Source organism: Pleurodeles waltl, chromosome 1_2, assembly GCF_031143425.1.
Source record: "Pleurodeles waltl isolate 20211129_DDA chromosome 1_2, aPleWal1.hap1.20221129, whole genome shotgun sequence".
Classification (NCBI taxonomy): domain Eukaryota; kingdom Metazoa; phylum Chordata; class Amphibia; order Caudata; family Salamandridae; genus Pleurodeles; species Pleurodeles waltl.
The window spans coordinates 275,608,795-276,185,510 of NC_090437.1; the positions used below are offsets into that span (position 1 = coordinate 275,608,795).

General features: G+C 43.1%; 1 protein-coding gene across 4 annotated transcripts; it reads right to left on the reverse strand.

The window, feature by feature from the left end:
• Positions 1-73,010: 73,010 nt before the first annotated feature.
• UNC5C (unc-5 netrin receptor C) lies at positions 73,011-467,414 on the reverse strand. Of its 4 annotated transcripts, none has more exons than XM_069238177.1 (17): positions 466,742-467,414; positions 257,577-257,798; positions 232,419-232,562; positions 215,126-215,229; positions 195,527-195,707; positions 192,156-192,323; positions 186,393-186,557; positions 172,507-172,563; positions 166,903-167,094; positions 164,495-164,839; positions 148,901-148,988; positions 125,581-125,749; positions 105,484-105,717; positions 89,984-90,133; positions 88,654-88,818; positions 75,789-75,970; positions 73,011-73,307 (listed from the first exon to the last, which is right to left on the reverse strand). In XM_069238177.1, the coding sequence occupies exons 1-17, from the start codon at positions 466,854-466,856 to the stop codon at positions 73,145-73,147; spliced, it is 2,844 nt and encodes a 947-aa protein (XP_069094278.1). In that variant the 5' UTR covers positions 466,857-467,414; the 3' UTR covers positions 73,011-73,144. The 4 variants fall into 4 exon arrangements, with proteins under 4 accessions (XP_069094278.1, XP_069094286.1, XP_069094294.1 ...); XM_069238185.1 differs by lacking the exon at positions 466,742-467,414 and adding an exon at positions 458,049-458,536; XM_069238193.1 differs by lacking the exon at positions 172,507-172,563.
• Positions 467,415-576,716: the final 109,302 nt, after the last annotated feature.

Sequence of the window (576,716 nt, forward strand, 5' to 3'; positions counted from 1 at the left end):
GACTTTTGCAGATGTACAATGTACATGGTACAGAGGTTTCTTGCTACATATTTATGTTTGTGACTTGAGTTCACTACTCAAAACAACCAATCTGTATCATTCAGAGATGTTAAACAATTCCATGACAAATTTGAAGTGTTTAAGAGAAATTAAATGGGAGTAATGATAGGTAAATTACAAAACTGTGAGCAAATTGGTCCTTAATATGTTCCCTACATGCATGAGGTAATGGTCAAGTACACCTACGTTTTAAAGCCTTGAAGCAGGTGAAATGTGAAATTTAGGAAATGTTTTGTTAAAAAACCTCATGATTGTTTTTATTTGCACAGATCCAATAAAATATGTTGTTTGTCTTTTCAATATCTTCAAGATGTGGTGAGGGAGACATTGGCCACAAAGGTGGGGAAGCAGCTGGATACTGTGTGTCGGGTGGTGAGACCTCAGACACCAATAGACACAGTGGCATGGAGGGTGAGGGGACTGTAATGGAAGCCACCAGCTCATCATCTTCTTCGAAGGCCTCCACAAGTGACCAGTCCCTAGTGGTGGCGGACCCTAAAGGACTTTTACAATCTCCATCTATGTCTGCCACCCAGATTCCCATCTACACCCTCCCTCTTGCTCCCCCAGGCCCCCCGAAAAGGGCTGGGGTCTCTTTTATCAAAGGCACGTCCCTCTCTGCCATGTCCCCCTGGCTATGCTCAGTGAAGAGACTATTGACCTGTTACGCAGCATCTCTGTAGGCCAGACAGCGATTGTGAATGGCATCCAGGGCATTAGTTGCCAAAAGCAACAAATGGTTGCATTTCTGGATGCCATTCGTAGTTCAATGTCTTGCATGCAGAGATTGCTTACGAAAATAGCCTCTCACTGACTGCAGGATCCCAACTGGTCCAACGTTGTGCACCTACTCCAGTCCCTTCCTCATCCCAACTCCCACCCCAATCCAAGCACACTCACTTTTCTGCAGGCTCCCACTCCAAAAGACACAAGCATCACACTCACACATAAACACAAACACACACCCATCAAACATACACACACTACTGAAACTACACCCACAACCACCACAACCACCACCACACTCACAAGCACTATCATCACACCCACTACACACCCCCATGGCCGCAAGTACCACCCCACCACACCAACAACCACCTGCACACCCACAATTACCACAACAACCAGCAGACCCACAACCACCACCACACCCACATGCACCACAACCACACCATCCACCTCAACAGCACACTCATCCAAAGAGACTCACACAAATGCACACCTACATGTAAAACAGCACCCACAAAACCCAAACACACTCACTTACCCGAACACCAAACACCTGCTAAACCACATACACATCCAAGTATACACCAGACACACATGCATCTGCAAAACATACACACACCACAACCACACCAACCAAATCAACAGCAAGCCATCCAAATACACTCATACAAAAGCACACACAACACCAACCAAACACAAATGCACACACTCACCAGAACACCAAATATCTTACAAGAAACACAAACCTAACAATACACCACATACACCAGACCCACATTCTCCTGTTAGACAGACGCACATGCTTCACCCACTCCAGCTTCCTTTACTTTACAAACCCAGTCCTTTCCTACCTTTCTCCTCCACCTGAAATCACTTTTTACCTGTCCCTGACCCCGGTAAAACACAAACCCACCCCTTCCAAGAAGGATCCGTGAAGTACCTGCTCTGTGCCTATTTGATGCCCCTTCCTGAGGAGGTGGTCCCTTGGCAGTGTAATTAGGAGGCAGGTTCTTGGGGGGAAAAAACAACAATTGATGCTGTGCCTCCTGTTTTTCTGACATTTATGTCCTGTTTATCATTAAAGTTTTTGAGAGATGGATCTCATTTAAAAATAGCAAAAAATCTTTTCACAAGTTTGTCCTGCCATTACTTTTTTATTTAAAATTAACTTTTTTAGGATAATGTTATTTATGAAAATATGAGTAACATGACTTTAATTTCATTTATGACAGCACAAAACAGGTTTATTTATGACATGTTTGTATAGTGCATACATTAGCAATGAACATTTGTTATGGACATTGTGATTTGGTGCAAGCATTCATCAAGATAATGGACACTTACACCAAAATTAAACATTTTTATTTTTAAGTGTTAAAACAGGTGTGTTTATTTTAAATTGATAAGCGATAAAAACAAACAGATATGCATTACACATATAAAAAATGTAGAGTTAAATTAAATTTAATGATATACAGAAAATGCACTAGACAAGAGGAAATGTGACATTAATACATATGTGATATGTTTTAAGTTTACAAGTGACATTGAATGTACATTTCATGTCTAAACTGACTTGTTGCATTGTGTAGTGCAATTACGACAATTTATTGGATGATGTGTTTCAAACAATGTGTAGTTCATATGTATCTGATTTGATAGGTTAGGGAAAATGATTAAACACATCAGTATGGGCAAATTATGAATTTGTGATTATTGTGACATTTGTGTAGGTGTCCTTTAACCGGTCCCAGGATGCTTGTTTCCGGTCCAGTGAGGACCTGGCTTGGCAGTTCGGTCTGGACTGTTCCCAGGAGGAACAGGGTCAAAACTGATTTGCATATGGCTGGGTCCAAACTGGGGAGGCATGGTGAGCAAAAGAACGATGGATTAAACCCAGATCTATGACTGGGGGTGAGTGTTTGACAATGTTCAGCATTCCGTCCATCACTTGTTGTTTTTGCTTTGTCGCCCTAAGTGGGAAGGGTATGCCCAGACGTGGGTCCCGTGCTTCCCATGCCACTGGATTCAAGCTAGCCTGGCTGATGAGGGGTGAAACCCCGAAACCGATCCCAGGATGCTTGTTTCCGGTCCAGTGAGGACCTGGCTTGGCAGTTCGGTCTGGACTGTTCCCAGGAGGAACAGGGTCAAGACTGATTTGCATATGGCTGGGTCCAAACTGGGGTGGCATGGTGAGCAAAAGAACGATGGATTAAACCCAGATCTATGACTGGGGGGAGTGTTTGACAATGTTCAGCATTCCGTCCATCACTTGTTGTTTTTGCTTTGTCGCCCTAAGTGGGAAGGGTATGCCCAGACGTGGGTCCTGTGCTTTCCATGCCACTGGATTCAAGCTAGCCTGGCTGATGAGGGGTGAAACCCCGAAACCGGTCCCAGGATGCTTGTTTCCGGTCCAGTGAGGACCTGGCTTGGCAGTTCGGTCTGGACTGTTCCCAGGAGGAACAGGGTCAAGACTGATTTGCATATGGCTGGGTCCAAACTGGGGTGGCATGGTGAGCAAAAGAACGATGGATTAAACCCAGATCTATGACTGGGGGTGAGTGTTTGACAATGTTCAGCATTCTGTCCATCACTTGTTGTTTTTGCTTTGTCGCCCTAAGTGGGAAGGGTATGCCCAGACGTGGGTCCCGTGCCTCCCATGCCACTGGATTCAAGCTAGCCTGGCTGATGAGGGGTGAAACCCCGAAACCGGTCCCAGGATGCTTGTTTCCGGTCCAGTGAGGACCTGGCTTGGCAGTTCGGTCTGGACTGTTCCCAGGAGGAACAGGGTCAAGACTGATTTGCATATGGCTGGGTCCAAACTGGGGTGGCATGGTGAGCAAAAGAACGATGGATTAAACCCAGATCTATGACTGGGGGTGAGTGTTTGACAATGTTCAGCATTCCGTCCATCACTTGTTGTTTTTGCTTTGTCATCCTTTAGGATGAAGGCAGCTTGGACCAAATCAGTAAATGTAAATAAAATATACAGGTGTGTTTCTTTAAAATTCTTAAATTATCACATTACACACTTTTGCATTGGACATTATTATACTATTGCTTGTAAGTATTTATAAAAAAATGTACGAGTCCAAAGCTAATGTAAACAGACCATTCTGATGGTAACAGTTAAAAAAAAAAGTCACTTACCTTCTGTTCTGGTGATGATAGGGTTGATTTGCATCCTGGTCAAGTAGCAGGAGCAAGGCAGAACTTGTACGATCGGGTTCCTGGCAGAAAATGAAGTGAAAAGCAGAAAAAAGATAGGATTTTACCTTATATGCCTTAGAATCTGCCAAATCGGGTGTGGAGGATTAGCCGGCACAGTTACGTCGGAGGGAAGGCACATCGAGATTGGCCCGTCAGTAAAAATAGTTGAGGTCCTGCAGCCAGATGTTTTTGCCTATGGTGCCATTGACTAGAGTGTACAATTCTGGTGCTGATGGCGGTTAATCTATTCTTGCAACATAACCAAGTCTCTCACAAACTCTTGTTCTCATTCACTCTGACTTTCTTGCTTTGTAGCACAGACCTTCCCGTACTCTCATAAGCTCACATTTTCACTCACTCAGACTTTCTTGCTTTGTAGTACGGACACTCCTGTATAACTCCCACAGTAGCTGCAGTAATTGCTCACTCTTTCTACCTCTGTTATGCCTTCCATCTCAATTAATCACTTCAACTTTTGTTTTCCAGACTTTGTTCTCAAATTTATGGCTATAACTGCAGATGTTAAAGGCAAAGCGGCCCTACCAGCCAGCAATTTCAAAAGGTTACTTGTTGCTGTAGCCACATAAATCATCATTCTACAAGGGTCGTGGTTAAAAACGTGTAAAGAACTAGGGGCCAGCAAATCGGAATGTAGGATGGTGTCCCTGACACCATCTGCGACTCGCAAGGGGGTCACAAAGGCCCACCTCATGTATATTCATGAGGTGGGTCGCAATTTGCGACCCCCTTGAGACTCACGGCACTCACAGGGATGGTGGCCTGCTGGAGACAGCAGACCACCATGTCTGTGACTGCCTTTAAATAAAGCAGTTTATTTTTTTGTAATGCAGCCCGCTTTAGATGCATTACAAAACTAAAAAATGAAACGTTTTTGTTTAATTTTTTCAGAGCAGGCAGTGGTCCACTGGACCACTGCCTGCTCTGGATTTTTTTTTTAATGCCATTCACAAACGGGAAGGGGTCTCATGGGGACCTCTTCCCTTTTGTGAATGGGTTAGCACCCATTTGAAATGGGTGCTAACTGTGATTGTTTTGCAACCGCATTTACGGTCTCAAAACAATACAACATTGCACTACGACTCGCAATTAAAAGGGAACACCCCTTCCTAATTGCGACTCGCAATCCCGTTTTGCGATTCGGTAACCAGGTTACCGAATTGCAAAAGGGGGTTTTGGCATCGCGATGTGCTTTTTGCACGTCGCAAACAGCAAAATTTGCTGTTTGCAACTTGCAAAAAGTTTAGTACATCTGGCCCCAGATGCTGTAAACCTGTACGCTGAATGCACCTGTTTGTTCACAGTAATCGCTTTTGTTTTCACATTGACATACCGTAGGATCACATGGGCGAAGGAAGAGCCTTGATTTTATTTATGTGCTCTAAACAATAAACTTCTGTTTTCTAGCTTTCATCTGCTTCCTGCTTCTAAGCACCTCTTTTATTCAACTCTCGTCCGCTGGCTGCCACACTGCACTACAAAGTGCTGAGGGGCGTCCTGTGGCGCAGGACGCACCTGGGCCTTCCCTTTCATGCTGTTCGGCAAGGTGACTTGATGCAGTGCGCTGCATGATTTGGCCAAAAATATAGCACACATTTTTAAAACCTGCCTTGTAATCATTAATTCTTTAATTACATCATGTTCACTCTCTTCTAATTGAAGCTCAACAGTCTTACCTGCCTCATCCAAAAAAAGAAGGAAGCTGGAACTATTTGGAAGTATAAAGCATCCTTTTTGGAGAACCAGTGCTTGTTGATATCTCAAACGTTGGAGTCAAAAAGGAAAGTAAAGAAAGTTGCAACCATTACCCAATGCATTAAACAACATAAGCAAGCTTTTATCGTGGAGGTTGGACTGGAGTGGTTTTGTGATAGGTTGACAGGAGAGAAAATTCTCTATGGTTGTAAAGACATGCTCAGTGTAAGCGTAAGGCACAATACAACCTTGATATTCCATATCAAGAACTCCCTTAAATTATGCATGATTCAAACAGGATCAAGTGATTCACAAGCAGTGAAGATGCATGTCACTGGCTACTTCAGATACAGAATCTTACTGAATCCTGGGCTTCACATCATCAGTACTTGCTCACAAAAAGAAGCATATAAATGCAAAAGTTTATCTCAGGTCAAGAGACCTATTGTTAGGTAAGTCATCAGATGAAATAACATGGGGTTGATATGTACAGCCCTTCCTCAATCTAGCTCTAAGCATAGGATTAGCACAGTGCCATTCACACCAATATGTAAAATGACAAAAGCCTTTTAACACTCCAGGCACAGTATTACAGCTGTGGATTGGTAAAATACCATCCAAGCCAACCTGGAATGAATAAAAGCAACACCTGAAACTTGGATGGTACTATGCTAATCCTATGCTTAAAGACTTTGCTGTATGATATCTTTGTTTTTATCACTTATTAGCACTCTAAGCCTGAAAGGGTATGGTTTTGACTTGTACTGTGTGGTCCCTTGAGTCTGAACAAAGCTAAATGATAGTGAAACACATGTCAGTGGTTCCTTTTATTAATTCCAGATTGGTTTGGATGATATTTTACCAATTGAAAGCTGTAATTCTTTGCCTGGAGTAATAAAAGTATTTCGTCATTTTACAGCATGGTGTGAATGAAACTATGCTAATCCTATGCTTAAAAACGTTTCTGTATGATTCTCAAAAGACTTGATTTAGATCCTGATAGTGTTACAGCCAAGCTGTGTCAGCGGCAGACCCGAGAAGACTGTCAAGAGGATGTTGTTCAGCCCGCCATATTTATTTTACAGTTGTGCAAGCGGAGGACTGGTGACAGATTGCTGACAGAGGAAGATGGTGGCGGGACCCAATGGACTTCGTACAATGGCAGGGGCTATGGAATAGAGGTAAGTGACTCAGACATACTGTACCTTATCCATATGTGTCCCCCCGCACAACACACTACACATACACGCCATCATCCATTACAGTTCGAACACAGCAGCCTGTACATGCCGAAAACACACATTGACAGACATCCAGGACACAACATACACATACCATTGACACTGTACCCACACATGACACAACCACAACAACCAACACTACTACACACTCAGTTATAAAGGCACACAAGCACAACTACACACATCACGACGTCCGCCACACAACAACACTCACCTGAATGTGTCACATGGTAACACAACATACACAACATTGATCCCACATACATGTGGCACACATACAGACACAAACACCTCATACACTCTTGCCCCCTCCACCTCAACCAACTAAACCACACACAGACACGTACTGACTCACATACACAACAGATAGCACAAAGCTACCAGTACAGGTCCCCTTGCAATATTCACCCATCAACGCTGTTGTCAAGTGTGAATGTACCCTCATTGTGTTGGCAGCATTCATTTGGTAATGAATAAGGCCACCACAATGACGTGTGTATGTGTGTGATATGCATGTTGTACCAGTGTGTCCTCAGCATAGCTGACCCAATTATGATCCCGACATATGCTTGTCACAGTGATTTCAAACAATTACTGTGACATGTATATGTCTGCAGTGGTCCTGACCTCCTGTGCACTGCCCACCCAACATACATTCCCTCCCCCCGATCTGCACTTTTTGCTTGGCAGTAAGGCACATCCAGATGTGCATGGCAGGAAAGTTGGCTAGGGTTCTGCTGGCAGCCACTTTTCCCTATCCCACTGTTGTCGCAGGTGGTGTTTCTTGGTAGAGACGGAGGTTTGAATGTGGACTTTCAGCCACGGGACTGCCAAAATCTGAGTAAGGTGTGATGGGTTTTCAGGAGAAAACTCAATGGTGGACTGCTACCTCCAACATCTAAATCATGCCCTTTGTCCCTTTCTAGCTCAGCGTGAATGGCACTGTGCTAATCCTATGCTTAAAAACTTGAAAAAGAGACATTTGAGGTGAGCAGATTCAGTGTCAGTGGTTTGTAGGGTGCTCTATACAGCTCTCCATCTAGACTTGAGAACTACCCAGAGTTCTTTGCTTCTTTTTTGTACATAAATATATAAAGACATAACTTAATTGCAAAAAGTAAGAAATATAAGAATAAAATAAAGATTATTTATCCACATCCTAGTATCAAAAGCGGGAAGTGAAGTTAGAGCATATATATGCATAAATCCTAGTGGTGGTTATAGATAGGACCATTTTTCCATAGACCGAGCCTTTTTTGTTTTGTCACTACCTTTGGCAATGCTTGACAGAATTTTCAAAACTTATACTTTGGTCTGTTTAGATGTTGTATTGAAAGTTTTGGGGTGATCCGTCAAATGGGGGCTGAGAAAAAGGAGGGTCCTAAAACACTTTTTCATCATTTTACGTCAATGGGATTTTTTTTATTTTTTTTAACAGGACTACAGCCCGAACTGTGGAACACAATTACACCAAATTTGGCAGAAAGCTAGCTCTTGGTCCAAAAAGCATGCATTTTGTAATTTGGTGTAAATCTCTTCAGTACTTTTGGAGAAATTAGAGTTTAAGAAACATAGATATAGAGGGACCCAGATCCTCCACGGATCCAGCTCTCCCCATGCTAATATCTGATTGGCTGCAAACACTTCAACAAAGAAGCATTGGCAGCCATCATTGGACTCGGTTTTAGCCCAGTCCCAGAAAAAAAACAAAAAGGAGCCTGGGTAGGGGCACCCTGACCCCTTAGCTCTTGTGCTGGGGTCCTCGGATTTTTCTAACTTTAAAAAAACCAAGAAAAAAAAACTGTTTCCGGCCCTCTTCTTTTAATTAGCACCTGGGTGGGCCAGGTCCCAGGGACATTGGGGGCTTTAATAAAGGAGAGGGGTGCACAGGGACCCCCCTCTTAGGGTTTCTATTAGACCCGGGGACTGCCACCTCCCTGAGGTGATCAGAATGAAAAATGAGGGGCCTGCGCAGCCCACCAATAACCTGGGGACCACCATCACCTTCCTGGGGCAAAAGAATACTTTCATATGGGGGAGACCATATGGCCTCCCCTGCAGCTCCAGGGTATTGCAACGTCCCTGGGGCTTTAAAGTAAAATTAGTGTGGGTGGGCGTGCAGGCCCCCACATCCCAGGGTACCTCTTTAGGGGTTTAAACTAAAAGGAATGTGGGAGGCGCAAAGCCCCCCTACCCCACAGCCCCAGGGACAGCCACCTCCCAGGTTTTTTAACATAATTAAGGGGGTGGCGCGCAGCCCCTTCCCAGGGACCGCCACCTCCTCTGGGCTAAATTTAAAATAGGAAGTGGGTCCGTCATGACCCCCGGACCTGGGGACCACCACCTCCCTGGGCATAGTTCACATTGGAGGGGGCTCATGTGGCCCCTTTTGGGGAGCTGCTAATGATGGCCCTGGGTACCACCACACCCAGGGCTGGCACCTGCTATGTTCCGGGGTGCCCACCCCCAGGGACATAGCTGTTTGCTCTCACTTGGTAGGAGCTTTTACAGGTCCTGCCAAGTTAGAGCAAACACTTCCCTAGCTGCAAGAGAGATTTGTTAAACATCTCTCACTTGCAGAAAGTGATGTTTTCATCTATTTCCCTACACGCATATATATGTTGAAGGAAACAGATAAAAACATTGCTCCCGGAAGCAGGGAGCTACTATTGAAAGCAGCTCCCTGCTTGAGGGAGCAATGCCGCCGCCTGCAGCACGTGGGGAGCTGACTAGGACTGTGGGGCCTTCAGCCCCCCCCACCCCACAGTCCTTTCACTCTCTCTCTTTCATCCCATAAAGGGATGGAAGAGAGAGAGATTGTTGTTGCAATGGTACCTCCATACAATGACTTCAAAGAGTCAGACTAGCAAGATGTTTAGTTCAAATGTAATTCTTAGGTTTTGATGCAGAGCAGAAAAGAGTCACTTCTGGCCTAATGATGAAGGTCTTGTGCTGTCAGTCAGTAGGCTGAAGGTTCAAATCCTAGTATCGCTTGGCAGTGTGTTTGTTTATTTACTAGTTTTGTGGTGGTAGGTCTGGAAGCATCACAGTAATGAGTCACCTATGGCCTAGAGGGTGAGGTCACAGACCCTCACACTGAAAGTTGAGGGTTCTACTCCAGAAGTGTCTGTGGTCCTTTTCCTTCTTTAATTTCTTTTCAACTTTAAAAGTTTAAGGTTCATACTGAAAGGTGAGCTCCCTCTTTTTAATTGACAGATACATTTTTCTTTTCAATTTGTCCAGAAATATCTTGTTCTACATAAATTATTCATCGAAACCTAAAAAACTCTATCTCTCTCCTCTCATTCTCCTTCTCTCAATTTCTGTCTTTCAATCTCTTTCACCCACTCACAGACCCTCTCAGACACTGATGCACCCACTCACATACCCACTCAGACACTCATACAACTACTCACAGACCCATTCAGATGTCACACATCCCCTCACAGACCCACTCAGATCCTCATGCACCCATTCACAGACCCACTCAGACACTGACACACCCACTCACAGACATCACACATCCACTCACAGAACCACTCAGACCCTCACACACCCACTTTCATATCCAGACGGACACTGTCAAACACAGAAAATTATCTCACACCTATTCTCACACCCAGAGAGACAAACCCTTTGGTTGTGCGTGGAGTTGGGTGGTGCGGCCACCCCCTGCCATGCATGGATGAAGGCCATGCAAAGTGGTGGTTGGAATAATGTATAGTAATTAAAATTACTTTAAGTTAAAGAAACCATAGGATTTCACTGAAAGAAAAGGTTACAGGAATGTTATAGTTAGGAAGTAGAATTAAAAAACATAGGAATCCACTTTAAAAAACAACGAATACAGAGATGTTCTAATTAGGCTCTGAATTTACTTGTACAAAAACTTAGCAATTCACCAGTTATAGTTAGTTATTTCAAGTACCTATAACTCGTGCCCTTAGGTAACTATAACTCACACCCTCACCATGCACTGCTAATTGCCCCAGATATTACAGCACTCATTACATCTATAACACGATTGATAACATCACTGTAACATTTATCATAAAAGTATTCATAAAAAAAACTGTGCATGGCGGGGGCATGAGGAGGATTGCCTCTCTGCTGTGACTGACTGATACTAGGAACTGCTGACCTGCTGTGCTGCCCTGCTGCCCATAATCCAGAACCCAGAACCTACAAGTAACTCCAGAGTGTCCCCAAGGGCCTGTTGGCTGGCTTCCCTTACACAGATTGGAGGCCTCAAGAACGCCCGACAACACTACCCAAGGATCTGCCTCCAGATCCATGCTACAGCACTGCCCGAGTGCTGTGGGGCGAGCACCTTAAAAGAGTGTGACCACAGAGACTCTTGTGAATGCAGCTTGGCCCCCCAAGACAGCAGCAACTGCAGCGCTTGGGCCAAGAAGGACTACGCCTTACCTGCAAGAAGCACCCAGTAGGTGACACCCTTCCAGGGGTGAGCTGCACTCCTGCCTGCACCTCCATGTGCTGCTCATCCCTCTGACCCGGCCTGCTGCTAAACATCATGTCGGACCAGCAACGTGTGCCCTGCGAGAGGCTGCTGGTTCCCTAGCAGTTGGGAGCACAAACTGCCTGACAGTCCAGCCCCGCCCTGTGGGCACCACCAACTCCTACCTGTCTCCACTCCCACCGGCAACCACGTAATATCCCGGTTAGCGGTCCCAGGTATATTTTGGCAGCATGACCTGGGCGGTCTTGAAGGGATCACTCAGCACCCGCCTCCTCAGGGAAGTCAAAACTGCACTTCATCTAGTACACAGTCAGCGAGACCTGCTAGGTTGATCAAGAGCCCCACACCTGTGAGACTTGCTCAATCCTCCTTTTGAACAACTCCCTTTTGGATACAGCGTGAATTTGTCATAGTATCATATTTATTACCCTGACTTAATATTGATTGGAGCAAGATTATACTGGTACTCAATCCCTAAACCACTTACTGGACTTTGATCGTATTTGTCTTATTTTTTTTAGACAAACCTCATCTATTTTTCTAGAACCTGTGTGGAGTGTTTTTGTGGTGTTTCCACTGAGTCACTGTGGGGGGCGGGGGTTGCGCAAATACTTTACACATTGCCTTCTAAGTTAAGCTGGTCTGCTATGTGCCAAGCTACCAGTGTGTGACCACAGGTTAATTTAGGTTGTGTAGCTAACTTATCCCTGCCAACTAGAGACCCAATTTCTAACAGACCCCCAACAGGGCACCCTTATCCTTGAATGTGGTAAATATTAAAGAAGGTTAAAATTGGTTGTTGCAAGTTGTCCTAATCTAAATCAGTTCTCTCTGAATCAAAGGCTGGACTTCTGCTGCTTTTGGGGCTAACTGGAGCCACAACTGGTACCTTATCAAAGAAGGGTAATTCAAGATTTGAAATGTCTACACTCACAAATGGAATCTTACATTAGAGTGATGTGACTGTTTCATGATTTATTCCCTGTTTTGGGGGCAATCGCATGGAATATTCATATTTGCCTTTGACCACTGCCATTTTTTTTTCTTCTTCACCTGCGACTAACAAGGACTAACTTCTTCAATGAGTGTATTCATTTTATCAGGGGTATCACTGTTAGTAAGTGAAGAAGGTGTTTTCAGTTTCTGTTTAGGGATATTGGGAAAGAAGGGGCTTCATGCCGCCTTGCAATTCCCCACTTTGCCATTGCGATGAGAGTGGACAGATATTGCATCCTAAATGGAGTAAATCAGTAAAATAGTGGCCATTGACTTGAGCAGAATATATATAATTAATCCACCTTATGGCCTGAACTAAAATTACACACTGGACCATGCCTCATCAAATGTTCGTTACGTGAAGCCTCTCTTTTCAACAGCCTCAACTTGAGAACAATTCACCTAAGAAGGGCCACTAGAATTCGGAACTCAAACAAACAGGGCAAGTTTCCCCTTGGTTATAAGCTCATCAGCCAGGTGAAACCACTCCTTGGTGCTTGTATTCCAGTTCAGGGAAGACCTGGCTTGTCAGCTTGTCAAGGCTGATTTGGATATGGCTAGGTCCAGACTGAGGTAGCATGGTAAGCAAAACAACGATGGGTTGAAATGCTATCAGAACTACTGTCAGTGGTTAGACTTATTGGAAGCAACCTCCCATCACCATTTGTTTGTTTCATGCTTCTGTGTGTGGCCAATCTACTGCATCATACCCTACGTTCTGTGAGTATCAGTACCCTTTACTAAGTTTAACAAGTAAGATAGAATCTTCTATTTGTTACTGCCAATCGGTAACTCATGCCTTTGTGGACAGCACTTTGCAAATCTTTTTCAGTTTCTGTAATCACATATCTTGGTTGCAGGCCTCCTGCCTTCCTTGCCCTGCCAATGAATAGGAAAGGTAAAGTTAAATGGCCAGTTCTGTAATGTAAAGAACCATGCAGCCTAATTCGTTGTGCAGAGACTGAGATGGCAGAAGAATCCTTCATATGGGGTTCGAAATCTGCGCTCTATCAGCAGTTTCTTTTATGCACATACCGACATCCCAATGTGGTGAGTGATTCACGCCTGCCTCCCCATTTGGATGTGATCTGAATGTTTGTCATCTTAGACACTTTTCCCAAAGTACCTTGGAATCGGCAGCAGTGTTTGATAACAGTTGAGAAAGATTATGGAAATGCCTTATACCAGCCTAGCAAAAGTGCATTTGATGGGGATCCCCGTTGCGTGTTTCTGAGTGCAAAGAACTCTATTAGTGACTCTTAGCATCGAGGGAATACTCTACTTCCTGTGTTAGTGGGTAGGGACAGATAACTTTAAACCTATCACAGGGTGTATTTTTATATATTCACTGCGAAACAGGCAAGCGACCTCATTCGGACGAGGCTGCAAGCCTGAAACCAAAAAAAGGTCTTTAATCAGGGTAATATTTTGGCTAGGAATACCACTGGCTTTTGCTGCACATCTTTTGGCACAGACCATTGCATAAGTTAATGTATCTAAACCAAATATCAAGGCCTGTGCTATCTCGTTCGCCACACAGTACGTGATCAAAGACTCTGCATAGTGGTTTATTTGGGCACGGGGCCGGGTGCAGCGCCTGGCTGGCCAAAGACCATGCGCAGCTGCTTCGGTGTGTATGAAGGCTGGATGCAGGGAATGGCTGGAGGTTAGATCCAGTGTCCAGTCCTCACTGTGCATGGCCAAATGCTGAGCCGTTCCATACCCTTGTGTGTGCAGAATGGTGGCCTGACCCAAGGCCTAGTGAAAGGTCAGACCCTGCATGCGACGTCTATTGTGTCTGAAGGTGATATGTGACTAGTTTAGTCAGATGCAGACACTGAGCTCATGGTGGGGTTTAAGACCTTGCCTTGTACCCAGAATATGCTGCACAGGGCAGCACTGCTAGATGGATCACTGTGTTGAGATGCAGTTATCGGGCTCGACTGTCCCCAGTCCCAGATGTACATAGTCCAAGGCTCTGTGCAGGGAGTTCTATGGAGGCAGGACTGGTTGTACCCAGAGTCGGCTGCATATGGATGCGCAGCTGGTTTAGTGAATATTGTTGGTGTGGCTTGGTAGGGCCTTAAGCCATAAATAGTGCCCAGTCCCCACTGTTACAGCCTGTGAAGTCAAGGTGATGTCACATGTCATATCGTGAGACATATAATTAATTGTGTCATTTATCATGTCATACTTATAACGTGCGAAGTCTGAGTATTTCATTGCATGTGTGGGAGGTATGAATCAATTGCCCAAGGCAGCTGACAACTTTTAGTGGCTCTAGGGTACAGTAACTATAATATTCCTTTAACTGATTTTTTTGTGTCAGTTCAAAGGCCCATATTTATACTTTTTTTGCACCTCGTTTGCGTCACTTTTTGACGCAAAAGCGGCACAAACTTACAAAATACAATTATATTTTGTAAATGTGCGCCGCTTTTGGGTCAAAAAGTGACGCAAATGCGGCGCAAAAAAAAGTATAAATATGGCCCTAATTTTCTTAAACTCATATGTATTCTCAGTTCTTAATCATAACGGCCTTTTACAATTTTTTTAAGTGAATATTCCGAGTGATTCTGAGTGAATTCAAACGTTAAATTCCGGGATTTCTTCTTGTAGCTGCATGGGTTGTTTCGTAATTACTTTGAAGCATAGCTAACTAGCAGTGTGTATTGTGACTGTGAAACCTTATTAGTGCCCCTTAAAAATAGATCCGAAAGCTTAGTGGGCTGTGTTGTTATTCCCCATATATGTTCAACAAATGGAGAAGCAATGTTGCACCTGCTGATTAGATTTATGACATATGTTCAGGACGGGGGGTCACTAAAACTGAACACACAAAAGATAGTGGGAGTAATGCTTGCAAATATTGTAACCTACTGGCAGTTGTTCTAGGTAACATGCCAACCCATCGTGTTTGCCCATTTGCCACACTAGGCAGTGGCTTCGCCCATCCAAACTAGTATTGCACAGCAGCCCCGAACCCTAGATTCAGAAGCATGACAAATGTAATAATCACCGAAAAAAATAGGAAGTTTAAAAGGAAAATAGTATCCCTGAACAAAAGAGTCAATGCCGTATAAAAACAAATGCAGGGAAGGAGGAGGGGTGACACTGAAATCAGGTGGGCCTAGGCTGGTACTTGTAGATAGAGGTGTAAGATACTCATTTTTGAAGGTTACAGAATGACTATTTGCAAGTGCATGTGAAAGCGAACAGTTAATTCTTAGGGGCTTATTTACAAGCCCCTTGTGCCACTGTTGCGTCATTTTTTTTGATGCAGCAGTGGCGCAAAACAGTCTCTACAGTGTGCCACATTCACAAACTGATGCAATGGTACTATTGCAGCAGTTTGTAAAACCTTGTGGCACATTATACCTGCACCAGGTATATTGTATGCAAGGTCGGCTTTCCCCTGTTAGAAGCCAATCGGAACTGCAAGATTTTACTGCATTGGTCTGCATCTTCACAGCATCAAAAATTTAACACCTGCTCAGAGGTGATAAAGTGACACAAGGCTTTTTAGAATGGGAGCCTTTGATGCATTGCTTGGGTAGCGTCATTTTTTGACGTGAGTCAAGCAATGTGTCATTTTAGCGCCACAGATGTGTCAGAATCCCTGACGCATCTTTGGACACTGTGCACTATGGAGCTCTGTATCGTAAATGCAGCACTACCATTGCGTCGTTAGGGGGGTGCAGGGCAGAGCAAGAAATCTTACGTATCAATGGCGATATGTCAGATTCTTGTAAATAAGCCCCTTCGTTTCATAAATAGCAGATCAAAAGAACTGTGATCTTTCACTGTTTAGAATATAGAACTTACAGTATCATCTTTGGATGGTGATTGTTCTGGACATCACCTTCACAAGGTCTTCGAAGATGTTGACCCTCCTAGAGCAGCTCCTCTCTGTTTCTAGCCACCCTCTCTCTCCATGTTCCCCATCCATATCCTGTCAACCTACTCCTCAGTTACCTCACCCAGGTCTGGCTTTTGGATTCGAAAGCCAGGCCCAGGCCTAGGGTGCCTGTCTTCTTATGGGTGCACAGAACTGTGTGCATTAAGGTTATGTCAACAGCAGAGTGCTTCTCTCTCCTGGCTCCAGTTATTCAATTTGAAGTGGTTTTAATAATTCATTAATATGCTGTAAGCAATGTATTCAACACCCCTTTAGCCCCCTTCCTCACATTCCCTTCTCCCTCTCACCCCTGCTTACACACGCCACCCACCCACTCATCAGCATGATGGCACTAATCTGCATAACTTCAGGTGAGGTTAGGGGCCAGTGGAGAGGTTTGTTTTCAGAGGCCAGTCACTGCTCAGCCAGGGACGGACCAGTGAACATGAAAGGGACTCCCTGCTGCCTCATTTTATTCATGAATAGCAGCAAGAATGACACATTTGTCTACATCTAGAGAATGTGCATTGTACCCAGACCTCACAGTTCGCTGCCAGATCTATTGTGCCACCTTCAGTGAGTCCCAACATATTAGCATACAGCACTCTCCACTAAGGAACATGTGTTTTCACATTTTCCAAAATAATTACTGGCTGCTGATAATTAACCACAAAAAGGGAAATGGAGGAAGGAGCCAAACACAGAACCATCATGAGCAAATTTAATGTGCAAACAACACAAGTGTGAACTGAATCATGCAAGCTCATATCAATCATGTCCTCTGCATGAAAAACATCTGTGTTGTGCTTTATAGTAATTAAAAGATACACACTTTGTGTCATATTTATCAACATTTCATGAAACGCAATGCAGAAAGACACCTAGCTGCACTGCGTGAAAGTGAGAGGGCAGGAATGCATCATATTTAACATTATACAGCTCATCCTGCTCTCTGCCTATGCTGGTGCATACATTGCTGTTTAGCTCTAACGCAGACAGCCTTGTACCATGGTGGCTGTTACAGGAAGACTAGTTTTTGTACAGGAAAGGACACTGTAGGGTTGCATAACGCAGCGCAACAGCTTGTGTTACTCCAGATTTACCAAGCCATGCAGGGCTACGCAAGGTGCCCTTGTATGGCATGGTAAATCTCATCTAGATTTTGTCACCCTTGCGCTCTTTTGAATGGTGCAAAGGTAAGGTAAAACATTGATATATATACCTTTTTTTGTCTGTAAAATCAGAACCCAAACAGTAGGGACTTACCTTCCATACACAAAACTGCAGCAATAAACCAAATTGAAGCCTTCTTGCCCCTCACACCACACCCCCTCTGCTCCAGAAGGCAAACACCCTTCTGATGTTGTACCACATCCTAAATACACTGCTCTTATAACTTAGCAGGGCCCATGTAAAAGAAGAAAGGAACATTGAGCGGAATACCACAGGGCCTCTAAAGGGTCTACGTAGTATTCATGGGAGGCGTGTTGTAGAAGGAAATGCACAGCTGCCTGCAGGCAGCATGTCCTGAGTTGGACACATCGATGCAGTGTTTGTTTTTTAGCTATTAGCACTTTGAATTCTGTAGCTTGTAGGCTGATAACTGTAATAGAACAATCAAGAATAAAGGTCCCACATCATGCAAAGTGTTGCTGGATAAAAAAAAATCAAAACCGGCTGAGGTTGTCACATGTGACATGAGTCAATTGGCAGGTCTGGGCAGACAGAACCAAAACCAGAAACAAGCATTTACAAAGCCAATAGGTTTCACTTTTGAGAACTGTTGGCTTTGCCAATTGCTTTTAGCCATGCTGTACAGCACCCCCAATACTGTGCAGCATGGCTAAAAAACATTGGCGAAACCAATAGGTCACAAAGGCGGGATGCAGTGGGTTTGTCAATCCTTGTTGTTGTTTTTAATTTGTGCTACCTCGTCTGACTGGGCTGTTCTGGCTGTGGTTGAACCAATCTAGGAATATGGAGCTGCACAAAGAAATACAGCTTATGGGGCTTATGGCACTATTGAATGTTGGGTTGGCTCATTGTCATTTGCAGATTAACTATAATGAGCCCAACTCTGGCATCACAGTGTGAAGTTTTAATGACCTGCTATGGCCGTGACCCAGACATCCCTGCACTACAATGAAACCCCATATAGCTGCTGTCTTGGAAAAGCTGAGTTGACACTTACCACGCTTTACTGGGAGGATCGAAGGCAGCACTGTGCTATACAGATGGTCAGTATTGCACTGAATATTATGAGCCATATTTGCTAAGCACCTGCATTATGCAAGTTGACAGAAGGCAATGCAAGTGCTCAATTGACATTTACAAAGGCACGAAAACTGATATTTGGGTGGCCTTGCAACACTTTTCACCTGCAAAGTAACACAACACAGTGTCTTGCGCTGCCATGTGTTACCCTGCATCAAGAGGCATTATATACATGGAGCACAGGCATTATCTTGCTTCCACACATGTATTTTGACACGAACCGAGATATACTAAAGTTGAAAAATCTGAACTTGTGTCAAAGTGGTGTTCCTACCTGACATTGGTGTAATGAGGAGAAATATCTACATTTCTCTATATTATTTCCTCTTTGCAAGTGTGCTGCATTCCGCAGCACTAAATTGAAGAGGACTACACCTTTGAGTATAGTTTTTGTGCAAGAAAACTATCCTTTCCACAATATAGGCCCCTTTGTGGCATGACACAAGGATGTCTGCATGGACACTAGGCTACTACATGTGTGCCAGCGCAAGTGCAGCTGTGCACCATGTCTTAGTAAACATGGTATGTTACTGCTCTCTACATTTCACGTAAAGCATCACAGCAAGTTCCCTTGCTGCATTGTGTTGCATTAAAGTCTCCCAATCCACGGTAGGTAATTTCCATTACAGAACAGTTATTTTTTCACACAAAAGTGGGTGGTCTTTTATTCCCCTTCTTGTCCGTAAGCGATTAGGCATAGGGCTGCCATCCAGACCCTCACAAGTGCAACCAAACATTACTCCATGTAATGTAAAGTTAGGATGTGTTCTTTACATTTTATATACAGTGTGCCATGTCTTATGTAGGACACTGTCTTTGCATTGAAGAACATTGTTTCTGACTCTCCCTAACCGTACTGGACTGTCAGAGTCCCCAGCATGCATCCTTGATATATCTGACTGTCGTCCAACTGTAATGGATGTTTAGAGGCAATGAACATGGTTGCCAATGCGGAATCCTCTTTGGAAGCAACCACTGTATACAGTGAATGGAGGACCTCTGCAGTTCCATTCAAACAAATATTCCATTTTTGCTGAACTCTGAAAGCCACCATCCTTGTATGGATATGCGATAATGATGACTGTTCTCTCCTGTGGATTTATAGAAGCATCTGTCTTTCACATACTTTGCTCTATAAGTGGATGTTCCATAATTTTTGGCTCATTTACTTTAGACTACTTTAGACTAATCTACCTCTGTTCAAACACAATGACTGCCACACCGCCTACTGAGTTGGCATGTAGCAAAACTATCACCCTTCCAAACATCACTGAAATGCTGGATCCCATAACCTGACAGTCAGAAACACCCTTCAGGAAAAAGCACTATGAAAGCTCACACTCTGAGCGACATGCTGCTTGCCCTGAAAACTTCTCTGCTTGACCGATGTGTTCCCTTAGTGCTATACTTCTGGCTCAGACTGCTCCTCTACCTGAACAATCTTCACCTGGGTGATTTTTCTGTTGGCATACTCTTCGTCCAACTCAATCCTCCATTGATACCCATCTTACCAGATCCTTCACTGGATACTTTTCACCCTTCCTGCTATTATTCTGGATTCCTTTCTGGTTAACCCACTCTCCAAGGGCACATTCTTCTCCCAGCCTGCAACCCTACTGACAAACTACTGGCCTCTCCAGTGCAGTACTTGGCGGTCTATGCTCTGGCCTAACTCTTTCCTTCATTGGAAATCTGTTAAGCCTGCGCCTATCCTGGTCTAGTCTTATATAGACATATACCTATTCCATGCGCCCCAACCATTGACATGTTCCATATGCCATGCCTCAACCTCAATGTATTTGCCAACCCATATTAGCTTAATCAAGATCACTATTTTTCAAAATGTTGTCTTTTCCTCCACCATTCCTTCCTAGTTATGCTCTTTCCCAATCCTCCTGCTTTGTTTCTACATACATGAGGCATCCTTGTCCAATAGAAATTATATGAAGTATCTGGTTGTAGGGTACTCCCAGACCATTTTACACAGGAGGGACTGGTGGTAACACTTCTTGTGCATGCAATAGTTAAAAAAGCCTGCCCTGCAAATATAATCAGCTGCTGCCAGCCTGGTGCTCTCATAGTAGTCACACTACGTGAAGGAGGGTCCCATGTGCTGTGCCCCTCCAAGCCATAAAGCCTACCCTAGGAGCCATAATTACCATTTCTTCATGGAACTCAACACAGCAAGACACCTTGCTGTGTTACGCTGCGTGACAGGAAGGACAAGAATGTGCCATATCTATCACAATGTGGTGCAACACAGGCACCCTTGCACAGTGGTGCATGGTTGCAGACAGGATTGTCTTTGTGGGGCACCTTCCTGTACAAAAACAGTCCTTTGAGGCTTTTTCCTCTTTCACAACATGCTGTAGAGGAAGCAACGAGAAGAAATAAAGATATTTCTCCTTGTTAGGTCTCCCCGGGGAAGGCGTAGCACTTTGACATATTCCCAGGTCTGCCGCTAATGGTAAGTCTGGGAAAGTGCCAAAATCCATGGGTGGATACATGGGAACATCCACATCCTACCCATGGAATGCCTCCCAGGGGCAGAGTATCGCAAGGCAGCGACTTGTGCTGCCTTGCGTTACTCCAGTTTCCCAAACACCACACAGTCATGCAAGGTGGCCTTGCATGGCTTGGTAATTCTCATCTAGGTTTTGGATCATCCTTGGGGTACATTGCATGGTACGAGGGTGTCACAAAACCTTGATAAATATACCCCTACATATCCTCCCTTGCACATTATCATGTGTGTTGAGGCCAAAAATAAAAAAATCACCATAGACTCGATATATGGGAAATTCGGGTCCTGTCACCAGAGTTTCCAGTCTTGACCATTGTTATTAGCCTTACATACATTAAACGTTTTCAGTTACCACACAATTTTCCAAAGATTAGCCCATTTATGCTGACCGACCAATGTTTCATAAAAGTTGCAGTCAGCAACTGTGGGCCACTTTTTCAGTGTACCTGGCCCTACCTTTTCTCCTTCCAAGCCCAAATTTACAATCAATAGCAGATGGGCTTGCAACATTATCACACCAATGGTTTGATGTTTCTGGGTGCGTGTCTGGGAGCAAAAGAACAAACACCCTATGGGTTTGACTCAAAGCCTGATCAACTAAGATAGCATGATATAGCTTTGCACCAAAACCTAACACTAAGTGAAACCTTGTTAAAAAAAAGGGGTAAGTAGCTACTCACTTAGGAGGCCAACAAGCTACACACGTGGTTCACATGAAAGCACACAAATAACGTAGCTTGCCTCTATGGAACTGTACCAGCGAGTGTCTCTTGGGTGAAAATCCTATGTTCAACACCAACAAGCTTGCCTTTAAGAGTCTGTGTATCAAGTTAAATAGCCTTTTTCTTATTAGCACCACTGATGACATCATCTACATGTGACTCTTTGTAAATTTGACACCGTGCGACTTTCTAACGTTTATACCATGCAGCACTGATTTTTCTTACAGTGCTCCCTTGCGTAAAATATATGAAATGTGGGTCCCAATCTCTTCTTTAATTGAGTTTTGATATGTCATTGGCCTATTGCACTTTAACCTGAACTATTTTTATTAAGACTGAGCTTCAGCAACCTGTGTCTAATCCAAAATGGTCCTAATGTTATAATAGGTTTCAGGAAATTTTATGGATCCAATGTACTTTCCATACACGTTGGGATCTCTTATTCACATTCAATATGTACTTGCAAAACATTACCCCCCAATAGAATGTACTGGCTAGGCAAGGAATTTTGTAAATATTGGCTGTGTACTTCTGGGAAAGAGTTTGATCCATGCCTACAAAGTGGCATCCTCAATCCTATGCATAAGATATCTTTGTGAAAATGTTGAAAAAAATTGACATTTATTTTAACTCGTCATGAATAGCTGTATTTTTAGGAGTGTCAAACTATACATTTTAATTAATTGTTGGTTTGAATGACTGGATTTGAATTAATCTTGCTTTAATATTGCAAGGGTTGTAATTAACTTTTGAAATGACCTCCTTTGATTTGGCTTCCGGTTTAAATTATTTTCTTTACCTTACAATTAGCAAACTATATTTTGGGGACCAGAATAAAACTTCTCTAAGTGTAATTTGTGGGTGGATGTTGCATGCTTATGATGTGGAAGCAACATAATAGGAGGTGTGAATCTCTTGGAGTCCTGCTTTTACTCCAGAGAGGCTTTATCATTTTACATTATGCTACTGAGGCCCATATTTATACTTTTTGGTGCATAAATATGCCCCTGAGTATACTATTTGCCCCATTTGATACTGTGCAATTGCCATTTAATATAGCAGTGCCTTATCTTCATGGAACAGCTGATTGTGCTGCAGGTTGATCACTGTGGTGTGTCAGTATGTCTCTTGCCTTTATCACTTTGTAGTGCAGAAATTATTTGTAAATTAATTTGGCAATTAATTCTCTATATCTGTTTTATTATAGGTGTCTTAAAGGGCAAAGCCTGTAGTGGAACCTATTTAGTTTTAATGGGAATCAGGAAATTAGCTTAGCCTCTGGCATGCAGGCCTGTGCCCCGTCACCTAGTGATTTTTAACCTACTTAGCTTTTTCTGTCTTAGACTATTTATTTAATTATTTCTCTCAAAATGCCTGCTATGTTTATAGTTAGTGAAATGTTGTGATTTTACCTTACCAATGCCACTATGTAAAGGTGTCACTCTCAGCATCAAAGTTAAGTGAGATGCATAGGTATTCACATCATGTCCCTTTCCCACTTCCGTGTGACGGGAACATAAAGTACTTTTGGAGGGAATTCTGCCCAAAGCATGTCTCCTTATCTATTGCTTGGGAACATACCTGTGACAACGCGTCCCAATCTAGATAATTTATTCACTCTGGTACTCGTTTTAGGCCGATGAATCTTTTGACCCTGATTGAAGTCTCCTTAAGACGAGATAACTAGTCAACATGTTAATCAATAAATCAATTACTTCATTAATATTCACAATAGCAAATCAATCAAATTAATAAATGGCACCAATAAGACTCGGAAACCACCATGACCTTTCAGCCATGAATAACCACACAAAATTTAGTAAGATTTATGATATTTATTCAATATTGATTACAATTCTACCAGCAAGTTTATTAGTCTCAAAACCAGAAAACACATCAACATTGTCATAATATGGCAACTCCAATAGGATTTCATCAAAGCAAAGATCATGAATATTAGAACACAGCACGATGTCAGAATGGATTAATTCTAGCAGAGTATCATTAGCGCATTATTCAACAAAGCATAGATTCAGACATTTGTCTGTTTGCGTCCGTTTAGTGAACTCCTTAACTAACCTCGAATCAGCATTAGCATGTTAGGCTTCATGCAAAACAATTTAGCAACGCCAATTTAGAAAACATCTATCTATGGTCTCTATCAAAAGAAGCAGTTGGTACCTAGAAAGAAAAGGCAAACCGACAATACAATTTCATCATCATATAGTTACCCTCCGTAATGGGTCAGCGTACAGAGTCAGGCTTTGTCCTCAGGACATCAGTTCATTCGCCATCAGCCAGGAAACGCAGCAAAGTTCAGTAAGACTGGGCAAAAGGGAATACCTCCCTCATAAGGAGGAAAAGTATGAATCGGGCAAGGCAAGGTAAGTGAAGATGGTTTGCAAAGTTCAAACAGCAAAGTCTTTGGGCAGAGTAACAAAGTGGCTGGGCAATAGCAAAAGGCACGCAATGGCTTGTAATGGCATATAATGGCTCGGAATGGCTGATTTCTCCTTGTGACCAAGAATTTTATATCGATCTTGTGGTACAGTCTCCTAATTTTCAATTGGGCAAGTTTTGGCGCACCATCATCTCCATCCAATGGTTTACTTGTTGTTTCATTACGATTGTCACCCCATAACAGTTCTCGTGTAGTTTATTGGCTCCTGTAATTGACGTCTCCAATGGGTAGAATGTCAGGTGAGGAATAAGTGACATTTGTTACTCAAGTCAGTAGTCCCATTGTTTTCCCTAGTCTAAATTACCTTGTACCTGTTGCGAATTACGCAGTTGCATTCGGCAAAGATGTCTCCATGAGCAAGTCGAGTCTCATGAGAAAATTTGCTATGGTTACACACACATCTCTAACTTCTGGGAAAGTACGGCTTCATGTCCTTGAGCAAGTCAGCACACTGCACGTTAGAAAAACACATTTAATATGAAACCGGGCAGCTAGGCCCCGACTCATGCTAACTAAGGCCTAGTGATTAATTAGCAAAACCTTAACATATACTCTTAATACTAGTACAAAATCATACATTAGTACATTAATATTTCATTATTAGTCAGTTTCATTAATCATCGTATACATTGGTGACCACTCCCCGTGGGCACATTTCATACACATGCGTTAACGTTTACATTTTCTATGCGATTTCTCTAAGCATTATATTGCAAGCTTCTCATGATAATTATTAGATTATAATCACACTACATCAAACCCTCCTCTGATGACTCTTGTCATCACACAAATCTTTTCCCTTCACAACATTTCACTTTCTTAATTCCTTCATTTCAATGTCTTCCCCCATTTTTGACTTTTCATATTTTGCTTTGAATAATTTCTCCCTTTTCCTGTCTTCTCTCCTCATATTGCGTTTTGCCAATTTTTCTCTAATTCTTTTACTAATTTTACATGATAACCATAGTCCAAATAAACAAGCTAAAACAATCAATATTCCCCCTATTATCTTTGCAAGTATCCCATGCCAAATATTACTAAACCAACTTCCCACTTTAGCACGTCCCTTTCCAACCCTTTCCCAAACTCCAGGTTCCTTCAGTTCCTTTAAATCTGCACTATCTCTTGTTAGGTTAGTAAGCATACTTCTAATCTTATTACTGTTATCTGGAATATAAGCACAATAGTGGCACTCATTAAGCATCCTACAGACTCCGCCACTTTTCGCTAAAAGAATGTCTAAAGCAAGCCGGTTTTGAAGAGTCATAGCCCTCTCCGCAGCAAGTTCAGTATCCATCAGGAGTATAGCCCCTGTGAAGTTTGTCAGCATGTTATCCACAATAGTAGACAACTTCCGAAGCTTTATGGAATTCAAAATAACTCCCACTGAAGGAATTATTGCTCCAAATATATCACCCACGACAGCAGCCGCTTTCTTTCTTTTCTGTTGAGCATGATGTAATTCAGACAATTTAAGAAACTTCCTTAATTCGTCAAATTGGTAAATCTTGGGAAAAACTATTCTCAAATAACATGTCCCATACCATCCCTTTGGAAGACGGTAATAAGCATTAAGTCCACATATATAATAGATCCCCGGGATTGCTGGATCCTGTCCATTTAACATGAACGTCCACTTACTCTGAAACAAAAACACATGTCTGCACTCACTCGTCCCCACAAATAAAGTGTCATGGTCAGATTTTGGCCTATATATACAAAGCTTTCCTACGTGTAATGCATCTATAGCTAATTTGCCTTGTGTCTTTATTGCACTATAAGAATAATAATTTGCAAACGTTAGTTTCTCTAATCCCTTTGCTAGCTTTTCTTTTAACGCTTTTCTTCTATCATCAGTGTGATCTAAAAAGCTCTTCTCTACAGGCGTTAGTAAGCAGATTAAATTATTGCGATGTGCATAAACTGTACCAAATGTCAGTGTGGGCTCAAAGAAACCCCTAACTATTTTTATACTATTATCTCTAGCTATCTTACTCAAGTATTCATTAATAGGCACAAACGAAAACACTACATCTAAATTAGAATAGAAGTACTGTATATATTCTTGATCATAAAGCCTTGTTAATAGCAAACTACAACTAATCCCGTAAATTAGTGGCAAACTATGATAAGTAACCCCTTCTTGTACTGATGAAGGAATTTTCGTGCACACATTACAATTCTTCGCATCCACTGTTTCAACATACTCATTCAACAAGCGATAGAAGACATTAGTAGATAGTTCCCCTTTTGTGTTAGTTCCCTCATGCAAATATTTTGTATCTTGCTCAAATCCCTCCCATGGTGTTAATGTAGCAGTCTCAGGAATTGAAGCATTGTTAGTCACACTCTTATCCACTAATGGTATTCCCACAATCACAGCTATTATTACTACCGCACACACAACACCCATGATAATACTCAACCATCTACGAATCCTACTCCTATTATTGTTTTCTCTAGTGTTAATCATGATCTGTAAAGAATCAGAAAGCAGAACAATATAAAGGCAAACAATCAACTGAGGAAGGTTTAAAAGCTCTTTTTATTTTTTCTTAAGCAAAGTCTTTCTTTAGCAAGTATTTACAGCGTTTCACTCCCTCCCAGGATCCTTGTCAAATCAGGTTAGCAGCTTGTCAAAATCTGTTTTTCAAAAGTCAATTCAGGTTAACAGTGTCACATCCGGTAATTTATCAGTCTCTTTTTCTCTCAGCTTTCCAGCTTTATTTCGAATTTAACACAATCTCTCTTCTCTGTGGTCAAATTCAGGTGCCGTAGTATTGACCTGGAATCTCTCGATCAAAACAGAATGCCAAGAATTCTTGCTGCCACTTAGTTGATGTTGCATACGCCCTTCAGGACCTGCGTATCTTCTGTTTGCAACTCGCTTTCTTTTCAGCTTGCGATCATCCTGCAATTCTCCTTCACTCAGATCCTCCCTCCTTGTGGTATCAACTTCTTCCTCTATTGTTTCGTCTATTACCACTTTCTCTTTTGCAGCTTGTGGCTCTGGCCATTTATCTCCTTTCAGTGTCCTTTTACTGTTCGGCTTTTCAGGTTGCTGGTGAATGCCCTCCTCTTGTGCTATGGTGTTTTCTCTTGATGGCTCTGCAAGCGGCTCAGGAGGAGTCAGAACACTCTGACTTCCTTCTGTTTCTCCTCCTTCACCTTCCGGGTCTGTCAGGGGCTCAACTTCAAACCAGTATCCGTCTACTTCTGGGAGAACCTATCTTTGAGTCTGTCCTCCTGGTGCTTCAGTTGAGATAGGCTCACCGTCACCCCTCTTGATCTGGTTTGCGGTTTGAGTGACCAGGCCGTCCTCAACGGGCTCTCCTTTGTCTCAGTTCCCCTTTGACTACTCTCCGGCCCTGAGACTTCCTTTTCTGTAGCTGTTATTTTCAACAACTCAAGTTCCTCATCAGTTGGACACGTCACTTTGTTGGTGTGACTGGCATGGATCCAGTTTGGAACTCCCGCACATTTCACAGCAGTAGTAGTTATCAGTATCACTTGATACTGCTCCTTCCAACGTGGCTCCAAACACGACTTCCTCACGTGTTTCTTGACAACAACCCAGTCACCGGCTTTCAGATTGTGACCTGGATCAGTTATTGGTGGCAGTGTGGTTGCTTCCACCTGGTGAGAGAAAGAGCGGACCACATCAGTCAGACCCTTGCAGTAGTCCAACATCATATCATCTGTGATATTCACAAGAGCATTTGCAGGCACTGCGGGCAATCTCATAGCTCGGCCCATGAGAATTTCATGCGGAGACAGTCCTGTTTTCTTGTTAGGTGTATTTCTCATTGACATCAGCACTAAGGGCAACGCATCTGGCCATTTCAAATTTGTAGCTGCACACATTTTTGCCATTCTCGACTTCAAGGTACCATTCATCTGTTCCACTAGTCCTGATGCTTCAGGGCGGTAGCTACAATGCAACTTCTGTTCAATGTTCACTGCGACACACAAGAGCTTAACCACCTCGTTGTTGAAGTGACTTCCCTATCTGATTCTAAAGAGATCGGAAACCAGGAACGTGGTATCAACTCCCTAAGCAGCAACTTCACTACTGTGAGACTGTCATTCCTAGGTGTAGGGTAAGCTTCAATCCAGTGACTAAAGATGCACACAATCACCAACACGTATCTCAACCCTCCACACAGGCATCTCTATAAAATCCATCTGCATCCTGCTAAATGGACCTCCTGCTCTCCCAATGTGGCTCAAATTCACCACGGTCCCTTTCCCCGCATTCATCTGTTGACAGATGATGCACCTGTGACAAATCACTTCTGCGGCTTGTCTGAACTTCGGGTTAAACCAGTCAATTTTGAACAGCCTAATCATGGCATCTCTCCCAATATGTGCTTGACCATGGTAAAACCTTGCAAACTGTGACAAAAGACTGTTTGGCAAAACCATTTTCCCTTCATGTGAAACCCACAAATCATCAGGTCTTTGTACACATTGCAAATTAAGCCAAGATTGTTTCTCTTCTTTGCTGGCACGTCCCTGCAACAATTTTAACTCCTCCATTGTGTCAACCACCCTTAATGCATAACCTGTGCATGTCTCATTTTCAGTTTCCGATAACAATTCCCACTGATCTTTGAACGATATACAGTTCAATGCACAAAACCTTGCGTCTTGATCTGCATATCCGTTCCCCATTGACACAAAATCTTGCGATTTCACATGAGCATTGCATTTCACCACGGCAATTTCAAGAGGTAACTGAATCGCGTACAACAATTCCTTTATTCTTTCACCATTTTTCACTGGAGAAGCAGAAGAGGTCAGGAAACCCCTCTGGGACCAAAGCTGGCCAAAATCATGGACAATTCCAAATCCGTATCTGCTATCAGTATAGATAGTCACTCTTAGGTCCTCAGCTGCATGGCATGCCCTAATAAGAGCAATTAATTCAGCCATTTGAGCAGAATACACTCATTCGAGCCAAGATGCTTCCAGGATACTGGTGATTGTACACACAGAGTATCCAGCTCTTAGTACTCCCACTGAGTCTCTCAGGCATGAACCATCAACAAAGATAATGTGATCATTTTATTCCAATTGCGTATCTTTCATGTCAGATCTCGGTTTGGTGCACAGTTCGGTCACCTCAAGACAATCATGTTCTACTTCCTCAGCGTCATCAATATCTTTATTTTCATTGGGAAGTAAAGTTGCCGGGTTTAACACAGTACATCTCTTCAAAGACACATTAGGTGACCCCAGTATAATGGTTTCATACTTAGTCAGGTGGGCATTTGTCATATGCTGCGTTTTAGTCCAGGTGAGTAGTATTTCAACTGAGTGTGGGACCATTACTGTTAAAGGATGTCCCATCACTATGCCTTCACACTGTGTAAGGCTTTGACCAACTGCTGCAACTGCACGCAAACAACCCGGTAAGGCTGCTGCGAACGGGTCCAAAGTAGCTGAAAAATATGCTACTGGGAGGTTTGCACCTCCATGGACCTGTGTCAAGACAGACGAAGAACAAGCATCACGTTCATGACAAAACAGTACAAAAGGCTTTGTGTAGTCGGGCATACCTAAAGCTGGAGCCCTGCACATGCTCTCTCTCAGTTCAATGAATGCCTTCATTTCTTTCTCGGACATAGTCAGGGTACCCGGGCCATCCTTAATCTCCTTGACAGTCAACCTTACCAAAGGCTTAGAGATAATCGAGAAGTTGGGAATCCACTGACGACAGTAACCCACCATTCCCAAAAATATCCTCACGTCTCTCTTGGATGTCTGGGGATTCATCTGCAATATGGCTGTCACTCTTTCTTTAGAGATTTTCCTCAACCCTTTCTCAATTAGATGGCCTAAGTACTTCACTTTTTTCTGACAGTACTGTAGCTTCTTTTGGGACACTTTATGTCCGTTCTTTCCCAAATGATTCAGTAAGGCAATTGTGTCATACCTGCAGTCATCTTTTATTTTGGACGCAATCAATAAGTCATCAATGTACTGCACTAGAGTTTAATTAAAAGGCAGTTCTAATGATTCCAAATCCTTCTTCAATATCTGATTGAAGATGGAAGGCGATTCTGAAAACCCTTGAGGAATTCGACACCAACTGTAAACCTTGTCCAAGAATTTGAAACTGAACAGAAATTGGCTATCCTCATGAAGAGGCACCGAAAAGAATGCTTGTGACAGGTCCACAACCGTGAACCACTCTGCATCACATGGAACCTGAAACATGATCATGGCTGAATTTGGCACTATAGGGCAACACTTTACCACTATCTCATAAATTTTTCTCAGATCTTGAACAATTCGAACTTTCCCACAAGGCTTTCTCAGGCCCATTATTGGCGAATTACATGGGCTGCTCAAAACTTCTCTTAAGACCCCTTGCTTCGCAAAGTCTGCAATTATCTGCGTCACCTGTATAAGGACATCTTGTGCCATGTGGTACTGCGGTACCTGGGGAAACACGCCATTTGGTTTCACATCTACTTTGACTGGTTCTACTCCTTTTATCAGTCCCACTTCTTTCCCTGTCAAGTCCCACACCTTCTCTGTCACTGTTCCCTGTAATTCGGCTGGCAAATCGGTCACTGTGAACATCAGGAAGAAGCTTACCAAAGGGTATTCCTCATCTGTGGTCTCCGTCTCAGGCTCTGAGATCTGACCATCGTCCCCCTCGTCATCACTGTTTGTCTGCACCTTAATCCCTTCATTAGAACAGGTGATTGAACACCTCTTCTTGCACAGTAAGTCTCTTCCCAGTAGGGATACGCGACTTGAATCACACACTACAAACCTAAGCAATCCCAGGAAGGTACCAATCTCAACTTGGACCGGATCTGTAATCGGATTTGTCAGGAGCTGACTTGCTACTCCTACCATCCTTATGGTATGCCCCGAAAGTGGCAATTTCGGAACCTCTGCACTTCTGACTGTAGAGCGTTTAGCTCCTGTGTCAACCAGGAATGAAACCTTGTGACCCATTACATTCCCTTGCACATAAGGTCCCCTCTGATCTACTTCTAGGGACGCTGCAAGTCTGCACTCCTCACTATCTGAACAATCATCCGACCAATCATAGTTTATTCCATTTTCACCACGCAATGGGAACTGTTGTACTGTATTATTTTGACTCATTGTTTGGCCTGTGACCTGTTGAGGAAGCATCACCTGTTGCTGTCCCATCGGAGCTAAAGGCAACTGCATTTGCTGTCTAGGTACCATGGGAATCTGCTGTTGTATTTGCTGCAACTGTGCTTGTTGAACGTGTGGCATTTGCATTTGTTGCATAGGTTGGAGACTCTGCATCTGAACCATATTATTCTGGAAGTTCGGATTTTGACCCCTCATTCTTGGACCCCTCACATTCTGAAATGTACCGACATCATTGCTTTGTTGAACAACACCATCCTGCACCATCATTGGGCACTCCCGCTTCCAGTGTCCCACGCCCCCGCACGCATGGCATGGTAACACCTTTTTCATCCCCTGCACATCATTTTGAACCACAACAGTATTCAATTCTGGACCATGGTTCACAAAACCTCCCCGACCTCTGCCTCTTTGTTGCGTCTGAAACATTCCGTTTCCTTGAGGTTGCTGTTGTACCACCTGCTGTACTCCATTTCCCTGCATCCCTGCCTGAGCTACCTTAATTTTCATCACCATCACCTTCTCTTTCAGCTTTCTCTGTTTCAATTCAATCTCATCGCTACAGTATTTCGCATACTGCAACACCTCATCAATCGGCTTCGCTTGCCAACAGATCAAATGATTCTTAATCATCTGGCTAATCTATGGCCTCAGTCCTTCAACTAACCTGAACACCAGATGGTTCATGTCTTTCTGTTCTATGACCTCCGTGCCACTGTAATGTTTGAACTCCTTTAACAACCTCTCATAGTAAGCATGTATTGACTCTTTGCCTTCTTGTGCCGTTCGATCAATTTTCTGCCAATCAATATTTTGCTGTGACACCTTCTGCTTCACGTACTCAATCACCTTATGATAATACCTCATTACGTCAGGAGACGGTGCTCCAGTAATCTTATCCCTTGCCGGTTCCTCTGACGGCCAATCCACACCCCTCTTGCACTCAAGCCACAAATCAGCTGGAACTATAATCTCAAACAGTGTATTCAGGTCTTCCCAGAGACATTTCGCAAGCTTCACAAACCTGTCAGTCATCTGATACCACTCTATCGGCTTTTCCCTCAACCTGGGATAGTCATTCGTAAATGACAAAATGTCACCTCTAGACCATGGTACATGAACTAGAACCCCTCCAGCTGTTTCTCTCATTGGTACCATCTTTATTGTTCCCGTGTATGGTGCAGCTTTCGCCTGCTGCGGTTCCGGGCAGTCACCTTTCCCCTTATCTCTTTTCTTTGCCCATCTGCCTTCCCACTTCTCTAATGCTCCCCAAACTTGAGCACTCTGTAGTATCTCTTTGAGGTGTGCCTTCATCTCAGTAGTCCTCACATGGTCAAAATCTTTTGGTTCGAAGTCTAACCTATAACTCCTCTTCAGATGCTTAGTATTGTCTAAGTCTATGCCGTATTTGTCTGCTACGTCCGCTAACCTCTGGTGCACCTTACTCACTTCTTTGGTTATTTTCAGGCACAGAAACCTCAATTCCGCTTCAGTGTAAGATCCTAATCTGCTCACTCCCATAGTCCCTTCAACTAATTCTGCTGCTTCCACACCCAACCTTATAAAGTTCAGGTATTCCTCTCTCTCTGATCGCTCTGCTGTCACAGGAGTAGTCTGCGGAGTGCTAAGCTTGTCTAACCACTCAGTCAACTGTTGCGAGGTTAAGCCTTGCAACGAGATATTTCCAGCCTGCACCATTGGTGCCTGTGATGTATTTGCACTTAGCACCTGTGGAGTCAGTAGACCCAAACCTGCTTGTCTCATTGTCTCTAGAGGAACCCCCATCGGACTAAAGTCCAACAAAGACCTAGATCCCTCGACTGTCTGTTCTCCCGGTGTCATCCCTTGGGAATTTCCTGTGAACCCTCATCTTATCACGTCTTGAGTCATTACTCCTTGATCGCATACACTAGGCTTTGCCTGCGCATATAGCGGTACTGGCGGGCCAACAGTAATCGGAAATGATATAGCAGCTGGTGCCTGTCCATTTCCCAATCCCTGTGGAGCATTAATTCCCATAGCTGGATTCATCATAGGTGCTGTAACTGACTGCAGTCCTGCGACCGAACTGTAATTCGGGACTATATGTTGCTGCGGCTGGGGCAGCAATTGTGGAGTTGGCTCAATCTGCACTAATTTTGATCTGGTGGATACTGGATCAGGCGGCACCATCAAACTCGTAGTCGTCTCTAATACTGGGGCATCAGGATAGAGCCTCTGAATTGGCGGTGGCTGCAACTGTATCTGCGTCTCGGGTGCAGTGGATACACTAGCACCATTCTGTGTCGGAGCCGATGTGATAACATTTTTGCCTGTGCTGCACTTGTGGTTCCCTGATTTTGAGTCGGATTTACAGGACCTGCACTAGTACTCGGTCTAATGTCATTCATGGCATAAGGTGGCGGTCGATCATGTAACAACTGATTTAGAAACTCATCATCATCAGAATCATCTGCATCTGCCCAAGACCTCTAAGTCTCCTTTTGCTTACTAGACCCCCTGTCTGTTGCCTTTCTCCCCCGTGTATCGGCTTCTTGAGTTATTGCTGGAAACATCCTAACTCCATCTATTATTTCTCTTCTCCACATCATGGTCTCACTATCCCATCTAGCCTCCGCTAGAGTCTTCTCTGTTTTCCTCATTCTCCTCTCAAATTTCTGCTGCTGTTTCTGAATCACCGCCAGTTCCCAAATTGCTAACGCCTCAAACTGAGCTGGCCTTGGAGGCGGCGGCTGCTCATTTAACATCCTCTGCAAATTTTCCAGAATCCTTATATTGAACGTTCCTTGCTCCAGAAACGCCAAGCATCCTTCCTTTTCTGTCAATTTGCACCATTGCTTTAGCCAAAGGCATGGCACTACTCCCTTCTCCTCCATTACGGCATAAGCCGGAGTATCCTCTGGCGGTGTAGGCTCACCCACACTCGCTGTAATATATGTATCTCCCCTCAAAGCACTCTTTAAAGCCTTGAAAAAGTTCATTTTTGTGTCTTTTATTTTGTTGAGAATCTAATCAGGAAGTGACTTTAATTCCCAGAACACTCTTCGCCTACCTTCTCAACCAATTGCCTCTCACTGACGGCTGCCAATCCGTGCGCGACCCCTCTCGGCAACTGATCTATCCCAGCGCGGCTCCAATGACGTCACACTCACACACACTGGAGCTGAAAAAGTCTTGCGGCTTGTCTTCCTCACTCTCTATTCCCACAAAAAAATGCAATATATTGCGAGCACTTTAACAACAAAACCCAAATTTGCCGGTTTACTACAGGAAGGGAAATACAATCGCTTCAGAACTTTACAGAGATTTTACTTGAAGCCTCTGCCGCTTCTCTCTCCTTCTCAGATCCCGCACTCGCAAGCAAAATTTTACCTGCAAATTCTACTCTCGACTTGTCAATGGTTCGTTCTAGTGCACTTTAGAACTTGCCAAAACTCCATCGAAGGTTTCAATCACACATTTTGACTCAAACTCGACTTGTCAATCACACCCGATTGACCTATTAAACGGCGCTAATTACAACATAAACCAAGTGTCTCATACACTTATCAATATACGCCGGAGTCTTAGACCACGCCGGGTCGGTACATCACCAACAACCATGTGGACAATTTTTGAGCACAAAGCGCCACACTCACGTGAAGTTCACCGACTTCCCTACTCTCATACCGTGGAGTACGCCCCCTCCTAATAAAACATTACCTGGCCTAAATTCTCACAACCCTCACAATTCACCTGTAATATGCATAAGCTGAGCAAGCGCAAATTCTACTCATACAATCACTAGAACGCCGAGAACATACCCAACTCACTTCGGCAAACTCCGAGATTCCGGGAAGGTCATTTGGGACTTAGGGGCACATCATACCTCCAATTTGCATTATTTCAAAAACACTTTCTAAAACAATGGTCCCTCGTCCTAGGGCTCCAAAGGGCCTAAACCGTCCTCTGTTACCAGAACTGACAACGCGTCCCAATCTAGATAATTTATTCACTCTGGGACTCATTTTAGGCCGATGAATCTTTTGACCCTGATTGAAGTCTCCTTAAGACGAGATAACTAGTCAACATGTCAATCAATAAATCAATAACTTAATTAATATTCACAATAGCAAATCAATCAAATTAATAAATGGCACCAATAAGACTCGGAAACCACCATGACCTTTCAGCCATGAATAACCACACAAACTTTAGTGAGATTTATGATATTTATTCCCTATTGATTACAATTCTATCAGCAAGTTTATTAGTCTCAAAACCAGAAAACACATCAACATTGTCATAATATGGCAACTCAAATAGGATTTAATCAAAGCAAAGATCATGAATATTAGAACATAGCACAATGTCAGCATGGATGAATTCTAGCAGAGTATCATTAGTGCATTATTCAACAAAGCATAGATTCAGTCATTTGTCTGTGTTCGTTTAGTGAACTCCTTAACTAACCTCGAATCATCATTAGCATGTTGGGCTTCACGCAAAACAATTTAGCAATGCCAATTTAGAAAACATCTATCGATGGTCTCTATCAAAAGAAGCAGTTGGTACCTAGAAAGAAAAGGCAAACAGACAATACAATTTCATCATCATATAGTTACCCTCCGTAATGGGTCAGCATACAGAGTCAGGCTTCCTCCTCAGGACATCAGTTGATTCGCCATCAGCCAGGAAACGCAGCAAAGACTGGGCTAAAGGGAATACCTCCCTCATAACGAGGAAAAGTATGAATCGGGCAAGGCAAAGTAAGTGAGGATGGTTTGCAAAGTTCAAACAGCAAAGTCTTTGGACAGAGTAACAAAGTGGCTGGGCAATAGCAAAAGGCACGTAATGGCTTGTAATGGCATATAATGGCTCAGAATGGCTGATTTCTCCTCGTGTACAAGAATTTTATATCGATCTTGTGGTACAGTCCCCTAATATTCAATTGGGCAAATTTTGGCGCACCATCATCTCCATCAAATGGTTTAGTTGTCGTTTCATTACGATTGTCACCCCATAACAGTTCTCACGTAGTTTATTGGCTCATGTAATTGACGTCTCCAACGGGTAGAATGTCAGGTGAGGAATAAGTGACATTTGTTACTCAAGTCAGTAGTCCCATTGTTTTCCCTAGTCTAAATGACCTTGTACCTGTTGTGAATTCCACTGTTGCATTCGGCAAGAATGTCTCCTTGAGCAAGTCGAGTCTCATGAGAAGATTTACTACGGTTACACACACATCTCTAACTTCTGGAAAAGTACGGCTTCATGTCCTTCAGCAAGTCAGCACACTGCACGTTATAAAAACACATTTAATATGAAACCGGCAGCTAGGCCCCCGACTCATGCTAACTAAGGCCTAGTGATTAATTAGTAAAACCTTAACATATACTCTTAATACTAGTACAAAATCATACATTAGTACATTAATATTTCATTATTAGTCAGTTTCATTAATCATTGTATCCATTGGTGGCTACTCTCCGTGGGCACATTTCATACACATGCGTTAAGGTTTACATTTTCTATGCGATTTCACTAAGCATTATATTGCAAGCTTCTCATGTTAATTATTAGATTTTAATCAAACTCCATCACCTGCATCAGGGATCCTATAAGATATGTATAAATACATCTCACGCAGACAAGGTTATCAGAGGGATTCCTCCCAGATGCTATTGACGCCATCTATGCTGCATGTCACCTTGATGCAAACCTAACCTTCGTCTCACCACAGAGTCTGATTTAGATTCCTCATTCCAAGGTAACAAGGGTTGGTGGGTAGTTCTTTTCGACCTGGTATTTTCAGATTAGGTTTTTCACACCAGCTCTCTTCAGGTTTGAGATTAGGTTCTCCATGCTAGGGTCTTAGGGATATTTTACATTTCATGTTTACTGCCAGATGTTGGTGGTCTTTGCATTTATGACTCTCATCTTTACCATTCTGCTTCTTGCATTGTTCATTATCCTAATCCTTGCAGCTCATGCATTTTACAGTAGATTGCAGTCTTGATAATAAACCTAATGAAAACTTTACTGCATCTCCTTCATTGCCTATTTGTGACTGGGACTTATTACTCATGTGAGAACAGGGTATTCTTAATTTGACCATGACTCCCCTGAGATGCCGCACTCTTTAATCCATGCGTAAAGGCTGCCAGAAATCACCTTTTACTGTTTGGGTTTTTGGTGAGATACTGCTTGTGAGCCAGGAGGGTTGGGCCAACATTTGTGACTTGTTGCAGGAGTGACTCAGTCGCCTACTAACAAAAGTGATGTCATTCCTAAACCAGCAATCTCGACCAGGAGCGAGAGTCCAATTATGACATGGTGCCACCAACGATGGTGTTTTGGCACTAATTTACGGCTGCCCTGAGTAGCTCTGTCTCACCCTAAGTACCATTATACGGAGACATCCATGGTCTTGAGGATAATCCTCCTCAGCTGAACATGGAACACCTAACTAGGCTGTAGGTTTTTCGAGCTTAAACTCTTAAAAGGACTTTTCTCCTCATTTGGTGTTCCATCTCTTTATCCATTTTGCAATATGGATTACGCCATAAACATTCCAGAGAATGTCAGACATGCATTAACACTACATCTAATAGGGCATGGCTTTACATATGAGGGCAGAGCTGTCACATTCATTGTAGAAGCCAAACAAGTTTACGAAATAGAAACATTCTATTCCTGGGTTAAATTTCCTGAAGAAGATGGGACTACATACATATTCCACACATACAGAATTGCAAATGTAGCACAATGGTACCAAGCATACCAGTATCTTGAAATACTGATTACTTATCAAGAACATCAGAACTGGTTTAATGGCGCCCTTCCACACATAATACAACCCATGAGATTAGGTCCCTTAAGTACTGAAGGACCAACCTGGTCAATGCTTGCCACATATATCCCAGTATACAAAAGATACAGGCAACTGATCTGCGTAATCTTTACAATGAGCTAGTAACATTATATAGATGACTTGTTCAGTTTGTAATGCAAACTTTGAACACAACACCAGCACGTCAAGCACCACCAGCACCCGCTGGATACCAATTGGCCATTCCTGGGATTACCCACGTTTGAAAATGTGCCCATGGGTGTGGCAGCTGTTTATACGAAAGTTGTACTAAAATAACCAAAATGTGTGAAATCATGAAAATATGTAAGAATAATGTAGTAATATTTCATATTAAGATGTATAACCTATGTTTTGAAAAAATTGGGAGAATCAACTTAGCTGTGGTTATGGCCTAGTCTTTTCCAGGCCTCACACAAGAAGCTAAATTCCTGAGCACTGCAGAGAAGCTGGTGCATGACCCGACCTTGAGCCACCCGATGTTAAAGTCGCTTATCTAGAATTTTCTGCAATGTTCCGACAAACAGGAGAGGATGAAGTCAATTTGATACAACTATGTGTAGAGTAGGTTAAATGTACTTTCCAAGGACTTGAACAATGAGAGCACTGATCGAAGAGGAACATGCAACATTTTCGATACTTGAAGAGCTGGATGATGAAGTCGTCGTACAGTGGACCAATCCGTGAAATGAGAAAGAAGAAATATTAGAACTCATAGATTTGAAAAATTAATATTATAGTATAGAGTCATATCTCCTGATTGACTGACCAATTAGGAATTAGGGGGATGGACTGGAAAACTCTAATAAAACATCATGACAAGGAGCTAAAACTTCAGATGCGAGGGGAGAATTTATGATGCAAGGAGACGCAGTTCGAGATTCTGTCATTGGGCTCATACCCTTGAGAGCCTGATGCGTTGCTGATCTATTGATGACCTGAAGACGAAGACTGATTTTGTTGCTGATCCATTCCGTGGATAGGTAGCTATGACAATGTGACTGACTAATTTTGTGCCTTTTCTTCTAGGTACCAACTGCGCTGTTTTGTAGTTTTTCTTGTAGTTAGACTTTTTTTCAAATTCACATTTTCTAAAGTCCCACATGCTTGTGTTCATCTGGGTTAGTTAAGTTTCTTTCTGGCGATGTTGACAGTGACAAATGATTGACGGACTGATTGCTGAACTCTGCTATTAAATGCTTTAAATGCTGCTTATTCATCTTTTATTGACTTATGTTGAAGCGTTCAAGAATATGTTTTCTTAAGTTTTGATTAGATTGTGTTATTGATGGTTGCTAACAAACTAATTCTGAGCTGATTAAATAAAGTCTGAGGTAATCTAGAATTGTAATCAATAGGGAAATAAAATTGTTAAATGCTTTATCAAGTTGTGGTTATACATGAAATGATGGTTTTAGTTGTTTATTGACTAATTATTTTTAGTGGTTACTGATTGATTAAATTGATTATCGATGCCACTAATCAATGCATGATTAGGATACTCCACGCAATCCAAAAGGTTCATCAGCCTATACGCGTCCCCTTATAAGTTTACTTACTAAGGAACAGGCGCGCTAACAGTTTTTGGTAACAGCTTGATGGTTAGTTTCTTTGGAGAACTAGCTATGTGGTGATTATTGGTTATGGTGGTAGTTTAAGTTAGGGTTAGTTGTTTATTCTTATGAGGTTTTAATTTTGTTTTTCTGAAATGGCAATTGTAGCAAAGATGATGTCCCCTTAAGCCTAGAAATGACTTTCCCAGATCCTGGATCCGGCTAGTAAGGTTGGGTATGTTCTCAGCATTCTAGTGATAGTATGAAAGTGATAGGTTGCGCTTGCAAAGGCTTATGCAAATTGCAGGTAAATTGTGATGTATGAGGTAAAGTAGGGAGTTTGCATACTCCAGTTAAGGTTTAGTAGGAGTGTGCGTACTCTGCAGCATGAGAGTAGGGAAGTCGTTGAACTTCATATATGTGTGGCGCTTTGTGCTCAAAAGTTGTCCACATGGTTGTTGGTGATGTATAGACCCTGCATGGTCTAAGACTCCGGAGTATATTGACAAGTGTAAGAGACACTTGGTTATATGTTGTAATCTGTCTGGTTTAATAGGTTGATCGAGCGTGGTCAACAAGTTGGTGTATGAGTTAAATGAGTAAGAGAAATCCTATGTGCACCAGGCAGACCCATTGATCAGTTGAGAGTGAAATTCACGGGTCGAATTTTGCTTGTGAATGTGGGCGACTGAGAAAGGGGAATAGCTACATGAGCGAAAGGGTCATTAGTGAAAATCCGTAAGGTCTCTAAAGCGACTGTGTACCTTCCTGTAGTAAACCAGCAGGTTTGTTTTGGGTTATTGGTTTTTGGTTAAGTGCTCGCAGTAATTTTGCATTAGTTCTGTGTGAAACAAAGTTTAGGAGGACAAGACGCAAGACTTTGTCAGCCACAGAGTGTGAGTGTCACGTCAGAGTGAACCGCGCTGGGATAGGTTGGTTAGTGAGAAGAGTCATGAGCAGATTGCCAGCCGTCTGCAAGAGGCAATTGGGTGAGTAAGCAGGTGAACGGAATTGTGGGAGTAAAAGTAATTTCCTTATTAAATCGAAATAAATACAACAGAGAAAATGACGTTTTTCAAAGCATTCAGAAGTGCCATAAAGGGTGACAGTTGGGGAGCCGTCCCCTCCGGAAAATTCTCTGGCATATATTGTGATGGAGGAGCGAGGTGTCACGCCATGTCTTTGGTTAAAGCAGTGGTGCAAGTTGACAGAGAAACAGGGAGCTTTAGCGTTTCCAGAGCATGGAACGTTTAACTTAAGAATTTTAGATCAGTTGCGAATGACATTATATGAGATGAAGCCATTACTGAGACCAGCAAATTCGAGGCTTTAGCGGTTTGGAAGCTTGTAGCCAGACAACAGCAAGAGATGAAGTTTCAGATGAGAATAAGAAAGGTAGAGAAGTCCTTGGCAGAAGCAAGATGGGATTGAGAACAGAAAAAGTGGAGAACGGAGACGTTACAGGGTGTTAAGTTGTCTCTTGCTATCACAGAGAAAAATAAGTCAGAGAAAGAAGATGCTGACCAGAGTGATAAGAGCTCAGGGACTAAGAAGAAGAAAAAAACCTGTGTAGAAGAAGAATATTCAGATGTTGAGGATCTTATTACACAATTGTTGAGGGACTGACCTCCGCCATATGCGGCACAAGAAGGGGGTCCAAGTATTAGTTCTGCTCCAACTGCTCCAACACAAGCATCGTGGACAGTGGGACCAGTGCAGACAGATAAAGGACAGGTACAAGAGGTAGTACGGAGTTCTCCAAATGCTGTGACTATGTCGGTGGTCTAAGCGCAGATGCACCCACCATTGATACAGAGAATTTATCTAGATGTACCAGTTCTTGAGACAACTTTGAATTTAGTGGTGCCATCGGAGCAAATGCTTCCAAGGCCAATGCTAGTTCAGACTGAACCGACTCCAATGTGGTTGCCTCAGGCACAGACACAGGGTTTGCTGAAGTTTACGCCAATGACAGGGACACAGTCAGATGTGACACCAGTAATGAGTCAGACTATGGGAGTAGCCCTTCCCAAAATGCGAATGTCAGAACAACTCCAGATGCAATATCGCTACTGATTACTGTTGGTCCAACGGTACTATTGTTTGCACAGAAGAAATCAAATACAGGAGAACAGGGTGAAATGTCACAGAGCCTTGTGAGGAGGGGAGTGGGTGATCATGTGCAGGTGATGTTGTCTATGGGTCAGACCTTTGATGGATCTAGACCTTTATTTGATCTTAGTCCACTTGTTGCACTTCCAGGTGCAGTAAATGGCCTGAGTGCGAGTCAGAATTTGAAACTCTTGATACAGCAAACTCCAGGTGCTGTGGTACAACAGGTGCCATTGCCAAATGCATTAACATCTCGTTACGAGGATTGACAGTACAGCAATTGAGTGAGTAGTTGGATAGTTTGAATACTCCTTAAAATACATCCAATGGTGAAAAGCAGATAAGTTGTGTAAGATTAGCTACAGAAATAACAGAGCTAGTTGAGGGAACGATGGGACTGAACAGGTTAGAATCCTACACTGAAAAAGAGCTGAGGTATTTGTGTCCAAGAATTACAGGGGAAGTGAGTAAGATACATCAGAAATTGGCAAAGCTGGCAGAAAAACATGATATAGAGATTGAGAGAATAAAACATTTGAAACAAAGTTACAGGTTAGATTTTGAGGCAAAGGATTTTGAGCACATGAGGTCAGCAGGGATGAAAGCTCACCTAAAAGAAATATTGCAGAGTGCGTAGATTTGGGGAGCACTAGAGAAGTGAAAAGGCAGATGGGCAAAGAAGAAGGATAAACAGAAATTAGATTCACAAGAAGGGTCTGAGGGTGTTCAGAAAGAAAAGGATCCAGTAAAGATTTTACCAATTAGGGAAATTCTAGGTGGCAGTTTATTCATGTTCCATGGTACAGGAGTGATATACTGTCATTCACAAATGATTACCCGAAACTGAGGGAAAAACCTGTTGAGTGGTATGAGCAGACAGATAGATTTGTGAAGCTTTCTAAATGTCTGTGGGAAAACTTGAATACTTTGTTGGAAATAGTGGTTCCAGCTGATTTGTGGGTTGAATGCAAGAGGGCAGTGGATTGGCAGACGAGTGAACAGGAAAGGGATAGAGTTACAGGTGCACCATCACCTGAAGTGATGAAATATTATTATAAGGTGATTGAGTTCCTGAAGACAAGAATTTCTCCTACAATTATTGATTGGTAGAGAATTGACAGGAAAGTGCAAGAAATGAAAGAGCCGATATATACCTATTATGAGAGATTGCTGAAAGCATTCAAAGAGTACAGTGGAAAGGAAGCAATTGAACCGAAAGACATGTTGCACTTTGTGTTCAGGTTCGTCGAGGGATTGAGACCAGAAATCGGGCAGATGATTAAGAGTCATTTGATTTGTTGGCGATGAAATTGAATTAAAGCAGAAAAAGCTGAAGGAGAAATGATGGTGATGCAAATTAAGGCAGCTCACACAGGAGTGCAAGGAGCTTTGGTGCAACAGATGCTGCAGCAACAGGGAACTGTCATGTTCCAACCTCAGATGAGAGGTAGGGGTCATGGAGTCAACATGACTCGTGGTCCGGATTTAAATACTGTAGTAGTTCAGAATGATATGCAGGGGATGAAAAAGATGTTACTGTGTCATCTGTGCGGAAACGTGGGACACTGGAAGTGGGATTGTCCGCTGTTGGTGCAGGATGGTGTTGTTCAGCAAGGTGGTGATGTCAATACATTTCAAACTGTGAAAGTCCCTAGAATGAGAGGACTTAATCCAAACATTCAGAATCAAGTGCAGAAGTTTAAACCCATGCAGCAGGTGCAAGTGCCGCGTACACAACTGACACAGTTGCAACCAATGCAGCAGTAGCTACCCAGGGTACCTAGACAGCAAATGCAGATACCTTAAGCCCCGATGGAACAGCAATAGATGATGCTTACCCAACAGGTCACAGGTCAGAGACAAGACAGAAGTAATAACACAGTGGACCAATTCCCATAACATAGTGCGAATGAAAGAAACGATGAATGGATGAGTATGATTTCGGATGAAGAGCCATGTATGCTTGCAGCGTCCTTAGAGGTAGATCAGAGAGGACCTTTTGTGAGGGGAAAAGTGATAGGTCACAGAGTCTCATTCCTAGTGGACACAGGAGCTACACGCTCTACAGTGAGACGTGCAGAAGTTCCGAACTTACCTCTTTCAGGCAGAACAGTTCAGGTGGTGGGGTTAGAAAACAGATAGTTGACAAATCCGATCACAGACCCAGTACAGGTTGAGATTGGCAATTACCAGGGACTGCTTAGGTTTGTAGTGTGTGACTCAAGTCCAGTATCCCTACTGGGAAGGGACTTACTGTGTAAGACAAAATGCTCCATTAGTTGTTCGACTGCTTGAATAGAGGTTCAGACTAATAGTGATGATGAGGAAGAACAGACATCTGAAACAGCAAATGACAATGTTAAAGAGAGGAGCATATTAGGAGCGTCAAATGTAACATTAAAAAGATGTACAGTGTTGAACCCAGCAACATTACTTCCAAGTGATACTGCTGAAATTGGAAAAGAGGACGACATTGAGCATGATTGTCTTGAGGTAACTGAACTGTGTACAAAACCAAGGCCTGATATCAGAGATACACGATTGGAAGAAAATGATGAAATTGTTTTTGTTGATGGCTCATGTCTAAGAGACAGTACAGGGACATTGAGAGCAGGATATGCTGTGTGCACAATCACAGGTACATTAGACGCTTCCTGGCTTTGAGGTGTATATGCTGCACAAGTGGCAGAATTGGTAGCTCTTACTAGAGCATGCCATGTTCCTGCAAGACTGAGAGTCACAATCTATACGGACAGCGAATATGGATTTGGAATTGTTCATAATTTTGGTCAATTGTGGTCGCAAAGAGGTTTTCTGACCTCTACTGGTACGCCAGTGAGAAATGGTGACAAGATAAAAGAGTTGCTGTGTGCAATACAGTTACCTGAAGAAATTGCTGTGGTAAAATGCAGTGCACATCAAAAGACACAGGATTACATCTCATTGGGAAATGGGTATGCAGATCAAGTTGCAAGGTTTTGCACATTGAACTGTATATCATTTAAAGACAAGTGGGAATTGAGGACGGAAGATGACAATACATGTACAAGTTTTGCATTGAAAGTGATCGATAATTTGGAAGAGTTGAAAACATTGCAGAGTAACGTTGACAAAGAAGAAAAATGACTCTGGGTAAAATACAAATGTGCCCAAAGACCTGATGAAATTTGGGTTTCTGAAGAAGTTCAGATGGTTCTGCCCAATAATTTATTGTCCCAAATGGCCAGGTACTACCATGGACAGGCACATATTGGAAGGGATGCCATGGTTAGATTGTTAAAAATTGACTGGTTTAACCCTAAATTCAGGCAGGCAGCAGAGGCATTGTGTCATCGCTGTATAATTTGTCAGCAATTAAACGAGGGAAAAGGGACAGTGGTAAATCTGATTCACATTGGAAGAGCAGGAGGTCCATTCAGCAGAATGCAACTGGATTTCATTGAAATGCCTTTGTGTGGAGGTTTGAAGTATGTGTTGGTGATTGTGTGTGTCTTTAGTCACTGGATTGAAGCATACCTCATAAGAAGAAATGACAGTCTCACAGTAGCAAAGTTGTTGCTTAGGGAGTTTATACCACGTTTCGGGTTTCCAATCTCTTTAGAATCAGATAGGGGAACACACTTCAATAAAGAGGTGATTAAACTTTTATGTGCATCACTAAACATCAAGCAAATGTTGCATTGTAGTTACCACCCTGAGCCATCAGGACTAGTGGAACAGATGAATGGTACCTTGAAATCAAGAATTGCTAAGATGTGTGCAGCTACAAATCTGAAATGGCCAGATGCATTACCTTTGGTGATGATGTCAATGAGAAACACACCTGACAGGAAGACAGGGCTGAAATCCTCATGGGCAGAGCAATGAGATTACCAGCAGTTCCAGCCAATGCACTTGTCTATATTACAGACGATATGGTGTTGGACTACTGCAAGGGTCTGGCTGATGTGGTTCACTCTTTCTCTTAGCAGGTGCAAGCCACCACCCTGCCACCCATCCACGATCCAGGGCACAATCTGAGAGCCAGAGACTTGTTAGTTGTCAAAAAGCATGTATGCAAGACCTGTCTGGAACCAGCTGTGAAGGGTGCAGGACTCCCTAACTGATACACGGAAGCCATACAAAGAGAGTTGTATGTCCACCAGAGCATTAAGAAGTGTTGTTGAGAGCACCAACAACAGGGAAACAGGTCGCCGCATCTGAGCCAGAAAAACAACCAACAGAGACTGAAATTGAACCAGAGCTTGTGGAAGATGATTCTATTACCCCTGTAAGAGGCGAGAGTGAAGAGTTGTAGGAGGGTGTGCAAGAGCCTATCTCGACTGATATAGCAGGTGAGCCTAGCTCAGCAGAGGTTCTCCCAGAAGAAGACGGCGCTGAAAAGCAGACAGAGCAAGTGCCACACCAAGAGGGTAAAAAGAGTTCGGACGGATCAAAGTCAAGGTGATTTGACTCCTCCTGAGCTCGTTGCAGGTCCATCAAGAGAAAACACCATAGAGAAAGAGAAAGAGCAGAGTCCAATCTTGAGAAGAATATTGACAGAAGGATCAAGAAAGGGAGCTAATTGGCCTGAATCGCAGATTAGGTAGAAGAAGGAATTGTTCATAAATGAAACAATTGAAGAAGAGGTGGACACTACAAGAAAAGAAGAATTAATTGAAGGAGAATTAAGTGGTGACCAAAGGTTGAAAAGAAAGAGAATAGCAAGTCGACGTTACGCAGGTCCTGAATGGGCATTTGCAACTACCAATGAATGGCAACACGAGTTTATGTATTTTTGTTTTGATAGAGAACCGAAAGAGACATTGTTAACTTGATTTGACAATGAATCCCAGATGTGACAAGCTGCTAATCAATCTTGACAAAGGAAAAGGGGTTCCTGGATGTGAAACTGAACTGTGAAGAAATAATTATTTTTTTAAACATTTTTTTACTGCACTTTATCTAAGAGTTACTTCTGCTCTCTTATTCTTTACAGATCATGGCTGAGCTAAGTAATCAAGATAGAACTGCTAGGCACTGTAGATACATGAGTGTTGGATTGGCAGTTACAAGTGGAATAATGTTTATAATAATAATTGTGAGAATGTCTGTTCATGATAAGAAAAGAGCTACTATTACTCTTGCTCCTGAAATGACTACACTAACAGCTTTAGAGAGGTTTAAGCTAAATGAGAAGTATTTGCATGACTATATTAATGCTCAAGGAGAGCTTTCTTCTAATGTTTTCTATCGTTTGTTGAGCGAGTATGTTGAAACAATGGATGTGAGGAATTGTCTTGTGTGTACGCAAATTCCTTCATCAGTAGAGGAAGGAGTTACGTACCATAGTCTTCCCTTAACCTATGGAATAAGCTGTAGTTTGCTACTAACAAGATTCTATAACCAAGAGTAGAAACAGTATTTTTATTCAAATTATGATGTAGTGTTTTCATTTGTTCCTATTATTAGATATCTGAGTAAGGTGGCTAAAGAACATGATATAGTACTAGTTAGAGGATTCTTTGAACCAGCACAAACTTTTGGAACTGCATACGTGAACAAAATCAACTTGACATGCTTGCTTACACCTTTAGAAAAGAGCTTTATAGGGCATACTGACGATAAGAGAAAAGCATTGAAAGAAAAATTAGAAAAAGGGTAAGAGAAAAAACTTCCAAGAATGATTATGCTTACACCGCTATTAAAACGCAAGGGAAATTAGCATTGGGTGCATTACATGTAGGGAAGCTTTCTATAAATAGGCCAAAATCACACACTGACACTTTATTTGTGCGAACGAATGAATGTAGGCATGTGTTTTTGTTTCAGAGTAAATGGACTTTTATGCAGAATGGTCAGGACCCTGCGATTCCTGGGATCTACTATATTTGTGGGCTCAATGCTTATTACCGTCTTCCTAGAGGATGGTATGGGACATGTTATTTGGGAATAGTTTTCCCTAAAATATACCAGATAGATGACTTAAAGAAATTTCTGAAATTGACCGAATTACATCATGAGCGACAGAGGAGGGAAACCTCTTCCGCAATTGTGGGAGATATCTTTGGTGCAGTGATTCCTTCAGTGGGAGTCATTTTAAATTCAATCAAGACACAAAAGTTGTCTACTATTGTGGATAACATGGTGACAAATTTTACAGGGGCAATACTCCTGTTAGGTACTGAATTAGCCACGGATAGAGCTATGACGCTTCAAAATAGGGTTGCTTTAGACATTCTTTTAGCGAAAGACGGCGGAGTCTGTAGGATGATTATTGCTAGGCATTGTTGTTCATATATTCCGAACAACGATAGGGAGATAAAGGACTTACTCACTAATTTAACTAATTCTAGTAAGGATTTGAAAGAATTGAAGGAACCAGGTGTTTGGGTAAAGGGTGGAAAAGGATTTAGTAATTGGCTTAGTCAAATTTGGAATGGGGTATTATTAAAAATCATGCAGGGAATATTATTGTGATTGCTTCCATATTAGGATTATGGGGTGCATGTAAATTATGTCAAAAGATAAAATTGAAAAGATTTAAAAATAATCAGAGGAGGGAAGAACAAAACAGGGAAAGAATTTATAGGGAAGACTTGAGAAGAAGGCAAAATACAGCGGAGACAGAACCATGAAATGTGGTTAAAGAAAGGTGTGATGACATATTTAGTCATCAGAGGAGGGACTGTTGATGCAGATATGCTAATTAGAAATTATTCATTACTGTTTATGGGTTTTGATTAATGAAAAGCTCGTAGAGAAATTAGTTGTAGAAAAAATAATGTGCACGTTTGAAAGTGTGCCCACGGGTGTGGAAGCCACTTATTCGAAAATTGTACTAGAATAACTAAAAATGTGTGAAATAATGAAAATATGTAAGAGTAATGTAGTAATATTTTATATTAAGACGTAGAACCTTTGTTTTGCATTAATTTGTAGAATTAACTTAGCTGGGGTTATAGCCTAGTCTTTTCCAGGCCTCACACAAGAAGCTAAATTCCTACACTGCAGAGAAGCTGGTGCATGACCCAACCTTGAGCCACCCGATGTTAAAGTCGCTTAGCTAGAATTTTCTGCAATGTACCCATGAACAGGAGAGGATGAAGTCAATTTGATACAATTATGTGTAGAGTAGGCTAAATGTACTTTCCCAGGACTTGAACAACGAGAGCACTGACTGGAGAGGAACATGCAACATTTTCGATACCTGTAGAGCCGGATGATGAAGTCATCGTACAGTGGAACAATCCGTGAAATGCGAAAGAAGAAATATTAGAACTCATAGATTTGAAATATTAATATTATACGTTAGAGTCATATCTCTGATTGATTGACCAATTAGGAATTGGGGGATGGACTTGAAAACTCTAATAAAAAGTCATGACAAGGGGCTAAAACTTCAGATGCGAGGGGAGTATTTATGATGCCAGGAGAAGCGGTTCGAGATTCTGTCATTGGGCTCATACCCTTGAGAGCCTGATGCGTTGCTGATCTATTGATGACCTGAAGACGAAGACTGATTTTGTTGCTGATCCATTCCGTGGATAGGTAGCTATGACAATGTGACTGACTAACTATGTGCCTTTTCTTCTAGGTACCAACTGCGCTGTTTTATAGTTTTTCTTGTAGTTAGATGTTTTTCCATATTCACGTTTTCTAAATTGTTTTGTAAGTCCCACACGCTACTGTCAATCTGGGTTAGTTAAGGGTCTTTCGGGCGATGTTGACAGTGGCAAATGATTGACGGACTGATTGCTGAACTCTGCTATTAAATGCTGCTTATTCATCTTTTATTGACTTATGTTGAACCATTTGAGAATATGTTTTCTCAGCTTTTGATTAGATTGTGTTATTGATGGTTGCTAATAAACTAATTCTGAGCTGATTAAATAAAGTCTGAGTTAATCTAGAATTGTAATCTAGGGAAATAAAATTGTTAAACGCTTTATCAAGTTGTGATTATTCATGAAATGATAGTTTTAGTTGTTTATTGACTAATGATTTTTAGTGGTTGCTGATTGATTAAATTGATTATTGATGCCACCAATCACTGCATGATTAGGATACTTCATGCAATCCAAAAGGTCCCCTTGTAAGTTTACTTATTGAGGACCAGGCGCGCTAACAGTAGAAGCCAATGAAGTTTACCAAACAGAAACATTCTATTCCTGGGTTAACTTTCCTGAAGAAGATGGGACTACATACATATTCCGCACATACAGAATTGCAAATGTACCACAATGGTACCAAGCATACCAGTATCTTGAAATACTGATTACTTATCAAGAACATCAGAACTGGTTTAATGGCGCCCATCCACATGTAATACAACCCACAAGATTAGGTCCCTTAGGTTCTGAAGGACCAACCTGGCCAATGTTTGCCACACATACCCCACATCCCAGTATTCAAAAGATACAGGCAACTGATCTGCGTAATCTTTACAATGAGCTAGTAACATTTTATAGAAGACTTGTTCAGTTTGTAATACAAACTTTGAACACAACACCAACACGTCCAGCACCACCAGCACCAGCTGGATACCAATTGGCCATTCCTGGGATTAATCCACAAACAGTACATTCTATCATGGGTAAGGTGTCCACAGAATGAGAGAAAGTCCCGTTCTGGATAGCCCAGAAAATGAATCACCTGAAAGCTATGTTTCCCCATATGATACCACAGGAGAAACATAGAATTCTCACAATGTGCTTGCCATTCGAAATGGTTCCCTCAGTGAACGACTGCACTACTTAGGGTACAGTTTTTGCTGCAATATACATAACCACACATGGTACCCCGATACTTGCCAATTTACCGGAAGTGTTAAAACAAATTCAGAACAAACATGTGGTCTCCTCAATAATACTCAGTAATATTAAAGGGAAAGCTATAGCGTTGGCCATAAGCCAGCGGCTCTGGGAGATTCCACACCTGGACAGGAGAAACAGCTACAAAACATTATTTTGATACCTATATTAGTACAGGAAGGGATAGTTTGGGAGTCAAGCCAAAAAAGCTTGAAACTCAGAGTTCCACCCCTAAGAAATGTACCAAACAAGCACATAAACAAAATAAAGACAGGTGAAGTCAGAGAGCAGGCTCTTCGCACCCGGAGAACTCTGCAAGAAGATATAACCTCAGAAATAGAGAAAATAATAAAGCTCCTGACAGATATACCGATTCACGTCCCTCTTGTTCCTTTCAGGACGCACCAGATAGATGTAGCCAGAATGGGCTGGTCAGACTGACTAGAGCAGAAGAAAGACTTACAGCGGTCTTTAGACAATAAAGAAGACAAATCCACACAACAAAAGCCACAATTTATAAAGAAAAAGGTGGCAGCAATTGCAATTAAACATGCCAGCAAACTTGAGAAAATTGCTGAAGTACAAGATGTGGGCAATGGCCTAGCTCGACAGCACAGCAGGAGTCACATATGTCGCCAGAGTCTGAAAAATCATCTGGATGCGACAGTAACTCATGACTTTCTTGCCATCAAGACTGTGGATAGGTGTGTTCTCCCACCCAACAGGTTTTATGATGTAAATATCCAAATTGAGGAAGACATAGAGCGCACCATTAGTGTACTCTTTTGGCATGAACTTAATTGCGATATCCCATTGGCAGAAAGAGACTGGCCACCCAAGCACGTCTGTAAGCTCCCACATGGGAAAGATATCGTTTTGCCTCCTTTCTCAGATCTTGTTCTGGAAGCGGTGAAACAAGCATACGCTGTTGACTGGGCTATGGCGCAAGCACTTGCGCTATCCTGGAACCATGTAGGATGCGATAGAGATTCCCCATAACATGTAATACCTATCAGGTCTACACCCCAGCCTCAGCGCCAATATCCTCCTAAACATGAGGCTAAAGCTCCAGTGAGAGAGATCCTCCCTCAGCTCTAGTAGCAGGGAGTAATACAGCCCTGTGTCTCTGCAATGAATAACCCATTTTTCCCTGTTGTAAATCCAGACCATTCATATAGAAACGTCTTAAACTACACACACTTAAACAGTCACACATGCACATATGCAATAAAAAAGGCACACGGCACCACACTAATTAACAACATTAAATTAAAAGACTATGCATGTCCCCTATCTAGATGGCACAGTTGAGGTGACAGCAGACACACCTTTTGACATAAATGAATGCCCCACTGACTTACAGGAGCTTCAGCAATTTTGCAATGACAATTCATCCGCCAGTGCTGCCACTTTAGGAATAAGGGATTTGCAACAACTTCTTCAGGTTGGATTCCTAAAGTTGGGGATCTGGTTTGTGAGACGATTGCTGTGGAGAAGGAATTCGCCCCATTATAGAGAACACTCGTTCAAGTCCTGGAAATACAAGGTACTAGAACTATCATTCTACCACCGCTGCCCGGTTCCAAAGCAAACAGGTTTATCTCCATTGACAACATCAAATTGCACCATGTGGCCGGTCCTGCACAGTAGACCCAGAGGTCCCTTGGGTACTTCCCGGTCCCCTTATACTGCCCTAAACGACTTACCTCTTGAAAGAGAAATAACAATAGTTCTGATTATACCAGCATGTACTACAATGCTACAAATGCCTCCTCGAGCATGGGGAGGCCGGAGAATGAGCTTCTGCTGATTCCTGTTACCACTTCACCGACAACAACTGTCCAAGATGTGGCTGTCTTCTACTCCAACTCAACACAAATAGACAACATCGTCTACTGTGAACCTCCACGCAAACTGGATCCATCCACCAGTAATGCACTGTCTCCTGTGTTTGCAGAGATTGGTTCTGGATATTTCATTGGCCTTAATGGCTTTTCTTCAACTTCATCCATACCTGCAACTGAAACAGTTTCAAAGACACGTATGCTGTCAATATGGCTTACAAATAACTATTTAGCTTATCCATTGAATTATCTGTGGATATTTCCGACATTGCTTGCCTTTCTGTAATGGATTGGTTTTGTGACTGTTTTCTTTCTCTTGATAGATGGTCATTATCTTCCTGAACGCACCTCCGAATAGATTTGTCCCTTGTGAACATTTTAGCAGTACCAATTCCAGATGGAATTGTGTGGGATAAAGTTCTATTTGATATTTATGGGCCCACTGCGGTCAGTCAAATTCCGTATGTTTTCAAAATTTCAATGACTGATGGAATTACACCTGATGTTGTTTCTGATGACTGTGATGTTCAAACAGTTGATTCAATGAGTGCTGAGCTGTAAGACTATACTGCGCTTGAATGTGATGATGTGTACACTAACACAAAGTATTATGGGAAATGTTCTGTTATAATAATTGGGGACATTACTGCCTGCACCGACCAACAAGACATAGGTCAGTATTTAATTACACACAGTGGGAACATTTTTCAACTCCACCTGTGTGGAGCCCAAAGCATTATCTAGATAAATGGGCATCCTTTTCTGGGCATGACATTATAAATGCAGAGTCGTACTACTTCAAGTTACCACCTTCTAAAAGTAGGAATATTTTGCTAACTAGCACTAAGTTGATCTATTCAGATTCCTGTGTTTCCTGACTTGCAGTTGAAGGATACAAATACTGGAAGAACATTATTGATGTAAAAAGTGTATAGGGAACACAAGATCGGCAGATTCAGGGTATGGAGGCTTTGTTTAGAGCTTGCCTTATTCCTGTTCAAATGAGATTTTTAAATGACACAGTTCAGCATACATCCTGCCTAGGGTTAGCAAAAATGAAGGAAATGAATGCGCTCAATATCCCCACACAGGTCAAATTCACCAATTGGCAATCCTTCCTAAATATCACAGAGGAAGAATTAGGTGCAAAGGTTCAGGCTGGTACCTATAATTCATCACTTTCCACTCCCGGCGGGTGGTTATTGTGTCCAATGGACACAAATGGGTGTCAGGCGCGTTTTGTTAATTCCTTAGGGGCTTTCAAGATTAGCCAGCCAGACTCTTGCTTTGTCTCGGGTCAACACTCAGGTATAGTTCCACATACAATATGGGTAAATTATGCCAACAATGGTTACAGATGAACACCTTACCAGCAGTTAAGGAACATCTTCATCTCCTCTTAGAGGAAATGGATTGCAGGATTTCTTGCTAGGTACCAGAAAGCCCCTCTCTAAGAGATTCTTGTATGCCATATACAATGAGATCTGGAAGCTTTCACAAATAGAAGCGGCTGCACGTTTAAGGCAGATAGATAAGGAAAATTTGTAAAAGGCTTTAGCTGTTGTTGATAATGGCATGACTACTCTGTCCAACAGAATATACAACCTTAAAAACATAGGGGGTCATTCTGACCCTGGCGGCCGGTGGCCGCCAGGGCCACCGACCACAGGAGCACCGCCAACAGGCTGGCGGTGCTCCCACGAGCATTCTGACCGCGGCGGTTCAGCCGCGGTCAGAAGCGGAAAGTCGGCGGTCTCCCGCCGACTTCCCGCTGCTCGGGGGAATCCTCCATGGCGGCGGAGCGCGCTCCACCGCCATGGGGATTCTGACACCCCCTACCGCCATCCTGTTCCTGGCGGGTCTCCCGCCAGGAACAGGATGGCGGTAGGGTGTGCCGCGGGGCCCCTGGGGGCCCCTGCAGTGCCCATGCCAATGGCATGGGCACTGCAGGGGCCCCCATAAGAGGGCCCCACTGTGTATTTCAGTGTCTGCAATGCAGACACTGAAATACGCGACGGGTGCAAACTGCACCCGTCGCACCCCTGCAACTACGCCGGCTCAATTCTGAGCCGGCGTCCTCGTTGCAGGGGCATTTCCTCTGGGCCGGCGGGCGCTCTTTTGGAGAGCGCCCGCCGGCCCAGAGGAAATGTCTGAATGGCCGCCGCGGTCTTTTGACCGCGGTGCGGTCATTCGGCGGCGGTACCTTGGCGGACGGCCTCCGCCGTCCGCCAAAGTCATAATCACCCCCATAGTGTCATCTGCGATTGACATCATTCAGAATGACATGTCCTTTCTACATCATGAACAGAATCAGCTGCGTTCCATCATGCAGTTAGGTAACAGATTCTCAGAGATGGCCGTGTTCCATGGAAATATATTAACAGTAGTGACCTGTTTAATTTATCCAGGGAACAGCAAATAATGGCTAAAAGAGAGGCGAGTTTCACCATGCTTCATATAGAAAAGTTAGAAAAGCTGCCTTTCACAGTTGCAGAAAGTCCATCAACAGCACAGCTCATACACAATATTATAAATATGCCAATTTCCACCTTTCGTTTTATGAAATGCTTGAAAAATCTTGCTGTGGGCAGATATGAACGACTAGGAGATAGCTATACTAAAGAAGATTGGGAGTTGTCCTTTGAATACACATGTCTGAACAGCGAAACAAAGGTCTTTCTCAGTGGAAGCGAATGTGAAACTACTGTTAGTAATCTATGATTTGCAAACAGGTCTCCCTTCATGGCATTTGCAATGCAAGGGTTGCAAACTTGGCCTGTTTTCTAAAGGGTACTCCTGTCCCTTTGATTCGTCCAGCATTTCATATACTTCCGAATGAAAGTTATTTGATCCTCAATGAACAGCGCTGTTGCGGTATGAGGCCAGGAATTGCCAATGCAATTTCAGTCACTAAGATTGTAACTTGTTGTGGACATGCTCTGTTCCCCTGTCACCCAACACACAAGAGATATGAGTAGAAGAAATGTGGCCTCACATTGATACAACTAATGTAAATTATGACAAGCTAAGCAGACTAAAGCCACTACTGTTCCAGAAAAAAGTTGTGTTGACATAGGCTAGAGAGACGTGTGATCTTCAGATAGCAAGATCATACCTGAGATACAATCCCTATTAAATACTAACTTCCTCAAGCCCTTTGGGGAGCTGTTTTCCAGAACATTTAACACCTCAAGCACTACAGGGATTTTGCACTTCTTTAAGGCTGTTGGGTTGGGATTTTTTTCCGTCTTCCAGGCTGTCTTCTGAGTCATTCCACCGGCAATCCATTCACTCTTTTCAAGTGTGTTTGGCAGCTTTCCGGTGACTTTGGCATTGATTGGCGGGATACTGCTTCTGTTGTTCTTGATATGCAGTGGTTGTGCCTTCTTAGCTAAGCGAAGTGATGGAGCTACTACCACCAGCGCAGCTGTGCCATGATCGCATGGTGAAGTTCTTTGGTGCTCCATTGTAAGAAGACTTGGAGCATGATTGGTCACTGTCATTCTGGCCAATCCTATAGTGTGTGCAACCGGTCTTCCATTGCACCTGGTGCCTCTTTGAGTGTCTAACTTTGGTGTGCCTTGCTGTTCTGCCTATGCCTCCTGTGGACCGAGCACTGCTAATGCTCCTGATGAGGGTTCATTTATAGTCGTGCCCAATGAGACTGAGGCCGATTCACGAGGCCACCTATGAGCCAAGCCGTGACAACTATCTGGCTCCTTCGGGAACTTTGGATGGTACTACCTTCGTAGGTGATCCTGCGCTTGAGACTACTGTGCACTTCTGCTCCATGGAGCCAACTGCCAATCCTGTCATTGATCTGATGATGTGGAGTCATTCCTGGATGCGCTTTCTTTTGATGACTTCGGAGACATTCTTCAAGATCATGACTACTGTTAACTGATTTGACCATTGGCTTTATTCCAAAAGCTTCAAATGTGTTATGCCAAATTGCCTTATTGATTAAGATTGGCTTTGGTCCTCTGTGCTTGTCATGGTCGACATTTTTATCTCTTTGTATGTTTTTAGCTGTTTTAACTAATTTTTAATAAGATTTTAACTTGTTTTTTAGCTGTTTTAACTAGTTTTTAATAAGATTTTAACTCGTTTTTAGCTCAGAGCATTTTAGTATGGACTCAAACACCTTCTCTGGCATCATCACTGTGGCATCATCCTTGTTCCAGCAATGGGGAGGGTGTAGTGGGCCCTATTTAGTTTTAATGGAATCAAGAGTTTAGCCTACCCTTCTGGCTTGCAGGTCTGTGCCCCACACCTAGTGACCTTTAACCTATACTAAGCTTGCTCTGTCTTAGCCTGTTTATTTAATTATTTATTTCAAAATGGCTACTATGTTTATAGTTAGTGAAATGTTTTGATTTGTTGTTATCAGTGCTATTCTGTAAAGGCATCAGTATCATAGTTGAGTGAGATACGTAGGTATTCACATCATGTCCCTTTCCCACTTCTGTGTGGGATTTCTTGAGGGAATTGTTTATATAATTGTCACCCACAGCATGCCTCCTTGTCTATTGTTTGGGAACATACCTGTAGCAGGTGTCCTACAAGATCTGTATAAATACATCTCACGCAGACAAGGTTATCAGAGGGATTCCTACCACATACTATCAACGCCATCTATGCTGCAAGTCCACTTGAAGTAGACCCAGCCTTCGTGTCACTAAGGAGTCTGATCTAGGATCCTCATTCTAAGGTAAGAAGGGTTGGGGGCGTTTCTCATCAACCTGGTACTGGCAGATTAGGTTTATCACACCTAGCTCTCTTCAGGTTAGAGATTAGGTTCTCCAGCCTAGGGTTTTATGAATGTTTTTCATTTCATGTTAATTCAAGATGATGAGGTATTTGTATTTACGACTCTCATCGTTACAATTCTGCTTCTTGCATTGTTCATTATCCTAATCCTTGCAGCTCATGGTTTTTACAGTAGATTGCAGTCTTGTTAATAAACCTATAGAAAACTTTACTGCAACTCCTTCATTGCCGATGTGTGACTGAGACTTATTGCTCATGTGAGAAGAAAGGGTATTCTCTGTTTAAACACGACTCCTCTTAGATGTTGCACTCTTGAGTCCATGCTTAAAGGCTGCCAGAAATCACCTTTTATTGTTTGGATTTTTGATGAGGTACTGTTTGTGAGCCAACATTTGCGACTTGTTGTAGGAGTGACTCAGTCACCTTCAAACAAAAGTGCTGTCATCCCTAGACCAGTAGTCTTGCCTAGGAACGAGAGTCCAACTACAACAAGCCTGGTAACAGACTCTATCTTTTTGGCTGAAATTTGCGGCTGAATAGGTCATTGCTTAATTTGAACTGGTGGTTGCTGGTGGAGATCACTGGCACTCATTTTTGAGGACCAGCAATTATTTTTTGGCATCAGACATTCATGAGAACAAGAGAGGGGAAACACACCAAACAGAAAGATGGAGGAAGAGAAAGAAGAAAAAATGTTACAAAGGGAGAAAGCACAAACCTGAAAGAGTGAGAGAAACATGCAGGGAACATCTGGAAGTGGATTAAAGAGGCATGAGGTGGGTTTAGGATTACACAAGCAACCTCCCTGTATTGATATATGCTGATGACATGTTTTACTTGCTCGTACCCCTAAGGCTGTGTGTCTTTTAGTGCACTTGTTTGTCAATTGTATGGCTGAATTAAACTTGAAGACTAATTTCAACAAGTCCTTTATAATGACATGTGGGCCAAGCCTTAAGAAATTATCATATGTTTGTGTGGGCACTGATACTGTAGTAAGCACTAGCGCTTTTTCATACCTAGGGGTCAAGTTTAGCTCAAGCGTCTTATGGGTCCATCATGTTGCTCATGGTAGGCTAAAGTTCACTAGGGTAGTAGGCTCTTTGTTGAATCTTCTGCTGCCCAAAGGCGAATGTCCCCTTAGCTTTCTTATGAAAATATACTCATCTCAGTGTGTTCCAATAGCAACATATGGGGCAGCAAACTGGGGCCTGGTGGAACCAACAAACTTCAAGAGGGAGGAGAATTTACTTTGTCAGAGAATGCTCTCCATGCCTCCTACCACCTCCAGCTTTATATGCCATAAGGAACTTGGCCTGGGTTATTTGTGCGACTTCATTCACAGGAGGCTGGTACTCTTATGGTTGTCTGTTTGGAGATCTTACGAATCAGTCTTAACCAAAGAGACAATTCTTGACTGCCTGTGATAGGGGCCGTTCCATACTCTGGCTAGCTTATATTAGACAGCCCCTGGAGGCAATTAGTTTAGGTGATCTTTTCTGTGATGGTACATTAGGGGTTCCTGGTGGCAGACAACGAGTTCAAGGATTATTGCTGGTGTGTGCTAAAGCAGAGAGATTGTGGATAGATGCAGTAAAGTCGAGTGAAAAAACGTATTTATGTTTTGACCCGGGTGATGTCCTTAACAATTATTTATGGAATACTGACAGAAGCTGGCCCAGATTTTTATTATTTAGCTTCTGGGCAGGAATAATGAAATATTTTCTTTGCTTCCTGTGTGGATTTCAATTAAAGCTCAACTCAATACCTTCTCCATGCTGCAATGCGCATAAGCCAACTATGTTGTATTTTCTTTTTGTGTGTGAATATTATAGAATGTATGCAATAAGATTTCTGGCCCCTCTTTTGAAGCATAGGAACCAGTGGATCTGCCTATCACTTCTTATTGAGCCTGGCAGATGAAGATGTTCTCTCTGCCTGCATATTTCTCTAAGCCGCAATTCGTGCAAGGAAGCCTATTTTCCCTGATTAGTATACACACTGTTTTAATTGTTGCTTGAACTGTCTTAACCTGGCCTGTATTTATCTTTTCATACATATTTTAGTGTAATTCTGTATTTTAATTGTTATTTATTGGTTTTATTCTTGTATGTGTTTTGTATGCTTTTATGGCTGATCTCAGCCAAATAAAGATGTTTATGATGACTACACAACCTTGGAATTTGGGCGAGACATTCAATTCAGGACTTCTGAGCAGAGCCCTGGGCAGCAGCAGTCATTCTTTTACAAATTATGCCCTAGATAAGATTGAACCACACTTGGTAGACCCACAAAGGCCCTCGTTACAAGTAGTCAGGTAACAAAATGGTTTCTTACCTGTAATAGTAGTTTTGCAGCTTGAAGAATTTTCTGGATTCAAATGTTGTGCATTATTCCGCCATCTGGTGGTTGGATCCCAAATTCTTGTGTAAAATAGTAGTCCTTCTTTTATGTCTTATCTTGGCATGAAAAGTCCCTCTTGGTGTCCAATCCAGCCTCTTCAGACATCATACGCCCTTCCTGCAAGCTTCCTTGCATGGTCACCATCTTCAAATTATTTTTTTGTCTCCCTCATCTTCTGGGGAGGTGGGTGGGTCGCATATGAATCCCCCCAAAAATGTCAAGCTACAAAACTACTCCTACAGGTAAGAAACCATTTTGATTTGCAGCAGGAGTCTCTGGATTCACATGCTGTGCATTGCTTTTGCAGCAGTTTTTACCTTTGTGATGGTTGGGCTGAAGATGAGTTCAAGCTTCTAAATAAATGTTTCAATATACTTTGTCCTACTTGATCTTCCTTGTTCATTTGAAGGTATATGCAATAGTTCCATGTAAAAGTGTGCACTGATGACCAAATAGCAGCTCTGCAAATCTCCTGCAATGGTATATTTGCATGAAATGCTATTGATGTTTCTTTTTTTTGCGAGTAGAGTGTGCCCTTGGTTTGATCTGGAGTTGTGTCATGACACATTTGTATAGTGTGTGAGATCCACCTAGAAATCCTACTCTTTGTAACTGGTTTACCCTTATTGTTGTTTGTGTATGACGCAAGAGTTGTTTTCCTCTTTTGATTGGTTTAGTGTTCTCCATATAATAGATGAACACTCTTCTGGCGTCTAACGTGTGCAGTGCTCTCTCTACTGGAGTTTTTTTATATCGAGAAGAAACTTGGTATTTGAATTGAATGATCGATGTGAATAATTGATAGAAACTTCGGTAAGGAATAAGAGTCTGTCCTCGTGACTGTTCTGCCTTTGTGTATTTGCATGTATGGCTCTTGGATTGTGTGTGCCTGCAATTCACTTACTCTACGCAGAGATGTAATTGCAATAAGAAAAGCTATCTTTAAAGTGACCAGTTTTAAGGTCACTTTGCGGAGTGGTTCGAAAAGTTTCTTCATTAGTTGTGTTACCACTAAATTTAAGTTATTTGTTGGAGTTGTTTTTTTGCTTGGAGGTGCTAATCTTTTTCTTTCCACCATGTCCATTTTCTTGCTTTGTTTGTCTGGAGGCGGGTCAGCCGTTGTGGGAATATTTGCTTTTTTTCTTGCTGTTACTGGCAATAATGGAGTCTGCTGGTCCTGTACCTCTAATTTATGATGGGTTCTTAGACAAATGTTTATATTTCTTTATGGCCCTTGGTGCTACAAACCTGCATGTCGCTGGTTCTTTGAAGGTCTCTTTACATTGATCTACTATGCTTGGCAACATAGGGAGATACTGAGTTTTACTCTGAGATTATAATAAAGTCTCCAGTAAAAAAGCATGTTTGTACTTTTTTTCCTCCGTCAGTAAGTTATACTTATCAGTAGACCTATGAAATAGCTGATTATACATGCCCATATCGTCTGGTGGTAAGGGCCTCGATGGGTAGTGTCTATGCCCTCTTCTGGGAGTCTGCTTTGTGGTCTTGCCACTGGGTCTTGAGGTATTCAGACCCTTCGGTATACGAGGTGAAAGGGGTTCACCAGTACAGTTTCCCACTACACACCTATTGATCTTAACCAATTTTGCTCTGTGGAACCTTTGCTTGTAGACTTTACCACGGTTTAATGTTGATATTGTTCTTGGGTGGAAATAGGGGCAGTCATGCCTAAAATAAATACTGGAAGATATACTGAAAGGCCGTTTGTCAGACCAAGACAGTGAAAAGCCAGTAGAGCCATGGGAGAGTCAGTAAGGTTAGCCGTACGTGGCAACAACCACTGCTGCCTTTTAGAGGTGTGTATTTCCTCCTCGTGAGGGGAATCTTGTTGCTCACTCTTTCTAGTGTAATACTTTGTTTATCCAAGTGTTACTGATCTGCTCCGACTGTATTGTAAAGAATGTGCAGAACGAGAGAAAGATGCAGCCGCCATATGTAATCATAAAGCACGGCGTGCTGTTCTGCAACAACTAAAGGAACTGGAATGCCTCAGAATGAAAGAGAGGCGCAGCCGCCATATGTAAACATAAAGTGCTACGTGCCGCACTGCAACAACTAAAGGAACTGGAATGCCTCAGAATGAAAGAGAGGCGCAGCCGCCATATGTAAACATAAAGTGCTACGTGCCGCACTGCAACAACTAAAGGAACTGGAATGCCTCAGAATGAAAGAGAGGCGCAGCCGCCATATGTAAACATAAAGTGCTACGTGCCGCACTGCAACAACTAAAGGAACTGAAATGCCTCATGCGCTATATTTTGAGCATTTTTATTCACAATAAATATCAGCAGGTTCCATTTGCTTATAATGATATCAAAACTCATAATTGCAAAATGTGTGGTAACAGCAGTTACAGCAGGAATCATAATTAATGAGAGTTATAGTCTCTCCTTAGATTACCCATTGTGAGACCATCTGCCTCCTTTGAACTTCGTTGCAGCTTAAAGCCAAGTATTTGGTATGAATGACTATAGGAAACGTATTTTTTTGTATTTGCAACTCAATATGATTACAATAAGATTTTTTTTTTAGCAGGATGTCCTTAGCACATGTTTGTCTCTTCGTTTTTTATATTTTGATTGCAGTTACTTGTTTCCTAAATATGGATTTTCCAACAAATGCCGTGATGATAACATGGGCATATACCTCAGGTCTGATATATTTACCAGTATATGTCTATGCGCATGTGGTCATTTGTCTGTGCAATTTGATGCCTGTGACCATATATCTTCTGGCTATGTCTTCTGTGCCCAGCACTTCTTTCTAGCAATTTATAATATAATGTGTCTGCTTTTGAAAGTTTTATTGCCTATTTTCACTTTTTAGGTCTGGTGTTACTCAAGACCTTTCAATTTTACCAGCATTATCCGTAGTATGCACCTACCTGTAGGGACTTTCAGCCACCCCTTTTCATCCATTGGTTTACTGTATGTCATTCACATTTTATATTTGGCCCTTACAACTTGCAGCATGAGGATAGTAGAACAGCCCACTTCTAAAACTGGACACATTCACTGTGAGTGATGGCATGATACTCTAAAAAGCAGCACATCACCACATAAAGCAGTTCCCTTCAGTGACAGGGACCCCTGTGGAAATGTATGCTTTTTGAGAAAAAATATATTTTTACTATTTTTCATTTTTTTATATATAGGGAGGACCTGGCAGCTCCATCAACTCTAAAATTTAGTAAGAACTATGACAAAACAAAACAATAATTGACAAAGCCAAAAGGCTGTCAGACAACTCTACGCCCATTCCTTTTGCCAGAGCTTGTTTCCTGAAGGGGTTGGATGAACTATTTCAGTTAATTCCATTTGGCTTCAACTCATTAGGTCAATAATGCTATTACATTTTGCTGGCCTTAATGTTATGGTTTCAGGCACACACACCTTGTCTTAAGTCTCAAAAAAAAAAAAAATCTGGCAAAATGTTGATGCTGAAGGAGAATCCCACTGGTGCCATACACAAGCCAGAATGTGGGGATATGTTGGAGAATTGTTTTTCAGCATCTGCAGTTTGCTCTACATGTGAGAGGCAATGCACTTGCCCCGAGAGGGATGGTAAGTGTAACATATCTACAGCCAGGCATGTCCCATGTCTAGGAAGACACATGTAACATAGGCTCTAATGTCTCCAGTAGCTATGTAGACAGAACCACAATGTTGTGATAGTTATACTTTCCTCTGCCTATACATGGAGTCAGCAAACAGAATTCTTGAGGTGCCATTATCCCAGTAGGACTGGGCTCCTGGCTGTGATGCTCTAAACATCGTTGGTACAGGACAGGAGGAAATATTCTGCAGGGTAGGACGGGAGCCAAAAAATTGGCTAAGGGAACCAAAATAAAAGTAGCCCTGTTAGATAAAAAAAAGTGGCCCACATTTGCAAATCATCGTTTTGAACTTGTAAAGACATTGTATGGGTACTTTGCAAGATGTTTTAGACTGCATGCATTTGTGTTTGCTGCAGGCAATGTCTGTGGTAATATCAAAGAAATCAATAGTAAACCGTGGCCCGCCTGGCCATTAAGCAGACCCACAAACTGCTACAAACTGGCCAACACACTGATCTGTCAGACTAGCCCGTTGGACTTTGCCTGATTGCCCTTAAGGCCAGACTGACCCTGAGAATCTCTTGTGCATGGTGGCCCTTCTGAAGGTAGGAGAATATGCAGATAATTGTAAGGGGCCATAACTTCAATTGCAACATGATAGACTTTGATGATGCACAAACAGGAACTTGAAACTTTGAACTACACAAAGAAGCTGGGCAGATGTTGAGATACTGCTTAGCTATGGAAAATAAGAGCGCAAATTCTGAAGAGTTCTTATGGCATGAGGTGGCTGCTAGTCTGGGGGGACCATTTCTGCTACCACTTTAAGTTTGAATTGTGTTCACAAGAGGTGTGATGTCTGCACCTGGGAGAGCTGGCACATTTCATTTAACAGGAAATGGGAAGTTCTAGTCAGAATCCACTTCAGAACACGGACAGTCAGAGACAGATTGGATCCAGTTGCTTATAAATATAATTTATTACCTGTTTAAAAATTCTTTATTACAATTTGTACATGTTGGGGTGACAGAATTAATGCAGGCATTTACAAACGAGAACAGAGATCAAGAAGAAAAGGCGTAGCCAGAACATGAGACCACATTGCCACTGTACAGTAATACAAATAATGCAACAGCAAGCACGTCTCAGTACTTCTTTAGAAAAGGAATTGCATAGTAGATACAGCGATAGGAAAATAAAAAGTAAAAACCATTGCTTTCTACATCTGAATTGCCATAACCCAATTAAAAATATGTGTTTGAGGTGTGCCTAAGTGACACAAACACCAGTGAAATGACAAACCACCCACTGGAGAAGAGCTTATCTAAATGTTATTCCTACAGGGTATGCCAGTAAATTTAAAGTGATCCGCCAACAATGAAAAAACATAAATTCATTGTCACACTGTGCCAGGCAAAATCTCATGAAATGATTTACATGTTATGTTTCAAATGATTTGCATGTGTTGCATGTCTTATTTCCTTGCTGAAAAACATATGGGCCCTGTTACAGACACACCTGTGGGTCAGCTTTTAACTACAAGTGGGGTGTTACAAGATGGAACTGGTTGAATTAGGGACCTTCTTGCTACTGTAAAATTACGTTTGCGGCAATCTGGATGTTGGTGCTGCAGCTGTACTGAAGCCACTGCCTAAACTTACATTTTCTAGCTAGTTTTCAGTTTCTCTCAGCCCGCATCTCATACAGGTTCATAGGCTAGCTTTTTGGTGATGTTATAAAGTCCTATTTCTTAAAATCAGCCTTCTAATCCTGCTCAGTGCCCCAGTAACATCACTGAGAGCAAAGTGAAAAGTAAAAGTAACCATCAACACAACAAAGAAGTGTCATTGAAAGCAAACAAATTGCTGCAGTTTCCGAGTTTTATTACTTTATCATAATTTATTCCTATTGGTAGTGTCGCTTCAAGTACGAATCCTACTGAGAGTCCTTGTTTTAAATTAAGATACAAAAGGTGATGGAACAAATGCTTGCAATTTGTTTAACCACTGGCAATTGGGTAGCATTCCAAACTGTTGTTCTTTTGCCTACCATCCCAGATTAGACCCAGTCAACTGAGTGATGGGCCTCAATCAGGGCAAAACTGGTCTTGGGTTGCTTGTGTTCCAGTACAGAGAGGATCAGGCTTGGTAGTTCAGGCCAGACTGTTCCTCTTGGCGCAGGATGAAGACTAATTTGCATATGACTAATTATAGCCATTACTCCCTCTCCAGAGCTGCTGAAATTAAATTGATTCTGAGTTCTATTTATATGGCTTGCTCTCTCAACTGGGGAGTACCGAGGCCAATATTCAGAGCATGACAGTGGTGGGAGAGGGTTGCAGGACTGCATATTGGGATGGGATGTTGATTTCCCAAATTAAGGAGCAGAACTTGGTCATGGACTTTGCAGCTGAGCAATAATATGGACAGTTTTGCTCTTCCAGGCTGTACGTGGCCACGGCACCCTCATGCCTTCTTCCAGCAAATTCAGGTCTGAGCAGAACCCGACGAGTTCATTTACTAACATTTTGCAGGGACAGTAGTGTGGCCCCATATTATGCAAAGCATTGAGTAAATTTACTTACCATTAAAAAGACCCATGGGTGCTGCAAAAAAGCGCATGAATATGAGTAAATCCAGGTCCTAGCTTTGAAACTGATCGCACAAAAATACTGGTCTTGCAAAAGTGACAGTTCGGCGTGTTCACTGTTAAAAAACATTGAAAAGATCTAAACTTATTTCCTAGATGTATACAGGTAGTCATCACTCATGATCAAACACGAGATAATTAAAAAGAAAGTATAGCTGAATACTTTGTATATACTATGAAATTTGAACGCAGACTATTCCTCAGATACTGTACTCCTATAAAATATATACACGTGTAGAAATTTCTATAATCCCATATAAAAGAAAGGTCTTTCGAGCAATGGAGCTACAGCAGCAAAGCACAAAAGCCAGACCAAACGACTGGAGGAGACGACATTTCCTAATAAACAAGAAATTTCCAGACAGACTTCCGTTCCTTCGCTCTGCGAAAAGGCACAACAGTAGCAGCAGCAATTCATTCAACTGCTCTGCTTTGTAGTCAAAATTACGGCCTCTAGTCTAGCAGGCGGAGCTTGGTTTAATTCCCTTCAGGGGACACTAGATGGCAGTGTCCAAAAAGACATCGATCGTGTCCAGGAAGACTGGCTCTCGTTCGCTTCCACGTATTGAAATTTCCAGGCCTAGAGTCGGGGATGAGGAATGTGTTAGTACCATGTGTGACGATTCAGGCGGGAGATTCACGATTTTTGAAGCCAAAATGTCTTAATTTTGTCTGTTTCCCGCCTGAAATTGCCTCTGCTTTAATAGAAGCTAATAGTAGAAATGTATTTTTTTTAATCTACCATTTACCTTCTCTAAACTGTTGTCAAGTATGTGGTACAATGGACCAAAAGGGCGGCTATTTTAAGCCTGCATTAGCGGCATGAAAACGAAACTGCTTTTGGTCCCCTCATCAAAGCAATGGGCAAATTTTGAAAATACTTTGTTTTGGGGCTGGAAAATGGTTGTTGGGTATTAGTCGACCAATGAGCCACTAGGCAAGGGCTTGCTATGCAAACCAGAAAATTGTGAGATGAGGAGTAGATACTGTGATACATGGCTGACCACGTGAATCTTGACAAACTAGGTTGGGGAAGAATTCCGATATCCTCTGCAGCCCTGCCAAGTTTCCCAAGTCCATGCGGTACTAGCTGCACAAGCTCAGTTTTTTTCTTTGAATTTTGGGTCTTGTAGTCTTCTTCATTCCAATAGAAAACCAAGACTACTAGTCCCAGAATTCAATTAAAGAAACCTGGCCTGAAGCAGCTCAGCACGCACTGACATGGGAATCTTTTCAGCTATGCCTCTGTTTCTATGGAAACCACCTCCAGGAAGCCATATATTGTCAATTCTCTCTCTCCCTAAAACACCGAGGTTGAAGTTCGCTCTGCGAATAGAACTATCGCCAGAGACGATATTGGTACCCATGCAGCCTGGACAACTTGAAGGCATGCACAGAGTGAACTCTGCCATTACCCTGGGTGCACCACATGCTCAATAAATCATACCTGCCAACATTGAACATTGGACTCCTTATGACAGTATACCCCAACAATTTCCACAGGGGATACTGCTGAAACTTCAAAGGTATCTTAACCCTATAAAACAATGATTCTGGTACCCCTGGCCTCTGTGTCACACAAGCTCACCCTTCATTTTCTCCCATAATCCTTAGTGTGCACTCACACAGGGGGTGCAGACTTCGCATCTGGTACATGTGTGATTCTGGTGCTGCACCTTTTTACAGTGTTGGTGCTACACTTGTTTTCATTATTGTAGTTGTTAGTGTTATTGTGTATTGTTCATATCTCAGGAACTTACATCAGCTACCCTCAAGTGCCACTTTGTAATTATCTCATGCATGCCATTAGCAGTAAGGTGATGCATTTCACGAATTTACAGAAAGTCCCTCAAGAGGCTAGTCTCCAATGATACCGCTTCATGGTGGGCAAGTTTATGTTTGACTAAGTCAGACGTGATAATCAGTCCACACAAACTGAAGACCTGGCAGGCCTATCAGAAGCTTTTGTGCTGCTTAGGTGAAAAGGTTTTTGAGGGGCTCCCCTCGGAGTTTTGCTTTGTAAATAGAAAAAAAATATCTTTGGAAAAGGTAAAATATAGTACTTGTTGTCACCTAGTGGTGAGGTGGCTTAACTGTCTCATAACGAATGAGCTAGTCAATCCTAAATTTGTATTATTTATTATATAAATTAACTTCGTAGAAGGAACTTAGGGTTCTTAAACATGGGGTGGAGTGGGGGGGGGGTGACAAGGCAAAGAACCCGAGCTGCCCTCCCCTTGTGACATGCCTGGCAGCATGGCCAAGCGGCTGACATCCCAGTTCTGTTTGTATTTAGACAACTGAAAACGGGAACTCGGCGAAGGTTGCGGCTGAGTTCGTAAACAAACTGACATACAATGCAAACTTGATTGCTCAGGGGTGTGAACAGCAGAAAATACACGGAACCTGGCGTAGCATAACTGTTCAAGTTCTTCGTTGTTCAGTACTTTTAAATGTTTGAAAAGACAAACTTCTCCAACCGAGAAGTTGGCAAACATGGAAAGTTATGTTTTGTATGAAAAACTCAAATGCATGCATTCTCTATGTGCCATCAATCTTTCTAACTACATGTGAATCCGTTTATCAAGTACGCTAGGATGAATATTGGAAGAGACTTGTGTGCGTATACACACTCATTGAAAAAAAAAGATGCCATTACATTTTAGTCACAAGTTCTACTCAAGGCCACTGGAATTATGCAGCAAAAGAGGACCACCAAAATATGTGCAGAGTTTACTAAATTATGTGCCAAGAAAAAACTGATTATGAGATGTAATGCACCACATTCTGGGGCAATATTATTTCTCTGCCTTTTTCATTTAACACGCTTTAATACTTTCTGGGCAAAAATTGTTAATATTACAATTACTATTAATAAAAGTTTCAGCTAACTGGTAACAGTTTTGCACCTGAATACTGGAAGCTGCAACTAAACCATGGTCAGTTCACCTTTGAAAGTGGTCTGCCACTGTGAGTTGCGTTTTTGTTTTCTTTTAAAAATGGGGCTTATTTACAAGTACCTTGTGCCGCCGTAGTGTCATTTATATTTGATGCTGTGGCGGCGCAAGCAGTCCCCTACACTGCACCACATTTACGAACCGGCGCAATGGGACCATTGTGCCAGTTTGTAAAGCCTTGCGCCACAGTATACCTGCGCCAGGTATAATGTATGCAAGGTAGGCATTCCCCTGTTAAAAGCCACGCAGAACTGGCGCAGTGAAATCTTGTTGATTTCACTGCGCCATTCTGCGCTATCACAGATTCAATTTCTTAACACCTGCTCAGAGCAGGCGTTAAAGTGACACTGGACTTTTATACATTGGACCCCACTTGCATTGCTGGAGTAGTGTCATTTTTCTGACACTAGTCCAGCAATGCATCGGTTTAGTGCCACAGATGCACCAGAATTTCTGACGCATCTGTGGAAACGTGCGCCATGGAGCGCTGTATCATAAATACAGTATTACCATGGCATTGTTAGGGGGTCCAGGGCTGGTGCAAGAAAAATGGTGCATTGATTCCGATGCACCAGATCTTGAAAATAAGGCTCAATGTTTGAGATCTGCAAATTACACAGAAAATGGTGGCTCATGTGGCAAGTGTGGATAAATCAATAATTTTGCACGAAATCGCTCTGGCTGCAGAATTGCACAATCCCGGTGGCCTTAGTTGTACTTAAGAACTTTGTAAAGTAAATGAGCCTCACAGTGAGATGTTTTCACACATAGCATGATTTGAGGCGCATATCTATTCAACAAACATTTATTAACTTTACTGGGGCCCTGCTCGTCTGCCCCCACTATATCTTACAGACATCTCTTTGTCAGAATATCAGCATTGATTGAAAGTCACTCACGGTATTATTCTATGGGCCGTATTGCAAGTGAGGTGGAATAGGTGAGGTATTCTACCACCCGGGTAAGTACCATTACCTTGGAGCAGGGTATTTACCACATGTGGTAAATACTTTCTATTCCAACTTTTTAACTTCCAAATAAGGCGTAACATGCGATACCCGCATTTAACACAGAGTTTTGCCTTTTTTACAGGCCTTTCCCCCAATAAACGTCAACATGTTTGACCTGCTGGAATGCATCAGGGCAAAGTGCTAGGGTTTGATAATTAGCATACAACTCGTAATTCCGATCAGATTTTAGCCCTGGAATGTGATCCGGGCCTATGTGCCCCTAAGCATGAGTGAACCTGCAGTGGAAGCGGCTGTGATAGCCGGTGGAGGGGAAGGTGGAGGCTTACGTTACATACTTTCCATGCTTCAAACATTTTAAAGTGCTGCCCTTTGCACAGGCTTACCTTTCATTTTGACATTTAGACAAAAGTGAACTGTTTTGTACTGTGTGAAACAGCATACTTTTCACAAATGTCTGTAATTCCCAACTGAACCCTCGACAATTCTTGTGGAACCAGACACTATTTTATATTTGTGGTAAGAATACAACGCCCCTTTCTTTTCTGTGAAACTCTCCCAACAACCCAGACTGTCTTTGCTTTCAGCTGTCCGTAAATCACCGTTTTCCCCACCATAATGAGAAGTGTACAGCATTTTATATCAAGCATAAAAGTTAATAAATACATTAATTTCAACAAAAAACATAATATATAAGCAAATATCAGCTGTATAGAACAAAGACATACGCAAAATCACACAAACAAAATCATATTGTTGGCAACATATTATTCTGCAGACATAGCATTAAAAGTAATACATAAGAGCCTGTGGAATGCTGATTGGAACTAGAACGTATTCACCAAGCATGGTCAACAGAGTGAGAGGAGGCTGGGAGCCAACTTCGGTGGCTGTGAGGTTTTAAAAATAAATAAACAAAATATTCCTAAATATACATTTACACCTGTCCCCTGAAATGCATAAGACACCCAGAGTAGATGGTCACACAACATGAAGGAGACAGTTTTATATTAAAACCAATCCTAATATTAATATAGATTTTCCTAGGCAGATTTTCCCATCCAACCAGGCAGAGAAAAGGAACCATACCACTAGCGTACATATATAAAAGGAGAAATCCAAGAAACTGGGAACTAGTGGGCATCTTGGTACGTTCCGGAGGCATGTTTGAAAGGGCAACGCCTAAAAGGCACTTTGTGGCTGACTTATAATTCTTGCCGGCTTTTCGGCCATGTCTATGCACGGTGGTTGACTTTGTGGCACCAGCGAAAGGTATTGAGTCCAAGACAGATTGTGCCAATAGCTAGCCGGCCATCCTCCCCTGACCAGCCAGGCGTTCAGCACGTGGTTTATTTAGTTGGTTACTGGCAACAGGAGCAGGCTGTCCTTTGACACAGACTAAAAGAAGTGAAAATGTTAAGCAGGTCACTTAATACAAAAAATAAAATAAAATCAGAAGCCGCGTGAATAACTCACATAGCATGGGCAATTGCCCTTTGACCTCAGCATGGCTTCCCACAACAGCACAAATACTAGAATGGAAATGTACACGTGGTTAGGGTGACATTAATCTCCTTTGAAGGAGAATTGCTCCTTGAGAAACAGCTTCGTTTGCGCTGGGTGGTGGCGGTTGGCTGTGCCAAATATTAACATGTAGTCCTCTTGAACATGCTTCTGACAAATATAGTAACATTTAAACCTTTTAAAGCATCCACTCTCATTTTTGGCGAAAAGGTGAGCTGGTCTGTTTACATTTCATTGACAGTTTGTGACGTCATAGACAAAAAAGCTGCACGTGCTGCATTCTCTTCCTAGTTCATCACGATCATGTAGAGAAACTAAAAAAAAAATCCCAAAACCCCCAACAAAGGCTCTACCTCGATAGAGATCAGGATAGGTTGAACCCACTGCATGGGCAATCAGTTCTCACCTGGCAGCGCAATGAAACGATGTTTGAAACAAAGGAAGGACATGAAGCTAGTTTGCGAGGCATTCGGACATATTCATCAAGTGTATAACCTCCCTTTAAACACAACTAGATCATTCTCGCACCAACCAGCATCCGCCATGCCCACCACAAAGGCCCAGTGAAAGAATGGAACCTCCAGCATCACACAAGTGCAATTCCCCTACCCCCGGGGATTGAGAATTAGAGATCTTCTTAACTCACCAGGCAAACAGCATCTGAGACGGGTCAGGAGAAGGAGCGTCTAGCAGATATGTGCGTTACCGCTACCAGGTGTGACTCTGAAAGATGGCATGCATGAAGAGACAGATCTTGTGTGGGTGTGTTTGCTGAAAATGAGGCCATGGCATTGCCTAAATTCAAGAACTGTAAGCATTCATTAGGCCGGGGATGCTTTCAATTGCTGCTTTACTAAAGACGTCCCTAGAGAGCCAATCAGAAGCATTTGCCTGACCTCTCAATGGCTGCAGGTCACCTTCAAAGGAACAGGTGGGCAAAGATAGAAAAATATCAACGTAACTCTTACAAAACTGATTAAACATGTCAATCATTTTACATTGTAATGTGGGGAGTACATCAGCAACTCTTGGTGATGCCGTGGCACCGCGCACCACCCAAGCCTAACTTTGCTTTGAAACGACATATGTTGTGATAAGCTCGCTGAGCAACCCGAGGGCTCCATCTCTACAGAGCGCCTGGAGATTGATTGGTTTCCAGATGTTTACAGTAAACTGTGTTCTGACAACAAGTCAAAGGAACAAAAAAGAGCAGTGGATTATTTGGCACTCAGTGCACTAATCCACGCGCCGGGCTGTAATACCACTGGAAATTGCTTTCTCGAAATAGCCACAAACTGTCCACAGCTTTGATTCGGCATGGCTTACACAAAAATATAAAAAGCTCTTGGACAGCTCCCTGCTGATACCCCCTGTCTATTATGTGATGTAAACAATGTCCATAGCAACGGGTATTGTTTAGAAAATTCATCCATATATCTGGATAGCAATAAAATCGTTTCCTAGGAAACTGTAAAATCATGTACTGAGCAGTATACTGCCAAGCTGAGAGGAATGTCAGGTTGATTTACAGTCATCAAGGTACCTTTGAATTTTTTCTTCGACTTTTTTTTGTTTATTCGGAATTGTCTCTGTGAAACTCATTGGTCAGGATAATTTTCCATCGGGACTTTGACCAGAGTTCCCTGTGGGTATGTATTCCATTTCCAAGTCTGTTTGCAGAGTTCAGGACAAAATCAATATTTAGCCTCCACCAAGGTCACCATAGTCTCGTGCCTTCCCATCTCCTCCAGGACTGCCGCCAGTGTGCTCAGGTTTCCCTCTGGGAAGTTCTGTGCCTCCCATAAATCCAAGATCACTCCGGTGGGACTGGGCTTTGTCGCAAAGTAATTGAGGTACCTGCAGTAAACAACAGAAACTTAGTATTGTGTTGCATTTTATTGCATTGCATTGTTTTGTAATCTTTTGTTAGGGCCGCTGGGTAGATGTGGATATTTGTGGCAGAGAATGACAAAATTATGCATTAAGGTTGACTCAGTTATGCAGCAACAGAATGTATATAGATTGTCACCCAAGTGGCTTGTATGGGCGATACGACAAACATTTTTCTCCTCTAACGTAGTAAATGACTGCATCACAAAGAAATGTGTATTCAAAGAAAGAACTTAAAATGTGTCTCGAATATGAACCGGGATTCATTACAGGATATGTGCATGTCAAAATCTTTGATGAACGATATTTACATATGAAAGATATTTTGACAGTAGTTTGTGTGTCTCTGTTTTTGCAGTTGCTGTTTTTGTTTTGTAGCTTACACCTTCACGTGCCACTGAAGGAGATATTCTGTGGGGGTCTAGTCATGAAAGAAGATTTGGAAATAGTGGTTCACCTCTCATGCAGTGAGCTATTGGTCTGGTTGCTACAATGCTCCAGTGATCACCAAGACCTAGACATTGGGCCCAAATTTAGTAAAGATTTGTGCAGGCGATTGTGTGATACAATGCTGTGCAAATGCTAGCATCTCTTTTCTTACCATTGTAAAGGCCAATGTGTGCCAACAGTAGGTGCCATGGCAGTTAGACTGTATGGTCTGGGAGTTGCCTAAACCTTAAAATGAGTTACAAGAGCTAAGGGTTGATCAAACAACCTTATAGTAAACTGGAATTTATGTAGAAGGAATTTCAATGGAGAGTTTTCCCCTGCTTGACAATCTAAATACCTCATTCCATTGTTTTACATGTAGTGAGACTAAAAGCCAAGCCCTATTTGATAAATGCAGATAAAAAGTAGAAAAAGGAGATGCAATTTTGCGTAACAAGTCTGTATTAGGAAAGCTTCCTTGCATGAACAAATAGCAGATTGTAAGCTTCTTTATTCCAAATTTGGAGGACACTTGTACGAGGAACATTTGTTTTGATGGGAGGATCCATGTGATAACACAGATTACAATAACCTAGGCCCTCACTATGAGTGCTCAGGTAGAATCCCTGTTATCTCCGCACAGCCAGCATTACCAATATCGGGGGTCCCGGTGATTCTGCATGTGAAGAAATAATGGAGAGTTCAAGAAATGGTGCTTCCAGACCAATCCCAGCATTTGTTAATTTGACGGCATATTTATGTAGGAGTTGCATCGGCCTTGTGCCACACAATGGGGCGCAAGAGCCACTCAACTGTTAACTTTGATTTGTCAAGCCTGGCAAGGCCACCTTGTGTGGCCTTGCCTGACTTGGTAAATGTACAGTAAGGCAACACAGTGCAAATCACTGCATTGCGTTACTCTGTCTCAGGGAAGCATTCCATGCGTGAAGAGTGGGTGTTCCCACGCATCCATCAATAGATTTTGTCCCATTCACAGATTTACCATCAGCGATAAACCTAGAAATGCGTCAAAATGCTACATATCCCCAGGTGAGGGACACCAAGCAAAAATATCTTTATTTCTCCTTGTTACTTCTTTCTACGTGAGCTGCATGCTGCAGCACACATAGAAAGAGGACAAAGCCTTAGGGGGAATGTTTTTGTGCAGGAAAGTTTTCCTTCCTGCACAAAAACAATCCTGCTTACAACGCAAGCAAGTACACGGCTGCCTGCGTTGGTGCTAGGCAGCACATTGCGCTCCAGTGCTGGGAAATTACAGGAATGCTTGTATATTGTTAAGTACGGTACATTCCTGCCCTTTCCTTATCACGCAACACAGCAAAATGACAGTGCTATGAGTGATAATTTCATAAATATGCCTGTTGGTGATTCGCATGGGGATTTTGGCTGCTTCAGGGACTATAATCTCTACATGAAACTCCACTACTTGTCATCAAAACAGTGCCAATAACTCCCAGTATTGTCCCCATTGGGATTACCGACACTGGGGCACTCATAACAAGGCCAACAAATTCGAAAATATTTACTTTAAAAATATCAGACATACATATCTCCATTACAAAGTTGTTAACCTCTTTGGAATATCCAAAACAAGTCACTCTCATTTCCCACCGATTTTCACCTTAGGTTAATTTGTTATTTTATCTCCAGCTCTAGCATATTAGGACCAAATGTATACTTTTTTAGCACCACATTTGCGCCACTTTTTGAAGCAAAAGCGGCACAAACGTACAAAATACAATTGTCTTTAGTAAGTTTGCGCCGCTTTTGCATAAAAAAATGACGCAAATGCGGCGCTAAAAAAGTATAAATATGGGCCTTAGTATGGAAAATGTTCATTGTGCTTTTAACTACAAGGGCAACATTTTTTTAAGGAACTATTGATGTTCGTTGGGTACTTTGATAGTGGGTTGTGAGTTTGTTTTTGGCAGTCAATGTGTTAGCAGTTTACAGGCGCCCATCTTTTGCATCCCGTATGACCGCTAACGCTTCATCTACCTGTCGAAGTTCAGCTTGTGGGCCAGCATCCTCCAGTCATGCCCCCTCGTCTGCGGGGCGTCCAGGCTACTGCACAGCTTCTGTCGAATGGGGAGAGGGATGCTAAACGCACTGGGGCCTATGATGGTGGTGATGGTACTTCCTGCATCCATGAAGGGAAACTCAATATTGCCGGAAGGTTCCTGCAAGCAAATCAATGAAAGACAATTAAGACTATTTAAAAAAAAAAAAGACATGGCGTTGCTTTCAGAAAACTGGCGTAAGTACAAAGAACTCTACTCTGTTGTTGCAACAACATATGACGACAGCACTAGAGAGCTGAGGAGAAACAAACATCTGTAGCTGACTTAGCAGTGGTTGTAGATTTACGGCTCCCTGTAGCACACTGGCCCATTAGGCCAGATCGGGCCAGGCTCAATTAGAGCTAGACCAAATTGAACATTTAGGAGAGCGAAGCGAAAGGATTCTTTCAGAAAGTGCAGGGAAGAGCATCTGTAGGATGCATTAGAGAAAGCTGGCTACCACAGAAAGCACATTCTGACAGCCCCCCCCTTCTGCACCAGAGATCGAGAGTAGCGAGTAGAATGAGGCCCAGTAGTGTCAACAGCGCTAAACACCTTAGGGGCAGATGTATACTTTTTGTCGCAAACCTGCATTAGTGCAGGTTTGCGGCAAAAAGTATAGCACCGGCTAGCACCATTTCTAGATGCCGGCCGGGTGCCATATTTAAGAAATGGCGCTAGCCGGCGCTAAGGCCCTGTTAGCGTCCTCTGAAAGGACGCTAACAGGGCCTGGGAGGTGTAGGGGGAACCGGGGCTAGTGTGCCAAATTATGGTGCTACAGTGTTTAGAGGCAAAAAATTGCCTCTAAGCAGTGTAGCGCCATTTTCTGGCGCACAAGCCTCATGGACATGGCTCCTGTCTTAGTCAGGCAGGGGGCCCCAAGTCAGGGCCCCCGAGCGGCATTGGACAGAAAAAAAAAATACCTACCCGGACTTACCTTCGGATGGGTCCCCCATCCGTGGGTGACCTCCAGGTGTGGGTATGGGTGGGTGGGGGTGTCCCTGGGGACAGGGAAGGGCACCTGTGGGAAATTTCTATGGTCTCTGACCATGGAAATCTGCCTAATGGTCCCCTTACACCTACCATACCCAGGCGTTAAATAATAGCGCTAAGCAGGCATAGCACCATTATTTAAGGCCTTCTCCTCCCGTGCGTGATTTTTGCACGGGAGGATAAATAAGACACTTGGGCCCGTATTTATACTCCGTTTGCGCCGAATTAGCGTCGTTTTTTTCGACGCAAATTCGGCGCAAAACTAACGCCATATTTATACTTTGGCGTTAGATGCGTCTAGCGCCAAAGTATGGGCAAATAGCGTCATTTTTTTGCATGAACGCCTTCCTTGCGTTAATGAAATGCAAGGAAGGCGTTCCCGTCTAAAAAAATGACAGCGACGCAAATGCGTCGTATTTATACTCCCGGGCAAAAGTCACGCCCGGGAGGTGGCGGGTCAAAAAACCCCGCATTTGCGCCACTATTTAACGCCTGGGTCAGGGTAGGCGTTAAGGGGCCTGTGGGCTCAAAATGAGCCCACAGGTGCCCTCCCCTGCCCCCAGGGACCCCCCCTGCCACCCCTGCCCACCCCAGGAGGACACCCAAGGATGGAGGGACCCACCCCAGGGACATTCAGGTAAGTTCAGGTAAGTATAATTTTTTATATTTTTTAATTTTTTTTGGGTGGCATAGGGGGGCCTTATTTGTGCCCCCCTACATGCCACTATGCCCAATGACCATGCCCAGGGGACATAAGTCCCCTGGGCATGGCCATTGGGCAAGGGGGCATGACTCCTGTCTTTACTAAGACAGGAGTCATTTAAATGGCGTCTGGGCGTCGAAAATAATGGCGCAAATCGGGTTGAGGCGATTTTTTTGCCTCAACCTGACTTGCCCCATTTTAAGACGCCCTAACGCCATTTTCCCCCTACGCCGGCGCTGCCTGGTCTACGTGGTTTTTTTCCACGCACACCAGGCAGCGCCGGTCTGCTAGCGCCGGCTAACGCCATTCCATAAATACGGCGCCCGCATGGCGCTTCAGAATGGCGTTAGACGGCGCTAAATTTTTTGACGCTAAACTGCGTTAGCGCAGTTTAGCGTCAAAAAGTATAAATATGGGCCTTAGGGCCACATGTAGCAACATTCTGAATTGCGACCAGCAAATTGCTAGTGAGAGCGACTCGCAATTCGAGAGTCGCAATTCAGAATGTTGGATGGTGTCCCTGACACCATCTGCGATTCGCAAGGGGGTCGCAAAAGCCCACCTCATGAATAATCATGAGGTAGGTCGCATTTTGCGACCCCCTTGCGAACGGTGGCCCTCACAGGGATGGTGGCCTGCTGTGGACAGCAGACCACCATGTCTGTGACTGCTTTTTAATAAAGTAGTTTTTTTTTTTGTAATGCAGCCCGTTTTCCTTTAAGGAAATCGAAATGCATTACAAAAATAAAAAAATTTAACGTTTTTGTTTAATTTTTTCAGAGCAGGGAGTGGTCCATAGGACCACTGCCTGCTCTGAAAAAATGTTTGCAGTGCCATTCACAACAAATTTGCGAATGGGTTACCACCCATTTGAAATGGGTGCTAAATGTGATTGGCTTGTGACCGCGTTCACAAACCAATCCTACATTGCACTGCGACTCGCAATTAGGAAGGGAACACCCATTCCTAATTAGGACTCGCAAACCCGTTTTGCGGAATCACAAAACGGGGTTTGTGCATTGCAATTTGCTTTTTGCACGTCGCAAACAGCGAAATTTGCTGTTTGCTACGTGCAAAAAGCTTCATAGATGTGGCCCCAAGGCCTTTTGAGGCATTCTTTGCCCAGGAACGCCTACCTTGCATCTCATTGATGAAAGGTAGTTTTCTACAGGCAAAAAATTTCATTAACTCCAATATTTTGGCGCTAGACATGTCTAGCGCCAAAATATAAATATGGAGTTAAGTTTGCGCCGGATTTGCATAAAAAAAAGACACAAATCCGGTGCAAACAGACTATAAATATGTGCCTTAGTTTAGTAAATCTATGTATTTAAATGCCGCAACATACTACTATGCGGGCATTTCTGAGTACTTCGTGGCAACATATAAAGGCTACAAAAAACAGTATGTAAAAAGAAAAAAGGCCAGTCGCTTGAGGACCGAAACAATTTCAAAGGCCTTTAGTTAATTTAGAAAATGCTTCTAGACATTTCACCATGAGGATATGAAAAGGAAAACAACTTTCATTCAGGTGTGATTCATATGAAGATATGCTTGTATGGTGGATTTGGTGAAACTGGTAAATCCACAATGTTTCAAAAGGTTTCTTTTATAAAAGAATTGTATTGTTAAGAGAGGAATTTGTAAGAGACGATTTGCACGTCCCCTCTGAAAATGTTCAAACGAAAGAGGACATGTGGTGAATTTACATGTTTTAATTCAATTACCTAATTTATTTACTGTGAAATGATAAATAACATACATCAGAGTGCCTCATTAGGATGGTGGTAGACAGTCTGATTTTGAGATCTGGAATCTGCAATTTACTCTTAACGCTCCTATAAATCCAGTCTAATCAGTGCTCCTCAAGAGAAAACAGACTTTTGTCAATATGGCTTTTGTCAATTTTATTTTCTGAAATGTCCCTCTACAAATATCTGTGACTAGCAAAGCATTCCTGGAAAAAAATGTATCAGTCTGAAGTCATATTCATGGACTCATTTGATAGTCTGACTTTCTGTTCCACGAAGAGAATGTGTGAATGAGGGTGCTTTGAGGTAGTGTCTGAAAAGACCTAGTCTGACATCAGCGTTCTAGAGTAATATAAATTCGGGTGCGTGCAGTGATGTTGCAGTCTAAAGCCAGGTTCAGATATGATGACCCAGTCCCAGAACACATTTTTGAAATAATGCCCCATTCTGGAGTCACATGCCTTCAGTGATGTCACAGTCCAAGGCCATGTTCCTTCCTCCTAAGTGTGAAAAGCTTGTGAATCACGTGTCTGATTAAGCCTGCGTTGCTCGTGCAAATTCATGAGAAAGTCACGAACGAAACATAACTACTCAGAGAAAATGCTTTGCAAACCAAGCCAAGAAGGTGAGCAATAATTCACATATAAGACAACATTCCTAATAAAAGAATATTTGTCAATGTCTCAAAGAGAGGAGAGACTAAAATTGTATAGAGAGAATGAAAAGTATTTCAGTGGAGTTTTAAAGAAATGTTTTGCCACCAGGCACAATCTTGTAGTAATCCGTGATGGTTCGTTAAGGCACTTGTTCACATTGGTCTTAGGAGAGCACCACACCCACATGTCTCAGCATGCTTGGCTTTGGATTGGATATTTTTTTTGCCGTTGGGTCATAACTGCTTTGTTTCAGCCCACACCAGAGGTGGCCTATACTGCTCCTTGGAGACATTTTCACATAAAGGGTTCCGGTCACTTGACATATGTGGCTTCTGCATAGTCATAACGGGCACAGCCTACAGTATTGCCTGTATCTGTAAACTTCAGTGTAGGTATACTTTGCATGCAATCAATAAAACTGAATAAAGGGATGTGTTTCAGACGGTGTCTTATTCAAGCAAATGTAGGCACAGGTAAAATATTTAACAGCAGCTGGCAGTCTATCTACTTAAGGCCATATTTATTCACCATTCCCTCTCAAAATGGAGTCACCGCCCGGACCAGCATTCCTTGCAGCCATCTATCTAACGTTACGACACCCACCCCCTCCCTCTCTCGGTTCTTATACATTTTCAAGCCTGGACCATACGTACATACAACACTTGTGTCTGCCTTTGTGTCCCCACAAAGCACAATTGTTAAACTGAAGAAGCATGTTTGATGACAAAGGGATAAAAAGGTCAGCAGCGAGGTCCCAGAATCCTTAGGTGTTGGGTGTGTGTTGTGTGAGCGTAAGAGAGAGAAGTGGGGGGCGGGGAGTTCACACATGTACACTCGCAGAGACACTCCCTGGCTGAAGTTTTATTATGGCCTCATTATCTCTGGCAATATTTCCTCAGTCGCGTGAAACGGTAACTATTCAAGTGCTGTGGAAAATCAATGCCTTTGAAACGGGCAACACGCCCTATAAGAGCGCAGAGGACGCCAGGATCAGATACTTCGCTCTGAAGCGCTCGCTTTCATGATTTCACCTCCCCACAGAGAAAAAGTGAAAATTAAAAATAAAAATCCACCCATGGAGGGAAGTTAAACAAACCCACCCACACCCGTCGTTATCAGAGTAATTGCTTGAAATGCTTCCTCGACCATCTGCCTACCGCGTTTTAAGGTCTCAAGATAAAAATTAGATTTTAAGCACCTCATGAGGAAGCAGATGTAAAGACTTAATGGAGGTAATGCAATACTTTGCCGAAATCCTTGGCTCTTTTATAAATTCTACAAGAACACCAGGTGACATTCTTGTCCAGGCCCATTGTTCTTGTGGAATAAACTTTTCTTTGACTATTAAATACCTATTAAACCAAAATGACCATAAGTACCGATAGAGAGAGTGGAAGACAGTGAGACTGAAAGCGCTCTGAAATGACTGTAGATCACACAAAGCGCTTTATAAAACTCTTAAATAATTAACAAATGAAGTTAGCATGGGCAAAAAGACCAGCATAGAGAGGGAGGATGAAGATGAAATAAAGTTAGGTAGGGAGATTGAGTGGAAAGTCAGACCCGCAGAATGCTCACATTTGTCAATAGAAAAACATACCCATTACTTTGTTGGCTTCTTAACATATTAAGGCTGTCAGTTGCTTTACTATGGAATGCTAAATACCTTGATTTCAATGAGAAATGACCACAATCGCAACCTGGCACTGTTGACCTCTGAGGGAGGAAGTGATCGATTAACACGACCGTCCCTAGGCTCTGTGTGAGTCTCTGTGCTTGTAAGTGTGAGTTAAAGTGAGAAATAGACAAAGCAAGACAAAGCATGGGGGCTGAGCTACAAACATAAATATATAAATAGAATGGGACAGACAACACAAGAGCAACAGAGTGTGAGAGGGTGAGAGAGAGCAAAACAAACTGAGTGAGAGTTAATAGAAGTCAATGTTAATAATCCTGATTAAAAAAGCTTTGTCAAAGCCAATCAGCCTGGCCATAATTTTATGTTGACTAATACATAATAAAAACTTCTGCAGCGAAAAAAACAAAAAATAAAATGTTTGCTTTTTATAAACAACTCATCTATGACATAACACAAAATAATATGGGAAGACTCTGTACTTTTGAGATGTAAAATCTCTCGGACTGACAATTGCACTGCATTACAAACATTCCATAGTAGGTGGATTGATACACCAAACTTCCAACAGAATGAAGTGAAGGTGAGAATGAAATACTGCTTTAGGTGGAGGCAAACTTCATTCTTTTTGTATTGTAAAGAAGTGGTTACAGAAGCTTGTAGACAGCTGTGCTGGCATGTCAGACATAAAAATAAATATATTTTGTTATGGTATTGAGTTGATGTAATACAAAAAGACGGATATACAGATCTCGGGATACATCCTCAAATCTTATGATGACTTGCATTGTAGACTGACCTCATAAGCTATGGGTAGGGAAATGTTCCCTGAGGACCAATCACGTTTCAGTAACCACGAGTCCGTGCAAAGGCTCTAAACAATGCTGGAATCTAAAATCGCTGCCACTTGACATCTTTCCAGAAAGTTACAGGGGATCTTTTGTGCCATTGTTCTACTGGTCATAAAATTGAAATAGCTTCATACTAGTCAACCAGGGTAAGGAATCAATAGCAGCAGCAACAGCATGATGCAAAGAGAAAGATACCCGAGAGAAGGGAAAAGACACATTTGCAAAGTGAATCGCAGAGTTAAGAAAACATGTTATTCCATAGCAGGGGCTAATGCCAGGGGCTGGGGAATGAATAGAGGCTTTGTGTGACAGAAAATCCTAGCTAAAACTTCAGGAGGTGCTGAGAAATGCAGTGTACCACTGAGGGATCAACCCTACAGATACCTTCTTTTGGAGCCAATCATGATTTTGGTGGTAGATGGAAGGAGGTAGGGCTTTGGAAAAGCAGATGAAAGATTGAAAACAGGACATGCAAGTTTTGCTTCTAGGCACCTTAAAACCACATCTCATTGTCTGGGTCCGGGACTTCAAGTGTTTAAGCCCAAATACATAAGAGTGGAAGTTGTGGGCAAAAGCAGTGGAACTGTGTTTCAGCGGAATGTCTTTACCCTCTTTATGCAGCTTTACCTCTCTATGGCTATCTTGGGGACTAATAACTGATGATATTTGCATGACCACATCTGCAGTCAATGATTCTGTCTCTTTTTCTTGAGAGTTTGTTATTACGCCCCTACTGTCTTCTCTCAGTTCTTTACAATTTGTGACAGCATTAGGGAAACCAGAAGTCTATTTCTGTAATATCAAGGTATTCACTGGGTGATGTAATAATTTGTTTGGAAATGACGAAGAGAAGGACCGGTATTTAAATCATTCTTTCACTGACAATTGCACTGACTTACCAGTTCATAATGTAATTTTCATTCTGTGGAAATGGTGCTTTAGTAGGCTAGTGCAGGTGTCATTTTGCACTGACCACTCAGTGCAAGTGCTCCCTACGAGATTCCCCAGTTGCTTTATAAAATGGTTTAATTCAGTCGTGCAAAGCATGTAATATTTCAGGGTTTGTTAACCTTAACACATCCAAAGGTTTAATGAATGAAAACAATTCTGAGACTAGCAACTCTTAAAATACCGATGGATACAGCATCACATCTCTGTAGATAGTAAAAAGAGAAAATGGACTGTGGTTGACCTTCTCTCAGACAAGCTGTATTGAGACAAGCTAAACAGTGTCAGCTACTAACACAATGACAGGACTTATCAGAACAGATATTTATCTGTTAGAGCCTTTTTGCACAATGAACTGAGAGCATTGTGTGAGTTTTGTCACAGCTGAGATGCACAACATGGCAGGAGAAGGAAAGAGAGGTTATCAGACCATCGTGATGCTATCAATAATAAGACGTAAAAAAGCAGCCAGTATGGCCCATATTTATACTTTTTCAGCGCCGCATTTGCGCCGCTTTTTGACGCAAAAGCGGCACAAAATTACAAAATACAATTGTATTTTGTAATTTTGCGCCGCTTTTGCGTCAAAAAATGGGCCAAGGTTTGGTAAATCAATAAGTTTGACAGTAAGTTTGTACTTGAGCGTTGATAAAGGTAAAACAATGCCTGATGCAATGCAAAATAATTTAAGTAAAAAAGGACAGGTTTGTGCATGCAATGCATGGACGAGAAACAATAATTCAATGCGTGATGATGGAGTATACTTTTCAGATGGAAAATAGTCACTCATGCTTTCCACTGGAGGTAGACAGATATTTCCTAACAGTGAACAGAAAGAATGTAATATTAACATATATGCCTGGGGCTGATTAAAGATGTGACTGATAATTAGGGCTGCAGAAGTATATGGTTGTGCAGCTGCAGCATTTTCACATAACTATGTATTTGCTGCCACTTGTCACATAAACCATCATCCGCAATATAATCAGCAGATTTTACCAAAATAGAATATTTTCTAACTCGGGAGGATCAAAAAGTTTCTAAAATAGTGTCGGACCATGCCACTGTGCTGTGGAAGGCCCTGCGGAAAGATGGACAGGTCATCATTCAGTTGCACATTGCTTCTATTCGGATGTTAAAATAGCAGTAATGAAACCTTTACACAGACAGTGTTAACATGTGAAAAATGACAACATTATTTAGCAATACTATCACATTAGTCAAGCCTATTGCATAATTTGGTCTTCTTCTGCCACATAATTCAGTGGTTCTGCTGATAATGTCTCAGTCCAATGGATGTAGGGTTCTGAGGCAAACAAGCCAATGTCTGAAAGAGACTGAAATAAAGACTCTTTGAGGGTGTGTAGTGCCACTACACTTAAAAAAACAGAGGCCGGCAGGTCTCTTCACACAAGGCTACAAAGAGAGAGAGAACAGGGGCGATTAGGAGTTCTAAGTCATACAAGTAGACTTGGGAGACTCTACTGTGTTACTAAACACAACGTGTTGAAAGGGGGAGGGCAGGAACATTGGGGTTTGCCCTATATTCAAGTAAAAAAAGTTCTGACATCAGAGCTGGTCTGACAGGTTAGCTGAGGTGAAATACAAAATGTATTTTTTGCACAGAAGGCATAAAGTGAATTAAGCAGTACAGGGGTGAGATCTTCTAAAATAAGCTGGAGTCGGAGACACTGGAATATGGAATGCTGCTGAGGACACAACACATGAGCTCTCACTCAGTAAGTTGTATGTTGGTAAGTATTGCTTTACACAAAGAAAAAGCTTTTGCGTTGATTCACAAAGTTTTTGGGGGGCATAAAACTGTCAGCAAAAAATTATAATCGAAGTACAAGTAATTTACAAGGGATTTATAGGGTAGACATCTAGAAGTAATGCATTGGTAGGCTCAAACACCTCAAAAGAATTCATGCATAATTTACTCAAGTATTTCATAATCTATGCAACAGTAAAATTTGAGAAAGTGTGAAAAGGGGCTATTTTCACCGGTTGCAATGATAAATAGAGAAGTGGTCAAAGATATGAAATTAAAATTACGTGAAGCTCAGAAAGGTGTACTTCCCCAATAACAAATAACTTGTCTTCAGCGGGGTGAAAGATGAGATAAAGCATTCTAAGTAATTTGGGTATCACAAGCTGTATCTACTCGAATTACATTTTAAGGGAAGTTAGTTGCATTGGTACAAAGGAGGAAGAACTACAAAGGGCTAGATGTACGAAACATTTTTGTTGTTGCAAATGGCCTGATTCTCAGATTTGGGCCTTTTGCAACTACAAAAGGGCCTATTCTTAAGTACAAACCAAAAATTGCGATTCAGTATAAGTTATCAAATAGCAATTTGGGTTGGTGACCCAATACCATTTCAGTATTCAGAAGGGGAGTGTCTAGGGTATCACTTTCAAATGCCGATCAAAGTAGTAAGTATTAATGTTTTGCGACCAAATTCTGGTTGCAAAACATTATCTCTTACCACAACCTCAAAGGAGGTGGTAAGCCATTCGCAAAGGGGAATGGGTCCATGAGGACCCCTTTTCTTTTGCAAATGTTGTAAAAAATATTTTTTAACAGTAGGCAGAGTTTTGATGGACAAGTGCCTACTATTAAAAAAATCTATTTTAACTTTTCATTTTTTTGGGAAACGTAGACTGTTTTCCTTTAAGGAAAATGGGTTGCATTAAAAAAAAACGCTTTATTTAAAAGCCATCACAGACATAGTCATCTGCTGACCTCAGCAAGCCACCATTGGTATAGGAAATATGTAAATTACAAGGGTGCAGATTAACCACCATTGGAAAAGATTCTAAAACAGCAGAAAGTCATGACTAACTCACTTATATGCATTTTCGCAAAGGCTACAGCAATAATGTAGGGTATGTGCCTTATTTGGATGATTTTCCAGGCACAAAAGTCTTGAAATAAAGCATTTTAGTTGAAGGACAGAAAAAAAACCCTGTTAAATGTAGGGCTGACATTCAAAGTGCTCTTTCCCGCTCACAAAGGAGTTCGCCAGCCATGTGCTGCGCGCCACCAGAATGAAAGCCAGTCATCAAAGTCACAGTGGGTTCCCCTCTCGAGCACGATAGCACTGATTGCCATTTGAAATTCCGCCTACGCTGAACTTTGCAAACCCGCAGGGAACAAAATGTGAATACCCTGTCCAAAACCAGTAGGGATGGTAATGTGCGACTGTGAGATAGGAGATGGGAAATGGAAAGATAAGCGGGCTTCTGCTCTGTCTTAACCAAGAATGGCCGTGCTCTTTATGTATCAGTCATGGTCTGTTGCTGTGGGCTGTGTGTCTAAAAATAATACAAATAGGAAGGCAGCCCCTGGGCATCAAAACGAAAAAAGAAAGTGGTGATGAAAGTGTGTAACTCAAAGGCCAGCCTTGAACTTCTGTGTATCTCTACTGGTGTCTGGCCTATCCCATGGTTTGAATGCTGTGTGTTTTAGGAAGCTGGGCACTTACTGGTAGAATAGAGCTCCTAAGCAGCTTCTTCCCAGATAGTATAAAATAGTCACCCAAATAACAAATAAAATCAAGGCTAGCTTCAGTTAATAAGGTGCCTCCAATGTGCAATAGAGACCCACTGTGAAAAAAATTCTACTCCAATCACCCTGTAATCCAGAATGATCACCAGACCTGACCACTGGGCTACAATATGGGATTATTAAGTCCCCGAGAAGGATTGTGTGTGCACAACCTATTGCATGGAACAACTGAGGATGGCCATTGGTAAAGCATTATTCTTCTTGTAGCCGCAATGTGTTTCCAAGACGATAAGAGATTCACTAACAGCAAACAAAGTGTAAAGGTTAAGGCGGAGCAGACCTCAGCGAATGTTCAGTACTTTGTCTAGGGTTCAGATCATACTTTGCATGGGTTTCACCTTCAGCTTTCTATTCATTAGAGCAGCCTTCTCCCAGAAGTAGCTCATGAGCTTCTGATAACTCTCCAACTACCTGTAAGTAGCTCTCCTGTGTGCAGCCCACCCAGTCTACTAATTTGGAAGCTTTTGCTTGGCTGAATTAATATATGTATATCAAAATCCAAAAGCATATTTTTGAGACAAAAAGTGTGGTTTTTCAGAACTAACAAACTGATGTTTGGAATAAAATGTCTGATTTTCCAAAATATATATAAAGTTGATATTTCATTGATAAATCATATAACATTGGGAGGTCATTTGTGATATTATCTCCTTGGTACCAGGAGAAAATCAGCTACAGCTGTTATTTACTAACTATGGTGTTTTTGTTGCCTCCCTGCTTTGTTTTGCTTTCACAGAAACACGTTTATTTATTTATTTTAAATTTTTATATATCACCTTGTCACTGGAACAGGTGTTTCGGTGCTTTACATACACACAAGCATTCACACATCACACATATGCATGTGCATACTTCACGTATGTTTACCTTGACTCTGGCAGGAAAGCAGACAATCACAAGAAAATTGAATGTGAGGTCATTAAACTTGTGATCAGGTGTTGCAAATGAGGGCCTGGGAATCAAAAAGCACCACTGAAGTCCAAAGTTTCAAACAGGACTTCCCTCTTCTTTAGGACACGTGCAAATCATGCATTCTCCATAGTTTTAGAAAAATACAACACTTTACAAGTGAAGCAAACTATGTTACTTTGTTCACCCCTGCCTAACATTGACATACTAGTGTTGTACCTGCACCATTTCCAGGCACTCTCTTATTGTCTCATGTACAAATTCTTTGCAGGCAGGCTGAAGACCCTCAATATCTAAACCCGCTCAACCCAACTTCATAGCAATAGCAAGTCTATTCATTCTAAAGAACTCTAGTCGAACCTTAAGATTCATACGTACGCTTCATAGTTCAGTTTGCCCTATCAATTCACAAGGCACTTCACGATTTATACACAATGCTGCACAATGGCGCTGTTCCCATGTCTGTCTGCTAGCCAATTTGGCCACAAAGTCTCCCCTGTGCCTCAATAGATACATATTGATAAAAAGATGGCTTGCGATAGTAGGTTAGGAGACCAAAAGTTTGACCTCATGGGGAGTTTGCCCAAATATATGGGCTGCACCATGCATTTTCCTGACCAAGACAATTGTCTTTTTTTAGTGCACAAAAGGTACTTTTGAACCAAACGTTTTAATAAAAGACATTTCTAACATCAATTACGAGGTTCACTCCAAGTAAACATGGGGAAAAGACATGTTGAGCCTGCATCAATTGTGTCAGTGTACAGGGCTCATGACCAGCCTACCTCTGACACTGTGCAGTTGAGCTGAAAGATCTGTCCTTCTCCTTCCACCTGCCGCACACAGAGTTTGCAGATCAACTCCACCGTGCTCAAGTTTAACCGCTCCAATGTGAAAGTGCAATGAAGGCTTCTCTGACAACCGCTCCAGATGTGGTAAAATGGAATTTCCTGCAGCATGTCGAAGGAAACAAAGAGCATTTTCTTTGTAAGAATAACACAGAGGGAAAGAGAGCAAAGGAATTTCACTTTTATAACACAACCCCTTTGCTTTGCATATGTGGACTTGGTCTTACAGAGTGTGACAACACACTATTTTACAGCCTGCCCCTGCTGGAAGGTTTGGCATTCAGTGGTAGCAAAGATGCCATATCTTCCTACATTGACCACCCAGTGCAAGATGAAGACAAGATTTTAGGGGGTTTGAGAGGGAGATGGATATGATCCTCACAATTAAGCGGGAGATGGGGTGACAGCTCACTTCTGGAGTTTTCTCCCTGAAATAAGAGGAGCAATGGTGACAAACAAAATTCAAAACTGGTGGTAATGGCTTCTTTTAATGTAGTTGTGCTAATGGGATTCTTGGTAATAAATTCATTCATTTTCATATAATTTACAAAATCTACACTGACTCCAGTGTATTGTCCCATGAATGTCCCATAGAGACAGAAGAAATACCATGAAAATTGTTCTCCATAATATCATAAAGGAAATGTTGGGTCTGATTTAGAATTTGGAGGACAGAGTAACGTCAGAAGGGTGATGTAGTATATTACTCTGTCTCCATGATGAACATCCAGTTCCTCAATGTTAGAGATATGTGCTTGCAATGCAGAATCTCTTAACATTAGCAGGAATTGCCATCACATCGGTTTCTGTCATTGTTGTAAAGTTTGACGGACTGCTACGTAAAATATGACATCCTTCTGTTAAACTGATACATAGTTTTACTTTTCTTTTCAAAACATACTGCCATAGCACCTTTGGAGTTTTCTCGTATGGTATAGGAGTCATTTTTTATTTTTACTGACTCTCACCTCTAGGTTTTACTTGGAGGAGACAGACAGTAAAACAACATTCTGACTGCCCACTGTAAATTGAGTGAAAGGCCAAATGGCTAACTTCTAGCGGGCTGGGATATGTGGGTGATGGGACCAGAGTAGACTTTGCTGTGGACATGTTGGTCCACCCACCTCTGAATTTGTTGAGCTAATCGTCAGTTTAATGAAGAGGGTACTCCATTGATGTTGGGGTGGAGTACTTTCTCCATCAAACTCTAAAACAGCCCCTTTAATGTCCCCTTTGTTGTCATTGTAGTTAGGAATGTTAGACAAACCTGATACTTTGCCACCAGCTTGCTCTTCCAGAGTGAGTGTGTGATGTCATGAATGGACAGGCGCAGGTTATGTGTACTGCCTTTGAAATGCAGGGTCTTTGGTTCATCCAATAGCTGTCCTCCTATCTGCCTCTCAGACTGCAATACTTCCTGAAAAGGAGTCATAAAAGATCAGTAATACCTTCAAAGAAACAGATAATTGATGATGTGCACTTCTCAAGAGGTCTGCCAGAGATCAAAGGTGCTTACTGTAGTTCAGATACTCTCAAATAAACACACGCTAGCCATAAAACGAGGGACAGTTACTTGCTATATTCTATTTCATTATCTTCGCCACATTTCATAAATTAAAATACCTACATGACACATCCCAGAACAAATGCAAAGGATATTATCAAGGAAATGCCTTTCCTCAGATTCACACCATTGACTATATCACCAGCACTGAGGAAGGATTTTAATCATTTTGATTCCCAGGAAGATCCATGACAGGCACAGACAAGGTACACACCTGCAATAAGAGTAGTCTTTCATGCATATAGACTGCAGATTAATAACATTCAGATCATTGCTAGGACCCTCCGTGATGGCTGGCACACATTCTAATTGTTAGAAATCTGATTAAGGTTACATTGTGAAAAAGGTGTAACATCAGTCTTTTAAAAATGAGCTCTTTTAAGATTTGTAATTTTTATTACAGTATGGATTGGGTCCTCCCTGATGCTTGGAAAGCATTATCAAAGGAATAACTTATATAATGATCATATGAAAAGTGTTGCACATCTATGACAGTAAATGTGCTGCCTGTATCTTCATAAATTCACAAAGTTTCTTCTTTTTCTTATACTTTAGATTGTGGGAATCAACGATGGGCGCATCACAAATGACTCTCTACAATGCTGACCCAAAGCTCACAATGGCCCACACTCTATTTCCATTTGCAGATTCCATGTTTCAATATGCTGAGCTATTCATAAATACGTTTTTATAAGACATTTTAAAGTTAAAATAAATTGTATAAACATTTGAACAGTAGGGTATCATCTAAATATATTATACATTTTAAAACTATGTAAAACATATTAAAACTTTGCATGTATACTCCTCAGGTGTGTAAGTATAGCAACCCTATATATATACTAACATGCTCTATATATTGTTTCTCCTTATAAATATATTTAAATGCAATCTCTGGTATTTTGTGTCTGTGACTGCTTTTTTATTTTATGCCTGAAGTTTGAAGTTGTGTTTTTAGCCACAAAACATTTAGGCCCATATTTATACTTTTTGACGCAAACCAGCGCCAGCGCTGGTTTGCGTCAAAAATGTTACAGCCGGCTAACGCCATTCCTACGCGCCATGCGGGCGCCTTATTTAAGAAATGACGGTAGCCGATGCTGCGGACTGGTCTGAGTAAATTAGCGCCGGCGTAGGGGAAAATGGGGGTTGTGCATCAAACAATGGTGCAAGTCAGGTTTGAGGCAAAAATCATGCCTCAAACCGGACTTGCGCCATTTTTTGACGCACAACCCCCACTGAAATGACTCCTGTCTTAGTAAAGACAGGAGTCATGCCCCCTTGCCCAATGTCCATGCCCAGGAGACTTCTGTCCCCTGGGCATGGTCATTGGGCACAGTGGCATGTAGGGGGGCCCAAATTAGGCCACTTGCCACTGTGCGCCGTTTTTTAAGGCCTGCCCCCTCCTGTGCGTCAAAATGACGGTGGAGTATAAATAAGGTGCACAGGCCTTAAAGTCATTTTTTGGGCGGAAACGCCTACCTTGCATGTCATTAACGCAAGGCAGTTTCCCGCATCCAAAAAATGACTCACACAGAGGAATTTTGACGCCGCGGGCTCGGGCGTCAAAGTTTAAGTATGGTGCACGGTTTGCGCTGAATGTGCGTCAAAATTTTGATGCACATTCGGCGCAAACAGAGTATAAATATGCCCCTTAGGACCTCTTTTACGATGTTTTGGCACAGGGCAGCACTGTAAGAAATCTTTCTGTGCTGTCCTGCATCAAAAAGAAAGAGCACAAATGCAAAGTATCTTCCTGTCATTTCTTCCTGCGCTGGCGCACAATGGTTACCATGTGCCAATGCAGGCACCCTTGCACCAAGGTGCAAGGGTGTCTGCATTGTAGGAATGATTGTTTTTGTGCTGGAAGGGGTACCTTCCTGCACAGAAAAAAATAATAAAGGCATTTTCCTCCTTCTTTGTGTGCTACATAATGCAGCACACATAAAAGGAGGATAAAACAAGGAGAAATAAAGATATTTCTCCTCGTTACACCTCCCCGGGTTTTGACACATTCCTAGGTTTATGAAATCTTGTAAATCTGGGATGGCAAATGCCATGGGTGTTACATGGGAAGACCCATTGTAACACCCAAGGCGTGCTTCCTATCATAGTGTGAGGCAAAGCAGCAACTTGTGCTGCATTGTCTCACTCCATATCTACAAGGACATGAAAAGCCACATAGGGTGGCTTTACGTGGCCTTATACATATGGATCTGCAGTGTGTGCCGCCAGGCCCTCATAAAAGTGACATGCCTACAGCACAGAAGGGCTTGTAAATAAGCCCTTAATTGTCTTGTAGTTGAAGTCTTTTTAGGTCGAGCGCGCTAGCACTCTGGCCTGTTGTAATCTGTCTGTGGGCTTTTAATCACACCCACTGCACGCCCATTACAATAATTTGTTTATGCCTTTCATAAATCCTTTGTTATCATTTGTAAATGCTTTATGTTTGTCCGTCCTTGGGGCAGTTTTGTTACCACCTTGGCCATTGACCCTGTTAAATGGGTAAATGCACAATTGCCGATACGTTTGTCTGTAAGCGAACTTCTTTTTCCTTTTGTGTCTCTTCTTCGTGCTCATGCTCATGGCGAGCATGGAACTTTGAATCGGCTTGCTTATGTCAACTGTTTTACTTTTCATTTTCAATTTATGTGGCAAGAAAAGTCCAGTTAGGAATTTACAATGCTAATAGCTCTAGCTCAAGCAAACCCGAGACCCATTGCATTCCAAATGCTTGTTTTAAATATGGTTCTGGTGTGCTTTTGTGTAGTGTCAATATATTTTCTAGAGTGAGCATGCATTTACATTCAACAATAGACTCTCAAATGCATCGTCCTCATCTTGGTCAGACTGGACGTTTTTCATGCTGTCTTCCACATATAAGTGTTTTGCTTTGGAGTCAGACCTATGTTTGGACTAGTCCAAAGTTGCTCTCTGTCCCAATGCTATTTTGTGGCGTGCAGTCCTACACTTTTCTTTCAGTAGTTTGAAGCTTTGGGCAGAGAATGATCACAAAACTTCCACCTTACATTATTGAGGCCCTATAGAATTCCAAGTAGGTATATTGCTAATTACATGGAAGACAAAGGACTTAGGGCCTACTTCTTCACAATGTGAAAGATATCCCACCCACTGTATTACAAGTGTATTATAATTTACAGATCTTACTGTGTTTTTGTCTATCACAAAAAGAACATTTAAAAATAGTCTGTAAATTAAACATTGTGGAGTCATTTTCCTTTTAAGCTGAAGCACTGTATCCTGTACATCCTTCGACAGAAGGTTTTTTAGTCCTTGAATGGTCAACTCCTGACTCTGTAGTTCGGAATTGTGTGTCAGAAAGAATCATCTGGAGGTAGCACCAACTGTAGAAGAATGTGGTTTTTGTCTCACCATCAAAGTGCATAAATCGAGGCAAGCCAAAGGTCAGGGCCTACAAGTGAAAGAAGAATAAGATACCATACCAAGCCCAACCACAAGATGGTAAAAGTATCTGAGGCACAAGCCTTCAAAATAAGATTATTGCTCATAAAATACCTTATACACTAAAGGAACAGTGCAAAACATTCCCAGAGAAGAATGAACATATCAGCCCACAGAACCACATATATAGGTACTGCTGCTCATTGTAGCCCATCAACCTAATCTAAATACATTGATTTTGAGTCTGAGATTCTTTTGAATGTCGTACAGAAACCATGCTGAGCACCAGACTGAAAAAACACTTATTTCAATGGGCTTATTTAGGATTTGAGAGCATTGGAAATTCATGCAGAAACAAAATAAATTGTATTCAACCAGGAGAATCACTGTCTTCATGCTTATGTCTTTGTCAGACATTAAATGAGCCAAACAGTTGAGATCACCGCCGACCTCCAAGAATCCAAGCAAACATGCCGAAGACTCGAGAGGAAGTGACGCCAAGACCAGACACATGACAACCACACAGCCTTCAAGAACGCCATCTGCAGACACCACCAACTCATCCAAACCGCCAAAATAATCGCCTTCAAAGAATGCATCAACAACAAGGCACACAGCTACAAGGCGCTCTTCAACATCGTGAAGGAGCTCTCCAACCCCGGCTCCAACATCAAACAAGGCCTTTACGACTCCCTAGCAAACTCTTGTACCACAAGATCACAGACATTCATGACAGCTTCAATACTCAGAACCCCCCGTCAACCACCGATACCACAGACTCACCGCCCACCAGCCTCCTGCTCTCCTGGACCCACGTCAACGATGACGACACCATCGAAATAATGAACACCATCCACTCCGGCTCACCATCCGGCCTCTGCCATCACCACATCTTCAACAAAGCAAGCTCTGTCATAGCACCCCAACTCCGAAAGATCATCAACAGTATCTTCGAGGCCGCCACCTTCCCGGAGAGCTGGAAACATGCCGAGATCAACGTCCTCCTCAAAAAACCCAAGGCGGACCCAAAGGACCTCAAGAAATTCCAGCCCATTTCCCTGCTCCCCTTCCTGGCAAAAGTCATAGAGAAAATTGTTAAAACAAACAACTGACCTGTTTCCTCGAGGAGAACAACACTCTGGACCCATCCCAATCCGGATTCCGCAGCAACCACAGCACCGAAACCGCCCTCATAGCTCCTACCAACAATATCAGGAACATACTTGACAATGGCGAAACCGTGGCCCACATCCTCCTGGACCTCTCAGCCGCGTTCGACACCATCTGCCACAACACCCAATGAACATGCCTCAATGACGCAGGGATCCGCGACAGAGCCCTGGACTGGATCACCTCCTTCCTCACTGGCAGAACTCAGAGAGTCCGCCTCCCTCCATTCCGCTCTAAAGCCACCAAAATCATCTGCAGCGTGCCCCCGGGATGGTCCCTCAGCCCGACCCTCTTTAACGTCTACATGGCTCTGCTCGCAAACATCGCCCGATCTCACAACCTCAACATCATCTCATATGGCGATGACACCCAGCTGATCCTCTCATTCACCAAGGACCCCGCCATCACCAAAACCAACCTCCACGAAGGAATGAAGGCCGTTGCCGAATGGCTGAAGAACAGCTGCCTGAAACTGAATTCCGACAAAACTGAGGTCCTCATCCTCAGCTCCACCCCCTCCGCATGGGATGACTCCTGGTGGCCTGCCACACTGGGAACCGCACCGATACACACCGACCACGCAAGCAACCTGGGATTAATCCTGGACTCATCACTATCAATGACCCAGCAAGTCAACGCCATCTCTTCCTCTTGCTTCAACACCCTCTGCATGCTACGGAAGATCTATAAATGGATCCCGGCTGAAACCAGAAGGACGGTCACCCAAGCCCTTGTAATCAGCAACCTCACGGGTGATTAGTGCGCTTTACAAATGCTCTGATTGATTGATTGATCCTCTGATCAAAACTAACCACTCCCTTAAATCCATATAGCACCCCTTTGATCAACAACACTTTAGAAGAGTCCAAGCAGCCCATTCCTTTGCAACCTCCCTAATTACCTCTCCTCAAAACCCTGTCTGCCCCCTCCTCCTTCTGAATATGAACCATCATGATATATGTATCCTAAAACCTCCTCCTAAATATCAAAATAGATGGAGCCAAGATGGAGCATAATGGCTGGGCAATATCAGCTCAAGCAGAATATATGCATTGTGGCCTGAGGAGCATGTGTTTCATCAAGGAGCAGATTTACTAAAATGTCACCCAAAGCAGCACAGCAGTCAGAAATGCTCCACTGTGTGTGACAGAGGTGGAGCAGGACAGCTCCATATCTACAGAGATATGGCTCTCCCCTCCACTATCCCTTGCGTCAGTTCAGAATTTTTCTGCAGTGCACAATGCACACACCTTTAAGCCATAGTGCAAGGGTGTGGAGGAGAGTTTAGCATAGGTTTCGTACTGGAAGGGCTACCTTCCAGTGCAAAATACTAACTAGACAACTTTTAAAACTTTTCCTACTTTGAATGCGTGCTGTGTAGTGCAGCACACATGCAACGTCGGAAAACAAAGGAGAAATGAAAATGAGTGCAGCGCCGCTTTTCTTGCACCCCTTAGTGCCCCCGAACAGCACCATGTGTGCACTGTATTTAATATATGGCGCAACATGGCTGTAGTTATGGAACTTGCATCAGAATTTTCGACGATAGTTCGGAGCTTTGTAGGATTAGGTGTGCCTACTTTTAATGCCTGCCTGCTTTTTCGGCAACCCCTAGTGGGGTAACACCCCTTTTGCATACATTATGCCAGGCGCAGGCAGAATGTAGCGCAAAGGGTTACAAAGTAGTGCAATGTATGCACTGTGCCAACTTGTAAGCTTGGTGCGGTGATTTTGGCCTCAGTGGCCCACATTAGCATAAAAAGATGATGTTAATATGGCGCAAGGAGGCACTAGGGCCTCTTAACTCTGCCCCTTATTCTTTTAATGCCTAGTTTGAAAAGGCATTAGTTTTTGATGCAAAACCCTGTCTCACATTGTTGGTAGATAGGGTTTTGTGTCAAAGAGGGCGGGAGGGTGGTTGCATGGGACCGCCCAGGTAACATCTACTTGATGCTTAATACAGCAAAACAGAGCTTTGAGCTACTTTGCATTACGTTTTTTCAATTTCCAGTGCAAAACAAGTTTTGCCCTGGAAAGAAATTAAAAAATGTATTTCGTGCTGCACAAAATGTTGGATAATCTGCCCCCAAGTGTTATGGATCCACTCAAGTGCTTTTCTATCCCACAACCACTGCAAAGTGTTTGGAAATCTGAGTCCGGTATGATCAAATAATAGGGTCAGTTCTGATGCAGCATTAAGCGGGCCACTGGAATTAGGTGACAGGGAGAACCACATTTTATGGCAGGGGTGACTAAATTATGCGGCAAGAAAAGGCAAATTATGTGCTGATATGTGGAGCATTTTTTAATAGTATCACTTCATTATTTTGGAATTTTTACACACAATAATTCGGTCTGGGTAAAGATTTCATCTTGCTAGTACCGCTTTAACAACTAATTGGAGAAATAAGCACCTGAAAGATGATCATTTAACCTTTGCAAAGGGCCTTCCACCGCACGTGACCACATAAGGCTGTGTCTTTAAGCTTTTGATCCGTTTGAGCTAGAGCATTTTTTGTTAAAATCTCTAGATTAAGCAGTAGGTGATGAATTATGTGGCAAATGAGGCAAATCAATAATTATGTGAAGACATCAGCAGCCACATAATCGTACAATTCCAGTGGTCCTGGCTATAAGTAATAAATACTTCTTGTGAGACCAAAGTGAAGCTCACGGCTTTCTATTGGACAGGGATCTTTGCAGCCATTTTGCAGTCAAAATACTCTGAGACACCTAAGATGGTCACAATAGCCAGGTGGGATAGAAGAAAGCATCTCATTAGAGATGAATACTCTGATCCATTAGCACCACGTGGGGAAATTGATGCTGGTGCTCCTGCTGAACCCACCGCTTGACAAATTCTAAAGCAAAAGCAGTGTTTGTTTCTGAGCCATTAGCCAAAAGGGCGCATTGTTAGAAACCTTTCAAATGAGGGGTCTCTCAATCAATCAGCTCCAGCTTATTTGTAGTACACTCTAATTACCTCATCAGTACGTGCATGCAAAAATCGATTGCAATTATCTGATTACTATGGATCTTCATTATGTCCAAATTAGCACGCTGGGTCGTCAGGAGAGGGATTTGTGATATTCTATGAGTTAATTGTGCTGCCCCAGTGGGTCAGAGCTTCGCACTGTACCGCAGTGTTACGCTCAGGACCGCACAAGCTGCGAGACTCATTTGACCTGCCCGCATGACCACCGCCATGTTTAATTAGCACAGCTTGCAAGAAGGCAGCTTTCTGACTTCCAGGTCTTTTGCTACAACTTTTGCCAGCGATCTCTGAAGGAAACTTGATATTATCAGTTTTGCGTGCCAAGCATGGGTGTTAAATGTACCTGCTGCTGCTACAAGTTATTTATTCTGCATCTGTGTTGGTAAACACGGAAGTGTTCCTATCGACCCTTTCTGCTTCCCTTCCAAACAAATTGTAAGGCTCTCTGTTACAGATGTTAGAAAACTGAAAGGCAGAATAATTCAAATGTATTAGGTATGTGGAGTATATCTGATTAATGAAGATTAAAGTTACACACAAGTGCTAAAAAAGTAAATAGTGCAATATTATTGGATCGGACCAAGGTACATCTTGGCTGCACACACCGGCAAAATGCAAAAAGCTGACTGAAGGGTGTTAGTACTTCTTGTCTTAGGGACACTGCTTGAATGACCAGCCTCTGATGTAAAGTTAACCATCTTTAAAATAAATCTGTTACTCCCCTTCTCTGGCACTGTAAGTGTTGGTAAATATGCATGGGTCCTGTAGGGTTTGCAAAGGATTTCAATTCAAAGTCACTTAAATGAGATTTTTGTAATCTGAAAAGCAATTTGTTTGAAAGTATCCCCATTTGGAAACATGAATACACAATTTTCAGTTTATTATTGCTAATCCAAAACCACAGTTGGCGATCAAATCCTAATGAGTGATTAGCCCTGTCTGCAGATATTGGCTATGCCTGCCCTGTGGAGCTGTTTGTACCTTTCCCTAAGTCTTGAAGCTTTTCGTCAAAATTTTGCTGCATTCAAATTCCTTCTGCTACTCCACTCTGCTGATTTTCCAAGTGTTTACCTCTCTGCTTTCTTCACCTGTGAATTCTCGATAACTCTCTCTACCACTCCTGATTACAAGACTGCTCGGGTCCACTCATTTACTGTCAATCTGAAGCTTTCAAACTACAGTAAGTAAATATTGTAATTTTCTGGAGGAGTCTATGGAATCACTAATGGCGAAAGTCCATCTCCAACATAGGGTGGCCTTATTAAGTCAATGACCAAATTCCACATTGCTGTCTGCCTCCGGATGAGGGGTGAGCTAGAGAATGTTCTGCTGAGCTTATGCCTGAGGTTTATGTAGGAATATTTTGGACAGCTGCTTCTCCACAGCTTTTATCATCCCAGTGTTCCCAAAATTCTGTCTTTCGTCTGCTTCTATGAATCAAACACCCCCAACAGGCAGTCTACTGAACTGCATCTTGGTCTAATATACTCCGGCCCGTATTTATACTCCGTTTGCGCCGAATTAGCGTGTTTTTTTTCGACGCAAATTCGGCGCAAAACTAACGCCATATTTATATTTTGGCATTAGATGCGTCTAGCGCCAAAGTATGAGTAAAGAGCGTCATTTTTTTGCGTGAACGCCTTCCTTGCGTTAATGAGATACAAGGAAGGCGTTCCCGTCTAAAAAAATGACGGCGACGCAAATGCGTCGTATTTATACTCCCGGGCAAAAATCACGCCCGGGAGGTGGCGGGTCAAAAAACCCCGCATTTGCGCCACTATTTAACGCCTGGGTCAGGGTAGGCGTTAAGGGGCCTGTGGGCTCAAAATGAGCCCACAGGTGCCCTCCCCTGCCCCCAGGGACCCCCCCTGCCACCCCTGCCCACCCCAGGAGGACACCCAAGGATGGAGGGACCCACCCCAGGGACATTCAGGTAAGTTCAGGAAAGTATAATTTTTTATATTTTTTAATGTTTTTGTGTGGCATAGGGGGGCCTTATTTGTGCCCCCCTACATGCCACTATGCCCAATGACCATGCCCAGGGGACATAAGTCCCCTGGGCATGGCCATTGGGCAAGGGGGCATGACTCCTGTCTTTACTAAGACAGGAGTCATTTAAATGGCGTCTGGGCGTCGAAAATAATGGCGCAAATCGGGTTGAGGCGATTTTTTTGCCTCAACCTGACTTGCCCCATTTTAAGACGCCCTAACGCCATTTTCCTCCTACGCCGGCGCTGCCTGGTCTACGTGTTTTTTTTCCACGCACACCAGGCAGCGCCGGTCTGCTTGCGCCGGCTAACGCCATTCCATAAATACGGCGCCCGCATGGCGCTTCAGAATGGCGTTAGACGGCGCTAAATTTTTTGACGCTAAACTGCGTTAGCGCAGTTTAGCGTCAAAAAGTATAAATATGGGCCTCCATTTTGTTACAGGTACTATTGACTGTTCTCATAATTATAGCAACTGTGAGGTCCTTAGAAATAACTTTAGCTTAGGGCAGTGATCTCCAAACTTTTTAATGCCGCCCTCCCTGCCCCCCCAGTTGAAAAGTAAAAATCAATGCCCCCCTCGGAACTTTTCACAAATATTTTATAAAGATGGCAATGTTTAAATGTGTCTAGACTATTAAAACATTGCAGTTAAGTACTGTTAACTTTAAAAAAATGCAATAACATGTTTTTGTTTAAAACAAAACACTGTTATCTGTGTAATGCATCTTTTGGCAAGAGCCTGGCACCTCTCTGGGATCACTTGAGGCCCCCCTAGGGGGGCCTCCCCCCTAGTTTGAAGACCCCTGGTTTTATTTATCTTCATTTTTGCTTTTTCTATGAGTGCTGCACAATGCAAGCACAATGCAGCACACATAGAAAAAGCAAAAGGCCGTTAATGATTGTTTATATGCAGGAAGGCGTACCTTCCTGCATATCAACAATCATTAATTAACCATTGCCTATGTGCAGGAAGGTGTCTCTTCCTGCACATAAACAATCATTAACTAATGATGATTTGCTACTTCTATGTGTGCTGTGTTCTGCAGCACACATAGGAGTAACAAATCACCATTTTTGATTGTTCATGTGTAAGAAGGCATGCCTTCCTGCACACAAACAATCATTCCCTGCAATGTAGGCACCCTTGCACTATGGTGCAAGGGTGCCTGCATTGGCGTTAGGCAGCTAAATTTAGCGCCAGCGCTATGGAAAACACAGGGGAGCACCATATTTTTGTAGATATGGTGCATTCCTGTGTTTGAGAAGTGACGCAGTGCGGCGATGGCAAATTTGGCACAGCACCGCACCACCTTTTTTTAAATATGGCTCTTAGTTCCAAATACCCTGTGCCATGACCCCCCTCACTTCCTATTCATGAATTAACCAATTGCTATCTGTTGTGGACCCACTCTATTTCATCTCATGCCAAGGTTGTTTTTACTTTCTCTGCAGTACATAACAGTGATGCTAAAACATAAGTACAGGGACCAGTGCATTTATCGCCCTGATCGAGATCAGCCCATTGGTCAATAAAATGTCTATTCCCAGAGAAGGTATTTATAGGAGGCGCTACATGGTATTGCATAAATCATGTAGGCACCTTAAAGAATGGGTGCAAAGGTGGACTACATCTCTCTCAAATGGCAACTCACAGTTCGTCCAAATAGAGTCAAGGAAGCCGCAGGACCTGTATCTTAGAGTCACAGCCAGAGTTGTGGGGCTACAACTGTACAGTGATATATTCCATCACTCCTTCACACAGTGGCAATTTGCACTAGCTCAGTGTGCCTTCTGTAATACCACGAGGGGAAAGGCAATGAAGAAGTGCTGCCTTATTTGTCCTGCACAGCTGCATCTCTGCACACATGCAGCCTAGTTTCTGCGTGTCACTCACTATTCGTGCTAGAGTACAAAAAGATGATTGTGTAAGGTCTCCTGTAATCATGTCATGTCCAAGAAAAAATAGTTTACCCTCTCTCATTCTGCGCAAGATAAAGAGGCAATGTAGGACAACACTGAATGTAGGCCTGTGCCCTAAGTAGGCAATGCCCAACATCTGAGCCCGGAGGCTGGCGCATTCTTGGGGAAGAAGAGACCTCACATGATATTGGGCAGGATATCTTCGTAAAGGTGTTACTTTCAAACCCCCTTCCAAATCCCACATACCCCCATTTAGGCCAAGGCCGATAAATATCTTTGAGATAAGGGAAAGTCAGGAGCCCCTCATCACATTCTGCAGTGAGGGTCTATCATTTTGTGTTACGCCACTGGCGTAGAATGATCCCAGAAATGTAATAAAATGGTATAAAGACACCTCACTTAAGCATGTGTCTGGGCGGTTTCATGGTTTTTGGATGGTGACTCTAAGTAATTACACTAAGGAGATTTCCTGATTTGTGAGATGACATATCAAATTATAAGTATGGATTAATAGGGCATTTGCAATGGGTTGCACATTATTACCACCAAATTCTAAGAGGCATTCATTGCCACTCATGTTGTGTGCTAAACAATTAAAGCTTAATTTCTTACACAAAATGGAATAAAAAGTGCCCCCCAGACTGCAAAGGTTTCTGCTGCTAAGAGCCGCCATCTGCCCAGCCCGCGCCATGCTGGAGCTGCGTCCTAATGCCTCAGCAAAGATGATAATAAACTGCAATGTTGACAATGACGCTCCTGAGAGCTGCCCAGATAGAAAATGGAATCTGCCGGTAAACGTCTTAAATCAGCAGTGGGAAGCAGTACTCTGCCTATGCGCGAGCTTTTCTGCGGACAGCGTGGGTGCAGCACACATGCACGTGCAACGGTTACAGCTGACGAATGAAGCTAATCAGGTGTCTGCCTGCTGTGGACTCTGCACTTGTATATCCTGAAACCTAACAGGCAGTGGCGTAGAAAGCTGCCTCCCCAGGCCCTTCGGGGTGGTGGGTGGGGGGACGAGCTCTAGGAGTACCCAGGCATGAGATTTCTGAGTCAGTCCAGAGGGGGGTCCCGCCCTGTGCTTTCCAAACGGCCCCCCTCGCATTTCGTTACGCCACTGCTAACAGGGAGGAGGCGCGAGGAAGGCAGTGCGACAGGTCGCCATGACTGACCTCGCAGTAATCGTATGACACTTCCAGCACCAAGAAATACATGCTAACCCTTTATAAGCAGCTTGGTGGCGCGCCCTGAATGACACCTATTATAACACTTTCTCGTGTAATGTCCAGGGAAGCGTTCCATCAGTAGTTACTCAGCAGAGTCCACTGGCGCCTGCTAGCTCTGACAGGATTCCCAGTGAGGGGAGGGGGAATAGATGAACCACTAGATAGATACAGATTAACCAAGGTGTTCGCTAAACTGCATATTACGTTCTGTGGCCATGCACAGCTGTGTTACTCAGCTCCGACTTCACAACGTCAGTCCAGTGATATATATTCAGTCAGTCCAGTGATATATATTTTTCTGACTCTGGAACCGAATTGAAACACAGGATTCCTGGCTTTTGCTCTATGATTCTACCTCAGTCCTGTATGTTTTTGCCTCGGGCTGCAAGGCTACCGTGAGGTGAGAGTGGCATGCCTGTGACCTGCTGGAACATCATGGTGGAAGCACACACGTAGCTATGTTTATCTCCTACTCCATTGCTGTATAAACACTGTTGTGCTTTTGTCTAACCCCATTTGATTCTGTGTGCCTGGCAACTCTTTATTTCTCTATGCTTGTCTCAGTCTGGCTGCCTATACAGTATGCCAGTTTGTCTAACTCTCTCATCACTGACCTAAAACTCAATCCATCCCCCTGCCCTCTTATCAGCCATGTTATCTATTGCTCCAGGTATATCTGTTTGTTTACGTTCCCACATGTAACCTGCCAGTTTAATAACCTATATGTCTGTCTCCCTTCCATGTCTAACATCTGACCTGCAGTCTAACTCTGTGGCCACTTGTCTGTTTACTAAATATCCCTCTCTGCCCTAGATCAGGTTACCTCTCTGCCTATGCATCTGACTTCTTACCAAGCTACCTGTTGGTCGGCCTGTTCATCTGTTTATCTGCGTTGACAGTACTGATAATTCAGGCCGTGTGTATGTGCGCTGCAATACACCATTCACCAGACCCCAGACCTAGGATACGGTGATACCTAAGTATGCTGCCACAATAATGTTACGAGCACAGTACCACTCAAGAAAGGCACCAGGCCTCCTTTGGAGTCTGGAGGGAGCTTAAGTCATTCAATGTATGTAGAAAACGTTTAATGTGAAGTAGGTAGACGCCTCATTTTTCCCACTAAATGACCCCTACGTTGTAGGAAATTCTATTTTGTATCAAATTTTCATCTACACTTTGGATGATTTTCAGTTTTCTCCAAAAAGTAAATGATGCCCTTTGACCATACAGTTCAAAAAAAAGAGAGGGATAAGGGGGTATTATGGTCCAGTGTACATACCCCAATAAAGCTATAGAAAAATATCAGTACACTGTTCCAGTAGAAGGTAAGGAAAACACATGGGGAGGTCCTAAATTTTAGGAGCAAATAACCTCACACATCCAAGAGGATGTCATGCTTCATCATCGGTACAGCTCCTCGTCAGACCGGCGCTGCAATGTCTGACGGCTCCACCACAGATGGGGGGGCTCTTTGCCGGAGATCTTTTACAATGATGGTGCCATGACCCCAGGATTAAATGGGGGGAGAAAAAGGGAAATAGGAGAACAGGAGTGAAAAAATGGTTAAAATTGGTTCTCACAACCTCCAATGGGTAAAAAAGTTTATTAGACCAGATGGAAGGTCGGGACAAAGCTCATTCTTTGATTCCTAAATTTGCTGCTCTCAATCTGCACTTTGCTTAATCCATTTTTTGTTTCTATGCCCTCCGTGAGTTTGTTACCACGACCTTTCTCGATTTCTATTTTAAATAGAATCGCGCGTCACGTGACCGGACGTCTCTCTAACGCGCCACGGCCACACCTCCTTTCCCCTTCCGGGTCGGAGGATTTATCATCCCGGTCTACCGGCTTCCTGGCACTTTCCAGGATACGCGGACCCGGGTAATGGCACCATCATTGTAAAAGATCTCCGGCAAAGAGCCCCCCCATCTGGGGTGGAGCCCGTCAGACATTGCAGCGCCGGTCTGACGAGGAGCTGTACCGATGATGAAGCATGACATCCTCTTGGATGTGTGAGGTTATTTGCTCCTAAAATTTAGGACCTCCCCATGTGTTTTCCTTACCTTCTACTGGAACAGTGTACTGATATTTTTTTATTTCTTTGACCATACAGCCCAGTCAGCATGCTACTGGTTCGGAATGGAGAAGAAGGGGTGTACAGAAGTGACAACTAAACAAAGCAAATGGTTTTTGCGAAAATGGTGCATAAAAAAACTTCCTGCAGGCAAGGCAAGACACAGCCTTGTGCATGCCAATATACCAAGACTGTTCTTTCAGCAGCAATAAAATACACACTTTATACCATTAAACAACAAATCACCAGCCGTATAAATTGTTCCTGCAATGGTGCTTATAGCTACACTATAACATTGGGTAGCTGGCATTATTTTTATTTCTCTAAGAGCAATATGTATCTAGATATGTTCTGATATAAATCATGGGTTTCATTCAGTGACAAATGAACCACTACATTACCTTAAGAGCATCTTGAGTGTCATCAAGGCAGTAGACGCGAATGTTATACTCCAGCGATGTGCAGGACGCTGGCCCAAAGATGGCGAGTTTCAGCCGCTTGGCTGCAGACTTGGTTGAGAATTGTCCCACTAGAGCATATGTGCTGAGAGTTTCTGAGAGGATATGGCAGGCTTCGGAGTCCATCTGCACATAGCATGGTGTTGTGAAGTTCTCCTCCCCAACTACAACTACATCCTGTAAAGAAGAAGGGAAATATATTTTGAAAAAGTTTTTAAAACTTTGAAAAATGTTGACAAATGATCATCCCAAGCTGGCAAAATAAGGCAGAAACAGAATGCAGCAAATGAAAATATTAGAATATTAGAATCTTCCTCCCACAAAAGACCATTGTGGCTGATGAAAGGCTGGGGAGGGATGTACGCTAAGCAATAAGTTAGATATTGGGGGCAGATGCGTTTGGAAGAACAACAGACCAAGTGGGATAGCAGAAACCAAAATACAGGAGAAAGCAGCAATCAATAAACACACCCTAAAACCAAAGTGATCTCAAGTTTTGGTTGGAAGAGAACTGCCGGATTAGTAAATAATGGCGCGAAAAATGGTTTCACAAGTATACAGTAGTCAAGTCATGTAGCCATATATGAAAACTGAAATTGTTCAACCTATATCCTAATCTGAAAATGTATAGAGTTTGTCAATGGTTGCAATGTCCTTCCCATGCAGCAAAATAGCTGATGCACTCTGCATCCTATCACTGGTGGGAAAACGTTTTGATCATATGATTAAACATTAAGGACATGGTGGCATGGATAAATGTTTTGAAGTTCAGATGGGAAAGTAAGATGTCATACCATCGAGTGGAGATGTCAGCATCTGTTGCTCGTAGTCATTATGTTTTTTTGAGCCGTAGTTGTATGACTCTCATTAATTAAAAGTGGCATTGCATTCTTACAACAACTACAAAAAACTTTAAGATCTAGTTTTTTTAGTCTCTTCCATGTATTGAATTTGTCATCTGTACATTCATCTTGCTCAGAGTCACATAATGCAAAGCATGATGTAAAGTGGTGTGACGTTTTTGGTGTTAGAACAGTTGTGGGGTCCACAAAAGGAGGTGTGCTTTGCCAGAAGGAACTCTAAAAGCATCAAGTCTAGACAAGGAGGAGCAAAGTCAGTGATACTACATCACCCCCCCCCACCCACCACCCTGGAAAATGTAAGTTAACCCAAGAGAGCTCCATTCAGCCTACAAAGGGTGTCAGTCCAATCATGCTGCAAGGTCAATGTTATAGAAAGAAAACAACAATGTAACGTACAACAGCAAGCAGACATTTTTGTTTGTTTCCTACAGGAGGTAATTTTCTGTGTAATGAGGTCAACCTCACTCTAGAAACCAGATGGCTAGGCACTGGAGCTTAGTCCACAAACAGCACGCTTGCTTCCCTTGATCACTCAATAATAATGTGAGGAACAGAAATGAAATCCAATAATTGGCTCAAATCATATATTGTGTCAAGCTCAAGACAGCAAATCCACATCATAGAGAATTGTTTGCCCGGGTTTCCAATCAAATGCTGCCTTCTTCAATTGCCGCATAAATGTGTAGGAGAAGCGGCAATGTCGTCTCCCCTTTGATAATGCTCATTTATGATCCGTTTCCCCTCAGATTTGTTTGAACAGTGATGTAGGACAAGGGCGTTTTTGTGTGGTCATGTGACTCTCTGGGCTACATAAGAATCTGCTGTAATTAACTGATCTCCACATTGATCGTATTTTTCACTTCTCTTACCTCTCTGAAGAGACAGCGAGTAATGTCTGAAAGGCTGTGAGGTGAGATGACCGTGCTCTGTCGCAGTGAAGATGTTCTCATGAATAAGCTCTAAAGAAGAGGCCCACATCACTAGATCGCTGAACTACAATCTAAACCTAGTCTATATTATTCATAAATGCACATTCTGCCCCTTTACCTGCCATACTGTGGAACCAGGTTAGTACCTGCCAATCTTAATGTAAACATTTTTCAACGAGGTTGTACAAATCTGAAAGTGGGGTTGGCTTACACAGTCCCATATGGGTCACAGCATATGGGCGTTCACAAAATGACTGCCGACCTGGCACTTTTCTTCACATCGAGGATCGGAAATCTCATCACATTCAATGCTCCTTGGTACCTCACTTACACACATCCCATCAAGATATGGCTGTGATTCCATAGGTTTGTAGAAGCATTAAGGCTGAACTTGGAAAAGCCTCAATGTGGTACTTGTTATAAATGCAATAAGCTGGGTGGTAGTTAAAGCTTGACTCTGCTGTGCCAAAGCTGTTATATTATGAAGATCAAAGTCTTAAGCTGAAGTGGATGATATCACATCAGACTCAACAATAATACATCACTGAACTAGTCCCACCGCTCTCAACTTGGTATTTTCAATGTACTAATGTTAGTAGATCAACAACATTTCCATCAGCAGACTTGTTCGAAATATTTAAATCTGTAAAGAACACTCTTGTATACACTCTTACATGCCTAAACGTTCCACTCCCTGTTAGTAAAAGTGCAAAGAAAAAAATAGACCTTTCTGTTTGTCCCAAATGTATATGAACATTCCCTCAATAGTCCATTTCAAATGTTTTACGACTAATTCATAAGGGGGCGTAAGGTAACGTAAAAGAGTACTAAGGGAGGACCCTTCTACACATATCAAAATGACGTTGTGATTAGTCCTCCTGTGTTTTAGAGGAATAAAAGTTATGGTAACAGTGAATACAAATATACAAAGAGGCCTTTTATAAATATACAAAGAGGCCTTTTATAAAGTAGCCATAAGAATAGCTTCTTGCGGGATATGATAAACGTGCCCTGCAGAAGTTTGTATTAATGATAGTGGTAAATATTTAGTGAACCTCACTTCGCCACAATATTTACATCTGTACATTTCCACCTGGAGATACCGAATACAGTAGCAAGCAGGAAAAGAACACAAAAAGGTCAAAACAGGAGTAGGGGCCTATGGTTGAAATGAAAGAATGAAGTCGCATCACAGGGATACCAGCTGAAAGGACTGAAACTAAATGGTGAGAGAATAAATTAATGAAAAGGGGCCAATATGAGAACTATGCATAAAACATGGTAGATGTAAACGTCTAAAAGTGAAAGAGAATCGAGCGTAGTGGCAACATCTGCTTGTCTGGTAGATTGGATTGGAGTGGGTTGGAGTGTGGTGGGGTGGATTGGCGTGAAGTGGGGTTGATTGGACTGGGGTGATGTAGATTGGATTCAAGTGGGGTAGATTGGATTGGGTTGGATTGTTGTGAGGTGGGGTGGACTGGATTGGAGTGGGTGTGGTGTTGTAGATTGGAGTGGGGTGAATTGGGATTTAGTTAGAGTGGATTGGAGTGAGGCAATTGGATTGGAGTAGTACATATTGGAGTCGGGTGACTGTAGTGGGGCAGATTGTTTTGGATTGGAGTGGGGCAGACTCCTTGAGATTGCAGTGGGGCAGAGTGGAGTGGCGTAGATTGCTTTGGATTGGAATGGGGCATATTGGAGTGGGGCAGACTGGAGTGGGGCAGATTGTTTTGGACTGGAGTGGGGCAGAATGGAGGGGGGGAGATTGTTTTGGACTGGAGTGGGGCCGGTTAGAGTGGGGCAGATTGTTTTGGGTTGGAGTGGGCAGCGTTTTTGGGATTGGAGTGGGGCAGATTTTCTGGATTGGAGCGGGGCAGATTGTTTTGGATGGGAGTGCAGCAGATTTTTTAGATTGGCATGGGCAAATTTTTCAGATTGAGTGGGACAATTGGAGATGGTGGATTGGAGTGGGGCAGACTGGAGAGGAGCAGATTGGAATTGGGCAGATTGTTTTAGATTGGAGTGGGGTGGATTAGAGTGGGGAGGATTGGAGTGGAGCAGATTGGAGTGAGGCAGTTTGGAGTGGGGCAGATTGTTTTGAGCTGGAGTGGGGCAGAATGGAGGGGGGGGAGATTGTTTTGGACCGGAGTGGGGCCGGTTAGAGTGGGGCAGATTGTTTTGGGTTGGAGTGGGCACCTTTTTTGGGATTGGAGTGGGGCAGATTTTCTGGATTGGAGCGGGGCAGATTGTTTTGGATGGGAGTGCAGCAGATTTTTTAGATTGGCATGGGCAAATTTTTCAGATTGAGTGGGACAATTGGAGATGGTGGATTGGAGTGGGGCAGACTGGAGAGGAGCAGATTGGAATTGGGCAGATTGTTTTAGATTGGAGTGGGGTGGATTAGAGTGGGGAGGATTGGAGTGGAGCAGATTGGAGTGAGGCAGTTTGGAGTGGGGCAGATTGTTTTGAGCTGGAGTAGGGCAGACTGGAGTGGGGAAGATTTGAGTGGTGCAGGTTGTTTTGGATTGGAGTGGGGCAGATAGTTTTGGATTAGAGTGGGGGAGACTGGAGTGGGGAAGATTTTCTTTGGACTGGAGTGTGACGGTTTGAAGTGGGGCAGACAGTTTTGGATTGGAGTGGGGAAGATTGTTTTTGGATTGGAGTAGGGCAGATTGTTTTGGATTGGACTGGTGCGGGCTGTTTATGTTGGAGAGGGGCAGATTGTTTTGAAATGGAATGATGCCAATTGTTTTGGATTGGAGTTGGGCAGTTTGGATTGTGGTAGATTGTTTTAGATTGGAGTGGGGTAGATTGCCTTAGGTTAGAGTGGGGCAGATTGTTTTGGATTGGTGTGGGGCAGATTGTTTTGGATTGGAGTGGTGCAGATTGTTTTTAATGGAGTAGAGCAAATTGTTTTGGAGTGGAAAGGGACAGGTTGGAGTGGGGTAGAGTGGTTTAGATTGGAGTGGGGTAGATTGCGTTACATTAGAGTGGGGCAGATTATTTTGGATTGGCGTGGAGCAGATTGTTTTGGATTGGAGTAGGGCAGATTGTTTTGGATTGGAGCGGGTAGATTGGAGTGGGCAGATTGTATTAGACTGGAGTGGGGCAGATTGTTTTGGATTGCTGTGGGGCATATTGTTTTGGATTGGGGTGAGTGGTTTGGATTGGACTGGGGCAGGTTGTTTTGGATTGAAGTGGGGCAGATTGGATTGGAGCATATTGTTGTGTATTGAGTGGGGCAGAATGTTTTTTATTGGAGTGGGACAGATTAGAGTGGGTAGAATTGAGTAGGGCGGATTGTTTTGGATTGGAGGGAGGCACAATGTTTTGCATAGGAGTGTGGAAGATTGTTTTTGATTTGAGTGGGGCAGACTGGAGTGAGGCAGATTGTTTTGGATTGGAGTGGGGCAAATTGTTTTGGATTGGAGTGGGGAAGACTGGAGTGGGGCAGATTGTTTTGGATTGGAGTGTGAACGATTGTTTTAGACTGGAGTGGTGTAGATTGGAGTGGGGCAGATTGTTTCACATTGGTGTGGGGCAGTTTGTTTTGTACCGGTGTGGGGCAGATTGGAGTGGGGCTGATTGTTTTGGATTGAGGTGAGTGGTTTGGATTTGGGTGGGGTGGACTGGATTTGTCTGGGGTGTAATGGATTGAGTGGGGTCGATTGGTGTGGGTGAGGCAGGGCGGACTGTGGGGATTGGAGAGGGGTGAATTGTGGCGTAATGCACGATTATGTACTATTTCAGAAATTGCATATAAGAAAGAAACAATGTTGCCTTGCAACATTTAGGACAAGATAACCATCATCTTTTAAGAAAAGTGCCCATTAGCAAAAACAAAACAAAACATGAGTGTAAAGTGAGAAAAGACTTGGTAAAATAAAAGAACCAAGTTAAATATAGAAAAATAAAACTTTGCAATTTTGTTTGTGCTGCTGGGAACGTTTTTTGCCAGTCACACAACTGTTTGCAGGGCCCTAGAAGTTAAATGTAACAAAATAGCACCTCACTCACATCAGGAGCAGCGGACGGGAACTGTTTAGGTTGAATCAATCAGTGATTGGTTTCTTCTACACATATAAGAATGGAAGTTATGCTTCTCCTGTATGACCAATTACGAGAATATAAAGACAGTGCCATGCAAGCCAACAAATGGCAAGCAATGGGTGGGCTATGAGTCCACTTTAAGATTGCAATAGTCTCAAAGAGGCAGCACATGGGCTGCCTAGTTAAAAGGTCACAAAATAGAGTTTAGACTACTTTCTTTTAGTGCTACTTTTCCTCAAACCTAACTTACTTTTTAAAGTAAATCCAAATTCTACACCAGTTGGCATCACTCTTGTGGCATAGACCTGTCACAAAATGTTAGTGAAACTGGTCTCTAACGTTTTAAACAAGCCTGTGCATTATTCATACCTAGAATACAGGTCCCTATTCTTCTGAAAAGAACCTTGTGACCCTACTGAGTTCCTTCAGTGAGGAACACTTGCTCCTAACAATAAAAAAGACCCTATTTGCAAATATAGTGGAAATAAAAGCTCAGAATCACCATGCAAGTCCCTAAATTTAGGCAAGTGTCCGTGTCAGAATGGAGCTACATATTTCAGTACACAAAGAACCCGAGAATAATCATGCAAGTTGTAAGGAGGGCATTGTTACTACATATGGGTAGCATATATATTTAACCTGCTAAACTTGGCAAGACTCTTAATTTTGGCACTTCAAGAATCCACAGTGTTAGGACATTTTGATTAATTTTAAACTCTAGCACAGTTTGATCAGCAAACTTTAGTTCTGATAAAAAGTGGCTCAAAAATTCTAAAGGCTTTTTCAATTACTTTCCAAAATAAGATGTCAAATGGTAATTTCTTATTCAAAAATACTTTGCAGATTGTTTTGCCCACATTTTTTTAAATTAAACTTAACAAATTTAATGATTTTATTTTGCACAGTTTTTTCCAACTTTACAAAGTGTGAGCAAAAAAAGCATTTGCACATCCATAATTTAAACCTATAATCCTAGTTGCTCGTTTGCAAAACAAAATCAGTGGAATCCACTTTTTTCACTGTCAAATTCAGTTGGGGAAAAAAATCAATTTATGCCGTACTGACGATGTATTGAAGTTACAGGCAAGGGAAAACTGAAAAAAAAAACATAATTAGCGCTTAGTGGAGCCACAACTGCGATGAAATGCACTCTAAAAAATTGTAAAGGAAATAAGTATTTAAAAAATATATATAATAATAATAATATTATTGTGTATAGGAAATTGTTTACAGAAAGTGCCTCCTTTTTTCTCTAGAGTGTTTTTTTTTCAAATCCGAATGGATTTGGCACAAAAGAGCTTTTCTCCTAAAATAAATGGATTGGCGTCACCTTGCGATTATAAGGTCAGTAATGACGCTCGGTGGTTTGCTGATTAGGTCACCGCTGCCAAGTGCCTTATACAATCACTGCTTGCACCTGATTTAAAATTTAAATTGGACTCTGGGGAACTTTTATTAACAGAAGAAACAACTCAGAGCAAAAAGGCATAGTTCAAAGCGGAAAATCTTAACAGGCAAAAAATGTCATAGAAGTTGGGTTTCTTCGAATATTTGTGTAGTCGTTTCAACATAGCCTGACCACAAGGAATCTATCTGGATATCTCTGGTGGCTTCACTCTGGTGTATAGTGGCACCAGTGGTTTACCCTGCCTCTGATTTCCACTGACCAGAAAGCGCAGAAAAGCAGAGGACGCGCCATGAATGGATAGAGGCGGCTAAAAGAACATTGTGTTCTGGGCTCTAGGGGAAATTAGAAAAGACTGAGTCTGGGGATTATATTATTAGCTATAAATCTGTGGAGAAAACGCTTAAGTGCACAAGCTCCTTACTGAGCCGAAAGAATTACCTTATAGATACTGCTGCTGGCTGGCCGCATCTGACACCGCAATAAAAGGAGCATGCTCTACAGGTGCCATTAAATGGACTTGAAAAATAACTTTCATTTTGTTAAATAGCCCACGGGCTTTTGACGGGCTCTGCGAAATGAATGCTCTTTATCAGAGCTAAAACGCGCGTCGAGGAGCATGACACAGGGATAAAGGCGGCGCGCGACATCCATGCAGGGACTCTGTGCTGACAAAATACTTCACCTCGTCACGGGAACCAAATGTCAAAGGCGCTTTCCAAAAGCGCCGTGATGAATACCGTGGTGGGTTAATGCACTCCATTTTTGGTACCCGGCCAGCAGAAGCCCTGTGAAGAAATGAGGAAAGTTGCAGCCACCTTGTTGACTCCACAGCAGCTCCCACGTTGACCAGGAAGTGCTGCACGGAGAGTGGTTTGTGAAATATATTAAGAAAGACAATTCCAAAAGAGACTGGAGATCAAATTTCTCTTAATAACAGAGAGGTGTCGCAGATAGAAGGAGGCATCCGGCAGTTCAATACCATAAGAGGAAATTATGTTGTAAAGCTGGCCAATAAGGAACCGACCTGAGTGCTGACCCAAGCCCTCCCTCTTAATCCTAAATTTCAAGGGGAAGCATCACAAATGGAGGAAGAGCCTTGTGGAAACGTCCAGTCTCGCCATAGGACTGAAATGTCCAACCAGGCAGAAGAAGGAGCCAGTGAACGCAAAAGTAACATGTGAAAACTGCAACAGCTCAAGAGGGGGAAAGTTCCTTAATGATGAATGCCGCTAGCATCATAGAACTGTAGTCTGATGCCGTCATTACATGCCGCCGCCTCTAATTCTTGGTCAGAGCAGCAAGCAAGAAACTAGAAGGAGAGAGAGGGTACTTAGCGGATGGTATAGAAGGGCAATGAAGCTGTTAGAACATTCCTCCCATCGAAAGTGGTTTGTTCCACAGAAAGTGAAACACTGGACTGCTGGAACAGAGCCTACATCAGCCACAATGCACCCTCTGACAGGGCATTTTCTTATTTTGAACATTCCAATGATCTACTTAAAAGGCACGGCTGATGGCAGGATGGTCTGTTCATTGTTGCACGGTCTTGTGCATGCACAAAGGGCTTCTTGTGCATCACTGGCACTAGGTGGTAACAGCCTGGCTAGTCGCAGTGAAGCACTGACAGCACAGTTAAGTTCTATGTCGCTGCCGACCGAGTTAGCGTTCTCAAGCGGCTTGATAATGGCACTTTCCACTTAAGAAGTCATCAATAAATAAATGGGTCAAATATGTCCCATCCAATGTTCCGGTACTAACATAAATCAATGTAATGGATGCCTCGCCGTCACCGTTTCATCGCCAGTGCTGGCTCAGCGTTGCTGGACAATGATCACAGCACGGAGCAACTCACTGTTGCAGCACAGAACACAGCAGTTCAGATCCTAGACCTCCGAGGAGCATCCCACCTGGATCAATGTCCCAATAAAATGAAAGGCGCCTCTCTTCAAGATGGCTGACGCAGTAGGAGGAAACATTGGCTAATTGCTACATTCTGGTCTTTGTATTCAGGACGCTTGACTTCTGATTCAGACATATCCACTTCCCTAAATTGTGTGATTTTTGCAAAATATCCATGCCTGTCTCTTTCTTAATTTCCTGTTCAGGATAGCCTAGGAGCACTTAGAGACCGTAGAGCTAGCAAGTGCTTAGAGACTGTCAAGTTTAGGAGCACTTAAAAAGTGTCAAGATTGCAAGTGCTTAGAGACTATCAAGCTTGTGAGAAGGTACAGACTGTCAAGCTTGCGAGCACTTAGAGACCCTCAGGCATGCAGCACTTGCAGGCACCATCTAGGATTTTTTTTTAGCAAAGTAAAGTTAGATAACTCTGTGATTTACAATGCATATTGGCTCTGCCTCTAGTATAACAAATGTCTTCAGGTGCCACCACAGAGTGAATACCCTAAGTCTTCCTGCTTACAATATGATTTACCCAATTTATTTCTTAGTCCATTGTTTGTCGATCTTGGCTGGTATTCAAATGTTCGATCTATCGGTGGCAACTCATAGCAAAAGGCAGGTTGTCCCTGCTGCTGACCCTTTGCATCAATCTGCTGAACACGCCATACTCACCAGGAGATGTATTACACTGAGCACTAGGCAGCTTCAGCATCTTAGAGTAGACACGTTCTTTTGTAAAGATGAAAATGGCTAATTCCTCCAGAACATAATTTTTGTGGTAGGTTATGTAGCGCTGACTTAACTGCGGGGAGTAGTGAGGCTGCAACAGAAAGATGGGCATTGCATGTTGCCAGCTACATGTTATAGGCTCACCAGCAGATGTTTACAAAAGCAAATTAAATGAAAATTCTAGTAAAGCATGGTTTTTCAAGCTTCGTATAACAAGGATCATGTAATATACATAATTTTCAATATATATATTGCAGGCGCCTGAGGATGAAGGATCACAATGGAGATGATATGGTAAAATTATTAGGGTATTGGGGTCTTTTCGGAAGGTTAGGAGTGATTGTGCTAATTTTAGGGGGGTGGTCCTTTAGGAGGAGTGAGAAAAGTAGGGAAGGGTTTGTTTTCATGTTTTATACGTTCCTGGTTTTGTGTACTTCTAGGATCGGTTAGTTGGTAGTGTGAGTCATAATTAAATGGCCACAAGGTTTTTCAGCTAAGTATTTGTGTGTGTGTGTGTGTGTGTGTACATGTGATGTGTGTAAATGGTGTGTGTGAGGGTGTGAGTTTCTATGTGTGCGTTTGTGTGCAGTATCTTTGAGAGGGCAGCTGTAGTGTCTGAAAAGGCACAGTTAATGAGGGACAGGATGAGGGGCAGTAAAGTCATGTCAGTAGCAGGTGCCACCAGGGCCAGACTGGGAACCCACAGTAGCCCTGGCAATGTTGTTGTACCGGTCCCCGGGACGGGCGAGGGTGGATGCAAGTGCGAAGTACTGCTTCTTTTGTTACTGGGAGCTGACATTGCAGCACTGCAGCAAAACGCTCCCCAGTAACAAAACCAGCCCCCACCACTGCAAAACTGTCCCCCACCTTTCCAGCTTCCCAGGGAAATGACCAATTCCCACTACGGCCAATCCAGCCCTGGATAAAACAAGAAAAGGTTTTATCTTGTGTAGGAGCTGATTCGGTACCTCAAAGTTTGGGCTTCCTCATGTGTGTTCCTTGAAGGAAATATATGGTTAATCTAGAAGTCAATCATTTTGGCATTGTAGGGATGGAGGGGGCATAGTTGCCTGGTTGCATTCAATTCGACCAGCTTTGAATCTGAGGTTGCAGTTTGCCACCATTAATAAGTATCAGCTCAATTTTTGTAATAACATTCAATATTAGGTAGATCGTGGACACCCACGAGTGACTAGAATGTGGGCAATATTTCAGACATTATATGTCACTTGCCAATGACACCTTAAGGCAGGCTTCCATGCCATTTGCATATTTGTACACAGCAACATCTCAGTTAGCAAGCAACATTCCTAAGTGCTTCAACAAGAAGCCTGAATATTGTAAGGACTAGGATGAAACCTTGCTGGACAACCTGTTTGTTGATGACTATTGGCAAAATGAACCATTTGAAAGCAATGTCTGGGATGTCCTTGAAAGTAGAGATAGCCTTGAGAAATAAATGTTGGTCAACAGTATCAAAGGCTCCAAGAGGTTGGAAAGACCCAGAAAGCAGAGGTTCCCTTAGTCTGTATTTTCTGGACATAGTCGACAACTCGTAGCATTGTGGTTTTGGAACTACAGAAAGAGCTGTAAGCAAATTGATAGGCGTGCAGTAGTTGTGTTGGTCAATGTGAGTTTGGACACACATTGTCATATACTTTATCAAGAACTTTGCCCAGTAGTATGAAGGGTGACCAATGCACCAATAATTACCCAGTCATCAGGTTCCACATAGACAACTCACAGATGGTAGAAGGTTATGTTTGTTTTTCAGTGTTGCTGGTAAACTTTCAGTGCAAAAGGAGATTACTGAGGTGTGACAGTAAAGAGACAAATGAGTGTGAGAGAGGGAGTTGAGTATGCTATACAATGTTGCTTTGAGGCATAGAAGGGCATTAGTTTTATCATCTTTCGGGAGAGGCAGAAAGTATTACCAAGAGAGGATATCCTAAGGTGGGATCTAGGATGTGGATACGGTTGTGTTGTAGGTCACAGTGATCGATAATGTTGCATATAGTTTTAATTTGGGAGCGAATACATTTTTTATGTTTGTCGCCTCCTCAACTGAATGCAGCATCATGGAGACATGAGTGGCTTTCATAGTATTTGACTGTTTTTTATCGTGATTTGCCTTAGTGTTTTGCCTCAATGATGATTTTGGTGTATTGTTTTAATTGTGTTTGGATGATGGCACGTTTCCAGGAAGAGCAAGCAGTTTTGAGGATAAGAGCATCTTTAGAACATCTGTATCAGTGCCAGATCATTTATGGTTTCTGGTTCACGAGACTATAGAGGGACATTGTCTCGCATTTCAATTTTTTGGTGTTTAAGTCCCTTGAATTTCCAGAAAGTGATCTAAGGGTGTAGTGGATCATTTCTAGGAGGGCATCTACACCTTCTAATTTATGGAAGTGTAGGGCAGGTTTATTTTCCACTTCTTTAAAACATAGGGCAATTCCCGATTGGCAGGTTATATCAGTATTACATCAAGGAAGTCTCTGTAATTATAATTATTAGTTTTCCACATAGCGTCTGCAATCTCAGTACTACTTTTAAGCAGCATTGTTATATATTCGAACAGAAAAAGTTTACTTATAAGAGTTACCTTCTTTTAGTTCAATAACTGCTTATTTGTTAGATGATCTTTTAAATAATTTGTTTTTTCCTGTTTCTTTCGACATTGTGCACACTAAAATCCAGGAAAATGCTTATTTGTCTAGTTGATATTAATTCCTGTCTACACCCTGTTTTGTCTATCAATTTTTGACAATAAATTCTTGATAACTCTAGCAATTTAATTCAATCAAAGGTAAGGATTTCATTTGGGAATTCTAACCAATCACTTGACTAAATTGTAATATGAATCATACAATTTGAAAACGACATCGATTAATGCCCAGATTTAATAATATTTGATGCACGGGAGTGCAGCATCTAAAGTTGCTATGCTGCCTAGGGTCGAAGGGAGGGAGAAAAATTGTGCCATATCTACTAAGCTTCCTCAGCGCTGGTTTTGCTTTTGACTGCCATCCATCAATGCACACATCCTTCCGCCACAGTGTCAAGTTTTGTGTGTTTCTAAAGCATAGGTTTTGTACTGAAAACTATACCTTAAGACCTTTCTCACTTTATGTGTGTGCTGCAAAATGCAGCACACATGCAAAGATGGAATAATAAGAACTTAAAACATTTCTCCATGTTATGCCTGCCACAAGGAGACACAAGATTTTGGTGCAAATTCTTGACTACCAATTTTAATAGATAGGGCTCTGCATGAAAACCGATGCATGGTTGCATGGGAATGCCCAGGTCCCACCCACAGGACTCCATCTTGAAAGAAAGAAGCAAACAGTAGTGCCTAGCACAACTTTGCATTTCTTTGGGATTCTATTCAATGCAAATCCTAGTTTTCGTTGGATAGTAAGGCCCATATTTATACTTTTTAGCTCTGCATTTGCGTCATTTTTTGACGCAAAAGCGGCACAAACTTACAAAATACAATTGAATTTTGTAAGTTTACGCCGCTTTTGTGTCAAAAAGAGGCGCAAATGCGGCGCTAAAAAAGCATAAATATGGGCCTAAATCCCCTCCCCAATACTTTGTGCCGCGTTTGTGTCAAAGTTATTAACAAAGCTAGCACACAGTGTTGGTAAATCAGGCTCTAATATTTTGTAAAACGTTTGCAAAGTCACATGATCGTGTGCTAACAACATTCCAAATACATGAGATATTGCTGATAACTCGTGACCCACGAGCACAACCAGGGTGCACTAGTGCATAAGTGAGGACTTTTCAAAGAATTGAAAATGAAATCATTTGGAAAAGGTCCACAACGAAAAGGTTCTTTCATCTATTAACACGTGTCAGCCTTAATGCAATTGGAATTGTCTGTGGTTTACAAAATGTAATTTCTCCTTCCAAAAGCAGAGTATAACAAGCCGAAACAAAAACCATGAAAACATGAAATGTCATGAATATTTTATGGTAGTTTACAAACCATGTCAACAACCATGAAGTGGTGAAATGTTCGCAGAATGCCACCACAACAGCAGCTCCACCATGTTCTGTGAAATTTCCATGAATCAGTTGAGCAAAACCCACGGTGATCAAGTCTGCACACAAAACACTTTAGCGAGCAGATTATGTATATTTCAGATTTTGGTAAAAAAATGTTGCCCATGTCTATTAATGAACACACACTTAATACATCACACAGCTTCACCGAGCAAACGAGGTTTGAAATATACCTACGCTGCGTTAGTGTTTTTACAGGATAAAACGTAAATAGTGTTTATAGCCCAATCCACAGGATTGGGGGACATTTAGCTTAAGTGAATTTCATAAAGACCACATATGCTGTACAGTTAAAGGTTGAATGCATGTTAAGCAGGCACATCGAGTTCCTGCCTTGGGCACCGACATAGTGTGAAAATATACTGCAAATCTTAATATTATGCTAATAGAAACCTATTTGTATTTCTCTTAGAATAATATCAAGGAGACCTGCTAGTTTCTGGATTCCTGTAAGGGAACTAAGGATAGAACAATGAACGCCAAACGCATATGCTTGGGGCACACAAATACTGGGCATTCTGAACTTCAACCACAAGGTGGCAGGAGAAGCAAAGAATAAAAAATATATGTACCGTTTCCCACAGCGAACGAGAGCCAAAGACTACTCATAACCCCGTAAGAGCAGAAACTAAAGACGTTTCATGTAACCTACGTGACAATCAACGCATTAAGGGCCATATTTATACTCCGTTTGCGCCGAAATTGCGTCGTTTTTTTTGACGCAATTTCGACGCAAAACTAACGCCAACTAACGCCATATTTATACTATGGCGTTAGAGGCGAATAGCGCCAAAGTTCCCGGAATATGCGTCATTTTTTAGCGTGAACCCCTTCCTTGCGTTAATGATATGCAAGGGAGGCGTTCCCGTCTAAAAAATGACTCCCAGGCCTTTACGTGGTATTTATACTCCCGGGCAAAAGAGACGCCCGGGAGTTGGCGTGGCTAAAAACGGCGCATTTGCGCCACTTTTTAACGCCTGCTCAGGGCAGGCGTTAAGGGGCCTGTGGGCTCAAAATGAGCCCACAGGTGCCCTCCCATGCCCCCAGGGACCCCCCCTGCCACCCTTGCCCACCCCAGGAGGACCCCCAAGGATGGAGGGACCCACCCCAGGGACATTCAGGTAAGTTCAGGTAAGTATAATTTTTTATTTTTTATATTTTTTTTTGGTGGCATAGGGGGGCCTTATTTGTGCCCCCCTACATGCCACTATGCCCAATGACCATGCCCAGGGGACAGAAGTCCCCTGGGCATGGCCATTGGGCAAGGGGGCATGACTCCTGTCTTTACAATGATAGGAGTCATGTTGATGGGGGATGGGCGTCGTTAAAAAATGGCGCAAGTCGGGTTAAGACGATTTTTTAGCGTCAACCTGACTTGCGCCATTTTTAAGACGCCCTAACGCCATTTTTCCCTACGCCGGCGCTGCCTGGTGTACGTGGTTTTTTCCCACGCAAACCAGGCAGCGGCGGTCTGCTTGCGCCGGCTAACGCCATTCAATAGATACGGCGCCCGCATGGCGCTTCAGAATGGCGTTAGCCGGCGCAAAATTTTTTGACGCTAAACTGCGTTAGCGCAGTTTAGCGTCAAAAAGTATAAATACGGGCCTCAATTTGTCTACTCGTGCCATATTTTCCCGTGGTGTTCCTGCTATATAAAACAGTGAAATGATAACACTCGTTGATGGCCTCTTCTCTTATCCGAAGACGCCATTGGGTAACGTGCCTAGGAAGAGTTAGTCGGATAATACCCTTAATTTTTAAGCAATATGTGGGAGAAAAAAAAATGTCAACAGATATTACAAAGAGATCCTGTTTAGAAGAGGGTGGAACTACAGGTTGTTGTAACATTTGGAAAGAGAGCGGCCAAGGAATGACGGAGAGATAAATAAGGTGAAGCGGAAGGGACCGAGGAGTACTCAGTGCTTAATTTGAGCCGGTGGTTTCCGGTGCGGGGCACCCGCAATTGTTTTTGAAGGTCGGCACTTATTTTTCTGCCTCAAGCATTTACTGCGAGCAAAAGACACATATGGGAAAGAGGAGGAAGAGAAAAACAAAAAAAGCGTCACAAAGGGAGAAAGCAGAAAGCTGCAAGAGTGAGCTGATGGGTCATGGGAGTCTTTGTAAATGGATTAAAGAGGCCCGAGATGGCTTCAGGATTACACTGCCTCAGTATTTTGTGCTCACACATTTAATTGCAGCAGCCACTTGTTTCAGAGGAGAGCTTTGGGCACCAGCACGTTTTTATTGACAAAATAAGCGCTGGGAGTACCAGAGAGTGTAAGACCAGATAGAGAGAGCACTTGGGAAAGAGAGGAATGATCAGCGGCTGTTTCTACATAGGGGCGTTGACCCCCTGACTGCGGCCACTATTTACATGCAACAATGCATTACAACATACATACATTATGTATTTTTGCCGCCACACAGAGCTGCCTCTCCCGGAAGACAGTAGGCATGGCTGTATTGCCGACCAGCAGCTAGGGCTGTTTGATGAACAGCGCTTGTCAGGTTGGCTGGTATTTTGCTTATGACCAACCTGACGTGCAGTTTATGCATCCCCAGACATAGGTGTCAGGGAGCTGGGGAAGCAATGACACAGCCCCATTGGTCTCAAATGGAGCCCTGTGGTCACCTGTCTCAGCCAATTCCTCACACTGCTCTTATGCTGATTACTATTAAGAACAGCATGTGAACGGTACTTTCATTGGCTGAGATGCATGGTGTTTTAGTTTCATTTTGCCCACCCGCCACGCATTGCTCAGCTCTTCAATTCAGCACGAGGTGTGGATTTCAAAGAGTCGGGCTGCGGGTGTAAAGATCTACTGCTGAGGTAACTTGATTGTTTGCTTGTTATGTTTGTTTTTTATATCTCGTCTTGTGCCTTGTGTAATCTAATTGGAAAGTGCTCCAGTACTGTTGGTCGAGTTTGCGCTTGCGCTTATACACTGCAAAAACAACGGTAAGGTAGCAGCATCAAGTACCCTATGCCCCACCATTTTCAAGAGTTACCAGCCGCCCCTCAAAATGACATGAGAGGAGAGAGATGTAGAACATGTGAACTAGTGCATCAGCAAGAAGAAGCAAATAGAGCGTAATACCTGAACGAAAATTTGAAAGAGATACTGAGACTATGAATGTGTGAGACGAGAGGCATGAGTGTACAAGCAAGGAGTTACAGGGGAAACGTATGTGAGAAGGGGTCGGCATTTGTACAATGGGGAGGTGGGACAGGGATGGAGTATATTTTACTATTTTCCTGACACTGGCAGTCCTGTTAATTGAGTTAGGTCATTTGAAAATGTTTTTCTTATTCAAAAATAATAATTTGATGTTTACTTCGTGCTTGCAGCTGTGGTTTTGTCATTTCTCAGCAAAGTAATTATCAGGTGCTATATAACCCCTTTGAATACACTAATTTCTAAAGAGGAGAAGGATGAATGGCTGTATTGGCCCTCCAAGTTTAAATACGAGACCTGCCACTCCCACTCTCTCTCACCAAAAAAATAAACAGTTGTCAGAAACAATCTCTTAGCTCACTGAGCCACTGTGCCTGAACAATGAGTGACACTGCTGTTTGCAGCTTTAGGGTCTTACCAGGAGCTCATTCGGTACACACATGCGTGAGGGGAGCCTGTCACTTGGGCTTAGACGAATGCTGTGGGCCAGCTGATGGAGACACTGCAGGCCAAAGCAAACAGTAAAGGCTCCCTCTTCACAAAGGCACCTAAGCCCTGATTACTTGAACAGGGAGGGAATGAGGCATCCACTATTCAGATCTTTCTAGACCAGAGGTCTACAAACTGGGGGGCGGGCTCCCCAAGGGGGGCCTCAAGTGATCCCAAGGGGGGCGCCAGGCTCTGGCCAAAGGAAGAATTATACAGATAACAGGGCTTTGTTTAAAGCAGAAGCATGTTATTGCATTTTTAAAACGGTAACAGTACTTAACTGCAACATTTAAATAGGTCTAGACGTATTTAAAAATTGCCATCTTTGTAAAATAATTGTGAAATTGTGACGGGCCCAGTGATTTTTATTTTTCAACTGGGGGGGCGCGGCATTAAAAAGTTTGGAGACCACTGTTCTAGACGAAGCCATGGTAAGGATTCACAAATGAATCACATTGGCACATTACTTGGGACGCAAGGGAGACACAGTCCGAGAACAGCAACTCCTTCACAGAGGAATGCTGTATTCATGGCTACTGCTGGTTACACGAGCAAAGTATGCCCACAATGGGTCGGAATTATGAACTTGGAATTATTTAAAGCATCTGCTAATTATCAGATGTGTTAACTAACTCAGCCTCGTTTAAATTCCAGCAGGTCAAACCTGCCGAAGTTTAACAGGGGAAAAAACATATGGTATTTACTGTATCATGCAGATTTTGGTGCGTTTAACACCAGAATCTGCATGTTATTCCCCACAGGCTTGAAATAGTTGCTATTTATTGCACTTGATAAATGACATACCCCATGGTATTGTTACTTATCAGGTGCATGGAATAATACCTAAACTCGTAATCAGGCCCTTAACAGAAGAACAAAACCTTCACTGTTGAAACTGAAGAGCAACGTGACAAGAACTAATGTGGCCAGAAAGGATTGGCTGATGACAAATGAAGGAAAAGAAACAAGGACCGAATATTTCTGTAAGAAAAAGCTCAACACTTATGGAAAGGACGTAAGAAGACGGCAGCATGCAAGATGTCACCCAATCCATCCTAGCAGGACAAATACATCATTGAAAGTGATTCAACTGGCACCAAATACTTTATCAACATCACAACCTGCAAATCATACATCAACGGAGCACGTGGTCTCACATTTGTGCACCTCACAGCCAGAAAGATCTTGTGGCAATCCAGCAAAAAAGGAACACAAGCAGACACAAACAAGCAACCCCTAGGTCAAAAAGTAGGAAGAGGTGGCAATGTACCCACCATGGAACACCAAGAGGCCCAGCAGTATCACAACACTGAATTATCACACCACTGCGACAAAGTAAAACCACACACATGGATGGATTGATTATTTTTCCTTTCTACCTGCCTCACTATTTGTAATGTATAAACCAAGAATCCAAAGTAGTTACTTGTATACATTGGGCACACATGCCTCCATCTTTGTGAGTGAAGCCTCTTTTGACAAATTCACCAGTAGGATGATGGAAGCTCAGGGCGGTGTTCATTCAAGCTGTTTGAGGGTGAAGACATGGTTTTGAGACACACATACAGCCTCACCTGTAGGAGGAGGCTTGCTGAGCCAACAGTTTAGAGTCCCGAAACTGATTACACCCCTCACGTTGACAAACACAACATTGCAGCTTGATTTGGACCCAAGTAACATTTTATCCTGAAACCGGAAGTAACCACAACATTTTATGACATCTTGCTAAGAGTTTTAATGCAGCAAATAATGTATGTGTCTGAAATGATAGGCTGAATGTTCGACATTGGTCTGTATATAGAACTACTGTGGCCATTAATACAGACTAAGCGCTAAAGTCAGCAGAAATTGGTAGATCGAGACAGCATGTTTTTTTCCCACGAATGACTTATGCACTAACTTCACAAATCAGTTTTTTTACCTCATGGCCAGGTTCAGTTTCTGTCGGCGACATTCAGCCTTTTATCCTATCCTTCTGAGGTCATTAAGTTGAATACCACTGAGACAGGTAACAAAAAACAGCAAGTATTTGGTGCCAAGCTCTGCCACTTATTCACTGCCAAGACCTCCCTCAGGGGTGAATGCATATTTTTACAATACATGTGTTGTGTTATGGTATGCTATGCTATGTTACATGTTATTAAGATCTGGGGACTTGCACTCTAGATGCAGGGCCCTAATAACTGGCCCATAGAATTATGTCCTTTAAAAGGGGATTTTTCAGATTTCAGTTATTTGTAAGACAAAACTTAAAGGTATCAAATTGGGGGATACATTTTTGGCCATAAAGGTCCCTCATAGTATATTTTGGGGAACAGCCAGAGCGAAAACTCAGGATCTCACTGAAACATAATGAAACATGGTATTCAAACTTTTTGTTGACATAATTCCCTTTTGCTTTAGTCATTTGTAGCCTGACTCACCTCCCACTGCCCCTGGGCTGTCTGGTTCTTTAGTTGGATCTTCCAGTCCTCTGTGTTGGGCTCCGCACAGTGGTGCATGGTGAGGATAACTGGACGGGTCAGCAGTGCTCCCTGGGGCCCGCAGCTCACCACAGGGGTCAGAAGAGTCTGGCTGTCCTCAATGGGTGGCCTGTTGGGTTATAAAAAGAAGAGTATGACAAAAGAGGCTAAAGCAGGAAATTGGTCACAAGCAACCAAGGTAGTTTTGCAACAGAGAAAGAATTACAGACCAGAAACTGCTGGTTTAAGCTTGAAACGCTCACCTAGCATTTTGTAGTTTTTCCACATATTTTCTCGGTGCTTACCCAAGGAAAGAACACTCCAAGGGGCAGACCTACTAAAAACAGTGCAACGCTATGCAGCAACCAAAGCAGTGCTATGGCAAGAGAAGAGCTCAGACACATGTCTAAAATTATATGGCACGCCTGCTTTCCTTTTTAGTGCAGGCACAAAAACAGGGTCCCTAATGCCAAACACACGCCTTTGCACCATGGTGCAAGAATTACAAAATTTCTCCTACGTAGGTGTTATTTTTTGGCGCAGAGCCTGTTTTTCAATTTTAGTAGATTGAGCTCTACATCAAAAATCATGAATGGTAGTGTAGGAATGCCCATGTCCCACCCGTGGGAGGCTCCATTGACGCAAAGTAGCACAAAACAACACGGAGCAGCGGAAAGTGCTATTTGTGTGACTTTATGGACTCTGTCGTGCCCCACTCCATGCAAGTTCCTTGATACCCCTATTTTGACACAGTATAAATTATAATATCAAATCTTTCCAGTATTTGAGGTGCCTGATATTATTAGAATTTATATATACAAGCAAAAAGCCTTTGTGTGCTCCTGGTCACTATTACAAAACCCACAATGAAGGAGATGTGGTCGTGCAAGTAACCTGCAGCAGTGGCAGCCCGTCCTTTAGGGCGGAGGGGCCACCCCCCCCCCCCACCTTTTGCCCCTCATGAAGAGTGTCTGTCAAGCTGAACAAAGGTCAGCCTGACAGACACTCTCCATGTTCAGCTCAGGCAGGCAGGAGCAGACATGTGCGATTTGCGCACACTCCTGGCTGCCTGAGCTGAACTTTGCTGGGCTGAGGAGGTCACAGCTCCTATGTGCGTGACCTCCTCGGCTCAGCAAAGGTGCCTCGAGGCCCTCCCCTGGGTGACGAGGAAAGCGTCACCAATTGACACTCTCCCTGGGCGCTTCAGTTTAAGCCCTGAAGTGCCCAGGGCGAGTGTCAATCAGTGACACTTCGTCACAGAGTGGGGTGGGGTCAGCAGTCTCACTGACCATATCCCACTCTGTGACGAGGCTGGGACTGCTGCCTCACAGGTCAGCCAATGAGGGAAGGCAGCAGTCCCAACCCTCCAGGGACCTGGAGGCTGAAGGTGTGTGTGTGTGATGTTTTAAATTGAATGTTTGGTGTGTGCGTGCATGTTTGGGTGTTATGAGTGTTGTTAATGGGTGTGCGTGTATGTGTGTGTGAAAGAATGAGTGTGTGAGATCTTTTAAAATGAATGTTTGGTGCGTGCGTGCATGTTTGAATGGTATGGGTGTTGTTAATGGATGTGCGTGTGTGTGCATGCGTGCGTGTCTGTGTGTGAAAGAATGAGTGTGTGTGTTTGTGTGTGTGTCCTGCCCGCCCCCCTCCCTCATAAAGCTGCCGGCCGCCACTGACCTGCAGACTTTGGAAACTGGAAAGTGGTGTTCAAATCCCAGCTACTTATTTGGCAAAATGATCATGTGATTCTCGGCAATCACTTACGTGTCCATTACAAGATGGCTGTGTATTGGCCTGACATCCCCCACCCCAGCCCGGGAGTTAACAACCACAGAGGCACTCTTAACTCCAGGCGAGGAGGAAACAGCAGGGTCACAAACTGAATTGGGAGTGTACCCTGAGAAATGAATTATCTTAGGAATTATGAACGATATATCCGAATCCCCAAGTAAATCCTCATGTTTCAGCAGCCGAAATTGCCTGCACTAAACTCAAGGAACCACCAATGTTTCCTCAGACTCCTAATTCCGATAGGGCTGATAAAGCGATCGGTTGTTACCAGTGCTTTGAATGGGCCGGTACTGTCTGGTACTGAGTACCGGCACTTTTTTTTTTTGAGAGGGAGAGTACCTGCACTTCTCCAGAAAAACTTAATACTTTTAATGAGAGAGTACCGGCACTTCTCAGAAACAAGCAGGTACTCTGTTACAGAGTACCTGCACTTCTATTTTTCCATTTCAAGGACTGGTTGATACCCCGTTAGGTTTACGCTATATAAGTAACAGAACCAAAAATACAAACAAATATAAGTTATATTTGGGAGCTGTCGCATTGGGAAATCTCCATGGGGGTTGAGTTACTTTGAGCAGCCATTTAAAGATAAAAAAAAGAGTACAAAATAATCGTTTTCATTGTATTTAATATACTTCAGCTCCCGCTCCTTCTGTGCATTGAAATATACAACAGGTTTTTAAATATTTCTAATAATTAGTTCTAGATGATGAGGCTGCATGTATGCTTTACTGGCACAAAGTCTGTGCATGTCCCTCTATACACAGTGCGAACTTGGCCTGAGGGCCTGAGTGCACTTTACATGAGAGACAGCTCACATAGCACAGTTTTTTCTTGTTTTAGGTACATGAACGATTAAGGCCCTCCTTATGAGGTGCCCAGACAGGAAGGTGTTTCGAAACTTAAAGGTACAATAATAATGACCTATTACAAGTTGTGCCCATAATAATGGGTCATAACATGCAGATTTTCGTACTTTTTGCACCAAAAACTGCACCGGTATTTGCTGGGCATTTCCCCCCCGGGTAAAATTTATCAAGCTTACACTTAAAAAATGTACATGGGGGCAATATACCACAAAAGTCATAAAAGAATATGCCACTGGTAACGAGGGCCTCAGTGATTTGCCCAGAATCTTTCTTGAGACGAGGCTGGCATTTGAACCCCCTTTCCCAGTTCCAAAGTTGGCAGCTCTTGCAGCTTGGCCACAATGTTCTTATCCGAGCTCTTGCACACTGGTCGTTCAACTGGTAGTTAAGAGATGATGAAGCAGAGAAGTCTGTGTGACCCAAACGGCTTGCTCCACAACCTATCCTACAACCCACGCAGCAGAAAAAAACACACTGGCAATTAGAAGGCATTAACACAGGTGTGCAGACATGTCCCCCAACCATTTCACACAGGCTGGCTGGAGACATTAAAACTGTACTGCCATGTTTATTGCCTCTTTATGTGCAGGTTTATGTGGTGTAGAGGCCCTTACGTTTGCACCAATAAGCCAGACAGCTTCATCGTGGCTGGGAAGGCCTTGCGGCAGAAAAGGCCACCTGAGACACATGACAATCACACATCTGGAGAAGAACCAGCCACAAGGGAGTAAATTGCAATCACAGTTTCCCTCCAAAAGCATTTCACTGGTCCAATGGACTGGAATCCCGCACAGAAGACAAGAAATAACCTTTTCAATTTACAAAAACAACTGCTTCCCTCCTCGTTTCCTGCTTTTAGATCAAAGCATAACCTTATCTAATTGCAGCCAAACGTTAAATTTTTGCACCATAAAAAATGGCTGGGGTATGTGACTTCGTGAAGTCCTGCTGTAACGGAGCAGGGCTGCAATGAACAGTTGGGTATGGGACAGTAAAATTCATCTTGTATAGAATCAGGTACTCAATATTCCTCACTGTGAAGGCATTGTGGCCTGACAGGAAGAGCCGGTGTGTGGTGCAGGGTGGCTCCATCCCTTCAGTGTTTCTGCTCGTCCCAAAGACTTGTGCACCTCTGTGGTGACCTGCTCGAGACGCATTTTGAGGGTCTCTTACTATGTTTTGCAAAGGAACTCCGGTACTTGAACCCAGAACACTCCTTTTGTAATTGTAGCAGTTCATGTTGTGATGAAATGTGGTTTCCCCAGTCCAAAGCTGCTCTATTGCAGCACCTCTCTTCTTCAGTTCAACACAACTGAGCATATACTTATGCTGTGAAATATCAGTAGACGATCCAGCATGGCCTGTAAAATGTAGATAAATGAGCCTAGTAACCATCCTCATTCTAAAGCAATGACCCCTTATCTCTGCTGTGTGCTCATCTGCTGTTTCCTGTCAAAATTGTCTCTCTATCAAAGTAGGGATCTTCTCTGGGTAGTGGGTCTCTACATTCTGAGAGCATTTATATTCCTTTTTTATGGTTTGGCTTGATATTGCAGCTGTCACCAGACAATTATATAAGCATCACGAAAGAGGTGCTCTGGTATCGCCCACATGTTGGGAGTCAGAAGTACATGTTTTGACTGGGCACTAGTTGAGTGCTTCCACAAAAAAGTGCACACCCCTGAAATCCTTTTGTTTATTTATCTAGCTGCCTGAGCTTGAACTTTCAGGGGCACAAACATTACATTGTAATACTACTAAAGTATCTTAGATAACTAGATCATCCATGGTGTTTTTTTCTGTGACAGCAGCACTGATGGGCGGAGGGCAGTCATTGCTCCACATGGATATTTAAATAGGGCTTGACAGTGCAACTGTCACCTGACCTTTTAACATACATCAATATTATTCTACAATTGTTTGCTTCCCTACAAATACATATCTACTCCCATGCTATTTACTACTAATGCTTCATATTATCATACATCATTTCTCTAAAGTCTAGCCTATTGGCATTGCCAATGCTTGTTGCTTTATGTTATGTGGTTATTTGTTGTTGGTGTTTGTATAACAAACAGTCTGCGATTAGTAAGACCTAAGTCTGATTCTTGCTGTGACAATATTCTAACTATTATGTCTGGTCCTCGTCTGGTTGGGTTGTAGTGTCATGCTGGTGTGTGATTTTGGTGTGCAATAGGTTTGCTGTAAGGTGTGTGCCAATTGCTTAGGTATCTCTAAGTCAAGAAACAGACCCTTCACACATCAACCACCCAAAGCCACCTGAAGAGGAACAAAGCTGTGTTTTTGCTGGGCTGTTGCCTACAATGACCAAAACATAAAATGGTTGTGGAAACTACAAACAAACAGCACAAGAAATACAGTGAAGGAGCACTAACACTGACGCCGGGTAACTAGCTGGTACACTGATTCAAATATGTCGAACTCCCATAGCAGTAAACAGTGTGCTTTTCTTTAATACTTAAGCAATGCTATCAGCATTATGATTTTGGAGCAGGTCTGCTAGGAGGTAGTAATTCAGATGAGTACGGCCTGTGACGCCCAACTGCTGTGATTCAGACTTCCCCTCTACAGCGCAACACATGGTACACCCCAGCCATGGCAGACTCTTACCAAAAAAAAGACTCTCATGCAGGTCGTTTGACTAGCGGCTTGCCAAAATGGAAATCCACAGGTGGGAGGTATACGTCTTACACCATGACTGTCTACACACTAACTCCTAAAGAATACGCTGTTTCTCAATTTTCACTTGAAAACTACCCAACATTACATTTCCATCCTGACTTCACTGATGACGGCTGAGAATTGCCTAATACCCTTTCCCCAGTGGTTCCTCGTTATGAGAATACCAGATGTTTATAAATATCACTGGGATTTTGGGGGTTCTAGGAACGCAGATGCAGGAGGAGCACATCTGATTATGTTCAGCATTAAATACATCTGAAAAACGCTCCTGTGGATCGCCACTATACTTAACAGATGTAAATCGCACCACTTTTTAAACATATTATACCCTCGGGTCAGAATACAGACATTGAGTGTATAGTGCTCTACTGTGGGAGTCTGTATCAAAATTAATATTTTACATGCTGAAGGCTGTAGACACGTGGCGCTGCGCTCAGAAGAACCACGCATAGACCTTGTTGGTTGCTGGCACACTCGGAACTGCGTCACCGCAGTTCGTTCTTTATTTATAGGCTCGTGCTCCGTGCCCCTCCCGGACACGCCGAGCACGCTGTTAAGCACGGAGAGCCCGCATGGCTCTCCGCTTCATCTTTACATCTCCCCCATGTTTTACTCCACATGGACAGGGATTAACAAGACACACTTAAACCATCAATGAAAATATTATCGTACAAAAAGGTTAAAACAAAAACAAAAATTGAATGAAATGTCCCAAACAACGAATAACTGAAAACACACTAACTTTTGTCTCTTAACTCCCGAAGTCCGGGTGTCACTCACAGAGTCGGCTTTAAACAGCTGGAGGTCGGTTTACACTGTCTACATCGTTCTTCCCACAGTGTGCTTGCAATAACAGACGACCCCAACACTTGATTTCCAAACAGTCATATTCGACAAACAAAGTCTTTCAGCTGACTGTTCGGCACAGGATTCGGGCGCAGGTCATATCTCGTACTTCTAGTTATACCACTCCCATGTTCAAAAACAGAACTAGGCCGGGTTTGCTCGATCACCATTGGCTCAGCCACACCATTCCCTTCTTCAGTCAATGGCGGTGAATTGAATGTCATGTCTTTGATTTCTCCTTCTTCACTATTAGACTCTCTTAGACCAGCCCTCTTGAAATGTGATACATTTCGTGTCACTCTTTGTCTCCCTCTGGCAGCCGTTATCATGGATCCCTTTATGCCAATTATTTCCCACACATCAGGTTCAAATGGCGTTCTAAACTTTCCTCCTCCTCGCCGACATCTCACTACCACTCGATCTCCTTCTTGAAACCCTTGATACTTAGCTCTCAGTTGGGCACTCGCCCGCAAATTAGTAGCTTCTCGCCGGTTCTGAGTGGCTTTGGCGTCTAAGACAGGAGGTTTCCATTTAGGACCTGAGGGAATACAATCATGTGGAGATACTTTGAACATCAAAGAGGAGGGAGCACACCCAGTGGTGCTATGAGGCGTTTGACGGTAAGCACTCAAAAATTGGTACAGACATTGTTCACTGTCTTCCTTTCGTTCTACTCCAATTCTTAGAGCCCTGTTTAGAGTTCGCATGAACCTTTCCACGTCTCCATTTGCCTGAGGCCAATAAGGCATTATCTTCCGATGACGGATTGCTAGACCATCCAGGTATGACCTGAACTCTTGCCTTTGGAACGGAGGACCATTATCCGTTCGAATCTCATCAGGCAGACCAAACAAAGCAAACGTTTTTTGTAAAACTGGACGTACATTTTCAAACGCTGTTGATGATACAACTTCCACCACCGGGAATTTGGTATATGAATCAATCAGAACAGCAGTCAATCTCCCATCCGGGAAACTTCCAAAGTCCATGCTCACTTTAGCCCATGGTTTCAGAGTGGCCGGTTCAGTTACCACTGGACAACTTGGAGGCTCTATTGACGTAATGATGCAGGAATGACATCTCCCAACCATCTCATCAACCTGAGTATCCATACCCGGGAACCAGACCTTAGCACGTAACCTCGCTTTGGTTTTAGCAGCCCCTTGGTGCCCTTGATGAGCCAGCTCAATCACCCTCGACCAGAGACACTGTGGAAGCACGATTCGCCTTCCCCTCGGAACCAACCCATCGTTGTCGGTAGACAGCTCATCTCGCACCTTCCATATACTCTGCATAGCTGCCTTTTGATCAGGGCAGGACATGTGGGTCTTCTCTAGAAAATACTTCCACCTTTTGTGACTTAACGCTTCTTTGACATGACTCAACATGGCATCTTCTTGGGTTGCGTTTACAATGTCAGATATGAGAAGAGCATTAGGGCATGCCGACTGCACAATCATGCTAACAAAAACTTCAGTACTTTCTTCGTCCTGTTCTTGATGAACATCAAACACCTGCGGAGACGGGTGTCGAGACAGATAATCCGCAGGATTATTAGCACCAGGGCGATATACAACCGAGAATCTATAAGGTTGAAGTAGAACAGTCCATCGCTCAATTCTCGGAGGTGCAAGACGTGTGCCACCTGTAAACAATGGGACCAAGGGCTTGTGGTCGGTCACCACTTGAAATTCATGTCCATATAAGTACAGGTGAAAATGGCGGCACGCCCATCGAATGGCTAAGGCTTCACGCTCGATCTGTGCATATCGTGTTTCCACCGCAGACAATGCCCGACTGGCGTATGCAACAGGGATCCATTCTTGATGCCGCTGTTCTTGTAAAAGCACAGCTCCAAGCCCTACAGGGCTCGCATCCACCACCACTTCAGTTTTCTTACTGGGATTGAAATAGGCCATAGTCGCTTTATCGAGCAACGCATTTTTAATATCCATAAATGCTTGTTGCGCATCCTGAGTCCAGTCCCAACTGTGTTGCCCTTTTGTGAGTCGCCGAAGAGGTTCAGACATGGTGGCAAGCTGTGGTATGAACCTTCCGCAATATGTGGCCATTCCTAGAAAACTGCGAACTTCCGTTGGATTTTGCGGAACAGGCGCCTGACGGATTGCTTCCGCCTTTCGTGGGTCCACTTGCAGACCATCTTTGGAAAACACATATCCGAAAAACTCCACCGAGTTTTGATAGAAGGCACACTTCTTCTTGTGAAGTGTTAGCCCTGAGTCAGCCAACCTTTTCAATGTTGCCCTCAGATGACGATGATGCTCTTCTCTAGTCTTGGAGTATATCAAGATGTCATCACTTAAATGGATTACGCCCTGTAACCCTGACAACGTTTCACGAATTGCATTCTGAAACACTTCTGCAGCTGACGACACTCCAAAACTTAGTCTCTTGTACCTTCTTAATCCCACATGTGTCGAGAAGGTAGTAATATTCCGGCTCTCCGGATCCAGTTCTAGCTGATGATACCCCGCATTGAGATCCAACTTTGAAAACCACTGGGCCCCAGTCAGATCCGCAATAATGTCGTCCATAGTGGGTGTTATGTGTCTCTCTCTCCGGATGGCTTTATTTGGTAGGCGCATATCAACACAGAGACGAATTGCTCCCGGCTGTTTCGGTTTTGGTGCTATCACCAACGGTGACACCCAGGGCGTAGGTCCATCCACTTTTTCGATGACTCCTTGTTCTTCCAACAACTGTAACTCCTTCTCAACGACCGGCCGTAGATGAAATGGCACCCGACGATGCCGCAAAGCCACAGGAACCACGTTGTGGTCTACGTGTAGTTTGATGCGTTTTCCCTTCAAACGTCCTAGCCCCTCAAACAGTTGTGGGAATTAATTGAGAAGACGTTCCACTTGAGTGTCATATACCTGACGCGCAAAAAACACCAGCTCCAACTCTTCAGCCGTGTGACATCCTAGCAATGTGCCACGATCCCCAGCCACGACATAAAACTTTGCCTCTGTTGATCTACTTCCACTGCTTACAGCCACTTCCACGGTTCCTTTGAGGGGAAGGGGGTCTCTCCCCCCATAATTATATATTTTAGAAGCTGTCGAGGTGATCGGCGGGGCAGGTACTAACTTCTTGAAAAGGGTTTCGTCCATAACGTTGACAGACGCTCCTGTGTCAATGAGCACAGAGACCAGTGTGCCATTGACGTGAACATCACTCATGGGCGGCGGTCTCTTTTTCCCTTGTTTACCACCTGTAAAGGATATTACAAAAATGTCCTCTTCTTCATCTTCCTCCAAGACCGAACCACTCGCTGTCGCATGATCCCTTGCTTCATCCGCACTTTTGGATACAGCTCTAACATTCACGTCTCTTCCTTTCTGTTCTGTTGGTTTGTTCTTCCTGGACCTACACACCTTCGCAAAATGATTTAGCTTACCACAGCGGTTGCACGATTGCCCTTGTAGGAAGTTGGCTCTGAATGTGCTATTTCAAAGTAAGGAATAGCATGCACAGAGTCCAAGGGTTCCCCTTAGAGGTAAAATAGTGGTAAAAATAGATAATACTAATGCTCTATTTTGTGGTAGTGTGGTCGAGCAGTAGGCTTATCCAAGGAGTAGTGTTAAGCATTTGTTGTACATACACATAGACAATAAATGAGGTACACACACTCAGAGACAAATCCAGCCAATAGGTTTTGTATAGAAAAATATATTTTCTTAGTTTATGTTAAGAACCACAGGTTCAAATTTAACATGTAATATCTTGTTTGAAAGGTATTGCAGGTAAGTACATTAGGAACTTTGAATCATTTCAATTGCATGTATACTTTTCAAGTTATTCACAAATAGCTATTTCAAAAGTGGACACAGTGCAATTTTCACAGTTCCTGGGGGAGGTAAGTTTTTGTTAGTTTTACCAGGTAAGTAAGACACTTACAGGGTTCAGTTCTTGGTCCAAGGTAGCCCACCGTTGGGGGTTCAGAGCAACCCCAAAGTCACCACACCAGCAGCTCAGGGCCGGTCAGGTGCAGAGTTCAAAGTGGTGCCCAAAACGCATAGGCTAGAATGGAGAGAAGGGGGTGCCCCGGTTCCGGTCTGCTTGCAGGTAAGTACCCGCGTCTTCGGAGGGCAGACCAGGGGGGTTTTGTAGGGCACCGGGGGGGACACAAGCCCACACAGAAATTTCACCCTCAGCAGCACGGGGGCGGCCGGGTGCAGTGTAGAAACAAGCGTCGGGTTCGCAATGTTAGTCTATGAGAGATCAAGGGATCTCTTCAGCGCTGCAGGCAGGCAAGGGGGGGCTTCCTCGGGGAAACCTCCACTTGGGCAAGGGAGGGGGACTCCTGGGGGTCACTTCTGCAGTGAAAGTCCGGTCCTTCAGGTCCTGGGGGCTGCGGGTGCAGGGTCTTTTCCAGGCGTCGGGACTTAGGTTTCAGAGAGTCGCGGTCAGGGGAAGCCTCGGGATTCCCTCTGCAGGCGGCGCTGTGGGGGCTCAGGGGGGACAGGTTTTGGTACTCACAGTCGGAGAGTAGTCCGGGGGTCCTCCCTGAGGTGTTGGTTCTCCACCAGCCGAGTCGGGGTCGCCGGGTGCAGTGTTGCAAGTCTCACGCTTCTTGCGGGGAGATTGCAGGGTCTTTAAAGCTGCTCCTCGAAACAAAGTTGCAGTCTTTTTGGAGCAGGTCCGCTGTCCTCGGGAGTTTCTTGTCTTTTTCGAAGCAGGGCAGTCCTCAGAGGATTCAGAGGTCGCTGTTCCCTTGGAAGGCGTCGCTGGAGCAGAGTTCTTTGGAAGGCAGGAGACAGGCCGGTGAGTTTCTGGAGCCAAGGCAGTTGTCGTCTTCTGGTCTTCCTCTGCAGGGGTTTTCAGCTAAGCAGTCCTTCTTCTTGTAGTTTGCAGGAATCTAATTTTCTAGGGTTCAGGGTAGCCCTTAAATACTAAATTTAAGGGCGTGTTTAGGTCTGGGGGGTTAGTAGCCAATGGCTACTAGCCCTGGGGGTGGGTACACACTCTTTGTGCCTCCTCCCAAGGGGAGGGGGTCACAATCCTAACCCTATTGGGGGAATCCTCCATCTGCAAGATGGAGGATTTCTAAAAGTTAGAGTCACTTCAGCTCAGGACACCTTAGGGGCTGTCCTGACTGGCCAGTGACTCCTCCTTGTTGCTTTCTTTGTTCCCTCCAGCCTTGCCGCCAAAAGTGGGGGCCATGGCCGGAGGGGGCGGGCAACTCCACTAAGCTGGAGTGCCCTGCTGGGCTGTGACAAAGGGGTGAGCCTTTGAGGCTCACCGCCAGGTGTCACAGCTCCTGCCTGGGGGAGGTGTTAGCATCTCCACCCAGTGCAGGCTTTGTTACTGGCCTCAGAGTGACAAAGGCACTCTCCCCATGGGGCCAGCAACATGTCTCTGGTGTGGCAGGCTGCTGGAACTAGTCAGCCTACACAGACAGTCGGTTAAGTTTCAGGGGGCACCTCTAAGGTGCCCTCTGGGGTGTATTTTGCAATAAAATGTACACTGGCATCAGTGTGCATTTATTGTGCTGAGAAGTTTGATACCAAACTTCCCAGTTTTCAGTGTAGCCATTATGGTGCTGTGGAGTTCGTGTTTGACAGACTCCCAGACCATATACTCTTATGGCTACCCTGCACTTACAATGTCTAAGGTTTGGTTTAGACACTGTAGGGGTACCATGCTCATGCACTGGTACCCTCACCTATGGTATAGTGCACCCTGCCTTAGGGCTGTAAGGCCTGCTAGAGGGGTGTCTTACCTATACTGCATAGGCAGTGAGAGGCTGGCATGGCACCCTGAGGGGAGTGCCATGTCGACTTACTCGTTTTGTCCTCACTAGCACACACAAGCTGGCAAGCAGTGTGTCTGTGCTGAGTGAGAGGTCTCCAGGGTGGCATAAGACATGCTGCAGCCCTTAGAGACCTTCCTTGGCATCAGGGCCCTTGGTACTAGAAGTACCAGTTACAAGGGACTTATCTGGATGCCAGGGTCTGCCAATTGTGGATACAAAAGTACAGGTTAGGGAAAGAACACTGGTGCTGGGGCCTGGTTAGCAGGCCTCAGCACACTTTCAATTGTAAACATAGCATCAGCAAAGGCAAAAAGTCAGGGGGCAACCATGCCAAGGAGGCATTTCCTTACAGCCCTTTTGCCGGGCACCCTGCGTTTGGCCGATGTTCATAGCCGCAGCTTCCACAGGCTCTATCACCCGGTTTAGCAGGGTTCAGCTTACGAGATGTTGCCTGGCGTGTCTGAACGGCATCCACCTGTTCCTCTTTGACTTGGACTGGACGAATCGACGACGCAGCCGCTAACGACTGACCTCTCACTGCCGCCATGGCATCTGCTCGCACAGCTGACAACTCATGTGACCTCGCCAGAATTAGAATATCATCAAGGGACATGCCCTGTTGCCGAAGAATAAGCTTTCTCAAAGCATTAGACCGACATCCTTGAATTATCTGTGCTCGTATTTCTTCTTGTTGGTTGAGTCCTGTACACGAACTCACCAATTTTCTTAACCTGGCATAAAACATGTCCATTGACTCGACCTCGGTCTGTTGCGCCTGTCTCAGCTTAAAACGTTTGAAATCGGAGTTAAGTTGAGGATCAAAATGCCTATTCAAAGCGGTCACTGCTGCGTCAAAATTGTCTTTATCCCCTGTATCAGGGAGAGAATCAAAAAGCTCCTGTAGCTCCTCTCCACCCATCAGCAGCATTACAGACCTGCGTACTGCTCCATCTATCTCTCTGGTAGCGCAAAAATAGTTTTCTAGACGATTTATCCACAAACGCCACCTTGGCGCAGCTGTGGCTGGGTCAATCAGTTGGCTAAACGGTGGTAATGAAGCAATTGAAGAGTGAATACTATTATTGAGCTGTACTGGGAGTTGCAGATTTCCTGGTGGTTGAGGAGGAGGGGCGCTGGATGGAGCGATCCGCTCCACGGCTCAATCCTCGTCTGGGGGTGGGGCAGGGCTCACCGTGTTAGGCTTCCCGACCGGGAAGCCGAGCTGCCTTCTTCCTTCTTCCGACGCGATATGCAGCACGAGGCGATCGGGCTCCACCTACGGCCTTCACCACTTCACTGCGGCCAACACCGCACCACTTGTTTTTTTTTTTTTAATTGGCCGACACTGCACCACGTTTCAGGTATCTTTTAATCACCGCTATGCCTTCCTGTTTATTTTATAACGATTGCTAGCGCGATGTTGCGGATCCCACTCGTCGCCATTGTAGACACGTGGCGCTGCGCTCAGAAGAACCACGCATAGACCTTGTTGGTTGCTGGCACACTCGGAACTGCGTCACCGCAGTTCGTTCTTTATTTATAGGCTCGTGCTCCGTGCCCCTCCCGGACACGCCGAGCACGCTGTTAAGCACGGAGAGCCCGCATGGCTCTCCGCTTCATCTTTACACAGGCATGTGCTGTTTTGTTCCTTTGCTGTTCCGAAGGTGTACTATCACAAAACAGAATCCATCTACCAAGACATCGACTCCATAATATTTACTAATGAAAGTAGATGTGGAATTATGGATAGTAAATATGCAAATCCATATGCATGCTTAGGTTGGCAATATCTTGGCAGTCGATATTGACAAGTTGATATACTTGTAGGTCAACGGTACTGGCCCACATATTATAACGACAACCTTCTTCTGAAGCAACAAAAATCAAAGTTCATATTTCTTTGGCCAAACTATAAATATTCCGTTTTTCTGGTAGTTAAATACCATTACCCCAGGGTGTGGTATTTACCGTGTATTGCAAATACCTACTGTTCCAAGATTTCAGCAGAAAAACAAGGAATAGCATACGAAATCGTTTATTAAACACACCAGATTCTGTTTGTTTGGCTTTTTTTCCGGGCCTTTTCGTATGAGGTTTGACCTATTGGAATTTATCAGAGGAAAGCTACGAATTCCAATTCCTATGCAAACATGGGTTTACACAGGGCTCGACGTTATCCCTGAATGCAAAATCAGGGCCTTAGAGTGTTTATTGCCAAGGTTAAGCTTGTGAAGCAGAAAGATAACATAAAGATGAGCAAGATAGAAAAAAGTGATAAACAAAGAAATCAGCACTGAAGCGTAATCTGAAAGAGTGAGATAAAGGGGAGAAGAATGTCTGGGGGTGGATGGAGAGGCATGGGCTGTAATTAAGACTACTGACAGCCAGCTGCAGACTTCTGAGCAAAACTTTGGGCCCTCGCACTAATTCTTTGACATATTAAACACTGCCTGAATCCCTCCACTAGATGGCAGAAGCGTGCAAAGCATGTACATTAACAACTGATTCGGTCTTCATACAATGCGCACATATGGTTTTGACAGGCTTGATGTCAGAAAGAGGTCATAATGTAGCTTTTGAGTGGTGGGGCTGTTCTTAATCATAAAGTGGTAAGGGCACGCACTCAAGTGTGGAATAGGAATAGAATCTACCATAGCTACCATAGAGTCTGCAACAGTCATGTGTGGCTCTGGTGATAGCTGAACAGATTTCCAAAACCACAAACCAGGACATTCTACTGACATAGAAGTAGGACAATAATGATAGCCCTCTTCAAAGAAGTTTACAATAACACTGAAGCTAAAGACAATGTTACATACATGTGACTTTTACACTAAGGGGCATATTTACATGAAAGTGGTGCATCAGCTACGATGCAGCACTTTTCTTGCGTCCCCCTGCACCCCTTAACGTCACCATGGTAATGCCATATTTACAATACGGTGCACCATGGCGCAAATTAGCTGAATAACGTCAACATTGTTTATGCTAATGAGGCACATTGGTCGACTAGTGCCAAAAAGTATGGCGCTAGTCCAGCAATTCGTGGGGAGGCCCATTGGAAACAATGGTAGCGTCACATTAATGCCTGCCTTAGGTAGGCATTAAAAATGATGGGAAAAATGGTGCAGTGAAATCTCGTAAATTTCACTGCGCCATATTTCTGGGCTCTCCTAACTAGGGAACGGCCCCCCCTTACATACATTATGACTGGCGCAAGCAAAATGTGGCGTAAGGGGTTCCAAAGTGTTGCAATGCTTGCATTGTGCCACTTTGTTAATCTGGCATGAGGAAAAGACCTCCTTGATGCCGCCTTAGCATAAAAAAAAGAGATTCTAGAGTGGCGCAAGAAGGCGCTAGGGGCTTGTAAATATGCCCCTAATAGTGATATCCATTGCAGAACATTCTGGTGATAATCACAGAGGACATTAAATGCAAATGTGCTGATTTATTTTAATTTTCAATATACAGCATAAAAACATGGCAAATACTATGTCAATTCAGGGTTAGGGTTGTGAACCCTGGCAACAGAAACTACTGATATGGTGGTGCCAACAGATCTGAACTGCTCTGTGCAGACTCTCTGCTTTTTTTTATTGTCATGCCTGAATTGCAGGTCACAAACAAAAATTTTGCAATTGGTTTAAAATGGCATATGCTGCAAAAGTAAGGAATGCAATGGTATGCTGTGTGGCATGTTGCATCTGAAGCTCTGCTGCTATCCTTCTCTCTAAATGAAGTTGAGAGAATGGAGTAGTCATTTTCGCAAAGAGATGCCTTTAGAGTGCCCTCCATTAAGCATCATCAGAAGAGAATGTCAGATCTATGAGCAGCATTTCAAGGCAGAGCTCTTGGTCACCTGCCCCCTCTCTTAAATCTGGGACATGTATTGAAAACACTGCCAGTACACCAAGACGTACCTCCAATAAATTGGACTGTCCTGGACAATCCAGGAGGTCTGATCACCCTATCTGGTGATGCCATTTGTGGATTCATTAAGGACACTATCCAATGGCATAGCACACGTGCAATGTGTCTTGGTGCCACCAGGGGAAATGGTTCCAATGCCTGCTTGTTGACTCACAAAGTGGAATTCTCAGGCTTCTGGACCATGACACCACTGCACCTGGATTACCTTTGACAGCTACACACCTATACTTATTGATAACTGTACGATTTTTTGCAAGATTTGTGAGCTTCCTTCAATCCTAGATGGCACGACCATTCAAAGCCTATGGATCTATGACCAATTCATTCTGTGATATAATGTGCTTGATTGGTGATTAAGGGGTTCGCATGTGTAAGCAGAAGGACACACGTTTGCTCTCAAGTATAGATGCTTCCAGAGTCTGGGGAATGAGCACTCTTAGATGAGAAATGGAAGTGGAATGTCCCAAAAATTATACCACAATTAGTAACAGTATTCACATCTGAAACACAGCCCTTCTACATGGCACCACAGATGTCAACCTCCATCCCAAAACCTTGAAGCACACCATTCTTAAAAATGCATTTGCAGATTGGCACTGGCTGTCAGTCTTTGGAATTAGTCAGTGATGGTTTTCGCATGTTTATTGACCCTTTTATTGCTGGGAAACTGATATGCGCTTGTCAATCTAAAACAAACATTAGCTAAAAGTAAAAATATTTTTGGTCTCAAAAGCACACATTGTCATAGTATTTCCCGAGACTTAAGAGAACTACTTTGTGTGCTCCTTGTGAAGGGGCAGAATGCTATCACTCACAGTGAGGTTAGCCAATGGCTGAAGTGTGCGGATCAATTGCTTCATTCTGTAATAGACAGAAGAAAAATATGAATGACACCATAACAGCCCAATGGATGGAAAGAGATGGCTAAAAGCCATTAGAAGTACATTATTAATATATAATTTTTAGTCAAATCAAAAGCTCTTGGCTAATACCAGACCTAAAATGACTGCCTGCAAGCTAGAGGTGGGCGAGCCACTGAAAGCTCAAGCCAGATGCCTAGCTCTGGCTCAGCTCAAGGTCGTCTTGGAACCTCAAGCCAAAAACCAGCCAAGCTTTCATAGGAGGATGTGGCCTAGTGACTACATCGCCAGTTATGTGACATGGGGAACCATGTTTGAATTCGAGCAGATCTCCTGCACTGACAGAACACAGTGTAATGTTGTCTGTATCTGTTGTGAAGCAAGGTTCGCACTATGTGATACTTCCAAAAATAAAACGTAAATTTTGTCTGCCACCCATGCTCTAATATCCCTCTTTAAGAATTAAAAACAAAGCAATAACATTTGATATCAGAAAGTGAACCCATGCTGAATTGCACAGTGTGAAACTGGAAAATTTAGGCCCAGATTTATATTTTTGCCGCAAAAGTGCACAAACGCAGTTTTGCGGCAAAAAGTATAGCACTGGCTTGCGCCATTCCACAGTGCCAGCCAGGCACCATATTAAAGGTATGGTGCAAGGAATGCTAAACTTGAGCTAAAGTCTTCAAAAAAGATGCTAGCCGGGTGGGGGTGGCAGTAGGGAAGGAGGGGGTTGTGCGTCAAAAAATGATGCTAGCCTGGTTAGAGGCAAAAAAATACCTCTAACTAGACTAGCACATTTCCTGGCACACAACCACCAAAAACAGGACTCCTGTCTTAGGAAAGACAGGAGTCATGCCCACCACCCCAATGGCCAGCAGAGGGGACAAGTGTCCCCTGGGCATGGCCATTGCACCCTGTGCCATGTAGGGGGCCCTGAGCTAGGGCCCCTGATGGCAAAAAAAACAAAGTACTTACCTGGACGTACCTGGGATGGGATCTGGTGGGGGTGGGGGTGTTCCTGGGGCTTCGGGAGGGCACCTTTGGTCCCTTTCCACTGTGTTTAACCATGGAAATGGGTCAATAGGTTCCCTAACCCCTGGTCTGACCCAGGCGTTAAATAATGGTGCAAAGCAAGCTTTGCACCATTATTTGGCCCCTCCTCCCACCTGTGCATAATTTTAGCATGGGGGGATGAATGGGCCTATGGGGGGATAGCACCATTTTATAGATGGGAACACCTACCTTGCATGTCATTGACGTAAGGTAGGTGCATGCATCCAAAAAGCCGTGCAAACTCCTATATTTTGGCATTAGACGTGTCTGACGTCAAACTATAAATATGGAGTTAGTTTTGCACCACATTTGTGTAAAAAGAATTATGCCAATTCGGCACAAACAGAGTATAAATATCCCTCTAAGTGTCAATCCAGGTTTCTCTGCTTGACCAAATTATGTGATCCTAGGCATATACTTTATTTCTCTGAGTCTCCTTTTTCCTCGTTATCACATATGAGAGCATCTTTAAAATATTAGTTCAGGATGTGTGGTGCACAAAAACCTTCTCTGTGTTTCATTCACTATCACTTAATATTGCTCTATTTTAAGAATCAAGGTGACATATAGGGTACAAATCTCTCCAGACTTAGGCCTCATTTGCGAGGCCCTTGCAACACCGGAGCGTCACTTTTAGGGACGCCCTGGTGGTGCAGTGCCCTTCGCCATATTTACAAGTCAGCGTTAAGCCACTTTCTGTGGCTTAACACCACCTTGCAAATATGGCCTCTTACATGCATCACTTAGCGTGACAGGGGGTGTGCAATAGGTGTTGCTGTTGGCGTTCCACCACAACATCCATTGCATTTTGAGGCTGCTCCAGACTTAACGATAAATTGTAAACCTGAGGCAGCGCCAAAAACTAACACCACCCCAGGGTGGCGTAGGCATAGCACAATGAGGAGAAATACTTTTATTTCTCCTCATTTTTCCATTCTGCAGCACACATAGAAACAGAAAAAAAGCCATTGATTATTGTTTATGTGCGGGAAGGTCTTCCTTCCTGCATATAAACAATCATTAAATAATGACGATTTGCTACTTCTATGCGTGCTGCATTCTGCAGCACACATAGATGTAACAAATCGCCATTATTTATTCTTTATGTGCAGGAAGGGACACCTTCCTGCACATAAACAATCTTTCCCTTCAACGCAGGCACTCTTGCACTATGGTGGAAGGGTGCCTGCACTGGCGCTAGGCAGCTAATAGGGGAAACACAGGTATGTGCTCTATTTTTGTAAATACAGCACATCCCTGCATTTTTTAAGTATTGCAGTGCAGCGCTGCCTATTTTGGTGTGCACCACGCTGCGCCATTTTCTTGTAAATGAGGCTCTTAGCTCCCTAAGGCCCATATTTATACTTTTTTAGTGCTGCATTTGCGCCATTTTTTTACGCAAAAGCGGCGCAAACTTACAAAATACAGGCCCATATTTATACTTTTTTAGCGCCGCATTTGCGCCGCTTTTTGACGCAAAAGCGGCACAAATGCGACGCTAAAAACGTATAAATATGGGCCACAGTTGTATTTTGTGCGTTTGCGCCGCTTTTGCGTTAAAAAGCAGCGCAAATGCGGCGCTAAAAAAGTATAAATACAGGCCTAAGAGCATTGTCATCAGTAATGAACAGGAATGTTTCTTAGTTAATGTTTAAAAAGTCACTTTTAAGAAATACTTCTCAAATGACCTGATGTAGCAAGTCGAAACGTTTCTGTGTGTAAAAGAAATACACAATTTTGAATTTTGAAGACACCTTATATTCCATCATAATTTGTGTTGCTTGATTTACATGACAAATATTTTCAGGGCTGTCCTCTTAGAGCCAGAGACGACCCTGGGCTCAGCTCTGGTTCAGGTCTCCCTCTTTAGTTATTGGCTCTCCCACCGCTACTGCAAGCACACCCCATTCAGCAAAACGACAATCTGTACACTGGACATTTATGCACATGCAGAAAAATAAGCATAGGAAAAAAGAGAGGAAAACCGCGTCCGCCCACCGAGCGCTACCGACTCGACAAAAGAGTCTTCCATCGCTAACACAGCTTGTGGTTACTCCATTTGCATAGTTATGTTTCTTTTCCTTAATCCTGTATTTATCAAAAACCACTGGCAGATCGCTCCTTCCCAGTTCAACAGAAGAGGGCATTGACTAACTCCGTGATTCACAGGTTTTTACGTTCAATGAACAAAGGTGACTTTCACAGGCGCCCTTGGGTTTTGTAAGCGCGGGACTGTTAAACGGCGCGGCCATTTTGATTCAAGAACCATGCAGGGCGCAGCTACGAAACTGGCCATTTGGAAATCCTCCTAGAAGGATTAAGACTGACTCAACTTCGTAGCCTAGCCTTGCTTGAATGAACAAGTGGACCAGAAAATTGGGACTGTACACTCCGGTAAAAATGTGTTGTTTACTTGTGTTTATTTTCCAGTTGAGTGAGCCGGCTGAGTTTACACTGCATGCCTTTTTCAGAAACTCAGAGGTCCTGAAAAACTGAGGGCCTTGCACTAAACCCTGCCTTCCACAAGTACACACACTGACTGTTTTGCAGCATTTGGACTCAAAGTTACTTTGAGAAAGACACATGCTCTCCTAGTAACCAGGTGCTGTTTTATCTAATAAGGTCCAAATGTACAGAAAGCCAAGTGGGAAAAATCATGTCAAATACATGTAAAGTAGATTTCAGCATTTAACATAATTATGAGGCAATACCTTTTTACGGCGCACAAGCCCTGCTTGTAACAACACCAGCAGCAAGCTTATGCTAACTATGCACGAATAAACACAGAAAGACACACTGAAACCCCATTGTTACAGTTGTACATCATTTATTACCAAATATGCAGAAGGAAAATGCTATTTATTTACCCTGTAAGCATCTGTTCATAAAAACTCTAGGTGACCACCAAAGCCACTCTTTGTAACTCAGGCACTAATCATGAATTGGACCAATAATCCATTTTCTGCCACAATCAGAAATGAATTTTGTGCAAATTGCACAACCTGCAGGTTTTTGCCCTAGCGATTTCAACAAGTACAACCTGGTGCAAATATTGTGACTAAATATGACAAAAATGTTGTTTTTGCGCACTTTGAAATAGAGGAAAACCATGCAAATAACAGACTACCTCTGTCAAAAATGTTGAAGCTTTTGTGACGCTTTGGTGGATTAGCGCCACAAATTATGGAGCTAATAAAGGACCACTTTGGTGAAGATTTCACTGCGTCATTTTTCTGCGCCTCCTAATGGGTGAACTGCCCCCTTGCATACATTATGCCTGCCGCAGGCATAATGTGGTGCAAGGGGGTTACAAAGTGCCATAATGCTTGCACTTTGTAAATATGGCATGATGAAAATGCCTCCTTAACACCACATTGGCATAAAAAAATTACGCTAATGTGGTGCAAGGAGGCACAGGGAGCTTGTAAAATGCCCCTTGGAATGGTGCCATAATAGCTCATGTGTTAATTACAACATCCTGTGGAATTGCGTATTGCAGGCGCGTAATAACCACACAAAATGTGTGCCTGACTTGTAATTACCCACAAAGAATTTTCTGGTTGCTATTGTATGATTTGTTAACTTCATCCAAGAAGCGGACCACATCAAAGTGAAGCCTCGCCAGTGTTCATCTGCTAATTCATACTGAACACATGCCCTATCATGTTGACATGGGGTAAACATGATTCATACAGTGCTCCTTCGAGGAAGCATGATGACTTGTCTTTGTGCGCCAGCACCCCTGCAGTCATGCAGCACTATTTTCCACTCTCACTGTTTTATTTGCGCCTGTTAAAAGCCCTGCGGTATCTAATTTCCTACTGCTTCTTTGATATGCCAGCGTCTCACTAGTTATGGCCCAACTTACTTGCGGCATGTGGAGAGTTAGACAGGCTTTTTTTTAGTTTATAAAATAAGAATGTATATTTAATAGAGAAGTGGAGTTCGGTCTGATCTACACCAGTATTCAACAAGAGACCTAAAGCCCAGGACTATGTTTGATTCTCAAGGGCTCTGGGAGCAGCTGCCACCATGTTTCGGCTGGCAATGATTGAGGCACAAGAGCTAGATCGGAATTCCAGCTCACTACATCAACTTTCAATGGATGAGGGAGAGAGGCTGCCACTATCATTTTGTAAGGGTGTTCAAACACAACTTTTAATTCATCAAAGGTAAATATCCAATCGTCGAGCATTTAACGGTCAAAGATGGGCACTGGGGCCTTCGCTATTTCAGCAGAGAGCCTTTCTTCTCTGTCGGAGTTCCCTTTGAATGAAGCTCAACACCCCGGGGGTCATCACCATTGAATCATATGTAGCTATGGGTTTTAAGCCTCCTTTTTTACAACATGCTTGAGTGCTTGATAAGCCCTTCTACCTATGCCATGACCCAGGTTTAGGACTTTGGTAATTTTCTTAACTTTCCCTGGAGCTATTCAAGTTAGTAGGTGTCACTGAAGATTGCTGCAAGCCTGACGCTTTAAATTTTCTGCTTAATTGTTTAATCTATAATTTCCTAATTTCATACACTCAGTTATTGCATTTGCTTATTTTTAGCTACAGTCAAAAAATGCTCCTGGCTATCCCTTCCGTGCACCCCCCCATTGTACTTTAGAGAGGTGTGTACATTGCTGCAACCTGCACATAAGGAGCACAGAATCCACATCCATGCAGCTCAAGCCAAAGCCACTTTGCTTCTGTTTCAAAATATTACACCTCGGCAATTATAAAATAATTGGCATCACAACACATTATTATTTCTTTACAGTATTTCTATCATTAAAGCAACACAACTGCAGCATATGTCGTGTGAATTTCTTGGAATCGACTGCATCTGTTATGTTGTCAAAATATTAACTCAATTTAGTGCTACACTTCATATGGGATTTTGATCTTGGGTTTAGGTTTATGAATCTAGTAGTTTTATTTGCATCCAATATAATGGTAGTTATTGCACCAACCTCGGCAGGATGCAACAAGACAGTAAGCACACTCACTCACTAAATATTCCTAACGGTGGAACCATTTCCAGTACAGCCACATGTACCACTATTATCCTTTGGCCTTTATCTACAATTTTTTCCCACAGTTGATTTCTCAGGGTACTAGTTTGTCAAACCTTCATAGTCTCAAATAGGAGCAAAGTAGGACTTGAAACAGCATTATGTCAACAAACTAAGGTCAAAGATTTTCACAAGAGTTAACGGAGCTGAGGATACTGCCGTAAAGAGTTGCCTCACTATTAAAATCAAGAGCTAACAAAGTGGGGCGCTCACCCCACAATTCTCCCGCACAATGCTGTTTTACTGAAAGAGTGGAGATGGCTGTGCTCCAAGGATCACTATCGTGGTGTGACTTTCAGCCAACTCAGCAGTCTTGCTGTATCAGCTACTGATTACTTTGTTAGCATAAACATACAATCTTATGAAACAAACACCAGGATCTTACCACATGTTCTCTTTCCTATGGACCGTCACAAACATCTCGTACACCCTCCCCGGTGGCACAGCCCCCGCTGGAATCAACAGGCTCACTCCTGCAGAAAAGAGGGTTAGACCAAGTTACAAGAGTAAATTGAATCAAGACAAGCATACTAATGCAAGGCAGGCCCTTTACATCAAAATTATTGACATACATATGCTTTCATATTTTGCACATCTCAGTATTACTTTGAAGGATCATTTGCTTAATAAAGAAAACATGTCTTTCCAAGCAGTGTTTGCAAAAAAATAAGACCTCCCCTTTTCTACTTGTTCTCTTGAATATGCATCTTGAAAGGAACCCCATGGAGTGTTAGGCACCTAAAAATTGCACAACAAAGCACATTACACAAACTGATGCAGAGAAAGTTCTCCCGGGCCTTCCATCAGCTTCAGGCCTTGTCTTTCAGTCAGCTTCAGGCCTGTGTTAAGTCCATACTGCTTTGTCTTGAAATAGTCACTGGGGCAGGGTTTGCAAATAATCCCAACACATGTGTATAGTATGTTTATGGCAAGAACTTCCTCTACCGGCGGCATGCTGTTTCTCACTCATGCTATTTCTAATGAAAAAGAGGACAACTTCTGCCTTGATTGCCCAGGGCTTATGTGCACCATTGTTTAAACTGTCCATTCACATGTCACTGCACCTGCTCTTGCACTAGAGTCCTTTCTTGTGATTATCTCTCTGCATCTATTATTTGAAGTAGAGCTGGAGGACTGGCTGCCCACCAGTGAGAAGCTAAGACCGCTGACTTGTTTAGTACAGCATATTTATTTTATTAAAGTGTTGTAACAAAGGTCCTCACAGCCCCTGAAGTGCAGGGGGCAGGGCGGCTGTGCTCCAGGGAGCCACCTCAGCACAGTACTCTGGCTTGAGCGATCCTCAGTGAGTCTGGATGGGGGGTCCTTCAATGTACTTTGCAGTGAGGGCCTTCAAGTTTCGTTACACCACTGTTTTGTGGTTTTATATAGTCTGCAGCTAGCCTCTAGTGTGCCACAGCCATATAAGCTACATTGTCTATAACAAATGCTGTAACATGAAATGATGGAAATCCTTGAGAATGTTGTGAAGGGCCATTTCAATTTCACCTGGGAAAGCTCCCTGAGATATGTATGAAAGCCCTGGGTCAGCAGGGGCCCCACTGAGATGCTTCTTCTCACGTTACAGAACCTGCAGGTTGGAGATGCATAAACCTATCATAAAGTAGGCGTTGCTAAAATGCTTCTCTCTAAGCACCCCAGAATTAAGTCGCTAATCAGGCAACTCAACCACATGAGAAAGCGCACACTTCCTTAGAATGTGGGAGTAAGGGTAAAACACTGTAGGGGAGATTCTCACACATTTGGAGCTGGGTTAGCACCACAAAAGTGATGTTAACTTGCACAAAATATTTTTTTCTAATTCACTTGTTCCTAATTCCTTGTTTTGTGCTGGAAGGTAGCCAAAATTAACACTAAGCAGCACGAAACACTCCTTTGCATTACTTTGAATCAAGGGGGAATTACGTGGGTGGTGCATGGGAGTTCCCATGCAGCCACCCATGCTTTTTGATGCTAATCCCTATCTACTAGCATAAGTAGACAGGGGTTAGCCCCAAAAATTAACGCTGTTGAAAAGCAGGCATTAAAAAGATAATTTTTTCATTTCTTCTTTCTTTTATGACGTTGCATGTGCACTGCACTGTAAAGCTCCCTTGCAAAGTAGGACAAAGGTTTTTCACTTGTCTAGCCATAGTATTTTGTACAAGAAGGGGTACCTCTCTTGTACAAAACCTATGGTAGTCTCAGGCACTCACCCTAGCATTATGGCGCCAAGGTGTGTGCCTGGCACACAGCAGCTGAAACCAGTCCCAGCGCTAGGGAGAGGGGAGGAGAGAGCCCTATCTCTGTGAATATGGCATTCTCCTGCTCTCTCCCTGTCACGCAACACAGCACAGCATTTTTGGCTGTTGCACAGCATTCCGTGACACCTTTAGAATCTGGGCCCTTGACTGCTAGTGGTCCCGAATATACCCTACGATCTGGTCAACAGAACTAGGGCTAGTATCAAAATGGAGACATGAGGGGGCATATTTATACTCCGTTTGCGCCGAATTAGCGTTGTTTTTTTCGACGCAAATTCGGCGCAAAACTAACGCCATATTTATACTTTGGCGTTAGACGCGTCTAGCGCCAAAGTATGAGGAAAGAGCGTCATTTTTTTGCGTGAACGCCTTCCTTGTGTTAATGAGATGCAAGGTAGGCGTTCCCGTCTAAAAAAATGACTGCACCGCAAATGCGTCGTATTTATACTCCCAGGCAAAAATGACGCCCGGGAGTGGGCGGGGCAAAAAACCCCGCATTTGCGCCGGATTTTAGCGCCTGGGTCAGGGCAGGCGTTAAGGGACCTGTGGGCTCAAAATGAGCCCACAGCTGCCCTCCCATGCCCCCAGGGACCCCCCCTGCCACCCTTGCCCACCCCAGGAGGACACCCAAGGATGGAGGGACCCACCCCAGGGACATTCAGGTAAGTTCAGGTAAGTATAATTTTTTTTTTTTTTTTTTTTTTTTTTGGCATAGGGGGGCCTGATTTGCGCCCCCCTACATGCCTCAATGCCCAATGACGATGCCCAGGGGACATAAGTCCCCTGGGCATGGCCATTGGGCAAGGGGGCATGACTCCTGTCTTTACTAAGACAGGAGTCATGTAAATGGCGTCTGGGCGTCGTTAAAAATGGCGCAAATCGGGTGGAGGCGATTTTTTGCGTCAACCTGACTTGCACCATTTTTAAGACGGCCTAGCGCCATTTTTCCCAACGCCGGCGCTGCCTGGTGTACGTGGTTTTTTTCCACGCACACCAGGCAGCGCCGGTCTGCTTGCGCCGGCTAACGCCATTCAATAAATACGGCGCCCGCATGGCGCTTCAGAATGGCGTTAGCCGGCGCAAATCTTTTTGACGCTAAACTGCGTTAGCGCAGTTTAGCGTCAAAAAGTATAAATACGGGCCGAGGAGTCTCGATGAAGGCCAGGCTTCATGGAGGTGGGGCAGGAGGTAAAAACATTACTTGGCACTCATCATTCCTTGTCTCATGACTCAGGTGGACAGTGTCTCATTTCACTAACTAGTGGAGGAACATTGTCCATCCACAGCCACCCTCTGGTGCCCTCGCTGTTGTTTACAAACCTTGGGTGACGGATGGGCAGGGTTAATGCAGAAGCCATGAGCCTGTATCCTGCAGCAAACAGAGGGAAGGTTTGGCTTCCGAAGAACATAATTTTTCCCCACATAATAGAATAATAAACTTACTTGAAAGCTGGTTACAAAAAAATAAAATAAACAGCCTCTCTCCTGAAAAGGTTTAATTCACTGTGCTTTGGACTCACAAATCAGCACAGTAGCTTCTTGTCTCTAACACTGTGCCTCATTCATGGGCCTTGTATTTTTGGAACATATTTTTTGCGGGGACATTGAAAAAAACGTAACCGTCACGTTTGCTTTTCTCCATCAGATAGAGCAAGCCGCCCCACACATAGGAGGATAAACTGCGCCATTGCAATCTTCACTTAACAAACCTCGTGTTTTTTCGTTCACTGCCCACTGCAACCACCCGGTCTGATGGCCTTTCCAATTCATGTGCCCTTTTCTAGCAAGGCATCAACGGGAGTTTTAAAACATGAACTTGTTTATGGGTTTTTATTAACAGAGGTCAAATGTGTGGCGTGCGGCTTCCCACAAGGCCTTGTGCTCTGCGGTGTTTCAGAGGCCCAGCTTGTTAATGCTCTAGAGAAGCGGGGAAACAGCCAGGGCATCCGGGAAAGGATGTATACATGAAACAGCAGGAGAAATCTTGGAGGATCTTAACAGTTTGTGTGATTTTCATGTAGACCCAGCACTGTATTGGGCATAGAGATCCTGCCTGCTACCAGGGCCAGACTGGAAACCAAAAACACCCCGATTAAAATATTCAATCCAACCACTCTGCAGGAGGCCACAAAAGGAATAGGGCAATGGGGTCACCCCTTGAAGCTCTGAATGCAGAACCCTAGCCTGCACCCTAGGAGAGGAGTATTAGTGTGGCAAAACAGGCACTCCGGAAGTGCTTGCTACCAATGTCTTCTGCGCCTTACATATAATGTATACCGTTTTACATTGTGGTGATGCTGTTGGCCTTATATTAAAAGTAGAGACAACAAAGGTATCTCAGCGATGTTTTGAGATGGCTCATCATTATCAGGGCCACTGAAACAATCAGGGAAGCGAAGACCCAACTATGAGGCAGAGTTGACTAAATTATTTGGCAAGAAGTGGCAAATTATGTGTCACAGTGCGACACATGTTACAACATTAGTTCATTATTTTTACACATTAGCACTGCTTGGGCAAAGGTTTTACCCCTTTAGTACCAATTTAACACCCAAGTATAGCAATAAGCAACTGAAGGGTGAACAATAACTCTTTGCAAAGGGCATTCACTGCACAGTATCATGTGTCTCTACAGCCGGGTTTTTAGTATCTTCTCATCCCTTTCAGCTAGAAACAAAGGCCCAGATTTAAGAGGGCCGAGCGCCATCCTACTGACACATTAGCCTATTTTTTTTATGCTAATGTGGCATTAGATGGTCAAAAATGCCGCACCATATTTACAAAGTGGCGCAATGCTTGCATTGTGCCACTTTGTAACCCCTTGTGCGACATTATGCCTGCTCCAGGCATAATGTATGCAAGGGGGGTGTTCCCCCATTAGGGAGGCAAAAAAATGGTGCAAAGAAATCTAAGAGATTTCTTTGCGTCATTTTTATCGCTATTCTTAACACCTGCTCAGGGCAGGCGTTAAAAAGAGGCTCCCATTCCTTTCAATGAGCCTCTGGGTGTTTTGCGGGATTAGCTTAAAAAAAAAAATTACGCTAATCCTGCAAAGCGCCGAACTACCATAAAAAATTATGACGCTAGTTCCAGTACTACCTCCATGGTGTGCCGTATCTCAAATATGATGCAGGCATGGTGGCGTTAGGGGGGCGCTAAAGGGTGCGAGAAAAGTGTTGCTGCACTATGTGCAACGCCACTTTTCATATATCTGCCGCAAAGTATTTGTGCTAGAACCTGCAAATTATTGAGCACATCATGGATTATGTAGGAAATCCATAATTATGCGTAAAACACCCTAAAACTACAGACCTCCACCTCGCCTACCTTTTCTGTGCAAGAAAGATTTCTGCACACATAGGTATACATTTTAATAGTAAAGTGGGAGAACTAAGGGTGAGTGGTGAGAAAATGGGCAGTTATTACTACTAAAAACTAGGGGGTTTAGGAAATTTAAGAAGAGGTTTGCTGAAACAAAACACATATCCACAAAAAGTAATGCAATTGCAATTCACACTTCTAAAATTACTAAAGCCATAGAGATGTCAAAACAACCTCAAATGTATTTCAGCAGTCTTGGAGTAAGTTAAGAACCACTATAATCGCATTGAAAAAATGGAGACAAGAAATTAAAATATCACCCCATTGGAACTAATGTTAAATAAATTAAATTGTTTGATAAATAACATTATATATACATTTTCTCTTTGAAAGCTAAAAATGTATATGTTACTAGTGATTTTTTTTAAATAATGAAAATTAAATTGACATTTAAACTTTTCTAAAAATACATATTTAAACATCAAAGGTTTTTTTTAAAAAAAGATTCATATAAACATACGTTTGTTTAAATGAATTAAATATATAAAGGTTAACCTGTTTTACTAAATATTAAATTGAAATGAAAATTTTAGTGAAGATGAGGAAAATATCATTATTGTTTAAAAAATGAATACTTCTATTTTAACTAGTTAGTGGCATATCTACAAGGAACTGGCGCATCAGCTCCGATGCCCCAGATTCCTTGCATCAACCTGCGCCCTCCTAACAACACTATGGTAGCGCTGTATGTACAATACAGCGCACCTGGCCCTCGTTAGCACAATTGCGCCAAACATTTTGGTGCAGTTGTGGCGTTTTGCTGGACTAGTGTAAAAAATGTTGCCGCTAGTCCAGCAAAGCTCAGGGAGGCCCATAGGATATAGCACTAGTGTCATTTTAACGCCTGCCCTGGGCAGGCATTAAAAAATGACACTAGAATGACACAGTGAAATCTTGTAGATTTCACTGCACCATTTTTTGGGGCCTTCCTGTGGAGGAACGCCTCCCTTGAATACATTATACCTGGCACAGCTATATGTGGAGCAAGGGATTACAAAGTGGTGCAGTGGTACCATTGCACCACTTTGTAAATAGGGCGCAGGGTGAGGGCCTGTTTAGCGCCGTCGTAGCGTAAAAAACAATGCTGCTACAGAGGCGCTGAGGTGCGCAAGGGACTTTTAAATATGTCCCTTAGATTTGACTATTTATTACACATTTATTTGATGCGTTTATGTGGTTTAAAATGGTATTTGATTATTTCCAGGTTAGTAATATATACTTTAAACTGATATATTTGTATAAAACAGAAAAATACTTTTATTTTTGCTAAATTGAATAATAAACGTTAATAATTCTACCCACTATCCAATGGTGGGCTCTCTACCTTAGCAGCAGAGATCTCCAAGGACAGGGGAAAAGTTACCAGTAGTAAATTTACACTTGTAAATTCTGTTGTAGGAGCTGATGGAGGCATGTAAGTCAAGATCTAAGTGTAAATCTCAACTCAGAAATGGCGAATGGGAAAACCATGGCGAGGCACACGTATATGTAGGAGTAGATATACATGTATATTTTTGCCTTTCTGAATTGAGCCCTAAGTCTGCCCCCTTTACAAATATACAAACACCCTGAGTTGGGCCGCTATTCCCTGAAGGATGGTCATTGTAAACGTTACAGTTGCATGTGATAGTGTGATAGTTGGCTTAAACTTAGGCCCTTATAAAGTTTGGCTTGGTGATCTCCATGAAAGTTGTGTCTGGGGTTACCAGCCCTATTAGCATCATAAGTGATGTAGGAATGCTATGGCTTGTGTGTTTTCTCCTAGAGATTTCACATGTTCAGAGCAGTGAAAACGTCCTGCAAAATATTGGCGGCAAATGGGGAAAACAGTGGGGATGAGTGTGGAAACCACAGCATCCTGTATAGTATTCCCAATTCCAGTTGGTAATATCAGAACTGCACGGTGAGAGTTTTAGTACTGCATAGTATCTGGCACTGGATGCAATACTCCCATGCCATGTTAATAGGCCATTCACAATGAGTTGTTAGGTGTCTTTACCCATGTGTTTTGCTCAGTGAGCTCCTTAGCAAAGAAGTGCTTTCCTTTCTTCTCCCTACTCCAGTCTTGGCAGGACTTGAGACTTTTTCTACATCTCTCTGCCTCGGAGGCAGCTTAAGAGGACAGGATGGGGGAACTGAGAACAATGAGCCTGATTTTGGAGGCAGCCGATGAAACACTAAGATCAAACAATGAATTTCGGGGGACAAGTAATGACCATCTGGTACTAATTAGAGGGCTTCCAGGATCAAGGAATAGCCTTTTTGGGACAATTAAAGAACAGGCTCCAATTAATTATCTGGAACCAATTATTGGCTAGCAGCCTATTAATGAGCATGATCCAGTTAATAAAATAGAACAAATTAATGCAGTGGTACCAATTACTGAGTTAGAAGTAGTTAATACATTGAATATATTAATGAATTTTTGGTAGGTGTTAATAAGCTTATAGCTAAGCTTCTAAAACTAGGTGGGTGCTAGAGGGATAAATGGCTGATCCAGCTGGGGTCAAATGGCCCTCGATGGAGGAATAAAGCAGCTGATTGTTAGCTGCAAAGAATTTTTCACTGGGTAAGAAACAGCAATAACGGGGTAAGAGCTGGTCTCTAAAGTACAGAGCATATCACTCAGAGCACTCACAGGGCTGATGATTGATTGACGTGGGGGCACAGAGCAGATTACCGGGGACAAGCATAGGGTGCATTTTGGTGGAGTGGGGCACCAGAACACTGGATTCACAGAGGTCATCAGTGGGGTAGACATCTTGTTTTTTTACAGGTAAAATATTTTATCCATTGGGGGATAAGGAGTTCCTCAATGATGGAGCTATACAGACAGAGATGTGCTGCACCCCAGAGAACAGTGAAAAGAGCTGATCTTTGTTTCGCAACGGCACAGACATTAGAATAGGAGTGCAGTGGGCGTAACCAATGTATGGCACACACTTGTTCAATTAGCACCCATCATAACCAAAATAATAAATGCCTCTGATGAGAAGGACCCTTTAGTGAGGGAGTGTAATTACGATCCCCTCAAATTAACATACCTATACAATAGGTTTTGATAATCCCTGCCCTCTCTTTTGTAAATGTAAAACATTGTGGAAGAGGAAACATACATAGTAGTGGAATTTGGAATTTATGGTAGCTCTTGGTAATGTTTCTGGTTGGCAAGTATATACATATATATAAATATAAATATAAATACATTTATGGCATGTAGTGCTGCAGATTCACATGCTGTGCATGTATCTCCATCTAGTGTTGGGCTTGGAGTGATACAAATAGTTTTTCTTCAAAGAAGTGTGTTTTTTGAGTGATGGGATCAATTGACTCCTCTTCTCAGTGATAGTGTGCATGGGCATCGACTCCTTTGTTAGATTGTTTTCCCGCAGGAGGGTGAAGTAAGGAGTGAAGAATTGTGTGTGTACAAATATATATAGAAAGTAAAGAAGATGTCCATGCAATGTATATACATATCATAGTTACATGATTAAGTACTACAAGGGACTATCTGCTCCCGGGATGGAGGGAGGGTGCATGTGAATCTGCAGCACTACATGCCATGAACAGATGTACACTTGGTAAGTGACATTTTCCATTCGATGGCATGTGTAGCTGCAGACTGAAAAGCAATTCTCCTCCCAAGTAAGTGGTGGTTAGCCCGTAGGAGTTAAAGTAGTTTGAAATAGTGTGCTTAGCACTGCTTGACCAACATTCACTTGTTGTCGAGATAACACATCCACACAGTAGTGTTTAGTGAATGTGTGTGGTGTGGACCATGTGGCTGCTTTGCATATGTCTGTCATTGGTATTTTCCCTAAGAATGCCATAAAGGCACCCTTTTTATTAGTGGAATGTGCTTTTGGAATTACTAATAGATGCCTTTTCACCTTGAATTAGCCCGTTTGAATACACTTTACAATCCATCTAGCTAATCCTTGTTTAGAAATAGGATTACCTTTATGAGGTTGTTTGAAAGCAACAAAAAGTTGTTTAGTTTTACTAAAGTCTTTCGTTCTGTCTACGTAATACATTAGAGCTTTTTTGAGATCAATCGTGTGGAGAGCTCTTTCAGCAGTAGAATCTGGCTGTGGAAAGAAGACTGGCAATTCGACTGTCTGATTAATATGAAAGGGTGAAACCACTTTAGGTAAGAATTTAGGATTTGTCCTAAGTACTACTTTGTGTTTGTGTACTTGGAAGAAAGGTTCTTCTAAAGTAAATGTTTGAACCTTCCATGCTAGAAATCTAATAGCGCACGATTGCATGGGTTCAAATGGGGGACCCATGAGTCTTGTGAGCACAATATTAAGATTCCTTGCAGGAGCTAGTCGAACTCTAGGTGGAATAAATCATTTAAGTCCTTCCATAAATGCTTTCATGACAAGAACTCTAAACAGAGAGGTATGTTGTCTGTTTTGTAGGTAGGCTGATATTGCTGTAAAATGAATTTGATTAGACGAATAGGCAAGATTTGCTTTTTGTAAATAAAGCAAATAACACACAATATCCTGTACTGATGCTTTAAGTGGATCAATATTTTTAGGTTGGCAGTATTATACAAAATGTTTCCATTTATTTGTGTAGCACTGCCTGGTTGTCGGTTTACATGCTTGTTTTAGAATGTCAATACATTCTAATGGATGCTGTAGGTATCCAAATTCTATGACCTCAGGAGCCAGATACCAAAGTTGAGCACACTGGGATTGGGATGCCTGATTTGACCCGTGTTCTGAGTTAACAGGTCTGGTCTGTTTGAAAGCTTGTGATGTGGTACTACTGACAGATCCAGCAGTGTTGTGTACCAGTGTTGACGTGCCCACGTGGAAGCAATGAGTATCATAGGGAGGGAAGTGTGACGCATCTTGTTGACCAGAAATGGAATTAACGGGAGAGGGGGGAAAAGCTTAAGCAAATATTTCTGACCAGTTGATCCATAGAGCATTGCCCTTGGATTGAGGGTGTGGGTATCTGGATGTGATGTTTTGGCATTTTTCATTTTTGCTTGTTGCGAAAAGGTCTCTGTTTGGTGTTCCCCACATCTGAAAGTTATATTGGATTACTTGTGGGTGAATCTCCCATTCGTGTATTTGTTGCTGCGTCCTGCTTAGAAGGTCCGCTAGCTGGTTGTGTATCGCTGGGATGTATTCCGCTAGCAGGTGAATGTGATTGTGAACTGCCCATTTCCAAATTGTTTGTGCTAGAAGGGACAATTGGGATGAATGTGTCCCCCCCTGTTTTTACAGATAATACATTGTTGTCATGTTGTCTGTCCTTATTAAGACAATTTTGTGTATGATATGTGGTTGGAATGCTTTGATGGCTAAGAACACTGCTAGTAATTCCAAGTGGTTTATGTAGTAAGTTTGCTGGATTGAGTCCCATTCTCCTTGTATTGTCAGATTGTTGAGGTGGGCTCCCCAACCTGTCATTGACGCATCTGTTGTGGTTATGGTCTGTGGCACAGGGTCCTGAAATGGCCGCCCTTTAGCTAAGTTGTTGTGATTCCACCATTGCAGAGATTTGTAAATTTGGCGGTCTAACAACACTAGATCCTGTAGTTGACCCTGTGCCTGAGACCATTGTCTTGAGAGACACTGTTGCAGTGGTCTCATGTTTAGAAGTGCATTTGGCACTATTGCTATGCATGATGCCATCATTCCCAATAGTTTCATGACAAATCTTACTGTGTACGTTTGATTGGCACGTAATTGGGATATGAGGGACTTAAACGTTTGTATCCGTTGTGGATTTGGGTAGGCTAATGCTGACTGAGTATTCAGAATTTCTCCTAGATAGGGTTGAATTTGTGCTGGCTGAAGGTGAGATTTCTGGTAATTGATTGAAAACCCTAATTAGTGTAGGGTATCTATTGTCTTTTGTGTGTGTTGTTGGCAGTTTGGAATAGTCCTGGATTTTATTAACCAGTCATCTAGGTAAGGGAAGACAGGTTTGTGTTGCCTTCTGAGGTATGCTGCAACTACAGTTAGACATTTTGTGAACCCTCTTGGTGCTGTTGTTACCCCGAAGGGTAGTACCTTGAATTGATATTATGAACCTTAGATACTTGCAGTGAGCTAGGTGTATAGTAATGTGGAAGTAAGCGTCCTTTAGGTCTTACGCTCTCATGTAGTCTTGTTTTTGAAGCAAGAGAATGACATCCTGTAGAGTGACCATGTGAAAATGCTCTGACAGGATATATAGATTTAGAGGCCTGAGATCGAGAATGGGTCTGAGAGTGCTATCCTTTCTGGTAAAAGGAACCATAGGGAATATACTCCTGTTCTTTCCTGTGAGATGGGAACTATTTCTATTGCTTCCTTGAGTAGTAGAGATTGTACCTCTTGTTTTAGTAGAATAGTGTGTTCTGGAGAGAGTCTGTGAGAATAAGGTGGAATGTTTGGTGGAGTAGAGATTAGCTCTAGGCAATAACCACTGCAGAAAATTGAGAGTACCCATTGATCTGTAGTAATCTTTTGCCAGTGAGAATGGAATTGTGGCAGACTTCCTCTCACAGGAGATGTATGGTGCCGTGGAATGTTTGGGAAGTCATTGTTTTGTGGATGTTGAAGCACCCTTTGAGGCTGGGAATTTACCTATGGACCTAAAATGTTGTCCTCTGTAAGAGCTCTGAATGATCCCCATGCATAATACTGCTGGCCTTGCTTTGAATGGGAGGTGGAAGCCTATATAGTTTGGGTTTTAAATCCTCCCCTAAATTGTGGTTTTCAAAAGGAACCCCGAAATGGTGTGTTATAAAGCGCTCCCATGGCTTTTGCTGTGTCAGAATCTTTTTTGAGTTTTTCTATGGTTGAGTCCACCTCTGGACCAAAAAGATGTTGTTTATTAAATGGTTGTTAAGGACCGCCTGCTGTATTTCTGGTTTGAAATCGGAGGACCTCAACCATGCATGTCACCTAATAGTAATGCTAGTATTAATTCCTCTAGCTGCAGTGTCAGCTGCACCTAGAGCAAACCTAATTTGATTATTTGTGATAGCCTGACCTTGCTCTACAATTTGCTGCACCCTTTTTTGGTGTTCTTTGGGGAGATATTTCAAGAATTCTTGCATCTCATCCCAATGTGCCCTGTCGAATCTTGCTAACAGGGCATGGGAATTGGCAGTACGCCATTGGTTGGCTGCTTGTGTTGCCACCCTTTTCCCCACCGCATCAAATTTATGGCTTACCTTGTTGGGGGGGGGGGTATCTCCAGAAGACTGAGTATTGGTGCGCTTCCTGGCTGCACTGAACACAATAGAATCTGGTGGTAATTGCTGTGAGATGTAAATTGGGTCAGTTGGTGCAGGCTTATATTTTTTGTCAATTCTTGGTTTTAAAACCCTAGCTTTAACTGGTTCTTTGAAAATTTTGTCTGCATGTTTATGCAAACCAGGAAGCATTGGTAGACTCTGGTATTGCTTATGAGTTGAGAACAGGGTGTTGAAAAGAAAGACCTCCTCTAAAGGTTCTGCATGCCTTTGTACTCCACGGTATGCAGCTGCTCTGGAGATAACTTGGTTGTATGCTGTACTATCCTCAAGTGGAGATGTTCTGTTGGGATACACATCTGGATCATTAGGTGGGATAGGATCTGAATCGAACATATCCCATGGATCTATGGTGTAACTAGAATCACCCCTTTCTTCTTCTGGTGAGGCAGTGTGAGAGTGTGATTGTGAAGGTGGTGGTGGTGGAGTCAGAGGTTGTGGTGAAAAGGAAAGTTGCGATCAATGTGGTGGAGAAAGCTCAACATGTTTTGGCTTTTCTTTTTTGCTTGTAGATATTTGCCGGTGGTGGGGCAGTCTCCAGAGTTTCTTGGAATGCTAACTTCCTTTTAGTCTATGGAGGCGGAGAAGTATTGATTTTTCCAGTCTCTTTCTGGATTTGAATTCTCCTTTGTTTTCTGTCCATGATCTCCAAAATAGGTTGAATGTCTCATTCCTCCATTTGATGTTCTAAAGCATGTTTTGTGCATTTAGAGGAATGTTTGGTAAATGTCTTTGGCACATGCTTCATTCGAGTCAAAAGCCCTGTTTCTTCTGTGTATGATGTTTTTTTCAGCTCTGAAGTTGGACCGAGATGTTTTGGGTCCGAAGCTGTTAGCCGAGGTTTCAGCTCTGAAGCAGAGCATACTTTTTTCAGATCCGATGCTTGCATTTTTCGTCTCGACACCAAAACAGGTGCGGTAGCCTGTTGAGAGAGTGCCCTGGCCTTTTTCGGCGCCGAACTCGAGGGTCGTCGACAATTAATTTTTTCCAGGTGGAACCATGGCTTAAAAGCAGTGATGCACCCAAGGTCTTGACTGATTTTTTAAGTTGGGGTAGGTGTACTCACGTACTGCGCCGCAGATATTGCCTGGCTGTCGTCCTCTGAATCCTGCTCGGAGTCGCAGTCTGGGATCGAAACTGCCATTTGTGGCTGCTCTTCGCCAAGGACGTTGGGGTGGACTCTGAGTTTTGACGCCATCTCCATTCTTCTTGCCCTTCAATCGCTTCACATTTTCTTCGATCGAAAAGACAGACAGGCCTCACAGCTTTCCTCTCGGTGTTCTGGAGAAAGGCAGAGATTACACACCAAGTGCTGCCCGGTGTATGGGAACTTGGCGTGGCACAGAGGACAGAATCAGAATGGAGTCAGATCCATTAGCCTTTGATGCAGTGGGCCCGAACAGGCCCTAAGAGGGTGCGGGCGCCCGAAAGGGCATTTAATTGATCCCAACGGCACTATTGGATCGAGTGCAGAAGGAAACCGTGTTCGAAACAATACTGACGGTATGAGAATAGTTTGAAAGATTAGAGAATTCCCTAACCGAAAATCCTGGAGCGAGAGGGAACATGTCTGAACCCGACAGCAGAAAGAAAACAATCTAACAAAGGAGTTGATGCCCATGCTCACTACCACCGAGAGGAGGAGTCACTCGATCCCGTGAACTGAAAAAAACACTTCTTCAAAGAAAAACAACTTGTAACACTCCGAGCCCAACACTAGATGGCGATATATGCACAGCATGTGTATCTGCAGCTACACATGCCATCGAATACATATATATATACATATATATATATATATATATATATATATATATATATATATATATATATATATATATATATATATATATATGTATATATATATATATATATATATATATATATATATATATGAGCCAAGTAATGACTGTCCATTAGGATTAAAGAAGAGCTCCAGGAGCTCTAGATGGTCATATTCTTCGGATGGAATGGCAACCCCCACCAATATTTTCAACACTAAGGTTTGATCCCAGCAAGCACAACACTCGCCACACTCGAATGACTGATGCAGAAGTGATTTATGAATTAGTTAGCATCCACTGGAAACATTATGGGGGTTATTACAACTTTGGAGGAGGTGTTAATCCGTCCCAAAAGTGACGGTAAAGTGACGGATATACCATCAGCCGTATTACGAGTTCCATAGGATATAATGGACTCGTAATACGGCTGGTGGTATATCCGTGACTTTACCGTCACTTTTGGGACGGATTAACACCTCCTCCAAAGTTGTAATAACCCCCTATGTGTTTTGACTAAACAAGCGCTCTTGGTCATGCAGAGAACCCAGGTAGGATATATTTATAGTTATCGTTGTACCCACTGTTTGAACATACAACATGCAGTTATTTTCCATTCATAGGCCCTAGTTTACTTCAAACTCTGTCCACCAACCACATGTTGTTTGAATGATGGAACTCTGGTAAAGGGTGTCCAGAGAGGGACCTCCCACTTCTCATTATTGGTAGCCATGATTACTTTAATATTCATGACCCTTTTTAACCATAAGGTAAAACACGAGTGCAGATTCTTCAAGTCAGCAATGGAGAGCAAAGACATACACAGGAAACAGGACTTTACCTCGAAGTGGATTCCAGCATTCATCATCCCTGCCTTCATGAGTAAAGGTTCTATATGTTGGCCTACAACTGTATGATAACATAGGGACCAAGAATGACACATAAGTTTCTTATCAAGAGGTTGCTTTTGCAAGTTGCACTCAATTCACCTGGCATCTTTTCTTAGACAGAGACTTCCAGATGTCAAAGGATCTGCAAAGAAACAACCACTTCTGCTGTTCCGGTTGGCATTGTGGGTTGGGTGCCTGGAAAGCACCGCAATAAGGGAGACGTGATTTCATAATCAAACCTATCTGGAAATGTGCATGCAAGTTATTTATCGTGCAGTTTCCCCCAACATAATTAGCAAAACGGTGACGTTTTGTGCAAAAGTCTGCATTTGTTGGGAAATGTAAGTGCATGTAAGAAATCCAATATTTTTACCATTTATCTTTTCGAGGACCTACCAGAATTAGGCACAATCAAGTGGCCACCCAGAGAGTTGAAGGTGCCGAAGGCAGTGCATGATGGGTCAGTGTGTCGAGCCAGGCTCTGGTTCTTCATGTTGAGGGTCTCGTTCTCCAGTAGGCACTGGGTGATCTGCGGAGACAGCTTCGAGGTGTAGTCGGAGAGTTCGTCTTGCGGCGTGACTGCGCCGGAGGAGCTGAATACCTTGATTTTCAGGTTGGGCAGCGGATCCAGCAGTGGAGAATTTGTCATCGGGATTTTGTCGGAGACATCGTGCAGGGCATAAACGGGGCCTCGGTACAGCGCGGCTGCAGTGGTGAGGTCCGGCGGCACCGCTAATAGATCTGTAAGTGCACAAAGCAGAAAGTCACAACTGTCTGTTAGCGCACCTTCTTGCTATCATTGGAGTTCAAACGAGGCTGCAACTCAAGCTCTCCCTTGGGTGATCTTGTGTTTATATCTCAGGATTAGGAGCAAATAACCACTAGAGCCTATGGTAAATGTCAGTTCTTCTTCACATATCTCCATGAGTTAAAATGTTTTTTTCCGCTTTATCCTACTGTCATCATGCACTGATGTAGGGCACTCACAATATACGCAAAGCACCACATGAATGATGAAGACACTTGATGGCACCTACCATTTCCTTGAGGGATGCTCGCATCCACGGAAAGGGGAGTAGATGTTTAATTTGCCCTTGACATGCTTTCTCATTTGTTAAATGGTGATAAACAGGCAACGAGTGACAAAAGCTTTCACTGCCAGTTAGATTTAGTATGTATTTTCATTAGACAGCTCTTCCCATAAACATTCCTCACTGGGCTTATTCACAACAGCCAGTTCCCTTTGCTGAAGGCAGAACATCAGGTCCCCTGCACTCAAGGCTTTTATGACACACTAGAGGGGGTCACTTCCACATCAAACATGACTCTCGAGCAGATTTGGTCGAACTACAGTCGATTACTTGTCCAAATGTCCAATGCAACAACCACAGTCTCCAGTGAAAGACACCAAAAACAGAGGAAGCAAAACGCTGTATTCAAAAGGGGTTACTCGAGTTTATGGACCAAAAAGGAATGGGAAACCATTACACTACGAGCCTTTCAAGTCACACAAGTTTGCCCAACTAGAAACTATCATTCGTTTTCATACATTAATGCGACGCAAGATGCCAAGAACCGCGAAAGAGAGCTGGCAATCTACTCCTCACAGTCATCGAGAACCGTAAAAACGTCCTAACAACTCTGACACGCCCACTCTCATACTGCGTCAGAAGCTGAGGGAACCACGGGCCCGTCAACCCGGCTTGTCCCTGCTCTCTTCGATGCTGTGGACTATTTCATGGCAAAGCCTGTCTTTGCTATTGAGATACGACTGTTCTGCTGTGTATGTGGCCGTTCATTTTGATCATTGCCACAGACTGTCAGCCCCCCTAACAAATGTCATCTCAAACACCCTGATTATAGGTCCATATTTGTAAATGGAAATGCTCATATCATTGTGCTGGGATTGCCGAGGCACTTAAGTTCCACCTATTATAATTTCCTTCTCCCTAGTCTAGGACTAGACAGATTGAAAACCTTTAGGTCCATATTTATAAATTTTTAGCGCCGCATTTGCGTCGTTTTTTGGCGCAAACTTACAAAATACAATTGTATTTTGGAAGTTTGCGCTGCTTTTGCGCCAAAAAATGGCGCAAATGCGGCGCTAAAGAAGTATAAATATGGGCCTTAGTTCCTGCTCATACAGGGTCCGGATCACAAAAGCCATTATGATTAGTAAAGTAGTACTACAAAAGTACTCTTTTACATATACTTATCTGGCTGTATCTTGCCCCCGCAATTTTCAGCTCCCCGGTGGTAAAGGTGCATAGGGGGCACAGTCCTTTCTATTAGTAGTGACTGTATAGAAATATTCCAGAACGTTCACATTTTATTCACATTTAAGATGTTATGGGGTATATTCACAGTGGCATTTATGAGAACGGAAAATAGTACTATGGGAGTACTAATTCAGGTACTCCAAAATGCCTTTGTGAAGAGGCCCCAACATGTCAAATGCTGTCTTCACCCCGTATTGGTAGCCTTCTTGTGTATGGTCTCTACTCCAAGAATTTCTTTTGATGGTGAGATCTCCAGAACCATACACCATACTCCACAACATTCTGAAACGTCTAAGTCTAACTACAATTTCTGAATTAAAGTTAATATACCACAAAATGCGTTTATTAAACTTTCAAGCGTTTTAGCCCCTGCAGGCCTCCTTTCGAAGAATCGGAAGACTGAAACACAAGAATGGGTTACTGTGCTTTTGCTTCCACTGTGCAGAATGGCCTGGAAGAGCTCTGTGTACTCCGCATAAGTACATGCTTCTATGAACAACACACAAAGGAGCAAATATGACATACCTTGTCTTGCCGTCTTGATGTTAACAGCTTGAAATCCGCCATTGAGTGCCGAGGAGTCAATAATGTCCGACTCAAAGTCCCTGTGGTTCTTCCGGTACACGAACAGAGCCACGATCACAGAAATGGCCACGCAGACAATCACAGCGATCACAATGCCCACGTAAAGTGCCACGTCATCAGAGTTTGGGGCAGCTGACAAGGTAACAAGGAAACAGGTATGTTAGATAATCATGTATGTGCTTAAAGTGTTGCGCCACCAGGTTCCCCCAGTACCTCTACCCAAGGAACACTACTGTCAAACAACTGTCTTAGGGCCTCATTATGAGGCTGGTGGTCTTGAGACCAGCAGTCCCGCAGTGGTAGGACCACCGCACTCCAGGCAGTCCGACCCCCATATATAGACCCTGGTGGGTGGAATGCCAGGGGACTGCCTCCACCTCCAGGAACCTGGCTCCTGGCAGCATGGCGGTGGTCGGAGTCGTGGTCAGCCACAGCGGCACTGAGTTCAGCACTGCCTTGCTGATCACAAGTCCAGTTTCTGCCAGCTTCCTCCTGGTGGGGACCCCGCCATGAAAAAGCTGGCGGAAAACCAGTGCTGGGAACCACAGGGACATCGCTGCACTGCCCATGACCATGTTGTGGGCAGTGCAGGGGACCCCCTGCCCAGCACCCTTGGCATGCACACTGTCTGCTACGACTCCGTGCGACAGCATTTACCTCCGCTCCATGAGGAGCCAAGGCCAATGCTGCCACGTGGTTTCCACTGGGATAACCGGTGGAAACCTCTGACTTTAGCCCAGTGGAAACCTTGTAATCGGCCTGGGGGAGAGACTGCCAGCACCGTGGCGGTCGCCTCTCCACAAGGCCGGCGGGAGGACTGTTGGCCTGCCAGTCTCGTAATGAGGCCCTTAGTCTGCACAATACAAAATTTGAGGAAGGACACAATACCAAAGAAAGAGTGATGAACAAAGTGCTTAACAATACTGGGAGTGCAGCATTAATCTGTCAAGGGCCAATTTTACATGCTTTTCATTGGAAGATAACCTTTGTTTACTTTATTCAGGCCACAGAGAGTGGCTTAATACCTTGTTCAGCGGGAGGCAAAACCTTATCTGGTTATAGATGTACTTTTCGAGGAGCAGCTTTCATTTTTTGTGAATCAAGGAATGCTTTATTTGTATGCACAGATGCTACTTGTGTGACGTTGGGTTATGAACGACACTCATTGCCTGGCACTCCTTTTCAGTTCAACCTCATCGTAACACAAGTCTAGAAAACACACACAGTGAACAGAAGACCACATCAAGCCACAGCAGTACATTATACGTTTTACACCCTTCGCTGTTCACAAATTGTGCAAAAATCTATTTCTAGCCAGTAGCCTAAGAGCAGCGCTGCGGAAAGTTTCCGCTTGGAAAGCTGTGACATCGGCAGTGATAGATATATGTAGCGAAGCCTAACTCACTGCTTAAAAAGAGGTTTTCTCATTTGAGCGTCCCCTTGCAAGCAGCAAGGAGGTTAACAAAGCTACTATCTGAGTGGCCTTTCTGTGGTGTACATGGGTGTAAACTACACCTCTCTTACCTTCAGAAAGAGACTTAAGATACAAAATACAAGATTTTCTAATCTTTGTGGAGACATTTTTAGTGGAGATCCAGCTGTGGCCTACATACCATCAGCCACTATGATACTTATGTATTGCATGTCAGAAATCCCCATGACATTCATGAAGAGACTATTTTGACCACCTAGCTCGCCTACAGAATGCACTAAGGAGCTCCTGTGAAACCTTTTCTTGTTAAATATTTTACTCAGGTGATAAAACGCTGTTTGGATGCCTTTTTAATTTGAAAGAATTGTAGTCAGGGGCATGGCTGTCACAGTGCGGCAGGTGCAGTGTCACCTGGGCCTACCGTGCAAGGGGCCAGGGCCCACCCCTGCCTTTCCTTTCCCTTTGATTTGTTGCTGGCTGCGAGTTAGCTGGGCCCATTTCCCCAGCATACACCAAGGCCCAGAGACACCACTGCTTGTGATACTTTTAACTCCTGATGCAGAGACCTTTGCTGAGCTGTGCTGCAAAAGGGAGCCCTTTTTATTTCTTCTCTGAATAGGCCTACACATATCCATAGAGGACACCGTTCCACAACAGGGGCGTGTCGCGCGTTAGGTGAGGTTCACACGTGCACCTGATGAAAGAGGTTCTATTTCCCATGGTGTCCCATGCACGCATTATGTGGCATTAGAAGGTATGTTTCCTGACCCTTATTAATTGGTTTACAAGGTTTTCTTTAATAAGGTTCCAAGCCACTGAATTTGTTTTCAGAAAGATCCTCCCCATCCCCCTGTGCAAGAAAACAAGGATGAAAGAAAAATACCGAAAGAAAACAGCTTCATTGAGCACTGGTAAAATGAAAAATTTCTCGAGCTTTGGCCAACACTAAATACACATGTTCAGCTCATGGCGACCCCTCAGGCCCTGTAAAAAGCAATCTGGCAGGAAGTGGGGGTGGGGTTGGGAGGGAGGGCGTGTTCAGAAGACTGCTAAAATACAGCCTGGGAGAAGGTCCTTGACTATGTAAGACACTCTCGTGGTACCCAAGTCACAGCAATTTACATTCTTGTGACGAGCAGCCTGCAAGAGCTGTTACCACCTGTGCCCTCCTTACGCCTTCATTTGTTGCTTCACCATTGCAACCCTGATGTTAAGTCTGCTATAGCGCAGCAAGGCACCCGACATGGCGCTCGAACACTGGGCTGCCCGGTCTTTTATACCAAACACTTAAGCTGCAAGACCGACTTGTATCATGCATTGTGAGCTTTAGTGTATGAGCAATATCTTAAAAAAGGAGTTGGGTGAGCTTAAGCCTAAAAACCATAAATGGCAACATAACCTCTAAACTCCCTCTGTCTGGGCAAGATGCCCCAGGAGCTAAACTAGCAACTAGGATCAATGCTTGATGAAAGGAGAACACGATCTGAAGTTTGTAAGGCAAGCACAGCACAGGTTTTGTACGATGAATGCACACTGACAAAGACACAATCCAACAAGGTTTTTTTACTACTGTGACTCCGGAGAGGCCTTTCGAGACTGGGGCCTAAGATTCTTTTCTGTAGATCTTTCACACCATGGCGTATGGGTAATTTACGAGTATGTGCAACTGCACTTAAAGATATGGGTCTGATTAAGGAAAAATGGATAATTTCAGATTGTAGTAACAACACACTCTTGTCCCCATCGCAAAACTGCAAAATTTATTAGTTTTGAGCATTTCTAGAATTTGAACCAAGCTCAGAAGGGTAAAGGGGCACCACATCAGAGTAACATGCATGCACAAGAAAAGGATCACTGGCGATGCACTTGAAAAACTTCGAGGCATATTTACAAGCCCCTTGCGCCTCTCCTTGCACCACAATTTTTTACGCAACGGTAGCATTGAGGAGGTATTTTCGTCTCATCATATTTACAAAGTCTTTGTAACCCCTTGCACCTCATTACACCTCTGTCAGGCATATTGTATGCAAGGGGGGGCGTTCTGGCGCAGGGAGGCCTGAAAAAATAGCCAGTGAAATTTACAACATTTCACTGCACCATTTTTTCTGTCATTTTTAATGCCTGCTCACAGCAGGCATTAACATGACACACTCATCACATTCAATGGGCGCCCCTGTGCTTTGCTGCACTAGTGTCAACATTTTTGCCGCTAGTGTAGTAAAGCGCCACAATTGCTTCAAAAAATGTCGACGCTATTGTGCTAACGACCGCCATAGTTTGCTGTATTGTAAATACAGCACAACCATAGTGTCATTAAGGCCCTCATTATGAACACGGTGGTGAAAACCGCTGTGTTCATGCTGGCGGTCTTCTCATTGACCACCAGCACCCCGGAACCCCACTGGCCGTATTATGTACATTCCTCTGGGCCGGCGGGCGGAAACATTGTTTCTGCCCGCCGGTCCAGAGGAATGCCTGGCCGGAACATTGACGGCGGCTCAAAATGGAGCCGCCGCCAATGCCTCTGTGCGGCGGGTGCAGCTGCACCCATCGCGCAGATCACTCCCCTTAAATCGGGCAGTGACCTGAGCGATGGCGCACTGCACAGGTGCCCCGGTGCACCCCATCTGCCAGCCTTTCCCTGGGGGGAAACCCGCCAGGGAAAGGCTGGAGGCTAAGTGATCATTATCCGAGGGGCAGCACCACTGCCCTGTCGGATAATGATGCCGACCACTGCCAGGCTGCCTGAGGGAGGCAGCCTGGCGGTGAGTGAGGGTCGCCTATGGCGGCCCTCCATGGCTTCATTATGTGGCGGTGTGGGCCGCCATGCCAGCTGGCGGGATGTCCCACCACCGCCGGCATGGCGGCCCACACCACTGTGTTCATAATGACCGCCTAAGTGCCAGTGGGGGGGGGCACATTAAAAGTGATGCATCATTTATGATGCGCTACTTCCTTGTAAATATGCCCCTTTATCCCTTCAGAGTGGTTGGTTCAGTGTACTTGATCTGATGGAAGTGCATTAATATTTGGTGACTGTGGATATTCTAACATTGCTGGGCTATTAGCTTCCCTCCTCCTTGTATGCTTTTAACGTTTGGGTTGTACCTCAGGTCAGAGCTTAAGCAAACTTGATTTTTTACATTCATGGTGAGTTTTAGCCTATGCCAAAAGTAATATCTACTGATAAACAATTGCCCTTCATCTGCGTCTCTGCAACTTTCCTCATACCCCAAGTGCTACTTAATGAACCTTTCCGTTTACCCACAAGACCCCCTCTACTAGACCCTAGCCCATCTTGTCTGCCTTAAACTGATGCAGTGCCGCACATCACACAGCCACGCCACTCATAGAGGTAGGGGGCAAGTCTTTCATTTTACGACTACACAAAGAATGGTGCAGGACAGCTATAGTCTAGCCCCTAAGGTTTGTAAGTACTGGGTGTAATTATCCTTTTTTTAAACTTATGTAGATGCTCTGTTTTAAAATGTTACCATTCATGTATACCAAACCCACCTCACTCCGCCTTGTGTGTGCTTCTACTGGGTCACTCACCACATAGCACCTCTTTGCTTATACTACGTGTTCTTTGTTACACTTTTTCTAATGCTCAGCATGAAATGATGTGTCATGGAGCGTGCACAATAGATTCTTCTCTTGTAGCCAAAAATTTAACCAGAGCCATTGTTTGTTCAGGAGAGATCTATCCTATTTCTTGGAATTCTACTTTTAGAGTAAGGTCTTATAATATCTTCAACTGGAAGATTGCCTATGAGATCTCCCCACTCTTTGCTTTCACACTCCGCTGGGCACAACTCCTCTCTTTTGGGATCCGAAGGGGGTGCTATGGAAATGTAGGCGGCGGCATGGCAAGCAGCCTCCAGATAGTAGGTGACAGCAATCAGCACAGACCTGAATTAACTGAGCATACAGTCCAAAAGGTAACATATTCCCTACCCAGAAGTGTCAGGTTCCTTTCACACAACACTGGTCCCCTCTCATTCGGCATGCATGCATGGCCGGGCTAACAGCGTGCATCTGAATGGGAAATAATATTAGCATGTATATATTCGTTCTTTTCAGTGACGTGAAAACCAAATGTCAAAACTTACAAGACAATCCATATTCATTCTGGGTTCTCTGCTCGGTTGAAATGGGATAAATCAAACCTTAAAAAGAAAGAAATTAACAAAAATTGGGAACAAAATCAAAATAAGAAGGGCAACAGAAATAAAATCATAAAAAGGACTTACTTAACAGGGGAAAATGCTTTATACTGCTACATTTCCAGCTGTTACACGCACAAATGTTAGAATTAAAAAAAAAAATTGCATCATGGCAGCCTGACAGCATCAAAGTCGAGGAATAACTAGACAGATTGACTTTCAAGGCCGGAAATAAGTCTTGAGTCACTAACTTCAGAGTGCTTGAATTCGTTCTACTACTGCGCATAAACCTTAATGGAGCTATTTCATTGCAGACATCAAGGGTCGTTAGCATGCTCCAAGAGCCTCTCCTCGCCATATGCTGAGAATCCCCTGACAACATGGCTGACTACAGTTTTTCTCTCTCATTTATTGAATTACAGAGGCTGGCCGAAGATCTCTGTCAGCCCAAGGGACTTGCCTTCTAAGGGTCAGAGGTTAAACACTGGTTGCACAGTCCTGCCTTGGAGGTATCCACTGCCCTTTTTATGAGCATGGTAGGTCTTTGCAATGTCATTGTTAACTCTAATAGGAATCACATAGATGTTTCATCATGGGGGGGGAGGGAAGATATAGAGGCCGGGATGCAATGTTAGGGGGAGGAGGCCGGTTACTGATTGGATGGAGGATTGCTGAACCTCGCAAGTGTCATTTTAAGGCATTACAAAAGTCATAAGTGTCCCCAAGGATACATTTAGAACACAAAAAGTAGGAGGAATTGGCGAAATTGCAAAGTGACGATTTTTCGTTGAGAGCAAATGTCTTTTGTTCTCAAAAGGACACATTGTTTTGTAAGTGTGAACAACTGTGAGTGGCGTCACAACATATTAGCAGGTTGGCACTAGCTCAGCTATGAGGCTGTACACATCACACTGTTATGTGCCCCCAGTAGATGTAGTAGGCTGTGAAGTGTGATGCAGGTGGCTAGAAGCCATATTAGCTATAAATTGTGCTATCTCCCCCAGCAAACAATGAAACCTAAATACATGAGTATATAACACATTTACACAATCACATTTTCCATTTTTGTGGAACAGTCCTTGTCCTCCCCTTTCAAAGTCGTTGCTAAATTTAATCTATTAGTGAGCAATGTTATTGGCCCCATGTGCTTATACAGATACCACTTTTCTATCCAAGTCAACACTGTGGATCAGAAACCTTTGGCACAATCAAGTGACAAAAAGCTGGGTGTCCGTTTCACTTCAGAGATAAAACTCTAAAAATGCAGGCCTAACAACCACCATGCACTTTCAATGCAATTGTTGGGTTCAAGGAACAACTTTACAAACCTTCTTACCTTGGCTTGCTTTCTCAGTAACATTAATTATTTTAACTACAAATACTTTTCACCCTAGCAGTTTATTTACTGCTCCATCGCCAGTAACCTTCAGAGTCTTGGTGAAGGCCTCTATCCACTTAGGGTCGAAACATAGAGCTCTTTCTCCACAATGACCCCGGTCCTCTTTGGCATGGCTTGGTTAAGCCAAGGATTTACACAGCTCTTTCATGAGAGGTACTAGTAATACTCATGGGCATAGAGACAAGAATAATTGACTATACGGCATAAATAAATATGTCAGTCAACATTTGTGTATACACATTAACAATGGTGAAGAAGCAGTAAATCTCAGTTAAACAATACCATGGAATATTCGAACGAGTGAGTTCAAAATTCCTTAGGCTTCTGACACAAAACGAAGTTGCCCAGCGCCTGTGGCCTTGCGTGAGTGATTTGTCCAGATATCTCGTCCTATGGGAGAACAAGGCGGCCTAACAACGATGGCGCACGCAAGTGCGCGGGGCTCCAAACGGCTTCCATTAACAAATAAATCACAGCCGCCGGCATGCGCTTTTATCACTGTTGTACTTAAAAATCTAAACTTACTTTACGAGTGATAAACAGCGCCCAAAGGGGGGAGCAGATTTATGCTGGAGAAATTCTTTTTGCTTTGCCAATTGCTCGAAATGAACAAACTCTAATTAAATCAGTAAAATCAGGCTTGGAGGCTGTGCTGCAAATTGGCTGTAAAGCTAAGACAGATTGCATGGCCATTAGTGTACGCCATTGTGCTACATCCTGCATAAAGATGAACAGGGAAGAGGGACTTGGAAGTAAAAAGGCGCGTTCGGATCAGAAACATACCGTCCAGAGAATTGTGAAGTAAAACATATGAACCCTTCGCTGTTGAGAGGATAAACACGAGGCAACCAAAGCTGCTGTGTTCTGCCGTCGTCAGTGGTTTCCTCCCCATGAAGGTGAGGCTCGCCTATGCTTTCCATGCATCTACCTTCCTCGCAGCCTGCAGGAGCCTGTAATTAATTAATGTCCCCAAGTGTATCATATTTTATGTAGTCGAAAAATAAAAGTCCCGCGGACCCTGAAAGTGAGTCATGATGAACACGTCTGGAGTGCGTCTCGTTACAAAAAGGCCTTGTCACTCGACAGAAAAGCTTCATGGCTGCACTAATGATGTCAAAGGGCAGATCTGGCACGAGACATCCAAGAAGCCATTCGCCATCATTTACCTTGCTTCCATTGTCCAATTACTCACTGCTTCCTAGGCCTTTTGACGTCTATGAGCTCTCGCAAACGATCATCTCTCTAGGTGGAGAGATGAAATGTGTGGGCCTGAAAATGCAGGCATGTCGGATTTGGCTGCAGGGTAAGAAACGCTCGGCCTTCTAGACAATCTCTTGGCTGTGACTACAAGTACCACCTGTGATTCCAGTATGTAGTGCTCCTGTTTGTGTGTATACAAAATGTGATGTGGAAGAAGTTAAGGGAATTCCAAGCCATCCCAGCAGATAGCATTCCAAATATACGTCTGCCTTTGTGTAGTTGCACAGTATGACAAACGCTTTTCACAGTCGCTGAAAATTGAACTGCAGGAAAGATTTTTTTTTTTTTTATGGGAGTACTGCTCAACTAAACGATTCGTGCATTTATTTTCTAAGCCTCATTGTTATGCAAACAGGCAAACGCTTGTGTGTTTGGATATGATACTAGCTTCTGAAGGCCCTTTTGCTCTTTTGATCCACACACAAGGCGCCCTGAATTAGAAATGCAGCATCTTGAATAAGCTCTGAGACCTGCAGAGCCCACCATTGCGGAAGCCTGCTAACTGCGCGAGAGCATGAAGACGCCTGGTGTGGTACTGTGAGTGTCAGCGACTAGGTCCCGACTCATGGGAGCGGATGACCTTTGTTTTTGACCCATATTGCTATGGCCAGTGGTCTGGTAGCTTACCTCCCTGCTCTTTGTTCAGCTCTTAAAAACATCTGTAGCATCGTGCAAGGCACTGCTCCTCTGGGGACAAATCCACTTTAGATAACGTATGACTAGGAACCATTTCAACACAACTTGGTGCTTCTCCTGCTCTATGTATTATTCTGAGCTGGTCATTCTTGTGAAGCATTGGCTCGTTGTCTGAAAGAGCTTGCCGGTAAGATACCCTTAACACCTACTTCTACATTTCAATAGGAAGTAGATAGATACTTTTTAGGGTGTCATCATTGCGACTAGTACACCAAAAGGTCATGCATACATTGAGTACACCAACAGGTTAACGGTTTAACAGTCAATACCAAGTGACACACTCGTTCCAGTACTGAGACCCTTTAACAACAAGATTGGAACAGATGCTCAAAGCAGCGATCATGATCCATTATTTCAAGTGGTGACCTAGAAGACCCATTCAGCATCCTCCTCCGCACGCAGGGCTCAACAAGACAACGTTAACTCTAGGGCCCACATGTACACTTCTTCAATAGATTAAATGTATTCTGTAGGTACAAAGAGCTCTAATAAGTGGTGGGTCTTCTTCCAAACGACCCATAAGCAAAAAAACTAGAGACATATAAGATGAAATGGACATTTTGCAATTACAACTCTCAAGAAAAACGGGTTGCACTGACTGTAACAAGTCAAGACCAGTCTAAAAAATGTCACCAGTTTTTGGTGATTTCTTTCTACATATGAAGCTAATGCAATCTCATTGCTTCCTAATATTTCTCTTTTAAGTCATTGATAATGAAAGTTAGGATCTCTCGACTGTATTGCAGAACATTGGCGCTATTAGATTTTTGGCGCTATTGTAATTAAGCCCAGAATGTAATTTACTGGAGGTGCTCTGTCACTCACTTCCATGAGGACATTCCCATCCAGTGGGCTTGTGAAAGACCCCAGCTAAGACAGAAGACACCAACCTTAAAATGCACATTGCTTCAAGGTCTTTTATTTCGGAATCCGTTCACTGTGAGGGAGTTCCTCCAGGTCAAAGTGTCTTGTAGCAGTTCCTTCATGAAAGACAGCTCTATGAGTTTATCAATCCTTTATGTCTTTCTGGTGAAATTGCAGTGTTTGCATTGCTTATAAGGCAAATAACCTATGGTACCTCCCTGGATAGCTCTGCTAAATATATTGTCATAGTACCTTTTTTTATGAGGCTTCATAATCGCTAGCAATTTACCCTCACCAGCCGGCCAGGCCCTATCAGTTCCCTTCTTCACTTCCTTCTCATGGTTCGTGAAGAAAGTAGGCAACTTTTGATGAGTTACTAGAGTATTTAAAATCTGGTATGCAACTATAGGTCATGGGCACTCGGACTTCAATTATTTTCTGTTTATTTTGTCCATAGGACATCTGATTTTGGCATGATTATATTCTTGTAGTTGAGCAATTGTTGAGCAATCTGACAATAATGGATGGTAGGGCAAGGAGGGGTCAAACAACGGTTCCCCTGGAGCGTCGCAGATTTGGTGAGGGAAGAGGGAAATGTTATTTTCCTTTGGGAATTTTGACAATATTTTTTATCTATGTGTAGGCTTTTTCCTGCATTGCTCTCAAAGCATAGATTTACTGCTGTTATCTGTTACAGCCTATTCTCCAGTTCTTCAGTTCCAGAGAAGCTGAAGCCCTGACCATTCTAATTGTTCCTTTTATGTCCTAGGCAAGGCTGGACTCACATCTGCTCAGCACCGGGCTAGCCTCCGTGGTAATAGTGCACTATGCAAAGACACATAACATAACATATTAGCATGACATATCTATTTTTGTTAGGGTGAAACCAGTTAAGATCTAAAGCCTCTTGGCTATCTAAATTAACAGTTTGGGAAATTGCACGGGAATTGTGACCAATTGGTCTGACACTGCATACGATGGAGGTTATTGTGATGGAGGGCATTTTGGATGGCACCTGGCCACAATCAAGTGAGGAATTTTCTACCTTAATCAAATCTCTGACGGCGACAAACCATTTATGAGCAGTGGGACCTACTAGATCTGATGTGTTCCATGCCATTGGTTTTTGAGAGGGCTGTCAGGTAAAGTTTGAAAAAATAATGTGTAGAAATGTATGCAGGAAACATTTATAAATGGATTGTTTGCAAATTGTATTACATATTACCAATGCATTTTTGTTCTTGTTGTTTTGAAAATATGCAATTACTTCAGAGAGTAAAGTTACTGAAATGTAATTAAAAATATTTCCATTGAGAAATCCTCCACTGTTGGTAATAAGACTTGCTTTGCCCTTCTTAGAGGCAGGACTGTGGGCGTGTACTTAGCTGGGCATGGCAGATCAAAAGATAGAATGCTTACCGGAAAGGCTGCTTTAATGTGACTGGCAGAGGTGACAGGAAGTACGTATGAGGGAGTGGAAGTGATGCAGGCGCTGTGTTCTGTAAGGCAGCCTCTCCAGGACAGACACGCAACTGAAACATTGAGTGTTGTCAGGGGAAAAAGCTGCTGTGGCTGTAAAGAAACTAAGGGGCATATTTAAGAAAAGTGGCGCTGCACATAGTGACCCCCTACCTCCTCCATCTGTGCGCCGTATTTAAAATACGGTGCACCATGGCACAGGGTAGGGGGGCAATAGCATCATTTTTTTATGCTATTGATGTACTCTGCAGGATTAGTGCCAAAATTTGGGCGCTACTCCTGCAGAGTACATAGGGACCCATTGCATTCAATGGCATTCCCCCTTTTAATGCCTGCACTGATCAGGTGTTAAAAGTGCAGAAAAAAATGACGGAAGGAAATCTGTTAGATTTCCTTGCACCATTTTTTGGCTCCCCCATTTGCACACATTTTGCCTGGCGCAGGTATAATGTAGTGCAAAGTGTTACAAAGTGGTGCAATGCATGCATTGCACCATTTTGTAAATATGGTGCAGTGCTTTTGGCCTTCTAACGTCACATTAGCTTAAAAAAATGCTGCTAATGTGGTGTTAAAATGCCACGAGGGGCTCTTAAATATGCCCCCAAAGGTCATATTTAAGAGCCGCTTGTGCCACCCTAGCGTCATTTTTTTAATGCTAAGGCGGTGCTAAGGTGGCCTTTTCCCTATGCCATATTTAGGAAGTGGAGCAATGCATGCATTGCACCACTCTGTAACCCCTTGCATCACTTTATGCCTGTGTAAGGCATAATGTATGCAAAGGGGCATTCTGGTGCTCAGAGGCCCGCAAAAAAGGTGCAGTGAAATTGAACAGATTTCACTGCGCCATTTTTGGTGTCATTTTAAATGCCTGCTCAGAGCAGACGTTAAAATGACGCACCCATAGAAACCTGTGGGCCTCCTTGCATTTTGCTACACTAGCGTCAACATTTTTGATGCCAGGGGAGCAAGGTTCCACAATTGCATCAACAATTGTTACGCTATTGTGCTAACGACCGCTATGGTGCCCCGTATTATAAATATCGCAAAACCATGGTGTTGATAGGTGCCAGGGCACAGAAAAAGTGGCGCATCAGCTCTAATGCACCACTTTTTCATAAATATGGGCCTAAATACCTTTAGGAATTATATTTCACAAGAAAACAGGTGATATTAAAGCAAATTAACCCAGTATAATAAGTTGAAGTAAAGAATGGGAACATATCTGACTGATATAAGCAAGAAAGAGGGAAAGGTGGACTTAGAGGGGGTCTATATATAACCATCCTACTTAAACATGTTATGTCCTTTACTATTTAAGCATCGTGAACAGCTGGGTATTGTAGTTTTTCTACTGATGTTTCGTTATATTGTTATCCTGGCTGCTTTGTAATTATGCAACAAGAAAGACATCATACTAGGATCCTCCAGCACAAATTATCTCTGGCTGGACTACATCCGACCTGACCTTTGACATCATTAGTGCAGTTGTGAAAGCCTGGCTCTGGAACAATGGCGACCTTTGTGTCGAGAATGACTTGGGATACCGTCATCATGATTAACCTGAAATAGTGCATCGACGGGTCAGCTGCAGATGTCTGCTCGCTGAGACACAGGGAGATAAACAAACGTGGACACACCGCTCTTCCATCACAGTACTTCTTCTCATTAAGTTCCACTAATATTTTCTTAGTAGTCGTTACACTACGATGACTGCAAATGCCAGCGAAGTTCACCTCCTCTTAGAATTTATACAACTTTTATGGTACAGCTGTCAGCACCTATTTAAATCTAACTTTTTGTGACTTCTTAGAGGAGGGCTTAACCACCATTTAGTTCTCTAAAGTCAATAAGAGAACAACAGGATTACGGCAACACTACACAACAGCTATACTAATATGTGCTCAGAATGACTCTGAGACAAAGATACATAACCTAAAACCTAGAATGCCTATGCACAGCCTGAAATACCCAGTACGATCTCCAGCGCCCTGGCACAACCACCATAGGCCCAAGCAAAGGTTCAGATGCCCAAGCACCATCTCAGATTCCTAAGGAAAACCGCCATATGTTTGAGCATCAATTGAAATACATAAGCACAGCCTCAAAGCCCCAATTACACAATCCACTGCCAACCGTAGCCACAAAAGTTCATAAAAAACCATGTTAGCAATCATAGGTCCGCGCTAATTAAAAAATTCAAAGTACAGCCTCAGATGCCCAGGCATGCAAATAAAATGCACATACCTGAAAATAAAATGTGTGTAACTTTGTGTGTGTGTGTGTGTATGCACGAACACACGCACACATGTAGTTATCTGTCTTTGGCTATGTGTGTACTCACTTCTTATACTATTAATGCAGTTTTGTTTAATACCTTGCTGTCGTTTACTCTCTTTGCAGGGATGTCAGTTCAGAGCAAATCAAGACCATTTCTGATATCACCATTTTATATTTGTAGCTGCCAGTGTTTGATATCTGTATTTAATGCAGGTATTTCTGCATTTGTTTAAAGGGGGGACGTAATGTTGCTGTGCCTTGCAGTGCGGGGTACATCGTATGATGCCAAGTGATGGGGAGAATACTCACAAGGCACATTTCATGATTCTCTCATTTTGATGGGTGAATGTGGAGATGCAAGGTAACTGTGGTATCTGTGGCACATTGAGTCTGCTATCGCTTGGCAGAGGGCCAAATTATCATGACTTCCTGTCTGCTCATTACTAGTTTGATCCAGTATGTTGGCCTCAGGAAAGGACTTACCCGCATCCCTGCCAAGATACCCAGGTCCTAGAGTGATGTGTTGCTTCAGCCAGAGTTTTCGTTTCATTCTGGGACATGTAATCTTGTTTATTCCATTAAAATAAAAGGCCTACAAGTCCCACAATTCAAAGAAAAAGCAGGACTGGAGCAACACATCACACATGGACCTGAGAAGCTTGACAGCTATGTATCTGGAGAGGGTAAATTTAAGTCTCACTCAGGATCTATGAGCATGATTCACTCAGGAAACATTGAGGAAAGTGGATGCTGTTGACATTTTGTTGAAATCAGACTGGTGTGCCCAATATAGCTCCAGGAGGGCAAGATTCCTGGCATTTTTGCAGGCTAGTCCCATAAAATAGATTTGCACAGAATGAATCTAAATGCAACTCGTGCATAGCAAGTGGTTAGCTGGAGACCTGGCACTGATCTGGCCCTCCTGGCCTTGCTTTGCATACCTCGCACATAAACCCGTGTGCTAGCCCTTGAGTAAAAAGTGCACAGGGCATTTCCCGGGGCTGACGTGCACTACAGCAGTCTTTCCTGCCCACTCACTGGGGGGGGGCTATAGTCATCCTCATTATACTGCCTTTCTTCAGCACAGGCCCCCCTCGCTGCAGAAGCCCTTGAAGCTATGACTATTCATTCCCTCCTGCTTTGGAAAAATGATGAACTCTCTCAAAAGCAGTGTGTGCCAGCCAGTGAATCAGTCTGCATAAACTGTGACAGGAGCGCTGCAGCGGGGAGGCCGCGGCAAGCAGCAAGCGGCAAGCAGAAACTACATCCCTGGGTGTAAAACACAGTAATTACAAGGCTGGGAGAGGGCGCCACGGATTTTATCCCTGCCGGAATCAATAGAGGGCCAGACTGCCGACCGCTGCTGGAATATGGAACCTGATTAGAGCCCCTATTGATTCGCCCGGCGATCTTACTGTAGCGCAGTGAATAATAGACTCGGGGTTGGGGGAATGCACTGACGCCGGACTAATTCAATCGAGCATTGCCTTGGATATCTTGTTGTTAAGTGAGTTTTCATATAAAGTAAAAAAAATCAAACAAAGGATACATGCTTTCAAACCTGTGATGCTCTCAGCCAGAGTACTTATTTGGAAATTTAGTACTATAAGGACTACATGCCCAGTATGCTGTTTTAGGAGGGCGTGCCCAGAATGGTGCTAGTTTGTTGGAACAGCTAAGAAACACTAACTACAATGTTACAAGAACGCGCTTGCAGGAGTGACGTGGGAGGTGCATCTCTAACCAGGCCCCGCCCTGGGTCAGGCACCAACAACCACACTCAAACGTACATTAGGATACACGTGAGACATGTAGAGTAGCAAACATGTGAAGAACAAGAAACAGAAACACACAAAATGGGGCAGGAAGACACGTGAACAGTGAATTCCCTAGTAACGCTAAGGGGAGATATTTATTTCAGGAGAAATGGGAACCTTTGCATGTGGGCTAGGGCAGAATGGCATTTATACTGGACTAGGGACAGATTGATACAGGGACCAAACATGCTCTCGGGCCTTTCCCGCTTAGGCCATTCCTGTTTTCACCCCTCCTATTCAGACAAGTCCCAGCACAGCCAGTCCCTGGTCAGAGCATATCTCACCCAAACCATTCCACAGGAAGATTCTCCACAAATGTCACTCCTGCTCAGCTCATTTCACACCCTGGCCATCTTCCAACCGAATCACTTCTACCAGGACCCAACTGGAGCATTACTGAGCCAAGAATCTTGCCAGTCAGACCACTCACATCCGGACCACTTGCATCCTACACTTTTCCATATCCAGACCCTCTTCCGGAACATCTTCTTCGCACCTACTTTCATTGCATGTGCCACTGCGAATTAGATGACCCTTAACAGTACTAAAAAACCTGCATCAAATGTACTGCCTCTGCACCCACTGGGTTTATACCCCAACCCCCTTGCATGAATCTTGCTGCTACTACTCCACCACCTAGTGAAAAGACCCATCCCACAAAACTACACACCCCTTTAACAGAGTGTACTGTGCAGATGTAAGAATACATGCATGCAGCAGTGCATACAAGCCCTGCACATTCACGAGCACATCTCAACCGATATGAGTCACTTCCTTGGAAATGGCTCTTGCGATTCTCGCAGCAGTGTGCATGTCTTCAAGTAGGGCAGCTCTTTGTAACTGTCAGCCCCGGCAGTAAGTAGGAAGTGACTTTGAAACATGTCCCTATCAGACCACATACTGATGTCCCTAACTTCACAGACAAAACAACACCAATCATTTTTCAACAATAAGTAACTGTAATTAACTTCGAGGTAATCCACCTCAGCTATACAGTCCCAGTTCATGTCACATGTGTTAATATTGCATTCCGCAAGAGTATTTGCTTTTCCCAGGATGTGGTGTTTTCATGCAACATATATTTTTTGTATTGTATTTACTATGAGCTGAGCTACCCTTCGGTGTCTGGGAGAGCTCAAGTTGTGGGTGGGTGTTTATAAAAGCCACTGTTGAGAGCGCTGGAGTTAAGGTTGAAGAAGGTCGGAGATTGCCACAATGCCTGTCACTGGCTCATAAAAAAGTTCCTAATACATGCCCATTCAATTCTTGACCTCTCTGCATAGTGCACAAAGGAATGCTCACGCTCACCAATTGTTTTTTTGTATAGCTACCTTTAGTACAGTGGATACAGATAGCACCAAGGCCCAAGGAAGTCCACTGCACTAAATTACGGCAGCATTCACCCCTTAGTGGAAGGCAGGGATACGCTTTTAGATCTGGCATAGCAGTGCAGCTCTTTGCATTATCCATTGTTATGAATTGTTGAAAATATACATAGAGTGGGCTTTGGGTCCACCCATAGGAGTATTACTTTCTCATTTCACCACTTTGGCTAATTGGTGTATGATTCTATCGTTGAGAAAGTGCTTGAAATGCCTTGGAGAATATCTTAACACCTTCAAAGTACCCTTAGGGGCCTATTTACTAAGTTTTAGAGCCATGTTTGTGCTACAAAAGGGACACAAAATGATGCTAAATCTTTTTTCACTAATTTACTCTCCAGCGCTAAACTTGTTTAGTGCTGGAATTCACTTGAAAGTAGCACAAAGCAGTGCATAGCGCTGCTTCGCATTACTCAGCGCCAAGGGGGCGTACCATGGGTGGTGCATGGGCATTCCCATACAACCACCGAAGATTTCTGATGCTAAGCCCTATTTACTTATAAAGGGAGACAAAGTTTAGAATCAGAAAATAGCTCCTATTTCAGATGGGTGCTATGTAGGAGAAATGCTTTTTTTCTTCTTTATTTTTTCGACTTTGCATGTGTGCTGCACTGTACAGCATACATACAAAGTGGAAAAATGTTTAAAGTTATCCTAAGCATAGAATTCTGTACTGGAAGGATATCCTTTCAGTACAAAAACTATGCTAGACTCACGCAGACACCCTTGCACTATGGTGCAAAGGTGTGTGCATGGCGCACGGGAGCTAATTTCAGCGCCAAAGCTAGGGAGAGTGCCGTATTTCTGTAAATATGTTCTCTCCTTCTCACGCAACGTAGCACCACCTTTTTGGCCGCTTTGCTGCATTGCGTGGGATTTTAGTAAATCTGCCCCTTACTCATCAACAGCTTGTTCTGTTTAATTCCTTATTTCCTACATGCATTCTACGCAGAAAGCACTTTTTGTGGCTTTTTTCCAGCCTTGGCAAAGCCAATAGGGCAGGCCTTAATATGATATCATATGAGGATGAAACACAGATAAATATCATTTGTGAATGTACATGTGATGGCCCATAAAGGCCAGACCTTTTAGCTTGCCTATGCCTGTTCCATGCTTAAATTTGGCACGGTGGCACATTCCTCTCTGCTATCAAAGGCCCCATAACAATCTGCCATGCAGAACTTCTCTTCTTCACACAACAGGGGCAACTAAGCAGCACTGCTGTGAAACAAGGGAAGCTTCACATCTGGAAAATCCATGAAGCGATGAGGAGATGAGGAGATGGAAGTAGTGGCCTGAATCCTAGCGCAGTTGCTTTGAATTCCAATGAAAACGTTGTCATGCTAATCAAAACTACTTTTGACTGTGTTTTCCTGAGCAATGGGGACTGCTGTTCCACCTCTGTGGTTCAGAAACTGCCCAGCCTCACATCTTCAATTCTTCTCCATCAAGATTCTGTTGATGAGTGACCATCATTTTGCATTGCTGCTTCAGGTATCAAGCACTGGCAGTTGTGAAAATAGCACCTCCTGAGATAATTCTACCTGTGTGTGCTGACTCAGCCAACTTTATCAAAATTCTGCATGTTCTTCAAGCCTGTGCCACACACAGTCTACCAAAGAATACACTATAAGGGAAGAGATGCTGTGAAAATAGGACTGCAAAAATATATTTTTTTAGAAACACAGGCGGGCAAAATTATGACCATATATAAATATCTCCCAACAAAACTTGAAACGTGTATTTAATACCTATTCCCAGCCAAACTCACTTCACGTGTGGGGACTTGATGTGTTGAAGGTACAACAGTGAACTGTTTGGTTTTCTTCAAAAAGTGGATTCCTTATCCAAGTGGTGAATGTGGTGAGGTAGTTGTCGCCAGCAAGGGCTTTAGGCAAAGCGTTTCAAGAGGGAAGTGTTCATCGGGCCCATGAATCGGATACTGCTATCAAGCTGGAACCATGGAGAAGAAGCGTATAGCCAAAGATCTGATCGCCCCTGGGATCCTCAGCTCGACGTCTACATGGTTCTGAACCTACTCGGCTTGTGTGCCACCTGCTAGCGCGTGAATCCTAACAGTCAACATAATGCAAATCCTTGGATAACTGAGTCCTCTGTTTGCAAAACAGCACTATGATAAATCAACCAGGTGACCAATAAATACACTCTAAATATACGCAACAACAATGTAGGCTGTCCGGACAGAAGATGTTCCCTGGAATGCCTTCCCATGTACCAAACAAATCACCTACATTTCGAGTTATGTTTGAAATCGAGTAGTTTGCTTCCATTGAGGAATGCACTAATACCCCATAATGGCTATTGCTGCGCACAAGGACAATAGACAACCAAAGATCTCTATCTAACAGTGAACTGACTTTTTTAGACTCGTACTGTGAAATATTGATAAGTTCAATAGTATATAGAATACATCCACTAGATAATCTATCTATAGGCAGATAAACTTATGCCAACTTGTGGACACAGCTCAGGATTTAAAGAAGGGTGCCTGGGCCTCCAGGCCATGGTTAATTCCACCAGATCATTTTTTCTAGGGAAGGGGCATAAATTGAAGGCAGTTTCAATTAACCTGCTTGTCTCCCATCAGACATCCACATCAAGTCATCCCTTTCCAGATCCCTCGTCGCCCACACTTACTTTGCATGCACAGGCCATCGGTGCAGTTTTTAGACTGCAGGGCTGGACCATCACAGTCTTTCCCGCCGTTTTTAGGCGAGGGGTTGGTGCAATCCCTCTTGCGCCAGTGCGTGCACTCAGTCCCACAAGTCGACCACTTGCTCCAGCTCGTCCACTCGCCATCCTCTGTCACAAAAAAAGAAACAACAGAATGTCTCAGAGGCATAAATGGAAGTGCAAGAAGCAGCCTTAACAGTCGAAGAGAGACACCGAGGGCAACACTCTTTTTTCAGTGCCCGGTGTTGATTGACAGCCAGAGGCAGAAGTACTTGTACACAAGCTGCTGCTTCTGTTTTTTCCTCGTTCCTCCATAGAAACTGCAATTTAATATGCGCAGTAACTAAGGTTGCAAATATGTTTTGGCCTGGATCATTTTGTGTACTTAAATTCCAGTTTATTTCCACAGCTTTCAACAGATGAAGGGTTTTAGCTCCTAAGATTTGAAGCTGTGCATGTTTTCTCAAATCCTCCGCATTAGAGGGCTCTGAGGTCATGGCCCGGCCTCCGAGCGCTGCTGGGATTTCATCTAACGCCATTTGATCTGCAGCGGATGTGCCCTGTTTTACATATTTGTATTATGCAGTTTAATATTCTCTCATCGCGGTGCTGGCTAAACCGAAGGAGCAGCTGTGAACTATAAGCACTTTGTAAAACCACCTAAGGATAGAAGTCGTGCAGGCGCCCACATCCTGCCGAACATGTAATACCTGCGTGTATTGTCATAGCGTATGTCTGGCACTTGTTTATCTCGCGATGTCTTGTTCTGCCCAGCCACCTGTCTGTCGCTCTGTCTATGTTATCAATCTCGAGCTTGGCTGTCATCTATGTGAAGCCTGTTTCCTGCTCCTAAATTTTGTTGTCAGACTCTCCGACTTCAAAACAAATTTGATTGTGTGAGGACGGGGCGGGACCTAGAAGAGAACAGGATTTCATGCCAAGAACTAACTGAAAGGCACTCTGCCCCTTCCCCCCCCCCCCCCCCCCCCATAGGAAGAAGACTAGCAGAGGCTGCTGCGAATGTGTTGGGGTGTTTTCTCACTTATTAGTAAACATTGGCTGCTTACAGCCTCAAAAGCCAACAGGAACCTCAGCACAGGGGTTCCCAGCTCTCTTCACTGCCTCTGTGCCATATTGGCTCTTCACTGAGTGACAGTGCGAAAGGAGGCAATCTTGTGTGACCAGTGCTTGAAATGGAAAAATTAAAGTGCAGGTAATCTGTGCCAGAGTACCTGCTTGTTTCTGAGAAGTGCTGGTACTCTCCAATTGAAAGTATTACGTTTTTCTTGAGATGTGCCGGTACTGTCTCTCTCAAAATAAAAAAGTGCCAGTACTCAGTACCGGAGAGTACTGGCCCCTTTAAAGCACTGTGTGTGACACAAAGGGGTACCATGTGAATTGAAAGGTTTGCCTTCTCCTTATTGTCTCGAGTGTTAATTTGACGTCTCCATTTTGTCTATCCCCATCTTGCTTTTGGGCAGCCTGTGATTATGTCATTGCTGGCCTTTGGTTACCCCAAAAAATGGAATCCACTTCTATTTTGGTTGGCATGGGGCACGCTCAACAGCATTCATTGCAGAATGAAGTACAAGTCAATGGGCAATAAAACTGTTGCCCGTTTCCCTTTGTAAGTCAATACAAGTTACTGAATGGGAACTGCTCAGCTCCTCCTTTATTTGACAACAAAAGTGGGTCATGATCTAAACTGAGTGTAAAATTATGATTTCAATTTGGGGTAAATTAGAAAATGCTCCAAATCCATAGGATAACTCTCCATTTTATGGAAATTCCCCAGAAAGCAGATTCTCCTCCAAATGTAGCACTGCGTCTCGAAAGCAGAGGATTTTCCATCTCTAAATCAGGCCTGGAGTCGTTAGTGGCTAAGTGACCCTTTAATAATTCTCAGGCCCTAATTTACAAGGGTATTGCATCACCAGAACATCACTTTTACTGATGTTTCGGTGGCTGTCCCATATTTACAAAGCAGCGTTTAGCCACTTTTTGTGGCTTAATGCCTCTTTGTAAATACAACCCCTTTACACGCATCCCTTTGTGTGAAAGGAGTGTGCAATGGGTGTTGCTGTGAGTGTTCCACTGCAACACTCCTTTCATATTGACACTGCCCCAGATTTATGAGGATTTGTAAACCTGAGGCAGTGTCAAAAACTAACTCCACCCCAGGGGTGGCATTAGCATGGCACAACAAGGAGAAATACTTTTATTTCTCCACATTTTTGCTTTTCCTATGTGTGCTGCACTATACAGCACACATAGGAAGAGCAAACACCAATAATGATTGTTTATGTGCAGGAAGGTGTTGCTTCCTGCACATAAGCAATCATTAATTAATGACAATTTGCTACTACTATGTATGCTGCATTGTGCAGCACACATAGGACTAGCAAATCACCATTACTGATCATGTATGTGCAGGAAGGGACACCTTTCTGCATATAAACAATCATGCCAAGTTTTGTACTTGTGAACATGGGGCGGCTTCTCCATAAGCGCAGAGGACCGTCGCCCCCCACCAGCAGCAGCAGCTGCAAACCTTATCCCCAAAAACGGTGATAAACTTTGTTTATTATCGTTTTTGGGGAAAAGGGGTAGGGCATGGGGTGACGTGCACTGAGGGGGAGTGTACAGAACTCCCCCTCACTGCGCATGTATGTTTGGCCTGCCATCTCGGGCCGGCCAAACACACATGCGGACAGGGCTCTCTCCAGCCCAGCAACACAGTTGCTGGGAGCGCTCCCAGCCAATCCTGACACTGCTCTGAGCAGCATCAGGATTGGCGCAGGGCAGTCTGGGAGCCTGTGCCTGCAGGCAGAAAAGAGGAGAGGAGCAGTGCGGTTCTGAAGGCGGCGGCGGCACAGCTACGTGTTTTTTATTTTTAATTTAATTGCCCCTCCTCCCTGTTAACCCCACATCCCACCCCCGCGCGCCACCCCGCTCCTTCAGTGTCACGCGAGCCATGACTGCTTGTGAAACACTACAGGGAATCTCAGCCGGAGACCTGACATGTTGCATGTGAATTCAACAAAATGACAAAGGGGCAACAGGAGAGTAGAGTGGGCTTGGCCAGATGTGAGTGTCAGGGTCTATTTTCTCCAGGACTGAAAATGGCTTCCTCCCACCTGAAGCCCTGGAATCTAGTCTTCCCTAAGGGTGAATCTGCATGCTGGAGAGATGCCTTTTGCACCACACGGAGAGCAGATAGGACTCTGGTTCTGCAGTAGAGGAGGAAAGCCATTGACAAGCAAGACAGTGCTTATTTTTCACTACACTTAGAGCATCATTTGAAATGGAAGAGTAATGGATGTGTGGGATGTGGTTCAACAAAGGCTTCAGGCTGACGGAGGGCAATGAGAATGTTGTGAAGATGCAGGATGTTTACAATTGTGTGGGTGAGAGATTACAACAATTATATCCGAAAATAACATACCCAGATGGGACCACGGGGTGCTTGAGGCTGAAAGCAGATGTCAAAAATCAAGCAGGTACAATCACATGTAAAAAAGCAAGTAACAGAAGGAAAAGAAGCAGTTACAGAGATAGAGAATGCTGGCAGCGGGGGTGGGGCAGCATGAAGAGCAGTGATGTTACTTTTCCAGGATCCTACTCTGTGCCTTTTCAGTGACCCACTTTTAAGGTCTCAGAGAGCTTTGCCATCATGTTGGTCTGTGGTGCCTAACCCTCCCCTCTCCCAACCAGGCTTAGAAAAATGAAAGGGGATCCAAAGAATCATGAAAGTAAAGATAAAAAACAGAAGCAAAAATAACAGGTAATTATATAAAAAAGTCACTCACTACTTTATTCAGTGTATCTTTCTGTGTCTATATTTCATGATATTCTCCTGTAGGTTTACTTCCAAGGATCCATTATGTGCTGTGCTGATTGCCACTAGTATACATGTATACATATCTCTGCATGTTTCTGAATAGATCTACATCAGTAGATGTATTTGTGACTATACATCCACTTGTCTACATTTGTAGGTTTAAACAGCATTTTAAGTTTCATAACATTCTAAGAGCCTGATATAGAATTGGATAATAACAAAACATCCACTTACCATCAACACTACATGGTTTGAGAATTTCCTCAGGTGGATTTTCCTCTCAATTTAGTAGAGGAAAGTGTATTTGTGGACTGTTATACAGATTTAGCACTTCCTCCAGAAATAAGAGGACTACCCTCCAAATTTAGAACTCTCTCCAGAAATCATAGGACTATTCTCCAAATTTAGCACTTCCTTCCGAAATCACAGGATAATGCTCATTATTTAGAACGTCCTAGATAGGTCACAGGATTATCCTCCAGAAACGCTTCCTCCAGAAGTCGGATGATCCATTATCACCCACCTCTAAATCAGGCTCTAAGTGTCTCTAATATCCAGGTACCATTCAGTATGTTCCTACAGTCATACATAATCCTGTGTTGGTGAATCAATTAATCTCAGAGTTTATATGGTGGTGGACATTCTATTTGTCTGGATGTCAGCGGATAATCATAAGACTCCTTAGAGCAGTTTCAGTCTCATGTCTCAGTGTGTCTATTTGTATATCATTATGTGTGTTTTTACCTCCAAACATCATCCCATGTGTCTGTATGGAAATGTATGTCCATGCATTCATACAAGGGGACATATTTACAAGGCCCCAGCGCTTCCAGAGCGTCACTTTTTGTGATGCACCGGTGGCACTAACCCCATGTTTACAAGGAGGTGTAAGCCACTTTTTGTGGCTTTACTCCTCCTTGTAAATATGGGCCTTTATGAAGCAGTTTTCTGCATCAGAGTGGGGTGCAATGGGTGTTGCAGTGGGCGTTGCACTGCAACACCCATTGTTTTTGATGCTGCCCCAGATTTATGAGATTTTGTAAACCTGAGGCAGGGCCAAAAACTAACTCCACCCCAGGGGTGGCATTAACATGGCACAACGAGGAGGAATACTTTTATTCCCCCTCGTTTTATAGAAGAAGCAAAATGCCATCCCAGGGACACCTTCCTGCACATAAACAATCAATCCCTCAACGCAGACACCCTTGCACTATGGTGGCACAGGCTGCTTGACTTAGGGCTGGTGCACGGGGAAATGAAGGGGTATGCCGTATTCCTTAGCGCGGCACTACTATTTTTGGCTTACCAACGTGCTGCGCCAGTTTCTTGTAAATTTGGTCCACAGTTTGTTATGTCTGAGTAGCGGTATGTACAAGTATCATTCTGAGCACACCTGTACACCATTTTATGTGTCTTCACATCCATACATTGTCTCGTATATCTCTGCCTCTATATCCATGCATTCTTCCAAGGCTCTGGAGGTCCATGAACATTTCTGTTCGAATGCCTATATATCATTCTGTGTACATCCATACATCATGTGTGTCTTTACATCCACACATCTTCCCATCTACCTCTGTGTGTCACATAGTCATTTATACAACGGCCATTATGCCCATGCTCATGTTTGCTTGTTTGTATGCCTATGCATCATTCTGTATACTTCGGTACATGGTGTGTGTCTTGACATCTACGCTTCCTCCCATGTGTCTCTATATGTCTGCATGACCATACATACAAGCAAGGGTCAGGGGGTGCAAGCCCATTTCTATGTGTCTGTGTGCCCATCTGTCATTCTGTGTGTTGTTACACCAATTCACTTGTTGTTGTCTATGAATGTCCATGCATCCCTTTACCGGGTGTACTTCCCTGCCCCTTTCCTTTACCTGGGCACATTGTAGTGCAGGTTATTTTCTGGACACTCTGGCCCTCACAGAGGGCTCCACCATTGAGAGGAGCAGGGTTGGTGCAGGTCCTGGTACGCTTCTGGTAACCTTTACCACACCGGTTGTTACACACAGACCACTCCGTCCAGGTTGACCATCCTCCATTTACTAGAATGAGAAGTTTGGATGAGGGAAATAAAACAAAAGTATATTTTAAAACGACCAAAGCAACACTTTGCTACATCCAAAAAGTATTTAGGAACAAAGCTGAAAGCAAATCTCCTTTCTAAGGAATCTTAACAGGAGAATGTCAGAAGACCAAATTACAATTCCGAAAGCAACCTGCTTAGAGAGCAAAAATGTCACGGCACTTGCAGTTCGACTAGGGACGTTAGCCATCTGCGAGGTTGGCAGCTGTCTATGCACTGGTGTGTTCGCAGGTTTACCACAGGTTGGAACATTGGCACATTTCTCAATACCCTACATGCCACAAATACATTTATTATTATAACTTATGCGGCTTACAACCGCTCAAACAGACATGAAGTGCAAGAACAGGGACGTCTTTCAGATATTTTTGGAGAATATTCTTCTGGCAGCAAGTCACTTATGAGTAATTTCGCTCAGGTATTTCAGAATCAGTCGTATGCTAAATAGTTCCATGCAATGGATTCTTGAACCATATGACGCACAGGCAAATTAAAGTACATAATTATGTCTTCGAAAAACATTAAACAATCCAGAAAACAACAAGGAATGTGCTTTAGATGTTTTGGGGTTTTAGCATTTTAGTTGAAAATAGTGAAAAAAATGTCAATTCAACTACTTTGGTGGAAAGGTGGCAAGCAGAAAAAGACGCACACAAGTCTAAAAAAATTCGAAAGAAGAACAGATTGCTTCAATTGCATGCACGACTGAAAAAATAGTAATGTAAAAGGGAAAGAGAAAACTTAGGTTGGCTACAGGGATTCCCTCACGTCCAAGAAAATCAAGAAATTATCTGATTTGTTTTATTTGTAAAGTTACCGAGCACTGCAGAGGAAGCTGCTCACAAACATTTTCATCTCCTCTAAGGGACAGCACATCCCCACTAATTTATAAAGTTTGACCTCTGAGAGCCTTGTCACCTACGGAGAAGCACTGAGCTGGAATTCCTGACCTTCGAGACAGGAGAATATTGTACTATGTGAGGCAACTCTTTTAGAGAACACTGGCAAAGCCAGTGGGTGAGATGGTCATACAAGTGAAAGGAAGGTAAGAATATATCAAGTGGTGATATAAAATGCCGGCTGCAGTGCAAAACAGTCAAAACAAGCATTTGCAATGCAATGGGTCTCGTGTTCACCTGAGTTGAAGCTATTAGTGTTGTAAATTCCTAACTGGAGTTTTCTTGCCACACAAACTGAAAATAGAAAGTAAAACATGTCGACATAAGTGAGCCGATTCAAAGCGCCACCGCCGCCATGAGCATGAGCGCGAAGACACAAAAGGAGAAGGAAGTTCGCTCACAGTCAAAGTTATCGGCAAAAGTGCTATTATCCATGTAACAGGGGCGATGGCCAAGGCGATAACAAAACTGCCCCAAGGAGGGACAAATGTAAAGCATTTACCAACAAAAAACAAAGGATTTTTGAAAGGCAAGCCCATGAACGAGTGATAGTGATGGGCGTGCGGTAGACGTGGTTACTAGCCCAGATACATGACAACACTTCGGAAAAGCAGTGCTTGTCCGCTGCTATTCGCAACCTAATACACAATGCTTTGTGTATACATCGCATGGATGAGATAAAAAGTTATGTATGTGATTACAGAATGTACTTTCACATGTAAAACTGTCACTCATGCATTCTAAAGGAAGCAGAAGGATACTTCCAAAATCAAAGAGAAAGCAAGTCAGACTAACGCACACATATGGTCTGATCCAAGAAGTGACTGACAATGTCTGAAGCCAAAGGCTGATTGTCCTCGAGGCAAAAAAGCCAATAGGTGGAGGAAGCTGAACCAAAATCCCTTACAGTGTGCATAGAATACAATAGTTCACCATGAAAGGAACAATCACCATTACACATCAAACCTAAAAAAGATTCAGGAATAGCCAGTCTTAAGACAGGGTGCTTTTATGATGAGTGCCTATTCCTAGTTTACTACCAGTTATATTATTATAGAGTAGAAAAATAAATGACTTGAAGACATGAAATTAAGTTACTGCATATAAAAATGAATTCTGCTTCTTTAAGATCTTATGGTAAAAATTGATACATAGGATCACCGATGTGGTAAAGTTACTGAAGTGGCCACAGGGATACACGTCTATGCGATCACAATTTTTTTTGAGGCATGCCTGCTCTTCAGAGATTCTCGGATGTTCTCGTAAAATTAGAAAGGCTTTTAAAGCCCACCCAACAGCATTCTGCATTGTGCAGTCATGGCATGCTCCTTAAGAAGTCTATGTTTCTGTCCCCAAGGGAATGTTTATATTACTTCCTTTCAGTAACATTGGTCCACATACTTTTACTTACAGTAACACATTTCTCTGCTTCTCGGATGATGCAACTTTCAGAAGCCATTTTGAAAAAAGTGGCTTCAAGGAGACTATGACATAGAACATCTGCTAATACACTTGGCTGTATTAAAGTAGGCACCTTTTTTAATTTCTGCAAGATTCTATGCTACTTTAGCCATGTGGGAAAACTTCAAGCAGTGCACTGAAATTAGGGAAAGATTCTGGGAAAAGTGGAAAGTTTATATCTGTTTTAAGAGAATTAGCCTAGTATAGAAAGGCAGTCAGAAATCCGAGATGAGCTTTAGGTCAATTAGTCCAAATCCAACACAGCACTTTATGGTCACAGCCAGAAGAAGGCTTATAGCATGGTTCTAAACTGGGAGAACCAGCACACCAAACCTAGGCAAGGAGCAAAATGAACATAAGTAATTCTGATTAATTCTGCCCTGCTAAATTGTTTATATTCTTACTTTCCTTTTCCTTGACATACTATTGTACTTTGGCTGCAAGCACGGGACATAATATTTTTCATCATTTTCAACAGTAAGGCCCAGTTTAATATCCATCCAGCAAACGTTCCCATATATATATATGTTAGCATTTATATAATAACAATTCCAAAATAGAAGACTGGTTACTGATACCTCAATTCACAGTGTCCATTTTATATTGAACAATCCTTCCTTTGATTTCCATATAATGGCCACTGTGCATTAGTAAGCAGATGATGCCATTGTGGAGAAGGGAGGGGGCCATTCATAAACTTGTCACAGCTCACTACGAGAGCTAAAGCTTTTCTGGGTATTGCGTTTGTGCGTGGAAGGGTTTTGATTCCCAGAGCACAAGTTCAATAAGTGAATGGACTTACCATAGACAATGACTGCGGCGGTCGTACTCCTTCTCTTCGTGACAATGTTCTTAGCCACGCAGGTGTAGTTGGCCGTATCCGAAAGGCGAGCCTGCTTGATGATGAGGTTGTGGTCAATGGTGATGTAAAAATTTCGGTCCTCCATGGGATCAATGACCTCTTCATTTTTCAGCCATTCAACCTGTGTGTAAAGAAACACAACTTTACAAGGAACATGCATGAGAAGCTGCAGTGCTAGGCTTGCACAGACTTCTGTATGAGCCATTGAGCATTGTCTATAAATAAAACAAGGAAACACATTTGGCTGAAAGTTAAACCAATACACTATGGGCCTACCAACAGCAGTATTTCGGAGTACGTAAAGTAGTATTCTTCTATTAAGTACTCTTTTACGAACTCTTACATCACTTGCATGTGAGTCGGCCTCAAACTTCTTAAATAGAAGTAAACTGTGAATCTTCAGGTCATTTCTATATAGATTTAGGCCCATATTTATACTTTTTTGCACCGCATCTGTGTCGTTTTTTGACAAAAAAGCGGCGCAAACGTTCAAAATACAATTATGTTATGTACGTTTGCACCGCTTCTACGTCAAAAAATGGCACAAGTGCGGTGCAAAAAAGTATAAATATGGGTCTTAGTACTAACAGGAAAGTGTGTACCTTTGCTTTATTACTAATGGGGAGTTGGACATTTTGGGGACAATTCACAAAGGCATGTAAGACTAATTTAAAAAATACTCCTGGAATGCTACTTCTTTTACTCATAAATGCTTTTATGAATTGGCCCTTATGTGTCAGGTAAGGAAATAGCAATAAAAACAAGTTTAGGCTAAGAGAATGACAAGCAGCAAAATACCGTCCCAGCTGAACTAGAACTTTGCCTTTTAAGGCTCTGTCTTCAATACAATTGTTTGTTACTGTTGTTCTATTGCTACATTGCTCTCGTGTCAATCTCAAAAGGGAATGATGCTGGTTTTGGCAGCAGAAGTCCAGGGAGTCCAGATGCCAGCACTGGATTTTGTGCACAGAATTTATAATGTAGAGGCAGATTATTCTCCTTTTCCACTGAGTCATATGAAGTTCCTCAAAATTAGGGAAAATATTCTGATGAAAATTGAAATATGGAAAATCCACCGCTGAGAAATTACACTACAGAAGGTTGAGCACCACACAAGGAGTCTTATTTGTAATCAGATTTGCACAACTAAGTTTAACCTAATTATACAAATAGATCCAGTTGTGAGGGTAAATTTCATATAATTGTATCCTTGCAAAGGACAGGCAGAAATTTGGCAAGAATGGCGGTGTTTCTAAAATTGCAAATGTATCACTAAATCTATTGATAAGTTTGCAGACCTTCTTGGCTGGTCCGACCTGCAAAAATAGGTGCACAGCTATCAATTGCTACAATGACAGGTTTTCACAAAGGCCTTGCAAGTAGATTGCCTATTTGGAGACACCCACAAATTTACTACTATCAAAGCGTGGAGCAAGTACGTTTCCCAAGGCACAAATGACCAGAGAACAAAAAAGGGGATCTGAGTGTAGTGGAAGGGGTTCATTCACAAGGCAAACTATCAACTACCATAGCTTGCTTAGCATTTATTTTTCTGCCTCCTAGCATTTGGTGTGACCCACTTGAGACCTTCTTGGAAGCTATGAATTTGCATTAATTTTTCTTCATTGCTTAAGGAAAATAATGTATGAAAACGTATTTTCACTAGTTTGTCTTTTAAGACACGAATGCTATCTGATCCGGACCCAAAACTAAAATATCACAATTAAACTGACAAAATCCATAATCTCATAGTTTTCCAGACTTTGTCAGCCAAGCTGGCCTTGGTACAGGAAGGGACATGTGCCATGATTGAATATGGACTCTCCTGTCACTGGACTGTCTGTAGTCAAGCCCAGAACGGGATCACAGAAAGCAAAGCAGAAAACACAACAAAAAGCACAAACATTAAGGCAGGAGTTTGTACCACTCACCCGCCAGTCTTTCATGGGCAAGGTTGTGAGAGGGGGCCCTTGTTTGGACAGTGCCAACAAGTCTTCACCTTTACTCCTCTAGGAACGAAACAAGAATGCGCAATAATAACTTTAAGATCACTACCAAAAAAAGTATTTCTTGGCACTGTGATTTCAACTGCAGTCTGACATCTGAAATTCCTATCAAGTCCAAGTGGAACCCTTACAAAGAAAGGCTGAAAGTGTCCTGACAGAGTATAAACCTGGGTGCCTTTTGGGATATCCACTGTTATCACAGATTTTGCCTAATTAATGGCCTTGGCACTGCCATTGCAACCCCTGATCTCATGGACCATTATGGCAATAGGAGGAACCATAAAGTAAAGAAGGCTTTATTATACACGTTTGCTTTCTTGAGCTGCCACTCCTTACCCTCCCTCTACCCGTTTAGCAACATATAAGATGCTCTTCAGACGGTACAGATGGGACAAGTGGTCTACACTGCCACATCATGGAAGCATCAATCGAAATGAAATCTCACGTACAGTGCCCCAGCAATTTTGTTGAATCGACATTCATACGACATAACCGCATTGTGTCTGCTGAAGCAACTGGACGCTCTCTTTGCAGTGCCGTTGCAAGCCATGGCCATGGCATGTGACCCATAGGTGAATGCAATACCACCATTCTCAAGTAGTAATAATATTAATAATAACAGCAGCCATGGTAGTGAAAAGGTTTTGATGGCAAGAGAAGAAAGATGATGTCTTCACTAAGAGATGCAGTTCCAAGTATTAAATATTTTGTTATAGGAATACAATTTTGGCCAAGAGTACAATTTTTGTCACTCAAAAATGAACGTATTTGGGTACTTCATTCCATTTATAGTTTCACAGATTTCCATTGCTCTCTCCGACCCATCTTTCTGCAAAAGGGCTTCAGGGCTCCAAAGAACAACATACATCTAAGACTATTTCACTAAAGAATACATTAGAAAGCAAGAACAGAAGCAATTTATAATTGAGGAAAGTGGCAAACGTAGAAAGAAATTGAAAAACAACTGATCTAATTGAAAGAGTTCAAGAGAAAAAAAGAACAACATTTCAGTTACATATCCTGAAAATCGCTCGCTGAAAAAAAACAGATGGAAAAGCTATTTAGCATGGAAGGGTGGATGAGTCAACAAGGTCCGCTTCACCCTACCTTAGAAGAAGGACGCAGAGAGCACAAGCCTGAATTTGAAAGCAGGTGCTTTATAGGAAATACCCTTGGATGAGCGTAGGAAATTGTGGCACAGCTTGAATATCGCAGATGAGTGAACTTCAGACTTAGTGAGTCACATAAAAATGAATGCCTCAGTTCCTTAGCCACAACCAAACAAGCATTTCCAATGCAATCGGTCTCGCATTTGCTCGAGTTAGAGCTACCAGCATTGTAAATTCCTCACTGAACTTTTCTTGCCACATAAATTGAAAATGAAACATAAAACAGTTGACATAAGCAAGCCGATTCAAAGCACCATGGGCTCCCTGAGCATGAGCGTGAAGGAGAGACACAAGAGAAAAAAAAGTTCACTTGCAGTCAAACATATTGGCAAATGTGCAATTATCCATCTAACAGGGTTGATGGCCAAGGCGGTAACAAAACTTGCCCAAGGAGGGACAAACATAAAGCGTTTACCAATGATAACAAAGGAGTTTTGAAAGGCAAGCCCATGAATGAGTGATAGTGCCCTTAAAGCTGCACCAAGGTGAAGTAACAGGGAAAGTGCCAAGAAAGGATCAGACGTCCTACCATAGTGAAATGAAGAGGCAGATGTGTGGACGCACACTGTGGCATGACACATGTAGCTCTTTAGCACAGTCATGGGCCAACATATACCTGCTCTGTAGCTAACAACGCTATGAAAGGTTTCAATAGTTCTACTGCTAAATATCTGTATTTTTATATTCTGTCCACACCGATGAAGTAAGATTCTTTAGAGGTTTTGTTAAAAAAAAAGCTGACCCATAAATAGGCAATTGTGTTATTCAGAAGTTGGAATTATTGAAAGAAATACACCTTTTTATATCAAAACATCTTTTTCAATGCTGTCTCCGTTCTCCATCCCATCTCAGACCACATGTGCTCCAGCTGATCTGCCTTTTCAGGGTTACTTTCAACCATTTACTGATTTTTACTGAGTCTTTTAAAGGGAAACCCTAGTCTGTCTGCTTGTGCATACAGTTCTGGCATCACCTACACTACTGTTAAACCTCTATGGGTCAAAGAAAACTACATTAAAATATTCCTCGCCTTGATGGAGCACATGCCACAAACAGGACATGTTTAAAAGTTTAAATACTTATTTTTGTATAGGAACATAACTGTAGCCCTGGTGATTTGCCATGTGTTGGCTTATGTTATCTTTTTATGAGTCGATCTTACTGCTGACAAAAACTTTGAAATATGTACTTTGCTAGTCTGGTCATCCAGTCATACCTAGTGCATGAAGAAGTGCAGTGGGTATTCTAAAAAGTGGGGCATTCCCATGGCCAGGCCCGAGAGATGCAATGAGCGCCTGTGCAGCATGACCCACTGACAGAGTCTCGAAAGACACTAACAAAGGCAAAAGCTATCACTACCGCTCTGTTCTATCTCCCATCTCATAGCGCAAGACAATGTCATTGCTAAAACCTCATAGTCAATAGCATCAGCCCATAATAAGGAAATCAAACATTGCTTTCAGATTCCCAAAATGGTTGATCACTATTGAGGTGATACCTTCAAAATGTTGGCCTTGATGCACATTGACTTTTACCTGCTTGAGGCTATCCCCTCCCAGGTCATGTGTCAGATCGACCAGCAAGACACCAGAACAGACGTAATGGACCAACGCCGTGCTAACGTCGTCACTGGCATCTTCCTCTTCCACCGTCACTGATCTGAACCGATTAAAACTATGACTGTGTGGGACACTCCTGGGCACTCACTGGGGTGCCCAAGAAGTGAAGCACGTCACTGTAATTCGGGCCCTTACGGTCATCGGGCCTTGAAAGCCTGAATTATTCATCGCTGAGAGTGGCTGACCTCCCACTAATGTGTATTACCAGGCTGCATAGTAAAAAAAAAAGGCAACCATCAGGTAAAAAGAAAAAAGCAGTTTAACATGAAAGGTGAGATCGCTCGCTTAACGGGAAAGCAGCGTTTCTGATTCATTGATTTTGCACCAAGTAATTTACGTGTCTGGAAAGAACATTTTTGCATCCAACCGCACAGCTAAATAGCTAATTATTGTAATTGGATTCAAAAGTACGAGCCTGCCAGTATATAACACGAATGGAAATGGCTTGAAAGGTGTTATCTGGAACTGGCACTTTTTTCGAGCCATTATTTTTATTGTTATGCTAATTGAACATAAAGCGAAGTGGATATTTTTCAGCCAGACATCCACGTGCCCATTCAATGACAATTAGAGGATTGATTAGCAAAGCCATAGGAATGCAGAAAAAATAAAGTAATTTATTAAGTGCTATTGACATGTATTTGCTCTAAGCAGTCATCACGAAAGGAGCAATGAATACACTTTTTAACAGGTAGATTTTTCTGAGTTTTGTGGTTCACATAGGCCTGTGACACCGGCTATGGTACACGCAGCTGAGACATTGCATTGCCGGGCTCATGGAGTCAGATATAAAATTCCTAATTTAAATTGACTGGCAGCAGATGTCTAACTGTGTGTAGATGTTTTCTGGTGCCTGGAATGGTTTTTGTACCATTTCGCAGCTTAAAAGCGGCATCTCCATAAAAATGTAGAAATGCTACTCTGCGATCTGACATTTCACAGGTGGATTTGTCAAAATCTGGCCCATTGTGATTGCCAAAAGAGCTCATGTACGGCAAAAAACGGCCTACGGTCAATTTGAGATCATGAGATGGATCCATTTATTTTTGTTTGCTTCTGTACAGGCATCTTATGGCAAACAGCTGAAGGGCAACATCACTTTGAGACGAATGACCACTCTCAGAAAGAAAGGCACATGGGAGACCCATTCTGTCCCTCTTTACTCATCTCCAGCCCCCCATCAACCATGGAGTCCATCCCACTCCTTGGAATGTGTACAACTCCACCAAGGTGTTTTTTCTTCTGGTAGATCTCTCTGCTTGCATCCTTATTAAAATGCCTGCCAAAGTCTTTATCTAATCTGGATAAACATAATTGCTGACACAGGACCAAACCGATCTATCTCTTTCTTCTGCATGGTTCCTTTGCTTACCCAGGAATTGGAATTCTGCCTCCGAGAGGTCTGAGTGATCCTTGCACCTTCTTTCTTCCCACTCACACTTACTTCATGACACTCAGAAGTTGCTTCAATAGCAAATCGAGCATCTCACAAACTATAATATAAAAAAATAAATGCCCCAAGACCACTATTCGTCCTAAAAAGACTATGTCAAGATGAACCATATGTGGTAAAAGAAAGCCTGCAACCACTGAACTGGCAGATAATCAACGGGGTCTCCTTATGACAATTCCAAAACACAGAGCTTCTGTTTTTATTTACCTCAGTGAGTCAAGGACATACAGTTGCCCACCTGGTGTTTTAAGGTTTACTAGTGAGTAGATGGTTGAAGAGGAAATGTTAACATATCCTTAGAGGGAGACTTGGGAAAGTCCCTCCCTATTCAGGTCTCAGCTCCAGACCTCAGATCCTAACAAGTTAAACTCAAGCCCTTACTATTTACTTTAAATGAATGCAACATTTATAAATCCATGTTAAAAATTGATATTAAGTGGGACAGGGCCAGATTCCTACACATAACGTGTTCTGAAAAACAAGGCATGACTGAACATCCAATGGTTTTTTTTTCGCCCACTGGAGAAGCAGTGTCCTTATTCAAATGATAAAAAAGACCTATATTCTTCTGGAAATGGGTTTGTTAAGCCGAGTCCACCATAGGGTCCTTTCCTTCTACAGAACGCTTCAGTTCTACAGTTAATTGCTTTCCCACCATGGTCTCCACTGCATATGATCATGCTTAGTTCTGACCTGCATAGTCAGTGAAAGTTACTGCCTGCTTTACTACCTCAAATCAAGAAGTGTTTGTTGTTCTTGATTTCATCTACAAATCGCATTCTCTTCCCAGCTTCATTTGATGCTGTCTTGTCCACACTTGCAGCCAAATGAAGCAATTTATTTCCGTAAACTTGCTGCCACTCACCTTTGTTCCACACATCTACATAATCCTATCACCAAAGATATAACACCTTTTGCTGGTGACATGATTTGCTGTTAAACTAAGTTAGGAAATACTTGTGGCAACTGAATATAAAAATCCAGTTGACTTCAGCATCTAGCTCGTTTCCTACTTCAAGGACATACTAGAAAATGAAATGTGGCCTCTGTTGAGCAGGAAAAGCCTTCCTATAACAACCTTTAATGTACCACTATATCGTGACCAGTTCATTTCAGGAGGAAGAACACATTAAGATTTCACAACTTTCACCTCCTCTGCATCTGTGCGAGGCTTTCAGCAAGGGATGTGGTGTTTTCTTAGATGTACATATTTATTGTGTGTAATCAGTAAATCGCTATCCATAATTAATTAGTCAAAAGTGACTTCAAATATTTAATGCTAATGCCAGAGTTCGGAATCATTTCTATATTTTGTTCTCAACCCCAGTTCAAACTAAGGACAAGCTCCACCAAAAGATCGACATCAACTGTAGCTTGAATCCTGCTCTATCTAAATCACCACCAGAGCAGTGATGAAAAAAATAGTCCACTATCTGGACTTGATGAGTAGGATTCAGCCTTCCACCTTCTCGTTTCATCCGCCCATACCTATGCTATGTTATGTTATAGAATGTGTACAACGCACAACTGACCCAGCAACGGGGCTCCCAAGCACTAGTTCCGCAATACAAACCAGCTACAACAATGGCCGGGGGGGGGGGCACAATGCCTAAAAATAAAAGTCCTAAAAAGAAACCTAGGCACTTCACACCTGTTGAGAGACAGATGTGTTGCATCTAATAATTCTTTTACTGACACCAGGAGATACATCAAAGTAATTGGCACATTTGTTCTAATTAACAAAGAATTGCCACATGCCACCCAACAGAAAATGAGAGCTAAGCAACCATCAGCAAAGATGGGGACAAATGCCAAGTCATCAGAAGAGCTACTGCCAACCCCACATGGCTGGAGAACATTTAAAGCAATTTATGAAGTGGTTATATGAAAAAAGATTAAAAAAACAAACTTCAACCAGATGAATGACTAAACAAATAAAAGAGAGGCGGTATTATTATTGTGCTGTCAAAGACAATTTAGGAGTCAATGTAATGTTGTACCTGCTGGAAACCTTTTCAGAGATTCCGTAATCTGGTTCCAGAGGCAACAGAATGTACTTTCTTCCACCTGCAGCCAGGATATGTTCTTTTTTACACATCACACAACTCAAGATTCTCTTTTAAGTTAGCCAACTCTATAGTCAGCTGCCCTCTTTGTGACCCCTGTTATTATGGTACAGTAGAAAGCCAAGTTTCTTTGGAGCTACTGGTATACACAAACAGTGTGCAGGATAGCATTTCCCACAGAGATATGAATCACTGCATGGGGACCTGCCAATAAAAACCAACAAAAGCAAAACACAAGTATGTGGAATAAATTATGGGGCGGATGCTGGCCGCAGAACAGCCGCTGAGCAGCTTGAACAGTGCAAGATTCTTTCAATGTGTTCTATCTCCTTCCCACAACTAGGAACTAAAATACATTCCAGTCTTCCAGATAGCTGGCATGTAATTTGATTCTAAAGCTTTTGGTAGCCTCTGCAGCCCAATGGCATGTTCAATAAGGCAGTGCAGACCTGCTACCTGGTTCCCAAATGTACATTCATGAAAGTGTAAGTTTGGCCATCTTTCAATCAAGCCACAAGAGGGCAATTTTGCAGAAGCCTTTGTGTGAATTTTACCATTATTGCGACATTTACATACATGACAACAAAGCTGGCAGAGCTTTAATAGAGGGATTCATGATCAGTCAGTCGTTTTAGCTTCGCTGGTTGTTGCTGCCTCTCTGCACGACTGTGATGTCCTGCATAGTCTGACTAGGAGTAGGGGAAAGACCAGAGGGGTTAGCCTTTTAAGCGGGCACAGCAGGCTATGGAGATATATATATATACACTGACTAGTTTTATCTCTTTTTCAGAGTACAGGAAGAGACAACTATAGAGGGACTCCTTGCAGTAAGTGGCAGCGCCTGCCTAGTCCTCACTTGCCCCTTCAAATGCCACATCTGGGTTAGATGCTAAATGCTTTTCAAGGAAATAAGGATAAATAAATGTGAGGGAAGTGTGGAGCGTGTAAATTCAGCAAGAGTTGGTATTGCTTGTCGCACACGTGTGCGATGCAGAGAATTCAAAACTATCCATAAGGTAGCCATGCATTTGCAACTCCCACATCTAGTATGTCAGAAATGAATAGTTATCCACAGACCCATGCTCACAAAAGCACACAGGGACACACTATAGTCACACACTGTCACGTTTCATGATGCCTTTCTACAAATTGCTCCGGTCTACCACAGTAAAACCCAGCTACATTTATCTATGAACACATTTTCCCATTGACACAGAATGGACAAAATCCTTTGGAACATCTGGCCCTTAGTGAGTACCTATTGCAACTGAAAGTAACCACGGGAGAATGGAACTTCAAGCCATTGTGGAAGCGTTTTTAAAAATCTACATTTGTGTGTAATAAAGAATAATGATTATTAATGTTTTCATGTTGGATCCAATATGCGATGATGAGTTAATAAGATTGAAGTTAGAACTAATTAAATACAAGGTACAGAAGTCTGTACATTAATAAGATTTAGTTAACCACATTTATGTGAAAGCACCATTTTTGATTAAATGGATGGTATTTCTGTCACTTACTCCTGCAATCAACCCCTTCCATCTTGTTCCCCTGCCTGTTTTCTTTCCTCACCACCTCTGCGGGGCAAAGGCATATGAAGTAATGTTTTCCTACTATTATGAATCCAAAGTTTAGAATTAACTTTCCAGTGTTTCTGGTATGCTGCAACTTGCAAGGTCCTACCTCTGTTGTTCCATTGTGAACTTTAAACTTCTGATTTGCTGGAGTTGTTACTCATGATCAGACCATTGTGATTAGGGCTCCCAATTTTATGGTATTTCTGTCTATATTTATTCACATTTATTTTTTGGCCATCTGTTTGGTATTTATCCATAATATTTTTATGTTCTGAGAATAACTGGAGTTGTAAAATGCTATATTTCCACATTTACTCAACTCTTAGGCTTGCACTTATGCGTGGGTGCCTATCACGTTTTAGCAAATTAAGAAGCAACATATAAAAATATTCTATACCCATAGGTACATATTACTGTTGAACTACAAATACATTTAACATATGACTGTACTTAAGGAACTCTTATCCTGTTTTTTAACTCCCCATGTAGTCTATCTGCTCAGCTTTTGCCTTGAATTCATGAATGACAGCATGGTGAGTCTCCCGCAAGGAACATTAATTTCAGTATTTTTCTTTGTATTTACGATTATCTTAAAACTAAGTCCACACTATAACTTCCAAAAACAGGTTTAGCCAATTAGAGCTAAAAGTTTACAGAAACCTAACAAATGAAATGTCCTACAGAGTATGCCTTCATGTTTTATGAGGTGGTAAGCAAGCTTAAGTCCTTTAGCCATGTGTTTCCAACTTCTTTCTGTACAACTCTTGCAGCCTGCAGAGTTTAAATAAAAGCAGATGTCCTTCAGAAATGTGCCTAATGCCACATACAAATGAAATGCACCCTCCCATCAATATCTTCCTCCCAGCAAGGAACTTCCTCATCTGTGCAAGGCATATGCCATACTGGCAGACTTCAGTGCTGAGCTCAACACTCCTCTCCAGCTGCCTTGTTTTTCTCCACTAGTCCTTCAAAACTTCCTGCAGGTGTCTTGAGAGCTCATTCACTCTGACAGTTTTCTTTCCCGAGTTCATCCTTCTGCCAGGTGCTGCCTGACACACCATGCAATGCTTGTCCCGTGTATAAGTGAATCACTAACTACATGGTGTCTAGGTTTTGTTATCCACACAACTTTCACAGGTCTACTACATCATGCCCTAATTGGTCTCTACCCTACTAATATTTACCCTTTTCCTTCGCCTATAATTCTATACTTTAACTGTTCGAATAAACCAGGTCTTTTACAACTGCACCCCGCAAAGCACTTACCCCACAATCCACCTACTTTCTTTATACAATATCCTTAGCAAGCATTTGCATAGGATTCTCATTCATGGATACTAATGAAGGATTCAGCTCGAAAACATAGCATTACACATCTCCAATTCAAAATGTGAGTGTCTGGAGGTCAGTGAGCTGCTTTTGAGGCTCTAGGTAGTGCACCGCTTGTGATTCCTAAACACCTTTCAATACAATATCATATTTATTTTGGTGTTTAAAGGTGCTGGGAATGAGAGGTGAGCACCTCGCATCAAGCAAGCTGTATTTTTAGCCAGTGTTGCCTCTTGATGGTTTGTGCGCCCATTGTAGAAATCTGTGTTCATGCTGCAAGCCACCAAGTGAAACCCAAGGGTGCCAGCTTGGCTGAGATGGGTACACCAATAAATTGGGGCTCCTGATAGCACCATTTATTTAGAGATATACAGTTGAATACTTGTGGCCATAAACACTGTATAAATACATTGCTATTTTGTTCAATATATAACACTGAGATTTTAAATAATCATATTGTATCACTCTTAAACAAGCATTTGCAATGCAATGGGTCTTGCATTTGCTCGAGTTAGAGCTATTAGCATTGTAAACTCCTAACCGGAGTTTTCTTGCCATATAAATTGAAAATAAAAAGTGAAACAGTTTCATATAAGCAAGCTGATTCAAAGCGCCATGCCATGAGGGTGAAGGAGACACACAAAAGGAAAAAGAAGTTAGCTTGCAGTCAAACATATCGGCAAAAGTGCAATTAGCCATGTAACCGGGTCGATGTCCAAGGCGGTATCCAAACTGCCCCAAGGGGGGACAAAGGGAAAGCATTTACCAATGATAACAAAGGATTTTTGAAGGGCAGGCCCATGAACGAGTGATATTGATTGGCGTGAGGTGGGTGTGGTTAAAAGCCCAAATAGATAACACATCAGAAAAGCTTGCACACTGCTATATTGAACATTAAAAGGCCCTTCTGGCAGTTTCTGTTGTTCCAAACTGTGTGTGCATCCAGCATGTCCACTGCTATAGGATTTAGAGTTACTGTTTGGCACTGTCCAATTCGACACACAAGTATTTACAAAATGAGCATAGTCAGATGAGATTAGCCAATATCATTGCATTTATTCCCATTTATGGACAACGGGGCCTGCTTTACACAACGTAAATAAAAACACCTTCTAAAGTTGGGCAAGAAAATGTACACAAAGAAGCAATTATCTTTTCTGCTGTGGATCCTTCTCTGAGCCTGGGGCAGCAGCCAGGAACAGCCACTTCAAGGCCTCTCCTAAGCCCTGCCTGGTCTCTTCGAATTTGCTTCATTGTAATTCCTTCAGTCACCACCATAACTTTTTAAGTTTTCAGAGTGCTTCCTCCATAGCTCTACCAGGCAATATGTCTTCCCAGTGGTATCACTCCTCCATTTTAAGAATCACTGGCCAAGAGGGAATCCTAAAGTCTGTCTCGTTAAAACCTGCACCTGCACAGAAGTGTGTACACATGAAAGTTCCAATTAGAAGATGCTAACTGCAGCAAAACATAAGCTGATCCCAAGCAACAGGGCCTGCAGTAGCCATATTAATAATCAATTAGATAACGCAACTACCTGGCGCGGATTGTAAGGAGCGGCCCCCCAGCTGTCACCAGCATTGTAACCCTGGCAAGGCGAGCTGTGGTAAACAAAGCCGGCGCACCACTCCATGCATCAGAGCAACCAGTCCCTCTGCCAATTAGCTCCAGCAGATTTCTCTTTACCTTTCAAATTAAAGAAGCAAATGTGGATTAATGTAATGCTGGGTTTTCAGCTCAATTGGGTCACAAAGTTGTACACCAGACTGTGCACTCCAATTAAACCTGTATGAGGAACAGCTCATTTATAATTAGCAAAGTAATTATCCCCGGTTAAAGGTGCAGCAAACCATGTATTTTAGCATCAAAGTATGGCATATTAACTAACGGTGCACCACACTGAAATGGGTAGGTCTGCCTCTCCCTCATGCACCGCATGGAATTCTTTTACCTGTAGGTATGTGTGTGTTTGTGGTGCGTGCATGTGTCTGTGCGTGTGTTTATTACGTATATCTGTGTTTGGAGTTAATTTGGGGTCAGCAGGGCTGGTTCAAGGGTCATAAATTGAAGATTTTGATTCTAGCTTAGATACAGGTTTATTTTATAGATAACTATACTCCCTGTTCTGTTTTGAGAGTAGTGTCTCATGAAGATTTGCTGTCTTTGGTCACATGTTTCCACCCTAATATTCTTACAAACTTCTCACTCAAGTAACAATAAAAGCAATAACTAGTAAAGATACTTCGTTAATGCCTCGCTTAAAGAATTGAAGGTCATTTAGAGGGAAAGACCACTCACAAAAAGAGCTCTCATTTTGTGCACCAATTTTTTTATACCAGTCTTTAATTTTAATGTGTGACCTGTGTCCTAAAAGGTCGCACTGCAAAATGTCCAGTCGTGAGGTCACAGAATGACCTACATAACGAATATTACTTATGCACGCCATTATTTGCCAAAGCCTGTGATTCACTACAATAAAAGCGATGGTGGTCTGAGAAGAACAGCGGACCATCATCAGTTAGTTTGCATTCCTGAACGGAAATCTTTTTTTTGTAAAGCACCCCTTTTTGTTCCTTAAACAAGCCTTTGCTGCTTAAAAAAACCCACTCCCGTTTGAGAGCACATGGGAGGAGCAGCCACTGTACCCTACGAAGTAGCCCAACACAATCCCGGGGAGAAGCCATCCAACGGGGACAGCTTTCCCTTTGCTCATCTGTTACCACCTCTGTTCAGAAGTCAGTAACTATTCAAATAGTGTACGGACACATTAGCATTCGCAAACCATGGATTCATATCACTCTGAATTGCAATTAAGAGGGGACTCCCCTTTTTAAGTGCAAATCAGAATGGACTGGGATACCAATTTTGCAATTTGGAAATACTTTTCGAACTTGCAAAATTTGTTTCATACTAGCACACTAGTGCTAGTCATTTTGGGGTCTCAGGACTGGGGTTTTTGCGAATCGCACGGATTGTGACAGAAGAGTGCCCCTTTCCATCTAAAACTAAGGTGCGTAGGGAAAATGCTGCTACTGAAATCTAATTTACAATGTGAAGGGATTATTTGCATCTTCAAAGGCCATATGCATGCAATGTTGTTAAATTTATTGCTCCACCATACAAATAAATTACATAGCCCTTTCATCATCAAAAAGCCATCCGAATCCAAGTACAAATGACATCTGTACCTAAGCATAGTTAAGACTGATTCTTCATGTTATATCATGAAGAAGCCAGAGTGCACATAAATTGAAAACTTGATGCTGGAGCAGAGTCTTTGTAAAATGTAACTATTATTTGAATGTCTGGGGTGAAATATTCTGCTGTTTTTATACTGGCAGGCCTTCCGAAGATAGCATGTTCAGATATTGACCCACTGTACACTATATAGGGGCTCATGCATCACCTCACTAATAATGAACAATGAGGTCTGAATGTGTCTTAGCACCTCCTTGTCCTTTGTGTAGGGGGCATAGGATTGCGGCTTGAGCCAGAAATATCCTTCAGTGACAGTGTGGACATTGTTGGTTATGGTTTTATCTGCTTTTTGTAATAGTCCATTTGGCCGTGTGCAGCGAGGGGGGGCACAGGTTCTGCAGATATTCTTCGTCAACATCTGACGGACCTTTGACTGTATGCTGGATGGGTGAGGCACCAGGCCTGGCCATGCTCCCAACTCTCCTAATGAGTTCAACCTCATTGAAAAGATGTGGCATGTGTTCATGTGGTGTGCTTATAGCTGTAGCAGCAGGGGTGGGCCGCAGGTCCTGGCCTCCGCCAAGGTCCCGTGCACCATCCTCTACAGCTGTCTGACCCTAGCCATGCATATCCTTTGGCCAGGCTCTTTGCTTTAGCTTTCACAGGCACTGGGCTCCCGCTGTATATGGCCTTAGGATCGTTGATGGAGCTGCACAAAAATGAGCACGATTGACCCAAAGTGAATGCACTATTTTTTTTTATTTGAGATAATTTGTCGAACAGCACCGAAGTTGCTAAGAAAGCAAAAATGCTTTTGTACCGCTCACCTAACCATAACAACACTGGTGCAATTGCTGTTAGTGTAATATATGTGTTTTACATTTAAAGTAAAATCCCTCACACCCTGAATGTCCACCCACACTTGTGATATTTGTTATATTATTAACCTTCAGCCAGTGGTAGGATGGCGGCAGGTGGATTTTTCCCCGCTATCCCAAGTCATCTGTGCGGTTTCATAGGTGGCAGATTTCTCTGAAACAAGCAAGGCTTAAACAAAAGGCCCTGTTCATCTCTAAATTAGAAAAATCATGTAATTCTTCAACCCACCGAGTTACCTTTCATCTTTTCATTTTTGTTAATTTATCTTACCAGCTCCAGCAAATGTCAGTAATAAAGTGCCACATTAAGGCGTTCATATCCATTACCGTTCTGGTCGATGTGCTTTTAATAGTACTGAAAAGACTCCACAAAGAAGCTCTATTAGGCTGTTCTCCAATCTGGGTGTTTGATCTCGCTCAAGACATCAAAAGCTAGGAGGAAAAAAATTAAGGCTGGCTCTTTTGAATGTCAAGCGGGCTTCAGGTTTTTGTGCTTGCCAAGTGTTAATTGGTGTCTGTCCTGAGCCCTGGTACAAATGCGATTCCTCGCCAATTAGCCTGCAGACACGAGCCTCTGCTCCTTGACAAAGTGAAACAATATGTTAGAAAGGGCGAGGGAGCTGTGACGCTGCCAGCTAACACAGGATCCCTTCACGTCACCCTGGACGCCAGCGCTCCTAACACAAACTGTGGCGCGCGCCCATCATCTGAGCCCATGGCGTTTGTCAATTGGGGCCTACATGACTACAAACCGAGACGCGTTCTCAACACGTGGGAAAAGGGGACAGATAAAGAGAATCAGTTTTTCGATTAATTTAGAGCCCGGGAATAATTTGTATGCGCTTATGATGAGGGCTTGTTGCCTAAGGGCTGTTGTTGATACAGAGGAGAATGGGAATCTTTTAGTAATCTTCGGTGGGTGTAATGGGGGATGTGTTAGGAAGGCCCTGGATAATGAAAGGAAAGAAAGAGGGTCCTTGGGGTTAACAAGGAACATAAAGAGTGTAGAGAGCAAGGATGAATGGACAATGTTTGATCAATATTTCGGGAATAGCAAGTGCTTCCTTAAAAGACACACCAACCAGAGGTTTATGGTCATTCTGAGGCAGTTGGTGTGAACCTGCATTTGTCAACACTGTAATGGGTGCAAAGCGATTGCAAGGCAACTGGGTCGAATTTTGGCCCACTTCAGTCTTTGCCACTTCTATCAGTACTGTTCTACTCATTCACATGCCCCACAATACATACGGTGCCACATTCCTCATGCCACTATGCCTTCCTGCTGCACTCTTTCACTCATCCCCTCCCTTGTGCTCCAGTGTCCACCTGCCATGCCCTATCCTCTACAATGCCCAGTAGCATAGCAAAGATGCCTTGGGTGGGCAAGGGAAACGGACTCCCTGATACCTGCTGAAGACAAGCAAAAATGGGCTGTAGTAAGTCCCTTAGACTCATGGAAACCAGTGACACCGCTTTTTCTGCACTAATGACATCTACGTCCATGACAGTTTCCCACACCACTCTTTACCACTGTCCCATCCTCCTCTCTATTCCATCCGAGCCACAATGCCCAACTCACCTGCCTTCCTCCTCTCTCCTTTTGGTCTAGTGGTGTCAGACCGACCAGTACTGGAGCATCCATCACCTAAGATCCTAAGGTCGCAATGCCTTAATGAGGTGGGTCAAATAATCTGTGGTCTCAGATGAGTTAAAAAATGACTCTTCGCAAGTAGCTTTCACAGAACTTAAAGGGAAATCGTGCTATTTGAAGGGAGACATGCATAATAATTGAATTCCCTCAATCATAAAGACAAAAAGATGTTAAGAAGTTCAAAACATATCTTTCTACACCGGTGATCAGACACTCCAAGACCCTAACACATTTGTCTCGGCACATGTGTGCTGTATAAGAGGCTGAAAGATGTAAATACAGATGTTAAGACACCCTTGTTAGATGTCCCAAAAATAAATAAAAACATTATCAGTGATTGTAGGACACTCGAAGCAATTTCAGCTATAGATTTGCCCTTAAGAAAAACACATCAAGGCTCCTTTGAGTGTTCAAGGTTGAGCCGGCCCAGATACCCCTGCGTAGCTGGGTGAGGATTCAACGAAGAAGCATGCCATTAAAAAGATCGGTAAGAGTCCCTTTAAAAACTATGAGGGATGCCTGGGTGGGTTAATGTTAGTCTGTATCCCCCGGTATATTCACTCCCTTTAATCCGTTGACTTTAAACATTGGAAGTTGAGTGACCCCATGAGTAAGCTTCTGTCTCCTTCCTAGTGATTGAGATGAAAAAAAAGTCAAGGGTGTCAGTGAGAAACAGCAGAAGTCACATTTTTACTAGGTATTCGATGAAATGTGGCGAGAGGGCAAGGTGGTTTGTTGTAAAAGAAAGGTAGGAAAACAGAGAATTGTGAGAGATTATAATCTCACTATTATGCACTATAAATAGTTTTTTTACATATGCATTCTGATGTAGTAGCATGCCCTGCCACATAATACCGCTAACAAGATATTATAAGCGAATATTAATGTGATGTACTTATGGGTGTTCCACTGTCAATGAAGTGGTTCCGTTCCTCCCTTTCGCAAACTTATCATGGGAGGAGAGAACCTGTCAAAAGAGGGAAGCGGCATAGCTAGAGAGAGGGTGTTCATGATGGTGGTGCACACTGCGAGCAGGCCGAGGAAGAGCAGAACGCCATCATAGGGACTAAGGATAAAGAGATCGCACAGAGCAGCCAAGCAGTCTATGGTGAAGGACATGCCACATTGGGCAGCCAAACCACCTCTTCCCAGCAGGCCTGTCATGCTCCAATGGAACTCCTTCTATTCTTCATCTGACTCTAACTCATGCTATCCATCTTCAGAGGAGCTCTGCCTGTTTCTGATGAACAAACTAGTCCAACTCCTCTACCTCCCCTCCCCTTCAAGGGATCGGTAGTCCTTTGATGCACACTCCCATTTGCAAGAACCATTATGATGAATTTGGTGTTAATGCTTCTATTGGTCATGATGTGAGGTTCATTGCTAAGCAGATTGCTCAGTGGAGGCTTCTGCATGATCTTTATATTTTTTCAATATATAAAAAATATGGTTCCATTTCTTGATTATACGGGGGAGATGCCTATATCTCATACGTGGTCCACCCAAAATACAATTCAGTGGTTAGTCAAAGCTCCATAGCAGCTTTAAGCCAGAGACATACTGCTTCATTCATGAGATCAGCATATACACAAACAGTTCTAAAATATCAGTTTCATTTTCTTTGCGATTCAGCCTCTTGAATGTAATTTTATTGCTAGTATTTGAACTGAGGTGAGAAGGGCAGCTGTGACCTTTCGTTGAAATTAGGCATAGGTGAGTCCACCTCCTTAATTGTGAAAGATGATATGACGATGAAAACGTTTAACCACCAATCATTATTAAATGTTGTCATAACCCCCTCACCTCAATATCAAAACCACCAGTCTGGCAAAAAGCAAGCAAACTATCCAGATTTTGTTAATGCCGTAAAAATCCCCCTACAAACCAACTCCTCGTTGATCACTACAGGTGAAATGATAAAAATAATAATATCATCAGAAGGATGCAAATGTGGTAATTTTCTGGTGCTCAAGAAACAATCAATTTTCCAACCAATCAGATATCAATCTGGACTCCAGCCAGGCTTTAATTGCAAATAAATAACAGAGATATGCTGTGTCAGAAGATAGATTAATATGTTCTGAATTCGAGCTCTGAAGTTTTTTTTATCAGATTTCCCCAATGCTAGCCTTCTCAGTGATTCATTAATTTCTTATTTTTTCTGTGAGCGATTACATCCTGGTGGGATTTTTTTAATACACTTGATGAAGCATCCAAGCTGTGCTAGCCAGGAAGAGTTTATTATTTTTCTAAAGATAACAGAATGGACGTCTATACTTCCTAAATCTCAACCAATGCGAAAAACCCAACCTAAAGATCTCTGCATTCTGATTTGTCGAAAGGCGTGAGAAAAGAAATAGTCCACCAAACCTGGCAGTCGCTCTGCCCTGCAGCACATTCTAATTGACTTTGAAGTCATTAATCAGTTCCCAATCAATCTATCTTGCTATATGGAGGGTCGGCGGTTAGGGCTGCATTACCGCACATCCATCATGCCATAGTCTGATTCACTGCGCCATTAGCGGCAGATTAGGCCCTGTTAGGATAAAGAGGAGCCCGTTGCTGCTGGGAGCCAGCTCGCGCCACTCACCTCAGCCACCGGGATTCCTTCAGGCGGCCGGCACTGCAGCAGGACTTCCTGTTCCAGAGACACTTCCTTCCCCAGGGGCTCCTGCTCAAAGGTCTTCCGTAAATCTAGAAACAGGTCATTAGAAGCAAGGATCTTTTAGTTTTCTTCAAATCATTTAGTTGCCCCCTTTTAAGTTTTGTCATCAGAAATTTAAGAAAAACATTAATTTGCACATACACACTGGCATTATCCGATGCAGTTTCTGACGCACAAAGCTCTCCTCCACAAAGCGACTGGTTTGCTTTTCAGGGGCTTTTTTGCACGTAAACGGATATAATTATTTGTCACAGCACAAAACAGACTTTCATCAGGATCCACAGAATCCTATTATAATGAAGGAGAATTACATTTGCGAATCCTCCCAAAGAGCTGGGGACATAGATGCATGCCTGTGACCGACACCATATTTCTAGCCTGCATTCCAAACAGCAAAATATAAACTCATTTTTTAATGAATCACACCTTTTCAAATTCAGAACTCAAATATTGTTCAGACCCACATCTGGTTTGCTTTCCTACCACGATGATGGCTATTCAGAAATTATATTGATGAGCCGAGTCTGAAATCCACACAACCAGTTACTTGTCTCCAGACGTGAATCCCCTTTAGAACACTTCAACTTTCTTCTCATTTGACTGTAGATGTTCTGGACCTCTACCGAATCGTATAATTTCTCACATGTTAAAATTAGACAGTATTTTACTGCCTCCAAACGTTTGGTGTTTTTAGGTAAGTGACTAGTGCCTGTAGATATTGGACCTAACAACAAATTACTAATAAGTCTTTTGCATTGATTTGGCATGCAAAGTAGCGTTTAGACATTAATATGGTATATGTTCACATTTCCCCTCATAAATGACATAATTGTTTAAACCATGGGTTTAACATTCGAACTTTGGTGGGCGGTGGGAAGGCGCAGGGAGGTGCATAGTTTTTTGAGGCCCACCTCAAACATTTTGAAATGCTGCCACTAACAGCCCGGGACCTATGTGATTTGCAAGTGTTCCACAACCACAGTAAGACTCACTAAATTCTACTTGTCTCGATATAAATAACATTTATTTTCTATTGTTTGTATTTTATTCTTAATGTGTAGTTTTTGTACAATGCTTTCATGGTCCCTTGGATGAGTATATCCACACTAAGTAAAATGGTAAGATGGGTTGTGTATCGAGACCTAGACAAGGTTGGATTGTCCTTTAGGGCGATCAGGCAGTGTCCGAGGGGCTGGTCTGAAAAGTTAGTGTATTGATCGTCTTTTGTTGGCTCTTTGTGGGCCACTTTTTAGTGTTGAGTGCCTTGAAACTGATGCCTGCAGCAAGCCCAATATATATAAAGTATTCCATACCTTGAAAAACACTTATACAAATTGAAAACTGCCCCAATCTGCAAACATGGACCACTTTCTAGCTATCTAACTCACCAATGAGGGTCACTTTTATTTTAGTGACAGGGCCTAATTTCTGTTCCAGTCCGACCTTGGACCTAGGTTCCATCCGGACACTAAGCTGTTCCATAAACCTCCCCGATCACTGGCCAGTGGACCCCTCTAGGCCTCAAAAAGCTCACCACAGTTTCACATGGATAACCTGTTCCCTTGCATCTGAAAGAAGGAGGGATGCTATAATACACATTGAAATACCTTGAGCAATGGCATACAAAACAAAAAAACCACTTTTCAACAGAAAAAAACTTTTCGGAAGAGTGTCTGCCAATACACGTCTGTGGGAGGAGGGGAGGCTGGAAGAAACATGGAAGAAAACCTCCAAAGGACCGCTAGACATCGCATGCAGCTGCCGTTCAAAAGGTGGCACAAACATAGCAGAAGAAATCGCAAAAGGGACTTGGCCAAGTGGGCCTTAGTGCTTCTCAATTATGTCTACTGCATAGAGCCCAGCAGGATGAGTGATATACAAAGAGAATCTGAGCGTTTGGCACGACTCCACCATCAGCTGCCATTCTTCTCTGTTCAAGGTCTCTTTTTGCAAGGCCTCCATGGCACTGATGCCTGGTATTTAACCCGGCACCTAGGGATTAGCTACTTCGTTATAAACGTATGCAAGATACTTCAAACAATACCACTGGGTCGGTGCCTCATGTACACCTATACACGTTAACAAAAGCACTCTCCGTGTTGCTGTTGCACAGAGAAGCTGAAGATATCCAGCTTTTAGTAAGTATTTATTGTGAAGAACGTGGCCTTGCTATCTCGACCAACAAATGATACATAAAAACTTTATAAGTAGGGGTGGTTACAAGGAGGTACCATAATGCATGAAGGTCTGCAGAGCAAGGCACAAACAAGGTGAGCAAAATGTCTCTGACGTTGTGGTGCAACGGGCACAGCTGCCCTCTCATTAATGTCATGTGACTTTCTGTTAAAAGCATAATTTCGGGATAAAATATATGTTCCACAGCAACAGCGACTACCAGTCAGAGTAAGACAAGGGATTAGTCCATCTCATGGTGTTATATGTTAAGAAAGTGCTCGGTCTGCTTTCTGAAGTTATAAGTCGCTGCCATTACCAGAGGGACATGCAGCACACCTTCTCAAATGAGCTTGTCACTCAGCAGTGCCCGCCTCCCCGTGTCGCTCAATTACGTTGAGTATTCTCTTGCGCAGGTCAGCATCCCCTCTTACCCATGTCCCACTTCACTGGCCACGTCCATGAGACAGAGGCCGCACATATTAGAACTGAGATTAGACCACCGGGGCTGCCGGCATTTTGTCAAATCTCACTTCTCCTGGCCCTTCAACTTTGACGGACACCGCTAATGTCAATGGCACTCATTCTGCTGCGGCAAATTAAGAAATGCACTGAACTCTACAGACCCTAAAATTCAATCACGGCCAAACTCGAAAATAAAATGGTGACCCCATTTTGCCCTAAGCTTTAAATGAGGTTTCTGAGCAAAAAGGTACAAACCCAATCCTACAGAATCCGCTGCAGACATTTAGGATCAGAACTTTAGGCCAGTCACCCTCCCCCAACCATGACATATGCTTTGTCTTTGATAGAGTGCGGTATTTGTCATTTAGGGTGGGCGTCGCTCTTCGGTTATCCTTTGTCATCACTGAGCAATGGGCTTACTGGCAGTCCACATCGCCTTACAGACAAACCTAATTCAAATTTGACTAATGAATGAGTACATAAAGGGGACACTTGACAGAAATTAGATGTAAACCTGGAGGAGCGCGGAGAACAATAATGCATTACTGTCGCGGGAAGACGAATTTGTGACCTTGATGGACCTTAGGGAATCTTCCATACTCTTCAGCAGAGCTGTCTCCTGAAACTCTGGCGAGAACATTGCTGCTGAAAACCAGCAAATCAAAGCCTTTACAAAATCAAAGCTGCATCGCTTACAGCGGCCTAGCTCCAATCAGATGTAGAAAGAACTGACAAATGCAAAGTCAATTTTAATGCAAGCGACACTAGAGGAGACCCCTGCTCTGCTACATGTGCTTGAGGGATGAAAAGGCGAGTGCCGCTGTATTTATTTCGACGACCCTTCCAAGAAGCCCACTCTCAACTGCAAGGCGAAAATGAGTTTGATCACCTGTTAATCTGGAGCAGCTTACTACCACGACACCCCCCTGTCACCCAGTCTTGTGATATGAACACTGAAGAGCCTGCTTTTTGAAGGCATGTCTCAGTGAACACGGGCAGGGGAGACATTAACAGGGTGCTGGATATCACAGAGCCGACAGTTAATCAAAAGGGGTTCCGGTAGATCAATGCAGTTGTGTTGTTCTTGCATTCCACAATAGATATATCTACAGAAGAAGGCAGGCAAAATGGAAATAATGATTGTGGTATATGAAGATAGCTAAATGATGAGCCAGGGAAAGATGGTGTCTGCGCTGAATGGGATTTGAGCACTTTGTGTGTGAAGAAAACACTTTTATGCTCCAGGGTTTTACGAAGCAATCCGAGATCATCGTTGTGGATATTTTGTGTTCTTAGAACCAGCCCTTGGTAGTCAGAGGTGGTATTATCATCTCAGAACCTAAAGTAATTGGTCCTCACCTTTTTATTATTGTTGCATGTACCATGTGGACCACGTCCTAGGCCAGGATCTGTTTTGATTGTTCAGAATATAACTGCTTGAATGTTGAGACATGACACACATTCCATGAAAATGACTCTATGTGTCTTAAATAGCGCAGGCTGAAAATGAGACCTAACATGGCTGGATCACACCACAGGGCTGTACACTTGACCGCTCCTGGGGGTCAACATAGAATATCCTCTCAATTTTCAGGTGCTGGGCCTTGATGACCTACCTCGAGCTTACCATGTGATGCTGGCTGAGCATGAATGTAAGAATATGCAATATTTGTAATGCTCTGCCCAGAAGAATAGACAGCACTTCTGTCACCAGGTTAAGGGCACCTCTATCTATAGGACACATAGGTGGTTGCATATGATACCTTTCATCACAAGCACTACCACCACGTAGTTCTCTAGTATTTGGCAGCAGGTTTGGAGTTTCAAACATGAAATAAATGTGGGTGGGAGGAGTATAACATGTACCTAGATTTATGTAGCAAATATGGTCAGGCTGCCCTATGCCAGGCATTCTAAAATCGAGGCAAAACGTATGCCTACTGTTATCATTGATACAATGTACTTTCCTTTTTTATGTTTTGTAATAGTCCTTCGTTGTGGCATGTTACCATACTAAGGGATGGACTGGCCTATAGGGCAATCAAGCAAAGCCCGAAAGGCTGCTCTGACAGGTCAGTGTGCGGGTTGGCTTTCAGGTTCTATGTGAGCCTGTAGTATAGGCTGCTGAGCTGGTTTTCACTCTTCATTTCCCTGATATTAAAACAAATATCCTGTCCCATGCTCAAATCTGTGAATTCTTCCATAGCTTGAAAAACACTTAGAAGGTGTGTCTTTACAATTCTGTAACTGCCACAACTTGCAAATATGGGCCACTTACTAGCTATCTAATTAGTTAATGGGGCCACGTTTATTTTGGTGCCTGGGCCTATTTTCGACCCCAGTCCCACCCTGGCCATACTGAAAGGTTCCATTGATTGGTTGATAAAGAGATAAAACCTGCTAACCCGATCCTGAATTGCTGCAACATTGCTAGAAGTGTAGAAGATCATATGACAAATTTATGGAGCAGGAAAATATGAAATAAGTAACGTGAATAAAATACACAAACTCTGCTTTTTAATTGCACCTTTCTGCCGACAGTGACTTTGGTCACCCAATTTGCTATAAACTACCACTGCCCCAAATAGGTTCAGACAATCTATGTGCACGTTTTCACCTCACATACTTGGGTGCACATCAGTAACATTCTCTTTAAGAAAGGTTAATCTGTTATTACTTCCTCCAATCTTGAGAACCCTACTGCGGTGCGCCACTTATCACACATCACTTAGGTTCACATGTAAGGCACTGCATCTCACCAGCTCTCTCACTGCGGAAGGAGCCAACTACTGAATGTATTCCGCAGGGACTCATTTATTGCAATCTCACTCAATGGAGTGGTCACAAGAGCAATAAACAAAACAGGCATTACTTCCTGCAGATGAGTGTCGTGGCCGACAAAACATTCTGGAGGAGGGGTCAAGGCCCGGAGACGCCTTCAGCTATTGACAGCAGTTCTTAGCCTACATTCAGCTCTATCTGTACCCAATGCTTTGTCCTTGATGGAATTAATGGAAAACACGTTTGTAGTGTGACCCGAAGGCCTTCACACATCACATGCAAACCACAATACTCGTTTATCACACATGCTCTGAAGTACAGACAGAGCGGCAGGCGCACGCTGAGGAAAAGTGCATGTCTCCTGGCAATTTGCAGGTGAGGTGGACTCAGAAAAGAGATATTGGTATTGCATAAATAGCTGATGCTTGGCATAAGTAACTGAACAAAACGTGATAGTGATAAATTGATTATTGATTGCCTGGCATGTGCTCATGAAAGCATGCTTGGATACTTACAAACGGGACTACTACAAAGATAAGGGTTCATTTAAAGGCGTAATGTATTGATACACGTCAACAACTACAAGCATTTGGTGCTCATTATTATAACATACGAAGGACCAGATGTAGCAAAGGTTTTTACCCATTCTGTGTCTATGGGAAAAAGTGTTCGTACATATGGGCCGAAATGTTTTGCTTTCTTTACTTTGATTCTCATTAACCACAATTTATACGTTTTTTGTAAATGGAAACTGCCAAGCTTTCAAGCTATCTTTCCTTTTTTCTATCCTTTCCGTTTTCTTAATTCCCTCACCTTTTTACTGCCTGCCTCTTTCTCCGCTTTCATATTTCATTTTCACTCTGTTGCTCAATCCATATACCCTATTTATATGTTACACTGTACCGTGTTGTTGATCTTGTTGATCTCTAAGGAGAAGCACAAGCTCCATGGTAGAGCAGACTTATAGGCTCATTACCAGTCCTGCGGTGGTTGGGGTAGTCTTACAGTACATACCAAATATCAATATCGTACGGCTCAGCGTTTACAGTGTGCAGTATTACTTTCACATACAAGGTTTTGCAGCTTTGAATGGGGATAAAGGAAAAGGTTACTTACCCAGTAAGCATCTGTTTGTGGCATGTAGTGCTGTAGATTCACACGCTCTGTATACTCCTGCCATCTACAGTTGGGTCCGGAGTGGTACAAGTTGTTTTTCTTCGAAGAAGCGTTTTGAGTCACGGGATTAAGTGACTCCTCCTCTCGGTGACAGTGCGCATGGACAACGACTTCTTTGTTAAGATTGTTTTCCCACAGGCAGGTGAGAAAGGAGTGTACAAGAAGTATAGAGAAAGAGATGTTCATGCAAATGTAACTAGATATGTAGAAATATATACAAACATAATGTAACTGGAATGGCCACAGGCATCCGGGGAGGAGGACAGGTGCATGTGAATCTACAGCACTATATGCCACAAACACATGCTTACTGGGTAGGTAACATTTTCCGTTCAATGGCATGTGTTGCTGTAGATACACATGCTCTGCATAGACTGTGAAGCAGTCCCTCCATAATAGCGGTGGTTAGCCTGTGGAAGTTGCAATTGACTGGAAAAGTTTTCGTAGCATAGCCTGACCTGCATTGGCTTGCTGACGTGCTAGTACATCCACACAGTAATGTTTTGTGAATGTATATGCTGTAGACAATGAAGCTGCCTTAAATATGTAATCTATGGGGATTCTTCCAAGTAAGGCCATAGTGGCATCTTTTTTCCTAGTAGAATGTGCACTAGGAGTAAGAGGTAACTGTCTATTTGCTTTAGCATACCAAGTCTGTATACACTTAGCTATCCATCTAGCTATGCTGTTTTTAGATATTGGACAGTCCTTGTGAGGTAGTGGAAAGGCTGCAAAGAGCTGTTTAGTTCTCCTAAACTCTTTGGCTTTGTCAATGTAAAATGGGAGTGCTCTGTTAGCATTTAGAATGTGGAGAACTTTTTCCGCAACAGAGTAGGGATTGCAGAAAGAAGGGTGGTAGCTCAATGGATTGGTTTGGGTTGAATTGTGAAACCACTTTAGGAAGGACTTTTGGGTTTGTGCAAAGGACTACCTTGTCTCTATGAATTTGGAAGAAATGTACTTCTGAGGTTAGGGCCTGGAGCTCACTGACATGTCTAAGTGATGTGATGGCAACTAAGAAAGCCATCTTCTAAGAAAGGTATTACAGAGTACATGAATGAAGTGGCTCAAAAGGAGGGCCCATGATCCTGGTTAGCACAATATTGAGATTCCAGGATGGGGCAGAAGGAACCCTGGGTGGAATGACCCTCTTACGGCCTTCCATGAACGTTTTAATGACTGGAATTCTGAACCAAGAAGTATGTTGTCTGTTTTGTACATATGCAGCAATAGCTACAAGATGTAAGCAAATGGAAGTGTAAGCTATATTTGCTTTTTGTAAATGGAACAAATAACAAACAATGTCTTGAACATTAGCTTTAATGGGATCAATATGTTTGGGTTGGTAGTAGCAAACAGAACGTTTCCATTTTACAGCATAAAATGCTCTAGTTGTGGGTCTATGAGCTTCCCTGAGAATATCCATGGATTCCGCAAGCAATCCTCAGTAACCAAATTCTATGACTTCAGGAGCCATATCGCAATGTTGAGTGACATGGGGTCTGGATGTCTAAGCTGTCCTTGATTTTGAGTGAGAAGGTCTGGCCTGTTGGGGAGCTTCTCATGGGGAACTACTGATAGGTCCAGAAGTGTGGTGAACCATTTCTGACGTGCCCAAGTGGGAGCTATAAGGATCATAGTGAGAGATGTTTGCCTGATCCTCCGAACCAGAAATAGAATGAGAGGGAGAGGTGGAAAAGCGTAAGCAGATATCCCTGGTCAGTTCATCCATATATCCCTGCCCTTAAATAGAGGATGTGGGTACCTGAGATGAAGCTTGGGCATTTTGCATTTTCTGCTGTGGTGAAAAGGTCTATATGAGGAGTTCCTCACTTTGTGAAGTATGTTTGAAGGACTTGTCAGTGGAGTTCCCATTAGTGGACTTGTTGCTGCATCTTGCTGAGCAGGTCTGCAAAGACGTTGTCCGTCCCTGGAAGATACTCTGACACCAGGTGAATGTGGTGGTGGAAAGCCCACTTCCAAATTGTCAGAGAGAGTTGTGACAATTGGGGTGACTGTGTTTCCCCTGTTTTTGTAGATAATACATGGCTTTCATGTTATCCCTGTGGACTAAGACAACCTTGTGAGACAGGTGATGAAGAAATTCTTTCAGGGCTAGGAATACTGCCTGAAGCTCAAGGTAATTGAGATGTAGGGATTGGTAACTGAGATCCCAGAGGCCCTGTACAGTGAGGTCTTGAAGGTGAGTTCTGGATCCCATCAGTGACGCATCTGTGGTCAGAATGACCTGAGGCACAGGGCCCAAAAATGCCATCCCTTTCAACAGGTTGGTGGTGTTCCACCATTGCAAAGAAGGGTGAGTATGGTGCTCTAAGAACGCTAGATATTCCAGTTGACCCTGTGCCTGAGACCACTGACGAGACAGACACTGCTGTACCGGACGCATGTGGAGTCTGGTATGGGGAACAATGGCAATGCAGGACGCCATCATCTCTAACAGATGCATAAAAGTCCTGACTGAGTATGTGCAATTCTCCTGAAACTGGGAAGAAGAGACTGAAAACTCTGAATGTGGGCAGGGTGGGAGTATGCTAGTACCAACTCTGCATTGAGAATAGCTCCTAGATAGGGCTGTATCTAAAGGGGTTGGGATTTGGAAAATTTGATTGTGAATGCCAGAGTGTGAAGGAGATCCACTGTCAACAGAGTGTGATATTGGCACTGTCATAAGGTACTGGTTTTGATAAGCCAGTCATCCAGTCATGGATGTTCTTTCTTCTGCTGTGTGCGACAACTACTGCTAAACACTTTGTGAAGATTCTGGGAGTGGCCGTGACCCCGAAACGCAGGAGTTTGAACTGGTAATGGTTACCTGCAATAAAGAACCTCAGGTATTTTTGGTGTGCAGAGTGAATGGGAATATGAAAGTAGGCGTCCTTTAGATCTAGAGCTGTCATAAAGTTGCCTTGTTGCAGAAGTGGAATAACATCTTGAAGAGTAACCATGTGAAAGTGTTCTGACAGAATGTACTAATTTAATGGTCTGTGGTCTAGAATAGGCATGAGACAGCCGTCCTTTTTGGAAATGAGGAAGTATAGGGAGTATACCCCAGATCACTGGTGTTGCAAGGGAACATGCCTTTTTGAGAAGAAGGGATTGAGTCTCGTGTTTGAGAAAGGTGAGGTGCCCGTGGGATAGCCTGTAAGTGTGAGGGGGAATATTTGGAGGAGTGGTAATGAGCTCCAGACGATAAACATGTTGGATAATGGAAAGGACCCATTGGTCTGTGGTGCTGTTGAGCCATTCTGAATGAAAATTTTGGAGTCATCCCCTGACAGGTGTGGAGTGAGCGGTGGAAAGACAGAGGTAGTCACTGCTTTGCAGTGGAGGAAGAGCATCGGGAGACTAAGCTCTTACCTCTGCCCTTACTGTTGTTGCCTCTGTAGGACCCTCTATAGAAATCCCTAGAATAGGAGGGTGGAGGTTGTCTGCTTTGGGAAATAGATGCCTCAGAGGATGTGGATCTGTAGGTACTTCTGAAAGTGAATGTAGAGCACCCAGGGCTTTTGCTGTGTCTGTGACCTTTTTTAGCTTCTTAAGGGTAGTATCCACTTGAGAGCCAAAAAGTTGCTCCTTATCAAATGGCATGTTAGGGACCACTTGCTGTACTTCTGGTTTGAAACCAGAGCAGCCGAGCCATGCATGCCTTCTTTTTAGGACACTCGTATTGATGCAGCATGCAGCCGTATCTGCGGCATCCAGGGTACAACGGATAGAATTATTACATAATGTTTGCCTCTCAGCAGCAATTTGTTGCCCTCTCTTGTGATACACATCTAGGAGAAATTGGAGGAGCTCCTCCATTTCATCCCAGTAATCCGTGTCATATCTAGCCAGTAACGCCTGTGGATTGGCGATACACCAAGGGTTAGCTGCCTGTTCAGCAACTCTTTTCCCAGCAGAATCAATTTTCTTGCTCTCTTTTGGGCTGAAATCTCCTGGAGCAGGTAAAGCAGGAGAAAGAGGAGGAGAGGGAGGTAGAGAAGAAGAAGGGGTTGGAAGAGGAGGGGAGGAGGGGAGGGTGGATCATGAGGAGGAGAAGGAAGTGGAGAAGGCTTGTGAGGTGGGCTGGTGGCCTTTTCCTTGCTTCTTTTGTTTGGAGATGAAGTAGTGTCCAGAGCTTGTGGAAAAGACAGCTTCCTTTTGATCAGTATAAGGAGAGAAGCAATAATGCATCCTGTACCCTCCTGAAAATGGAGATGGTGCTGACGAGCCCCCATAGTCTCCACACTGGGTTCCACAGGAGAAGATGTAGATGAAGACTGACTGGCATCTCTCTGCTCTGAGGCTTTCGGATCTGTGGATTTCGGCACCTAAGTCTTCGGTCGGTGCAATCTCATCAGCACTGAGGTGGAGGCAGTAGCCAGTCGACTCAGGGGTGAAGTTTGGAATCTATGTTTCAGGCCAAGGTGCTGGAGGTCAAAGCTGAAGATGATGATTTTTCTGATTTTGGCTGTTTCTAGATCTAAGCCAGAGCGCAGTGCAGCTAAAACAGATTTTCAGATCCAGCCATGGCGTGGTGGCAGTCCGGTGAACTCGGAAAGGGGCTTTTTCATAGTATTGGTGTCAGTATGCATGGCCACGGTACTCATGGGTTGTACAGATGTTACCTCCTGGCTTTCAATGTTCGACTGCACATCAGAGTTGGAATCCTGGATAGAGAAGGCCTCCTCCTGTTGTTCAGGTTCCTCCTGGGCATTTTCCTTTTTAAAGATGTCCGGGGTGTCATCTGGGGTCTTGTGCACTATTTCCAGTTGACGGGCCCTTCGGTCCCACAGCATCTTCTTCAACCAGAAAGATCTGCATGTGTCACAGGTAGCTTCCTGGTGATTGGGGTAGAGGCACAGGTTACACACCAGATGTTGGTCGATGTGGAAAAATGTCAGCCCTGACTTATAATAAAAAGTATAGCGCTGGCTTGCGCCACTTCACAGCGCAAGCCAGGCACCATATTAAAAGAATGGTGCAAGCCGGCGCTAAACTTTGGCTAGCGTCTTCAAAAAAGACACTAACCGGGTAGCGGTGGTGGTAGGGAAGGAGGGGGTTGTGCGTCAAAAAATGACGCTAGCCTGATTAGAGGTAAAAATATGCCTCTAACCAGAGTAGCACCATTTCCTGGCGCACAATCACCAAAAACATGACTCCTGCCTTGAGAAAGACAGGAGTCATGCCCAGCACCCCAATGGCCAGCACAGGGGACAAGTGTCCCCTGGGCATGGCCACTGCACCCTGTGCCATGCAGGGGGCCCCAATTTAGGGCCTCCGATGGCACTTTAAAAAAAAGTTATAAAATACTTACCAATACTTACCCTTCTTACCTAGGATGGGGTCCCCCATCCTCTGATGTGGGTGGTGGTGTTTCTGTGGCCTGGGGAGGGCACCTGTGGACCCATTCCACGATGTTAAACCATGAAAGTGGGTCCACAGGTCCCCTAATGCCTGGTCTGAGCCAGGCGTTAAATAATGGTGCAAAGTAAGCTTTGCACCATTTTTTAGCCCCTCCTCCCACCTGTGCATCATTTTAGCATGGGGGATAAATATGGGGCTATGGGGACAGCACCATTTTTAGATGGGAACACTTACCTTGCATTTCATTTATCCAAGGTAGGTACACGCATCCAAAGAGTGGTGCAAACTCCTATATTTTGACGTTAGACATGTCTAACGTAAAATATATAAATATGGAGTTAGGTTTGTGTCGAATTTGTGTAAATTCAGCGCAAACAGTATAAATAAGCCCCTTAGTTTGGCAGCAAAGACAGAAGCAAAACGGCATTCATTACACATTAGCTTAACATAGTGATTGGTGCTGTGTGCTTATGTAAGCCCAAAACGGGTGAAGACACCCTGGAGGGTGCACGGTCAGTTCCTGGACTGACGATTCGAAACGAGCACTTAGATGGGAATATGCGATTGAAACACAATACCATTGAGGAAGAGAAGATGAGAAGAAAGATTACGAAACGGAGCAAGTCAAAAGATGGAGTGAAGACACATAGGTCCAAACCTGATGTCAGAGAGAAAACAATGCGCATCAAGAGGAGGAGTCACTCGATCCTGTGACTCAAAATGCTTCTTTAAAGAAAACCAACTTGCACCTCTCTGGACCCAACACTAGATGACAGGAGTATGCAGAGCATGTGTATCTACAGCCATACATGCCATCGAACATGGTGTTTTTTGGGAGACCTCATGCCTTGAACCACAGTTGTGTTTGTGTTAATTTCCAACGTGCAGTAAATGGTTTGTAAGTTGCCTCAAGCTGCTTATGCAGACTCAGTTGAGTGCTTTAAATTAGCAAACACTTCTCTAATTTGAAAGAAATTATACTAGTTATTCTCATCAGTGGTGCAATACTTTTAATGAGAGTACTGGAACATTTAAGCATCAAAACGTTACTGTTGGATAGTGAACACGTGCACTATTATATATTAATTGCAACAATCTACACTGTCAGGAAAGCCAAAGCAGTTCAGAGCTTCCAGAGGAGGAGCTATGTTTAATGGCTAAGATGGTGGTGGATCCTAGTTTCCCCCCCGATATCCGGTTCACATTCCAACCCTTAAATCTCCCTCTCGTCTACAGAGTACCATGAAGATGTGCACAACTTCATGACACTATTTACTGCTGAAACATTTATAATTTGCTGCTAGCTAGCCGAACCTATAGCAATTCGGAAGTGGGGATTAATCTTTGAGTAGCGCCCGGGGAGGAACGCCGACAGCATGGAGAAGGCCTGACTGCAGTAAAGCGATGCAAGTGCGTCTTCATGAGCAATCTCTTAAGGCAAACATGAGCGGCTTCTCTGGCATATGCATCCTTCACACTTTCAAATTACTTTTCAGCTAATTCCATTACACGGTCAATGAGCACAGCTCTTTAATACCATTTTTAGTTTTAATAGACTTTGAGACCGGTCCTCAAGAGACCATGATAATTCCACAAGGCTGCAAAGCAGGAGCATTACTGCCTCTTTTTTTTAAATCTTTTTTTTATAATTCTTCCTGATGGGAAGTGCTAATTGTAACATCCCTATCTATGTGCAAATTGTACTGGCTGGGTTATGTGTTTATGGTGTTGTTAATAGGACTATACTCAGGTCTAATGCTGCTGTGTTCTTTGTGGGAGACTACACTGCACAGCTCACTGTTTGACCCACGAGGGTTATGGGTGTAAAATCCAGCTCCAGTGCATAGCTCTGCAAAGTTGGCTTCTCCATGGTACAGAACACATGCAATGTTTATATTGGTTTAGGATTTTCAGACACTTTCTGATGCAGATCAAAGCGTGGTAACCAGCAGCGTTGAAGCCGGCAGACACCGTTCGCTGTCTTTTCACCCTCTTTCACAGAAGCTCAGTTATTTTGTAAAGTTATGCCATAAATTGTGTTCCACCACACTCCGATCTGTTGGCGAATAAAGATCACCAAGCATCCACAAAACCCCGTTCTAATACAACAAATCGTCCTCACTTGTCAGCACTGTCCTTGCCTTCTTGTTCATGGGTCAATCCCAGTTTTTCCAGTCATTGACTGTTTTTTCCACGATCCCCAAGACAATGGTGTGGCTTGGTGTGTACATTATGCTTTACCTTCTGCCTTTCAGCGACAATTCCTTAACAAAATTCCTAAATCTACAATTATTCCTCTGTTTATACACTGATCCCGTCTTTGCCTCGGCCTACCTCTACTTCGCAGACCTCGCCTGACACACTTTGGCAGCCAAGGTAAGGACGAATGGCTTTGACTTTGAGTTCCACCGGCAGCACTTTCCCGACAATATGGCCCTTCATCTTGAAAGCAGCATCTCAGTTGCTCAAGGAACAGAGCTCTGTCAAGTCAGTTTAACAGGCTCATCCGGACAGTACTGAATGGGTCCTAGGCACTTCCGTGTAACCTCATTACATAGCAGAAGAATGGAGAAAATGTCATTGGTATCCTCAAGGGTCTCCCTCTCAATGAAAAGGGGCATCAACTATTGTTGTTAAGCCGATTGACCATTGCAGTCAAGAGGCTGCAGAATTAGATGGTGTGCAAAGAGAGTTATCTGAGACAAGGGCATTCATTTCAGGGGTAAAATGCCCCAGTTATCTAGCTTTACACCAAGGTAGGTCAGTTCTAGAAATCAAGCTGTTGATCCCGAGGTCTTGAAAGTAAAAAATAATCACTGGATCAAGACTTATCATGCTCATGTTCAAGCCTTTTTTGGTTGTGTCTGCCAGAGGATCTTGGACTCATTGGTAAACTGTTATTACTCAGGGAAAAAAAAACTTGATGCCCACCTATTCAGATTTTATCTGTAAGTCTCAATGTATCCATGAGACCCTCTCAACCATCTACGCTCTATCTCTCTTTTAATGCCATTATAAAACCTGGGAGACTACCATGGACGCCAATTCACCAAAATGCCAGGGGTAGCGGAAGTGACATCACACACCCTTTGACCTCCACTTTCACTCACACACACATAATTACACACAAATTCACACTTACACACACACTCTCACATAAATACACTCTCACCAGCAAGGATGCACACAACATACATTTAAAAGCATTTCCACTTACCTCAGCTGCCGTGGGAGGGCATGTTCCCAGCTAATTTCAGCCCATTTGTATCACCCTAATAGAGAATAATATATTATTATTCACTATTAGGGTAATACAAATTGACAGAAAACGTAGAGTGGAGCACTAACTGATGTCCATTATGACAAGTTGCCCCTGTGTCCCTGGCACTGAATTTGACAACTTTGAAACCAGGGATAGCAAAGGCAGTGCCAGGGGTCGCAAAGGGCAAACTAGTGGTCGCAGTTACGACCCCTGGCAACCCCTACATGACGTCCATGAAGCCTACAGTACCTAATTTAAACCGTTCTCTACTTTCCTTATTGTAGTATATGTGACATCCCTAAGACTTGTAGTAAGATTAGTTAACTGTTGAGTGTAATTAGGTATTACATTTTAGCTGAGACATCACAATACCTCCTTCCAATGCCAGGTGGCAGTGTGCAGGACATGTCAACGAGCAGAATTACAACTACTATTAAAACTGTTCAGCACTTCTGAACTGTTTTCCTAAAAGAACAGTCATTATCAGAAAGGAGACATTTATGGCAGCTTGCTTGTTTTCAGCACAGCTTTATAGTTTATTTACAGAAAAGCAAAATAATTATGCACATTACCACACTTATGAAGTAGAGATATTTTAGAAAAATGACTTACATTACACTGCTTCTAACTTATTTGAAACACATTACTCTTTGTATATTGCTGTGTTTCATTTTTCACTGCATGTATTTAACATTTTGCAACTATACTGGGTTACTCTGAGGAGCAAGATACCAAGGGTTTGGACTATTTTGGGGCAGGATAATCATATGGAAAAAATATATAAGGAATAAAATATATCTTGTCATGTGTTAAAAAAGAAATTACAAGTCACCTCAGAGTTCCATGACCTAATACAGGCATGCAGCTTTTGACCACATAAAGGAATTCTTGCAATGTACAACAAAGGGTACTTAATTTCATATATTGTTGTTCTGTCTCCTACAAACATCTTAAACACTCTTTCAATCATTCGGCTACGCTTGCAATACATACATATAATTAATGAAAAACAATAATATACCCTTTGTATGGTAATAAAAGAACATTGAAATGATCCATGTACAAAAATGCAGAGTGTGAGCTGATGAATCAGGAGGTGGAATTTTTAGAGATGTTTTTAAAAGGCCTTAGGTAAGGTCAGCCTTTATAAAAAAGAAAGGGGTATTTCTTTTCATCAAATTCTTGCCATCATCTTCTATTGCAACAAAGTGCAGTGGGATGCTTTGAAATCAATGCAGCCGTACTGTCTGGTTGAAGACTTAATAGAAGACAGTCACAAAAAATAAGAAACATTGTTTTCTGTGCCAGAAATAAGGTCACATCAGTGCAGGTCTCCACAAACTGTTAAAGCACACTGATAGTGGGGATACTATGCATTATGAATGAATTGTGACTGTTACTTTGGTAGCTCGGTGTGCCTATCCACACAACACTACGTTTAATGTCAACAGAGGTTATTCTGTCTGTATCTTCTTTTGTAAAATGATCAAATAAGTGCCATTGAGTTGGATATTCAGGCTACAACCGAATAATCAAATTGTGGCGTGTATGACCTACACAGCCATCACTGTTATCATCCGTGGCACCAGTCCACTGGATCAATGGCAGAGATGCCGGTGAATACTGGTTTCAGCTTTATGATTAGCTGCCATCACCTGATTCCATATAAATTGATGAGTATTGCATGGATTCCTAATGGAGAGACTGCCAGGATGTCACTCTCTAAAATTGAGACACTATCACCAACTAGAAAAATAGGAAAAAGTGATGCACCAAAAAATGTAAATAGCTTGAGGTTTCTACCCTTTGCTACCATCTGCACTTTCTGCTAATCTGACTTGTTCATATAGGTGACTGATCAACACACAATCACTAGTGTTTCTGCCAGATTCTAAGTTCTCCTTCTGGATGAAAAAAGAAAATCTATATTCATTTGCAAAATAAAGCAATGAAGCAGAGAGCTACAAGAAGTCCAAGTGGAATGATACTCACAAGCAATACGGACATAGGCCTTCCGACTCTTAGTGGTGCCCGCAGAGCTCCAGGCAACACACTGGCACCAGAAGTCTTCTGGTCCAAAAAGCTCCTCCACTTGCTGGCGGGAGATCTCGATGCTCACCTCCCGGACAATGAGGCCTGAAAGACATAGAAGAAAGATGACGCTAGTGAAAGATGTGCTCAGTACTCTCTGACCATGCCAGATACTCCTACCTGCTAAGCTATGCTGCTACACGATGCAAATGTGAAACAAGGAGAGAAATAGCAAAATAACAACCTCATAGTCTCCTTGGTCAACAAGCGCAGCTAAGGATGGTACCTGACATTGAGATTATTGTGGCCTGCCAACTTTTTTAAAGTTGTTATAAGTGTAAGGACAATTTTAAGTATTCTGCAAAACTGTCAGTTTAGGTGCATGTATATGTGCCTTTTTGTCTGTCTAAATTGCCATCTATAACATCTGTCATTCTAATTATCTCATGCAGACCATGTGTGTTTCAATACCATATAATAGGCAGAGTACACAGTTCTGATTTAAGCATTACAGCATGTTTCCAAGGGCAGTAACGATTGTTAAAGGCTCTTCCTTTGATGAGGATAAGGGCGGTTAACAACTGTTATAGCTTGAGGCAAAAGGTCTATAAAGGTATTAGACAACATACCCACTTGGGTATAATGTTCTAAATTAAAAAGAGAAAAACTGAATAGAAATATTGGAATGTTTGAACAGAAGGTTTGTACCAACCATTAGGTGCCCTGAGCCACTCTGTTATTTTCAGTAGAGCTCTCAACATCCCAGTAATATAAATATGCATTATAGCCCGCTGCCTATGGTTATAATGGTTGTTAAAGGCAGTGAATCCGGCAGATGACCAATATGAGGGTGTGTCCTGAGGCAGAAGGATGATAATGCTATTAAACCACTCCCACAGTGAGGGTAGAATCTTCTAATTTAAATAGGGACAAAAACAAACATTGGAATTATTAAGAAATACCTTGGACCGCTTTGGAGGGCTCAGCTCTGGCTACAACCTCCAGGATGGGGAGCTATCTGAGCAGGCCACTAGGATCGACAGGTTACTGCAATACACTTTATTAGCTGCCTCCAATTAAAACATATATTGTTGCTTGCGGTGGATTTGAAGACACAGGACACGAATCATGATACAAGTAGAGCTGTATTCATAAGAGTTGAGCATAACCTTGGAGGCAGACAAGGTTATGATGGTAAATCCACCCGATATTTCTAACAACTTTGCAACTTTTAAGCAAATTAAGCTCAGTGCGGTAATGGGAGGATTGCAAGGCATGTCCAGTTTCTTGACATTGAGCAATGGCATGTAGTTTTAGGTATGGTTTTTCAGTCCAAGCATGTCATTCATTATCTTATCTCTTCAGTTGCAGGATGGTTAAAGCGACTTCCTTGGCATTAAGCTCGAAACAAAGGTGATTGCCTTAATTTACATGTATCCAATATTAATTGAGTGCATGAGTGGAGATGTCAACATTACAATGTTCTAATATCATTTTTTGACCATGTTTCTTATACAAGACTTCTTGTTACAAATGAAGCTGCCTTAAATTAGTTATAACAATTGTGATGCCTGAAGGCATTACAGTCGGGTTCTGACATGACAGCACCTACCGCTGGAGGTTTAATTTATATCCTTTTACAAAACAGTTCTGGACATATTTAGATTCCTCTCATTTTATGTTTGTCTGACAGTACAAGTCCAGGAGCTGATAAAGATGCATTCAAAGACAAGCTCTGTTTTCTGGTTCATGATAGCAGCAATATGTATATTCCAGGGAATTTTGGAAACGGAACGCCATTCGGAAAGTGAGAGCATTAACCGTTTTATTGCAAAATTACAGGTTTTAAAGTTATTTTGTTAGCATACATTATGTATATTCCAGTTCATTTTGTGACCAGGACACCATCTGGAAAATGATTTGAATTAACCTGTATTAACCATTTTGTTGCCACAAATTACCGTTTTTTAAAGTTAATTGTTTTGCACGGATACCATATATATTTTGCTTAAATGCATATGGAAGGTAATATTGCATTAACGAGAGGATGATAACAGATGAGGGCGCTATTCTGTTCTAAAACAGAGTACCTTCTTCCCATGAGTAAAGGTTACCGCAAGTCATTACCGCTTTTCATTACAAGGGTGGTGATATCTTTAGTGCAGTAGGTGCAGTGGCACCAATGCCTAGGGTTGCCAGTAACCTACTGCTGCCATATTATGGCTGTTTTTAATTATTCTGTTGAGGTACAGGGAATCCATTTTCCTAATTGCAATAGCAGCACTAGTACCCTTGATAAGCCATCATTCCATGACACCATAAAGTAAGCTAGCCTTCGGCCTCATTCCTTAATATAAACACACAGCTGCAAGGTGACTTGTAATTGGCTCATAAAATATATTTCTGCATGTTATCTATCTCTCCCGATCACTGTTCAAAACATATTTTCAAATCCCATAACATTTTAACCTAGTTCTAAATGATACAAAATGACCACTAGTTGAGTATCAAGTATAATATGCATTAATACATATAGAGCTTCTACACAAATCACTATACATGGGCAATCAAGGAACGAAACATATGATATTAAAATTAATAACCAAATTAGTTGAGGCTTCTGTTCAACTAATTAAAACTAAAAATCATTACTGTCAAGAATGTGGCCATTTAGTCAACTTCCCACAGTGTTTATTTAGTGAGGCGTTCATAATCTGCCAGGCCCCACGTTTGATGGAATCAGAGCTTATTTCACCCACACATAATCACACATGAAGGCGCCATATTTTCATCCTGCGAGGAAAACTCTTCAAGCGCCATCTGCCACGGTATTAACTGTGAATTCTGCAGGAAATCTGCACACTTTGTTTAGGGATCCCTCACTGACGTTAAATTAAACCTGTGAACCACCTTTTTAAAAGTAAAAAAAAGCAGCACAGAATGCTGTGCAGTTCGGTAGTTAACCACATTTTGGCCCAGATTTAAGAGGGCTTAGTGCCTCCTTGTGCCACATTAGTGTCATTTTTTAAGACGCTAATGTGACATTAATGTGGCACAGAGCGGGCGTTGAAAGGGGGCATACCATTTCAATGGGTTCCAATGTACTCTTCAGGATTATCCTGTGCACTACATCAATGATGTCAAAAGTTTTAATGCTACAGCCCCTACCCTGTGCCATGGTGCACCATATATTAAATGCAGGGCACACATGGTGGGGATGGGAGGGCACTAAGGGGCGCAAGAAAAGTGGCGCTACATTGGATGCAGCGCCACTTTTCTTAAATCGGGGCCTTTATGTCTCAGTGCAGAAACTGAAGAAGTGTGCATTTTCTGTGGAAAGTGTTAGTTAAAGGCGGGACGCACAGTCTGCAGAAGACAGGGGTGGCTTTAGTGCTGGTGGTGCTCGCTGAAGCAATCTTTGTTGGTACCGCCAATAACATTCCTCTCCACAGATTCCCCCACTACTACCCTCCAACAGTGCCCCTCATCTCTCCATAACCCATTTAGCACATGCACTTCATTTCTTTTATAGCGTTTCTCCTACTGGTGCTGTGTCAGAGCAATTTACATCACACACACATTACACAAAGACAAAGAATCATACATGGGTAAACCAGCGTGTAGGAAATGTCACATAAAAAAATGAGGACTACAAGCTGCAGGAGTCACGTGTCATCATGTGTCATCCATACTGTTATGCATTATGTTTTTAAAGTGCTTGGTCTGGATAAGCACAAACTCAGGAATCAAAACATAACACAGAGGTTGGGGTTGGCTTTACTAATAACTTATTTCTACTCAAATAAACCCTTACTTAAGCATTAGGATAATGAAAAACTGAGCAATAAACATAACTTTCTAACTCATACCTTGCATTTTGCATGCAGCTCTTTGATAACAGTTCATAGCTCACTGTACTATAAAGAATTGTAACTTATGAACTGCAAGTAACAAATGGATGTCTCTTACTAGAGGATTAACCCACTGAGCTATTTACATAAAATGCAATTTTAAGATGTACATGTTAATTGTGCTTCGCAGAAGGCATATTAACCTTCTGCATTACTTTGAGGTGAGTTAAAAAAGTCACTGGACAAAACTACGCTCTCTGTCCAGCAGGAACATTAATCACAAATGTTATCTGGTTCATTTTTATTGTTACCAGAAAATTGCAGGACACACAGGGAACTCTGCAGCAGGGACTTTTAAATCCATAAACAGAATGCCCATCCCCCACATCTCTTCTCGAGCTCATCTCCCAGTGCTGTGGCACTGGTCGACCCGCCCTAAAGCTGTCCTTGGCACAAGAGACATGTCTTGTAGTGCAGAAGCTCCAACACAGCAGAGATGGCTGTACTTGAAAATTAGCCATCTGATGGTAAGATCATGTAATAGTTTATAGTGAGCGGAAAACAGAGGGGCATAACACAAGCACTCCTGTGGAGCGAGGGGGAGGGGGAACCCTTCATGGACACCTCTAATCCTTCAGGCAGCCCACTGAACAGAGGTGCATCTGTATTTGAGTCAAAAAAGGGGGGAGGTTAACAAAATATACATTGCCCAGGGTGCCACAAATCTTGAGAGGCCCAGGCACTATGCTTGAGACTTGTGGCATCATACTTATAATTATATAAAGTTAATTTCCAGAAAGCTAAAGCCTCGCAGGATAAAAATACAGAACTGGAAGAAGGTGTGGCAAGGAACTGGTTGACTTCTATCCAGCCGTAACAAGCCTAAACATGGAAATGCACCCTTGGATCTTGTGGTTAATCCGGCTGTCTTAGAGGTAGGAACTGGATTGTTACAAATCTTCTGGCAAAGACCATTCTGAATGCGACCTGCACTGTTTAGTGTCTGTTGAGGGTAATATATTTTGTGAATCACTCTATGCAGCATCACCAACATCCTGTAGCATAGGTTCATGATGAATTTAAGGCTTTCCAGATGCACATAGTTAGGTCAACTGCATGGCTTCACTTAACACCTGGCAGCAGTCCCTAAACTGAATCCAGATGTGCACTGCCTTGTACGATGTTAGGAGATGCTAATGAGGGTAAAAGCGAGTCCAGGATCCGGTTTTGACCATCCCATAATCGTACGCCAGAGAGGAGAGAGAGGTAGACTGATTACAAAAACGTGACACAGGTTGAGATTGGTGCGTACAATTATTTCCACCAAGTTTGGAATCTCGTCAGACATCCACAGAGGTGAATATGGACATCAGTTGTGGGGGCCATAGGCTACCCCTGCTTTGCCCTTTGTTACTCTTGCACTATTTGATTTGGGTTTTTTGGTATGTAGACATGAAAGATGACAGAAATATTGCTAGCAGCCAATCAGCACTACACATCCTAGACTGTGTTTTGCAATTCATGGGGGCAGTCGGAACACATGGAGATTTCTGTGGTGAAACTAGAAGTCCCTTTTTTCTTCCAGATAATCCTTGGATCGTGTTTCATTTTTATTGCCCCATTTCTACTCAACAGTTGAACTAAAAAATAAAGAGGTGAACTTTACCTGATTTGCTTTCTGGCAATTGTTTGCCCATCCTTAGTTATGATGACAGAAGCAGAACTGGAAAGTTAACAGCCCATTAGAAAAACAACCTATGATGTTCCACCCCTAACTTTTCAATTAGGGCCTAAGCAGCCTGTTGAGGTGGGTAAGGTGTTGGGAGTGATGCATATGTTTAATCCTGTGATGTCATCAAGGGCAAATTGTGCATGATGGCACTGATGGCATGATAGCACTTCTGTTACCACTGAAGATCTGGTGAATCCATGTTCACGGATACAAAATGGCTTTTGATCCAGGGTTACTGCAGTGACTGCATTCAAATTTGCCAACAGAATGTCTCATATGAAACCCAAGGTGCTGGAAGAGAAATGTATATTCGAGTTGTGCAACAAGCGTCTGAAGTCTAGAGCTATGGATCAGTAGGCCGACCACCACCTGTAGAAATAATGTATGTTTTGTGAATGTTACAGCTTCGAACCCTTGTAAATGTGTCTGAATATTCAATCCATCATGGTAGAAAAATCCTAACACTGAGTTAGATAATGAAAATTGCACCGGTTACTTTCAAGTGCTGCTCTAGATGGATGAAGACTCACAGTTTACTCCAAAAGTCAACACTTCTACAAAGGCATTCTTCCAACTCTTGTATCAACATGGTGTTACCCCATATTATCTTATCGTGAAGATATCCATTGGTGCTTGCAGTGGCTGTGCCTCTGCTGGAATGATGCAGCACCACCTCTAGACCACTGCCAATCCAGAAACCAGTCTAACAGCAAATGTCCTAAAGTATGAAGTATATCTCACCCTTGGCATGGAGCATTCTGGGCTCGGCAAACTTGTCATAAGGTTTCTCAACTAACTCTGAAATAAGGCAATAACACAACTCAAACACATTTTGTGGTGTGTTAGTATCTCATGGTCACACCACTCATTTCAAAAAGGTCTCCCAGAACCACCTCTCATCCAACTGCATATTAACATTCTGAGGCTGATTTACCATCCACTAGCTTGCCTGAAACAACACTTTAAGGCTCAATCTCTCTGCTGACAAACCTGGAAGTCCCTCCCAGTGTCACACAACTTGAAAAAAGCCTAAAAGCAATACTCAGTTATCATGCTAGTTAAAATTCATCAAAATGTATATCTCTCAATTTAACTTTTTTTAGAGCATAACAAATGGCTCTCTGCCACTTTTCTGAGGTTCCTTTTCTTTCATTTTGTCCTTCAATAGTCCTCATTGTGAGTATTAATTCTGATAAAAACAGTAACAGAAGTTACAGTGCCCATCTGATTTTTTGTTTAGCACGAACACTGCTGCTTAGTCGTATTCCACCCAGAGATTTAGGTGTCTGGGTGTAATATTTGGGAAAAACATGAGGAAATAAGTATGGTTTATCTCTTTTGCATAGTTTCCTCTCTACTCATAATCCCGTTATAAACTCTCTCCCCTTTGAAATTAACATAAACCTTGGAAAATGTGGGGAGGAAAATAACAAGAATTTTTAGGGGCCATTCAAATGAGGGTTTAAAGCTGCATTCCGGAGTGCTCATACGGCTGTGTAATGCTTGCCATAGCCCAACTGATGTTTAGTTGTCTTTTTGATGCAGAATGTAACTGAATATAGTAAGTCGGTATTTAGATACTCCTGAATTTGTTCTATGTTAAATTGAATGTTTGAATAAAAAATATAGAACTATCTATCTAAATAACTACCTAGTGGATCTACCTAGAAATTATTAGTACCCTATTATGCTCTATTGACCCATACATTCATTGACTGGCCAGGGCAGATTCTAAATACAGGCCCTAAGAACAGACCCTTCTTGCTGTCACATTCTGTTGCACAGAGGCCACTGACTGTGTCTTGGAAATTGAATCAGCATGGAACCAATCCTGACAACAGTTTGCATCTAGCATTGAACTTTTCCACATCAAACACTAGATTCCATACCTCAGAGATAGCTCCTTGCATCTCAAGATAGCATGCAGCACTTGAAAAAATTATCAAAAAAGTGTACACTTGAGGACAGTGCTTATTTTGAACTGCTGGTTGCTGGTGGGGCCCACTAGCACTTATTTTTTAGAACCAGCACCTATGTTATTCCTTAAGAAACATTTACCAAAAGCAAGAGAGGGGAAAAACACAGCAATGGAAAGGATTGAGGAATAGAAAGATGGAAAAACTTTTCAAAAGGGAGAAGTAGGAACCTGCCAGAGAGATATAAAGGGACAGGAAGTGGATTAAAGAGGCAAGAGGTGGATTCACGGCTACACAGCCTTGGTATTCGAAGTGCCGCCATTTAATAGCACCAGCCACGGGCTTCTTAGCAGAACTTTAGGCACCAACACTCATTCTATTACAAATTAAGCCCTGCTTAAAGGTTTGCTGTACACGAGACGTTGGGCAACATTGATCTTCTGTAAATCAAGTTCCTTATGCTGTGGCTTAAAACGTTTTCTCAAAAGAGACAAAGGGCCAGATTTAAGAAAAGTGGCACTGCACCCAGTGCAGCACCATTTTCTTGCGACTCTTAGTTCCCCCCTAACGCCGCCATGTGTGCGACATTACGGTGCACCATGGTGCTAGTTAGGGAACTGGTGTCAACATTTTTGATGCTAGATCGGAGCTTTGCAGGATTAGTGGCAAACATGTTGATGCTATTCCTGCAAAGCCCAAGGAGGCCCATTGAAAACAATGGTGTGCCTCCCTTTAATGCCTGTTCTGAGCAGGTGTTAAAAGTGCCGAAAAAAATGACACAAAGAAATCTCTTTCCTTACGCCATTTTTTCAGCCCCCCCTAACGGGGGAACACCCCCTTTGCATACATTATGCCTGGCGCAGGCATAATGTAGCGCAAGGGGTTACAAAGTGGCGCAATGCATGCATTGCGCCACTTTGGAAATTTGGCGATGTGATTTTGGCCTCGTTGGGTGACATTAGCGTAAAAAAAAATGACACTAATGTGGCGCAAGGAGGTGCTAGGGGCTCTTAAATCTGCCCCAAAAGGTTTCTGGAACAGTCTTTGTTTTGATGGAGTGAAACATCAGGAGACATTTTCCCGCTCTTTGGTGGACGATGGGATTTGAAGGAGCCCAGCTTACACTGTCGACGAATACTGAGGGTCGTTTGTTTGTCACAGAGAAGGGAACGAGCTCATCAGGCGAACATGAAGCGCGAGGTGATATTCACACCATGAATTATCCTGATTGTGTGGTGCTGTGCCCTCTGGCTTGGAATATCCAGGCTGGACCTTTTGACATGAGCCTTGGTGGTTCCCGGTGGTTAATTACCGGCTGCGTGCAGTGGCGCGCTGTCATTTTAGCCACGGGCTCTTTTCTTTGCAGCTATACTTGCCTAACAATAAGGAGGAACTGAAGCATGCGACGTCGTCAAGATTGTTGGTGGGAACCTGTTCTAATGAGCTGCATGAGCTCTCTTTGCCACTCACGGCCCTCCTCCTTGTTTAATTAACATTCATATTTCGCCTAGGCCTTCAGCAGAGGTTGCTTCTGGGAAAGCATGTATATAGTGCGGCGCAATAATGACAATGGAGAAGAAAACTCTCTATCTCGTGGAAAAAATATTTCATTTCCACCTACCGCATAAAACCTGCCTTGCGCCGGGGTCAATTCACAGGCAACGTGGTTTTTGCATTTAATGTTTAATCGCTTTATTTACACTACATATATGTGTATTTTGCAAGCCCACTTAATGATGAACGAGCGTTTACAGGGGACGAGAAATGTAGGTTTTACGGTATTACATGATAACCTTCTTCGCAAGCTTTCGTATAAATGTGTTCCTTTAAAATTGTACATTTGACTCTGCCTTCCCTGTGTAAGTACATCATTTTGGGGGAGATGTTTTGCAGGTGACACTGCGTTCATATTTAGTGGGATACAGCACGCGCTGCCACGACTTTGTGCAAACTGAACTTAACAGGCTCAATGCACCTCTTTTCCACAAAAGACACACGCGTACCACTGTTCGTCTAGGCTTATCTGTAAGCAGAGCGTAATGTGGAATGGCCGATAAAGCTCTACTTATGCAGTCAGCTATAATTTTCAGAATACTATTTACTGTACATTTTAAACAGCCAGATTGTGTCAGGGCTTCCGGGCTCCTATCTCAAGATTAAACCTCGTTGATTGTTTATAGAAAGTACAATTGCGGCACTGCACGGAACCCACACAATATATCCAAGTGTCTCGACTTAAAAGCCAATTTCTTCTTTTTTTTGTTACATCTCGAGCAAGAAACAGCTGCCGGAGGTTCATGCCTTAGCAGAGCTGCAGTTGTGGTTTCCCACAGAAAATCTGTGCGCGTTTTATGTCTGGTTCATGGCACTGACATGCTCCTCTTAGTGCTCTGGGCCCTTGGTGCTGGCTAATGCTTCCCTGTACCCAGCTTAGAGCTCATGCAAAATTGAAGCACTTCCTAGTCGGTAAAGAAGCCTGCAGATGAATTTCAATCAGGCCCAAAGAAGAGGGAGAAAACAAGCACTGCTGCTTTTTGGCACTTTGTGAAAGCAAGCCGAAGAAATCACGCAAACTTAAGAAGGCTACCAGACTTCAGCCGCCGTGCACTGCCTGGGAGAGCAGAGGTGGTATGTGCATACTTCTGGCGCGAATCCCGTTTACAGAAATAATGCGCGGTAAAATGGCGGTCACGTGACCCGCATCTCTCTTCACGACTGAGAAGCAGCGTGTCCCCTGCTGGTGGAGAGCGTGGCTCCTTCTTCACACGGCTGAGTAGGCGCTACACTTCAGTGGGAAGTCGAGGGCACCGCGGAGAGCACGGCCGGCCGTCGTTTCACACTTGGAGTAACCAGGGAGGCTCACCGAGCGGCTGAGTGTCTTGTCTCTTTCCTTTTTTCCTATTTTTGTGTTGTATTAAAATTCAAAGAAGCAACATTTTTTTTTTCTAATCTCTTTTTTTTGTTTGCCAGCCACCCTGGGGCGACACTTCGCCACAGTGCGAGAATAATGACTTCGAACAACTGTGGCGTCTCTCAAGCGTTTTCAGGGACATGCTACTTCAGGGCCAAGTTACAAAGCTTTGCTTGGCACGGACTCCAAAGAAATTCAGTTTGGTCACAGGGAGATGCGTGACAACTGTGACTATGGTGTATGCGGATTATTCTACAGTACCTGATGTGCAATGACTACGAAAACTCCTGATAGCCTCCTGAGAGTCCACAACTTCTTATTTTACTTATATGTGGCTGGCACACAAATTTACTTGGTAATAACAGAGTTTATAACCGATATAAAAGCCATCGCAGTGTTGGGGTCAGAGATAGGCTGAAGCAGCATCAAAATTAGAGGCCCAGCTCGGTCAATGAGAATAGAGTGGGTAGGGGGAGCTTAAGATGTTCCAACAATCACGCTGGCACATAGTGTTAAAATACATAGTAGGACAAGTAGGGCGCACAAGGGGGCCTGAGGGGCAGTGGAAAGGGAGAGGAACACGGATTGAAAGGGATACTAAGTGAGAGAAAGCACATTATTTTGTGAAATAACCAACATTTTTGACGTATTTACAGAGAGAGGGTAAGTGTGTGTGTGTGCGTTTTTGTCTGTGTGTGTAAAAATCCTCACAAAATCCGTCATGACACCCCACTATACCCAACTGAAATCACTTGCTGCCAACTATTTATCACAATGTACATTTATTAGCGGGGTGTAACACCCCAAACACCTCCCTGAACTTATGCCCCTGCTCAAATTAAATGGTTTGAAATACAGAAATCCATGTCATGGGCCTATCTGCCCTGATCCATTTTTGAAGAAATAGTATCGATAAAAACAACAAGTCAAGAAACTCCAAGTTGTCTGAGATGCAGAATTTAGGGGTATAGTTACAAGAAAGTGGTACATTGGTCCCAAAGCACCACTTTTCTTGTGTCGCCCCTGCCCCACCTAGCAACACCATGGTTGCATCATATTTACATTACAGCGCACCATAGCAGTTGTTAGCACAATAGCGTCAACATTTTTGACGCTCATATGACGCTTTGCTGCACTAGCGTCAAAAGTTCTGACGCTAGTGCAGCAAAGCACTGGGAGCCCCACTGATTAGAATGGGTGCGTCATTTTAACAGCTACTCTGAGCTGAAAAAATAGTGTTGTGAAATGTTGTAAATTTCACTGTACCATTTTTTTCAGGCCTCCCTGCATCAGAATGCCCTCCTTCCATACATTATGCCTAGCACAGGCATAATGTGGCCCAAGGATTTACAAAGTGGTGCAATGCAAACATTGCACCACTTTGTAAATACAGCGTCAGACAAAGGCATCCCTAATGCCACCTTAGGGTAAAAAAAAAATGATGCTAGGGATGCACAAGATGGTGCCAGGGGCTTGTAATTATGCCCCTTAGTCTCGATTGCCATTCCCTCAATGCAACCGACTCAACAAACCCTACCATTCTTCATAGTCGAGAATCATTGCACAGCGGTGGGCGCCCTTGTCAACTGCTACTTCATCTACTTACACAGCCCGCTCACCTAACAAATAAAGAGATTACAAAGAGCACAAAAGGTTGCAGTTTTTCTGATTTTCGGCCTTCAAAGGTGTCAGACACCACACCATAGAAAAAACAAAAAACTTTCACTGACTCCTTGTTAAGTCGAGAACCATTTTTAAGAGAACCATTTTTAAAAGCCTATGCCTTGTGTGAAAATGTCAGGGAAGGTTCAGTACCAGCTCCCTCATAGAAGTTGGGTAAAATTGCATGATACCACTACAACCCTGCATAAAATCTAATCTAACTAACTTTCTGGAAATTCCTAGATCTTCATACATGAGCACAGCTGAACAATGCTTCCCAGTCACTGGTCCTGTTTGTTGAATTCCTTCCCATCACATATCCACAGTGCTTCAGAGTCTCATCCATCCTCCTTAACACAGCATCTGCATCCTCTACTTTTCTTCCTACCCTCTTGGTGCATCATCAGCCCTCTGCTGGCTTGCCACGCAATAGAGTTTTTCAGTGTGCACGACACAAAATTATATACACAAAACAAGTGCTGCTTTCTACAAAGAATAACCTGCCCTGCTTAAAATGGAATACAACTACAAATTTAATGCCAAGAAAAATAAGCATTTTATCAAAAGCTGGGTGTTTCGTACTAGTTGTGATCTCATTCACAATATCACATCACATTGCTCTTCTATTGCCTATCACAAAAGGATTGCCTCTAAAAAAGCTGCACTCAGAAATTATGGGTATGTTCACATTCACAGACGAACAATCAGGCTGGCAAATGTGGAAATATAACGTTGCAACCTAGAATTATTTTCACTTTAAATGTAGCAATTGAGTCAATGAGAGACATTGCTCCTCTGTTATTAAGGTGGTGCAGTTGACATGCTTCCAGGGAAATCCATGGAAAATATGCAGGAGTGGGGTTAACATCAAACAATTTCAGTGTTAGGAAGAGAAAACAAATTCGATCAAAACATACACATAAGCCGTAGTGGAAAATATAAGAATATGATAAATTGAAAATCACCCACAGCCCTGGACCCAAGGTTTTAGTCCAGCCAAGGATATGCAAATTATCACTAAGAAGAACTCACTTAAAACACCATGGTGTCTAAGCATGCAACATGTATGGTTGCAAGGTGAAATTCACATCCTGTTACCAAGAGGAGGATAATCCTATTTATCTGGAAGTCGGGGCACTTCTGAACCATGCCCTGCTCTGCCACGCCCCCTTTCCATGTTTTCTGATGGCTGCCTAATCCCTTCAGTAATACAAGATCCAAAAATAACAAAAGTGTCAGCTTGGCCTGTTGAAAAGCGTGGTAGTACAGGCTGTTCTGAAGGAAACAACTAGAAATAATGTGAAATCTGTAAGGCTTCCAGGATTAGAAATGTCTTTTCTTAGGTGCCCAAGAGCATTATTTATTGGTACATACTCTGAATGGACCTCAACCAATCAAACTGGCACCTTCAAATGCTTATTTTTTGCAGCTGATTGCAGAGTGTGGCCATCAACTATTATTTTTAAGGACCAGGACTTTTTTCATCATCAGATTTTGACCCAGACCAAAGAGAGATTGGTAAAAAATGAAGGAAAACTAGCAGAGGAGAAAGATAGGAGACAGGGAAAAGCAGGGATGAAAAATAGCACGCAACAGTGTGACAAAATTAAAATAAGTCTATGGTAGCCCAGAAGGCACGAGGTGGAATCAGAACTAAGCTACTTGATATTCATTGACAAGTACTAGCTCCAAATTAAGCACTGGGCATCCTGCAGAAAAGGTGGAAAGAGGATGGCAATGCCAGGTCCTAGCGAGGGGGACAGTCCTCCTTTTTTGGATCGAGCCTGCGAGGACATGCACGAGACTCTGTAGTGGACAGTAAAGGGCTTTGAGCCCGTCTGTCGCTTTCCATTTGTTGGCTTGCATGGCAGTATGCTTTACAGCCTTGTAACTTGTCACGGCAGGGCAAACATAATTTCCGTTCCTCTGTGTGGAGAAGGGACCAAACACTGATTGATTCAACTTAATCAGTGCCCGTCCGCTGCTCCCGACATGATTGAGGTACTATTTTATTCTTTTTAACTTCTAGTGCCCTGCAAACCGAAGGCTTGTGACTGACAAACACATGCCCAGCAGGACAAACAAAATTGCAAAGTTTTATTTTTGATACCTAACTTTCTTTTATTTCATCAAATTGTCTTTTCTCACTTTGCACTGATGTTTTCTTTTGTTTTTGGTCATGGGAGCTGTTCTCAAAAAATGACAATTATCTTGTTTTATATATTGCAAAGCAACATTGTTTCTTTATAATGTGTAATTTCTGAAATGATGCTTTAGAACATAATCACACAGTACACCCCAATCCACCCTGCTCCAATCTGCCCCACTACAGTCCACCACAATCCACTCCACCTCACCCCAAACCCATCTACCCCCCTACAATCCAAACCACTCACCTCAATCCAATCAACTCCAACTCACCCCCCTTTAATCCTCCCAATCCACCCCAATCTGATCTGCCCCACTCTAGTTCGTCCCACTCAAATCCAAAACAATCTGAACCACTCCAAAGCAACCTGTCCCACTCCAATCCAAAAACGTCTGCCCCAATCCAATCTGCCTCACTCCAAACCAAAACAATATGCCCCAACTCTTATCTAAACCAATATGCCCCACTCTAATCCAAAACAATATGCCCCACTCTAATCAAAAGCAACATGCCCCACTCCCATCTACCCCTCTCCAATCCAAAACAATCTGCCCCACTCCAATCTGCTGCACTCCAATCCAATCCATTCTTCACCATTTTATTCCAAAACAATCTGCCTCACTTTAATCCAAAACAATCTGCCCCACTCTAATCCACCCCACTTTAACCTGCCCCACTCAAATCCAAAACAATCTGTCACACTCAAATCTGCCCCACTTCAATCTGCCCCAATCCAATCAAAAACAATCTGCCCAACTCCAATCTGCCCATTCCAGTCTGCCCCTGCAATCCAAAACAATACGCCCCACTCCAATCCAATCCACCCCACGCCATAAAAATCCACCTCACTCCCATCCAATCCATCCCACCCCCACCCTCACCTCATCCAATTCATACACACTAACCCAATCCACTCCACTCGCATCCAATCCACCCCACTCCAATCCATCCTAATACAATCTGCCCCTTTCCAATCCACAATTCAACACAACCAGCCCCATTCTAGTCTGCCCCACTCCAAACCAAAACAATCTGTCGCACTCTAATCTACCCCACTCCAATCTGCCCCACTCTAATCCAAAACAATCTGCCCCACTCCAGTCTCTCCCACTACAATCCAAAAACCTGCCCCACTCCAATCCAAAACATTCTGCCTACTCCAATATGCCCTGCTTTAATCCAAAACAATCTGCCCCACTCAAACCTGCCCCACTTTAATTCCAAACAACCCACTGAAGTCCAAATCAATCTGTCCCACTCCAATTTGCCCCAATCCACTCAAACTCATCCCATCCAATTCAGCGCACTCCACCCCAATCCACACTACTCCAATCCACCCCACTACAATCAAGTCCACCCAACACCGATCCAAACCACCCCAATCCAGCTCAGTCCAGCTACCCCATTCCAATCCAATCCACCCCAATCCACTCCAGTCCACTCCAGTCCACTCCACCTCACCCCACCCCACTCCAGTCCATTCCACCCCACCCCACTCCAGTCCAATCCAACCCACTCCTGTCCGATACAACCTACTCCAGTTCAACCCACCCTTCTCCAATCCAACCCACCCCACTCCAATCTAATCCAATCCAACACAATCCCCTACTCCAATCCACCCCACTACAATCAAGTCCACTGCTATCCAATCCACCTCAATCCAATCCAATTCACCCACACCACCCGGATCCACCGCACTCCATACAATCCACTCTAATCCACCCTACTCCAGTTCACGCCATCCAACTCCAAGCCACGTTAATCTACTCCACTCCAGTTCAGTCCATCTCTCTCTCTCCAATTAAACCACCCCATACCAATCAAATTCACCCCACACCAATCCAATCCATCCTGCTCCAATCCAATCCACCAATCCAATCCACTCCAATTCAATCCAATCCAATCCAACCCACTCCAGTCCAATACACCCAATTCAATTCACCACTTTCAATCCAATCCACCCCACCCTAATCCACTCAATCCGACCCACCTCACTCCAATCCTCCCTACCTTAATCTGTTCCACCCCACTCAAGTCCACCCCACTCCAATCCACACCACCGCACTCCAATCCACCCCATTCAAATCCAATCCAATTCACCCCATGGCAATCCAATCCACCTCACTTCACTGCAATCCACCCCAATTCAATCCAGCCCACCAAAATCCAACCCACACCTCCAGTCAACCCCACTCCACCCTATTTCAATCCATTCCACCCCATTATAATCCACCCCACTCCAATCCACCCAACTCTATTTCAATCCACCTCACTGTACCCCAATCCAATTCACCAACCCCAACTCACCCCAGTTCAGTCCACCGCACTCCAATCCAGTCATTCCAGCCTACCCCACTCCAATCCAATCCACCCCACTTCAGTCCACCCTAATCCAGTCCAATGCACTCCAACCCACTCCAATCCACACTAACTCAATGTTATCCACCCCACTCCAATCCACCCTGCTCTAATCCATTTCATCCCACTGCAGCCCAACTCACCCCAATCCAATCCACCCCAACATATTTCAATCACCACACTCCAATTCAACCCACCCCAACCCACTCGACTCCACTCATTCCTATTCACCACACTCTATCCAAATCCAATCCACTCCACCTCATCCAAGTCCAGTCTTCCCCAATCCAATTCATCCAGCCCACCCTACTCCAACCCACCTTACTCCAATCCATTGCACCCTGCCCCTTTTCAATCCACCCCACTCCAGTCCAATCCACCCCACTTCAATCCACCCCACTCACTCCAATCCACCACACTCTATCCCAGTCCAATCCACCCCACTGTATCCCAGTTCAGTGCACTCCACTCTAATCCAATCCATCAAGCCCACCCCATTCCAATCTAATCCACCCCACTCCAATCTCTCCGCCCATTCCAATCCACCCAACTCCTGGCCCCCATAGATTTCATGACTTGCAGAAATCTTCAGATCTTATTTGATCATTTCTATCTGATCTAAAATTGATCCCTGGACCACCCATTTGCCCCCAAATGTATGATCATATCATTTGGTCTCAGCCTCAACTCTCCCTGCTCATACAATGCTGACAATAATTGTCTGAAACACATGCTCCCTTTTCCAGGCCAATGTATCTCTACCTTCCTACCACCTAAACCTAGTTGCTGACTGACTGTGAATGCCTCTCTGCTTCTTGATTGGCCCAGTTCACTAGTGAGTAGCCACAAATGCACCCCATTCCTTTGCAACCTCAGGTATGCTAACAAAACCACAGTCTAGCCACCACTTCAAGATAACCAACCTTGGCACACACAGCTCCATGTACATTTCAATTTCCACATGCAAATGCCTTTTTAACTTCTGCTGTCTCTCATACCTAACATTTTGGCTGATGATGTGCCAAACTGCCTGGTATGCCAGCTACCACACCTCAGTCATTTTGGCAGAACAACCAACAACCGTCTGTCTATAACTCATACTAAATCCTTGCGCTATCATATCTATGTACCTGCCAGGCATTTGTCTATTTGGACATATCACCTTTTTGCACAGCATCCTCAAGTTCACCTAGGCCCCTAAGTCCCTCTAGTCTGTCATACCGCTCTTGATTCCTATGTACACTCCGTCAGCCTGTATCAACATGGCCCCCACAACACAATGACCCATAACTCACTGCCAGTACTAACATAGACATCCAAAATGCTTCAAAGAACATCAAATTAAATTTGGACCTGAAAAGTCTGAACTCCCAGGCGGAAGTGCACATGAGTCTCACCTGCGCAAGAATTCCTTACACTATCACAGATGTGATGTGTTGTCGCCATCTGGTTTTATCCTAAGTTACCTGGACCACTGTTCCAAAATGGACCTCACAAATTCACTCCCTTATGGCTTTTAGGGCCAGATGTAGCAATTTCCAATTTTGCGATTCGGTACCGACTCGCAAAATGGGAATGAGCATCGCAATGCGCGTTTTGCATGGCGCAAAGTGCGATTTTCGCAGTTTGCGCCATGCAAAACGCTACCTACATCTGGCCCCTAGTCCCTAAATCACTTTTCACAATTCTATGCATTGCATTTCCCTGATATCATCACATATGTCAACTTAATCACATATTTACCCATATTCTTCCTTTTGGCCATCATGCCTTTTACACCAACATCTCTCCTCCTGGTATCACTTCTCAAAAATTCTTCTTGTACATGCCAATATGGTACACACGGGAAGAGAGACAATCTCTAGGCTCTTATAATCCTAGAGTTTACATTCCGTTTGGAACTAGGTTCCCACTTTGCCCTGCCTCTTATATCAGGCCACGGAATCTTGACCACTGCGAATGATAGAAGACATTATAAGTGGGGAGAAGTGTGGCACAATGGTTAGAGCGGCAGACCCTGATGCAGAGATCTGGTCTAGGACCAGGGTTCAATTCCCACCACGGTGGGTCCTGGGCTCAATTCCCTTGGACCAGATAATTCTCACCTCAATGCCTAATCTAATTAATGGGTCCCACTCTGTAACTCTGGCCAATAGCTTGCTTAATATCCACAACAGTGCTTGGATACTTGGCTTTACGCTGGGGCTGTTTAGGAGTGGGTGCCTCATAGGGAAAAGCCAGGAGGGGTTCTTCAGCCTTATGTGTATAGCACCTTGAGACCCTAATGGGTGAGTAGTGTGCTATACAAGTGTAAAGTTTATAGTTTCTTAGCTACCACGTTGTCCAAAGCCTGCAAAAAGGCATATTTAAAACAAAATGCTCCTCTGAGGCAAAGCAGTATTAGTTTTCCAAGTAGCTACTGCACCTCCATAAGCCATCATTATGTTGATCGTCAGCACTGCCCCTTCTTGGTGATTACAAAAGTAATCTTCTTGTTCTCCAGCTTGAGTTCCCACAATCTCACAACCAGCAAGATTGGCAAGAACCCCAGAAGAACTTTGTGGACAACATAAGTAACAAGAACTCCAGAAATGCCATGGTATGGCACTACTTTTTTCACGTCAAGCGATCCTTCAGCACACCTGTGGCTCTTCCATTACACACCAAAACCCACTGATCCTGATGAGTTTGAAAATATTATCACTGACCAAACACTGGATCACTGTTATGTGGATCTGCTAGCCTGCTCCATCCAGATGCTGCAAGAAATTGCAAACATGGTGGTACATCTGGTATGTAACCTCAAGAATGTTGATAGGGTCTCTGAGTCCCAAAAGGGACTGCTCAGGCATCCAGTGGTAAAGCAGAACAACAGGTACAATTCATGTCCCTCAGCCATGCTCCTAAAGCCTCTTATGGTTTTGGTTCCAAATGGCTCAAGGGCAGATTATCTGTGTTATCTGTTTGTTCCTCCTCACAACTACTACGTTCTTGTTTCCCATTTCAGGTAGACTTGGTGTGGTGGGAGGTAATTTTCAGTCTAGGATCTACAGCTTCGAAATACAACTCAGCATGATGGGGACCAGGTCTTCCTTCAGAGAGATCTTTAGCTCAACTGTTTTGATAAAAATTCATCTGCACTTGGAGAGTCCCCCTCTTTACAGTACAATTAGAATCTTGATGCCACAATACCATATTGGTGACCATGTGCTTTACTCACACATCACTCATTGTCCTGAAGCAAGTGAGATTGATGGCATTCTGTGAAGTAGTATCAAGTGCTTTGGAAAGTGTACATGGCATCCCTTATTTTGCAAAAGAATCTTTCAGTGCAGCTCAGTCACTTGTTCAAGATCTTGCATTTTGTTTGTCAGCTTCATGTTGACTGTGAGGTATATGCAAACAATGAAACAGATCAAGGTCATGGGGAGGAATTCCAGAGTTTGGGCCTGTAAACAGTTAGGCTCTATGGGTCACTCAGTGCTCATAGACCTAACATTATGCTTTAGCCCCTCATTGTCAGTATGCTCCATTATAACCTATAGGCCATGTCCACAGCCCTGACTCATGCTTTCTCCTTAGGTCTACTTGAACACCCTCATGTTGTCCCACTTCACTTACTCTGCACACATATGTTTCTTACATCCTAAAATACTGCCCCATCCCTTAGTGAAACCAAGGCATGACTAATGCATGATCATTGCTTCACTATTGATTATTAAATGACCTCTGTAATAAGGTTTTGGCTGTGTTGCTTCATAGAGTATACTTAAAGTCTGTCTCAGCTTCATTGCACCAGAGGACTATGGATGTAAAGGACTCTGTTAAACAAAGTGAATGTTGGCATTATTAAAACCTCACATTGTCTCCTCATTCTCACAAGTCAAGCAAGTCTGCCTTGCATCTATATAGACTGAATACTGGTGAAGGCTGTGGCTTTTTGAAATGTTGGCAATCAATACAGTTTCCTTCACAACTGATATGAGATTTACTATAGCTAGTTGCCTGCAAAAGGGTCTCCAAGCAACTTAACATTGCATAGCTCTCCTTGGGGATTTGTACTTCTACTACTTCGAAAGAAAGTGCACCTGCCTTCTCTGTATACGGGAGTCTCGTGTGAGTCTATCTTTAGCACCTGGTTTCTATCATGGTGGGACTCAACTGCATGATCGATTAGACTTACTTGTATGAGAAAGGGAAACCTCAGCAAGGTTTCAGTGCTCTAACAGAAATTGCATTTCCTAAAAAATAAGTAAAAGATAATAGTTCTTAGCATCTGTGTAATTGTTTATTTTATTCCTACCTTTTTGTGCTATTATAGCCAACACTTATTAGAAACAGAAGGCAATACACTTAAGAATGGCACTGGCCCATACCAGTTCTGCACCAATTTTACATCATTTTCTGCTTTACGAAATGTTTGAGGCATAGGTTTGAATCCCACCACTGCCACCACTTTGTAAAAACTCTTTTGGGATCTTTCTAATACCATGGATTTAGGAAAGGCACAGAAAGACTCCATACCTGATCTCCTGAAAAACCAGAGCACATATGGAGAGCCCCAAAATCATGAACGGTATAGAGCAAGATTACTTTTCTAGGATTTCAATCTGAAAAACATTTACACCCTTACCAACCACAACCTTTCGTAGAATACCCAGTAAAATCCAAGCACACTTTATCATGCACCTTGCTACTCACACATTTATAGACAGAGTGGCAGATAGTAACAGTTTATATGTTTGCATTTAGCAGAATCTTTTCTTGGTAATACCCTATAAAATCTATTCTTCTAAAGTGAAATGTTGTGGAGCTTTGAAGCCTGTCACTCATAACCTTTCCCATTTTGGGCTACTGTTAAAGAATGTATAGGTTTATGAAATATATCTTTGAACATTCTTGACTGCCCTATCCGCCTAGGGATTTTAGAGGACTCAGGGCATCAGATGCATGTGCTGTGTGAAAATAATTTTCCCCTGCTCAGGTAAGGTAGACTTCTTAATATCTATGGCTATAGTGGCAAACAAGAAGATAGGTGGTCCACCGACGGTGCGATTGGTACAAAATAGGACCATCTGTGAATGTGCCAGCTGCAGTCCTGGCATGTGAGTCTACCCGTAGGATGGGAAGAGGGCAGGTCAACACTGGGATCATGGGGCTCAGAATCTCCAACTTCTTCCAGGGATACAGCCTGCTCCTCTTCTGCAAGGACAGGACCAACAACAGAGGATAAGGCCAATGCACATTCACAAGGACGGTCATGAGTGAGACCCATGGAGGAATAGTGGAGATATACAAATGGAGCTCAGGTCTAGCAATGTCAGTTTGGGACAGATGACAACAAGGCTTTCAACTAAGGATGTGAGAACCAGAAAAGCTGGCCCCGCAACGAGGCAAAATGCTGGAGAAAAATGGGAAATTGCATGGCTGGTGCCTCTGCTCATAGAGCACTGGGTGAGGGCACAGGAGAGTATACAGTGAAAAGTCTGAACATCAGCACAGTGAGATAGGACCAGGGTGCCACAAACATAGGCAGGAGAATGACAGAGTGGGCATGAGGGGCACTTAGCAGGCATCTCAGATAAGGAGTGTTCCAGGTTTCAATCTAGGATTCTAGAAAAGAAAAAGCAGAATAGCCATAATAAATGCCCCCAGCGTCATGTAGCTAGACCTGCAGTAGGGGGTGGCAGTCCATCAAACTGTAGAGAAGATTACAGTGGATAGACAGACCAGAACCTCATCATTTACCCTGTAAGCACATGAAACGAAAGGGGAATTTAGACTGGCACATCACCTTCCTTGGGCAGATCTTGGCTTTGTCAATGATTTTATTGACCTTGACGAATGCTCTGTGACATATTCTAATACTGATGTGGCAGTGTAGATTCCATTAAAATGCACGATTGTTGCACAGATATGAAAAACTGATATTAAATCAGCTTGCTGCCTCCTGCTGTTCGTGTGGACAATTTTCAGCTCCTAGACATCCAGTTTGAAGGACAAATGTTTAATAACAAAGAAATCACCATGGGAGGTTCCTGTCTTGATCTATTTTTAGCACATTTTTTGAGTGGGCTGTGAGCAATATAATGGGGTTAGGCAAGTGCTGCAGTACCTCTACGATTTCTTGATGGTGGTAAGGGCAGATGACAAAGGCAGCAGCTAATGATCAATTCCAGTTTTGTAAGGAGTAATGAAAGATTTAGAAAAGATTGAAAAGCCATGTACAACACATTTTGGGGCATAGAGATGGACTCAGTGGACTTGGTGTTCTGCCAACTGTCGGACAGTGCACAAGACGTGGGACTTTTTTACGGCAGGTGATTAGCACCACAAGATGTTTCTTAAGGACACTGCAGCATGTGCTATGTCACCTAAACGTTGCATGTAAAGTGGTAGTACCAGGTATAAACGTTTTTGCGGCAAACAGCATTTGACATTTAGAGTATCATATGAAAACGATTTCGGACAGGATTGAACAAGATTTGGGTCCATATTTATACTTTTTTGTGCCGCATTTGCGTCATTTTTCAACGCAAAAGCGGTGCAAACTTACAAAATACAATTATATTTTGTAAGTTTGCGCCGCTTTTGTGTCAACATGATTTGAGGGACATGAATTGTACCTGTTGTTCTGCTTTACCACTGGATGCCTGAGCAGTCCCTTTTGGGACTCAGAGACCCTATCAACATTCTTGAGGTTACATACCAGATGTACCACCATGTTTGCAATTTCTTGCAGCATCTGGATGGAGCAGGCTAGCAGATCCACATAACAGTGATCCAGTGTTTGGTCAGTGATAATAAGAATTTGCATAGTCAATACTGGACAGAATGAATGGGTTGACTACCACTGATCTTCATGGAGGAGAAACAAAAGGAAGCATCCCTTCTGGTCTGACAAAGCATAATGACACCACCACATTGACCTGGCCATTGAGATTAGTGAGCTAATGGAATGATGATCAGCCGCCTGACAGGGCGTAAAAGAGGGCTAAATATCTATGTGATTAACCAAAAAGACATGTCATGACTGGAAAGAGATTCCAATTATTCCCTTCCCCGAGGCTACCCCACCCCCTTTCTATTCAGTCCTGTACTTGTCATTGGCACAATAGATATGTAAATCCAAACATATGTGTCAGGCTGCTCGAGACAGGAGACAGGACTTTCAAACTGCAGAGGTGTATGAAGTTCAATCAGTGCAGAGTATATATGCATAAGCTATTGTTTATCATATGGAAAATAACTCCTTTTAAGTGTTAGAGCAACATATCGACAAAATATCAACTATTAAGAAACATAGAAACCGTAATTGGATTGAAAGGTTCATCAGATCACTTCCTGATTACACAAAACCCAGTGGCTGGGTCAGGGTTGTCCAATGTTGGTTCATGAGGAGCTTATCTGTACTAAATAGTCAAGGTATCCTCCTCATGAAATTTATATCAAATTAATGCAAATGGGACTCATTACAAAGTAAGTGCTTATCAGGAAAGTTTCCTAGGAATAGCCCCTCCATCCAAACGACGAATGTTTGAACATTCTGCTCTCTATGGTCTCGAGCTTTACCTGAATTCTTTTCAGTACGGCTGTGCCTGTCCCGCACATGTATACGGTAGACATGCACAATGTGGCATACAAACACTGCATCCCAACAAAATTAATCTGCTTCTAGCTAAAAAATGTGCCTCAGTAGGAGTTGTGAGGCCACAGCAAGTGCAGAAGTGAACTATTAGGATGTAACGCGTAGGCGCATACCAAATGGTTTTAATGCAGATTATTCCAACCAGTGGAAAAATAGGCTGTTAGTTTTACTCACAATAACAAAATAATGTGGGGTACTTATATCCCCACAAATGAGAGGGAGAGAGAGAGAGAGAGAGCAAGAGAGAGAGATAGGTCAATTTGTAATATAGCCCAATATTTCTATTGTGGAGTTCTGGTGACATCATAACTCACAAGAATGAAGGCCGAGTGGCCTGTAAATGTCACCAGAACTCCAAGATCACAATGCACGTACCACACACACACATGTGAATATATAAATGTGTGTGTGTGTGTGTGTGTTTGTGTGTGCATTGCAGCATCTACTTGTGTGTACATAATGTCAAGCACGGAGAAGTTGGAACAGGGTGAAAAAAGAAAAATCCTAGCTTATCTACCCATGGAGTATTAACAACATTGCAACATTGTAACAGTGGGCCTGATTTAGAGTTTGGCAGATGAGTTACTTTGTCACAAACATGACGGATATCCTGTCTGCCGTATTACGATCTTAGTAGGCTATAATTAGATCATAATATGGCGGAAGGAATATCTATCACATTTTTGACGGAGTAAACCTTCCGCCAAACTCTAAATCAGGTCCAATATCTGTGCAAAGGTTGAGAGAAAATTGTCCTGAAACCTGCCTAAAATACACCAGACTTATCAATGAATCCATCACTACAATTTGAGTTGTCAGTGAGTGCATCACCACAAAAATCGTGACAGGGCAGAACAATGTGATTTTATCTTGGGCACACTCACTCACTTACCTGAGGTTTCATCCACTCTTTCATCCACTACGTGGTCCTTCTGGTTGACCCATTCACTGTTACACTTAAAGTAAATCTGGGTGGTCGGCGTGGCTTTACAATACAGGATCACTGGCTTGTTCTTTACCATATAGGCTTCTTCTGGCTCAATGAGAAAATGAGGCAGAGGCTCAGGTGGATCTGAAGGGAATGTTTCGGGAAGCTCATGAAAGAAGTCATCATCTGCAAGAGAGACAAAAAAGAAACAGAATTTAGTGAAGCTGAGCTTGTTGGCATATCACAACGTTTTGACATAGACAGAAAAAGGAATTGTTTGTTGGAGTATTTTTCTAAGAATTTCATATTACAGCTCTTTTAAAAACATAGGCCCTCATTATGAACGCAGCGGTCGAAACCGTTGTGCTCATGCCGGTGGTCAAAATACTGACCGCCAGCTTCCCTGGATCCCCGCTGGCCGTATAATGTACATTCCTGTGGGCCCACAGGAGTGCCTGGTCGGGACATTGACGGTGGCTCCACATGGAGCCGCCACCAATGCCTCTGTGCGGCAGGTGCAGCTGCACCCGTCGCGCAGATCCCTGCCCAACCTGCGCGATGGGGCCCTGCACCGGGGCCCCTGCACTGCCCATGACAAGTGCATGGGCAGTGCAGGGGCCACCAGGGGTGCCCTGGTGCACCCCTTCCGCCAGCCTTCCCCTGGCAGGGAAACCCACCAGGGAAAGGCTGGAGGCTGAGAAATCATTATCCAAGGGGCAGCACCTCTGCCCTGTCGGATAATGATTCCGACCGCTGATGGAGGCAGCCTGGCGGTGAGTGAGGGCTGCAGATGGTGGCCCTCATGGTGTTCTTTATGTGGCGGTGTATCCCACCATGCTGACTGGCGGGATTTCCCGCCACCGCCGGCATGGTGGGCCACACCGCCTAGTTCATAATGACCACCCTAATGTCCATCTGGTTAAAACATTTGATTACTGATGGAGGAATATGCTGAGTACATAAAGCATGCCAAGGCTTCTATCTCTGATTAATACCCCCAAACCTGATCTAGTGCTTGCAGCAGAAGATTTATTATCAGAAATACAAGACAAAATTAAGAAAAGCCAATTATTTACTACCCTGGTAAGATCTGAGAGCGTACTACAAATTCTAAGCAGATAGATCTGTCAACAGCATATGTTCTACTTACTGCCCAGTTGTGAACTGCCACAGGAGCACAAAAAGACATGAACGTACATGACAAATGACCATGCCTTGTGTGCACTTTTAGGGCCAGATTTGCATGGCCGTAATGACACAGGAGTGTCACTTTTTGCGATGCTCCAGTGGTGCTAACCATTGCTCCATATTTACAAGGAGGTGCCATGCCACTTTTGTGTGTTTATGCCTCCTAGTAAAAATGGGCCCCTTTGACACATTTTTCTGTGTCAGGGGGCCATGCGGTGGGATGTGCAGTGGGAGTTCCATCGCAACACCCATTGCTTATGATGCTGCCCTAGATTTACGAGAAATCATAAATCTGTGGCAGCGCCAAAAGCTAACACCACCCCAGGGGTGGCGTTAGCATGGCACAACGAGGAGGAGTGCTTTTATTCCTCCTCGTTTTTTTGCAAAATGCCATGGATGGTTGTTTATGGCCAAGAAGGTGGCCCTTTCTGCACATAAACAATCATTCAAAACTGACGCTTTGGTACTTCTATGTGTGTTGAGTTGTGCAGCACACATAGAAGTGCCAAATCACCACTGTAGATTGTTTATGTGCAGGAAGGGACAGGCAGCTTAACTTAGCGCCGGCGCAGGGAGAAACACGAGGCGGCACCGTATTCTTGTAAATATGGCGCAGCCCTGCATTTCAAACCTGGTGCGGAGCAGCGCTGCTGATTTTGGCACAACACTGCACTGCACCAGTTTCTTGTAAATCTGGCCCTTAGTCTGTGTTGTCAGGAGAATGCCTTTGATTGCATAATCTGCAGTTTGATGGGTATATTTCAGAAAAACATACTAATAGGTCGCTCTCCATGCCCTACAGCAATGCATGGTAAGTGATTTATGTGTATATTTGAAGTGTACATATCTGGACCATGACAAAGACAATACGGGGGTTTGAGCCAGTGTCATCAAGATATATTGAAGTTCTACTTAGATTTTGTTAGACACCAGCATACGTGCGTTGCTGCGTTTATCTATATCAGAGGTCTTCATACTGGGGGGCGGGCCCCCCGAGGGGGGTCTCAAGTGATCCCGGGGGGGGCGCCCGACTCTGACAAAAAGAAGCATTAGGCAGATAACAGTGCTTGGTTTCAAGCAGAAAACATGGTTTTGCATATTTAAAAAGAGAACCGAACTTAACTGCAATGTTTAATTAAGTCTAAGCATGTTTAAACATTGCCAACTTAAAAGAATAATTATAGAAAATTCTGAGGGGGGGGGGCCTGGTGATTTTTTTTTTTCTTCCACTAGGGGGGAGAGGGTGCGACATTAAAAGGTTTGAAAACCACTGATCTATATGTATCGACTTGTGCTGCAGTTAGAAATGCTCTACATGTGTGCAGCAGTGAAGCCCGAAGATACCAAATCTGGCTAGTGCAAAAAGCTCTGTCTCATGCAGTGAACCTGCTAAATTCATGGTGTCCAACGATCCTTCCAGAGGACAGCCGGACTCTGCAGTGTTATTGGCGGCACGTGACAAGTAAATCTAGCTGCTTCAACACTTTTCTAAATGGCTTTTGACCTGCAGGAGAACCTATCCACCTTCAATCCTAGAGCAATTTATGTTCATCAAAATGAGAACATGTAATTTACTGTTACCAGGAGCAGTGCTTGCAGAACCTTAATAAGAGAATGCAACTCTCTAGCGAAAGCATGCTCCAATGCCATGCTTTTCCCTCTTTCCGAGCCAAAAGACGTTCCTCTTCTCTTAGTTACTGCTACACTAAGCTCCAAACCACCTAGAAAAAAAATACGTAGCTTGGACACCAAGGGTCACCTCCATTAGTATCGAAGAACAATCAGGGCAGCCATGACAGGCAGCGCAAGCGTTGGGCACGTGCAACTACTGACAGGTGCATCAGGAGAAAGCAAACACACCTAACAGACTGCCTCAATTTTCACTTTTCTCTACTTTCAGCAGTGCGTGCTTTGTGACTGACAGCTGCATTGATCAATAAAGGTCCCAGAAAAGATCAGGTTAGCGAAGTACGCCAAAAGGTTAGCCGTCCTCATCATTTCAGCGTTCATGAAGATGAAATGCCAGAGGCTTACCTTCCTGACGCAACACATAGGATGCAGAAGGGGCACGAGGAACGGTAGAGAGGAGGGGCCTTTCATTTATATGCACAGCACTCGACAGGCTTCTCTTCCCCTTGTCTTTACGAATAGCCATCTTGAACAAATAGACCCAAGACAACAATGAGGAGCTGATGCTCATTTAAAAATTTGCAGCCTGCTGGCGCAGGAGTAAATAAATAAATGATGCACTTTATTGACAGTAACAGTGTCATAACGTTGTGTTAGAATTTTTGCGCCAGCATAGATTCTACAAAGATACCAGTCGAACAGTTTAAGAAGTGACAGAGGTGTATTTCCTCTGATAGGAGAATGCAAAAATGTTTAGAATCAAACAGTAGTAGGCAGGAATATCATCTGACAGATGGGTATCCTGTCTCAAAGTGATGTGAAAGATGTACACTTAGTCGGTGCTGAGCAAGGATGAAAAACGCCACTAAAAGCCTCTTTTCGACAGCGTCTTTTCGACAGCGCCCGGGGGAGGTGGCGCGATACAGTGAAGCGGGCTCGAGTGGGTTCCACAGTCTCTTCACTCTCTGAGCACCAAAACAGAATCAAAACCTCAGCTCTTGCTCATCTGCTCTTACAGGAAGGGAGGATCAATTCTGGTAATACGTGGGAGTCAAGAGTAAAAAATGTGAGCGCAGCAGAATGGGAAAAAATGAGATACCTGCTTAAGAAAGCTCCTAGTGAAGCGGGCGGATTAAAGAGGTGCATAGAGATCACCAAAATTAGCCAGTTTAGGAAGATCTGACAATAACACTCCAGCTTATTAAAAAGACAAAACATCACATCATGCACAGCAAACAGCAGGCACCAAGAAAGGACGCATGCTACGCCTGCTCACCACATTTTTCTGACCTATGCACTTACGATCGGTACAGCAAGGCAGAATCAAATGTGGTATGCCCATCAACCACACACAAAATTATTTTATTTGAATGCCTGTTTTTTTCTTTTAATGACTATAGTGTGTGAAATCTACAGTGGAGTACATGCAAGCAATAACTATAAATACATATACAGAAGGTGTTCTTATTAAATGGAATTCTGGTCATTAAACTCAGCAAGGTAAGCCTGAGCCTAACTCTGAAGTGACTTGAATGAGTGAACTTCAGGTTCGTTGCAGATTTTTGCGAAAGTTGCTTTAGTCCACTGATCTATCAAATGTAAATATAACTCTCAAGTAGCATCAGTGTGCAATCGTAAGTTGCATATTGGGACGGGCTAAATTGTTGTGTATTTGCCAAGAAAGAGGGAAATTAAAATCTATTGGAAAACTGACATTGTGGGCGGTGTGTTATGATGGGCATCAAGAGCCAGTTCCACGTAGTTTTAGAGTTAGCCAAGTATCTCCTGTTAGATACTGGAGGTCCCAGAAAGCCAAAAAAGCTTAGAAAGGAGCCATCCGCCCTTCTGATAGGATATCTCTTGTGGGAATTTGTGGAAGGCCATAGGTTGGAGGAAGTGATAGGAAGTGTAGTTTCTCCACAAGAATCTCTTGCAGCTGCAGTCCTTTTTTCTGAGCTTGAAGAACTGTTTTTCCTAGTCCAGCATATACAGTTAATAAGTTTTAGAAGGCATTACTTTGTCTCATCTTTTGTCCTGATTGAGAGTCCACTGCCCTAGACATGGACTGCAAAAAACATATAAACCTGTTTTAGGATCCGGACAGAGCCTTTAGAAATTATTATCTGTTTTGGTGTGTGTGCAAGTGAGTGTGTATTTTTGGATGGGAGTACATGTCCTGACATTTCAAAATCTCAGACATTTCCTAGTCAGATCCTCCCCTTTGTAAGAAAATTACCTGGTTACAAGCTGCCGTGGAAGTTTTTATGGCAAATACCCATTTTAATACCTCCCTCATTTCTATACACAAAATACGTTTTCATGTGAACTACAGCCATCATAACACATTTGACACCAGTGCAATGTAATGCTGTACTTCACTTGCTACAGGCTTCAGAAAATAGAAACTGGCTGGGGAGGCTGGGTGGTGGGAGGAGGGGACACAAAGGCTTTCCTTACAGAATATTTTTGGCTGTGTTAAAAAAGGAACGCCTTGGAAAACAATTTCATAAATCTGAAAAACACCACCTAGCATCGAGGCACATGAGAGGTGTTTTTCTCCACAGGATAAGAGGGCCAAATATAACACTGGCCGGCACTCAAAATGGCCTGTCTCGTAGCCTGGAGATCCCATCCTGACTGCTGTGGTTGAGATGGAAGAGAGACTTGCAGGGAAGGTCCAAGAATTACAGAAGACAGTCAGTCAGCTAGACATTAAAATAAACAGGCTGAAAGTGTCAATCAAAACCCACTGCCAAAGGCCCGGAGAGAGAAAAAGAAGGGCTGGAGGCTGCTAAGGCTGTGGAGATGCCATTTTGTAGTGTTCTTGGAAGCATAAAGTAAGAGACTTTGAAATGTTTGATATATGGAAGAAGGTAAAACGATGCAGCATCTGGGTTTGGTGTATAGGTCACAAGAAGATGGCCTGCTCTGGTTTCTGGAGGGAAAGCTTTTGAGATGAATAATTCTGGAGGCCATTGAAATACCAGCACTTATTAAGGTCTGCAGTAATAATGTCCAGCTTTGGCCTACCTGGATTGGAGCCAAACAAGATTTTGAGGCTCTCTACCTGGCATTAACTTCTGTGTAAATCCTTATTTTGGAAATCAGTTACAAAGTCAGTGGCTATAGTGAATTTCTAGGATAACTTTTGCCTTCGCAAACCAAAGTTGAACAGAACAAGCTGAAGAAACAACAGGTGCTATGGGCCTCATTCAGAGTTTGGTGGGGACTGAAAATCCTTAGGTTTCTGAGGAAAACTCTACACGTGAAGTGGAATCCAATGGCTGAAGTTCCTGTCCTGTGGAGATAGTATTGTAAAGGACATTCAGCCAGTGGATTGTCTTCTATATTTAGAATTTCTTTAAAAAATTGGAAGATTTTCAGTTCTCTGGACACTCTAAATGAGGACATAAATGTTTGTCTTTTGGGTCCTGTGGGGCACATTATCCTCCTAGGTACCGAAGACTGTGTTAATGGTTTAGAGTTTGACAATCTTAGCTTCTAGAAGTACGAAGGATTTTGGATACTGAATGGTGCACTGCTTTTGGTGCTAAGGGCTTGGCTCTTTAAGTACTGCTTGCAATGATTGTGTCAAAGACCATTCCTTACAGACTAATGGTCGTGGTACAGTTTCTCCTTGTCCATCTCACATGTGAGTCAAATTAAGAATTAGTGAACATGGCTCATAATGAATAGTGGTTATAAAGTAAACTTGATATATGGTGATGGGTAGATTAGGTTGTAAAGTAAACTTTAGATATGGTGATGGTTAGAATAGGTTGTAAAGTAAACTTGAAATATGGTGATGGTTAGATTAGGTTGTAAAGTAAACTTGAGATATGGTAATGGTTAGGTTTAATTTTTCATTTCAAGAGTAGTGAGATACACAAGTGTGATGTGGATGCATGCTTGGAACAAGGCGTGTCCATTCTCGATTGGTGTCCAACTAAAATATACTTCCTACAAACTGCTGTATCTTTGGTACTTGTTTTGTGTGAGGATAATGCACATTAGCTCACGACAGAGATGTTTCTGTTTTGTAGGATGAATAAGTTTGAGTCATACGTTACACACACATAACGGAGGTGGCCCAAAGTAATTATATTTAATCATCAGCAAACGCTGTATCTCTTAATAAGTCTCAAAGCAGTTCACCTAGTATTGTTTAGGTCCATTCTAGCAACCTTGTCACTTAACTCCTAAGAAATGCTAATCTGAACACCACTCTCTTATGAAGGAAGAAAACTGTGTGTGCCGAAAATCAAGCCTTGAGACAATTTTGTGTGGGGTGACATGGTCACTAGAAAGTCAAGCACACCCATTTATCTGTTCTACCAATATATCATACTCATTTATGTAGCATATACCAAATAAGACGAGAGACTGACTACACACGGAGAATATATTTCTTAAAACTATGTACTGACAGGTCACATGATCTGAAGGGGGCATGTTTGGGGGCAGCATGCCATTCACAGTGACGACCTATGTTCCAATGTATTCAGAAAGCTATATGGTTTAGTTTTATTGGTACTTACTGCTTAGTGTATGAAAGTGAGCATACTTTTTTCAGCTACTGTAATTAAAATGGTTATGGTTAGTGGAGTGAACATTACGTAGTAACTATTTCTGGATACATGCAAATAAAAATCTATGGCTCTAAAAAGGCTGCTCTATACCATTATGCTTGTGACACAGATACTTTGTCATGAATTTATACTATTTATGGAAAGTAATTATCTTGCTGTGGGTTGAAGAGGGACCGCCACGGGGTTTATAAAACTGACTATCACTTCAGAAGATATTTTTAGCAGAGTATTTGCTGCCTGGAAGTGGCAGGCACAAGAGGTTTTGGTATATGTACTCAAATCTATGGTGAAAGGGCATGATTGCTGATAGAAGGTGACCTGAGTGGCAGACGTTCTCTATGTTAAGCATGCACAGCGGGTGATTGCCAGGAAGCCGTCATCGAAGATCTAATCCAATCAGGCGACCTTGATGCAAATTGAACGTTCTGTTTACTTCCTAATCATAATTATTGACTTTCTTTTTTAATCATCAATGTTTTTCTCGCTTTATGTAAATATATGCAGGTCAACCTTTAGTAACAGTTCTCAACAAATGAAAAGCGCATGCACACATAAGTGCAAGAATGGGTTAAACAATGGGTTGCGTAAAAAACACAAACCGAGACAAAAGTCACTTCTGAGACTGCTTACAATGGAGCTAAGTTTTATTTTTGAACAATGAAGCAGAAGAGGAAATGTTGGCGCTCCTTCTCCGAACTTTAGATAATTGTGCACCAGTGTAATTTTGGGTCATGTAAAGGTGCTAAAATGTTGCACTAATCCATATCAAGTGCAATAAAGTCCTTTTTTTAAAATGTACATACAAACATTTTTTCTTCTTTAACTGAGTTCATAGTCAGTCAGATTAGCTTGTGTATACCGATGCCGGAACACTTCAACTACTTCTGGTTTAGCTTGGATCTTGGTGTGGATTGTTAAGTGTTCCAGTGAAATTATGACTTTTTTTACATTTGGAAGGGCCCAAAAATGCGAGAACCGTATTGCTTCTATACATTGGACGTTTTCTGAATATATAGGCAGTGAATAGAGGTTATTGACTTGTATAATGTTTTTAATTATTTCATGGTAGTTATAACTTGTATAGAAAGTTGTAAAAAGTATTAAGAAAATTAAATGAAATTAAATAGGTGAAAAGCAAGACAAAATGGAGGCATGAGAACCTTCTCTGACTTGTCGAGAACCAGGCATGTTAGTACAGTGCAAAAGAGATAGTGGTGCCTCCATCTACGTGTGGGAGCCTGCATGGTGGGCCTCACCTTGGAAATGTCCCATGCACCTACCTTTGGATCACACTATTGTGCATTCCAATCACTTGTGCCCCAAGCGCGCATTTAACCAGCACATACTGCTCACCCATCCCTAAGGCCACCCTGTACTCATTACTTCATTTATCTCTTCTTGTGGTTTTAGCTCTTCCCCTGTCAAAAGTAACTTCCAGTTGTGATCTGAATATATTAATGTCTTGCTGTTTAGCCACATTCTTCATTTCTTGATCAATTCCAGTCAGAAGCCCCCAAAGATTCAGCAGAAAGGTCTACTCTATAGAAAACATTTAAACAAACATATAAATGACCACTAAACATCATGCACTGTTTTTTTTTTTAATGAAGGATCTGAACAGGGACAGAGGTCCTTTTAATGTATTTAGAGAATACCTAAATTGTTGTAATTCTCTAGGGATTGACAGAAGCGTGTCTACTTTGTAAAGTTTCCAGCATCTAATCTGCAGCTCCCACGGCTCGTTGTTTATTGCAGCTTTATTTAAAAAAGGAAACTTCTAAGTATGTATTGTACATGCACGACTGTTTAAACCTTCCCTCTGCAGAATAATTTCAATTTTTTTAAACTCCACTAATTATGTGAGATGAGCAACCTTATTTAACGAAATCCGGGGGTAGGAACTTGAGTTCTTAATTTGCAAGGTTTATGAATCCTTTGGTGCTGCACAGATAGCAATTAGGAATGCGGTTTTTGTGCAGAAATGAAAAAGCAAGGCTTATTCCGACGGTAGGGAAAGGAGGTGCTGTCAAGAGCTGGCAGAACGGAATTTAATTTCCACAGAGGTGCAGTGGATTTGAGGTGAGGCAGGACGAGAACAGAAGCTCATAGAGCATGCACTGCATAAACAGCTGGCAAGGCCTGACTGCCCTGCCTGCATGTTTACATCTATTGCCCCCTGTAGCTACGCAGACTATGCCCATCAAGCTGCTTTTGATACACAGGGTGTTTTTACACAACATTCTTCTATGTTGCCCCTGTTGATTTTAGACATGCGTGATCTTTGTTTTCTTCCTAGCTTTGGTCTCTATTAATATCTTTCTCAAATTTGGCTTTTAATCATTTTCATTTTTCTTCCCTAGTTACAGCAACAGACGATCCAGCATTAACAGGTCTCTCTTGTTCCAGCTATTATCAGCAGGCAGAAGGAAAGTACTGTCTATCAAGTTGGAAAGTAGGGCCAGGAGTACAAAAATTCATTTGCGAAACGTGGTCAGAAATTACGCACTGAGGCCCATATTTATACTTTTTTAGTGCTGCATTTGTGTCGTTTTTTTTATGCAAAATCGGCGCAAACTTACAAAATAGGATTGTATTTTGTAAGTTTGTGCTGCTTTTGCGTCAAAAAATAACACAAATGCGCGCTAAAAAAGTATAAATATGGGCCTGACTGTTTGTGTATCTATTTTGATTGGGAGAACAGACCTACTAAAATCACAATTTGGAGTGGGTCGCAATTTGGACTACCTCACCAATATTTATGAGGGCGGTCACAAATTGCAACATATACATGATTAGATACATTGTAAAAGGGTTACAACCTACTTAAAGGAGTTGACAACCTATCCATGGATTGGAGAGACAACCTAAACATGCCCCTTCCAAATTGCGATTCGATATGCATTTCTAAACCTATTTTGAGGTTCGATAAACACTTATCGAATTGCAAAATGGGTTCAGTACATTTGAAAAAGCAGTATGACTGATGCAAACCCTGTGATTTAGCAAATCCTAGGCTTCGCAACTGCTAAATGAGTTTGTACATCTGGCCCTTATTCCTTAAGAAATGAGGGTGCTTTAAGGGGTCTCCTTTAGGCTCAGATTTCCGAACACGCAACTCTATTGGATGTCGAATCTTATGTGGTCAGGCTTGCCATTTAATAGACTTATGTCTAATCTGCTAATATGTTCTAAGGGATCCAAGCCAATGCTAAAGGAATCCTAGGGCCATGTTAAGTCAAACTTGGCCCATTAGCGCTGCATCACAGCACAGCATGGCATAGCTCATTTGTCATCCCTCACCAGAAGTCCTTCTTGAACACTGAGGCCCACAGACTCAACACATCCTTATAACTGTCCGCTGTGCCCCCCCGACCCCCATCCACTTCCTTCCCTTGATAATTGCATCTCTGAGTGTGGAGGGATATCATGTTTTCGGGGTCAGGCTGTAAAGCGGCCAAGTGGGTGGCTTGCTTGGCATGTGTGCTGCACGGTTCCTCGGCGAGCCCCTCTTGAAGGATACAATGCAGCCGCATAGGTCCGGCCATGTAGGCCTCCTCAGCCCCCTGCCAGGCACTGTGCCGAGTCCTTTGAAACATTTGCTCAGTGCCTTCCATTAGTCGCCGTGATGGCTGCCACGGGGTCACAGAAATATTAAAGCTCCGGGGAGCATCATTTCCCTTTCAGTGTTTACCTTCGCTTTTGCTTTGACACATTAGTCTTGAAGCAGCTGCAGGCCCTTGACCTACCCTTTGACCCCGATAACTAATTAAAGATTGGACATAGCTTTCGTTGGAATAGCTTGCGTTCCGCCTATTCATTTCAGCACCCCCTCCAGGCTCTCACAGACGTCAGTGTCTGGTGACCGAACACGTAAATGGACCTCCCCGTCTTCTAAACGTGAAATGGATCTGTCCAACTCGCGCTTCGAGGCAGTCATGAGGTCGGTACTACCTGTGGAGCTCACACGGCTATTGATCAGGCTTCAAGGTTGAGCACAAACACATGCAGCACTCGTGTGAAGCAGAGTCCGTTAAGCAGCTGGCGCACTTTAGTGGCTATGTTTCACACGGATACAATTTTGCTCCATAGGGGCCGCTTAACCTTTATATCATAAGGTCTCCATCTGTGTCCATAAGCCACGTATACGAGAGGTGCCTCAGTCATAGGTTGCAATGGTGCCTGCGCAGCAGTCCTGTGAGTGGGCCATACCACTTTCCGCATGGGGAAGCGCTGGCACCACCAACATGTGGCAACTGCAGTGTTTTGCACCATGTCAGGAGCAACACAAAAAGAAGGGTAAACGAGCCAAAATAATATATCACAAACGAAGGGAAGAAATTACATTGAGACGGGACTGATGTAGTGTGAATATTACTCATAGGTTTACTCTAGAGATGTGGTTCTCACAAAAAAGAGTTCACCTTGCAGCCCATGGATTAAAAAAAGGTCAAGGCCAGAGAAGGACGAGAAGAGTTGGATATAAAGTTGTATCTATATGATGCCTTTAGAACAAAATGCTATCATACTTACTAGGCAATTTGGCGCAAGCATTTTTGTGGAGCATGCAGACAGTTTTGACTGGACATTGGTTCCCGGTGGAAGGTGATTGAGTGACATTTTATTGTGGGTGCATGGTCACAACAGATGTCATGCGGATACCATTCTCACAGTTGTCTTTAGGAGAAGTAGAAGCTGGTTAAATAGATACAAGCATCCTCTGCGGAATGGTTGCTTCCATAGGGGCAGCAGTGAGTTAGCCCAGTGGGTCAATGCAGGAGTCTATGCAACCTATAGGTTGCAGGTTTGAATCTCAAACCTCCTGAATTTTACTGGATTTAGTAAAAGGAGTACCATAGGGTAGATGTAAAGTAAATTCTGTTATCCCACTGCTTGAGACTTCTGTGCTTGTGCAAAAAATACAATTATCTATTTTTTCACAAACACTGCTCGACCAAGGTGTGATTAAAAATGGAGAACAGCTACCCTCCTCCATAGTTAGCACAAATGAATGGAAATTATGGCTGCTGTTTTCATGGGGACACATACTAAAAACCTAAACTGCAGCCACTTCCACAACATGGTTATTTCTGGACAAAAAAACCAACAGAAATCCTGAAAAGGGTGGGACAAGATCAAGAACGCAAGTGCTAAAAATCAAAAATCGAGACTACCAAGTCTTTAGGAAAAATTTAAAGGATGTTAGTGTAAGGCAAGTCTCACGTGCTATCTTACGACCAATCAGTTTGCTCAACATTTCATTATTATTTTTCAATAGTTGTTGGGCTCGATCACCCTACTCATAAATGTATTATTCCTTTAAATGCAGTTGTGTACTAGAACGACTGGAAAGCCAAAACAATTGTTTTCTTTACCAAAATTGCATAAAGGATAAAACATAAAGAAATAATAATATATGCCCTCACTCTTTATGAGTGAACTGAACATTTGGGTCAGAGTGATGTTTCAGAATATGCCAGCCATTTGTATTCTAGATAGTCTGAAGACAATGTTGAAGAAACCATGGGTGTAGCACCACTTTCCTTGCGCCCCTTGGCACTCCCTTACCGCCACCGTGTGTGCGCTGCATTTACCACACTGCACACCATGGCTCAGGCTAGGGGGCTATAGGGTAATTTTCTTTTTACACTATTGATGTACTCTGCAGAAGTAGCGCCAAAATGTTGGCGCTACTCCTGCAGAGTACATAGGAGTCCATTATAAATAATGGTATGACCCCTTTTAAAGCCTGGTCTGAGCAGCTGTTAAAAGTGCGAAAAAAGTGGCACAAGGGATTTCCTTGTGCCATTTTTTCACCCCCCCTAATGGGGGAACACCCCCTTGTATACATTATCTCTGGCACAGGCATAATGTGGCGCAAGGGTTTACAAAGTGGTGCAATGCATGCATTGAGCCACTTTGTATATATATGGCCCAGTAAATATGCCACTTTAGTGCCTCCTTAGAGTAAAAAAAATACACTATGGCAGGGCTAGGGGCCCTTAAATTTGCCCCCATATATTTTATTTTATACTGTACAAATGGCCTAGTTGCAGCATTATATGTGCTTCATAGAAACACACCCCTCCCCTCTAGCGTTATTCCTAACCTCCATTCCAAGTCAAACTGTGGCATTGGTAATTTGTCTTGAACAATGGATTCCTTTTAGAGGCAACAATTTCTAATTATGTGCCGAACAACAGGGTGTTCAGAAATGCACTAGAAACGTCATTAATCATAAAACTTTGGACTGTGACAAAAACTAATTCGGAGATTCTTGAAAAGTGGATATGAGGCTGCATATTGCGACAAAGCCCGCGGTACACAAGAAGGAAATACTGTTTCTGGACTAATGGATATGGTGGAGATACTGCAGATTGCATTGTTTTTCCTTTCTGGGTGCCCAACTCTGCCCCTTGAATGCTTTTGTTAGACAAAATATTACATTTAGTACTTATGTTGTGAGGTTTATAAATTCATTTTTATGAGTTAGAAAATTGAGAAGCATAAAGTTAATTCATATGGACAATTACATGTGACTTGTACAAAATCATGTTGTGAATATTTTCATTGCTTGTGATTGTATGTTTCAACAAAACAATAATAAATAAATGAAAAAAAGTTAGTAATATCTCACACGTTTGTTTGTGAATACATCCGTGGAGGTGTTCTAAGCTGGGAGTATTCCATCGATTCTAATTCAAAATAATGCCATGAGAGTGGGCCGTCCCTGGTGTCTCACACCTTTGTTTGAAGCATGTGGTTTTGTGCACACTGCCTGTGACATCAGGACATGGCCACAAAAGAATGGCACTCACTTTGTTTTCTTCAAGATTAACTGAAGCACCATGTGTGGGGATGGCAAGGACTTAGGATCAATGGAGGGTGAAGTTAAATTACGCCTTTGAGTGTCTTCTTCATGGGTACACCACTAGAAATTCATGTGAAATGAAGGTTAAATGACCTGTGCGCATGTATAATGCAGTTTCCAAGCCATTGTTCACAGTGTAGCTCTAATTGGAATGGCTTTGAAGCAATAAGAATGTAGCTCTTCCCCCTGAACACACCGTTGTGTATGTATATCAGGGAGGTTGGGGGGTATTTGTTTGTACTGCAGACTTCTCATCATTTTTAAAAAAGAAAATGCCCAATGAGTACACCGTTAACATCAGCTGCGAGTTCCAGATCACATGCAGCCCCATCTGATAGGCTAATAAATTCCTGTTCACAGACTTCTGTATGACTTGTGACATTTATGCTAGCTTGCCCATATCTCATACTATTCTTTGATTGCAAGACATGTCCTATGGCCAGTTTGCCAGAGGTTCCCTAATGGCATGGCACAGAAGTTATCTGTGACAATAGTCAAATTCAGTCTTTCTTCACAGCCTTGAGATCTTTTGTCGGCTCTCAGGTGAGTGTCTCTAAAGTCAAAATGAAAAGAACAAGCAGTTTTTATATTATCCGCCTCCAATTTAGGGGGCGGTTCCTATAAAAAATGTTGGCTTCTCCCCTAAAGTAGTGTCTCTTGGACACACTGGGAACCACAGTGCAAGCAAAAGCATGCAGATATTATTGCGTAAATGCATTAACAGAACCAACCCGATTATTGAAAAAAAACAGGGCCAAAACACATGCCATGCCATAGATCCGCAAGTTGTCACTTTTAGAATTTCTGTAAGTAATGACAAAAAAATATCAACATTGAAAACGTTCTTCTCGAGCTTTTATGTATTATTTAAAGTTGTGCTTGTCAATGTCACAAAATAAATTACAATATCTGTCGGCCAGGCATGGACTATTTTCTACGAACAATTTTGAGGTCAACATGATGGCAGAGCAGGCCTTGTTCTTTGCACGAGTCTGGAATATAAAATGGCTTAATTCGATTAAAATTAGTTACCTGATGCTGAAACAGCCACTTCGCGTTCCAAAGTGCCATAAATTCCGTTGTGAGTCTGTGATTTATCCCGGCAGAACTTTAAATCTCATTATGAATCCATTAGCTAAATTCTAGGGAAAATAATGACTCCTGTCTGCCAAGCTTGGTCCAAAAAAAAAATCTAAAAATGATAACTGTCTCAGTATTGAATTAGGGAGAGATCTACTTAGCTGACTATCCATCCGAATATGAACCACAGCCTGAATTAGGCATTCCAAGCCTGAGCTTTATCTTTGCGTTGCGGCTTTTAAGGCCTCGTGATGGTCCATGAAAGACGGGTCACCGAAGCCTACAGGCTGCTTCCAGTAGCAAGACCTATGTAGCTGTTTGCGCACAGTCTGCGGAACAGGTGCTGGCTCCAAGTGCTCCCGCTAGCCATATCTTGCTACAAAGCTCACTCCCAGACCTTCCCTACTGCTGTTTGTTGAGGAGTTGATATGAATGAAAGATGTCAAGGTTGTTGGAGTTTAAGGTTGGAGACTTTAGACTTCAAAGAAAGATAGAATTTAAAGTGGTTTCCTCCAAATGAAGGGCATTACACACCCAGGGCCTGATTTAAGAAAAGTGGCGTTGCACCCAGTGCAGTGCCACTTTTCTTGCGCCCCTTAGCTCCCCCCTAACGCTGCCATGTGTTCGCTGTATCCAAGATACGGTGCACCATGGCGGTAATTAGGGGAATTAGAGTTAACATTTTAGATGCTAGTTCGGACCTTTGCAGGTTTAGTGTAAAAAATGTTGACACTAACCCTACAAAGCCCATTGAGGCCCATTGAAAAAAATGGTGTGCCTCCTTTTAATGCCTGCTCAGAGCAGGCGTTAGAAGTGCCGAAAGAAATGATGCAAAGAAATCTCTTAGATGTCTTTGTGCCATTTTTTCGACCCTCTAGCGAAGGCATAATGTAGCGCAAAGGGTTACAAAGTGGTGCAATGCATGCATTGTGCCACTTTCTTAATTTGACGCTGCAATTTTGGCCTAGTTGAGCCACATTAGCGTAAAAAAAAATGACGCTAATGTGGTGCAAGGAGGCGCAAGGAGCTCTTAAATCAGCACCTCAGTTTAAGTGCATACGACGTTTTATATATATTTACACACCATTTGATGGCCAGGTGGTGGTACAAGAATTCATCCATCAACAGGCAAAATAAATAGGAATTTGACTGTATTTTATGTATGCCTTCAGCATACAAAACCCCGCTTTCAGCAAAATAAATAATTGTTCCACAAAAAGAGTGTCAAAGTGACATTTTGCCAAGGGAACATCACTGCTTCCTGAAGGAGTATCTGGTAGGGATCTGACCCTGCTGGACCTATGTTAGAACACTCCTCTTTTTACCTTTCATGAATGGGTCAGTGCTACAGCTCACATGAGGTCAAAATGGGTACTTAAGTTTACCATTAGTTCTAAACTTTTCTTTCTAGTTATACGGCTGCACCTGCCTTCTCTGCGTTTGCTCCCTCTGTTATTCCATAGTACAGCAGGCCCCTCCAGCATCTAAAGTGAAAGGCGGTCGAAATGTCCACAAACACCAATAGTAACCGTAATGTTTTGAATATCAGTGCATTTAGAACCATGCACAGCATTTTAAGTGGTTTATCTTGCATTGCATCTCTCAAAGCCCCAGATGTGTAGGGGGATCCCACCAATTAGCGGGCTCCGTCTTGCCCGCAGTATATTTGGGGGGTTTCTAGATTAAGCGATTTTTTAGGCGCCCCTTACCACATTTTGCCAGGGTCTCATTATTTTGCACTTCCCCCATTGACGTCCTACAGGTATTACACTCTCGTGAGGCCTATAATTCAGTTATAGGTTCAGCTTTATTTTTTAGACTCAAACTAGAGACCCCGGTCCCACTGCTGCCGCAGCCAGCATTCTAGCAGCCACTGTTCACCACCCAGAAGCAATTACACCCTGTAGCGCATGAACCAACACCTTCAAAGTAGTAACAGCTGATCAGTCCTGCCGCATTGATTGACCATTAAGCCACGTAGTCACTTAGTATTGACAGGAGCCAAGGCTGATGGTAGAACACACATAAAATCAGATGCACTTAACAAGTATTGAAAAAGTGATCATGTCACGCAGTGCAATAATTAGCAATTACTGCCTGGGCAACACTTCATCAGAAGTAACATTAGCATACTTCTTAAGCAAAGTGACAGACAGCAGAAGAATAAATGAGAATTCTGAAGTTTATGGTCCTGGCTTGAAGAGGAACGTTGCAGCTTTTGGAACTGAACAGAACGAGTATGCTGGAGTGTGTTACTTATTATTTTGTGAATTAATAAAGGTATCAGTTTTGTGCAGTGGGTAGACACATGCATTTTTGCTTCAGCCGAGGGCAGTTCTCTCTCTGCAGTTCCGTTCACCTATCCACGCCCCCTTAAGGGTGGTAATCAATGGGCCTCAGCAAGGATGGTATCGGGCCATCTTTGTTTTTAAGTCGGGTGCACTGGCGGCAAACTCAGGGACAAAGTGCAAACCCAGCTGCCATTAGGGAAGATGTGGATTGACATACCAAAGTCCTTGGGGTGGGTGAATGCCTTGATATGGGTGATGTCAACTGAGCTAGGACTGAGTGAGCTGAACACAACAGAAGCCCCTCAGTTCACTACTTTCTACTGAGCCAAGTCTGACCAGATCTCCAACCCTACAGGCTCATTTATCTTTGATCTTTATATACTTCCTTTCCTAGCCACCTCTGATTACATGGTAATCGGAGGATAAAACGTATTTATTATGTCTGTACGGTGACTGAGAAGTTTTGCGTCAAACACTTTTTATTCAGTGTTAGCTTGCCCACGCATGCATAGAGCTTCTCGCCCACTGTTAGCACCACACTCAGCAAGTGGCTTGCCCGGTAAGAAATGACGGACTTTTACCTTTGTATGCTAGAAAGCTAAACTTGTGGTGCAAAGAGACCTTCTCAGTTCAGTGCCAGACCTCACGTAACCTAGTTGGAGATTTGTAATGTGTTGGTTAGTGCAAAATATATATATATACTTTTGCTGTCATGAATGGCTCAGTAAATGAGCAGGATTTTCCACCACCCAGAGTTACCAATACCAGGGACACCAGTAACTCTGGGGGTGGGTGGGAAAAATCTAGCTCACTACAAGTAGCACTATGGGGGTTCACTAAGAAATGAAGATAACTGAGGAAATAGGTAACTCTAGTCCAGTTTCTTCTAGTGATTCCTCATTTTCAGATGGATTTTCGCCCGGACATTTCGGATGCTTTTAGCATCTGATATCTCCGGTTGAAAGAACAGGGATATGCAATGTTTCTGCACATCTCACAATTCCAATGGGGACGGTAACTGGCTGGAATAAAGAGGCCCCTCATAAAGCGGACCACAGAACTGTAAATCAGCACTCTATTTTCCACCAGTGTGCTGAGTAATACCAGGTACTTGCTGGAGAAGGGAATGCAATGCACCGTTAATATTCATACCTATGGAGAAGGCAGTGGTGAACCAGATGTTGAACATCTCTACTCCTTTGGTAAGGAAGTGATACATTAGTATACTACTCAGCCTGCATTGTCTATTTAAAAGAAACTTCCCTGTCAAAGATACCTATAAACATTGCTTTTCAAGTTAAAAGAATGATAGATGCTTCAGTGTATTTTTGATTAAAAACGCTAAGGACAAACAATGGAAGTCACTCGAGGTTCAGTGTGAAAGTTAAATAAATTGTAACTTATGTGACTGCAAGTCTTGGTGGCAAACTATGATCATCATATGAAGATCTGACTGCAGCCCCAGTTATTTTGATTTTGATATTGAGTTGCTTGCCATGAAAATCTCTAAGGGAGACAGAATCTGTTTTTTCTGCAAAGCATTAAATCTTTGACTTTCTAAAAAACTGAAAACATGGACGACATGGTTTCTCTTTCAGAGCTCTTCAGAGAAGTTGATCAGGAAGACTAAAGGTAACAGGGACTATCTGTTTTATAGAAGGACTAACAGAAATAAGCCTATCCCGAATACCTCATATACGGGGCAAACATAGTGGACATTCCAAGAGTGGTGAATGTCACATGAGTCAATTAAGTTTAGCTCCCTCCAGGGTTTTCCAGCAGGAGGTTTGGGACGATTTAGGAAAAAATTTCAGACCATCCACATCAGAAAAAATTACAATAAATCTAAATCAAGCTCATTTACACAATCAGTGGGTATAAGGAATATATGTGGCTCCCCAGTACCTATGGATAGTGCCCTTTGTTTAGTCCACAATATAGTAGTGCAGCTACTGAAATAGAAGGGTTGCTCCTTCGAAAATCTGATGCTCGATGAGAGACGAATTAACCGATGCAAGTGAAGACAGTAAAATGTTTGGGAGACAGCCACTATAAGTAGAGGAGATCCCCAATTATTAAATACAACCACTGGCGAGCAGCTCCAAGGAGATCCCCAATTATTAAATACAAACACTGGCGAGCCGCTACAATACTTGTCTGTTCCACTGCCCTTCAGCTATCACCTTTTCACCCTTCAGAATGGACCCCCGAAGTATTCCAAGACGATGTTAAAAGACCGAGCCTTCTGTGCCATGAAAACAATATCTTTCTCCCAATTTGGACCTCAGCCTGTGCTAACAGATTTGTTTTTGAGGCAATTAGAGATGTGAGATTTGTTGGAGGCCCTCGTTCCACCATCTTCTGACAAGTGCCCTATTAGGCTGTCACCAACGATCAGAGAGTCAAGCCCGTAAGGCTCTGGTGCTGCCAGTCACCATTAGCCAAGCAGTGACACCGTCTGCAGGGTGCCATGTGTTGTTTCGCTAAAGAGATCCAGAGCTCATGTCTATTACTACTTCCTGTTTCGGGGAGGGGGCTAGAGCAGAACGAGAGAACGCACATGCTTGTTCCTTCAGATTTGGGGAAATTGACAAAAATCAAATCCGCAAGCTGAATGCTGGATTATGTATGTTTCTGAAGAGTATGTATAGGAGCAGCTGCTGTGAATGATGATAGAAACTACTCACCAAAGCTCATGAAAGAAGATAAATCTCTTGTACTGCGTGCATGGATAATGCTTCCGTGACTCTGCTCTGGAGTATCAAATCCAAGAATCATGGCTTCTATGGGGTTGGATCAGAGCATTGATGGGGGTACCTGGAGGCTACTAATTAATTTAAAGTCGTAATCAATTTTATAATGTTCAGAACAGAGACAGAAGGATAACTACACAATTGAACACAGGTTATGTAAGGAACTTGGCATCACAACAATGAACTGCGTGAGAAGGGTAGCATAGAGGGGGACCACAGAGGTAGTACAGTCTGTGCAGAGAAGTGGAATGAAGGAAGCATAGAGGAAGCACACGTGGGGCATAAAGGAAGTACGAAGCATAGGAACCCTGAACCAATCAGCTTTCAATAAACCTGTTGGGTGGTTAATGTGAGAGACACACATTTCAGCAGTTCTGTTTGATAACATTATAAGACTGTGCTAGGATGAGGCATCTGTTTAGAAGTGGTTGAGAAAGACAGAGAACAACCCTGAAACATGCAACACATTACTTTTATGACCAACATATAGGTATATTTACACAGAATGTTGTGATTTTTTAGACATTGCTGGGGATGCTGAGCTACTAGACTGCTTTACCTCCTGATAGATGTAAAAGTGTTTTTACAGTGAATATATCTTTCTTCTCTATGGGACACTTTCTAATATTCCCTGTACTCACTATTCTTCTGCTCTAGTTTTTTGGTACTGTGTGCCTTTTATGTTTTACTCTTATTGTTCAATGGTAGCTCAAATCGATTTTTTGCCCAATGTTGGACCCAGTTACTTCTGTACTCTTTTAAACAGTATTTTTGTAATTTACAGTGGTTTTAGATCTCGAGGTACCTGCACAAGTAAAACCCTTTTTACCCCTATACGTTTGTATAGTTCAACTGTTTAATGTCTTGCCAATGTTGATGTTCCTAGACCATCTTGCAACACAACGAAGGATATCAAACTCTGGATTATTTATGTATATTTTAAGTAGCACTGGTCCTAGCTAGCAATCAACAGGTAGCAATTTGCACCTAGTTACCAGTGTAAAGATGTCTTTTTTACCATTAACCTCAAATGTGGTAGCCTAAGCAATTACACATTCATGGCACAATATCTCAGCTCAATTACATTCTCTCGGACCTGTAGACTTTTACTTTTCTAGAAGAAGAAAAGAAGGCTACTACAATAAATTGATCTATGGACAATTTCCTCAATTTAGATACTGAAAGTTAAACTTCAAAAGTGGTCTTTGCGACCTGTTTCCAGCATCTCCACAACTGTCCATGTGCCACATGTATGTGTTTTTCAAAACCCTAACTTGAGTAAACGCACTGCAAAATCGAAAAGTACAAACAGAAAAGAGGGCTCGATGGTTGAGACGCAGAAAAAAGAAAAAACAACTCCAGAGAGACACGTACCTAATTAACTAGATGGCTATGAAATGTTTAAGGTAGTACAATACTGTCCGGAAAATTACTCTGCATCCTTTTCAAATTAAAGGGAAACACGCACCTAAATATAAAAGTTTTCATAGAACTCTTGTTGTTTCCCCCCCTGAGACTTTGAAAGCGTCAGGGGGTTGTGGTTAAGGCATAAACACCTGTAAACACACTAGACGCCCTGACTGCTAGGGCTGAAGGAAGTCCAGCCTTGCCTAATGGCAGATACCAGGTGAAGGGTACATCTGTGACTTTCTGACTGCACTAAGATCTTTAGCTCACCCTAGAACCATTAACACTTTAAAACGTTTCAGGAGAGGAACAAATAAATAATCTATTTGTATGCATGTTCCTATTTTTAAGCCCAATTATAGGAAACGAGTACTGAAAGGTTACAGAGAAAGGGGTGGGATGGCTTTAAATATGATAAACTCTACAGGGGCTCTGCAGTGGACAAACGTCGGTCCCACTTGGAGTAATTTGGTCATTCTCTCCAGAGTGACCTCATGTCTGCTTGTAGGGTAAACATCCACTGTTTACTACACTTTCACTGACCTATTGATTCAAAAACATTTGGTAACCAGCAGCTTTGGAAAGACATATTTTGTTCAGTCCCCTATGGTCACCACAAATCTGTTTTTAGACAAATTATTTCTGGAAAATATAGTAAGTGACAGGCTTCTGGCTAGGATCCAGTCATGTCAGACTTGGCAAAGGTTACTGGCTCTAGCGTCACAAACAGGAGAGACATAGCACTGCTTTCAGAGGCACTCAGTAGGGACCAGTTAAGAGGCTGCAAAATAAAAACATTTACAGTCTTGAACTAACAAATTAGGGTCCTTCTGGGAAACCACTTGTCTAGGCTTGCTCATAAAGGACTATTTATAAGGACATGTGGTTCGGCGGTCAGCGTGCAGGACTGGAGATGAGTTTACTTAAGATATTTTAGATCATAAACGAGCAGTGTATATGATGCTTCATCTTAAAAGCTATCTTATAAGAGGATCATTCACCAGCCAAGGCCCCCCATGAAACATCTTGCTTTTACCTCCTTTTTAAACAAAGCTTGATCGTCACTCCATTGAGAATTTTAAACTCAAAGGCATTTTTGGTAACACAACTGATATGACACAATATTTAATAAAATTCCCATAACACAGGGGGAGGTCAAGCAAGTAATGGCTTGATTTAAGAAAAGTGGTGCTGCACCCACTGCAGGCCAATTTTCTTGTGCCCCATAGCGCCCCACTAATGCCACCATGTGTGCATTGTATCTAAGATATGGTGCACCATGGCGGTAATTAGGAGAACTAGCCTCAAAATTTTTCACACTAGTTCGAAGATTTGCAAGTTTAGCATAAAAAATGTTGACGCGAATCATACAAAGCCCATTGAGGCCCATTGGAATCAATGGTACATCCTTCTAAAGCCTGCTCTGAGCAGGCATTAAAAGTGCCAAAAAAATGATGCAAATAAATCTCTTAGATTTCTATACACCACTTTTTCGGCCTCACTAATAGTGGAACACCCCCTTTGCATACATTATGCCTGACACAGGCATAATGTAGCACAAAGGGTTACAAAGTAACACAATGCATGCATTGCACCACTTTGTAAATTTGGCACCGCGATTTTGGCCTCGTAGGGCCACATTAGCATAAAATAAAATTATGCTAATGTGGCGTGGCGCAAACAGGCGCTAGGGGCTCTTAAATCAGCCCCTAAGTCTTGAGCAGGTAGCAGAAATTTTTTTAGGTGTCAAAAAGGAATTGACTAAAGGGGAGTTATTTCGTTTCACATAGACAATCTTCTAGAAGCTGATGTTTCTGGAACCATTAGGTCCATCAAGAAAGAATTTTTGAGTACTGGTTAAAGTGATTATGCATTTTTCCTCATTGATGTAAAATTTCTCATATGTGTATGACATACCAGGTGTGGTGGTTTAAGGAATACTGCTCTGCACGGATTCCCCGTTAAACCAATACACACAGTACCACACATTGTCTCTCAATCTCAGGATCCAAAGGACTGTTTTGTTAGTGTCATTGTATCTGTTTGATATAACTGCTTTGGTTTGGGAGGAAATATCATTGAAACTTCCCATTCTTTTGCTCTGAACCCCTCACTCTCTTTTGCTTAAATAAATAACAGTTGTGTTAACCAGGAGTTTGCATGATTAATGAGCAGACTATTGATCTGATATGTAGCAGGCCTGTGGACATTCATCACCGGGTCTTATTACCTGCCTAGCTTACTCCTGCAATGATGAAGCCCTGGGGATAGTATATCCTAGTTCATGGAATGCACATACATTTCTAGGTAAAATGGGTTCTATGAGTCGAGACAAGAGGAGTCCACTGAATACAATGCTTGTGAGTAATTATAGTTTATTTGGCTAGGGCACCTGGCACAAAACAAGCTGAATTTTCTGAAACCCCATGTTCTCTTTCTTTGATGTCTGCCATTTTAGGGTCGAATCAGAGGCAACTAGTGAGTCTCCCATGTATTTATGTTTTATCTCCATTAAGTTGCCCTCAGTCATTCACCCACCAATTAATCAATTTGTTTAAATCAAGAGTTGTTTGTACAGTAACATTTCTGCTTTATCTGGTTTCCATGTATGATACGAGGTCACACACCTTAGGTGCAAACTATATTAGGCAGAAAACATAGTACAATAGTACTATAATAAAGGAGACCACAGGGAGCACTAGGGGGCATATTTATGAGCCCCATGTGCCATCTTGCACCACATTTGTGGCATTTAGTTAGATGCAAATGTGAAGTTAAGGTGGCATTTGCACCATTTTGTAATCCTTTGTGCAACACTATGCCTGCACCAGGCATAATGTATGCAAGGGGGGCTTTCTGGCAATAGCGGGGGTGCATAAAAATGGTGCAAAGAAATCTATAAGATTCTTTTGCTCCACTTTTATTAGCATTTTTCAACACCTTTTAAGTGCAGGCGTTAAAAAGAGGCTCCCATTGATTACAATGGGCCACTGTGTGTTTTGCAGGATTAGCATAATAATTTGTGATGCTAGTCCTGCAAAGTGCTGGACTAGGTCAAAAATTATGATGCTAGTCACCCTAACTACCGCCATGGTGTGCCGTATTATAAATACCAATAGGTGCAGCGCCACTTTTCATAAGTATGCCCCAAGGTGTTTTATTTATCTGCAGATAAAGGAAATGCTACATCAGAAAACTAGAGCTACTGGAAAGAGAAGGATGGGGGAAGAGCTTAAAGGTTAAATGTAATGTTTTCACTTTACTGAATTTGCAATTGACTATGAGCGTTGGGGTTTTGACTGTGTTCTGTCTATGTAGTGGACATGGTGTTTAGTGGTGGAGCCCACCAGTGGGAATGTTCTGCTTTTGTGGGCAGACCACTGGATAGTAAAATGCTACAAGAAATTGACCTTTGTGAAGACTGAATGTGGTTATTTAGATGTAACTTTATAAGAGCTCTTACAGAATGGAAGATGAGAAATGGTTAAGAGATTTGCTTCAGTGGGAGTCCATTATAGGTCCCAAACAGGTGCATAACTTGTTTTTGTGCATTCATTAATACAATTGAAATATCCTGCTCTAATTTCAACCATGCTCTGAAAGTGGCACCTCTGGAGACAATATCCTGTTAGCTACCCAAATAAAGGCTGCATGAATGCAAGACATATGCAAAGATACTCCAGAGGTGAAACATAGGTTATGTAGTCATGGAAGGAATCTTGCTGTTGGTGTCTTCAGCACCAGAGATCAGGACCTTTTGAACCTTTATGATCTTTGATAGTAGGGAGGGTCTCATGAGTGGGTAGCAAAGTCCCAGTAGACCTGTGAACTTGAGGGACATCAGTCACTTTGAACCTGTGCTGGTTAAATTAGCCGACATGTCTACATTCTGTAGGTCTAGATGCTGTTAGGTCGGATCTATACTTGAACCAGGCATTGCCTCAACAAACACAAGAAGACTTACAGATAACACAGCACACATTTTAATGTGTCAGTACCCAATACCAACTTGATATTGCCCAATTTTTCCAGGAGTCATCAAAACAAACTGAAACTCAGCAGAACTCTAGCTAAGAGTTTGACAGCTCAACTGTTGATGCATGTATTACACTAGCCAATTGCCAATGTTTCTAGTCTTCATGCAATCATCTGCACTTCTGCTCACTGTCATGGTTGATCCATGTATTGACATAAAAGAACTATTCACTGCCATCAAAAGATGCACCGATGACATGGAAACTATCAGAAAAGTGCTCTCCAATCTTTTGGAGTTCTATCTTTGTTGGTCAAGTGTTTCAGCTGTCATTGGATCATGGCAAGTGGGGTTACTCAGGCCACATTGTGAATAATAAGTGCAGGCCACGGATTTACCCTAACATGTGTCTTCTATATACTTACAGGTGATATCTACCAATCTACTTGTTTGTCTGTTATGGTGCCAGAATATTGAACACTAAATAGTGTGCTTCACAAATATCGTAGCACAAATATCGGCAGTCCTAATATTGACACATAAGCATATATAGGTAAGAACTCCATGTGTATGTTCCTTGACAATTTATAACATCAAGGTATGTAGATGTGGAGTTAAGAATAGTAAAAGCATGCTTACCAAAATACACCTGTCTTCTCGATATTTTGGTTCTTGATGATTTTTGTGGCATGATATTTGTGAAGTGCAATATATTTTAGTCAGTGCTGTGCAGTACCCATCTATTTGGATGCCCAGCAGAGTTATCAAATTAATCATGTGTAGTCTATGAAGGAATATCTAAATATATGACATGCTATAGTTATCTGAAAAAAAAATATTTTCAGAATCCATGCTTAATGGTAATTATGTCATTCATACCTGTGCATTATATGTTTTCAAACAATGGGCAGCATGTGCTGTAACAAACATATAATATGGAAAATATTTTGTTGTTTTCATTATTTTCACTACTTCATTGTAGGAACAGATTTGATCATCTCCTTTGTAATTCAAGTTAGGCTTCATTAAAAGGGAACTTTATTGTGGTTGTGTCAAATCTCACTACCAGCAGAAATGGTTAACATAATGTTTTAATTGGCCACTTAAAAACGGATGACGCACGCACAAATGCAAAATTCAATTGACATACCCATCATAAAAAATCCATAATCTTCAAAAACCAGCGCAAGTCATTTCACTCTCAAATATCAAGATGTATTTATGGTTCCTTTCATTATGAGTTAATTAAGTACGCCTGTATGCAAATGTATGTATTATTTATATATTATAAAAGTAGACGAAAGACAAGGGAACATTGTTCTGTTTACTCATGCATTTAGGTATACTCCTGTTTACCTAACAAAAGTATACAATTTTCTCCTGCTTGTCTCCAATCGATTGCCATGGGCTAATAAAAGTCCTAGAACACATATCTTGCTTTCTCAACTCAGTTTAAACGGACACTTTCTTTTCTTGTTTTCCTCTGTTCTGTTTGGCTAATGCAGCCTTATATTCAGCTAAATGTTGCACAAACTGTTCCAATTTCCCCTAATGTTATCAGACAACAAGGCTAATCTTTAAACTATTGGAGCAAGAGGTAACGCATGTAGCTGGAATTAGCCTCTTGATCCCATACGTCTTGCACTCAGCTCCGGATCAATACTCCGTGTACCGAGCTGGCCCCTGTCTGATCAATAGAGAGGGCAGGCAGAGATTGGTCACCTTCTGAGCTGCGAGCCGCAACTTTCCTAAGCGACACGAATTTAGTGTCGGTGCCTTAGGTCGGAGGCCTTTTTGAGGAGAGTAGGTTTTGGGTAAGAGGAGTAGGCCGCATTTTGAGCTAAATTTTGGCACAAATGAAGAAAGTATTACAAACACAGCTTAGAAGCAAATTCAGAGGGTTATATTCAGTGGGTTTTCTGAGAATTCATGAAAACTATAGTTGTAATGATGAATTATGCATTTTCACCTAAACTGGACAGAAGGTGTTACCTCTGGCAGTCCTTCTCGGCTTCCACCAGGGATAACAACACTGGGACAGGTAGGTGGCATGGCTCATTCACTCAAGGCAAATGCCAGTGCAGTTTGGTCCCATTTGTGGCTAGGACCCTATAGCAGAACATTCAGAGGCATCATGGAAGGACAACAAGACCATGCCATCCTGTGCAAGTTGTCAATAATGAATAACAGGAAAAATGCATTTCCACTAAGAAAGTTATTATATTTTATATAATGTGGTAGCAGCAAAGATAGAGTGTAAATCACTCTTTCACTCAACTGTAGATTTCTGCTGGTCAACAAAAATGTACATATTTTGCTCACCACCAACACTTTTTGTTGTCCCTTATTGTGAGAATCCTGAAAATGTAAAGCATTTTTTATTAAAATGCTACTCCTTTATGAACCAACTACCTACATGAGATATCTCACCAGTTCAGCTGCATAATCCTAGCTGGCGATCTTTGAGATGCTTGTTGTTCAATGCAAATGTATCTGCGCGGACTAAGAGAAATTACTATTGACTACTCTCATTACGAAGCTATTGACCCGTTGCAAAGGGATCATTCAGAGAAGAAATTCCTTAACTGAGCCCATATTTCATCTTTCTGAACGCCAAGGTGCAGTAAACCCAGTGAAGGATACGGATTATTGAATCCAAAATTAAAATTTTATAAGCTACATTACCTAAAGTAAATTGCTTAATCCATTTAGGAGAACAGCTGCTTGCCATATTAGCAAGCTGTGGTTCCCGGCTTCCTTAAGGGAACTAACCAAGGTTGCATCTAAGCCATAACACTAGCAGGAAACCTGTCTCTCTCTCTTACCTCTATAGTCAAGCTGGCTAGCTTTTTTATTGTTAACAAGCCAGTTTGAACCAGTGGTCGAAGTGGGCGGGATCGGAAGGGCACAATGTGCCTCTACTTGTCTGATTTATTAAAAACCATTCCCCTACTTTTTGTAAAAATACAACCATCCTGGAACAATTAATTCTGATATTTTAAAAGCGCTTCCGCTGAAATGTCATGCAGTGAGTCTCCTCTGCTGTAAAACAGAAACAGGGTAGAGAGCTAAACAAGCCTTTCTCCTAGGGTACCTGCTTCCATGAAAGAAATGCAAATGTGCGCAACGAGTTAATCTGTAAATGTATAGGGTAATCTGAAAATGGAAAGGATGCTAAAGATTTGGATGACAAAGATTTATTTTTGAGTGCTGGTGCAAAGAGTTAGCAACTGAGCTGCGAAGTGTGTGCTTTTAATTGAAACTGTATTTATTTAGCCCCTACTACCCCTGAAGAGGTGTTGAAGGGACATTTGAGTAAAAAATGGCATTACAGACAGTCTGGGTATTACTAAAATCTTTATTTTGGAAGCACCATTTTATCTTAAATCTTTTTTTAAATTTGTAGTAGTCTATATCATACTGTGTATAATACACATTTAAAATAATTACTTAGATATTCACACAGGCTTTGATCTTGTAGCACCATACACAAGTCACTATTCCCACTGCACCAACCAAGGTTTAATTCTGTGGCTCTCCGGTTACACACAGACCTCTGTAATGCATTAACTAATAGAGATTTCATAATGTACTACAGTGCATTTTCCACTGAGCAACATTTTCTTAAATGTTTTTTTCATTTAAGCTCAATGTAATTTTATATGTAGCTACCTGATGGTGAAAGACCCAAAAAAACTTTCAGGATATTTTTTTTTTAGCCACACCTTTGACTCCATCCCATGCTCACTTGCCCCATTGCATGCAGAATCATAGTTCCCATACTTTTTTTTATTGCACTTTGATAACTGGTTTGAACAATTGAACTTTGGAGGATGTGTGAAAGGTGTTGATGTGACTAGCAAAGGTAAGACAATCTTGTGCAGAGAGTGAACAAAAGAATCACTACATGGAAGGTTTTCAGTAATTAAAATTAATAGCAGTAAACCTTGGTCATGTACTTTTTGTTTTGAGCCGTTTACTATTCATTTTTGTAGTGCCATGTAGCTTTTTTGTTAGTAGCATTTGTGTGTATTATGTATTATTAATATATATATATATGTGTGTATGTATATACATATATATATATATATATATATAGGGAGAGAGAGAGAGAGCGATGATGTCATATATAATGTCTAATTTATGCTTTACCATGGTCCAAAAGCTGCTTTAGTAGGTGTTATGTTCCTTTGTTGAAGGTTTGTAGGAAGGCACAATTGATGGTGCCACGTTGGAAAAAATGATCTCGTCCATGCATTTATGGATGCACTTTAATGGCACCATTTCATTTTTGGATGAATCTAATAAGTAGTGTGAATTGATCCAATAAATACATTTTATATGAGATCAAATACATAATGTAAAAAGGTCAGATCTGATTGCATATGGTAGTCTTAAGGATCCATTATCCTCTAGCCAAATTATTTTTAAGACAGGACGAAATGAGACCAGGATGCAGGATATCTTTCGAAAGCCCCGGAAACTGCAGACACCAGACGGAAGATGAGCAAGAAGAGAAAAAAAGAGAGGGAGAGAATTTGAGGGAGAGTTAGAGGCAAAGATATAGAGAGAAAGATAAAAAGCAGCAAAGGCAGTGAGTTGAAAAAGAAAAAGTCTAAACAGAGGGAAAACAGAAGAAGCAATAAGTGGCAGAGGGAGTATAAGCATGATGGCAGAAGTACACAGTCAAGCAGACAGAGACAATGAGAAGCAGCAAAATAAGAGGCTAATATAAATATAAAGTGAGAGAAGGTGTGTTATCGGGTGAGATAACTTGTCATGCATATGTAGTATCTTCAACTTAATGTAAGAAATGCCCACTGCTATATTTTCAAACCTCCAGTAAATAGTGAGCTGTACATAATGTTTTAAGTCCCTGATAAGGGATGTGGTCTTAGGCCAGAGCTGCCAACTTTGATTTGGCATTAGGCCAGATCTGCCAGCTTTGGATTTGGCATTAGGCCAGACCTACCAGCTTTAGAATTGGGGAACCAGGTTCGAGTCTTGTAGTCGGCATAACATCTTCTGATTCTCGGCAAATCACTTAATCTACCTGTGCCTAAAAAATTTGACCTTGTGTAATGTAACTGGTGCTCATGTAAAGTGCTTCAATACCTTTGAGTTGAGTTTGCGCTATATAAAACTACAAAACAAAAACACTTTTCCAAATATATATAAAGAATATTCTCATCAGTTGTAATCTGAACGTTTGAAATAAGTTGCTTCTTGGGTTGTTGAATTAAAGAACAAAACACATACTATAACATGGTAGTGTGTAGAGTGTATTTGTGCCTTAGGGCATGAGTTATAGTTACTTTAGATACCTTTAAATATAAGAGGTGACTGTCTATGGTTTTGTATGTTTAAAATGTGAGTCTAACCATAATGTCCCTGTAACTTTTGGTATTTTAAGTGTGTGTATATATATATATATATATATGTATATATATATATATATATGGATGTAATGTTGTTTTACGGTAAGGTAGGAGACCCAGGAATAGATTAACTAAAATCAGGCAGTAATTGACTAGAAAGAAACAGTAACCTCCTTCTGGGACAAAGGGCTTTCAAGTTCATTTAAACCCTAATGAACTTTACATTTCAAATCATATCTGGAAGGACAAGTGATAGGATTACACAGCTAAATCCATAAGCATTGATTTTGTTTCGCTCACAGATGCACACTGTGCACTATTGGAAAATCTGCTAAGAGGATAAGGTTAAAGCATGAAGCGAAAAAGCATGCAGAAATAAATGTTTATGAAGCCTTTACACACGTTACTAAAAGAGAAAATATAAATACATTCCTCTTTCCAATTCGAGTAAAGACGTTTGTAGGCCTGTAAAACAGATCTGAGAGCTAGCACTCCCTGCCTAATTATGCCTGTACCTCTAGGGTGCAGGTTCATCTGTAGAGGACATAGAAGACCTGCATGGGCATTTTATATTTCAATGGTCTACTCATTCCATTTGTCAATAAAAATGAATCATGTTTTATTAGGTAATAGCAACCTTTGTGATTTATAGTGCCATGAAGTGGCAAATTTGCAGTTGCAAGCATAACATTACTACCAAATTAGTATATCTTACTTGCTAATGGTTTAGAACAATTCTTGGACTAGTGACTTCTAGAATAACTTGTCCAATGAAGGGGTTATTAGCTCTTTTGAGCATTCAGATTATAGGTCAAAGAAGGCCATGCTTCATGATGTGTGCATCCTGGTTTGCATCTTCTAAATGGAGATTCCACTGCACACCTGTCTAATGGTGACTGTCATCGGAACACCACAAATGTGAAACTTGAAATTGAAAGTCAACTGAACCCTAGAGCAGCAAAATCCCTTGAAGGCATGCCCTTCATTTTCACTACTGCCTGTTCAATTAAGGACATAAGTGGACTACAAATGTTCATCTAATTCTTGGTAGAGTTGACCTGGGATCCTGTAGGCAACAGTTTGGCAATACTTTGCAATGGTGTTTCTGGTGTTTGGTGCACTCTTCTAAGCACAGATGATAAGACCTTCTCAGGGACCCCTGTACTCAATACTAGTTAAACTGGTTGGCTTTGAAGAGCAATGCTTTTAGCCAAAGTATTCCTTGCCGAAGTATAAGCTCCGGATCCTTTTCTCAGCAATCAAATCAGAGATGAATCAATAAAGAAAAAAAATTATTTTCTTTATATGTGACCCTCGCCCACTCTAGTAGTGGCATGCTTCATCATCGGGTCCACCCCAGTACCTAAAAGACAGGATGGGCTCTACCGTCATTCTGGGAGCACTTAGATATATCCTACCAGGGAGCTAAAGATAAAAATACTTCACTTTCACTTAAGGTATTCCTTTATTAATAGTAAAAGTAGGTATAAGTTAAAGGAAAATAAATAGAGGGTTTACTACGATTTTCTGATCCTTAGACCCTCACTTAAACTATTGAAATGTTTCAGCCCCTTCAACTGGTCTCCCTAGGCCCAGGCTTGCATCAGGACGAATATCATGTAGTAGCCCCGGCATCAATGTGAATTTGTATCCAGTGAATAACTAAACGTGCAGCGCTAATCAAATGCATGGAGAAAGAATAATAACTTGCCTTATCTTAGTATGGAGCATGATTGTGGCGCCTGTTATCACTAAGCTTCTCAGGAGGAGGTGGGAGGCGTGCCCCTGTGCTTCTCTTGATGACACAGTACTTCTCTTGGCTGCACTTGCACCCTTTCAGACCCGCTCTCTCCCAGCTAAGCCTGGAAGTTAAGCCGGGATCTAGCAGATCCTAGGGTTCTTTTTACTTGTTCTTTTAACTTGTTCTTTTAACTTATACCCCCTTTTACTATTAATAAATTAATACCTTTAGTAAAAGTGATGTATTTTTACATTTAGTTCACCAATAGGATGTATCTAAGTGCTCTTGGGATGACGGTAGAGTCCACTCTGGCTTTTAGGGGCTGCGGTGGACCTGATGATGAAGCATGCCACTACTAGAGTGGGTGAGGGTCCCATCTAAAGAAAATAATTATTTTCATTATTGATTCATCTCTGATTTCGTTGCTGAGAGAACAACCTGGAATTTGCTCTTTGGCAAGGAATACTTTTGTTATGAGTGTTATTGTTCCTAGGGAGAGTATACTCCTTTGACCCCCTTTTTCATTAGGGAAATGTATTCCTTCCTTTCTGGATGACGGGTCTGGTCCCTTGACCCTGGTCCATCCCTGCCGTGATAAAGTTTCAAAACTAATGACCAACATCCCTGTGGTCTTCAGCAATGTGATGCCTCACAGTTCCAACAACTTATCGGCCAGCATTGGTGGTGGACCAGTCACCAGTGCAGTAACCAGAGGTTGAAACTTTCGCCATTTGGAGTTTGGTGGGCCCATCAGTTAAGAAAGCTCTGCAAAACCCCTCTTGTTGCTTTGGCTTTGTTTGTTGCTATTTTATTTCTGTCTTCAGACCCTATTTTGTTTTCATAGCTTCTCGATAGTGTTATGTTTACCATATACCAGTGTAGCTGCAAATATAAACCTGTCAATACAGGAGACAGCAGTTTCTGTAAACCACAGTCATGGTTTGCAAACTTCACCTTTCCTTCAAGAAATTCCTAAAACCTAAGTAACTGGACTGCAGTTTGAGTAGGATAAAGCCAAGCAATTGGCAGAGAGACATGCAAAGAAAAGATTCAGGGTCTGATTACGACCTTGGCGGAGGGGATTACTCCGTCCCGAATGTGATGGATATCCCGTCCACCGTCTTACAAGTTGCACAAGACATAATGGAACTTGTAATACGGCGGGCGGGATATCCGTCACATTTGGGACGGAGTAATCCTCTCCGCCAAGGCCGTAATCGGGCCCTTAATGTCTGACGTGTGGCTATGAACCAAATGTTATATAATTAGCTCTATCTATTACGAAAGAACAGACGTTTTAAAAACACTACTTCGTGGAAATTATATCACACCTGTGAATCATGAATTGCAATTGATGGGAAGTCTACCTCATGCTTTATCGTGTTACCAAAACGCCTCTGCATATCCCTTTTAGTGCTTATTAGAGACCACATAACGGCAAAAAGGGCTTAGGAAACCGTTTTTCATTGATTGATCCATTCATGGTCACTTGTCGGTTAATAGTTCTGCACTACGCCTATAGGGACATAGAAAGCTTTTTAGACCTGTGAGGGTAATGGCATTAAACACTTACATTGGCTCACTAACAACACCAGTGCCAAGGCAACATAACAGTACAACAGAAAAAATTAAATCAACACCAATCTATAACAGCGCAACATCACAGAATTCTAAACCACACCAGAAGAATATGGAACAACACAATAGAAAAACCCAACGACACAGTATAACTTACCAAAATAGCACACCACATCACAACAAACAAACCAAAACCAACTAACACAGCACTACAAAAAACAAGACACCAATATAACAGCAAAACAACATAACAAATGGACAATAGAAACACGTGTCACGTGTGAAGAACTCTGTAAACCGTATTTATATGTTTATAAATGTATAAATATAAAAGCACACACACACGCACGCAGACATACACAAATGATAAATGATCCATGATGGCTAGATGCTTATTAAGATCAAATAATACCACTGAGGAATTCCTATCACACCATATGATTAGAGAATATCACTAAAACTCCGTTTTATCCTGAACAATAACACTTATCTATGTCACATCTATGTATTTTGTATTACATGCAAAATTGTCTTTTGTAGTAATTGACGTGAATTTTTTAATGAAATTATTAGGGCGCCCCAATATTAAGGTGTTGACCTTTGTATGGGAAAGTCGTGTCACTCTTATCATTTGAAAGAAAAAAATGACATCAAGTGGAATGTGGGTACTACACAAGTACTCTTGCATGCTAAAATTTCAAGAGTAACTTATTTTACCACAACATCATGGAAAGAGAGTGCGCTCTGTAAGATTAGGCCATGCCACCTTAAACATTTCAGATGGGAAATAGTCAAGCAAAGTCTCACTGTCTCCTCTCTGCATGACAGTACACCCATTTAGGCACCGGACCATACGCGTGAGCCCAAGGATGGGGTATAACGTGGCACGGTCCTTTTGGCAATGGAACAAATTGGTGCTCTGTGGTTTGATTGGAAAATGATGTTCCTATTTAGGCACTACTTTATCAATGCTTGGCTGGATGTAAAACTGGCAGGGAACTGCCTCCCCAGGGCGCCCTGAGCATGATGGGTAGGCTGTCTAACGCTCCATTGTCCAAATTACATTGCTAGTGTAGATTTCCTGCTAGAAAACAATTTACAGCAGCTCTCTGCCATCCATCTTGTGGGGCCTGTTAGAGTTAGTGCGCAGATATCAAGAACTGATTAACTTGCCAGAGAAGAACAGGGATCTTTCACCTCTGCTTTTGCATGCTGGAACCAACTGAAAATGTTGTTCAGAATCTTTGTTACGAAATACTGTAACAATATCAAACAAACTTACTGCAATGAGAAGAAAAGCTCGAATCCAACATACAACTTGCCATGCAGGCAGAAGACTACACAAAAATGCACTCATGGAATTTGTAATGCAGCAACAAATCATCCTGTTCATGGTTAGTCAGCAGTTGATATACTGGGTCATATCATGTCACATATAAAGACACATACATTGACTCCGCTGATGCCACTGAATGGGTGGTACAGGACAAGGGAACCCTATAGGCTCGTAAGGACAAGGGCCAATATATTTTACATAAGTATTGGCCCCGTGGGACTCATTGCAGATCTTGGAAAACTCTTAACGACTTGAAGGAATCCACCACTAATGAAACAGAAAGTTCCTTCTACATTACATCAATGTTAAACAAGCATTTGCAATACAATTGGTCTCGCATTTGCTTGAGTTAGAGCTATTAGCGTTGTAAACTCCTAACCAGACTTTCCTGCCACATAAACTGAAAAGAATAACAATTTCACAGAAGAGAGCCGATTTAATTTGCCACGCCATGAGCGTGAAGGAGACCAATCAGGTTACGCCTTGTCATAGTAATAAAAAAAAGAGCACGATCACGCTGTGAAAAACCTTGAATTCGTTATGGAGTGCTAGGATAAACAATGGAATTAAACTGGTATTCATGAAAAGCGCTTGATTACTGTCTAGCGAGATTGTGCTGCCTACGTAATAAATAAAAAGTAGTCCAGAAAACATGGAGCCTCGTCTGTTTTCAGTAGTTGGACAGTGCTATCGAGGAGGGCTAAACACCGGAAAAGCATGACTTATGCCTAAAGAAATCAAGCAAATTTTAAAAGGCAAGCCCACGAACCAACAAAAGTGATGGGTGTAAAATGGATGAGGTTAAAAGCCCACAGAGAGATTACAAAAGGCGCCAGAGTGCTTGCGCGCTCAACCCTAAAAAGGAGAACAATGGATTGCTAGTGGTTTCTATCAATAACAAATATTACCAATTAAAATGCAATGGTATGTGAGCAAGTGAACATAGTGCAGATGAAACAGTGCTCAAAAAGTGAACTGATATTTACAACATAAATCAACATTTCAACCAGTAGTCCTACACAGCAACAATCCGGAAGCGGTGAATGGATCTACTTCACAGGTCACCACCATGAATTCTCAGCATGCTTACAGCCGGATAGTAATATTGGATCAGCTACAATAGACGTGAGATGGAATCTTTTATGACAAGCTGTGAGTTAATTGCTGTGGACAATATGACTGACTGTATTAGACGTATATCTGGATGCACATGTGGCTTGAATAGTCAGATGACTTGGTCCTAAAGATACCTTAACTTTCTTAAGGGGTTGAAACGTGACAAACCCCTCTTGGTTTTTACATAAAGTGATATTAATATCCACTGTGAATAGTTTTAAAGAACCTTAGTAAGTATGCTCATGAATATCATGCAAAACCAGGGGGAATTGTATATTGTGTTATGCCATGTGTTGTAGAATAGTATTTCACTTTTTGAGCACTGAATCATTCGCATTATTATCCCTTGCTCACATACCGTTGCACATGAATTGGTAACATATATATTTCACAGAATACACTAGCAGTCCATTGTTTTCATTTTTAACATTCATGTAATGTAGAAGAAACTTTGGGGCAGATTTACAAGAAACTGGTGCATCAGCACTAAAGCGCCAGTTTTCTTGCATCGCCCCTGCCCCACCTAACGACATCATGGGTTTACCTATTTACAATATGGTGCACTATGGCAGTTGTTAGGACAATAGCATCAACGTTTTAGATGTTATTGTGGTGCTTAGCAGCACTAGCGTCAAAATTGTTGTCGCTAGTGCAGCAAAGTGCAGGGAGGCCCATTGCTTTCAATGACGCTATGGCAGGAAAGTGCAGGGAGGCCCAGTGCTCTTAGCAGGCGTTAAAAATGGCACCAAAGAACGGTGCAGTGAAATCTTTTAGATTTCACTGCACCATTTTTGAGGACCTTTTGAGACCTCCTAACATTAGAACAGTCCCCTTGTTACATTATACCTGACGTAGGCATATTGTGGTGCAAGGGGTCGCAAAATGGCGCAATGGATGCACCTTGTAAATATGGTGTGGCGAAAATTGCCTCCTTGAGCCACACTAGTGTTATAAAATAACGCTAGTGTGGCTCAAGGAGGTGCTAGGGGCTTGTAAATCTGGCCCTTTATGCAGCAATCGATGGTGAGTCCTCTGAATCGTTGCAAGGTTTCTAAGATTTGGCATGAGTACCACAAGACTCATTTTTATGTAAAACCTACTGAATGGGTGGTAGCGTTTCCAAACTTGACTTGACAAAACCAGAAGGGACAAAATAGCAGTTCAATGCCAGAGTATGAAGTAAGCATTTAGGCTCCAGAACCTCAAAGAGGCCTGTAAATGGTCCCAGAAAGGGAATAGGCGATCAGTGTTATTTTTCTTGCAAGTTTTTCCCTCGGTAACTTATTTGAAGAAGAAAATATATTCTCACGACCATCAAACACTCTAAAAATACGTTTCTATTGCATTTCTCCTGCATTGCAATTTATAGATGTCTAAACTATGGATATATTTACCAAATGCCTTTTCCTCAAACAACCTCATGTCTTCCATTCGCGTATAGGCTTGTTTACACAATGTCTATGACGTACCGAGTAGATATCTACGTTACACATCAATAGTTACATGTACAATTTTTTCAGCTGTGGTAACATCATTTGTAAACTCGATGCACCTACAAACAAATGCACGTTATGTACCGACCAGAATTCCCATAATAGCCTTAAAACATTTTAACGTAATTAAATCCTAAGCTTTTAAAGAGTCGTTGATCATCTTTTTCATTCCACGTATCTATTTGGAATAAAACGTTGATGGGTTTAACACAAAAGCCCACACAATGTATTGCTGTATTCTTCGCTGGCCTGGCCGTGAACCCGAGCGAGCACGTAGCGCGAGATGATGGCAGACATAGCTCCTGATGATCAGCATTTCAGGGATGTCAGGCTGCATCTCCTAAATCCTAATCTACTGAGCTACCCGCAGTGCGAGCCACACCCGGGCTTAGTTTGTGCCGGTGTGTTCAGGTGGTGGGCACCAGGCCTAGTTTTGGGGACCGGTTCATCTATTTCATAGTAAGGTTTTGACCCAGGGCATGAGACTGAAGAAAGTGAAAGATAGAAAACAGTGACGAAGAGAGAAAGCTCGGATAGCAAACACTGGGAAGAGTGAGCTGGAAAGACAGGGAGTGTAGGGTGGTGGGAGAGAGAGGAATCAGTGGAATTAGGAAAAGTTAGGCTTGGTATTGGTATTCTGCAGCCCCGGCACAGGGAACCTCCAGCGGTGGCCCAGTGCACTCGTTAAAAAATTAAACACTGGACATAGATCTACTTCCAGCTGGGAAGGTTCGTTTTTTTCAGAAAAGAAATATTCAGCAGTATTGAACTCTTTAACAAATATATTTGTCATGTAATGCTACCTGAGCACTCTTCTTCGGGTTTTTATTGTTGACAGAAGACAGTCTTCAAAATTTCCACTGTAAATTGCTCTAAACATGCGAATAGTATGTTCACAATAGTGAGGTACGTTTTAATTGTGGCGATTTCTTAGCATTAGTAAATTGTTGAGAAACGAAGGGTCAGATCAACACTTGTAAAAAGACGCAATTTTCAGGTCTGACATACAACTTAGATGTTAGTAGTAATGGGGCTGAAAATAAGACATTACTAGCTTTCACAATCAACGAGTTATTGTTCCTAAAAGTCCTTAATTGTGCTTTAAAACACTCCTGAGAACGCGTAACTGTGCTCAAGGCCTAAGGTAAACACGTGGCCCTTGAAATGTATTGTCACCCCAGCCTGCCAGACCTGAACACATTCCATGCACACCCCGTCACTTTCAGTCCAGGTGAGCAGTTTCCCTGTCACTTGGCAATTCATTGTGACCAGCCAGCAAAAGCGAAGGAGTGGATTCCTCAGGCCTCACGCTTCCAAACATTGCCTTGGAAGGAACCCAATCACGCACATAGTGATCCGTGTGCCACACCTGAAATCATTCATTCAAATAAGCAGGTCGTTGGCGTTCATGTCTGTCCACCAGAAGTGGTTAGTTTGTGCTATTAATAATAACAATAACTAACAACAACAACAATGATCTTACTACTACTACTAATAATAATTAGGGTCCTAAATTATTCTTATAAGCCAGCTGCCTACGATGAGGAATTCTGAACTTGCCAACAACCCAGGATAACTAGTCTTTATTCCACGTGGTGCCTCCTTCCACAGCAAACTACACATCCTACCTTCTTATCTCACTCATTCATGTTCCTTTTTCATTCCTGCTCTCTCATTGCCACTGCTTTCCTCTTTCCCCTTTTCATACTCCTTTCACCCTTTTCTGTCTATCTCTCTCTTTTGCTTTGAGTCAACGTCTGATGCACATTAAATATGGACCCACAAACATGTGTTGGTGCATGCCACTCACCACCACCAGCACAAATAAACCACTGCCTGCCATGCATATCTGGGCCAGGACATGAAAAGTCCCATTGTAATTACCTTTATTAGCTTAAACCGTGACAGTTGCGGATAGAAAGCTGTAATTTTTATTCTGTAATCTGCCACTGTTACCAACCTGTCCAGCATCTTTAGAGCATTGTTGAGCTGTGCATAAGTCATTAAGACTAAGGGTCCCATTCACGAAGGTAAACTTGCACCTGAAGTCTAAGTTTCAACCTAAAGTCTAAGTTTCAACCTGAAGTATAGGGACCCGATCTACAAAGGTAAACTTAGACTTAAGTCTTAGTTTACCTTTCCGAATCCGGCCCTTAGACTTCAGGTCTAAGTTTACCTTTTTGAATTGGGCACTTAGACGTCAGGTCTAAACTTAGAATTCTGGTCTAAGTGTCTTCAAAGTAAATGTATGGTGACTTGTTATTTAACTAACAAAAGATATGCTCTCTTTTTAATTAGTTTTACAAGCCTTCTTTAAGTGAAGTGAAAACGTTTGAATAGATGTTTCCATTGGTAACAATGGATTCAAGTCAAGAATGATAGCCCATGGTGCACCTAGGGGGTTCTTTTGGGTTTTTATCTGTCAAGTAGAGGCTCTACTTAGTAGTCACATCATGGTTTTCTTTCTCACTCTTTTGGTAGAGTGCAATTGCTCGGATAACATTTGGAGAACGAACAGTTCTTATATCTGAGAATCTGTATAATGAATTATTTGAGCACTGAATGGTGAACCTATCTTAGATGACTAAAGCAAAATGTATTCTTATTTAACGATTGTTCATAAAATTGTTCTAGAAGATTTGGTAACCCTGTATAAGAGCAGCTCCTCACATCCCAAGGACACTGCATGATTGCACCATAGATTAGAGGCACAAGCTCACCCAGACCCTGGTAAAGATAAGTACGGGCTCAGAGTGCATCACTAGTCTCCAGCGGCTCAAGCTTTTCAGGACTCCTCTTCTTCTGCAGGGCGACATGCTCAGCCACAGGAACCTACGAATACCCTATATCTGTACTGGTTCAGTGACTTCCACCCAGTTCTTTCAGAGTTCTACATTGGTACCTCTTAAATGTTCCTGGGCTCCTAAGTACTCTGAGCCCACCATTGGATGGTTGGTAGCACTTTGAAAAAATTAAGCTTAAATAAAATAAAATAGTGATTCGTAAGGCATAACATAACTACTCTGAACAGCAAAAACTAATGGGCAGATTTATGAGATGTGGCGCTACACCTAGGGCAGCACCACTTTTCTTGCGCCCCATAGCGCCCCCCCTAACGCCACCATGTGTGCACCATATTTAAAATACGGTGCATCATGGCGGTAGTCAGGGGTACTTGCATCATAATTTTTTATGGTGGTCCAGCGCTTTGCAGGATTAGAGCAAAAATGATGATGCTCATCCTGAAAAGCACCTACAGGCCCATTGAAAACAATGGGAGCCTCCCTTTAACGCCAGAACGCCCCCTTTGCATACATTATGGCTGGGCAGGCATAATGTGGTGCAAGGGGTTACAATGTGGCGCAATGTAAGCATTGCACCACTGTGTAAATATGGCACAGCATTTTTGGCCTTCCAACGCCACAATACCATAAAAAAAATTATACTAATGTGGCTTTGGAATGGCTCTAGATCCTCTTAAATCTGGGCCATAGAAAGCAATAGATTTTGCTTTCTTTGTGTGAATATAAATGAGTCAAAAATGCAGCAGGAGGGGTCAAGAAACTACAGCAGATCCAAGCACAAATACAAATAATAGAGTAGACACACACCAATTTCACACCACGGGTAGATTCTGGTTTGACAGAAATGCCAGCTCATTTGATTCAGTTTGAGGACATTGCAAAAGATCTTCTGCTGTATTACTGTTCAGCACATGAACAGCTGCTTCTCCAAATTACTAAGAATTTTATATACAACCAGAAATGCTTCATGTGCAATCTGCTTTTATAAAATGCTGCAGGTAATGTGGGTTTGTCTTCTAAGCCTTGAGGCTTGACAGGATAGTTTTGAATTTAAACAAGGCTCGAGTTATGATATTGGTTCTCGATTACAAATGAAGAGCTTAGTGGGTTAGAACGCGAAGCGGGAGTACTGCAGCGTACTGTTTACCAGCTACGGTACTCTTCAATCTTTATCTTCCCACCCAGGCATTTCCCATCACCTAATGTCCTGAGAAACTATGCCTTACGAATAATTCCTAGTCTATCCTTCCAAGCCTTCTCTAGCCAGAGTTTCTCCCGGAGAGATCTTCCCTGAATTAGATCATTTGACCTTGAGAGCTTCCAAAGTCAGACCTTCCCTCAGGTAGCCCTTTCCCAGTCAGACCTTCCCCAGTACATACCTTCACATAGACCTTCCTACATTCAGATGTATGCACATTTACAGTTTCCCTGTCATACATTTCCTTGATCAGACTTTCCCACATTCTGATGTTTCTACAGTTAGACTTTTTCCCAGTCAGACCGTCACACAGTCAGACATACCTATAGTTAGCTATTCCCCCATTTAGAGCTTTGCCCAATCAGGGCGCTCTCAACCAGACCTTACCCAGCCCTTTTCACAGACAGACCTTTCCTCAATTAGTCCTTTCAGCAATTAGAGATTTCCCCAATCATACATTCACACAGTCAGACATTCCTACAGATAGATATCCCCCTTTAAGGCTTCCCCCTGTAGAGCTTCCCTCAATGAAAGGTTACTCCAGACAAACTTTTACACAGTCAGCTTTTGTCATTGTCAAGCCCTCCCAAAGTTTGAGTTTTGTCTCGTTAGAATGTGTCCAACCTGACATTTCCTGAACCAGGCCATTCTAAGGTTAGCAAAATTCACTTCCGGCCTGTCTCCTGTCCCCCACACCTTAGATGGCTAGTGACCACATAGGCAATTAAAATAAACACACAATGTATTGACTCTGCACCGGCTAAATGATGAACCCACCACAGACTATTTCCAGCAGCCAACTCTATTAATGTGTCACTGTTAATAGCACACTCGTTCTATTCCCTGGCTAGCCCTACTTCCCTAATTTCTCCACACGTTCACAACCACCACAGCACAAACAGTCCTTGAGCATGCAAGATGTCATTGTCAACCAGAGGTTTATGCACCTCGCTGTCCTAGGCGTGTATCCACTGATGAATTGGAGCCATTGTTTTCCGGTGCTCCTAACGGCACCTTTTTATAAGCAGCGCTACACATTTAGCCACCATATTGTGGTGCTGTGTACCTATTTTTTTTTAAGGAAAATTCTCAGAGGCAATTTAATATACGTAGATACTGCTGTCAGTGCTATTTGGCAGCAGCGCTGGAGCTGGGAGGCATCAGCTGCAGTGGGCGCCCAAGAAATGCTTTCGGACATGGAACTTCATTTTTTTACAAATTAAGCTCTCCTTCAGTTCTGACCTGGCCACTGATAGCACGTGCAGCAAAACCATCTGCATAGGGGCACGTGTCAGCACCAAGGCATGTCCATGTGCATGAACCAACCAAAATCTGTCACCTTCCTGTGACTGCTTCACATGCATCATAAAGCCATATGGGAATGCACTCAGAGATGCTGTGCAGTAGAACACATGATGCAGGCCATGTATGTGACCACGTATGCCCTCTCAGCACACATGCAATAAGAGGTTCTATAATGGGAAGATACGTGTTACATAAAAAACTCTAACATAATAAACATGTAATATAGTATCTTTTCTATCTACCCACAACATCTTATCTACAGTTGGCACGAAAGCTTAATGGAGTAATGCATACTATAGAGGTTTCACTCTTGGTAGGGCCAGTTGGCCTTTCAAACTTCAAAGTCAATGAAATAAGAAGCATTCAAATGAGTACAATTACTAGTCAAGTTCTGAAAGTGAATTTGACTTGCAGTAGGGGGTCCTAAAAGAGGCAGGGCCTATATAATTTAGGGCGTGGCTTAACATATACACAAAATTTCCCATAGAATGCCACCCTTCTCACACATTTGCATAGAACCACAACTGCAACTGGAATATGTGACCAAAGCTCAGTGCGCTTTGCAGAGAGGTCAAGGAGTGTATGACCACATATTATGAGCAATTTTTTGCCCTACTGACAGGCACTGGGAGAAACAAACACTGTCTTCAAGAGCAACTCAATTGTGCCCCGTTATGAACATTTGGACGTGGCTCAATCCAAATTATGCACTAGACAAGAGTAATATGCTGCCTGAAAAAATACTGTGACATAGCATTCTGGAAAAAACAAACACATAGGGAATGGAAGGTTAAGTAAAGCATGCGAAACATAAGTAGGAAGGGGATGTTTTCACTTATTGTTTTTACACTCATTGTTCAGAAATCAAGCAGCGTTTTTGCATGAAAAGTTAACGGCATTAACACCGGGCCGAGAGAAATCTGTTTCAATGTCCGTTTTTCATTACTACTGGTCTGAGAGCCGGAGGGACCCGGCCCACTTAAAGCCCTCTCTGCAGCTTACTCCTCCTACGCATGAGATGCGCCTGATCACCTGCCTTGAGCACTCCATTCAGGGGAGTTCCCACACAACAATTTACTTTTCAAGTGGAGCACAATTTGCACCCAAAATAAGGGTCTGCTTCAAACCCTGACTCTCGGCTATTGCATACAACGGTTTTTAAAGTCGGTACAATCTGAAACAAATATGTACATTTTTGTTTTGCTAAAAGGGAGGCAAAGAGCCCCTTCATATGAGGGGGCAACTAAAAGATATGTCTGTGTGTAACAAATGTATTCAGCGCCGATACAACTCTTTGGGAATGGGGGGGCCCGCGGAGAGAGAGACTCGCTCTAGTCTCTCCGCGGGTCTTTTCGGGACAGCAGGAAGTGGCGCGGGTGCGCCATGATTGGGGGACAGGTAAGTAGGGGTGGGCTTTAGGGAGGGGATAAAAAGGGTTGGAGGGGTGGGGTCGGCCTCTTTCCAGGCCAACCATTAGAGTGAGGAAGGTTTTTGACCACCCACCCGCCCTGCACAGAAGGTAGGCAACAAGGAGTAGGGGGTTTAAGGGTAAGGCGTGATTAGGTAGGCAGGCTTAGGTTTTTCGACGTCAGTTAGGACAGGTGCAGTGCACAAGGGTTGGCAGTAAATGGGGGAGGGGGAAGAGCCAGATGCGGGCTTGTTCCCCCCTTCCATGGGGAAAATGAGGTGAAGGATCAGAATGGGGGGGAGGATTGTTTACAAACAAGGAGGGCATGGAAGGAATAGGGGAGTGTCTAGGGGAGGGGATTTGAAGAGAGCTATTAGAAGAGAAGGAAGGGCATAAGGAAGCTTTTAAGTTGAAAGTTGGGCGAGAGGGATTTCATACAGTTCAAAGTTGTTGTTGTTTATGTAAATCCTGTCCTAAATAAATGACCTTTTGCACTAGAAAGGAGTGTCAATGTATGTTTGTCCCAAAGGCCCCTCCACACTGTGCATGGTGCTGACCAGTATCCTGTGTGTTTTTCCAGGTACTTTCCACAACCTTCCTGCTAAGCCTTTACATATTCCCTTCTCCCCGAGTATTTCCCAGCATTAAATATGTTTTTGGTCTTAATTCACAGCTGATCCAATCCCGACAAAACAAAAAAAGCGAGTTTCAAAGAGCCATGCCATGCTTCTTTATACATAAGACAGTCTTTCTTCCCCTCCCACCGCCTCCTGCAGTCTGTTTCTTGCAAATCATATGCGCATGTGCGACCTGAGCGCAATGGCGAGATGCTAGCAGTAGACTGTGGGGCCTATTGATGAGGGCAGTAACTAGGCGTAGAGACCACCGGGGTGCGGTGTCATGGTGTGAGGTGCTCAGTCACGTTTGAGCTAAGCTGTGCAGCGTGTTTAGTATATGTCATGGTGTGAGGAGCACTGTCACGTTTGTGTTACGTTGTGCAGCGGGTTTAGAAGATATCATGGTGTGAGGTGCTCAGTCACGTTTGTGTTACGTTGTGCAGCGGGTTTAGAAGATGTCATGGCGTGAGGTGCTCAGTCACGTTTGTGTTACGTTGTACGGCGGGTTTAGAATATGTCATGACGTGAGGTGCTCAGTGACGTTTGTGTTAATTTGTACAGCGGGTTTAGAAGAATGTTGCTAGACAAATTGAACCGTAATTCAGGCCACGCCATCCTCACGCTACTGTTGAGTTGTAGGGTCGGTAAGACGAAGCGTCGACTGGAGTTAGAGGTGCAGAAGGTTTAACGGGAATATTGTTAAGACCTCGGTAAGGCTCTGCAGTTTGCCACGCGTACACGGTGCACACCGGGACGGTGTACTCAATCACATACCTCATGTTATCTGCAGCACCCGTGATAACCCTAGCTCATGCATGTCAATGCAAGCACAACGGACAGAGTAATATGTTTGTTCAACGGGTGCAGGGTCTGCATCCTGTGCATCTGCACATAGGCACGGGCCACCAGAAACGTGCCTGTTCTCTTGAGACATACAATATGATGATGTTTTGATAGTTGTGACAGTATTGAAACATTTAACAGTGCAAAAAGCACAAACCATACATGTTTTTAAACTTCTTACTCAGTAGCTGCTGCCATACATCCACAAAAACTGAAAAGTTTCTCCAATTCTCATTCCTTGATGTTTGCGTACATACAGACGGTAAAAGGATTTTCGGAGTGGCAGGTAAAATTACATTTTGCCATTTGCGGCTCCCTTTTCCCTAGCAATAAGCTTTTGCCAGGCAACGTATTGTAATGTGGCGCCCTCAAATGGCTATTCATGGTGGTATTGTGAAGTGCCATGCATGTAGCACCAGTCCTTACAGTGCATGCCGTACCATTGTTCATAGGTATCAATTCAGTGCAGCTTCGTAGGTACAATGACTTTCCAGAAACTAAAGCAGGCACGTGGGCCCGTATTTATACTTTTTTTGCGCCGCGTTTGCGTCGTTTTTTGACGCAAAAACGGCGCAAACTTGCAAAATGCCATTGTATTTTGTAGGTTTGCGCCGTTTTGCGTCAAAAAGCGGCGCTAAAAAAAGTATAAATAAGGGCCGTGGTATTTATCATCAAACGTGTCTTCGTGAGTGCTTGGTCCTCTGTCTACAATGTACCACAGATCAGGGAGGAACTATTTCATAGTTTAAACCCTCGCCTGTAGCTCCTGTGCAATAACTCCCCTCCTTAGGGACTCCTGCCTTCAACTGCAGAGTCACACATCACGCAAAAACATGGCTGCCAGGGTCACACAAATTAAAACAGTAACAGAAGCTGTCGAATTTACATCTGAAGTGAGGAATGCTGTCTCTGGGGATAAATTAGTCACATTAGCTGACAGAACTCCCAGGCAGACCGTAAAACATGTGAATATTCACACCAGCGGATTTAACTTCTATTACTAAACTGTAATGAAATCTTTACAATTTCAACATTTAGGGCTCGATTCACAAATCGGTTGTAAAACTCGTGATGCATAGGTGTACGCTGCCGCATTGCGGACCTTTTCAATTGTCAGACCGACAAAAATCCTAGCGTAAATTCTCTGTATTATTTTACAAGAATTTGTACACCAATTGTTAAATTAGATATTTAACAAATCTCGCACAATGAAGCACAATCACACAACCATACACAACTAGCTGAGTGCACCTCGTCAATCACACGAAGAGGGCACACAGATTTAAGAAAGAGCTATGATGCCATATTAATGGTCGCAAGCACAATGACAATGCGGATAATATAATGCAGCAAAACATTAACCAATATTTGTACTTGTATTGGTTTTGGAATCTGCTCACCTTTTATGGTTCTTGGACACTTGTTTACCAGAGTCAAAGTAGCCTGTTGGGACTGCATTTGGTTACGATTCAAACTGTTCAGAGATTTAAGACTTGACATGCGCAACCCCAGTGCTTAATTTGAGCCGGTGGTTTCCAGGGCTCGGCACAGCACTTCATTGCCAGCGCTGGCTCTAATGACAGTCCAACACATGGTGGCACTGTCTGTCTAATTTTTAGTTGAGCACAGCAACTGTGTTTAATACGTCAATATACATTGAAAATGAATAACACCGTGCCATTTACACCAATGTTATTGGTTTGGGTGGCCTTGCATAGGTTGAATTGCCACACTTTTTGGAGTGCAGTGGTTACGAGTTGTGTAGGTACTGTCTCCGGCAGCGCTGGCAGGGGCAATGGTGGTGCAGGCTGCAGTGTTCTCCAGAGAAGGGCTCTGCCACTTTATTTTTTCCAAATTTAAGCACTGTGCACGTCTAAAGTCATGACCAGTCAGGTTAGCATATGAAAAACCTTGCAGCTGCTGAGTAATCTTGTCTCCCTACGTGGCAAACCTTAGCTGTGAAAAACACATCTAACTAGTGTTGGCCTCCAGGATAAATCCATATTAATGCAATCTTTGTGTGATCTTTGATCAGTTTGTATTGCTGTGGGGTCCATGCCTTTTTGAAGACTGACTTGGAGATTCCCTGACCACTGGATGTGAAGATGCAAGGATGGCGCTTTCATAAAGTGAGGTATGGCAGCAGCCTCAGTGAGCTATCATTAGTAGTAACAGATCACACGATAAGGCATGAGACATTGAAACAAAAATGTGTAGGCGGAAAAGCGATTTTTTAATGGTAAAGTAGCCCAGCAGCAAAATGCAACAGCTGGGTCCTCCAAAAATAAAAAAATATATAAATTATAATGTAAAAACCACCACAATGGAAAAGCAGGTGGAGGTGAGCAACAGGAACTGGGCAGGAGGGTGCTAAGGAAGAGGGAGTCGACAAGAGAGGTTAAGCAACAGGGAGAGGGCTGGCTAGGGAGCAAATAGGGAGAAGGCAGGGAAAGCAGGACATAGGGAAGAGAGCAACAGGAAGTGCAAGGGGAAAAGCACACAAGAGTGAAAGAGAGCAGCACATGAGAAGGGAGAGAACAAGAGAGAGAGATGGAAAAAACATACACTCTCATGGAGTGCTTAACCAAAAAGAAAGAAGCATTGGCAAAGCAAATATGTTTCTCCTATGCGAGATCTATTGACTTTGTCAATGTTTTACACATGTTGCACAACAGTTAAGGCTGCTGTACAACATGGTGTAAAAAAAAGTGCTATGATGCGGCCAGCCCAGCGTTGACCACATCATATGGCTTTTTTTTCTTTTAAGCTATGTTGCACAGCAGCCCGTGTTGCAATGTTTGCAAAAAACTTTGAACAAAGCCAAGTACCACTAGCATCAATGAGAGCTATTTGACTTTGATTAATGTTTTTTGTGGGGGTAGGATTGAAGAAGGCATGACAAAGCATGATTTGTAGCTGCACAATTCACTTTGGAAGGAGGGTGGGAGCAAGCAACACAAGGGAGGTATGAGGAGGTTTGGGCGAGCTGGAACATCAAGGAGGACAGGAGAATGCGGGGGTGGTCAAACAGCATGAGGGAGGTGTAGGGTAGGAGGGAGGGACCAGCAACACAACCAAAAGGCAGAGAAGTGAGGGGGCAAGCGACAGAAGGGAGTTATGGGGGAGAAGGAGGGAACAGCAACAGAATAGAGAGAAAGCTGGGTGTGAGGGCAGCAAGAGCACAGATGGTCGGAGGAGGGGGAGACTGGAGACACCCAAAAAAGTGTTGACTCAGAAAATGATGGTCCTAAAGAAGATATTGCAATTAGACACCTTGAGAAAACACCAACTATCGAGGTTAAACTGAGTGCACTGATATTTTGGATTCCCTCTACGAATATTTAATATTTACTTGACACCAGGTAGTAAATTCCTTAACACATTCTTTTTTTCTGTATGATAAGACAAATCAATTAGCTCCACCTACACAGGTCTCTACATGATGAACCAACCAAACTTGCCCAGCATGTCCTCGCTACCTCCACATCCATTGTCAATAGCAAGGCTTCTCATTTTTGGGGCCTATTTGCAATAAACACATAAGAAAGTAGGAACAATGCATTTACAAGAAACCCTCCGTCTACCTCCACGAATAAGGGATACAATTTTACAATGCATAGAGAAATTAATGACTGAGATTATGTTGTACTTTGTCTAAACGTAACCCTTAGTGGATATTTAGGGGAAGCACCGAGAGCCTCTATTTTATTGCCCCATGAAGCAGTGATTGCCACCAACATTATCCTAAATACTCATTAATCTTAAAGAGCAGTTTTCTTGCTAACTGCATGTTTTCCCCCAATCCTTGCCAGGCATTGTGTCCAAGGCTAGATGCCATACCTTAAACCCCAGTATGCTTATTGCACCACTGGGCTGTAATTTTCCAAAAGGCATCTTTAGGAGGAGATTTTTTATGCCTCTGCCTAGCCTGCAGACTCTCGTTTACCTGCAACATTTGCTCCCAGAGAACAGGCTGGGACAGCTACGGAACCTGCAGAAAGATTGCGACAAACAGCAGTCGCCAAACATATATGCCTCGGTATATGCTAAAGAAAAGAAAACGTTGAAAGGAAATAATAGATCACCCTGTTTAAGGTCTTTGAAGATTCATTCTTAGTGGACCTCTGTACCTGGACAGTACCTGCACTTCTTTAATGTGAGAGGGAGATTATCTACACTTTCAGCTCAGCTGCAATACATTTCATGGGAGTGTCAGCAATTTTCAAAGGGCAAACAGGTACAGGGACATCTTAAGGATTTTGGAGGCACTGGGCTTAACATATTTTTGGGGGCAGTGTTTCGGGCGGCTTTGAATTTACAATCCAATTTCGGCTCTTTCGTGGCCTCTTTGGTCAGGTCCCTGACAGAGCACAGGCACATTGGTTCAAATTCAAAATGTGTTTACATCTACTATTCAGGCATGGTGATGTGTGTTTTCAATATTGTAACAAAGTAGCAGATCACTAATATTATTAAATGATATCTGTGACACCCTCTAATTTCTGCTATGTGAGGTCCTGTTTTGCTCTAAAAGAGAATTTTTATGGACGTTGAATGAAACATCAACACAACAGTTCTCTGCAAAATGTCTGTAATAGACCCCCAAAGATAACCCACGTTAAATAACATAAAGAAAAGCAGTATTTAAGACCATTTGTTTAAGAATTATTCAAGGTCATCTGGGCAAGGATCCCTACAGAACAGAGCTGTGTCTTTATGCAATTTTTTATGAAAATTGTAGTTTGCTTGTATGTTGCATGCAATTTCAGACATACCTTTTGCAATGAGCCATGTGAGACACTGACAGGGGACTGATTCAATCAAAAACTGTCTTTAGCAATACATTTTCTGATCAAATCGAGCAAACGATTCAAAATGGCACAATGCATAGTTGTGTGAATCTTGCAAATTTTGTGTATGGCGAAATTTGCGAGTTTCACAAGCATAATTAACAGTTTGCTTACACCTGATGTTAACAAAACTCAATTAAATATCTTTCCAAACATTTCCATATTTCGAGTCTAATGTATGAATTTTTAAATATATTCTTCATATGTGAAGAGTTTTTCTGTATTTTTTACTCCGCTATCAAGGACACTGGATATAGCCCGAATGACACTATTTTCCTTGGAGAGCGTACATTTTCTTTTGAATTAAACGAGCAACGTTTTTAATTCAGCCTGTGCAGAAGCTATGAGAATGCGACCCATTTCTATATGTGTTTGTTGCAGGCACGACAGGATGCATACAGCTGTTCTTGCATCGACTCCAAGTCACGTGTAAACAAAGCATCTGGCTTTCGCCTTTACTATGCACTTTGGTAGAGAAATGGTTGTTACTACCTAATAGGTGCTAACACATGCAAAAATATGTCGTGTTCCTGCCAGGGGAGCAGTTTAAGTGGCGGTGGGGAAAGGCAAATGGCGCACAGTGCCTGAGACAGAAGGACGCATTGGACTCCATTTGAATACATGAGTGAACTGAAGCACTCCCTCCATAACACCCCTAGAACAATGTAATACTCTGAACCATGGGCTTCACATGGCACTTACAGCACTAGCTAGACCTACTGCACAACTGACATTTTTTTCTATAAGGATCAAAAACGTGGGGCCTGATTTAGAACTTGGCGGACAGGTTACTCTGTCACAAACGTGAAGGTTATGCCGTCCGCCGTAATACAATTTCCATAGGATATAATGGAATCGTAATACTGGGGAGAGGATAGCCATCACGTTTGTGACAGAGTAAACCCATCCGCCAAGATCCAAATCAGGCCCTAGGTTCGATTTCTAGCAGAGTCACTGGAATTATATGATTTTTGTAGCCACAGCGGAGACATTTTAAGGCATGGGGAAAGTGGGTGCTGGCCCAGGGCCCCAGCTTTTCAAGGGGCCCCCTGACAGAGCCCGGTCTGTTCTGCAAAGAGTCTTGCCCTGATCAACTTGAATAATTCTTCAACAAACTGTTTTAAATATCCTTCTCCTCTAATTTATTTTTAATGTGGTTGATCTGTGGGACTCTAATTACAGACACTTTGTACAGAAATATTGTGCTGATGTTTCATGTAGCATTCATGCAAAGTTTCTTTTAGAGCGCAATAGCACCTCACATTGGAGAAATAGGAAGGGTTAACATACATTATTTGCAATAGTATTAGTGAGCTGCTTCTGTGTTACGATATTGAAAACACACATCACTATGCCTGAAAATTAGATGTAACCACATTTAGAATTTGGACCAGTGTGCATGTACACTGTCAGTGAGCTCACCAAAGAGGAAGTGAGAGAGCAGAAGCTGGATCATAAATTCAAAGTTGTTCCAGACATGGGCCCCCATAATACATTTGGCCCAGGGCCCCCAAAATACTTAAGATGTCCCTGGGCCACAGCGCTTTCCACATAATTATGGATTTGCCACATTTGCCACAGATGTTATCATCTGCTGCATGATTTTAAGATTTTAACAAAAAAAGTTTTTAGCTCAAACAGATCAAACATTCATAAAACATGGCAACACGTGTTGCTGCCCAGTGGAAGGCCCTTTGCAAAGGTCACCTGTTCATCCTTCAGTTGCTAAATGCTGTATATGCGAATCAAAGTGGTAGTAATGAGGTGAAACCTTTGCCTAGAAAGTGTTAACACGTGTAAAAAGAACAAATTATAATGATGTATCACTATCGCAAAATGTGCTGCATAATCAGCCTTTTCTTGATGCATAATTTAGTCAACCCTGCCTCATAATGCCCTCCCCTTCTGCATAATTCCAGTGGCCCTGATTTCTAGTCAACATTGGCCTGAGTGAAGTTTATGTATACGAGTATATATTTGTGTGAACCCCAATTAGTGAGTCTATATTTCAGGTTGTTTTCCCTATACCAAGGATTTCTTGCTTCATTTTCACCCCGGGAGAATGGTTCAAGAAAAAATGTATTGAAGGATCTGTGAAACTGTTGGTTGCCACGTCTGTAAGTACTGTGCCACTAAAGTTTGTCATATGACTTTAGAAAATATATGGAAAATACACACTGTGTAACTTTTGCATATGAGAGTATTCATTGTGCAGAGTTTTCACTCAGAAGACCACCCAAACAAATGGCAGGTTGTGCACATAATTTATGTGAACATTATTCATATTTTGTATAGAAAAAATGTGCAATTTCCCAAGTCCACGTTAATACCGTGTTTCTGAGGAATTGTCCCAGAGATTTGATCCATACACACACTAAGGGTTTTCTGAACTTAGAAGATTCTGAGAAATGGAGCTGATAATCATCATAACAGGAAGCCCCCACCTCAGTGCTCAACTGATATACCTCCAGTTGACTGGAATTTTCTATACTTGATTCCCCTTCAAAAATGGCACTGTGCTTGACGGTGTCCAAATTGATGGTGGCACTGTAAAACACAAAACATTGCACTCTGTTTATAGCTAATCCTCAATTACAATCCATTGGTATGTCTGGCATTAGCCAAGACCTTTTGTTCTTAATAAAATTATAGGTATAATATACTTTGGGGGATTTCAGCCAGCTCTCTTCATCCATTGGGCAGTCAGTGGGTCGATCACACCTCTGTTCTGCACACCACCACAAGCCATCGGGTCAGTTCACTTCAACCACTGGCTCGCCCATCTCTGAATGACAACATTCAGCTCTTACGCAAAGTGCACTTACACACAAAAGTAGTCCACTCGCACAGTGTAAAAAAAAACATTCACAATCATTGGCAAAGCCAAAAGTTGGCAGCCAATGCCAGACGTATTGGCTTGGCCAATGCTTGTTAAAGATTTTTGTTAATACTAGATTCATGCAAGCAGCATACAATGGCAACTCTCGCTTTTCCCCCGCAATGAGAGCCATCAGATTACAGCCTCGGTGCTGCGCTTTATCCTCTGGAACAGCTGCCATCCCTTCATAAACACTATTTACAATGTTAATCAGAAGTGAGTTTTATGAAGGGCTGATACTGTTTAATGTGTTCTCTCCTTATGCTTACGCCATAATCCCAATTATACGGTAAACACATCCTTTCTGAAATGGAGTATATTGTAGGCCTGTGGGACTGCCGATTATTCAAATCTAGACAAAGATGGTTATGAAGCTGTAGCCGGCAGGACCTAGAAGTAATTATTCAGCCATGATATGGAGCTGTAAATAACAGCACAGAGGAGAAGAGGAGGGCAAAACCTGTAAGGAAAAAGATAACAGGAACATCCACTGCTGTAAATACTGCTCGAGATGTGAGCCCACGAAGTCACACACAAACCGAATAAAAAAATCCTGCTTTCCTTCTTGGTTTCCTGGTAGATTTCAATCCCTACTTCCCACCTTCCTGGGGAGAGGAGCTATGGAAACATTTGTATAACAAGTGGCTCTCCAGCAGCCTGTCTGTTAGCTGCTGCACGCTGGCCCTCTTTCCACAAAAAGAAGCATTGACAAAGCCAACAGGTCGCCCCTAAGCGAGATCTAAAGGTTTTGCTATTTTTTTTGGGCCATGTTGTGCAGGATGGCTAAAAGTAACAAAGAAAAACCACTATGCCGCAGTCAATGCTGGCCCCTTTGTAGCGCTTTTTTTTTAACCTTTCAACCATGTTGCATAGCACCTGCACTGCTGTGCAACATGGCTTCCAAAAACACAATGCAAAACCAAATGGTTTTAAAGTACACTTTAAGCAGGCTTTAGAGCATTAGCTGTTGCGTTGTTTATTTAGAAGCAGTGCATTTACTAACGTGACCAGCAGGTCCCCACCAACAAATTTAGCAGCCCACTGAAAGGCCCGGTAGCCAGGCTTGCCAGTCCGGCCCTGTATCCTAGGAAAAACCTAAAATAGTGGCTGAAACCCCCTTCAGGAAATAGCCCAATGGATGGGCAGCTGCTAGAGAGGCAGTAGGGGCAAGAAAACAGAAAGGAGACAATTAAACCGAAAAGCAAAAAGCAGGACAGCGTGGGGCCTACTCTGACAAGATCCAAATCCGCTCAATAGGTGGAGGAATGTGCTGCCATCCTCCGGAAAGGCCCTCATAAATTGTTAACTAGAGACTGACCTTTTACAGGCATGCTGGGTGGGACCGCTCCACTAGGAGAAGCCACTCTCGCTCACTTATAACTCCTATTCGGACCAGACCTCTGTCTCACCTTCCACCTCATCTGGGCGCAGCCATTTGAAGCCCACTCTAGAAAAATGAGCAACGGATCTGGAGGGGTGCGGGTGGGTGATACAGTGGAAACAAGAAGCAATAACGGCACAGATGGGATGGCCAAGCAACAATCTGAGTGGGTGTAAAGTAAAGAAAACAACGACAGGGGAACAAGGAGCAATTATGACAAAGAGGGAAAAGAAGAAAAAATGTATCTCAATCTGAGCACGAACAGCAGAAGGTCACTAAAAAAGCAGTTAGTCAGTACTTGGTCCATGCTCCATTGAAGGGGCAGACACATTAAGAAGAAAATAAAATCAGCATGCGTTGATCACTGAGGAGCAAGGAATTGGGATGCACAATGAAGCCAACCAATGGCAAGTAATTAGCAGGCTCTAGGCCCGCTTTAAGTTTTTTTTCTTTTTTTGTTAACAAAGATCTCCGCAAAACACAGAGCATGCGCTGTCTCAGGTGAAGCCTGAAAAGCACTGGATACAGGCAGGGCCAGCTGGCCCAAAACGGAATAGAGGGTCAAGCTTATAGCATTAAGCAGGATGGAGATGTGTGTCGAGTTACCTACAGCAGTGCAAATGGTCTTCTTAGTAGAAGGCAGGAAAGTGAGAAAAAAGATGGTGCATTCAATCCAAACATGCACATTGAGCCCGATCCCTGAGCGTTGGTCAGGGGGCACAAAATCCACGCCACGGCGATGAGTAGCAAACGTGCTTCCACATGTTGAGCATATTCCCGATTTCAAAACATGAGCACATTCGCAAGCACGCAATACAACTGTGGAGCAAGCCGCAGTCTAAGAGTCCCCAAAGCTACGTGGGTGGGAAGGAATATCCCAAGTAGTATGTGAAATGATCTTGGCTAGTGCAAATGGCACGGTTCAGAGGGGCCCCCACACTTTGGCGATCTGCTGCTAGAGTGATCAAGTAAAATACAGTTCATTTTGAGCATGGAGGCGGGAACGAGGTGACAGACCTATTGCTGAGTGAGGCATCAACACACAAGCTGGAGAAGGAGAAAGAGAATGCAAAAGAGCGGGAAAGGGAAAGATAATCAATTACAGGAACTGGGGATTTGTGCCTTATCTCGGCCCAGCTGACAGGCGCTTCCCAGGATAGTTTCTGCTCAGACAGAGGTAGTAGACCGCACACACAGCCGTTCCCAGCTACTTTCTTTTTTTTCTACTCGCCCTTGCGCGTAATATGTGCACTCACTGGAGCTTTGGAAGTCAGTTTTCATCTGCCTGCGGCTGAGGAATGAGAGACGAACCAATCACGTTCCGTTCCCCACCTGCCTCTCTGATGTCAAGCTAATACTCCAAGGTCACCACAGTAATCATGTTTGTCTGAGGAGGAACGGATGCCCCTGTCACATTGACCACCTAGGCACAGGTAATGGCCGCTGCAAATACCCCAGAACGCAGCCCTGTCTGGGGGCGGTGGGTGAGGGGGTCGGGTAGAAGAGGAAGTGACGTACGTGATTTTATTGCCCGAAGGGTGGCTGAAATGGCTCTAAGAAAGATGTGATATTCCAAAGAGACAAATCAAAATTTGTATTTTTAAACATAGTTGGCGCGCATCACACATTAAAGACACTCAGCTCCTAGCTTCTCTGCGCCAAGAGTATTTATTGGCTGTAGGACTCTCTAACGATGATAATAACAAAACAGGACATAGAAGAAGAGAACAGGACCCCAGCTTGTTTTTTTTTAATGTCTCGATTTCGAGGCAATAATTAGGTCACAGTATGCCATTTTATTAGGATAATACTTTATAGTGCATATCTGTCTACCGAAAACACCCTAGAGAAAAATGGGCTAGCTGTTATTCAGAATGCCACCAGTCCCACAATAAGTAACAAAAATTGCCAAAGCCAACAGGCCTGGGTATAATGTGCTAATTAATGTAGTGTTAGCATATTAGAGCAACACACTTGAGAGGGAGCCAGCAGGTACAGAAATAGAGAGCTAGAGCCACGGTTGAAGTCTCTCATGCAGTTCAATGCAACCACACCAGTGGATGCGGGAGGTTACACCCAACATACAATAGCATTTGGTGACAGATGACTACTACTCCATTGGACCAGTGGCGTAACGAAACTTGAGGGGCCCCCACTGCACAGTACATATATGTAGGTATATACAGAGTACTGTGCTAAGGCGCCCCCTAGAGCTTGCCCCCACTGCTCCGCAGGGGCTGTGGGGGACTTTGTTACGCCATTGCATTGGACAGAGGAAAGATATGATTGCCAAAGTATCCAGCCAATGGCTGGAAGAGGCTTGATGAGGAAAGCCATGATTGAGAGAGAGGGGAGCCAATGCTCACTCTATGTATGTTGTTAGCACATGGTCAGTTTAAGCAGTGCTGTCAAAACCCACACCTAAAACAGGTTGTTAAAGAGGCATGCAAATATCTAGCTGTCTAGTTGGGATTAGAACTTAGATGACAGGATCCCAAAGCTAACAATGTAACTACTAGGCAATATTTCCACAGAGAGCACCTAAAAGTGTCTTTTTTGGGGGCTTAATGTAAAGTCCAAAGGTTGCCATTTCATGATAGGCACTCTGTGTCTTTAGAAGACGTTTAACACTTGGCTCTGCCTTAGTACCCCAGTGTTTACTGTGCAGATATGTTATGCATCCAATTGCTGTGTGCTAAATATCCCTTATTTGTGAACCCTCTTCTCTCTTCTGCTACAGCGCCATGATGTAGCTTACATCAGAAGCCAGCGTTTAAAATACATACAAATAAGTAAATAATGTCACAATCATGATTGCATGTTCGTTACTCATTCCATCCTGGGTCACCCTTGAGCTATCACCAGGGCCACTGGAATTATGCGGATGCGCAGCTGTAGAGATTTTCACATAATTATAGATCTACCACATTTGCCACATAATCCCTCATCTGCTGCATTATTAGCAGATTTTAACAAAAAATATTTCTACCTCAAACAGTTCAAAAGTTACTAAAAATGCAGCAACAAGTATTGTTGCAAAGTAGAAGGCTCTTTGAAAAGCTGGACTGGACACCTTCCTGTTGCTTATTGCTATATTTGAGGATTGAACTGGTACAAATGACAGTGTTACCAAGTTTTAAAATGATGAAATAATGAATTACTACTATTACAAAATGTGCTGCATTATGCCACATTATTAACTAAAACCTTCTACATAATGTGGCCCTCTCCTGACACATAATTATAGTGGTCCTGGCTATCACCATACCTACACAGCAAAAAAAGACGGGATACACTAGTTTACATCAATGCGTCATAGACGTTTCAAGGCATGTGTAAAGTGGGCTCCAGCTCCAGGCACCGGTCTTTCAATGGGCCCCTGATAGAGCCAGCTCTGTTCTACAGAGTGTCTTGAGCTGATTGTCTTGAATAATTCTTCAAAAGATTGTTTTAAATACTGTTTACGTGTAATTTATTTTTAATGTGAGTATGTGTGAAAGTCTAGTACAGACATTTCGCAGGGAAACTTTGTGTTTGTTTCATGCAACATCTATCAAAAATGTTCCTTTTAGATCAAAATAGGACATCGCATATGAGAAATGGGAGGGTACCACAGAGGTTATATGCAGTACTATTAGTGAGCTGCTGCTGTATTACAATGTTGAAAACACACGTCACTGTCACTGAATATTAGATGTAAACACATTTCGAATTTGGTCAAGTGGGTCAGTGACCTGGCCAAAGAGGGCATGAAAGAGCTGAAACTGGAAATAATTTCAAAACTGTTCCAGGGGCCCCTAAAATAGGTTTGGCCCCAGGCCCTCAAAATCCTTACAATGTGCCTGCAATGCATAGCTACTGTACAACAGCTCAGTGGGTTGAGTGCTGACTGCAGAAATCCGGGCATTGCTTGTTGGTCGCATGTTGTAATTCTGATGTAGTCAACCAACCTTTCATGCTTCCGACACAGAAAAAACCCATAATATATAGCTAGGAAATAATAAGCAGTAAGAAAGTTTATGGCTATAATAGGCACTTCATCTGCTTAATACCATAGCGCTACCGACCTGATTGTGCAGAAAATAATTTAGAAAACATATTCTTTCCAAACACATCAGTTACAAAGTACACCAGCCTGACTAGTATATTTCGTATGGAAAAGGGAAACAACATCCCCTTTGCACCAAAATAAAGCTAACTTTTTTTTTTTTTTACGGAATGGCACAACATAAATAAAGTACATTAGAAGAAAATATGCTAGTTTATCACAAAACTACTCCCATATTAACATAACGGAAGCCAGATGGTAGGTGCAGTATGCTGTTTATGTTCTCTGCTGAGATATCTATCCTGTATCCTTAACGTCTTGACATTCTGCCAAGGTAGAATGCAAATATCTCAAGAGCTGCTCGATTATTCAGAGAGGTTTAGTTTCACCTCCAGGATGGGCTAAAACTTTTAAACACATTATGTGAGATCAACCTTGATTAAACTGTGTGGGAGGCTAGTCACGTAGCATTCTCAGAGAACAGATCCAGGAAATTTAGGGCCTGATTTAAGAAAAGTGGCGCTGCCTTCAATGCAGCGCCACTTTTCTTACGGCCCTTAGTGCCCCCCTACTGCCATTATGTGTGTGGCATAATTAATATATGGTGCACTATGACGCAGGGTAGGGGTAATAGTGTCAAAATGTTAACGCTATTGATATACTGTGCAGGATTAGCACCAAAATGTTGGCGCTAATCTTGCACAGTACATAAGGATGCCCCCTTTTAATGCCTGCTCGATGCAGGTGTTAAAAATAGCTGGCAAAAATGACGCAGTGGAATCTCTTAGTTTCCACTATGTCATTTTTTTGCCCCCCCCCCCAAGTGGGAAATGCCCCTTGCATACATAATGCCTGGAGCAGGTATAGTGTGAACCAAGGGGTTACAAAGTGGTACAATGCTTGCATTGGGCCACTTTGTAAATATGGCCTTGTTGGCCACATTAGTGTAAAAAAATGACGCTGATTTGGTGCCAAAAGGCGCTAGGCCCTCTTAAATCAGGGTCTAAATTTGATGGGCCTGTGGTTCAGGCACAACACACTGACTGCCGTCATTATTGAGCATGTCAAATGTGTGGTGAAACTAGCGTAAGAACAAAGTCAAAGGTGGAAGCTTTTTTTGTTTATAGCATGATTTGATATCATCGCTGAAAGATGAGTGAGGAGGACAACTGAGAATTGAGAAGGACGTGAGATATGAGCGAATGAAAATTCACGAGGTAAGAAATGGGTGCGGATGATGAATAAATAAGGGTGTTAAAGAGGCCGGACAAGAAGAATGAATGGAAAGTAGGAGAGCTGATTGAGGAGGGTAAGTAAAGGCAAAGGTAATGTGTAATGATTGAGTAGGATAAGGATTAAGGGAGGAGGGTTAAAGCGGCAAATGATGTGAGAGGAGTAAAAGCGATGTATGAGTATGAGTGTTGTGCAAGGAAGACTAATAATGAGTACGTTTGACAAATATTTTGGAGAGGATTAGCAAGTAGGAAAAGTGAGGATCCTGAGTGATGATTGAGGAAGACAAGTGATGAGCGTGCGGGGTGATTGAGAAACATGAGTGAAGGAGGACAAGAGAAGAGAATGAGTGAGGTTGAATGATGATGCTGCAGCAATACCTAATTTTCAAAAGGAATCCTGATTTTAACTCCATCTCTTCCTAACTAGAGTTCATTATCGGGATGGAATTAAGTCTTTCAGCGATTGGAAATATAGGTCACAATCCACTCAAAATCCAGACTTTTGAACACAGGAGGTCAGAATTCAGTGTTTTGAAGCTTTGACCATTGTCGATCAGAATATTGTCGCAGTCCTGGTCAATGAAAGTGTATTGATCCTCATTATTCTGGCTCATTGTGGTTTCTCTCCGCAATTGAGGAAATACCCTGGGGGGAATTTAATTCTTCATACAAAATATTGACACAAGTGACCGTAGTTTCCTAACTTTTGGGTGTCATTTGTTCATAATTTGGGAATCCATAGAGCACTGTGCTGTTCCCCCTATTTTTGCTGTTTTTTGGCTATTATAATAAATTGTCAATATCTGTGAGGTGAAGGCACATCCCTCTTCTAATGAGAAAGGATATATGTCTGCAGGTTCAGTTCTTCAATAAGTAATTGACAGGGATTATTAGCCCTCCGACGACATTTAAAACAAGCATGTTTGCTCCAAGATAAATACCTCCAAATCTATAATGATATGAATACTGAGTCTAAGCAATGACTATAGATGTGGCAGGTAAAACAGAACGTCTTCAGTAAATTGAGTTCCATTATTACCAGCATCAGATTCATACAAACTTGAGGGTAATATGCAAATGTAGTCATCAAATAGGAGAATTGCTAGAGGACATCACGGTCACAGTATCTAGTATCTTGGAATGCCTGTAGACTTAAGGTCACTACACTGCAGACAAACCCCATCACTGGTCCTTACCTGAGTGGCCAATTCTGAGTGCTCGTACAAGAGTCACCGGAACCCTGAGTCGAGAATAACAGTTTCTTACCAATTTTCCTGCTTCTTTAGTGGACACTTAAGACTTCTCCGGTCAGAAATAAATAATAAAAGGTGAGTCATAGAACTAAAAGTTTATTTGCCACATGATTTTCATGAATTTCAGACCAATTTCCTCAGTCAAATTCCTTCTGCTCTCCGGAGGTGGAATTTATGAATGGAGACATAGGAGTATTTAATGGGTGCAAGGCCACATCTTGTGAGGGATGATATCACCTTCAGAGGTACCACTCCATTCAGCTCGGAATGTGATCCCTTAGGAGCATATTTATGAAAAGTGTTGCATCATGTTATGTTGCGCCACTTTTCTAGTGCCCCATTGCGTCCCTCTAATGCCACCTTGTGTGCACCGTATTAATAATACTGCACTCTATGATGCACTTTAGGGAACTAGCGTCAAAAATTATTTATTGGTATTTGACGTTAGTTTGGTGCTTTACTGGATTACCACCAAAAATGTTGATGCTAACCCGGCAAAGTAAAAGAAGGCCCATTGAAAACAATACGAGCATCATTTTAACGCCTGCCTTAAGCACTCGCTCAAAAATGATGCTAAAAATGGTGCAGTGGAATTTCAGATTCCACTGTGCCATTTTTCTGCATACACTATGCCGAGCGCAGGCATAATGTGGCGCAAGGGTTTACAAAGTGCTGCTATGCTTGCAATGCGTGCATTGCACCAATTTGAAAATATGGTAGGCATTTTTGCCAACCTAACGCCACATTAACATTTAAAAAAAGGTGTGCTAATGTGGTGAAAGGTGGCGCAAGGGGTTCATTATTATGCCCCTTAGTCTCGATAATTTTGGACCAATAGAATGTTTCCATGTAGAGCTTCCACTTGGGGCAATAGAGAAGCTTTAGTTGACAGGAAGTGTGGGCTATGTCGTGCTCATACTACCATTGGCCAGCGACCACTCATGTTAACCGCGAACAGAGAGCTAGAAGCTCTCTGGAGCTTGGGTCGTAGTGTCCCTCAGACGTCACTGCCACATTCAATGATACCTGTAGAGTTTCGAGGGCCGCTCAACCGAAACATCCCTCTCTAAGTAGGGTACTTGAGCTTCCTACAGTGGGGCACCTCGATTGTTGACCTGCTGCAGAATACGAAATATCCAGCCTGTGTGCAGCTCTCTCTTATGCACTCCACGACTCGGTGCTGTGGCTTGGCCTTTCCTTGAAGGCATTTCTCTTCTGAATTAGTTGCACAACTTTAATGCACTTGCGATTCAGTATGATAAACTGCATTTTATTAAGTGAATTGCTCTGGAGCCAGACATTCACAATAGAAACAAACAGAGGATGATGGATTATAAGACGAGAAAGAACCCTGATGAATTATTCCTTAAACAGGTGCAGTATGAACGTCATTCCCACGACACAGCTGCGGGCTCTGTGGTAATGGATAACAATGTAAATACAGGCACAAAAACTAGTCATATCCCCCACGCACTCCTTCACCCCTCAAAAGGCACGTAATGGAAAGAAAACACATGAGAAAGTACTTCCGGACGGTAGTGTAATGTATTAAAGCGCAGGGTATGTGTAACCTACCGAGGCCCGTCTTCTGCTCCCATAACAAGACCATCATTTACAAAGCAAACACCAGCTGCCCGCCCGTCTCCGACGCCGGGCACTTACGCGGCTTCGAGGGCCTCCTCAAACACAGGCAGCCATTAAGGAGCAGAGAACCGTTTGCACTATTAAAAAAAAGCAACAAAAAAAACATTCAAAGAAAATCAAACGCTTTCTCCGCTGATAGCGAAGTGGTGTTTTGCCAGTGTTTGACGCTCCCCGGGGGCCCTGTTCATGCCCTGCTCACTGCTGGTATGTGGCTGTAAGAGGGCAGCATCGCCAGCTTCATCTAAACTAAGCAAATGGACCACTGTTATATATTTTACTCAGGCCTACCCAAAAAACACACTGTAAAAAAAATAAAAAAAACGAAGCGGCCAGAATGTGCCTTAACAAGACATGAACACGTCACAAAACACACGCCCATAAATCACCAACGGGACCTGGCAAAACAGAGAATGGAACGCAAAGAACTGTGCACCACGTGTAAGACATTTTGGGAGCTGGGCCCAGGTTCTCTTGAGAAACAGCCCCACTACACCCCGGGCAGAAATCACAGGCTCGCCACAGCTGGCAACCAACCAGGGTGCGTCCAAATGCAAAAAACAAATTGGTCTCGGGGTGCTGTTCACCTACTCTGAAACGTTCTGGCAAATTCTTTGAGATGTCAGCCAGTCAATACTCCAAGAAGCACCTTGTTCAAGCAAGCTTTTGGCAAAAAGCAAAACAACCAGGTCAATCAGACTCAGCACCATGTCCTGGATACAACGCGCAAAAAAAGTAATGGACGGCACACTAATCCCATCATCCATGTCAATCTCATGCACCCTGTTCACAGATTCCTCTCTCTTACATCCACTATACCTGCAATGCAATCAGTTCCTAACACCTTTGCTTTATAATTTGCTCTCAAATGTCTCAAATGTCCTCTAACATTAGCTGTAGTAAACAACTATAAAAATGAATAAATAAACACTCCTTGCACGACATCTCTGGAATTGTGTTCATCCCACACCATGCAGGTACTCTTTGAGGACACTGCGAAGCGCCATCTTGGACAGCGCTGCTCGGAAAGACACTGGATCCCTCACTTCTCTGGCTCCCAAAGTGGGTAATAAGTCAGGCGCGCTGGAGGGATGACATTACCGCACTGCATTAAGGGCAGCTGAGATCGCTGACAGACGGGCCTGGTGGGAGATGGAGCGGGCTATCCAGTTGCAGACGGATCCAAGGTTGATGGGGAAAGAGTGAGCTCAGCTCGGCTGCTATCAAAGGGACGTTGAGTGACATCCACTCCTTACTGAGCATTTGTTAAGAAAGCAGCCGATCATTACAAGGTTAAAAGGAAATGAATACACAGACCCTTCTGAAAACCTTCCAAAATGGCTGTCAGTATTGTGTGTTTCTTTCTGTGGACAGAAGTAAGTGGGAGAGTGGAATTCTTGTCCTTTGCCCCTGCTCAGAAGTAACATAAAATGTATCTGTCTGCTACAGCAACATCGCTGTGTAGATCATCTGCTGGACTTCGGGAGGCTTGAAGGCCAACTTGGCAGACATAAGATACAAAGGCCCAGATTTATTAGAGATCTGCACCACCATATGTTGGCGTAAAGCCATGCCAGGCCTCGCAAAGGTATTAACATTACAGTGCAAAAGTTATTTTAGGCTGGAAGTACGCCCTTTTCTCAGTACAAATAGTGATTTGCAATGCTTTGTGTCACTTTTCATCAAGGTGGCTTCACTGGATTGTCACTTGGGCACGTCAGCGAAAACACCCCTTGTTGGTGAGGTATAGCTCAACCAACTGAGATAGCAGACTAAGCTTTGCGTCAAAAAATAATTCTTCCTTGTAGCAGACCGACACAACTGAGTGCAGCAACTTTATTTATGACACTACTCAAAAAATCTGGGACAGCTTTATTTGAGGAATGCAAACATAATGAATTTCATTGGAAAATCCTTAAACACAGTGAATGAAATATGAAGTAATAGGGAAAAAATAAGAAGCAAAGTCACCGTGGTGAAAATTTCTGGTAACCAGTTGCAAAAGGTTTTTATTAGACCCTGATGTGACCTATGTTTTGTTCACATTTAATTCCATAGGACTGGAAAAACAAAAAACGAAATCTCCAGTGGTTAAACAAAAATACCAATAGATACCCAGTGGCGTAACCAGACCCCGCATTTCCCTTGCCCTCGAGCTCCAGTGGGCCCCCTCAGCTCAGTGCCCTGGCCTGAGGGCTCAGTAACCTGGCCTGGAGCCCCCTCCATGCACTCTGCAGGTGGCCGCCCTCAAGTTTCCTTATGCTAGTGCAGCTATCAGAGAAAAACTGATATTCATTGTCAAGCTACAACTCGAATCAAATGGAATTTTCTCTAAGCCCTTCCCTAGCGGTCCGATAATCTGCATCCCAGAAGAGGATCTAAGAGAAAGGATTTGCAAGGGGTCATTTGGAGTTTTCACTGGAATTGATTGGTCTAAATCTGCAAAGCAAATGACAACAGACAGCGAAAATCGAACCAAATTTCCGATAAAGAAAATTAAAAAATTGGTCACCACCAGTGTAACGGGATGTGTTGCAGATGTTTGTCATGATATTGAGGTCTGTGTCATTGACCTGTCCAAAAATCTACTGTACAGTATGGACTACCAGTATATCATCAATGTAAGCATAGGAAGGAAAGTATGAGTTTAGTGTTCTAACTCACACATCTACTTTTCTTGATGACATGATGGTGATAGATATTGTGCAGTCAATATAAGAGCTGGTCGATAGTAAACTTCAGTATTGAGGCATAACACCATGGAAGACTTCTACTAGTCACAAGCCTCAAAACGCAGAGATGACAAATCTTCCCTCAGCTGGAGCACAGTATAACTTCCAGATGTTTAAACAAACACTGGCAAAGCCAATAGTCTCGCCTTTAATACCAAGCACGATCTACCGCTGGCATTGCCCATGTTTTTTCTTAACCAGGAGGGTGCCATGCATACATGTGCATGCATGACATCCATGTTGTAATGGATTTTCTGATGATTTTTAAAAAGCTTTGCAAGATGGCGACGTGGATGCATATGCGTGTACAGTGCAACTCATAGACTTGTCTTTTTTCTTTATAGCAGATGGCCAGATGATGCAATGGCTTTCCAATGCTTGTGAAGCCATACGACAAGCATTGGTAAAGCAAAACGCACGAGTAGTGGCGGGCAGCAGTGGGTGGCAGTGAAAGGCGGCAGGCTACTTCTTTCACTGCAGGTGGGCACAGAGTTAGTGATAAAACGTCATGGTTTTTCAGACAGCCTACTGAGCCGATGCAGTCCATACAAATGTGCACCCTACATGCACTGTCTGGCTGTATATGTACGTAGTTCTGTATTGGTATCGTGCTCTCTGACAACAAAAGCAACAGCTGTTTGTGGGCAAGACCTAAAAAGAAAGCAGAAATGATGTTGGCTATGTACCTGAATAGTCGCATTCCCTAAATGACTCAACAAAATACAGCACCAAAATGACCCTGCCTAAAATTCGTGCATGGCCCACTAGCATTATCATTAGCTTTACTTAGTGCCACCAGGCGCTGCAGCTCGCTATACAAATGCAGAATTAACCGGAGCAACATGACTCACGTTCTGAGCTTTGAACCTGCCATACAGCATGCAGCTTTATGAAGGAAACATCAAAAATAAACAAAAAAATACATGACAGCAGAGTCTGCAGGCCTGGGCCTGCTCTTCGTTTTTGGTAAGGGCAAAAACAAGACTGCACCAGTAGCTACCACTGCTTCTTTTATCTGGCAGATGCTGCTTTTAAGAAATCCTGCAGTGCTTGAGGCATTCCATTAATCCCTAGTCCCAACACCCTTGACATGCAATATCTCCGTGTCATCTTGTGAGCAATAACCTCCTTTGTTTTTTTTTGTTATGTTTATCTGCCTTGGTGTGTTCTCTAATGGATCTGTGCCCACTCTAATAATAAAAAAAAGAATTGAGTTTCTTTGTTTCTGTCGATTTACTTTGGCAGCGCTCCCTGGCAATAGTCAGAAATAGCCATTATCAGGGGTAAAGTATCTTTTACAAAAGTTGTTAAACACTGATCTCCAGAACAGGTGCATTGTGGGAGTTATGATCACCGAGAGGCAAGGGAAGCTTCAATTGAGACAGTGTAATAGTTTCCATTCAACTTGTTCACTGGCATTCTTCTCTGGCACCTTTCATAATGCTCTGTAGAAAGAAGTGGAGACCAGTAAGGGAGGTAAAATGGCAGACAGAAACAAGTGGAGACAAAATTCGGTTAATACGCTTTTGCATGATAATAAAAAAATTCGTAAAACTAAACTCATTTGCGGGCAATTAAGAAAAATTATAATCAGTCATTTTGTGCTAGTGTTTAGAAGAAAATGTAAATTAGCACGCAAAGCACAAGTGCTGCGAAGAACAGCTGCTTGTGTCCTGTGTTATCGCTCCTGTGCTATTGATTTGCCACGAATGGCAGTTTTATTACGTGACATGGAGTTATGGCGTAATTTCAGGAATTTCACATTAAAAGTCTAAAAGGAAATTTCCGAAGTTCAGCTAATTATACAGCTGGAATTTAAATTTCACTTGGGTCTACACAGAACACAATTAGCCCGACTAATACTTAACATGGAATCAGAAATAATGACAGCCAAACATGGGAAAGGAGCAACACCCAGAGGGTGAATGGTGGGCTGGTGACTCTATGGACTAATGCATCTACTGCATAGGTTTTTGTTTGACCATGCAGTAACAGATTCAGGTCCTGATGGGTTCCAGCAGTCTTTCTTCCTCCCAAGGGTGATCACATTAGAACCATTGAGTTGGGTAATCATAAACACCTTTTAACCATTAGTAGCATCAGGAGGGTCCCACAAGCGTGAATGTGTGCTGTACAACATCACTAGTTGTGTTATGCAGTTTAGAACATGTTAGAAAGAAACTAGGGCTGAGGCGACCTCTGCCCGAAGCCCCGCAATCTCACTTGTACCAGCTGGTTGCAGAAAGCAGGAGAAGGCTGGGTCTGGCCTTTTTCACTCTTCCACCCTCAGATCACATCCCTCCTCCCCCAGACTGCTGATACCTCTAACACACCTTTACCTCAAGCCTCTGCAACTAACATACATTGAGAGCAATGAGTCAAAAGCATTCCCAGGTGATTCACCTAGTCTCCCCTCAAGTCAGCACAAGAGATCCCTGGAAAAGTTGTGCAGCTGTTTTTTTGCATCCTATACATAACCTATGTTGTCCTGAACCAGTCCCTTGATAGCAGCCAGATATACCAAGCAACACTGTAATCAATTTCTCACTCTTTCATTTATAGAAATGAATTGACAGATGACGAAGACCACTGACCCATTCTGTCGGCCATGTTGAGCCCTACTGACACTAATGGCTTGTGTTTTTCACTCACTTCCTTCCCACTAATGATCCGGGCTGTTCAATACCCGCTTAACTTTTAAAGTCAGGTGAGCCCCAGAACCTTCTGCAAGGTGGAAATGCTTCTTTGCTTAGGTAGTGAATTACGTCTGACTCATCCTCGCCAGAGTCCTGCACCTTGCTCTCTCTGAATATGCGGGCATTTGTCGAGAATGTGCAAGAAGTCGTGAGGTGTTAACTACTGGTTACTCCCCCCATGTTAGAAGCGGTCCCCCGTGAAAATGTTTCATGTTCTTGTTTACTTAGATAAGATAGTGACTTCTATCTGCCTAATTGCACACTGTCTTGTCTGGACCCAGTGATATCTAAGCTTCAACCTCTGAGCCAACCTGTGCCGCTGTGAGAACCTTAGCAAGGTACCTAATGGCAAAATATACATGCGTGCAGCAAATGAATGCCCAGTGCTTAATTTGAAAAAAACTTAATTGTAGTGGCTCAAAGTAGGCCTTTGCTGGTGCTGCCATATGATGGGGCTGCCAGCTAAGGCTACCCAGACTTGATTCTACCTGATAAATTTTCTTTTCAGCACCCTACACTCCCTGTTTCTTTATCTCATTATTATCACCTCTTCCTCATCCCCGTTTTCTTCCATTGTCACTGTTTTCTGTCATTCTCTTACTCAAAGTCTGATGATGAAAAATAAGTTCCCAAAAATGAGTGTCCTTGAGGACTAGTGGTAACCAGGCGTGCACAAACTGACCACCTGCACAAATTAAGCAGTGCTCATGCCCCTGGACGATATCTTGTTTAGGTAGAGTGCAGCCAAGATCCTGAGCCCAGTCCTTTTAGAGACAGCCCTCAACATTTCAAATAAGCGAATAACAAACATTGTTGATCTTCGCGCGAGCACTGCAGGACACACTTGTGGTGCAAAATGTGTTTTCACTAGTGCCAAACCTGTGCCAGTGTAAGTGAAGACAGCCATTATTGGAGCAGCTGGGAGATGTGGGTGCACACTAGTAGGGATGGCAGGCCACCGAGTAAGGTCACTATGAACCTTCTAATTTTTGAATCCAGAAGCCCTTCTGGGAACTCACCACACATGCAAGTACAAGTGAACATTTGGTAGCACAGGGCACATTAACCTACTCTATAGACTGATTTTTTGGCTTCAAATCAATTTTCTTCTCTTTGCTTGTTTGCCAGCCACTTACATCACATCTTGAAGCCTCTGTGTGCAACAGCATGCTCAGCACGGCCACTAGAGATGGCGTTACTAATCCATTGTGAATACATCTTTCCTTTGCAGACATACCTATCATGCATGACATGCGTAGTACAGCCCCGGCAGCCAGCAGCCAACATCAGACAAACATGGATCCGCTGACTGGTCCCGAGACAACCAGCAACATGAAACAAAAAATGAAGTTCAAGACCCCACTTATGACAACAAGCCTCGCTGAAGAGCCTACCAGCTGAGTGACAAGCAGGCTGTAATCTAAACACTCCTTGTTAAGAGAAGCATGCATTAAATATTAATGTTGCGCATGGCCTGCATTAGCATAGCAATGCGCGGCTCAATCTCCTGACCCAATTAACAATTCTATCACCATACCTGGATTTGAACAGAGTACTGGAAGCCAGGAGGCGGAGGGGGTGCGGTGGAATAAAATGTATGGGGGTGAGAGTCTGCAAGAAATGTCCCTGCTGAGCAGGCAACATTAATGGAGCTTATCGCTGCCATCATTAATATAATCAAAAACCTGGAGGCGCAGACTTGATGCAATCTGTTAAGCAAACAATCTCTGGGATCAGAATGCTTGTAATTTTAATTTGGCCCTCGCTTTCATCGTTTGCCCCCTGTTTCACTTTCCCTCAATCGTTCCAGAAAAAAACTCCTTCATCTTCATCCCAGTTTCACTGGCACCCTGAGGCAGCATGCAAGTGACAAGGGTTCTCTAAATCATCCACAAAATGTATAATATGCCCCACATCAGTCCATCCTGCCTCCATTAAGAGCTCCATATGCTATGACCCCTGTTTCCCTGAAGAAGGCCAGCTACTAAATCAAAGAATGTGGTGCTCCGAAACAAAGCCTGATGCCCCTGGTTAAAAAGAGCATTGGTAGCAGTTTGACATATTTGGGGAGTGCTGTGTGAGATACACGAAGTTTGGATGCATGCTTTAAACATGAAGCAGTGCTACGCTTAAACATGAATGGTTACTGTGGGTGTGAGAATAGATACAACTGAGGAAGTGGACACTATCCATTTTAAAGGTGTTCCGTATTATACAGTGGAAGCCACCACTGATGTGGATCAGAGGGTCTGGAAGACATATGATATATCGCCCTACCCAGAAGTCACAGAGGCCCCATCCCTTGGAAAAATTAAGTTACCTGGGAAAATTGTACAGGATCCACATTGGTGACAGCAGTCCAGAGCCTAGAGGCACTGTTAAACCGCCCGAGAGTACCATATGGAGTCTGCTTAGCAACAAGATTGTGGGGATGTTTCTTTACTGGCAACTTCGTACCTTTTTTAGCAGAAATTGCAGAATCTTCAGAGTGCCACTGCCAGACTTCTCGCTATCACCTCTCTTAACAGCTGACGGATGCTCAATTTGAATTCAATGCAATATATGTGATTTATTCTGCTCTCCACATTAATGGCCTTGACTTAGCAGTCCTTTGGACAACAAACTGACCAGGCTTGTGCACTCTGTGCAGACTGGCTTAGCCTGTGCTGTTTGCTTCTGTCTGTCTTGCACTGTGCTTGAGAAGAATTTCCAGACTCAACTTCGCCAATATGCTCAGTTGAGGAAAGCTTCACAAACGTAGACCTTTTCTTAACTTCTGATGCCAATGTTTATCCTGCCATAGTTGTACAGGTTAGCGCAGCTGTTTTTTTCTCAGTTATATGGGACCGTGTTATAGTGTAAACTGTACTCTACAAAGGAAAACTACAAACAAGGCCCTCTTTATTAATAAGGTGAAATATTTAAGACATGGGACTAATTACAAAAAAATCATTTAAGAGGTTTGTAATGCACTCCATTTAATCTTATGTATGTTGGGAAATTCAGAGGCTACCACGCTGTAGTTCACAGTTGGGTGGGAACTTCTGCCTCGTGGCCTGAGGCCGTAACTGCATCCCTGGCATTGGAAGGCAAACTTGGCTGTATTGCCTAACACAATCGTATTGTGGCCCCACTACAGAATGTGAAGCGGGGTCCATCATACTGCCATATCTCACCCATATCCACAGGGTTTAGTTTGAAACGTAGCCCCGGGCCCGTGCACCTCAGGGGCTCCAGGGACCTATGTTCCACCCCTGTTGCGAAATTATTTTGACAGTAGATTGGTGAATTTTGGTTTCTGACCCGAAGCGTGTATTTTTAAGAGAAAGCCCAACAACAACAGCTTTGTGGGGGCAGGTGCTTCAGCCCTCATGTCCCAACAAAGGAACCGACCAGGCGGGACGAGGACTGAAACGGTCCACTTTCCCCGCAAAGCCCTTTCTGATCCCAGAAAGCCTGGCCTGCACAGCAGAGGTCAAGTGGGTAAGTCCTGCTAACTCTGTTTTCTAACAAAGCCGCCACAGTTTACAGTCGCCGTTAAACCCCTCCACTAAATAACTATGATTCTCGCTCCCTCCAGCCTCTTCCCCAGCCCTCAAACTTCTCAATAACTGCTGCTTTCTTTCAGGGTGTTGCCCCGTCGGCCTTGCGTAATGGTCTCTTGTGAGACAGTTAAAAGCTTTCTTCCCCCGCTCTGTTTGTTTAAGGAAGGCCATTAGCAAGGGTGGCCGAGCCCGAGCTGGTTCCCTCAGAGGCTCCGCGTATGCAAGGAAAGCAATTTTAGCAGCCAGAAAAGGAGCGGCCTCCTGTCTTCTTCTGTCTTAACCCGGGGCAATACTAACGGTCAAATTACAGCTTCTAAAGCTGCTCTTCTGAGGAGTCATTTTCTGTTAAAACGGCCACTTTTATCTCGTCGTTTAGCTATCAAAGGTTTCTGTTGCGGCGTCAGCCATTTTGTCTGGAGAAGTTCAGAAACACATCAGCATAACCACCTATTTCCCCAGGGACATAGAATGGAAAAAAGTTAGACAAATCACGCCTAAGTCCATAGCTGCAAGGGACTGCACGTGATAGGCACTTCATATCACTGCAACGCCGACCAGTGAAAATGACTTCTTTATAACAAGAATTGACCTTTTCAACAGAGTTTTGTGCGGTAGCAAAGAAGGCTAAGACATTTGAAAGAAGACTTTCCAACAGTTTGCACACGGCACGTAAATTTGGAAGGGGTGGGAGGTACCACAAATGCAGACGACAGAAGTGAACCGGGCTGAAATATTTTGAGACGTTTCCATAGGTAAGGCACTAGCCACTCATTCAAAACACTGGTACGTAGAACAAGGAGCCCTGCCTTGAACATAGCTCTCTTCAAGAAGGCAGATTCAGTTTGGACAATGCATGTAGATGAGTCCTAAACTTCCTTGGCAGGCCTCATACACATTGCTTCAACTGCCTTTGTACACAGTCCAGATACCACATCATGGTTGTTAATGAAAAAGTTTCTTAGCTAAGATACTTTTCGTGTCTCAGCAAATGGAAGGTGCTGACACAGAATTAGCTAAGATACTTTTCGTGTCTCAGCAAATGGAAGGTGCTGACACAGAACAGTAACCAAAGTAGCATTACATACGATGATCTCAAACCACTCCCCTCAGATGGACTGTGTACTTGTGTACTGAGGCTTGCACATGCTGTTTCAAGAGCACAAGGCATTATGTGCACAGCAGCATAACAGTTGAGTTGAGTTTTATTTTAAAACTACTTCTCCAGTGTTGCCCCACACATATCCTTGTTTTCACACAATATGTGCTGTGCCCGTGGTGAAACAAAGGCCCCCGTGGCCCCTGCGGTGCGGCGAGTCCCGGAGCTCCAAGGGGTCCCCTCAGCACAGTGCCCTTACCTGGGAGCTCCACCGTGAGTTTGTAGGGGGAGTCCGTCCATGTAATTTGCAGGGGGCTCCCTCAAGTTTCATCACCCCACTGGACTGTGCAGTAGCCCGACCTACATTTCTGCTACTTGTGCATAGTGCCAGAGCAGGACAGCACCCTAAGAAACTTTAAAAATGAAACAACCCCCACGTCAATAGCACCCAAATCCTATGTATGCGCTTTCCAATATGCACAAAGCTGGGGCAAGAGAAGACTGTTTCACAATGCAAGCCATGAGGAGCCAGGCATAGCCGAGCTGTTCAACGGAATTGGCTGAGATGTTGTTGCGTTACAATGAAGATGGCTTAGACTCTGTTGTTTTAGTTTGATTCACATCTCTACAAATACCATCTATGTCACAGACCATTGGTGACAATTTTAGGCATCATGAGTGGAAAGGAAAGCGTTCTTTATATCACTCTGACTAGATAACAATACCATCTTGCTCTGTAAACTGTTACACTAGATCTGAAATTAACTCAAGGTCTCCTAAATGAAAAGCACAGGAAGTCCTTGCAGCAATTGCCACCCTTTCAGCTACTTGTGCACAGGCCACCTTCATCATGTATAATCCAGCTAGTGAGCCCGATGGTTCCCAACATGATATTTACACGGACAGACTGTTTCACTATCCAGAGACTTTGGGTAGGCAGTTGACTTAAAGCTGTTATTAATGGCTTCTAATAACTCGAGTGATGAAGCGAAAACAAGTCATCTATAACTCTTGGCAGTAAGTAATGTATTTTTAGTCAGACCATTAGACAGGCTAATACTTCTGTGTCAGCAGCATCTGCTTTGCCCACCCAGACAGACTGCACAGAAAGCAGTCTTGAGGCTTCTGTCGAAGGGCCTAGCGGTACTCAAGTGTTTCTGAAGGCAACACCAAAAGGGATCCTTTTTTATATAAAACAGTCAACGGTCAAAATTGCCAAATAACACAGGGATATAAAAATGGCAGCAAGGATCACAGAGTTAGCCACTAGTGTCCAGAATGTACAATGCAATACCCTCATTACTCATATGTCTAGGTGCCCGAGTGTCCGTGTACCTCCCACAATACTGAATTTTGTACACAGTATATAAAACAAGATTTGGCAAAGACTAATTGGTGTCAGCGCTATAAGGTTGGACTATTGGCTTTGCCAATGCTTTTTGCTGTTTGCACGGAAATGCATACATCAAGATGCATGTGCTTGCATTGCCAGCAATGTTGCAAAACGGGAGAGCCTGGGAGAGGTGAGGAAGGGGAATGAAAGGAGCATATGAGGGAGAATGAAAAGGAAATATCAGGAGCAGGCTTGGAACTGGGGGGGCACCAAGGAGGGGGAGTTAGAAACGAAAATAAAATGCAGGTCATAAAAAGCAAGGAGAGAGAGCAAAGAAATATGCACTCCCCCAGAGCGGAGAATTTAACATTTTTATAAAAGAGTCTCCTCAAGTATGCAGAGGAAGTATTCAACTCATCCACTCAGAATGATTTAAGACTGGAATGCTCCTGGGTAGGGCAAAGTGAATCAAGATCAGACAACTGAGAAAGACAACAAACCATCTAATTATGGGTAAGGGGCTGACCCAAACCGACTCCATGTTCATGTAACGTATGGGAAAAAATAGGTTTGGCTAACAAATATATTAAGCTGTGTGCAGATGAGACCTATAACGGTGGTTGATCAGTATAAAACATAAGCTTTGTTCTCTGAGGCACAGACATAGATTAGCTAAGATTATCAAACACACAAAACAATTGTGGAGAAAGGAGGAGCCTATTTGAGCTGTAAACAGTGGGTAGGGAAATTAAAATATAGGAAAGCTAACACAGGATAAAAGCTGGGACAATCGGTTGGCCTGGAAGAAGATGAGGATGGAGAAGAAGGCTCACAGATGTAGGTGTAATAGATAATGATGCTCATTTCAAAGACTATCAGGGGGCATGTTCAAAGAGAACCCTTGATCTACAGTGGAATGTAAAAACCACAGACCCTACAGTGATCACACTGCCACTAATAAGTAAAAACTTTCCCTGGGTCACGCCCCTACTCTCATTTTAAAAGGAATGCAACTTTCTAGCTTCATGATTATACCAATGACTTCTGAATAAGGAGTCTGTAGGCCACAAAGCTAATGCATTGGGTATGCATACTAACTATTAAAGTCAGAACATCAAGGGGACTAAGTATCAAGAACAAAATATCTAAAAAAAATATCAACAGGTAAGTAAGTCTAGATTCTCTATACCTAACTCCCAATATATGTACCCACATTTTCAAGGTATGTAGATGTGGTGTTGAGAGTAAGAAATCTATGTTTTGGTCCAAGCACTCATCTTTAGATGTTTTCCCCTTTAATCTTTTGTATTTCGATATTCTTCGTATCAATATTCAGTAGTGTAATTATGCATTGTACTGCAGTTGAATTTTATATAAAGTTAGTCCAGATGTCAATCCCAACACAATCCCAATAAAAAAGCATTGAGGAATGTACATCAGGATTGATATATTGGACTATTTTGTACATTCAGGTGTTTACAATTTATGGTATCTTTTGGACACAAGTGAATGATATGGAATTACAATGCAAGGAACATATGTGATTCTTAGCTTTATCTTTTCTGAAATAAAAATACTTTTAAATATATTTCAGTATGGAACCACAAATGTAAACCACTAGGTAACTTGCCCAATGTCACAGCTGATATCAAAAAATGACATGAATGGTAACATTATGGGTGACTTGGCACACCACATCATCTTTAACACTTCATAATAACACGGAAGCCTCAAATAATTTCTCTCCTACACATCTGTCCACTTGGGCAGTAAAAAGGACCTGGTAGCCTCCAACCACACAAAGACACACGTATAAGTTTAAAATTACCAAGCGATGATAGACATCTTTAAGAGTCTGGCCCCATGAAGTGATGTCCCCGAGGGTTTTGAATCCTTTAGTTGAACTCACAGGATACATTGCTTTGCATTAAACATTCCATGCAAGTACGACAAAAGAAAGCAATATTGTGTTCATGAAAGAGATTTGCAGGCAAATGGAAATAAACGAGTTTTTTCGCCACGAGAGCTCGGCTAATGAGATTCCAATGAAGGCAGTTTGTGAGTGACCCCTTTAGGTTTTTCGCAGTTTGAGGTAGCGCTTCCAGTATCTCTTTCTGTTGATTTCACATTTTTTAATTAGCAGCCACCATTCTGTCAGTAGTGAAACGCGGCAATATTGGATAGTTTGTGAGCCGTTTTATATCATTGCCAGCCTATATTTTCCGCCATTAACCCACCACCGACCTAAACACAGTTCAAACTAAACAAAACTTTTCTCATTTCCAGTATCGGAATTACTGGCCTCTTTTTTTTTAACAACCTAACAAACCTACTTTTAAATAATTGGAAAAATAATATTTTTTACCTGATTGTTAATTGTGCTTGAAAACACCCGGGGTTTACTCCTGGCTGTGATTTTTTACCTATAGAAGCACAGTTCAGTGAAAGCAGGCTGTCTCAAACTGAACCCGTGGCCAGTAGTTCTTGGAAACAGATGGTATTATGTAAAAAGTTAATGGAGATAAACGTTTATGCTACTCTAGTTGTGAAGCATCTGCACCCTTTCCTCTAACACTAAACCATTCTGGGTTGCCTTTACACCAAGACAACTAACTGTTAAGACTGACGGAGTAGGTTGCTCTTTTTATTAAACTATATCCTTATAATGTCAGAACTTGAGCACAGCATCTTAATCAAACAGATAGTCGATGACAAAGCAGAGCCAACAGGGACCTTCTACCAGCCTTTTCTTGAAGATGGATGTTATCCTGTATCTACTGACCTAGCCCACTTCCTGTCAACCTAGCAGCCTTCCCATCCCTACTGTTCCATGATCTCAGTATTTTGTCTTAGCTTCTTAAATCAGAGTATCAAGTCTGTCGTCCTAATGCACAAGGGCGCTAAGCATCCTTCACCCTGATCCCCCCTCACTGACAAAACTCCAACACAACACTTGTTCCTCGGACATAAACTAAATGACAAGAAGCCATGTTGCTGGCAGCGGAAGTTGAGGAATACCAGAGCTGACCAGCAACCTTGGTTTCTAAGGTAAAAAAAAACTGCCCTGGTAATAAGGCTTCGCAAAAACTGAGAAAGGGGTTAACAATCCTGAGAGTAGGTGTGAAAGTACTTCAGATTCTACAAATAATTCTTATGTCACTGACTCCTTACTATTTCCAAAATGGTCGACAGAGTTACTTGAAAGGAAACATCCTTAGTGAATCAAAAGGCCTAAAAATAACTTAATAAAACCAAACAGGGGAATGACCACCGAATGTCAAGTGAAAATCGACCAATTTAAATATCCAGTGCTTTAAATGAGCCGGTGCGGTCAGGTACTGAGTAGCTGCACTTCTTTAGTTTGAGAGGGAGAGTATCTGTGCTTCTCAACAGAAGTGCTATATTTTGAATTGAAGAGTAAGGCACTTCCAGAAGAAAGTATACACTCCAGTAAAAGCATTCTCCATTTTAAGCACCGCCTATTTCCACTTCATTGACCACATAGTCACTCAGACTCAACCTGTGCATTGCCCCTCTCGATTCCTATTCCTTTCTCCTAAGGGCGATTTCAGTGGCATGCTGGAGCTTAAAAAACCAAACGTAGTCACGCGATTTTAGGGAAAAGACAGCACTCTGTTACCTGAGCACAATGCAGAGAGGGTCAATGTTACTGCAGAGAGTGTCTCTGAATCTTGCAGGGGAGGAAGAAAAATGCTAGTTCCTTTAGACCTGGAATATCCTTGCAATCCTGTTAAAAATGATGTTATGTGCTTTAATTTTAACCACGTATACCACCCGAGGTGCCTGATCTTCACCCCTTCGGTGGTTGGCTTTATTCCCTTAGACACCAGCCACTAGGTAGTAATGCTGAAAACTGATCCTAGACACTGGTTTGTAAACTCATCATCGTGGTATCTTTTCTTGCATTGTAAATTTCAAGAGATAGTAACTGTTGTCACCATTAACACCAGTCAGGTGCCTTAAGAAGCTTAATTTCTGTTAATAATTCTTCTTAACTATGGTGGAGCTGCAAGGAAAATTACATCTCACCATTCAGGCACTCCCATTACGCTAGCAGTAAGGCCCTTTTGAAAGTCATTTATTTCAATGTGGGGCCTTCTTCAGCTATCATTCTTTCCAATCAGGTGCTGCTGCTTATCGCCGATAATTTTTATGAAACTGATTGCATGCAGTATTATTAACCAAAGTAATGGTGTTGCTAATTGTCCAGACACAATAGTCCTTATGGAAGCAATGAAGTAACTGCGTTAAGAGGCAGATTTAAGAGCCCTTGCGCCATATATCGCCACATTAGCATCATTTTTTTGACAATAATGTGGCGATATTATGGCAAAAACGCGGCACCAGATTTACAAAGTGGCGCAATGCACGCATGCATTCGATGCATGCATTGTGCCACTTTGTAATCTCTTGCACCACATTGTACTCACACCAAGCATAATGTATGCAAGGGGGACATTCCTCTGTTAAGGGGGCTGAACAAATGGCGCATAGAAATAAAAAAGAGGTCTTGGCGTCATTTATTTAGGCATTTTTAACGCCTGCTCAGAGCAGGCATTACAAGGGGCACATCATTGGTTACAATGGGCCTCCATGTACTATTCAGGGTTAGCGCCAACATGTTGGTGCTAACCCTGAACAGTATATCAATAGCGTCAAAAATTCTGATGCTATTGCCCCCTACCCTGCACCAAGGTGCACCTTAATTAAAAAATGGCGTGCACATGGTGGCAAGTGGGGCTCTAAGGGGCACAAGGAAAGTGGCGCTGCACTAGGTGCATCGCCACTTTTCTTAAATCTGCCCCAGTTGCTTTATGTATGCCCGTAACATTGAAGATTTCATTCCTGGAATCTCATATGAAATACCTCTTTCAAAGTATTCCACTGTGAGAGAATACTATAATTTTGTCTCAATTTGGTCTCCTGTTTCTGAACAGTGGGACTGCAGACTATGGGAAGTTCATAGTAAGTTCCCTGAAAGTGCTGCACTGTCGCCCTCCCATGCAATGTGGCACTGTGATCACATAGTGAAGTTGCATACTACCGACTACAATGCCAAAACAACTCATGACTCTTCAGGGTGGAACATTGCGAATGTGGAAAATTGCTGTAAGGACATTGTCCAAGCTATTGCTAGGAAAATGTATTCATACAATTCTCATCTCACACTCGTCAATAGAATCTGGGTTTCATTACTTGCCATAGTATGCTTATGCATTGAGATTTGGCTGCCAGGCACTATTGTTCAGGTACAGCATAATCTGGTGATGCAACACTGCAAAAGAGGCAGCCAACCAGACTGTGTTAACGGCGCCAATTTGGCTCGCATAGGAAAGAAGAGGACAGTCATGTTGATTTCTTGTTTGTGCAGCTATCTTGTGGCAGAAGCTCCTCTACTGAAACCAGTAAGGTTATGCGGTGCAGCAACAGAGGGTCAAATCTTATGCCAGACGCTCTTCTACAGAGACTGGTCTGACTATGCGGTGCAGGATCTACACTATAAGGCTCAAGAAGACTATTGCTTGGACATATGTTTACTATATGAAACTATACAATAAATCTGTGCCATTAATTGAATAGACAATTGGACTTATAACTGTGTATTTAGTGACTTAATTTCAATGTTATAATATTTTGTGAGTTTATGTATATTAAGAATACAGGTTTAACATGTTTTCTGACAATTGAAGTCAATTGATACTAGTTGAATGAGTGCTTATGAGTAATGCTATATGCGGTGCAGCAACCCAGGTCCAAATTCTGTGGCATTCTCTACTTCCAGAGACTTGCCAAGTTATGCAGTGCAGAAACACAGGTCCAATCTTGTGACAGACACTCCTCTACAGAGACCGGTAAGGGTATGTGGTGCAGCAACACAAGGCCAATCGTTTTGGCAGGTGTTTCTCTACAGAGACCGGTAAGGGTATGCGGTACAGCAACGCAAGGCCAAACCTTCTGGCAGATGTTCCTCTACAGAGATGGGTAAGGGTATGTGGTGCAGCAACGCAAGGCCAAACCTTCTGGCAGATGTTCCTCTACAGAGACCGGTAAGGGTATGTGGTGCAGCAACGCAAGGCCAAACCTTCTGGCAGATGTTCCTCTACAGAGACCGGTAAGGGTATGAGGTGCAGCAACGCAAGGCCAAACCTTCTGGCAGATGTCCCTCTACAGAGACCGGTAAGGGTATGCGGTGCAGCAACACAAGGCCAATCGTTTTGGCAGGTGTTTCTCTACAGAGACCGGTAAGGGTATGCGGTACAGCAACGCAAGGCCAAACCTTCTGGCAGATGTTCCTCTACAGAGATGGGTAAGGGTATGTGGTGCAGCAATGCAAGGCCAAACCTTCTGGCAGATGTTCCTCTACAGAGACCGGTAAGGGTATGTGGTGCAGCAACGCAAGGCCAAACCTTCTGGCAGATGTTCCTCTACAGAGACCGGTAAGGGTATGAGGTGCAGCAACGCAAGGCCAAACCTTCTGGCAGATGTCCCTCTACAGAGACCGGTAAGGGTATGCGGTGCAGCAACGCAAGGCCAAACCTTCTGGCAGATGTCCCTCTACAGAGACCGGTAAGGGTATGAGGTGCAGCAATGCAAGGCCAAACCTTCTGGCAGATGTCCCTCTACAGAGACCGGTAAGGGTATGCGGTGCAGCAACGCAAGGCCAAACCTTCTGGCAGATGTCCCTCTACAGAGACCGGTAAGGTTATGTGGTGCAGCAAAGCAAAGCTAAACCTTGTGGCAGATGATCTTCTGCAGATACTGGTTAAAGTATGCGGGGCAGCAATGCCAGCCCAATCCTCGTGGCCGATGTTCCTACACAGAAACTGATACGGGTATGCGGTGCAGCAACATAGGGCCAACCCTTCTGCCTGATGCTCCTCCACAGATACTGTTAGGGGGTACACAGTGCAGCAATGTTATACTAAAGCGTTCTGTATTCTATATGCTGCCTTCTGTAGTTGGTTTATCTTCTGCCCTGGAGGTTCTGAGCGCAGATTCCTTTTAGTATGATCTAATTATTATGTGGGCTCAATTTGCCCTAGTTCTAAACGTTTTCTTCACAGATATCCGCCTCTTGCACTAATCCTACCAGTTATCTATATAACGAATAATGTCTCCTGGGCTTTTTCAAGAAAAGCATTTATCAGTAATTTTTCAGGGCTTCTGTGTATCACCTTCCACATCTCTCGAATTGTCAGATATCTAATTGTATGAGAAATGTCTACCTATAGCCCTCGTTGACACGGACACTGGATATATCTCACTTTCAGATTTTGCGACAAAGGTTACGTGTGACACTTACTTGAATTTGCTTGTTTCTTGTCTGCCTTAGGTGCATATGACATGGGTTTCGTTTAAAACTGAATATGTATATGCTTGCTGACACTGTCCTTTCAATTTCCTTTATGAAAGTAGATCATTTTTCATGACAGCACACCTCTAAGCTAGGAAACTCAGGGATAGATTTAAGAGCCCCTAGCACCTCCTCGTGTCATGTTAGCATAATTGTTTTCACGCTAATGTGGCCCAAAAAGGCCAAAATCACTGTGGCAGTTTACAAAGTGGCGCAATGCATGCATTGCACCACTTTGTAACTCTTTGCGCTACATTGTGCCTGTGCCAAGCATAATGTATGTAACGGGGATGTTCCCCCATTAGGCGGGATGAAAAAATGGTGCAAAGAAATCTAAAATATTTTATTTCGGCACTTTTAAAATCTGCTCAGAGCAATGGTGCAATGGCCATGCCCAGGGAACAATTGTCCCCTGTGCTGGCCATTGGGGTGGTGGGCATGACTCCGGTCTATCCTAAGACAGGAGTCATGTTTTTGGTAGTTGTGCGCCAGGAAATGGCGCTAGTCTAGATAGAGGCATTTTATTTGCCTCTAACCAGGCCAGTGTCATTTTCTGATGCACAACCCCATCCTTCCCTACCGCCTCCCTCACCCGGTTAGCATCTTATTCTGAGATGCTAGCCCAAGTTTAACGCCGGCTTGTGCATTCAATAAATATGGCACCCGGCTGGTGGTGATCGCTGCTGGCAATCTTGCATGTGGTGGCCCCTAAAGTAGTCCTGTTTAATGCCACAATTACAACTCTAGCAATATTAGTAGCTTGGGATAATTTTCATTGAACATAAATAGCTCTTACTACAGAAAAGGCTGGACACCCAAGATGGTGTAGAAAGCTTGCACTGCTCCTGTCCAGATCCGTGGAGGTGTGTGGGACGTTTTGTCAATGCTGTCTGGGATGTAGCTGTAATTGTGAGTGAAGGAAGTATTGTTGCTTGCCCCACTGAATCTATACTCTGTTTGCGAGGAATGTTTGCCTTCCTTTGTATGTACTGTTCAGACCATTTCAAATCGATGTATGTGACCTACACCCCTTCCCATACAAAAGGCCACATTTTGATGGCAGAAATGCGTAATGCACATAACAATGAAATAATATCACCTTAAAACCAATGAAGAGAGGGAAAGATGGGATAAATAAAACCTTAGCTGGAGGGAGGCCCAGTGTGCAAGCCTGGATCAGGGATGTGGCTCATTGTGAATGCTGCAAGCCTGCTTATAGCTAAAGATGCCAGTTTCGAACTCTTTCCAGCACAAGATAGATGCTAGGGGTGAATAGCAGTGAGCCTTGGCTTCTTAAGGTTCAAGAGGATGCAATGTCCTTGCGTGGTCCCTGCAGTGTGTAGGTGCCTGTTCTGTATCTGTTCTTTGATTGGGTGAAGTTTGCACAGCTTCTGCCCATGCTGTGCCTACTCCGTGCAGCTTGCTATGTGATTGTGTATCATAGCAGTTATTCGTTTGTGAAGTACTCTTGCACTGCTGCTGCCTATTCTTTGAAGACTGTGATGTTTTCTGTGCTGCTGCGTGTTCGTGAAGCAACCTTCCAATGCTGTTGTCCACGCTCTAGCTATTCTGTGGACCTTGTAAAGTTGCTTTCTGTGAAGCAACTGTTTGTGTTTGTGAAGCACTCATGCACTGCTGTTGGCCAAGTGGTGTCTAATCTGTGTCAGAATATAACATTGTTTTGTATGTCCTAGATTACCTGTGATATAGTCTTCCACAACTGTTACTACTCACCGTACTGTGCCTGTGCTACTACTACAAGAGTACTGATATACAAGAATATCATGGACAGAATATCGAGGGACAAAATTTGGAAAGCTAAGTCCATATATGGAAAAATCAATTTACTGTTAACTCCTCTCCACGTGCCTTGAAGACAGATATATATCACCAATGTGCATATATCTGGAGGTTGAGATATAAAATCTATACTTTACAGTATTTTGAATTTAATATTTTATCCCCGATATTTGCACGCCTCGATATTCTGGATTCAATATTCAAGGCGCACACCACTGTGCCTATTTTATAGACTTTGCAATGTTGTTCCGTGTGTTGTAGCTGTTTTGAGTTTGTGCATCATCATGCACTGCTGCTTCTGTGTGCATATTTTGCGGAGCTTGTAATGCTGCTGCATAGGTAAGTGGTTATGTGTTTGTGAAGTAATCCTTCACTTCTGCTGCGCATGCTCTGATCTGTGACCTTTTAATATTGTCTTATGTGCTGTAGGTGATTTGTGTTTGTGAAGGAACCTCCCATTGTTGCTGCTCATGCACTGCCTATTTTGTGAAGCTAGTGTAGTTGTTTTGCGCACTGTCACAGGCTGTTTTGGGTACCATTACTGTTATGTGTTTGTGAAATAATCTTTCACTGTTGTTATCAATGCTATTGAGATATTTGTGTGAGAGAAGCTCCTACTTCTGCGTCTTGGTGATGCACGTTTTGTGTGTCTTGAAGCTTCCTATAACCTATTCTGTACACAAGACCAAGGCCACATGCCTCCGTAGAGTTTCCGTTAAAGGCAACAGCTTCAGGTGTGAGTTGCTTCTGTGCAGAACTTCAGCTGCCTCAAGAGCATGCGCGTGGCATGAATGGCCAATAAAACGCACAAATAAGAACAGAGACTGTTTCAGAGAGTTGCTTCCATTCCGTTCCATTCTCCTCCCATTCACAGACATCATTCATTTATTCACAGATCGCTCCGAAAATACTTTTACTACCTGGTAATTTCGTGGAAAATGTCCGCCTTGTCCTGAAAAAGCCAGGCGTAGAAGCTACTATGCTGTAACATGTCATGCTTAATTACCAGTGTTACATTCCTGTTTAGCTAAAAAAAAAAGTCTTTGGTGGTCTGAAACTCGCCACAACAAAGGAGAAGTCGGAATTCCTCTTGTGTGTAATGCGTTTTTTTCCTGCTTAAATGAAGCCAGCCAAGGTGCAGGATGGGCCCCTTCTTGCTGGAAGCTGATTGTGTAATGAGAGGCCGCCATCTTTACCGTAGCAAGGGTATAATTAGCGTCCATCAAGCAGGATGGGTTCTGGGAGGCGGATACAGTCTGGAATGCTGCCCTGTCACACTAACCACTCACGGCCAGACCTAATGTACAGTGATTCCGCACGATACAGCCGTGTAGGCAGTAGAGACATCCAGGGGGAACTCAATCTAACTTGTTTTTGAAGCTCAAAATAAACGTAGACTGAGCGGCAGACTTCATTTGCGCGCGAGCCTTGGGAGTGATTGATTCTGCTGCTAGCAGGTAGCTGTGGTCCTGGAATATTAGTTAGTGCGTTATGTGTTGTTTGCAGGGCCTCTGGTCGCTGAGCAGCAATTCTAGTGATAGGCTCTCCCACTGGAGTGCGTGGGGGGTTCCGGTCTCACAACCTTCTGCCTCCATGTTCTTACCTGCAGTCTTGTATGGCTACTGGATCCCAAGAGCATTTTACCCCGTTAGCTTGTGCTTCCTTGCTCTCCTTGTTTGCTTCTTCTTAGCGGGACCTTGTGTTCTTGCTCTTGTTCTCTTGCTACTCTGTGTCAACCCTCGACTGTTATGTCTCGCTTGATTCCTGCACAGGGGCTGCGGCTTTATGCAGTTTCACCCACCATGTGAGTCACTGGCGTAACAATAGCCCCCGCAGCTCCAGCAGTGGAGGGGAGCCCATGCTCCAGGGTCCCCCTCAGCAGCAAACTGTGCATGGGAGGCGGGCCTCTCAGCACCAAACTTTGCACTGGAGGCAGGCTGCCTGAGAGCTCCTTACTGGGTCGGGCCTCAATGTACTTTGCAGGGGGAGCCCTCAAGTTTCGTTATGCCACTGAGGTGAGTGCGATAAGCAGAAGAACCTGTTTCGGGCACAGGTGAATATGTCGGTGGGCTGAGCAATAGTTGTATGTATGTGATAGATGCCCACCCAGGGCCCAGACAGGCAGTGGTGCTGGAGTTATGCATTCACTCGGTGGCGTGTAAAAATCTTGGCTGTGTGCCTTAGCATTTCAACTGATATTCACAGCACTGAGTAGGGCGATACGGAGGGGCTCTGAATCCAGCCTCTAAGTCTGCTGGGAATAATTGTTTTCTATAAACCCTGGTTTCATTGGTTCCCCCACCAACCATGTCAAGCCCAGTGCTTAATTTGTAAAAAAAAAAAAAATGTATATAATAATAAGTGGCAGGTCCCACTTTAGGAGGCCACAACAGCTTGCACCACCCATTGCCACTGCCAGTGCTGCCAATGAAAGTATCTACGCAACTACTAACCATCACACTGCTACAAGTATGACAATTTAGACTGTCTGAGGCCCATACATCTATAAGAATGGCTTGAACAGCTGGCATTAGTTGTTTAATGTAAATGGGAATTAATAAACAACAGAGACCTGCTCATTTCCTAATTCTGCAAACAACGTCACCATGTGGCAGCTGTTGTAAGGGCCGGAGTTGACAGTTAAGAGCTGCCGAACACACAAAAACACCAGCTCAAATTAAGTACTGGCCAAGCCACTGAAAGCAATATAAAGGATCTGCTGACAATAATTATTTTCCATGAGGTGCTCTTTTAGTCACCTAATGTGAAGAAGCTCTGCTCTTCAGATCTCCCACCCACTGTTTTCAGGGATCTGCAACCATTCTTCTTACAGTTGTTTTATAGACAACCACCGCGGGTTTTATGATTTGAAGAAAGAAAGAACCCCCTGTTAAGAGTTAGTATGCCTGTCTGTGAGGGTAACAGGCTGGGGCCAGGCTAGGATTCCCCATGCATTTAAAAAAAATCACATCTGTTTGGCAAGAACATAACTTAAGTTTCCCAAGATTTGCTCTTAAAACTGCACAACGAATTCTAGCCCCAGCCTGCTGCATTTACATGTACAAACAATTCTGGAGGAGAGGCTAGTTCCTTTCATTACATTAGAAAATAGCCACCGACATTGGGCATGACGGCACATCTGCAAATACATTATTTGTCAGTGCCAAGAACCGTAATGCTGGATCGATAGAAGCTCATGTAAGAATGTGATCGTTCAGCCACTTTATAGAGATTTGTGTGTTTGAATGCTGCTCAATTCAAGCGGATATTTCTGTCCGAAATTTAAATGTACATGCCATCAACATTCCTCTGCAAAGTTTGCTGTTGCCAATTAGGAAACCAGAACTTGCTGTTAAATATAAACAAATGCATACTTTCTACTAAGTAGACGCAGCTCGGGTAAATTTGAAAGTCCCAGAATAATAACATGATACAAACTTTATTTGAGAATTCACTTGCACAAATGAGGCGTCGGATGTATTATTTTATGCTGCCCTTCCTGCAATATGAACAGCTTTTAGATACATTGCCCTGTGTGGCAGATACTGTACACTGTTATGGGACTAGAAAGGTATATCATCAGGATTTCTGGATCCAAGGAAGGAATGACGGCTGGCCACCTTCCAGTTGTCAGGACAGATGACGTCACAGAAAACAATGTCTGACGCAGAAAATAGTAGACTCCAGTGGGGATGGTTATTCCACTGCTGAAACCCCAAGAGAAATTGGAACCCAAAGAGAGTTCCAGGGCCAGTGTAATAAATAATTTGTTTGTGAATATGGCAGTCCCAGATCACTGCTGCTGCATAGATATTTAAATTAATCTGTGGAGCCCAAGAGATGGCAGGAAAGACAGCCGTGCTCCTAAAATGACATACAAAAAAAAAGCATTGGCAAAGCCAATACGTCTCGCCTTTTGGACATGTTGGCTTTGCCAATTAAGTTAGATGATGTTTTGTAGCACTGGCAAAAATCAAAATGGTGGGGAGAAGAAGCACACAAAATAGGAAGCTGAAACACAGGGCTACGGGAGATTGTGTTTGGCAAGGGGAGAAGCACATGTAGAAGAGAGCTGGAATACATATGCACTCTCATGGCGTGCTTAACCAAAAATAAAAAAGTCATTCCTTAAAAGTGAGCAGTGGAAGGATGAAAGTCAGTCAATCAAATGGGTTTTAAAGAAGCTTTGCTCCAGGGAGGCACAAATACTCGAAGAGGAAGGCAAACCATTGAATAAGAAGCAAGCAAATGAGTGGTGATTAAGCACACCACTGGTAAGCAATAAGTGGACTTTAAGCCCATCATACATTCACAATAGGTCTTTTGCAACTTGACATCTTGTGCTGTCTGGTAAGCAAGACCGAAAAACTCAGGAGTCCTCTTTTATGCTTGAACTGCCCAGATCATCAAATTTGTTTTCTTTTAATATTTTGAAACTGGCAATATAGAAATGCCTGCTGAAGTGTGAAGACAGGTACAAGACGCTAAAAACTATGGAGGGTGTGTCACTGAAAAGGGCAGGGCCAGCGAAAGTGACATTGCAGATACTTTGACCGACAATTACATCACAGGGTTGACATCATACGTCGCCCTTCATCAGCCTCCAGTTAACTGAGGGGTAGGTAGGGGATGGAAAAGAGAGGAAAGAGGCCTGTTTACATTAAGTGTTCATGGCACTGACTTCGGCATCTTTAGGACTAAGGGTACCAAACAACAAGTAAAGCTGTTTACCCTAGCTGACGTCCATGATATGCTAACTTTTTGGCTAGCAATGAGTGAAGAACGGGGATTGCAGCGACTGCACATTCTAGAAAGAGGAATGGCAAAAATGATAGCCACAGTGCAATTTGCAAGCACTGCACACTAACCGGCTTGCCTCAGACCTGACCACCGCCAGATATAAGATTCTGAAGTGCAGTGTATAAATCCAATGTAAGGAAACGCCTCCTTAAGGGATAATTTGCCGGGCTCCCGCTCCTTTCTGTGGAGTGTATTACCTAACACAACAGAATGCTGTGGCCCCAGAAGAATGCACTTGACTCGCCTGCGCGTGCATAAGTGCCTGCGACGGAGACACAGCCATACACACACATGCCATTTTCCCTACAGAGCTGTGGGAGATTTCCAACCCTCGGTTTTAACACATAAAATATTAAGGGCCAATTTTCAGCTGCACCTCTGTCACTTCCATTACCATTCTACACGTCCGAAGGTGATAATGGATTCCGTAAATTGCAGACTTTCTCCATTTTAGGCCACTGGGGGGGGCTGCCACCTGGGGAGAGTGCTGTGCATGGGGACGTCCCTGGTAAATATTAGGGCCGTCAAAGAGCAGCAGCAAGGGAAGCGGTGAACCAAGGGATTCGTTTAAAAAATGCATTCCTGTGTCGCAGGAACCAGTAACACAGCCCTAAATCAAAGGTGCAATGAGCACGTCTTCCTCAGCGTATTCTGCGTCACTTGTGTTCAGGACGCGCGCGCCTTGCTTTCCCGGCAGCCAGTGCAAACAGTCAGCTGCGTCACACACCCTGGCAGCCAGACTCAGCTACGTGCTCATTTTATTAGGTTTGCAAAGCGGGTCAAGTGACGGAGCATCTTCCATCCCTGATGATTCCAATAAATATTATTGAACAGCACCGAGCACTGCTTTATTAAAGTGCGTGTGTACACTCGAGAGGTTGGGACTGACGTATCAGGGATTGCATAAATATGTTTAGTAAGTTCAACAGCATATTTAAGACCATTTCAAACCCCTAGGTGGTCTCACGCTTTAACCTGTTCATAGAATGTTATGTTATATGTTATGCTATATATTGCTTAATGCTATGTTATATGCTACATTATGTACTCTGGTATGTTATGAGTTAAGTTATATGTTATGTCATATTTAAGATTTCCAGGCTTCTCTTTTTACTTATTTTCAGAAATAAATACACACAGAAAAGTATCTCGTTTCCTGACTGTATTTATATTTAAGTATGGAAAAATATGGAAAATGTGATTTCTTTTGGACTGTTCTCACTGCTGGTAATCATGAGTGCTAGGCCAATAGGTGTCCAGATAGACAGGTAGGGGAGTTACAAAAAACAGATTTCCTAATGAGGCTTATATAACTGCAGCAGTACAGCTGTATAAGCTGTTTACAATGCAATGCTTTCAGATGACTGTATTGTACTGTAAAACCCATTGGAGATCCAAACGAGCAACCAGTTGGTGGTTGAATAAATGCGGAAAAATACCCATTGCAGCTTCAATTTTTACACTAAGCGCAAGATAAATATGGATAAATAAAACTATAAAACTAGCAAAACATAAATATGGATAAATAAAGTTGGAAATGTCACATCAATATAAATACTATAAGACTCGGAGACCTAGTTATATGTTCAGTAACATGTTAGCATCTACTGTTACTTTGCCTTTGTGGGACTTTCAGCTAGGTCATTGTGCTGTCCTATGTGGACTGGGTATGTGCAAGGCCAGAGTCTACTTGATGTGCTGTGGATTGTCATGTGTAGAAATGAGAGAGTTAATTTCTTTAGGTTTCAGTGTAGAAAGGGTAGAAATTAATATTTCTGAATTCCTTTCACGCAGCCTGGTCCTTATGTCGGGAGTAACCAGTGTATGTGTCGGTTAGCAACCAGAAGGGGCATAGTTATCAATAGTGGCATCGGAGCCCATGGGTGTGAGGCACCCTCTGGGCTCCAAATATGTCTGTTGTTTACCAACAAACTCTGGACAGGGGACCCATGTTTCTTGTGAGTATGAGGCCCCATGGCTTCCTTGCCACGGCAGGTTTCAGCAGCTCTTATGAGAAGCAGGTTTCCAAAGTTCTGATGCGGGTTGCTCAGACTGCATTTCAACAACTGCTAATTTCACATGTGCCAGTCTGCTCGCAAAATTTCATTCCTATGAATTTTTAATGATGTGAAGTAATTTTTTTCAAGGTCACTGCCAGACCAAGCGGTTATGCAGATATTAAATGCGTTCACAGCTTCCTGGCGGATTTGCAGTGAAGGAAAAAAGTGGGTGGAGGAGGCCGAGGGAAGATGGTGGTGGTGGGTGGGTGTGGGGGGGGGGGGGGGGTGGCAGGGGGGCACGGAAAAAGCCTTGGCTGAGACCCTGAATAAAACGCCCACCAAAACACCAGTCCGGAGGGCAGCTCTGGCGTCTCAGAAGAATGGCAGGCTCGATACAGCTTTCCAGAATTCAAACTTGTGGCCTTAAGGTAACAGCAGATAAAAGGTGTACATTTTAACTCATTCAGCTATCCTACTGGCATGTGTACACACACTTTAGAAAAATTGTATTGTCAAAACCATTGTAAGGCCCTCGTTATCAGTGGGCTTCCTACTACTGCATTCAAGTTACGGTATTACCAGGAGATTTTACGTTAATCTTCAAAAGACCCTCCTCGGAATGGGGCATGTAGAAATATTTGCTGTTGCACTGATTTCCACATTCAAAATAATAATGTTGGCCTTGTTCCAGAGACTAAGTCCTGCAGGTTTTACCTGGGAAAAATGCCACCCTAAAAAAATGTGTCTGCCCACAAGGGTATTAAGAGGTACTCATAATGAGGGTCTAAGGAGCAAAATATATAATGTCATCAGTCTTTCCTTGGACACACAGACACACACACACACACACACACTGGCTTTTGCCATCAAAGATGTGACTGCACTCCCTGCTCTCTCCTGTGCCCCTGTCACTCCGTGTTTGAGTAAGGCGGCTTAGATGAGATCTCGCTCTGGTAGCAGCGGGTGGAGGGAGCTAGCTGAGCTCTCAGAAACAACGCCTGCGGGGATCTGTGGCCCGCACACACGTTTCCGCGTCACCTGCATTTAATGCCATTAATATTTCAGCAGCCATGGTGCTAGGGTCAAACTGAAATTTTTCTCCCTCTGTTTCACACAGAAATGTCAGCCGCAGCCCTGCCGTGTTTGGTTTGAAAGACAAAAATATAAGAGCAGTGGAAAGTTTTTAAAAAAAGGTCACGCTCTCATTTTGATTGAAATGGGATTTTCCAGCCTTTGTAATCTGAAAATTTCCTATACGGGCTCCACGTAGTGAAATGCAGAGATGTCAAATCAAAGCATTTTTGTGTAACTACACTTCCGTTATGGCTTGCTTTCTTGAAATCCTAGTGGATCAATGAATTCGAATGGATGTCCCTATACCACAGGTGATGAGTGTGTCTCTTCATTTCACAATCAATTAAATCGGCTATCTAGTATTGAGAAAAAAACAGTCATCTTTACCTAATCCAGTATCCTTAACAATCACTAACAGTAGGCACTTCAGAATGTTCCCAGGTTTTTTCAGTTTTTAAGTCTTGAGACCTAATGAGACATATTTCTCTGGAATCCCTTTTAAGAACAATGTTGGAAAAAAAAAATATATAATAACTTTGTTGTTGACCAACAACAGAAAGAGTCAATGTGCAAGATGAGAGCATAAAGAGGAGACCAGGGAAAGCACAGAACAAAAGTACATGCTCTGTATACAGCTTCATCGAGAATGAGTAGATCTTGTTTAAGGTATGGTGGTACTTGTGCTACTTGCAGTACTAAAAATCCTTCAGAATTTTATTCAGCGGACATTTTTTGAACTTCTGACAATGCCCTGAAGTATGATTCAGGTGTGTGCCACACACTCTGTTGTGAGAATGCCACATGTAGAGCATGGTCCAATGCCACTCTATGTCCTGCTCTTACCAGATGACCATAGGTACAGGGATATTCAAAATATATAGGAAGATATGCCATTGATAGAACCCAAGAGAACAATGACCTTAAGCAAAAGTATACATGATGGAATGTAGCCTTATAGCCTGCTGACGAGGGCTGTAGGTTTGTTAAAGGCCCTGAATTCAAGTTATAGGGCCAAGCCACAGGTAAGAACCTCTAACGAGGGTGAGGGATTTTAACAAAAGGTACAACCCGAGGCAAAAGGGTAATAAGGCTATTAGAACATTACACCCACTAACGGTAGAATGTTCTAAATTAAAAAGGGCGAAAAAGAAAGACAAACACTTGAATATTGGAGCAGAAGGCTTACACCAGCCATTATAAACCTAGAAGCATTCAATTGTTGTCAATGGAGCACTCAACATTCCAATGCTCTAATCTGGATTATTGCCTTCATCTTAGCTCAAGCATTGCCAAAGTCTCTAGGAGGGGCGTTGACAATTTCACACAATTGTTATTGGCTAAAAAGAAGAAATAAAAATAAAAAACTTATCACCACCTAAATGTGGTGGACATATGCATACTATAAAAAATTTACTTAAAAAATAAATTAACTATCGCAGATAATTTTCAAAGAACAAGTATGTCCTAGTAGGCAGGTGTACTTAAAACATATATATATATATATATCAAAACTCTTTTCAGTTTTACTGCCCATCACAGGAACATGTGGTTCTTATTTGTGAAAGAAAAAGTACTGCTGTCATTAAATACTGTAATCAGAATACAAAGTTTATATACACAAGGATAACTAAAGGAATGAAAAAACAAAGAATGGGAAGAAAAAAGCACTGTTTAAGTGAAATATTAGCCCACTCGCCTTCTAAATGTGAACATGTGATTAGGCATAATGCCCTCCCTCACATAGCAAGAGAGTCAATGGTTGATCTAAAGGGGCTAAAGCTGTCTCTAGACCAGACCCAAAAAGGGCCTACAGGGCGAGATGGAGATTACAGAAGAAGCCTAGCGGGGGAGAAGACCCATAGAAGACAAATCTGTTCCCATCTGTTGATCGCAAGATAATTCTGAGGGAATGCACAGCAGGCTACTAATCCAGCCTATCGAAAATGGCAACCTCAAAATGTAATACAATGACTCTCAGGTACAGTGGTCTTGATTCTGTTACTTTGTTCCTATTGGTGTCGCTATTTGGCTCCAGGCAAAGTATTGATTGCCATTTTCCAAAATCCTTTCTTGTTATCCCTAAGCTTATTTGAAGTATGGAGGAAAACAGGAGAAAAACTTGCAGCCTAACATCACAAAGGAGCAACAAAAACTATCCAAAGAAGCACATAGTGTATGATACACATGAATTAAAAGATGAAATAGTCCAGCACATGGCTTGAAGACCTTGCATCTTTCTAGTAGGTTGGGTTTGATGTGGATTTGTACTGCAACGTGGCAGAGTGCATCTCCTTTGCTCCCCTGGGAACCTTCTGGGTGCATGTTAGCCAAGGCCTTTTGACAATATTATAGGTATATGTATTTATAAGGAGCTTTAGCCAACCCTCTTTATCCATTGGTCTGGTATTGGGCCATTTCTGGAAATTACAGCATGGGGCAACAGGTCAGCCCACTTCAGCCATTGCTTCACTTTGATTGATCACATTAAGCCCTTTCATAAGGAGCACATTCACACATGAAGGAGTTCCCTTAACGTGCCCGGGACCACTGTGGCAATATGTGGTTTTTGTGACCAAAAACACATTTTTTATATTATTTAATGTTTTTCAGATTTGTGAGGGGACAGAAGTTTCCCAAGCCTTAGAGTTTTACAAAAACATGAAAAAACACAAAATGCATGAACAAAGCCAAAGAACCGGACGTAATGGCTTTGCCAATGCTTGTGTTTCATATTTTCCAAAGTTCCCAGAGGATGCACTATAAGTTGGTTTTGTGGGTTATTTGTTGGAAGTTGCTGTAGAGTTGGTTACAAGCAACATCTGAGAGCTGTCGCTAGGCTTGAGAAACAACTACAGCTGTTTGCTCCACATGCAATTGTGCTGTACTGACCATGCTCCATCCTCCTCCCCACAAAAAGGTCATTTGGGGTATGATGTTGCAAAGGCATAAGGAAAAGATAGATGTGGGAAGATGCAGGGTTTGTGGAAAGAAACAGACAGAAGTAAGACTGACATGAGAAACAGGAAAATGAGGGAGCATGATGAAGCATGAGGGACCGAGGAGAGTTGAGGCCAGTTTTAGAACATAATAAAGGTACCAGCAGAAGAATGGAGGGCATGACCAGACTGTCGCCATTTGCATTAGGGAAGGTTACAGAAGCGCATGCTACAATGACGAAGATGCGAAGAAAGGCAAGAAAATGGTGTCCTCGCAAAGATGTGACTAATGAAAGCGTCAAGTGGCGTTAGCAGAGATGAGAGATGCACAACAGAGGCTTGGGTCAAAGGTGACACCAGCATGATGCAACAAGTCTCAAATTGCAGTGTACTGGAAGAACAAACATGCAAAGGCGCTTATAGAAACCGCAGGAGGTGGGGTGAGGAGGGAGGGGGGAGTTGGAGGGAGTGGCTCCTGGGTTGACAAAGCAATAGGAATTTTTATTCAGCAACATGGCGGCATTGCAATTTCAGCACAAATGTCACACATGTTACAGAATCTTGCAATCAAAGGAAATTGCAGCAACAACAAGCAGAGGTAGAAGGATAAGAGATATACAGCTCTAAGAAAATATGAGATATTCAGAGGGTTATTTTTAAGCAGTACCTTTCAAAAAGGAACCGGAGGGCCTGTCACGCACGTCAGCCCTTTCCCATTTTCAGACACACAATGTTCAGTTCAACTGTTTAATCTGAGGAGGGCTTCAGCAAAGTGACATTGTTGTCAGATTGTGACAACACAGAGAAAAGTCGGCCTCAGCAACTGTGCGGTTCTAAAGGAGGTGCGCACATAAGACTCACTGTCACCAGGGCTCCTTCAGCAAAACAGTCCAATTTATGAACTGGCCACTAGTAACCTAACAGCGACAGCTAACCAGAAAACATACATTTTGAACACGTCAGCAGTGCCTGGCTTCAATGAGGCCCATGGTCTTTAAACCTGAAAACACGCAGGCCCAATAAAGACTTTAATTGTGGGTAACAGGATTATTGTCTCAGCTCCAACTTTTAATTCTGTAATAATGCATCAGAGAAGTCCCAGAATTCAGAGATTCATGAATAACTGGAAACATGAAACATTGTCAATGTGATAGCCAGGGTAAAACAAACTAACGTGACAATGTCTTCATCTTTGTTTCCTACATTTATGTGCTCTTGGACAGTAAAGAAGGAGGCAGAGATGTGACTCTGGAACAGAGGTGTGCAACAGTGATTTGCAAGGCTTGAATCCATGACAGAACTGTAGGATAGCTTATGACTATAAAAAAACTTTCCTGATTAAATTAATTATGTGAAAATATATTTTATGTGGATATCAGGAAAATCTGGACTAGCTCCAACCCTCAGAGGCGAACACAATGTTCTAGAAGATTTTGGATCAGATTTATAAGGCCCTAGCGCCACCAGAGCGTCACTTTTTATGACGCTCCCGTGGTGTTGTGAAAGTGCACCACATTTACAAGGCAGTCTCTGCCACTTTTTGTGGCTTAACACCACCTTGTAAATATGGGCCCCTCCGATGCAGTTTTCTGTGTCAGAGGGGCGTGCAATGAGTGTTGCTATGGGCATTCCACCGCAACAACGATTGCTTTTGACGCTGCCCCAGATTTACAAGAAGGCGTTAGTCTGTGGCAGCGTCAAAACTAACGCCATTCAAGGGGTGGTGTTAGCATGGTACAACAAGGAGGAATACTTTTATTGCTCCTCATTTTTGCTTTTACCATGTGTGCTGTGTTCTGCAGCACACATAGAAAGCGCAAAAGACTATGAATGAATGTTTATGTGCAGGAAGGTGTCCCTTCCTGCATATAAACAATCATTTAAAATGACAAGTTGCTACTTTTATGTGTGCTGCTTTCTGCAGCACACATAGAAGTGCCAAATCACCATTGTAGATTGGTTATGTTCAGGAAGGGACATCTTCCGGCACATAAACAATCAAATCCCTCAACTTAAACACCCCTGCGCGAAGGTGCCTGTGTTGGCATCTAAATTTAGCACCGATGCAAGGGGAAACACGGGGTGCACTGTATTTTAGTAAAGACAGCGCATCCCTGTATTTCTAAAGTGATGCAGCGCAGCACTGCAAATTTTGGTGCAGCACCGCCCTGTGCCGCTTTTTAGTAAATCTGGCACAATAGCGGTAGAACATTCAGATGTAACACGGGCATTCACAGAACAAGCAGAAGTAATCTCAAGGCCTATTTCTCACTCCCGAGGTAGGAGTCAGTGGAAACATTATGCAGGAACATTCTGGCCTACGGTAGAAAGTGAAACATCAAGCAGAAACAGTCTTTGTGATAATTTTTGTGGGCTAGCCCCATGATGGCACTCTTTTATCCAAACAATTGTCTCCAAGTATGAAGCAAGGGAAACCTCAAAAAATACGGAGGTTCGATGCAATTTGCATGAAACTGCAATTGTAAATCCATGAAAAGGTAGGGCTTGTGCTCAGTTTGCAATGATCATGCCCCTCAGACCGACTCTATTAGTGTAAGAGAAAAGATAACGCTGGAGAACGTCTGCCTGAGGAAAGCCACTTACTGGAGACATCAGCGTGACTGAGGGATCCAATATACAAAAGACACACTTGAACCATGTCCTCTCCCTGTTGACTGCAAATGTACGTGCGAAGTTATGAGACAAAAAACAAGAGTCTGAAAAGTTTCGTTAACCTTCAACTGCACATGTTTTGTGCTGCCTGTCTATCTGAGCAACGTCGTAATGACAAGGCCACCTGGCTTACCCATCTGGGACAAAAGAAGTATGATGTAGGAAACAGCAAGGCATTCTGGGTCGGCTCTCCAAGGACTCATACATGCAGAACTATGGATAGCAGAAACACATTAACAGTGATTAACTTGCAAGGTCACTGCAAAAGCACATGGGCGGTTAACAGGAGGAAACACCATGCAAAGGAGTGTAAGGCACGTCCCTGTGTTAGGGCACGACAGAATACAACATTTGTACTGCACGGAGCAAAATGTATGAGGTGTCGTGGTACATGAGACAGTCATGCGTCAAGCAAAAAAGTAAAAAATCATGGTGCAGGTTTTTGGTTAAAAAAAAGACCTTTTCATGTTTATCACCAAGCAGCGAGATTAATCTGTCAAATCTTTAAAGATAAATCCATAATGTTTGCCAGTGCTTAATTTGTAAATAAAAAGGTGCCGGTGCCCAAAGCCCTCCTCTTAAACATGCGGCTGCCGCAATCAAATGTGACAACACCGAATACTAAGGCTGCTTAGTCCTGAAGCCATCTCTTCGATCCATATAAAGCCACTATCTGCCCTTCGGCTCACTGTTGCAGCTTTCTGCCCTTTCCCTTTGTAACGCTTTTTCGTTTTTCTCTACCTCAGTCTTTCCCATATGAGGATTTTGCTCGCAGCTAATGCTTGAGGCAGAAGAATAAGCCCCGGCCCTCAAAAACAAGTGCCGGTGCTGAGCACCGGAAACAACAAGCACAAATTAAGCACTGATGTTTGCCCTAAGTAAGAGAGAGATTGTATCAAACAAAAACAGCGCTATGGGTGATGTTAATTGTTGCCTCGACTGAAATTGTTTTTTTCCCTAACAGGTGAGCAATAATGCAGCACAAGATGCCTTCCTATCTAATGAATAACATAATTAAGATATGGGCACATTTATATGAACTCTTTATATGAACTCTTGCAAATGAATATTACAAGTTTGCTGTTCTGTTGTATACCTGCACTACTACTCTTTGCAGCGCCTCTACACAAACAACAAACCCATCTACATCTCTCCCCCAGCATGCCTGATAATATATGAAAATTCCGAAAATTAAAAAAGTGGGTCTATAGACCATAAATCGCTTTTTCTGTAGATTGAACATGTGACCTAAAATGCAGATTGAAGACCTTGCTATGAGACGCTTAACACATTTTATCAGACCCCACAATTACCGAGTACAATAAAGTCGCACACAGGGAGTTACATTTAGGCAGGTCAAACCTGAATGAAATTGATATGGAACTCTACCCAGTGATTAACATTAGGATTTTGGTGCGTTAGTTACCAAAATCCACATTTATTTCCCATTATTGGGAGAAAAACGGGTAAGAGGTCCATTGTATTGCAAGCAGTAAAATAACGACCCATAGGATATCGTTTTTGATCAGGTGAGATAAATATCACACCACAAATTGACCACTCAGAAAGAAAACCTAGAAATAATTCAAAAGTTTGGACCTCTCCTTCTCTCCCTCCCGGTCTGTACACTGTTACTAGAAGTTAAAAATTAAGGTACAAAAGGGACTTTCGAGAAGAATGTGGAGAAATGTTGGCTGCTACAACAGGAAGTAGAAAGCAAATGTTCTGCTACAGAGTAGAAAACTCATCATTAAATTGAAAAAGAGTGATCAGGATGAGAATGGTCATTTGAAACTGATTTCTGCCGTTCAAGTCTTTGGGAGCAGCTTTGAACCTGGGCGATACCGTCAGCACTGGGCCAAGCATTAGAGAAGATAACTTTCAGTCTTTCTTGCCCATGGCATGGTTTGTTCAGGATTCTCATGTCTGCATGCAAGTTCACTAACGCAGGATCCCTAACATCTCTGGAAGTAACTGCTGGAAACCCAGCACAGTGCCAAAAGTAGCATCAACCGCAGTAGCCTTGCTTTTTATCAGCACGGCAGCGCTCCCGGGGTTAACAGACAACCCATCAAAGTCTAGGAAGCAACTGGACCAGAAGAGTTGCAAAGTTCAAGTGCAGAACTATGCAAGAGGTGTTGAATAATGGAGAAGGAGCTCTGTACCATTGCTCTCGCCGGGGGGATGCGCCAGCCGAAGTCTACACAGCACTGATGGAAGGGGGGGTGGAGAGTGGCTGGGAGGCTCGAGAAATCAGCCGCATCAGTTGTGCAGGGTGTCAGAAAACGCATTACTGCTAAGTGGCAGAACTCCAAATGAAATCTGCACGGGTCACCGGCAGGTTACGCTAAGAAAACAATAAAAAATTAAAGCAGAACATTCAGAAAGACCTGAGAGAGAATTCAAGAGTGAGGGTGACAAGGATCTTTCTCAAGCAAGTGAAAATTGCTGCATCCTGCGTTGACCAAGATCTCACTTTGGCTTTTTCCAAGTATGCAACGATGTGTCATTTCCTTACAAGTGACATTGGGATGCTCTCTAAGAGAGAGTTCTACTGCTTGATACGGAAACCTTCTCAGCCTTATCATTTTATAGAAAGTTTGCAGACGGAAAATGACAAGAGCACTTCTCGGTCAGTGGTGAACCAAGGGATGTCATGTTGTCCTTCCTCTGATTTGCTGTCTTTTAGGACTGAGGCTTTAATTTGAAACAGCAGTGGAAACATGAAACTTTCTTAGCATTAAAAGGAAAAAGAGCAGGTTTGTTCAAATGTTATGATTGCTGTTTAGTTAAAGATGGAAAAAATAAGTTATACACCAAGTGACAGTAGTCCTATCCAGGATATTCACTCTCGTCTGAAAAACACTCCTCCAGTGTGCAAGATCCCACACCCACTGAAATTGGAAAGTGGTGCAGTGCATAACCACATCTACTCCAGCAACATGGGGCAATTATTAGAATACATCCTCTATTCAATTTCTGGACATTTCACAAAGTAAAATATGGATCAGCTGATCCAAAACCAAAGTGGGGAAATGGTGGTGATTTGTATGGGTCCTTCAACAGTGCATATCAGAAGGCAAACTACTATAGCCTTAGAACCCGCCGTAGCGGGCTCTACCGGCTATTAAAGGCCCGCTCCCCGCGTTAAATGCCCGAGCCGAAGGCGAGGGCATTTAACAAGGGAGAGGGACTTTAATAGCCGGTAGAGCCCGCTACGGCGGGTTCTAAGGCTATTAGAACATTCTGCCACACAGGGCAGAATGTTCTATCAAAAAAAAAAAATGTTCACGGAGCCCGAGGGGATTTAAATCCCCTCGGGCTCCGTGAGGCTTTGTTCACAGCTGTTGCTGTGAACAAAGCGAACATTGGAATGTTGGCGCTGCGGGCTTTTACCGGCCTGTAAAAGCCCGCAGCAGTCCATTGTCTTCAATGGACATGCCAACATTCCAATGTTCTAATATCAACAAGATCATGACATGTTCTTCTCTTCAGCAACCAATTTCCCAGTGATACTTAATCACGGCTAGAATGACAAGCTGTAACCAATAGAGTTCACACATACAAGCAAACTACCATTGAGCACAAAGGTTCTCCAGAAAAGTCTAACCAAATATGGTTTGTCCTGAAGATAATAGCTAGACACCAATTTTGAAACAAGCAATGACAAACTCAATAGGCCAGGTCTTGGTTGTCAATCGTTTAGCTTTGCCAATTGTTGTTGCAAAACTTTATTTTTGGGGAAACTACTGGGCCTTTGGCAACCTAAACTATATGTATATATAATACTTTGGTCTAAAAAAGTGCACATGGCATAATAGTCCCTGTGGTTTTATGGAACTACTGTGTGTGGGGGCACGCTGCTTGTAAAATGCAGAATGCTATCACTCGCAGTGAAGGCTGGCAATTGCTCAAGTGGGCAGACCCATTCCCCTGTGCTATGTGCCTTAGTGGGAGAAAGAAAAATGTGAGTGACAATAACAGACCAACGGATGAAGAGAGCTGCATAAAACCCCAAATACATAAGTATATTACACAACTAATTTTAATGAAATCAAAAAAGTCTTGGGTAATGCCAGACCGAAGAATGAACTGTAAAGAAGATCACATTTATGGTCTGCAGATTTGTCACAAAAATGTCAATGACTCGACCTTAACCATAGCAAATTGAGCCTTAACATGGCCTGGGAGTTGCCTTCTTGCAGTTTAATGTCAGTTAGCATTACTTCTAGCACCAAATAAGCTGTGGTAGTGTTGGACGCCTAAGGATAAACGCGCTTAACTCCTGGTAGGTCACGACAAAAAATGCTTACAGAAGGTCATCATCTCATACGGAGACAAACAATATTTCAAATACCTGATACCATTGTGCGTACGAAGTTCCTTCCTCACGTGGTGGGATACTTCAAACCATGAGATGAAGAAATTGGACTAAGGTTACAATGAAATTAATATGGTCTTTTAAACCCCTTAACGACACCTCTCATTACATAGGCATTAGAAAACAAACTTCACAGTGCCCATGAAAAGAGAAAGTGTGCATATTGAAGCATGTAGGGGAATTTAAAAATAGCCTACTTTCTGAGTTTTCAGGAAAAAAAAAATGTTACCTCGTAGGGATTGCGAAACAAACACAAAGTTGGCACTGAGTAAAAGGCAAGAATCATATTTCCCTTCCAAGTCTGGAATTTAACAACTTGCCAGTCTCAGGTCAGAGATTAAAGTTTTTGCTGGAACCACAGGTTCATGGGTTCCAATCACACTAGATACTTTACAACTTTATTCTATTTTGTCCATAGCTCAAATTCAGAGTGTTTGGTCAGAGTGCATTTAAAAACAGATACTTGTTAATATTAGCTGGAATGTTTACATTTTACATCATTAATGCATTCATAGGCGCCGAATACTTCACGGGGGCACGCTTGCTGATGTTGTTTAGCAATATTTATGGAGAGTAAAATGTTAGAGCAGCCCAACTAAGCTCCCTGGACATTACTATTCCTAAAACTGTATTTTATGGCTCCGCTGTAGCTGCTTGTAACTGACGAAGAAGTATTTAAAATAAGGCCCTATGAAAACAGTTACAACATCCGGCATGACATCACAAGTATTCCAGTTAAGAAAGTCCTGTGAAAAGAGTAGGTTCTCGCACGATTTCCAGAAACCACATCTGGTTTTGCGCATAGTTTTCTGGACTCCTGCCCCATGCTCATTGAGAACAAAAACACTGCCTTCCAGCTATATTCTCAAGTGAGGGAAATTGAAATTCATCTCTTAGCGCAACCGAACTGTATTTTATGCGTCAAACAAAAGAGGAAAGCTGGTCGGTAAAGCACTTCTGTCATTGGAGCCGGAAGCGCCAGGCCCCGGCTCCTGACACCAGAGCTCGCTTGCCTGACCTCTGCTGCAGCGGCCTGTCAGCGGCACTTTCAGAAAGCATCCACAATCCCCTGCGGCACCCAGCACTTTGTCTCCACTCCATTCTTCAAACTGACTGGCATGCGGACTGACGTCTCTGTTTGCTGGGGTTAGGGGCAGACCCCGTTTGCTCCATATTTCGCCGCGCTCCTTTTAGAATTCTTTCTGTCAGGGCTGCCGTGTTTTGGTCAGAAATGCTTTGTGCTCGAAAGCACTGCAGAGCTACAGGTAGGCCCGCGTTGACTTGTGAATAAGCTGATTTAAGAGAGTCTGAGTGAATTGTCGAACGTCTTTGAGAGATGTCTGTCTTTGATTTACCTGGGCAGGCATGAAGTGACCCTGCCTATAGGTGATGACCTGGGCCGCAGAATTATAAAGCAGTGTAGGGTCTAGTTATGGTACAGGCTGGTTACCTTATGCAGCAGCGAAAGGCAAACTATGTAGCGTTACACAGCTCATTCCGAGGAGCAGTGCGGGAAAAGAGGGGAATCTCTATCACATATGGGACAGATAATATTGAACTCGATTTCACTTCCCATTAGGCTCAACACAAATGTCTTGAAAGGCCACCAGCCCTCCTTTTGTTGGACTCTTATACTGCCAAGGAGCTATTTGGAGCCTTACACCTCGATGCCAATGCCATGGCAGGGCACATAAGTACTCAGCTTGTTATGACTTCGCAAGTACTTAAGAGAAACTATGATCTGGAGGCATTTTTTTGCCTTCGTTCTACACTGGACCCTGGATGAAAAAGATATGCATGCAAAGAAAGAATGTCAGATGCATTTGTCTGCAAGAGTAATTAGACTAATTGCGATTTAAATAGCACTCACTACTTTTGATTTCATTTCTTTTATAATGTTATTAATCCCAATGAAGGGCGTCAGAGAACTTTACTTCACACACGCATGTTATAAAGAGACAATGAAAGTAGAAATCAATATACAGGAGATGCTGCATAAGACAATGATGGTTACAAGATGTAGGCATCACATTTCACCCATACTGCTAGGCATAAAACATAACAAAATGGTTTAGGATGTCTGTATAAAAAACACTTTATTACCACTCAAAGGAACCCTTTTAGCAACCTTAGTACCACCAAAGGTTGAGAAAAATCTAATATGGTTCTAGACGTATGTCTTGTAGTTTGCATGCAGCGCTTTGTTGCTGGCTCACAGCTCAAAGTGCTGTATTAGAATGACGCGCACTTATAAACTGCAAACAGCAAAAGGATCTTAGTGACAAATCAGTGATTCACTGAGCTATCCACATAAAACAAAACTTTGCAATGTACATATTACACATTGTGCTTTGAAGCAGGCACATTAACCCGCTATGCTACTTTATGATGAGTCACAACTGAGAGTAGATAAAACCCGGATCTTTCCAGCAAGCGCATGAACCACCAGAGATATCTTACCATGATTATTACCCCCTGAAAATCACTGGTATCTGCAGCAGGTGCCTTAACCTCGTAAGATATTTCATAAGCAGCCTCTGGTGACCAATTCACTGAGCCTGACACATTTACAGTTATATTTGTCCTTGTTGCAAATTTCTTAGTGGCTGTGTTTTTGGGAAATGTGTGTATAAGTTGACTGTCAGACTCTGCTTTTCATGACTTCGCCCCTTGTAACTCCACCTCCTTTCAGCTGCCACACTTTGACAATCCGTTTATGGTGTTACTGAGTCAATAATTGCCATTTCCTGTTATATCACTATTCTGACAATTTAAACTTGATAGAACATAGATCACATTGCTGTAGAAGATGCAAATATTTATGAAGAAAGAAACAGGCATTCAGCAGCTCTTATTTAAAAGGGTATTCACCTACAAGTTATGGTTTTGGATGCCTGGAGGGACAGACACCATTTAATTAATACTCTATTTCTTATCCTAAAGTAAAACAGTTTGCGTAAAAACACTGTGTTATCTTTCGCAAATGACTATTTGCACACAAATATTGTAATTAACAATGTTCCTCTTATAGTCTCTGCATCTCAGCCCCGTTTAAAAGCTTCAACTTTGTGTTTAGCCTGCGTTTACTTCAGGGGGCTTAGCAGAAGCACCAATTGCCATTATGAAAAAGCACTTCTAAAAAATATTCTGCATGGAAAAGTAGCTTGCGATCTTCTCACAAGCGTGATAGTGCTGCAGCTTCAACGGTGCAAGTGGTTGGAATTCACCTTGTCCTCCTTGGAATGCATTATTGCAAGGAGGGTGGAATTTGCTCAAATTTTGGTATGAATAAGGCAGAGCTCTGCTAGAGAGGGGACTAAGCCATCTATCATGGAGTCTGAAATCCTCTTTTTGTTGCTTCTAATCTCTGCCTTTTTCATTGAGCCTCACCTACCAAGTCCCGGTCGCGGTGTCTTGCGATGGAGGGCTCAGCGAGATCATTCCACTTGGATGATCCTGATCCTCTTAAAGAGCGAAAACCTGCACTGCCAGCCAGGTGCCAATCCAGTTCCGAGTGGTAAGGTCGGACTCCAGAGGACCACAGTGTGGGACACAGCTGTGAAATCATTCAAGCAAACATGGCACACTAATGACCACTGGAGACACGCAGTCTGCTGGAAATCATATTTATTTAAAAAAAAACAATGTGGAATATGGTAGCGTTTGGAATACGGCAAAGCTAGAATATGGTAGAACTAGGCATTAGAGTGCCTAGCTCGACAAACGGGCAGATCTCTGTTTTAGTACATCTGCCCTACAGTATTTTCTGCATTAACGCTGAGCTACTCCATATGTCCATATTGCCTACATATGTTTTAATAAAATATATTTTGTTAATGGTTCTATAATGTAGGATGAGAAAGGGATGGTGGAATAATGTTTGGATGAGTTGATAGATATATATGATGGATCTCGGATAGATATGATAGATATCTGGATGAATGGAATTCTCTTTCTTAGAAGTATTTGAATATTAGATGAATAGTTATGACTAAGGACATTGTTTAGAGTTTGGGGGAGCAGGAATCTTGCTATAAACTGACATGACTCCTGCTCAGCAAAACGCATGATTCCTCTGTCTCATTTAGAGGTGGTGGAGGCACCAGGTTTACACTGAGACAGCCGTAAGTGGCTCCACAGGCATAAACCTCTGACCTGGTGACCCATCTGCCACAGAGCAGCTAGGTCATAATGATAGTCACCGTGCCCTACTTAGGGCATTCCAGACTTGGGCCACCATTTCACTTCTGGGATCCTGGGCAGGAAAATCTATCAATGACCCTGTAGCTCAGAGAGAAAATTATTTGTGTGTCAGAGCCATTACGTTTTTTTTCCCAGGGAACAAACTCCAGCTTGGATGTTTTATTTCTGAAAATACAAAAAAAACTTTGCTAAGAAGGTGCCACAAACATGGCACAAGGGTGCAGTCAGCAGCGACTCTTCTGGAGACAAAAAGATCACCCACTTCCTGTGGAGGGGTGGGGAATCTCTGAATTAGGAGGTGGTTCTACGCAAGGGGTGTGGACTTCGGCCCTGACCCGACAGGTCACTGCTATCACCCACATGACCTTGTAAATCATTTATATAAATGTGATGGATCTTGGATTATCATTCAATAGAACTGATACAAATATGAGTGGTGACTGCTGGGTAGATGTTTGAAAAAATACATACAAATGCACCTCGTATATAAATGAGATACATTTTTTGATGGATGTTTGGATGAATGCAACAGTTTTACATGAATAATAGTAAGTTGGGCACGAATGGAACAGTCACGTGAAAGAGTGGATGATGGGTGAATGCTGAGATGAATGTAACTGTCTTGCACAAATGAGATGATGTTTGATGAACCTTTTGCACAAATGAGATGATGTTTGATTAACTTTTGCATATCATTTGCGATCTAACCTGAGCAGCTAAGCAAAGAGAACGTATTGATGAATAATTTTCTTCATTAGTACCATGTAATTATTTGAAACGGTGTTACCATGCTCTCGTCTCCACACCATTAATGGTGCATTCTATCACACATTGGGTTCCCCAGGCTCCTTTGCAGAAATGGGCGGCCCACTTCCGCTTGAACTGCATCAATTTGGTAGGCAATGCAATAATGCAGGGTGCCTCCTTGGTCCGCAAACCACAATGCAAATACAAATTCACCTCTCAATCACTTCCATGGGTTAATGACACTGAGTAATAGCACATTAGCACGGTGCCAGGCAAGCTAGTCAGGCATACCAAACAGATAATCTGACAATTCTTTCCAAATCATTTTCCACTAACAGAAATACTGTTAGGGCTTATTAGCGGTGGCACTGCATAGGCAGCGGAGCAGAGCGCAAGGGCTCCATTAACAGGAGCTATCCATCTCATTAATGTAATCTATCAGGACAGGCGGTCGGCTCCATTACAGTCACAATCCACCACCTAATGATTTTTCTAGCAGGTATCCAATTTTGTAATAATATTCCAGGCTTATGGGTGCCTTACTTGCTTCATGTGTGTGTAGGTATCTCCAGCTGGCAGCGGGGGACCACTGATGAAAGGCTATCAGCTTCCAAGTTGACACAAGCTTAGTACATATGTACATGTGGTTAAGAACATTGGGGAATAGTTGCACACACACATTTGTGCAAGTGCAATTTTCCACTACTGCAGTTTAGCATGCAAGTGCCCAGATTCACGAACCTGACAATAAGGCTGAGTCTAATGCCTGCGAGTGGTTGTGTTTCACTCTAGACATAGGTGTGGGTTACTCCTGAATTTCTAGGCATTTGACAAGCTAACTCACGGAAAAGAACTTTTGTGGATCAGATTGATGGGGCGGCATCTTTTATCCCTGGAAATTAACATCAATTTAAGTTTGGAGTAGGACACAACTACTCAGAAAAGTGCTTTGCGAATCAGGTCTGGGAGTACAGAAGTAATTTATACCTAAAACAGGACAAAGGCAGAACTACTTAAAGTGAAATCTCTGTGTATTTGGCCATTTGTCAACAAGGATAATTTGCTTCTATTTTACTTACACCACTCTAATAGTATATTAACGGATTTTGTTTCCGGCGAACAGTATTGCTTTTAGCAACATTGTAACTGAACAATGGCGAAATACACGTTTAAAGAAACAGTGTTGCTGAGATAAGTGTGTTCTGCATAGTAAATTGCAGTCAATCTGCCAAGAAATGTCTGAAGATTCCCAACCACTCATTCTTTCACTGAAGTACTGAGATATCGTTGTCCCAACAGCACCAGAGAATGTTGTGTCCTTCTTAAAATCTGTGAGGATTGCACTTGTGAGAGACCAATTAGGAAGTCAACATGGTTTGACCCGTATGGCTGTTCTGCATATAAAGACATGATGGAACGTTTGCTCATCAAGAGTGCTTTCAGTTAGGTAGCTGACAGTAGGATTATCAGTTAAGTTTGAGGCTAAATAAAGCATAATCAATGTCACCAAGGCAGTTATCAGGCCTCTCTTACCCACAACTCCAGAGTATGGAATAGCAGCTAAATTGGCAGTGCACGTCTATTTAAGAAAGAGAGAAAAATACGATCCATAGCGAGCAACAGCCAAAGGATGCTTTCAAGATCGGCAGCACTCCACAGAGAACTGAGTGTACAAAGATTCTGGAGAAATATTTCCTAACGCTCCCCAAAGACCTCCACAAAAAGCAATTTGACAGTGTAACCTAGATCAAGAAACGAGCAAAACTCAACCATTAAACTTAAATAAAAAAGCCCTAGCCACAGAGCCTACTGTCAGCATTGACATATAAAATACCACATCCAGAATGAACAAGAAGCTGAAAGCTGTCAACTTTATCACTAAGTTAAGCGACAAACCAAGCAAATGCATGTGTGATTGTTAAATGGTTTTTATAAAATGTTTGTTTTAGGGGGACACTGGTCATTGCCCTTCATCAAAAGTCGCCTATAAACTCAGATCTGGTAATGGGAATTAGCGGGCACATCAGAAATACAAGCTTTTTTTTCACTCAGTGTTCTGAGATAGAGGAAATCATTCCGGAACTGATGCAGAAACACAAATTCCCAAATGGTATTCCCCGAAAACTGGTAAAGCCTGGCTATTTTACACCCCCAGAATTACAAGGACCTTCAGTAATGCCCATTTTCAGGTGGGAAATGGAATATTAATGGAACATTCCCAATGTCATAATGTGGCCAAAGTCATGTTACAGTGACAGTTGATGGATTGGGACATTATTGTGAGTTACCGCATGGAATCGCACGGAGTACACCGCAGTTACATTTCCATCCCTAGAGTCCACCTGGGTGTTGACCTTGAGTTGAGACGTCTTGATAAGGGTGACGTGATGTGTGATGTGTATATATTTTACTTTGGTTGCATGTGAAAGTAGCTGTAATGAATTCTACTTTTTTCCTTTTCACATCATTAATGTGTATATGGTATCTGTTTTTCTACAAAAATACAGTTTAGGTTGCTCAAGAACACTTTTGGAAGAGAGATAAATGTCAGAGGCTTTTTAGAAAGGGTTGCCACTTGGCCAGGACATTACCAGCCTGGCTGGCATTGTCATGCCAAGACACGGGAAAAAAACATTAAAAGTTTGTGTTTTTCCTCATTTGAAATATAACTGAAAGCAATAAATGAAAATAAAAATACTTCAGGACAATTGTAATGCCATTAAGACCAGTGGTACTTAACCACGGGCCTATGGACCTCTGGGTCTAGGACACCTACTTTTAGGGTTTGCAACTTTTTAGAAAACTAAACAATATTATCAGATCAATAATATATATGTACATATAATTCCAAAATATAAAATTAAAAGAAGCTCTGTAAACGTGAAGGAATTTAAAATTGGGGGCTAAACCTTAAGTTGGTGTGCCTAGCTTGAGTCTTAGGAACTATACAAGTTTAGCAAACAGAATCTGCTATGGCAGGTTGGTGGCTTCAATTGAAGCATTGTAATGCGCCGAAACAAAGAGTATGCATTAGAAGCGAAAAAGGCCAAGTCATTTGCCAGAGTATAGCATGTCAGTATGTCTTTTAGAAATAAAAGCAAACCTTCCCATTAGAATTAACATTTCAATTTTTGCAAATTATTTTGTTTATGATTAAAATCATGTATATTATAATTTGGGTATTTGTTTCTTTATTTTTGTGACTTGTTTAGAGGTTTATATCATAGAAATTGCATACAGTGGGGCCCGCAGTTTCCAGTGGTGGTTCAGTGTGTGTCCACAGAAGTCAAAATGTTAAGAACCACTAATCTAGAATGTCCCTAAATGGAGTTTAAAGCCAGCTCTTGACATCTGAGAAGCCCAAAACGCACACACGTGGCTGTTTTTGCTCTCTGATAAAGGTTACAAATATCTTTTGAGTCCAGGTAGCAATGCTGCTTTGAAAGCATTCATTTCAAGCCACCAGCAGATCTCACCATTCTGGATCTATGCAGGCCCTGCAATCGATGTGCGATCACCCTTCTGCCCTGGCAAATGCCTGCTTCGATTTAACGCAGCGCTTCTCTGCAAATGTCTCCTGGCCGAGATGATTTCATAGCTCATTAGGGCTGTCCTATCGGTGGTAATGGAAATCAGTCCTGGGAGGCCGTGGTCAAGAGGCGCACAGGCGCACGTGCTCTGATTGACTGGCGTGCATGCTTCTGGCCAGGGGCGGGAGGGAACTTTGGAAACAAGTCCTTGTTACAATGCAGCACACAGGAGAAACTCATGACATATTCATGTGATCTCTGAGAAAGACAGTCAAGAGGCCCAAAAAGATGAAGAGAAGGGACATGATTAAGAATATATGCTCATTCTGCTGTTGCCACTTTTGATGCCATAGCGACTGGGAATTTTGAACACTAACATCAGGGGGATAAAAAGGAAAACTCAACCTCTCTTCTTATTAACCATTAATCTAGAACATCACTTTAGGGGAGCTGATCTTTAATTTCTACTCTCAGTTATGTAATCTGTTGATATTACTGTCTATTCTTTGTTCAACACTATGGGGGTTATTCTAACTTTGGAGGAGGTGTTAATCCGTCCCAAAAGTGATGGAAAAGTGACGGATTTACCACCAGCCGTATTACGAGTCCATTATATCCTATGGAACTCGTAATACGGCTGGTGGTATATCCGTCACTTTACCGTCACTTTTGGGGCGGATTAACACTCCTCCAAAGTTAGAATAACCCCCTATATGACTTAAAACTATTACTAAATTTAATACTAATTTTCATCTTTTGAATTTGCGCATCACTATTTTGATTATGGGTCGAAAAATGCATAACGCATTTATTCTGTTTTGTGATTTTTGCATTCACTTGAGTCTTCATTATGTACACTCTGTTATTTTTAAATTCTCTGGAGCTCTGGGTGTCCTGTGATTATTAATGTCCACTTATATTGCATTGTTGTTTAATAAATGTTCTTAGGTCTTGTTTGTGCTTTATGAATCCACAAATAAATAACAAAGAGATCTATTCTTAAAGAGGGGGGCCAAGCTGCATCCTAGCACAATACAGAGCTGTCAGACTGGAGGTCTCCTGCATGGTGCCAAAACATACCAATTAACACAGAAATATTCAGAGTCTCAGAGATGTGAGCGCAATTTCTGGGTTAGAGAAAATGTTCTGTGGGACAAAAATTGGTAAGATGATGCAGGTTCAGGTTTGGGAGTGCAGTAGCCTATCAGGAAAAGCAGCACATAGCCAAATTGACTTAGTTACTGGATTCCATTGTACAGCTCAGGATGCAGCAGTAAGCACGAAGGCTAGGCCTATTTGTTCAACACCTTTATCTTTCCTCTGGTACATACAACAAGTCCAGCTTTGCTTGGTGTCAGTTTTCCACATGACACAAAGACAGGCACTCAGCAAGTGAGATGCTAAAACAATGAAAATGGTTGTCTTAGGAATGTTGCTCAATTAAATTTCAGAAACTACTAAAAGTTGACTTTTACACTGCTTCCACCCAGGCACTGATACATTTAATTCTTTAGTTTTAGCACCATGACGCTCCTTTCTTGGGTAATCAAGTGCTCTATATACTTTGATATATTCACTCATCAGAATTTCACAGTATCAGTGAAATATTAGCAAATGGTGCTACTTCGAGTGAGGTTATTAAGCTCTGTAGAATTAGTGTGAAATTTGGATTCAGCTTTTATGTCACAACTTCCAGTGCTTGCGGAATCCTGGAGACAACAAGGTTGAGTGGAAATAGGTATTTTGTGATCCTTGATGGCAATTATTGATAGTTGGTTCAATCAAAAGCTTTCTGCTGTTCTTCTTCTTGTCTCAGACTTGAATAGAACTCCAATCTGTACTGCAATTTCTTATCTAACAAGCCCTTTGGTAATTGTGGAAGAGGAATCTGGCAACTGCGTCGAGAGAGCGGTTTGAACCCAACTGCCCGACAACGCCCACAAGGAGACTATTCCAAACCCACCCACTAGATGACAGAATAATGCACAGCATGTGGGCCAAAACACAATACAGTATATCCATAGAACAAAGATTGGAAAATGACAGCTTTCGAAGGACAACATTGAAGAGGGAGTAAACTTCACTGAGATCTAGGACTTCTTATTTAACAAGAATTGCTCTCCTGCATTGAGTGATCAAGTGCATCCTAGCTCCGGCAAAAGTAAAGGACACATCACTGGGCTTCATTCACCACTGAGGTATTTCGTGACCCCCTCCCACTCCATGCTGGTGCTATTACTAGTGCCCCAAAGGGTGTGTCATGGGTCATGACTATGTTGAAACTCGTGACCTTGGAACACAAACAAGTGACAGCTAGTACTCCAGCATATCACAATCGATGTATCAACAGGAATCTGGATCTCTTTCCCACACGGCTACCACCTGAGAACTCCTTATCTCTTATGGTTTCTACAGGAGGCTGGTCTGGAATAAGGGACTTCTGCTGTTGGACTGCACTGAGATCCTAAACTAGTGGTAACCTTTCAAAAAGACTAGAAAACCTATTGCACCTTTGTAGGGAAAGCAAATAATTAATGCATTTCTTGTGTAAAAGCCCCCTGAATGCACCTCACTTGCAGATTCCCCAAAAGGCTTCACATAGGCAATATAAACATTCAATATTGTTGTGCATCTGAGCCCATCTCGGCATTGGATTAAGTGAAGGACCAGCCCAAATCGCAGTTCAGAGTTCCATAGAATCTGAAGCCACTTCGGCCCTCCGTCCCCACTCCCACAGGGTGACTGCACTCGATAACCATTACCAACTCCTGTGAAACGCCTGCACATAGAGGAGATATGTGCAGCGTCCACTGTCTTCCATGCGCTGGAACAAGAACGCGCTCTATATCATGTGGGTCAAAGATACCGTTAGTTGTGCAACCAAAAGGAGTGTAACGATGGTATCATACGTTCTCTTTCGGTGCCATAAGGGACCTTGGACGCCAGAAATTGTGTTGTGAAAGCTTGCCAAATCATTGTTTACAAGTTACAAGGATGACGATAAATGTCTTCCATGAGATGGTGGCGAGGCAAGAGGCATTGGTATTGATTTATAAGAGAAGCAATTGCACGTCTTTGCTACTGATTTAACCTCTATAAAGGAAGGCCGCATGAGGTCAGGAGACTGAAGTCGGGCCAGACATAGAGAAGTTTATTCACTGAAGATATGCATTAGATGTAGGCAAACCACAGGCATAAATTTGCTCTATTAAATGTCCACATGGAGGGGCTTCGTGAGACCCCCCTCTTTAGCAGCTTCAGCACGGTGGAGTTCTGTATGGACCTATTCTTGGCAGACAAAAGCTGCTAAATATTACTATAAAATAGTACAGTGTCAATGGAAGAGTAAGCAGGAGCAAGGAAGCATGAAAGATGGGTAAACAGGAGAGGGAAAGATGGAAGAAACATTGAATGGAAGGAAGGTGAAAGGATGTATGGATGAGTGGGTAAGTGAGTGGGTAGATCAATAAGTGAGTAGACGGATGAGTGGGTGAAAGGATGAGTGTATGGATAGGTGGATGGCATAGTAAAGGGATGATAGAAAGGGGGATGGACAGGTACAATAATGGCAGAGTGAAGGGATGGATGCGTGTAAAAAGATTAGTTAATGGGTGGCAGGGTTGATGGACAAATGGGTGGATGGCAGGGTGGATGAATTTATGATGAATGGATGGGTGGATAGCAGAATAGATGGATGGCAGAGTGGATGGAGGGATAGGAGGCAGGGTGGGTAGATGGCTGGCACAATGGATAGATAGATGGATGGCAGTGTGAAGGATGGATTGCAGAGTGGATGGAACGGCAAAGGGGATGAACACCAGGCTGAGTGGATTGATGAATGGATGGATGGCAGAGTGGATGGATGGAAAAATGGATGGCAGAGTAGTTGGATAGATGGGTGACAGAGTGGATGGATGAATGGATGACTGATTAGATGGATGGAAAGAATAACTATAGAGTGAATGACAGCTGAAAGATGTAATGGACCACATAATGTAAAGATGAAATAGTGGCTGGAAGTGTGAAAGGATGAATGGGTAGATGCTTGAATGAAAGAGACAAGGGAACGTGTCTAGTGAGGGTTGTGCACAATTACTTCGTTTTTCTATGTACCTTCAAAAAGTTTAGATAAAAGTGAGGGGTGTTTTAAGTTTTTGGCTACTCTGCGGTATACATGTTTATGCCAAAAACATCAGTTTGAGTCGAAAATCCCCATGGTACATCATAGTTGTAGGCTGCAGTAGTAATATGTTTTTTGCAATTTGAAACGTTGAATATTACCTTCGGATGACCTTCTCTAGTGCTTATTTTGTAAGTTTCCTTTGCCTGTTCAAAAAACATGACCTTTGAGTCAGTGGTCATGTGTCAAAAGCTTTGTCTCACTGGTAAGCATGTGCAGAATGCTACTACTGGACAGGTCCAGTCAGACATCTTCTTCATGGTCTTATTAGACACTGCAGCCCATATTTATACTTTTTTAGTGCCACATTTGTGCCGCTTTTTAACGGAAAAGCGGCGCAAACTTACAAAATACAGTTGTATTTTGTAAGTTTGCGCCGCTTTTGCATCAAAAAATGACGCAAATGCGGCGCTAAAAAAGTATACATATGGGCCTGCATGTTTATCAGATGGTTTACCAATGTTGGACAACGTTTCTGTCTATACTGCTTGTGTGGTGTCGGGATGGTACATTACTGGGCCATACACAGCCAGTTAAACATTCGCTCTTCCAGTATGTTCCAGAATATATCTGCTGTAGTAGAAGGTTGTTTTTGATTAGTGATAGGCGATGGATTTTGTATTTTTTAGCCAAGAACGGGCGTATAGAAAATTGTGTGCATTGGCCAAAATTGTACCTTTTGATATTTATATATAATGCTTTATTTTGTCACCCCACCCCTCTCTGAACCAGGGAGTGCTTTAGTCTACTGTAGACTTTCTGTGCATGCAGATCAGCTTCCATTTATCCCACGTATATTTTACCTTGCTTACCGAGTTATATATGTATTTCATCTGTGCTGTTTTTTGAGAAAAAATAATCAAATGAAACTTAAGACATAAAAGTTGTCATTAAAGTTAGCGACTTCAAAAAACAAATTCAACATGAAAACGCATAACAAATTTTATGTTTGCTCATTTACAGGAATTCAAGACAGAACACGGGGAGGAGGAAGGGAGTGGAATCATGAGGACAGTCATGTTCTCCATTGTTCATTAAAGCAATGATCACCACTAAGATCCGCCCTGAACAAGAAAAATAGAAAGAAGACCACACTGCTGCACAAAAAAGACATTGTCGCAAAAATGTGGCCCCGCTCTGGAGACATTGTCGTGCTAAGTGTGTGCACAAAAGCCATGTCAGCACAGTGCAGTCAGCAGCTCCTCCCTTGCCTGCGCACACTACCACTACACGCAGCAGCTGGAACCGCCCCTTACCGCGTCTCAGACAAGAGGGCTGCTTTGGCCACTCGCCACAAAGGCCTCTGCGGGGGATCTTCAGCTTTTCCCACATGCCAACTGTTGCCAGCCCTCCAACACAACAGCCTTCGCCCCCTTCCACCCACTACCTCCTGTGAAGAGTCAATGCCCGCGCCGCAGCCCTTCCAAGCCATCAACTGCTAACCAACCCTGCCTCCATTCAAGACTACGGAGCCTTCAATCCTACTGCCTATGAATAACTCACCCAGCCTCTTTCCTCCCTGTCTGGCTTTCGAACCCCTGGCGGGAAGCTGAAAGGGGACATTTATGTTTTTTTTGTTAGGCCATTTCGTTTGTCAGACATCAAATTCAAATCAGCACAGCCTCTCTCTAGTGTTGCTTATCTGTGCCAGAGTCCTGGCACCCTCCTTTGTGTAGCTGTTGTCAAGGACTGGGATTATTCAGTAATTTCAGGCAGCTGCTGTATTTGTACAAAAGTGTATTAGGACACCTTATTGTTTTCATCCTGGAACAAAGTAAGCTTGTGTGCAACAATAAACATATGAAGTCAAGAGAGAACATATGACTCCATTCCTAGAGGCCTAAGGACTTAAGAACCCACTCCTTGTTTATCATGCTGTGGTCCTCTTTAGAATTCAATTGACTGAAGATAAGAAGTTGTGTGCATGTTTCGCACAGATCTAGTGTTCTTTTTCCATACAAAATTCAAAACGTATGAACTGGGGAAGGTTAAGCAATGGAAAGAGTCAGTGTCCTGACTTCAGCAGCTCGAGATAGCAGAAAAAAAATGTTTTTCTGTGTTATTCCTCATTCCAATGAGCAGAACGTGAAATGTGAGGGTAATGCTCAATTTCACAACTGTTAATTCTTAGTAAGCCATTGTATTCTATTTCTTAGTAAAAATAACAAATACGTATTCCCCTTAAGATGTGTCACCCCTACACCAATAAGAACTATAAACAATCATTGGTAAAACCAACAGGTCTGTGTTGGCTGGCAACGTTTGACATAGTCAGAGTTTGTTTATTTTAACAAGGTTTTTGCAATATTCCATTGTTGGAGAAGCTTCTGGGCCCTCGTCAGTCTAAAAAAAAATTAGCTAAAGGCAAAAATGTTTTTTGCCCTTAAAAAGTACTCATTACCATAGTCGTCCATGGCATTGAACAGAATTCATTTGTGTGGGGACGTGCTCCTTGTGAAAGGGTAGAATTCCATCACTCACAGTGAAGTTAGCCAGTAGCTAAAATGGGTTGACCCATGTTGTATATTGTAGTCCATGGAAGAAAATGTGAACAACAAAATAGCAGGCGAATGTGTGACGAGAGCTGGCTGAAAACCTCTATAAAAATCGTAGATGAATAATTTTAGTAAAATCAAAAGGTTTTGGTTAACACATACCTAAAAACAGGAGTAACGTTTAAACAGCTTGATGAAACATATTTTACCATTCCACACATGAGCAAGGGCCTCTTATCAAATATGTCACTTTAAGTCATCCATGACTCTTTAGCTAATATCACTTTGCATTATGTTGCAGTCTGGGAATTGCAGTTAATTTTTTCCAGTTAGAAGTGACTTAAAACGCTAGCATGCAACTTGCTATTTTCTGTAAAGCTGGTTGAAGGTGCCCTATGTGACGTAGGGCCAGTTAGATGCAATGCTTCTTTGAAAAGTATGTCACGCTATGTTTCCTTATCCCTCTCCAACCCTCTTGCCACTGATCGCTTCAGACTCAAACCTGTCTTTGATGTTGCAAACAGAAGACTACAACATTAACCCACAGAGTTACCTTAGTGGTCTACGAACTGGTCAATCCGAATGCTGGGCTACGTTTTTTAGTAATCTTAGTTTGCTCATCTGGCAACAATAGCAATACACGGTGCACCCACAACACAGGTTTTGCGAAGGCAGACAGGTAGTGTGTTGGTATATATAGAAAGGAGCTGTTTATGTAAGTAAATACATACACATACATGCCAACATTTTAGAAGATTAAAGTAGGAGATTATAAAAATATAATTGGGTGTATGTATTTCCTCCAATTACTTTTTAAGCAGTGGCAATTTCAGGCGAGGGAAAGCCAAAATAAAGTCATTTTTTGCTTTAAAAAATTGGGAGTCTGCCATCTGAATCGGGTCTATTGGAATATATACTTACATAATCAAGGCCACTGGGATTATGTGGCACTGGAAAACCAAATTATGCAGCAGGGCTGACTAAATTATGCAGCAAAAAAGGCAAATTATGTTCCATATTGCAGCACATTTTGCATTCGTATTTTTTGTAATTTGTACACATGCTAACACGGTCTGGGCAAACATTTCTCCTCTCTAGTGCTAGTTTAACACCCAAATACAGCAATAAGCAACAGAAAGGTGACCAGCCAACACTTATAAAGGTCTTCCACTTTGTGGCAATAAGCACAGCAGCATATTTAGTACCTTTTGATACATCTGAGCTAGGAAAAAAATATATATATTAAAATTTGCAGAGTACACAGCAAATAATGGATGTGTAGCAGATGTGGCAAATCCATAATTATTTAGAAAATGCTGCATCTGCATAATTGTATAATCCCAGTGGTTAGGACATGATGTATGATTAGATGAGAAAATGAAGAGAAAAATACCAGAAAAAATATAACAAGACAAAAAGGTTACATGTATCTTACCCTGAGCCCAGCAGTACTGGTGACATGAAGTACCATACAATCCCATACGTTTCTGAAATGGCCACCAGTGGGGTGCAAGATGTAAACTGCACAATAGCCAGAAACACATTGAAAGAAGTGCAGTTTGTGGACAGTAGACAGTGCATTGAGTATTACAGCAACATCCCATTAGGCTTCCCAAATTACTACACGTCTTTCACTGCATGACCAACAGGAGCACATTACAGGTGAGCTGGAAAGGAGAGGGTCTGTTATGGCTTGCTAACACACTCATACATGCCAACAGACCTGACTCAGGTGGGAGACTCCAGATTTTATGGCAAAAATGATTTTCCTTTATCTGTCTCCCGCCTAAAATGACCTTTTCTTTAATGTATGTTAATGGGCGGAAATTAAGTTTCCAAATTTATTTTTTCAAAATATCCCTTTTGCTAGTTTTAAAATGTTGGTCTGTATGTTGGAGCACCGCAGGCTAGGGTGACCAGGCGTCCCGGATTTGCTGGAAAAGTCCCAGTTTTTCACTAGCTGTCCCAGCAGATTTTGGGAAATTTAGCTCATGTCCTGGTTTTTAGAGAGGGTTGATTGAAAATGGTGGGAGGTGCCTTTTTATGATTTCCAAAGCAGGGATAGTTAGTTGCTGTTATAAGCAAGCAATTTAACTAACAGGCACAATAATGGCATGTTATTTATGCTCCTACTGCCTATTCTGTAGGTCTATGGTGATGAGTGCAGTCATTCTGTGTTTTCTTAGTTGAAGTAAAATTGTAGTCCTTCTATTTTTGTGAAATGTCCCGGTTTTTGGCTTTAAAATTCTGGTCACCCTTCTACTCGCCAGAAAGACAGGCATATTCTGGTCGACAAAAGAGTCGGTTCCATTTAAACAGATTTTCCGAGCCCTGTAAGTGTCATCGCTGCACACTGCATGTTTGGGAGGTTAATTTAGGGTTTGCACTGAAACCCTTTCCGGCTTTCTTGGGACCGGTCGTCTATGATCATGTACAGAAGGGTACTGATTATAAAACAATGCTGTTGTGGAAAGTGAACCGCCCAGCCTTCAGGCGCCTCTGCAAATAAACAGGGGGTTGGTTTCACTCTGACCACAAGCCTTCCACGCCATGCTGTTAGTTACAGAGCGGCCCTTTCACTGTCAGTCCAGCTTGGAGGCCAGAATACTGTCTGCAGATAAAAGAATGTTGTAGACGTGACGCATGAGGTCAAAGGGTGAGACCCAGGGGACGTAAATGTATTATGGGATGTTCAACAGTGGCAATCTCGAGAAAGGAGACACTTACGTTTTTAGGCGGAACTAACAGCAAACAATACAACCCCCATCCCGCCTCCTCCATCATCACTTTTCATCCTCGGCCCCCTTTTCTGAAAAGGGTAGTATTTTAAAACTCAAATGTATTTTCTATAGGCAATATATTTGTGTGCAGGTGGTACAATTACGACCCATGACACCTAAGTGTTTTAAAGATTTTTGTATGTGCCTCCAATTAGCAGCCTCTGTGCGCTTTCTTCCGGACATAAAAGAATACCTGCAACTAGTTGGTGAAAAAGCACGTACTGGAAGAATTTCCACTAGTTAGAGCGGCATCTTGACAATGGTTTCTAATATCGTCTGTTTTTTATGTTTTGTTATAGAAATCTCGAGGCACCTACTGCTCCCAAGAGATTTCCCCTCTTGCTCCTCTGGTTACACGGAGTCCAGTGTCTAAAGTCCATGCGCTGCACCTACACCCATTACACGCCACTTGGTGACAGGCTACAGCGTACACAAATATATATGATGTAAGGATTTAAAGCTCTGTGTGCCCCGCAACCTCTTTCTGCAAGCAATATTAGTGAAATAAATCGGTGTTTCTAACGGCATCTTATAGTTATGAAGGATTTTTGTCCGAGGCACCACGCTTTTCCCTTGATAATCACGTTCACACTCGCATTTTGTCTACTTTTCTCCCCACACCCGGATCTGTGTAGGCATGGGAAACATAAACTCGAAATTTGATGTTCAAGTGTACTTTTCTTCTTAAGAGGCAGATGAAAACCACAGCGGGAAAAAGTGAAATTTTATTAACACTCACTGACAGAGGCCTGTATCAGATATGACTCGGGGCTTCCACTGGGCATGCTGCTTATTCATGATGTGGATTTAAAAAGCAATGTTCTGACAAAATAAACCAGCTCTGAAAATACCGCTAACTAAATAAGAGTCTGTATCAGAGCAGACTATTTCATTTCCAAACTCTGATACAGCACCAGTTTAGAGTGGGACTTCAGAGGCAGGCTATAAAACTCCCGAATGGTCTATACTCTTGTATTTAGAACTAAGTTAATGCCTAAAGCGTATTTATTTTAAAATGAACGCGGTGCGAGTCATTTGTTTAATAATCGATATGGCCCCAGGAGAAACAGCTATATTAACAGCTGAAGTATCAACCATTAAAACAACGGAAAAGCCTGCAATAACAGGTACTATGTGTCACATATGGATTGGAGAACATAGATGTGAATGGGTACTTATCAATAACAATCGGTTTGCAGCTTTCAGTAAAAGAAGTGGTAATTCAGATGCCAACCACTGACTGCCTCAAGTATGGCCAGCAGGTGACCTTCTGCAGTATATTGTTGTGGCCCATGGGACTGTGGGTGTCCCCGGGATCAAGCATCACCTGCCTTCACGCCTTTAAAATAGTGAAGGCATAAGCGCTATTAGCACCAAGCTCTGTCACAGTGCTCATTACTATTCACGGGTCTAAAAAAATGGTTTACAAATAATTCACAGGAATGGACTTCCATTTATTAGCGGAATAACTTCATGATAATGTTTCTTTGTGAGACAGCTAGGTAGAATAAGTAATTTTGACTGAACACGGCGGATATATTGCAGGGGATTCTTTCAGTAGAGGGAGAGTTCAACTTCTAGTGGAAGTGTTAGCACATGGTAAAACTGATAAATTAATAGGCCACCACTGACACTGGAAACCAGATATCAGAATCATAAACTGATTTCACCCTAAAGTTTTTTATCTGTGGTATACAAGTAAAGGTGTGGAGTGATGCATGGGCTGGTGTAGTACATTCTGATAAGAATACTAAAAAAAAGTGATGCTAAGATTCCAGGATTTAGGTCAGGTCCTGAGGGTGGTGTCGGTAAGCTATAGGGAGAGAAAGTGTCGACTTAAGGAAAACAAATAAACAAAGGAAAAGGAAAAGATTCCCATGAAACACTAGCAGAAGCTTGTTTGTGTGAAGACGGCTGTATCTCTAAGTGGACAGATCCACCTGGCATGAATAGGGTCCAAGTCCTTAACCTACCATGCCACTGAGGCGTGTTGAGTCTGCTCAACCCTTAGATGTATGTATGTGCAACAAGCTATCACATTTTCTCCTTTCTGTCTGCTCACAAGTCGACATTTGAAACCCTGCCATTTATCTAACAAAAAAACACACTTTGCTCCCAGGCTGTCTGAGAACTGTTGACACAGATTACTTCCAAATCTACCCATTCGTAGACTAGCAATGAGAAAAAACAAAATATTGTGCAAACTTTCAAAAAATGTCCAATGAAAGGCAACTGTAAGTGCATCCACAAAATCTGTATCACCGCCGTGCTGTAGCTCACCTCCCCAGAACAATCCTATGTTCCAACTAAGTATTAATCACTCTCCCATTCCACGTGCATTAGAAAAATGTTAATACCCACATATTAATGGCAGTACCTTTTCCTGCCATTTTCAAGACTGGCATGGCCTATACTCCATCGTAGCCTCCAATTGACAATCTCCTTTGTTATACCACACAGTCACAGCTAAGCAAGAGCCTTTGTGCTTCCAAATCCTCTTTACTCAAACCTTTAATGGCCACTCAAACATTCCCCCTATTTCACAATGTCATGTACTTCTCGATGTATTATAGAATCCTAAGCAACTGAAGGAACTACGATACAAAAATAAATGTCCCACTAGACCACTGGCTAACTCTGATGCGTGCGTGTGGTTAGTTCACACTAAAGAAACAGACATTTCACATGAACAATCATGCAACAGTAAAATCATAGAGCATCACACCACAAGGGCAACAAAATAAAAAATATAAAGGAGTGTCTGCCGACGGAGGCAGAACTGACATGGGAGGAAGACTGTCGATTTGATAGTGCATTATTCTGTCAGTTTCAGTGTTTACTAGAGTCCTATATAGTGACGTGACAAGAAACACACACACAGGCACACCATTGTTTCCAGCGAGCATTCCTGTTTCCCAGTGAGAGTGGGCATGCTGTTTAATTAAAGTGATTGAAGGGGTTTCTTGCTGACAGGCCCAAGGACGGTCTTTTCATGGCACCCCAGTATGCCGAGGCCACACAAATAATGCTTCACTGGACAGATTCTGAACGCCAAGGACACGCAAGGGGTGCAGGGACAGCAAAAGCTACTGTAGTGAATTGATACTGTGTTTGATGAGGAGATATGAGCCAAGCCAAACACACTGCTTGGTCGGGGTTGGCTGACTAGTTTAGCATGATGTGTCCGGTGGATGGGGTCTCCTGCAGAGGAAGACTATTCAGCTTTCATGGCTGAAGGAGGCCCCGATACAGCGAGTGGAATGAAATAATACACTTTTTATTGCTGAAAAAAATATGCTGCCTGAATTCTGCGTACTAATGACCCGGTGAACATGCTGGAAGGAGGCACAAGTTTTTGTCCTGCTTTGGTGGCTTTCAATTAAAGCAACATGTATGCCATTATTAGGAGATGTAAGTACTTGTATAAAAGCATATACCGTTATATGTCAGTGGTAAATAACATGGCACATGACTGGTATTGTAAAGTATAGCCATTGCCAGAGGAGGACGGAAAACAGACCTGGGCATCAAAATAGAAGTGACCGACACTAGTGAATCAGATAGCTATAAAAAGTGCCCACATTTGCAAATCTGTGCAGTTTTGTACTTGTAAGGACATGTTATATGGGTGTTTGTTAAGTATGGGAGAATACATGCATCTGTGCTTGCTGCAGGCAATGTTTGTGGTAATATCAGGGAAAGCAACCATAAAAACTGTCCCTGCAGACCGTAAAAAAAGGGGCACAATCAGCCAAAAAATCCGCCCCACGAACTGACCTTTCACAGCAGCCACTTAAAACACTACCTGATTGCCTTATAAACAGGATTACAGGAATCATGTGGCTGGCGAGCACTAAATTATGAGACAGTTGACTAAATTATGTGGTAGGAAAATGCAAAATATGCCGCAATTTTTAATAGTATTACTTCATTATTTTGTAATTTGTACATATGGTAACACTGTCAGGGCAAAGATTTCACCTAATTATTATCAGTTTAACAACCACATACAGGAATAAGCAACTGAAAGGTGACGAGTTAACCTTGGCGAACACTATGTGCGAACATGTTGCCACGTTTTTTGTAACTTTTGATCCGTTTGAGCCACAATCAAAAACATTTTTGTTAAAATCTTCATATCAAGCAGCAGATGATAGCTTATGTGACAAATATGAAAAATCAATAATTATGCGAAAAAGACATTGCTGCAGAATCTCATCTCAAATGTATAGCTGCACAGATCTTACAGCCTTGACTGAAACAAAATTAAATATTCACATAAATATTTTAAGTTACACACTTACTGGTTTATTGCTGTGATATTTGATTGCATGCAACCTGTCTGAATTAAGTACATGATTTAAGAAACAGAGCTTCATTCCCGGGCACCCCACAACAGATCTTGGACATTTTTATATGGCTGGGGGAAAGGGCAGAATAGATTATCAAATTTCATGTGTGATTGGTCATTGCTTTTCAGATGATTTAAACCAAGATTTCAGTGAGAGCCGATAGTGACTTCAAAGAAGTGAAATCCACCTTTGTTGCAAAAAATGTTCTTCACTTATGCAAACAGTTTCAGAAAACAGGTGCAATTAATGGTTCCTCCCATACAAGTTTTAGGCCCAGCTTGGCAGATAAAGTTGACTTTGGCTGCCCCAAATCGAGTATTTCTTTTCCACTTCATGACATTGGCTAGCCTTGGTTTAATTCTGCCATCTATGAACTCCTTCTATGAGGGGCAATTTTAAATTAGAAAAGTACCTTAAAGCATTCTGTTATTAATCATATTTAATTATTTAACTCCCACATGCATTCTGTACAGGAAGCAGTCTACTTTTTACAACTTTCTTCTCCAGCACTGGCAAAGCCCAGAGGTCTGGCTTTAACATGCTAAACAGCACCTGTGTATGAAACACATGCAAAAAACTTTTGTGAATGCCACTATGCTCAGGCTTTGGTTCTTTAAATCCAGAGCTACTGGTTAATTTACTTTCTCTGTTACTGCTGAGATGTGGATGGGTCTGCTTTGTCTCAAGCAGCTTGTGTCAATTTCACTGTGTCCTCGGACTGGCCAAAGGCAGATGAACGCAACAAGCCAGCCCTTTTTAGGTCGAACACGAAAGCGCTTTGACCTGTTGTAAGAGTTGTGAGCTTTTCACCGTGCCCACTGCACGGCCATCACTTTCACCTGTTTGTGGGCTTGCCTTTCGAAAATCCTTTATTATCATTGGTAAAAGCTTTATGGTTGTCCCTCCTCGATCGGTTTGTTACCGCCTTGCAGCCTGCCCCTGTTACATAGATAATTGCACGATTGCCCATATGTCCGACTGCGATCGAACTTCTTTTTCTTTTGTGTCTCTCCTTCGCGCTCATGCTTATAGCGGCAATGGCGCTTTGAATCGGCTCACTTATGTCAACTAATGTTTTACTTTTCATTTTCCATGGCAGTAAAAGTCCAGTTAGGAAGTTACATTGCTAATAGCTCTAACTCGAGCAAATGCAAGACTTATTGCATTGCAAATGCTTGTTTCATTACGTCATGCTTTCTGCTTTACCACATATTTGCCCCAAGTTTATAGTGTTTGCATCGAATTTCTGAAGCAACATCGTACTCTACAAAGTAATGAACATCAGTGATGTCTGACTGGTATAAGGTTAATCTTAGCTATCCCACTCTGCATGGTGTCATGTTTCCAAATGTTTCTGCTAGCATGGTCTTTCAAAAACAAACAGAGCTTGAATAGAAATTTGTGACAAGTCATGAGCAAATGGAACCTTGGTCCCGGCCAGACTTGAAATGCTAGCTCGCTCAGGAGGCGTGTTGATAATCAACACTTAAAGTCTGAACTAGTGAGAGTTCATCACCGCTAGCAATGGAGGCGTTTTGTCACCCTGCCTTCTGTATAAATTGATACGTATGTGCATGCAAAAAATATCCATGTAACATAATCGTGTAATGTCATTTAAAAATATAATATTGCAGAGATAGCTTTTTGTGTTTCCGAGGCAGCTCCTCAATTCTTTGTTTTTTATTATGAATTTACAGCTGTATTCATGCTTGTCTGCAAACTCACTACAACAATTGTTTGCTGTCCTCCTTTTTAAGTCTGCGTTTCGTCAGCACAGCTGAAAAATGGATCTATTCCCTACAACATACATAGCAACATACACAGAGTGTGCTTTGGGTCCACCCCTATAACCCATTGGCTTTCTTTGGCCAGTCTTTTTCAGCCATTGGTTGGAGGCTATCTTATCATCCAGTGGAGTATTCATCTCTCACTTAATGCTATTGGTGGTCCGGATGTATCCCTCGGCCTTTGCACCAATGCTAGTATTGAAGCATATGACAGATTACTTTACAACTAAAGTCCTCTATCTCTGCTGGCTCCCACTCAAGAGTCCCATTCAAACATGCTAATAATGCATGTGTTAGCACAGAAAACCACAAACTTTTGGTTTTGCCAATGCTTGTTTTTAAAGCCTTTCTGAGCATTACATTCCTGCTTCCCTCGAATTTGTTGTGTTTCTGTGGCGAGTTCTGCGGGAGAAGTGGCATTTGCTTTTTGTTCCTTGAGTTATGCAACTAGATGCAGTAAATACAAATACAAATGAAAGCACTGATCCATGTCGTTGCAATTAATAGTTATATTTTTAGGTTTTTGTTTCAAAACGATTATCAATGTTAACTCTTGCTCTGCTTTTACAACTCATTAGAGACTCCTTACCAAGAACCCATGGAGTCAGAGGTCATCGGATGCCCCTACATTTCAAAGCTGCTTCACCCACAACTCCCGGCTGCCACTCATGTTTTGAAAGAAGAAACCCATTGTCATGAAATATATTAAAATAAAAGAACACTTATGACGCTGAAGGCCTACAATTTTTTTTTTTTTTACAAACTGTTTCCTCGTTCATTTGCCAAAATAGGAGTTAAGACAGAGGCTGGGACTTCTTCTCAAAATTTTCTGGGTGAATTGTGCTTCAAACTGAGGAAAAGCTACATTCTCAGAAAGCATGTCACTGATGTTCTGATGGGTCCATTTGTCTCACTATCAATTTGACAAATAATTTACTCGTGTGGAAAGTGTGTCTTGTATCAGGGTAATTAAGAGCATTCAGCCATAAATGTTGTCCATTCAATGCCCTTATCCGACACTCTAAAGCTAACAGAAACTGAGTGTTGTTTACAACCCCATATTAGCTTCCTGTACCAGGTCTATCTAATCGGCTCTACTTCCACCTTAAATGTTTCTCCACAAGGATTTGCATGTATGCGTAGCCTTCTTTCTATCCATTTCATTTATTCATTCATTCAAATTGTGCACATCTTCTTCTACCTATCACCAATGTCTGCATAGCCACGTGCAAATGAAAATCAAACAATGGTTACTGGACCGAAGAATTTGCAAATTCTTTCAGAAGGGCACCCCAAATCTGGAATATTTATTCTCAGGGCAAAAAAAGCTGCAAATAAAAAAGAGCAGAGGGTAACAGTTTCCATGAGAGCATTCACTAAGGATGTTGGGGAGCGGGCAAACGCCCAGCTAGTCACACTCTACTGACGGCCTTTGGAGCCCCTCAGCCTTCTCTGCTCAGAAAAAAATCAGGTTTGGTCATACAGAAGCCCTCCTGTAATGCTTCACAAGTCCCTGAACCAGCAGAAACCCAGAACAGAAATATTATAGCAAGTTGGCAATCAACACTTCCCTTTTCATTATTAAACTGTCTGTGTCAAGGCTCATGCGTGCTTTGTGAATGAGCGTACAAGCATTCCCGTTCCTACTACATTTCTGGCCTACAGATGATTAGGGTTTTAAGTATTTAAAAAAAATATATCCTTTCAGTCTATGGATTTCTGCGGCATTGGAGGTGGATTAGATCACAAATGCCTACACAACTCACTGTGCCTGTGGTGAGTTCACAAGATCATGCCTGTGTTGTAAGACTGACACGGTCTGTCTCCTGGGAGGGAGATGGCTGCCAATTCCAGCTACTCTCCTTCATGAGACTGCTGTCTCGCGCTGTCAGGCATGACAACCAGGGGGGCGGGACACAGGTAGCCATCATTGGGATTGAAACAGACTTCGGGACAAGCTCATAAAACAACAAAGGTACAAGTAAATGCCTTCAAAATTGACCATTCTCGCTCCACCCGTCCTCCTTCTCAGACACCTCAAGCAGAGGTACCACCAAGAACACACAACGTTAAATATTGTGGCATTTTCACCTAATAGGATGCGTTTCCTTTATCTTAATTTTTGCTTAAAACATTCATATCATAGAGATTGTCAGTGTTCAAAAAATGTGCTCATTTTCCACTACACAGACCTCTGAGTGGATAAAATACTCAAACCACAATTTCTTCCACACCTCATTGCCGGATGTGTGGAGAGCTTTTGGTGTGCACATTTCATTGTATGGCACTTTCAGATGCAGTGAATTATACTCCGTAGCCACAACTAGTAGCACCTAGTAGTTTAGGGAGCTTATATTTATCAGGGCTTTCCGGAAGTACCTTGCTTTTATGTTTGTGAATTTTGGGAGGAAATTCCATAGCTGAACACCCAGCGAGGAGATTTCCTCTATAAATTTGTTGCACTGCTAGATGAAGGATAGGCCCGCATAAAGAAACTTTGCAGAGCGACAATAGAGATGAGGACTGCGGTGGTCGAAAGAAGTCCAAAGATAAAATTGACTTGTGAATAAATGAACATGTCTGAAGGGTATAAGGCATATATTGCCTACCTGGCACATGTAACATTGATGATCATTTAATTAATGTTGTTAGATTAATCATATGATGAAGTAGTTTCACCCGCAGCCCTGCCAATGGTCAAAGGAATGCCTTACCTTAAACAGGTAGTGTGTCCTAAAGATGAATGCATCTAATTCAACTTAAAAAAAGAATGGATGAGGCAATGCCTTACTTATGACCATTCAGGCCTCACATATACTTAATTACGGTAATATATTTACATTTTGTTCTTTGAACAGACTATACGTTGGATCTGCCAGTGAAGTAATTTAGTCATTGTGTGTTTGTAATGTTGCATGTCATTAAATCAAAGCCCCAGAAAAAAAAATATCAATGCAAATAGTGCATAGAGGTATAACTAATAAAATAATAGTTCAACTGGGTATCCATCATGTTTTGAGGTTTGCTGCAAAGTCCACCTTTTTTTGAGGTTTTCTGAAAAGTAACCTAGACACCCTGATTCAGGTCTCTTTGCCAGCTGAAACATCTCGACCTATGCCTCTAACACATAGATGGACTGGACACACGGTGAAGTTGGTAATATGTAATAAAATGTCTGCCTCATGGAGGACGGTGGGAGAGGAGCGCATCCACAGTGGAAAGTAAAGAAGGGGAGTGTCATGTGAGACAGGGACTGGGCTAGACACCAGGGTGTTTACAGAGTTAAGTACACAGGGCATGGAGGAGCGGATTGAACATTCAAGAAGAACCACATGATTAGGCACGAAAACAAGGATGAGAGGATGTGATATCACCAGAGGTAGGAGAAAAGATTTCAATATGGGGTTATGGACTGGACATATGGGAAACAGGAAGGAGAGGGCATAGCAAGATTAAACAATAGGGTCGATACTCACCACCATCATTTCTGGGGCAGAACCTTTAATATGGCATACTGGTGACTGGTGCATGAATGGACAAAAAGATGCGACCAGCAGTGAAGTTATAGGAGATGGTGTGGGTGGAGGGTGTAACTTCAGTTTTTCGTTAATCAATGTGAAAAAAAAATGCCCCCACCTTTTTTCTAGGTTGAAATTCATACTTCTTTTTGTTTTGGAAACATGTTTCAAACGTGTTTTTTTAGTTTGATCTCCTAGAATAAAATAAAGTGCACATGTTATACAGTTCTGTGGATTTGGTCGAGGACAAGATTAGGTTCCTAAATCTCATGCTCTACTGGGAACAACTTCAAAAAAGTGCTAAAAATCATGACAACAACAACCTCCTGAGTTTTATTAGATTCTCAGGCAGTTGAAATCATTGCAGCGATAGGTTAAGACCAAAAAAAGTCCATAACACAGAGATTCCACCCCAAGTGTGGAGACCACCCCATGCCTGTGGGGACTTCACCACAAGTGCAGAGGCCCTTTGTGAATCAGGCCCAGAGTATGCACAACACTTCGAACTACAGGGCAGAGCCACCAATTCAGCAATAGGATTAATGCTTAACTCTAAACTACACATCAGTTTTAGACCATGGCCTGAGGTCCTCTTTAAAAGCAACCGGTTGGATATGCTAAATGATGTCATTTAATTGCACGCCTCTATTTCTCATTTCCTGGCTTAATGATCAATTAAGTTGAATCTTTCCTTCCTTGTTATTCCTGTGAACCTAGAAACATCTCAGAAATGTTCATTTTCCCCACGGTTCAAAATATAGTTACATTTACATTTAAAATATGGGATATAGTCAAATATGTTTTTTTTTATTTGTCAAAGGACAGTAAGACAATTTACTTTAAATGCAATAATCCAGTGTATTTCATTGATATCCTATTACTGGAATGACCATCTTTTGGCATTGTACCTTCTACTGCACCCTCTCACTTTCTTAGATCCATCTCATTGTATGTCTAATGCAAACATCTTTTGAGTAAGCTAGCCTAGAGTTACAAAGCCATCACATAACTAAAGTTGTCCTATTGCAGCTCATGTTTACTTTGATACTAAGGTTTTTAACTTATGGCCTAATTTGGAGTTAGACAGAGGGGGTTACTCTGACACAAACGTATTATGATTCCATTATAGCCTAACTAAATCGTAATACGGAGGACGGGATATCCGTTGCGCTCTGAACTCTAAATCAGGCTCTTAGCTTCGCCTCTAAATTCGCACTCCACAAACTAGAGAAGTCCGAGGGACAGAAAGCGTAAATTTAAAGCGTGTGCTTGTTCTCCCGGAAATCCATAGCACACCTGATTTGCTTTCAGACATTTGCTCAAAGCCACACATAAAAATAAGCCATAAACTAGGATGGCGCACAGGGTGGCATGTCTGATTGGATGGCATAGGAAGATCCAGTCAAGGGAAGACAGTGCTTGAAATTGAAAAATAGAAGTGCAGGTACTGTTTCTGAGAAGTGTCGGTACTCTCTCATTAAAAGTATTACGTTTTTCCCAAGAAGTGCAGGTAGTCTCCCTCTCAAAATAAAAAAAGTGCCGACACTCAGTACCGGACAGTATCTGCCCATTTAAAGCACTGGAGGATGATTGAAATCCACAAGCGTCTTCTCCCGATTCCTATTGGTTGTGGCCCCTGAGAGCTTTGTAGTCACTCGCCCATTAGCCCGCACACACACAAAGACAATCAATGCCACTCAGAGCAGGAGGTCAGCGCTGGCGCATAAACATTCCCAAGGCCCCCGACAGCCCGGATTCCTCCTCCCTTCACTCCCTCTCCACAAAGCCTTGTGAGGGGTGCGCTCGAAGGGCCGTGCACGCGGAAGAGAGGAGTGAGTAAACACCAGAACGTGTGCCAAAGCAGCACAGAAGCAGCAGGCCTGACTAAAGTTACAGCACGCATCACAGTTATGAGTTTTATGAGAAAATTCGGCGGCTCGAACTTGCCAACAATTATCGGTAGAAAAATGCTCGGTATGTATGAGAACATGTATATTTTTGCACAGTGAGCACCGAAATCCGCACGTTATTCCCCGAAACTCGTAATTGGGCGCTAATTCATCGCAGGCATGCTTAGCAGAGGCAGGTTCTGACTGAACAGAGTCGGGTTTTATACGGCGCAATAACCTTCACACCAATTAGTTTGTCAAGTGGGGGTTTCAGCAAATCTTTGCGTTTCCCCGTACACAAATACATGAAAGCTGATGTGTGCCTGAGTAAATTCGACCGACACATCTCGTGGAGAGGCGGAGGGCTAGGCAGCCAGCCTGTCCTATGGGCAGACTCTTGGCTAAGCAGACAGACAGACTAACCGACCAAAGGGTGAGACGGGCAGGGGAAAGAGGGTGATTTAAAGCTGAGAAGAGACTTAAAGAGGGGAACATATAGGAGATGGTCACGAGAGAAACGGTAAAACCTCCAGAAAGGCTGATTAGAGAGGGAGGGCAAGAGTAGCAAAGAGGGAGGGGGATGCCAGGGTGACAGAGACTGGGTGACAGCAGGAGATGGTGCGAAGAAGGAACATGGGGAGGGTGGGAACTAGGGGAGATTAATGTAGGTTGTGAAGTGAGCGAAAGTGATGAGAGAGAGAGTAAACGAAAGGGAGAGAGGAGAGAGAACATAAAACAGAGCAGATTAGAAAATAAAGCGAGTGGCGGGATAGAGTGGCAGTGAGGGAGTACAGCGATGATTGAATATTATTTAGCTCATTAAAAGAGCCTCAGTTGTTTACCAAGCTCATTAAATCACACTGAACATTAAAACCAATTTAAGAAGAAGAAAGTTTTATGTTAATTACTGCAGTTAGTCTATTTCTGAAAGCATGGTGAAGCAAATTAATGTGCAGCGAACAATAGTTCTCATTTTTAAAAAGCCAGTGATAGATTTGAAAAGGGAACAAGGCCACATTCAGCTTGCGGAATTTGCCCAGCTTGATATAAAAAGTATGAGCAGTGAGAAATACCCCTCTAAGGAAATCTGCACATCTCAAGGGCCACATCCGTTCAACAACAGACTTCACCCCAGAGCCTCCTTGCCTTTTGCACATTTTCAGTGAAGAAACTTCACAATGTAGCTCCAGATCTTCCAAAAAAAAAGCTCAGAGTAATTTTATGATGTGACCGTGGTATCACCTAAAACGTTGCCTCTCAAGCACAGACACGTCTAAAGTATCTGTGGCCTCTAGTCACAAATTCTTTTGGAGGCCAACTCTTATATAGCCATGCAGATCAGGGACCATCTTCTGGAATATATGAAACTGGGTGGCTGTATGGATTTTTAAAAGAAGACACTCAAAACAAACTAACTCCTTCGACAGGCGGCAACGTTTTTCATTTGCCTAAGCAAGACAGTATGTTAAGAATTTGATGCCAAGTAGGAGTATCTGGGAATGAAGAAATTGGTGTGGGGGGGCTACAACCGTTCCTGAATATCTCAGCCAAAAGGCATTATTCCAGACAAGGCAGATGGATATTACAGCCAAGGGAGAGACAGATCAAATGTCACATATGTGAATTGGCAAAAGTGATCTTCCACTTGCCTACCTCAGTATTTACAAAGTTTCAAAACTGAGGGCATGGTGTTTACACAAATAGTAAGACATTCGATGCTGAGGCAAAGTAGATTGGCTGTGGAGATTCAGAACTGCGCAGCCTACACAGAAAGTGCTATACACTGAGTCACAAGGCCCTTTACTACCTATGCACAATGTACGTCATAGCAGGGTCATCAGCACAAACCAGGCAACAGTCACAAATATAACAAACAAAAGCTTCCCTGGGTGATTAGCATCCTTATAAAAACTTTATTTGCATTCCATCACAAGGCATAATGCGGGGTCTACTGAAGCTAAATGGAGCTTCAGACATTTTTAATTATGTCAGCTTCCTTTTTTTCTTCTAATGGCATAAAAGAGCTGCTTGTAGGATGTTGTTTCCCAATTGTAATGTTGCTATTAAACAATTAACATAGGAGCGGCATAGGAGTTTCATGTTACAAATGCATATCCTGTCCCTCCGCCCTATGACCTCGCACTTTATCGCATGGCTTTCAAGTTGCCTTGTGTCACTAACACATTTTGCCAGTGCAGGCTTTTTTTCAAGCCACACAATTCATGCTCAGACTTCTAGGTTTTGCTTTTAACACTGTAAAAATCAGGAAAGATCGCCACATGTTAAGTGCTGCTTGTTGAAAGTGTAACGATGGGTGAGCCAACAAAGTTTCAGGGAGAGCCGAGCCAAGAGTCTGTCTCAGATCTTAGAACCCCTGCGTTAGCCAAGCCTTGAAAATGTTTGCTATGTAAATCACACAAAACATGATAAACTTTCTTCGAAGTTCAAAAGAGTGTAATTCTTTGACATGCAAAGATTTGATGGTAATGTGTCATATTGTAACAATGCACTGAGAAGTACTTATTAAAATGATACTTTTATACAGAAACCATTGGTGCACTAAGAAGTGAGACAATTAATAAGTAACTCAGTATATGGACTAGATTATTATATTGCAAAATGGTAGTGTATCAAGTCAAACACAAATGGTTTTTGTACAACTGGTATTCTGAACTCCCATGTTTGACAATGAAAAAAATAATTTTGGTGAAATAACATAATTGCTTAAGATTGCACATTTTAAGAGGGGAAACCACAATTTATTCAAGTTTTGTGGTTTCACTTTGTACAAATCAGTCAGCAAATGAGTATCTATTCGTCTTTCCTTCTGTTAAGGGTTTGTTTTTACCTCCTTATGCATTTTTCTGCAGTTATAATATAGCGTGACCTCTACCCGGAGGCATTGTAGCACTTTACATGAGCACCAGTTACATGACACAAGGTCCCATTCATTGCTTAAAGACATGAGGAGATAAAGTGATTTGCCCAGAATCACAAGATGTTGAGCTGATACAAAGACTCAAACTTGGTAACCCCAGAGCCAAAGTCAGCAGGCAGCACTGGGCCCTGGGTAAAGAAAGGTTGGCAGGTAGAAGCTACTTGTAAGCTCGCCTCATTACAGGCTTCAGGCTCCAACAGGACCTTTGGCTGAGCCAGAGCCCGGCTTCAGGTTTGAGCCCGGCTTGATCTTTCAGTGGCTAGCCAACCTCTATGAATGGGATAAGGGGTGGGGCATTTAACAGCCATACATGCCAACAGACCTGATTCAGACCTGACTCACGATTTAAAGCCAAGAAAGGCTTTATTTAGCTGCCCTTGCTTGAGCGTTCCTCGGTTTCGATGTAAATTAATGGGGAAAATACATTCTTCCAGTTTTTTTCTCTACCACACTCTTTCTTGTTTCGAAATGTTGGCATGTATGTTAGCTGCTATGAGAGCAATGTATGATGTTTTAGTTTTTTTTTTACCTAGATAAGTGGCGCTGTTTCCTACCATACAAGCCAAGATTTTAGAAGAGGAAAGTACGAGAATTAAAAAAATAATTGGGAGAATGCATTTCCACCCATAGACTTTTATTGAAGCAGAGGCAATTTCAGGCGAGAGACAAAATAAATCCATTTTTGGCTATAAAAATCGCGAGACCCCCACCTGAATAGGGTCTATTGGCATGTATGCACTACGTAAAAACGAGGTGAAGTGAAGCTCCTTCACTCCCCTCTTGCCAGAGGCCTGCCTGTGGTCTACCCTCCGAGCAACTGTGACACCGGACTCCTGCAGCTCCCAAGCTGGAGGCTGAACGTCAGGATGTGTTTGGAAGACCAGTAAACCATCAACCCCCAACTTCCCCGCCATCTTCAATTCATAAATAATTCCTCAGGCCGCAAACGTAAGCAGAATGTGGCTTTCAGCTTCATTGTGGTTAGCTGAGAGCGCGCTAGGCCCAAGCCTCGTTGCAGGGACCCTACCCCTGTTTGGGAAACTCTAGCGGCCCTCTGGGAGTACTGCGAGAGAGAGCGCCGCCATCAGCGACTTCTCTCTCAGAGGCAGGGGGCGGGGCTCGCTCCTGTGCACTCATCATGCAATCTATCATGAAAGAAAGGTCAACAGACAGCTTTCAAATAGCTGATCCATTTAACTACTGACATTGATCCGGGCCAGAGGAGTGGAGCTGGCGGTGGAGGGAAAGGGGGGGGGGCGACTTCTGCGCCCGAACAGAGGAAACCAAACATGCCCCCCTATCCTGCTGGGCAGGCAGGGACATTGAACATGCTCCCCGCCCGCGGGTGTAAAGCCAAGGCCTCACACCGACCTGCTTTTGTGGAATTTGCGCTCCTAACGGAGTGTGGCTGAGGAAGAGAAAAAAACCCAGTGTCTTCCATTTCTTGAAAGTCGCTTTGCAGAGCCGCCTGGAGTGGAATAGTCATTTGGATAAGCTCGGAGTGCTTCTGTAAGCACGTCAGGGAAATGTGATATTTCATGAAAAAACACCCTCCGTGAGCATCACGGACGAAGTACACGAAGAAATGAGCGCGTATGAACATCTCCTCTCTTCTTTGACAAGCACTAACAGCGGACAATTTAATAGAGCGCCAGAGGGACCCCGGAGCATTGTGAACTAATTTCACCAGCATACGTGATCTTTTCAAAACTGGCCACTCTTGGTCCCCTCTGGCAGGCTGCGGCAAAAACACCATTTCAGTTTCTGCTGTGCCTTTTTTGGGCCCTCGTGACATATTTGACAAGACTGTAAAATCTTACTCTTTGTCGTTTTGGAAGCAAAGATGTGCAGATGGTGGGTGGGGAAACAGTCGGCCATCTTGGGCCCAACACAATTTCCAAATCTGTCCTACCTTAATTGACTGTCGTGTTAAAACATTGTCCGCTTAGAAGCTAATTTACTAAAAATAAAAAATGATCTCCGTGTTTACCGTAAACACTGTAAAGTTATGTAAGCAGGCCAAAAGATGGGCGGTAGATGAAGGGCACCGGGGCACGAGAAGGAGATGTGGTGATAACGCAGGTGGTGTGCAAAGGCACCCCACTAATCTGTCTAGGGCTCTACCAACACAGTCAGGGTTTTGTCATTTTTGCGAAAACTAAACAAATTTTTTGAGCTGCAGGATGACTCGGTGGTATAAACGCTGATTGCTGAGAAATCTGGTGATCTGCATATCCTATCCCTTCCTGCAAGGTATGCTCAGCCTTCCTTCTCCTGAGGTCAGCATATTGGAGTGTCGTTAAAGTTGGTGATGGTAACACTTGTTATTTACGCAGTCGGGAAGGACATAAGTGTATTGTGATCTACTGACCATGGTGGGTTTAAGTCATCGGCAGGTTTCAATACCCACTTATTTCATTAGACATTGAATGTGGATAAAAATGTGGGAATTTATTAAAGTGGCCCATTAGACATCTGGCTGATAAACGAAAAGTAGAAGTCCAATTTCACATTGGGGGGTATTTAGGTAAAAGTCAGAATCCATTAACAGATTCCATTCTGGAGGGGAAGACAAGGAAGAGAGGGAAGGAAAATCAATCAGCTTCCTGTGAAGAGTACCGTAGATTCACACAAGTGATCACAGGTCTGTGAAGATAGAGAGGAAACTGTCATGGTGACCTTTGGAAGGCACGTGGAAAGAGGTCATGCATGGACCATTCACACTACTATTGACAGATTGCCTCTAGGAAATATGTTCTTTATCATGACTGTGTTTGCTATTTACAGGTAAATAAGGAGCAGAGTTGGAGGACTAATTGGTATATTTTATTTAATGTATTTATTTATATGAGTGCCCAAAGCATTTTGATTAGAAATTTGGTATTAACCAATAATTGTGGCTTATGAGACAAATGCCAATACTTGATATAATTTGGAAAAATGAGCAGTAGCTATGAGGAACAAAGGTGCTGTTATTCGTAAGTGAGCAGGGGGCAGACAGTGGATAGCTATGGTTTAATCTACCATGATATGCAGACTGAAATAAACATATTTCCAGTGAATGGAGGCAATATCGGGTGGCTATCATGCTATCCCTTCAAAAAGCAGGAGATTGCTCTCAGGGCTGCTGTGAAGGTCAGGAGCGAGATGCCCACTCAGATTACTGAGGCAAGTGAGTTCAACAACACAATGCAGCTGCACAGCATAAGACATGGACCTTACTTCATGCATCAAGTGGATATATGTGCTGATTTACTGCATGTCTACACAACGGGCCTGGTTCACAAAGCTAACAAACTTTTGAGTCAGTTTACACTTTTGAGTAATTTTACTACTTTTCTGTATTTTGGATGTAAATCACTGTACTACAGTGAGTGCTCATAACATAACACAGTAAGTATTTACAACCTGCCCTTTTGTAGTGACTTCTGTAGTGAGTCCAGCACTACACATGGCCAACCACCAGTACTCCCAAACCCTCTCATAGAATAATAGATATGGGGACATAAAATGAAACCCTATAAGAAATAATGTTAAATTAAAATAACATTTATAATAGTTTAAAATAAAAATATAAATGAATGATAACATCTATAAAATATCCCATATTTATTATTTAATCATAAAATATTTATTAATGTCCTATTTGTGTTTTTTAAACATTGTTTATATTTATTTATATTTTCACATTTTTAAATAATTTAATTGGACATTATTGCCTTCAGGGTTTAATTTTAACTCCCTACCGCCATTATTTTCTATGGGAGGTTGTTGGAGTACCAGTGATTGGCCATGTGTAGGTGGACTTACTACGAAAGTGTAAGTTATCACAAAAGTGTAGCTAACTACAAAAGTGAAGTTTGTGAATACCGAAAATTAGTAAACTTATTAAAAAATTTAAACATACTCAAAAGTGTAGTTTGTGATTCAGGACCATAATGTCTGTTTGCACCTGGGGAAATTGTCTCAAAATAGCCTAACTTTAATAAGTCTATGATTTTTAATTTGTGCTGGTATCAAGTGGCCTCTCGTGGTACCTCAATATGCATTCATAGTCTGACAAACCAGCGCCATTTCCAACCCCTGAGAGCCTGCTTCATTTGTATTTCAAGGGGATAGTGTCTGTATATCATACATGTAATTGAATTTTTTGGCCTCCACACTGAAAAACAAGCTTCAATAATCTGCAGCTCTTCAGCTGGATAAACAACGCACCCTTATTTTGATTAAAGAGTGCTATTACATATTTCTTTCCTAAAGCTATTAGTCTGTTGGTCTCTTGCTGTAATTTGCAAGTACCTCTAAAATTGTCCCTTTAATGAAATGAATAAGAAATGAACGCTGTCAGGCAGAAAGCTTCTTGGTTAATAGTTTTGAACATTTCCCACTTCAAGGTAGGTAAGAGGACGTTTTATCATGTAGAAGATGTCAGCAAGGGAACAAATTCGCTCATCCCTTTTGGGTTTTGTCTGTGTAAAGGCGCCACACATTTTTTTCTGTAAGCAGTTGACCGAGGACATATTCCGACACGGGAAAGAGGAGACGTGCTATCTCCGTCCACATTGGTATGCAAATATTTGCTCAGTTCGTACATTCTAGACTGGTTTTTATTCTGAGAAACTGTCTCAAGTCTCCATGAGTTAGACTGAAAGGGAAGTGCAGATGCCCTACAGAAGCCCCCAAGGGACAATATTCTCTCCCCCCTTGCATCAGAAGATGGCACGGACACATTTTGTTTTACATTTATTACACGACGGAGAAGGACACTGTCATAGAAAGAAAGAGATAAAAATAGAAATTTTTCAGGCTCGGAGAGCACAGGATGCTCTGGTACCAAGCTGCTCCTGGAAACATTCGCAGTCTAATGTAAGTGTTTAATGAACGGTAATTCTTGGACCACATTGCCTAATGGGAATAACTTGACGGAAGTGGGCATCAGCAGAGTACATTTACCAAGCCTTGTTCCATTTGTAAACATGGTGGTAAAAATGCCACATAATTAATATTTTTACCGCTGCTTTGTGGACAGGAACTCCACAATCTGGACATGGACAGAGAGACGGGGCCTACTATCCCCACTGGACACACTTTATCCTCCTATAGTGATCAGAATCTTAACTATTGGTCAGCCTTACTTCCTTTCAAATAAAATGCAGGAAATGGGACATGATCTCCAAGCAACAAAACAGAGGGGGCACCTGCCCAGAGGTGCCTGCTGCATTGGTGCAGGTCCGAAAGGGGTGGTGTGGATGCCCAACAACCATGCTGTTGATTTTTTTTTAATTTTGGCAGGAGCCCAGGGGTTTGCAAGAGCCTGCACAATGTGGTTCCTTAACAGAGTGGTTGAGGTGGCGATACAGGGGAGGTGTGGGGCAACAGCAGGGCGGCAGATAAGCCCTATTTAAGGTAGAGAGGACTTGCGGTTGGCCTCTTTTTCACCTACCATCTGACGCCCCGCAGCCGCCTTACCGATTCATGCCCTGCATATCTTGATTTTTTAAGTACAATTTTTATGTTTTTGCTCTCCAATTTTTAATAACTATGGCTGATAAGTGCTTTTTCAAGATGATGAATAATATTGGTCTCAGGCTATTTTTCCACTCTTTGGCAGGGGGAGTTTCCGTGTAATGGATCTTGTTCTTGGCTCTCTCCATCCTTCTCCGCGTCTCCCTCACGTATAAGCATGAATGCCCAATCTGCCCCCACCACCGCAACTTAAACTGTATAGACGTAGCTCACCACAGGCATTTAGTGGGAGATGAAATGCTGAGGTTACACGGGCCTCATTTCCTGTGTTTAGAATGCTAGTAAACAATCGTTAAGCTAGTAGAGGTTTCCCAAGTTTTCAACCTTCCTTTTTGTTTACTGTCTGTGGAAGGATTTTCTTACAAACAAGTTTCTTCGTGAAAACTTGTGAGTGGCACCATTTGGATGCGTTGCGTTGTACAGTTTTGTTTTCTGAACCACTTTTTGGTCATACTTTTCTCCCCCTTTGAGATTGTAAATCCGTTATTGTAAAGTTACTTTGAGGATTATTTAGAAGCATCGTCTCCTCGTACTCTACATATTTAAGGGTGAGGTGGACACAGAGTTTGACTCTGCACATCACATAATCTTTTAGTTGAACCTAATTGAGAAAGTGTCTAAATGAATCATTTCATGATTTTGTTGTCATCAAGTCTGGGATTCACGTAGGATACTGAAACAATTTGTATGTCAAACAGTAAAAGCAAATCCACGATAATTTAACAAAAAGAGTGTTACCTTGGAAACTCTTATTTTTCAGCTCTTAGGTCCTCATATACCTCAATGGTTGTACGTCAGAATATTGAACACTGACATATTGTCTGACATAAAGATTGTCCGAGACATCACGTGCAGAAATATTGTTTCACTGCATGTCGATTTTCTGTTATCTCCAATGGTGTGATATTTTTGCAAACAATATTTTTATCAAAAGATATTGCTATACCACACCATTCCAACTATCTTGTTGAAAGGCACCAGGGTAGCTCTTTAAGGTCCCAACTCGTCTACATGTAGGCATTACCATAGCTTCTCATAAACCATCTCACCAACACAATGTTCCAACTCAGTTTTTCGAGTGCATGAACACAGCGCATGTCGTCTTTACTTATCTCTCCAAGGTCCTACTGCTGTGTATCAAAACTTTGAAGACAACCCCTCTGTCTCAACTCAATTCCTTAGAGTTCTGAATTCAGGCACAAGCCACCATTCTGATCTTTAGAAATCCAACTTAGCTGTGAAATGTCATCTTCCCCTCTTTAGATTCTAGCTCTGCTCCTAAGAAATCTCAGCTTGCCTCCTTAAAGATAAAAAAATCAGCTCCAAAGTGATGTCAGATCATCTCTCTAATGTTTCAAATCTACCTCAGAGATTCCAAGATTGGATCCTAAGAGGGATGCAAATTGCCTTTCAAGTTTGTGACACAGCACGATCACTGTTGTTCAAACCTGCTTAAATGTATGACCTGTAGAGTTGAACATTGGGTGTGCTGACAGCAACAAATCACTATGTCAGACCTGTTGCTTAGTTAATTTTGAAAAAAACTTGTTTGGCTCACCCACTCTTATCTCGCATTGTGCTAGCCTGCACTATGTGATGGCCACCATTTTTTCATATCGACTGCTTGCCTGAAACCATGTAGGCCTGTCATTTTCCCTCTCTGTAATGAGTGTGCCCTGAAGCTCTTTCCATTGAGTAATGCACATTTAATGTGCTTTCTAAACCAAACAAACACCATTTCAACAGCCAGGCCTGCAGAGGGCAGAAATGAAACACAAACGTTTGATGTTCCCGCTGCATACAAATTATGCCCCTTCATTTTTTAGCACAATACATGTAGGTTGTGTGTAATTTCTCTTGATTAGACAGCACTCAACGAGGAAGCTAATATTTTGCGAAATAGATGGGGAAAGAAAAAAAAAGAAACTGGTTTTGGGCTTCTGCTCCTGGTGTCTGTTTAATGCAAAAGTTACTTCAGTGGCTGCCACAGTCCCAACAGGGGAGCCCTCGCTGGCATTAGCTGTAACAGTGCTGCCTGTGTTTCAGTCTGCCATTACTCCACTCATTCAGGAATCTGGCTTTGAAGCAGTCTTGGATTACAGGTCAGGCAACTCCTTTCAAAATGTCCTCGCAATGACGGATGTCCCTCTCGCTATTTGTATTTGGTAATTTATTATGATAAGGTCTTCAGCTACTGATGGAAACATTTGCTCCCTAAGTGACAAGTTCTGGCGGTAGGCCAGGCTCAACTGCATTCATTATAATCTGCAGTAACCTCAGAGGAAAACTAGAGCCAATCTGCATTCCAATGGCCGCTACAAAATGGCTGCCCTTGTGTGTGAGCATGGGACTGAATGAGCTGACATGGCCAGTCCATGAAGGGTGTGGCCCATAATTTGAAATAAGATTATTCCCATTTTCTGATCAATTTGTTTAATCTTGAGTGTGCCTCTACTCCCATTTGACTGCACTCTCCTGTCTGCAAGTATGTGGAATGCACAACTAGAACAAAACACACTTGTCTTCCTTCCCGTCGAATCTTGACAACAGCATTGTAGACTGAGAAACAACAATCTGCCAATGTGGCAGTACCCTGTTGTAGAAATTTAGCAACAGCATTCAAGACTGGAAAACAGCAGCCTGCTGTTGTGAAACCACCCTGTTATATATCCACCAGATGGCTTCCACCTCATTCTGTTATTTTATGTACGCATCTCTCCCACTAAGGTTGCTGTTGGCAAGTGGGATTTCTCATGCTGACCCATGGCAAGAAAGTGGGAGGTGCATACTGTATATTTATTATGAAGAAACTGAAACAGGAAAGCATAATTTCCATGTAGGCATGGAGTGTGGAGGCTCATATGTTGAGTGGCGTTTAATAAATATGATTCAGAGAACAGAAAGTGAGGGCAGATGGCTTAGGATACTAAGGAGTTGACTATAGGCAGCATACTATGATTCGTTCACGACTACAAGGCAAAAAAAACTTAGAGTTAAAATTAAGGTTGTTGTACTAAAGAGAACTTGTGTTTTTTCAGTGGGGAACTAAATACACAGACACAGAGCGTGCCTTATCCCGCAGCAAAGCTGAAGCTGTATTAATAAAGAAAATGAGCATTGGAGGAGGCACGCGCTCCATCCCAAACACCTGAAGGGGATGGGTGTGCATCACCACAGGCTGGTGTTGCAAAAACCTGGGTCCACCTGTGGAATTTTATAATAGAGGTGCAAAGGAATGTAAGATGTAACACAGTCTTCTGTTGGGTGAGTTATGGCACAATACTGTCTTCAGAAAAGGTGGTGACACTGTTAAAGATGAGACTTTCCACAGTGCCAGTAACAATATGTTTGGGAACAACCGACCAAGCCCAGACCTGAAGCTATTGATACATTCCTTTCTCATCAACGAGAAAGGCATCACTGGCAGACATCTACTAAAGAATGACCATAAAGTGTGCATTCGACCAGAGATAATGGAAAGGAGAGTTTACATATGATAGATCCAAAATAAAGTGCATCGTTACTTTCACAAAACAAGAAAATAATTATCTTGTTGAGGTCCGCCAAGCACGTTAAGAAAGCAAGCACCAATCTCTTCCTGTTTATAAAATCTGCATAATTTATTAATGCATAGATTTTATCTGGGTTTACCCAGCAGTAAAATCACTGATCCTTTAAATTACTGGGGTCAGGGCCAGCACCCAACATTATCCAGTAGAAAGAGAAACAAAAACACACCAGGGAAAACACGCCGACTAACTTATGGTCAAATTGTAAACTGAAGCACAGTATTATTAACATCTCTTAGCGTGAGCAAATATAGGAGACATTTAATAAACCTCGAAGGCTGATCTTCGAGTAAGATTAGAGTCAGAGATTCTTTGAGGGGCAGCACAGACCTTCATTTTAGATATGGGGTGGCTAGGTCACAGACCTAGAACCATTTGTATCACCCTTTTCCATTTTAGAAAAGTGGCTTTGACCCAGGTGCCTCATTCCTCTTATCCTCTAAATGCTGTGAGTGCCTCCAGGTGATTGGGTTTGCTGAATGTTCTACCTAGGAAACATCTATTCATTCATTCACAAAGATGAATGAAAGTGTGGAATGACGCTTCAAGACATATGACAGGCCTCAAAGGGGTCTTGCGACTGGTTCTGAGTGCAGCTTCCCAAGTGAGAGAAGGGTCAGGGACACCTTACAAGAGAGCTGCGACGTAATGGAGGCACTCTACCAGAAACCCTTCGATGGGATTTACATGTCCCCCGTGTTGCTTCTACCCCTCGCCCCCTCGCCCCCTGTGCTGCTTCTGCTGCCACACTCACTCCCAATGTTGCTTCTCCTGTGTGCTCCCCCAGACTGCTTCAAAACAAAAAAAGAACGCTGCTGGGCATTGTTTTTTTCTTTTTAATTACAGATTCAGCAGAGCTTGGCAATTAAAACAAAAAAGTGACTATACTTTTTAGGCATGCTGATCGTGATGCGCTCTCCTACAAAATTATATGAAAAGACTTTAAAAACATTTTTTTTACATTCTTTATCGTGGATGCTGAGCCTCATGGCTAAAACTATTGGAAAACCACTAGTTCCCAAAGGCGCAAACTATTGGCTTTACCAATGTTTGGTGTTGGTGGCTTTTCCTCATTTCAAATACTGCAGCTTTTAATAAAACTCAGTTCAATATGTGCCTTGATGTAAAATATACTGACCTCACTTTAAGTGTTTTTGTGTATGTAAGTTGAGCCTGCGTAATACCATCTTCCATATGTCCATTGAAAGGCCGTCCACAAGCAGCTCACTTTACCGACTTGAAACAACTGGAATTCATTTATAGCATTTTAATCATCCCTGTTCCAGTTGCTGCAGGGATGCTTTCAACACACTGAATCCTTTATTATTTAAAGGTCAACAGCAGGAAAGCAAAAAAAAAGATAGATAATCTCTCCAAGGCCAGTGATTGTGTTATGATTGTTATGCTATTTTTTCAAAGCCACACGCATGCATTTGGTCCATTTAGGCCAGATGGGAACAGCAGAGAAATAATCACAAAATGGTAAACACGTAGTTCGTAGTTCTGTGAAAATAAATTATGCAAATTGAATGCAGTATGCAGCCGACTAGTTCTCGGTTGTGAGTGGGGGCTCCCAATCCACGCATGGCAATACATGTGGCCATTACTTCAGCATTCAGTATTCTATTATGACTCACCCAACAGAACATTGTGCTCCATCTTAAATTCATTTGCACTTCTGTCCTAAAATTCCAGAGGTGGCCACAAGCGTGACCATTATTACCTGCTATAAATGGGAAACATTAAACAAAATGTTCTGAATTTCTCTTCAAGGTACATAAAAGAGAAAAAATGCACAACCTGGTCCATGCCAGCCAACCCTCCCTGGACTATGGTGTCAGTCTGAGAGGTTTAAAGGAGAAAATACAGTCAACGGTAAACACTTGGTTCCTGGGTCACCATGTTCAAATCCCAGGAAGTTGCATATTTTAGAAGGTCCTGGCTCAGGATTGAGGGAGCGTTTGATTGCCTCGGCAACATGCCTGGTGGGAGCAGGGGTGCAATCGCAAGCATTCACACTCTTCAGCACACATCCTTGCCTACCCATGATGACATCAAATCACTCATTTCTTTATATGATCTCCCTCATTATCAATGAAAAAAGTAACCGGGGAGAAGACATGGCAAAAGTCTCCTTTCCAAACAACCGTAGAAACTATTTTTATGTGTTGCCCTTTAGGTGGAAGACAGTGACACAATTTTGAAAGGAAACGTTTACTCAGCAGGCTCCTTATAATTATCCATGCCAACTTTGTATTTATGATCTAGTAAATTGGAAAGAGCCAACGTTGTAGCAACTCGTCAGAACAAAGAGTGTCAATGTAGGTTTTAGTCTCAGCTAGTTGTTATAAGCCAAATGAAGTGTGGGGGGCAAGCTGTCCAGCCCCAGAACACTCTGTCACTTACTTGTACCTACCACTCCATATAGTTATTTCCAGACTTCCCAGTCCCTAATCAGAACTGGATTTTCATCTATTCATGAACCGAGAACTGCAATCACTTAAGGAAAGATAGCTAACCCTCCATGGACCAGCCTAGCCTGTGATAGTGCACAAAACTGTCACTCAGGTCAGTGACTGCAAGCAAACAAGAGGCCAATTCAATAGTTCCTACCCTCTTTTCCCCCCACAGTTAGACCTTTATGAGCAGTCGGCCAAGGAAGTGATCCTAGAAAAATAAACGGTGGAAAGGTTTCTGCAGCAAAATAGAGATCTCGCCCGGCTTTCAAAGAGCGCATTGTTACAAGCCTTCATCAAAGGGCAGGACTCAGTGCTAGAAATATTAGTGCTCCGAGATCTGCTCCACGGTAAGCGCTATGTCTTGGGACCTTCCTTTCTAACTGTGGACCTCACAAAGTACCCTTTGTTTCTATATTTATACGACACAATGCTTCAAGTGAAGAAAGCACACAGGGGGCAACAGTCTTTTGTGGCTATCCCTGTGAAGGCCAGGTTTTACTAAACCACAAAGTAAAAAAAAAAGATTTCTCGTTTTTTATGAACATTTATCCGTAACACACTTCAGCCTCATCCTCAAAACCTAAACAAGTATAACAGTATACGTTTCCTCCATTATTTCATATGATTATATATTTTATTGCTTTTGTGGCCAAAATGTATTAACTTGTTATTGCTTCCTGAGCACCAAGGCCCAAATAGAGAGTTTACTGTAAGCAAAATATTGATTGAAATTTGTGACCAGTATTGTTGGAACAAGTCATTAACTTCCAAACCGGCCTATGCACAGATTGGTCGATTTGGAAAATAAGATTTTAGCGATACAATAAAAAAGAAAAGTTGACTTTAAAAAAAAAAAAAAAAAAAACTTTGGTTGAGAATTGCCTGTGGTCATGTGTGCCACTACCTACTCTCCAACAATCTCTTTGTTCAACATTTACAAATGCGAATGAGAGACTACCCCAACTTGTGGGTCGGTAACTTTTCAAAGGCTTATGAGAGGTATTTAGGGTCTAAACCATTGGTAGGTATTGATAAGAATTGCTATTTGGAAGGGACACCTACAAGCCCCTCCTCCCCATGGCAATTACTTTTCCATTCTAAACCCATTTTAGGAGTCAGAAAAAGTTACTGACTCTTAAAATGGTTTTGGTACATTGCAAAAGGCATTTTTGCGTCCCAACTCTGATTTGGAGAGTTAACAACCATATAAATGCTTGGTACATCTGCCCCAAGTTTGAAACTTCTACGCTGATCCCATCCAAGAAATCAAGCAACCTATCATTTCGAAAATTCTAAAAAAAGAGTGAATGAACGTGATGTGTCTGCTTAGTAAGTACATAACTCACTTATCCTAATGTATGAGCTTGTCACACCTGGTGACCAACTTTTCCTAGCTTCAGTGCTTTCATATGACTTTTATTTCACTGCATTGCATAGTTCATTTACTTACTCATGGTTTGTAATGCACGTGGCCATTTTGCATCATTCTGCTTTTATGGAATTCATGTCTGTTAAATAACTGTATGAGTAATTTAGACCTGCAAGTAATTACACTTTCATTGGGGTACTATTTCCCTGCTTGAAAGGTCTTTGTGCATTCCCTATAAGCAGCAATAGTGTTGAATAACCAACCTGATAACTAAATAGGTACCTCCATCTTAAAATAAGCTCTGGCAAAGGCGATAGGTCCCACCTTTTGAACCTATTTTAACAAGCGCAATGCTACCCAGCATTGGCAAAAAAAAAAAAAAAAAGGAGCGCTGCCTTGACCGCTGTTACTGCCATGCGATTCTGTAGGCTTGTGCATGCATCACCATGAGTGAGAGATCATTACGGAGCACGAGGAGGGTACAACGTTTGGAATGGTAGAATCACATAAGAGAGTGAGCATCACTTGAGTAAGACAGAGACATGAAGCTTTAAGGTGGGTATTTGGCGATTGAGAAGCACTCGTGGCAGAGAGCTAAAAAAAAACATTCACTCTCATGGATTGCCTAGCCAAAAAGTAAACAGCATTTCCCTGAAAGTAAGCAGTGGAAAGATGCAAGTCAACCAACGAAAAGAATGACAAAGAGGCTGAAAGGAAGATGAAGGAAAGCCACTGAACGACAGGCTAGTAAATGAGAGTGACAGTAATACCATCCAATGGTAAGCCACGGGCAGGGTGTAACACCCCTGTAAGATGTGAGCCCACAATAGGTCTTTCATAAGCAGACAACTACAGCGGTGTGTTCTAAATATTAAAAGTCCCTGACTTATTAAAGACTTTTAGTTTTAGACAGTTACAATGCCACAAAGGAGCGACCAAATACAGAAATCTACCCGTGTGACAGTCACCTTTGGGAAGTGAAGAACTTCTGCTAAGAAGATTAACGTCAGCACTCCAGCCATGTTGTCCTATGTTCTCTGCACCAGGAACTATGAACGGTTGTTAAGATGTCTCCATCAAAGAGGCTGCAGTTCGCTCGTACATAGCCCACACTATGGAGCACTCATCTTGTCGCCCTTGGGTCTCTGAGAAGCTGTCCCACATGCAAATATGCAGATTTGTCTATTTCAATATTATTTCATTTTTGTGGCACATTGAGAAGGAAAACACTTAGAAATGACAGGTCTTGCACTTTGTACTAAACGGCATTTTCTCACAGAAGCCACGCACTGTTAGTGCAGGGTAATAGATTCAGATTGATATCACCCTGGCAGACTTAGCGTCGTTGTTCCAATGGCTCAGTGAGCTCACATCCCCCTCCTTCTCACACGTGCTGTCGCCTATCGGCCACGAGATCGAATCCTGCTAAAGCTCGCTTCTATCCTTTCAGGGGTTTTATAAAGTGAACACCATCACATTGGTTAGTAAAAACACTTGTCATTTTCACCATTTGGAAATGAGCAGATGTGTAGCTTGAAGCCCTTTAGAAAAAGCAAACTGTTATTTGTTTGGAAATCTTTGCAGAAACGAGGTGCAGTGAAGGGGAAGAGAAACACGGGGTGAAGCCCAAAGAAAAACAGGCTTAAACGTTTTTGGTTCAGCAGCGAGCTGTAGAAGAGCCCTCCGTCAAGCGTGTGAGTGAGTGATGAGGGCGGAGACGGGGCTGAACACACTTGGGCAGATCAAAGACGGAATACGGTCCGACCTTTTGAGACGTCTGTGACCGCTTTGCAGAGCATTTGTACTGGGCCGCTGCCAAGGATGACTGTGAACCAGATGACAGCAGCTGGGAGTGAACACATCTAAGCGGTTTACGTATACCTGAAGGTGAAGGTAAGAATGTCCCGGGGCGCTGCCTCCCCGGCCCAGTTAATGAGAGAGTGCAGTGATCACAGACAGGGCCTTTCATTTACCCGGGAAACACCCTTCCCTGAAACGCTGTTGGCATGGTGGTTTTCTGAAATAAAGATGAAAAATAGCAGGATCCCTCGGGCTACTCTTAAAATAAGAATTTAGGGGCAGGTCAAGAGATGGTTGGGCTGGGAGAGAATGGTGGGGAGACAGGAAGAAGAGTACGTTGGGGGTCGTAATATGATTGTTTCTGAAAAGTGGGTGAGCAGGACCCTGCCATAGAGGAAATTCGGGAAGTGGTTTGAAATATGTGGATGGATCGAGAAGTAAACCAATAGTCGATAACAACATTGTGCTTTGACGACTTGATAGCAACTTTGATGAATCAATGACTTCAAATAAAGTTGGCCACTTTGCAATCTTTGCCACTTGTCGCATGTCCAGTGGTTCATAAAATATGAATTATGAACCAACAGAAGAACTGCATATCCCTTCATGAATCACCAAGTTAAACCATGTCAAAGGTTTTCTGGTTGGTCTGGATTGTACAAAATGAAAAATTGCCCTAATAAAATGAAAACATTCCTAGCCTCGCTCATACTGTCTGGGTGACTGCTACTGGACTTTGCTGTTCATTTTTCAGGTCCTGTGTGAAATGTAGTCTGTCGTCTGATGTTGGCAACAGGATTCTAGTCATCGCCTCCCGGCTGCTGAGCAGAAGTTAGTCCATGACTGTGTCACGTAAGCACGCGGGGCACAAAGCTCTTTATTTGGGGCGTGCCACTGGTGTTGCCAAATCCTAGATTAGGCGAATATCAAGACAGCCTTGTCTAGCTTTAACTGTACAACTTTGTCTTCAGCCACGTTACACTTCCTCTCTCTTTATCTTTCTTGCACATCTTTTTCCATCACTGCTTTCTCCCTTTGTCACTGTTTTACTATCTTTCTTTTCCTCGTTCTTCCCAACTTTATCTTTCTTGCAATGGGTCAAAGTCTGATGATGGAAAATAAACCCTGGCCTACAAAAATGCGTGCCGTTGCCCACCACCTGCATCCATTGGCACAAGTTAAGCATGTCCTGGAGCCATCCACTGGTCCTGACAAACAGCTCAAGAATGAGAAGATGATGGTGAAATGAAGGTTTTGGCCACCAACTTCACTACTACATTTTGTCTTCTTCATGACCTAATGCAATTATAATCAATGTTCTAAAGAGGTTGATATATGGGAGGGTGAAGCTGTTCTGTTTTTCACTTTTAATAAAAATCCAGTTTTTGAATGTGATTTATTTGGTAGACATTGATGCTTTATTCCAAATGTTGCATTTATACTAGCAAATACTTTATTTTTCTTGATGAAATCAAAATGCTCTTCTCTTCAAAGCAGACTTAAAAAAAAAAGTTCAAAACTGTGTAACTTTATTACCACACTGACCATATTGATGAATGCATTAATGCAGCGTGTGCACAGAACCCCATGCCTTATCAGACTTCAGTGGGTATGAAGTCAGGAGTCTGTCCATTTTTTATGGGGCTCAATGAATGAACAAGCCCTCTTCCTGGAGCCTACCACATTAAAACAAGAATAATTTGGGAACCAATCATTTTTGGGAAGCACAACAAGAATCTGACACTCCCTTTCTCTACCCTCTGTTTGACCCTATGCCATGCAACCTTTGAAAAAGAACTTAAGATTCTTCTCTTTGAAAGGCACTTTGACTAAATCTGTGATCTCCTGCACTCTCAAATATCTGTTTTCTCTTTTCCTGTGTTAATTCTCAAATATATTGTTGCAGTAATTGTTGGTAAGTTTACCCCTTTAAAGTGCTGCGCTTCCCCTGGTCCATGTCTGTGCTACATAAAAATCACAAACAAAATAAAAATCCTTAAACAAAAGTTGAAAATGAGAAGCTTTTACCACCAAGGATCTGCATCTTCGATGACTATTCAAACAGGAAGTTTTTTGGTAAAGTTAGTTGTAAGTTCATGACATTGTGCCTATTTGTGGTATTTTATTTGAAATGCTCAGTTTGTGCAGGTGGAGGTGGTGTGTATTAATTGGGACTGATGTTTCATGATAGTCTTTGGCCAAGAGTAAGACAGAGCAATGTAATTGATGCTCTTGAGGTGCTAATACAGCTGTAGCTGAATCTACCTCGAAAGTGTGAGGGTAAATGGCTTTGGACGTGCAAATTCTCTTCTGGAAACAAGGTGTCCACTTACTTTCCGATAGTTATTGAGATTTTTCACTTGCCAGGAACTGAAAATACGCATTTGGAAAGTGCCTCAGATTGTCTTGATTGCTTCTGTGCAAATGTGCTCCTGGAAAAACAATTGGCTTCCTCACTGAGACGAGCACGGCATTTTGAGTAGATCCATTCAAGTTGTTTAATCAGGGTCTGGGCATTCATCAAGGCATATCAATCGCTTTACCCACCGGAGGGCAACAGTGCAAACATCCCCACGCACCAGGGACCTGCCCTACGCTGTTATTTCATCTCATGACACATCAACCCATTACAGATGATGTACTCTTGCAAACAATTTGATAAGTATTGTTTCTTTACCGTAACCATCAGTGTTCTCGCTGCCACATTCTTTTTCTGTCTAATGGAGAAAAATACAATCAAGGCCATGTGATTCATCACAGGTGCCGCGTGACACAGGAAAAGCCAATCATGGTAAACACGTTTGCAGGGTAGATCCCTCAGGACAGCCTCATCAATGGATGATTAACTGCTTTCTGTGCAACACATTTATGTACATATAAATTTTAAAAAAAGGAATCTCATGTGAGTTAACAGGCTCAACTCGGAATGCCTCACTCGCATATGCTTCTACTTTGGGCGGGGGCGTGATCTTGCATTTTTATAACTTAATTTCCTATTTTTCCCATATCCTGCCAGAGATGCATAGCGTATAGATCGAAACATGAAATGTAGCTGGGGCTCTTGTCACAGATATTTACTGACCCCACATCAGGGCATAATGTTAGTGTGGTGGGGCGAGCGGAATGCTCTACCTTCCTGCGGAGATAAGGATAGAGATATTCTCTGTGGGAATATTGATCCGGTGGGGCCCAGGCGGTAGCTGGGATCCATTTTGCAAGGCCAGCGGAGTTAATGATTTAGTGATTCCCAGGTGGGGAGCTGCCCAAAACCTCCCCCCTAATCCTCTGCAGTGGCAGACAGTGGCTTGTCAAGTGATCTTGTCAGATTTGCAGGAATTACAAGTCCCAACCATTGTTGCTACTGAAACGTGCACAATGGCACATTGTGTAGTGTTTCTTGTAATACTTTATACAGAAAAAAAGAGGCATAGAGCAATTTAGTGGACACGAAGTGGGAATACACATGATCCATAAGGGACTGCTACCAAGATCTGTCATGGCTTCATGACACTGGGATTAAAGTTCATCTGACGATCTTGAGTACAAACATCTGCATACAAGAGCCCGGTGTGCAAAATCACAACACCAACAGCTGTTTCGAAGTTACTTTGTAGCAAATCTCTCTATATAAATATTGAATTTGTAAAAGAGCCATACTTCGGTATCCAATTTCCTATTAACATTCAGAAGTGCAACTGTTTTTATTTTACAAAAGAATTTGTGAATTAAGCAGTGTAATAGTTCTAGTTACAGGTTACACGTTTTTCGCTGTTGACTGCATAAATGAAGTCACACCTCACATAGGAAATTAGAAATTGAATGTCAAAATTTTTTTTTTTTATTCACCTCCTACAGAAGTGGTTAGACCTTAGCTAAAAACAACCTAACAGAACAATTCTTTTTAAAATGTTCACAGTATTTCCATAACTTCAGTGTTTTGACGGCTGCCACCAGTGAGAAACAAAAAACACTCATACGAAGCTTTTCCGGTGCACACAATATGACATGCTACTAAGCATCACCGAGCATAAAGAAATGCATGCAAGGCAGTGCTTAAATGAGGAACACCACCTCAACCACCACTGTGTGCCAAAATTGCGCACAGCAAGGAATCGAGTCCCAGCAGAGAAAAATAACCTTATGTTTCCTGCTCAGTTTTCATGCGTGCATTTTTTTCTGTCCTGGATCTCATTAAATTATTTTTGTCTTCTGCGGTTTCACGGTAGGGAAAAATCACTGACAGCCTGAAAATATCAAAAGGCGGCATGATGTGTTGACCTGTAAAGTGGTCCTGGGAGTTTCAAGTACCACATTTTGCAGAGGGTAAAATGAACTTTTAAATGGAAGCAAATACTTTGTCAACCCAGTCCTGTTCGAATGCAGTGCGTACAAAAATTTGAGAGAAAAAAAATTGACGAATAAAATGTAGCTCAACATAATCCGTTTTCCACTTGTGATGTCCTCAGGGCTCCTCTTCAGGTTTCAGACCACAGTGTGTGGAATTTCCAATCTGAACCTTTTGACAATTGAGACCTAACAAACTGAAAAGGTTCAAACGTGGTGTGCATTGTACGAGGAAGGTGGCTTAGGTTCAACTGCTCATTGAACTACTCAGCACAGAATCGGGTATTAGGACTAGAAAAAATATGCATTGCTGCGAGTTAAAGGTCTTAAACTGGTAGTGCCCCTTGCAAAGAGGGTGTTAGGAGTTAAGCCTGCTTGGGAGTGTCAGAGTTAAACATGTACAACCATTTTGGAAACACACTATTGAACCAGGCTTGCTTGGTAGCCAGCAAAGTGCACAATCGCACTGTTTCTAGCACTCTGGAGTTTGGGGACAGCACGGACATCTTGGGATATTCCACTAATGACCAGATAAGGAGTTATCTCCTATGAGAGAAATAAACTGGACATTGAGGATGCCTTAAGAGGGACAATTATTCACATTATCTTGGGATGTTAGTAAGCACTATGACAATCATGCGTACAGCTGTCTGGCACACCCCAAAGCATATGCGTGCTTGACGGAGGCTATTAGATCACAAAATGGCTATTGATTATTGATGATGTATTAAAAGATCTCCATAATATTGTGAACCCTATTTTGAATGTTTTAGAGTATTTCCTACACTTGCCTACTGTGGCCAATTTTGGCTCCTTCTGGACGTCCGGCAAGTGTTTCCTTATATGAAAATGCACCCAGCAGCAGGGCTAGGCCATAACAGCCACTTAAACACTTGCGTACTGAACAAAAAGACACTCATGCTCACCAACCAATTTCATGATACCATTCTCCATGTCACTCTGAGCCGCCAGCTAAGAGGGGACGGCCCACAGCGCAGTGAAAGCAGTTCGCCCACATTATAGGCCCCTGACCCTTCCCCACTCAATAAATCTGTTTGTGGGTGAGTGAGTTCCTGTGCATGGAAGGAAATGAGGGAACCCCTTGGCATCCCGAGGAAATGTAGCTTTAAAGGGGTAGCTTTGGTACCAAAACAAGAATTCCTTGAGGCTACCCTGCCAAGAGACACCTCAAGAGAATTGGTGTAGTATGTCAATAATGTGACCGAAATACCAACCTGCAGATATATTGTGGCAATAACACTGACTACAAGATATTGTCACAGAGGGGTTAAAAATGATGGATTTACATTTGCCGCAATATTTTACCAGTTGATATTATGGCCACAATATATCTGCAGGGCACTCTTTGGTAAGGGATATTGTGACAGAAAACCAAGAATCATAAATTTAGTAAGAAAAGCCAGGATCTCTCTGATAAAAAGAATAGCACATATGTGTACATTTAGCAAACAAAGGTGTGGTCTGGAATATCGCGGAAGGAATATTGAGTGGCGAAAACCAAAATATGTTTTATGAGTAAGTGTACAGACGAAGGAATAGCTTTACTGTTCTTAGCACTCAATAGGCCTGCTACGATATTCCGGACCCACAACTTAAACAACTAATTCTCTGAATATCTCTTCTGATAACATCAGTTTGTAGAGTTACTCTCCTTTTCTTATTCTACCATTGTTTCATTGCCTCTCATTTTTTCTGCTCTTTCTCATTTCCTTTCCTTCTCCTCTGCATTTTCTCTGTATTTATTCCTCATTCTAAACCTATCTCAGCCTTCACACTGTTGTCTTTTTTTGTTGTATCCCACAAGAGAACGTGTATTTATCAGATGTCTCCCGCCATTCCCAAGGTATTCCTGTGCTGGTGTTTCCTTCACACCCCCACATGACCGAGCACACCCTGCCAAAGAGCTCATCACTAAAGAACAGTGACAGATGTGCTGGGCTTGCCCTGAACGGCTTTAGCATCCCTGTCATGTAATGCAATTAACCGGTCAGAAACAACTAATATACGTCACGCTAGTGGGGGAATGGTGAAAATATTGGATTTCCTCACCTAATCTATTTATATCTTGCAGTTGGGGGATTAGTTAGATTAGAGCTAGGGACCCGAGGCCCATCAGGTATGCTAAATGGTGTCTGTCACTTATTGTGTTATGCTGCAGTAATGGCTGTGGACGCCTGTGACGCAGCGATCCTATTGAATTAGTGAGAGGGCTTTAGCGGAACCGTTCCAGTCACTGAGGATTGCCTGTTTTTACGCAGGGAGACTTCGAGCTGGAATCAGAGTGGAAAAACAAAGGTCAGCGGGTTAAATCCTATTGTTTTTGAGATATGGGACAGAAAAAAAACAGCTGATCCTTTAAATCTCTGCTTCTTCTTGTGCTAGGACATAACCACTACTTTATAAAGCTGATGTTATCTGTCCTCTTAGTAGAAAAAGAGACAGCCAAACGACTGTGGGGCCTACTTACAGGAAAGTGGCACATCAGCTATGAGGCACCACTTTTCTTGCGCCTTCCTGTGCCACCTAATGTCACCATGGTAGCGCTGTATTTAAAATACGGCTCACCATGGTGCACATTAGCAGAATAGCGTCAACATTTTTGACGCTATTGTGGTGCATTGTCCCACTAGTGCTAAAAATGTTGGCACTAGTCCAGCAATGCGTGTTGAGGCTCATTGGAAACAATGGGAGCGGCACTTTAATCCCTACCTAGAGCAGGCGTTAAAAATGATGGGAAAAATGGTGCAGCGAAATCTTGTAAATTTCACCGCGCTATTTTTCTGGGTCTCCTAACGGGGGAACTCCCCCCTTGGATACATTATACCTGGCACAGGCATAATGTGGTGCAAGGGGTTACAAAGTGGCGCAATGCTTGCATTGAGCCACTGTGTGAATCTGATGCTGGGATAAGGCCTTCTTGAGGCCGACATAATGTAAAAAAAATGATCGTAGGGTGGGACAAGGAGGCGCTAGGGGCTTGCAAATATACCCGTGTGTGCAAGAACCTGAGAGATGCGGACATCTCATCATTAATTGAAGAGAAGTCAGTATTTCCTTTCCTTTTGTACACACTATGTGAAATTTATGGCAAACTCAGGGCATGGTAAGCAGATGATGGTAAAAATGCAGGCCTCATGGGTTGAAAGAATAGTCGATAATGCTATCATAAAGTGATATGTTGAATATGACCAATGTCTATAGCTCGGCTCTGTTTGTTGCCTTTCATGTTTCTTGGCTTGGAGTGTCTTGTTTTGCACTACTTGCAAAGGACAAGGTGCAGGATTGTGGAGGGAGTCTAATACAGTTATGTATCTCAGATGAAAAAGGATTGGCAGGCCATAAAAGGGTTGCTGTGAAAGAAGTGTATCTAAAAATCTCATCAACATGTGTAGCCTATGTGATAAAGGGTGTGGCATAAAAAATGTGGTAGAATGCTGTGCTTGACAAGTTTATAAATAGAGTCCTAATAGCCAAACAATAACTAAAATCACCAGGAAACTGGATCTTTAACCCTACTCTATTCAGGAAAATTTGAGAGGGTAAATAAAAAAGAATAAGCAGATATAGTTTGGTTATTCGATTGGAATGAGAGCGAATCTTCGGCCATGCGACACTAATGGTAAGCAACAGCACCCTCCATGTTGATTCTTCCCTGTGTCTCAAAGGGGACATTTGGTGGCATTGCATGTTATCTCCAGCTGATGACAGAGAAGCAGCTACAGTTTTTTCTTCACTCGAGCAAAGTCAGACACAGAAGGCCCCATATGGCCATTATACAACACCTATTATTTGCCTTTACAGGCGTCTGCGCTGGCTAGCCAACACCCGGACACAGTTCTCCCAACAAATAAATTGTGACCAAATAAGTAAGGTAGGACAGATCTGCTGTCACATTTGTCTTTGTTGCTAATTTCTGGACAGCAGTTTAAAAAAAATATATATATAAGTTGGCTATCAGAGACTGCTTTTCAAGCTCTGCCCATCGTGACTCCACCTCCTTTTCTCTGCCACATCTTGACCCCCAAATCATGGGTGCCCAGATTAAGGGGCAGATGTATGAAAAGTTGCACTACACTGAGTGCAGTGCCACTTTCCCGGCTCCCCTTAGCACTCCCCTACTGCCACCATGTGTGCGCTGTATTTAAAATACGGCACACTGTGGCGCAGGGTAGGGTGCAATAGAGTCATTTTTTGTGACGCTATTGTTGTACTCTGCAGGAGTAGTGCCAAAATATTGATGCCACTCCTGCAGAGTACATAGGGGCCAACTATAAAGAATGGAAATTTCCTTTTAACACCTGCTCCTAAGCAGACGTTAAAAGTACCATAATAAATGGCACAAGGAAATCTTTTAGATTTTCTTGCACCATTTTTCCGGCTCCCCTAATGGGGGGGATGCCCCTTTGCATAGATTATGCCTGATGCGGGCATAATGTAGCACAAGGGGTTGCAGAATGGTGCAATGCATGCATTGCGCCAGTCTGTAAATACGGCACGGAGATGTTGGCCTTGTTGGGCCACATTAACGTCAAAATAAATGACTTTAATGTGGCGCAAGTGGTGCTAGGGGCCTCTTTCCTAAATGTTTTTCATTTACAACAATGACCATGCATATGCCCTCACACCACATCTGCTTCTTGTGAACATTCGATCATTTCTTCCTCTGTTTGTCTTGTGTGCGCCATCAGGCGGCACTGCCCTCTTCTCTGAAAGACAATGTGTTAGAAGAAAATCAAACAGGGTGGGATGGGATGGGAAGGAGGCCTCAGAGCTCTGAAGCAAGGCGAATGTTGAGGCCCCGATTACACACATCTGGAAGACGTCACCAGCGGCAAAAAATAAATCCTCTTTCGGGCTATCTGTACTGAGATAACGTTTTTATTTTTCCTCTGGTGCAGTCAGAAAACAATAAATGTAAACCGAGATAGTGGTTGTGTTACTCAATATAGTCCTGCTCTAGCTGTCCCGGCCCAGATAAAATACCAGATGGAGCCCGGCCCTGCCAGGCATCAGCAAAGACAGCGGCCTAATCTGCACTCGGCCTGGCCCAGTCTCACGAGTGACAAGGTCCGGTTTCAGAAACATGACTCACGCTCTCTCTGCCAGTAAATCATCGTCCGCAAAGCCTCTGGAGCCATTTTTTGAAGATATGGCTGATTAAGATGGCTGCCCGAGCCCTGCCCTCCCTCCTCGAGACATTCTTGTTCGTTATCTGCGATTACAGCAAAAACGGATTTAAGGCCAGCATGCCGATGTAGTTACAGAGTTGGTTTTCAAAGTATAATTTCATGTCATGGCAGTGGGCGTCATGTTATGATGGCTCGGCTAAGCAAATACGGTGCATGCGAAGAGAAGGCCGAATAACACATCTGCCACCTTTTTTAACCATCCTGTTCTCCTACCCCTGGCAGATTTAAGGTGTTTGTCAAGGGCCAACAAGCATTGGCGCAGCCTAGAGGTCTGGCTTGAATTTTGAATTCTGACTAAAACATAAAAAAGTCTGCTGTTGTAAAAAAAATATACATTTTTTTCCTGAATACAATGCATCTTTGGGTTAAATAATGCAATTTGTAATGATTTATTGACCTTTTGTAAAACAATATATCATGTATTGCAATGCAAGCTCTCCTTAGTGGATGGAATGACACACTTAACAGCCAGAGTAGCATGAGGTTAGAGAAGTACTTCTGTGTGCGGAGCCACAACCTCCGCTATGTATATTCAATTAATTGGTAGCAATAGGGGCAGACCGTGGTGTTCTAAAACCATACCTAAAAAATGATACCAGGCAACCTGTTCTACCACCATCCTCCTACCTCTTGCCACATTCACTGGACGAAGCCCAAAAACAACAGTAGCCACAACCACCTCTTTCGTCCCCACACAACCCTACCAGTGGCACATTCAATTAACCCATACCAATAACAAAAATACAATGTTAATGTCCTTTTGCACCTATCTATGCTCTCAGCACTGCCTCACACAGTGAATAAATGTCCACAACCCCCTTTTTTCGCTCCATTATACAACCATTTGTCACATTCTATGGACCCAGTAATGAAAACGACAACACCAGCCCTCTTTTCCAAATGTTGCATAGTCATTTCACTATGCACAATCAACAGACTAGTAACACAAACAACTTCTTTCTGCTCCAAGTGCACAGAACACACTGGCTATTGTGCACAACCTAGTGCCGCATGAATACCTGATGCCTAGTGAGAAACAAAGAGCATTGCTAGAAGTGATCTTCGTACACTAGCACAACTTACATACTATATAACTTCTCATTTCGTATGTCAGAGCCTCCTAGCAACATATGTCTGGCCAATGAAAAAAAATTACACTAGTGGTGCTTTATGGCATCAACCTATCCATTGCTCCCTTCACTAAACAGGTTTGTTGTAGCTGTAGCAGTGCTTTTTGTTTTTTGCATGTGCTCCCTAGCACTTACAAAATGTCTTCTGCATGTCTTCCCCTAGAAATTGAACAAGGAAATGTGCCAACACATTTCCTAGCCGGTACCATTTGTCTATAAACATTCCTGGAAAGACTTTTTGGAACTTTTCCTCCTATCAATATTTTTATTTTTCACGAATTTGGTTATACGAGACTTATAAAGTAACACTCTGCAAACGTCCTGCCTAATATATGTGGGCTACTTACTTAGTGTGTACATGCTGTAGAACCACTAGAGTACAACGTTTTGTTCTGCTCAGTTAGAGCAATCCCAGGGGAATAAATGCATAGACGAGTTGCTGTCATTTATTACTGATATATATGTTGATTTATGGAAAAAGTTCCAACCTACACGTCTGTTGTTGCCGAAAAGACTGTAGTCAACTGAGAAGATGTTTTACTAACCCTGTCATCAGAAGGTTGAGCATAAACATTGCACCTAAGAATCTTAAATACCTGAAGCCCCACTTTGTTTTGTGTTTTTTATTTAAGATAGCTGGAGTGTGGCTAAGATTGGAGCGTGGTGTGATATTGTCATGATGCCATTCTACCCTTCCCTGAGCAAGACACTGACAAGTTTTCTGAACACTCCTCAACGTAAAGGATGTCACCCCTTAGTATCTCTGTCCTTGAGAATTCTTTAGTGAGATTCGCCTGTATCACGCGTTCCTCACAGGAAGAGCTAAGTGACGGGCATGACCTTTTAGGAGAATAGTGTAAAGAACTGCCAGAGACCTATGCTTTCCAATCTTTACAATGTATTCTAACCACCACTGTTTGACATGGAGAGTATTATTCAAAAGAGAAACAAATAGTTAAAAACGTTTCTGCTTCAAACAGATTAGCAGTCAGAGCAGGGGAGTCTGTAGTTCAAGGATGAGCTCACGGATGTGCGCGTGTATATCAGTGGTACCACACCAAAAGAAGAAATGCGTCGCACGGCCGTCTCATGATGGCCAGCACCGCAGAGTCCAACACGCCCACCTAGACCAATCTTAATAAAAAATATAATAAAGGAGAATTCAATTTCTCAGGCATGATGGACTGGTCGGGCAGTAGAAGGCGATATTGCTTTGCTTTCCCAGGATGGCCTGCTGGTATTGATCTTCGTTTCATATGGGGAAGATTAAGGACCAAGTGATTGGTTGCTAAGGCTCTTGGCCAGGCTAAGCAGAGGCCAGGCAGCACTCTCGTTGATTATGCCTAATATGAAATCAATCAGTTGGCCAACATCTGAATAATTCTAATAGATAACTTTGTTCAAATAACCAAACCATCCCAGTATTGGACACAGCTATCTACTTGATGCAGAAACACAAAGTCATCATCAATTGACATGAATGTGGGAAAATTGAGGTGTAGGGGATATTTTTGGCATGATTTCAAATTATTAGCAGTGTAATCTAAAAGTCTTATTCGTTGCTTCCCATTCACATCAGAGACTCTTCCAAAAGGAGGCATCAGAAATGTGCCCTAACATGTAAAAGAAAGAAGGAAAAACATCTGATGCATTTACCTATTTTTTGTGCAGCAGTGTGTCTGTCAGTATGGACCATGCTGCCAGTACCGTCATATGTTTAGCTGCCTCTCAGCATCTATCTGACAGTTTTACCTGCTGATGTCTGCATTTCAGAATCTGTATCTCAATGTCATATTCCTGTGCCTTTTTCCAGGTCTGGCTTTACCTTTCAGCCGTCACCTGACCTTATATGATCAACCTAGAAAGAGCTTTTAGGAGTACTACAAAAAGGGGCTTTAGCTCCGCACACCTGTTGGGGAACAGGAGTACATATTTTGAGAGGACAGAAAAACTGCTTCCTCTGCATGCACCTGTGATTATTTTGTTTGTTTATCCAGTTGCATGAGCCACCAGGGGCACGGCTGTCTAGAGAAGGCTCGGTAACACTCTTAAAGCATCAAGTGTTCAACCACATGGAGCTTGAACTTTCAGAGGTATGCATTTGGCAGTCTTAAAATGTCTTAGCTAAGTAGATAATTAACTGTTTGTTTTTCTCTCTCAGAAGCACAGATCCCCTTCCCTTTCAATCATTAACTTTAAACTTCAGGTGTAGTTATGTGTTTGAGAGCGGTATGGGATGCCCAGGGCCACAGTAATCCATATGCATGTTCAGGTCTGCCTTGTCACTACAGCTGTCGCATGTCCTTATGAGAGCAACAAAGAAGAGATTGCAGATTATTACTGAAATGTGGTCTTAGGCTCCACCCACATGTTAGTTTACCTAAGTAGAGGTTTCAATTGGGCTGAAGTTGTGTGCCTCTACTATAAAGAGTACTCATATTGCTCTTTTTGGTTTCTGACAAAGCTTACATTCCATACAGCATGACTGAGTTGGTTATGGTGGCAATTCAATGATCATGGCTAAAGGCCTGATCTGTTTATTAGGAAATTTTACGAAAAAGGAAGTTCACCTGATGTATTTATTATGAAAAGCATATGTTAAAGTCAATAGGCATTTAAGGGTGGATCGTTATTACTTTGTATTAAAACCTACATATAGGTATTTTTGTTACATAAAATCCCACATATTAAATTTGCAGCTAATGATTTTTGGTACTGGTTACCGCGTCTGACAAATCCTAATGGTTGAAGATTTCCACTATAATAATTTTCACACAAACCTCTCCTGACAGACTTAGTTGCCTGCCAGGGAATTGTAATAAAACATCATTAAGTAATACATTCATCCATATATATAAATATATTTCCATATAGAGGGTCTTTGGGTCAAACGTTTTAAGTCATTGGTCTAACCTAGGGGTCGCTTAAACTCTACTTCCATCCACCTGGCATAATGGTTCAGTCCACATCAGCCAGTAGCTTTCTTACCCGGCGAATGATGGCAGTTTCTGATCATATATGCATATCTGAAAATTAATGCAATCAGTGTTAGGGCTGGTTGGACATTTTCTTAGTTCTCAATTTTTTCCCATTCCTTTTTTTTGCCTGTCCTCTTTTTATTGTAATTGTTCTCAAGAGGATTCTACATCTCTCTCGGCAGTACTAAGAGCTCGCTTGTTTGCCAACAGTTTGATCTATAGTGTGCTGCATTGCACATGGCCATTTCCACTAAACAACGCGACCATTATGTAATGCTGCTGACCATAATGTATCATTGTTTTACCATTCCAAGATGGCCAACATGTTGGTTCTAAACATGGCAGCTATCACAGAACTTTAAATCAACCATAGATAATGTACAATACCTCTGCAAGACAAACACATGCTGCTATATTTAATTTAGCTATTACAAGTGCATGCCCACTGTGTTAAAACAGCAGCATGTGTTTTTCACTAATATTCTTTTAATTTATCTTACATATGTTTTCAGACTGCATGATTTTTTGCATTTGTATCAGAGGCTGAATGTAAGAATATCAGTAGATGGATAAATAAGTGCAAAGATGAGTAACAGAGTGCATGTATGATCACTTATTAAGTGCATAAACCTACAGATGACACAAACAACACTTTCATTCATTAACCAGACCTACCAGCATTGCCAATGCTTGTTGAATTGTCTGCATCTGTACATATTTCTAGTCTTTATGTCCGACAGTGCTCCTACAAGTAACTCTAGATGATACGCTGTCACTTGTCTGTCAATGATCGTCTATGTCTGTCTGACAGTGCCTGTCTGTCAGTTTCAATAAGACAATTGTTTTTCACTCTGTGGATGTCTTACACTAACAGACTCTCGTTATCTTTCTGTTATTGTCATTTTGTCAGGTCCTTCATTTTTCCATCTGACCGTGACATCAGTGTCAGTTTTGCCTATATTTCTAGGCATTTATCCCCAAAACATTACTATAGGGCATCAACCATATGTTACTGATAACAAGACCCATACCAGATTATCAGGATAAACGCTAACTAAGTAAATTAATCCCACTGAAACTCGTTCTATGTAAATGTGTTTAAATTATAAGGATATCTGGAATATCACGCTCTCTTTGACTTACATTGGTCCCCAGCTACAAAGTGTTTATTTTAAACATTTGTCTTACATATGATTCAAATAAACTGTGCGAGTTACAATGGTATGACAAAGTAGTTAAGCACTTCAACACATTCTTTGGAAGTGTGAAGTTATGTTCATTTACACCAGGAACGGCAGCCTATTTGCAGCACTTTTTAAAGAGATTTCACCGCTCTTCGGAAACTAGCGGAAAGTGTGGGCAAACAAATGTCCACACCAGTTGAAAAAACCCTTCAGCAACTCATCTTCGGTAGCAGTGCTGTGTTAAACATGGCTTTTTTTGTGAAGTGAAATATCGCATAGAGAGGTTCGAGCATCTTGCGCATTCTCTATCTTGTTCGGTTAAATATAGTTGACAACACCAGAAATGGCAAAATGGTGAAGACTGGGTCAAAGCCATAGACTAATATTACAGAAAGTCAAGAACACATATTGCGCATTATGAGGCATGGACTCCAATGCTTGAATGCAAAGTCAATAGAGTTGCAGACCATACCCATTACCACTATAATATTACATCAGATTTGCATAGAATTGTTTCACTAGGCCACATTTTACAGATGCATTTATTCATTTATTTAACAGCCATTGGGTGTTTACCACAAACAAGCCAAGAAAAAATTCTGTTCATAGACCAATAATCCATTATGGTGATTAACATACCAACAGATGAGAGCTGATGGATGGGCATTGGATGCCATTGTGTTGTAGACTGAACAACAATGGAAGGCAATATTGGTACATATATTAAACATTCAATCAATCAAGGAACTCTTATAGAGCACAAGCGTTTCCCCCTGAGGGGTCTCAAGGCACTGGCCTGCACATTAATGCTTCAGGAGACACGATTGAACAGGGTGCTCGAAGAGATGCACCATTTGGACTCTGCTAATGGGAACTTTGATTCTGAGCTGAGTTTTGTAGGGTGGTCTTGGAAGCAGCCAAGGTGGAGACAAAACTGCGTTGTCTATCTGAAAGAAGCAGTGCATACTTCTAAGGCCCCCAACATGAGGGTCCTTAAAAATTCTGATAGGGCTGATAAATAAAAGCTATAGACCTGACTGGAATTATGAGATGTAGAGTGAAAGACAACAATTCCATGTAGTAAATAAAAGCATGTGGATGCTCTGGGTAAAGTTAGGAGTAGAGGGCAAAAGGAGGAATAACCAAAAGTAATCAGGTCCGGAATTATTGATTTCCTGGCAATTCCTGATTTGTAAGAAGAACACCAAAGTTCTGCTCATTATACTCGTAACTCTGCCCTTTGCATTGGTTACTCTGGGGCACAGGGAATGAGCGTACTCTACACAGAAACAAGCATAGGATTGATAACAAGAAAATTATTGCTCACCACCTGTTAAGTGGAAGTTATAAAAAAGGGCAATCCCAAAGGAAGAACAACATATATCCACACCACAACTTGACACAGAGTTGTGCAATAGTTATTCTTTCATTTGTCCATTCATTCAAGCGTTGCGATGACCATGTAGCTCTTTGGAAGTCTGATGGCCATCGAAAGTCCTTCCCAAACTGAAGAAAGTTTCACATCCGATGACATTAGCCCAGAGTTGCAGGTGGTGAACCACCCAGTTCATTACAAGAAGACCGGGCATTGGCTGTGTTTAACTTAGAAGTCTCCTCCTCTTTCACCTTGTATTCACGCTGCCGCGTTGCGCATCCGCAGGACAATGGTTCGATTATTCCCATGTCCACTGCCAAAGCAGACGTGTTACCAGTATGTTTAGTGGTTTTCTAGCTCTGAAGCAGTAGGAGAACCATACTAATGGGAGTAAATTAGTCATTTTTAACAGACAAACAATCATCCAATCACAGTGCAGTAATGCAGATAAATGTGCCATCAGTAGAGTGTACAATCTAAGATTGGATGTTTGACACTGCAGTGTTCTTCCCTTGTGGCCTGAATAGTGTTCAATGACATGATCCTTCCTAAGTTTAAAGTTCAGTGTTCGGAAGCCTGCATGGTGCACCTTCAGTCTGCCGCGAGAGAAGGATTTGCACTCCTGCCAATGTTAACCGTACAATCTAGTTAGGCTTCTATGGATTTCATTATTGACTCATAAACAGAATCAATAAACGTCCTCCACGCAGATATAAAAAATGACCTTCTGTTTATATTTTAAGATAGAGCAAAAAATAGAATCAATAGATAACAATAAAAAAGCACTATGCCTTGAGCACCGATTACCAGGCCTGGCCGAGCACTGTCGCTTTCATTCTATCCTCTAGATACCTCTAGGGCAGCGGGTCTTGAACCAGCCTCTGCCATCTATTCCACTTAAATCCTTCACACACTCTCCGGTGAATTCACAAATTAGGCAAACTGTTGTTTCTCTCCTGCAAAACAGAAAACACAACACGAAAATGCAGTCCAACAGAAGGTAATTATTTGGGAGAAGATTATTCATGAGAATTAATGCCTGAATTAGAGATTGGCAGATAGGGGCTCTGTCACAAATATGATGGATGCCCTATTCACCTTGTTACCAATGCACTATACCCTAAAAATACGTGTAAGAATGTGTAAGGGACATAGCTGCAGGAAATAGGGATGCAGGAGTGTTGCATCACCCCTGAATTAACCATGCTGGAGTTCAGATGGTGAATGAGCAATAAAGAAACTTTTAAATTGTATTATTATTTTGTCATATTTCCTGAGTTTCAAAGACAAAGGTCTCATGTCAGGCTTTAACTTCAGTGCTACTTAATCTTTTAACATGGAGATTGGCGTTTTTCTTTTCTTTCTCTGACTGCTAAGTGAGAGGATTTTATAATGCATAAGATTCTGCAATCCCTAAATAAAAAAAACTCTCTCATTTCTTTATACGCAGTCACTTGTGACACACACACTCGCCAATTACAGAGAAATGATGTCAGAACTCAACTACAATAAATTATAATTAATTATAGTTTAGTTCTAATGTCACAATACCTGCTGTCAGAGCCACCATTCGAGGAGCTGTGCAACTTTAGAAGCCATTTCAATAGAAAATGTGTTGTCCATAAATGACAGTGCACTCTATTTGCAACATTATGCTTCAAAATGTACCACCAGCTACATTCAACACCCTTGCCACTCTTCTGCTGAATACATTTGCTACACTTGTGCTTTGTGTAATGCTTGGACTTTTCAAAATCCCAATGATTTCAGTGATCTAACACTGATGGCAGTACCCCCACTCTGAAAATTGTTCCAGCACTACTGGGACGGGATATATGTCACATTTGTAACAGTACCTGTCCCTCAAACTGTTTAAATTAGGGCGCAATTTGCGTTCCCAACCTGAATTCCCTTATTGACGAAGACTTTGTGCTCCTGGGAAAATTTCTATATATACTGTGCCTCAGCTGCCTTATCTGCAGAAACAGAGTATGTTTACAAAGAAGTAAGTACTAGTATTTTGGAGGTTTTAAATAAAAGTATATTTACCTACCTTTTGGACAATTTGGTGAAACACTAGATCATCAGGATTTTAAGACATTAGTTAATTCACTAAGGTTTATTTCTTTAACAACTTCACCTCAAAACGTTGATGTGTGCTTCAAAGTCTGGATCACTGGGTTCTCGCCTCATGATAGGAGCAGTTCACACACCACACACATATTACCAAATTTCTGGAAAACTGCAATACTGTACATTGTTCAAACACAGAAAATCATTGCAGAAAAACAGTGGAAAGTATGGATCAACAATCTGAAAATATGTTTTTTTAGGTAAGCAGTGTGGAGGGAAGCAATGCCCACACTTCATAATACAGGGTGAGAATTAAACAAATATGTCTCATGTGGATGGGAAATGTATAGTGAAGCTGAGCAAAGAACAAGCTCTTGTGCCTTTGCCTACATATTTCTCACAACTGTGTGAAAATCGTCTGAAACTTGCTCTCTTCTTCAGTCTTTCCATTTGGATGTTCTCGCATTTCATAGAAACAGGAGTGCATGTTGCAGTTAGTTAAACCATTCATAGACCCACCAGCCTCTACCGGGGCGGGGGGACCACCTCCCCCAGGTCGTTAAGGACACTATTTCCAGCCGTGGGCTTGTGTGAAAACCACATATTCTGAGTGTTGTGGTCGTGCTTTGCTCACACTGATTTAATTAGACGAGCACACCTAGAAGCAATGATTTTTAGTTAAAGCCAATGACTAGAGCCAGTGTTTCTGAGGAGTGCAGCGGCCATCCTACAAATGTATGTTTTGTAGGGGGTATACAGTGATGCAGCTTTGAATACCAGTCAGTGGCATTACAAAACTTGGGGGACCCCTTGCAAGGTACACGGCGGGGCCCCCCTCTAGACTCAAGAGCTCTCCGGCTAAGGTACTGTGCAGAAGGGGCGCTGGGAACTTGGGGTCACCTGCACCACAGGGGCTGCAGGGGCCTATTTTACGTCACTGATATCAGTCATGCTTTGAGACAGTTATGATAGCGGATTGCCCACATTTGCAGCTCTGCATCTTACCACTCCAATGGATTAGTTTTTGAATATGAGACTGTCTCGCCCATTGCTTCTCACATGGTGGATGTGTAGGCTTGAATTTGTGAAATTAGACTCCTAGTTAGGGGCGGGCAGAATCCGTTTAGCATTCATGTACAAAGTATTTATCTGGTCGGAAATCTACAAGAGTCTGCAACAGTTTCGACAGAACAGGCAGTTCCAGACATGCTCTGGGAGAGCACATTAAGCCTGTCTCCACTATAATCATCTCATTGGAAAGTCCAAGAAAGACAGAAGGTTCTCCCTTGTTGATAAAGTGAAGAATTATCTTTTGTAGCTGGTCTTATAATACACCTGACGCCTCTGACTCTTCCCTTGCAACAACCATCCGCTGCCCTCCTTACCACAAAGAGAGGTTTACTGTCATTTATTTTTCCAGTTTTCATTAATTATTTATCTCAGTTTTATATAGCACTCAGAAGACAGACGTGGCCGAGCGCTTAGTAGAGGGAGGCATGAAAATCACCTGAGCAATCAAATAAAAGTAACAAGCAGGATCTCATTAACTCGAGCAAATGATGACCTTACAAATTATGTCTACAGTGGTCAGACTATTACATCAAATTTAAAATACATAATTCAATAAGGTATAAAAATACATGATAGGAGAGCATCCAACTCTCATTTTGGGGCGGAGAATCTACTTAGTGAGGTACAAAGGCATCCTTTTCTTTTCAAAAACCTCAAAAAATGCCTTTCTGTGCACTCTATGGGGACCCGACTTCCAAATGTTCAGGTGCTTCCTAAGACTGAGTAATGGTGAAGTTGTTGGAGGTCAAAAACAAATGTATGTTGCACAAAGAATGGTTGCTTGTAAGTGCGTAAATGTACGAGTGCTTTGAAAAAATACGGTATATTGGGATTAACGGTATTTATACCCGCCACCTAGCACCCTACAGCAGAAGCACCATTTAGCAATAATCAAGCAGTAAGGCCTTCATAAGGAGTATTCACGCTATGAATGCAATAAGAATGAATGGCTTGATTTGATGAAATTGCATACTTAGAACAGAAAAATGTGCAAGGCCCAAAAGAAAGTGCTGATAAGAAAAATGGGGGCGAATCTGAGAGGTGGTGGAGCAGAAAGCCCACAGTGAAATGAAGACTCGGCTAAATGCAAAGAAAATAAGAAAAAACGCTGCTAATGTGTTCCCTTTAAATGTTAAAGAGATGTCCTGTGTTATGTGGCACTGAGATGGTCCCTCATGTTGAGGGCAGCTTCAAAAATTGTCACCTCAACAAAATTATTAGGTGCTATCAGTATCCATTGGACAGAGAGACACCAGAGTACCAGTCTTCAACAAGTTCCAAAGAGATCTTGACTAATGTACTTCAATGGGGAGAAGATGGTTGACTGGCAGGACTTATTATGAGGTTGACGGGCTGACCGTCGGGGAGGGGACCGCCGTGGAGCTGGCAGTCTCCCCCCAGGCCGATTACAAGGTTTCCACTGGACTAACAGGTGGAAGCCTCAGAAATCTCAGGTTTCTGCTGGTCAGCCCAGTGGAAACCGTGCAGCAGCATTGGCCTCGGCTCCTCATGGAGTTAAAGCCAATGCCGTTGTACAGAGGGTGCTCCCAGCACCCTCGGAATGCATACTGTCTGCTGTAGCTGTAGCAGACAGTGTGCATTTCGAGGGTGCTGGGCAGGGAGGCCACTGCACTGCACATGACATGGTGGCCCATCTGTGGCCCCAAGCACTGGCTTTCTGCCAGCCTTTTCATGGCGAGGTCCTGCCATGGAAATGCTGGCAGAAACTGGACATGTGATCAGCATGGCAGCGCTGAACTCAACGCCGCCGTGGCTGACCACGAGTCTGACTGCCGGCATGCCGCAGGGAACCATGTTCCTGGTGGTGGCGGCTGTCCCCTGGTGGTCTGGCTGCCAGGGTTCTAATATGGCAGTCGGACCTCCTGGAGTGCAGCTGTCCAACTGCCACCACAAGGCTGGCGGTCTTAAGACCGCAAGTCTCAGAATGAGGCCCTAAGTAGATTTCATTGACTAAAATAAGGGTATGAAAATATATTTAAGATATGGACAGGAGATTCAAAGGGTGGCATCCCTAAAGGCTGTGAGGACAAGCAATCTATATTATTTTATAGATTTGGAATTTGTCTACCTCATATTTTGGCACTGGTGTGTCCTCTGAAGGCATTAGCAGAATTTAGACTACTTTCAACAGGATTCCAGGGTTACCATCAGTGTCTGATTTCTGGTATCTAAAACTTAGTAAAAGATCAGTTCTGAATTTCCATGCAAATATTGCAGACCTAGTTGTACCCTCATTTGAACTGGGTGTACTTGCAATAGAACACACTTGGTCTTAGGTCTAGTTTTATAATGTCCAGGGTTATCTTACAATTTCCATGCATGCTAACAGTCTAGTTAGACAGTATGCACCATCAGGTTTAGTTGCCTCATTTTACATATTTTTCGAAACTCGAGTTTGGTTGACTGAACAACAGATTTACTCTACATTGTATTTCTATAGGATTTCTGGTCTCTGTCAAATAAGATAATGCCCACATAATTTCAGGCCAGCACTATCATATTGTAACAAACTCGCCAGAAGAATCGTGCTTTGGTACCTTTTGTTTCTGCAGCAAGACTGTGTCCAACGAACAAGACAAAAAGCTCCAAATGTGTCAAACTAAAACTCCATCCGTGTTCAAATCCGCACCTGGTTGCTCCTTGGCTGCATGAACTGCCAGTTCTTTTCAGCATGCCTCCATTTACTGAACCATTCTCATTAGTTACAATTTTACTACTGTAGTTTGGCCTCCCATGGAAATATTGCAGCCTCCTTATGTCTTATATTGTGTTTATTAGGGCTGAAATGTGGCCACTTTGGCTATTCGCGTGGTGGCCCTCGACAGTTTAGGAAATTAATCGCTGTTCCGCATATCCCAGAATTCCAGTGACATATCCCAAACCCCTCATGCTACACCACAGGAAAAAGAAGAGAAATACCTCTTAGCTTAAAAATAAAATAGTAAAACAAACCACAAATCTAAGAACAACGTTTGAAGTTTTAGTGATGAACACAGCCGCGAGGTACGTCCTAGGCTAGCGTGGAACCCCTTAGGAGGTCCAATGGGGGCCTGCGGAATTAGTCTGGCCTCGGAAATTAATTCAGTGACAGCTGTTTTAGTGTAAAAGGTCATTTATTAGGACAGGATTGCATAAGCAAAATAACCATTAACTTTTAAACGTAACCGTAACTTTAATAACGCCCTCCCATTAACATCTCCTCGCTCATCCTTCCCCTTCAAACCTTTATTTCGTTTCCATTCCCCTACGCGCTCCCCTTTTCCTTTCATGCCCCATTTGGTTCGTGCGTACCCCCACTCAGAGCCTTCACCTGCTAGTTTATTCCCTGGAAGGGTGGCCAATCCCGCATCTGACTCGCCACCCTCCCCCATCTACTGCTCGCTCACCCCTGCAACCTGCCCTAACTGACAATGTGGCCACTTTGGCTATTCGCGTGGTGGCCCTCAACAGTTTAGGAAATTAATCGCCGTTCCGCATATCCCAGAATTCCAGTGACATATCCCAAACCCCTCATGCTACACCACAGGAAAAAGAAGAGAAATACCTCTTAGCTTAAAAATAAAATAGTAAAACAAACCACAAATCTAAGAACAACGCTTGAAGTTTTAGTGATGAACTCAGCCGCGGGGTACGTCCTAGGCTAGCGTGGAACCCCTTAGGAGGTCCAATGGGGGCCTGCGGAATTAGTCTGGCCTTGCTGGCACTCAGCGCCATCCCACTGGTCCGCCCTGATGCGAGTCTGGAAGTTTCTCTCAGAGCAATACGCGTCTCTTCAAACAGCACTCCAGCATTCCATTATGGTCACCTGCTGCCGATAATTACAGGCCTGTCTCCCGCCATTTCCTCTGTTTTATGTCAGGGCCAGATCGAGCCGGCCTGATTACAAGCCACCCCACTAACAGGCCGGCGCTCAATTCCTGCGGATAATTATGCGGGACAAGGTAGCTGCCCTGTTCACTTGAAAGCCTCTCACGAAAAGTCGCCTTTGGCTTCTAATCTTCTCTTTGTTTCAGGGGCTGTCTAAGCCGCAACATGTTCTAGCGACCTTTTAAAAAATGCCTCCTCTGAGCTACTCTTGTCTGATTCACCGCAGTTTTATGATTACCCACCGAGCGCGTCACCGGCTCCTGGGACAGGTCTGAGTCACGTGCGTCTCACATCCATAGTAAAGGAGCAAGTTTGTGCCCACTAGAATATTATCCTAATCATTTTCTAGTGCTGATGTGGATGGAGGGGGGCTAATTGAGGGGGTGGGGGCGGCGTTCATAATGCTATGTATACCCCTATAATTAGCAACCAAGAGGGGATTGCGCTTTTCTTCACTGAGTCTGATTGTTCCTTCTGTCTACATAAAATATTTTGCAATCCATATCTAAAGCTAAGCTGGGACAGAAAATATTTTGAAAGTTTTGCATGGAAGTTGTTCTCCTACAGTGTCTTTATAAAGAAAGATATCTGTTTGCAGCAGAGGGCAGATGAAAACAAATCCCGGGCATTTTAAAAGGGTTATTTTCACCTTGAATGTGCTTCAATTCCCTATGTGGCTTCGGCCATGTTTGTGAGGCGGGACTTCCTGTGTGGCAAGCACGTTTATTTATTGCAGAAGAACAGAACACCTTTCGTGTTAGGAGTCAGCTGTTCCTGTGAGCCATCAACTTTAAAACATCATAGACCATCCCTGCTTCACAAGTATGGCGCAGCTACAAGGAAGCTCGGGACACACCTAAGGATAGCAAGCTCATAACTGTTTAATTATTTGATCAGAGTAAACGTTTAATTTAATATTTTTTAAAATGCTAATTTCCCTTTTACTCTAACTTTTCGAGCACAACACACACGTAGCATTTAATGTAAACAGAGTTGCTGCTTTTGCATCAGCTATTGTTGGTCCTTAATGTGTTAGTCTGTGGGAATACACACAATACTGCTTATACTGCAACTCAATGATGCGTTTGCTTCCTGAAGGGATACAAAATGTATGCTTTCTAGAATTAACTTCATGCTCTAAAAGATGGCTGTGCAGAAGGTCTATTGCCACTTTATAATAGTTGAAAGTTTGACCAACAGATATATATCACGGCTCGAATCTTAAAATATTGTCACTGTGCAATTAATAAAAATAAGTCAACATCTACTGTGACAATATTTTGGAAGTCAATACCATCGTCACAATATATCCGCAGGACGGTATTTCAACAGCAATATTGTGACATAAAACCACTCAGAGACATGATTGTCCCAGTGAGAAAATAGGTGTGGGGTTTATTCTAGATATCTATTGTCATGGGGTTGCTTCTCTAGAGCTCTCAATGAAGCACTTTTTTAAGAGACATTAATTCACACATTTTATCCCCCCAAGATCCCATTTCATTTTTCTACAGAGCTATGCAAGGTTCCCACTTCTTTTCATACTCTTTTGATGTACAATGACTTCATAATTCCAGAAATAATGATTCAAACTCTTTATAGTAGACCGTTTCTTAAACCTGGACTGAAAGAGGTCGCAAGAGCTGTTTTTACAAATCCAAACAACTATTTGCTGGTGGATTTTTCTTAGGCACTACATCGACAGCAATGGTTTTAAAAGGACTGGCTTACTCTCATCAAACTTTGGGACTCAATATTCCCAGCCCACAGTTCTGTAATACAGACCACGGAGGCACCTATACGGCACTGGTGCAATTCTAAGAGGGCCTTCCCTTATAAACAATGGGCATGGCCACAGGCTAATGTGGAAACCACACGCCTGTTGCACCTGTGTGGTGTTATATTGTGTGGATGAAGAGACCATCAAATTCAGAAGGCAACATAAATAGGTGGCACACAGTTAGTGCACACCGAGGACACCTTTTGCAAGAGGGTAGAGGGGGTCCCAGGGACTATCCCAGACCACTCCTCCCCGCGAGCAGGCTCAGTCACTCTCTGCATCCACCTGTAGAGAGATTTCTTCCCCCCCCTTTTCAAAAGCATGCTGAGTGGCACATGCATTGTGAAAGATGGATTGGCTGCTTCAACTAGCCGGTTGGCCTCTTTGTAATGCAATTTGCCTGAATTCACAGCTGCCTTAGAGCAGTGCATTACCTGTAATAGGATTCACTGTCCAAGTCTGTGCTCGGCGCACTGTGGTGAAGGTGAAATGTGAGGCACACCAGTGCAATGTGCCCTTTAAATATCACACCCTCTGGTCTTCAAAAATCACCACTCTTGCCTATCAGCTGCAACTACCTGAACAAATCAAACACAGACCTGTCCCTGACACATTCTGTTTCAGCTCCTGAATACCTGTGATGTTTGCAGAAAACACCCCCGTACTGATTCCATGTTCGCTATCCTGGGGTTCCTTCTCCATACTGAAAGACGTTAGTCTGGATAGAACCTGGAATCTGCCTGACACAATCCATCAGTGCCAGGAGACCTCACAGAGACTGAGGGGGTCATTCTGACCCCAGCGGGCGGCGGTTGCCGCCCGCCTGGAGGGAACCGCCATTTGGCTGCCCCGCAGTCAAAAGACCGCTGGGGCCATTCCAACTTTCCCGCTGGGCCGGCGGGCGCTACCTAAGGTACCTAAGGTAGCGCCCGCCGGCCCAGCGGGAAAGGGGCCTGCAACACTGAAGCCGGCTCCGAATGGAGCCGGCGGTGTTGCAGGTGTGCGACGGTTGCAGTTGCACCCATCGCGCTTTTCACTGTCTGCTAGGCAGACAGTGAAAAGCAGGCTGGGGCCCTGTTAGGGGGCCCCTGCACAGCCCATGCCATTGGCATGGGCTGTGCAGGGGCCCCCAGGGGCCCCAGGACACCCGTTCCCGCCATCCTGTTCCTGGCGGTAAAATCCGCCAGAAACAGGCTGGCGGGAAGGGGGTCAGAATCCCCATGGCGGTGGCGGATTCGCCCAGCCGGGGGAAATCCGGCGGGAAACCGCCGGACCCGGTTTTCTGACCGCGGCTTTACCGCCGCGGTCAGAATGGGCAAGGAAGCACCTGTTGGCGGTGCTTCCGTGACCCGCGGCCCTGGCGGTCTATGACCGCCAGGGTCGGAATGAGGGCCTGAGTGCTTTATTGATCCTAATAATAAACAACCACTGATGGTTTCAACTCGCTAAACTTTCATTCTGAATCTGTAACAACGTGTGCTCTTTCTTAAGTCTGGGGCTTTAAGACAGAAATTGCAAAAAAATATTTTTTAAGAATATTAACTTCGGAAGATTTGAAGTAGGTGTATGCATAAAAGAGATTGTGCAGGTCATGAAATACAACATGTATTAATCTTTAAAGGTTCATGTGTATTCAGGAGGGAGCTGAAATATTAAAAATCTTCCAAAACGTCTGGAGAAAACGTTAAATAGACAGAAGAATGCTCCACTTTAATTTCCTCCACAATAATATCTGTATTTTGGAGGAAACTCAGCCTGTGGATTAAACTCCACATTTGAGAGTTTCGTCCAGAAACTGGAAGATTTTGTGTTCCCACCAAACTGAAAACCAGGCCCTAATTATAACATCCATGAAAAAATGGTACAACATTGACATTTTACCACTGCATATATTCACATATTTACTCGACTCATGAAGAAATAGCGCCGTTTTCTATTTCTTGAACAATACTATTTGCCTGATCGATTACTTTCTGTCCCACAACAACCCCGAAAATGTCCTCAGCTCACCAAGTTGCCTTGCATTTGTTTTGCGACTGCAGGGTTTCTTGTATTTATGTTTTTTTAAGTACAGCCTTGCCCGCACACGTTATGTTCTGTGTGCTAGGCCAGGCACTACATGTGGAAAAGGTTCCCTCAGGCCCACCCTCTATTTATTTAAGAACTGAAGTGGCACTGGGTTTAAAATGAGAGCTGCTTGAAAGGATTGGAAAGTACTTCCAGCTGCTTGCAGCGCACACTAATGAAGAGGTTGGGCCTATGAGTTCCGCCAGTTCGCTGGGGTGCATTGGCTAATGGCCTTTCAAAAACTTGAAGTCACCCAGGTAAACTCTGATTCATTAAAGTACTAGGTTGGCCCTAGCCACTACCCATTACACAAAACATGTATATTTCAAATATTCCCATTAAAACTTCCCATTAAAACTTATGCTCCTCTAACTAATTGGAAACATGCGCACCTCAGTATTTACATGATAGCTTTCAGAACAGGCAAACAAATCCTGGCTCAATTAAATTAGCCTATCTTGGGGGCAGAGCTGAGACTCCCCATGTGTTCTGCATGTTATCAATGGGGAAACGAGCAGCTTTTAGAAAATAAACTAATAAAAACGAGGCAGGATATTCATTGATGGGTCATGAAAAAGGAACAGAAACAAAACACTGGAAGAAAACAAGCAAGCCACGATCAACATCGAAAATGTGTTAATACTAACGATATGCGTAGCAAATCCAACACTCATTTGAGTCTTTAGCGTGATAATTAATATTACTGCACTCACTTTAATAAGCCATTCAGAAGCTCATGAGGGCCAAGCACTACCAGAATTCAAACCTACCACCTACATTTTCTTCACCACTCACACAGTGGTCCAGTGCAGTGGTGTAACAAAGGCCCCTGCAGCCCATGCTGTGCAGGGGGACCCCCGAGCTCCAGAGGACCCCCTCAGCACAGTGCCCTGACGTGAGTGCTCTTGAGTGAGTTCAGGGAGGGAGAGGGCTCCTTGTACTTTTCAGGGGCCTCCCCCCAAATTTCGTTAATCCACTGGTCCAGTGAGGTGTCCTGTCATTTTTGCAAGATTTCGTCTGTCCTTGACACACACAACCCCAAGACTCCACCTAAAGTGCCCAAAGTTGTTGTCTCATGTACTAATGTTCACTAATAGATTGATAAAAGCACATGGGGTGGGTGGACGAACATCAGACAAGCAGAGACGAAGCACTGTAGGCAGAATGACTGAAACTATCACGGGAGGACCAAACTATGCAACAGGACTGGCTAAATTATGCAGCGAGAAAAGGTAGGCGTCTAAAGGGGCACATTTTGTGATGGTATTACTTTGCTAGTTTGTAATTTTTGCACACCTGGGCTAAGGTGTCATTCAAGTAGTACCAGTTTAATATCCAAATACAGAAATACACAACTAAAGTTGACTAGTCAACCTCTGCAAGGGGTCTTCCATTTTTCAGTAAATTTTGATTTGTTAGAGATGGAAACATTTTTTGTTGTTGCTAAAAGCTGTTAGCTATGCAGCTGAAGATGCATTATGAGGCAAAGGCATAAGTATGCAGAAAACGACACAGCATCACATAATTCCTGTGACCTTGACTATAGCCAGAGGTCGCAGCCTTGATAGTGGTAGTGGCAATTTATTGCCTGTGTCCCAGCTGCCATAGCGCCTTGCCCAAGCCTCACTTCTCAGCTGCCAAGAGCTTTACATTACAGGCTGTTTGTTAATGGAAAGCACCATTTTAAAGGCATTATTGTTTGTTTAAGAGAGATTTGTGCAACACTGTATTATCATTAGGATGGCCTTTTGGTAACACTACATATCTCCTCTTGGTCGCCGAATCCACTCACAGCAACTTTACAGAGATGCAAAAAGTTTAACAGTGCAGTTATGGTTACATAATATAATTCTAAAACCTTGAAATTAGCCATATACGGTTAGTTACAAGGCAATAACTTGCACCCTGCCATGAAAACACACCCACCCAATACAGTGCTTATGACCTCACAATGCTTATCCCAATAAATAACAAACATATACAGACCAACCCCAAAATTACAACACTTTCACAAAGAAATGATGCTACATCCTTAGTGACATCGTCCATAATGACGATGCTGAGGTGATGTGTACTGTCACTAACAATGCCATCTATATAATTTGTGATTACTTCTGTCACATCCTATGGGATGTTAGGAAGACTGCATTTCTAGGGGGATTTATGTTCTTTGATAACTAGAACATGAGTTATGGTTCGTGCAACTCACAACTCATGTGGCCAATTTCATGTTTTTTCAGTTTTTATACATAGTTAGCTGTCGTAAAAACATTCCGTGATTTAAATTTTTCAAAAACAAATGACAAAATGTCTCGCCTTTACAGTCCAGGACTATCTGGTGTTATTTCATGTGAAGTCATTGGTGTGGATTTAAAAATGCTACATGGCGTCACTACTGCTTCTCCTTTAGGAAACGATGCCACGTGGTTAAAAAAGAAAATAACATGCAAAATAAAACGAGCCTTGCTATTTAATTCAGGGGTGCACTTGCCTTCCTCTTGCCAGGGCCCTAGCTTGGTCAGTAAGATTGAGAAGGTGTGAGCTTCAGATATCCCACAATCAGACTGGCATATAATGTTTAAAAACGTGATATGACAAGCATGGGAGAGGTCAAAGGGGCAGTGGAAAGAGAGAGGAATGCAGATTGGTAGGGGTACTGAGGGAAAACATAATATTTTGTAAAATGACCAATATTTTTGACGACTTTAAACACTGAGAGGGAGAGTTTGTATGTGCGCTTTTGTCTGAATGTACGCAAAAACTCTTCGATCCGACAGACATCTCACCATACTGGACTGAAAGCATCTGTACCCAACTATTATCAGAAAATTCATTTATTAGGTTGCCTAATAAATTCATTTATTAGGCAAGAGGCAGGCGACCCCCTGCCTCTTGCATAAAAGCTTGCCTGAAAGAGAATTAAATATAATCTCAGGATTGTGTGGCAGTTTTCACTGTATTATTTGTAGAACAGTGCACACAATAACCGCCCAATCTACTTTCAGCTTGCTGTGCTCGCTCGCTACCTCTCCCTGATGCTTTTTGTAATTCTCCCACTTAAATCTAAATATATTCCTAAATTCTCCTAGTTTGCTTACAAATCCCTGCCTGTTTAGCCCAGGATCTATTACCATCAGATGACATTCGCTTTACTTACTTTCATGTAAGTAGCTTGAGAAAAATTACAGAACTGCTATCACTCCATTATGTAAAAAAACGTAAGTAAATCCAGTGTACATTTAGCTGACATGGCATCAGCTGCTGTTTAAACTGGGCTTAGCTAATGGACTTTTAATGGCTGCGGGGTTATGTGCTGTTACTGGCTATTAGCGGGAGGGGCTCTTTCCAGAAAAGAAACACAATCGCTTTTCTGAAGTGGGGGCTGTGCGGACATTCCTGCCCCTGATTTAGTGACTGTCACTGGATGCAAAACAAACCCAAGGACACTGCAATCTTCTGCTGTCTTTAAGGCCCACTTAGGAGGCCCTGGCAGCCTTGTCCCTGCCGCTAATGGGCACGTCTTCTATCCACATTAGACTGGGGGTAAGAAAAGTCAAACAAACAACAGAGACAGACAGTATTGTGTGCATATTTGCATCTGTGTGTTTGAAAAGGGAGGGGTGGACCTGAAAGCGTGTTCTTTTAAATGTAGAGTTTAATGGGTTGAAAGAGGCTCCTGTACAATAGAAGACTTCCATTAAATGATCCCATTGACAGAATATTTAGGTAGGCTCTTATTTTCAAAATGTGGATTGAAATTAATGGATTAGAGCAGGTTGTCGCCTCGTTCTAAGGTAAATGACCACATGGCTCAATGCCACCGGGGGCACCATGTTTCCGATGCTAAGCTTGCTAGCCCCAAAACACTGTATACTGGCAATTGCATACCAAATGAGTTCATTCTCAACCAAGATTACAACTCCCGCATTTTAGCTGTTTGGTAAATAGAAACACATGCAACAGAAGAAAATGGCCCTACATGGGTAGAGTTGAGCATTTTAATGTAGATGGTGACTGAACTCTTGCTTCGCCACTTTTTGATGATTAGTTAGGTATCACGACTTTAATTTAATTTAAGATGGACTCTTGGCCATAACCGTTGTCAACTTTTGTGCTCACTCCCTGGACTCTTTCCAGCTCCATTGTTCAAAATTGTGGCCAATTACTGACTCCGTGCACCATTCTAGGGCACCAATTTGTTTTTGCCCTGATGATGACCTTTTACTAACATATGAGCTGAAACGCCATTGACAAATGCAAGCACTTTAATGTTGCCTAACTTAATTACGTTACTGGCTGTAACTGGTAGTCTCTCCAGCCACCTTTTTCTAGTACCCCTCCCATGATGCTTGCTTGGTCTGTACATATATACACACACTGCACTTCATTATTCTTTCGTTTTATATATATATATATATATATATATATGTATATATACTATAATGGATGTGTTCGGTAAATTCCTTGTGACATTTTTTTTTTTTGGAGATATACTATAGTCTAAGCCTTATTTCCCATACTTTTTCACTTGTTGTGTCAAGGATTTCCAAGGAGCTGGAGACAAGTCCTCTGCTTACAAGAGTGATTACCGGTGTCAATGTCAGACACCAAAACTTGCTTATTTAAAAGGAGGCCAGAGATGAGCAACATGACACATGGCTTTGGGTTTGGAGTAGGGGCTGCGAGTTCAAGTTCTTGCTCCCTCACCCTCTTATAACAGTGTACTCTGAGGTATGAAGATTGCATACCACTGTGCTTTGTCGACAATGTTACTGAATTATAAGCAGTTATTTGGTCGTTGCCTAATCGGAATGATTATTGTTAATCGTTAATTAAAAATAAGACCCACCTACCAGTATTGAAGCCAAGCATTCATATACTAGTCATGATAATGTCTCATATCAGTATGTGGTTTTATGCACCTAGTTTTTCTGGTTTTCCTGATGGATTGCTATTGTGATGAAGGAACTTTGGTTGTGTCGTTGATTACGCTCTAGAGGAGTCCTGGGTTCTAACCTCAGCTGCTGATCTGACCACGTAGGGTCTGAATATGAGTCTGGTACAGTGATTCTTCTATGGAAAATACTCCCTTACCTGATTTCGAGTTAACTGGGAGTGAACTCTCACATGGTGTTTCCGCTTGTGTTTCTGCACACATATTCCTCCTGCTGAAAGACATGCAAGGAAGGGTCTTGTAATTCTGTGCCTCCTGCACTGGATAAATTGTGTGAACCTGTTCAATTCACTTCGTTCAGTACTTAATTTGAGCCGGAGGTTACTGGTGGGGCCCACCGCACTCATTTTTGTGGACCTCATTATACGCTCACCCGGAGCAGTAGAGAGTAAAAACAGAAAAGGGGAAAGACGGAGGAAGAGAAAGATGTAATGACAGTAAGACTGCAGAGATGAAAAAATCCTGCAAGAGGGAGATAATGGTTAAGAGAGTATCTAATGGTCGATGAAGAGGTATGAGGTATAATCAAGACTACCCCATCTTGGTTCTCGGCATCCCCACAACTGGGGAGCTCCACCATGGGCCCCTGAGCAAAAGTTTGGGCCCCACACTTATTACTTTACAAATGAATCACTACCGTCCCTGAGCCCTAGTTCGGTCATCTTCCCCATGCTGGGAGCAATTTGAAAGAGGACAACGGGATAAGTTAAATAAATTGTAGTGTGGTGCGTCATATAAACATAATATAATTTTTTTACAAGATTTGAAATGATTTACACCATAAAATATTCTGTGATCAAACGTAGTTAGCACAACTGTTTGCAATGGCAGGTGCCTTTCACTCCCACCATAAACACATACTTCACTGGTATTGTCCACAGGCGGGGCTGAGATCGATGTCCACAAAGCCCTGACCTTGTCTGCTCGAATTCCAAGAGAAAACATGGAATGCATTAAAGTTCAGGAAACGTGTGGGTAGGGGCAGGAGAAGCACTGAGGTAGCAGATCACAGAGACTGTTACACCGAATTACATATCCCCGTGAGGGGTGTGGAGGGGGATGTGCAACTTTGGGGCGCACGGCCCGGTGGAAGGAAAGAGAAAGAGAGCGAGGCAGTTGGTTGAGGAAGGGAAAGGGGGAAATTGAGAGAGAGAGGGAGAAAGAGAGCGTAAGAGAAGGCGGGATGGAAAAAGAGAGAGGTGCGCAGAAAGGGTCTCAGCGAGTGGAAAAGAGAATAATATTGGAGAAAAAGCAAGAAAAGGAGGAATGAATGGAGAGAGGAAAGAGAGAGGGATTGGAAAGTGACAGAGATAAAGAGACCATGAAGAAAAGGAGAACAGAGTTAGAGAGAGCAGAATAGAAAAAGAAGGAGAAAGCCAGGAAGGGATGGAGAAATTGAGGGACAGAAAAATAGATAAGAAAAAAAACAGAAGAAATAGAAAAGACAGAGGGAAAGAGAGCAATACAGATAAAAAAATAAAGTGACAAAGAGAGCACAAAAGAGACAACAAGGAGACAAGGTGAGAAAGAAAAAAGTGGAGAAAGGGATAGTGGAAGAGAGTGATAACATGCGTGAAAGAATGTAACTGAGAAAGGAGTCGGGCAGAGACAGCGAGAGAGACTGAGCGAAGTTTAGAGTCAGTGAAAAGCAGAGAGGGATGGGGCAGGGAGGGAGACATCCGATTGAGAGTACGGAGCTCTGAGAGAGAGAAAGAGAGAGAAACGAAATGAGGTAGGGAGGCAGAAAGAGACTGAATGTGAGAGAATAAACTGTAAGTAAAAACTAAGTTTCAGTAACATATGGCAATAAATAGGGAGAATATGAGAGAGCAGGAAAATGTGCTGGTAAAAAGTTTTATATATCTGCACAACAGATTCACATAATACTCTACTGTTTAGCCTGGCACATGCCCCGCCAAACCACAGCTTTGGCTTTTCACTGTTTACACTGGATTTAAGTCTGAATTTCCTACAATCAATCCTGTTGATTCTAACCAAAACCCAGCTGTGGGTTTACATTTCTGCACCCAACCCTTTCCCCACCCCTGGTGAGCTTTAGTAGCTCTGCAGTAGGACAGGCCAGTGTAGCAGCAAACATGAAAACTGGAAAACAGCAAACATAAAAACTGGAAAAGTGCAAACATGAAAACTGGAAAACAGCAAACATAAAAACTGGAAAAGTGCAAACATGAAAACTGGAAAAGAGCAAGCATAAAAACTGGAAAAGAGCAAACATGAAAGCTGGAAAAGAGAACGAGGAATAACGAAGATTCGGAGTATAGGGAGAGACAGAAGGTACAACACTTGAAGGAACGGGAAGATGAAAGGTCAAAAGGCATTGCAACAGTGAGTGAGTATTATTGGGTTGGGAAGTAGAAGAAACAAGAAGGTAGAGGGATCAGTCACAAAAGTGAACTAATGAGGGAGACAACAAAAGAGTTTGGGAAGAAAGGGAGATCGAATAGTATGAAGAGAGACAGAGATCACTGAAGAGTGAGACTGTATGTGCAGTTAGGGTTGAACATACAGAAGAAGAAAGAAAGATGACAGCAAAAGGAAAGGTCAGTGAGAAAGAGTGATGGCAAAGGAGATAGAAGGCATCAGATGCTTGACAACTAATGCAAGATATGCCCTGGATATAATATAACAGATTATGGGCTAGATTTACAAGGCCCTTGAGCCTCCTTGTGCCACACTAGTACACTTTTTGTTGACGCTAATGTGACGTTAAGGAGGCCATTTCCCCATGCCATATTTACAAAGTGGTGCAATGCTAGCATTGTAGCACTTTGTTACCCCTTGCGCCACATTATATCTGCGCCAGGTATGATGTATGCAACGGGGCGTTCCCAAACAGGGAGGCTGCAAAAAATGGTGCAGTGAAATATACAAGATTTTTTCCATCATTTTTAACGCATGCTCAAGGCAGGCGTTAAAGTAATGTTGCATAGTAACGTAAGGGCCTCGCTAGAGCTTTGCTGCACTATCTCCATAATTTATGGCTCTAATCCAGCAAAGCACCACAGTAGCATCATAACTTATGACACTATTGTGGAAACGAGCACCATGGTGCACTGCAAATACTGCGCAACCATGGTGTTGTTAGGTGGGGCAGGGGTGGTGCAAGAAAAGTGGTGCATCAGGAACGATGCGCCACTTTCTTGTAGATCTGGCCCTATGTAAGTAAATAATACATAAATGAAAAGGCAATGTATGAAATATAGTTATATGCTGAAGGGCAATTTCACTTGGTGGCATATACTGTCAAAAACCATGAATTCCCAGAAGTAAAGCCTATGCTTGAGGTATTTTCAAAACAGATACTGCATTGTTCTTTTTGCTTTAATCCAGTTTAAGGTTGCATTGAGTCAAATTTAGTAAACCTGGTCAGCGGTTCCATTTCCGGAAGAGGTTCCATGCTTGCTTTCAGGTCTGTTTTTATTTTAGAATAGGGTAACATTTTTTGACAGACTTTCAGGCTGGCTGCTGCAAACAATTTTACGTCAACTTGCGTTTTGCTTGCATGGGATGGGTTGTGGACCAACCAGGGAAGCTCTGTCTGGACCGTGAACTAGCACTCAGAACTCCCCGCCCCAAACTGCCATAATTCATGCCTGCTTTCCCAAACAGTTTGTTTCTTTAGAACCCCACTTGAACATTTGGTATGGCCCTCAGCAAATTCCTTGATCTCCCTGTGCCTTAACCTGCGTATTGGCGCAAAAACTAGAAATTCTTAGAAACTAACTCCAGCTCTGTGCAATAGATGTTGACTAGGCCACAGCTTCCTCTCAAGCCAAAGGGTTTCTTGAAAGATTTTATCGGCAAAACCCATGACTAATAAAGTTATTCGTGCCACAAACTGAATTTCGGTTTTCCAAAATGGCTGATTTTCTTCATGCTGATCACAAAAACTTGGAATTTGGAGCAATATTGCACAAGCTAAATATTCCATCCTGCAGGTTTATCGAATGGAGCAAAGCAGGAGAAAATATGAGGCATTCACAATAGGATCTTAGTAGGGAACCAAACACCAGATGTCCTTCTCACATTGAAGGTAGTGATGAGAAGAACCACTCACCTAGAATTCCCACCTTAGTTGTTGCCAAGCACTGACACAATCACGGACTGAGGGAAAGAAGGAAATACGTGCAATAGTTAAGAGAAGACTTAAAGTGTAATGGATATTACCTTCAGGGAATCCATCCTTTTTGACTGCAGGTGCTCTACCCTTTGAGCTATTTTGTCATTTTGATTTGGTGGAAGACAATGTCTTTCCCTTGACTCTATTTTAGGTCTCACTGATCAGACAAGTTTTAGCTGTCTTGTTGTGAAATAAGTTTTTTGTGCTATACCTAGACCTTACAGTGTTCTCAGAGGCCCCAGAGCTCCCCACTACTTCTACTGGTTGGCTTTGTTGCCACTGTCATTTGCTTGCATATTCATTTTTCTGTGTTTATCTCTCCCCAGCAGCCTATCCCCTTCACCATCCTTTTCACTGCCTGTCCTGAATCCTTCCACTGTTCATTTTTAGGGAACTACTTTTTTTCATTATGCACTCCAGGAGAGTCCGTGTTTTCTAGCTCTTGCCCTTGTGTGTTTCAGCTTAGCCACATACACACCCCGCTTATTTTGCTGCTCTTTCTTTTTTTGTGTCATGTTCCGTCTCTCCTGTGTTCCCCCCCCCCCACCAAATGGTTCCAGCCCTGCACTCAGTGTGGCTCTTTCCCTCGAGTGCTGAGAGTCCCTTCCTTCCACTACCCAGCTTTATTTTTAATATATCCCCACTGTCTCCCAGTTGCTTCCTCCATCCACGCCCTCACTGGTCAGGTCACCCACCCCTCATGGGCATTTTAATTTTTTTTAAGTTACATTTTTTTGGAGGGCTTGGAAGCTCTCACTTACTCCTACGTCATCCACAACAAGAAGGGTACTTAGTCACACTTAAAATTTAATTTCACCTAGATTGGTTGATAAAAAAAGAATGTAGTCCTCACATCATTCTGTTTGAGGGCACATGTGTGGTGATGCATGTAAATGCATACATCATACCACATGCATGTGTCTACAGAATGGCGTGACTGGCAACAGCGCCAGTGTTAGCACACCATTTTTCGATTTTTGTTTTGGTGATGCTGCACCACATTGGCATAGTGAATAGGTCTACAAAGCGAGACCTATTGGCTTTGCCAAAGCTTGTTTTTAGAATATCCTCAGTAAGGCATTGATTTGCTTGAGTAATGCTTTCTTGGTTCACATTTTCTGAAGCAATAACGCCAGAGAGGTCAGAAAGACTATTGAAACTATGTTACTCATATAATTTTACTGCAAAGCTGTCCTTGTTTGAGCAAGTGGGTGAATATTAGAAATATAAAATATATGAAACTCACTCACACTCTGTAATTCCAAATGCATCCTCCAGAGGCAGCAGAGCGCCGCGTGCGCAGGAAACTGGGCTCCTGAGAATAGTATTGACTACTTTTTCACAAATCTAGAAAATGACGGCAGGGCTGCCCTTTCCTCTTGACTGGCAAACAGCACGTTGCGCACAAATAAAAGCGGAACACCGCTCCTTTGCACGCCGAGATAATTAAGTCTTTCTTCGTGGAGAAGTGTGTAGGAACTTAATTAAAAAGCCAATCCCCTGAAGGTCTATGTATTCCCACGTCATATTTCACGTTTTCCACACCAAGCGTTTTCTAGCCGCTGCTGCGGCTGATAAAAAATATGACAGAGGGAGAATATCTGCACATATGGCTCTTTTATGCTCCTCTCTAAGTTATCGTTTTAAATTAATTAGGTTTTTGATCGAGCTGCACTTGCAACGGGTTCAATTTTTTTTTTTCAAACGGCTCACGTAAAATTCTCTTGACGTAATTTTGTTCAAACATCATCCGTTTTGCCTTAAGTAGAGCAAGTTTGAAAACTATGCAGCGGACAAGGGTGTTGTACCTTAGAAGGCCAGAAGCACATATATGGGAATCTGATTTCAAAGAGGGACAGTGTAGAAGTGCCACAAATGAAAGAATGGTCACTAGAATACAAATATTGTAAGCATGCTTCCTTTTCTTGGCTTTAATGGGGATTTCAGTGAGTCAATGTTTCAAAGTAATGGGTAATTTAAGAGACTAGCTCCAATTCCTACAACATTAGATACCTCCGAGTTATTTGGAGGCAGCTTCCATTTCATGATAAGATTTTTTTACGGGGAAACTAGGAAAAAACAGCCTATTTCAAAGTGATTTAATGGTTACTGTCCATGTTAGGGACAATCTGGGCAGTTACTTCAGAAAGAATTCAGAGAAGCTACCAATTTTTATACTTTAATAATTTGAGGCAATAGATTTTATTTGATTGATCTTTGAGATAAGGACTTTAATTTCTGAAAAATGCCAGTCAACTACAGCATTTCTGTGATGTTTATTGAAAACTTGGACCATTTCAGTGAATTTTGGACAATTACTTCAAAATTATGTTCAAAGATATAGCGGGGGTAGAGGTGTAGCCAAGTCAGTGACCTCTACAGAAACTGATAACATTTCTAGGACACCTTTTGAGTTGCTTCACCCCTGAGGGACCAGTGGTTGCATATATGTTTTCAAGTTATTTGGCTACAATTCGAGCAATTTCGCGGGATATTGCATTCAGGCTCCCGTTTCAGGTAGATTTCATTTCAACCAGATGGATATTCGAAGCATCTACTACAGAAATACAGGAGTAACGTTAAAGATTGTGGATAGCTCCGGAATCAAAGCTCCTAACGCCCTTTGAGAGGAAAGAATAGACCAGGGGATGATGAGCAGTGCGGCTGTGGATCTCCTTCCAGGCAGCGACCCACAGGAGGAAGGCCTCTTAAAGGCACATGTGAACAATGTTCTTCAGTCAACACTTGTTCTTTTGGAATAAGACATCGTCTTTGTGCGCTACAATGCTCCCGTACCACCCTGAATACCATCAGACAGAAGCCTCTTTCTGTCTCTTTGATACACGGATAAAAGGATGAGTGACAAGAGGAATTTAGTCTGTGTAAAATAGAGGATCTCTAGTTCTAAGAGGCACCAGATGAGTGAGATGACATTACATCAGGAATAATCTGCAGAGGCATCGAATAACAGTGCCTTTTAAGTCTTTGCAGAATGACAAGATATTGATGATGATTTCCTCCCCGCCTGGAGAGGGTTTCCTTTTGGCAGGACTGGCTCCTGCGAACGATAAGTCGAAATCCAAGGACATGTCCAGGGCAGACCACACACCAAGATGCCCAGGCCTACAGCAGATGCTACAACATTGAAAGTGAGCTTTACAGGCTGAATACAACACACTTCCTTTCTCGAGTACAGACGTAAACAATTTGCAAATTAGTGATGGGTACCAGCCCTTTTCTTTGGCTGGCTTGTCATTAACACCTTAAACATGGTAGATGGGATACGTCCAGCATCACAAACAGAATAACAGGTGCTAGAATCCAAACATAAGTTTAGATCTGTCATGAAAGGATTAACCTGCTATTGTCCCATGACTGCTGAGGATTCTCTTCCCTACTGTGATTCCTTCGCTACAAGATGACATGTAATGTACACCAGTCTGGCCCATCAATACCTTGTATGCTAAATTGCCTTTTCTGATCAGTCCCTAGCTACATTACATGATCTTTGAACTTCCTGCCATTAGCCTTAGCAGACATCCAAAAAATATACTTTATTTCTTCTTATGTCAACCAACACCAGGAGTACCATTGCAACGGCCCCGTGCAGCTTTTGCAAAAAGAATGAAACATGGTCTCTGAGTGTAATGGGTGAATGGAGCTCATACCAACCAGTAGGGCAAAAGGAGATTTTTTTCTGTTAGTTATTGTTTTGGCACAATTGATTGAAAGGTATCATGGCCCCAGAGGTGTAACACACGCCCCTGGAGTGCAAGGGGGGCCCCAAACTATTCAAGGGCCCTTAAAGCCATTGAGCCCTAGGACAATGGACCAGGGGCTTGCCAACGCATGTGGGTACCCAAGACAGGTGCAGGCCAGATCAGAACGGTTCTGGGCGGCGGCCCAACGGTTGGTGCCACAATTCAAACTTTCACAGGCATCCCATGGGGCAAGCCCATTGGCTGGCGGGGTGTGGTAGTGGCACCTGGGGCGGTTGGCAGGGGAAGCCAGGCAGGTTTAAAAAGGAACTCCATGTTCCATACAGCTTCACCTGCTTTTTTGCCTGGCTGCCTCTGACGACCGCCAATGCGCATGCATCCTGGGCCCACCCTCAGGAGGATTATTCATTTTTGCTCACCCACCCATCCCCTATAGATAGCCCTGCTCCGCGAGCGTTCTGAGAGGGAAGGACTCATGTTTGGGCACAAAGCAGGTGGACAACCGTGGCATCAGGAATAGAAGTGCAGGTGAATTCAAGATGGAATCAGAAGCCTTTGGGTTAAAATGGGGCTGGGGGTACTGTGAGGTGTAGAGAAGGGCTTGGGATGCACGCTACCCCAAATGTCCATAGCCTCCCACAGTACCTATTACATGGTCCTGGAGATGGGGAAGGGATGGAGACTGCCCCAGGGGACCAAGATATGGCCCGGTTGCCTAGGACCATCGTGTGCAGTGGGATCCCTTCTTAGGGTTGGTTCTGGCATGGTTTTGTTTTGAGGACCAGTTCTCAAGCTGGCCCATGCCCCCTCTATTTTGAAAGGACAGGTGAGTTCCACCTTATGAAGTTTAACTTGCTTTGGGGGGAACATGGCCCCCAGTCAATAGTTGATGCCAGAGGTGCCTGGGGCTGGCCAAACATGACTGCTTTAAGAACTGCTGTTAGGTGAAACCATATATTAGGTACCCCATAAATAATTTGAGATATATATTGTAAATATGGATACAAGAATACTGTAAAATCGTTATAATGTTCTTTAATGTTGTGGTTATGAAGTTGTAATAAATACGGCCTGAGAATGGTTATATTTGTTAACACATTAAAGTCTGCAAGCTTGTTTTTGCCTCCTGGAGAGGGGGTGGAGAAAGCCCAACCTTGCAGGGGAGGGGAGGTAGGATTGGAAGCCTGGGTAAAGAATTTGGTTATTCAGGATAGGTCTCGGGACATTCTCCCACCTGGGAATATCTGTGAGCTATGGGAAACTCAGGAGACCCTCCTCACATTCTTCTGGCGTCCCCATCAGTTTCGCAACTGCAGGGCCCACCTGTGTAGATTGACGCAGGGGTGGTTCTTATCTTGCATTCACATTTACAACATCTGAAAATGTGTAATTCAGACATTCCCACACCATAAAACATTTTTGGACAGTTCAATCAATGAAATTAGAGACAATATCTGTTTCTTTGCAGACAGTAGCTTGCTTTTGTATTGAACTGTATGCAACAAGATGACAGTTCTGCGGACGTCAGAGCCCGCCACCCCCCCAAAAAAAAGAAAGATAGAGAAAGCTTACGACCTTAACAGGCACAACATCTCCTCACGCACTGCCGTCTTCACACCTAAATCACTACTATTGCGTAGAGCGAATTAACCTGTTTGCCTAATGTGCGTCTTTGGAAAAAATAAACAGCACAAAGTAGGCAGACCTTTAAAGAACAGTAGCTTTGTACTTTTGCAAACACAGCTGTGCCTTGCAGTCCCCGTATCTCGAGCCATATTTGCATAATTGTTTTTTGTGCCTTCACTAAATCTTTTTTTCCCTTCACATTAAAGCGTCCAATCATTTTCCCGGCATTTTGCGGCAAAGTAATCATAATAATGATTTGCCATAGACACAGCATCCGGTGCCCCTAGCACCGTGTCAGGCAGTGGAGATGAACGAGGGACTTGTTTTATCATTACCCAATTACACGTGGGCACCGTTTTATCTGCGCGAGAGGCATGAAAGGCTCAGCTTATCCTGGCGGATTTTTCCAAGCGCGGCTCGCGCACACCCTACAGATGGCGCCTTACACAGCGGAGATTTCATTGAGGCCTGGTAGATTAAATCACGCAGCCCGAAGTCCCTGTGGCCCATATTTATACTTTTTGACGCTAAACTGCGCTAACGCAGTTTAGCGTCAAAAAGTTTTGCGCCGTCTAACGCCATTCTGAAGCGCCATGCGGGCGCCGTATTTATGGAATGGCGTTAGACGGCGCAATCAGACCGGCGCTGCCTGGTTTGCGTGGGAAAAAACCACGTAGACCAGACAGCGCCGGCGTAGGGGGAAAATGGCGCATGGGCGTCTTAAAATGGGGCAAGTCAGGTTACATCGAAAAAATCGTCTTAACCCGACTTGCGCCATTTTTTAACGACGCCCATCCCCCATCAACATGACTCCTATCATTGTAAAGATAGGAGTCATGCCCCCTTGCCCAATGGCCATGCCCAGGGGACTTCTGTCCCCTGGGCATGGTCATTGGGCATAGTGGCATGTAGGGGGGCACAAATCAGGCCCCCCTATGCCACAAAATATTATTAAAAAAAAATAAAAAAATACTTACCTGAACTTACCTGAATGTCCCTGGGGTGGGTCCCTCCAGCCTTGGGTGTCCTCCTGGGGTGGGCAAGGGTGGCAGGGGGGGTCCCTGGGGGCAGGGGAGGGCACTCTGGGCTCATTTTGAGCCCACTTGTCCCTTAACGCCATGCCTGACCCAGGCGTTAAAAAGCGGCGCAAATGCGCCGCTTTTAGCCACGCCAACTCCCGGGCGTCTCTTTTGCCCGGGAGTATAAATACCACGTAAAGGCCTGGGAGTCATTTTTTAGACGGGAACGCCTCCCTTGCATATCATTAACGCAAGGAAGGGGTTCACGGTAAAAAATGACGCACATTCCGGGAACTTTGGCGCTATTCGCCTCTAACGCCATAGTATAAATATGGCGTTAGTTGGCGTTAGTTTTGCGTCTAAATTGCGTCAAAAAACACGACGCAATTTCGGCGCAAACGGAGTATAAATATGGCCCTGTGTTTGGAAAAAAATGCGCAATTCTCCTAGTCTGTTTAGACAGCAAACAACAAGTGTGCATTTTAGAAATCATAGACTAAGGCGGAATATTTAACAGTTTAAGGTGAAAGGGAATAAAATAATGCATGAGCGGAAGCCGACACTGCTAATGGAATTGCATAATTGGAATGTGTATGGGAATGCAGGCCACGGGCTTCAAAGTACCAGCTTATAATTTCCAGGAGAGGACAACGTTTCAGAATCAAGTTAGGCAACGTGGTGCCCCCTTAAAAAATGTAGTGACCAAAGAGAACATGAGATCTCCATCACTCGTGGTGTAGTTGTTCAACTGGTAGCAAGAACCTCCATCGTGTCACATACATGCAAATACGTTGTGGGCCACGTCTCAGTCTGAGGGAAAAACAGTTAAACCATGTTTTTTTTTATAGGGAATATATTGATTTGAGTATTTTTGACTATGCATATCAAAACTAAAAAGACAATATGAACATAAAAAGAATTTACATTGCCATCGATCAGAAACTCATAAGCAAAACGTCTAGCCCCCCAAAAATCTGCAGAACTACAACTTAAAGACCCATCTAATCAAAACTTGAGCTCAGGAACGTCTAAAGCGCCCAAGCTCCCAAGTCCTTGACAATGGCCCTGGGAGACTCTAAAACCCCAGGCACCCTGTACAAAAATTCTGCAGGACATCCATGAGCATTCACAGGGAAACAGAGACATGTGCTGCGTGACCCTGACACACAATATGCTTACTCACACTATTGTCCCACGCCTTTTCTAAAATTATACAAGTTATGCACCTTTGCTACTGGTAAGTGGTAATACTCATGAAAACATAACGAGTGATAGTGCTGCAACAGATTCCTTGCCCAAGCTCAGCATCCGAATAAACCATGACTAAGCCAGAAATCCCACTACCCCTTCATTACCACAAAAATTCATGAAGGCTATGCCTATATGCCTCTTCAAACAACTAATCATAGTGCTGGGATAGGGGGTGGGGAAAAGTGTTGTATGTGAGCCAAATGGTCATGAAAATGCAGTTGTGTGGGGGGCTGGGCTGTCAGAGAGTAATATAATGTAATGTGGTACTGTAGAGGTTGTGTAGTGCCTTGTAGGTGTGAGTATCTTGAACTGGCAGCATTTCTGAAGGGGAAGTCAGTGAAATTGTCAAAGAGGTCACCAGTTCCTGGGCCCCAAATCTCATACCCTCAGACTCCAACGACAAGCAGTGCATGCAGATGTCACTTCTGATCTCCCATGATCTGACTCAGAAATAGTTCTCCTCGGCTGGGCGTCCAGCGGTGACACGCAAACAACGAGAACATGCTTGCATAATGTCAGGCCTGATGTTTGCTCCCAGATTAGGGGAATGCCCTTAACACTTGCGTCGAGGTGGAACATCCCTTATTAGTGAGGACACACTTAGATGGCAGGGTCTGCTGGGGCTCATGTTACAGTACATTGACATATCTACAAAGGTGAAAGGATGAGGTTGTGAGCAATGCTCATTAAGACCCTTTTCTGTTTATAACCCTAAAATATGAGACAGGTAAGACCATGCTGCACATGAGTATTTTAGTAACAGCTATATAGAAATGTAGCACATGGAACCAAGCAGATTTAGGAAAGATTATTGGCGCAGCCCAAAATGTACAACTGGGTCACAACAGCGTCACAAAATGTACAAAAGGGTCATTAAGACCCTTTTCTGTTTATAACCCTAAAATATGAGACATGTAAGACCATGCTGCACATGAGTATTTCAGTAACAGCTATATAGAAATGTAGCACATGGAACCAAGCAGATTTAGGAAAGATTATTAGCACAGCCAAAAAATGTACAACAGGGTCACAGAGATTGGTGTAGAAATTCCTTCAATTACTGAAATATGACACTTATTAACTTTGGGCCGACATATTCATGGGTCGTGGCCTACAGATTTTTTTTTACATCCATGCCGAGACAATATGTTTCAGGATGACGAGGGGCAGCGGGGCCTGACAAAAGGCGCTACCCTTCCTGGACGAGCCACAAGATCCCCACGGAAGCTACTTTGGATTTCCCTACCACATGAGAAGTCCCAGTACTGACATCATCATCCCGACCATGCAGTCTTGAAGCCAGACAATCTCTTCGGAAAAATCTCTGCAATGATTTTAGGATAATTCCGGGGAGTGTGCCCAGTCCACAGAAAGTGTAGCCTGGCATGACTAATTCATGTTCTTGCCGCTGTGCATGTCCCAGACACAATCATAAAACAACACCAGTGGGACATACTTATCATAAAATTATTATACTCCATAAAAATATGCAACTATTAAATCTGTTTAATCGGAATGCTGATCCCCTTAGTTTCGCAGAGGACAATGTGATGAAACAGACACCACTCGTTTTTTTAATTCTCAAAGATATCAGTGAAAATGTGACTTGACGTAATATAGCGGCCTTCTATGGTAAGTTTCAACTAATTCATAAATTATGTACTTACAAAAGGGAAGTTGTCATGCTACATTAAAATAGCTTTGCTCTGGAGAAGAAGAATTAATACAATTTCCCTTTTAAAGGCAAGAATTCCCAGGATGTATGTACGAAAGATCCACATCAACACATGTTTAAAGAAATAGCCACCGCAAGGTAATCTGACCCATGCCTATCAGGTATATTCCCTTTCTACAAGAGAGCGGTAGCTCTAATAACCACTAGAGGGCCGATTGAGTGCAGACCGCCCCAACAGGAATCAATTAGGACTTGTAGTTCAACTACTCAATAATGTTTGCATTCTCACAAACATGGTGTCGCTCAGCAATTCCAATGTATATGAGTTCATAAAATCTGGAATATCAACATGTTCAGGGAGAGAGGATACCTGTGTTTTTAAATACTCCGTAGGAACTTAAGGAAAATTGCTGAAGCACGACAATTTCGCTTCAAATGCCCATAAACATTCAATTTACACATTTTACCTCACATTTCTATGGTTCTTTACTAGTTTACACACGCTCTCAGCGCGTGCTCTGTATTTTTGGGCAGTCACCAGTAGCTGTAATATCTAGTTTATTTTCTGAGGTACTGAAAAATAAGTTTGTTAGCAAATTACTCAACTAAATATTGGAAGATTAGGATGCTGGGGCCGGATCACAACTGCACACAGCACGTTCCTGATCGCCAAGGACAACTTTTGAAGGATTAATTTATGTAGGGGTGAAAAAAGGAGGCATTAAAACAGGAGTTTCTATGGTCCACCATCCACCCCTCCCCTCCAGAGGCAAGGAATGCGGGGACATGCAGTACCTCATCAAGAAAGAATGCTCTAGCATGATAAGGAACAGAGATAAAGACCAGACAGCTAACAAAGCATCAATTGCCTCGCCCCCCAAGCCCCCAACCCCCCCCCCCCCCTCACCCTCACACACACACGCGCGCACTGCGAGTTATGTGATGGTCATGTGGGTACAGAAAGACATTACTAAGCTACCACCTTCAGTAGAATTGCCAGCAAAGTGGGTGGCAGATACCCTCTGGAAGCATCCAATAGGGCCGCATTGCCAGAGAGACGGGCAACTAAATGTAACTTTACAACGGGACTCCACACATCCTTGCAGAGGCCTTCGCTGTTGGGTTGCATCTAAACGGCGAGGGGCATTTGGGGGCTTGTTTGGTGGATTAAAAAACATTTAATACATGTTTTTGGGATACCTATCACTTTGGGTATGGCTTTTCTCTTTTTGCTATACAGTTTTTAACTGACATGAAAAAAGAAGACATGAAAAAGTGGTATTATCTAATAAAAGATATAGCTGGCGGAGTAGGCGGGATTTAGAAACTGATTAAGATACTAGTACTCAAAGGACACCGTGCACAAAGCATTGCCTTTCGCTGTGGGGCTGGAAAGGAGGTCTGGCCCTGTTTCTGTACTGCAGACGGCGTAGCCAAGAAACCTAACATCCCGGCTTCCCCTTAAACACACAATGAATTCAGGCTACGTCTGCTTTACACAACCACCTCCCCGTCGCTCACATATGGATTCCCATACATGATAAAGAAATGAAAGTATCAGTTTAGAGCACAATACAAACTAAATTGTTTCCGATCTTATTTATGGCAAAAATACCCGTGACGCACTTATATTTCCCAGCGGAAAAGTGAAATAAAAATAATTAACATATTATATCATGAAGAGGTGGGGGCGTTCTAAGGCTAGGTAAACTCACAGAGATGTGTTTATGAGGGGAGAGGGAGTTAGACAGCCAGGGCTCTTCAGGTAAACGCTTAGTAATACTGAAAAAATAACCATTTAAGTACCTGAAGTGCAGCCATGACTAAAAGCCCCTTTACTCAGTGACACCAGGATCAACAGTCATGCGCATGTGGGTGTAGCGCTCTTAGTAGTAAGGGAGCCATGGGTTCGGGTGCAAGCAAAGAATATTGCCCCTTTGGCTGTTGTTAGGGTAATAAACACAGCAGCTATCAGGGTCCAAGATGCCCGTCAGGGTCTCCACGCACCTCACAGATGCGACGAGGCACTGCCCTGGGCCGGGAAGGCGGGTTGCGTTTAAGGATGCAGCGCCCCGGAAGCAGGGGGTTATATCTGCGCTCGATAGGCAGCTCAGCGCAGGGATGCAAGCGCGTCCCCACCCGGTGGCGTAAGGAAACTTAATACCCCCACCCCCAACCCACCTCCTGAAAGTACATGGAAGGCCCGCCGTCCGAGCTCACTCAGGAGCTCGCAGGTCAGGGTACTGTGCTGGCTGAAGGGCACCCCTGGAGCTCGACAGCCCGCACCGCTGGGGCTGCGGGGTCTTTGTTACGCCACTGTCCCCATCAAGAACCGAGAATTGATGAGTGTGGGACACAACATAGCAGCAAAACAATTACGGGGACAAGTGGTATAAAATGAAAGGTCTGTGCATCTCGTGCAAGGAGCGCGATTTATCCTCATCATCATCACCGAGGACGGCAAAGCAATGGACGGGTATGGCTAGGCTAACAGCTGCATGCTAGTGGGACGCAGGGGCATAACACAAGACACTGCAGCCACTGCGGAGCAAGGGGGCGGGCGGGGGGGGGGGGGGGGCAACCCCCTATATATAGATAGGGAAGGCTCAGGGTCCTGATTACATTCTGCAGGGGGCGGGGGGAGCCATCATTCTGCGTTATGCCCTGGTTGAAAGGGGTGGGGATGTAGTGGCATCAGATGTGCTGTCATCCAAAGCGCTTTGAGTCGGCTTGCTCTGCCTACACCAGAACGCGTAGTTGTTGCTAGGTCGGTTAAATCGTACACCACATGCCAGACACACAACCAGACGAACATACACAATGCATCGATGGAAATCGCAGACCAATACCAAAACAAGCGCCTGGGTAAAGAAGCGCTACGGTAGCATACTGATAGCAAAAGGCGCTGTTCAAATGTTGATGCTTTAACAAGGAATAAGGCTGGGTTTGCGCATGCGCCCACACACATCCCATCTCAGCACCTGACCCTGCAATTCGTATGAAACATGAGGTCTGAAAAGCTCGTGCTACATTACACATGATTCTGTAAAGCGCCACGCTACTCCCGAGAGCTGGCTGTGCGCTGCAGCAGATGCCGGAAAACGGAGCAGCGGGTGGCCGTGGAGCACGTATCTCTGGATCCTTCATTTCACTAAGTGCGTGATCCTGGGCAATGCACTTTGCGAAGTGTTCCTACGCACCCCTTTCTTCCCATAGTGAACCATGCAACGCGGACTTCTCTGACAAGCGAAACAGGTATTGAGGCTATCTTCCGAGATATGCTCCCCAGTCTGTGTCAGATCACAGCCTGTCCCCACCCTTACACCAACACAAAAATCAAGAGTTTCTCCAGTAGGGGGCGCCAGTGAGCGCGATGAAGCATCCCTAGTGCACCGGGGCGCGCAGTGAAAAGTGAACAGGCATCGTGGATACGAATCCTGCATTAGGGTTTCTTTATAGGGTCGAACACGGTATGCGCAAAATAGTAAAGCAAAACGAGACTGCAAACCAATCCCACGCGTATCACAGGCCGCGCCTGTTCTCATCTTCATTGCCTGTAATATTCGCGTTATCTCCTTCCTTGTCACATTTATTGATTCCACCCCTCCTCGCTTGCCTGTCTCTGTCTTATCTGTTTATCCAGACAGAATAATCTACTCTTAAATCAGCAGAGTATCACATTCCGGGGCAGTCTTTACCGGAGCAGCTCCTGTGTGTGCGTAATTATCGAATTAAGCGCCTCCTCTGTCATTACAGGCACAGTCACTCACCCGGTGCAAGAGGCTGAGCAGAGAACGCTGCAGCTCGAGGAGCCCGGTTGAAACACCCCACCTCCCAGCCCCTCAAACACAGCCACCCGCACTCCCCCCGGCACCACAGCGTGGATCCAGGGGAGATCTTGCCAGAACTCCTCCGGAAAAGCCCCCTTTTAAATTCCGCCCAGGATAACGGTACTCCTAGTTTCTTGCACAGATTAAATATCCGGGAACTGCAGTCGCTCCATGTGCCGCTAAAACATATGGAAGCCTGACAGATGCACAGAAAACGCGTGGAGCGAGGGGGTTCATTGAAAGGAAGAAGCAAAGATAGATCAGTGCGCTTGCCGCACATATCACTGTACAGTGTGAGGCTCTTGGGTTCACAGGAGCTTGGATAACTCTTTATGTTAATTAGGCGCTATAAAAATGGGGTGATAATGATGAAACAAATCCGCCTGGGTCAGCCAAGATGGACGAAATGCGTATCTTTGAATTAAATGGCAGCTTCTGACCATAACCAAGGTCTCTAAGGGCTGTGGTGCGACCTCTACATAAATAAAACACATTTTATGAACCACCGAGCAGCAGAACTTCTGGCGGATGAATGGGTCAATGAACCGAGGAGACTCCTGGGTGAAGTTCACCGCTGTAGCAGATCGTGCCAGCCTTGGGAACGGCGCCTCTAAAAAGAATGTACATTCGAGCCGCCAGAAATGTCAGGGAAACCCCCGGCAGAGCCGCCGCCCTGGCACCATGGAGTGTCATCGGAGGGCAGCGCTACCCAGTCCCTAGTCGGAATCCTTGATGTGCAGTGTGACATCGCCGGCTGGCTGAGCTGCTGGCTCCCGTGATAACAACATTTGATTTAAGCACTGTACTCCTAGTCTGTCTCCAGGCGCTATAAACCGTTGGCTAGCTGCGTAGGGTGCGTCTCTTCTGGGTGCTGCTGGTCTTCACGCACGTTAGAAGAGGGCAGTGTTAACTTAGAGACAAGAGAACACAAGTGCACTTATAACAGCGAAATAAACTGGCTTTCGGTGCACGAGAAAACGTGCCACAAAACTGCTTAGAGAACACTATGTACTGAGCTAAACTGTGTTTTGCTTTACGGGTTTGATCACACACCCAAACGGCAGTTTATTTTGCATAGTACACTAATTTAGGACTCGCTTTTACACGTTATGCACTTGTGTTTCCTTGTCACTAACCTAACACTGTCATCTACAAGGTAGCACTAGGAAGGTAAGTCAAGGATATACAGAGCCTAGAGGCAGAATACGAGTAAACACTTCTATCCTGAAGAAATGATTTTTGGGTTTCAATGAATAAGCTATAAAAAGTCCGTATACCACATACTGCTTGCAAGTTTGCGCTCAAGTATACAGGTGACTAGCGCTACAACATACAGTGCGTGCATACAGCAAAAATAACATTATCCCCGTGAGTGCCTGCGCGCTGTCCTGGCATTTGTCTTTTTTTAACCAGTTTTCACTGCGGAGAGACACCAAGTAAAAAAAATCTCGCTTTAGAACTTCTCAAACAATCTCCTTTGCACACACTTGGTAGGACCATCATTTACATCCAAACTCCTAGTAAGCGCCAATGCATATTTTAGTTTCGCAACAGATCCACCGGCTTGCAGACAGGCACACGCCGGAGCAGGGCAGTGTGCTCGTCTCTGAGACAGGCGACACCATGTGGCAGTACTGTGGGCAAGGGACTCCCTTACCTTGGGCCGCCGCGATGCTGCCGGCGCACAGGAGGGCCAGGGTGGGCAGGAGGCCGGTCTGCAGGAGGTGCCCCAGCCGCAGGCTTCCCGGCTCCTTTCCCATGTCCAGCCGTAGAACCGCGATCCCTGGGCGAAACCCCCCACAGCCCGGAGCTCGACAAGCAGAGAAACACCTCCGCCGACTTCCTCCCAGTGCGCGGGCGCTCAGTGTGTCCCACAAGTGCACTGGGTGCCAAGGTGCCAGCGCACGCCCCGCGCTTCACAACCCCGGGTTGCGCCTGTGAAGGCGAGCAGGCAGACATATGCCTCAGCCCTTGCGCGCCTGCTGTCGCTGCTGCCTCGCTGTGCACAGTCCCACAGGCAGAGAGGGCCCCTCCTCAGATCAGCGTGCACAGTCCGTCCATTCAGGGGAGGTGCCGGAGGCTCAGTGCGCCCTCAGTGCGAGGGGCGGGCGCATCCTGCTGGCTGTGAGCGCTGTGGCACTGTGCAGCCTGCCAGCCTCTGCCGCCTCTCCCGGGCGCTGCAGGACAGCGAGGAGCCCAGGCACATCCTTCGCACAATGGAGCACTGCTTGCCCGGCCGGCCGGGGGGAAAACCAGGCCTGGCTATCTGGACAGGGCCTCACCGGTGTGAGTAGGGGGCGCGCGTCATGCGGGTATGGTCATACCATGTGCACAACTACACAGGAGTGACACTCTAAGCGCTCTGACAGACGAGCAGTAGTGAAGAGACAGCAGGCAACGCTTGCTGTGCAGAACAACAACGACGCGTAACTACACATATATTGGCAGGGGTGTAGCTCCAATTGGTGCAGCAGGTTTAGTGGCACCGGGCCCAGAGGCGTGAGTGGCCCACCGAATCCAGATGAATCCTGTATTTTGCAATTCAAAGAGCAGCCGGGCGCACGTTTTCTTGCTTGCACGAGGGCCCGTGACACAACGGCCACGCCACTGACAACAGATGGCACTAATGGCTAACTTGATGGCACTCAACTGTAATGGCTTCGGAAATTATTTTCACTGTTTATGCCTCAAAGTAGAGAATGAAATGCAACCTGCCCACATCTCCGATCGCTACATTTCTCCCCCTCTCACTTCGCCCAGTGTTTCCCAGTCCGAGGCTTCTATGGCCCCGGACAAGCGTGAAAGGTGACGCAGGTCTGATTCAGTGTTTTCGGGCACTAGTGGGCACACATTGATTTCTGTGTGGAAGGCGCCTCGCTCACAAGCAGAGGTAGATGGCTAAGCGATGAAATGAAAGAACCAGCAAAGGAGCGGATACCTCCGTGGTGGTGTTCGACTTTCTCTTATTTTCCTTTTTTTCTGAAATGACTTGTATTATCTATGCAGTTCTTGGCATCCTTGGGCCTATCCCAACAACCCCACTTGCTTCCTGTCTCCTTCACCAGGAAACCTTTGCTCATTTCTCTTCTCGTTTCCACTTCTACAGTTCTGTGTCTTCCCCTGGCACCTCTTGTTCTTACATTTTAGCCGGCAGTATTCCTTAGCCAAGAGAGTTCTGAGAGGTGTGAGATGTGGTGGTCACATTTGCCCAGTTAAGGCTGGTGACTCAGTCCAAGGCTTGGCCTGGCCTCGTGTTGGTGAATTCCCTGGGGTTTTCAGTCGGGGAGCGATACTGAAACAGTTCTTTTCATTTTTTTTGATCCATAAAAGCCTGTTAGGCCTCCTAAGCAAAGGGAGGTTCGCATGAATTAGTTTAACCTGTGGCAAGAGGGTTGGCTGTGTTTTGGGGCAAACAGGCGAGCTCAGGGGTCAGAGGGGAAGAGGCGGAGCTGGTGACACACACTGCAGGACATGGAGGTCTGAAAAGAAGGGAAACAAGGGGTAAGAGAGGGGTTAGGACTAAAAGTAGGTCCCCTATTGACCGATGATGGAGGACTATCTTGAAATGCACGTGTAAATGGATGATTATAGTTTTTTCTATAGTGCTTCGTTCGTACCTCACAACTTCAGTTTTTATGCACTGTAAGTAACATATGTTGGCCTCCGAGCTGAGACCGATACAGAGTCTGCGAAGACATGCCAAATAGAAGGCTTACTGAGGAGTAAATGATACCGCCAGCAGGATCTATTGAAGGCCCCCATGAGTCTTCTATATCTCACCGAGATTCATTTACCCAAGCCTGAATAGGTGTTTCCTGAACTGTTTGGGGGGCTTCTGAAGGGGTGGGGCATCCTGGTGCTGTAGGGGCTTGTGTTACGCTCCTGTTTCTGAATGCTGGTGGCAACTCAGCCTTGAGGAATCAAACGCATACAACATATTTGCTGGTGTTTCAATCAAGATGACCGGTATACTGATTTGTGCAATTCCACATTTTCCAAATGTAACTATGGACCTACAACATTTAGTATAAAGGGACTGAAAAATCATCTAATTCATGGGACTAGCAGTGCTTAATTTGAGCTGGTGGTTTATGGTGCTGTGTACCAGCGCTTAGTTGTCAACCCCAGCACTTATGGCAGAGCTCCTACCCAATTGGGGGAGGGAGTGTGGTGTTTAGGACCTGGGGCTGCCGTGGCCCGAGCCCTGTACACTGGTCGTACATTTGCTGGCCTGCCACTTCAGCCCTCTCGCGAGAGCAGCAGGGAGCCACAGGCCCCTCACATACAAACAATTAAGCCCTGTGGAGGTAGCAGTCCCCAGGGCATCGGGAGGGTGCAAGGAAGCCCCCCCACTTCATTTTTTTTTTTTAAACCACCAGGACATGGCCGCTGATCCTGGTTCTCAAGACAACAGTGGAAATGGATCCAAACCCGAAATGAAGGGTCTCATGCAAGGCCAGATGAATATTGTGAATTCAAAACAAGAGAGTTTTCTGATTGCCCTGACTTATGAAGAACACTTGAGCCTTTTTCACCCTGTATCAGAACTTTTTGAACAAAGGGCTGCATTTCCATATTATCTGGCAGTCACGCCAAAACAGAGATGAAAAGCATAAAAAGTTCACTAATTTGGTTGTGTTGGATGTGCTCCGTACATAATGATTGCATGTAAATAAGTGTTCGAAGGAGCTTCTAGAAACATGAGACTAACATTTGGAATTCTGCAGGCTTTTTGGAAAATAAAATCCAAAGTGGAAACAAAGTATGATGATCACACCACAGCAGGGATGGGACGGAAAATTACTCCTTAAGCTGAAACACAGCAGGATTGTAGACCTGGAAGTAATTGTATTAGGGGAAACATGTATCAGAACAGCCTTTTCTGCTGCTTGTCTGCTCTTGTTCTGCCTGACTGCCAAGGCTGGTGTCAAGACTGATGAACAACCAGGATATGATCCTGAGGACAGCCGGGCAGCAGTGCCATTTGCAGGTTGGTGCCTCCACGCTGAAACTGGCCAAATAATAAGCACGACAGAGACTGGATCAATCACAAAATGATTGGAAAATGACAAAAAAAGGTCTCTCTAGCCCAATGACTGGTGTGAAACTGCAACAAAGTCTTCAGTGATTGCCAAAGACAGATAAAAATACTTTTTTTAAATTCGGGTAGTCAAAGTGAAATAATTTCAGGTACTGCACACAGAAAAATCTCAATCTAAAGCAAAGGAATACATGTTTCTGCCTTTTTCTCTTTTCTACACTTTTTTTGGGGTGGAGTTTTTCTTGGTTTCTGTGGGCAAAGCAATACAGATAAGAAGACATTGCCAGCCTCAAAGAATGCAAAGAAACCCTGCATGGGAGACACAGCCATATGTGATCAAAGTGAGGCATGTCCTAACAGATAGAAACACAGAGAATAGAAAGTGCCAGAATCATGACTGAAATCGTCATATTTTTTAAAGAAAGAACAAACTCCTACTTAAAGAGACAATAGCATATTTTTCCTGATTTCAAAAGATTACAAGGGACGTAGAGAAAAACAGGAGTGATAAGTCAATCTATAAAAATTGAGTTTTGTAGCAGGAAAGGAAAATCATGAGACGCCGCTGGTGAACACGCCTGCTGTTGCACTTGAGGATACGCAACCATACAGAATCTGGTGTCGTGCCATAGGGTCACTCTAATCATCGAACCTGTCAGAACGAAAGGCATAAGATACTGGCCTACTAAAGGTTTCATTTAGAAGGCAGTTTCAATTGTGCAGTGTGCCAGTTAATGCTTCAGAGCATCCCTCTTGGTAGCCTCCATGTGCTCACCTCAGTTATGTTATGTTATGTTATGCTATGCTATGAATTTATATAGCATGCTATCCCCCATGAAGGTATCCGTGGGCTTTGCAGATGTGTGAGGCTAGCCCTCGGGCGTGGGGGACTTACTTGAAGAGCCAAGTCTTCAGCTTTTTGCGGAATTCTGGAAGAGAGTGGGGGTTCTAATGTGAAGTGGCAGGTCAGTCCGTGTTCTAGGGGTGATGAAAGAGCGACGTAAGAGAAGGATCAACCCCCCGATCTGTTTGTGAATGCGCGTGGTAGTTCTGACACCTTGAGTTCTGCTTAACCAATTGAAGGATTTGTCACTCACCTTTAAACATCCAATTAACTATTTGAAAACTGTACATAATTCTTAGCATTTGTCATTAAAGATCCAGCCAAGAGGAGCCCCCGAGGTTCCGCCCAAGCTACATCCCTTCTGGCCATTTTCACACACAGATGTGGCACCCTTAGCTCATTTTTCAGGTTCAAGAGGGCTAAACACAAACAACCACATTGACGTTGGTTAAGACACACCAGATCTCTTTGGTATCCAGGGATGTGCGTCTCCAGCTCAGAAGGTGAGTCTCTCTTTGTCAGACCCAGTGTCCTTTCACTTCAGGACCATGTTGATGTCACTCATCTGGCATGCTTCGCTGGGACGGCCTTAGTGCCACAGAAGAGCAACATATGCGTTGCAGCATCTTTATTTATCACACAACACTCGTAACACAGCAAATTCTCTGGAGTTGCATACCAGTTTGTGCCTTTTACCAATGCAAATTTCAGTGTGTTTATCAGAGGACTTACATTACATCATCATAACTGCTCCATCGATGCATGCAGAAGTGATCCAGCAAAAACCTCTAAAATTTGCCATCAACACCTGGTAATATCAGCCTTTGATTAATGTTGCTGACAAAAAACGTTCCTCAGCTCCTCATCTGGGGTAATAAGCGCTACATAAATGTGATTTCAATGCAAGCGCGTGTGATATCTTTTGGACCAGTGAAGCTATTAGAACTGCATTCAGAGAATTCTAATTGTGAGGGGTAATGTAGCATATTTTGTGACAGTATTACTACAATAATGTGCCTTTTTTTTTACACGTTAATACTGTCTGGCAAAGATTCCACCTCATTAGTAACTGTTCAACCCTCAAATATAGCAAAAAGGCATATGAAATGTGACTGGTTCCCTTTCACGAAGAGTGTTCCACTATGCAGCAACGTGTTGCTACAGTATTAGTAACTTTTGATCCATTTGAGCTAGAACCATCATTCTCTTTTAAAAACCCGGAAATTAGGCAGCTGGTGATGGATTATGTGGTAAATCCATAATTATGTGAAAAAGCTGCTGCCGCAGAATTACCTAACTCTAGTGGCCCTGGTAATAGGTTCCACTCACTCAGATAAAAGGTCTAGCTCGTGTGGGCAGTGCACATCGCCACATCTACAGAAGCTCAGAGTGCAATCAAGTAAGTGGCAGCAGTTTACAAAAGATTGTTATTCTATTGTGGGTGTTATTCAAGTATCAATCACTTACATAACCCATACAACAGACTGTATTGCACTTTCAATAAATGGGGGCAGAGTAAAAAGTGAAGTTTGGCCGCTAGAGCCGTTGTCTCCCTAGCCAGTCTTTTTATCGGAAAAGGTGGGTTCATTTGGCACACAGGAGTTTCCTGTTTCTGATGCTCCTGTGTCTTTAACTCCAGGTTTATATTGTCAATTTCCAGTTTTTACCGCACAAATAACAAGTGAAGACAGCCCCACACATTCACCAAGGAACTATACATGTATATGTTCTTGTGTGCTCCTGCTGGCCCGCCGTCCTCCCATTCGCAGTCGCTGTACTAGACTTCTGTTGAGCATGTCTTGCACCTCCTGCATCACCTTCACTCCTGTGAGGAGTCTGCTCCTGCCTAGTGTGCTCTCCATTCTCTTTCCATTTATTGCACACATTTGGACCTTGGTGTGTTTCTTCAGCGATGGTGTGGTTGAAACCCTGCTCCACTTCTCTGGGTGGCATCTGGGCTCCTCCTCACTGGACATCCCATACTCAGGACTGAGTATGGATCTTCAAGAAGAGGCCTCACCCATGATGTCTGCAGTCTCATCCATTGGTATTTTCTTCCTTGGTTATAGCTTCCCTCGTGGGACACACCCTAGGCCTTGGGCTTCCGGCTCCACAGCACACTGTTGATCACACTCTTCCATACTCTGAAGCAATCCAATATGATACCCAGTGGACCAGCTCCTGCTCCTACCTCATGAAACCGCCCGCCTCATCTGGTACAGCTCCTTGGGACGGAGTGGCCACCATGGCGTCTTTGCACTTGGCTTCATACTGCCTTCACAGGCGCCTGCCAACACAGTCTACTGGCATTCATTCCCGTTTCAATCCCCGTTGAATCCTAGAGCTAACCGTAGCGTTTTTCACTGTCTTCTGACAGAAGTCACTACCAGCGCTCAAACGCTCACTGCCTCCAAGAGCTGGTTGCACCTACGATTGGCAGATTTGGTGGTATGTAGTGCTCTCCAAGGGTGGGGATGTGATGCAGCCACAGAATGTGAAACTAGGAGACGTGTGTTCTAATCGCAGTTTACAATGGAACCAAATATGTGGCCCTGGGCCAATGACTTTAATTTAGTGAGCCTTGCTACAAATGTGTTGCATAGCTCAGAGCGCTTAGAAACGTGTGTGATCTTAATAGTAAGCGCTATTCATAACGTGCACATTTATTGTCAAACATACCCCAGGCTTTAACACGAAGGGGCGTGGCCAAGTCAATGGGCGAGATGCTAGTTTTGTGGCAGAGGAATGGCACAGCTGAATACCAGGGGCAGGTAGGTGGCACCAAGGTGCGCACACTCTGCAAATGTGTTCCCTTGAGCCCAAGCACTATTCTGTTGTATTGTCCCTCCCTGGCCATGCTGTAATGAGAAGGGCTACCTGTGTGTGTGTGTAGGGGGGGGGGGGGGGGGCGAGGGTTTTTAGAAGTGCTGAACCGCCATGGGGACAGACTGCAAGCAGCCAGGGTGTGTGCAATGGAGATAGTGCCATTTTCAAACGGGCATCCTACGGGGACATGCCGTAAACGTCTAATTGCCTCACAGCAAGAGCCGCGCTGCAAATGAAAAACCCGGTGCGGCGCATGATCTTGCTCTTACCGCGTGCTACATTATCCCGCCCCCCTCCGGAGTAATATTCTGTTTATCTCCCTCCTGATTATCCCCATTGATCGCCCTCCTTCTAGGCTAACTTGTCTCCGTCTTATCGGTTCATCCAGACAGAGGCATCCGTTCTTAATTCCTGGCCGAGCGGTTTTAACTCGAGCTTCTGCTTTGTACATCTAATTAACCAATTAAGCGTCCCCTCTCTCATTACTGCACAGCTACTCACCCGCAGCACGAGGCAGGGCGGAGAGCGCCGAGCAAGGAGCCAGGCTGGTACTGCGCACCCCTACTCCGGACCCTAAGGAGGGGGTCACATCTTCTGCTTTAAGAGTGATGGCTAGTACCTGAACTGCCGACTTTGGTGCTGGGAAACCAGGGTCGAGTCTCGGCGTAGGCTCAACATCCTGTGATTCTGGGCAAATCACTTGCTCTCCCTGTGCCTCCCAAAAAGAGAAAGGAATATGCCTTTGTGTGATGTAACTGGTTCTCGTGTAAGGCGCTCCAATACCTAGGGGTCGAGTTCCCGCTATATAAAGCCTTAAAAAAATTAAAATTAAATAATAACCAGGCCAATTTTACTACTACTGTACCACAGGCCCTCACAGAGCTGGGTCATCATCAAGTTACCGCTGAGGGTACCAGGGACCAGAGGGCACAAACTTTTCCCTGCAAGCATCCTGCCCCAACATTGCCACTGTGTCTAGGATGGCAGAATCGTTGGATGGGTGCTGAGACAGCCACTGCAACACCAACAAACACCCCTGCCTTCCAGCATCACCACACCACTACCATACCACCACCCCTTCCTGCACCCACCAACCAGCCCCCGACCCTTCAGCACCACCACTACCACCACAAACCCCACCAGCACCAACGCCACTCACCCACCCACCGATAGCACTCCTGGCATCACCACCACTTCCAAAGCACAGCATAAGGACAACCGGCGCAAATACACCTCCAATACCAGCACCACCAGCACCGCAACTCACACAGAGCGCGTCTTACATTTCGAAAGATCAAACTTTGCCATACATAAATCAATATTGATGTCTTGATCCACTATTTAAGCTCCCGCACGGAGCAACACGTGGCAAAATCATCATATTAAATAAAGAAAAAAAACATATATCCTGCCCAAAAAAATAAAGACGTACCATGTCGTACATGCCGACATTTCGAAATAACCTAAAGGAAAGAAAATACTGGCAGGGAACGATGCGCCGAGGAAATACATAGAACGTAAACCTACGCATACAGCCTCGTGAAACAGGCAGGGACCCGCCCAGCGGTGGTGTGGTCCCCGCTAGAATCCGGTAGCACCACCGGCGCACACCCCCGAGGAGATGCGGGAGACGCCTTACCTTGAGCGGCGGAGGTGCTGCTGGCGCCCAGGATGGCCAGGGCAGGTAAGAAACACATCTGCAGGACGTAGCCCAGCCCCAGCCCGCGGCTCGCCCTCTCCATGCCCTTGCCCATCGGCCGCCGAAGAAGCGCCAAGCTTGGATTCTAGGAAAAAAGCTCCACTTTTCTCGCGCGCTGTCCGCGGAGCTCAGCGAGCAGAGGTTGGCAATAAAACACAGCTCCCCCTTTGAGAATTCAGAATCCACAGCTTCAAGATATGTTGACGTTAACTTGTACTTGTGTATAGCGCTTGAAGCCTCACAGTTTGGCGTTCCGTAGCTCTGTAAATAATAGGTGTATGCAGAAGACCCAGCGTTGGTGAGAGGAGAGCAAAATGACACCGCCCGCTCTTGCGTTCTTTTTTGCTGCTTTTCTAACCCAAAAAATACGTTGGAGACCTCTAGGTGCGCGGCAGACAGCTCAGATGGAGAAGGTGGTGTGGGAGAGCGCTGCTGCCATCCTCTGGTAAAGGAGTCCCTGCTGCCTGCTGGTGTGTGTGGTCGAGGTGGCTTCTGGTGCCTCCGCCTGCTCGGTGCGTCTCAAGCGCTCCTGCTGCCTGTCAAGCAAAGAACATTCCGCGCGGCGAGAGGAGGCAGCGCATCTGAGCCTCCCGATCCTGTGCTGTGCGCTGCCAGAGCAGCCAGCCTGAGCCGCATCTCTTTATCCAATGAGGGCTGCCCGCTGCCCCCTGCCTCCAGCAGGCGGAGCCAAAACCGGCACTGGAGCCTGGACCGGGACTCACTGCCGGGCACACCGAAGACAGTGCCCATGCGAGGTGGGCGGGAGATAGAGAAGGGAGCGTGGTGGGGGCACTGCTTCACGGCCCACCCTTCAGAAAATCCACCTGTATCCACCAGCCCCGAATTAATTCCTGCTGTCGAACACTCTGTTTCCATCAGCACGTGCATCGATCGATCTGGAGCCCACAAGGACGGGCATTTGATGCGCGGCTGAAAAATGCCCAGTGTCAACTGCATGTTCTGCACCTCTCAGCACTGTCGGAGTTGCCTCTTGTGCTTAAACAATAGCTCATCTCGTTGCCCGACCGGGATCGATCTCGGGAAGATGAACAGCTGAGCTGGCCCTTCTAAAAATCACACCCGTGATATTTGTTGCATGAATTAGTGGGTTTCTACAAGGCTGTAATAAACAAGCATGGGTGAAGCCTGTAGATTTCACTTCGTTGTGATGCCTTACTAAAACATTAAAGAAAAGACTGCTGCGGTCAAAACAAAAAAATAGCATTTTCTGTACACAGCACACATATTTCATAATTTGATGTATGATGATTCAGTGTACTTTTGAGGTGTGAAATAACCCTTCATGCAATGCAGGCAATCCATAGAAGGTGAAAGATGAAATGACAGCCAGAAATAGAATTAGGAGAGACAGCAATGGTGTTCCGAGTGGAGTTAGGCTCTGTTTATAAATTTTAAAACACTAGTTGCATTTGTTATTGAGACAGATCCGCTTTCAAGACTTATCTCAAAATAAGAAATGTTTATAAGCAAAACCAATGCAAAATACATATACTGTAAGTTGGACTGGTAGTCAGTCAATCATCTTCCTTTACATGCTTCCTTCTGCTAAGGACTTTGGAAAAATATCCTACCACTACTGCCTACGTCAACAAATGAAATGGCTAATCAGGTACCTATCCTCAGTCAGATTGGCTACTGTAATTTTCTGTTCTTGGACCTCCACGTTGGGTCTATCAAGAAGTTGCAGAGGGTTTGAAATGCAGCTGCCAAACTGGCATGGGGTTTACCCCAGTATACTCTTCCACCTTGGTCCTCAATCGACTTCATTAGTTTTCTGTACATAAACAAATCATTTGCTAACCTGTGTGCCATCTACTTAAAGCCATACAGGAGCTAGGCCCTTTATATTTGAGGATTACATTCAAACTCTTTACCCTTTCTCATCTAAAGAGCTCTAACAACTTCTGTCAGCTTTGAGTCCCTTGTTTTTACCAGATACCTTGTGATGGAAGGTCTTCTCAATAACAGCAGCTAAACTAGGGAATGCATTTTTGCAGTCTCTTCTTAAAATACCAGAGCTGTTATTGCTGGAAAGTGAGTTTCTGGTTGACTGGGGTGTGAGCTCTGGTCAAGCAGCAGCCACAATCCTATTAAGGGTAAGGCACAAGCAGACCCCAAATTAACCTCTGCTCAACCCCATGGTGGCATGGCAAAGAGCAGTCAGGCTTAACTTAGAGGTAATGTGTAAATTATTTGTGTAACATTGCAAACACCACACAGTGATGGCCCATCTCGTCACACCTAAGCTTCCATTGTGTGTGTGGCTGTCTACGAGGAATACACAACATCCAACTGCCAACTACAGGCAGTCATGTGACCGGAGGGGAAACAGTTTTTACCACAAAGCAGTTACATCGGGCTACTTTCACAACACGTTTTTTACCACGCAAGATTTTAGCACATATATGTTTTTACCATGCATGACTTTACCACGCATTTAAGGTAAGTATAAATGGGTGTGTCTGTGTGTGTAAATACATTTAAGTGTATGTGTATATTTATGTATGTATACATGTGTGTGTGTGTGCGTGTGTGTGCATGTGTGTGTGTATATACATGTATATAATTATATATAATATTTATATATTACCTAGTGCCGGTCGCCACTAGGTAGTTATAATTAGGACCTAATTTCTATATAAATAGCCTTTTTTTACTTGCCAATATCTTTGGTGCCGCATGATGAATGTTTACAAAACTTTCCCCCAAAAATTGCCAGTCCCATCAGCTGCAGCCTGTAAAGTTTTGGGGTGATCCATCTATGGGGGGGGGCAGAGAAAAAGAGACGCTCTAAAGCAAGTTTTCCCCATTAATTTTTCCATAGGGATTTTGAACAGCAATATCGCAAAAACTACTGGATGGAATTACACCAAATTTGGCAGGAAGGTAGGTCCTGGTCCAGAGAAAGTGCTTTTTTGTTTTGATGTAATTCGGTTCAGTAGTTTTTAAGAAATTAAGGGGAAAACTATTTTGTTTATCTAGGGATGCGAAAGATTCACAACCCCTAGTGATCGTGTGCTGAGATCTGATTGTCTGATAACACATCAACAACAGAAGCTGTTGAAGTGTTTTCAGTCACCTTGGGACTCACCTTCAACCAAGCCCCCAAAAAAGTAAAAAAATAAACAAAAGGGGGCAGGGTATGAATACCCTGACACGTTAGCTCTGGTGGTGGGATCTCAAAGAGACCCCCTCAGGGCTAGAAATATATATATTTTTTAGTTTCCGAGCTGAGACATGGTGAATCCGTGACTCTGAATGTAACATAAAAAAAAAAAATGAAGCACAGTCTCCCACACTTCATTAGCCTATTGCCCCAGGGTGGGCCATGTCCTGGTGGTTTAAAAAAAAAAAATGAAGTGGGGGGGCTTCCTTGCACCCTCCCGATGCCCTGCGGACTGCTACCTCCACAGGGCTTAATTGTTTGTATGTGGGGGGCCTGTGGCTCCCCGCTGCCCTGGGGACTGCCACCACCCCAGGGCTCTTATAGTATGCTGGAGGGGGCCTCCTGGCTCCCTCCGGCTGCGCTAGGGACCACCACTTCCCCCGGGTGATCTCGTAATTAATACAGGGGGGCCCTGGGGCCCCCCTACTGCCCCTGGGACCACCACTCCCCAGGGCAACAAGTTAGTTGGAGCGGGGGTGGTGTGCGCCCCCTGCTATCCCGGGGACCACCACCCCCAGGGCAGCACTATAATTGGATTGGTAGGCGTGTGGCCCCCCACTGCCCCAGGGAACACCAACCCCTTGGTAAATGTGTACAAACACAAAGGGGGTCCCTTTGGGACCCCCACAACCTGGAGACCACCACCCTGGGGCTAAGTTCTTGTTGGAAGGGGGCTGCATGGCCCCCCTCTTGGAGCCATCGATGGGCCTGGGGACCTTCACCCCCCAGGGCTGACTCCTACTATGCATCAGGGGTACCCACCCCCGTGACATAGCTGTCAGCAAACACTTTGAGTTTTGACAGCGGGACCTTAAAAGCTGGTCCTGCTGTCAAAATCCAAAGCTTCATTTCTGTCCCGTGCACTCGTGCAGGGAACAAAGATGAAATGCTTCAGCAAGCAGGGAGCTGCTGTCAAAGCCTTAAGCCTTAAGGCTTCCCCCGCAGTGCCAGGTAGCCCATAAGGGCTTTTAAATATATACATATTTTTTTTAAATGAATGGACCGCGGAGGGAATATAGCCCGTAAAAGACTTAGTAGTAAAAATATAAATAATAATAAAAAAAAAAGTAAGGACCACGGGGAAGCACTTGAGGGATCTCTTGTGGTCCAACATAGCCCACAAAGGGCCAGACATTTTTTAAAAAGAAAACCACTTTAACTCAGTGTGAAGTTTGCAGATCTTCACACTGACCTATGGGGGTTCAAGTCCAGCGGGACTCATTTCCTTTTTTTTTTTAGTAAAAAAAGTTATATCTTCTTAAAAATATTAAATACGTTTTTTTGTTAAATCCAACAAAAACATCTCATTTTAAGTATGACATATTAAAGACTAAAAAAACTCTCTATCTCTCTCATTTTTTTTCTGTCTCTCTTTCAATCAATTTCTACCACTCACATACACCCACTTAGACACTGGGGCACCCACTCACAGACCCAATCAGGCACTCACGCACCTACTCACAGACCCACTCAGACACTCATGCACCCAATCACAGACCAACTAACACCCTCATGCAGCCACTCACAGATCCGCGCACACACTGATGCACCCACTAAAACACTGATGTACGTACTCTCATTCTCAGACAGACAATCTGACAGCCACTCCCATCCCCAGATACACCCTCTCACACCTATTTTCACACCCAGAGAAGCTGCAGCCAACTCCACCCACGCATGGCGAAAGGGCTGTGCACATTGTGGGTTTGGGTAGTTAGATGGTGTTGACTGCAGGCCAGGTTTTGCTGGAAACCTCCTCTGTGCATGGATGAAGGAGGTGCATGGTTGAGTGCTTATAGGGGGTTGGGTTAACGTATAGTAATGAAAATTACTATACGTTAAAAAAAAACATATAAATTAAGTGAAAAAAAAGGTTCCTGGGACATTATAGTTAGGAAATGGAATTTAAAAAAAAATAGAAATTCACTTAAAAAACCAAAGCTTACAGGGTGGTTATAGTTAGGCTCACATTATACGTGCCAAACAATTGAAATTCACCAGTAATAGTTGGAGTTGCCTCAAGTAACTATAACTCGTGCCATAAGGTAACTATAATTCAAGCCCTTGCCATGCACTGCTAATTAACCCACAAATTACGGCACCCATGACATCTTTGATAATATCAGTGAAAATATCAATGTCATATTTGCAGTAACATTTTTTATGAAAAACTGTGCATGGCGGTGACGTGAGTTATAGTTAACTTAGGACTTGAGATATAGTTACTTGAGGTAACTCTAACTATAACTGGTGAATTTCTATGGTTTTGTATGTTTTAAATGTGAAACTAACTATAACCTCCCTGTAACCTTTGCTTTTTTAACTGAAATATATATATGTATAAATATATATATATATATATGATATCAAAACAAAGCCCTTTCAGGGTTAGAGTGATGCAAATAAAGATTTTGCTGTACAAATGGCAAAAGACTTTGTCACTATCTAGCTCGGCGAGGATAGCACTGTGCTGATCCTATGCTTAAAAACTTTGCTAGATAAGCAGACATTTGAGGTGAGCAAATCTAGAGTGTCGCTGGTGTTGCAGGGTGCTCTTTACTAGAGCTGCTCTCCACCTAAATTTGAGAACTTCCCAGAGTTCTCTCTTGTTTTTTGCATATATATATGATATATGTATGTCTATATGTATATATATATATATTATTTACGTTTTTAGTTTTAGGGATGGGTAGTGGTTTAGGGTGGTAAAGGTATTTTAGGGTTTACGAGTGGGTAGGGGAATAGGGTGGTAAGGGTGGTAAGGGTGTTTTTAGGATTTAAGCATGGGTAAGGATATTGGTTGGAAAATGATCTTTTAGGGTTCAGGGATGGGTAAGATTATCGGGTGGTAAGGGTATTTTTAGGGTTTAGGGTTAGGTAGGGTATTGGGTGGTAAGGGTGTTTTTAAGGTTTCCCTGCGTTGTTCCATCATACAACCGACCAGAGACAGGCTGCAGGAACCAAATGGCTAAGGCAAGGCAATGCCAACTTTCTAAAAGTAACAGGAACAAGGGGATGGATGGCATGATTGAATTATTCTGAGTCACTAGCAATTTCTCGAGACTCCGTCAAAATCCCTTGTTTTTCACCTAACACGCTACCTCAGTTTGGAACCATCCATATGCAAATCAGCATTGACCTTGCTGCTCATGGGAACAGCCCAGCCTGAACTGCCAAGCCAGGTCCTCCCTGGACCAGAATACAAGCAACCTAGGACCCTAATTATTGGCTCTTTGCCATAGCGGGCTAACCGGCCATTAAAGGTCCTCTCCAGGGTTAAAGGCCCGAACCAAAGGCAAGGACCTTTAACAAGGGAGCGGGACTTTAATGCTGGTATAGCCCAGCTATGAAGGGCTATACGGCTATTAGAGCATTCTGCCACTAGATGGGAGAATGTGCTAATAAATAAATCAAAGGCTTCACAGTGCCTGAGGGGATTGAAATCCAGCTCCGTGATGCCTTTGTTCACAGCAACAGCTGTGAACCAAAACATTGGAATGTTGGAGCTCCAGGCTTCTACCAGCCATTAGAAGCCCGTAACACTCCATTGTTTTCCACGGAGCTCCCACATTCCAATGTTCTAATACAGTTTACGTCCATGTACTGGGTCGAAACCACAGCACTGACCCTGTTGGATCCATATTAAAAGTCACATGTGATTACTCGCTGACATCTGGCTCTTCGTCTAGTGTATTCATTGTGCAGTACTTATTGATAAGAGTGTTACTCGTTAATAATATCCATCACTTTTCCTCTTGTGTGAACACTATGCTGAAATGTATCATGATGTCATCCAGTTTTACTTCACTAAGGTACTATTATGCATTCACTACTCCCTGGTGAATTTAAAGAGCTGCCAATACTTACTAAGTTAGTTCTACGGGACCTATTTTATGGCCAAGACTCTGTAGAAACATATTACAGTGGCAAGAAAGGATGGCCTTATGGCTTACCTGAGGTAGCTGAGGCCCTGCAGTCAGGCTAAACTCCAAGGAAGTGATGTGAATTTTTATGCCAGATACACTATCACTCAGGGCTGTCACTGTGAAAGGGGATCTTTATTCAGTCTGAGGTACTTCGGAGAAGAGACTGTGGGGGTTATTCCAACTTTGGAGGAAGTGGTAATCCGTCCCAAAAGTGACAGTTAAAGTGACGGATATACCACCAGCCGTATTACGAGTCCATTATATCCTATGGAACTCGTAATACGTCTGGTGGTAAATCCGTCACATTTGGGACAGATTACCACCTCCTCCAAAGTTGGAATAACCCCCTGTATCTTTGATACACACTTGTATAACCTATGATTATTTTCAAGAAAAAGCAAGTTATCTAAGTAATAGTATCCAAAGGTGATGACCACAAATCGTCTTGACACAATCTATGGCCAAGACCTAATTAGTAGATAAGACATATAAACACAGCAACCAAGAACTCATACCTTTAAGGAGGCTCAGTAACAGAGTCTACTGTGCAAAAGTTATTTAAATAGTTCAATGTGTGGTCCTAGAACCCATGTAGAGAGAGCATCAAGAGCATATAATATTGCATGATACTAGTCAGGTAAAAAAGGAGCCTTAAAATATGAACTTCCTTGGGGTAGGCTGGCAGACTCACCCAACCCCCACAATTTTGGATAAGATGATAGGCATTCGAGAATAATGAAAAAAATATCAGACACAAAAGGGCAACTTCAAATACAAAGAGGTAGAATACAAGTCATGTTGATATCTGATCTATTATAATCTAATTCAGGAACCAAATACTCCACTCAACATACGCATGTACGCCTAGTATGAATAGGCTGACATGCTTCTGCCTATGCCAAATGGAAGGGCACAAGAACCAGGGCCTATACCGAGATCCACAGGGACTCCAAGAATGAAATGTAACTGCTATAACTGACATAGGTTTGGTAGAGGGCTGTAAGATCCACACATGCCCTCATTCAACACCCACCATCCAGAGTGGTTAGCTAAGACGTTTTCAAGATCACCACCTACTAAGCATCCATTGCTATATACCTTATCAGGCATGCATACTTAGATCATGTGAATGTTGGTGACAGGCTAACTTCATGGAGATGTTTTATGAGTAAATGTCCATATATGAAATAGTCAAGACCAAAAGGCTAAGAAATTGGTGAATCCTGCACTGTACAAAAATGTGCAGTTACAGGACATGGCATAAATAGCACATATAGGTTCTTGGAAGGCTTGCTATTTAAAATTAAAAGAAACAAGCATTGGCAAAGCCAATTGGTCTGGCTTGTATGATGGTTACATTTATTTTTTATTATTTTATACCACACAAGCAGAAGCCACAAAAAAGAATAGATACAAACTCATACAGACAACTAAACATGGCCTCCATATGTTTGCAGCAGAAAAATCAGCTTAAAAATGTTAGCTAAAGTGACTGTTGTTCTAGTGATGTTTTTTAAAATAATGAGCCTTTTACTTGTACCATGCATTTTCTTATTATTTCTGAAGGAGGCAAGAATGTAACACCGGACCAAACACTTAAATTGCACTCCACTACAATGTCACTTAAACACTTTATAACAGCAACTTTAACAGAAGACAGTAAATAAGTCACCATCTACTTCAAGGCAATAGTGTAGGCAGAATAAACAGCTGGTATTTAAAATACATATAAATAAATCAGTAAAAGAAAACACAATTTGATTTTGGTTTGTCGCTGAAGAGAAAATATCTAGGCTTTGTTCAGTCATTCAAAGTGAAACGGACCAGTGGGTATAGTGTGCTGACTCACTGCTCCATGCTCTATGCTTTGGCGGGCAGAATCAATAGCAATTTAACTGACCAGTGGATGAAACCCAGCAACCAAAAGCTTCTATATGTATGCGTATTTTGTATGAATTTCTTGGTAAAACAAAAGACTTGCAGAAGAGTTAGCTTCTCAAATGCTGGACCGTAAAATGATTCATCCAAGTCAGAATACACATAAAAACAACTTGAGTCTTGTTTTCAGCTTATGTCCATGCACCAGGTGAAATGTTTGAGCGGGGGCAATTAACGCTATTGCTGAACTTATTCCTGCTAATATAGACACAAGCTCTTTAAAATAAGAAATCATTCTTCTATAGAGAATGATAGTTGCCTCCCAACATAACTGTTGGTGTAGAAAGTAGATTCTTAGAAAGCTTTCAATAACTATTATGATAGTGCCAAAATACCCAGGCCAACGAGAAGATGTTAGCAACACAAAAGGATGATGGATGGAGTGCTGACAATGCAAACACTCATTGAGTCACAGATCTGGGTTTAATCCATTGTTCTTTTGCTCACCTTGCCACCCCAGTTTGGACCCAGCCATATGCAAATCAGTCTCGACCCTGTTCCTCATGGGAACAGTCCAGCCTGAACTGCCAGGCCAGGTCCTCCCTGGACCAGAAACAAGCACCCTGTGACTGGTTTCAGGGTATCACCCTTTTTCAGCCAGGCTAGCTTGATTCCAGTGGCACAGTGAGCAAGGGACCCACGTCTGGGCATACCCTTCCCACTTAGGGCGACATTAGCAACACAAAAGGATGATGGACGGAGTGCTGACAATGCAAACCCTCACCCCCAGTCACAGATCTGGGTTTAATCCATCGTTCTTTTGCTCACCATGCCACCCCAGTTTGGACCCAGCCATATGCAAATCAGTCTTGACCCTGTTCCTCATGAGAACAGTCCAGCCCGAACTGCCAGGCCAGGTCCTCCCTGGACCGGAAACAAGCATCCTGGGACCGGTTTCAGGGTATCACCTGGCTGGCCTGCAGCCTGGCTGAAGAGGGGTGAAACCCCGAAACCGGTCCCAGGATGCTTGTTTCTGGTCCAGGGAGGACCTGGTCTGGCAGTTCGGGCTGGACTGTTCCCATAGGGAACAGGGTCAAGACTGATTTGCATATGGCTGGGTCCAATCTGGAATGGCATGGTGAGCAAAAAAACTGATGGATTAAACCCAGATCTGTGACTGGGGGTGAATGTTTGATTTGTTCTGCATTCTGTCCATCAACTGTTCTTTTTGTGTTTGTCGCCCCAAGTGGGAAGGGTATGCCCAGACGTGGGTCCCGTGCTCACTATGCCACCAGATTCAAGCTAGCGTGGCTGAAGAGGGGTGAAACCCCGAAACTGGTCCCAGAATGCTTGTTTCTGGTCCAGGGAGAACCTGGTCTGGAAGTTCGGGCTTGACTGTTCCCATAGGGAACAGGGTCAAGACTGATTTGCATATGGCTGCGTCTAAACTGGAATGGCATGGTGAGCAAAAAAACTGATGGATTAAACCCAGGTCTGTGACTGGGGGTGAATGTTTGGTTTGTTCTGCATTCTGTCCATCAACTGTTTTTTTTTTGTGTTTGTTGCCCCAAGTGGGAAGGGTATGCCCAGACGTGCGTCCCGTGCTCACTATACCACCAGATTCAAGCTAGCCTGGCTGAAGAGGGGTGAAACCCCGAAACTGGTACCAGGATGCTTGTTTCTGGTCCAGGGAGGACCTGTTCTGGCAGTTCAGGCTGGACTGTTCCCATAGGGAACAGGGTCAAGACTGATTTGCATATGGCTGAGTCCAAACTGGAATGGCATGGTGAGCAAAAAAAACGATGGAATAACCCCAGATCTGTGACTGGGAGTGAATGTTTGATTTGTTCTGCATTCCGTCCATCAACTGTTCTTTTTGTGGATGAGGAGATGTAGCAAGAGGGCTAGAGCTGTGCAACCTTGGAATTGGAGAATCCATTTGAGTCCCAGTACCAGCTCAACATCCTGTGATTCTGGGAAAATCTTTAGGATTCCAGTGTCTAAAAAAATGAATCTGACCTTGTGTATTGGAATCTGGTGCTCCATTGCAATTGGGCCAAGTTAACACTATATAAAAACTGCAAAAAAATGGAACGTCGGTGAAGGACAGGCAGCAGGATGAGCTGTCTTATGGCCAGTTATCACTCACAAATCATACCTACTCACAGAAAAACTCATTGCTGCTAAAACTCAAGTGCAAATAAGTGCCAATCTCATTCAAAAGCAAATGTCAAATGAGAAGAGAAAATGGATGGGAGTAGCTTAAACACTGCTACAAATACTTGAGTAGAAAAATGTATTTTTTTAATAGGTCCGGGGTGTCCTACTATCCCAAGCAATATCCTTTACCCTCTGATTGCTCAAATGAACAAACCATCCAGTGGAGTCCTGTGTGAGTGTCCTTTATGAGGTCTGGGTTTTTGCATATGTATATGTATAGTAAGTGCACTGGTAAGTCCACCACTTTCATTGCTGTTGCTCAGGTTGGAGAGGGAATTGTAAACCTTACCCTTCCAAAGTTCAACACTTTCCTTACTGATGCTCAATGTGGAGTGTTCATATTAAATATGTCACCACAAAAGTACAACACTTTTCTTACTGTTGCTCAGGTTTGAGTGGGAATAGTAAATATGAGGCCTTCATAGTTGAAAAGGTTCCCTACTGTTGCCTAATTTAGAAGTGGAAACAACAAATTTGCCCCCATCCGCTAGTAAAATTACTTATTTATGCAAATGATCTATCTATCTATCTATCTATCTATCTATCTATCTATCTATCTATCTATCTATCTATCTATCTATCTATCTATCTATCTATCTATCTATCTATCTCTATCTCTGTCTCTACCTCTCTATAGCTATCTCTATTTCTATCTCTTGATCGCTCTCTGTCTCACTCTCCATACTTCTGTCCCTCAGTGTGCCTTGGTCCCTCTGTGTCTCCCTTTCTCTGTCATCCTGCCCACTCCTTCTGAATCTCTAAAGCCAAGTCCAGTTAAATCAAATCTATCCCATCATCTGTGGGGGCACACATGCATTCCTAGCTCAATCTGACTTTGCTGGGACAGCAGCATCTGTCACTTAAAACATAGGTGCAAAAACATAAACTCAGAAAAATGTGCAGAGAACTAGTCTTAAAAAATAGAGTGAGTCCTCTTTGTGATTCTGTAGCAAAGGGATGCACTAGGTTCATTTTAGTCCAGAAACATTTTTGGGTGGGGGATTCCACTACTGTGTGCTTAGACAATACACTGTGGCCACATTATGACTGCAGCAGTCGTTCCGCGGTCGGACCACTAGCATCACCCGTTTCCCCCCACAGGAGAGGCTGGTGGTGCTGGCGGACCTAATCAGCCAGGCAGTGGTACAGGCAGCGCCGCCCTGGGGATTACGACCCCGCCAGTTTTTACATGGTGGTAGTCCTGCCACGTAAAGGCTGGCAGAGACGGGGGAAGGTTGCCCCAGTGGGGCCCCTGCACTGTCCCTGCACTTACCATGGGCAGTGCATGGGCCCCCTGGCCAGCCTCACCACAATGTTCATGTCTGCTTTGCAGACAGTGAACATTGCGACAGGCGCTGCTTCAACCTACGCACTACAGTATTGCCGCCGGCTCTGTTATGAGCTGGCATCAATGTTGTAGGCCGTACCCCGTTGGGCTAGCGGGCAGAAACACTATTTCCGCCTGCTGACGCAGTGGGGACCTCTTAGGAAGGCAGCCGCAGTGGCAGCAACCAAACCACAGGACTACCGCAGAAGTCGTAATGACCCCCTGTATCTTCCTCGTCACCATCAATGGTTCTTTCTTGTTCTCAAATCAGCATCCAATTAAATTAACCTGAGATTATTCCTTAAGTGCCTTTGACTCAGGCATGTTTCCTGCTTTGGTGAGGTATAATATCTGCATTCTAACTAATATTTAAGAGTGAGATATGGTACAAGCAGTCAGATGAAATACAAGTTCGGATTATGTACATCAGGGCCGAGCCCTGACCACCAAACATCTGTAATATTTTCCTCAATTGCTCAGGCAGTTGTCTATACACCGCTGATGGCAAAACCCCAATATCCACCCTAGATAAACCCCTTTTACTATTTGCATATAATGATCCTGTCTTCTTGTAATGGCTAATTGTTTTTCTTATGTTTTGAACGTCCTTGAGCTTTCCTTGGTCATGATGAGCTTCTTGATCAATATTAATATAAGCAAAAAAATATGATTGCAGGACATTAAGTGGGGCGACTTGCCGTATTGTTCTTCAAAAAGATCAAATGATTTAGGGTCAGAATTTGAGTGTTTCAGCTTGTCCTTCAATAGTAAGGCACAGAAAGAAGCTCTTTGTATCGCACTCTACAATAGTAAACACCAACTTTGACCTGCCTTGCTCAACTTGGTGTTCGGAATATCTCAAACATTGTTGGACTACAAACATTTACTGGCTTTGTTTGTGATCTAATCCAGAGGGTGGTGCCTGCAGAGTTTCTCTAATAGAGTTGCCATCTCATAGGTGCATGTCCAAGCCCCCTGGCTTTTGCATATTGAAAGAAGACTTTATTGATAGACTATAGAACCGATGGTTGTGTCCAGCCCAAAAGAAGAAGCCACACTTCCATATTGTAAAACAGATCGCTGGTGTTCTCTTGTGTCTCGATCTCTTGAATTTGTATCCAGAATCTCTCTAACTATTTCGTATTATGAATTTCAATTATTCCAGAGCTTCAACCATATGTTGAGTACATTTTCAAGATTGGTGCGAGGACCACATAGGCCCTCGTCATTAAAGGTGCACTCAACTACATTGGTTATTCCACATTTGGCATTATCAAAAATTATCGATTATCAGCGTAATGTCATTCTAAGGTGGGTATTACCGGGATAAGCCTGGTTTCTCATTTGGAAATGTCATTTAGAGTGGAACTAGTATTTGTGCACTGGTTCCCACAATTTTGCTCACTGCAGAGTCTTTTCCCTGCACACATCAGACTATAGCCCTCATTATGACTTTGGTGGTCTTTTAGTAGACCACCTAAGTCCCACCCACCATATGACCGCCAGTGTTGGCGGTCTTCAGACCCCCATATTATGGCTGCTAGCTGCTCACCACCACGATTTGGTGGGAAAGCCGCCAGCAGCCATACCAGCGGTGGGTGGTCTAGTGGAACTTGCTCCGTCACCACTGCCACACCACCACAACACTGCCCGCCATATTACAACATTGTAAACGGCGTGGCGGTGTTGTGTTGGTGTGGCGCTGGTGGCGGATCAAGCGCCATGGACCCCGTTTCCTCCTGGATGACCACTGTGACCACCAGGTAAGGGGATCGTCTGACAGGTGAGGGGGGTGTTGAGTGTTGTGTGCATGAATGGGTGTGTGTGTGTGTGTGTGTGTGAATGGAGAGGAGTGGGGGTGTTGTGTGTGTTTGTGTGTGCAAATGTCTGAGTACTTATGTGAATGCATGTATGCGGTGGTGGGGGAGTATGTGTGTATGTATGTGGGAGTTGAGGGGTGTGTCAAGGCAATGTATGCTTGTGTATGTGAATGAGTGAGCATGGATGTGATGTGTGCGTCTATGTATGTATATGTGGTGTGTGTGTGTGGATAGAGGTGGGGAGTCAGTACGGGGATCGGGGAGGGGGGTCAGTAAGGGGTTTGGGGGAGGGGGGATCAGTACAGGAATCAGGGGTTAGGAGAGCTCCTACATGGAGGGGGTTGGGAGTCCTGTAGTGGCGACAGGAATTAGTATGCCACAGAATTTCTGGAGGTAAGGATACTCATACCACGGGTGGTGTTAGGTGGATCAGCCAGGTGGTCCTACCCCAGTGGCGGTACACGTGGTCAACTGGCTGCGATGCAGACAGTTCACTGCAGTGGTTATAATTTGGCGGTCCTGCACTGCCACTGCCGGTGTTGTGGGGCAGGACTGCCAGGGTCATAATGACCCCCTATGTTTTTTCCTCAGAAATCTTCACAAGGCAAAGGAAAGCACATTTATAGTCAAATCTTTATTACCAAATTTGCATAATGGAGCTCCTGACCCCCAGAGTATGCCCTGTGACCACACAAGGAAAACCACGAATCATGTCTCCATTTTTTTCTGTTTGTGCTCTCTTTATGTAGATAAAGGTAGGTGCGTGAGTGCAATTTCCGGTGCTATCTAGTGCAGCTGGTGCAGCTTATTACCCAGTCCAATCTGATGTTGTCGTGTATATTATTTTGTTTTGGGGAAGAATTATATATTGTTTTGTAGTAATATATGAGGAGGTGAAGTACTGTCTATTTTTCTTGCAATATCCTGCTTCCTTCAAATCATGCAGCAAATTAAAACTACGATTCTTTTATTAATAATCTTTTGGTTGGATGCTATTTAAGGTGAGAGTTCATAATGATAATGTTTATTAGTGATTGTGGTGTCTTTAATTGTGGATCTTTCCAAAGTTAACCTAAAATAATCTCAAGATCCCATCCAGCCTTTAACAACAGATCAAGAAATATTGTTTAACCATCTGTACCTCAAAATGTTGTCTATGCTAGAAACCCTGGCACCAGACAAATGGATAAAAACCAAGGTGGCTTTCTAAACTGCAAAGATGTTTGACAGAGAACTGGCTGCATATAAACCTATTATTCACAACTTGGAATGACAGTGGCATAATTCAAAGACTGAAGAGTTCAAAACATGCTGCAAAAGGCACAGTCAATTAGTCAAAGGTTCACCAAGATAGCTGAAAAGGCTTACTTTGAAAACTGCACAAATGGGGCATCAAAACAAAAAGAGGAAATCCTCAATATTTCCCAGGAAATTTCTGAGCCATGCCTAAACATAGCACTTAACATAGCTCAACAATGCTATGAAGACCTGCATGATTTCCTTGAGTGTGTGGACGTACAAAAATTAGCAAACCCACTGACTCTATCAAGAACGCCCCTAAAGAACCTCTCAAACCTACAGCTATTCCCCTTGCATTTCCACCTGCCTTCACCCTAACCTCAGTCAAGCCTTCCTCTTTCTTGCGATAAATGCTGCAAAAGTGATCAACACCTCCCTCTTGTCAGACATTTTTCTTGATCCTCTCTAAGATGGCACAATCACCCCTCTCTTGAAAAGAAACAGCGGCTAACCTGAAAATTCTGTGTATCCACCAGCTAATCACCGAGTAGAAGCTCATGAGCAGCCTATATAGACTACAGAACTAAGGTGCTAGAACCTGCTTAAATCTATTTAAGGGGAATATAAAGCCCATTTTTAAAAGCACTCCACTGGCTTCCAATTAAAGCGAAAAACTAAGGCCCTCATTACAACCCTAGGGGTAAATCCCACTTTCGGCCGTGCTGAAGGCCACCAACATACTGTTGCAGCTGCAGAATTCCGCTACAGGTATTACGACCCACATCTCGTAGCCCATCACAATACAAACACCTACACAAGTTCGCCACACCAAAGGACAGTGATAATTTGGCGATACCAAAACCCACACCGTCACACCAACAGGAATACGCCCACACTATCACGACCCATGAATCAACGCGGCGGTCTTTCAACCGCGGTAATCCATTGGTGGTACACACCGCCACACTCAAAATACACACACACTTGCGAAACTACACCACATTGAACATTTCGAAATACACACACCTGATACACATACACACACCACACCCACACACTCACGCCACTATAAAACACACATCCATATTACCCACAAACCCTCACAACGTAAAATTTGGAAGAAGGCCAGAGAGAGAGATTAGCAAACACAACACCAGCATCCACAGACACACAACACCATCCCTTATACAACATCCATGCACCTCAAACAGCACACTCCAACACATCCCCCACACATCACAACAGGCAGCACCTCACACATCACCCACACCACATCATGGCACCTCAAAGACACCCCAGGTTTCATAGGAGGAACTCAGGGTCATGGTGGAGGATCATCCGGGTAGAGCCACAGCTTTTCAGATCACAGGTGCAGCACACCTCCATTGCGAGGAAGATGGAGCTATGGCGGAGAATCGTCAACAGGGTCAACGCAGTGGGACAGCATCCAAGAATACGGGATGACATCAGGAAGAGGTGGAACGACCTACGGGAGAAGGTGCGTTCTGTGGTTTCAAGACACCAGATGGGTGTACAGAGGACTGGCGGTGGACCCCCACCTCCTCCCCCACAACTAACAACATGGAAGGTGCAAGTATTGGCAATACTGCCTCACAGGAGTAGCAGGAGGACTGGACTCTGGTAAGTCAAATCTTAACTACCATATCCCCCACACCCCACCTGCATGCCATCACATACCCCCACCCTTACCCTCACTCCCATCACTCCATCATCTCACATATGTCCCACTATCACAACCCACACATCTCAATACCAAGGCCCTGCTTGCAACACCTATGCATGGACCACCGTCACCAAAGCATGTCCAATACAGATACCCACACAGACCCCAAACCAACTATCACAAAAGGGCAAACACAATGATGCAAGCACAGGAGTAGAGGGTAGCTCACCCAATGCACAAGACGGCACACACAGATACTAAAACTATGCATTTACACCCCAACAGGACCCATCCCCAACGTCACTGGACAGGAGGTGCCAGACATATCCAGTCCCCCCACAGAAGAGGCCCACAGTGATGACGGCAGCTCTGCACACCTGGATCAAGATGACCAGCCCGGCCCATCAGGGACCTCAGGACAGCCGGTTCCCCTGACACAGTCCCAAACCACCACAGAACCTCCCCCCTCAGGAAACACAGCCACAGCACCCACCAAGCTGGCCCATCCCTCTTTCCCCAGGACATGTCAATCAGCAGTGTGTCCACCACTACAGGGAACCCAGGCAAACCCACCAACCCAAGACAATCAGGAACCTGGGGTCAGTGGCAGTGGGCACACGGTTCAGGGGACAGAGGCACAGGATAACAGGGAAGCTGGGAGGACTGCTGTGCGACAGGGGGAGGACAGTCCCAGGGAACCGACACTCTACGAGGCACTTTCCAACATCATGGGAGCTTACCACCATTCCCAGGAGACCATGGGCATGGTACTGGCCAAGTTTGAGGAGACCTAGCGGCTGCAGGAGGAACACTACCAAGGGTTCAGGGAGGACTTGAAGTCCATTACCACCACCCTGGTTACCATTGCAGGGGTGCTGGCAGACCTTGTCTACACCATGAGGGACACAGTGGCACACCAACGGGCCCCTGACACTAGCCTGGACGATGAACAGCCCTCCACCTCTGCCGGCGCTATTGGACAGGAGGCACCGCCACAAGACCAACAGGCCACCAGCACCCCACCCCCTACAGAAGGAGAACCACCCGCAAGCGGTCCCTGAGATCCAGGAACAAGACAGAGAACATTGCCAAGACCCCCACCTGGAAATAAGACCCTCCTGAATGTCACCCTTCTGTCCCACTTTGTCACCCTGTCCACCTTAAACTGCCATTGCTCCACTTCCTATGCCCCATTGGACAATGCACCTGTGAGACCAAGAGACTGGACTCTACCATGGACATTCCTCCACCATCACCCCAGCCCATTTCACACCCCCTCCACTTATTTGCACAGAAATAAAAATCCTTGAATCACCAACAAATCTGGAGTCAGTCTGCGCTTTCACAAATGTGTAATTGCAAAATCTCTGGAATATAGCAATGTCAATGTACTTGTTCACATACCAATGTTACACAGCTGTAGGCCAGGAGTAAACATAGCAGAGGGCACAAACTGTGAAATCTGTGAAATGGAAAGCCAAAGTGACAAGTCAGGGTCCATACACAGAGGTAAAAAGGCAGACTCATGCTAGGTCCTACAATAGTATGAGATGTGGGAAGCAGGTCCATCTTCTTACCTGTGTCTCACTGGAAGTATTGCATGATGATGTTGTTTCGGTTGTCTACATCTTCTTCTTCTGCCTCCTCTTCTTCACTATCCACAGGCTCCACAGCTGCCACAAGACCAGCTTCAGGCCCATCCTCCTGCAGAAAAGGCACCTGCCGTCGCAAAGCCAGGTTGTGCAACATACAGCAGGCCACGATGATCTGGCACACCTTCTTCGGTGAGTAGTATAGGGAGCCACCTGTCAGATAGAGGCACCGGAATCTGGCCTTCAGGAGGCCGAAGGTGCGCTCTATTATCCTCCTAGTTCGCCTATCTGCCTCATTGTAGCGTTCCTCTGCCCTTGTCCTGGGATTCCTCACTGGGGTCAGTAGCCATGACAGGTTGGGAAACCAGAGTCACCTGCAAATATCGAGGGACAACTGTTAGGCATACTCCAAACATTAGTGAATCTCCCATACCCAGAGAGCAAATTAAACTGTGTGGGGACTTTAGGCTCACCTATTAGCCACACACGGTGCCTCTGGAGTTGCCCAATCACATGCTGCTATTCCTCAAAATGTAAGCGTCATGCACTGAGCCAGGATACTTGGCATTCACATGGGAGATGTACTGGTCTGCCAAACACACCATCTGCACATTCATAGAATGGTAGCTCTTCTGGTTTCTGTACACCTGTTCATTCCTGCGGGGGGACAAATGCCACATGTGTACCATCAATGGCACCAATGATGTTGGGGATATGTCCCAGGGCATAGAAGTCACCTTTCACTGTGGGCAAATCCTCCACTTGAGGGAAAACGATGTAGCTGTGCATGTGTTTCAGGAGGGCAGACAACACTCTGGACAACACGTTAGAGAACATTGGCTGGGACATCCCTGATGCCATGGCTACTGTTGTTTGAAAAGACCCACTGGCCAGGAAATGGAGTACAGACAGGACCTGCACTAGAGGGGGTATTCCTGTGGGATGGCGGATAGCTGACATCAGGTCAGGCTCCAACTGGGCACACAGTTCCTGGACTGTTGCAAGATCAAGTCTGTAACTGATAATTATGTGTCTGTCTTCCATTGTCGACAGGTCAACCAGGGGTCTGTACACCCGAGGATGCCGCCATCTCATCACCCGCCCCAGCAGATGTGCCCTATGGAGGAGAACGGTGAGCAGAGGGTCATACAACACTTAGGTATCACAAGGCTGTTTAGCAAAAACATTAAATTTTCTCCATGTGACTTTAGCTGTCCGTATTCCTGGCCTAAATAGGTGTGACGCAGTTATTTGGCCTGCCATGTGGCCCTCTGAAATGGCAGCTGCCTAACCTGTAAGGTGGGACAAGGGGAAATGAGGTAACTGCACTGGCGTTGTACACCGTCGTGGTAGGTGGTCAAAGACCGTGGCGCAATTCAGCATTGGTTATCATTGGGCCCTATGGGTTCCAGGAGCCAATGACGATGTATGCCGGAGGTGGCGGTACGCACTGCCGCCGACGTGACCGCCATTTTCTATCAGTTCCCTCACTTCTTACCTGACCTTCAACAGCAATTCGACAATTGCTACAGTATCTGGGGAAAGGACCCCTGCCTTCACTTCGGAGGAGTTGGAGAAACTAGTGGATGGGGTCCTCCCCCTGTATACGCAACTGTACGGCCCTCCAGACAAACAGGTGAGTACACTGTGACCATGGTGGATGGCACATGATTGTATGGAGTGTCGTGGATGGAAGAGGGAGGCCAGCATGTGAGGATAATGTGTGTGTATGTATGTCTGGGCCAGGGTGGGAGGTTTGTGGGCAATGTGTGAGAAAAACTGTACAGGAGAGTAACATCCATTCTAACTTCACTTTTCCTCTAGGTCAGCACCCACCAGAAGAAGGGTATTTGGCGTTCCATCGCCAAGGGAGTGCGGACCCTGGGGGTCTACCATAGACGGAGCACCCACTGCCGGAAAAGATGGGAGGACCTGTGCCGCTGGAGCAAGAAGACGGTGGAGGCCCAGCTGGGGATGGCCTCCCAACGTGGAAGGGGTGCCCGTCGCACCATGACCCCCCTGACGTACCGGATCCTGGCGGTGGCATATCCGGAGTTGGATGGGTGCTTGAGGGCATCACAGCAGCCACAAGGGGGTGAGTCCACTCTCATTCAGCTGACTCTGCGTACTTGATGAGGTGTCTGGGTGGGGGTGGTGGGCTGTCGATTTCCGTAGGCCAGATGCTCAAAGGTAGATCCATTGTTTTGCAGGCTCATTCCCACTCCAACCCCAAAGGTGGTATTTGCCCTCTACACCTAGTCAGGCTCCCATGGGTTCCAGCTGTGCATGAAATGGGTCTAGACAGAGTCCCCCTTGGGCATGTGCTTTTCCCCTGCACTGTTAGTGCATGGCTTAGTGCATAGGGCTGCTCCCTGTGTGTTGTGTCCGCCCAACGGTAGTGGTGTTGCATGCATTGACCATGTGTCTCTTCTGTCTTTCCCCCCTTTTTGTTATGTCACCCTGTTCTTGCGTGCATTAGCATCATCTGGCAGAGGAGCAGTGGCACTGGAGCAGAAGGGAGCTGCATCCCACATGGCCCTGGAGGGTGAAGTAACGGAGTCTGAAGGCACCAGTGGGATGGAGGGTGAGGGGAGCTCCATGACGGGGACAGGAGCATACACCAGCGACAGCGACTCCTCCTCTGATAGGATCTCCCTTGCGGTGCTGGGCACCTCTGTGCCCACCGCATCAACAGGTACAGCTGCCAACCCGCCTACCAGCACCACCCTCCCAGCAGCCCCCCAGCGTGTTTCCCGTGCCCGCTCAACCAGGAAGGTGGGTCATCTCCTTCGCCCCAGGCACCTCAGGCCCTGCCCCAGTCAGTCCTGCTGCCCTCAGTGAGGAGGCTATTGACCTCCTGAGATCCCTCACTGTTGGGCAATCTACCATTTTGAATGCCATCCTGGGTTTTGAGAGGCATTTGCAGCAAACAAATGCATACCTGGAGGGCATTCATTCTGGCCAGGCGGCCCAACAGAGAGCATTTCAGGCTCTGGCCTGAGCACTGATGGCACCCATTGTCCCTGTGTCCAGCCTCCCCCTCCAACTAACTTCCTCCACCCAGACCCAATCCCCTGTACCACAGCCTAACCCAAGCACACCATCAGACCAGCATGCGCACTCATCAATACACAAGAGTGGACATGGCAAACATAAGCACCACACATCCCACCGGCACTCACACAAGCACCATCCTCATGCAGACACACCAACATCCACTTCCTCCACTGTGTCCCCCTCCTCCACGCCCTCCTCCTCCCTCCCTGTCTCATCTCCACTCACACCTGCATGCACTACATCCTCAGCCACTTACTCCATCACCAGCACGCCCATCACCACACACCGCTCACATGCAATCACCACCCCACTACCATTCACACATCTCCTGTGTCCTCTCCCAGTGTGTCTGTGAGCCCTCCTCCCAAACTACACAAATGCAGGCACACACCCACCCAACAGCCATCCACCTCACAACAGCCTCCGGCCCATGCACCTTCACCCAAATTCAGCAAACGTACACCTCCTACAATCGCTACCTCTTCATCAAGTCCCAAACACCCTCCATCTTCCCATCCCAGTGTGTCTAAGAAACTCTTCCTCGCAAACGTCGACTTTTTCCCTACACCTCTCCCCCTCCGTCCTTACCCTAGGGCCAGACTGTCCAGGTCCCAGCCCAGCACCTCAGCCACCAAATCCTCAAGCACAGTGGTCCCAGCAACTCCGGTCTCATTTCGGGCGCCACCCATCAGGGCTGCCAGTGTGCCACCTAGCAAGGCCAAGGAGCAGGCTATTCTGCCACCTGCCAAGGTGAAGAAGGTGCCCACATGCTGGAGGGAGAAGCCGCACCTACCAGTAAGCAAGGGCTCCTCCAAGCCAAAAAGGATCAGTGGCAAGGCCCCAGCAGCAACATCAAAGGTGGGAAGGGACACAAGCCGAAGAGCAGGTCAGGACAGGGCACAGTGGCTCCAGATGAGGGACCAAAATCACCCTTTCTGTCAACCACAACATCAACAGGTACGGCGGTGGACACCGCCACCTGCACCGCCACCAGCACCGCCACCAGCACTGCCACCTGCATGTCTGCTGCCTTAGCAACAGTCCCCAGTATCATCCCCTGGGGGCAGCCATCCAAGGCTGCAGGAGACATCCTGCGATGTCCCTCAACCCGTGCAGACACATGCACGACCGCCAGCATCTCTGCCACTAACACCACCACAACCACCACCACCAGCCCTGTGACATGCTCAGACAGTGCCACCACAGCTGACATGGCAATCATCCCCAGTGGGCAGCCGTCCGAGGCTGCAGGAGACATCCTGGACCCTGCCCAGCATACATGAGGCATGACTCCCAGCACTGTTTGTACCTGCAGGTGGCAGGCGAAGTAGCAGCAGGGTGGAGTGTGTCTCTGCCTCCATGACGTATCATGCTACCTGTTCCCAGGCAATCTCGTGGCACACACACCCAGGTGAAGGAATAGGACCTGCCACACTGCATGTGAAGCACTCCGAGCACCAAGCCCCCTCCAGAACCAGTGGAGAATTACATCCACTACCTCAGTCCTTGGCAGTATGAGGCACTCTGGGCACCAAGCCCCCTCCAAACCAATGGATAATCACATCCACTACCTCAGTCCTTGGCAGGATGAAGCACTCTGGGCACCAAGCCCCCTCCAGAACCAGTGGAGAATCACATCCACTACCTCAGTCCTTGGCATGATGAAGCACTCTGGGCACAAAGCCCACTCCAGAACCAGTGGAGACTGTTATCCACTTGAGAGACTGTGGCTTTGCACTCCCCAGGATACAGCAGTGGGCAAACCACCCACTGGAAAGACTTGTGAGACTGTGGCTTTGCACTCCACAGGATACAGTAGTGGGCAAACCACCCACTGGAAAGACTTGAGAGACTGTGGCTTTGCACTCCCCAGGATACAGCAGTGGGCAAACCACCCACTGGAAAGACTTGTGAGACTGTGGCTTTGCACTCCCCAGGATAAAGCAGTGGGCAAACCACCCACTGTAAAGACTTGAGAAACTGTGGCTTTGCACTACCCAAGATACAGCAGTGGGCAAACCACCCACTGGAAAGACTTGTGAGACTGTGGCTTTGCACTCTCCAGGATACATCAGTGGGCAAACCTCCCACTGGAAAGACTTGTGAGACTGTGGCTTTGCCCTCCCCAGGATACAGCAGTGGGCAAACCACCCACTGGAAAGTCTTGAGAGACTGTGGCTTTGCACTCCCCAGGATACAGCAGTGGGCACAGAGCCCCCTCGTGGAGCAGTGGTGTCGTCCGTTCATCTGGCTGAGCTGCCCCCCCTCACCCTCCCTCTGAGGTGCCTGTTTATTTTCTATCTGATGCCCCTGCAGTTTTCTCTCCGTTTCAAGTCAGGTATCTTGTGTGGGCTTTGCCCATGCATTTTGGGACACTTATCCACAGACAATGATTTAATTTATATCCAGACTTGTGCAGTTGGTGTACATATTTGTACATACAAATTTTTGAATTTGCCCTATCTGATTTTATTGATTACACTTGTTACAATCATTTCCTTTTGTCCTTGCGTTCTTCCAGGGGGTGACGGGGTTTATATGTAATGTTGCTGCATGAATTTGTGTGTATGGTGTTGTGGGTGAGGGTGGGGGTGTTGCTTGTGTGTGTCACTCTATTTTCCCTCCCACCTCCCCTGTGTGCTAGGTGCAGTACTCACCGTGGTCGTCGCCGGGATCTTTCCTGCTCCTGATACAAGAGGAGGTAGACCAGCATGGGCAGGACCTGTAGTTCGGGGTCCATGGCATCCTGGATCCTTGTTGGGTGTCGAGAGGTGAGTGGTTTCCGTTCCAAGTTCTGTTTCCGCTGTGCATTTGACAGCGTTGTTACCGCCTCGGAAAAGGTGGAGGATAGGCGTGTTGTAATACAGTGGGCGGAACCTTGTGTTCCACCTGTCTGTTGGCGGTTACCGCCGTGGTGTTTGTTTCTACCGCCATGGCGGTCTGAGTGTTAAAGTGGCTGTCTATGTTGGCGGTTCCCGCCATGGTCGTGATTCCATTTTTTTCCGCTGGCCTGTTGCTGGTATTACCGCTGCTTTAACACCGACCGCCAGGGTTGTAATGAGTGGCTAAGTTTGATGCACCATTAATTTTTAGATTGAAGAAAACGTATTACCATTGTGTTATAAGACAATAAATATTAAGAATACCAATATAATACTTTGCAAATGTTGTTATAAATACAATTATAAACAATAGTGAATAGGAAAAACATAGATACAATGCATGGCATAGCAAAGAGAGGGAAAGAAATAGGGAGACATTATAAAACAAAATCCAAAATTCAAACTGTCATTACAGAGAATGCATGTTAGACAAGCAAATATTTAATGTGAAACTGTAAATACAGAATGATAAATAAGTATAAAAAGCAATACATGTTTCTATACATTTTTTAAAGTGTAACAGAGCAAGGGTACTTGTATACTTCCTCAATATATGGAGAATGCAAATTGGATTCAGCTGAAACTTTGTGCACAATTCTTAAGGCATACTGAGGGAAAGACTCGGAATACCTACCGTACACTGCCTCAACTTAATCTTGCTGCAATATCTGTGCATCTGATGCACCAATGATACTTCAAAAGGATGAAACACTGAGATTATCAGTAGGTGTCACAGTTCCAGACTTCTTAACATCTGTATGTTAGAATCTGAACACCTCAGACATTCTGTTTATCTGAACATAGAACAGGGGTACAATCCATGAATATAGGAATGGTGACTCTAGCCACCCAACGGAAATCTACTGTACCCATCCCATCATTAAGTTATTTTCTTGTCCTCTCCCAGTGCTCTGAAGTAACTAAAAGGCAAAGCATAGTGGTTTATAAAATTTATAAATAATTAAATAAATAATGTACATTCTTAATGTTATTTAGACTATATTGGCATCATCTACATTATTGTTCTTTGATTTATTGTTACTTTAATTTTATTTGTATTTGTTTGTTTTATAAGCACCTGCTTGTTATAAGAAAACACAAAAATATAGACCAACAAAATATTGACCTAAATTAAACATCACCTTCCAAAGAATTCAACCAATCTTAACTTCCTAAACTCAGCCAACTATGTTCTTGACTATTGTATGATTGGTTAGCTTTACAATTTTGATTCCAGTCTGCACATATTGTTTGATGGCCAGTACTTGGTGGTAGATTTAGGTGCATGTCAAAATCTTTGTGAAGCCTGTGAAATATTTGTGTATGGATCATACTGTGGCAGTCTATTTTTTTAGTATACTTTTTTTAACCTTATTTTCTTCCCACCTTCCTGCATGCGAATACATATCTCTTACGAGCAAGGGCTTACGTACACTAGTACCTAAGAACTTTTGAACACTTTTGCGAGAGTGTGGATTTTCTAATATGTTTATTAATGATTTTCATACTAAAAATATACAACGAACTAACGTGCAAAACTTTTGCAAATGTTTGTTTTTCTGTTCTTGGCAGAGCAAAATAATATTCAGACACTGTGGTTATTTTCCATGATTCAAAGCTTTCATAAAAGTGTCTTCGAAGTTTGTATAGATGTGCCCACAGCTACCCCTAGTAGGTTGCAGCGTTATGTCTTACAAGGTCATGTTTTAACCAAGTATTGCATAAGTTGAAATGTTCTATTGTTTGAGAATGTTACTAATATCTGGTCTTTCTTCGAGGATGGAAGTGAAGCGAAACCGTAAAAGTTTCTTCCTGGGAACAAGATATTCAAGAGGTGACAAAACAATGGGGTTATACACGAGACGGAAGAAGCGATGATCCATTTGAGGAAAATATTATAATTAGCGTAGATTAGTTGTGTTTTAGGTCATCAATTTAGTTGTTGATTGGTTGAAATGAAACCACCCCATAGACTAACCAATCATGAGCTTATTAGGATTAAGTATAACTACTTGGGTAAAATTCTCTGTGGGGGTGAGTAGTGCAGATTATAGCAGATGAGGTTCGATTCTGATTGTTCGAGACTTATTGGCTTTAGCTGTCGTTAGGCCATAATCTTTTGATGATATAACTGATGGTGTCCTCAGGCTGAAGCAAGCCATTTGCTGTTTCTTCTATTATCTTTGGTAACAAATGCTATTGAAATGTGAATTGTGTCTCTTTTGCTTTCCAGATACCAACTGCAACTTATGATTTTATAGCTGCACATTAATAACGTTTTTCCATTACTAATTGAGTTAGGAGTTTTCAAAATTTGTGTTACTAAATTCTTTTCACATGAAGTCCCACATGTTGATGCTAATTTGTGGTTAGTGAGGAAACTAACTTTAAATTGCTCATGACTTATTTTGAGATCATTTGACGCTGAATTAATGTGTACTTTGCCATTATTACCAGTTTATGTATTTTTAATAAGTGTGATTCTTTTAGAGATAATTTGTTTGATTGTCTTAATCAAATTGAGATATATATGACTGTAGTGAATCCTAGTTTCTTTTAATGGGATAACAGGAGTTATCTTAGCCTTTGGCTTGCAGACTAGTGTCCCCATCACCTATTGACTTTTAACCTACTTAGCTTGCTCTGTCTTAGACCATTTATTTAATTAATTATGCTAAGATGGCTGCCTTGTTTACAGTTAGGCCCTTTTGTTTAGAGTTATGTTATCAGTGTCACCGCACTAAGGCATCAAGTCATGCGGCAAAGACAAACAAACTAGTGGTGCTCACATTAGAAATTACCGTCCCAAGCATGCAGTGTTATCTATGGGTTTGGAACAACCTACGTCAGGGGTCCAAGTAGATCTGTATAAATACATCACACTTTAGACAGATAATCAGAGGGATTCCGACAAGATACCATCACTGCTATCGATGCTGCATTTCATCTTGGCGCTGACCCAGACTTTGTATTCTGCCGAAGTCTGAGCTCGAGACCTCATTTCAAGGTAACCAGGGTTCGGGGCTCCTTCCAGTGACATGGCATTGGCAGATTAGGTTTAACATACCAAGCTCTCCTTTAGATAGGAGGTTAGGCCTATCACTATACTGTAGGGTATTGGGACATATCACACACTTCATGTCTTTCCATGCTAACACAAGATGTTGGGGGTCTTCATAATCATGACTCTTGTCTTTACAATTCTATTTCTTGCATTGCTCATTATCCTAATCATTGCAGCCCATGCGATTTACTGTATGGAATTAAATAAAAACTATTGAAACATTACTGCATCTTCGTTATTGCCTGTGTTTGGTTGAGACATGATATATCTGTGAGAAAGGGGTAATCTCTGTTTAACCATGACACTCCCTGAGATATCATACTTCTGAGTCAGCGTGTAAAGGCTGCCACAAATCACCATTAACTGTTTGGGTTATTGGTGAGGTACTGGTAGTGAGCCGGAGGGGTTGGGACTACAGTTGGGACTAGTTGAAGGATAAGCATAGTCTCCTACAAACATAAGTACTGTCATCCTTGAACCAGCAGTCTTGCCCAGAGCAACAGTCCAAACTACGACACAAAATTTCAATCAACTGCCATTCATCTTAAATGCTTATCGTTTGTGTTTGAGAGTTATCTTCGTGACATTAGCATTGTTAATATAGGGATATAAATCTCTGACTTCTTCTTAATAAGCTGGCATAGTTATTGACTGAAGTTTTATAATATTGATTGTTATTGATATTGTTGATCCTCACAACTATCATTGATGACAACCCCTCAAACCTATGTCACTTCGATCCGTCGTCCTCTAGAGCAGAATCCACTATTCCGAGTAGATAGTTAGGATTCTGTGGCGCGTTCTCAGTTTTTGGTAACAGAGGATGGTTACGTCATTGTTTTGATGTCATAATGGATCTGTGAGGTTTGGATGTTAAAAAAATTATTGGTTTGTTCTTTCTTTCTTTTTTCCTTTTTTCAAAACAATTGTTAAACAGACTTAACATGATGAGTGGCTAGTTGCCTTAAGTGACTTTCCCAGGTTCTTGGAGACCCCCTAGGTTGAAGGGTATGTTCTTTGTGGTGTTTGGTTGTATTTGTATTAGGTGAATGAAGTGTTTTGCGCTTGCACAGCTTTAGCTAATTTACAGATGATTGTGTTGGATATGAGTCTAGGGGAGTAGAGGCACTCTAATTAGATGATTAGATTAGATGGAGTGGGTGTACTCCTATAGGCATGAGAGTAGGGAAGCGGGGTTCTACATTTGTGTGTGGCACTTGATGCAGGAAAATTATCCACATGATTGTTGATGACAGACCTAAGGAGAGAGGTCTGGGACTCCGGAGTATATTGACAAGTCTAGAGAGGCACTTAGTATATGTTGTAATTTGTTCATTTAGTAGACCGATCTGTCGTGATTGGTAAGTCGAGTTTGTGAGAAATTGGTGTGAATGGAGTTATACTGAAGACTTGGTGGGTACTAAATGCACTAGACAATAATCCAAGGAACAATGGAGAAGTAAAGTTTGCAGGTCGAATAATTTTACTTGCGATTGTGGGAACTGTGAAAAAGGAGTAGGCGAAAGCTGAAGGTTTCTTTGGGAGGTTCTGAAGCGTTTGTGTTACCCTGCCTGTAGTAGATGAGCAAATCTGTTTTTATTTTAAGGTAGCTCGCGAATTAATATTGCGTTAATTTTGCGTGTGAGCTGTGTAAGATTAGTATGACAGACTTTGTCAGCGTCTTAGTGAAAGGGGGTGAATGTGTGGGTATGACGTAGTGTTGCCACACTGGGATTGGTTGATTAGCAGAAGGAGTCGTGCATGGATTCGTCAATCAGTCCGACGATAGAGGAACGTGATTAGAAAGCTAGGGGGTCGAAGAGAACTGTGGGATCGTAGTCACTTTTCATGATTGGTTGTTCTTTCTGTAACTCCTGTTTATTGCTTGTATTTGCTTTGTTTAATTGAGTTTGAAAATAATTTTTGCTGTGGATATCGTGTTTGAATCAATTGAGTTAAAAATTAAGTTTTTCAAAGCTTTGAAATATGTGTTGAGAGGTGATGAGTTCATTCCGGCACTAGAAGGAGAGGTTTGTCCACCAGAGAATACTCCAGCATATATCGTGTTTGAGGAGAGAGGTGCAGCGGCAAGTCTTTGGTTGAAACATTGGGTCAAAATTACAAAGAAGGAAGGTTGTCTAGCCTTTCCGAAACATGGTACATTCAATTTAAAAGTTCTGGATAACTTGAGGTCAAAGATGTACAGTCGTAAACCTCCGCCGAGGCCAGCACAGAACGAAGCATTAGCAGTTTGGGAGTTGGTAGCAAAACAGCAGCAGGATTTAAAATTTGACAAGAAAATGAGAAGGGTAGAAAATACCTTGTCTGAAGCTGTGTGGGATGAGGAACAGAAAAGGTGGAGAACAGATGTGTTACACGGGGTTAGATTATTTCCAGAAAGGACAAATGAGGACGAGGTTAAAATGAAAGATGGAAAGAAAAAGAAGAAGGGTCCATTACAACAGAACACAAAAAAGCCGAAAGGAGTCATGTTTAATGACGATGAAATGGAGGAAGCTGAGGTAGTTAACCATGTTGTGGAAACATAGCTTTCATCAGATATGAGACAGCAGAATGGAAATGGATTAAATGGGAGCGGTATGAGTAATATAATTCCTACTGCACCATTACTTCAGAATCAGTGAGGAGTAACGTGAGTCATGAGAGAGTTCAGATGCAGAGTAGTTTTCATGACTCATTGAGTAACAGACAACAGTTTGAATTGAACATTCCTGAGATACAGCCAGAGGTCCAGAGAGTGAGAACAACTGTGAATATCGTACTGTTGCAGGGTTGCCAAGGGATGAATATAAGAGAACCTATACATATACAGATTCCAAAGATGCAGAGCATGAGTGCAGGACAGACACCGAGAGCTGGAACACTGATGAATCCAGATGCAATTACTGTACCTATTATGATGGGTCCAGTAACTCCATTATATGTTCGAATGGACAATAGTGGAGAAAATTCATGGATAAATATGCAGAATAGACAGGGACCAAGTTTAAATGAGACAAATTATTTAATAGATTTTTCACCTGTTGAGGATTCGGGAACAATGGCTCCGCAACCAGGAACGAGTTTAGGGCAAGGGCGATGAGCAGGTGCACAAGCCAGTGGAGTATCCCCAAAAGGGTTGTCTGCACAAGAAATTACAGAATGGTTGGAAGAATTCAACCACCCAAAACTACAGGGGAGAAAAGATAAAGAGGAAGAAACAGTGAGATTAAACATGGAAGGGAGCAAACTTTTAGAAGGAACCATGGGGGTGAACAGACTTGACTCATACACCGAAGGGCAATTGAGGTATCTATGTAAAGTCATTACTAAGAGAGCAAACAGAGTTCATCAACGGTTACAAGATGCAGCAGATGATTCTGACATTGATTTGACAAAAATGAAAACGTTGAAAAGGAGTTCTAGATTAAATTTGGAAGAAGAAGACTTTTTCCACATGAGATCTGCAGGGATGAGAACACATATCAAAGAATTAATTGAGAAAGTGCAGGTTTGGAGGGCATTGGATAAATGGGAGAGTAAATGGGACAGGAAAAGAAAAAGACCAAAGAAAGATGATGGAGCACAGGCAGGAGATGCAGTAAAAATTTTACCCATGAGAGAAACACCAGGAGGGAATTTTATACATGCACTGTGGAATAGAAGTGATATTATAAGTTTTATGAATGATTACCCAAGACTGAAAGAGAAGCCAATGGAGTGGTATCAGCAGACAGATAGGTTCGCGAATCTTTCAAAGTGTCTGTGGGAAGATTTGAATACACTTTTTTACATTGTGGTTCCAGCAGATTTGTGGGTTGAATGTAAAAGGAGCATTGATTGGCCGACAAGTGAACCGCAAAGAAACTTGAAAACAGGTGCACCATCTCCCGAAGTAATGAAATATTACAATAAAATCATTGAGTTTCTGAAAACAAAAGTTGAGTTAGTGTTTTGATAGAGACTTAGAAAATTCTGATTTTGGAACGTGAAGATTCACAAGAAAAAGTCTTTGGATGAAGAAAATGACAATTGGGAGTTGAAAATCATACTGAAGAGACAAATATTTAAATTTACTGGAGAAGACAACTAGATAATTGGATTAGATGAGCTGCTATAATGAACTTGTCAAAGGAACTGTCCAAGAGTGAATGAATTCATTAAAAACAAATAGGAGGGATTTTTGAAGTTTTTGAAGTGAAGTGATAGTTTTTCAAGTGTTCATCCATATTTATTTTTATTTTTTATTTTTTTATTTTTTCCTAACATAGAAAATGAGTAATTCACATAACCAGAACTGTGGGATTGGTTGTTGTAAAGTGTTTGGTATTGGTTTAGCGATAGTAAGTGTGTTGATATGTTTATTGTTGTTTGTAGGAGTGTCTATTTATGAGATAAATAGAGCATATCAGGTTGTGAAAATAAGTTCTCTAGACTTGGCTGATAAGTCACTAACGAAAGATAGATTTAGAACAGATGTCAAATACTTACATGAGGAGAAAGAACTTTCTACTAACATTTTCTATCGCTTATTGCATGAGTATGTTGAGGTGATGGATGCGAGTGGTTGTTATGTATGTACGCAGATTCCATCTTAAGTGGAGGGAGGAACTACGTATCACAGCTTGCCCGGGACATATGCTATAAGGTGTAGTCTTTTGCTAATGCGGTTTTATAGTCAAGAATATATTCAATATTTTTATTCAAATTATGATATGGTATTGTCTTTTGTATCTGTCATAGGATATTTGAATAAAATAGCTAAAGAAAATAACATAGTGATTATGATAGACTTCTTTGAACTGTAATAATTTAACTTGTTTACTAACACCAGTAGAAAAAAAGTTCTTAGATAATACAGAAGACAGAAGGAGAGAAATAAAGGCAAAGATGGATAAGGGAATCACAGGTAGAAAACCTGGAATAGATTATGCTTATACTGAATAGATGCTGAGCATGTAGGAAAACATTGTATACATAGCTTGGAGTAAAAATGATGAAGTGTTTGTTGGAAAGAGTGATTGTAGACATGTGTTTATGTTTAAGACTAAGTGAGATTTTATGATGAATGGACAAGATCCTCCAATACCTGGGATTTATTATATTTGTGGAAGAAATGCATATTATTGTCTACCTAGAGGGTTGCATGGAATGTGTTATTTGGGAATAGTCTTTCCAAAAATCTATCAGTTGGAAGACTTGAGTAAGATTCCTGACGCAATGAAAATTCAAACGAGACACAAGCGAGAATCAATTTCTAGCATTGTGGAAGACATATTTGGGGCTATAATTCCTTCAGTGGGAGTAGTCCTGTATTCGATTAAGATTCAGAAGTTGTCTACAATAGTGGATAACATGTTGACAAGATATTCCGGAGCTATCATTCTTCTGGATACAGAATTAGCTGCTACAAGAGCTATGGCACTTCAGAATCACCTTGCGTTAGACATTCTTTTGGTGAAAGAGGGCAGAGTTTGTAAATTATTAGGTTTTAATCATTGTTGTTCTTACATCCCTGAAAACTCAGGGAAGGTCAAACAGTTAATTACTAATGTGACTAATACTAATAGTAAGGATTTGAAAGAACTAACAGGAACTACGGTTTGGCAAAAGGCTGGAAAAGGGATTGAAGCTGTGGAAAATTGGTTTAGCAATGTGGGAAGAAATGTTATTTTGACAATAGCAAAATGGGTGTCAATAGTTGTGTTTTGTTTAATTGGAATTTGGGGATATATATAAAGTGATAAAATGTGTTAAGAGAAGAAAATTGGAGAAGAATAGAAGAAGTTTTGAAATACAAATGAATACATTTTACAAAGGAAATAAAAGATGAAAAAGAAACAATTTGAAAATAAATGAGACAAAATTTTGAAATTAATGACAATAAATGAATGTATTAAAAGAATGATGTGATGCCATGAATAGTCATCAGAGGAGGGATTGTGAGAGTGTGGATTTTCTAATATGTTTATTAATGATTTTCATACTAAAAATGTATAATGAACTAACGTGCAAAACAAGTGACTTTTGCCAATGTTTGTTTTTCTGTTCTTGCCTGTGCAAAATAATATTCAGACACTGTGTTTTTTTCTTTTCCATGATTCAAAGCTTTGATAAAAGTGTCTTCGAAGTTTGTATAGATGTGCCTGCAGCTACCCCTAGTGGGTTGCAGCGGTATGTCTTACAAGGTCATTTTTAACCAAGTATTGAATATGTTGAAATGCTCTATTGTTTGAGAATGTTACTAATATCTGGTCTTTCCTCGAGGATGGAAGTGAAGCGAAACTGTAAAAGTTTCTTCCTGGGAACAAGATATTCAAGAGGCGATGAAACAATGGGGTTATAGACGAGACGGAAGAAGCGATGATATATTGGAGGAAAATATTATAGTTAGCATAGATTAGTTGTGTTTTAGGTCATCAATTTAGTTGTTGATTGGTTGAAATGAAAACACCCTATAGACTAACCAATCATGAGCTTATTAGGATTTAGTATAACATCTTGGGTAGAATTCTCCGTGGGGGTGAGTAGTGCAGATTATATCAGATGAGGTTCGATTCTGATGGTTCGAGACTTATTGCCTGTAGCTGTCGTTAGGCCCAAATCTTTTTTGATGACATAACTGATGGTGTTCTCAGGCTGAAGGAAGCCATTTGCTGTTTCTTCTATTATCTTTGGTAACAAATGCTATTGAAATGTGAATTGTGTCTCTTTTGCATTCCAGATAGCAGCTGCAACTTATGATTTTATAGCTGCACATTAATAACATTTTTCCATTAATAATTGAGTTCGGAGTTTTCTAAATTTGTGTTACTGAATTCTTTTCACATGAAGTCCCACTGTTGATGCTAATTTGTGGTTAGTGAGGAAACTAACTTTAAATTGCTCATGACTTATTTTGAGATCACTTGATGCTAACCTAATGTAAACTTTGCCATTATTACCAGTTTTGGTATTATTAATAAGTGTGATTCTTTTAGAGATAATTTGTTTGATTGTCTTAATCAAATTGAGATATATATGACGCTTCAATCAACTGCTATTGATCTTATATGCTTAATATTTGTGTTTGAGAGTTATCTTCATTACATTAGCAATGTTAATATAGGGAAATAAATCTAAGACTTCTTCTTAATAAACTGGTGTAGTTATTGACTGAAGTTTTATAATATTGATTGTTATTGATATTGTTGATCCTCACACCTATTATTGATGACATCCCCTCAAGCATATGTCGCTTTGATCCATCGTCCTCTAGCACAGAATCAACTATTCCGAGTAGATAGCTAGGATTCTGTAGCACGTTCTCACTTTGCAACGGATGGAGATGAACCATTCCTCTTTACATTGGCCACCAAAATCGATAGCTGCCTTGCGCAGCATTGCACATATTCACCTTGTTCATTCAAAGAGTACACACTCTGGCCATGTTTCATACCACATTGCAAGTGTTTTCACTCCCGGCATGGTCTTACTTATGCACCAATTCTCTTCAAGTGTCACAAACGTGGCAACAGTTGTATAAACCTGTTACTTTGAGACAACTCTTACATTAGGCAGGTAGTCTTATTGCTCCCATTAATGGTTTTTCAAAAGTACAACTAAAGGCCAGAAAAACAACCTTTTTATCATTCTTTATCTCTCGATCAGGTAAAATGATATTCTACTTATACCACTGAAAAGCCTCATAGCGTTCCTACATCCTGGTAACCCTCCTGGACATCATGCAACCAGTTGATACCCAACCCGTCCTTGGGACAGCATCTGAAATCCAGTTTCATTTGCCTCTACATGCAAAGGGACAAAACACTATACCGCTGCTGCACTCTTTGAGTCTTTGGCTTAACAATTAGGGGAGGGTGAAGAACTCCAGTCCACTGGCAGAGTTTTCAGAGTTTTCCCCAGTACGTGTTTTGCGCAGGGTTCTGAAAAACTCAGAAGTGACGCAGTACAGAGTTTTTTCTCTCGCTTGCACGCGGCAACATTAAGTTGGCAATTGTGTGAGAGAAGTTGCTAAGTTGACGAGCGAGATTTCTCCGGATAAGAAAGCAGCCGCTTGCGTTCGGGAAGCTGCCGCTGGAGTACAAAATCTACTCGAGCAACAGAAAAAGTTAGCCCCCGCCACGTGATGCCGTTTGTGCTGATTTTACAGCATGGGAAAAAGCCCTGGCACTGAAAATCAGCGCAAATGGCACAACTTACTCCAATTCTGCTGCTCGCAGAACTCTGCGTAGCATGACAGAGTTTTTTCAGGACCGTATAGCAGAACTTAGTGATCTCTACCCAGGCCTAATAAGAATCCCTTTTACTAAGTGGCACATTTTACAGCCCACTCATATCCAAGGCCATACTTTCATTGTGCACAACAGCTGCCTGCTATGTTTTTTTCCCCTAATTTAACAGGTGAATTCATAGAACAAACATTCATCCAAAGGGTTCAGTTGACACTCTTAACAGATTACTTATGTTTAAGACTCCCCCGATCAATACTGCTAATTTCTCCAACCTGGGAAGAATGAAAGACATTGTGAGTCCGCTGGATTTAGAATCTATGATCGTTCTCAAATTTGCTACTACGACCCTGTGGTCAAACACAAATCTCTAGCTGGTGCCTTGGTCAAAAAAGCCCCGGTCCCGACTCATCTCTTTCATGGTTGTAGGTTCACACAACTACTCCTGGCATCACAAAGGCAAACTCACACCTTTTGCTGAAGTTGCACCTGCTGATGAGGAGCGCTTGTAAGCAAATACAGAGCTAGTCTAGTCTTGCCCTCTCAGTGCACTGACTGATCGGATTGTGCAGCTTCCTGCGCTATGGTACAAGGAGCTTGTGGCCTAAATACCTAATGACAAAAATAGTGTCCTAAATATTGTTGACAAAAATATCTCCTCATAGAAAATCCGCACTCAGTGCAGAAATCATTTCGAAAATTATATGGAGAATAAAATGTATATGCTAGATGATATTTTTATCTGTGTTCAAACATAACACCGCTGGTGTACACTCTAAAACCCTCTAGCACAAATCCGGAAACAAGGCCATATCTTTAGTTAACCCATTTCTGAGCAGATAGACCTACATTGCAAGGCAGGACGTTGACACCCTCACGAGAATTGAATGACAACCGCACACATAACATGCATAGTACTTATTTGTTTCTGCATTTTTAAATTAGCTCAAGTGGCCTTATGATCCCGTCAGTGTACCTTTCCAGAACACTCCTGGATTATCTTAAGCAACACATGATATTGCTCTACAATGACAAAAGAAACTTATGATTTCTGCCAAGAAGCCATAGAGAATATAACATCCATACTAAAGAGCTGTTGTCACAAAGCCATTTAACATTTATATATTTTTCCAGGGTACCAAATAAAACCGGGAAATAATGCAAGCAAGGAATACTAATATTTAAAGGAAATGGATATTGTTTTTTACCTTTTTACAATAAAGTCTGCGCAGACAGTGGATCAACCTAATCTGGACTTCTCAGCAGAGTATGTGCACATAATCATCTATCTGAAATGTGGGGAAACAGAGCAGATGTAGAATGCATTTTCAGTTCACTTCAAGTAAACTACTCAAGCAGGACTCGCTGCGAAAAGTGTAATAATGTTCTTGTTCCTTTGTTTTAACTTCAACCAAAAACATTCACCATATATTGCTGTAGCGCAATTTTTTAAAATGTTTTTCATTCACGGTGTGTGATTTCCCTGTCTTCATTTGACAGCTCCATCTTTTATGTGAGCTATAAGTTGGAGAACTCCTTTTATGAGAATTTTCAACTGAAGCCTGCAGCAAAGCTTGCATTATGAACCGATAGCAACAGCTGATTAATGTGGAAATTGCAGTGGAAATGAAGGTCACATTTAGTAGCAAGTGATAGACCTGGAGTTGCATTACTTTTATTTATTCTTTGGTACTACTTTTTCAAATATTTCCACAGTTCCACTCCTTTCCCTTTTCCAAACTGAACTATGCCTTTTTATTTTAATGTTTTAGTTGTGCTAACTTTGAAACAATTGTTTTACACTCATGCTTCCTATGATTAGAAAGACCACGGAATCCAGGCAAAATTGTTACAGGGAATGGGTCGGTAATATCAAGATCTGTAAAGGTCAACAGCTTCTAATCCTGTCCATTTGAAACTAACTAGGCAATACCACGCAGAAACTCCGTTTCCATTTAATTGTATTCATTTAAATGTTTATAAATATGTACAGATTTCCCTTGTAGTGAGCTGATAGGCTTCTTTTGGTGCAGAAATACCAATTTACTTTAAGGGCAGCAATACTTGTGCTGCGGTACTTCAGGAGGTAATTTCCACATGGGAAATACTGTGTGCTGTATTTACAAGGTTGACCTTTTGCCTCCTCATTTCGAGTTCTTCACCTCCAAAAACGGATTACAACAATAAATAGGATTCAAAATGTCAGAACGTTATGGGTAGATTCCTGCATTAATTCCAGGGTTTTACCTGGCAAAATCGCGGTATTTCCACAATATTTTTAATCCTGATTCAGGCCCAAACTCCGGTTTGTGTCCGCCACAAGAATTACTGCAGCACTCGGAATAAGTATTTCAACGCCACAACAGGGTATCCTACACGCTTAACTGTCCCTTCTGTGGACAATGGAGGCTAGACAGTGCACATGGAGTGAACCTATGTCCATATACTCTGGATATAACACTGTGCTGTTAGATAGACCCTCACACACCCTATTGGTGTCATGCTTTATCATTGGGTCTCATCCGGGTTGCTAAAAACCAGGATGGGCTCAACCATGTTCCAGGGAGCCAGTTAGATAATTCTCTTGCATGGGTCTTAGGCTAAAAATACCTCAAAAGTCCAAGGTATCCCTTTTATCCATAGTGTTCCAAGTATGATTACAATAACAAGAGAGGAGTGTCTATGTAGTCATGGTCTTACCCACTATCTATAAGCATCAACATGTTTCAGCCCTATGTCAAGGTGGCCACCAGGTCTCAAATACCATGCCCCAGAATGAAGTCTTTACCAGTCGGTCAAACCCAACTCTACATGGTCAGAACAAAATACAACATGCAACATATATCTGGCATGTACGAAGGACAGTAGTGCCCTCATTTTGTTTGGGTTCCCCTGTTGGATTCCGGTGAGAGAAAAGACAGTGAAACAACACAAAATGTCTTTAGGTTTTCATAGTGACGGGGTTTACATGCAATATTGTGGTGCACTCTCAATGTCCTCCCATCAAGTCAGTGATTACAAACGCATCTTTGTTGTTAAACTAAAAGGATAATGGGCCAGGAACACATCAATCAAGGCTACACACATGTTTCACAACATTGAGTCATAGTAAGTATGATACATGCCTATAGTATATGCAGATAGACTAAAAAGTGGGCTGGCTTAAAATGTCAAAGAATGGTAATCACCTACCCTCTTAAATGTAACCACTAGGATACATGGGTGGAGTGCAGGATATGCTTCACAGATAAAAAGTGTCAGGTTAAAAAGACATCAGGGAGAGGGGGAGGGAAACAATTAAATAATTAGAGCGAGTGATGCGTTATCCTCTGGTAGTTATTATTCCTCTAGCATACCTAGGTCACTTACTTCGTCAAGAGTAACATGTTTCCTAGTGTTACGCCCCTATGGATGCCGGGTGGTGTTTGAAGCCGGATTTGATCTTGCAACATGTCGTTCTGTCTTTGGAACATCAAAAGGCCATTGACCCACTGCACTTTATGACGGCAATACTCTATTGCACTGCTAAGCACTGCTAAACCTACTGGTAAATGTAGTACCCATGGCTGGTGCATCGTTCGAGTCCTTGTGTCTTTTGTCAAACAGTTTCTTCAGACGCAAAAAGAAAAAAAACAATTCTTTACATTAACATTTTGATGGCCTATGTTGTAGGTCATTGTAGTTTACAATAGTTGTACAGTACTGAGAAACTGCTAGGAGTAGGAAAAGAATCATAGTGGAAGATATGCAAGAAAATCTTAACCTATTGATTTGCTGTGGAAACCTAATATCTTTCTTTGGCATGGAGACTCCAGCTCTATACTCACTGGCAAGAGAGAGAGCTAATGGGAGAATGAAAGTCAGGGAAAGAGGGAGAGAAATATTCAGAGACAGAGTAGAGGAGTGCGAGAGGGAAGGAACACAATAGATAGATAGATAGATAGATAGATAGATAGATAGATAGATAGATAGATAGATAGATAGATAGATAGATAGATAGATAGATAGATAGAGAGATGGATAGATAGATATGCTAGGCCATGGATCCCCTAACCCCTCCTGGGCCTGAAAACACTAGGTTATCACTGCAAGACTCAGGGAAGAAGACATTTGTCCTCTGGATCTTGTAGCAATAGCCTATGGCTGCAAGAACTAGTGTAGGGGGGCCTGCACCCCTAGGCTTCAATATGCTAGACAAAAGCTATGAGGTCCAGGGGAGGACTCCCCCCTCTCCTGGGCCTCGCCACGATGTCTCTGTGACTTACAGCATTACATCATAGCTGCATGACCAAGGTGAGTGGTCCCCCCTCCTGGGCCTCATAGTGCTAGACTTTAACTGTGAGGCTGAAGGCAGTGGGGCCTCCTACCCTGGGCCTCACAGCACTAGAGCATGACTGCAATGCCCAGGGAGTGGGACCAGGAAAGGTGCCTCTGTTCCCCTGGGTCTTGCAGCATTACTTCATAGCTTTGAGGCATGAAGGGTGGGAATCCTTCCCCAGGCCTTGTAGCAGTAGACTGTGGTTGTGAGGCCGAGGAGAGAGTGGCTTCTCGCCCCGGGCTCCACAGTCCTAGAGCACAGCTGTGTGACTCAGGGGCGTGGGGCACATCTCAGGAGCCTCATGGTGCTACAGCTTAACTATGTCACGGGCCCATGTTAGGGGCAAAATAATCAATAGTGCAGGAGGTAGGCACCAGGTTCCAATAGTATTATGTGCCCAATACACCCACATTCCAGCTGTACTTTACTGTGCATTACACTTAAAGGGGTGAGCCTATAAAAAACATTAGAGCCTCGGCTATATCTTGAACAAAGGAACAAAAGGGGGATCTAGTGACATAGATTCCACAGTGATGTGATTACTGCTCAATAACTTATTAATTGTTATTGGGAACACCAAAACAAATTGAAAAAGCAATAGCTTCATTAAACACTTTACTGTATTGACCATTGCATTTTATGTCAATCAGGACATTCAAAATTGAGCAGAGCAAACCAAATCTCACAAACATACCAATTCATATATTATACAATTGTATAAATGGAAAAAAATCTGAAAATGTTTGATTAATTCATTAGGGACATGCATAGATTTACTTTCATAGACATAAAACAAACATATATTTTGTTTTCTATTAAACAATAATGATAGCATTGTGGAATCTATCCCTTTAGAGCACTCTTTCGTTCCTTTGTATTTTACTGTGCAGCCACTGGATGAGAGTACAAGGTAAAAACACCATGCATCCCTTCTCACTGGCTGCACAGTAAAATACAGACAGAATGTGCGTGCTTTGGGCACCTAATATCCCTGGGGCCTGGTGCCAATTCATTCCTTTGGGTCAACTAGGCATTCCATATGTGGTGCAAGGGTGTTCCCTCGATGTTCTTTGCATTCGCTCATGAATTTTGGTGTAAGCCATATTTTCACAGAGATGTAGAAATGGGTTAGAGCCAAATTGGTGCCCGTGCCTGAGGTTGGTATAACAACGAGACATATTTTTATTTCTTCCATTTCCATTGTGTATGTGTGCTGTAATCTGCAGCACATGTACAAAGAGGAAACAGCTTCAAAACTCCTTCCTGCACAAAAACTATCCTGATCCCCACACAGATCCCTTTACAGTATGACACATGAGAACTTACGTTGCTCCTAAGCAGGAGACAGTGCATCAGCACATGGAGAGAACAGAACTGCACTATGTTGTATCACGTTCTAAATACGCCACCTACAGTCTGAAGTGGATAGAAAATCTCGTGCCTGAAGCTCAAAACTGAACTTAAAGAAACTTATACCTACATTATGTCTGGGACGGAAAATTGTTAGTGCAATGTCAGAATATTGAAATATTCACATTTTATAGAATGGGTTAAAAATACTGCATGCCCCCCCTCCTCCCGATTTCAACATGGGGAAAATTTAATAGGGGAATATTGACATGCTCTGTTCAATGCAGTAAGCATGTTATTCTCTATTTTCATGAAAAAAATAAGGGCTGCTGTATATCAAACCAGATAAAGTCTGAACCATGGGATTTAGGATTTCATCGGGTGCATTAAACTCTCATGATCAGTGTCCTAGGCAATCAAATTCCAGCATTTCCGAATGGAAATTCAACTCTGTTATTCAGAGAAAAATGAATCCCCACTTGTGAATTCATTTCACTAAAAACTAAATTAACAGAAGTGTTATGTCATGTTAGATATTACTACAATTCCTCACAAGTGTGTCCTTTGCGTTCAAGGGTGGTGACACCAGAATAAGACGGAAAGCACAAAAGAAAATCTCTCTTCAGGATGGGAAAGAGGAGATCACACCCCAAAAACTGGTGGTGTATAGATGAAGGGATTTATCCACTGGAAACATGTTTTCCATATGGAGAAAAAAGAAAGTTGCCAAGTACAAAGTCACACCAGAATTACATTTTCCCCATCAGAAATGTACTCCTGTTGACTTTTCAAATGAGTACGCAAGTGAGTGCGCCTGGGAAACTGACAAAGATTGTTGTGTATCCAAGAAAATCAGACATTTACCCCAAATATATACCAACTCTGTAAGAGCAAATTTCTACATTTCCTTGGCTCTGGGTCGAAGCATGCTCATGATCACAAACAAGTATGTGAGCTCTAGGTGTACTGCACAGTACCTATCAATGCTGCACCTTACAGATAGTGCCTTGGATAAGGCCCAGATTTAAGAGGGCCTAGCGCCATTGTGACACTATATTAGCATAATTTATTTTACTCTAATGCGGTGCTGGAAGGCCAAAAACACCGTCCCATATTTACAAAGTTGCGCAATGCTTGCATTGCAGCACTTTGTATCCCTTTGTGCCACATTATGCCTGCACCAGGCATAATGTATGCAAGGGGGGGCGTTCCGGCGCTAAGGGGGCAGAAGAAATAGTGCAAAGAAATCTAAGAGGGTTCTTTGCATCATTTTTTTGATCTGCATTTTTAGTGCCTGTTAAGAGTAGGTGTAAAAGGGAGGCTCCCATTGTTTTCAACAGGCCTCTGGGTGCTTTGCAGGGTTAGCATCACATTTTTTTACGCTAATCCTGCAAAGTGTCAGGCTACCGTAAAAAATCATGACACTAGAACACCTGACTACTGCAATGGTGCGCTGTTTTTTAAATACAGCGCACACATGGTGGCGTTAGGGGGCGCTAAAGGCCGCAAGAAAAGTGCCTCTTTTCATAAATCTGCCCATTGGTATAGATCCAAATTCGTCTCTGCAGATTCTGACCAGCACTCTATGCAGCAGTTTCTACCGACCTTAAAGGATGACTTTAGTGCGAAAGAATAATAAGGCGCAAGGAGCCTAGAGGAGGCTCTACCAGACCGGTAGGTGACAGCAATCGTCTCCACTTACCAATACTGCGGAAGTTTCGGTAGCAGCATTTTTCGGCCTCTGACAAGTGGGACTGCAAGATCAACAACAGGTCCACTATGACCCCAACAAAATTGCCTACATTAGTAACAGGTCACTTCTTAGCTCTTCACATTGGATTGGACCCCAAAGATTTTCAAACGTTCTCCCTTTAGCCTCCTTTGCAGTAGCGTTTCATGCCTTATTCATGATATCAGCCCAGGAGAGCTGTTGGTTGCAGCAACATAACGGAGCAATGAAGGTTATATATCTTGAGCCGCTCAGTAGAGAGAGTAGGAGAGATGCTCTTTTCCCCATGGGAACAGCGACGCCTCTGCAGTCTTTCACTGGTTCACTCGGTGTGCTGTGCTAGTGTCTCTGGCCCTGGGATTACACTCCCAGGAAGACCAAACAGTGAATGACCCTCACGGCATCAAAACAACGACCGGAGGTTTGTAATATTATTTTGGTGGTGTACCTGCAGCATTTTTTTTTATTCTTATGATTCCAAATTTGCATTATTAGTCAACTGAAAAGTCTAACTGTCCCTGTAAGGAAACCTTTTGTGACCAGACAATCCACAAGATTTAATTACATTATGTTCTAAATATATCAACACATAAAGTATGTGCTATGACTCACCTAGGTTGTTTGCCTACTCCCTTACATCAATGGCATACAACTTTTTCCCCTTGTCGCTCAGTACCTTTGCTTGCTTCTCATTTTTCTTTATGTTTGAATATATTTTATTTTGTCCCAGAAAAATGCAAGATGGTTACAAAACAGATAGGTGTTATTAGTCCATTTCAGAGAACAGGAAATTATAACTACAGTCATTTGTAATAAGTTAATAAAGCGGCAAGGGATGCGCACCATACGCGGTGTGTGTTTGGAACTCAAGTACCCCTGTGACTTGGTTTGAGGAACTGCTGTCTCACTGGTCTCATTAGCGAATAATGATTTGTCTTAAAAATAACTTTTACAGCTATGTCTTTGTGCCCTTCCTGCGTTTCTGTTAGATTTAGGGATCTGCGAAAATTGTGTTGCTATGTAGGCAGTCCTATAGATCTCTCAGAGAAATTAACAGGTGGACAGCCCCACACCAGAAGCCAGAACATTCTCCGTCTGGAAATTAAAAAATAAAACTGAAAAAAAACAAAAACACAGAAGGCAGACCTTCCCTATCTAGGCTTTCAGGTCTGGGAACAGCATCTCCACACACAAAACAACGTTCCAGGCCTTTTGTAGTCAGAAAGAAGGCTAACTTCTATAGAAAGCTCAACATTTCTGCAGGATAGTGTTCACCACTGACGAACATCCATCTTCATTTTAAATAGTGCTAAATAATAGCTATGATAACTAAAGTCCTCTCACTTTAATTCAGGGCTCTATTGCTCGACTGTGAAATGTTGTGTCATGATAATACCGTGGTCAAAACTAGGGGCCTCATTTATGATGCACTCGCAGCACACTGCGCCACTAAAGCATAATTTCTTTTGACGCTCCGGTGGCGCCATGTACCAATCCATATTTACAAGGCCAAGCAAAGCCACCTTGAGTGGCTTTTCATGGCCTTGTAAATATGGCCCCCTTTCACACATAACTCTGTGTGAAATTGGTGTTCCGTGGGTGTTGCTTGGTGTGTTCCCACACAACACCCATGGAACTCAAAGGAATCTGACGCATTCCCAGATTTATAATTCTGGGAATGTGTCAAATTCCTACATCACTTCAGGGGTGGCATAGGAATGACGCAACGAGGAGACATTTGTTTATTTCTCCCCGTTTTTATCTCTTGCTATGTGTGCTGCATTTTCCAACACACATAGAAAAAGGAAAACACCTCTTGTGATTGTTTTTGTGCAGGAAGGCGTCCCTTATAGATACAGTGCAATTCTGTCCTTTCCCAGTGGTGCTGGGTAGCGCAGCAAGGTAAATGAGGCCCTAGGTGTGTGCAAAATTCCCATAATTTGCTTATGCATAGTTATAGGAAATTTCAGAAAACTACACGAATTATGAAATGAAATGAAAAAACAACATTTGGCACTATATTTTACCTCTGTGGATATGGGGTTTAATATTGCAATTAACCCCTTGGGTGCCTTGGACTTAACGGTTACTTCCTTGGCTGCAGCCTTGCTATGCCAAGGACGTAACCGTTACGTCCTGCACCCGACCCACACCCCCTGTCCCCCTGGGGCATCTGATGACATCAGCACGCAATTGCACACTGACCTCATCAGAGGTCGCCACCATCACGTTGGAAGCATGGCTTCAAGCGCATCTGAGGAAAAAATTATTAGTTTCTCCTCGGGATAGGAGAAAGAGAGGTCAGAGATGCATGAAAAGGAAAGGAAAGGCTTTTCCTTTTCTTTCATGTCTCTCTGAGCATTCCTGCAGCACAATCACATAGCGACCGTGCTGCAGGAATGCCGACTAGACACCAGGGAGTTTTTTCCTTTTGTTAAAAAAATAAGGAGAGCGCCCCCTTGGGCAAGGGTCGGTCTCCAAGGGGGGCATGTTTTTTAAGGCCATTTCTGCCTCCTCTGGAGGCAGATCACCCTATTTTAATAAGGCCCATCTGTCCCCCAGGGGGCCAGAAACCTCTAGGCACCAGGAATCTGTTTTAAATTTTTTACAAGAGGGGTGCAGCACCTTCGGCAAGGGTCGCTTCCCAGGGGGAGAGGGATATTATTTTAAGCCATTTCTATCAACCTATTTTTATTAGGCCAATCTGAACCACTAGACACCAGGAATTATTCTTTTTTGTTAAAGAAGTTTTACATAGGGGAGCAGCCCCTTAGGGAAGGGTTGGTCCCCATGGGGCATAATATATTAGGGCATTTCTGTACCAATTGGGGGCACATGGGCCTACTTTAATTAGGCCCATCTGCCCCTAAGGAGGGCAGAAACCACTAGATGCCAGGGATATTAAACATGTTTTCATTTTACATAAGGGGGGCGGCTCCTTGTGCAAGGGCCATTCCCCATGGGAGCATATTATTTTAAGCCATTTCTGCCCAGTGGGGTGCAGATCGGCCTATTTTTATTAGGTCCACCTGTCCCCAAGGGGGGCAGAAACCACTTAGGCACCAGGGATTGTTGTGTGTGTATTTTGTTTAGGGGGGCAGCCCACTGGGCAAGGGTCACTCCCCATGGGAGCACATTACTATTGGTCCTTTCTGCCCCCCTTGGGGACAGATTGGCCTAGTTTTATTATGCCCTTGTTGGCAGAAGCCACTTAGGCACCAGGGATCGGTATGTGTGTGTGTTTTGCTAGTGATGGTGACCCATTGGGCAAGGTCACTCCCCATGGGGGAACATTACTGTTGACTATTTCTGCCCCACTTAGGGGCAGATCATCATAATTTTGTAAGGCCCCCCTGCTCCCAAACGGATCAGAAAACCCATTAGACACCAGGGATGATTTTGTTTTTAAAATGAGGGTGGGGTATGGCCATACCCCCACCCCAAATAAATAGGGACAAAGTTGTTCTGCATAATTACCCCATATCCACTCCTTGGGAGGGGGGCAGAAAGCCTACTAGAATTAAACCAGGGAATTAAACAAAAATAGAGGGGTGAGGGCTGCCAACCAGAATGGGCATGGTTATGCCCCCATTCCAACTGAAGGGGGTAACAGTCTTTCAGCCCCTCCTGCAAAGTAAAACATCTCCTCCCAACTGCAAGCAACAGGACATTTGATTATTTTGGGTTTTGATTTTACATTTGGTCCAAGAGAGCTTGGCTAACTCCCAAAATCATTTCACTTGGAATGGTGAGCAGCTGCACTTTTTGGACTTAGGGATGCTGCCACCTAGAAAAATCTACCAGACCTAGGCACATCTGATAACTAAATATTGGGGTGAGTCCAGGGTGGTGTACTTCACATGCACCCCACACCTTGTTCTTACCCACAATGCCCTGCAAACCTCCAACATTGCTTGAAAATAAAATAGGCATTTTCCCTACATTTTTGTGATGGAACCTTCTGAAATCTGCAGGAATCCACAAAATTCCTACCACCCGGCATTGTCGCATCTATACCAATAAAAATTCTGCACCACTTGTCAGCCTAAAAACATTTTTTTTCAAACTCTCCTTTTGGACCCACTTTGGTTCCCTCTCAATTTTGACATGTTTTTGTCCGTTCCCTGTCACAAGAACTTCGCCCACCTATACAAGTGATGTATCATTTTTATCAAGAGACTGAGGGGAACATTGGGTGGTAGGACATTTTTGCAGGTGTAGTGATTCCACACACAAATGTGAGGAAAATGTGATTTTTTTTAGCTAAATTTGATGTTAGCAGGGGATTCTCGGTAAGACAACAATTGTGGCTCGATGCAAGTCACACCACCCATGAATCCCTCAGGTGTCTACTTTTCAGCAATGTCTGGATTTGGTAGGCTTCCCTAGATGGATGCCGAGCTTAGGGCCAAAAACACAGGTGCCACCCTTGCAAAAACAGATACTTTTGTAATAGATAATTTTGATGTGTCCATGTTGTATTTTGCACACTTCCCTGGTGCTGGCACAAGGACTACCCACACAAGTGAGGTACCATTTTTATCGGGAGATGTGGGGGAATGCTGGGTGGAAGGAGGTTTGAGGTTCCCCTCAGATTCCAGAACTTTTCAGCACCGAAATGTGAGGAAAAGGTGTTTTTTAGCCACATTTTGAGATTTGCAAAGGATTCTGGTTAACAGAACCCAGAGAGAGCCCCACAAGTCACCTCATCCTGAATTCCGCTAGGCGTATAGTTTTAAAAAATGCACAGGTTTGCTAGATTTCCCTAGATGCAGGCTGAGCTAGAGGCCAAAATCCACAGCTAGGCACTTTGCAAAAAACAGGTCAGTTTTTATTAGAAAAATGTGATGTGTTCACGTTATGTTTGGGGCAATTATTGTCACGGGCACTAGGCCTACCCGCACATGTGAGGTACCATTTTTATCTGAAGAATTGGGGGAATGCTGGGTGGTAGGAAGTTTGTGGCTCCTCTCAGATTCCAGAACTTTCCATCAGCGAAATGTGAGGAAAAAGTGTTTCTTTTTTGTGTCAAATTTTGAGGTTTGCAAAGGATTCTGGGTAACAGATCCTGGTGAGAGCCCCACAAGTTACCCCACCATTGGTTCCTCTACCTGTCTATTTTTAAAAAATGTACAGGTTTGGCAGGTTTTCTAACTGCCGGCTGTACTACAGCCCAAAATCCAAAGCTATGCACTTTCCAAAAAACACGTCACTTTTCAATGTAAGAATTTGCTGAGTCCATGTTGCATTTTGGGTGTTTCTTGTCACAGGCACTAGGCCTGCCCACACAAGTGAGGTATAATTTCTATCAGGATACTTGAGAGAATGCTGGGTGGAAGGAAGTTTGTGGCTCCTCTCAGATTTCCAAAATTTTGCAGCACCGAAAAGTGAGGGGAAAGTGTTTTGTTAGACACATTTTGAGGTTTGCAAAGGATTCTGGGTGCCAGAGTGTGGTGATAGCTCCACAAGTCACCCCATTCTGGATTCCCCTAGGTATCACATTTTTAAAAATGTGTAGCTTAGCTAGGTTTTCCTAGGTACCGGCTGAGCTAGAGGCCAAAATCCACAGCTGGGCACTTTGGGAAAAAACATGTCAGTGTTCATTAGAAAAATGTGATGTGTCCACATTGTGTTTTGGGGCATTTCCTGTCTCGGGCACTAGGCCTATCCAAACAAGTGAGGTACCATTTTTTCTGAAGACTTAGAAGAATGCTGGATGGAAGGAAGTTTGTGGCTCCCCCAGATTTCATAATTTTCCATCTCCGAAATGTGAGGAAAAAGTGTTTTTTATTGCCAAATTATGAGGTTTGCAAAGGATTCTGGGTAACAGAACCTGATGAAAGCCCCACAAGTCACACCATCTGGGATTTCCTTAGATGTCTAATTATAAAAAATGGACATGTTTCCTAGGTTTCCCTAGGTGCTGGCTGAGCTAGAGGTCAAGATCCACAGCTAGGCACTTTCCAAAAAACACATTAGATTCCAATGTAAAAATGTGATGTGTCCATGTTGCGTTTTGGGGAGTTTCCTGTCACGGGCACTAAGCCTACCCACACAAGTGAAGTACCATTTCTTCAGGAGACTTGGAGGAACACAGAATAGAAAAACAAGTGTCATTGCCCATTGTCTTTCTCTACATTTTTTCCTTCCAAATGTAGGAAGGCAGTGTGTAAGAAAGAAGTTTATTTGAGAAATGCCCTGTAATTCACATGCTAGTATGGCGACCCCCGAATTCGGAGATGTGCAAATACCCACTGCTTCTCAACACCTTACCTTGTGCCCAGTGTGGAAATAAAAAGGTCTCCTTGATACTTATTTTTCGCTCTTTACATTTCACCAAATGAATTGCTATATACCGGGTATACAATGACAATCCATTGCAAGGTGCAGCTCTTTTATTGGCTCTGAATACATTGGGTTCTTGATGATTCTACAAGTACTATAAATACCTGCAACCAGAAGAGCCCAGCAGAAGTAACAGTATATGTTTTCAAAAATCTGCCAAGGGTAGAAAAAGTTACAGAAGAAAAGATAGAAAGAAATGCTGTTTTTTTCAACTCAATTTCAATATTTTTTTTAATTTCAGCTGTTACTTTCTATAGAAAAAACCTTGAAGAATCTACACAAATGAACCCCTTACTGAATTCAATTTTTTTTTACTGTTCAGAAATGTTTAGCTGTACAGGCTCCACCATTGGTTTCATGCCCATTTCTATCCCTAACTGGAAGGAGGCAGAAAGCACAAAAATAGTAAAAATTGGGTATGTCTCAGCAAAATGCCAAATCTGTGTTGAAACATTTGTTTTTTTGATTCAAGTCTGCCTGTTCCTGAAAGCTGGGAAGATGGTGATTTTAGCACCACAGACCCTTTGATTATGGAATTTGCAGGCAAAAAAACAAATGCTTGATTCTGCAGCACTTTTTCCCCATTTTTCCCAAAAACCCCAAAATGTAGCTGTACTTTGGCAAAGTTCTTGGTCCCCTCCAGGGAAATCCACAAACCCTGGGTACCTTTAGAGTCCCCACGATGTTGGAAAAAGAGGCCGCAAATGTGGCACAGATAGCTAATGTAGACAAAAAGGTATGGGGGCCTAAGCATGAACTACCCCAAATAACCAAAAAAGGATTAGCCAGGAGGGGGAAAAGGCTAGCTAGTGGTTGGTTAAAATGCATTTTAATTATTTTTAAATAAAATTATATTATTGTATATTTTTTTCTGAATGTTGGATTTATTGGAGGGGTGGTTGACAAGTGTTGTTTAAGGTAAATATTAATTCATTTTCAATAATTTGGTATTTATTATTTGATATTTATTTTTTACATGAATAATAAAGTGTTAAGTTGTGTATTAAATTTACTTTTGCGGTCATGGGATTTTTAGGTGATTGGGTGGTCAACGTTTTTTTAAACTATATAATAATTAATGTTAAATAATTGATAGATTCATTTTTACTTGTATAGATGTTGAATTATTTCTTAAATTAGTTAATACAGTATAGCTTTGGGCTGTGTAGTTGTTTTGGTGATTGGCTGGGTAGTGTTTACAAACAATATATTTGATACTAATTGAATAATGTGTTCATTATGCATGTTTTTATTTGTATTGTATTTTTCTATAAATGTAATTAATATTCATTTGTACAAATTTGTGTTTATATGTTCTTAAACAATTATTTCATTTGCAGTTTTATGGATTGTATAGGTATTGGGGCATGGGTAGGTATTGTTATTTTTTAAATGTATTACTTACTGTTAATTGTTACATTTGTAATATTTTATATTTCCTTTATTTGTTTGCGTGTTCTATTAGGCCATAATTATTTAATTTTTTGGGATGTCTTATTTATTGGGAAATGTTTGGGCACTGTCTCTTTATAACATTTTCAGTCAGAGTCTGGAAAGAAGTCCAGGCAATAGCTGGTGATGTTAAGATGATTTACGACTTCAGGAAAGTTCATCTTTCTTTATATAGGAAAAAGAGACCCAGGTGCTGTTGGCTTTAGGAAAGAGTACTGAGCTCTGATTTGGTTTGAATGTGAACTTATCCCTAATTAAATTGAAAATTATTAGTGAAGTGGTAAAAAAAAAAAACTCATTGCATTTGGGGGCAGGTAGTGGGAGAAGGAGTGGTGCTGAATGGACAAAGTGAAATAAGGTTAGTTCTGGCCTGGTCAGAATTTGTGGCCGTTTGTTCTTGCATGTTATCTATTTCAGCAGTTAATATGGATACATTGTTATAGTCTCTTTTTAAACATCTTACTGGAGTTTGTTTCATAAGGGGCTTGCAGAGAATCAGTGTGGATTCCAGTTTGCAAATATCCCTTCTTCACATGTGGAGGACAAAAGGGGACCAGCACTGGCTTGATTTTTGTGGTCAGTGTTTAAATTTACATGTGCTGGGGAGCCTACTACTGCATATACTGTATTATTGCAGTAATTTAATGTGATTGTGATGAGAGAGACTAGGGGCCTCATTGTGAGTGTGGCAGTCCGAGGACCACCACACTCGCGTTGATGGTCGGACTTCTGCATTCCATGCGGTTCGACTGCCTAGTTACAAACTTGGCAGGCAGACCCGCAAGGTGACCAGCTTCCTTGTCCTGAATGTGGTTCCCGATGGCATGACAGTGGTCAGAGTTGTACTCAGGTAGGGCAGCGCTGAAATCTCCTCACCACCAGCCTTTCCATGGAAGTCTGCCAAGCACCATCAGAATGCGTACTGTCTGCTTCTGTGACTGTGAGATTCTGAAGCTTTGGAAGGTGAAGAAGGTGGTCCTGTTTTATCCGTGTGTCTTCATTTATGATGGCTTAAACTTGTAGTACTATAGTAAATGATAGATTGGGAGCACATAAGAAGCTACACTTTTCCAATGAAGAGTGCATCAAATTTATATATTAGGACAAGTTGTCGATGTCAACATAATGAGCATTGTCAGACTTTGCACTGAAAACAATACAGGGGAGATTAGAGTTTGTAATAGGTTTAGGAGATTGTCATTTCTGTTTACCTGAGTGTTATTGTTTGGGTTGATTTTGTTGGAAGATAGGTGTTTTTGATTGAGAAGTGACATACAATTGGTTTATGGTTCTGTGTCTCTTGGAGGCACAGTACGATAGACAAGTCAGAATGCTGATTAGCCAGTTTTAGTAGTGGATATAAATGTGAACCAAAGGCAATGGGAAAAATATACATCTGTATGGATTGTAATGCCTTTGTGCAGGTGAGTACATTAACGAGAGAGAATCCACTTGATAAACATCACTATATGCATATCTAATTAAGAGTCAAGATCTAGTCAGCTCTGACATGCTTCAACACGCAAAGAATAGCCATATTGTGCATGTCCCATAGGTGCTGAATGATACATTTTCATAAGACTGCACACACAATATTTGAGAAACAAAGATAGCAACTGCATAATTCATTGACAACTTCAAAAAAATCATGTGCACATGTGCACTGTGATGACTGATAATATCAGGTATATTCTCAAAACCTTTATTCTTTCTCAGATTACATGTAATAAGTTCAATGTGAAAAGCCACAGGAGAAATGATGCATCATTGCTCAACCCTCAGTATTAACCACTTTAAGTTCCAGCATTACAACATACACAGCCATGACTCCCCCATATCGATGAAATACAAAAAACATACACAGAGCACTTTTACATATGTACTATAGATCTTACTACAGGATTCTCCAAGGACATGAGGAAGAATGAAATGATAGATGGAGGTAAGCTGACTTTAGACAGACTTGTTTCCCAACTGAAGTCTTTCATTGCAACTGTGTGACTTGTGGTTCAAAAATAGCTCCTATATGTTCTGATCTGCTGCTAGAAAGAGGAAAACCACCACTGTTGGAGTAATGTAGTAGGGATCTCTTTTGTTGAGTTTCTTTACTTTACATTTGGAAATTATTCTTTCTCTATTGTTCCCATACTTATTGACATAGCAACGTTGCATGCTGAACAAAGTTTTATGAGTAATGTTGTGCACATTTTCTTAGCAGACATGGAACTACTGGTGAGTGCCATTGAACAGTGGTACTTGATCAGTGAGTACACGTTCTGCAAAACTGCTCATATAAATTATTTAATTTATTTATCTAATAAACATTTATTGTATTGCTGCAAAAGGGTCCATATTATTCAGACTGCCCCGGGGCTGCAACACGCTTTTGCCCTTGCATTTTTCATCCTCACTGCACTTTGGAGGGGGCATAAAGACTTACTTGGCCACGTTGGTAACATGGATCCCAGTTGCACAAGACATGTTCCAGTGTGATCACCAAGGGGCATTCCCTCATTTGCTTACTGTTGTGACCTAAGTAAATGAATGAACACTTTGCCACTGTGCCCATGTCGCATTGCAGAGGAGGGTGCATGATTATGTTGTGTCTAAAGAATGCAGGTGGTACACATGAATGCACAGATGTCAATGAACACGAACAAGAAGAAAGTGAATGATAAAGAAAAATGTATGTTCCAAAGAAAGTGCTAACAGTTGTGTTGGCAAAGCCAAAAAGTCTGGACTTTTGATAAACAAATAAGTTGGTAATAATCGGGCACCTTTGTGTATGTTGCTCCACCTGCCTTTGAAAGAAAATTGCACAATGAAGTAACATCTTGAGATACAACAATATGGAACTTGTGAGTATGGCCCTTTTGTTGAACAGACTGCATTAACAGGGATAGGTTGTATGCCAGCAAAGAGGCCTATGTGTGCAAATTGTAATCCTGTGAACAAAAACATAACCCCTTAAGCATTTTATTATGGTATCAAAGTAAAAGAAAGGAATGCACAAGGGTGATTAATAAATAGCACTTTGTCTTTGTAATAGCCAGAGGCAACCAAATAGCATGCACATCCTAACAAAAATGTCATAAATCAGAGACTAAAAGCTAATTTTGTCACCAAACAGCATGTCAAGTTCCATCTGTATTTTACAAAATGATTACATATTGCCTCCACCAAATCCTATTGGAAACACACATGGGATAATGTTCCCTTCCTCAAAATGCCATCGGTATGGTGGACAGTCAATGCAACATTTGGAAAATCATGTAAAATAGATCAAAACCAATGATTGAAGGCAGATGGCTCTTTTGCAGTGCTTCTCCTTTAACAATGAATGTAGAGAAGGTGAACATAGTGTGATGGGGGTATGTGGTGGGTGATGGAATAATATTTGTCATTGTAAGGGTGGTTCACTGTATGTTACGTAATTGTGGGAAGAATTATCATAAGTGTTGTTGAGGATTTAATTGTGTGCAAGTGTGTGGTGATTTTGGAAGCTGTGTATGGGTTTTGTGAAATTGTGGGCAGTGGGTAAAACTAAATAACATAAGTAGATTTAATGTACATATACAGTGACTGTGCAGCAGTGCCAGTGTAAGGTTTGCAATCAATGATTTTATGTTTGCATAGGTAGATTGTAAGATAGGGAACAGAGTGTGCAAAACAGAAGAGACTTGAAGAAAACACATCTCAAAGGCAAGATCAGCCACAGGGGGAAATTGGAATAGCTTTGATTGCTAATATTAGCAACAATTAAATGACTAAAAATCTGGGTTCATATTGTGTGGTAGGATGTACTATTAGGTAACACCAAAATATGTCTTGGCTTCCAAAAGACTAATTGTAAATCATTATTAAATAGATTTGCACTCATGACCATGGCTTGCCTGATCTACATGATATCATGTTTGGTACTATCCCGAAGCACGAATCACAAAAAATACCTGTATGAATATATATATTCTCCTTACTTCTGGAAATATAGTGGTCCAATGAAATATGGGTTCATTTTTATATCTTGAAATAACTATACTTATCAGACTAATTGAAAATAGGCATTCCTATATAACTTACCTACACCCACAACTAATGTATTACGAAATGTTAATCAATGGCATGACAGCTACTGACCACTGTAGCACTCGTATGGATGTCAAAGTCCCAGAAGGTGTTAAACATCCCAAATAACTCAAAACACACATCAATTGTAGCTCCCTTACACAAGGATGTGCACAAGAAATTTGCACAAGATGCATATTGCTAAATATATGTCATGAACATAGCATGACAAACTGTCACCCTTATGCATGACTAAATTGTTAACTCTTGGCTCCCATGGAGGCACACGCTACCTATACCTAAAGTGCTTTGTGGGTCTGGTATTTATGTGCATTGTTTTTGACGTTTTGTCTCAGAACACCTTCGGAGTGCAGATTTGTACTGAGCAATGCCCACATTCTTGCAATTAAAAATCCAAAGAAAAGTTGAAAGTAATATTCTCGTTTAAAAGCTATTTTCATAAAAATCCTACATATATTTCTGTATCTTAAAATCTACCAAAACCAAAGTATAAACATTAAAACATATGTAGCTCAAAACCATATTTACTGGAATGTAATGGGCTCATACACCAGAGAAAATTGAATACGTTGTGAATCACAGCAACTAGTGGCACCCTCAAACTAGTAAGTGTTAATTATTTACACAGGCTCTTCTATTACCCATCATTATTTGTTGCCATGGAATGTTCAATATTTTTTTTTACAAAATCTTTTTATTAGATTTTTCACATATACAGCAGCAAGGGTACGACAAAACAGTTCACTGCATTACAACATGAAGTCCCTTACAGAAAAAGACGTATGCATAGTATAGTACGAAAGGATCCATGAAGGACAACACAGGTGCAAAAGGTGTGATCCAAAGTATTCTTTAGGGGGGCATTGGATTCTAACCACGATGCTGACAACTTGGGGGGGGGGAGATAGGAGAATTAGCAACTAGGAAAAAGGGGCAGGCATATCACTGTGGTGTTGATGGAAGCTGTAGCTCTTTGAAGCAGGGATGTGGGAGCTGGTTATCTTGTTGATGAAGGTGTAAACAAAGCTCAAGGCGGGTGCCTGTTGTTGGGGCATGAGGAGAGAGTGTTGAGAGGAGTGCTGGCTGGATTAGTGTCGATAGGGCATGGCTGTGGGTGATGGCAGTGGGGAGGCCATTGGGAATAAAACATATGACAGAGTTCTCATGGATGGAGATCATTGTTGCACATTCTCTACTGAATGTCCATGAGGAGGGTGGCCCACTTGGAAAAAATTGCATGTTTGTGAAGGTGTCGGATCCCTTCATAGAGGGAAAAAACATTCATGTGATTATTTAAGAAAAGTGATGCTGCACACAGTGCAGCGCCAGTTTTCTTGCGCCCTTTAGCGCCCCCCTACCGCCACCATGTGTGCGCTGTATTTAAAGTACAGAGCACCATGGCACAGGGTAGAGGGCAATAGCATAATTTCTTTAAACACTATTGATGAACTCTGCAGGAGTAGTGCCAAAATATTTGTACTATGCAAAGTACATAGGGAACCATTGTATGCAATGGCATGCCCCTTTTAATGCCTAATCTGAGCAGGTGTTAAAAGTGGGAACAAAATGAGGCAAGGAAATCTACTAGATTTCCTTGCCCCATTTTTTCAGCCTCCCTAATGGTGGATGCCCCCTTTGCATACATTATGTCTGGCGCAGACATAATGTATCGCAAAGGATTACAAAGTGGCACAATGCAAGCGTTGTGCCACTTTGTAAATATGGAGTGGCATTTTTTGCCTTCTAAGGCAACATTAGCCTAAACTAAATTACTCTAATGTGACATTAGAATGGCGCTAGGGGCTCTCAAATACGCCACCCAGTGTTTTACATTAATCAAGATTCTCACGGTTATCTGTCTCATGTGCTTACAGCTATCATACTATTCAGAAACAATTTATCACTCTCTCTAAGACCTAATACATCTCTGCAGCAGAATGAATAACTCTGTTGTATCTAGTACCTCTGTAGCTGGACAGTTCTCACAACATTCTTTAAACTCAATCCTATTTCCCTTAACTAATTTAATCCACTCAGTATGGTCTCTCTAAAATCTCATCTCAATCCCTCTATAGCTCATATAAGGTCCCTAGTCACCTGTAGCTCTAAGCTCCAACAGCAGCAGCGGCGAATAAATAGTGGCTCAAGGCAAAGGGCACAGTGCTTGTCTCTCAGTCTCTCTCATTTGCTCCTCTCAAGAAGATCTTCTCCCTTCTCTTTTCCTAGGACACCTTTTAGAATTAATTTGATTGATACAATTGTTGACAAAGTTTTGAAATTCTTGAGATGTTGCAACAGTAGACAATGCATTGTCTTGTTAGATGGCAAGAATTGAATACTTCAGCTTCCTTTCCCATATGCTTTTCACTTCTGTAAGAACTATTTTTACATACATAAGTATAATGCTGAAGTTTTTCACATCATTCATGCAACATTGATGTTTCAACCCTTTAAGCAAACATTATTTTTTAAATACAAATCAGTGCATTCCAAAGGAGTTTAGTAGGTGGGTAGTAGTGTAAGTAATACCGGTTCTATTGCTTTAAAGAAAGTTGTATTATTTCACAAGTCAAGAAGAGGTTATAGAAGAAACATTTTTGTAGAATTGTGACAGCAATTTTTACATGTCTTGCAGCAGGGGTTAGGCAAAGTTCAGAGCATGCTTATAAATGTTTAAGCAATGACAGTTTTGGGCCTAGCAATTCATTCTCATGTCAGTGGTTAGTATTATGATTCTTAGTTAATTTTCTAATTTTCTGTTGGGGCCTTATCCATCCCTCCTGTGATCATAAACCTACTTCAATAGTTATTCTTCAAATATTTCAGATTCTTGTCTTTTTCGCTTTAGTTATTCTTTTCCTTATATTCCTCACTCACTCTTTCACTCATTTCTATATCTATATCTACTGCTATAGTTGGAGTATCCAGAGGTTTTAAATCTGGTTTCAAATCAGTAATATTGCTTACATATCCTTCTATCTTCTTACTTTCATCTGGGATATAACTGCAGCAATTTTCACTCCTTAACAGGCTCCACATTTTTCAGCTGAAAGGATGCCTAAAGCATATCGATTTTGCAAAATCATTGATCTAATAGCAATGACCTCGGTGTTTTCTAATAACATAGTTCCAGATGTACTCATTGCTAATCTACCCACAACTGTGGAGAGTGTTATTATTTTCTGATCATTCATACCACTCCCACAGCTGGAATAACTGCTCCAAACAAAAGTCCCACCATTTGTGTCTCTTCATTCACAGCTCTTGTGTATATTTTAATTGCAGGTGTGATTGTATCCAAAAAATCAACATGATACATTTTGGGAAATATTAATCCTAAATAACATATTCCCTCTGAAAATGCAGGTAATTTGAATTAAGCATTTGTTCCACAAATAAAATACACTCCTGGTATGGTTGGATCATCTTCTTGCAGAAGTTGCCATTCATCTCCTGACAATTCAAAAGTGTGTTCACACTTATTATTCCCCACTGATATTTTCTTTCCTTTTATTCATAGTTTCATACTCTCTTCCAACCTTAGTTTAGGTACTGTTTTCCTTTACCTGAATTGATCTTCCTCTCTTTTCTACACATTCTTTCGTACATAATTTTTGTTATTGTCAGCCTTTGTGCGCCTTACATTTCTTTCCTTTAACATTTGCATGAAAACCTTTTCTTGTTTATTCATTTTGTATGCTACATTTCTCTCATGTGCCTTAACAGTATTTATAGGAAATTAAGGTCTGAAATCGTGCCAAGCTGTCTCATTTTCTTTAGCTTTTGAGTGTAGATTAATGTTTTTTTAAAATTAATGATTACTTTGAAAAGACCATTTCATAATTTGAAAAATAATATTCAAAATGCTGCAATCTATATGCCAGGCTAAGCAATATACTACAAGAAGTAGCATTTGTGAGTGGTAAGTGATGGCATTAGACTTGTTCTTCTGCTGAAGAAGGCATGTGTTCACAAACATAGCAATTCTTAAGATCTAAAGCTCTACTACATTCTTTCAGAATTATTGAGTAAACATTCATCCCATAATCACCTTTATATACAAATCTGTTAATAGCAGCAATAAGGAAAAAATATAATATACATAAATATATATATATACTTTTTCCCCCTAATTCTTTTTTAGTAAAATCTTTATTAGACAATCTCTAACCCTCCTCAATGTTCTTAATTGTTGTCCCCAAATGTATTCTGCTTAATCTCAGCTCTATGTAAGTTTCTTCACGTTATTTCTTATTTATTTATTCTTTATTCATTGAATGGTCTTTTGCAATTTGAAGTCTTTCATTTTTCTCTTTCAGAGTATTTCCTTTTCCTTCAAGGAGTTCAGGCCATTCTGTGCTTCACTCAAGTGTGCCCTAAATTGGCATGTTTAGAATTTGTCCCAGATGGTATGTCCATTCAGGTGATGAATATCTTCAACAAGGCACTCATGCTCTTTTTTACCTTCTGAGTGTGTGCGATGATTCTTCTGTTTCACTAGCACCACTTGATTCTTCTTCCTCTTTGATTTTTTCCAGTGGTGGTAGATTATTGTTCGCACTCAATGTTTGTTTCTTTTTGGCACTCCTCTGCCAGAACTCAGTTACTGTTCTTTTATTATTGTGGCTGTCACTGGAACTTGTACCTTCTCCTGGGTCCTCAAGTTCCCTTGAGGCTTCTGAACCTTGGTTTCCAACGCAGTTTTTACCACATAGTTGTCACCGCTCTGTGAGATGTCATTCAATTGGACCACATCACCTGTTAGAGTTTCGTCACCCCAATTTTCTCTTTGCTGATTCTGATTACTCATTTCTTCTGGTGCAATGTTCGGTGGCACATACACCAAAGCACAAGGCTCCATTTCTTCTTTTGGACTTCTTTCCTTTTGAGTGTGTGAGGCCTGAATTCAATTTTGAATTCCAGCAACCTTTACTGCAGTGTTTGTGATCAGAATTACCTTAAAGGGGCCTTTCCAACAGGGCTATAAACAGGACTTTCTCGCATGCTTCCTAATGTAAATTTAGTCTCCAGGATTTTGACTGTGGCAATGTCCTTGGTTTGGATTCTCGGCTATAGCTTCAACTTGTTGGGACACAGAAAGTACTGCATCAGATAGATCTTTGCAGTAATGAAGTACTATGTCATCTGTTATGTTCACAAGCACATTTGGTGGGATTGCAGACAATCTCATGGCTCTTCCCATCAACACTTCGCAGGGAGACACCCCAGTTTTTTTATCTGGTTTATTTTGCAAACTCATCAGAACTAGGGGTACAGCATCTGGCCACTTTAATGATGTTGGTGCACAGATTTTAGCCAATATTGATTCAATAGTACCAATCATTTACTCAATGGTGCCAGAAACATCTGGTTGGTAACTGCAATTATGTTCTGATCAGTTCTCAATGCTTCACAAACCATTTTTATAATTTCACTGGTAAAGTGATTACCTCAATTTGATTCCAGAGAAACAGGCATGATGTACCTTGGTATCAGCTCTCTTAATAGTAATTTAGAAACTCTCAAAACTGTTGTTTCTTCTTGTTGGATATGTCTCCACCCACCAGGAAAAGATGCAGACAATTACCAAAATGTACCTTAACTTATTGCAAGGTGGCATTTCAATGAAATCAATCTGCATCCTGTTGAAGAGTCCTCTTGGTGTACCTACATGACTCAGTGTAAATGTGTCCTTTTTCCCACGTTCATTTGCTGACATCCAACACACATGTTGTAAACCTCTTCTGCCCTAAACCTTGGATTGTACCAATACTGCTTGAATGTTCCGATCATGGCATTCCTACCCAAACGTTCCTGACCATGTAGATGTCATGTCATTGGAATCAGTATGCTGTCTGGTATTATTGGTAGCCGTTCAAGTGAAACCCAAACGTTATTGTCATCAATTCCACATCCTGCCTTGATCCAACCTTGCTTTTCTTCAATCGGAGGATTCTCTTGCATTCATCTCAATTCATTCCAATTGCCTGCAGCTCAAATTCATTGCAAGAATGCTCCCTTACTGATTTCCAATCATGCACTATTCGTTGTAAGTGCATGACAAAGTCACACAGTAATGTGCCACTTCATCAGCTTACCTGTTGCCGATTGTGACATAGCTACAGTCATTCCTATGCAACGCACATTTTGCAGTAGCTATTTCAATGAGTTCTTGTAAAGCCTCCGATGGATCTGTCCCTTGTTGTCCATTTCTAATAGGCATTCAAGCAGAGGTTATGAAACCTCACTGCAACCACTATTGCCCATAGTCATGGGCAACACCAAGCCTGTACTGACTGTCTGTGAAAATCGTCACTCTCACTCCATTGGTCTGTCTGCAGGCTCTAGGAGGAGCAATCATTTCTGCAATTTGAGGAGATAATCTAGATTAATCAAAGGCTCATCCTTTATGTCCTCTCTGGGTTTGGTGCACAAATCTGTGCCATCAAGGCAATCATGTTTGAACAGATTCACTTTCTTCAGGTATTGGCAACAGAGTCCTGGGGTTTAAAACATGACATCTTTTTAGTACCACATTGTTTCCAGACAATATCTGTTGCTCATATTTAGTTAGTTGTGAATTTGTGAGGTGCTGTGTTTTAGTTTTGGTCAGAAATACCTCAACTTAAATGCAGAACCATGACAGTTAAGAGAAATCCCATTTACAGATTTTGATGCTCGCATTCACTGCGGCTACTGCTTTCAAACATCTAGGCAAAGCGGCTGCTATAGGGTCAAGTCACAGAGACATATGTGATTGGTCTTTGGTAAGTTCCATGATTTTGGGTTAGCACTAAGAGAGCACAATCTTCCCTTTCACTACAGAACAGAATTAATTATTTAGTATAAACTTGCATTCCTAATGCAGGTGCACAACAGATACATTCTCTCAATCCCAGGACTGCTTTCCTGCATTTATTGCCCCATGGTATTAGATCAGTGACATCCTTGTGAGTCATTTTCAGCAAAGGTTTTGCCACCAGGAAAAAGTTAGATATCCACTATCTACAGTAGCCAACCATTCCAAGAAACATTCGGACCTCATTTTGTGCTCTCAGGGTATTCATTTTTAAAATCATTTCAGTCCTGCCTTTGGACACTTTCCGTGTCCCCTTCTCAATTATATGTCCCAAATGTTGAACTTCTTTTTGACAATATTGCAGTTTTTGGGGTGCCACCATGTGCCCATTCTCTGTTAGATGGTTTAGCAATGCTATGGAATCTTCCAGACATTTTTCTTCAGTACTAGATGCAATGAGCAGATCATCGATGTACTGGATTAAGACTGAGTTACCTGGCAATTTCAAAGGTTCTAATCTTTTCTTTAAAATCTGATTAAAAGTGACAGACTCTCAGTATACACCCTGGTGGGACTCGTTACCATGTGATTACCTTCACTTGAAACACAAAAGAAAATAAGAGCTGGCTGTCTCCTTGTAAAGGTATAGAGAAGAATGCCTTACAGAGGTCAATCACTGTGAACCATTCAGCAGTACACGGTTTCTGATGAAATATGGAGGCTGCATTTGGTACCACAGGACAACATGGGATTATGATTTCATTGTTTTTCCAAAATCCTGCACTACTCTTCATCTGCCATTTGGTTCACACAATCCTATGATTGGTGAGTTGCATGGACTCCCTGTCAGTTCTTTATATATTCCTTTTTTTTTTAAATGTCGTTTATCAGGGATGTAATTCCTGCTATTGTTTCTGGTGTCACTGGATAAGAACATGTTCTGGGGAAAATTATATGTTGTTTAACTTTCACTCGTACTGGTTCAACTCATTTTATTAATCCATTGTCTGATCCAGTAACGTCCCAGACATCTGCCTTCACTTTTTCAATCAACTCTTTGGGCAATGATTTAATACCAACATTGGGAAGAATTCTGCAGTTTCTCTTAAACCTTGTCTGAATCCCACCTCTTCATCATTGTGAATCTGGAAAATAATTCTGTCCGGAGTACAACTGATTGGGCAATTTAACTTGCACAATAGATTCCTTCCTAACAGGTTAACAGGACTCAAATCACATACTACAAACTGGTGTTTTTCTCTGAAAGATCCAATCCTTATCAGGACTTCCTCTGAAAATGGATTAGTAACTAGTTTCTTTGCAACATCTATTACTTGTATTATTTTTCCCGATAGGGGTAGGTCTAGTGCTTCTGCTGTTCTCACAGTGGAACAGGTAGCCCCAGTGTTTATTAAAAACACTACTGAATAGCCATTTACCATTTAATCTAAATAATAGTTCACTCTGGTCTACCACAAAGATTGCACCAATCTGCGTGCAATCTGCCTTCCCTCTCAGGCACCATCATTGTGACATGCCAAAATTAATTGTCTCATTCCTATCAGACATGAGGAATTTTTCTGGGTTACATTTCGGGATATTTGTGGTAATTGATATTAATTAAATTGGGCTCCGTTGACATTAAGCTTAATTAGAGGGGGTTGTTGCATCGGTATTAGTTGATTTAGACTTTGTAAAGGGGCTTGAATCTATCTCGTAGGGACATTTGATAGTTGGACCTAAGTCATTTCTTACAGTTTATTACCAGCATTCTTATCAGGATTAAATCTACATTCCGGCATCCAATGCCCCACCTTGTTACACACATGACAGGCAGTTGTTTTCTTTAGCGTCGCAAAATCAACACCTGTACTTGAATCAATAGGAATTCCCATTCCTCTTCCTGCTAATGTTTGAATTCCTGTCTGCATCTCTCTTCTCAACCCTTAAATAGCTGTCACATTGTCAACGCCTGTAGGATTCTGAAACCCTTGTTGTGCAAACTTAGCCTGGGCTCGCATTAATTTGTTCTTAATCTTTTGCTGTTTAATTTCTTGTTCATCACTACAGTACTATGCATACTTCATAATCTCATCCAAAGATTTTGCCTTCCAACAAATGACATTCTGCTGTATGTACTGACAAATTTCAGGTCACATTCTAAGCACAAAAGTTGTAATAAAGAAACACAAATCTCTTGGTTCTAAATGCATCTGTCTTGTATGCAGTGGTTTGTACCAACTTCCCTCTGAGGCTCTGAGGCTGGCCACTGAACTGCTGTCTTACATTCAGAACACAAATCACTCAGCACTACTATGTCAACAAAGGTATCTAAATCAACCCACGTAACCTTTGACAATTTCACAAACTTTTCAACAAGGGTATACCATTGCTTTGGACTATCTCTCAATATTGGGATATTGTTAGTAAATGATAAAAGATCACATGAATATATGTCCCGCTTGGTGTTTCTCTCAAGGGATAGGGCTAGTGGTTTCTTTCTTTTCTGACTGTTCTTCATTTTTATTTTTCTGTCCAGGTTCTTTAGCCAGCTCTTTTTCCTTTTCCTGTTTTTGTGCCCACCTAATTTATACTTTCCACCTCACTCCATTTGTGTCAGGAAAACTATTGCCAGCATTTTTAAGTTCTTCCTTCAACAAAAACGATTCCCCTTTTCTTTGTACCCACGTTGGTTGCAGCGGCGTACTCACTCCCGGTGGCTCTTGTGGAGGCTGTCCTTAGAACTAGCTTCTTCAGGTTTAACTGCCACTCAAGATGGTGGCCACAAATCCTTGTGAGGTCAGCGCTCTAGTGTTTCTCCCTTAGTCTCATGCTGAAGCTTCCCTTTAGCTGTTTCTCTCTGGGAGCCCCGCATTTCAACTGTCATCCTGAGGATAATGAGCAGTGTTCCTGAGATGCTTCATTTCATAGAGAATTCTTCCAGTTTTGAGTAATTAATTATTTGTCTTGTTACGGTGTGCACACCAGCTACTTTTTCCTTTTTGAAGAAGCTGAATGTTTTCCTTCTTCCAGCAACTGGCTATCGGCTTTCTGAGGAGAATTTGTTTTGGCTAAACAGAACTTCAAGCAACTGAAGTAAGGAATCATTTTGTATGATTTCCAGACTTGCCAATATAAACATGTATATATATATTCAAAAACTCTTTGCTATGCAGATTTGTCAGTCTTAGAGACGAACCTCAGTGCTCAGACTAATTCCTAGAGACTGTTATTGAGAAAACTGAACCTTGAGAAGGAGTTTTAGTTTCCTGTAAAATACATTGGTAGTTTGTATTTTTGTGAACTTTTGAACTGTTCACCAGAGCACCTTGGAAACTTCTGACTCCAGGAGAAAAAAAGATATTATGTTAACATTGTTCTCTTAGAGAGAGGCTAGTCTCTCAAAAGATCCAGGTTAGGAGAACAATAGAATTGGGTGACTGTGAATGGCTGAACAGTTGAATGCGCAGTAGGAATGGACTTATCTATGCTCTTATCACCAGACTGCAGGTCCTTCCTTTAAAGAAATCCCAATAAGAAGAAAGGTGCAGGTCTTCAGAAACACACACTGAATATCCTATCTTCAAGTGGGAAACACAGACAGGAACTGGATCTGGAGGCGGTCTCTCTTTTTTTATTCCCATTCCCCTTTCACCCTAGCAGATGCAGGGTTCAGACAATCAGTTAAAGTCTGAGCATGCATCTATTGGAGGGAGTTTGGTAACAGGCATCTGCTCATGTTAAAGTTTGATTTAATGGGTAATCTTCTGACAATTTCTGTACATATTTCACCAATTCGATAAGATGTATTTGCAAACCTTGTATGCGCATGTTTTCAAAGGATTTGTTATCTAGCTGTACCCTAACGCTTCTCTAAAAAAAGGCAAATGTCTGTATCATATTTATTTGCTAATTCTGTCAATTGGTCATTGTTAGAAATGTGGTCTTTGGTTGGCAGCCAGGTTACCCTCTGTCCAAGCAAGTACCCTCACTCCAGTCAGGGTAAGTCACACACAATCCAAATGATCCTGTGCCCACCCTCCGGTAGCTCGACACTGAGCAGTTAGGCTTAATATAGAAGGCAACGTGTAAAGTATTAGTGCAATAAATCATGCAATAACACAGTGGGGACACTACAAAAAGACACCACACAGGTTTAGAAACATGTAGAATATTTATCTGAGTAGATTAAGGTCAAAACGATCACGATTTGGTAAATACAAGTTGAAATATCACTTTTGTAAGGATAAGATGAGTTTTAAGTTCTTTAAATCAACAATGGTCTCTTGCAAGCACAAAGTACCTGGTTTGCTTCCAAATTACATGTACAAAGACCGCAGAGGGTGAAAGGCGTTGAAAAAGGTAGGTGTGCATCAGGTTTCCAGGCACACACAGAAGATGCATCGATTCCTTGCCATGAGGCAAGGGCTTTGTGTTTAATTCCGGCACGCAGGCTTGAATCCTCTTTGCGAAGCGGGGTGTTTTGACACCCAGGGACGAAATAGAGAAATCCTGGGCATGCAGGGCTAAGTCACAGGGGTTGCCTCGATCCGGTGGACGATGCGGGGAATTTTCTACCGCACGGCAGGCACTGCATCGATTCCTCTCACAGGAAGTTGGGTTGCGTTGTTCCGGCTCAGCAATGCCTCGATCTGGTGGGCTGTGCATGAAATTTCCGGTTGCAATGCTGGCGCTGCGTCGATCGTCACTCAGGGAGCCGGGCTGTGTCGTTCCAGTTCAGTGTGCAGTGATTTTCTCACCACAGGGCAGGCTGTGCGTCAATTCTGGCAAGCTGTACGTCGATTTGTGCTGCACAAGGAGTTCTTTGCAGAGTTGAAGTCTTTTTGGCCCTGAGGCTTCAGAGGTTCTTTCTCAGGAGGTATCTTGTCAAGAAGTGTCTGAGTTGGTGGGGTTAGGGACCCAGTCTATATACCCAAATGTGCCTTTGAAGTAGGAAAGACTTCAAAGAGTGGCTTAGAAGTGGACAAGGACCCCTTTCAGTACAATCCTGTCTACCAGGGTCCCAGTAGGGGGTTTGGCAGTCTATTGTGTGAGGACAAGCCACTGGCCTTTGAAATGTAAGTGTCAGGTCCTCCACCCTTCCATCCCAGGAATACCCATTCAGTATGCAGATGTGTGCAGGTGTGCCTGAGCATCCTGTGTTTTTGGTTGTCTGGGTGAAATGCACAAGGGAGCTGTCAACCAGCCCAGCCCAGATGTGGACTGTTAGGCACACAAGGATTTAAGTGCAGAAAAATGCTCCCTTTCTAAAAGTGGCATTTCTGAAATAGTAATATAAAATCCACCTTCACCAGTCAGCAGGATTTTGTATTACCATTCTGGCCATACTAAATTTGACCTGTTCACCCCTTTCTAATCAGAATCTACCACTCAAACAGTTTATGAGGGTAGCCATAATGTTAGTCTATGAAAAGAGCAGGCCTCACAGCAGTGGAAAAATTCATTTAGGAGTTTTCCACTGCCAGGACATTTAAATGGTAATGACCCTCAGGAGTAGAAAAAGCTGATCTCTCTTTGGCCCAATCAGTCAAGGCGATCTGCCAGTACCCCGACGTGATGTCAAAGGTACTATGGAACTTGGCAGTGCCTAGCCTGTTTACGAGCTCATCAGCTCGGGAGATGGGGTGGGCATCTGTCTTTGTGACAGAGTTGAGACCCCGGTAGTCCACACAGAACCTAAGCTCTGCTTTGACACCGGGGAAGCAGCTCACAACTGGGCTGGACCAGGGACTGATGTATTTCTCTATCACCCCAAGAGCCAGCATCTTGGCAACCTCCTCCTTGATGCTGGACCTCACCTTATCTGACACTCTATAAACTTTATTCTTTCATGGGGACTGTCTCCTCTGTCAATGTCATGGACACACAAGTCTGTGAGTCCAAGGGTGAGGGAGAACAGGGAAGAGAACTGCTCCAATAAGTTGTAACGGTCCCCTCTCTGATCTAGGGCCAGGGAGTTAGAGAGATTGACACCCTCTGCTGACCCATCACCTTCTTTGGCAGAGAGGAGGTCTGGGAGAGGCTAACTCTCCTTTTCCATACCCTCATCTATCATGAGAAGCATGCTGACCTCAGACCTCTCAAAATGAGGCTTCAGTCTGTTTTGATGGAGCACCCTCAGGGAGTTTCTAGGGGACTGGAGGTCCACTAAGTAAGTGGCCTCTCCATTACGCTCCTTGATTTCAAATGGGCCAGTCCACCAGTCCTGGAGAGCTCTAGGGTCTAATGGCTCCATTACCAAAACTTTGTCTCCAGGTGACAATTCTACCAGGGTGGCCTTCTGGTCGTACCATTGCTTCATCACCTCTTGACTGGCCTTGAGGTTGACCTTGGCCTGTTTCCAGAAGCGTTGCATCTGGTTGGGGAGGGGCAGCATATAACTGACCCCATCCTAGGGGGGGTTCCTGGGAGCTTTCTCCCACCCCTATTTCACAATGCTTAGGGGTCCCCTGACAGGGTACCCATAGACCCATAGAGAAGTGCAAAGGGGCTGAACCCTGCCCCTTTCTGGGGCACCTCTCTATACGCAAAGAGAAGGCATGGCAAGAGGATGTCCCACTTATGCCTCATGGCCTCAGGTAGGCCTGTGATCATTCCTTTTAAGGTCTTGTTGAATCTCTCCACAAGCCCATTGGATTGAGAATAGTAAAGGGTGGTGAACCAGTAGGTCACCCCACACTCATCCCACATGCACTTCATGTATGCAGCCATGAAGGTTGTGCCTTTGTCAGACACAACCTCCTTTGGGAATGCGACATGGGTAAATATCCCCATTAGAGCTCTGGTCACCACTGGTGCAGTCACTCTCCTTAGAGGGAACGTCTCTGGAAAGTGGGTGGCATGGTCCACCAAAACCAGGATAAACCTGTTGCCTAGGGAGGTTTTGGGGTCAAAGGGACCAATGACATTGATTCTCATCTTTTCAAAGGGGGTGCCAATGATGGGCAGTGGGATCAGAGGGGCCTTGAGCCTTTTCCCTGTTTTCCCACTAGCTTGGCAGGTGGGGCAGGACCTACAGAAAGGATCTGAGGCCATTTGCATTCAGGGCCAATAAAAGTGGGTGACAAGCCTGGCGAATGTCTTGTCTTGCCCAAATGTCCCACCAGGGGGATGTCGTGAGCCAACCCTAGTAAGAAGGCCTGGTAGCGCTGGGGGACCACCAGCACACATGCTGCCTCAGTGTCCGGTACCTTGGGCTCACTGTAAAGGAGATCATTTTCCCAATAGATGTGGTGATTGCCAGACGCTTCACCTGCTGCCTAGACCTCGGCCTGTCACCTCAAACCTCAAGAGTGGGGCACTCTCTCTGCACTTTGCAGAACTCCTCCCTGGTTGTCCCACCCTCAACTTGCCAGCCAGCAAGCTCAGGCAGGTTACCCAGGGCGGCGATGTCCTCCCTAGTTGGTTCAGGGGCCTGCTCCTCTGGGACCCCGTCATCCACCGCAGGAACTTCTGGGACCGGTTTCCTGTGCCCCTTGCCCTTCCTCTTTGCAGCTGTCTGGGACATTGTTCCAGGCACCAGCCACCCTTGACTGCCTTCCTGGGCAGCCATGGACCATGTGGTCATACAGACCCATTCAGGCAAACCTAACATCTCCAGGTGAGACCTGAGGCCCACCTCCTTCCAGGTAGTATGCTCAAGGTCATTGCCTAACAGACAATCTACAGGCATGGCAGGACTCAAAGCTACTTTTAGAGTACAGAGACCCCCCCACCACTCAAAGGGAATGAGGATCACCAGTAGGTGACTCTCACGATTGTCAGCGCCTATGACCTGGTGGAATGTATTGGGCATGACTTGCTCTGCAGACACCAGCTGACCCCTGACGGTAGTCTAGCTGGCTTCTGTGTCTCGCAGAGCCTCCACCCTTTGCCCACTAATGGTGACCCACTGCCTATACTTGGAACCCCGGCCTCTTTTCAGAATCAGTTTGGACTTGTTACCACCACCCTGAGAATTGTTTTGTGGGCCTTTTGAGAACTCCTTATTTTTAAGTTTTTCTCCCCCCTCATTCTTCTGGACGGAACACTGACCACCTTTGTGGGTGTCCCCCCCAGGTACCTTCTTGGACACTCTGGTGCTAACTCTGAGGTCTGCATCTTCAGCAAGCTTCCTAGGATCAGTCAGCTTTCTGTCAAATAGGTGCTGGTGCAACTCTGTAAAGCAAACACTCAAAATATACTCTTTCAGGATCAAATTATATAACCCCAACCAGTCATCTACTTTACTGCCCCGCACCCATCCATTCAGTTCTTTGCTGGACAAATCAAAAAGGTCTACCCAGTTCTGTGTGAAGAGTTTGGTGCTGTCCCTGAACCTCTGACGGTACTTCTCAGGGGTCAGCCCAAACTTGGCAAGTAAAGCGTTTTTCATGGATGCAAATGTGTTTTGATCCCTTGGATCCAATGCAAGGAGTGTGTCCCTCCCCAATACAGGTGCATACCACCACAAGGCTGCCCCCATTGCTCTTCAGAAACCCCATGAGCCCTTAGTGCAACTTCATAAGCAACCAACCATTTATCAATGTCATCTCCCACCACATAACTTGGCACCACATTTTTGGGTATACAAACCTTCTTTTCCCCAACAGGTCCTGCATGTATGCTGCCACCATCACTGCTGGACTCAGACTGCCTAGACTTGAGATCTAGCTCCTTTAGTCTTAGTTCATGGGCCAGAAGTAGTTTCTTTTCAGCCAAGGCCCTTTCAGCCTCAACTTGCTTGGCTGCTCTCTCAGCAGCAGCTCTCCTCTCCGCTGCCTTTCTTTGAGCTTTTCTTTCCTCTGCCTCCATGTTTAACCTTGCAATTTGCAACTGGAATTCTCTATCCTCCCGCCTTCCGTCTGCGATCAGGCCATAGCTAGAGACACTGCTCTCTGGTTTAGGGGGGACCACTGCTGGTGGTAAATCCTCTGAGGGGCCATCCTCTGGCTCCTCCACCTCAACATTTTCCAGTGAACGGGCTTCTGCCCAGGCCCTCAGTGCCTTTTGGCATTCCTCCTTCTTGGAGGCATCCCGGTAGGTACTCCCATCCCCTTTCAGAATCCCTTCAGCTGGTTAACAGTGTATGTCTCCAGCTTGGCTAGGTCAAACTCTCCTGCTCCTACTTAAGACCCAGCCAGAGACATGTTGAATGAGGATTAAGTTAAAATGTCAGGTAGAAAAATGAAATTGCAGAAAGAGATAAAAAATCAGGAAGACCTTCAACTGTGGGTAGGTAGTGTACACATAGCTATTGTATGTTGCTGCACAAATAGAAGTCCTGTCCTCACCGCTGATCACCAATATTAGAAATGGGGTATTTGGTTGGCAGTCAGGTTATCCCCTGTCCAAGCAAGGACCCTCACTCTAGTCAGGGTAAGTCACACACAATACAAATTATCCTGTGCCCACCTTCCGGTAGCTTGGCACTGAGCAGTCCAAGGCAATGTATAAAGTATTTGTGCAATAAATCATGCAATTGCACAGTGGGAACACTGCAAAAAGACACCACACAGATTTAGAAAAATATAGAATATTTATCTGAGTAGATTAAGGTCAAAACGATCAAGATTTGATAAATACGAGTTGAAATATCACTTTTGTAATGATAAGATGATTTTTAAGTTCTTTAAAACAACAATGGTCTCTTGCAAGCACAAAGTACCCGGTTTGCATCAAAATTACATGCACGAAGACCACAGAGGAGGAGACGTGTTGAAAAAGGTAGGTGTGCGTCAGATTACCGGGCGCACACAGATGATGTGTTGATTCTTTTCCAGGCGGCAAGGGCTTTGCTTCGATTTCTGGCACACAGGCTTGCATCCTCTTTGCGATGAGGGGGTCTTTTAACGCTCAGGGATGATGCAGAGAAATCCTGGGTGTGCAGGACGAAGTCACAGGGGCTGCATTTATCCGGTGGGCGATGTGGGGAAATTTCTGTCACACGGCAGGTGCTGCATCTATTCCTCTTACAGGAAGTTGGGCTGTGTCATTTTGGCTCGGCGATGCGTCGATCCGGTGGGCCACGCTTCGAAGTTCTGGTCGCAACACTGGCACTGCGTTGATCTCCACTCGCAGACCCGGGCATGCGTTATTTTCTCACCGCAGGGCAGGCTGTGCATGGATTCCGGCAGGCTGTACGTCGATTTTTACTGCACAAGTTCTTTGCAGAGGTGAAGTCTTTTTGGCCCTGAGACTTCAGGAAACAGGAGGCAAGCTCAATCCAAGCCCTTGGAGAGCACTTCTCAGCAGAGCCAGAGACCAACAAGGCAGCAGAGCAACAGCAAGGCAGAAGTCCTTTACAGCAAAGCAGTCAGGTGAGTCTTTTGGGCAGCCAGGCAGCTTCTCTTAGCAGGTTGCAGGTTCTGGTTCAGAGTTTCTTTCCCAGGAGGTATCTTGTCAGGAAGTGTCTGAGTTGGTAGGGTCAGGGACCCAGGTTATATACCCTAATGTGCCTTTGAAGAGGGGAAGACTTCAAAGAGTGTCTTAGAAGTGCACAAGGTCCCCTTTCAGTACAGCCCTGTCTGCCAGGGTCCCAGTAGGGGGTTTGGCAGTCCATTGTGCTCCAATCAATATGATTTTATTCAATTATTGTGCTGTTTAAGTTTGAACAAGAAACAACTTTGTCTCACCATTCTAATGTATTCAGAAAAACATAATTAAAAATACATGTATATACACTTAGGGTCATATTTCCGACCAAGACACGCAGCGCAGTAAGTCACCTTGCTGCCTTTGCCCCTGCACTGGCACCATTTTGGCTGCCTAGTGAAAATGCAGACACCCTTGCAGTATGGTGCAAGGGTGCCTGCGTTGTAAGGAGGATTGTTTTTATGAAGAAAGGGACACGTTCCAGCGCAAAACAATCACTAGAGGCATTTTCCTTTCTATATGTGATGCAGAATGCAGCACACATAGGAAGTGGAAAAAAATGAGGAGAAATAAATATATTTTTCCTCATAACACCTCACTTGGGGAGGCATACCATTTTGGTGCATTCCCAGGTCTACCACTTTTCGTAAATCTGGGAGTGCGTCACAATCATGGATCTTGCATGGGAACACCCATGCTACACCTATGAAATGCCTCTCTGAGGCAGAGTAATGCAGTGCATCAATTTGCACAGCATTGCTTTTCTCCAGGTTTGTTAAGCCACTCTGGGCCACGCAAGGTGGCCTTGTGTGGCTTCATAAATCGAATTTTGAGCTTGCATCACGTTTGCACCATGTTGCATGTGCAAGAGTGACACATCTCCCCTTGTAAATATGCCCCTTAAATTGACAAGCTTTCATTCAGACCACTTCATCCATTGGTCTGTTGAACTGTTATGCACATTTTGCTTCTCCCACAACTGCACGCAGTATGGCCGAATGGGTTAGGCTACTTCAGCCGTTGCCTCTTTTGCACTTTATGAAACAGTATATTTCCAGATTACAATGGTATATCCACTTAAAAAGCTCTTAAATACCATGGCTAATAGGCCAATCGCTCCTTTCATGTTCAAATACCTATTTTTTGCATTTTAAAATAATTTCTATTGCATGTGCTTACAAACGCAGTAACAAAGCATTACACAATCGCCAAGGGCGGATGTTGTGACTTTCCCAATGCTTTTTTGTTGGTGTTGGTGTCTCTAGATTGGACGCGCCTTTTTGTACAAGTGATGATGACTGTCAGTCTCGTTTCAGAGTCCTCTGGGGCTATTAACAGTGTCATTTCCTTCCAACGTTCTTACTTCCAGTACACTTTCCACCTCTGCAGCATTTACCCTGTGTCTTGATGTTGCAGCTGTGTGGGGACTGGGGCGTGCGGGTCAAAGGATCAAACACCATTCAAAGAATTGCATTTATTTCTAAAGGTGTATAAAAGGCAAGATGGGTTGCTAGAACACGCACTCTTTAGTGTAATTTCAAATAATGGTGTGCAGTTTTGTCCTCAACAATGCCAGGCTCTGCCTGACGCTCCTTCGGTTGATAAAGTGATCTAAGCTGAAGACTTCCGTAGAAGACACCTACAAATGCAATAAATATCTTAGAACGATTGAATGTTTGAACATGTGCTTTGACTAAGGGAGTAAGGGAGTACTACTTCCGCACAGCCTCCTGTATGTTAGTCATAGTGTAGCGAAGGGGTGCAAAACTCTTCTTTGTTGAGATGCTGCTTAGCATAATTCCGGATCAGCTGACCTTTAGGAACTAAGTGGTGACAAATTGCTCGCTGACATTATGTGAAAGCAATGGAATTTTGCGAACTAGTCTATAAAATAATGGGTTGGTTCAAACAATTCATTTTAGTGAGTTGCAATTTGACCTACCTCATCAATATTCATGATGTAGACTGCAATCACTGCGATTGGATGCCATCACAGGGATGGTGGCCTGCTGGGGTCAGCAGACTACCATGTCGAGAATCTCATTTTAAATAAAGGCATCTTTTTCTAATTCAGACTGCTTTAGTTGGAGGAAAATGATTGCATTTCAAAAGAAAAGTTTTTTTTTGTTTGTTCGCTTGAGAATTGGCAGTAGTCCCAGAGAACATTGCCCACTCCCAAAAGCACTTTATTTGACATTCCCAAAGGGGAAGTGGTCTCAAGGGGCCCTCTTTCCATTGAGATTGGGTTACACCTCCTTTGAAGTGTAGGTAAAGTTTCAATTGGAATTTTGTCATAAAACATTGATTCATACCTTAACAAATTGCTACTTGGAAAGGACGCCCTGAAGACATCCCTTCTAAATAGTGATTTATTAAGGCTGTATTAATCAGTTTTGGGATTTGGTAACGTGTTGTACATCAGGCCATCAGCCCTTTTATATTAAAATATTCCCCCATAGGCATAAATGGGTAAAAGCATTTGATATATCAGATGCCACAGATCCGTGAAAGAATTGATATATGATCCTTGCCCCTATAAGAGCACTTTATAATATCATCTGCACATTATGACTTTTCATGCAGTGTAAAGTATGTAAAACCCAGAGAAAATGTTGCCTTAACAGCAAGCTCAAAGGTGGATGAATCAGAGACAGGGTTAAACCTCAATTGTTTTTTTAGCCATTGTTTCCCTGAGATAAGGCACCATACATCATATCAAACATACAGTCAAGTAGGTAAGGACAGACTCAATAATTGAGTTCTAGGGCAGAAATAGGAATTGTAAAATATAAAAATTCATAAGGTGTGGTACTGATATTGATATATGTAAAAGCAAATGCATGAATGCGTTGCATTGAAGGGGTAAGTATTAGAGCAGCACAGACTGAGGTGTAAAATCTGAAAAAATCCATGTCCCAAATGAGCAGCAAAATGAATATGAAATTGGGCAGCATCCCCAGTAACATCGAAAAGGCTTTAGGGGAGTCTCTGGCTCAAGAGGTTTATTGCATGAGAACACAATAATGTCTGCAAAATTAACATGGTACAAGCAAATTAATGTCATTTTTAGCACATCAGAGCACAATTCCATTAAATGCCATATTGCCTTACCATATAAGCACTATCTGACTACATGAATATTGATTCTGCCCACTATCTGCTAATGTCATCTGGAAATGGCGCAACAACCTACTTACAAAACTGCAGAAAGCTATTGCATTGAATGCAGTTCAGTGAGCTAGCTGAAGGTTCTTGGGAAACTGCAACATTACTTTGTTAATGTTGGAAAGTTTTCTTCCATAACAGCAAGTACAACGTAAATGGAAATAAGCATGACTTTGCTTGAGTGTATGCTGCAGAAATAATTAAAAGGTCAAATGCAGGAGGACATACATTTTGAACAAGATGGAGTTGAGGCTCAATTGAGGCCAAGTTAGCAAAAGTCAGAAAAGGCATCTTAACAAGTTATAACAAATAAGTGTCAAATGTAATAGTACCATGCCAGTGTACACACTTAAATTCAAGAGTAAATCCATATTCTGCACGTTGTTAATAATGCACACATTTATGGATGCACAAAGACAACATATTTCTGCTCATAGAAAATGCACACTTGACAACATTTGTGAACACCAGGGATGGAAAATTAGAGATCAAAAATAGTTACATGAATGCGTCTCACTAACTTGCATTGGCACACATGAGTTTTTAGGTGGGATGTGGTTTGGTGTAGATACGTTTTTAGTTGCTTGAAAGCTAATATAATATGAGGGTCTGATTTAGAGTCTGCCTGAGGGGTACTTCATCACAATAAGGCTGTCAAGATTTGTGTTGTAGTGTCCATCTGCCAAAGTCTTCATCAGGCCCATCATTTTTAGCTTCAAAATTGTGAGTCTACCACCTAAATCGAAAGTATCATAACGCATGGAACTGTGTTCGATAAAGCTGTGGCATTTCTGAAACATCTTTTCTGGCCAGTACCTTTTACTAGGCATCTACTTATCACACAGTCTCGTCAAATGTTTTGATGTTTCTCCAAGAAGTTCTTCTCTTGAAACTCATTATTTGCTATCATAAGTAAACTGACATTTTCACAGCAATATTCCTGCTGCACCCCTAGGCAAGATGGCAGCAGGGGGCGCTTGTATGCACTGTATGGTGCCACTGCAGTTGAAGCTGCAAGCAAATTCTTAACACACCTGCCAAATTAAAAAATGTCTGACTTTGTGAGGAGGGGGAGGGGCTTAGGGATCGCAGGATCTCATGCCCAGAATTACCCTAGAGGCACTTCTGACCCTCCCCCATCTCCTTTTCTACCACAAATGCTTGCTGAGCCTGGAGCTGATGTCCAGTATGTGTATTTAATTCTTTTGAATGAAATCGGCTGTTCAGAGCCTCCAAAGATGAGCTGGAGATCCAGTGTGTATGGTGCTTTCTAGCTCGTGTTTCCTGCCACATTGTGATACCTGTTCCTCACCAGGAGACTGTATGAAGGGAACCGACAGAGCTGGGCTGGACTGTGGTGGAAAAGTAGCCCTGGCAAAAATGATCAAACCAGCCCGCTGTCTTTGTCTCCTCCTGCGGCCTCTCTTTTTCCACCCACCTATCCAACCTGTCTCTCCTCCTCTTCCCTCACTCCCCTCTCTCTGGTCACCTTCTCTTTGTGTTTCTCCTCCTCCCCTCTCTTGAAGCCTTCACGAGCCTGCTGAAATGAACCTCGAGGAGCAGGTGAAAATAAAAGAGGCACCAGGGGCGGTCCTAGGCTTTCAAAGCCTGCCTCCAAGGACCACATCACACCAGGGAAATGCCCAGTCAAATAAAAAGCCTGTTCAACCCTGCCAGCCGATATTGTGTGACACATGGTGGTACCCGTGTGGTACCGCAGAGTTGATAGGTCTGTTCTGCCATTCCTTAAAGCCAGTTCTATTTGCCGCTGTCGGAAAACACGGCTCAGCTTTTTTAGACAGCATCTTTGGCGAATGTCTATTTCACTTCCTCTTTCATTTCTCTGTCATTTACCTAGCTAAGACGAAGCCTGCTCCTTGCTTACCACAGATATTTTGGACCCGAGGGAGGTAAGCAGCACGAATTCTGAAATTTTGCTTATTCTTGTGATCGCTGATGATTACCGGAGGACAAGCAGGTGTTTTATCTTGAAATATCAGAGCAACCTTTTAGCAACATTTATCTTCAGTTACTCTATTTTTATTCAAGAGTGATTTGGAATAAAAAAAAAACACTGCACTTCTCAGAATGTGCATACGCTGAAAGTGCACAGGGTGCGTGCTGCGTGGGAAGATCTGATTGCTCTGAAGTGGGAGTTTTATCTCCATTTATGTTATTAAAGTTATTCATATTTCTAGCAAAACTCTACTGGGGCAAAGGCAGAGTAAAATCACACATCGCCTACTTGAATTAGGGTGAGTGCACTCTGGCCTTTCTCTGCATGTGTGACTGGATTTTACTTCGTTCGGTTTCATATATATATATATAAATATAGAAAGCCTATTATGTACTTTGGAAAGGACATTATCCTTTTCGTATGATTCTTGCTCTATAACCAAAAAAACATATTTTATGAAAATAATTGTAAGTCCAATATCTCAAAACAGAGAATACAGAAAAGATTGCATTGTATCCGCCTCCTCGGAACACATATCTAAGAAATTAGACGCTGTATTCATATTTACATCAATACTTGCCAGAGAAAAGGTACTTGCAGTTTCCTGGAATCATATGCTTAATCAATATGTTTGCTTTATCCATGTCCATCTTTTTGTGACCATAAAATGCGCAGTCCAAGACAGTGAGTACAGATTTTTTTGTTGAAACAAATGTGCTACTCACACCCAGTTGGCCCTGAGACTGGGGACACGGCAGTTCTCTCAATAGGTAGAGCCTCTGCCACTTGAATTCTAGGCTGTTCAATGCTTTGCTGGCACTCCTCCTCTCGAGATGTTTAATTATCCTAGATTTTATTTCAGATCCAAGTGCGTCTGCACATAGGCTAGGTGTCCTGCTTTTTACCTGGTACTCAGCGACATTTGCAGAACCATTAACCATTTACATGAGCGTCATACCCTTCTTCCCAAGTTTGGTGGACAAATGCAGTCTATCATAGGGTGGTCATCGTTCATTTTAGTCTTGTCAGAATCAGTGAATAGAGTGAATGGAGTGACTGAAGATTACTGTCGATTACAGGGTCTCCTTTGGTAGAAGTTGCTAGCCATGGTTCGTTCTCTGGTCTCACTGCCACTGCTGTTACCACTCCTGGTCAGGAAGACAACGCAAGACAGAAGTACAAGCTAATTCCTGTCACGTCCGTCCCTTGTCTTTTCCATAGCGCCTCAGCAGCAATAGGGCTTTTAAGGGCCTAAGCGTTGGACATTGGGTCAGCACCACTTTTGTGGTATCACAGGACAAACCATTGCATGATGCCAATCCCACGAATACTGACTCGCGCACACATACACAAGATCCTCAACATGCCTCCTTACAAGACACCCACATGGCTTTTTATAAATCATCAAGTCAGGGGATTACCAATGGCGGTGCTCTCTAGCGGATGTCTGTTGAAATTTGCAGAGAATTGTGCGCGACTGGAAAGGCACAGTTTGGAAACCTTGCAGGAAAGACTGATAGATTATGTTTACTGTTTTTATAGAGTGTGTATATTTCCTCTAATGAAAGATTCGATGCAGTGCCAACAGACTGGAGAAAACCACAGGGCCAATGACAACGCAGACAAGTAGGACACAGACCGTCTGCTTGTTAAAGATGTGACTACAGAGGCCAGGTTTGCTTTGGGGAAGTAAATCAAGGCAGACTTTTATATAAGAAGTGTTTGAGTGTATAAAGATCCTCCACCTAAATATTTGTATAATTCCATGTGCACAGCGTTTTTTATTTTTTCAGACGGCCTTAAATGTCAGGTTGTGAATAGAATGTCTATCCATGTGCGGGATACTAGTAATTTTATGAACACTATGAGCCACATGATTCGTTCTTAATTAAAACATTCTGTGTAAATATATCTAGCCATTGTCAAGAACCCAGATACCTATGCAAGAGCAAATTCGCTTCTTTTCCCTTGGTGCAATGGGCACCAGAGATTCACAATGGTGAACTGTTACAAAGTGACAAAGGGGTTAGGATGGGGCCACCAGGGAGCAGACCATGTAAAAATAATGCATCCTGTCACTTGGATGTTCTCTTCCACATGGACTCACCAGTAGATTGTATTTGTACTGTGATTTGGAAAGTGATCAGTCAGCAAAAGCTTGCAAGGGACACACTGTGAACATAAGCAAACAATAATAAGTACTTCAGAGAACAGGAACCATGACATATATTCTTACAATACTACCAACCTTCCTTTAGTCTTTTCTCTTGTTTAAAAACATGATTCACCATGAAACACTTATATAAGCTAAGCCTTCTGAAATCTTGTTCCAGGTTAAAGAATACGATTCCAGATCTTGACCTTCAGATCCAGAATCATTAACTGAACATGAACTGACTAGAAATGTGTTGTACAAACAGGTTTCAAACAGGTTTCAGATAAGGAATGATGCCACTGTACACATTTACAGTCCTTTTGGAGCAGATGCTCATTATCATAGTGCCATAGCACCACTGTCACGTCTGATACATCAGGAGCATCATAAGTGCACAGTTTGCCCTGTCACCAGTAACAGGGTCTACATGATCTACTGAAACTTGTGATTGAGCATCCCACCTGAGCCAATCAATAAATGGGGCATGTTTGATCCAACTGTCCCTCATGACATTGAGAAAATGCAGGTCCCCCTTTGTTCTCATGCAGCCATGTGTCTGCTCAAAACAGTACTTGGCTTGTGATGAGGATTCTAGTGGCAACCTTCAGCACAAAGCAATACACAAGACACAGCATTAGATACTGTCTGATTAATTTACATCTCCAGAAATCATCATGTGCATTGGATGTATGTCAACCATCATGTTAAGGCCAAACAACATTGCTGAAAATCAAGAAGGTCAAGCAACAAAAATAGTAACAGACCATAAGTCACTCCCTTGCTGCTGCTTTTGTGTCCTCAACTGCCCATCAAACTCCGGGTAGACTTCTTCTTCTTCTATTCAGTATGCCACATCACATTGTAGGAAATCTTGGATTCAGAAGACTATAAATTATGTGAGCATTTACATCACTTCCATGTAACTATGAAAAGGTGTCAACATGCTTGAGATACACAACAAGTGACATTTTAAGCCATAGCATGACATTTTTGACTGTCAAATGCACACATTTTTTAGATGTGTGAGCATATGGAAGTAATGGAAGGTGGAGCAATATTACATTGCACTATTGTTTTGCAGATCCAAAAAGAGGCCATCATGGTAGTTGTAGTCAACTGCTGACAACATAGACAATACTTGATGTTTACAAATATGTTTCACATATGTTACACATATCACATATATAACATACAAGTGTGTTACACATATCTATTTCAATGACTATTGGGGATGAACACAGATTTACAACATGTACACCCATATGGGTATGATGTGACTAGGTGATACTACTAATTATAACAACTATATATACTTTCATGTGCAAATGGATGGAGTTCGGAACATGTTTTTGGGAGAACAAAGGCATATATGGATTGAAAACAAGGGACTGAGTTAATGAAAGGGGAACAGCACACAATCTGACTAAACATATTGCACATTGTTAAAAAGAGAGGTACAACCATGATGCTAGTAATTGGTATGAAAAAAATATATTTTGTGGAGTCAAGTTTAGATATATCTGTTTTGCTAACGGTGTTAAACCATTCTAGATCACTAACTTAAGGGCAGGACTCCATTTGTGACAGTTGAGACATTGCTAAGAGCAACTTACCAGACTCCACTCCACCAGGGATTCCAGTCAAGCCTTCAGGGTGTAGGATCTGCAAGACCGTCTCCTCCCTGGGAAAAAGTTGTGATGGGGAGCTGGGAGAACCGCCACCAGTCCTCACGACCTCCAGGTGACACTTCTAGGCCAGGGAACACACTCTCGCCCGCAGGTCATTCCACCTCTTCCTAATCTCCTCCTGTGTGTGCAGATTGTTGCAAACAGCATTCACTCTGTCACTATTCAGAACCATATTTGCCTTTTCTGAGATTTGGTTATATTTTGTACTTGGGCTTCAAACAATTGTGGCTGTAATCTAATGATTTCATTTACCATGATAAACAGCTCTCCCTCTGTGAAACTGGGATTTCTCCTCCCTGCCATTGTGTTTTTTTTTTCTAAATAAATCTAGGGCCCAAAAATGAAGGATACTGTAAGAAAGTAAAATTAACAAAAAGCACAGAAGGAAAGGAACACAAAGAAAAAACGTCTCCTGTGTTGTGAATTTGCTGGTTGCCTGTTCTCCTGCAGTGTGATGGCAAGGGATCCTGGTTTGAAATGAAGGGTGCCATATAGTGTGTTTTGCAGGTGTTCACAATTTTCCAGTATACAACAGGTGGGGACTACCAGCATCCAACCAATGGCTACAGCCATACTAATATGCTGAATAGGTCCTGCAATGGATTCCGCCATCATGGGCCCACAGCTGACGCACCGCCAGCACAAATGTGTGACCTAAATAGTATCTGCGGGATTCTACAGTCAACATGGCAATGGAAGGCCTACTTATCAGCAGTGGAGTCTGCTGCATTGGCTGCGGGATGCTGCTTTCATGAGGGAGTGTATTCCATAGTGGAGGTCTTCGGCTCAGACACAATACATTTAAATACAATGGGTGAAACACCGTTGACGACAGTCTTTTTGGGCCCACCGCCAATGCATCTTGGTGGTAATACTGTCAAGAACTAAATCAGACCCTATGTCATTTTTATGGAGCTCAAAATCATGCAGTGGGAAGCCCTGAATATGTATCTGACAAAGTTGCATCAAATTCAGATATCTTTATCAAAGAGTTCTACTGGTGGTCTGGACATCTTCAAAATCTAAGAGTCTTCTAAGTTCCAACTTTTAAGGGTTTCCTGAACAACTCCTCAGTGTCACATCTGAGGCTCCTAGGACATCAGGGATAACAATTATGAGCCACGATTTACTACAGCAGAGATCACCAGCAGTGTCCACTCCAGGTCCAGTTCTAGCTGGTCAATTGGTCCCTTCAGGAATAGGGATTTTTATACATTTGTAGGTCTCTGTAGCTACATATGATGCTATTCAATTGATCCTTGGGGTCCATGTCTAAGTCGTGCATACTAGAGGAAGCAGATTCAGTCTTTTCAGCCAACTCTGAGGTCACAGACAGCAGGTATAGTCCTCTTCTGATCTTCCACAGTCCCAGAATGTGTTCTCAGTAGGGTACCTTGGGCTTCCAAGTTTATGCTTTACACTAGACAATGGGTGGGGGGGCACTCCTGGCCTGGACACACACTAAATAATGTAGATAGTGTTCCTGTGGCCAACCAGCAAAACCTTTGTAGCACACCCTGTTTGTCTTTCTGCTTACTATACTATAACATGGCACCATTTTAAGTAAACTCTATGATGGCACAGCCCTTCTGCCCTTGGAGTGACCTTGTGTGCCAGCCAGGGTTGTCATTTTTTAAATGAGTAGAAACCTCCTGTGTCTACTCAAAACTAGTTCTATGGGTAGCTTCACTTCCACTGAGTTTGGAGGCTACCTGGCTAGTGGTAAACATGGGGACAAAGGTCTCCCATTACACTAAACTATGAATGGACAGGCTTCACCTCGGTTCCATTCAAGTTAGTTACACTGCTAGCTCCACCCCAAATGTCCTTCCTGGGCTGTTAAGATCAATTTGACCACACACAGTCCATCCTATCACCAGACTTAAGCCAATTTTCTTCTCTGTGACCCTTTTTCATAACTCACTAAGGTCAAACACTTGCTGGGAAGCTTTAGGGAAGCTAATGCTAAATGTCTTCCAGAAGATTCAGGAAGGGAACTGCAAACTTCCTAAATGTACAGTTTCATAATTATGTATTAGCTCTATCTTATACAATGCACTTCATTTTTAATAAATGTCAAAGATCATCTTACAATGGCCGTTTGTTCTGTTTACTGCCCAAAAGCAGGGATAGGCTTCTAATGTATACTTAGAGATTTTGTATTATTTAGCAACAGACTTGTTAGTGAAAATAGCTTTTGGGAGCTAGTAACAGGAAAAATATGACTTAAAATTTAGACCTCTGCCACTTTTAAATATTAGACACTTTACTTTTAGCGTTAAAATGTGAACTTAGGGGTATATTCTTGAGAACTAAAAACACAGTTTACACACTGTCCTAATATGTTCAGTATGATTTTAGTATTGTTTAGTTATGCTACACATGATAAGCCTGAAGCCATGTTCATCCAACACATAGTACACCGAAGCTCTGTTTAGGAGACCACCCTGTGGATGGCACCATAGGTACTAGAGTACATAGTTGGCATTTAACCACAAGGCTAATGGTGCATTTTCTACACAATATACTAGAGATTTAAAGGCAAATTAAACATGTCAATCTAGGATAAGACAATCTAACCATTTGTGAAGCGGGAGCATAGCCACTTTACTCCTGTTTAGCAGGGGTAAAGTGAACAGAGATTAAAATGTGTTCACAAAGAGCAAAATAATTGACCAAGTAGAAAAAGGGGCTTTGTTAAACATATGGCACATTTGTTTTACATTTTGGAACACACTATACCTTGAAGAAAAAAACAGACAATTTTTTATATTTCAATTCTCATCCATGAAAAGGGGGGTAACCCAAATCTTCATCTTCTGAGAAATCTGGGGACAAAAGACAAAAACAATATCCTGGGGGAGGAACATTAAACAGTGTTCTATCACAGTCCATCAAACAATGTTTCTTTGTTTCTTATACCTCCAAACATAGGGCCCGATTTAGATCTCGGCGGAGGGGTTACTCTGTAATAAAGGTGACGCATATCCCGTCTGCCAAAATCTAAATACCATAAAAAACAACGGTATTTAGATTTTGGCGAATGAGATATCCTTCACCGTTGCAACGGAGTAAGCCCTCTGCTGAGATCTAAATCCGGCCCATAGTCCTTGTCTTTCTAACATGTGTAGCTTTATCCTCCAAAGAAGACTCTCCATCCACATTAGCTGATGCCTTCTAAGCACCTATTCTTGTGACAGGTTGGGGCATTTATGATTTTGTAGGTGGGGAAGGGTCAGGTGGTTCAGAAGAGGGAGGACAACTGCTATGATGAGATTTGGGATTTGAGTAAATGTTATTTGTTGAAAGGGATGTGAGTTCTCACCAAGTAATAATGTCACAATTTCGCACTAACGTCTGTCAGGTCACAATAATTTAAACCTGAGCTCAACCCTTGGTATCTGAGCATAGAGCAGACAGGCTTAACCCTGGAGAAATGTGTAAAGCTATTATCTGCACCAAAAGAGTTAAAGTGTAGAAAACACAACAAAATGAAAATCCCTCTCCACTTTTAAAACATAGATACTATTGTAATGAACAATAGGCACCAAAATGACAAAATCAAATAAGGTGAACTGGAGATATACATTTTAAAAGTTTTAATTAAGTTATAGTGCCAAAAAAGCAGAAAGCACCAACCATGGGCAACTAGAACGGGTCAAAGTCAAAAGTTAAGGTCTCATCACGATGCAGTGTGGGTTGGATACAGAGACCAAATCTGACCTGATCAGAAGTTTTACCTTCCGACTTAGTCTCTGAAATGGATGTCAGTGTACCTCAGTGGAGCAAGGCAGCAGGCTATGACTGAGATGGGTCCCAGGAGGCCGGATACTCGTTGGACGAAGTCTAGATGAAGCTGTTGACTTTTGTTGAGATATCTCAAAGAGGGAGAAATTCTAAATTTGTGCCTAAGGAAGGTCCCTTTACGACCAGATACTTTTGGAACGTTCGTCAAGTGAAAATATGTACCTTCAAACGTAGTAATATTTTTAAAACTCAAATTCATCTGGCATGGGAAGGGTGCAAGTTATAACCAAACAGGGCTCCGTGAGGCAGGATACCTTCTCTGTGATGTTCCGCTGAATTGGAATAGCAGGTGGAAAAGTTCTGAGGGAAAGCAACATGAATCTTTGGCCTAGCGGCAATGCACCTTTGTCAGCTTGGCGTGCTAGGTTGGTCCCAGTCTTCTGTCGCTTCTTCTGGCAAAAATCCTTTGAAAAGTTTCTAACTTACACCTTTTAGGGTTCGGCAGGAGGAGTACACGCTGACACTTATCTGAGGGCCTCAGAATGTTAGGGACACGACTTCATAGGGATGACCCTACCCAGTTTTACAGTACTTCCTGTGTCTTTTACTGTAAACTATCTCACAGTGCCCCTCCCTGCCAAAAACCAACATGGAAGAACATTTCTTCCCCTCTGCAGATCTCCTTGTGCCCACTCAGCGGTGTGGCAATGATATGGGGAAATTCACCCAAAACTGATTCTGGGTGCAGCCCCTATCCCACTGGGAATTGTTCCTGGTAAGCTAGCAGGACAATTAAGAGGGCAGGCCTGGGTATGAGTTACATCTGCTTGTGGTAGGGTAGGCACCTTTTGAAGTGTAATTAAGTTATTGGGCATAACCCAGATGATCACCCTGTCTTGGGGAAAGCATCTCCCCACACCATATCCCTTTGTACGCTGTCTGGGAGCATTCCACACTCATCACAGGAGAGCCATTAACAGTCATGTGACAAATGAAGACTGGTAAAAAGGCAAATGTGAGTTACTTCTAAAAGAGGCATTTTCAAAATAGTAATTCAAACTCCAACTTCACCATTAGATGGAATTTTAAATAACTGTTGGTTTGAATCCATTAATCATTCTTCTAGCTATTACCAAACTGAAATTATTCATTATAAGGTGCTTAAAGTGATGTAGTGCTTTCCTATGGGAGAACCTGCCTTGCCAATGTGAGAAATTACTTTGGAAATGTTTCTTTGCCAAGACATGTAAAACTCAAGTCCTACTTTTTAAATGCTGAATTCCAAGTCCTATGGTCATTTAGAGCCTACTTTAGGGATGACTTATAATTATGCAAAAGGAATGATTACTTCTGACAAAAGGTATATTTAGCCAGGTTGAATTCATAGTTTGAAAATTGCACACTCAGGCTCCAAGGGCATGCCTGAAGTCATGCTTTGCATTGTCATTTTAGTGGTAGAACAATAGGTGCTGCAGTCCACTAGTAGCATTTAACTTACAGGCCCTGGCTGCACTGGGTACTATGTTCTAGGTACTTATAGAAATGTTAAGTATGTTAATCAGACTTTTTTAAACTTATTCCGCAAGTCCTTATGGGTCATGCACTGGAGCATGATTACCTTGGTCCCAGTACAGAGTCCAAAACCAATAGTACTAGGTAAACAAATAGGGGTGATCCTGCAAGTAGGAGGCATTTTCTTACAGGAGGTATGCAAGGGTTTTGCTTTATTGAAGGATTTGGGAGTAAGGGATGATGTAGATGCATGGTGGATTTGGGGAAATGGGAGGCAATAGCTGCATGGAGGATATGAGGGTATGGGAGGAGATATGTGTATTGGGGTGTGGTATAGGAGGATGTAGGTGCATGGGAGGGCTTGGGGATATGGGAGGGCTTGGGGATATGGGAGGGTTTTAGTGTATGGGAAGGCTTGCGGGTATGAGAGGGATTCTGGGTTTTAGATAACCTTGGGACAGTTGGAATTGTGGTGGTAGGTGTAGGGATGGTTTAAGAAGATGGCAATGGGATGGGATGTGTAATGGGGGAAGGTGTTGGAACTGTGTCCATTCTTTGTGGATGTGGCCTGCGAAATGTCGTTGAGACAAATGTGGGCACAAGGAACAATAGGTGTATGGTGCTGGGGAACGGGGGCAGAGAGAAATATGCAAGGGTCAATGGAGGCCCAAGCCTGGTTCTGGACTAAGTGTTGACTTCTATCTAAGGGTATAGGCATGAGGGTGCTCTGGGTACTTGTGGTGGTGAGAGACACAGGACGACAGGTCACATCCTGGTATATTTTCTCTACCGCCACAGGAGCTTGGCCCCCAGTCAAAGGACTCAGAGTCTGAAGCTATGGTGGCATCCTGGCCTTTACCCTCAATGTTGCTCGTTCCTTTGAACTGCGAGCAACTCTTCTGCTGCTCCCATTTGTCTGGCTAACATCTCCTTTGTTAGCTCGAGAAGATGCTGAAAGCACGCACATGCGCACATCACCTATAGAGCACTGAGGACAATGTAACCTTTAGACTTATTAAAGAGATACACTCATAAATTATTTTCCCACTAAATTATATCTAAAGGCCACAAAAATAAACATTGTTTGGGGCATGACTACGATTTTTCATTACTGCTTGCTTGTTCACAAATATCAAGGATATTCAGCTACTCGTATGTTAAGTCTTTTTATTGTCACTACACCTTTATTAATGTTGACAAGATATATGTCACATTTGTGACAGGGTTACCCATCAAAAACAATATAAAGGTGGCCCATAAAATTTGCTGTTTAATTAACCAGCTTTACCTCAAGTGCATGTGCTTCCTTTAAATATCATTGAATTACCTTATTCCTGATTGACACATTTAACTTGTTGATAAGTCTAAAAGTACAAAGTCACTTGTGGACTGGAACACTTACTGTGTCATTGTAAAAAATTGGATTATAATGTATGGTGGGTGACAGCCCACCTCAAAGAATAATAACAACTCTTGTCAGGGTGAACTCCAAAAGTCATTAAATTAACCTGAGATCAACACCCTTGTGGCTATGGTGCTGAGTAGACAGGTTTTACTTGAGGCAATGTGTATAAAGTATTTGAGTAGTGTCAAAACAGAAATAAAGTCCAAACCATAAACAATAAAAATAAAAAAAAACAAATTAGAAAAACGGAGTAAATGTTGATAAATAAAATGAAACCCGAATGGCAAAATACAATAAGGGAAACCAGAAATCAGAATATATGAAGTTTTAGATAAATATAGCGCCAAAGGGGCAAACCACTAATTAGACTGAGGCCTAGCATGATTTAAGGCTGACTGAACTAGAGCCAGGGTCAGATATATGAAGACGTTTGGTCTCACTAAAGGTTGGAAGTTGAAAAAGTCACAATTCAAAAAGTGACCTTTTTGAGATTTCAGCATTTCTTTTCCGCACTGTCTTACTGTGTGTGTTGGTACACATACTTGACACATTATATCTCAGTTAAGCCTGCCTTATCATGCCAATCTACCAAGGGAGGGGGTAGGGGTTAACTGAGTGTGATTCTCCTTTACCCTGACTAGAGTGAGGGCCCTTGTTTAGACAGTGGGTAATCTGACTGCAAACCAAAGACCCCATTTCTAACACTGGCGGCAGAGGTGAGGATTGGACTTGTATTTGTGCTTGACATACAGCGATTAAGTGTACACTATTATTTCCAATGCAGACAATTACATGTCCATATACTACTTGTTTTTGTGTTTTTCTCTTTTTGGACTTCATCTGCTTCCATTGCTTTTGATTTTTGAACTTCTCATTTGGATCTCTTTGTTCTGCCTTGGAACTTTGCATTTTTGTTTAATTGCCATCATGTCTCAAACTGGAGATGCACCACCTGGAGCTGTTTTTGAGATGGGGAAGTTGGAGAGTTATATAGTTGCTCAACTAAAGCAGTTCAGTAAGGATCTTTCCTGGCCCATTAGGAGCTCAGCCAAGAAGGAAGATCTGTAAAAGGCACTGAGGGCCTGGGTGACAGCCAAGGAGGCTGGGGGGCACACAGATGGGGAAGATAAGGATGAGGCAGTGCAGAGTGTCCATAATGTGCTAGTGGATGTACCTGTTATGCCTTGGGGAGGGTCTCCAGGGCAAATAGCAGTGTGTCATCCAAGGGTCTGACTCCTAAAGAGTTTCAGGACAGACAGGCAGAGAGAGTTCACCAGCTGGATTTAGAGAAGTTGAGGATAAAAATGGAGAGGGAGATGAAGGAGAGGAGGATGACCATAGAAGAGAAGAAGCTGCTCCTTGCTCATGAGCTTAGTTTGAGTGAACTAGATAAGAGGAGCCAGTCAAGTAGGCATGGTGGCAGCAATACCACAGTGCAGCCTGAGAGGAGGGTGCACATTCCCAAAAACCTAGTTAAGGATTACAAGAGGGAGGATAACATATACTTGTTGTTCAAGGGGTATGAGTCTGCTCTCCACATGAACTTGGTCCCTGAAGCACATTGGGGGTGGGACTGTGAAAGAACTTTGAGGTAGAGGGGAGGGATGCTCTGACATCCTTAGGAGATTCTCAGGGGCTCACTTACTGCATCATGAAGGACACACTATTCACAAGGTATGGTCTCACCCCTGAGCAGTATAAGGACATATTTAGGTCCTACAAAAAGAAAGAATCCCAAACTTGGCTAGAATGTGTTGACTCTTTCTGCAGGTCACTGGGTGGTTGGTTGAAGGGCAGCAAGGTAGCAACTTATGAGGGGCTTTACAACGTAATTGTTTGGGAACACTTGTACAGTCTTTGTTTCCCAGAGCTATGCAAGCACCTGATTGACAGCAAGCTGACTGGCCCCAGGAAGCGTCATAGGAAGGGGACCGTTGGGAGAGTACCAGGGTCCAAAAGAGATATGGGGAGACCATGCCTGGGGTGGGCAAGGTCCCTCTCAGAAGGAAGGAGGGGGTAAGGGTCAACAAGGGAACTTTTCTAAAGGGCCCCAACCTAGTTCCAAGGCTCATGATTCCCAGCCCCCAGTTGGGAAGAAGCCCCAATTTTCTAAAGAGAAACCTGCAGAGGGGGGTTCCTGCAAATGTTATGCATGTGACCAGGTGGGTCATGTAAGGGGGAACACCAAATGTCCCAGGCGGACACAGGCACTCACTGGTGCTCAGTCACAGGGTTTGGCCATTATAGCGCTTGGGGAGGAGTTAGGTCCAAGTGGGTGGGAGCCAGCTGAGATTACACTTGTCTCACTAGGGGGCAGTGAGATGGTCCAGAGGACCCTCGCACCTAAGAACACTAAGAAGTACAGGCAGTGGGTGACCATCAATAGGCAGAGGGTGGAGGCTCTGAGAGACACAGGAGACAGTGTGGCTACAGCGAGGAGTCACATGGTGTCTGAAGAGCAGCTAGATCCCCATGTACTTCACCAAGTAGCTGCAGTGGACAACTCAGAGCGCCTGCGCAGAGTGGCACAGGTTCGCTTTGAATGGGGGTGTTCTCAGGTTCCTTGAAAGTAGCTATGAGTCCAACAATGTCTGCAGATTGTTGCTTGCCAATTACCTGGAGGATTCCCCATGGAAGGAGGTGGAACACAGGTCACACTTGGAGATGTTGGGTTCGCCTGTGTGTGTGTGTGTCTTCCCAGTCAATGGCAGCCCGTCAGGGTGATCAGAAGCCCCGGAGCCTGAAACAGTGGCCCAGGGGACCACCAAAAGGAGGAAGGGCAAGGGGCGCAGGAAACTGGCCCCAGAAGTTCCCACGGTGTGGGAGGAGGCTGAACCGGAGGATGACAATCTGGAGCCTACAGGGGAACAGGTGGCTGAGCTGGGGGAGGTCCCTGAGCTGTCACAGTGGCAGCAGGAAGGGGGGCCCACCAGGGAGGTGTTCTGTGAGGCACAGAGAGTATGCCCTACTCTGGAAGGTCTGCAGCAGCAGGCTGCAGACCAGGTGGCTGGAAAGGAACCAGGATCACACCTGCTCTATGGGGAGGACGGCCTTCTATATAGTGAGCCTAAAGTTGCTGAGCCTGGATCAGCCCGTGTGATGGTGATACCCCAGAGCTTCAGAGCCTTCTTAATGGGTCTGGCTCATGATGTGCCTTTAGGTGGACATTTGGGGCAAGACAAGACTGGTCCCTAATGTGCACGTACTCAGGTGCACATTGTAGATCTTGCCAAACTTGTCAGGCAAGTGGCAAGAGTAGGGGGAAGTCCAAGGCTTCCCTCCAACCTTTTCCAATGGTTAGTGCCCCCTTTGAAAGGGTTGGTATTGACACTGTGGAGCCTCTGGATCCCAAGACAACCATGGACAATAGGTTTATCTTGTTCTTGGTGGACCATGCCACCCGGTACTCAGAAGCCATTCCTCTGACGTCAATCACATTCCCTGTGGTGGGACGTGCTTTGAGCATGCTTTTTACCCACATGGGGTTCCGCAAGGAAGAGGTATCCGATAGGGCTACCAACTTCATATCTACATATATGATGTCTCTGTGGCAGAAGTGTGGGGTAACGTATAAGTTCACCACTCCTTACCACCCCCAAAGCAATGGTCTGGTTGAAAGGTTCAACTGCACCTTAAAAGGCATGATCATGGCCTGTCAGAGCCCTTGAGCCATAAGTGGGATGTCCTCTTGTCATGCCTTCTGTTTGCCTACAGGGAGGTGCTTCAAAAAGGGCTGGGATTTAGTAATTTTGGGTTACTGTATGGCCTCCCTGTCAGGGGACCTTTGAGTCTGGTAAAGGAGGGCTTGGAGAAAGCCCCCAGCCCCACCCTACAGGATGTATTCAGTTACATGCTGACTTTTAGGAACCAGACTGCCCCTTCAGGGCTCTCACTCAAGAGAACCTAGAAGCAAGTCAGGAGGACATGAAACGCTGGTATGACCAAAATGCCACTCTGGTCGAGTTTCAGCCTGGCAAAAAAGTGTGGGTGATGGCACCAGTGGAGCCTAGGACACTCCAAGACAAGTGGACTGGGCCATTTTAGGTGGTGGAGTGCAAGAGTGAAGTCACCTACTTGGTGAACTTGCAGACTCCCAGGAACCCCTTGATGGTCCTGCACGTGAACCACCTCAAGCCGCACTTTGAGTGAACTGAATTGACAATGCTCCTAGCAACAGATGATGGGGTGGAGGAAGATAGTGAGCCTCTTCCTGACCGCCTGTCTGCTGGAGAGAAGGATGGGTCTGTGGAGGGTGTGAACCTCTCCCCTCCCTGACCCCAGAACAACAGAGGGACTGTCACCAATTGTTAGGCCAGTTTGTCTCCCTGTTCTCCATGATCCCAGGGGTCACACACTTGTGTACCCAGGATGTGGACACAGGGACAATTCACCTGTTAAACAGAAGGTTTACAGAGTGACTGATAAGGTCAGGGCTATCATCAAAGATGAGGTATCAAAGATGTTAACCCTAGGGGTAATTGAATTTTCCAGTAGTCCTTGGGCCATCCCAGTGGTCTTGGTCCGAAAGGCTGCTGCCCCTGGTGCCACGCCAGAACTCCGGTTCTGTGTGGATTACCAGGGTCTCAATGAGGTCACTAAGACTGACGCGCACCCCATCCCAAAGCTGATGAGCTGATTGATTGGTTGGGAGCTGCTAAATGCCTTAGCACCTTTGACTTGACGTCTGGGTATTGGCAGATCGCCTTACCTGAGGGGGACAAGGTGAGGTCAGCGTTTTCTAACCCAGATGGGCACTACCTGTTTAAAGTAATGCCCTTTGGGATGAAAAATGCCCCTGACATCTTTCAGAGGTTTTTCAACAAGGTGTTGGCTGAACTGAATGATTTCAGTGCAGCCTAACCGGACGACAATGCTGTGTTCCATTCTAATTGGGAGGAACACGTGCAGCACATCTGCAAATTGTTGGAGGCCCTGCAAAAAGCAGACCTCACTATTAAGGCTAGTAAATGCCAAATAGGGCAGGGTTCTGTGGTGTACTTGGGACACCAGGTGTGGAGTGGCCAGGTGGCACCCCTGAAGCCACAAATGTGCACTTTTCTGGCTCGGGAACCTCCCAAGACCCAGACAGAGGTGTGGGACTTTTTAGGCCTCACTGGCTAATATAGGAGGTTTGGCAAGGGGCATGGCACCATTGTTGCTCCCTTGAATGAGTTGACTTCCAAGAATACACCAAAGAAGGTGATCTGAACCGAGTCCTGCCAGACAGCTTTTGATGCCCTGAAGGCAGCCATGTGCACAGCACCTGTGCTGAAGGCACCTGATATAGGAGCAGTATTATCACAGCTAAATGAAGAGGCCATAGATCAACCTGTAGCCTTCATTAGCAGGAGGTTTCTTCCCAGGGAATGTAGGTGGAGTGCAATTGAGCATGAAGCTTTTGCTGTGGTCTGGGCTCTGAAGAAGTTAAGACCCTACTTGTTTGGGACTCACTTCTGTGTTCAAACAGACCACAGGCCCCTCAGATGGTTAATGCAGATGATAGGTGAGAACCCAAAACTGCTGAGGTGGTCCATCTCCCTACAGGGAATGGACTTTACGGTGGAACACCACCCTGGCACAGTACACGCCAATGCTGATGGTCTGTCCAGATTCTTCCACCTTAGTGATGAGAACTCCCATGAGGTTGGATAGTTTCTCCCCACTTTCAGCTGGGGGGGGGACACAGGTCAGACTTGTAATCCTTGGCATGGTCTCCCCAAATATTTTACTTCTGCTCCCCAAGTTGTTGATGTGTGCTGGATTCTGTTTTTGCTGTTTTTGATACTCTGGGCACTTCACCACTGCTAACCAGTGCTAAAGTGCAAGTGCTCCTTTTTAAAATGTATGTGTAATTGGCTTATCCATGATTAGCATATTTTGATTTACTATAAGTCCCTGGTAAAGTGCACTAGAGGTGTCCAGTGCATGTAAATCAACAGTACCAGTAGGCCTGCAGCACTGGTTGTGCCACCCATGTGGGTAGCCCTGTAAACATGACTCAGCCATGCCACTGTAGTGTCTGTGTGTACAGTTTTAAACTGCTAATTTGACTTGGCAAGTGTACCCACTGCCAGGCCTAAACCTTCCCTTTTCATGTAAGGCACCCCTAAGGTAGGCCCTATGTAGCCCCATGGGCAGGGTGCAGCGTATGTTAAAGGTGGGACATGTACTGATGTGTGTTACATGTCCTAACAGTGAAATACTGCTAAATTCAGTCTTCACTGTTGCAAGGCCTCTCTCTCTCTCATAAGTTATCATGGGGGCTGCCTTTAAATACCTTTAAAGCACAGATTTCCTTTGAGAGCAGATAGAAATATGGGGGTGGGGTCTCTGAACTCACGATTTAAAAATACATCTTTTAGTGAAGTTTGTTTTAAGATTGTTAGTTTGAAAATGGCACTTTTAGAAAGTAGGCATTTTCTTGCTTAAGCCATTTTGTGACTGCCTGTTTGTGGAATCCTTGTCTGGGATTTGACAGTTGGGCTCTTTGCACCTCTCCTCTAGACAGTGACACAAAGGGACTTGGGGTGTAGCTTACATATCCTGATGAGCCTTCTGTGCTAGAGTGGACGGAGGAGTAGTCACTTACACCTGAGTGGGTTGTTCCTGCCCTCACACAATGCAGTCTCCAACCCACTGCTGTGTGTCTGTGGCCTCGGCAAGGCAGGATCTTGTGAACAACAGAGACTTTCCCTTGAAGTTTGCCTTCTTTAAAGCCAGGAAGGGGTATAAGTAGTGGACCCAAAACCCCAGACTTTAGATCACTTCTGGAGTCAAGAGGAACCTCTGCCAAGGAAAAGAGCTTAAGAGCTGAGGAGAAGTGCTGCCCCTGCCTGTGACTGTGCTTTGTTGGGCTATCTTGCACTTGCTGCTTCTGCCTGGAATGAGGACAAAGACTGGACTTTGTGGTATATTCCTACCTGAGAAGAATCTCCAAGATCGTGGACTGAGCTTACCCCCTGTTCTGAAGTCTCAGGGCTATCAAAGACTTCCTCTGCCAGCACCTGGGCTCTTTGCTGAGACTCCTGCCCAGCTAAGTGGTATATAATCCAGTCCCTGGACCCTAGAAAGGAGAAGCTTGTGGAAAACCAAGAAGATCCAAGAAAACTGACTTCGGATGACTCCAGACTGATGGCGCTGCCGAATCAGATGAAGCCGTCTGCAACTGAAGCTGTGGTTGTCGCTGGAGTGCGACAGCCTCACAGGCCTGATACCTCAATAGCCTCGCTGAAGTCCGCGACTCCCTGGAATTCACCGTACCATGCTGTGACCACCAGACATCGACAAAGCCAGAAGTGCGCTGATCCAGAGAATGGATTGAAATCCATACACAGGACTCTGTGTGGGGAAAAACTTTGACGTACCACCTGCAACGCAGCTGTAAAAACAATGTGCCACCCGCTTCGCCACTGAAATCCATGCACCACCTGGCTCCAGACTCAACCAGGGGGTTGGATACTGCATTGCGTGAGGGCAGGTACAGCCCATTCAGGTGTAAGTGACAACTCCTCCCCCTACTCTAGCCCACTCTAGCCGAGATGGTCCTTCAGGATATGAAGGCTACACCTTTGTGTCACTGTCTAGGGGAAATTCACAAATAACCCAACTGTCAGTCTGACCCAGACAGGAAATACACAAGCAGGCAGAGCCACAGAATGGTTTAAGAAACAAAATGCCCACTTTCTAAATGTGGCATTTTCAAACAGTCAATTTAGAAAACAACTTTACCAAAAGATGTAGTTTTAAATTGTGAGTTCAGGGACTCCAAACTCCCTATGTTAAAATGGTCCCAAATGGAAACTGCACTTAAAAGCTATTTAAAGGCAACCCCCATGCTAACCTAAGAGAGGGATAGGCCTTGCAACAGTGAAAAACAAATTTGGTAGTATTTCACGGTTAGGACATGTAAAACACACCAGTACATGTCCCACCTTTCTCATACACTGCACCCTTCACATGGGGCTACTTAGGGCCTACCTTAGGGGTGCCTTACATAAATAAAAAGGGAAGGTTTGGGCCTGGCAAGCGGGTACACTAGCCAGGTTGAACAGGCAGGTTAAAACTGCACACACAGACACTGCAGTGGCAGGTCTGAACCATGTTTACAGGGCTACTCATGTGGGTGGCACAATCGGTGCTGCAGGCCCACTAGTGGCATTTGATTTACAGGCTCTGGGCACCTCTAGTACACTTTACTAGGGACTTACTAGTAGGTCAAATATGGCAATAATGGATACGCCATGCAGTTACTTTCTCACCCACTCACTAACCGATACAGTCATTAACTCACTCACTCATTTATACAAGCACTCATACAACCACTCACCCACCCATGCAACAACTCATACATCCACTCACTCACCAATGCAGACACTGACACACCCAGTGACTAACCAATACAGCTGCACACACATCCACTCACCCTCCCATAAAGTCACTGACACATCGCCTTACCTATATCTTTGACAACATTAGACAAATCTTCACAACATTTTCCAAAAGAAATGTGCCCGAGAATCTTTTTGTGCATGGGAGGTTTTGGAGTGATCTGTCATGCAGGAACCAAGAAAAAGGGAGGGTAAAAAAAAGTGCATTTCCTATTTTAATTCCCATAGGGATTTTGAACACGACTACAGCCTGAATGACTGACCAGAATAACACCAAATTTGTCAGAAAGGCAGCTTTTGGTCCAGAATTGAGCCATTTTGAGACTCAGCTTCTACCATCTTCCCGAGACACTTTAACATACGTATGCAGACGAGCCCAACAAGGCCACTGTGACCTCTACCTTTACCATCCCGGCACAAAAGAATGCTAAATAAATGCAGAGGGCCCATACGCCCCCCCTTGCAGCCCCAGGAACTGCCACCTCCCCAGGGCAAAGAATGTTAATGGCAGTGGCGTGAGCTATAGTTACCTTAGGGCATGAGTTAAAGTTACTTGAGATAACTCTAACTATAACAGGTGAATTTGTATGGTTTTGTACGTTTAAAATGTGAGCCTAGCTATAATGCCCCTGTAACCTTTGTTGTTTTAAGTGATTTTCACAGTTTTTTAAATTCCATTTATCCTGATACATGGGTGGTAAAGGGATTTGTGTAGTAATGACTTGTGTGGTAAAGACAATGCATGGTAAATGCATTACATGTTAATGGAAGTGTAAGTAGCTTTGTCAAGCAGTTAGGCTAATATTGGAGAAGAGCAAAGCATTTGTTGCACTTACAGTATCAATCATGCAACTCACAGATTCGAAGGAATAACCCGAGACCAATTTACAAAAAATACTTCAGTTTTTTATATAAATTTTTAAGAACAAAATTATAAAAATTGGGTAAGTACTTTTGAAGATATGATTTTTTGAAGTTTAAAGAAATTAGTTTTTCTGTGCGTAATTACGCACCATAGGAATCAATGGAAAGTCACCTTTAAAAATACATATAAAATAGTACAGTTGAGTTACCAAGTTCTCCTTTTGCAGGTTGGTTGAAGTCATTGGTGGGCACACTGTGCCAGATGGAGAAGTTTGGGTGGCCTCCGGTTCTGGTGTGGAGCAGCTGTGAAATGTCTCTGGAGCTGGTGCAGGGTTACTGCGTGGGACCACTTGGAAAAGCACTGCACAGGTAAGTTTAGAGGTGGTTCCTTGGGGTCCCCTTGGTGTGTCAAGGTCACAAGTGGTGAGGGACCCTTAAGGAACAGCAGGTTCTTCATTGCAGGGCACAGGGCAGCCGGGTGCAGAGCGAATTGGTGATCCAGGAGCTGTGCGCAGAGATGCCCTTTGGATCTGGAGGTTAGGCTCTTTAAAGGTCACATTCAGGACAACGGGGGCACTTTGGTGGGAGGTCTGGGGTGTTCTTGAAGTCTCTTGACTGGGGCTTCCTCCTGTTCTTTTTTCAGCACTGGGAGGGCTGCTTTTCCGGGTGTCCTATGTCACCTGACCAGTACCCAGGGTATCCAGTTCGGCCATTGGAGGGCACGGTGCCACCAAACTTGGCACACTTACAGGGTTTGCCCTTGTGGTTGTCAGTGTGTCATTGGGTCTGGCTGCACCTTCCAGTTTGGGGGTTAGCAGTCGGTCAGTGATGTGACCCTCAGTGGGTTGCTGGTTCTTTGGTTGTTGCAGAATGGTACCTCCACTCTGGAGGGAGGAGTTCTTGGGCAATTGGGGAAGCGTGGAGGTCCTCTGGGTAAGTCCAGTCGTCCAGCGGCTCCTCAGCAGAGATCGTCGGGTCCTGGGTGCAGCAGGCAGTGTTTGGCACCTTTTCTTTATACAGTAGCTCCACAGTTCCTGTGCCTTGGATCTTCTTTGTTCTGGTCTTCTTTGTGTCCTTCAAATCTGATTTCTTGGTCTAGGGATGCCCACTAAATACCAAATTTAGTGGGCGTTTTAGAGGGTACCTGGTTGTGTCCAATGGGGCACTTAACTTTTGGTAGCTACACCCATTATAGTGACCACTTTCTGTGGGAAGGGACACTTCCCTAAACCTGATTGGCTATCTTCCTTCCATCTAATATGGAGGAAAATTAAATGGAGTGTCCATCTCGCAGGCAACATCTTAGGAGTGGTGCATGCCAGGTGGGGCCACTCCTCCTCTCCTTTGTGTGGTTTCTCGCCTTTGCTCCGGCCAAAAGTGGGGCTTTGCAAAGGGGCTGGCCATCTGCTGCTAGTAGCAGGCCTGGGAGTCAAGTTTCAAAGGTGGTAAGCCCTTTGAAGCTCACCGCCAGGGCAGTGCACATTCCTGAAGAAGAGGGTGTTAGATCCTCCACCTAGGAAGGGCATTGTTTTACAAATCAGAGAGACTGGGCTCTCCCCCAGGGTTTGTTTATCGGGTGTCTGGAGGTGGCAGGCTGGATAGAACTAGTCAGCAACCATGCCACAATAGTTAGCTTTTGCAGGAGGCACCTCTAAGGTGACTCCGGGCACATTTAGGTGTACATCCAATACTGGCACCAGTTTGGATTTATCATTCTGAGTTGTTTAATAGCAAACAACCCAGTGTTCAGAGTGGCCATCATGTAGCTGGGAAACCTGTGTTGACCAGGGTCCCTCAAATGACTGCTGTGTTCACTTACTATGTCCCAGTTTTGGCAAGGACACAGTGGGGGCATATTGCTCATGCAGCTATGCCGTCACATATAATATGGTGCACCCTGTGTTAGGGCTGTAAGGCCTGCATGAGGGGTGTCTAAGCCGTAGTAAATTCAGTGTATGGTAGACAGGGCACACAGGCAGTGTGCCATGTTGAGTTTGTGTTTTATGTTTTTACCAGGACACTCAGCCTGCAATGACAGTGCTGGAAGCATCTGGATGCATGTCCCTAGAGGGTGGCACAATCAGTGCTGCTGCCCTCAGAAGACTACCCATGGTACCCCATGAACTTGGTACCTCGTACCCATTTACAAGGGACTTATAGTGGTAGTTAAGGGTGTATCCAATTGTGACAATGCATCACAACAGTTTTGGGGAAAGAGCTCTGGTCCAAGGAACCTGGTTAGCAGGGGCCCTGGGCACTACACCTTCTAGGCTACATCAAACATCAAACAAAAAGTGGAGGCTTACCATGTCAAAAAGAGGCCTTTTCTCACAGGTAGTCTATTAAAGGCAGTGCGTAACAATGGCTGCATTTTACGTGTTGTTTCCCAGCACTTAGAAATGGCTCAACCATGTTAGATGCTGAGAATTCATTAATCATTTTGGATTACTGGGTACTAAGGTTGTCTACACTTGATTTGACCTCATACCCCTTTCTTCATCCAATCAGTACTTCTTGCCTCTTAATCTCACTCTTGAAAGGTCTTTTTCATCCCTACTTTCTCTCTTTGTCACTGTTTTCCTATCTTTCTCTTCTTACTCCTTTTTCTGGTTCTCCCTTTTCTTCTTTGCCTGCATTGCGTTGTGTCAAAGTCTAATAATGAAAAATGAAAAACGGTTTCCAAAACAGAATGACAGTGCCATCCACACTCACTCACTGGCACAAATTAGGCCATGAAATGGCCCTGACAGTCTGCAGACAGTCACCAGTGGTTTAGAATAACATTGCAACAAATTATTAATTGTATTCTGAAAAGACTAGTTGAATGGAAGTAATGGAAACTATAACTGGCTTATGTTCATAAAAAATGCTTTCACAGGAAGTGTCCAGAAGTGTACAGAATGTTACTATGGTCTATTCTACTCAAGGGTTTTGTGAGACATCTAATCAACACAATTACAGTTAGACTTGATTGCTTTTATGTAGCTGAGAGTGTATATGTGATTCTTATGCCAAGTGGGTTCTCTTGAGGCTAGTGTGCGTGCTTTCCTTACTGCAAACTTTAAGGTGTGAAACCATTACTGTATCAAATTGCCCACTACAAAAGTTGATATAGCATCAGTTAATGTACATTTGAAAAAGTGCTAAATTTTGTGAACAAAGGTCATTTGTAAAACTCTAACAAGATTGATTTGCAGACATGAACGATTTACTGGATTCTGTGAAAATAATATGCATACATTTGTATATTCACAAAAAAACCAAAGGTTACTGGGAAGTTATAGTTAGGTTCAGATTTTACATGCACAAAACTATAGAAATTCAGCTGGTATAGTCAGGAGTAATTTCAAGTAACTACAATTTGTGGCCTAAGGTAACTATAGCTCGCGCCCTCACCTTGCAGTTTTTTCTTAAATAATTTGACTTCTAATGTTTTTTTGATATTTTCATTGATGGTATAAAAGTTGTTATGAGTGCTGTAATATCTGAAGTAATTAGCAGTGCATGGTGACGGCGTGAGTTGAAGTTTATTGAATTTCAATTTTTTTTAAATAAAAATGTCTTTCAAATCGTAGAGTCGCGTGTCAGTGAGTTGAGTGTTGTTATGTGACATGTATATAACAGTGGAGGAGAGTGCTGCAGAGTGGATTGTCATAAAGTGCAGTACAGTGGAGTAGAGTCAAGTGGCATAGTGTACACTGTAGTAAAGTTCCATAGATGAGTGACGTGGTGTGGTATGTCATACAGTGGAGTGGAGTGTCATAAAGTGGATAGGCATCTTATAGAGTGGAGAGGCATGTCATACAGTAGAGAAGAATGGCAGAGAGACGAGTGGTGCATTGTAGAGTGTAGTTGAGTGGCATGTCATCAAGTCACATCTCATAGAGTGTAGAGGGGTACAGATTGTAGTGGTTTACAGTGCAGTAGCATGCCATGCAGTGGAGTAGCATGTCTAAGAGTGAAGTGGCCTGGAGTGCCATAGAGTGGAGTGTCGTAGAGCAGAGTGGAGTGTTGCACAGTGTTGTCGGATAGTGTTTTTTAAATGGATTAGTGTGAAGTGGCATACATTTGAGTGATGTCAAGTGGACTGTCGTACAGTGTTGTATTGAATGTTATGGTGTAGTATGTTGTGGCATAGACTGCTGTAACATCGAGTGTTTTGGATTAGCATGTTGTGTTGTGGCGTAGACTGTTAATGTATAGAATGGAGTGATAAGAGTGGAATGGCACAGAGTACAGTCGCATACACTAGAGTGACATAGAATGGAGTGGCGTACAGTTGGGTGGTGTTTCTTAGAGTGGAGTGGCATGGTGTAGAGTGGAGTGATGTGGAGTTTGTACAGTAGAGTGGAGTGTCATACAATCGAGCGGCCTGGCTTGTCCTAGGGTGAAGTGGAGTGTTGAAAAGTACATTGGAGTGTCATACAGTGGCGTCACAGTGTTGCATGTTGTAAAGTGTGTTATAATGGAGTGGAGTAGAGTAGAATGATGTACTGGAGTATAGTTTAGTAGAGTAGTGTAGTGTAGCATACAGTAGAGTTGTGTAAAGTGGCATGAAGAGACATAACGGGAGCTGCATAGAGTGTAACTGACTGGATTACAGTGGCATAGAGTGGATTTGAGTGTTGTATCATGGAGGGTTGAACAGTGGATAAGAGTGGCATAGAGTAGAGTGGAGTGGCATAAAGTGGAGTGGTGTGTTGTAGAGTAGAGTGAAGTGGTATATTATAGAGATGCATGTTGTGAAGTCTCCTAGAGTTAAGAGGGGATCCTGTGGAGTGGCATAGAGTGTAGGTGTGTGTCGTAGAGTGAAGTGGCGAGTCATAGAGTGTAGTGTAATAGGCATAGCGTACAGTGACACAGAGTGGAGTAGAGTGGTGTAGAGTGTAGGGGTATAGAGTGGAGTAGAGTGTTATAAAGTTCATTGACATAGAGTGGGCTGGTGTGGAGTAGAGTGGTGTGGCTTGTAATAGAATGGCATATCGTACACTGTCATAGAGTAGAGTAGATTGACATAGAGTGGAGGGGTATAGAATGGAGTAAAGTGTTGTAGAGTGGAGTGGCATAGAGTGGAGTGACGTGTCGCAAAGTAGAGTGGAGTGGTGTATCAGAGAGTGGCGTGTTGTACAGTGTGTTCGAGTGGAGTGGCATAGGGTGGAGTGGCTAAGAGTGGAGTACTGAAGTAGAGTGGAGTAGATTGGGTAGTGTTTGTCATATAGTAGAGAGGAGTAAAGTGGCATGGAGTGGGATAGAAGGAGTGGTGTAGATTGTCATAGACTGGATCACAGTGTCATAGAATGGCGTAGAGTCTCAGAGTGGAGAGGAATAGAGTGGAGTAGAGTGGAGTGGCATAGAGTGCAGTGTAGAGTGGAAGGTTATAAAGTGGTTATAGAGTGGTATGTTGTAGAGTGTTGTGGCATTAAGTGCCATGTTGCTGAGTGTTGTGGCATACTGTGTTGCAGTGTACAGTGTGTTAGTGTACAGTGGAAAGGCATAGATTGGAGTAGTGTAGATTGGAGTGCAATTGAGTGGAGTGGGGTAGACCAAAGTGGCATAGAGTGGGGTGGCGTTTCATAGAGTAGATTACAGTGGTGTAGAGTGTAGTGGTGCATCATAGAGTAGATTGGAGTGGTGTGTCAATGAGTGGCATTTAGTTGAGTTTCTTAGAGTGGATGGGCCTACTGTGGAGTGCATTTCGTAGGGTGGAGTGACCTGTCATAGAGTGGAGTGGCATGTTGCAGAGTGTAGTGGTGTGGTGTGTCGTAGAGTGGGTTGGAGTGTCATACCCAGCAGTGGCATATGGTACAGTCAAGTGGCATGTGATAGGGTGGAATTGTGTTTTGTTAAATGGCGTACAGTATAGTGGAATACAGTTAAGTTACATAGAGTTGAATGTCATACAGTGTTCTGTCATACAGTGTTGTGTCATCAAGTGTCAAGGCGTAGAGTGTCATGGTGTACAGCGTCAGGGTGTGGAGTGGTGTAGAGGCAAATGGCATACTGTAGAGTTGAGTGGTTTATACCACAGTTCCATAGAGTGGAGTGGTGTATAGTTGAGTGGTGCGTCCTAGAGTGGAGTGGCATGGAGTGTCATACAGTAGATTGAAGTTGAGTGTCATAGAGTGGTGTTGCATGTCGTAGATTGAAGTTGCGTGTTGCACAGCGGAGTCATGTGTAATAGACTGTCATTGAGTGGATTGGAGTACAGTGGAGGGGCATAGCGTACAGTACAGAGTAGTAGAGTGGGTTGACATAGAGCAGAGTGGTATGTTGTGTAGTGTGTTACAGTTAAGTAGCATTAAGTGTGATAGAGTGGAGTGGAAAACAGTGGTTTAGAGTAGTGTGGCATTGAGTGGAATAGTGTTGTGCAGTGGAGTATAGGGCAGTAGTATACCATAAAGTAGAGTGGAGAAAAGTGGCATGGAGTGACATAGCTAGAGTTTTAGAGAGTTGTGTAGAGTATAGTAGAGTGTTGTAGAGTGCCATAGAGTGGATTAGAGTGTCACAGAGTGTCATTGACTGGATTACAGTCTCATAGAGTTGAGGAGTGTAAAGTATCACAGAGTTCAGTATGGTGTTGTACAGTGGAGTAGAGCAGAGCGGTGATAGAGTGGAGTGGCATGTCATAAAGTCGAGTACTGTGCAGTAGAGTGAAGTGGCATGTCATAGAGTGGTTTGGAGTATCATAGAGTGAAGTGGTGTTGTAGAGTGGAGTGGTGTGCTCTGGAATATAATAGATTGGAGGGGCATATAGTGGAGTAGCTGTGGCATGGAGAGGATTAATATCTCATGGAGCAGAGTGAAGTGGTGTGTCAAAGTGGTGTCTTATGCAGTGTGTTAGAATGAAGTGGCATAGAGTGGAGTGTCGCAGAGTAGAGTATTGTGTCTTAAGATAGAGGGGCATAGATTGGAGTGGCATTGAGTGACATGGGATATAGTAGAGTGGGGTGGCATGTTCTAGAGTGAAGTGAGGTATGGTAAACTGGAGTGGTGCGTTTTGGAGCGAAGTGGAGTTTCATAGAGTGGAGTGGTATGGAGTGTCATACAGTGCAGTGGACTTTCATAGATTGGAGTGGCATGTTGTACAGTGGAGTGGCATAGACTGGAATAGGATGTTGTACAGTAGAGTGGAGTGGCATGTCATAGTCACATGAGGTGCTGTGTCTTAGAGTGACAGGTGTAGAGTGAAGTGGTATAAAGTGAACTGGGATGTTGTAGAGTGGAATGGTGTAGAGTGGAGTGGCATTTTGTAAAGTGGAGTGGCATATGTGATAGTGGAGTGGTGTTTGTAAGAGTGGAATGACGTGTCCTTGAGTGAAGTACTATGTCAAGTTGAGTGACATATAGTAGACTGGAGTGACATGTCGTAGAGTGGAGTGGCAGGTCATCGAGTTGAGTAACGCAGAGGGGGTTATTACAACTTTGGAGGAGGTGTTAATCCATCCCAAAAGTGACGGTAAAGTGGCGGATATACCACCAGCCGTATTACGAGTCCATTATATCCTATGGAACTCGTTATACGGCTGGTGGTATACCTGTCACATTTGGGACGGATTAACACCTCCTCCAAAGTTGTAATAACCCCCAGAGTGTCATATAGTGGAGTGGACTGTCATAGAGTGGAGTGGGGTGTTGAAGAGTGGAGTGATATGTCAGAGATTGGAGTGGTGTGTCAAACACTGTAGAGGAGTGGCATGGCATCTCATAGGGTATTGTTTAAAGAGACATAGGGGGTTATTACAACTTTGGAGGAGGAGTTAATCCGTCCCAAATGTGATGGATATACCACCAGCCGTATTACGAGTTCCATAGGATATAATGGACTCGTAATACGGCTGGTGGTAAATCCGTCACTTTACCGCCACTTTTGGGATGGATTAACACCTCCTCCAAAGTTGTAATAACCCCCATAATGTGAAAATGTCTGAATGTATTTAAATGAAATGTTTCTGAAACAAAGACCATGGGGCATAAACGGTCCTTTTGGTAGTACATCTAAATTATTTCAGTAGGTTTATAGTTATAAGTCTTGATGCAGAAAGGTAAAATTACACTTTTGTGTAACTTTATGATTGTTTGGTAGTCACAAAGGCATTTCGTGAGTAGTATCTTTATGACTAAGGAGTCTGTGCACCTAAAAATATAGTACAGTCCCATCTTTTAATGTGTGTAGACTCCACAGTCATAAAGACACTTGTGGTAAAATGCCTTTGTAAATAGCAAACCAATAGTAAACGTACACAAAAGTGTAAGTTTGCCTCTGTGAATCAGGCCCTATACGATTGCCTAGTAACTGTACTGACAAAACTAAACACAGCCTTATTCTTTAGACCACACTTTGGCACTGTTCTGGCATTTAAGTGTAAATATAGTGTCCTACTATTTTATGAGGGCATACGTAGGGATGAATCAGTTTATATAAGTGTGCAAGTTTAAGTAACACTTATATTTTATATATATTATTTTAAAAGATTGTGGAATACTGGAGTACTACCATATTGTTTAGACAGCATTTAGCCTGTGTTCTGGTTTTAATAGTAAATATAGGGGGTCATTCTGACCTCGGGGGTAAAAGGCGCTTACCGCCGGTCAGAAGACCGCCATAACACCGCCGCGGTCGCGGTAAACCGCCACGGTCATTCTGACCCGCAACTGGCAAACCGCCAAAAACCCGACATCAACAAAAGTCCGCCACAGCAACGGCCAGCGCAAAACTGGCGATGACCAAACCTCCACCGTCACGCCAACAGAAATACGCCCATGCCGTTCCGACCCACAAATCCCTGCAGCGGTCTTTCAACCGCGGTATTCCATTGGCGGTACACACCGCCGTGGTCAAAATGCACACACCTTTACAAAACACAGCCACATTGGACAAATCAAAATACACACACCTGAGACACATACACACACCACTCCCACACACCCAATTAAATATAAAACACACACCCACATCACCCACAAACCCTTACGACCACAATTGCGACTGAAGGACAGAGAGAGACAGCACAGCATAGAGTAGACCATCACACAGAGGCAAATCACAACATCACCCACACAATTTCCACGCACAAAACACCATACACCACCACACTCACCACACTCTACAACACATACACCACCCCTCACCTCATCCACACCACCCCACGGCACCCCAAAGACACCCCAGGTTCTCTGACGCAGAACTCTGGGTCATGGTGGAGGAAATAGTTCGTGTAGAGCCCCAGCTCTTCGGGGCACAGGTGCAGCACACCACCATAGCCAGGAAGATGGAGCTATGGAGCAGAATAGTGGACAGGGTCAACGCTGTGGGACAGCATCCACGGAATCGGGACGACATCAGGAAGCGGTGGAACGACCTACGGGGGAAGGTGCGTTCCATGGTATCAAGGCACAACATCGCGGTACAGCGGACTGGCGGCAGACCCCCATCTACTCCCCCAGAATTCACAGCATGGGAGGAGGAAGTCTTGCACATCCTGCATCCTGAGGGCCTCGCAGGAGTAGGCAGAGGAATGGACTCTGGTAAGTCAAATCTCCACTACTTCATTCCCCCCACCCCACCTGCATGCCAAATCATACCTCCACCCTCACCCCCACCCCCATCACACCAACTCCTTGCAAATGGCTCACCATCACAACCCACCCATCCCAAAACCTAGCCCTGCATGCGTCCCCAAAGCATGGACACCCATCACCAAAGCATGCCCACTGCACACACCCATCACCCCCACAAGCCACCGTCACAAAAGCCCCCACAAGGGAATGCCAGCACTGGGGTACACGGCCACCCACCCATTACACAAAATGCCACACACAGAAGCAATAACCATACTCTTATACCCCTGCAGGACCCGAATGCCACCACACCGCCCAGGAGGGTCCAGAGATGTCCATCCCACCCCCAGAAGGGGCCCCCAGTGATGACAGCAGCTTTGTCTCCCTGGACCCAGATGACCAGCCCGGCCCATCGGGGACCTCGGGACAGTCGGTTCCCCAGAGACAGCCACAGGCTACACCAGACCTAACCCCCTCTGGGAACACCAGCACAGCTCCCACCCAGCGGGCCCATGCCTCTGTCTCCAGGACGCATCAATCAGCGGTGTGTCCACCACTACAGGGCACCCAGGTTGACCCACCACCCCAACAACAACAGGGACCTGGGGGCAGTGGTAGTGGGCACACGGTCCAGGGGACAGAGGCCCAGGGAAACAGGGGAACTGGGAGGGCTGCTGTGCGACAGGGGGGGGACAGGCCCAGGGAACCGACTCTCCAAGAGGCCCTCTCCTCCATCATGGGAGCATACCACCACTCACAGAAGTCGATGGCTACGGTACTGGCCAGGTTCCAGGAGATCCAGGTACTGCAGGAGGAACAGTACATGGGGTTCAGAGAGGAACTGAGTAACATTAGTTCCGCAATGGGGACCATAGTCATGGTCCTTAACCAGATAGTCACCACATTGCGGGACCATGTGGCACCACAAAGGGCCCCTGTCACTAGCATGGACCAGGAACAGCCTACCACCTCCGCCGGCGCTAGTGGACAGGAGGCCCCCACACATTGACAGGCCACCAGAACCCCACCTCCTGCAGAAGAAGAACCACCCGCAAGCGGTCCCTGAGATCTCACAAGAAGACAGAGTAGGATGCCAAGACCCCCGCCAGCAAAGGATACCCCCTGATGTCATCCCACTGTCTCACATTGTCACCCTGTCCAACCTTGAACTGCCCCTGCTCCATCCTTCCACAGGCATATGGACAATGCACCTGTGAGACTGAAAACTGGACTCTGCCATGGACATTACTCCACCATCACCCATAACCGTTTTACAATCATGTTCCTAAATGTAGCACTTTAATAAAATCACTTATTGCACTTAAAAAATCTGGAGTCTGCTTGTATTTTGAACAAATGTATTAGACATAACGGTGCAAAAATGTTCAGTTACATTGTGATGACAACATACCACTGTCACACAGCTGTAGTCCATGGGCAAACAAAGCAGAGGTTACGCAGTGGGGCCGACAGCTCTGAAAACGGAAGGGAAAGTCACAACACAGTTAACAGGAACTGGGGGGGAACTCAGACAGTAGAGAGGCAGGAGACTTTAAGTAAATGTAAAATGGCGTGGTTGATTCGTACCTGTGTGCTACTGAAAATACTGTTGTATCACTGTGTCCCTGTTGTCTGTGTCGTCCCCGTCGTCTTCCTCCTCTTCACTCTCCACAGGCTCCACAGCTGCTACAACACCACCATCTGGACCATCCTCCTGCAGGAAAGGCACCTGGCGTCGCAAAGCCAGGTTGTGAAGCATACAGCAGGCCACGATGATATGGCACACCTTCTTTGGTGAGTACATACTGTCATATGCAGGCACTTGAACCTGGCCTTCAGGAGGCCGAAGGTTCTTTCTATAATCCTCCTAGTTCGCCCATGGGCCTCATTGTAGCGTTCCTCTGCCCTTGTCCTGGGATTCCTCACTGGGGTAAGTAGCCACGACAGGTTGGGGTAACCAGAGTCACCTATTAGCCACACACGGTGTCTCTGTAGCTGTTCCATCACATAAGGGATGCTGATATTTCGCATGATGTACGCGTCATGCACTGACCAAGGGAACTTGGCATTTACATGGGAGATGTACTGGTCAGCCAAACAGACCACCTGGACATTCATCGAATGATAACTTTTTCTGTTCCTGTACACCTGCTCACTTTCACTGGGGGGAACCAAAGCCACATGAGTCCCAACAATGGCACCAATGATGTTGGGGATATGTCCAAGGGCATAGAAATCACCCTTCACTGTAGCCAAATCGCCCACCTCAGGGAAAACAATGTAGCTCCGCATGTATTTCATCAGGGCAGACAACACTCTGGACAAAACCTTAGAAACCATAGGCTGAGACATCCCTGATGATATGGCCACTGTTGTTTGGAATGATCCACTTGCCAAAAAATGGAGTACTGACAGAACCTGCACCAGAGGGGAAATCCCTGTGGGTTGGCAAATGGGGGACATCAGGTCTGGCTCCAGCTGGGCACACAGTTCCTGTATAGTGGCTCGGTCAAGTCTGTATGTCAGTATGACATGTCTTTCTTCCATTGTCGACAGGTCCACCAGCGGTCTGTACACAGGAGGATTCCTCCATCTCCTCGCAAGTCCCAGCGGAGGGTGCCTAGGAAGGACAACATGGAGCACAGAGTCAAGCAACCCACAGGTACGTAACCACAGCTTGCACAGTACACGATTCGCTATGCATTGAATGGCTTGTATGATTGGCAATGCAAGGCCTAGGCCTGTGTGACGCTGTAGAAATTAAGCCATGTGGGCCCTTGAAATGGCGGCTGCCTGACCTGTGAAGTGTGACAATGGGATGTGAGCTCAATGCGCTGGCGTGGCACACCGTGGCGGTAGGCGGTCGAAAACCAAGGCGCAAAGCAGCATTGGTTAACATTGAACCCTATGGGTCTCT

What these genes read in the sequence shown, in the direction of transcription:
- UNC5C (XM_069238177.1), bottom strand. Translation starts at nt 466,856, where the DNA reads ATGGGCAAGGGCATGGAGAGGGCGAGCCGCGGGCTGGGGCTGGGCTAC. An exon ending in CGATGGCCTGTGCATGCAAA is followed by an intron (nt 172,564 to 186,392) that starts GTAAGTGTGGGC and finishes TTTCTTTTTAAG; the next exon opens with GTTTGATTTATCCCATTTCA. An exon ending in GAATGAATATGGATTGTCTT is followed by an intron (nt 167,095 to 172,506) that starts GTAAGTTTTGAC and finishes TTACCTTGTCAG; the next exon opens with CTGCCCCAAACTCTGATGAC.